The sequence below is a fragment of the Desmodus rotundus genome, chromosome 11 (assembly GCF_022682495.2).
Source record: "Desmodus rotundus isolate HL8 chromosome 11, HLdesRot8A.1, whole genome shotgun sequence".
Lineage (NCBI taxonomy): Eukaryota > Metazoa > Chordata > Mammalia > Chiroptera > Phyllostomidae > Desmodus > Desmodus rotundus.
Genome location: NC_071397.1, coordinates 51718304 through 52295019, shown reverse-complemented (window position 1 = coordinate 52295019; position 576716 = coordinate 51718304). Strand labels below are relative to the sequence as shown.

General features: G+C 39.2%; 4 protein-coding genes, 1 long non-coding RNA gene and 1 pseudogene across 17 annotated transcripts; 4 read left to right on the top strand and 2 right to left on the bottom strand.

Moving 5' to 3' along the window:
• Window positions 1-124047: 124047 nt before the first annotated feature.
• Window positions 124048-248945, top strand: MMS22L (MMS22 like, DNA repair protein). Its single transcript, XM_024551746.4, has 25 exons — window positions 124048-124166; window positions 124746-124924; window positions 126023-126148; window positions 127833-127882; window positions 133297-133384; window positions 133480-133657; window positions 136898-136988; window positions 138769-138899; window positions 140353-140466; window positions 149670-149846; window positions 157051-157113; window positions 167337-167456; window positions 169561-169784; window positions 171669-172172; window positions 211333-211526; window positions 215847-215997; window positions 217869-218020; window positions 218852-218994; window positions 222422-222581; window positions 226580-226749; window positions 229662-229873; window positions 232734-232897; window positions 242692-242788; window positions 244162-244329; window positions 245015-248945. Exons 2-25 carry the CDS (start codon window positions 124761-124763, stop codon window positions 245094-245096), a joined length of 3723 nt encoding a protein of 1240 aa, XP_024407514.2. The 5' UTR covers window positions 124048-124166; window positions 124746-124760; the 3' UTR covers window positions 245097-248945.
• A 131-nt stretch (window positions 248946-249076) lies between these two features.
• Window positions 249077-445844, bottom strand: KLHL32 (kelch like family member 32). Of its 11 annotated transcripts, XM_045188615.3 has the most exons (13): window positions 445659-445844; window positions 444943-445065; window positions 410780-410866; window positions 408327-408373; window positions 399197-399377; window positions 359385-359492; window positions 339697-339795; window positions 310621-310836; window positions 281625-282351; window positions 268356-268414; window positions 265207-265399; window positions 263454-263548; window positions 249077-252606 (listed from the first exon to the last, which is right to left on the bottom strand). In XM_045188615.3, the coding sequence occupies exons 5-13, from the start codon at window positions 399365-399367 to the stop codon at window positions 252445-252447; spliced, it is 1830 nt and encodes a 609-aa protein (XP_045044550.1). In that variant the 5' UTR covers window positions 399368-399377; window positions 408327-408373; window positions 410780-410866; window positions 444943-445065; window positions 445659-445844; the 3' UTR covers window positions 249077-252444. The 11 variants fall into 11 exon arrangements, with proteins under 11 accessions (XP_045044550.1, XP_024407510.1, XP_045044549.1 ...); XM_024551742.4 differs by lacking the exon at window positions 408327-408373; XM_045188614.3 differs by lacking the exons at window positions 408327-408373; window positions 444943-445065.
• A 14763-nt stretch (window positions 445845-460607) lies between these two features.
• Window positions 460608-472712, bottom strand: LOC128779504 (uncharacterized). Its single transcript, XR_008425479.2, has 4 exons — window positions 472616-472712; window positions 470422-470476; window positions 465520-465572; window positions 460608-464409 (listed from the first exon to the last, which is right to left on the bottom strand). It is a non-coding gene; the product is annotated as an uncharacterized lncRNA (long non-coding RNA).
• A 202-nt stretch (window positions 472713-472914) lies between these two features.
• Window positions 472915-478243, top strand: NDUFAF4 (NADH:ubiquinone oxidoreductase complex assembly factor 4). Its single transcript, XM_024551739.4, has 3 exons — window positions 472915-473272; window positions 473780-473883; window positions 477769-478243. The coding sequence occupies exons 1-3, from the start codon at window positions 473137-473139 to the stop codon at window positions 478051-478053; spliced, it is 525 nt and encodes a 174-aa protein (XP_024407507.2). The 5' UTR covers window positions 472915-473136; the 3' UTR covers window positions 478054-478243.
• Window positions 478244-522997: 44754 nt separating this feature from the next.
• On the top strand, window positions 522998-572511 carry GPR63 (G protein-coupled receptor 63). Of its 3 annotated transcripts, none has more exons than XM_045188610.3 (3): window positions 522998-523352; window positions 536091-536266; window positions 567570-572511. In XM_045188610.3, the coding sequence occupies exon 3, from the start codon at window positions 567720-567722 to the stop codon at window positions 568977-568979; it is 1260 nt and encodes a 419-aa protein (XP_045044545.1). In that variant the 5' UTR covers window positions 522998-523352; window positions 536091-536266; window positions 567570-567719; the 3' UTR covers window positions 568980-572511. The 3 variants fall into 3 exon arrangements, with proteins under 3 accessions (XP_045044545.1, XP_024407898.1, XP_045044546.1); XM_045188611.3 differs by lacking the exon at window positions 522998-523352 and adding an exon at window positions 534129-534400; XM_024552130.4 differs by lacking the exon at window positions 536091-536266.
• LOC112297318 (keratin, type I cytoskeletal 18 pseudogene) lies at window positions 540078-541380 on the top strand (annotated as a pseudogene).
• Window positions 572512-576716: the final 4205 nt, after the last annotated feature.

Genomic DNA, 576716 nt, shown 5'->3' with positions numbered 1-576716 from the left:
CTCTTAAATTAAAAAAAAATTTTAAACAATGAAAGGGGACATTTGTTATATTCAGAGTATTGTACAATTGCATCTGTCTATCTCCCAGCCTTTATTACATTCTCATAACTATTTCAGAGACAAATCAATTATTTTACAAAAAAATTCTACTGTTCCAATAGTTTTTCAAGTAAGTGGCAAAATCTCGGAACTGAACTTCAATACTAATCTATTTAATCCTGTGTCTAAAGCAGTCAGAATAATTTCAGTGAGCTATTCGTTAAACTTTCAGTGTCTGGTGATATCTCATAAACTTTTACTTAAATATTATTAAATAATATGAATTCTCTAAGATACCTTTTAAACAAAATGAAACTTTTCACATTATTAATGTAAAGCGCAGTAAAAGTTATCAAATTGTCCTTGGATTCTGAAATATGTCCTATAGTGTGTTGTAGCCAATCTGCTCAGAAACCCTTCTACTGAATGTTTCTGTGAAAGCTGGCTGCAGAGCCAGGAATAGGTTAATCAAATGCATGCATGGAATGAAAAAACAAATTATAAGTGGTAATTCAGCTACTAAACCTTCTCAAGACAGCAGGGGAAATAGGAAAATAAAGCTAATCTTATTTCATTTTTCTCTATATACTCAAAATGTCACCTCATAAATCCCATTTTCTGTTTCCATAAAGAATCTGTGTTAGAACTATTGTTTATTAAGAGTTCTGCTGCCATATGGATAACTTTTAAAAATCTCCCCCAAACCTGCACTATGTGCAAATATCCAACAATTTTACATTCATGCTCTAAAATTTTAATTTACATTCCTTCATTTCCTCACAAATCAATGTGATGTACTATGTAAAGGAACTATCTAAATATCAGGACCTTGAACTTTGGTACAAGATCTTCTCTTGAAATATATTTTTATGAACCACAAACAATTCAGAAAGTTTTCCTACAAACATCATGCTTCTAGCTAACAGTATTTTTTTGTTCCTCTGAATGTCTTTGAGGGCTCATAGACTGGCTTAGATTTTAGCCCAGCAGATTAATAATGCACTATAAAATGTGCAGTTGTCATCAGAAAATAAATTTTGAATACCATATACAGCTCCTATTTTAAAATATCTTGGGATATGTTAAGAAAATGAATTAAAGTATATCATCTATAATCCTAAATATACATACAGCAACATGGAGATACACAGCGAAAAATGTCACATTCAAATGAATACTAAAAGACAAAATATATAAAGCTACGAAGAACTCTGCGGTATTTGTGATTTTAACATAATATGTACTTTTTACTTAGAACAAAATAAGAACTCTTAGAAACAAATACAATGATCAATACCAATTCTATAGAAATATAGCGGAGGTCTAAATCACTAAAAACAAATTAAAATCTAAAATAGAGCTAACACATTCCCATGTTCCTCTTAAAAATATATCCTTTTCCTTTCCTAGTGGCTTATTGAGTAAATTCATAAAGCCTCTGTACACTGGCCCTTCTTAAATTTTAAGAATATGAGAAAAACTAGATGTTATCAAATTTTTCATCTGAATTTTTGCAGAGGGCTATTATTCCCCAATCTAATAAGGGTAAGTCAGATCCTGCTTCTGCATCTATTTAAAAATTCTGATGAATCAGATTTTTTAAATGAATCTCTTATAATACATACTAGCACTTTTAAGGTATGCCTTCTAATATTTACATTGTAAAGTGCAAGTTCTTTAATATACACAACTTCCAACAAAAAAAAAAACACACGTTTTTGAAAATATCTTGGTTTTGTCAGATTTCTTGAGAGACCCCCCGGAGGACTCATGGTTTCCATCATGGAAGGTGAAGAGCAGGTGAGTCGCAGGAACTTTAATGCTCACAGCCTTAGAAGTCAATGAAAGACCATGCCATAATATAAGAAAAATTTTGTTCATCTTTACTGATGTACTAAATAATCTGGCTTGAAGCCTAAGAGGTTTATTATTAAATTTTTGAGGATAGGAGAATAACAGGCTTGTAGATCATTTAAAATATATATATGTTTATATTTATATATATTTTAGACACAATCCACATAAGTAGCCTTTTGGAAGTTAAATTTTCCTTCTGTGTTGTTAAGCACCTTCTTAGTAATAAGCAAATGAATATAATGATAGGAAGCTGTCCAGAGCAGCAGTCAAGGTATCCTTTGGCTGCTGTATTGCAGCGAATAGAGTTTAAATAAAGGGCTATTAGGCTTTCAAAAAATAGTTAACTTGAATTCTAAAGCAAGGCCAAACATCACCTACCTTTTATGTGTAAACTTAACTCAAATTCTGAAAACAGGCTAGTGATCACTTCTACCTATAAACCATCATCGGAACCTGATTTCTCATTTGTACAAAAGAATATGATTTTTTGCAATACTGTTTTTGAATTAATCATATCAATTTGGATCCACCGTAGGTTTGGGGAGCAGGGAAGTAGAGGCCATGATGAAGAATGGAAAAACTGGATTATCTGACTTTTCTAGCACCTGATATCTTGATCCTTGGGTCTTTGAAAAATAACAATAAGGTGATTCTGTAGCATTTGTGTACACTAAACTTTTTAGACTCAGGTGTAAAAAAAAAGTTAATCTAAATTATATTTCTACCCTTAACACTCTCCTGACATATGAAGCTATCAGCCTTAAATATCACATGCAATTGTCTATTTTTATTCATCCCAAAATGGCATGCACTATATTTTTTCATATGTAAAAATCTTCATTTTTGCAACCAATTTACCAGCAATATTTGCTAAAATTGGTTTAACTATCTTGTACAAGTAATGACAGTTTGGGGATAAATACCTGATAATTAATAAATTAACAAATCAATGTAAGGCTTTTGGGGGGAGGTTGGTTTTTAATGCAGATAACTAAGATGTAAGCCACAAACTGAAAAATAAGAATCAACCATGCTTTATCGTTCACCTCACAGCTAATCCTGGCCCTTTCTCATTTTTATCCGCTGGCAATCCAAATTCATGAATCTCTAAGAAAGTTCAACGTTAAGCAAAGAATCTTTGTCTTAGTCCAGGATTTGAAATATAGCAAGGAGAAAAAAATGAGTCTGGGGTCAGATGATCTTGGCTAAATAATTAAGGCGATCACTAAACTCTTAAATGTTTAAATTCCTCATCTGTAAAATGGGCCCAGCACCACCCAGCTCCCAGGTGATGGGCAAGTTAAATGAGACAGGATACTGCTGGGCAAATAATGGGCAATTAAAAATTTTTCCCTCCTTTATTGTATGAATATCACCTCTAATAGACGCCTACATTTCTTTTTTTGTTACTTTAAATAACATCTGAGAAAAAATGAAGAACCTATACTTAAGTCACATAGTTTATAACAAGTGAAATCAGCACTGACTTAGTTCAAGAAACTGAGAAGGAAAAAAAAAATAGGTTCATCCTATCTTTCAGGTTGGAGGTTGCACTTGGATGGTCCAAGGATGGTGCACTTGAGATCCCTTTCCTACCAGTTTTCTTACCTTTTACGTACCTTATTTTCATTCTGAGACCCAATTACTACATTTTCTGGATCCTATTTGCATACTTTCTGTAGGGTGTTACTTCTGAAAACAAATGAGAAAGCAGCAGTCCCAACCGACAGAAGTAGATTGAGTGGCCCCTGTCTCAACACAAGAGATGCCTGAATTTCAGGTTACATTTATTTCTTACTTGGTTTAAAATAAGTTATAAAGTATTAATGATGCACATAAAAATTTAAATAGCTAAAATATTTTTATAAGGTCTATTTATAAGTCCAAGATTATTTTACTTAAAATACAGACATGCTTCTCCTCTTTTGGTAATAGATATAATGTATTTTAAATATTAACTTCATAAATATATAAATGACAAAATTAAAATAATGTAGTTAGAATTTCCACCAAATTATATATAATATATACATGTGTATATATATATTCTCAATATGTATTTCTTTTAGAAAGAAGTCTTAAGAAGTTCCTTTTAAAATCTTTTAAAGATACTGCAGTAATTAACTTCCTAAAATGTATCACAAGAAAAACATGAATTTGCATGATCCAAAATAGTCATAACATCTCTAAGTTTGAAAAACTTTTTACTGCATATGTAGAGTTAATCATTTTTTACATTAGTAGACAGTATCATTCCAAATAATTAGCAAAATCATTTATGTCATTTTTTTCACATTTTGATATAAAGGGCTTTATAACAACAGTATTTTGAAAGTCAGTTTTCTTTGTGGCTTGAATTTTGTATCTCAGAATTATTTTCTTTTCTATAACTCTATTTTTTCCAAGAAAATATGTAAAGATCCTTCCCAAAATTAATTACTTTAATCATTAGTCTTCTTTTTAATGTAACAAAACAATTCAGAATCCTTAATTAAGCATTGGCCATATATATATTCCTAATATATATACCATATCCTATTCTTCCTATGTATATTGGAATTTTTAAGTAAATAGATGAGATCGGGCATGTTCAGGGTGGTATGGCCATAGACTGGAATTTTTAAGTAAATAGAAAGAACACAAATTTAACTAAAATAAAATAATTCACCTTTATTTTGTTTTTTAAAAGTAAACAATTTATTTCTAACTAGAATATAAATGCTTTATGATTATTCTCTTGTTCACCATCTTTAATATAAAAATTTAGTGTTTAAACTTATTTTACCATATGGTGGGTAAAAAAATATCAAAAGGGTATGAATTGTGTTTTCATTAGAAAATGTAAATAAAAATATTGAGCTCTAAATTTTTTTATTATAGATTACTTTTAAATGTCTATTTTCTTTCTGAATTCAAAATGATTGACTTGAGCACATTATTAAGCAAAAATATAGAGCAAGCCTCCTGCCTGAAAGACTCCTGAATAAAGAGAAAATTATTTTTGGATTTTCATCTTGATCAGATATGAAATATTCTGAAACGCCACCTCTATAATTTGATAAAAAGCTTGATATCCCCAAATGAAAATAGGACTCAGCACTTTCATTTTTCTGTCTGTAAAGGAACCTGGATAAACTGATTTTTTTTAAAAAATGAAAATCTCAGGCATAAAGGTGGCAGTAATGAAGCAAGCTTAAATATGCGCTGACCTTTTAAATGAACTGCAATTCGCGTTGTTTGGCCAAGGATCTGACTGTGTCACTGTCTCCATCTATTTCTAGCTCGTGAGATGTGGGTGTTGGAGCCGCTCTGCTCTCTGGCGGACGGAGACAGCATGGCTGCAAACACACGGCAGCTCGGAGACAAGCCACACACCCTCCAGCAGACATCAGAAACAGAACGACATGCATGGATCTGTATTTTCTTAAAAACTAGATAGCAAAATAAACTATAAGCATATTTTCATTCCCTAAATGCAGTATATATGGTGTTAGGAAGAGCACTGCTGTTAGGAGGAATGGCAATGGACAATACACGAAATATTTAAATGATTTTAGAAGTCATTGAAAGTCTCAGCTATTTTTCTTGGCGCACACACACAGAAAAGAAGACACCTCAAGAAACATGCCTTTTGAATTAAGTACATAGTCAGATTTTAAATAACTGCCAGTGTCTCTGGAGTGACATTTTCCTTTTTATTGCTTTTTTTGCTTTGTTCTTTTTGCTTAGGATAAACACTTTACGGATAATTTGTTTATACAATATTGAACGAGGTCTCTTTTTTAAATCATTCCTAGGAGTTATAAAAAACTTAAGAATATTGCCTAGCAGCCTCCTTTGGCAGTGGACCATCCGGGCGACTGTGTCTCTGTGTTATCCGCTATTATTTGGGCTGCCTCTAGAAACTCCACTTTTAAAAAAATGAGACAATGCTTGCAAAACACTTTGAACAATAAACAAAGCTACCACAATTTGCAATGTCACATAATTAAGCAAAGTCTATACTTCACTCTCTTTTCCATCATATTATAGATCTATAAGCACTTTTACATGAAAAATAGGACCTCATAGCAAGATGTAACACGAATCTCCTCGTTCCTGTTTCATAGAAACATAGTCACCAATGCAACAGGCATTGACTAGGATCTCCCATTGTACTCAGCAACAATGCAGAAGCCATGGTCCTTACGGTCAAGGATTTTATAGTCTTGAAAGAAAGTGGTATATATACCAAAAAAATTTTAATCGTATAAATCAATAGTCCATCAAGCATTTAAGCTTGTGGTATAGTGTGTTTGATATGATAGAATGGACAACTATTTCTCTCTAGTATTTTATTTTCATCTGGATACCCACCTAATCCCTTAACAGAAAAAGGAAATAGAAAATAATATTTTCTTTTGGTGGGAATATAAAACTCAAGTATGTTGGGAGGAATAATTCTTAAAATTAGTTATACTAAAGGAAAAATAAAATATATATATTCCAAATGCCTGATCTAGCAATTTTGAACCTCAATAAAAAGACTATTTCTATTCAGTAGTAACCAGAGATTTTGATTGTTATGCCTCCTAGAGGGAGAAATTATGGGAAACCTGGATATAAAATACTGGTTTCTTTATGGTCTGAAAAATCAAATGTTTTGGGGAATTCTAAGGTACAAATGAGTTAGAAACTGTTTATAATATTTCCTTTGTCATTCAGCAAATTTTGGATTTCCAATGTATATCCCAGAAGTCACATCCCTCTAAATGAGTAAATAATATAGACGCAATTTTTTTTTAAGTTCCTTGTTGTACCTAAGTGCACTGCAGGACATCTGGCATGTTTCATTCTGAAATGATGTTTATCCACAGAAACGCCATCAGTGGAAGATGCATTGAAAAGCTGAAGGTCTATTAAGGGAGTATGGGACAGCTGCATACATTCTGTATAAGGCTATGGAAATGACACAGCAATACCCCATCTGTGGCTGTGGTTCACAGAGCTTTGAATAAAAATCCAAGCTCAAACTTGACTTGTTAAGGAAAAGAAAAATGCTAAAAGAAAGCTAGTATTAATAGGCTAATATATAAGTCTGTCACTGTTACCTTTTTCCTTAATATAAAGTATTTTGTGGGATTTCTATGCCTTTAACAAACACTAATATTATATAGTCATCCCTTCGTGTTATTTGAAAAACTGCTTGTGGGGTACCACAATTTTCACTTTTATAATGTAGGCAATTTGTGAATAGGCTTAAAACTCGCAAAAGTGCTAGGAAGCAGTAGGGCAGATGTTCAAACTTCCCTATTTGGCCCTGCCAAGTCCTTCATTCTGGACCTACAATACCCAGCCTATTTAAAACTCAATGTCTCTTAATAGAGATTACTAATCAAGCTGATTTATGTGGTAGTTTAGGAGGTGGGGTCATTCATTTTTTTTGGTGGTGTTATTTCTAAAGAAAGTTTCATGCTCACAAAAGCCTCAGATTGACAGCTTCACAAAATGGAAATTCACAGAACAGAAGTATCACATTTGAGGGGGATATAGCCTCCCCTTACACTAACCTGCCAAGTCACAATTTCAACCTGCAAGGATCTGCCACCAAATTCAAGAGATTAATTCAGTCCCTGTGCCTGTTCAATCCTTTGCCAATAAGGAGGCCAATTAGTTTCAACTACACTGGTTAGTTTATGTCTGTCTTTATTTTTTTTCTAATGGGGGCATTTTCTCTCCATCATTTGGATGATTTTGACCCCCAATTCATTGCAGGTTACTATGAAATGCCTGTCAATCACTTAAAACCACAGCTCAATGTGAACTAAGGCCTGAGGTGAAAAGTTCAGTCATTAGCTATTGAAACCATCCAGCTCCCCATTGGGATGGGTTTTGTAATGATTATGGGAAAAAAGAATGATAATAATAATATTAATAAGTTTGAAATAATATTGCAAATCTCTATTTTACAATAATATAGTCAACTAATTAGCAGTCTAGTTAGCCTCAGTTAACTTCTTGTTTAAAAAAGTCCTCAGTTCCAATCTCTCCTTATTCCATGTACACTTCTTGTGTGTATTCACAGAATAAATAAATCTCAGAAAACTTCTGTTTCAGTCATGAATTAAAATTTGCACCTCATTGGCATATGACTTAAAAATTACATTTTAGTCTATATTTCTACTACATAAATTCTTAGTAATGCTTATAAAAGTGCAATGCAAAATAACAGCAAATAAACTTCTAAGTTTTTTTTTAATTAACAAATGAAAATATTCTATGCAAATAGGAAACTCTACTACCTGGACTCCAGAGAAGAGTGTAGAGATGAAGGAGTGAACAAATGAAGAAAAATCCATGACTACTAGGACATGTGTGCTTATTTTTCCCCCAAAAGTAGAAATATATGAAGTAACATGTTAATTCCTCATTATCATTTATTTCTGAAAAGGAGCTAACTAACAAAGCAGGTTTTAATAGTAGAAAAGGAAACAAAGAGTCTGAGGGAGCTGTGTGTGATCAAGGAAAAAGGGTCACAGACGAAAGATTGATGCAGAAGGCTTTTGTTGATAACATCTCCTTCCTGAATAGAGAATCTATTATGCCCCAAGCACTCTACTTGCCCCAAAATAAACAATAGATCTCAAAACAGCATGCTGGTAATTCTAGATAAAAATTGAGACTATAATATTTGGTTTAAAAAAATGTATCTGAAAAGTCCATATTTATCTCCACCAAATTCATCAATTTTAATTTTTTATCTATTGTTTTCCTCTAAGCTACACATTTAGGGGTTCGTGACTCCAGTTTTCTCTAGTCTACCTCTAGAGGGCAGTAGAGAAAACAGGAATACTGTGATTTGGAGGCTCAAAAAGGAGGGTAGAAATTTTCAAAGAAGGAAGCAAATGAATAATACAACATTTTCAAGTATTGGCAGTCACTTTTATGTGTATAAATAATCAAAAATCACTTTATTTGTTCATACACCAAAAAATTAATACTATCTGTACTACAGTCTACTATAAACATAGTTATCAATACTTAGGACAACATCCAGAAAGTATAGCTTAAAGAGTGAGAACTCCAACCAAAAACCATTCAAAAACAATTTTCTGAGTATATATCAATAACGCTTTTTAAAAAACACTTAAAATTTTATAGTGTCAGTATTCACACAAAGACCTCTAAAACTTAAAATGACCACTGACAATCTTCATATGGTAAATACTACAAATAATAAATCTTTCTTATTTCCAGTTATATCTTTGGATGGAATTTACACAATATGAGTTTTTTTTAACTATTGCAATATTAGACTTTTTTTAAAGTTGCAACAATAGTACAGAGTTCCATGTACTCTCAACCTAACTTCCCCTAATGTTAACATCTTACATAGCCATCGTACCATGACCAATTACAGAAATATTAACTAAAGAACAGACTTTATTCCTATAGCACCAGTTTCCACGAATGCCCTTTGTCTGTTCTCAGACCCTACCCAGAAGCCCACATTGCATCGTTTTTCCCCCTTAGGCTCCTCCATCTGCAATTATCTCTCAGTCTTTCTTGTCTTTTATGACCTAGACATTATTGAAGTGTGAATTTTGGCAAGGCTATCACAGAAGGGAAAGTATATTCCATTCAGTGCATCATATCAGGGGTTCATGTTGTTCACCAGTATTATAACTAGTTGTTGCTAAACTTGATCACTTGGTTAAAGTAGATGTCTAAGGTTTTTGAAGCTACAACATTAACTCTTTTCTCTCCTACACCAAAATCATAGCTCTTTAGATTTAACAATAAAAGCTTTCATACCATTAGCCAAAAGTAGAATATTCAAGCTAGTCACTCCGTAATATTTCTTGCAGAATAGTTTGTGTTAAACATTATGCTAGGTGAGTTTATTAACAGAAAAAAAGAGATTTACTTTAATACAAAAATGCTATTTATTGTACTATTACATATTATAATATGTAAATATTATTGTTTACATTTACCTTTCTGTGAGTCCTAAAAGTACTTCTTCAATATAAGAACATGTCATTGCTACATTTGCAATATATCACTTCACTCATAATGCTTTTTGCCTGCTTGCTGTCCCAAATCAACACAGAACTGTCCAGAACCAGAGAAGAGAAAATTGAGCTTCAGCTCATGGTTTCTAATGTCTCCTATGTGTCATAGTTGCAGTTGAATGATCTGGGCTATGGGGAATGCTTCAGTGGGAAGTACACTAGTTCAAGGGGGTTTCCAACTGAAACCACACAGTAGTGGGTTCTGGGGACCTAAAGACAACTGCTGGGGATGAAAAGTGGGTGTGAGACATCACTTGTGGGTGCTTAGATCTCCAAGAAGATTCCTAACAAACTTTCCAGGCTGCATCAGCAATCACTGCCCTCTCCAGACCTCCAGGGTATTTCCAATGCAATCATTGTCTCCCGTGCTCTTTGCTGTCTGGTTCTAATGTGATATATACTGTGAAGTATGCCCTGATTTCCTACAATCCACATCAGAAAGAAGCAATAGCTCCTCCTGTTACAGTCCTACTTTAATTTACCCCCTTCCATTATTCTGGCACTTGTTTTTTGGCATAGTTTTCCTGACTATGCTGTAAGATCTTTAAGGATAGAATATGGGACATGTTCATATTTGTCTCCCCAGTGCCACCAACCATTCACTGTTCCTAGAACATGCTAATATTCAATAAATGCTTCCCATGGCATGTAGCTATCACTTGGTCACATATGGTTCAATCACTTTGGGATACTAGAGAAGATTCTTTTAGCCCTCATGAATAGGACAACATTGAAAGAAAATCCTGTTGAAACAGGCAAGTCATCTGAGGCTTCTGAAGTAAAGATGAGTAACTTTCCATACAATATTTCTTTAATTTTTTCCTTTAAGCTTAATTTCAAAGTCCCACAAAACCACAGGAGGTTTGTTCCACTTGAGATTTAATAGAAAATTTAAAATAGAAAGGATGAAAGGCAAAACTGATTTACTTTAGCTAATAATTATAGAGGTTAAAGAAAAATATGGCTTCCTTCACTTATCAAGTATATTAATATACTTCTTTAATCAGGTCAAAAGCTAGATTTGGCCACTACTTAAATAGCTATAGGCGCTGTGTCTCTGCTGTGCTCTGGATTCTACAATTGGGGATAGGAAAGAAACAGGAAACCCATAGAACCCCTAATCAGAAGACGGAAAATAGCAAGAGCAGAAATCTCAGAAAGAAGAGATACCTGAGAAAGACTCTGGCACTGATCCTATAGGATGAGACCCTAGGAGGTTGACTTCAACTCACATTTAATCTCTGATCATAGCTACTATTTTCAAATCAGGTGCCCAGCTGGGAGAAACTACTGTTGGCAAAAATTAATTAATGAATGAAAAAAGTTTTTATTTTAGGACATGTTGTGCACTCTGTTTTGTTTGGAGATGAAAGAAGCATTATTGAAACCCAAAGCTCATGAATGCACACATTGATTTAGATTAATTGTTTCAAGCATCAACCCCATTTCTGACCTTTCCATCCTTCCTTTCCTTCTTTTATTGCACTCTCCACCCCTCCCTCCCATCCCAGGGACCACAAGTCCTACCTCTTGTTCCATTCAAATCATCCTATCTCAGATGTAAAAGCTGGATGTGCCTGAAAGCCCATTGCATGCCATCACTGTGCTGAGACTACAAAGATGATAAATAACGTAGCCCCTAAATTCCAGAGTGCTTACAAATCTCACCAGGGAAATGAACTTCTCTTATGTAACGAGCCAGGACTACGGAACATGGATGTAACACAGACAACTATCAGGAAACAGAAGCAGGAATAACTAACTTAAAGAAATTACTCCAAGAACTAAAAGCTACTAATAAAGTGATAGATTTCTACAGAATAGCAAGGGGGGAGAGAAAACCTTGAGTCAGTTAAGGAAACTTATACTAAGAGAACCCAATAAACCTATTTTTAAGCATTTCAACTGTAGATTTTTTAAAAATCTGCACCTTTAATCTTCTACAATGTGTAACTTTAAGAAAGACAAGAACAAGCAAGAAAGCAGGAGTAGGTAGAGGTTATATTAGCTTTCCATTAAAACCCGCAACTCTTCTATATTTGCATTCTTAGATGAAAAACCTTCAGGGCAGAAGACTAGAGTAATGTGTGTTAACTCTCTCAGAACGCTGGCTTCACAACTCTTGGCACACACAGAGCTCGCATCATTGTAGGAATAAATAGTGTTCAGACACCAATGGCGATTTTAGACTCGGTCTGGATAGGCTGTTGTGTACCCTTAAGGCTTACTATCACTAAGGGGTTATGTCATCAAACTATATACTATTTTTTTTTACTTATTTTTGGACTAAACTGCTTAGTATTTTCTCTTCTGGAAAAAAGGAAAACAGTGCGGGATTTTGAGTCTATACCACGTCGCTTCAGTGAGATGAGTCACAAAAGAGAACTATGTTTTATGGTTATTACTCTTCAGTGTTGGGCTTTTGTTGAATCAGTTTTGCATTTCAGATTCTAAAAACTAAATCATGCTTCTTACAATAAATTAGCAACTTACCAAAATTACTTAGTACAGATAATAGTTGCCTCCAAATTTTGTTAGGCATTTTTTTTTTAATTTTGCTATCATCTTTAAAGTCTAGCACACAGGGATAGGTAGATAATTTATAAATGCAAGGTCATAATTCTACATTAAAGCCTTCCCCAAACCAATGTGCTTAGTCATATAAATAATGGAAACATGGTCATTCTGCATTTTAAATATTAGAGTAAACATTTAATTAATTACATTTATTTGAAGTTACCAAAAGTCTCATCATGTCATGTCCAATAAGCATATAAGGCAGCACTTTGGTCGCTCAGAATATTATGTGTAGGTGTGTATTCAGTTTTAATTAATAATATATACAAACATCTCAGGAAAAAATATATATATATCTTTGTGTAAAGCAATATTAAGTAACAATTAACCAAGAGCCAAAAACTGTCATATAAAACTTAAGTTAGTGTTGAGTAAAATTTGATTTATATTATCCTAACCTCCCCAAAAAAGTATCTTAAGAAGAAAAATGTTTAATCAAAAAGAGTATTGACCATTGTTTAAGTTGTATGATAAAACACAGTTCATTACGCTGTCTTCTTTTTTGAACATGTATTTGAATTTTTTATTACAAAGAAAAAGTAAATAATTAAAAATTTAAATAAGTTTAGAGGACTCCCATTTCTGGCAAGACGAAGTAGCGGCACTTTTCCCTATTCCTGCTGCTGTGCACAACTGAAAACCCTGGGCATTTTGGGTATAGATCACAGATGCAAGACGGAGACAGGGAAGATGGCAGACCCCTGGGGGCTTTGGGACCCGAGGGGCCATGCAGTAGCAATTTATTTGGTTCTTTTTGCCCCTCAGGTACCAGACTTGAAGGTGAAGAAGCTGGAAACTTAGAAATGCAAACAGATGCAGACCAAAAAGCACAACAAAAGCCTGTTCTCTTTAGGAAAGTGACCAAGAAAGGGGCAGTCAAGCAAGACGAAACTTTTTGATAATAACCACTCTACTGTAGCACCAAGCTCTGCAGCAAAAACCGTGGCCCGTGAGAACCAGAAAGATGTCAAACTGAATGAAAAATAAAAGACAATCAATAGATACCAACACTGTGACAAAGATATTAAATAACAAAGATTTTAAAGTAGTCTTGACAAAAACGCTTCAACAGGCGATTAAAAACATGCTTAAAACAAATGAAAAAATCTCAGCAAAGAGATAGAAGATAAAAAGATCAGAAGGAAATTTTAGAACTGAAAAATATAAAAACTGAAATTAAAAATAAATCTCAGATGGGTTTACAATGTAAGGGACAAAGGAAAGATTCAGGGAAGTAGAAGATAGAATGACAGACATTTCCGAATCTGAACATGACCACAGTGGCAGATGTTGGAGTGATGCAGTCACAAACCCAAGATGCAACCAGAGGCAGAGAGTCCAGGAACGAATTCTCCCTAGCATCCCCAGAGGGAGCACAAATCTGGCAACACCTAGATTTCAGCCCAGTAGAACTGACTCTGACTTCTGACCTCCACAATTGTAAGGAAACATAAGTTTCTCTTGCTTTAAGTCAGGGAAGTGTATGGTAATTTGTTACAGCAGCCACATAAAGTTAACAAAGCAGAATATAAATTCTTATCAAGTACACCTGCAACATTCTCCAGGACAGATCGTACACTAGGCCACAAAATAAACCTCAATAAGTTTAAAAAGACAGAAGTCACATAAAGTATGTACTCCTACTACAATAGAACGAAATTAGAAATCAGGAGCAGAAAGATATTTGGAAAACTCACAAGTATGTAGAAATTAAGTAACACAATCCTAAATAACCCATGGGTAAAAAAGGGGGGGAGATTATAAAATATTGTTAAATGAATGAAAATCAATATGCAGTATAACAAATTTTATGGAATGGAGCTAAAGCAGTGCTTACAGAGAAATTTATAGTTGTATATGCCTACTATATTTGAGAAGCTCTCAAATCAATAACCTAACCTTCCATCAAGAGATATTAGAAAAAGATACAAATACACCTAAACTAAGCAGAAAAAAGAAGGAAATAATACGGATAGTATGGAAATTAATGAAATAGAGAGTAAAAAACAATAAAAAAATTGGTTAAAACAAAGCTTGTTCTTTTAAAAAATTAAGAAAATTAACAAAAATTTAACTAAATTGACCAAAGTAAAAGAGAAGTCTCAAATTGCTAGAATTAGAAATGAAAGACAGGACATTAATACCAACCTTACAGAAATGAAAAGCACTATAAAGAAATAGTATGACAACTGTATTCCAACAAATGAGCCAATTTAGGTGAAATGTTCAAATCCCAAAATAGACACAATTACTGAAACCTACCCAAGAAGATATATACAATCCACATAGACCTATAACAAATAAAGAGATTGAATTAGTAATCAAAAACTTAATCTCAAAGAAAACTCTGAGACCCAAATGGTTTTATTTTGAGTTTTATCATATATTTAAAGAAGAATTAATACATTTTTTTTCAGAAACTGTTTCAAAAGTATAAGAGTAAAGAACATGTCCCAACTGGTCCCATGAGGCCAGTATTACCCTGCTAACAAAAACCAAGGAAGTCCCTGACTGTTGCCCAGTGTGTAGGTGCTTGTAGGGGAGGGGCCGTTAGTCAAGCAAAGCACACAAGATGATATAAATTACAAAGCAAATACACACCCTCAAGGCCTGGAATCTGCTACCATCAGTGTGCGTTAATGAGTGTTACCAGGTAGAAAAAAATAAGTACAGACCAATATCTTTTATGAATATGAATGCAAAAATCCTGAAGAAAATATTAGCAGACTGAATCCAGCAGTATATAAAAGGAATTATACATTGTGTCCAGATGGAGTTGAAAGCACACAAAGTGTGCTCTGCGAGCATGGAATCAAATGAGAAATCAATACCCAAAGCATGATAGAAAAATTACACACATTTGAAAACTAAAGAACACACTTCTTAAAATCTACGGTTCAAAGAGGGAATCTCAAGGGAAACTAAAATATACACTGACCTAAATAAAAATACAACATTTGAGAATTTCTGCAACACAGCTAGAATAGTACTGAGAGGAAAATTAGTAGCATATATAGAGAGATACATATATAAAAAAAACTCTCAAGTCAATAATCTAAACTCCTACCACTAGAATCTATAAAAAGAGAGTAAAATAGACTCAAAGCCAGCTGAAGAAAATAATAAAAATAAGAGCAGAAGTCAATGAAATTGAAAACAACATGTTACAGAAAATCAATAAAACAAAGAGCTAGTTCTTTGGAAAAAATCAATAAAATTGGCAAACCTCTAGCAAAACAAAGAAAAAAAGAGAAAAGACATAAATTGTCAACATCAGTAATGAAATAGGGAATATCACTACAGATCCTAAAGATATCAAGAGAATAATAACAGAATATTACAACACCTCTGTAAATATAAACTTGAAAACTTAGACAAGCTGGACCATTTCTTTGAAAAATACAAATTATCACAACTCACCCAAATAGAAATAGATAAAATAAATTACCTTATAACTGTTAAGGAAATCAAACTCAAAATTTAAAAACACGCAAAAAAAAAATCTCTAGGACCATATGGTGTCACTAAAGAATTCTACTAAATGTTTAAAGAAGAAGTAATGCCAGTGCTACACAATCTGTCCCAGAAAATAGAAGAGGTAACATTTCCCAGTTCACTGTATGATGACAGTATTACTATGATACAAATCCAGAGAAAGACAGTAAAGAAAACTACAAACCAATTTTCCCCATGGATATAGATGGGAAAATCCTTAACAAAATATTAGCAAATAGAATTCAACAAGATAGAAAAAGAATTATATATCATTATCAAGTGCAGTTTCTCCAGAGATGCAGGACTTGTTCAATATTCAAAACTCAATCACTGCTAGCACCCTATTAAGAAAAACCACAAGATCATATCAATGTCAATCAATGCAGGAAAAGCATTTGACAAAATTCATCACCCATTCATGATAAAAACCCTCAAGAACAGGAAGAAATTTCTTTAACTTGATAAAAAGCATCTATATAAAGAAAACAAAACGAAACAAAAACTAAAGCTGAAATTATACTTAAATACTGAATGTTTTTTTCCCTGCTATCAGGAGTGAAGCAAGTATGTCTGCTCTCACCAGTCTTATTCAATAAATGCTGCAAATTTGATCTAGTTCAATAAGGCAAGAAAAGATAGTAAAGGCATTCAGATCAGTAAAGAAGAAAGCCAATTGTCCTTAATTGCCAATAGCATGATTGTCTATGTTAAAAAAAAAAAAAAAACCCTCAAGGAATCTACAAAAAAAAAAATCCAAGGACAAATAAGTGAGCTCATCAAGATCACAGAATACAGGATAAACATAAAAAAAATAAATTATCTTTCAATACCCTAGTAATAAACACATGGAGAAGATTTTTTAAGTAAAATAATTTATGTCCACACCAAAAATTTGTAAACACTTGGGTGTACATCTAAAATACATACAGGACTTGTGTGGGCTATGACTTCCCTGCATTTCAATGTCAATATCTTGGTTGTGAGGTGCTACTGTAGTTTTGTAAGATGTTACCATTAGGGAAAAATGGGCAAAGCACACACAGGATCTCCCCATGATTTCTTACAACTGCATGTGAACCTACAATTATCTCAAAATAAAAACTGTGATTTTAAAAAACAGGTATGTAGAAAGCTGGAACTGCACATTTCTAGACCCTCTTCTTTAGCCCCATCTGGCATCTCTAGAGCAATAGACTTTGGTAACCAGGAAAACCTGCGTTTTGACATTCACTTGTTTTAAGACTTGTCTCATCTATAAAATAGGCGCAATAATAATAATAATAATAATAATACTTTTTTCAGAAGATCATTTTTAGGACTAACTGAAATAATGCCAAGGGCTTTACAGTAAACTTCAATATAAAAATAGTAAAGAGTTCATTGCGCAGAGTATGGCCTCAACACAGTGACAGCAATGATGAGGCAGATGTTAATGACAGCCTCCCTCGGTTAGAAACTCCCTCCATCTTATCAGACTGATCGATGCTCTTCACACCATTTTCTGCCCTGTACTTCATGGCCCTGTCTGCTTCCAATCATTTCTCTGGCCCATCCACAAAAATACATCCAAAACTCCTTGCGCATTTTGAGTGACCCTCCAGCCTACTTTTATCACTTCCTCTACAGGCATTAATATTCTCTTAGTTGCCAATCCAGAATCATTGAAGAGACTGCAAACTGAAAGCTGCAGGCTTAATCCAGGTAGAAGGTATGTTTTAACTGAGTCATACAAAGTTGTCTGTTGTTTTTAAATTAGTTGCTATCACCCTGGCAGGTGTGGTTCAGTGGTTGAGCGCCGACCTGCAAACCAAAGGGTCACCAGTTGGATTTCCAGTCAGGACATATGCCTGGGTTGCAGACCATGTCGCCAGTGGGGGGCACATGAGAGGCAACCACACATTGGTGATGTTTCTCTCCCTCTCTTTCTTCCTCCCTCCCCCTCTCTAAAAAATAAATAAATAAAATCTTAAGAAAAATAAAAATGAATTAGTTGCTATCATTTATAAATGAGTGGTTTGTAGATGAAGCGTTAAATTTAAAACCCCTTTTCGGAAATCAGGATGTAAAACAACACAGGGCACACGTCTACAATTCACCACTCTCTCCACGACTCCCTAGTATCTTGCACTTGGTCCCATTACTAATTTAATATTCTAAATGCTCCCCTTTTAACCATTTTCAACCACCATAAGAGGGTTATTTGGACATAACCCCCCTCAGTCCACAGACCACCTGCATGAGCCAGTCAGAGTCCCTTTCAGTTCTCCAATTTGACCTGGAGGCTTCAACCACTAACTTGGTACATACAGACCCTAAGACTTTCTTACGTGGACCATTGCATGTGATTCTCCTTGTCACCAATCTCTCTCCCATTCAGTCTATTCCCTATATTTCCCCCAGAGTTATTTTCTTCAAACACACCCCAAAATACCATATGATATGTTAGTAAGAACAAATACTCTGAAACTAGACCATCTGGGTTCGACTCTCACCTCTGCCACTTACTTGCTATGAACCTTGATTTCATCTTTAAACATGTTGAGATTGCAGTAAGTTGACCAGAAAGCTTGGGAATATAGAGGAACAAAATAGGAATAGTTTTGTCCTGGCCAGTGTGGCTCATCATCTCATAGACCAAAAGGTCACAGGTTCGATTCCTGACCGGGGCAAATTCCCAGGTTGCACTTTCCATCTCCAGGTCTGGATGCCTTTAATAAGGCAACCTACTGATGTCTGTCTGTCTGTCTGTCTCTCTCCCTCTGTGTGTGTGTGTGTGTGTGTGTGTGTGTTCCCACCTCTGCCTCTGCCTCTCTCTAGAAGTGATAAAAAAAAAAAACCCTCAGGTGAGGATTTAAAAAGTCGTTTTTTGTTTTTTTTTTTTTAAGTAGGGGTAATTGGGTTAATCAGAGAGTGGCATAAGAGCCCAAAGCATTTGAGGGTAGGGAGGAGCAAGCAGGTACTAAGCGATGTATCAACTCTGCCTTTGGAGAGTTATATGCCACTTATATGCCCATTTCTAGACCTGGCCACATTGTATCCTAGAATTTTGTATCAATATTGTTATTATTGCTGATAGTGTAATGGTGACAATGGATGGTGCAATACAGTCTCTAAGGTCCTTTCATAATGCCATCTCATAAGAAATCTATCAGATATAAATAAGAGCATTCATTTCCATTTTACAGGTAAGGAAACTAGGGATTTGAAGGTTAAAATTGCTTCCCAAATACTAACCTCAACCAGTGACAAAGCCAGACTCCAAACATACTTTGACTCCAAGACCACATTTGTGACACATGAGGCTTGATGGTCAGTCTAAGGGTACAGCCACAAATGTATCTTTCAGTAAATCACCAATTCAAACTAACCTACGTATTTTCTTGAAAGTTAATTGGGTTCAACATAATTTTGGTTATTTGGAGATTCTCACTGATTGGTCTCCTGTTAATTTAGCTTTATTGTAGATATACATAAAATATATGTACGTATAAAATACAGTGTTTAAAAACATCAAGCAATAAGCCAAACATTCTGGGTTTGAATCACAGCTCTTACCGTTTAGCAGGTTTGTGATCTTAGGCACGTTATGTAACCTCTTTAAGACCCAGTATTCTTACGTATGAATGGAAGATAATAATAATATCTACTTCCTGAGGTTGTTATAAAGCATCAGGAACTTAATACCCATACAGTGCTGAAAGCAATGCCTAGCATTCAGTAGGCACTCAGGGTTAGCTATCATCATTATCATCACTATCATCATCATTAAATTAAATATATTATTATATGCCTTATTTTCCTCAATGAAATTTTGTTTCCTCAATAACACATGGACAATATATAATGAAGAAGATGATAAACAGAAAATGTTAGATTAAGTCTATGGAGGGAACTCCCAAATCTTCTCATTCACAGATGAATGGTGATACTATAACTTCAGAACACTAACTAGGTATTTTCTGATGTACATTTAGATGTTATACCCCTAAATGAATACTAGAGGAACCAGGCTGCCATGCCTTTCTATAAATTTGGTTTGGGAAAAAAAAACACATACACCACGAGCTTTTAAGCAAAATGCAAGTGGTGTTTATAAACTATCAACACACATAGACTTTCCAAGTAACTCAAATCCCAACTTTTGGTGGTTTCAATACATTTTCTATAGACAGTAAAAGGATCTGAGGTGCAGGTAAGTGTCTGAGGCATATCAAAAAAAGGCACTTTTATGAGTAGAATTTGAGCTTACCTCTTTTAGCTTTAAACATAAAAAGCAGAGAAGGCAGCAATCATTTTTAAATGAATTACCCTTTTCATATTTGAGGATTTATTGAACTGTAATGAATTAACTCAATTTAGATGTTGAACAAAATTTATATTTATATTGGATATTTCATTTTAAAAGATATACACCATGTAAAAATCAAATAAAAGGAGGTATATCAGGTGCTGTTCAGGCAAAACCTATTCATGAGTCAAGTTTCACCTAAAACCCCTCCATTAAATGAGTCACTAAATGTGGGTAGGCATTTAAATGTTGTAAAATTAAGTATATATACTACTATATTAGATATTTTATGCCTTTCATGGTACTCCTATAAATATAACCAGAAACACACCCATCAAAAAGTATTGAGCACTTAATCCAAATGAGAATATAATCTTTTATTGATATTGTCAATAAAAAGTTTAAGTTAAGGTCTGAACAAAATGCATTGAAGCAATTTCACTTAAGGCTGAGATGAAAGTTTAATTATATATTTATACAAAAAAACCACAGTGGCTTAATAGTATAAACAATGTTGATAAAAGAATATTTGGAAAATAAGATAAATTGATAGAAGTTAAATGATGACCGTTCAGAAGATTATCACAAAGCCATATGTTACCAGTTGCCAGTTAGAGCTGGAAAATACATTTCTAAAGGTGCTGCTCTCCAACTCCCAGATCATTATCACCGAATGATTATTTATCATGTTTCTAGGGGACAAATGCAGGTGAAAAAAATACACCTCACTTAATTACATAAAGATCATATTTTTTTCTCTTCTAACAGCTTCCATTCCTAAATAAAACACAAAACTTAAGAAAAGTCAGGTTTAGTTATGCACAGACCAAAGGCATTCATAACTCAGGTGTTTTCTTCACTGCACATTGGCATTTAATGTCCAGAGTTAGTAATTTAAATCAATAATTGAGTGAAGTTGTGTAAAAAGTTTGAAACACAATTTTGTTGTTCTACAGAACATTTAAAATATCTGGAACTGAGCAACCAAAGCTTACCTTTCATGGTATATTCAACAATTTACAACCCAGTCTACAGATCCGGAATGTAGAATCACTCATGTTTGGGCAGAAGCAGGAATCTGACATCGGGTAGGCAAGAGTGAGCTATTTGGGTAGCGGATAGGACTAGATCTCCATCTCGGTGTCTGATTTTGTTGCTCTCGGTTTATTGCAAGTATAGTAATGCTTATGAGTGACTAGCTCATTTTAGCTTTGCTTCTTTTTGTAAATTGGCCATCGGGGAAAGTTTGACTGCTAACAAATAGAATAGAATAGAATGTAAATTCTTAGAAGGTGATTTTTTCCTGAGAATAGAAGTTTAAAATAAATTTAAAGCGTAGGGTGTAGAATGGGACATGCCAAAGGTGTCACATCCTAGGCATTGGTAAATTGACCATCAGTGAGCCTTCCAGTAGTGAAAAACACATTCACCCAGTGCTGGATAGAACTCCAGTGAATGCTGAAGACAGGGCTCACCTGTGTGCGTGACTGGTCACGGAACCCATGACCCTCAGAAGAAATATGACTTCTGAGAAAGCAGGCACTCAGCTGTTACTGAAGATTTTTTCAACGTAAGCAAAATTTGGTCAAAGAATTTTATGAATTTTTTTTGCACGATATGAGGTAATGAGGGGAAGCAGATGAGCAGCTGAGCAGAAGCATTTTCTTTAAGTTGAAGAAGATCCTTGAGGAAAAGGACAATAAGTGCTCAATGAGACCCAAACCAGCTTATCCTGAAGAAAACACCTCTGGGAAGCTAGGCGTCTCAGAAGAAACTGTGCATATAAGAGCTGCAGAGAAAGGTCCTGCGTTTCTAATCTGTGGCCCTGCTACAGGCCTGGTGATTAAGCCAGGCTTTCTCTGTCTTTCTCTAAATCCCAGGGGCTTTAAAGGGCAAACATAAGGACCTCTTGCACACGAACTGGCAGTTCAGTGACAATTCTTGGGTCACAGCCAACACTGTTGCAGACTGTTTAGAGCTGTGAACCAAAAGTCGAGCAATATCGTGCTTTACTGAAGCTCCAGTAAAGATTCTGCCCATCAAAATACTGTGAAGGGCCATCCACATTTTCTGAGTTCGCACATTTCAGTTGAAGTTGTGCAGTTTGTTTCCAAGGTAGATAATATTTTTTAAGGTTTAATAAACTATTTAGTTCCTTTGTCGAATCGCTAAGAGTTTATTTAAATTTTTAGACTTCAATGAATTCTTTTAGAAAACACAGAATAAGTAAACATACATATATAACATATGTAATATATGCATATATGTATATTATTTGCCATAATGTAACATGTTATATATGAAGTTACTCTGTATCATTTTCTAAAGGTACTATCTTACTATTTACAAGTCTAAATAATGCTCATCTTAAATATATTGCCATTTTCTTGTTCTTTTTATAACTAAATACTTCCAAATATCTTATAAGTTTTTCTAACTACATTGTTTCAACCACTGCTTTGCTTAAACAAGATTTTTTAAAGATCCAAATCATATGGAAGAAAATTTTATCCTGATCATTATAATATCCAAAATATTTAGAAGCCTAAAAGTTTAAAACAGAGCTTTTTACTGAAAATACTAATCCCTTTAAAGTCAAAGCTTTGTTTTTATTCAGGTGTAATTGCGGTGTACATTGTATCAGTTGCAGGTGGACAAAGTAATAACTATGCGTGTACACTGCGAAGTGACCACCACAGTAAGTCCAGGAAACATCCACACCATGCATGGTTACCGAACTGTTTTCCTGTGATAAGAAATTTTAGGGACTACTCACTTAGCAACTTTCGAATATGCAATATGGCATTATCAACTATAGCCACCGTGCTGTCCATTACATCCCCGTAACTCATCAATTACACCTGGCACCTTGTAGCTTTTGGTCCCCTTCATCCATCTCAGCCACCCTCTGTCCACAGATCTGTTTTCTGTATCCTGAGCTCCAGGGTGTTTTTTGGGTTTTTTTTTTTGGAGGGGTGGAGGTTGGTTCGGCTTTTAAATTCCACAGGTATGTGAGATCATTGATGTATTTGTCTTCTTTGTTTGACTTATTTGACATAACATAATGTCCTCAGTTTTCTTTAGTTACATTTTTTAAATGCACTGTATTCTGCCTAAAGCTACACTTCTCTCATAATATTATTTTACCTTTTTTTTCTCTCCCTTTGGCATCCTGGAAAACAGATAGCATTTGATAAAATAGTACCCTCCTATTTAGCTGAAATCATTTGTCCTCAATGTCTTCTCTGCTCCCACACAACTGAGAGACGTGACTCAGTATGGAATAGTGGCTTGCTAGTCAGTGATTTCAAGGTGATTGGAATATATACACTCCTAAAAACAATCAATCCCCTCATGTTTTATTTTTGTGTCCTTTTTTACATATCAATTTAAATACAGGGTCTGACACAAATAATGCCCCTTTTTATTACAAAATCCTAAGCATGTAATTCTGTAACATAACAACATCACACTCAAGCACACCATATGACATTTAGGTGAAATGTTCAAATTAAAACTATAAATTATTATACTCATATTATTACCCTACCAACCACACTGAAGCAGGCCTTACTTCTGCCAGACCCTGTATTTCAGAATTAAATTGCCTGAAGGTACAAAAGCAAACATTAAAAATTTAGCTAAAAAACATAAAGCACAGCATCAACAGCCATCAGCATATATTACAAAACCAAGCAACACTTTTAAAGATGCTCCCAAACTCAATAGGTTGAATTTCCCTGCCAACAATAATTAAGGCCTCCACCAAACTCCACAAGTCTTCTTGTCACTAGGTAATGAATCTCAGAATTAATTTCCACAGCGCTGGCCCTATTCTGAGATGTCCGCATAGCAAAAAGACCTAAACTATTAGGAATTTACAGATAATAATTCACACCTTCAAATATGCCTAGAAACAAACAACATTGAATGAACCAGCATTAGCAAATACCCACTACAAATGGTATTTATATTTAAAAGTCCATGGCCTGACACATACCTCACCTGAAGCAATCCAAGTTTTTTTGTCTTCTCACTTTAATTAATAGGGATGATGAATTCAGGGTGGGAAGTGTTTATGTATTTTGGTGATGAAAGTGATAGCTTGTAAGACAGGGGTCAAACATAGAAAGATTTTTTAAATGGGAAATACAGTTTAGGTCATATTTGTTGGTTAGTTATAGAGGTCCTCCTGTCAGTAAGAGGAGAATTTCTCTGGGAAACCCTGGGTTGGCCACATTGTAATCAGTGCGAGGACACCAACACGGCCGCCCTGAACAGGCACTGCACTCTGCGGTCTACAGAGGACTTTCCAACTCATGCTCTCTGCACCCTGATGCTCACGACACCAGCACTGTGGTGTTGGTATTATCATAATGATAATTACACAACGCGATTATCATTACGCAAATGAGGAAACTGAGGCTCAGAGATAGCAGTGTATTCCAAAAAGCCAACAGACACAAGAAAATAATTTTGCTTAAGGTTTCATACCATATTCTGAAATCCCATTGACCTCAGCTGGCCTGTCACTCAGTGAAACTCAGCGTGAGCTGACTGTTCTGCAGCTTGAGACTATCCCACCTTCCAAGTGATGGCGCTGCCTCTGCCCAGAACAGCACAGCAGGCACAGATGGGCCCACTGCAGCTTGGTTAGGGGCAGTCTATGACATGACCTTGGATTCCAGTTCCCACGGATAGAAATAACAATTTACAAATAGCTCTGAAAATTAAATTAAATGCTGTTTAAAATATTGTATTGCAAATCATGAAATTCTGCATATTTCACCCATTCAATCAGTTTACAAGTATTAATGTCTTCAGTGTCATGAACTGTGGGTATAATGATTAGCAAAAAGATATAATTTCTCCCCTCTTTATGCTAGATGGTTGTTACAAGTCTGGAGGGTGATTATTTGTGATCTTAAGTTGACTGGAACACACAAAAAATATTGAAATAAAGTAGCATTTTCATAAAACCAAGTCCAGAAGAAAACTGAGTAATAAAAAGAGAATCGAATGTGTGAGTGGTTTCATTATTTACCACATTGGTTTGATGCTTACAGTAGAGCGTCTTGTTTTAGAGGCACGGCAAAGGAATCACGTGAGTAATTTGGAAATGACTCACAGGAGAGCTACAAATATGGTTTACTGGTTGGAAAATAATATCTGCAGAAAATGTCTCAAGGATCAGGCTATAAAAAACAGAAGATAGAAAAAAATCAAAGGAAGCTTAATGAGAGTTGTCAGGTGAATTCAGTTATGGAAATTCTGCTTCTTTCTGTTTCCACTGTGAATTCAGTTATGTAAATTCTGCTTAGTTTTGTCTCAAAGGCTCATGTTGAAGCTTAAAACATAAAGGTTTGGTTAGTTTGGGGAGGTGAGTAGAGGGAGTCCTGTTGCAAGAGTTTTTAATAAATTATTAGCATAAAAATGATGACTCTAAAAATTAAATGGACTTTTTTTAAATAGTAGGTAACATTCTCTTGTGCCATAAATTGTGTGAATTGAGGGGGAAAAAAAACTCAAGTGATTTCTCAAGGTCCTGCAAGTCCCACCACTTTTAGTTGGTGTTTATTTCCCTACAATGACATAAAAGAATCCATTATCTTTCATTCAAATTTATTCTGAAAAAGAGTGGGATAGGGAAAGAGGAGCGGGTGTAACAATTATCTTCATTTTTATGAAATAACACTGCATGGAAATTAGACAGTTGTTCTACATGCCCTCAGAGGCCAAAGCCACAAAGAATTGGCTTAAACGAGAACATGGAAGATTTCGGTTAGATGATTCCTAGATACTAGGTAGGGAAAAGCAGAACAGGTCACAGAGCATATATTTAACATTAGCAGGGTTGAAAGACTGAGAACAGAAGTACCAAGTGAAAGTAGGTTCTGCCCTGAAGGGGGACATCCTCTATTCCAAAAATATTACATAGTTTTTATGTAAAATTTCAATCTGTTTTTGAGTATATTTTCTACAGTGTGGACTCAATATTATGGATTTTACTTTTACCTCTCTTTCTCTCTCTCTCTCGCCACCCCCCACCTCACCTCTTAATTTTCTGGGAAACACTGGGAGAGACCTGGGTAAGTTCCTTCTCACCCCCAACAACTGATGATCAGAGAAGTCTAGAATTTGATTGGTGGGATAAACAATAAAATACTTTAAATATTCAAACTAAATCTATTATGTATCTATAATATCTACTTCAGCAGTTTTTGGACAATTATGCAGGAGTTTATATATTTATATATTTGTATATATATAAAATATGTATATATTTTTTAACTCTACCACTTTTTAAAAAGGATTTGACATAGTTTACAGCAAAGGACATTATAATAAGGTTAAGAAAACAGACATAAAATATCAAGAAGAGGGGACAAGAGAACTCAGGTTATACAAGTTGCTGTGACTGACCTTCAAATTGGGTCCCTGGCACCAGGGCAAAAAGAGAAATACAATGCACACTATAATAAACACCTATAATGAAGCCCAGTGAGGAAGCTTTCCAGTTCCTAAGGAAGAAAAGTTTCTTTAATACTAGATTACTGATTTCAGGTTTTTTGAAAATACTAGGATTGTATGTTTACTGAAGACAATTTGGACAGTACAAAAAATACAGAAAGGAAGAAGATTAAACATCCCAAAGGCTACCCTCAGAGGCAGCCATGCTTTGCCCCTTCGGTCTACGTCCTTCCAGCCCCTTTGCTGTGCGTGTTGCATGGGTGATGCCAAAGCACATAATTCTGAGATGCGCGTGTTTCAGTCAACGTGATATTAAGCTGTGGTGTGAGTTTTTTGAATTACTGCAGAAAGCTTTATTATAAGGATATACTATACTAACCATTCCTTTCATGTAAGCTATTTAGATCATTTCTAAATTTTTACTATTATAAATAATGCTTTGTTGGACACCTTTGTGCATTAACGTTTATCTGCATCTCTGAGAGGTTTCTTTAAGAGACACTCCTCAATTTGAAATTACTTGGTCAATGGGTATAAACATTAGATTCTTTATATGCTTTTCCATCAGAGGCTATTGTTCCAAATAGAATGCTCTGTTGCTGTACAAAAGAATGAAGAAGATTGCTATAAACTGATATTGATTGATTTCCAGAAAATATTTCTAGGCTTAAAAAAAACGCAAAAGTTCACATATTTGTATTCGTCCTTATTTTCATTTCCCAGAAATATATCCTCCTTGAAAGGGTTTCTCCTGGTCAAATCTGAGACAATAAGTACTATAATGAATGATACACTATTTCTGAAAAATAAGCATTAATGAGTCTACACAGGCAAGTGAAGGATAAAGAAGGAAATGCTTTTGCTTACAGTAGAATTCTGAGGGTCAACTAATAAACCTGAAGGGAGTACAGGGAATTGAAAATTAGCATTTTACAACCATCGCAGTACGGAGCAGAAGAGCCTGAAACAGACAGAATCATCAATGGTTGCTAAGTCTCAGAGGAATTTTTATGAGGAGTGGAATATCTGTGTGTTCTTTAAGTGTTTCTCCACAGGAAAAAAATTATACTTATGCAATAAAGAAATCAGGCCATCCTACACATGCAAACAAAATTAACATTGTTAATGAGAGCTGGGTGGACACCACGGTATGACTTTAGATATTATCTCTGAGGAGTACAGACTGCATAGAAAACATTTCCACTGAGAAGATAAATAGAACTTAATGATGAGGATCATTAAACACAGAGTGTGGCATATTCTATCAAAAAAAGGGCATGTAGTCTATATTTTCCAAAGATAGTCAAGGTCACAGAAGACAAAGCAGGGCTAAGGACATATTCCATATTAAAGGAGACTGAAGAGATACCATAACTAAAAATGCCTGATCCAAGGCTGGATTCTAAGACAAAAATTATCACATCGGTGTTAAATTTACTAACACTGGCACCTGCACTGTGACCATGTAAGAAATATCCCTGCTTTCAGGAGATACGTGCTGAGGTGTGGGGTCCAAAAGGTCATGATTCATGTTCATTAGCTTCACGTAGCTCCACATTATAATTTTAAAGCAAATGGGGTAGAATATTAACAATAGTCAGATTTGGGTAAAAGTTATGTAACTTTTTTGCACAAATCACATTCTTACAACTTTCCTATAAGCTTGAAATTATGTGCAAACAAAAAATTAAGCAAAATAAAATGATTCTTACACCTTACTCTCCCACGGAGAATTGTTGAAGGTACCTCCCTCATTTCTCTCTTTACCAGAAAAGTATTATTTCTTGTAATCTGCTATTTTGATGAGGAGGTATTGTATCTTAATGTGCATTTATTGCTTCTAATGAGGTTGAAAACATATCTATATGTTTATGACTAATTTGTATTTTTAATCTGTAAATGATGATTTATTTTTCATTTCCAAACACAATTTTCTTAAATAAAAGACTATAGCTTCAATTAAGCTAATTGACTCACAAACATCATGAACAAAATCCTCAAACAAATTTTCACAGAAAATTTGGAACTGGGTTTTAAAGGGCTGTTTCCTAGTAAGTTCAATAATGTCAAAGGTATAATTTAACGTAAGCAAGAGGCCACTCTGTAAGAGGTGAAGTACTTGTAATTCCTTCCAGAGGGGATGTTTTCATTGCCTTTTTAATTACCCATGCACTCCAGGTAGATTGCCACTAGATGGGAGTAGTGCTCAGTGTTGTAGTCTTAGCAGACACACACCCCAATTTGCTCCTGTGAGAAGCAGTCATTCATTCATTCCCTGAACCAGTGAGTCTTTTCCAGGTACTATGCTAGACTGCTGGTTCTTTGCATCAATTGCCTTATAGATTTAAAAGTATGAATTATTAGCATTTTAATAAGAACTATTTCCTTGTTGAAAATTATTTCAAAATATGATGTAATTATTGATTGAACAAATATCAAATATACTTTAAATTTTTAAACAAATTAAAGTCTTGTGATACCTGATTGATTACTTACCTCACTATGTATTAGCTACCCAATTAGAGCTCAGTCTAACCATATGGACTTCCAAATGGAATGCAACATATTTCACTTTGGATTCTCTAACCTACTATCACACAATCTCCCCCTGGCTGGATTAGTCATCTCTCTACTGTATCCCAGTTTAAGGACAGGCCTCAAAGCAAAGGAGGCGGTCCACAGGTCTCTAATGGTGCCACTAAGGCTGTTCAGCTCACAGGCCTCGGTTCTGCTTCTTCACGACACAACACCGAAAACCTAACGAGTGCATTATTGGCCAGAGAAGTGGACCTCCTTCCTTTCTGTAGCAGTCCCTCCTTCTCCCTATCAAAAGAGACCATTCGTCTACTTTGTATATATAAAGAGTTTACTTGTATTTATTTGCTCCTTCCATCAAAAACTTTTTAAATAAAATATAAACACAATTATTTGCTAATTAACCAATTTACAACTCACACCACTAGGCAACAAGCCTCACATTTTATCTGAACAAAGAAATTTAACACTTCTAAATAATTAAGAGTGAATAACATAAAGTCAGAGAGTGGAAAAACATTATCATGTCATACCTCCTATTACCTAAATTTTAATACATTAAGTAGACAAAGAAAATGTGATAAGATATTAGGCAAATATAAGTACCTCTTTTGAATAGATACTTTTGATTTTGAATGAGGCAAGCAGAAAATAACTTGATTTTCTTTACTGACAGGTTTACTTTTGAAATTTATCCACTCATCCTCATGTCTTTGAATGGTCCACTTATGTGTTTATGTATTTAAAATGTAATATTTACACACTTGAATGGCATTCAGATTTACTATTTTTGATATTATCACCTACACTCCTACAGTAAAATACTATTTGTCTGGATGTGTGTATGAGTGATGAGTTGTGCTTTCTTCTCAGACCTTTGATTTATTAAACCACTTCTGTTCCCACACCCACATCCCTCCTGCCACCCAAGTCTCTACCTTCAGTCTTTCTCCTCAGCCCTCTGCCCTGACTGAACTAAGACCCCATTATCTCTGTTCCAGACTTTAGTGGCCTCCTAACATCCCTCTTGGAATCAGAAAATGAAAATAAAACATGAAGCTGGCTTACTAAGAGTATTTAGAAGTCATCCTTCAAAGATAGGGAAAAATTATTACTATTGCCACAAACCATCGATCAATTAATCCACTGAAGGTAAGAATTTCTATCACATTTACATTTACAAATTTCTAGAGCAGTGAATAAAGTCAGGAACTACAAATTCCTGCCTTCGTTTTCCCTCTCTTCTATCCCTTGTTCACACTAAGAATTAGAGTATATTTTTAAAATTATTTAATTTATTGGAGTGATGGTTAGAGTCCTCTTCATAAAATTTAAGAATAATCAGTGAGGTCTATGTCATGTTTCAAAACCTTCAGTGGGTCCCCATCGACCTTGACATTAAATTCAAATTCCACTACAAGTTACAAACCCTTTCAAAATCCAGCCTCTACTTAGTTTCCCAGCTTTGTCTCTCTTCACTCAACTCCCTCTGGCACTTAGCACCGGGGCCATCTGAACTCTCTCTCAGGCACATGCTTCCTCCAGCCTGGAAACACGTGCCCAGCCATCCCCTCCTGTCATACCATGTTTCCTAACTTGTACATCTTTCTAAGTCCAACTAGGACATTCTTCTAGGCAGCCGTTCCTGATCTTGCTGATAGTTATTAATTTGTCCTCTTCTGCATCTCAAATTTTGCATTTCATTTACCCCACTGTAATACCATTACCTTACATGCTGTCTTTCATAGTACATTATCGTTCCTTAAAGACAGTAACTAAAAGTTACATTTTGTATCCCTGTAAGAGAGTGCCCGACCCGTAATAGAGGCTCAACATCAATTTGCTTGAACTAAAAATGCCAGTCCATAACCAGTTTAATGAAGACTCTTCCATGTGATTATATTCACAGTCCCATCTATTTCCGGCCCCCTTGGTTCTCTGTGCCAAAAGACACAACGCTATCCCTGGTTTGCACCTAGTTACTGTTGCGACACTCCATACTGCTGTGGTGGGACCAACGATGGAAACAATTGTGCTTCATATTGCCTTATAGTTATAATTTATAATGGCTCTTTGACATAACTGAAGTGATATAATGAATGATGCTCATTATTATTACCTGGTGTTTATTAGGTGTCTGATATTGGACTTTGTGATTTTTGTATGATATCTAATTCAGTCCTCAAAACAGCTTTTCCCACTTCTTTCAATGGATCTGTGGTGATGTGGCCACGTCCAGGTTACTTTACTTTAACTGGTTGTGTGTTTTTTTTATGGCAGTACACATAAATTGTCTTCAGAGATCATTTGTCCAGTATCCCTAAGGAAAATAAATCAGGATACAGACATAAAAATGTATTTAAGTCTTTTTTCCTGAAAACATTTGTTCCAGGGGAATTCAGTGTCTTTGCCCAGATGTCTCCCAGGCGTTAATACATGAGTGAACTAAAAGCGTGAGGAAATGGCAGTGCTGCCAGCACAGCGGATTTATTGACTCTCGTCGTGTAGGAGTATCAGCTGGACAGGACAGTCAGTGGCAGAAACGCCTGGCGTGGTAAACTCTGCCTTGTTTGACATACTGATGTAAAAATGAGTATTATTGATTAATTTTTAAAAAGACAATTTTCCAGAGACTAGATTAGAATCTGAAAATGCTATTAACCTCACAGTAATGGAAAAGACTCCAACTCCATTTGATGGAGGCAGCTAAAGAGAAATTCAGGTTAGGGGCCAATCACCTCAGAAGAATTAGTTCACTGTAACAGATGCAGCGGCAAGCAGGTATGGTTTTGAAGAGCCTCCAGTTGCACATGATAGTTCTGAAAGCTCAGAAACGCCAGGGGGAACATTTGCACGAGTGTCAAATTTTTAAAGCATCCTCTTTTTTTTGTCTGAAGGGTTATAAGAAGAAAAGAGGGAGAAGGTAATACTTACTTGCTTATGGATTCATTGCTTATCAAATAAGAACATTCCTTTCCAAATGAAGAATCCTTCTGAACTTTACCAACTCAAACATGTTACTTATGGATTATTTGCATTGCACTATTTGATTTTCTGCTTTTCCTCTCTATTTTATTTAGGTAAATTATTCTTTGTTTGAGCGATATTGAAATAAGAAGTTTTCAACTCTGAGATTCTGAGTTTCAGCACTAGAATTATAAATAATAAAAGTGTAAGATTATAATTGTCAATAATCTGAATGGGTTTAAAATGAAGAATGTATTTTATGTGGGAGTGGTAGGACAGAGCTCAAAGGATTTGAATTTTACAAATTTTGTTGTAATTAGTCAAATTGCCTAGCCAAAAATTAATATGCTGTATTTATTAGGAAATGCAACTAATTTTTTGTTAAAAGTATATTATTTTCATCAAATAAGATAGGTTCCAAAAAACAGTGATAGTGATAAATTGATTTAACATGTGAAAGTCACTGGTGAAAAATACACAAGCTAACTATGAACATATTTTTTGCAAAATAATATATTTCTAAACATACAAATGTTTACAACTTAACCACAAAAATAAACAAGGACATAAACCAATGATCCATTAAAGGATAATGATAAAAATAATAATCTTCACTAATAATCAAAACACAAAACAAAACATAAGTGTGATACCACCTAAACAAACTAACAAAATTTCACAATACTGATAATACCTATAGGTGGGAGGCTATGGCGAAGTGATACTCACACACCCTTTCAAAAAGCAATGGAGCAAGGATCACAACATTTTTATGTACGTTGGATATGTTAATACCATCCCTAACATTTTATTTTGAAAAATAATCCAAAAGAGAGGAAAGATGTATAAGTGCAATAAAATTGTAAAATAATTGAAGATATCCAAGTTGTTCAACAATATGTAAATGATTAAATATAGTAAGCTGTATCAACTCAATAAAACATTTGTACAATAAATAAAATTTATAAATAGAAGATAATGTTAACATGAAAAATCACTTATAAAACAGGTTAATAAACAAATGCTAATATATTTCTGTAGTCTGATCCAACTTTATGAAAATTACTTATACATAGGAAACCAGGAGAGTGAAAAAATTAAATGCTAATTTTTAAATGTATGAAGAGTTCTCTACATTTTAATATAAATCACATTTATATAAAGCATGTTAAAAATAAAGTGAGGTTTCTACAAAACATTGTATATCTGATATAAAAACACTGGCATTCACTAGAGCAATACAAGAACATCAGTAGAACCTGTCTCAACCCTTTCCTTAACTCCAAATTTTTCAGAGTAAGGCAGTCCTGTAAACTACCTTGGCTTCAGGCAACTTCCTCATCTGCAAAACAACAGGAATTATAATGGAGCAGTGAGTCTCACGCTTTTTTAATCCTGCAATTCTTTGTTCAAACTAAATTTTATGTAAAGTAGGTGAAAGTAGAGCTCCTGTGGCTAAAGTATAAGGAGAAGGGGAGTGCTCTGCAGGTTGGTTCCATTATCTCTCCCCTCCCTGACCTCTCCTTCTCAACTCGATCTCTAAAAAGACTCTGAAGGACCCCAGTGATAAACAATGGAGTAAAGATTTTGATGTTCCCTTTATATCTAAACTATAGTTATTGAAATTTTATAGTTCTTTTCTTCTATAATTCCTCATGTATGTATCATATTCTCAACTAGATTGTAAAGACTTTTACATTAGAAAATGTCTCTTATAAATTGGCTTACTCCATCTAAATTTGCTTTGCTATATCCATTCAGAGAAAGAATCATTGAACAAACAAAAAAATAGAATAATAAAACTTAAATATCAGTATTTTTATTTGAAACAAAACATGGTCCAGCAATAAGTTGTTCTGTCTTCTAGTTAATCAAAGTTATACACAAAGTACACATGAATTAGCAATTTTCAAAGAATTGTAATACAATTCAATTGGAATAATTTAGGCATATTAAACAGTATTTTTCTGAGATCATAGCATTAAATAGAAAAGCCACGTCTTAGGTACATACAGATCCTGTTGCTCCTAAAATTCTCAAGACATTTTTAGTTCATGACTAGCATAGAGGCAAAGCAAGCTTACTTCTAATATTCAGGTTTATTATCTAAAACTCCTTACAGGGAGTAGATATTGCCCCTGTGAATTCTGATATGTTTGGCCTAATAGATTCACCAAATGAGCTCCTATGCCATAGGACTATTCTTTATTTACCATGTTTAAAATTCTCACCATTAGAATAACTTCCCTTGGATAAATGATGAATAAGAAGGCCAATGGGGAAATACCTAACTTCTCTCAAGCAGATCTTCCATTAATCCTCTGTCACACACTGGATAATTGGGTTAGCTAGCAGTCCTCCAAGAATGTGTAAAACCCCATTGGTTAGGGATTGGAAAATGGAAACCCAAAGTAGAGGAAACATTGCCAAACTCTCACAGAAACCAGAGCAAGAATTGTCTAGAATTTTGGAGAGTGTAGGACAAAAACATGGAAAGGAACAGATGGAAGAGGAAATCCTGCTTATCGAAATGATAAATGGAAGTCAGTAACATTCAAAGCACTTAACAAGACAGATAACTGCCTTTCTAGCTATATGACCTCCTTTGAGGATCATTTACTTAGGGAACATTAGTTTACTTTAATCATTACAACTCTAATACTTTAAATATTCTACCTCTTATTTAATTTCTTTCAAAATTTTACCACAACAAAGATAAAGAGAAAGTAACCACCACAGCCAACATCATACTCATCATTGCTCATAGACAAAAACTAACAGCATTTCCCTTAATATCAAGAACAAGACAGGATGTCCACTTTCATCTCTCTTATTCAACATAGTGCTGGAAGTTTTAACACAGCAATCAGACAAGAAGAAGAAATAAAAGGTATCCAAATTGGAAAGGAAGAAGTAAAACTGTCATTATTTGCAGATGACATGAGACTGTATATGGAAAAACCTAAAGACAGCACCCAAAAACTGACTAGAATGGATAAATCAATTTGGTAAAGTAGCAGATTACAAAATTAATATTCAGAAATCAGTGGCATTTTTATACAACAATAATGAACTGTCAGAAAGAGAAATTAAGAAAACAACTCCATTTACTATTGCAACAACACAAAAAATAAGGTACCTGTTAATAAATTTAACCAAGGAGATAAAAGACCTGTGCTCAGAAAATTATAGGGTACTCAAGAAAGAAAATGAGGAAGATACAAATAATTGGAAGCATATACTGTGGTCATAGATTGGAAGAATTAGAAACATTAAATATCCATATTACCCAAAGCAATCTATAGAGTCAATGCAATTCCTATTAAAACACCAATGTTCTAGATCCCATGGATCTAGAACAAATTTTCCAAAAATTTATATGTAACCACTAATGACCCCTAATAGCCTTAGCAATTTTGAGAAAGAAGAACAAAGTTACAGGCATCATACTACTTGATATCAAACTACAATACAAGGCCATTTTAATCAAAACAGCATGGTGCTGGCATAAGAACAGGCATTTAGATCAATGGCACAGAGTAGAGAGCCTAGAAATAAACCCATGACTTTAGGGTCAAGTAATATTTGATGAAGGCAGCAAGAATGTACAGTGGAGTAGAGACAGACTCTTCAATAAATGGTGTTGGGAAAACTGGACAGTTATATGCAAAAAAAATAAGCCTAGACACAAAAGAATAAACTCAAAATGGATTAAAGACTTACATGTAAGTCACAAAAACATAAAAAATCCTAAAAGAAAACATCAGCAGTAAGATCTCAGATGTTTTTCACAGCAGTATTTTTGCTGATACTTCTCCTCAGGCAAGGGAAACAAAGAAAGAAATAAACAGATGGGACTAGATCAAACTAAAGAAGCTCTGCACAGCAAAAGAAACCATCAACAAAATGAAAAGGCAACCTACTGAATGGGAGAACATTAGCCAATGATACATCTGGTAAGGGATTAATATTCAAAATACATAAAGAATTTATAACACTCAACACCAAGAAAAGAAACAATCCAATTCAAAATTGGGCAAAGGATTGGAATAGACACTTCTCCAAGAGAACACATAGATGGCCAATAGACTTATGAAAAGATGCTCAATGTTATTAATCATCAGACAGATGCACATTAACCCCACAGAAAAAAACCCACAGAGATATCACCTCATGCCTGCCGAATGGCTACCACCAATAAACCAAAAAACAGCAGCACTGGTGAGGATGGAAGAAAGGCAAACTTTGCACACTGTTGGTGGGAATGCAGACTTGTACAGCCACTGTGAAAACCACTATAAAGTTTACTCAAAAAATTAAAAATGGAACTGTCTTTTGACCCAGCCATTCCATTTCTGGGAATACAAGGACTGTCCAGAAAGTATCAAGCCATGTACTATGAAAAATTGAGACATTTATTGAAGAGACAAGATACAAGAAACATTGTACATAGGACAACGATGCCTCAGTCCCCTTCAAAGCAAACACCTTGAGACCTCACACAGTTCCCCCAACCTCTATCAGCTGCCCTGTCGTATATTCCTGAATCTCATCGATGGTCTGAAATCTCTTCCCTTTCAAATGTGATTTTAGTTTTAGGAAAAGCCAGATATCACAGGGTGCCAAATTTGGGCTGTAGTGGGGCTGAGTCACCTGGGTGATTTGATGTTTCCCAAAAAAACTCTGCATGCTTGAGCAGAGTTGTGATGAAGTAGCCATGTTGTTGTGATGAAGCAGCCAATCACCAGTTGCCCATAGCTGCAGCCTTCCGAATCATAAGAATAGTTTCAATGGAGGAATGTTCAAGCTTACACAAAATTTGATGCAGATTCACTGCTCTACTCATTCAGTCATTTTGAATGCAATGGCCACACAGTACACATGCTCACGCAATGGCGTCTCCCACCCCCACTGACTAGTACAGTGAAGCTGTCACTGTTCATGTATGCGCATTCCAGTCCACTCTCCTTCGTGACCAGATTACATCAAAGTCACACAAACTGTTCTCATTATATTAACAATGGTTGGACTTTTTCCAAACAGACCTCATATATCCAAAGAAACACAAAACACTAATATGAAAGAATATATGCACCCCTATGTTCATTGCAAAGTTATTAACAATAGCCAAGACCTGGAAACAGCCCAAGTGCCCATGAGTAGATAAGTGGATAAAAAGCTGTGGTACATTTACACAATGGAATATTGCTTGGCTGTATAAAAGAAGGAAATCTTACTTTTTGCAAGAATGGATGGACCTAGAAGGTATGATGCTAAGTGAAATAGGCCAGTCAGAGAATGACAAATACTAAATTATCCCACTTACATGTGGTATCTAATGAACAAAATAATTTAACAATCAAAATAGAAACAGAAGCATAGGTACATAGAACAGACTGACAGGTGTCAGAGGGGAGGTGGTTGGGGGTTGTTTCAAAAAAGGCGAAGGGAATAAGCAAAAAATAATAGATATAGATATATAGATAGGTATAGGTATAGGTATAGGTATAGGTATAGGTATAGGTATAGGAAGTATAGCCAGAGGGAAAGGCAGATAGGAGAGGTGGGAGAAGGCAAAGGGGGATAAATGGGGATGAAAAGAGACTTTACTTTGGGTGATGGACACACAATGCAGTATGCAGATGATGTTTTGTTGAGTTGTACACTTGAAACATGTATGATTTTGTTACCCAATGTCCCACCAAAAAATTCAATTAAAAAAAGAGAGAAAGAGAAAATAATCATAGGCTTGTCAGTCAGACAAGTCAGGGATAGGAATTTCAGCTCCATCTCTTACTGGCTATATAATTTAAGTCACTCAAAAAAGAGGTTTAGTGTATGGGCTGAGCCCACTGATTCATGTCTCAGTCTCTCTGGGCTCATCCACTACTTTTCATGTGTATCACCCTGGCTAAATTACTTAACCTCCCTAATTCTCCAATTCTTAATCTTTAAAATCAAGGTCGAGGGTGATAATAATAATGATGATGACTGATAGATGCATACATAGATACAGATACTACGTAAATACATCCAAATAAGGTCAATGGTCTCAGGACAGATTAGAAGGAATTCCAGAAACCTTGGTAACTATGGCTCACTCAACTTACACAGAACAAAATGTTATTGGCCCAACCTGAATCCTATTGTGAGGCTGAGCGTGATGGACAAGGAGTTTATTCAGGGCCAAGCACACTATGCACTGCACATGATACACTCTTAGTTCTGAGATTAACAAAGCGCCCTGGACCGATGTAAAGATATCCAGCACATATCCCAGCAACGTTGTATCTTAGAATGTTTTAACCTCTTATAACTAAGGATTGATCATAAGGGAAGTATTTGACCTTCCAGATATTATGAAATGATTCTCACTAACCTGGACCTATCATCTGCCATTATCTGAAATATTTTGGGGAGACACAGAAACACCTCAAACTTTCAGTGGAACTAATTGCTAATATTACCATTGTGTTACTCTCCTCTACAGGACTTGTTTCAGAGATTTCCAACTGGTGCACTATGACACACTGGTGTGCATCCAGTGGTTTTATAGGTTTACATGGAAATATCAATCCACTCAAGTCTTGGGTCTGATGGCTTTGACCTCAGTAAGCACTTTCCAGGACTCCTTAGAGAAAAGTCAGAAGTTAGGATCAGGCTCATTCTGTATGCATAAACAGAGAACATAAAATGTGACAGCATGCTGCTCCTACTGCTCCTTTCAGCATTAGGAGGTTCCCCAGAGAAGTGATCTATTACCTGGGTATCCACTATAGCATTCTGGGGCAGACCACAACACTACTTACTCATCCTGCTTAAGAGGCCTTTGGAGCTGATACAAGAGTTCACACTCAAAGAGTGAAAAAAGGCAGCCCAGAGACATGTTCACTTTTCAGAGAAGAGCTGGAGGAACTCCTGACTAACACAGCTACACGCCTGTGTCCTAACCTCTGTCTTCCCCTCTATCTGATACTTCTGTCTGCTGTGCCCATCTAGGGGCATTCAAGCCAGCTACATGGTAAATGTGCATGTACGTCCTGCAATTAGACCATAATTCTTGTTTTGAAATCTTTGATATAAAAAAGCACAATTGGAAGTGAAATTCATTTGAATTCACCACAAGAAATTTTAGTATTACATTTCACATTGAAAGGAAAAGGAGAGCTATAAGATTCTTTTTTTTTTAATTTTTATTGTTACTCAATTACAGTTGTATGCCTTTTCTCCCCATCCCTCCACCCCACCCCAGCTGAACCCACCTCCTATAAGATTCTTGAAATATTCATTTTAATTTTTTGAAAATTTTGAGTTGCTATAAAAATAAGAGTTTTAAAACAAAGTTTCTTATCTATGCTACATAAATGTCAAGTATTAAAGATATTTGCATTAACCGTCTTGATCAATAACTGTGTTCACTGAAGCAAGTCAAGTTTATTAAAATTTTTTGAAAGATTTATTTGAAAGTTTTATAGATATTCAATTTTTATCTTCTTTAATATTTTGTGTTTATTTCTCCTATCATTATTATATAACAAAGAAAAAAAAAATTTACCAAGCCCCATGTAGATTCCCTTCCAAAACTCCTCTGTTTTACCCCTGGGTACCAAACTGGGTAAATCTGTCAAGATTTACTCATATAAAGAAGTATGTTAGTCAGGAGTTCCCCCAACTCTTCTCTGAAAATTGGTGATACGGGGCACTGTTGTAGTGGCTCGTTTATTCATGCATGCTCATAGACTTTCTCCTTAAGGGAGAGTAGTAGCTGGGCTGAAAAAGGTTCAGATAACAGCAACAACTCTACCCTCAGGACTCCTCCTCCACATAGTCGGTCTGTGGCAGTGCAGTTCCTTCTTCCAAACTTTCTGCCTCTAGCTTGTATTCTCTCTAAGGCACCCTGGAGTTCATTCTTCATATTTGACCTTTCCCATATTCCCCCATCCTAACTCAGTGTATCAGTCTTGCATACCTGAGTTACCTTGCATAACTCTTGCATGCCAGAGTTATATTTCTAGGAAGATCCTCAGACCCCAAGGAAAGCAATCCATGTAAATATTAATGAAAAAGGAGTCTCCAGCTTCATTCTCAAACAAGATTCAATTGGAACAGTGAATCGTGTTATGCTGAGGCAAATGCATAACAGACAATCCTCAGAGACTTTCTATGTATAAATTTACTCTTTATTTATAGTAGATACATATTAAAAATGAAGACTGCTTAATTCTATCTGTGAAGAGGAATGAATGAGATGAGATGCCAAACACTCTGAGGCTGCCCAAGTGATACTTTGGAAGATTAATTTAGGATTTTAACAAACTTCATGATCATCCTAGCTTGCTACCAAATAGGTTTGTAAAATTTGTAAAAAAAAGCAAAAAGATCTTGGTATAATTCATTATAGCTTTTTTTATCTCAGAGTAAAGGTAATTCTATGGCATAGTCCCACATCCCAAAGCCATGACGTTATTCCATGACTGTACCACAAAGTCCCCAAATGTTTAAGGCTACTGACCCTGTCTACATGAAAACACCAATGGGGACACTCAGGCAAACTTTTCCGACCCACATGATTTGAGCACTACCAGAAATTGTACACTCAGTTGACTTGGGATTAATTTGAAATAATTAGGACTGTTAATTATTCAGATACAAAACTGCATGAGAGAAATGTTATATATGCTCTAAAACTTGTACCAGATATGAAAAAGTCAACAACTCTGAATGATCACACTTAGATACACAAGAAGTAGTGGCAAGAGACCAAAACCCTCAGCATGGCTTGCCAGTACTTTCTTTATCTGGCCTGGGTCTTCCTTCCATCCTCCACCTCCTGTTAGCTATGTTGGCACTCTACTCTGATTCTGAGAAGTCCTTGAACACCCCAGACTATCTCAGATACTTTCCCACTTTCTGGATCATTTCCCTCTCACTCATTTTATAAATGTCAATTCATCTCTCAGGAAGCATCATAAGCACTGCCTCCTTTGAAAGTTTCCCGGCCTTCTTATGCCACCAGAGTTATATTACATCACAGTCATTTGCTTAACTCTTCTTGTCCTCTACTTTTTAGGGAATGCTTTGGCATCAGAAATTTAAATTTTTGCACAACTACATGTACTTTTTAAATTGCTGAAGGAAAGAATGTTCAGTCTGAAAGAGATTTTCGGTCACTCATTGACTTTATAAACATACAGACTTTTCAGCAGCAGCGTGGCCAAAAGTTTGAAACAAAAATATGTGTGGGTCAGCTTTGTTCATGATAAATGTTCAAAGGTGATACCTTTGGAAAATTGTTGCTAAGATATTCATGAATTAATCTTCCAGTAATAGTCACTCAGTAATATTCTCAACACAGTCTCAGGGAAATGGTGGACATTATAATGTTCACCAGGAGAAGGTATAAATATGTGCAGTTCATTCCCAGCCACCAGTCTGGGAGAAGAATAGTCCATGGCCAAAATTTAACCAACTCCAATCCCTTAACAGAATGCTCTAAAAAAATGCCACAAAACAGCTATGATATCCTTGTAAATAAATGCATATACACATGTACTTATATTTAATTCATTAATATTTATATGCACACGAGTACCTGTTATTGTAACTCTGCTATAGAACTATTCTTGGAGTCTGTAATGTCACACTGCCTTAAGTAAAGACTCTCATGATGAGAGGATTCAACACCGAAAGCCTGTGATATAACATTCGGCAAAGACAAACCTTAGAAAGAATTTTGTTCTATGGGAAATAGTATCATAATGACATTCCTATGTATTTTAATAAATGTTTACACAAAGATTCCAAAGATTAAATTATGAATCCAAGTTTTTCTGTTAACAGCATCTAATCGCTTACATAGGAACTAAACCCTAAAGACCTTTCCCTAGAATGTAGTAAGAACAGTTTGAATCTTTAGACTGTCCATAAACATTGCATAGGGAATCTAAAGTGTCAAAGTAGGAATGTCATGGAGTATAACATGGGGCAAGAGATGCCAGGGCACCCCCTCACCCCCTGACCAGTCCAGCCATTGTAGCAGAGATGCCTGACATGTGCATGAAGAAACCACTTTAGATGTCCCAGTTCCAGCAGAAATCATGAGAACCAGAGAGGCTACCCAGTGGAGTCCAGATAACCCACAGAAATCACAAGAAATAATAAGATATTGTTGTTTTAAGACACTAAGTTTTGGGTTGTTGGTAACAGGTAACTAAAACACTGACACGTAGTAACATTGAATAAGTCTTATCAAATTTTTAAAAAGTGGAGTATAATCAGCATTAAAACTCTAATTTCTGAATTAGTATTTCTACTTTGAAATAAATAAAGATGACTGGTATATTTACTATTGGCACATTAAACATTCAGCTAATAAAATAGCTCTAATATCTACATAATGGTTGAAGTTCTTTGCTCGTGGCATTGGCTACCTTATATATTTGTTTTCACAAATCCCACATAGTAAACCATGTACATCCACAAATATTTCTTAATTTAATAGTAGTGGTCTTGATGATATATCTTCTTGATATTTTGTAACGAGATAACTTTATTCTCCAAGGATATGAATTCTTTTACTTGTTTTATAGTACAAACTTGGACATCACTTTATGCACATGTATAACAAGCTGCCCTATCATGAAAACAGAAACACTACTTAATCAAATTAATGATGTATCTATTATTCTATTATGCAGAATTACTTATATTATATGTAATAATAATAAAATAACCTTATTTTATCTTTATTTTTCTCAAATGTTTTATATCAGAAACTACACATAATTTTCATTCCTTTCATACTAAGCTTTTATTTGAAGAAACTGACTGCCAACGGCTAGCAGTCTCTAATAAACATTTTAATATTTTAATCCAACAGATAAAAATTACTGTTATTGTTTCCATTAACACAATCAAATTCATGACTTTACCCTTACCCTGAATGCTTTGCTTCTGTTCTGCTCCTATTCCGATTGTGTAACTGAGTTCCCCTGCGGGGGAGCTGAGGAGGAGAACCAAAAACTAGACATGGTGTTGGGGGCCGAATGAGTGGTTGTAGAAAGGTCAGAAACCAGGGGTCCTTCCTGACACTGTCTCTACCACAAGCCAGCTGGTTGCTTTTGGGAAAGGGAGCCTTTATTACTTGCATTTTGTTATTATAAAATTGAATGGTTTGAGGATATTTGGGAAATCTTTCATCTGTAGATTTATGAATCTATTAATTAGGGTATACTCTATTCCTTCATCCGTTTACCTCTTAACTCTTTTCATAATGCCAGGCAGTCCCAGTGTATGCTGCTTCCAACCCTGACAAGGAACTCCATCCCTATTACAAACCCGAGTTCGCTCTGGAGAGCTCCACACAAGAGTTGGGCCAGTGAAAGGGAGACTGTGAACCACAAAAGAAGAGGTTAACAGGCAGAGCTTCAATTTGTTTCATGAGAAAGCAGATACATGGGGCAAAAAAGTGCCCCAAAATTGACTTAAGAGGACTTCTTTCATGGTAATCTGCCATAACAATAGATACTTTTGCCCAGGAAACATAAATGAAATGCCTTACAGACAAAAAGGACAGGAAGTTGCTAAATTCAAATCAAATGCAATATTACGCTTACAACAATTCTGTGTGATGTTCAGCAGAGCATTATCTATAATGAAGACTAGAAGAACACTATTCAATAAATAAAAACAATATGATGTGTTTGTGTGTATTGATATGGAAAACTACAAGGTATAATATATACCATTATTCTACTCGTATAAATATTCTATATTTCTGTGTCTAGAAGATCTGAATCAGAACATTAATGATGGTTGCTTCTCTGAGGTGAGATTTAAAGCATTTGAATTTTCTCTATGAGTATGTCTGAGGATGTTTATTTTTATTATAAAGTTCATTTTGGAAAAAAATAATTTCTGATGATGTCAGTCCTTCAATATGTCAATATGTCAAACTGATATTTCATCTCAACTGAAGTTGATATGTATATAGCATTCTGATTAATACTAAATGATTACAAAATTCTTTCAGTGAAAAGTAGTCACCAAAAAAGAAAAAATTGGCTACTGCTCTGATTAAATTATAAAATAACAATGAAATAGCTGGTTTCCAAAAGTTAATACATTCAAGTGTATTAAGTAGTGATGATAATTTTCTTTGTAATAGTTTCTATATTAACAGCTATTTGTAAAAAAAAATATCAGAAAAATACAAATATTCATAACATCACTAATTTCTCTTAATATTTCCAACTAAATAATTTAGATATTTTAATATTCAATATATCCCATGTATTGGGAAAATATCCCCCAATTCTCAAATAATTTTAAGATATAAAAATTATTACAACTACCACATGGTCTAGCAGAAAGGATCAGGCTTTGGAATGGAACAGATCAGAGCTTGAATCATAGCTCTGACAGATCCTAACAGTGTGATCTTCTCAGATTAGTGTCTGGACTTCAATTTCATCTACAAAATATGCATAATATTTTCCTTAAAAGGTTATTGTGAGGATTTGAAGTTGTATATAAGTAAAGAGCCTGACCCAGCACCCAGTCCGGTAATATCCAAGCATTCCATAGACATTGTTGCAATCACTCTCACCTACGTAATAAGAACATCCAGCACTTACAAGGGGGGACCCCCAAAAAACAGAATTTATCTATTAAAAATTGTGCATTTATTCTTAGATATTTACACTTCAGTCACATCCATTTGATGCAAGACACCTACCGAGACATTTTCCTGCTCAAAACAGTTTTGAACTCATCAATTTTGATGTCTTTTAGTGCTTCTGCTATTTTTTTGTTTCACCTCTTCCACACTGATAAAACATTTCTCTTTGAGGGCTTTTTCCATCCAGGGAAACCCCCAAAAAGTCACTCGGTGTGAGATCAGGTGAATAGGGAGGGTGGGGCACAGGGTCATTCTGTGTTCTTGGTCAAAACTACTGAATACCCAGCACAGTGTAGGCAGGTGTGCTTGTAAATCACCCACCACGAAATGGGCAAATGCGTTCAAAGAGTCTTGAAAAAAATTCACTGAAGCCACACAGACTCTCACAACACCACCAGCTGGTACTCTGATGGGTTCCTAGAACACTCACCTAGTGGGTCAAGCCTGTACTAAAAGGGGCCCGCCTTCTAGAAGATAATTCCAGTTTGGGGGGTCCCCCCTTATATGCCGAATTTACCCAAGAAAGGCCCTGTTCCAAGCACTTTACATGGACTACCTCACCAACCCTTTCAACAACTCTACATAATATTATTATTAATCTCCATTTTACAGATGAGGAAACTGAGGCACAGACCAGAAAAGTCATCAGCAGAATGCCCTACAGTCTGACTCTGAAGTATATTCTCTTCACCACTGACCTTTGCTGCCATGAACCCAACTCATAGTATCTTTTTACAGTGACAGGTGCTTTGTAAAGATGGCTTACATGATTTACTAATACTACTACATCTTCTGAATAGGCTGCAATTTAAGAATTTAGAATTCATTATTGCATTATAATAATTAATTCCACAGTTTTTGATATATTTTCAAATATATATTGCAGGTATAATCTGAGAGGGGATCATTTTTGTGTAAGTAGCCTGATAATTATTCAAGACTATTAGTACATAACATATTTCTAAACAATCATCCTGGTTTGACCATATTTACAAAATTGATACCTGTACAATTTATAACTTATTCTTACATAAAAATAAATCATCATACATTTTGTCAAAGATATTCATAGAAAAGAATGGTAGGAAGAATAATGAAAATATGTCCATCAGTCTTCCTCACATTAAAAGGATTTACAACTTACAGTATATTATACTTTCAAATAAATAAGCATTCATGTTGTACTTTATACAAATTGCAGTAACAAATAAATGCAAGAGTTTTCTAAAACCACATGAATATGTATGCAATAATTTTTTTAAAATAGTAACTGCAAAACCTTTGTAGTAGTTTCATGTAATATGTTAAGCACTTCTTTCACAAATGGAAAAGTGACATATCTGCAGATAATGGGAAGGAGAAAGTCCGAGGTCAGTGCTCCCCATCAGCCGCTCTGCTGATGGGGAGAAAATGACCAACATCTTTAATCCAAAATTGAGTAAGATCTTCCTCTTTATGTATCACTTAAATGAGAAAATGCTCATATCTTTCCATGCTTTTTTGTTGGCCTTTAAAAATAGAATCATAAGGCTCCTAGAGTCCCCGGTCTCTTAGAGTCCTATTCCAAAAGAAATTCTAGAAGAATAATGGACAGATAATGTGTGATTTATCCTGTTCTTAACAAAAATGGGAAACAAATCAGTCAGGAATTTTCTAATAAGGAACAACTTGGCATATATATGAGGCAATAATCTGCTCCTCTGCAGCCACATTGTCTTTATTTATTATTTAATTTAATTTTTTAATTAATTTATTTATTTTTATTCAGTTACAATTACCTACATTTTCTCCCCTTCCCTCCACCCCACCCCAGCCAGTCCCACCTCCCTCCCCCACCTCTACCCTCCCCCTTGATTTTGTCCTTGTGTCCTTTATAGTACCTCCTATATAGACCCCTCTCCCCACTAACCCCTCCCCACTCCTCTCTGGCTATTGTTACAATGTTCTTAATTTCAATGTCTCTAGTTATATTTTGTTTGCTTTTTTCTTTTGTTGATTATGTTCCAGTTATAGGTGAGATCATGTGGTATTTGTCCCTCACCGCCTGGCTTATTTCACTTAGCATAATGCTCTCCAGTTCCATCCATGCTGTTGCAAAGGGTATAAGCTCCTTCTTTCTCTCTGCTGCGTAGAATTCCATTGTGTAAATGTACCATTGTTTTTGGATCCACTCATTTGCTGATGGGCACTTAGGTTGCTTCCAGTACTTGGCTATTGTAAATTGTGCTGCTATGAACATTGGGGTGCATAGGTTCTTTTGGATCGGTGTTTCAGGGTTCTTAGGATATAATCCCAGCAGTGGAATTGCTGGGTCAAAGGGCAGTTCCATTTTTATTTTTCTGGGGAAATTCCATACTGTTTTCCACAGTGGCCGCACCAGTCTGCATTCCCACCAACAGTGCACGAGGGTTCCCTTTCCTCCGCATCCTCTCCAACATTAGTTTGTTGATTTGTTTATGTTGGCCATTCAGACCAGTGTGAAGTGGTATCTCACTGTGGTTTTAATTTGCATCTCTGATGTCTAATGATGCTGAGCATCTTTTCATATGTCTCTGGGCCCTCTGTATGTCTTCCTTGGAGAAGTGTCTGTTCAAGTCCTTTGCCCATTTTTTAATTGGGTTGTTTGTCTTCCTGGAGTAGAGTCATGTGAGTTCTTTATATATTTTGGAGATCAGGCCCCTGTCTGAGGTATCATTGGCAAATATGTTTTCCCATACTGTTGGTTCTCTTTGTATTTTTTTTTTAAATTTTACTGTTATTCAATTACAGTTGTATGCCTTTTCTCCCCATCCCTCCACCCCACCCCAGCTGAACCCACCTCCCTCCCCCACCTCCACCCTCCTCCTTGATTTTGTCCATGTGTCCTTTATAGTAGTTCCTGTAATCCCTTTTTCCCACTGTCCCCACCCCACTCCCCCCTGGCTATTGTTAGATTGTTCTTAACTTCAATGTCTCTGGTAACCTAAGTGCCCATTAGCAAACGAGTGGATCCAAAAACTATGGTATATTTATACAATGGAATTCTACACAGCAGAGAGAAAGAAGGAGCTTATACCCTTTGCAACAGCATGGATGGAACTGGAGAGCATTATGCTAAGTGAAATAAGCCAGGCAGTGAGGGACAAATACCATATGATCTCACCTTTAACTGGAACATAATCAATAGAAGAAAAAGGTTCTCTTTGTATTTTAATGCTGTTTTCTTTAGCCATGCAGAAGCTTTTTATTTTGATGAGGTCCCATTTGTTTATTCTTTCCTTTATGTCCCTTGCTTTAGGGGACGTGTCTGTGAGGATGTTGCGAGCCACATTGTCTTTAAATGGAGGAAAGGCATGGCTCCAGCTTCAGGTGTTTCAAAGTTACACACGATACCTAAATGTCCTCACCAATGCCCCCTAGTGCTATTTCTTTTGATTTGTTTTATAATTATGTTCCTTAAATGAGGCAACAAAAAAATCAATATCAAAAAGAAATATTGGTTGGGAGAGTAGACTCTTATTTTAACTTATTTTTATACTAACATATAATTAGACAAGCTTTCTGACTTTTTAAAAACTGTATGTCCATAACCAGTGACTCCTCTAGCATTTTCTTCCTCTTCTCAGCGAGTTCTGGTGTGCTTTTAGACAAAGGAGGATTTCAGTGAATATTGGAGTACAGAAGGCTCAGATGAGAACTTTGATGCCAACTTAATCCAGGAACTCCGGACAAGCACTCCCTAAATATATCATGTGCCTATTTCTGCTGAATCACAACAGGATTCGTTCTTCTTCCCTAATATGTATATTGATAAAAATGAGCTAAGTCCCCTGGAATGTACTCCAATTTTTGCCAAAAAGAAAAATCAAAGCAGAATTTAAACAAGGGAAAAGTGAGGTGGAAACAATAGTTGATGCTCAGAAGCTCACAGTAACTCGTAGGCAGAGACTGGAGGATACATGGAAGACCACAGAAAAAGAAGGGGAAATTTGCTCAAGGAGATTACAGTTGGTGCGATTTAAGGTAAAGTTGCACCCTAACGTGATGATAGTATGGGAGAAAGGCATGACAGTTTTTTCTGTGGTTTCCCTAAACTCACTTTTGCTTGACTTTCAGCTTTGGTCAAGAGGGATACTTCTTCATTAGATTGCACATACAAGTGAAATCATATGGTATTTGTCTTTCTCTGAATGGCTTATGATGAACAAACTGAAATAACGGGCAAAATAGAGACAGATTCATAGAGAGCAGGCTGACAGCCCTGGGGGGCAGTTAATGGGTGGAGGGATCAAGCAAAAAGGAAAAAGAACTCATGGAATGGACAACAGTGTGGTGATTGCAGGGTATGAGGGGAGGGGTGTAAGGGGAATAAAGGGTAATGGAAAAAAAATACAATTAAAAAAGGGGCACTTAGAGTCAGAAAATTAGCCTATCTATTTAAAACCTAGCTAGTCAGAAATTTAAAAAATAAACTCCTGTCATGGAGATTTGACTTGTGGTAGTAAAAACACAATACAATATACAGATGATATATTATCGAATTGTACACTTAAAACCTATATAATTTCATTAACCAATGTTACCCCAACAAATTCAATTAAAAAAACGGACTCCTAAACTCTCAGTAGAGGAAAATGCTCGTTCTTTCCTCAAGAAAAAACTGTCACTTCCTTCTTCAGCTCTTATCTACTTTTACTTTGTACAATCCTAACAAATGTGGTTATGCCATATTAACACCAGCAAACTAGAAATAAAGAAGTAGTACACTGACAGAAATAAACATGACAAATAGCCTGAGAAGACTGAAAGAATACAAAGCAGAATCAAATATTTCCAGCAGGACAATATGGGATCAATTAGCATTAGCAAAAATAAAATTCAGTAGGCCATATGGACAATAAAACTGTATAGTATATAACAATTACCTAAGGCTTGTTTAAATAAAGCAAATATGTGTAAAAGGTAATTCCAAAATATTTTTAATTTTAGAGGGAAAATTACATTATTCAGAAAATGGCTATCAAAAATATTTTGAATAAACATTAAACAATTTAGAATGTTGACTCACCAAGAATTCTGGTTGGCTAAGTTATTGATTCATCATAATTATAAAGAACTGATCTATGTATTATCATCAGACTTTCAGTTGCTCTTCAGTCTCAGGGAGTTAAGAGAGTTATCTTTTCAGCTTTGGATATTGAGTCACAACAATGAAAGCACACATAAACCTACAGATTTGTTTTGCTTTCCTTTGCTTTGTTCATAGTTGAAATACTCCAGTAGTGAGTTGTACACTTTGAGAAGTGTCTTCAATCTTTTAGATTGCTAAGGATTAATTTAGGACACTGAAATAAGTAGCAATTTACTCTAACGGAAAGGAAAGTTACTTGAGTTAGTAAAACTTATTCTGTGAACCTCTTTGAGGACAAAGAACATTAACTTATGGGTACAAATATCTGAAAATGATCTTAATATTAAATAATGGAACATGCGAAAACCTAAAGCTTCTTAGTATCAAGACATCCTAATAAAATGTCCGGCTTACATACAAATTTCTATTAATTCTATAGAGAAAATATTCCATAACTGTATAAAAATTATATTACTTCAAATTTCTTTACAGTCAGTTTTGTCTATTGTACTTTCATTTAACAATCTTGAGGGAGGAATTCAGAAGCATATTGGTACTAATGGTTTTATTTTGAGCAGAACAATGTTACCTTTTCAAGAAAAGCAATGTAAGACAGAGTAAAAGTTGGTTATACTCTCTTACATTGTTTAATTAAAATTTTAAATAAAATGATACAAACATTCAGAGGCCAATTAAACATTTGCAATGTACATACACTTTAATATAGCAATTCCTCCTAAGGAAACAAAGAAGTGAACAAAGATGACTGTAAAAGACTGTTTATCATAGCATTATTTTAATAGAAAAAAGAGAAATACCTCAAATGTACTACAAGAAGTAAATAGGATTTTTAAAAAATTGTGACATATCCATATAATAATTATATTTTTTAAATATTAAGCTTATTTGGAAAGCTTTCATGATACATTATGTGAGAAAAAAACAGGTAAAACCCCCTATGAATCATCTGATTCCATTTTTTAAAGAATGGTTGATTGTCTTAAAAGATTTTCAAAACACGTGCATAAAAATGTTAGCAGCATTTATGCCTAGATGATATTTTCTTCATTTTTCTTTATTTGCACAATTTTTCAATGAGCATGTATATATGTCACAAACATAGAAAGATATAACTACTGCAAAAAAAGATTTGGTTTAGTTCATTGTACTGTTAAACATGCAAATAGCTACTAATTAAACTTAACACAAAAGTTCCTCCTGTTAATCAAGTTTAATTTCATAAAATCACTGTCCAATTGACCCATAAGGCTTCTGCTAACTTCACCAAGGCTAAAACCATCATCTCACCTGCTGTGCTTCTTTGATCTTTTTCTTTATTTCTATAGGGTATGATCTATTTTCATAATTACAAGAAAAATAAATATTATTCTAACAGTGGTAGTATTATTTTAGAACCAGAAAAAGTTATCCAGAATGTGCAATGATTTAATTAAAATAGTTTTTATAAGAATGCCGTTTAGGGCTTCCGGCCAAGATGGAGGCATAGGTAGACACACTGCGCCTCCTTGCACAATCAAAAGAAGGACAACAACAATTTAAAAACAAAAAACAACCAGAACTCACAGAAAATCAAACTGTATGGAAGTCCGACAACCAAGGAGATAAAGAAGAAACATTCATCCTGACCGGTAGGAGGGGCAGAGACCGGCAACGAGGCGGAGAGGACTCGTGGCAAGGTGGCAGCTGGTGGACCCAGCAAAATGGCCGATTGTAAAGTGGGATGGGCCAGGCTGCAGCTGGCAGACCCAAGGTGGTGGCTGGCAGACCCCGCAGCCCCACATTCACACATAGATAAACCAGGAGGAACAGCAGGGGAGCAAAGCAGACTGTGCAACCCAGGGCTCCAGCATGGGGAAATAAAGCCTCAAACCTCTGATTGAAAACACCCGTGGGGGTGGAGGCGGCAGCGGGAGAAACTCACAGGAGAGGTCATTGGAGAGAGCCACAGGGGCCTAGGGCGTGCACAAGCCCAACCACTCGGGAACCAGCACCAGAAGGGTCCACTTTGATTGTGGGTAGTGGGGGGAGTGACTAAAATCCGATGGAGAGTGGAGCAGGCACCATTGCTCCCTCTCAGCCCCGCCCCCACATAGAGCGTCACAGCACAGCATCCAGCACTACCCCACCCCGGGGAACACCTAAGGCTCCACCCCTTTAAGTAACAGGCACGCCAAGACAAAAAAAAAAAAATGGCCCAAATGACAGAACACTTCAAAGCTCCAGAAATAATACAACTAAGCAGAGAACAGATAACCAACCTATCAGATGTACAGTTCAAAACACTGGTAATAAGGACGCTCACAGAATTGGTGGAATTTGGTCGAAAACCAGGTGAAAAAATGAAGGCTATGCTAAGAGAAACAAAGGAAAATGTACAGGGAACCAATAGTGATGCAAAGGAAACTGGGACTCAAATCAACAGTGTGGACCAGAAGGAAGAAAGAAACATCCAACCAGAAAAGAATGAAGAAACAAGAATTCGGAAAAATGAGGAGAGGCTTAGGAACCTCCAGGACATCTTGAAACATTCCAACATGCAAATTATAGGGGTGCCAGAGGGAGAAGAGGAAGAACAAGAAGTTGAAAGCTTATTTGAACAAATAATGAAGGAGAACTTCCCTCATCTGGCAAAGGAAATAGAATTCCAGGAAGTCTAGGAAGCTCAGAGAATCCCAAAGAAGCTGGACCCAAGGAGGAACACACCAAGGCGCATCATAATTACATTAGCCAAGATGAAACAGAAGGAGAGAATCTTAGAAGCAGCAAGAGAAAAGGACACAGTTACCTACAAAGGAGTTCCCATAAGACTGTCAGCTGATTTCTCTAAAGAGACCTTACAGGCTAGAAGGGGCTGGCAAGAAGTATTCCAAGTCATGAAAGGCAAGGACCTACATCCAAGATTACTCTATCCAGCAAAGCTATCATTTAGAATGGAAGGGCAGATAAAGTGCTTCTCAGATAAGGTCAAGTAAAAGGAGTTCATCATCACCAAGCCCTTATTATATGAAATGTTAAAGGGACTTACCTAAGAAAAAGAAGATAAAAAATATGAACAGTAAAAATGACAGCAAACTCATAGTGATTAACAACCACACCTAAAACAAAAACAAGAGCAAACTAGGCAAACAACTAGAACAGGAACAGAACCATAGAGATGGAGATTACATGGAGGGTTGTCAACAGGGGAGTGGGAGGGGGAGAAAGGGGGGAAAGGTACAGAGAATAAGTAGCATAAATGGTAGGTAGAAAATAGACAAGGGGAGGGTAGAATAGTATAGGAAATGTAGAAGCCAAAGAACTTATAAGTATGACCCATGTACATGAACTATAGGGGGGTAATGTGGGAGGGAGGGGGTGGGCAGGATGGAGTGGAGTGAAGGGGGGGAAATGGGACAACTGTAATAGCATAATCAATAAATATATTTTAAAAAAGAATGTCATTTATAAAAACTAAATGTTCAAAATAGAAAATTATATGTTCTCACATATTTATACAATGAATATATACTGCTCTATAATACAGCATTAAAGTAATATTATAGGCAAATACTTAACAACACAGAAAGACCTTTTCCTACATAATGCTACTTATACCAATCCATTTTTTATTCATAAGCAAAAGTATTTGCATAGGGAAAAAAAAGGATGAAAAGACTAAAACCAAAATGTCAATGGTGATTTTTATTGGATAGTGACATTGGAACAATTTTTATTTTTTTCTTTTCTATTAAGGTCTAAATTTTCTAAAACAAACAAGTATCACTATGTAAAACATATCCTGAAAGACACATAAAGACAGTGACTTCAACATCAGATGTTATATGAAGTGATTCTTAATAATAGTTAAGGTCGAAGTTACAGACTAAGTGACAACAAATACTTGAAATTTTCCAGGGCACAACCATCTCTAGGTTGATCTCTGAAGGGTGCTCCTTTGTGAATGTGATCTCTGAAAGTTGCTGTCTTAATTGAGTAATTATCTGGGCATTTACACTACTGAAAGCAGTTGAGAGAGAGAGGTGGTCCCCAATCGCAGGGATTCCTTTCATATACCACTATGCACAGGTGCTCAGCCTCCACTCAAGCAGGTGAGGTTCCCTTCATTTCATGGTGCCATGCCAACTGCTTGTCCTGGCCACCATGTAGATAAAACACAGCATCTTCCTTTAAAACACGATACAGAGTAAATGTATTTCATTCATGTGGTACTGAAGTCAATCTTGCTTGTGTTTGAAGATTAAGATGAATAACATTTGTAAATGACTTCGGTTTAAGAAACATGTGAATCATAATTCCTATAGGTCAAGCTTAGTGATGAGAAAGCAACATTTTAGATTTAACTTAATTTCTCACAAATGCTTTCTGTTTCTGAAATTTAAGATTCAGTTGTATATATTCAGCCTTGATGGATAATAAAAGAAAATACCATGTTTAGGATAGCTCTATATTTTAGCAAATCACACTAAAAAATATGTGTTATAATTTGAAATAATCTTACTAAAAGTTCCAAGTGATAAATCAATCATTTTTAGACATTTGTTAGACAAAGAAAGCAAAGTACCCTATTCCCTTTTTTTTTATTTTGTTACAAGAAAGCTCTGAGTCAAATATCCAGGTATTTCTTTTTACTTTAATTATAAATATAAATAAGGTCTTATTCCTAACTTCACTTAAATTTTTTCTGAAGGCAAGTGCCTATATTTGACAAGCTTGAGACTTTAGAGGGCATCTAAAAATTTAGACCATTGATTGTTAAATTGCTTTGTGTAATAATCTTAAAGCATAATACTTCAGTGCCACCATGAGCACCAAGGGATGTGAACTTGACTTCTTACCACTGCCTTTAACTCACAAGATTCAATCAGAGGAGCTGATCAGATTTTATTTACATGTTAGAATTTCTTAACACACTTATTTGACAAAAGGTGAGAAAAGATTTCTAAAACATTTTACAGACTGGCAACTAAAATCCACAGTAGAAATTATATAAATTATAAAGACATTGGAGATGGTGATCATATTTCCATATAAAAATATTCATCACATCTAAAATTTCTAAAGATATTGTTGGTCATTTACTAAAGATGTATAACTGGGATTGGCATTATGGAGTAGAGAAAAATAAAAGATAAATGAAGAACAAGGTAGAGTTTCCTGGCTGAGAATTGTTCCTTCTTGATGCCTTCCTTTCCAAGAATTCCATCCCTCTAGCCTTTTTAATGAGTGATGAGGAGTAAGGAAATAAAGATAAAGGTATATTCTGATAAGTTTACACTTTAAAAGGTATTAATTAGGAGGCCTTTAGTGAAATGTTTGCACGTGGTTGGTCCATCATTAAGTCTCAGACTATTCAGTGTCTGCTTTCTGTTAAATGCTGAGTATATGCCAGGTTTCATGAATTTGTTAATTGAGCTTGTGCTCAGCTCCATCATCAGTGGTTTTAAAAAATTTCAGTGAAATGTGGCCTCTTTTACAAAGCCTTGTGAAAAAACGCATTTACTTTTCTTGCCATCATCTATAACTTAAAGTAATTCAATATTTTATTCAACCTATGAGAAAATTCTCACCATTCAGATCTCTACACTTTAATAATATTTTGCCAGCCTTGGAGTTACTATAATTATTTAATTGTTGTGAATACAGCAGAAAAAAGTTTTTAAAAAACCTTTCAGTTTATCCCTTAGCAACAAGTGTCAGACTGTTGACTAAGAGAGTCTAAGTATCTGTGTGCAGCCTTACAGAGAGGATTTTTTAAATTACCTAATCCACGTAAATTTCACCTAGCATTACTTGTGCTTTCCTTCAGAGACATTCATTTGCATCATTTTTGGTACCCAATCAATTGCATCATTTCATCTAATTCCTTTCACTTCCAATTTAATCAAAAGGAATGAGCAATCTTGGTTAATTCAGAATGAACATAGTTGTTTCTTTCTCATACAGAGTACAGTTTCCATTGATTTCAAAGGGATCATTTGATTCAGATTAGCTCTACAGGGTAGAGAGCAAGATAGGAATGAGCGTCTCATTAAGAGTGTGTGAAGCTATTTCTTTTATGAAATGTCTTAGGTGAGTTCCACTTAGCTTTAGTACAGGTAAAGCCAACTCCCTACATTATCTATGCACATGAAGTATGTACACCTGCTGCCATGAGACAATCCCACCTCCCTCCACACCTCCCACCCCAGAAATTGCCACTAAATTGTTGTTCCTCAACCTCAGCACCACGGGCATTTGGGGCATGATAATTCTCTGTCATAAGGAAAGAATGATGTCCTGCGCTTGTAGAATGTTCAGCAGCACCCTTGGCCTCTACCCATGACAGCTCATATCACCCTCCGGTTGTAACAACCAGGAGTGTCCCTAGACATTGGCAAAAGTCCTGTGGGGAACACAAGCTCACACAGTTGAGAATTTCTAGACTAAACCAATGGTTCTCAAAATGTGGTCCTTCAATCAGCAACATCACACAGAAACCTGTTAGAAATGCAAATTTGGGGGCCCCACCCAACCTCTTAAATCAGAAACTCAGGGATGGGGCCCAGCAATGTGTGTTTTAACAGCCCTCAAAGGGTTCTGATGCCCAGTAAAGTTTATGAACATTGGCACTGAACCAAGGTTAGCACTATTCAGTTGAAGGACACTATATCAGAATGGTCTCGGATCTTGTTAAATGCATATTTCTAAATCAACATCCCCCTTTAAATCACCAGAACTTTGAAACTTCTCTGAAGACATGGATCAGTAAAGTGTGTTTGTGTGTGTGTTTATGTGTGTGGGTTTTACAAGCACCATCAATTACTCTTAAGCACTTTGAATTTTGAGAATCATTACCTTACTCTCCAACACCTGAAGCCCCAATGTAAACTTATCCATGGTGTCTTGGGCCAAAGATTCTGTTTCTAATATGTCAATGAAACCAAAAGAAGGAACATCTGATGTGTTCTAAGACACAGCGTGACTGATGACCTTAATAAAATCCTTACGGAGCTGGAAATTCTAACCAAACCCAAGTGGCTTTTCCCCTACCCCAATGTGGTACAAGGCTTAAAATCACTATTACATGCTGCATAACATCTGCAGAAGACTGAGAGGACTCCACCTGGCCTCCCTGCAAGTTCCCCTTCCCACTCTGTTCAGGCAGAAAAGGTCCCCTACCAAACAACTCCCTTCATGCTGGGGTCCAGGCACAGTGCCTACTTATGCCCAAGAAGTAGATTTCAGTTCCCTGCCAGCCCATGGAATTATTCAAGCAAGCCAATCACATCCTCCTGCAGGAAATTGGGGTACACTATGCCCTTGGTACCACAAAGTCTGTGATGCCTACAGCCCCTGCTTGTTCGCTGTGTTCCTAAGTGCAATCCCATGTGGCTTTGGGAAGCATGTGGTACCCTCGGCCTGAGACTATTAAACTGCTGTCAATCTCATCTGTCCAGCGCCAGGTGTCATGTGTTTGGCTGTCTCCATAACTCTAGGGTGAGAATCCCTCCTTCATCGATGGAGTAATGAAGAGGTAATCAAATACCCAAAAGTTGATGATTAAATATATGTCCCAGGGGGTAGATCTCTACATCATATAGATATAAAAGTAACATTGATTAAGCCACCCATCATTTACCAGGCTCTATGTTTTATATGTAGATACATTATTCTCAAGGCTCACAGTAGATATTGTTCTCATTGTAGGGGAGAAGAAACTCAAGTTCCTAAAAAGTTAATTAACATTATAAAGTCATTTGTGAGGTGTGATGGTTTTATGTCAACTTTGACTGGGCCAGAGGGTTCCCTGATATCTGATTAAACATGATTTCTACTGTGTCTGTGAGGGGGTTTCTGGAAAAGATTAGAACTTGAATTGGTAGACTGAGTAAAGCAGATTGCCTTCCTCAGTGTGGGTGAGTATCATCCAATCCACTGAGGGTCTGGGTAGAACAAAAAGGTAGAGGAAGGTTGGATTTGTGCCTGCCTCCTCCCCTTCAACTGAGTCATAAATCTATCCTCTGCACTCCAGGTTCTCAGGCCTTGTAACTCTACAACCAGCTTTCCTGGGTCTCCAGCTTACAGACAATAGGTCATGGAATTCTCAGCCTCCATAATCCTGTTAGGAACTACCTCATAATAAGTCATTCATAGATAGATAGATAGATAGATAGATAATCTGGATAGATAGATATCTATAGATACAGATCCAACTGGTTCCAGTTCTCTGGAGAACTCTCATACATAAGGGGAATGTCTAAGTATCTCATGATTATTTATGTTGCAAATGACAAAACAAAATTCAAAATACAATGAAAATAAAGGAGAATTTATTGGCTCCTTTATCTACAAAGACCAAAGGAGGGCTGGCCTCAGGCATTGGCTTTAAGTCTGATTTGAGGCTTAAATTACAGACTGATTTCTTGGCTTTGCTTCTTCTAATGGCTAACTGCATCTCAGGCTGCTCCTTTTGTAGGCAGCAAAGTAGCTTCTGTAGTCTCCAGCCAATATACAGGAAGAGTGCTTGCCCTTCTGAAAACTACACCTCTTTTGCAGCCCACTTTCTCTTGGTACAAGTTGGTGACCTAAAAATAGGTTTATAGGCTAAACAGTCATAAGCTGTCATCTGCCAAGTTGGTGTTTCTTAGACAATACAATTAACTACCTAAAAAATATGAGTACAGGTTAAATGCTGCTGGTCAGTCCCATGAACTAGGAACCATAGCCAGAGATCTGCTCACACAGGTCTAGAAGCAGAAGATGTAGTTTATTCATAATAAATCTCTGGAGCTCTGCCCATTCCCTTAGCACTCAGTTTTTTTATTCCCATCTTGCCCTCTGCGTCAGAGAAGTATGAGATGTTAAGTTGAGACAGGGATGCTCTATGAATCTGACTGATCCACAGATTGCATTCTCACAATGGTGGTGACTGCCCCATTTGTCCAGACAGGGCCACTGATGCTTTTGCTGAATTCCATGCTTACCTTCTGCTCTGATGCTACCTCCATGCCTCTGTTAGTAGTAACCTTGGCTGGGGGCTGACCATTTAGCTTTTTGACACTTTCTGGTTCCAGGAGATCGGTTGTTCAATCCCCTTGAATTATAGGCCCCAAGCAGAAAGAGCTTCCCTTAGAAAAGCCATGTTTCTTCCTCTCCTCTGTCAGTAAGACTAGTTTCAGCTTCAGTTTATCTCTGCATTATGGACCTCACTGAAGGCTTCACAATGTAACCAACATGTTTCACCATCCTGAATGTCTCCTACCTTGTCTTTCATTGCTGCTGGTAGACATAGAGTCCACAGGTTCAATAGGCATAGATTTAACCAGTACAGAAGAAAAATGGGCAATATCCATGCCAAAATAAATGCCCATTTCTTTGCTCCAATTTATCTAATTCTACTCTTTTGAAAATGGATACATTCCTTTTTTGCTTAACCTGAGGTGAGGGTCTGAAGATCTAGGTTAGGAGAAAAGGAATGTATCAGTTCATGGAAGTTCAGTCCATGGGCAGAAAGCTGGTCATGTCACCAGGTTTTAGCTCAGTCTGTGCCTGAGACAGGGACCTTGTCCAGTGGTACATTGCAAAGTAGAAATGAAGTCAGGGATAAAAAGCAAAATGTGAGGCACAGACTGAGAACTTAAGGAGGAGGAAATAAGAGCCAGAAATAATTACATGCATTAATCTCATCCCCAAAGAGTTCAACAAAATTCTGAAAAACTTATAAGATAGCACATTGGGAGAGGTGATGTTAATTGTACCTTAACAGAATAACCCAAAGTGACCTTAAAACTGGGGGCATGACAAACTAAGAAATGCACTATAGATAGAAAAGAACAAGTATTTTTGAGCCTTACCAAGGCTTTATAAATATTAACAAATGAAAATCGCATGGAAACCCAGTGGATTTATAGTTTCCATGTCACTGAGGAGGACGCAGTCTGAGAGTAACCTGCTCAACAACACACAGCCAGTGGCAGAGACTGGCGAAGCCACAACTTCAACTGAGGGCCAATCCACCCTAACGTCTTTGCTTTCCTCTTAGGGCTAAGTGGTCCTGCAAAGCACTGGTTCTCAACCTTATATTCATACCAGAAGCCCCCAGAGAGTACAGAACAGTTATCCACTCCAAACTCACACGTCAGACAGATGAAGTCAGAATTCATAGGGTTGCAGCCTAAGGCATCCCTTTTGAGAACTACTGAGGTATAAAAATAAATGTTTCAATGTTTTGTGACTTTTATATTATGAAGGCAAATTGCATTTAGATATACTCAGCCTTTATGTTTTGATAAACATGTTTTTGCCATGTGGCCACACTCACAATCTGAACAGCGTTTGGAAGAGGGGTGTGTGCATGTGTGTGTGTGTACATGTTCAGTTGTGACCCTCAAGAGATATTTCATACCAACATATTAGGTAGAATTTCAAAGCATTTCCCTTTTGCTTTGAAAAAATACAGAAAAATTCTAAATCCCAGCCTTCTCAAACACCAGATATCAGGGTGGCCTTCAAATATTTAAGTCAAACTTTTCCTCATTTTGTACTTTCACATCAATCTGCCTAATAAAACTGCTATACATTTGCTAAGTTCCTGATGTTTGGAAATCAGAAAATTGTATCAACAGAAATAAACATTTATCAGCATTTTTGCAATTTTGCTTTTCATTTACAGAGCCTTGTGTTAGTTACTGGTCATGACTTTGATAGAATTATACATAACACACTGATAAATCAGGGAAGAGAGACACTAATTTTCTTTTCATCTCAAATTAAATATATAAAAGCAAAAACACATATGCCTACCTTGGTTTTTTCTATAAAACACGAAGGTTGGCTCATAGCTCTATTGTACAAAAAGTTGAAAGACTATTCTAACACCTTCTAAAAAGATGTAAAAATTATCTTAGCAAATTGTAAAGATATTTCAGTTAAAGGATCTGGTATTTGCATTGTAATGGCTTCTTTCAGGCTCCACAAACAATCCAATACACAATTCCTTCAAAATGAGCTATGATCATGAACTACAGAAATTACTCCTGATGTTAGATCTGGTGCCTTATTCATCTGGACAAGGGATGGAAGGTAATGACACTTGAGAGGAGCAAGGTGAAAACGAAAGAAGTCACTCCAATCTCTCTGAGGCATATAAACCTTCATTTATTTTAACTACAGTTATCAGATTTCTACCTTAATACCCCACATTAACAACAGCATCTGAACTGAAAGGCACTCACTACTAAAACAACTGAAAAAACTGAGGCCCAAGGACCATTTGCCTTAGTTACCTATTAACCCCTTGAATGCAATTAATTATATGGAATTCCTGATATGCTTAGTAGAGATGACCAAATTTATTTTATATGCCATACATGAGATTATATCCATGAGTATGCTGTTTTGCTGATATTTAGTGTTTCTGTCCTCTTCTGCACACGGTATTCCATGGGTAACAGCCTTAATATGAATGATAATTACTATATAAAATGTTATATAAATTTTAGGGTTTGTGACACTGGTTTATTTTTTCCTTTTGTGAAGTTCCTTTTAAAAGAAATTACTATCTTAGCAGTTTTTCTGCACTTCTACAATATATTTTAATCAGAATCTATTATAAACATGTGTATGCAAATACATACAATCATACACATACTACACATACATAGGAATTACCATAAATTCTATACAGAGCACTGATATTTTTTATACTCTGATTACACCTGACTTATGGACTGTTTGATTTGTCTGAAGTGAAGGTGCTTTGACTACTTTTAATGGTAGGTATTTGCTGAGTCAATTATGCACCATAGCATTTCTTTGTGAGAATGTATACATTGTATTGCTATACAATCCTCTCTCTTCCTCTGGCATTTATAGCACTAATTTATTAAAAAGTTATAAAGGAAAAAACTAGGTGTAATTTTATATACATTTGTCCCTAAGAATGTTTTTATATTAAAATAAGATATATACCAAACTATATTTGTAATTTTAATATACTTCATATTTTTTCAAAGAAGGTATAAGATTTGTTTTAGATTTTCACATGCTAGTCCCATACACTGTTGAAAATTTGATGATGAGATGTCACAAGTAGATGCAAATGGTTAGATGAATTACTTTTTAAATTACAGTACATGGCATAGTTAGCTCACAGGGACAAACTTAAAACTTCCCATAATTGGAGAATATTAGAAAGAAAATACAATACCATTATATAAATTATAGTATTCTTTCACCTTTCAATTGGAGTCATCTTTCTTGCAGAGAAAGGCATACAAATTTTGTAAGAGTATACCAAAAGAGACAGTGAAAATGCTTAAAGACACTTACATTCATGAAAGGTTTAAGAAAAACTAGGACTTTTGTCTGCTAAAACTACTCTCATTACAGGGATATAAAGCCCAAATCTGCACCTGTGGCCTCTGTTTCTCAGCCTGTCTCCCAGAAATCTTGCAGATGTCTTGCTGCTATCTCAATTGCATGACAGTCTTGCCATTCATTACATTCATTAAGCATCCCTGGGTGCTCAGTAAATGTTTCCAAGCATTATGACACATTCCCTAAGTAGATGCAATAGAAATAGAAGATAGCATGGTCCCTGACACCAAGGAACTTTCAGTAGTAATGATTATTCATGCTATATAAATGGACTAAAACAGGGTTTCCAAAATAATATATAAATAATTGCAAATTAAAACAGTGCAAATAATTTATGTATGCTGAGGTAATTCAGTGAGTGATCTGAGAGAGGACATCAGAATGTTCTGAGTCAAGTATTAAAGGATCAGAAAAAAACATGGATTAATGAGCTAAGGAAGGAGAGTTTTCAGAGGGTAGAAGGTTTACCTAAAACGATGGAAAATAAATAAATCCTGAAGTAGTGTGGTTGGAACTAGAATCTGAAAGACCGTTCAGCAGGCCATTGGTCTGAGTTGCTCATCTATCTCTTTTACTAATTTATTATCTGGTTGGGATCGTCTGTAGCAGAATCTCCCAACCTTTTGCTCTTCATTGACCCCTTTCGTGTGGAGAACTGCCCTCCAGACAAACAGTGCCTCTCTCACCCAATTCCTGCTACCACGATCCACTAAAAACACAAAACAATTGGGGAAGATAAGATGTTATTAACTCCCATCTGTCTTCAATGAAATGTCATAGTTTTCTTGGTACTGAAACAAAGGTCCAGGCACGGCTGCATTGTTAATATTGATGTAAAGGAGGCCACACTGGGGACTGCTACAGAGACTTTCACAGTCCTCTGTCCTCCCCAGACCACAAGTACAGAATGGGAACCATGAAACTAAATTAAATAAGAAACATAAATTCCGTTGGACATGTACCAAATCCTCACTGTATGGTGCTGATTGCCACTGAAGGGGTAGAAGTAAAGGTAATGGTGTTGGTAGTAATTTATGTTGAGTACATTTACCATGTGGCAAACATTATGAGAAGGACTTTACACACACTATTTAATCTTAGCAACAGCTAATATTGTTATTATTCCCATTTTGTGGGAAAAAATACTGAAGCCCAAATAAGCAACTTGTCCAAGGACACACAACAGGTGAGTATCGTGGTGGGGTGTTAAATGCAGGCCCTGCGACAGCAGAGCATATGTTTCTGGCCATGGCACCCATGCGCCTACCCCATAAACACCAGCCCTTAATTCTAACTGAAAGTAACACCTGTTCTTTTCACTGCCTATTGAAGACATAACAGGGATTGTTTTGATGTCTGGAAAGTGTTTTGACCTCCTCATGAAGACACCCATTGATTGCAACTCCATTCCCTCTAATACCACATCTTCTGTCATGGTTCTCCTAGGTACGCAATCTTAGAACCGACTGACTTTGCTTTCTCGCATACCACAATTCAGGCTGTAATCAGTTGCTATTTTATCATAGAAACATCATCCCTAAAATTCACTCATTTTATTCTAATTTCTGGTGCTTAGACCATCATGAGTCTCAGTTATTGTAATCTTCACAGAGTACTGCATTTCACCGTGTGAAGAGGAAATTGTGTCCTAATGTCCATCAGGGGAGAAAAAAAGTTCATGTGTTAATCAAGAAACAAATAATCTCATTCAAATATGCACATTCTTAAATTGCTCTCCGCTTTGAAATCTGCTGTCTCAATTTCACTGAATACTTACAGGTTCTCTATATTTTATTGCTGTACTTTCACCTTTAAGAATTTCTAAGGATAGAATTTTGGAGCTAAGAGGGATTTAAAGATAACCTAAGGCAAACCCCATTTAAGAAATAGGAAACTAAGGATCACAGATCTTAGGTAATTTGCCCAAGGCCCTTCAGCTAAAATGTGATAGACTAGAACTAAACCCAGACATTCTGATCCCAGGTATATACCATTTCTAATCCACAGCTCTAAATACTTTATGCAGATGACTTGCAAATCTTTGTCCAGTCCTAACTTCTCTCCCAGGTTCGAAACCTGTAAGTTCAGCTACTTAATGGAATTTTAGGAGAATGTTAATATTGAAAACCAGCTTTATTGTCTCCTCACCAGAACCAATTACTTCCATCCACTCATTGCTCTTACATCTCTCATCTCTCAGTCCCATGAAAGGTACAGATGATAATAGATCTGGATGGACTCCAAAAGGCAGAAGACATGGAAGAGATAGTTTAAGTCAATTCTATCTCTAACCAGAAGATCATTATTCTCTTGGATTCCATTTGCAAACTTATTTTCCAAAATTGATTATAAGACCCAACAAAACAGATCAGCAATAGGCCTAGGCGAATGGAGTCACTTGACCCATTAGAAGTTAAAATGTGGCTCTGATGATTACATATGGTCCAACCAGTTTGAACAAAATTTAGATCAAGCTTTCCCTAGTAAGTATGTATACAGAACATTTGTCTAAAAATGTCTTCTATGCTTATACATCTTGGCAAATTATGTAATAATAGAAGGCTATAGGAATATTTGTGCATCTAGGTTCACAAGCAATTTTTTCTCCCCTGGACATGTTCTAATATGATGATAATTCTACAGTGGGTAGGTAATTGGGAACAAAATTTCTTCCAAAATATCACACTACTAGAGCTGTGAATTTCTTAAACTCTAACCCCTTAGTAGAAGCAAAGCTTATACAGAACAATACATAGAAAGAATCTAAAAGGGAGTGGCAATTCAGTTCTGGAGTCAATGGAGGCTATAAAATAATAACTACACATATAAGTGATCCTACATTATGTAAAGTATACAGAAATCTAGTCTTAGCACACATAAGAATTCCTTTGGGATACAGAAAAGATTTGTTTCAAACAGGTTAAACTCTGTCATATAGTCCAGCCTTTTTGATTAGTAGGTGATTTAGATTCATTTTATGCATAGTAGGAAAGATGTGGGAACCACCTAAATATCCATGGACAGATGAACAAAGACAATATGGTATTTTTATTCAAAAAATAGTTTTTTCCAAACATAAAGGAAAAGGAGTTTTAAAAAACTTCATTGAATATGCATTTAAGGTCACTCCATAAAAAACTTTCTAGAGTTATTTATTTTATGTCATAGTGGAATTTGTGGGCCCTGCCCCTTTTCAGGCTGCTCCTATTCTCTGGCTGCTCTAAGTGTAGCTTGGTAATAGCTCACAGCTGCCCCATAACCTGTAGAATCACCAAAGGGAACTACCTCCCCGTGGAGGTTATGCCCTCCCACACGGCCACCCTTGAAATCTCAGCCAAAAACTAGCTGATATATAAGCAAAGAAGTTCACCCAGTTGCCTCAAGGTAGGAACAGCTCTTACTTACCCCAGACTTTCTGACTGGAATCAAAGTGAAGCCAGTTTCTGGTGAGATGCTTTCCTGCATAACTTCATCCCATCCTTTATCCATCATCCCTCACTCTCCTCCTCCTGAGAGACTTCCCTCAATCAGTCACTTGAACAAGAATCCCTGCCTCAGGCTCTGCCTATAGAGCACTCAATATAGAATAAGGAGAGAGGTTAAAAAAATAAAAATATCTAAGTGCAAATCATGAGCCTTTTAATCCATAACCGCTTAATTAAACCTAGCGTTCCTTCTACACTCAGGAAAACTTTTACCTTAATCTTACCCACAATATTTCCACGTGTAAACTAACTAGAGCTGTATGTGCCTAACAAATCTCTTACAAGTTCTGGGCATTAAAAAAAAGTGACAATGGCCTCTATAGCAGAAATGTGTTCTTAAAAATAGGAGACATTTATTTACTTGTCTTTCTTTCTGCTAACTATTTATAGTATCTAAAGGAGCAAATTCTACATTATCACCACTTCTCTCTCCTCAACCTCTTCCATGTTTTCTGCCCCAGAAGTTAACTTCACATAAGATAAAATAAACACAATAAGCATCTTCCTCTCTGGCTGCTTCCTCTATCCCTCTGAATAGGCAAAGTTTAACGTGAGTAATTCTCACTGCTACTTTCTTCTGATTCAACAAATCCCAGATCTGTAGTGACTTTTTCTTTTAATTAGAGGTATAATTTGCATACTATAAAAATATACAAATCATAACCACAAAGTTCCATGAATTTTGACAATTATAACCACCCATGTTAAAACCATCAGATCAGTAAAGATATAGAATATTTCCATCACCCCGAAAAGTTCCTTCCTTCTCCTTTCCAGTCAATCTCCATCCCTCACTTGAGAGACAACCACTGTTTATCACCATACATTCACTTCATCTGCTCTTCCCCCACCCTTTGGAACAGCTTCACTAAAACATATAAAACAAAGTTCACCCATTAAGTGTACAATTCAGTGATTTTTAGTGCATTTACAGAGTTGTGCAACCATTACCATGATCCAATTCTGCATTTCCATAACTCAAAAGTTCTCTCATGAACATTTGTACTCCTGCCTCCCAGTGCCACACAACCAATGATGTGCTTTCTGTAATCACACATTTCTTCCTGGATCGTACCATTTGTAGTCTATTGCATCTAGCTTCTTATACTTAGCATAATGCTTTAACTGTTACAGTGAATATCAAATGTTCATTCTTTTTTTCTAAATAATATTCCATATCCCATCATATGGGTATACCACATTTTGTTTATCTGTTTACAAGTTAATAGAAACTAAGATTGCTTCATTTTTTTAGTTTTGCATGTTATAACTTCATATAAATTTAAATATATTGTTTTTTGTTCTATTTTGTGTATGTTTTCTTTTAATCAACAAAATTTTGAGATTTATTCACATTGTTGTTTCAGAAACTTGTTCCTTTACATTACTGAGTAGTAACATATTGTATGACTATACCACTATTTATTTACTGTTCCATTAATAAACAGTTAAATTGTTTTCAGTTTTTGTTTATTATGAATAAAGCAACTATTAACATTGTTTTGTATTTCTCATTGGTGAATACCTAGAAATAAAATTTTTGAATTATAAGTTAGATCTATTTTTAATTTTGTAAGAAATGACCAAACTGTTTCCAGCTATAATTTCTGTAACTATACATGGTTATACCATTTAATATACTTGCCAACAATATGAGAGCTCCAATTTCCCACATTCTAACCAATTTTTGCTCTGATCAATCTTTTTAATTTTGGTGATTTATCTGGTTATGGAATGGTATTTCATTGTGTCCTAACATGTGGTCTATCCTAGAAAGTATTCCAGATGCACTTGAAAAAAAAAAGTATATTCTGCTGCTTTGTGGTGAGATGCTCTGAAGGTATCAATTAAATCCATTTGATCTAGTGTGTCGTATAGGGCCACCATCTCCTTGTTGACTTTCTGTCTGGACAACCTATCCACTGAAGTCAATGAGGTGTGAAAATCCCCAGCTACGACTGTATTTCTGTTGACCTCTCTCTTTATGTCCATCAAGATTTGCTTTACATAGTTAGGTGCTCCTATGTTGGGTGCATAAATATTTACAAGGGTCATATCCTCTTGGTGGATTGTTCCCTTTTTCATTGTGTAGTGCCCTCCTGTGTCTCTAACTACAGCCTTGGTTTTAAAGTCTGTTTTGTCAGATATAAGTACTGCTACCCCAGCTTTCTTTCCCTTTCCATTTGCATGAAATATCTTTCTCCATCACTTTACTTTTAGACTGTGTGTATCTTTTGTTCTGAGGTGGATCTCCTGGAGACAGTGTATATATGGGTCTTGTTTTCTAATCCATTCAGCTACACAATGTCTTTTGATTGGAACATTTAAACCATCTACATTTAAAGTGATTATTGACAGATACCTATTTATTGCCATTAACTTTTAACTATTTTCTTCTGTTTTTTCTTCTTCTTAATACATTGTGGTTTTAATTTGCATTTCCATAATGATGTTCAGCACCTTTTCATATGCTTATTGGCCATCCAATTCTCTTCTTTTTGTTGAAGTATTTGTTCTAGTCTGTTCATTTCTTACTGAATTGTTTGTCTTTATTATTGACTTGTAGGAATTCTTTATATATTCTGGAACAAATATCTTGGCAAATATAAATTTTACAAATATTTTCTCCAAGTCTGTTGTTTGCATTTTATTTTCTTAATACATTTCAATGAGAGAAGAATTTTAATTATTATACAATTCTATTCATCTGTTTTTTTCCTTTAATGGTTGCGTGTGTGTGCTGCTAAGAAATATTCAAATATCCATACCCACAATGATATCCTCCTTTGTTATATTTCTAGAAGCTTAATGTTTTAGCTCTGAAATTTACATCTATTATACATCTTGAATTAGTTTTTTTACGGTTTAAGGTAAGAGTAGAGGTTCATTTTCTAGTTGTCCCAAAACTATTAGTGTGGGTATTTAGCTGGAAAAGGGGAACAAAGGGAACTAGACACTGAGCTTAATAAAATGGGGAACATAAGCCTGTTTGCTTCACCAGGAAGCTACAGCTTTTCACACCCCAGGGCACTACAACACAGCTCTGCCAAGGGGATTAACCCTCCTCCCTCCAGTGCCATAATGATTGTTGGGGGGCACAAGGGGTGGTATGGACCTTAGAGGCCTGTCAGTCTAACTAGGAGGTGGAGCTATCAAAACACATGAAAGTTTGGGCAATTGATTGGTCCTTTTGAGAAAGCCTCTAGTCCATCCCAAACCCAAGCTCCTGGTTATAACCCCAGGGGAACAAAGAAGCTTTCTCTTTCTTGCTTGTGACCTGTACCTGCACAGTGTACTCACCTATTCTCTCTATGGTCATGTGGCCCTAGCAGCCACATGGCCCATGGTCATGCAACTCCACAGGCAGACTCCAGGAGGGAGCCTGAAATGGACTGCAGCTGGAAACACATGCTAAACTAGCCAGATGGTGGACTGCACTGGACTATAACTTGGAGCAGAAGCTCTGGGCAGTGGCCTTCACCCTAGCCCTACTGAAGACAAGACTGGGTTCTTTCCATGATGAAACAGACAGAAATGGGACACTGGGAAGTCAGGAGAGGAATCCCCATAATTGTCCATATGGGGATGGACAATTGTCATCAATAAACCATACCATAAAGCCACCTACTCCTGTGTGGGTAACAGGAAATTCTTTTCCTTTAGACACCACAAGAACCCACTTCCGCTGATAACAGACCATTTGTTGAAGTTTTCATTCCTTGCATTGAATTGCTTTGGTGCCTTTGCCCAAAATCTATTGGCCATGTATGTGTTCAGTTCTATTCAATTGATCCACCTGCAGATCTTTATGCCATAACGCACCTCACTTTATTACTTTAGCTTTAAAGTTAAGTCTTAAAAATCAAGTGGTTATGTAAGTTCTTCAACACTGTTCCTTTCAAGATTTGGGGTGGTAAGGTATTTTAAGTTCTTTGCATTCACATGTAAATTTTAAAATCAATTTGCTAATAACTACAAAAATACCTATTGTGAATTTTCGGGGATGTTACTGAATCTCTGAATTTGTAAAGAATTGATATCTTAGCAATACTGAGTTCCGATCTATGGACATGTGTATCCCTCTATTTATTTCACTCCTCTTTTGCAGTTACTTTCTTATGATTTATCTCTATATTGAATGAGCTTATGAAAAAGAGCTATTTTTACTAACAATGAACTAACTTGACTCTTTAAAGATAGCATATTTGTTTTTGTTTGATAAGTGCTTACACTAGTTTGAAAAAATAATAGAATTTTAAAATTAAAAAATTGAAGGTCATTTGATTCAATATTTCATTTTTATGAAAATTGGAAGTATTTAAATAGAGATATAAAATACTTTTATACTTATATTGTAACTAGTTTTATATTGTAAAAATATAATATACTGGTTTTCTTCATTTGATTTCAATAGTAAAATGAGGGAGGAGAATACCTAAAACTACTCTTTTTGAGTGTACACACAATCAAGAATATGCAAACTTTTGTTTCCAGTTTCCTAGAATTAATCAGGTAGGCCCCGAGTAGTCAAAAAGCATTGGCATAACTTAGATCATATTATGACAAAATCTTTGGTTTTTCTATTAATGTATTTTATGTACCTCTATTTTGAATGCTTATCATTATAAATGTAGGTGGAACATAAGGATGAAAGAGATTTCTTAGATTTTGTTCAAGCTGATACCTGTAGATTCTCTTTAGTAGTCACATATTAGGAAGAAAAGCATATAGAGAATAAAATATTTAAAAATACAGAAATATAGTGTTTCTGGACTGTGAGGCTCAGTTGATTCCATGTGATTAATGGCTAGATCAGAGGTCACAAACTTTTCCAAAACAGGCCTGACTCTACAGGCCATGATCAACTCTGCTGTTACAGCACGGCAGCAGCCACAGATAATACGCAAATAAATGAGCATCCCTGTGTTCTGATAAAACTGTGCTCACGAAAACCAGCAGAGGGTCAGATTCAACCCACAGGTAGTAAATTGGCCAAACCTTAATCAAGATTCATTCTCATCAGTCGTGATGTAATGTCCATCATATATACATGTTACATATATATTATACATGGATATACACATTCAGGTATAAAGTACTATATTACTCAGTATATAGGGACTTGTTCTAAAAATGACAGAAAAATCTAAAAAATGGAAATTTCCCCCTTAGTCTCTTTTTTTTTTTATTACATGACTAGTAAGGTAGTCATTTGAGCCATATCAAAGATATTACACTTATTCTCTGTGGATATTTTATTATCACTCAAACAACTAGATTACAATACCTTATATGCATTGTTTCTATGCTTATAAATCAGACACTTTATAAATATTCATAGAAGTAGACTATTCCCTACAGAATTATCTCCAAAACAATAATTATGCAAATTACTGATTGTCCAAAGCACTTAATTTCTTAGCAATATGCGATCTGAGCTAGCCTAAAGACAAGTTAATAAACAGTCTTTAAAATAAATGATAGCAGTGCCTTGTATCTATAATCAGTGATAAAGTTTAGAATACAGAATGAACAATCTTAGAGGCAATTTTTAATTTGATAAACACATACTAAAACTCTTGCTTTCATAAAATATATGAGAGATGTTATAAACACTGCAAATAAATTCAGCATATCACAAATGCTGTAATGTAATAACATCTCTTTCAATTATAGCAAAAGAGCAATTTTCTACCAGATTTTCCTGAAAAAGTATTGTTTACCTATTAATGTGTTTAACTCCACTAAGATCTTAACTCAGCTAGGATGTTAAAACACTTGCACACTTTTTTAAAAAACAGAAACTAAAAACTTTCCTAATAAAATTATAATTCTAATGTCTCTTTACACCAAATTTTTCTTTTGTAAGCAGCCTGGAAGGCTTTGAATTATACAGGTCAACCAACTATGAATACCATAACAACATAACCATGATAACAGGAAAAATAGCTTTCAAATAATTGTGAGAGCTGATTTAGAAAGATTTTAAAATACAACACATAAGCCATATTTTAGAAATCACATCAATATGCTCCTTCCACCAAGTTTGTTAGAGATATGATAATTATTAATAATTTTTATTGATGGCTTTCTTCTCTTTGTGTCTTAAGTTGCAATCAAAACAACTAAACAGAGTTTACTGAGTAGCTCAACACCACTCAGTCACTCAACACAATAGGTGTCCAGTGGGCTGAGTACGCCCCCTGTCCCAGGTAGCCTATGATCTCATTGACAAGACAAAATATACCGGAAAAAAAGAACAATAAGAGCTTCATCAAAAGTTCAAAACAATATAAATTAGCACAGGGAGTCCATCAGTAATTTAAAAATGAAGAGAAATACAGTTTTCTATATAATTTGGAAGAAATCTCTAATAATTGGGAGTTTATTTATGTGATTGAACACCTGGGTTTCTTGGACATAAAGCAACAAAATTTTTATTTAGAAACACCCCTCAAAAATAACTAAGTTTATAAATAAAAGAAAAAGTAGCCATATGCCAAAGTAAATGAAAAGGAAAACAAATTAGAACACATGTTGAAAAAACAGTATTATAATTAGTCAAAATTAGTCAAAAATATTTAAAAGGCTTCTATAAGACTGTTTAGTTGGTAAAACAAAAACAAAAAGCCTGTCTTAAGGAATTTATGTATTGTTGTTAGGAAAGAAATGATAAATACATAAATAAGTGAAATTATTTCACTTATATGGACTATGAAGATAATAACAAGATAGAATAAGATTTCTAAGATAAGATAGAAAATACTTGGGAAGTAAAGGGGGGGATCAATATTTTAGAGGTTGTCAAGGAAGACCCCTTTCTGAAGACATTTGTACCAAGATTTCAAAGATGAAAAATGTGGCAGCCATGCAAATATCTGGAGAAGGTTTTCAAAGAAGACAGGAATAAAACAGCAAGTGCAAGAGCTCCTAGGTAAAGAGGAGCTTGGCATGTGTAACGGGAGATACAGAAAAGGAGACATTGTGGCCAGAACATCTTGAAAAGAGAGACAATGTTGGGTATTTTTAACAATCTCCTCCTACTAGGACATTTTATTTTCCTTGTTCAACATATCATATATTCTTTAACATATAGTGCTTTTTAAAATTATGAAACTGTCTTCACATTGAATGGAATTAATAACAGGTTAAACATTGAAAAGGAAAACATAGAGATATTGAAGATGTAGCAAAAGAAATTATCCAATAAGAAACACAAAAAGGAGAAGAATAAAAGTGAGAAAATCATCAGTCCAGCATGACTATTTCATAGAAAGAGATTCACTATTAAACAGGCAAGAAAATCAAAGAACAAACAATTCAGTTACAGCCAAATAAATCCAAACCAACTACCAAGATGCCTGCTCTACCAGCGGCTACTGGGGTTTAAGTCAGTTTCTACAAATAACTTTACCCCCACATTTAAATGAAAAAAAAAAGCATTGAAGAAATTAACAGTATCTTATAAAGGTAGTTTTTACTTTGGATATCATAAGATGTGTTTTTGTAAAATAAAAGCATTTGCCATTCAGAAATACTTCTACAATGCTAATCAACATTCAGCCTCCCTCTGGTCTAAGGTTATCAGCTTGGGTTAGTGAATATGAGCAGGTGTCCCCTTTTTCCTTTGTTCCCCTATTTCTGCTTTTATTCTCTAATTCCATTTACAAATGTCAAGGAAGAACTGATGCCTGCCTCTCCATAAAACCTTCTCTGATACAATTCACTGGGTTTTTTTTTCATGAGTGTTAGTTTTCTTGTTATAACTAGATAGCAATTTCTGGCTGCAAGAACTGTATAACAATTTTAAAATGTACCATAGTCCTAACACAATATTTGATTCATAGTGTGCACTCCATAATTATTAATATAACAAAAGGTAGCAAGGCAGCATCTCAAATCAGTGAAGAAAGATAGACTATTCAATAAATGTCATTGGGTAGCCATCTAGAAAAAAATAACATTAGAGCTATACCTCATATTCTACAGAAGGATAAATTCCAAATAAATCAAAGATCTAATTGTAAAAGTGAAAGCATAAAAGTATTAGAAGAAACCTGGAAGAAGTGTTTTATAATCTTGGTGTGAAGAGGCCTATTTAAATATAACACAGAAGCTATAAATCAAAAGATTGATAAATTCTACAACAGAAAAAAATTTTAATAATCTTTATAGCGAAAACTACAATAAGCAATGACAAAAGAAAAACGACAAGCTGGGATAAATATTTGCAACTCATATCACAATCCAATAAACAATAAACAGCTACTATTTGATAATAAATGACCCAGTGGAAAAATAGGCAAACAATGTGCACAGACAGTTTGTGGAAAATGAAACACAAATAACTCTTAAACACATGAATAAAAGAATAAGAAAAATGAAAATTAAAACTACACTAATATACCATTCTTTACCTATCAGATGGGCAAACATACAAAAGATTAATAATACTGTTTGGCCAGGCAGTGAGGAAACAGGCATTTTTCTATGATACTAGTGAAAGTGTAAATTGGCACAACCTCCATGGAAAGTAATTTGACAGTATCTGTCAAAATTACAGAAGCACATGCCCTTTAATCCAACATCACTTCAAGAAGTTTTTCTTAAAGACATAGTTATTTATGGGTGAAAAGACTTACATAAGGTCATTTGCTGAAATATGGCTTGTAATATCAGGATTAGAAACTACCTAAGTATCCAGAACAGATGACTGGTAAAATAGATTATGAAATCCCCAAAGAGAAACTAGTTTGCAGCCACTTAAAAAATAAAAGAAGACAATTCGTTATTTGGGCTGTGGAATAGTCTCCACGAGAGCATGTGAAGAAGCAAGGTTCAGAGCCACGCATAGGGTGTGTCACTGCGTGTACAAACCGGGCTGCAAAGGATGTGTGGGAGGGCAACACCCACTTTGCTTAAAATGTTTGTGTAAAAATACACAAAAAATAGGTAATACTTGTTGCTTCTGGGGATGGGAACAGAGGCGAAGCAGTAGATTTTCACAGTATTTTTCAGTGTGTACATTTTTGGGTCTTTTTAATTATGAACCAATTGACTACTTAAAACAAATGTTCAAAAATATGTATTTTAATAAATCTTCCACAGCATCCAACAGTGCTAATAAAATAATTATTAATTAAGGGGGGAGAGATGCCCAACTAAAAATACTGCTCTATGTTTTACTTATTGTTTTTAGTTATAATTTTTTACCTATATTATCATATTAAAAAGTACACATAAACTATTTTTATGAATGATCTTAACATTTTGGACTACATATAAGTATGGATATGAAGTCACTTATACTTACTCAACTTCTGAGAACACTGCCTTACAAAAGCAACACTAACTTCTAGTATGGACGAGTATGCACTATTAGAAGGAATATCTTCTCCACAATCATTTAACTTGAGATATTTCTTTGACTACCTACATTGAATAAAATTCCTTGTAAGATCTTATTTCAATCTTTGATGTGCTTGAGAAACACACTCTTTCAAAAAATATCTGCAAAATTGATATTTTTAATTGTGGGTATATTCTCTTCAAATTTTTCTTAAGTCTAGAACAACTTTTAATTCCTTTCACTTCTTAATTAGAAAGCCCAAATAAATCAGAGGATATGAAGACTTCTTGTTTCTATGGGAGATAATTACATAATCCTATACTCATAAAAAAAGATGCAGAGGACCAAGATGGCGGCGTAGGTAGACACACTGCGCCTCCTCGCACAACCAGAACTGACAGAAAATCCAACGGCAAGGGGGTCCGACACCAAGGAAATAAAAAATGAATATTCATCCAGACCGGTAGGAGGGGTGGAGACAGGCACCAGGGTGGAGAGGACACGTGTGGCCGTGGTGGGACCGAGACTGGCGGAGTGTGGGACGAACGGGGCAGGCAGTCCGAGCACTAGCAGACCCTGCGGCCCCACATTAGCGCAGATAAACCGAGAGGGCCGGACTCAGAGAGGCGGAGAGCGGGGCAGGCAGAGCAGTGGGTAGCACCCCACGGCCCCACATTTGCGCACAGATAAACCGGAAAAACGGCGGGGAGCGAATCAGACCATGCAACCCAGAGCTCCAGCTGGGGGAAATAAAGCCTCGAACCTCTGATTGAAAACGCCCGTGGGGGTTGGGGCAGCAGCAGGAGAGACTCCCAGCCTCACGGGAGAGGTCGTTGGAGAGACCTGCAGGGGCCTAGAGTGCGCACAAGCCCACCCACTTGGGAAGCAGCACCAGAGGGGCCCAGTTTGATTGTGGGTATCAGAGTAAAGGATTGAAATCCGGAGGAAAGTGAGGCGGGCACCATTGCTCCCTCTCAGCCCCTCCCCCATGTATAGCATCACAGCACAGCGACCAGCGTTACCCTGCCCCGGGGAACACCTAAGGCTCTGCCCCTTAAAGTAACAGATGCCCCAAGAAAAAAAAAATGGCCCAAATGACAGAACACTTCAAAGCTCCAGAAAAAAATACAACTAAGCGAGGAAGAGATAGCCAACCTATCGGATGCACAGTTCAAAACACTGGTTATCAAGATGCTCACAGAATTGGTTGAATCTGTTCGAAAACCAGATGAAAAAATGAAGCCTATGCTAAGAGAAACAAAGGAAAATGTACAGGGAACCAATAGTGATGGGAAGGAAACTGGGACTCAAATCAACGGTGTGGACCAGAAGGAAGAAAGAAACATCCAACCAGAAAAAAATGAGGAAACAAGAATTCGGAAAAATGAGGAGAGGCTTAGGAACCTCCAGGACATCTTGAAACGTTCCAACATCCGAATTATAGGGGTGCCAGAAGGAGAAGAGAAAGAACAAAAAATTGAAAACTTATTTGAACAAATAATGAAGGAGAACTTCCCTAATCTGGCAAAGGAAATAGACTTCCAGGAAGTCCAGGAAGCTCAGAGAGTCCCAAAGAAGCTGGACCCAAGGAGGAACACACCAAGGCACATCATAATCACATTACCCAAGATTGAACGCAAGGGCCCACATCCAAGATTGCTCTATCCAGCAAAGCTATCATTTAGAATGGAAGGGAAGATAAAGTGCTTCTCAGATAAGGTCAAGTTAAAGAAGTTCATCATCACCAAGCCCTTATTATATGAAATGTTAAAGGGAGTTACCTAAGAAAAAGAAGATCAAAAATAGGAACAGTAAAAATGACAGCAAACTCACAGTTATTAACAACCACACCTAAAAAAAAAAAAAAAAAACAAGGGCAAACTAGGCAAACAACTAGAACAGGAACAGAACCATAGAGATGGAGATCACATGGAGGGTTGTCAATAGGGGAGTGGGAGGGGGAGAGGGGGGGAAAGGTACAGAGAATAAGTAGCATAGATAATAGGTGGAAAATAGACAGGGGGAGGGTAAGAATAGTGTAGGAAATGTAGAAGCCAAAGAACTTATAAGTATGACCCATGTACATGAACTATAGGGGGGGAATGTGGGAGGGAGGGGGTGGGCAGGATGGAGTGGAGTGAGGGGGGGGAAATGGGACAACTGTAATAGCATAATCAATAAATATATTTTAAAAAATGCTTATTCCATTTGAGTAAAGACCTAAAGCCCTATTTTTTGAGGATTACATGACATGTTATAACTTACATAATAATTAAAAATGGTAGTCCCCTATCCAACCCATCCCCTGCCATTAGAATATGATTGTTTCCAAACAAAATATAAGGTCTTATAATTTTTGAGTCTCCAATGTAAGCATCATGCTTACCACCCAAATTTCAGTTTATAGAAATCCTAGAAATTATACTGACACAATTTGAATAACATCAAAATTTTAATAAGCAGTTTATGCCAATTACAACTCCAGAAGAAGAGCCTGGGGCACAGGTGGCAAACACAAGGCCCATGGGCCGAATCCGGCCCTCCAACTTGTTTTATCCCCCCTGGCACCTTGCTTCTACCCGGCAGGAGCACCGAGCTCCTTGCCCCTAGTTAAGGAGTAGTTACATTTACACAGTCCTAAAGTTACATTCAGCCCTTTGAAGGCAACCACGAGGCTGATGTGGCCCCCAGTGAAAATGAGTTTGACACCCCTGGCTAGAGTATTTAGCCTTTCAGAAGTCCCTGGATTAGAAGCAAAATACATTATCTTGAGAATAACCGGAACAGCTATGCCCCTAATTTATTAATCATAAATATAGCAAAAGCTTCACTTTTCCTTGACAGTCAACAAAGCTTTTAAATCACAATAGAATCCAGAGATGACAAATTCTAACAGGGTCAGGTACTGATATGGTTGATGACAAGAAAGGTAGTAGGGAAGACGGTAAAATGAAGTCCCCGCTGTATTCTAAAGGGAGCAGAGAGTACTTCTTCCCAGCCCTCACTTAAGAGAAATGACAAATTGGGATTTGTATGTGAAACCTTGTGTTTCTTAAACAGGACAATCATTCAAAGTTTCATACGGTCATACCATGAACCTTCCTTTTTCAGACCCTTTGGGTGCTCCACAAGCATGTGGTGCCAGGTGAGGTTAGTAAGGAAATGATGGGCCTGGGTACCTAGGGGTCCCGAATTTGGATTCTACCACTGCTGCTTAGTGTCTGTGTGACCCTCAGGTGAGGTGCTCGGCACCTCAGTCTCCTTGTCTGAAAATGATGATTGTAATATCTACAGCTTTTGTAAGGATTATAAATTAAAAATATTCAATAAAAATGCCCAGGCAGTCAAAAATAATAAAAATTATGTCTATTGATACTTCCTTCTAGTAACCAAATGACAGAGTCCTTTGGTGGAAATTTCCACTTGATCTTCAAACCCAGATTTAGTGAAAAAATTGATACAGTAGTCCACTTTACTCATGGTTTCACTTCCCATAGTTACAGTTACCCACAGTCAACTGTGGTCCAAAAACATTAAGTGAAAAATTCCAGAAATAACCAATTCTTAAGTTTTACATAGCATCCCATTCTCAGTAGTGTGATGGAGTCTCTCACCAGTCAGCTTGGTCCTACCCTGGTCATGAATCGCCCCTTAGTTCAGTGTACGCAATGCTACTTTCACTACCTGCTCAGCAGTCACTTAGTAACTATCTCGCTTGTCAGATTGACTGTTGTGGTAGCCCAAAGCCTGTGTTCAAGTAACCTTTACTTTACTTAAGAAAGACCCCAGAGCATAAGAATAGTGATGCCAGAAATTCGGATATGCCAAAGAGAAACCACAAAGTATATGCATGCATAGGAAAAAATACAGTATCTGTATAGGTTTCAGTACTATCTGCAGTTTCAGACATCGACTGAGGTCTTCAAACATATACCTAGTGGATAAGGGGGACTATTGTACCATTAATCACAGTTATAAACTACTATGAATGTGACTTACAGGAAACATAGATTGTCTGTCAGGACACCAGATGGTCTGCCGCCACCATTTAACACAGGAATCCGAGTGCTTCCAACTGTGAACTATGAACTGTCACCATCACCTGTTCAACCAAAGAATCTTATTTATCTAAGAGAGTTATGTACACACACAGACACACACTTTTAATGAGTGAGAAAGATGAGTGTAAGGTGAGAATGAAGGAAAAGGTGAAATTTTCAAGAGACAGTATTAGCATTTTGGTTCAGAATTTGGGTTTGTGTGTCAAGGGGAATAATTTCTGTGTCCCAGCTTTACCATTTTCAAGCTGTTAAGACTTGGAAGAGTTAACACTGCTCTCTAAATGTTAGTTTTTTCATCTGGAAAAAGTTGGGATAGTCTACTCTAGCATATTTCCTCCTATATAGTAAGAACTCCATGGTGTTTGCCGCTATTATCCTTGTTCACGCAACCACATTCACGTGGGATAGAAATATTTTAAGTAACATTCTCATTCTTCCATAAAATAGTTGTAACATAATACATGTATACATTTGTATTTACATTTTGAAAATCAGTTCATAATCACAAAGATGGCATCCAAAAGAAGGTAATTATGCATGTCAATGGCAAATTAAGACTCATGCAATCATTTAAAGTTCTGACAAGGGATTTATCAACATTTGATAGATTACACATGTGATTAGAGTTAATCAAATTTAATAAAAGATAATGTTCTTCCTAAGTCATTGAAATAAAACCTAATATTAATAATTTCTTATATTTAAAGTAATATTTTCAAATTGCTTACACATGTATTATCTCACTTGACTCTCAAATAGAAGGTGTGATAAAAATAGAGTAGGTTGAAGACTGAGGAAGATTATATGACTTCAGCAATGGCATTTGAACAGAAAATGATGAAGCTGAGGCCAGAGGCATGTTTTCTCACATCAATTTTCAGAATTCTGTATACCACATTGAATAATTTGGCATTTTCTCTTTTGTGTTAAATTAATGTGATTTTTGCCTTCCAGATTTATCTGTGCAAACTCTGGTGACAATGATTTAAATGACCTTAACCAGTATTTAAATCACTGTTGCCAGGTACAGAAATATAGGCATTGTATTCATTGTTCTCCAACCTCCCTATGTGTGATGTTTAATGATCAGCGGTACCAATAGGCAGGAGGAATAGACTCCCTCTTAATGGGCCACTCCTCCTAGTTCCAGATTTCTAAATGAAACGGTCATGGTAACCATTTGGCTTAGCATAGCAACTGTTTGCTAAATTATAATATTCAGGAGACTAATGATATTCCAAGTTTTTGTTAAGACAATTATTCTAAAACTGTGATTAAATCAAACCAGATAAATATTTTAATTTTTTAGAACACATAGGTAGTTAAATTAATATGACTGGTTTTCCTTTAGAAAACCCAATGAGGTACCAAAGAAGAGATCATTTACATTAGTTGCTATAGTAAAGTCAACTTGGCATTTTTATTAAAGTAATACCAATAAGAATATTTTAAATAAAAAAGGTTAAGAGATATACCTTAAAAATTATACTTGCAAACTTTTGGCAAAGGGCTAATAGCGTTGTAATGCAAATAGCTCATCTTAAATCAGAAATAAAAACACTAACATGCCATGAATAAAAAGTTGTATGGGTCCTGTTATGTGCTGGTTATGTGCTGGTAAATGTTTGACACCAGCTCTCTAGTAGGAAAATCTCTCTAATTTATAGCAAGTTTCAACTTCCATACGACCACTAGGGCTAATTTTAAGCTAGCAAGGTGAAGTCACTCAACATGGAGTTAGAGAGGTTCACAATTGGCTCTCACCAGCCAGGACAGGCTGGCTCCAGCCGCCTGCTGCCCACATTCCGGAACAAATCCAAATCTCCAGAGGTAGAACACAGAAGTATGTATAAATAGTTTTTTAAAGTTTCCTCAGTGATTTTGCAATAATCAATCCATAGACCAGTTTTTAGAAACCATTTGACTAGTTTATCATGCAAAGACAGGAATTTCTGAGGTTATGAAAGGAAAAACATTTGTGTGGTTTCTCCCCTGTAGTATAAAGCCAGGTGGAAGTGACATCAGCAACACTGTCACCTAGGAAAACTGAATTGTAAGAATATTATTTTTTGATCGAGGGTGTGAGGTGGGGATGGCTGGGGGGGGACTGGTGGGGAGGAAATGGAGACAACTGTACTTGAACAACAATAAAAAAAGAATATTTTGCTTTTAGTTAAAGCAAACTGTAAAGCATCCCTTTGGTGTCTAGCTACTTGTAAGCCCAAATGAATGGCACGACTTTTTGATACCCTCCTGAGCCAAAAGAAAGTGTCTCCCTCTAATGAAACAGTTGCTGAAATCCTACTCTTTCCCAAAGATGTTGTCTAGTCCACTCCTTGCTTCCAAGGGAGGATGGCAGCATAATGGTATTTCAGCTCCTGTTACCCACATACATGAATCTCTTGTGCATTATTTGGTATCAGATTATTCAGTTGAAGCCAACAAAACACAGGCATTCCACTTGTTGACATCCCCAATTTCATAGAAATTTATAATCTTTAGTATATTGTTTGCACCAATCTTCAAAAGACAGGAAATTAGAAAGATGAGTATCGGTAAGTGTCTTTACCTGGGTCCTGTCTATGGGCAATAATTATGCAGTTCTGTAGGAGGTTCTGAGAAGCTTTATGGACATGAATTTCAGGACTTCTAACTTGGCATTAAAAAGAAGATGCATTCATCTATCACAGGGGTGTCAGACTCATTTTCACCAGGGGCCACATCAGCCTCACTGTTGTCTTCAACTAAAGGGCCATATGTAGGGCTCCTTGCCCCTAGTTAAGGAGTAGCTACATTTATAAGGTCCTGAATTACACTCAGCCCTTTGAAGGCAACTGCGAGGCTGATGTGGCCCCTGGTGAAAATGAGTTTGACACCCCTGATCTATCAGGTAAATTTCCTAGTAACCAAGAATGTCTCCATGGGCATTAATTCCTTTGCTTCCATTCTTTTTGTTGATCATGCATGAGAGCTCAGCAATTCTAAGGGAACCAGAGAAATGCGAGATTGGAAACAAGAATTAACTGGCCTAGGCTGGGACACTGTCAGGTTACATCCACATAACTTCTGTTCATGTCTGTGTGGACCTGGTCACTGCAGCAGACTGGAAAAATAAGTGGTATGCAAGTGGGGCCCAGTTCACTAGGTAGTAACCGGGCAGTTCTACCTCATTTGTGACTGTTACTTGACTCTATAATCTTACTGTTTGGATTTAGAGAGGTGCCCTATTGCCAAGGTAGCCCCAGCAGTCCATAGACTTCTCTACACTTTGGAAAATGGCTGGAGGTCAACTGAAGAAAAGACAATCTTGCTTTGGAATAAAGGAACACATTCATTTGTTTATTTTAAAACATTGTACCCCGTAAACTGCATCAAGTAAAGCATTCCTGGGGTGATTCTGAATGGTGCCCCAAAAGGGACAATAGACCCCAACAGAGGGACTCTGTGTCACATGGAAGAATAATTGGGAGGAAGAGGGGCAGAGTAGAAAGGGACTTGAATATTGTCAGTCAGGCCTCTGAAAAAGCAGCATAAGAAAAAGAGTCGACAGTAAGTAAGTCCCATCCTAAAATGAGAAGTCACCTTAAAATAACATCAGAGAAGTAACAACCTTTTTGACCCCTTTTCTGCCCTTCCCCCTTTGCTCTGACCACAGAAGCTAAGGTTCCGAGAAGGATGAGGACGGAAGCAAGTGTCACATAGTGCAGTGGTTCTCTTCACCGAGGTCATCCGTTACAGCACGAGTGCTGGCCCCAACCCCAGAGCTTCTGACTCGCTGAGTCTGAGGAGTTCACATCTTTGACAGCTGCCCAACTGATGCGCTCAGGTCTACTGGACACACTATAAAAAGCACTGAAAGAGTAAGATAGAAAGGAAGGCCCACACTCTCTGCCTGAGTTCCCACCTGTAAAAATCTTCAGGGGATTAGAGGAAGTAATTGTAATTTTGAGTAAAGATGGAAATATTTGTCAGTACACGGGAGTGGACACTTTTCGCTATTGAACTGAGACTGCTTCTGTGAGTTACAGACACTGTGGGACCCTGAGAGAGCAGAAAAGCCATAGAATTGGCCATGTTTCCATCCAACAGCAGACAAGCTAATCCCACTGAAGAAATTTAAAGGGGCAGAAAAACAAAAATAAAGATACTTTCAGATTATATTTCATGAGGTATGAAAGCAATTACCCTTATAAAGTCCATTTTTATATAAAAATAAGTTGAGAGATGATTATTTACTTAGACATTTATTGACAATTTCAAATTTTAGGGTTTTAACTCACTAAGCAACCCTAATACTATTAAATGTATAGTTATTAGATTAATATGAAAATTTCAGAAATGTCTAGTACCATTTGCCTAAGAAAACAACCCAGATAATACTTGTCCATAGTAAAATTTGAAGACACTGGTTAGTAGCAACAGTTCTTAATAGCACAGTGCTGGAGCAGAAGTCATCCCCTGTTACCCCTTCATAAGGAGAAGAAACGTTAGTAGGGGGAAAAAGAAGAGCCTTAGGTACAGTGCAAGCAACAGAGAAAAGCAGTTAGGGGATTGGAATCTGCAGTTAGATTGCTTGGTTTAAACAGTAATAACCTTGGGCAAGCTATTAATCTCTTTAAGCCTCATTTTCTCATTTTAAAAATGAGGGTAATAATTTCTACTTCATAGGTTTGCTGTGAGGATGAAATGAGATAATGTATATGAAGCACTTAGCACAGTGCCTGTATACAGCAAGTTCTCAACAAATATTACAGCTATCATTACCACATTAGTCCTCTAGAGAACACTGTAATACACAGAGTGGGCTAGGAAATAAAGAGAAATTTCTAAAATGCTGTATGGATGTAACATGCCATTGTTGATCTTATTCTCTCCCCCCCTCTCTCTCCCCCTCTCTCCCTCCCAGAAATACAATACGAAGTTTTGTGTGGTAGAAAGAACATTTGAATGGGTTTTGCACATGATAAACCACTCAGAACCTCAGTTTCCATGTATGAAGAATGGCAATCATAATCTAATGCTTAGGTCTCAAGGATGTTGTAAGATTAGAAGAGATGGCATGTTGTGAAAAGCTCAGCCCAGCAGTGAGTACAGACACCGTCACGGAGGTCGAGGGGAAGTGGCCTTGAAGCACATTCCCCATGCTTCTTGCACTTCTTCTTGCTACAGAAAAACTGCAGGACCCTCACATCCGGGCTTACGGGAAAGTAAGAATGCTGCTGTTTCTTCGGAAAAGTGAATTCTTAGGACACAAGATGTGAGGAGATCACAATGAAAATTTTTGCCTATCACTCACAAGCTTTAGGCAGATAGTGAAGAATATTTTCAGAGATCAACACATAGAGTTCAAAAGAGAAAAGCTTAGTGATTTATAATGTGTAACAAAATGAAATTAAAATATTGAGAATAACTTTTGGCCTGAATTATCATCAAGTCTCTGCTCCTAAATGTTCTAATTATATTGTATATGTCAATATTCATCAATACTAACGATTACAAAGCAATAAGTAAAATATTACTATATAAATACCAGCCCATTTTTAAAGTACTAAGTATTCTGAAACTTGTATATATCAACATGTAATAATGCATGTGATTGGCATCTAATATTATTTATTTATGAACTGGACACTACACATAATTTAGTAAATCTTAAGCAAGCTGACTTCAGCACTTCCAAATCTCACAGACACTATTTTGCAGTGAATGTAACTTGAACTTCATTGTACCTACCCTCAGATGAATAAGGTTTGATTTAGCCGCCCTGTGGTCATCAGAGAAACAGGATGGAAGGCAGCACTGTGCCAGGCTGTCGTCTGGCATCACTGGCGGAGGCAGCAGGACTCCACCTACTGACTGTGTGACCCTGCCCAAATGACGCCATCTCCCCTCTTCTTTGAAAGAGCAATAATTGAAGAGGCTGTCAGTGTCAAATTGAAGGTAAAAACTGGAAGGACTGTTAAGTGTGACATAGAAATAGATAAGCCACCCAACCTCAGTTGGGGTTTAGGAAGTAATTGTACTTTTGAATGAAGATGAAAATGTTTGTCAGTACATGGGAGTGGACACTTTTCATTATTGAACTAAGATGGCTTATGTGAGTTACAGACACTGGATGACCCTGAGAGAGCAGAAAAGCCATAGAACTGGCCACGTTTCCATCCAGCAACAGACAAGCTAGCGCCACTGAAGAAATTTAAAGGGGCAGGAGAAAAAAGTAAAGAGCCTTTCTAATCAGGACCCATGGTTGCATGAATTATAAAGGTAAAGCAGTTATGTCTCTTCGTTTCCTCGCCTGTAAAATGAGGTGTGAGAGTGACCACTAATGGTCTTTGAAACATAAATTCCACGATTCAATGCTTAAACTGAAGGTGGCAAAGCAGAAGTTGAGGAAGGCCCTCTGTCATTGAACCTCATTCCTAGATACAGACACCAACCCCCCAACCACAAAACACGTTTTAAACTTCTTCCTTCATAGACTGCCAGACATAGCAGAGATTGGGTGGCAGCATTACCTAAGGCAACACACATCTTAACCATAGACAGGCCTTCCTTCTAAAAGAACTTTGAAAACTGTTAGCTTAATTGTGATTAAAAAAGCCATTGAAATTCAGTGCAACTAGAAGGCAGACTGAGTTTATCCCAGTATTAAATAAACAACCTCGTAGTAAAATATATCCATATGGATTTTATACATTTTTTAAATGGGTCCTCAATAGATATAACTATGTGTAACATTTAAATATTTATGCATGATTTTGCATTTTACCGAAAAACTAGATTATTCATTTATCTAATCAATAATCAGTATATTAAAGAGATTCGAATTGAAGAAAGTTGTAATTCAAAATGGTCAAGCATGCTGAATGAAAATTATCCCTTTTTAACATCTCTTTTCTAATTAATAAATGTTTCTCCAAAATTTAAAAGGACCCAGGTATTCAATAAATAAAATTGTCTATGAAGCCTAGACATTTTTCCATTATCCTGATTTGGATGGTGTTTTAGGACTAAAACGGACCTTTAAGGGTCACCTCTTTAATCTCCCAGCATCATACGTGTGCCAAGTGGTAATCTCATGAATGTCCGAATCCTGGAAGTTTCAGGGACCTCACTGCCTTTCATTTTATCATCAGAGAGCATGAATTATTAGAATTTCCTTTCTTCTGCCAAAATTCAATCTAAATTTTTAACTTAGAAAATTAACAAAATGACCAAATAATTTAATGACCAGTATCTACATTTGGAATAACATTTTAATAGAATCAAACAACTTATTAGTTTAATTCAATTGTGACTGCAGTCACATTGCATTAAAAAAAAACTCTATAACTCGGGTGGAACAAATTTCCATGATATTGTTCTTAGCATTGCAGAGACCAGCTACACCCATTCTATTCCCCTCAGTCAGAGGCTGCAACTGTCCGGGACCACGTGTAAGTCCTAAAAAACAACAGTTAGTGATCCTTGCCCTGCCTAAGCCAATTAGAATGAGGCCTGACTGAATGCAAGAGTCATGGTCCTAAAGGTCTGGAATTTGTCAGCCAAAATTCATGTCTTCCCTGTCCCGTGTTCCCAAGCCCCAGGCTAAACCTTTCATCCTACTGTCCATACCAGTCTCTGTTTCTGGGCTGCAGCCTTGCGTCCTCCTCTAAATTCTAGTGCATTTGCCTGAAATCCCAACAGTATGCCTACATCTGGTCTCCTTAATGGGGCTAGACCCTACATATCTGTATCTTCAGCCACTAGCTGAGGTTCTGGCTCTATCAGTGTCCCTTCTTCCAGAAACAAGCTACCTCTACCTAAATAGAATTATTTATTCATTCCAGATACTTCTCTGACTAGGTCCCTATTCATCATTTTAACAACTCAGTGATGTTCATGGTAGGTCAGACTTGAACTACTTCTCCTTGAACAATGGAATAAGGACTCCTGGCCATATTCAGTAGGAGTCAGCCACACCGCCATAATAATCTTTCTTAGGGGCTTCATGAGAGGGTAAAAGAGGTCTTGGACCAGGCCAGTTTTCCAAGCCTTGTCTGACTTACTCCTCTTACATGCTATTGAGGTCCTAAAATGCCTGGTGTTAGAAGCCCTATTAGATTAGTTGGGCAATAAATTTAAAGGATGAAATTCCTTAAAGATCTACAGAAAGTTGATTCCAACTAAGGTACAAGGATTAATACACAGTAGTTAAATAAACAATTAAGAATGTATACACCCTGAGCAGTAGTTCTATAGGATATGTTGGTAAATGGATCTAATAGTGACAGAGTGAAGCAACTAATTTCAACCTACGTAAGAAGACATTTTTAAGCAGAAAAATCTGACCACTATCCCTTAAATCACATCCTATACATGACTTCCAGCAGGCAAAATCATAACCTTGCTTTCCTAATCCTACCAATACATGATAATCTTCCCCTTCTAGCAGCCTTGTCTGTTATGTACACATGGTGATTGTATTCTCTCACACTTTTCTCTGTCTCGTGTGAATGCATCTCATCTCTATAAACAAATTACAAACTCAGTACCTTACTTTGTACCAGGAATGTTTTCAGTAAACGATAAATTCTTATTGAATAAAATTGAATCTAACTGAATTAAAACAAATTGGGAGAAAAATGACTTTATGTTGCAGAAAAACTAAGTTGACAAGGGAGTTGAATAAAATGCCTAATAGAGTTCTGAGACTGGATAACTGAGGCTAAGAGAAAGGCTGAAAACAATATTGCACGAATTTTAGAAAACTGGAACTATAATAGAGGCAAGTGCTGTCAGTCATGGATTGTGGTGGGCAGAGTAATGGCCTCCTAAAGACTTTCACTTCCTAATCCCTAGAACCCATGAATATATTACTTAAAGTCAAATGGGACTTTGCAGGTATAATTAAGTTAAAGATCTTTACATGGAAGATTATCCAGGTAGGCCCAATTAATCACGTGAGCCCTTGAAATTAGAAGAAGGAGGCAGAAGAGTGGGTCAGAGAGAAGATATGGAAGAAAAGGAGAGATTTGAAGCATGAAAGGAATTTGACTTGCCATTGCAGGCTTTGCAGGTGGGAAAGGGGACGGCAAGAAGCCAAGAAAGGCAGGTGGCCTTACATGCTGGAAATGGCCTTCGACTACCAGCCAGCAATAATGCCCTCAAGGACAGGATGCTAAGTGAAATAAGTCAAAGAAAGATGGCAAGTGCCATGTGCTCTCTCTTATATGTGAAATCTGGAACAAGCAAATGAAAACCAAGCTCATAGTTACAGAGAACAAATTAATGGTAAAAATAAATAAATAAATAAATAAATAAATAAATAAATAAATATCCCACACCATTCCCCTCCGTGCAATACTTGGGATGTACTTATACCGGGAACTGGAGAGGTCAGAGCTACTCTGTACAGGCCAAAGGCTTGAGGTTCCTAGTAGCCAGAGGGCAGGAAGTATGAAAGTGAAAGGTTGATAGAATGGGCTTAACAGGCCAAGTAAGCTGGAATCTGGCATCTGTGTGACCTTGGTCAAGTTACTTCACTTCTCTGAGACTTTCTTTTCTCATCATAAAGTAGAGCTAATAAAATCTGCCCCTGGGGGTGGTGCAAGGTTTAAGAAACTTATTTGAGTATTAATTTTCTACATGATTCTTTGATACCAGTTCTTATCTTTGCTTTCACTAAGGGAAGGGAAGGGAAGGGAAGGGAAGGGAAGGGAAGGGAAGGGAGGGGAAAGTTGGGGTCTCAGTCCCACAACCACAAGGAACAGAACTCTGGCAGCAACTCAAGTGAGCAGGAGATAGATTCTCCCCTAGAACCTCCAGAAAGGAATGAAGCTGCCAGCACCTTGGCTTTCATCTAGTAAGATCTATGCTGGCCTTCTTACCTACAGGACTGTAAAATAACAAATATGTGTTGTTTTAGTCCACTGAGTTTATGGTAGTTTGTTATGGCAGCAATAAGAAACTGCAAGTGTAAGGGAGCAGGGAGGTTTACATGCCAGCCCTAGTCAGTGGGACAGCCAGAGGTACTGAAGACTGGTTCACGTGAGTGAGGGTTTAGAGTTCCTGCAGAACTATGCCGTCTGGGACAGGGGCTCAAATGCAGAGATCAGGAGAAATTTCTGAGCCAAATAGTGGGTGATCCTACCCAAAGAACTACCAAATATAGTTCTTTCTTTTCCTTTTCTCTAACTCTTCTTCATTGGCTTGCTCTTCTCTAATTTTCCAACTTTTATTTAAGAATTGACTTAATCTTATAAGGCCTTAGGGACCCAAAGATATATGACATCGTTCCTTAAAGAGCTGATAACCTTGTTGGTACAACACATGTACTAACAATTCACTCTATGGTAAAAAGAGGTGACAACGTGTTTCACCTGCATCCCCACTTAACCCTCACGGCATCATTCTATGTACGACACTCATTGTACTGTGGACTGTAAGTAAGAGTGTGCATGTGTGTGTATGTGAAAAAACTCACGCCAAATGGTGCAGAAGGGACAATATTTTGAGAAAATAATGATGCTCTACTAAAGGTTAACTAGTTTAGTATGCACAGAGTAGACATAGCCATGCACAGGGAATATTTACCCTCAGAGATACTCAAAATCAAAATGTCTTTTAAATGAGATTCAAACTGCATGGAAGAGAAGTGTTACTAGCATAAGCACTAAGTAATCTAAATCCTAAATAAACTAACCTGTGATCTATTAATACTCAAAATCATTTTTGTGAGTAAAGCCCCCAAAATTAGTTTACTAGAATCCCGGGAAGAGACGGGAACTGCATTCATGGCGAACCTGCCCCACGTCAGAGGCTGTAGGGAGGGCCTGACTGCTCTGTCTCACCTACTGCAGGGCAGCACCGCAGTCACTCACCCCCAGGTAATGCCTTTGTCACTGAGGAATTCGAAGCTCAGAAAAGTAAGTGTGCTGACCCAGTAACAGAGAAGCAGTCAAGGAAAAGCAACAATGAAGCAGTAAGGTTGTTATCAGTGGGACAAACTGGATGGCAAAACCAGTCAGTCACATAGAGGTATGTCATAAACTATGCCAGTTTCCTATTGCTGCTGAAACAAAGTACCAAAAACTTAGTGACTTAAAATAACACAAGTTTATCATTATATAGTTCTATAGGCATGAAGTCAAAATCTGTCTCATTGGGCTAAATAAAGTCAAGATATTGGCTTGGCTGGCTCTCTCTGGAGGCTCTAAGAGAATATTTGTTTCCCCACCTTTTCCAGCTTCTAGTGGATACCTGCCTTCCTTGGCCCATGGACTCCTCCTCCATCTTCAAGGCCAGCAAGATAGCATCTTCCAATCATTTTCTCTGACTGACTTTCCTACCTGTCTCTTATAAGAACCCTTGCGATTACATTGGCCCACCCAGATAATCCAGGAAAATCTCCCCATCTCTAAACTCTTAATCATATCTGCTAATCCCTTTTGCCATGCACAGGTTATGGGACTTATCTTTGGGGCACCTTACTCAGCCTACCACATAAGCAGGTAGATTAGGGTTGAATGAAGAACAAGGAAGTACTGCAGTGGGTCAAAATGAGGCAAAAGGCCTCAGCACATCTAACAGTGGGTATTACTGCTTCTAAAATGTAGTCTGTGATACAATATATAGAGTTGTTAAAAGTAAATGAACTCTTTACATAGATGTCATTGGATGAAGGCTGGTGAAGCAATAAATCTATTCTGACTTTTAAAAGGAAGTAAACTTGAGCTGTCACTCTAAGATGGACAAATTCAGAGGCGAGACATATTGAAAGCAAGCTGGGTCAAGGTTAATGGACTATGCAAAGTCTCTCTCCAGAGTTTAGGCAATAGCAATGCATTCAACAGGCTTAGACACAATTCTCCCAACCACTGGTATTTTTGTCACTGCTCATTAACTGGTTTCAAGTTTCTCTTAGGCCACTGTAGAAGACTTTGCTACCAAATGATTACTCTAAAAGCGTCAAACAGCCCCTGAGGTAAGAACCCTAGAGCTAGCTATATCAACACCATAAGGTAAAATCAATCAAGAGAAAGAAGAACCCAAAATGGCTCATAAAAGCTTTGAGTTTCCTGAATTCTCAGGCCATATCATTTGTAAGTCTAAATTGCATGCTATTACTGTGAAATATAAGTGTGATAAAGAAACATTGTTAGCATGAGTGAGATGGAAGTTAGGTTCAGTGCCCAGGAGTGTGGCCTGAGGAAAATATCCCTTCCCATCTCACACTCCATTACCACAGGTACCTGTCTCATTGCCTTCGGTCTCGTCCCACTATATTTATGTGGCTCAAAGCCAAAATTGTTTTTCTGAAACACACATCTGGTCACCTTTCTTTCCATTTTAACCTTTGATAATTCAGTCTGTAGAATGAAGTGTGAACTCTTTGGTTTAGCACATAAAGTCCTAAAAGAGAAGGTGACGCTTTGTAATTTTATCTCCTACTCCTCCCTTCCCTATGTTAAAACAAACACCATTGTCAAGATAGATGTTTCAATGTTTTTAATACTTATCTCATTTTTATCTCTGTCTTTGAATATGCTATTCCTTTGGTTTGAAAAAAGATCCACTTATTCATTTGCTCTCCAATTTAAATGTCAAAGGCTCAGCAAGGCCTTCTTGAAACTAGCTCAGTAAAGTTTTAAATTCAATGTTCTGCTCCCATTGCTAACAGAGAGGCATTGAGAAACTGATAACCAGTACAAGCCAAACTTGAACCCAGGCTATTTCAGTATCACTTTCCAAAGTTCCCATCTGGTCAGGGCACAGCAAACCCCCTACCCTGGGAATTTTTTTTCAGCTTGTGCTCCCTCCCCTGCAGAATCAAGTAGAAATTCTTGAGACACACATGGCAGGCTTTCAGAATCAGAATCTATGAGACTGGAGTTGAGAGGGCTTGGAGGTTTTTAATAAGTATCACAGGTAAATCTAGTGCAGAAAAGGGGATGAAAATCCTCAACCGAGCTATTGACACAACGGCTAATGGCCAGAACAGCTAATACTAGTAACTGCGAGTATAGAATCAAAGCCACAGGACTCTAAGCCAGAGATGAACAGGGAGCCAGGGCCACAACTATGTAGACTGGTGCTCTGGGCAGCAGAGGACCAAAGTCAGAATGTCAAGGTGGAAGCTCTTCTGCCCGGACCAATGAAACATCAGAATTGCAGGAAGAGTAGGACTCAGTAAGGAATCAGGTGCACTGGGGCTGTCCTAGGCACACTGGGTACCGAACTCGGGGAAATATGACTAATTCTAGAACTCACCGAATGGAGACTTCTCCAAAAAGCAACATTGCATCACCTTAAAACTTGTTTGAAAAGCATTCTGGGCCCCATCCCAGACTTAGTGAGTCAGAATCTGAATTTTAATCAAATCTTCAGGTGATTTAAAAGCCACATCAAAGATTGCAAAGCAACCAAGCCTGATTCTAGGTGATGCCAACTCTGCTGGTCTGTGGACCATCCTATGAGAAGCAAGAGTGTTAACCTACAACTGAGCAGGTAGAAGAAATTCAAGAATTACCACCGGGAGCAGTTTGAAGGCAAGAATCTCAAACAATCACCTTATTTCAGCATTTGGCACAGGGCCGTGGGAACTGACTATGTAGTCTATGGTTGAGACTTCAGGACTTGGAGCAGGTTCAATTCCAACTCTTACCACTCGCCAGCTGTGTTTAACTTCTTTGTGCTTCAATCTCTTGTCTGCAATATGGAGATAACTGCCTCATAGGAATGAGGGAGAGATAGCATGTTATTTCTGATAACATTATAAGTACTCAATAGCTGAATAAAAATTAATTGATAGAAAATCAATTATTGATTGATTGGTTGACATATTGATTAATTTTTGGTGAGGAAAAGCACACCAAAATTTTAGGGGTATAGATGCTTTCAGTCTGACTCATAAGCTAAAGAGAAGATGCCTTAGTGAAATCTTAGCTACTGGCAGACATTCCAGGCTTAAGATTTCTTAGAGTATTAACTAATATGTAAGTATCCAAAGCAAGACGATTGCTTCGCTTTTTGTAGTGGTGACACTGAGCTCATGTTTATAAGATCTCAAAGATCTCTTATTCTCCCCCAAATACCTAAGAAGGACATTTTTCATGGCTTATTTTCATTAAATTTAAATTGATTTACCTGACAATATTGCAACATTTTGCATTTAGAGTGTTGCAAATCAGGACTGGAATCTGTCATGATAAACAATACAGATTCAAGAAACACATTTAGTTTTACGCTGATCTTTGAAATACCTCCCTTATTTTTGTCTCGTGCTTTTAAATTTTCGAAAAACTTTCACTCTTCCGATTTCATTTATACCCATAACAACTCTACAGTTGTTTTTTCTAAAGCCTACAAATGTGCGTTATTCCTGTCTGACAGGTAAGGAAATGGAAAGTGATTTTAAGTGCTCAGAGTCAGAGTTGGTTTGCGGCAGAAATGGGACTAGAACTCAAGTTTCCTCATTCCCAGCCGTTCCTCTGGGCTGCCAGCGGCGTCACCGCCACGTTTTATCCCGGACCCACACCAACTCAGAGCCAGGTTACCTGCTCCGAGGCCCAACATCATAATCCCGCCCCCCCCCCATCAAGTGTCCTTTCCCAAAAAGTGTGTCCTAAGTATCACAAATGCAACAACTTCCGAAACATATATCTTTTTAAAAAATTTTTGTTCAAGTAAGTTTTCAGTTGTAGAAGTTAGAAGTCAAATTTGGAAGTGTGACTTCATCTTTTCGATTTAGAGTAGTTCAAATTATGGTGGAATGTAATTTTTTTCAAATTTGACGTTTATTCCTTCACTAAACACTAGATTTGCCTATTGATTTCTCAACTCAACTTTCTTTAAAAAAAGTTCTAAGCTATAAAATATAGTTTTTATAAACTGTTACTGCACATTACAATTTTGGATACAATTTTTTTATTAAGGACCCTAACACTTGGGTTGTGGAAATGAACACAAATCTTAGACTGACAAATGATAAAGCAATAATACTTTATTAATAAAAATTAATATTTAAGTCCTCAAAAATATAGTCTATCCAACAGCATGTTCTTTTTTTAAATTATTGTAATTAAAAATGTGAATCTAGTCCTTAAACTTTATAATTAATACTGTGAAATGTTTCCCAAAGTTAGTATACATTTTTAAAGCATTGCTAATGGTTCTGAGTAGTCTATAAGCTTATTTAATTTATGACAGAACAATCTTAGTATCATTAAAGAAAAACTGACAATTCTAAACTAACAAGTGTAAGAAATCCCAAAGTTTCACTGACAATTCAGATCTACTTCCTTTCATGCCCAGATTCACTTAATATCTCATTTGATTTTCAAACCTTCCCTCAGAAGCAATTGGAACAAAACCGTGAGCAAGCTCAATCTCCATTTGGGCATGTAACCCTTTTCCACACACAATTACAGCCAAACACTGTTGTAACCTGATTTGCATTTGCACTAACTAAGTTACAAAGCACATTGAGAATGCCTGCCATGCATACTACAGACATATTAGGAGGATATATTTCAGGGCTTCTGTGAACACTAATTAAAAAGATTTTATCTTTCCCCTCAGGTCCACTGAAATTGTTCAAATGCATTGCCAGCTACAACTTTGTTCAAAAACAGTTTTCAAACATGTGATCAGAGCTAGGCAACTATTTCAGGTGGCATGATTCTGTTTCCACCATGGACAAGGCCTGAGAGACAAAGTTTCCATCTAAACTTTGAGCTTCCTTTTCTTTGTTATTTTGTGTTGCAACCTTGGCATTATCCAACTGTGGACTTTTATCTGTGAATATCTAAATCCTGTCTTGTGGAAAACTAATTACTGAACCACTGAGAGCTTCATAATGTCCTGCATTTAAGTCCTGAGCATCATACATAATGCATAGGCAGCAGTCTCTGCACTCTGATTACAGAACACTGTCATTAAGTGAGCAAATTAAAGATGTGAATAATTCACTGGCTGAGCTTATTGTCAGTGCTGCATTGTGAAATTAGAATTTCTAATAAGTACTGCAATTTTTTTAACCCAATTAACACAGAGAACATCTTGAGACTGATTAGTACAATAAAAATTATTACCTTATTCTTTTGCTTCACAACAGCCAAATTAAATACTGTACTTAATTATGCAGCATTCATTCTTTCTCTGCTAAAAAAAACCCTATCATTTTAATAAGAGTTCTGATATTTGTATGTGAGCTAAAAATACAGCACATGCATCTGTACCTGTCTTTTTGCAAAGTTTTTTTTAAGAGTCTAAACAGCAGTATTATAACCAGTGGTAGATTATGATGACACTAGTCTATTCTTAAACCAAATATTTTTACTAAAAAATAAACAGCACACATAGAATTGACAGAGTAACTAACCTCCTCAAATTGAGTTGAAGTATATTATGCCTCTGCTTTTTCTTGGCTCTTTAGAAGATTAATACAGATTTGCCCCCACTATACTGTTTGTGATTGAGGTTGAAACATATATTTAAGAAAATTAATCGATTAGGAAAAATCCAAGTATCTGTAAGAGTAGGTCTTACCTCAGATGTTCATCTAGCACACAGTGATCTGTCTCACTCCTGCCAGGCCAGTGGGAAAGTCCAGTTTATGCTCGGCATGATGATCCTACGCAGAGAGTGTCTGCTGCCATGTTAAATAAAGAAAATGATCATTTAAACCAGGGCTTTTGTCTCCCAATATTTTCTCCTGCTGCCCCTTTCGCATCAAAGCCCAGAGAGGCAGACACATCTGGCGGCAGTCCCTGCCCCTGACCGCAGCTGCCTCTGGAGAGCTCCCCTCTTCCTTTCCAGCTCCTCTGCATCCCCTTCCTGGGCAACTTCAGCCCCCTAAAATGGGGGAAAGAAACGATGACATTGCAGGCAGAATATGAGATTGTTTGTTCAGCTTCTGTAGCCACCTCCTTCCTGTCTAGATATTTTACAGAAAGGGAGTGAGAATGGGGAAACAGCGAAGGTGCTCTGAAAATCAGTCAGACACAATGCAGTAGGGAGATGGAGAGGAGGGCAAGGAGAAAGAGAGCGAGAGTGTGTGTGTGTGAGGGGGGTGGGTGGCTGTCAGTGCAGATAAATCTGCATATGGAAATTAAGGTTATCCTGGGTACAGTTTTATTTAACTATGATCTACTGTTTTTTTAATTAGACCAGAATTTTAACAGAGGACAGGAAGAAAGAAAGTGAGTCTTGAAATCAGAGAGAGCAACTTCTAATTCAATACACTTGAAATTTCATAGCAACTGCAAATAGCAGATCCAGAAGTTGTAGGAAAAGGAAAAGGAACCAAAAAACCCACGAAAAGAAACAGGGTGTTTTTTGTGGTTGTTGTTTTTCCATTGTGTTATTTAATAAACAAGAAGAAAGACCTCTCCTCCCAAAGAAAATTGGGATAAGTATGTGAAGGATTTGAAAGGAAGGAAAAGAAGAAAATATATATACCTTTCATCATCTGTATAAAATTTGTCCTTAAATAATAGAAGAATCACACTGACAAAAGAATTGTTGAAAGTAGATAACTGGCATTATATATGGAAACCAGTAACGATACATTCTGCATTTTAACATCAGGGGCGTAGAATGTTTTTCCTTTCCTTAGAGAACACCTTTTGCAGCTCTAACTTATGGCAAAATGCTACTGGCTATAATCATTTTGAGGATGTCACTGACCCCAGCCAACTACTCTTTTGGGAGATGCTGAGAGTTAAATAGTGAGGCAGAGTGACCAAAAGCTACTGGATGTTGGCTGGAAAGCCCTCCACTAGAGGTGCTCGTAGAATAGCGATTTGTCCAGAAGGAAGCAGGAGTTATTCTATGTCTACAATCTGTGATGGGGAACTTCATGGACTAGACAATTTACTCACTTTTCAAACAGTTACCAAACACTTATAATGGGGCAAGCATTGGACTAGAAAGGAGACATAAAAAAAACACCGCCTGGTTCCTACTCTCAAGAGCCCAGAGTTCAGTGGGAAAATTTACTTTAAAATGGGATTTTAAAGTAAATAAAAATAGTATTATAAAATGCAATGGTATTGCATTTTTATAAGTGAAAGAGTGGTTGAAACAGCTTTGATTTGAGGAGTATGAGCAGATGTCAGGTCCCTCAAAGCTAAACCTCTCCATCCACATGGCTGACTGGACCCTTCAGGACCAGCTCAGGTACTCTGAACAAGTTACTTTGTCCTGTTGAACTTTAGTTTCCTCACTTATAAAATATCTGCTTTTTCAGTTTGGGATTTTATGAGATTAAAAAAAGTAAAAAAAAAAAAAACCCCAAAAACTTTTTTCTCGCTCCTGATAATTACTCAAAAAATAGCAAACTAATTCTCAGTTCAAATAGCACCCCCTTTTGTGAATTTTTCCCCAATCTGAAAAAGCTCAGGGGCTCCTTCTTCAGTATCCCACTGCTCTCCATTATATTATATCATTGTAATTTTCAGCAGGTCTATCTCTATATAAGCGGTTCTCAACCAGGGGCCATTTTGTCCTTAGGGGACAGTTTACAATATCTGGAGACACTACTGATTGTCAGGGCCAGAGTAAGGAGGGTTGCTGTCCACATCTAATAAGCAGAGACCAGGGATACTGCTAAGCAATAGACAACATACAGGACAGCTCCCCACAACAAAGAATTACCAGGCCTAATATGTCAATAATGTAGCAATGTGTACAACTAGTACCCAGATCTTGGTTCCTAGGAAAAGAAATCAAGGATCTTTGCATAAAAGGCTGATTCTAAATCTGGGGCAGGAACTACACAGGTGAGCCTGGAACATCTTATAGTGCTAGAAAGTAGGAATTGCTCAACCAACAACAACAAACAATGATGTGGGTATGTCAAAGGGACACAGGAACCATTTGAAAGAGCTCCCAGTGGTTAAAGTTGAAACTATTTGAACAACAAATACACAAATGAGTATTGAGTTATGTGATATTGTGATTTTTAAGATATTTAGTCTTCATCTGCAGTTCCTGGCTTACAGCTCACAAAATCCTTGGAATTTCCTGTATGGAGAGTGAGGAAGTTGTCTTTTGTTATGTTAATGAGGTGACTTTTGGACCACACCTAACCATGCGGGCCTGCGAATGGACTAACCCATATAATTAGAATGTTGGAACTTTCATTCTCAACTGACCCAGACCTGTGAGGAGGGAACAGGGTCTGGAGGTTGAATATAATTGCTAATGACCAGTGGCTTACTTAACCATGACTATATAATGAAGCATCCATAAAACCTAGGAGGACAGCTTGTTGGTCCTTTGTCAGAGAGCTTCCACATTGGGGAAACAAAATGTTTCCATGTGCCACCACTCTGGGCCCTGAGCTCCAGGACAACAGAAGCTCCTTTAATTGAGACTTCACCCCATGTATCTCTTCATCTGGCTGTTGATTACTATCCTGTAATGTCCTTTTATAATAAACCCATAATCTAGAGAGTAAAACATTTCTCTAGCCTTCTAGCAAATTAATCAAACCCAAGGAGAAGGTCTTAGGAACCTCCAATCCATAGCTGGTTGGTCAGAAGAGCCTAGCCTTGCAATTGGCATCAGGGGTGTGTGTGGGTGTGTGTGTGCGTGTGTGTGTGTTGAGGAGGGGGCAATCTTACAGGACTGGACCTGAAACCTGTGTAATATGATGCTGTCTCTGAGTAGATAGTGTCAGAATTGAGTTGCATTCTTGGACAAACACACACACATGGAAATGAATCTCAGAACACCATTGGATTATAACAGAAAGTATAACATAAATATTCATGAGCCCATACTGCTATAAATAAATACTGAAAAATAAATAAGTGAAGAAAAGAGACGAATTTTCCTTGCATAAGAATTCCAAATAATTTATGTAGATAATCTTCCCTCGAGGAGATGGAGCATAACTCCCCACTCCTTAAGTAGTTACTAGGAAAGCTGCTCATAGTAACTTTCATGGGGAGGGGCAGAACTCAGGGAAAAACTTTACAGTGTATATACCTGACCTGACAAATACTACCTCAACCAGGTGATCAAGATTAACATCAACAATGATAAGTCATGTTGATCGTGCCTGTGCCCAGTCTAATTATGGGAAAAAAAGAGACAAATTCTCATACTGCCAAGGCCACCAAAACCAGAAAAGTCTGAGAAACTCACACAGCCAAGAGTAGCCTAAGGAGATATGGACACTAAATATAATGTTGGATGAGATTCTTGAACAGAAAAGGGACCTTAGGTAAAAAATAAGAAAATCTAAATAGAGTATGAACTTCAATTCATAATGTATTAATTGATGCATTTATTGTCACAAATGTACTATCTTAATATAAGATAATAATAATAGGGGAAACTGTGTAGAGCATTGGGAACTCTGTATTATGTTTGCAATGTTTCTATATATCTAAAACTCAGAAATAAAAAAGTCAATAGTGCTGAAGTTAGGAAACCCTGCCCTATTCCAGACTATAATCTTCTGAGAGGCAGGCCTTTGTGGTTTGGTTGTGTATGTTTACAGGCTCACTGTGACAGCTCATCCTCAAAGATGACATGCAAGGAACTGGGCCTCTCAGAAGGCAAATACTTGCGTATTCTCCTCCACTAAAATCTGGACTGGCCCTATGACTTGATTTTGACCAAGAGAGAATAGCAGAAGTGATGCTGTGTGACTTCTGAGGCAAAGTCATAAGCCTTGTACAATAGTTTCCACCTGGGGCTCTTATAATGCTTGTTTTGCAAAAGCCAGCCATTATATAAGAAGTCTGAATTTACTGAGATCTCTAAAGTATTGCAAAGGCTGAGCTACCAAGTGGGAAAGCCTGTGGAGAGAAAGAGAAAGAGAGAGAGAGAGAGAGAAAGAGAGAGACGTCTAGCCAGGTCCAAGCTGTTCCATCTTCCCCAGTTCAGTTAGCCAAATACAAGAGTGAAAAAAAACCACATTCGACATCCAGCACACTTGAGCTGATACATGACTGTAGCCCCAGACTACATATACCCTCAATAATATGAGAGAAAACAAGCAAGAACTACTTAAATAAACCAGTTTACCCACAAAACCATAGTAAGCCATAATAAATCATGGGTTAAGACACTAGAGTTAGGAGTGTCTTGTTATGGAACAATAGATCAGTGCCTTTTACTTAGTAGGGATTTTAGAAAACTCAAAATGGAGTTTCTGTGTTGTAGAAAATATAATGGTGAGATTCTTATAACATTTTAGATCATTTCCATTAAAAAATTCTATTATTGGGCTTCTGGCCAAGATGGAGGTGTAGGTAGACACACTGCGCCTCCTAGGCCAACCAAAAGAAGGACAACAACAATTTAAAATCAAAAAACAACCAGAACTGACAGAAAATCGAACTGTATGGAAGTCCTACAACGAAGGAGATAAAGAAGAAACATTCATCCAGACCGGAAGGAGGGGCAGAAACAGGCAGCCGGGCAGAGAGGACTTGTGGCAAGGTGGGGGCTGGCAGACCCAGTGAGGTGGCAGGTTGTGGAGCGGGATGGACCAGGCTGCAGCTGGCAGACCCCACAAGGTGGTGGCTGGCAGACCCTGCGGCCCCACATTCACACATAGATAAACCGGGAGGAACAGCAGGGGAACAAAGCAGACCCCACAACACAGGGCTCCAGCACAGGGAAATAAAGCCTCAAACCTCTGATTGAAAACACCCGTAGGGGTTGAGGCAGCAGCGAGAGAAACTCCCAGCCTCACAGGAGAGGTCGTTGGAGAGACCCACAGGGGCCTAGAGCGTGCACAGGCCCACCCACTCGGGAACCAGCACCAGAGGGGCCCAGTTTGATTGTGGGCAGCAGAGGGAGTGATTGAAAGCCAGCAGAGAGTGGAGCAAGCGCCATTGCTCCCTTTCGGCCCCTCCCCCACGTACAGCTTCACTGCCCAGCGACCAGCGTTACCCCCCGCCCCCCCCCCCCCCCCCCCCCCGTGAACACCTAAGGCTCCGCCCCTTTAAGTAACAGCCTCGCCAAAACAAAAAAAATGGCCCAAATGAAAGAACAGATCAAAGCTCCAGAAAAAATACAACTAAGCAACAAAGAGATAGCCGACCTATCACATGCACAGTTCAAAACACTGGTTATCAAGATGCTCACAGAATTGGTTGAATTTGGTCCCAAATTAGATGAAAAAATGAAGGCTATGCTAAGAGAAAAAAAGGAAAATGTACAGGGAACCAATAGTGATGGGAAGGAAACTGGGACTCAAGTCAACAGTGTGGACCAGAAGGAAGAAAGAAACATCCAACCAGAAAAGAATGAAGAAACAAGAATTCAAAAAAATGAGGAGATGCTTAGGAACCTCCAGGACATCTTTAAACATTCCAACATGCAAATTATAGGGGTGCCAGAGGGAGAAAAGGAAGAACAGAAAATTAAAAACTTATTTAAACAAATAATGAAGGAGAACTTCCCTCATCTGGCAAAGGAAATAGAATTCCAGGAAGTCTAGGAAGCTCAGAGAATCCCAAAGAAGTTGGACCCAAGGAGGAACACACCAAGGCACACCATAATTACATTCCCCAAGATTACACAAGAAGCAGCAAGAGAAAAGGACACAGTTACCTACAAAAGAGTTCCCAAAAGACTGTCACCTGATTTCTCCAAAGAGACCTTACAGGCAAGAAGGGGCTGGCAAGAAGTGTTCCAAGTCATGAAAGGCAAGGACCTACCTCCAAGATTGCTCTATCCAGCAAAGCTATCATTTAGAATGGAAGGGCAGATAAAGTGCTTCTCAGATAAGGTCAAGTTAAAGGAGTTCATCATCACCAAGCCATTATTATATGAAATGTTAAAGGGATTTATCTAAGAAAAAGAAGATAAAAGATATGAACAGTAAAAATGACAGCAAACTCAGTTATTAACAACCACACCTAAAACAAAAACAAAAGCAAACTAAGCCAACAACTAGAACAGGAACAGAGCCACAGAAATGGAGATCACATGGAGGGTTATCAACAGGGGAGTGGGAGGGGGAGAGAGGGGGGAAAGGTACAGAGAATAAGTAGCATAAATGGTAGGTAGAAAATAGACAGGGGGAGGGTAAGAATAGTATAGGAAATGTAGAAGCCAAAGAACTTATAAGTATGACCCATGTACATTAACTATAGGGGGGGAATGTGGGAGGGAGGGGGTGGGCAGGATGGAGTGGAGTGAAGGGGGGAAATGGGACAACTGTAATAAATAAATATATTTATCAATAGTAATCAATAAATATATTTAAATATAAATATAAATAAAATTTTTTTAAAAAGAGAATGTAAGCCTGAAAGAAAGAAAGAAAAAAATTCTATCATTTTGTAAATTCAATAATAATGGATTTTCTGATCAGGTATAATAAAGGTTAAAAAAAAAGGAATGTAATGCCAAGCTGGGGTAGAGTGAGAGAAGGGTAAAGATAGAAACAGATTATCTATGCTTTATTTTGGATATATATTTTAAAATGTGTATTTTTTACTTTAATATGTTCACAACACTTTTATTGTAATAAAATTGCAATTTTAAGATGTATTGAGTGCAAGTCACCTTTACATGTAGTATTAGCCTTCACATGTTGTATTAGCCTCACAAAATTGTGCGAGGTGATAGTATTGGGTTGGCCAAAAAGTTTGTTTGGTTTTTTTCCCATAAGATGGCTCTAGTAGCGCTTGGTTGTCTTTAACTTCATTTAAAACAATTTTGTTAGAATGTATTTTGACAGCTGTCACATCAGCATGCATTTAAAAAAACTTATCAATAGGTGCCTCGTTAATACAGTAGGTAATGCATCAGTCTCGTAAAAGAAACTTATCAAAATTGCTGGATTTTCGTGTAACCTTTTTAATATTGAAGATGGAAGAAAGTAAGTGACATTTTTGACATTTTATGCCTTATTATTTCAAAAAAAGTAAAATGCAACTGAAATGCAAAAAGGAAAGACTTGTGCGGTATATGGAGAAGGTTCTGTGACTGATCAAATGTGTCAAAAGTGGTTTGCAGTTTCATGCTGGAGATTTTTCTCTGGATGATGCTCCACAGTTGTCTAGACCAGTTGAAGTTGGTAGTGATCAAATTGAGACAGTGATTGAGAAAAATGAACGTTATACCATGCTGGAGATAGCTGACATACTCAAAATATCCAAATCGATAGTTATTGGTGTAAATGAAAAATGTGTCTTCATTTTTCAGAAAGAAAACACATGAAATTTTTGGCTAACCTAATACTTTAACCACAATTGTACAGATGAGGAAATTGTGTCTCAGAGGGTTCACTTACTTGTCCAAGGTCATCCAACTAGCCTATGTGCCCAGGATTTGTACTTGGGCAGTCAAAGTCCAGATCCCATTCTTTAAGCACAGCCTAGTAGAGAAGATAACCATAAATAAAATAATCATATAAATTAATGTGTATAAATACAAACTTATAATTTCTATAAAGCAAAGTAGATGATGCTATGATCATAAAACAGATACCTGGTAAATTTCCTAAAAGAAAGAGTTCTTTGACACCAGAAATATGTGGAGGACATTCAGGGCTGTTGCAATCCACATCATGATTAACTACCAAAACCCCAAAACAGTATAAAAATAAAATTTAAAAAATACGAAAGGAGAACAGATTGGGTCGTGAGCACATAAAGATGTTATATTATAAAGTTGTGCACCTGAAATTTATATAATGTTATTAACCAATGTTACTCCCATAAATTCAATGATAAAAATATTTTAATTAAAAAACAACAACAACAGATAACCTGACCTAGTCTGAGAATTTGGGAAGGCTGTCAAAGGGTTGAGGTCGAGGGGCATTACCTGGGTTAGTAGGACCACAGGCTGTGTGCACAACTGATTCACGAACTAGAAAAAGGCAGAGATGAAAACAGGTATATATGACTGGCTGCTGTTCAAGTGTTTTTCTGAGAACTCTGATTTGTAAGGCCCCCAGAGATGACTTCTCTGAAAGTCATCAGTTTGGTAAGGATGGAGTTTTACACTCTAGAGGAATGAATGGGGAAGTCCCGGAAGAGAGAGAGAAAAAAAACAACAACTAACAGTTAATTATGCTCTCCTTTATTTAAAAAAATCCTCAGAAGTTGTCCAAACTTGAGACCCCCATTTCCCATCTTCACATCCCCTTTTGACCTACTCCACAGAGCATCTGTCATCATTCCTCTGCAAGTCAGCAATGACTGTCATGTTGCCAAGTCTATTGGCCAATTTGCATCATTCATTCCTTCAAGCTATCAGCAGTGTTTGAGAGAGCTGACTCTCCTTCCTCCCTAAAACACTTTCTACATTTGGCTTCCCAAATACCACACTCTCCTGGTTTTTCTCCTACTCTACTGGTTACTCTACTCCTCTGTGTTCTTTATTGGAGCCTCCTCTTATCCCTGAGCTCTGAATGCTAAAATGCTCCATGGCTTAGCCTGTGAACTTATTCTCTTCCCCATCTATACTCTTTCCCTAAATGATCTCAGTATCATGGCTTCAAATACCATCAATATGCTGATAGTTCTTAAATGTATATTTCTACCTACACCTGACTCCATCCTGAACTGAAAGACCTTTGTACCCAACTGCCTACTGAATATATCTGCTTAGGTAGATAGATGAACACATTCTAGAACTAGGCTCCCCAGATTCAGGTCCTACCTTTGCCTTGTACTAGTTGGGCAATATAACTTCTCTCTGTCTCAGTTTCCTCAAATGCAAAGTGGGTACAATTTTATTAATCTACCTGAGAGTTGCTTAAATGAGTTAACCTATTGAAAGCAGGTTTCCCATAGCATCTGATATCTTCCAGGGAGCATATGGTTAGCTACAGATAAGCATCCCCAAACAGAATTATTCTTTGCAACTCCTCATCTCAGTTTATGGTATCTCCAGTCACCCAGTTGTTTAAGTCAAAACTGAAGCACTTCTCTCACACAACTGTCCAATCAGCCAATCCTGTCAGCATCACCTTCCTATACATCTCAACTTTATCTCACCAGTTCTTCTTCAGTCTAAGTTACTAGATAGTCTCACCTGGAGTATTCCAAGAGCTTACTATTGGTCTCCCCACTTCTAGACTTGCCCCATATAGTTGATTCTCCCCCTAGAGTTAGAGTCATTTGGTAAAGGGTGCATTATTTACTCCTCTGCTCAAAACCCTCCAATGGTTTCTCACAGCCCTCAGAGCAAAGCCAGAGTCCGTGTGGCCAAGAGGATCTGGCCCTCCCCGGCACACAGCTCCTCCTAGTCTCATCATCTACATCTGTACCCTGTTCCTTCCTCACTCCTCATGGGGAAATCTTGCTTTTGCTCAAAGTTGCCACATATGCTCACCAGGAATCAAATTGGCTTGTTCCTTCACTTCAGTCAGATCTCAATTTAAGTATCACTTTATCAGTGAGTTTTCTCTGGTCCTTCCTATAGAAGACAGAACACCTGCCCAGACATTCTCTAACCTCTGGCTCTAGTTTTTTTATAGCACTCACCCATATATTTTATTTGTTTGTTATTGCCCACCCGCCCTCCATGGGAACTTAAGCTCCATGTGGTACAGCCTCATGATACTCACTGCTGTATCTCAAGCACTTATAACAATACTTGGTATTTTAACTGTTCAAAAAAATGTTTGTGGAACAAATAAACATTTTTTTTTCTGGAAAGATTGTTAATTCTAGAATTTTGGGAAGCTGGTTCCCCCCCCATGCCTAATCAGTCCACATGTTCCCACCCCTACCTAACCTTAGTATAATATTTGTTCATGCTGTGCCTCCCATTAAAGATAAGATCTGACTATGCTGTTCATATGCTAGATTATGCTATTTAATAAATAAAGGCACCAAAATTAAATAACAGGCTGTTTCCTATGAAAACAACTGTCCCCTTAATTGATCTCTGCATCCCCTTACCCAATGTGAAAGTTATGATTGATAGATTCATCTATGGTCTAGTTCTGGCCAAAATAGAGTAAGCACACTAGAGCCCATCTTTCCCACCAAATGCAACTAAAAAATTCTGAACAAATACAGGCAAATATAGGGGGATTCTGAAACTTAAAAGACACCAAGCAGATTAGAGAGAAAAGTACAAATTTAAAGAACAGTAGGGTAATGATAAGATTCCTATTGTTTTTCCTTTATTTCCCACATTTGCCCCACACGTGGGCTGAATTGGGGAGCCCCATCATGGGCATGCACAGCAGAAGTCCAAGAAAACCCATCTTTCTTTCAAGAATACCAGGAAAAGAGGCCCCTTCTCAGCCCTTCCCCAAGTGCAGCCATTATCACAGAGATGTACGGTTATGGCAGACGCAGGGTGAGTGCTTTAAACTTCGAGTGAAAACCTATACCTTGGAATAAAGAACTAGGAAAAGATGCCTTTGTTGTGCAAAGAGTGTGGCGAGAGAAATTTCTGGTTTCTTTTCTTTTCTTTTTCCAACCATTGCTTTTTCTGGAGAGGAGCCTTATAACATAGAACTATAGATAGTTCAAGAGAATCCCACCTGAGAGAACTCCACATGTCTATCTAGAAGACAAGGAAAAAAGAGTCTCTAGGAGCCAGAGAATGTGAAGCAATCCTGGTGAGGCTAGAGCTGGAAGAGGTCACCTGCTTCTGGGTATGAAACAACACAAGTCTCAGGCTTACCCCCAAACTGTGCAAGTGTGAAACATAAGCAAAGAAGAGAACAAAAGGTTTTGAGAACTGAACATGTATATAAATTATTCCTCAAGCCCCAAACTAACCCCCTGAGTGGCATATGCAAAGGGCAGACCCAAAAAGCATAAAAAATGCTTTGAAAAGTGAAAGATATTCACCTGCAGAAAGTGAAACAAAATTTATAGCTGAACCTAACTGGACAACTGCCTCCTAAAAATAAAAAGAAAAAATCATTATTTGGAGGATTTTAACAGGATTGCAAAAATGAAATGTAGAAGATAAAACCCCAAATATCTGAACATGTGATGAATGAGCAAAGTTGACCAAATTTCCAGGTAAAATGTAATCAATATATATCAACCAGGGAATGACCAAATATTAAAATTATCAGACAAGACATTTAAGCAGCTATTCTAACCACCCTACAAGGGATAAAAATGAACACTTTTGAAATGAATAAGAAGGTATAACTTCTCTGCAGAAAAGTAGAAAATAGAAAAGAAACAAATAGTAATTTTAGAACCAAAAACTAAAATGTCTGAAAAAGTTTGTTAGATGAGTGCAATAACAGAATGGAGATGAAAGAGGGGGGGAAATCAGTAAATTTAAAAATCAGTCAGTTGAAATTGTACAATCTAAAATACAGAGAAAAAAGATTCAGCAAAATGAACAGTCTCATGGACCTGTGGGACAATATCAAAACACTAAATACTTCTGTGCAGTTGACTCTTGAACAATGCAGGGGTTAGGGATGTTAACCCCCAACAATTGAAAATCTGTGTATAATTTTTGACTCTTAACTACAAATAGCCAACTGCTGACTGGAAGCCTTACCAATAACATAAAAAGTCAATTAGCACATATTTTGTATGTTGTATGCATTATATGCTGAATTCTCACAATAAAGTAAGCTAGAGAAAAGAAAATGTTATTAAGAAAGTCATAAGAAAGAGAAAATACATTTGCAGTATTTATTGAAAAAATCCACATATAACTGCATCCACACAGTTCAAACCTGTGTGATGGTCACACAGCTTGAGGGTCAAACTTGTTTGAGGGTCAACAGTAATTGCATTTCCTAAAGGAGAGGAGAAAGAGATTAGTGCAGGAGTAAATATTTTTAAAAATATTGGCAGAGCCCTGGCCAGTGTGGCTCAGTTGGTTGAGCTTCATTCCACAAAGCAAAAGGTCACAGGTTTGATTCCAGTTCAGGGCATATGCCTGGGTTGCGGGTTTGGTACCTGACTGGGGCATGTGTGAGAAGCAACTGATCGATGTTTTCTTTCTCACATCGATGTTTCTCTCCCTCTCTCTCTCTCCCTTTCTTCCTCTCCCTTTTAAAATATAAACTAAATAAAATGTATTTTTTAAAATTGTTGTTCTATTCCAGTTGTCCCAATTTTCCCCATTGCTCTCCCCTGCTCTGCCCCCCCAGAGTCAATCCTCACCCTGTTGTCCATGTCCACGGGTCATTTATACCTGTTTGTTGATCAGACCCTTCCCCTCCTTTCTCCCATTATCGCCCTCCCCCTCCCCTCTGCTCCCGTCAGTCTGTTCTTTGTTTCCATTCCTCTGGTTCTGTTTGGCTCATTTGTTTGTTTTGTTCATTGGGTTCCTCTTATAGGTGAGACCACATGGTATTTGTATTTCACCACCTGGCTTATTTCACTTAGTATAATGCTCTCCAGTTCCATCAAGCTGCTATGAAAGGTAAGAGTTCCTTCTTTCTTTGTGCTGCATAGTATTCCCTTCTGTAAATGTGTGAGGGAGTTTTGCCCGCAAAGTCCCCTGTCTGCCATGGATGAGAATAAGTCTACCAAGACATGATCTGCTTGGGGAGGAAAGGTGGCTGATCTCATAGGAGAAGGACTAAGAGCCTTCTCCTCAATGGGATTTTATTGGGTTCAGTTTGAACAGGAATACAGGTAAAGCTCATCAGTCATTGTCAGGCAGTAAGAATCAAACACTAGATAACATACAAAGAACTGTAAGGGATTATTCTGAGTCAGGGTCAGTTAGCTAAAGGACTATGAAACTTTGGGAAACAAACTCATTTCATGCTTGGACCCTTATCAGAAAATTGAGGACATTTTTAGCAAAGCACGTCTCACAGGGTTTTACGTATTCTTTCTTAGGCCAGATTGCCCCAGGGAACCCACCCTTTCCAGCATTGGGCTGCACCGCCCTCTGTCATTGTTTCAGGCTTAAATCAGGCAGGGGAAGTAAGGCAGCCAAGCAATTAGAAGACTTCTTGCAGACAGAATGAGGACTCAGGCTCTGTCAAAGCCGAGGGGCGAGGGTCCTTCACCCCCTTTTTCTACAGCCCCCCAAGTCGTTCCCTGAGGGCTTCTTCATGACTATGCCTGTCTTAGGTCATCCCTCCCTTGAGGAATCTTACCTGTCTTTGGCTAACTGGTCAGGCTCAGGGACAAGCAGGGTAAAGTAAAGTGGGCAGAGGCAGCACCCCTGCCAGGAAGATAAGCTTTGTCTCCTTAGTGGCTTATGTTCCCAAGGTCTCTCACTCAGCCTTAGCCATGGGGGGTTATAGCTTCTGAAACCAGGCAAGGCGGTTCCCAACGTAAATGTACCACAGTTTTTTTATCCACTCATTTACTGATGGGCACTCAAGCTGTTTCCAGTACTTGGCTATTGTAAATAGCTCTGCTATGAACATAAGGGTGCATAGGTTCTTTTAAATTGGTGTTTCATGATTCTTAGGTTATAATCCTGTTATTAAAAAATAATGGTGGGAACTGTCCCAAATTTTGTGAAAGACATAAATTTACAAAATCAAGGTTAATGAACTTCAAACTGGCTAAGTTCAAAGGGAAACTACATTCTCATGCAATACAATTTCTGGAAGCCAAAGAAAGAGAAAAAAGAATTTTAAAAGCCACTGGAGAAAATTGGCTCATTATAGAGAAGGGAACAATTATTCAAATGACTGCAGATTTCTTGTCAAAAAAACACTGAAGCCAGAAGATAGTAGATCATCACACTTAAAATGCTGGGGGGGGGGGGGAAAGAACTGTCAAACCAGAATAATGCATTTCTGAAAGTAACCTTTAAGAATGAAGGTGAATAAAGACATTATCAAATGAAGGAAAACTAAGCATTTATTGCCAGAAGATATTACCCTGAAAGAAATGCTAAAGGACGTTCTTCACACTGCAGGTAAATGATTCCAGAAGGAAACTTGAAACTTCAGAAATATGGAAGAGTAATATAGATGGCAAATATCAGGGGAAAAGACAGCTTATCATATCTTAAGTTTAGAAGTGTTTATAGTTGTTTATATGGAAACAGTACACAAATAATGAATGATAATACAAGAATAAGCTCTGTTTCATATTCTCACAACTGTAAACCTGCTTTTGCCCACCCTGTACCTGTGCTGGCTACAGGAAGAGCAGCCCTTATAAACCATGAGGTGCACTTAAAACAGAGGCCACATGTCACGGAGGTACAAGATAAGGATCCTGGGATCCTTACACCATCAACACCACCAGATCTAGTCAATCTAAGTTTTATGTCATTTGTAGCTTTGTCTGACTCAAACTATTATAAAAATTTATGTTAATATACCTGTAAGAGACGTTTTAGCCAAGATTTCAAGGATGAAAAGGAACCAGGCTTAGAAAAATAAACAGAAAAAGAATAAAACATTTCAGGCATTAAGGCACAGCTTGTGCAAATATTTGAGGCAAGAAAGAACACAGTGTGTTAGAAAAACTGAAGACCAGTATGGCTGATAACTTGTGGAAGCAATGGAGTGGTACAAGATAAGATTTTGGACATAGGAGGGGGTCAAATCACAAACATGAGAGGTTTAGATTTCACTCTAAGTACAGTGGGAGGCCACTGAAAGATTTTAAGCAAGGAAGAGATGATCCAATTTGTACCTCCCCTTGGCAGTGGCGAATGACTGCCCACTAGTGTTTGATGTCCAGTGGCCGCTGTCTAGCCTTCTGTATTAATGTCACCTGAGCCCTCCAGGCAGTTTTTTTGGACAAGTGTCCTTTTAAGACACATCAGGTCCAGCTCCCTTCATCAGGATTCACATACTGTTCATTGACCCCAGTGGCTATAAAGCTAACTCCGCAGCGCTCTCTCTTTGCCCTGCCACCACAAGACACTCCAGCAAATATTTTGCTTTTGAGTGCGTAAGCATTGAAACAGCGTCCTGTGTGTGGTAAGAGCTGATGGATACATGCCAGCCTCAGCTCTGAGTGGTTCCTGAAGTTCCCCTGCCTTGACTTGGAGAAAGAACAGGGAAAAACCACAGCTTTCTGTATCTAGTCTATAAAGAAATCCTCACTCCTGAAACTCTAACCTCTACTTGATTTGTTTAGTACATATAGACTAAAGTTGGATGATTAGCTAATGCTGATAAAAGCAAAATTTGGCCACTTCCTTTGCAATAATTGTCAAGCACCTCAGTTTTAATATTGGGTACCTTACAGTTATTTTTCTCAGATAAGTGTCTCAGCTGAAACTCAAAGGCTAGGGAAGTACAATTATAACATATTTCAAAAAGATGTGATTTGATTCCAAAAATATAATTATTGATATTTAAATACCAAATGCAACATTTTATTCATTTAGTTGAAAGTATTTTTGAAATATTTTTAAGGAACTACTATATTCAAGTATCACCCTAGATTCTGAGGACATAACAATGGAAAAATCTCAAGTTACAGTCTAGTGAGGAGACAAATATAGACATAATTATTCCCTGTATATAAAGTATATTATTCTGTATAAATATTCAATGCAAAAAAGTTATGTGTCCTACATGTATGACATGAAAATGCAATCCAGGGGTATTTAGGAAAGGACAGTAGGGCCTTGTCTATAGTCCTTGCTCAGAGAAATGAACTGCTGGAAGACCACAGTTGAGGAATTTTTAAGACAGATCACAGAAAATACCTTGAGCTGAACAAAAAATTAAAAGTCTTCATTGGAAATAGGGCTAGGTATCAGTAACTTGGTTGGGCATCAGGAAAAGGGAGAACCGGTAACCCAAAGAAAAGGAAGTTGTCTCTAGAAGCAGAGCAGAGAGCAGTATACCATTTTATCTGTGGGGTGATGAAATCTTTCTCCCTGGAGCAAGCTGCTTCTAAGATACAGACAGAAACATTCCTCTTCTTTTGCTGGGGTCATTGAAGGTGCTGACATATTACTTATTACTTATAAAAAAGTAAAAGAGAAAATAATTAATTTTTCCTGGATGTGAGGATGTTATGATAGACATGACACTGTAGAAAGAGTGATATTAAACGGAGTATATAAAGATAAGCGAATCTCACCAGGTAGAGAAGGGGAAAGATGGGCATATGTTGCTTTGTCTGTGCAGCAGTTCACCTTCCTTTGGAGAACCAGCCTTTCTTCATTCCTTGTCCTCTTAAAGGGATTATCAGTTAATGAGTCCTATTCCCCATCCCCTTCCCAAAGCTAAATAGAATCTTTTAGATATGTTAACTGGGAGGTGATGGGGGAACTCCAGTGTTAAAGATTTTAGCTTCAGTCATAGTTGATAGGCTTAAGTGATTAATACACAGGGAGAGCTGTTATTCCAGGAACTGGAATGCATGACCACTTGACTACAGGAAATCAACAAGCAATTCTGCCTTGTGTCCAAGGGGGTATACAAGTGATAGAGATGGTATCTGAGCCTGTGGTGCAGAAAAAGAATTGTTGATCAACAGATAAAGAAGTGCTAGGAAAATTGCCACTGGACTGCAAATCTTTCCCAATTGACTTTTTACCCTAACCCCTTGCCTACCCTTTCTTCTCCTTATAAAAAGGTGGTTTTGAGATGAGATGTTAAATGGTTTTTGAGGGTATGTAACCTGCTGTCTTCTCAGACCACCGACCATCTGAATAAAACACCCATAAAGATTCAATCCTTGACTCTATTTATTGTTTCTGGTAGTGACAAGCAGCATGAACACTGACTTTTCTGGTTTAAGAGGTAAAGGGTACAGAAAAGTTTTACCTACTTAAATATTTTCAGTGTTTTCCTTTCTAACCCATCTTCATTTGCACACTGATATTCTCATACAGACCAATATTCGTGGGTGGCAATCAAGGTGTCAGCCACAGCTGGCAATAAGGTTGCTACAAGAGTTTAGCCATCTTTGAAGTTAAGAGGCAGACAGCCCATGAAGGTCTGTCCTCACTTCTCACTCAAACTGCATGTTCAGAGGTTCTCAAAACCACCTTCAGTTTTGATAATTTACAAAACTATCAAAAATTATCAAAACTGAGGGTGGTTTCATAGAACTCATTGAAAGCTATTATACTTACAATTATGATTCATTACAGGCAAAGAAGTCAGACTCAGATTAGCCAAGGAAGAAATACTGGGGTAGAGTCTGAGGAAGTACCAAGTGTGGGGCTTCCATTGTCTTTGCCCTGAGGAGCCAGGACACTTCTGTTTCTGAGTGTCAATGTGTAACATATGCTTGGAGCACCACCAGTCACGGACACTTGCTCAAGTCTCAGTGTTCAGAGTTTTTATTGGGGCTCCCTACGCAAACATGATCCCATGGCTACCCAGATGGTTTATCCTAGTCCCCAGGTTGAATGATACCATATGACCCGAAGACCTACCCTAAATTATAACGTGGGTCTTTTGGATGTGACTAGTCCTACCCTAAACCATATTGTCAGAATGTTCAATATGACCCAAGTCCCCCAAGAAAAAAAAAGACACTTAACAAATGCAATATTCCAAAGATTACTCAGAGATTATTTCCCAGAAGCCAGGGGCAAAGGTCAGATCCATTTCTGAACCAGGTTAAATCCTACACGTCTACCAAGGCTTTGACATTTCACAGCTCTGCTGAGGAATAATCCACTTCCCAAACTTACTGAAGTGGTTGGCAGCAGGATCCAGGTCTCTGTGGAATCTTGGACTGAAGGCCAAAGTTTCTCACTGGCTATTGTCTGGTCTGCCCTGAGTTCTTGCCACATGGTCCTCTCTGAACTGGCAATTTACTTCTCAAAGTGAACAAGTGAAGAAAGCAAGAAGGAAAAGTGCCAGTGAGAGTGCTAGCAAGCTGGAACTCACAGTACTTTGTAACATAATCATGGAAGTGATATGCCATCACCTTTTTCTTTACTGTGTTCATTAGTAGCAAGTCATTTGGGTTAGCCCGCACTCAAGAGATTTCACAAGGACGTGAATACAAGGTGACAGAAAGTACTGGGAGCCATGATAGAAGCCTCCTACCATAGTAAATTTACAGAAGGAAGACAGGAGAGGGAGAGGTTGATGGTAAAAACAAAAAGGGTAATTAATGAATCAACTTACCAGAGGTAGAAGGAAATGTGTTGAGAACACATGCAGGAAGGGAAGACACTAAACATACAAAAAAATGAATGAGGATTAATGAACTTTTCTTTGGTTCAGTTGTTAAAGTTCCATACAGTATATTATATCACATTATTCATTACACATTGCCATGAAAAGCTGCATGAAAATTCCTTTTACTACATAGGAAAGTCGCTCCTTCTCAAGTGACTAAACCTCCCCATTGCCACCGAACTAGTTGTTTAAATCATGCTGTGTGTGCCGGGAGTACTACTTGGAATATTAGGATTTCATTATCTGTTGCTTGAAATTAGTGTAATAAAATACTGTGGGTTAACAAAAAGTTAACTGAAGGCGAATTGTGTACATACTTGTGATAGATACCTTACGGCTATCACCTAATATTTTCAATATTAGGGCTAAAAACCATAAATAAGTTTAGTTATCTTAGTGTATCCTGAATGATATCCAATTATATAAAAAGATCATTTAAACAAGATTTAATATTGGTCAGATTTTACTAAAATGCTGAATCCAATTCTTGGCTTATGAGCAGTTACTATAAAGAGGTAAAGTGATCCTTGGTTTCATTTAAGGTATGAGGGAATAGTCTTTAACCTTAAATAAGATTTCAATTAAAATGGTGATAAAATTTCTGAAACTGAGGGCTTAAATCTTTGGGATATATTATATTTAGCTGAATTCATAAAAAGTTCCCCTACTGAGAATATGACATTCCTATTAAATTGTTTGATTTTCTTTCTGACAACATAATACTAGATTATCAAATAGACAGTTTATGAATACATTTTTAAAAAAAGTCAGATGGGTTCGCTAATACTACAACATTCAAATTCTATCATATATTTTCCCCTACTGAATGATGTTGGAGAAAATCACAAAACTATGCTAACTAAACTCTTAACTTTTTAATCTCAATCTCAAATAGTCATTCAACACTCTCAGACATTCCTACTACACTTTCCTGATAAATACACTTTTTTACTTGCCAATATGACCGTGACACATCTTTCCTCTCCTCAAATCTCTAACAACCACTCTTTCCTCTCACTTCCATTTGATATGTCATAGAGAAAATAGATGAAATACAACAAAAACTATCTTAACTTCCAACCACTCAGATTACCAACTTAAACTATCTTTATCTGCATAATGTTCACTCTTCCTGTTACTGAAAACTTGCCCTCTATCCTATCAGAGGCCAGTAAGTTACCAGCATAGTGAATTATACCATCCCCTCGTGTCTTAAGTCCTGCAGTCATTTGCCTTCTCTTTAGCATCATCAACTTTTCCCTTTATCATTTATTTATATTTGTGTATTTATTTCTTTTATAATTGCCATAACCTCAGACACATGTTCTAAAACTTCCTGTCTTTAAAACACAGTCTCTTGATCCACACTTCTCCCTCTTGCCACAGTTTTCTGCTTTATTTAAAAAAAATTTTTTTATCCTCACCCGAGGGCACTTTTTTCATTGCTTTTTACAGAGAGAAGAAGGGAGAGGGAAAAACATCAGTGCAAGAGAGAATCATCAGTTGCCTGTTGTATGCGCCCAGACCGGGGCCTGAACCCACAACCTAGGTCTGTGCCCTGACCAGGATCAAAACAACTTTTCAATTATGGGCTGAGCCAACCAACTGAACCACACCAGCCAGGGCAATTTGCTGCTTTATATTAAATAAAAATTCCTCAGTAAAGTTTTTATATTTGCTGACTCACCTCCCATTTTCAATGCAACCCGTTTCAATGTAAAATTTTCCCCTCACTATTCGACTGGAATGGCTTTTATCAACATCAGTAATGACCTACATCTTTCCAAATTCAATGGTTATTTTTTCTCTTTATTTCACTTATCAGCAACATTTGATACAGATTGCCCATTCTTTCATGAAACACATCTCTTGACTTTCATGGCAGATATCACATAACAGTATACACACTTGGGTTTTCTCTTTAAAATTGACCTTACTTCTTGCCTTTCTCTGCTGGCATTTTATTTCCCTGTTTACTAGTCCTCCGAATAGCTAACCATTTTATAGTTTTAGCTCTTACATTTAGGTTTATGATTCATATTGAGTTCAGTTTCATAAATAGTGCGAAGTAAAAGTCAAACTTTATGTATTAGTGTAGCAGTATCCAACAGTTCTAGTACTATTTGTTGAAAAGACTATCCCTTTCATTATTAAATACCTTTGCCAATGATCAATTGACCATATACATATGGGAGTCTATTCTGGGACTCTCTTACCCTGTTCCACTGACTATGTCTATCCTTAGACCAAAACCACAATGTTTTAATTATTGTAGCTTTATAAAAAGCCATGAGATCAGGTGCTGTGAAACTTTCAACACTGTTCTCATTCAAAATTGTTTCAGTTTTTCTAGGTCCTTTGCATTGCCATATAAATTTCTGAAAACATTTGTGAATTTCTACAAAACAGAAGACCACTGAGATTTTGATTGGTATTCCATTGAATTTCTGGATAAATTTCAGAATAAGTCTTAACAGTATTGAGTTTTCCGGTCATTATCATGCGACATCTTTAATTATTTTTTAATGATCCTCATCAATATTTTGCAATCCTGAGCTTACAAAATCTTGTGTGTGTTTTGTTAAATTTATCTGTAAATATTTTGATATATTAAAATAGTATTGCTTTTTAATTACAATTTGTAATTGTTATTTGTGTCTAGAAAAATACAATTTATTTTGTATATTGATTTTGAACACTACCACCTTGCTGAATTCATTATTAGTTCTCTAGTAACTGCTTTTGTAGATTTGTAAGTATTTTCTACATAAATGATTATGTCACCTAGGAATGATGATAGTATTATTTCCTCCTTTCCAATATGTATTACTTGTATTTCTTTCTCATACCATATTACATTGGTTTGTTACCTCCAATACAATGTTGACCAAGAACTGGGAAAGCAAACATTCTTGCCTTGTCCTCAATCTTAGGACGAAAGCATTAATTTTCAAGATATTAATAGATTTGTCATAGTTGCCATTTACCAGGATAAGGAAATTTTCTTCTATTGTATTGTGCCAAGAGTTTTTGTCAAGAATAAAGGCTGAATTTTTAAAGTAATTTTTCCTGCATATTGAGATGATGATGTGGTTTTTCTTTTTACAGTGTTGATATAATTAACTACCTTTATTGTACTTTAAAATTTGAACTAAACTTGCACTTCTAAGATGACCTAATTTTTTTAGTATATGTCATCTTTTTCATGTATTGCTGTATTTTACTTGGTAAAACTTTTGCCTCTGTGTGTACATGTGATATTGGATTTTAATTTTCTTTGCTTGTCTGGCAAATTTTGCTATCAGTTTAATGCTGGACACATTAAATGACTTTTAAAGTATTCCATCCTCTAATTTCTAGAAGGGATAGTATAGATTTGATGTTACCCTTTCTGAAATATTTGGGATAATTCATTAGTAAAACCACCTCATCTTGGAGTTTTCTTGTAATAAGTGTGTATGTGTGTGTATCCCTGTGTTATGAGAGAGAAACAGAGAGATTTTTAAACTAAAGATTAAAATTACTAAAATGAGCAAAGTCTGAGATTTTACTACCCATGTTTTCTTCTAGGATTTTTATGGTTTCAGGTCTAACATTTAAGGCTTTCATCCATTTTGAATTTATTCTAATGTGTGGTGTAAGAAGATGGTTTAGTTTCACTTTTCTACATGTACCAGTCCAATTTTCCCAACACCATTTATTGAATAAGCTATCTTTAGCCCATTGTATGTGCTTCCTTACTCTATCAAGTATTATTGACTATAAAGGTTTGGGTTTATTCCTGGGCTCTCTATTCTCTTCCATTAATCTATGTACCTGTTTTATGCCATTATCATGCTGTTTTGATTACTATGGCTTTATAGTATAGTTTGATGTTAGGCAGTGTGATTCCTCCAACTTTGTTCTTTCTCAGGATTGCTGTTGCTATGTGGGACCTTTTGTGACTCCATATGAATTTTTGAAACATTTGTTCCAGTTCTGTGAAATATATCATGAGAATCTTGATAGGAATTGCATTGAATCTATAGATTGCTTTGGGTAGTATGGACATTTTAATGATGTTAATTCTTCCTATCCATGAACACAGTATATGTTTCTACTTATTTATATCTGCTTCAATTTCTTTTTTCAGTGTCTTATAATTTCCCAAGTATAGGTCTTTACATCCTTGATTAGGTTTATTCCTAGGTATTTTATTCTTATTGAAGCAGTTGTGAATAGGACTGTTTTCTTAATTTCTCTTTCTGTTAGTTTGTTATTGGTGTATAAAAATGCAACTGATTTCTGGATATTAATTGTAACTGGATACTTTTGTATCCTGCTACTTTGCTGAATTCATTAATCAGTTCTAGTAGTTTCTTGGTGAATCTTTGGGGTTCTCTACGTACAGTATCATGCCATCTGCAAATAAAGACAGTTTTACCTCTTCCTTTCTAATTTGGATGCCTTTTATTTCTTCTTATTTCCTGATTGCCATGGCTATGACTTCCAGTACTATGCTGAATAAGAGATGTGAAAGGGGACATCCCTGTCTTGTTCCTGACCTTAAGAGAAACACTCGTAGTATTTGCCCACTGAGTATCTCCCCAGGCAAGGGAAACAAAAGCAAAAATAACAAATGGGACTGTATCAAACTAAAAAGTTTTTGCACAGCAAAGGAAAACATTAACAAAATAAAAAGAGAACCTACAGGATGGGAGAACATATTCTCCAATATATCTGATAAGAGGTTAATAGCCAAAATGTATAAAGAACTTATAAAACTCAACACCAAAAACCCCACAAACAAACAACCTAATGAAAAAAATGGGCAAAGGACCTGAACAGACACTTCTCCAAAGAGAACATAAGATGGCCAATAGTCACATGAAAAGATGGTCAATATCACTAATCATCAGAAATATGCACATTAAAACCATGATGAGATGCACATTAAAACCATCTCATACCTGTGAGAATGACTATCATCAATAAATCAACAAACAAGTGCTGGAGAGGATGTAAAGAAAGGGGAACACTTTTGCACTGTTAGTGGGAATGCAGATTGATGGAGCCACTGTAAAAAGCATTATGGGAATACCTCAAAAAATTAAAAATGGATCTGCCTTTTGACCCAGCAATCCCACTCTGAGAATACCAGGGTATATCCAAAGGAAACCAAAATAATAATTCAAAAGAACATAAGCACATCTATGGTCATTGCAGCATTATTTACAATAGTCAAGATATGAAAGCAACCCAAGTGTCCATCAGTAGATGAGTGGGTAAAACAACTTTGAGACATTTATACAAAGGAATACTACTTGGCCATAAAAAAAGGAAATTGTACCCTTTGTGACAGGATGGATGGACCCGGAGAACATTATGCTAAGTGAAATAAGCCAGTCAGAGAGAACCACATACCATTTGATTTCACTCATACATGGAATCTAATGAACAAACTGAATTAACATGCAAAATAGAGACAGACTCATAGGGGGTAGGATGACAGCTAAGGGTGGGGGTGGTAGGGTGTTGAGAGATTCGGTGATAATGGAAAAAGGACTCATGGACATGGACAACAGTGTGATGATTGTGGCAGGGAGGGTGTATAAGGGGACTAAGTGGTAATGGAAAAAATACAATAAATTTTAAAAAAGAAAATTACTAACATGGGTGTAGAGCTATTAAAGTTATGTTTTTCTCTTTTGGTAGTTGTATTTCAAGGGATTTGTCCAATTCTTCTATTCATTGGCATAAAAGTATTCTTACTGTCCTTATCATTTTACTGTCGGTTGAATCTGTAATGATGACACCTCTTTAATTCTCAGTATTGGTAGTTTATCTCTTTTCCTCTTGATCAGCCTAGATAGAGGGTTTTTATCAATTATATTGATTTTTTCAAAGAACCAAATCTTGGTTTCATTTTTTGTTTTTTTAAATCATTTTTTATTGTTATTCTATTATGGTTGTCCCAATTTTTCCCCCTTTTCCCTCCTCCACCCATCCCACCCCCCTGCTGCCACAGTCAATTCCCACGCTGTTGTCCATGTCCATGGGTCATTCATACATGTTCTTTGACTAGTCCCTTCCCCTTCTTTCCACCATTATCTCCCTCCCCTGCCCCCTCTCATCTCTGTCAGTATGTCCCATGTTTCTATTTTGTTCATTATCTTCCTATTATAGGTGAGGTCATATGGCATTTGTCTTTCACCAACTGGCTTATTTTACTGAACATAGTATTCTCCAGTTCCATCCATGCTGTCACAAAAGGTAGGAGTTCCTGCTTTCTTTCTGCTGCATAGTGTTCCATTGTGTAAATGTACCACAGTTTTTTGATCAACTCATTTACTGATTGGCACTTAGGCTGTTTTCAGCACTTGGCTATTGTAAATAGCACTGCTATAAACATAGGGGTGCTTAAGTTCTTTCGTGTCGGTGTTTCAGGATTCTTGGGGTATATTCCCAGCAGCAGAATCACTGGGCCAAAAGGCAGTTCCACTTTTAGTTTTTTGAGGAAATTACATACCGTTTTCTACAGTGGCTACACCAGTCTGCATTACCACCAACAGTGCACTAGGGTTCCCTTTTCTCCGCATCTTTGTCAGCACTTGTTGTTTGTTGATTTATTAATGATGGCCATTCTGACAGGCATGAGGTGATACCTCTTTATGGTTTTAATTTGCATCTCTCTAATGGCCAGTGATGTTGACTATCTTTTCATATGTCTATGGACCATCTGTATGTCCTAGGTGAAGTATCTGTTGAGATCCTTTACCCATTTTTTGATTGGATTGTTTGTCTTCCTGTTGTTGCGTCATATGAGCTCTTTACATATTTTGGAGATCAAACCCTTGTCCGATGTGTCATTGGCAAATATGTTCTCCCATACAGTCTGTTGCCTTTTCATTTTGCTGTGGTTTCTTTAGCCATACAGAAGCTTCTTAGTTGATGTAGACCCATTTGTTTATTTTTTCCTTTATTTCCCATGCCTTAGGAGATATATTGGCAAAAATATTGCTATGTGGGATATCTGAAATTTTCCTGCCTATGTATTCCTCTAGGACTTTTATGGTGTCACTATTTATATTTAAGTCTTTTATCCCTTTTGAAGTTATTCTAGTGTATGGTGTAAGTTGGTGATCTAGTTTCATTTTTTTGCATGTACCAGTCCAGTTCTCCCAACACCATTTATTGAAGAGGTTATTTTTACTTCATTGTATGCTCATGCCCCCTTTGTCAAATATTAATTGACCATAAAGACATGGGTTTATTTCTGGGTTCTCTATTGTGTTCCATTGATTTATGTGGCTGTTCTTATGCCAGTATCAGACTCATTTATTTCTTTTATTTTTCTTGTTTCATTTAATTTTTGTCCACTCATTATTTCCTTCATTTTGCTTACTTTGATTTTATTTTGCTGTTTTTTCTAGTTTCTTTAGAAGTTTAAATTATTGAATTGAGCTTTTTTCCTCTATCGTAAGCAGTTAATGCTAGAAATTTTAATGTTTTCACTTTTATTTAATTCAAAATATTTTCTAACTTTCATAGTGACTTCTTTGATTCAATTAGAAGTGTTGCTTAATTTACATATATTTAGAATTTTTTACAGATATCTATTATTTATTTCTAGTTTAATTCCATTGTGGTCGGACAATATATCTTGTATGGTTTCAATCCTTTCAGAGTTGATGAAATTTGTTTTATCACACAGACTACAGCCTCTTTGAGTGAATGTTTCATGTGCACTTGTGAAGAGTGTATTCTACAATTGGTTGAGCCACCTATAAATGTCAATTAGGTAAATTGGTTGGTAGTGCTGTTCAAGTCTTCTATACCTATAATAATTTTCTGTGTACTTATTACACCAGTTGTAGACAGCAATGTTGAAGTCTTTAATCATTATTATTAATTTGAGTATTTATAAGTAATCACAGTTTTCACTTTATGCATGTTGAAGCTCTGTTACTAGATTTACAGTTACTATTACGTCTTCTTGATATAACTGACCTCTTCCTATCAGATTCACATTCTATCCTTCTTTTGCCTGGACTCTAACCTAAGGAGGGTGAACTTTATAGATTACATCCTTGCCCTCTATTTTTAGTTTAATTTTGGCCAATGAGAGATACCAGCGGGATATTGGCATGTGCAGGCAAAGAGGTTTGGGTACTTAATCCTTTCAGTTCCTCCCTGCTGGTTTGCAGGTTGGCAGGGACTCTTTCTCTATGATAGATGGTGGCCATCTATGATAGCCACCATAGATGGCTATCACCTTGGTGGCTGTTTCTTACAGCAGTTAAGTCTCCTTGGGCTCTGGTAATCCCTTACCCCTTAGGCTTATGGGTGATAATGGTTTTCTGATTAGTTCTGGTTACTTCACCACCACTTTTTGTTTTTGGTAATCCTGTCCACACCTTTGTAAATGGCCCTTTCATTAAGCTACCTTCAGCCACCTTTCTTGAGTAAGCCATTGATGGGGATTCTTACTGATCTAACTTGTGTTATAGTACTTTCTTATTTAAAGAGAACTTATTTGGCTCTTTTTATTCCACTCACTAGTTCAACCAAGTTTATCACTCAACATCAGGCACTTAAAAACAGAAAAAAAAAAGGGTCTATCTGGATGTTTTTAATAGAGAAAGAAGTAATAATGACTATGTTGACCCAGTTGTCTGAAACTCAGTGCCAGGGCCCAACATTCTCATGCCTAGGCACTATTTCCTAGACATTGTAGTAGATTACACCATGTGTCCTGCTAGAGACTCTGCATGGCCATAAACAAGCTGGAGCTGCAGTGGTTCCCCAAAAAGCATTAGGTCTCATTGTATACCAGCTAATCATAACAGACCTACCACAGCAGCCCTAAGTTGTAGTGTGAATAGCGATCATGTCTATTTTCCCACATCATCTCATTTCTCACAAAATAGGCGGTATTTGGTTTGCACAGAGGAAAGAGTTATGATAGCTTTCCTATGCAAGAATTAAACCTAGTACAAACTGTATTGTGGAGGAATTGGCAATGGCGAATACTCAAGTTACAGCAGCATATTTGAATGAGAAATTCTCATGTTTTCCTTGAATCTGAAGACCGTGATATGCTGAAATGTGTTATCTCTGACTTAGACTGAAAGTCTTCTGAGGAGTAGATTTTACAGAGCACTTAAAAAAATAAAAATGTTGCGAATGCGTGATAGGTCTACGAAAGGTTTAAACAATTTAAACCTGTCCGGATACGATGTAAAAGAGTGGAGCAACAGTTTTCATACCAGTGTTTCCATACACTGGACTAGCCTCATTTTGGCACTAGCCTGCCTTACAACCCATGAACCACAGGCATCCTCAATCTCAAAAAAAGGTAGTACCAGCGCAGGAAGAAGAGGGACCCGCGGGGCTCTGGTTGTGAACGACACCCGCTTTGGACTCACTTGAACAAAAGCTTCTTTCCCGAGTCTCACCGCAAGATAAGGCGCTATCCCTAGATCTTTCTCACCTAGTCGGTTATCACTTTCGTTGTTCACTGAGGCCCCGCCTTCTGGCCCCATGCACCAATTAAAACTAAAAACGAGGAACAGAGTTAAAAGAGAAAAGAAAAGAAACAAACAAACAAACAAAAAGGCGAAAGGCTACACGGAAACCCAGGCCGGCAGACTCTCGCGACAGCTCGCGAGTCCCGGAGGTTCCCGGGGAGACCTCGTGAGCGGACCTGCGGAGGCGGGCTCTGCCGCGGCCCCGCCCCTCCGGAGCGCGGGCGCAGCGTGGCGGGAATTTCGCCGGTTTGTGAGTCGGACCCGCGCACTCTGTGGCTGTAGTTCGGACCGCGACGGGCGGATCTCGGGGACTGAAAGTGTGAGTAAGCAAGACGTGCATTAAGCAGGGGGTGCCCGGGTGCTGAGGATCCCGGCGCTTGTTGCCCCCTGCCCGGCCCTTGCCGGTCTCTGCCGAGTTGGTTCCGGGAGGAACTTGAGCCTGGCTCTGTGGCCGGGAAGAACGGGGTTTGGCGCGGGGTACTCCTGATCCCCACCCGGAGTCTGCAAAGGAGCTTTTTCACAACACTGCGGGCTAACTGGCTCAGCGCGATTTGGCGTAGGGCAGAGGTCCAGCTGGCTCGGGAGGTGCGGGAAAGTATCTGTCCCGCAACCATTTCTTTCCTCTTTACCCGGTCCCAGGCTGCAGCAAGGTCTGACCTAGAGGGCTTAAGTTCCTGCAAAGCAGTTCGCGGTGCAATCTGCCGAAATTCTGGCAGCCTTGATCTCGGGGAGTCAGTGGAGGAGAGTTGGTGGGAATCTGGCTTCTCAGTTTTTTTCTTTGTGCTGGGGAGGGGAACGCTTTGGTGACTTTCTGACGTCACCCGCCCTGCTTCCAGGAGTCTAATCACAACTTCTCTTGAGCCCTAAATGAGAATATAATGACCCCCAAACATTTTAGGACATGAAGTAAACTATGGATATCTGTTCTGCTGCGTCGACGTTCCTGACCGACAGTTTGGAACTGGAGCTGGGAACCGAATGGTGCAACCTCCCTTGCTTTTCTTGTGCTTTTGACAACAGAGGAGCAGGAAAACATTTTTCTGGAGAATCCTACCTTTCCAGCGGAGCTCTTAAGCGGTAGGTAGAAGAATCAGAGACTTTATTTTATTACTTTCATCAGATTTTTCATTAGTTTGTTAGAAATGATATTTAAGGTTTCAGGTAACTAAACTTTGATATTCAAGCCATGTTTTTGTAAGGCGGCTTAGTACATCAGACAGATGCAAACTATTAGGTCTGTCATTGGTTTCCTGGTTAAGAGCATACCTAAAGATTTTTGGATAGGAAAGACATCTTTCTTGCTACCTGATACTCTCTCACCTCACTGCTTCCTCAGCCTTGCCGGCCAGAGCTGGGTTCTAATTTCCCTTTTATTTAAAGTGAATCCTGAACTATCTGGACTTTTTGAAATGATGTTTCCTCCTAAAACATGAAATGATATTTGGGAGTTTCTCAGTAATTCTTAAGTAAGACATGCACATTTTTTTGTTGCCCCGGTTCCTTCTAAAGCTGTGAGTCATTACATTATTAACAGAAGTCTTATAGACTTATTTTTTTCAAAAACTTTCTGATAAATACACCAGATTATGTAAGTTTACAGTAGTGTTATTCTTCAAAGTTCTTGCCTTGGACAGTTGAACACATAATGTCCTAAGGCTGCTGTTACTGAAGTAGTTTGGGAATACCTTCTTCCGAGGCAGCTTTAGTCACAAAGCAAATAATTTTTGTTGGTTTTATAGTTGTACTTTGTTTGAAACCTTAAAAGAGATTAATCAGTTTAATTATGCTGTTCTCCAGACAAGGTTCAGAATAATGTATAATTTATAGCTATTTTAAAAACTAAATGCCTCCTCAAAGGGTGAAATTCTACAGCTGAAGGCCACTATGAAAAACAGGTTAAAGTATGTACCTTAGACTCCTTTTTGTGCTTTACACATAAATTACATTGCTCTTTACAGTTACACTTTTTTCAAATCAATATACAGGACTGAATTTTTAATACAGTTCTTCTAGCGTTAGTATTCCTGGATATGTGTACGGTTCCAAGGCATATCCTGACCTTATTATTGCTGGCATGTTATGCGTAATATGGGTTCATAGAATGTCAGAAAGGACATGTTATGTTTTAGGACTTGGCATATTTTTCATGAGATTTAATCATAGTTTTCATTTCAGATTAATTTTGAATCTTGATCCTTTACCAACTAATTTTGAAGAAGATACAGTGGAAATATTTGGCATTCAGTGGGTTACTGAAACAGCATTAGTGAATTCATCTAGAGTGCTGTTCCATTTATTCAGGTAAGTTTTTTTGTTTTTTTTTTTAATTTCCTTGGAGTACAGGTGCTGTTCAGTTTTGTAAATTATGTTGCTCTGTAGTTTCTAATACTGATATTAACAAAAGCACCAGCAGAGTTGTGCATTTTGTTCACTTGATTATCTTATCAATAACAAAATTATGCAGTAACATTTTATGGAGTAACAGTTTTAATGAGTTGTTTTTTAATGAGTATTCTTTTTAAGAATCTTTATTTGACATTGCATATTTAAGACAAATATTGAAGGCTTTGAACTATATTATAGTTTTGGAAGAAAACCAAAATACATTTGTTATTTAATAGCCATAATCTCTTAATGATTTTTAGAAAATGAACTCATGCTTTCCAATGTATCTTTCAGACTGCATAATAGAAATATTATTAATTAATATGATTAATTTAGACAACATTAACATTTTTAATGAAAAATTTCAAACACACAAAGTTAGAGGGAATAGTATAATGAACCTTCACATACCTTCCCTTAATTATAATAACCATCAAGGTTTTATCACGTCTTCTTCATCTGTTCCTTCCCTTCTTATTTTTGGCTTAAGTATTTTTAAGCAAATTCTAGGCTTTATGTCATCATTAAATATTTCAGTATGCATTTCTTAAAAATACGAGCTTTTTTCCAAACAATCACTTATTATCATAATGAACAGAGTTGAAATAATGTATCATTTAAAACTTAGTCAATATTCCGATTTTAGATTTTGAAATGAGGTAAGTTGTAGAGGGCAAATTATTACCCAAAGATACATTACGAATGTGTATATGGTACATTTAAATGAAAATGGAAAGGTGGAGGGATTTCCCCTCCTATCCTCCTCCCATAAACCTTGTGAAGAGACATCATTGCATTTGTGCCATGTAGCATGTGTTACTGGGAACAGGCTGAGTGAGAGATTCTCTAATTTTGAGCATTACAGAATGAGTTGAGGCTTTATCTAGGACCCAGGTGATAAATATGAGTCAGTCTTTAAGGAGTTGAAAGGCTATTAGGAACAATGGCAAGAGAAGATTACTCTCAGGAATTAGGTGGAATAATATCAATATAACTTTCCCTGATAACTCTAGTCTTTTTGAACTTCTGTGTAAATACAGGGTCTGGCACAAATAACACCCATTTTTTATTACATAAAAATCTTATTACAAAATCATAAGAGTGTAATTCTGTAACGTAACACTATCACACTCAAGCACACCACATGACATTTTAGGTGAAATGTTCAATTTGCTGTTTGCTGTCCATCTCGTGTGAGACATTCACATACTCTACCAACCACACTCAATGGCGTTATTTCTGCTGGACCCTGTATGTGATACAACTTAACATTTCATTATATAACCATTAACCTAGGCTATTTTATATAAGTATCTTAAGCTTCTTGAAGATTTAAACAGTATCTAGTTGATAGTGAAATCTATGATATTTGATATAATTTCTGAGATATATGCAGCTTTTAGGGTATTATTTTTGGAAGGTCAGACAAAGGCATATTTTATCTTTTCCCAAAGTCTTCACTACCTGCAGCTGACCCTCTAACTACCTGAAGCTGACCCTCTAATAAGCATTTTTGAAGTATTGGAAACATTATCTTTGTAATTGTTACATTCTTTACACTATTCTAAAATTAACTCACACTTTACATTTTTTAAATTAGGCAACAACTATATAACTTGGAAACCTTATTACAGGCCAGCTGTGATTTTGGTGAGTCCTGTGTTTAAAGGTGAATTGTGTGAATTGCATGTGTGTTTCATGATGTGTAGTTGGGATATCATAATAACATGGAGGAAGTGTTAGGTTAAAAGCTCAGGATACAGTGTATTTGGTTTTTAGAAAAAGTATGACACTTAAATTTTGTCATAGCTGAGATTTATAGTACTTTTTCAAATCTGGGTAAAAGTGATTTTAGGCTAAACATCTCTGAAGTGAGCTAGTAACAAGCTTTGAGGGTGCGAAGTGAGATAGGGAACTCATAAGAGAAATAGTACCAGCCCTCATGCTATCTTCTTGCTCTTCTTTTCTGCTTTCTGTTTTTGTTTGTCTGTTTTTGACATGTAATGGATTACTGATTTGGGGGGCTTGGTACAGCTCAGTTAGTGAAGGGAATTGAAGGGCGTTCTGTTTTAGTGCAGGCCAGTTTCTCCTTTCTGGCAGTTTAGGCGCAATTTGTATTTAGAATCGTGGCCCCGTGGTTGGCCTGGGTTCCAACCCTAGCTAATTGTAGGTCCCACACAGTTAATAGTTCCTACCATGTTGAGTTCTTGTGAGAATTAAATGACATAATGCAGGTTAAGTGCTTATCCTACTATCTTATTAGTGATGCCCAGCAACTAAGGATTACCTGGAACACACCTTTTGTCAAACAAAGGTTTAGTGGCTTACTAACCCAAGGGGAAAATCCACATCATGAGGAATAGTTGGGACCTCTCCATAAGAGGAAGGAGGGAGGGGATTGTGCTATGATTTAGGCTTGTGCTGGCTGATTTTGGGTAGTTTAAGGGAACTAGGACTTTGTTCTGGATTGCATGTTGTTAAGCAGGAGCAATTTGATTATTATGTTAATTTTTATATAGAAGGTGAGACAAGGGGAGCCTAGGGAAGGTCTAATTAGTAAAGAAGCAATCTTGTTAGCTGGAAGAGGGGGATGTTCTGTTTTTTATTTCATTTTTTGTGTGATTGTATTAATGCCTTGTTTCTGATTATAGAGAGGGTTTGTTATTGTCTTGTTTTACCATAACCCTGGGGTAGCCTGGTCTGATTATTTTAAAAATTATTTTATTAAAGTACAGTTGACATACAATATTATATTTGTTTCAGGTATACAATGTAATGATTTGAAATTTATATACCTTACAAAGTAATCACCATAAGTCTAGTAATCATCTGTCACTGCACAAAGTTATTACGGTATTATTGACTATTCCTTAGGCCCTACATCACATCCTTGTAACTTGTGTATTATATAGCTGGAAGTTTGTACTTCTTAACCCCCTTCACCTTTTTACCCATTCCCCACTCCCTTCCCTCTGGCAATTATCAGTTTATTCTCTGTATCTGTTTCTGCTTTGTTTTCTTTTAGATTCCACAAGTAAGTGAAATATGGTATTTGTCTTGCTTTGACTGACTTAGTTCATGTAGCATAGTACCCTCTAGGTCCATCCATGTTGTCACAAATGGCAAGATATCATTCTTTTTTATGGCCAAAAAATAGTCCATTGTATAGATATATATGTCACATCTGTCTCCATTCATCTGTTGATGGACACCTATGTTGCTTCCATATCTTGGCTATTGTTGTTTGCTACAATGAATATAAGGGTGCACATATCCTTTTGAACTGGTGTGTTCATTTTCTTCAGATAAGTATCCAGAAGTGGAATTGATGTGTTGTATGGTAGTTCCATTGATTTTTTGAGGAACTTCTGTACTGTTTCCTGTAGAAGCCGTATCAAATTGCTGTCCCACCAACAGTGCACACCGTTCCCTTTTCTTCACATTTGCCAACGCTTGTTATTTGTTGACTTTTTGATAATAGCCATTCTGATAGGTGTGAGGTGATATCTCATGTGGTTGGATTATTTTTGATATTTTAGGAAAACCATTTAATTTCAGTAAAAATAGCTGTCAGGGCTGTTTTATTTGTTTTATTTTTTCAGCGTATGCTCAGTAAGTGTTGAGTATTATTGTTTCATTAGCACCCGCGTCCCTGCTTCGGCCAAGGTACTAGGTAAGGTGCAGACAAATCAGGGTGGAAAAGTGTGCTGCTGAAGAGCTTGCGGCTGAGTAGAACACAGGGACGTGCAAGCATGGGTCAGCATGGAAAATGGAAGGGTAGTGGTCAACGCACGTGCGAGCTGCTGCAGCCGCTCAGGGCTTCGTTTGCGTACTCGCCTGTCACCGAGTGATGCCAGATCTGCCTCTTCCAGGATGAGGAGAAATTACTAAGGCAGAAGATTTGGGGGAAGTTTTAGGGACAGGAAGAGTTCCAGGTAGAAACAACTGTATTGACAAAGATTTTGAGGTATGTAAAAACATAAAAGTTGAGGGAGCAAGAAGTAAGTAAAGAGTATGTGTGAGAGTGATGAATTTGAAAAGGATGAAATTATGGTGTCTTTGTAAAGCATTCCAAAGAATCAGAAGTATATTTTGAAACCCTGGGGAACATCTAAAAGATTACGGTGGACTCAGCAAGAACACATAACTATGTAGGCTGACTTAATTAAATTTGGGTTGAGGAAGGCATTTTATTACACAGGATTATTCCTTGAAAAATACTTACTGACCTAAAATAGTACAACGCACTATTTGTTGAAATGGTTATTTGTTACACGGACACTTTGGCTGCTTTTGTTTCTTGGAAAAACTTTTAGTGATAGATCTGTTAGCGGTGTTAAAGATTATTCCTAGATCAGCTCCTCACTGTCCTGCACCTGTATCAGGGCCCCGTTAATAATGTCTTGTAGCTAGCTTGGCCCTCAGCCCTTCCGAGAAAGCCCTTATGTAGGGACACTGAGTGTGTGTGGTTCTTGTCCTCCTGTTTATTATGCTAGCCACATTGCTTTCCAGTTGAGGCAGAATAACATGTAAAATAATGTATGTTTTGCTGATACCTGTTCTTTTTGTTAAATCTTTAACTGAGGATATGTTATTGATTTTTGAGAGAGAGGAAGGGAGGGAGAGAGAGAAACATCGATGTGAGAGAGAAGCACCAATCGGTTGCCTTCTGGACGTGCCCCTCCTGAGGATTGAGCCCACAACCTAGGTGTGTGCCCTGACCAAGGATGAGACAACGCTCCAACCAACTGAGCCACTGGCCAGGGCGCTGATGCCTATTGTTAAGTATAGCTGTTGGTGTTATCCCTTTTTCAGATATTACATTTTTTTGTCTACAGACACTTCATTTGAAGTTTTTGGTATATTCTGTTTCTGTCCCCATGCTTTTTTTTCATCCAGATTGGACATACAGAGTATACGTATGACAACTTTTTTTAACTTCGTTGACTGCAGATTCTTTCACCATCGCTGTTTTTGGGTCTGTTGATTGATTTTCCTCCTAGTCGGTGTTATAGTTTTCTGGTTCTTTGAAGATCTAGTAATTTTTTGTTGTGTAATAGGCATCGTAGTATTTATATTAACTGCTTTCTGGATTTTCTTGTATTATTTCTCTAACTAGTGTTAAATTTTGTTTTGGCTTGCTCTTGAAAACTTGTAATTCATTGGATTTTTTGAATCTTGTTTTAAGTGTTGTTAGGTCTTAAAAGTAGCCTTTAGTCTAATGTTAATTTAGCTCTAATAAGGCTTATGATGATTCTTTTTGGTATATTATGATGTTTTCTTCATTCTTTCTAGTGGGAACTTGAACTATTCTGTGGCCTGTGTAAGCTTTGCAGGGAATTGTTTTCTAATGTTTTCACCTGGTCTTGGTTTTTTTTCTCCTCATTCTTGAACAGATCACTACTCAGCCAGGGATTCAATGGGGACGCTCTGTACATTTCCAGAACTTTCTTCTTCTTCTTCTTTTTTTTTTTTTATGCAGCTTTTTTCTTCTTTGGTGCTTTTGCCCTGTAAATTCAGACCTTCTGTTTCCTCAACTCAGCGATTTGGACTCTGGGCTCTCTCTCCTTGTGCTGCAGCCTATTAGTTGTCTTTCTGTGGGAAGTGTTGGGATCGCAGTCTTGCATTGCCCTGTTTCTGGTGCCTGAAAACTTTTTTTTTAATGCTGATTTCCTAGTTTTCTACTTTAAAATGGGAGATGGGAAAATCTGATTCCCTTTATCTTGGCTGGGTGCAGGAGTTCACAGCAGCTGTTTTTAAGAGATTATTGCCTCATGGATTGAGAATTGTGAAACTGAGGGATGATACGACTTTTGTAGGTGAAATATAATTAAGCTATAAAAATGCACTGCACTGTTTAATATGTAGATATTTGTATAGCCTCTTCTGTTGGTTTTGCCGAAGCAGAGGCCATGTTTGCTCCTTTAAATTCAAATTTAGAAATAAGTTTGCTTTATGTTTAATATCGATTAGAATTTGCTGTCTTTAATTCTCATCATTTTTTTCTGCTTTGGTTTAGTGATTGTCTCTTACTTATTTTTCTTATAGTGATTGTCATCGTACATATGTTTTGCCCATAGTGACATTCTAGATAATTTTTGCTGATGTAAATGTTCAAGTGAGAGAAATATGGCAAGGATTGAAGCTGGGAGAAAGACTATTAATATATCATTTGGGGCCTCATAAATCATTGTAAGGAGTTTTGATTGCATTCTGAATTCAGTAGATAGTCTTTCATAGGTTTTGATTTAGGAGAAATAGGAATTGACACACACACACATTTTATTTATATATATACATTTAAAACGTATTTTGTACTTAGATTATAGAGGGGCAAAGGGAGATGTGGGAAGACCTATTAGGAGACCTGCAACAGTAATTCAAGAGTTTATAGGGAAATGGATAGTTTGAAGGTATATTTTGGTCATAAACTTAATAGGACACTGGTGGATTATATATGAATTTTAAGGAAAATGGGAGAAGCAAAAATGACATACAGGCAACTGTTGACACCAGTTTTAATGAGAGGAGAAAACATGGGCGTGACAGGTTTTGGAAGAAATCGAGGGTGTGTTTGCACTGTGTGAGTAGTCCCAGTGCAAGGTGGGGGGCAGTTTAACAGGCAGGGTCTGGTGGGCAAAGGAGAGGTCTGAGGTATAGGTAAACCTTTTCAAATTGTTACAGTTTTGAAATAAAGGAACTGATCATACACACCAGAGGAGGGGACCCAAGACTGAGTCCTGAGGAGCCCCCACAGCAGGAGTTGGGTAGAGGAGGAAGAAAGGACACATGAGGAAGAAAGAAGACCGGCAGTACATGGTGTCAGTGGAGCCAGGTGTAGCCAGTGCTACTGAGAGGGCAAGTTACTTGAGGACAAGTAGTATCCATTGATTGGACAACATGAGTTTCATTGGTGACCTTAATAAGAACAGATTTTTGGAGGGTGGCAAGAAAAATATAGGAAATAGTAGGAAAAAGTAAAAGATACAAAATTGGTGCTTGTATGTTACTGCTCACTGATTAATTATTTAAGCTATGCTTAACATCATCTATTTTGGTTTCAGGGAAGATATCAACCCTACATTGCAAAGCAGACAATATTAGGCAGCAATGTGTAACGTTTCTTCATTATGTTAAAGTTTTCGTCTTCAGGTAGGATGTCAGATGACTATTTTGATTACTGCATGAGTGTCTGAGTATCTATTCCCCCAGACTCTGGTTGTTCATGGTATCCAATTGCTTTTTAGGTTCCTGAAAGTACAGAATGCCGAGAGTCATGTTTCTGTTCATCCCTATGAGATTTTGGAGGCGCAGCTTCCCTCAGTGTTGATCGATGAGCTTCATGGATTACTCTTGTATATTGGACATCTATCTGAACTTCCCAATATTAGTCCCGAAACATTTGAAAATCAAAATCAGATTAAGGTTTGACTCATTTCATTTAATTTTTAAATTAATCGGTTTTTCTCTCTATAAGGAGTATTTATTCAGGAATGAAGATTAGTTAACAATGCAGCTGTGGACCCAGACTGCTTAAGTTGAAATTCTGGCTCCTCCTTTTATTAATTATATGCCTTTGGGCAAGTAATACCTCTTGCCTCTGTCTCCCCATCTGTATAATCCACATAGCTTCCTAGAATTAGTGGGAGAATTAGATAAATTAAAATGAATAAAGCACTTAGAACATAGCATACTCTAAATCAGGGATAACTGTTCTGTATTCCAATGTATAACTGCAAATGGTTAAAAGTTTCAAATCAAATAACTGTTATTTTCTAAAATATGTATCATCTTTCCCTACTTTTTATTATAGTAAAATTTAAGATTACCTATAAAAGTTAGATTTGCAAAACCATGTCATTTTGTTTATTCTGACTTTTGAGACTTTTTCAGAATATGGTTAAGTTGTTTTGACTAATGCCCTTCCCTCCCCTTTTTAAAATTTGTGTTGTTAGCATAATGCAGCTTATGGGTATAATTAAAAAATTTTCCATAGGATAATGTGAGGTTAGGTGTATAACCAATTATACTTCCCCATGGATTCCCTAAACTCTCAACCTCTTCTGTTTTATTTGACTTCACCAAGTTGAATCACATTTAGTTTTTAGGAATGTGTCTTTCTCAAAATTTAAAATACAATTAAATGTTTATATATTTCTGTGAAAATTAACAGCAACAAAAATGGACTCTTTATGAGGGATAAATATATCTAATAATAAAAGTAGACAGAGTCCTGGCTGGTGTGGCTTAGTTGGTTGGAGCATCATCCCATAAACCAATACATCATGGGTTCGATTCCCAGTCAGGGCACATGCCTGTGTTGCAGGTTCAGGCCCAGTCCTGGTCGGGGCACATACCAGAGGCAACCAATTGATGTTTCCCTCTCTCTCTCACTCCCTCCCTCTCTCTCTAAAGTCAATAATCATGTCCTTGGGTGAGGATAAAAAAGAAAGTAAATAGAGTTCCAACTGAATTCACAGGTTTAAGCCATAGAAACCAAATAGGTAATTGCTTTGAATTAGGTCATTTAATAAAGATTCAAGGGTAGATTGTGGGGGAAGAGATATTTTTCCTTCCTTTTAGTTTATAAATTTGAATGCTTTTTATTATCTATCAAGTGTTTAACAAAATAATTAATAATTTATCTAGGAATAGAAATAAAAATGTGTCCAAGGGTTCTCAAACTAGGTTTTGCCCTTCATAAACTTTTTAATTAGGCAGACTTGAAAAGATAGGTTATTTGAAGATCAAAAGACTGAATTTTGAAGCAGGGAATGTAGTCTTCAACACACAAAAAAATCATATACTTAAAATTATTTTCTAAAACAACAGCCAAGGCATCTTACAATATAAAAAGTATCTTTCAAGACTTTATACATATCATATTTTATCACCCTTATATATGAAACGTAGTGATTTAATTGGTATTTTCAGTTGAGCATCTGTCTTATTTTTTTGGAACATTTTATATTAAAAATATTTGGATATTATATATTATATTTCCATTTATCTTTTTTAGCAATTAAGCCGATTTCCTAGGTAGATTGAAGTTTTTTATATAGTTATACTTGTCAATTTTTTTCTTTTGTATCACCTCTCTGCTGATGTTAAAATATACTTGTTTTTACAATTATCTCTTTAATTTATCTTTTTTTAATATATTTTTTGTTCAATTACAGTTGTCTGCATTTTCTCCCCACCCCTCCACTCCACCCCAGCCAAACCTACCTCTCTCCCCTGCCTCCACCCTCCCCCTTGGTTTTGTCCATGTGTCCTTCATAGTAGTTCCTGAAAACCCCTCTCCCCACTATCCCCTCCCCACTCCCCTCTGGCTATTGTTAGATTGTTCTTAACCTCAATGTCTCTGGTTATATTTTGTTTGCTTTTTTCTTTTGTTGATTAGGTTCCAGTTAAAGGTGAGATCCTATGGTATTTGTCCCTCACCGCCTGGCTTATTTCACTTAGCATAATGCTCTCCAGTTCCATCCATGCTGTTGCAAAGGGTATAAGCTCCTCCTTTCTCTCTGCTGCGTAGAATTTCATTGTGTAAATGTACCATAGTTTTTGGATCCACTCATTTGCTGATGGGCACTTAGGTTGCTTCCAGTACTTGGCTATTGTGAATTGTGCTGCTATGAACATTGGGGTGCATAGGTTCTTTTGGATTGGTGTTTCAGGGTTCTTAGGGTATACTTCCAGCAGTGGAATTGCTGGGTCAAAGGGCAGTTCCGTTTTTATTTTTCTGGGGAAATTCCATACTGTTTTCCACAGTGGCCGCACCAGTCTGCATTCCCACCAACAATGTACCAGGGTTCCCTTTTCTCCTCATCCTCTCCAACACTTGTCTGTTGATTCTTTAATTTATCTTTAAAAAAATAATGCTGTGAGGTGGGAAATCTAATTTTAGTTTCTTGCAAATAAACAAGTTAATAATTCTGTCTTATTGAATGACCCATGCTTTCCACACTGATTTAGATACCACGTTTTTTCATTTCTTCCCCATTTTGCTGTTTTTTATTACCTGTTCCTGAGCCAGTACTGTTTTATTAGTGTATCATTTTATTTTGCTTGCATATTTGATAAGGCAAGGTCCTTCATTCTTTTTAGTTGTCTTAATAGCACTTGTGTATCATTACATTTATTTTGTTATAGTGATACTAAATGTTGAGTGGAAGAAGGTTATTGATATTTGAGAGCACTGGTTTTCAGTCAGACGGAATTAGGTTTGAATCCAAGTGCATGAATTGAGAGAGAATTTCTTTACCTCTTTTAACTTAAAGTTTCTTAATGGGCGTGACAATAGTATCTACATAATAGTTTAAAGTTCTCTTGTTAATATTCCTTATAGGAGCTTCCGGGTATCTCTTGTAGAATCAGAGCTTGGTTGGAAGGGACCTTTACTATACAAATCTATTCAGCAGCCCCAAGATAGGTCTGTGTTAAATCTTTAGATTGAAAATATATCCTGTCCTGCTTTCAGAATCTCTGGTGAAAAAAATCTTCTAGTGAACAAGACAAAGCCTTTCCCTGAGGTTTTGGATAGGGGTAGGTTAATTGATTCTTTGTCATGGTGCTTATGGAGGAGTGTTGTGATATGCCATCACGTACCTTGTAAAGTATTGATTAATATGAATTCTCAGTCACAGCTGATAATGTCATTCACAGCCTTTCCCACCGTCATGGCATTTATTACACCTTCACTTGGACATCCATTGGCTGGTACTAGAAATTCTTCAGATGCTTGGTGAAAAATTGAGTAAGTGTGTGGTTTTCTGATTTCTGTCCTTGTTCTAATCTAAACTTTTATTGGTTTTTAAAGTTACACAAGTAATAAATATTTTCTGATTTTTCAAAATCAAATAGCCAAAATAAAAAGTGAAAATCTTTTTTCTAGAGATAACTGCTGGAAATGGCTTAGTCTGTTTCTCCTCATGCTTTCTATTAATATACATATATAGACTTCCTACTCACAGGTAGGAAGTTTATTTTGATTTCTAACCACAAATACTGTGTATTGTTTTGTATGGTATATATCCTTTAACAGTTGTTTTAAAGATTTGTTCATGTTTATACATATAGTTTTACTTTATTCATTTAGGTCTGTATGTAAAGGGTCTTATCATAATTTATTTAACCACATTTATTTTTTTAATATTTCATTTATTTCCCTTTTTTGATATTACAAATAACATTATACCTCTTTCCATACGTCTACAAGCTAAGCTGTAGAATAGAGTCTTAGAACTGGAGTGGCATATTATAATTTCAATACTGCATTTGCTCCTGTTGCTGTGGAGTAAATTTCCCAAATTGGTGTGCGCTAACTGTGACCGTGCCTTTGCCTCATAGTCTTGCCAGTAGTGGATATTATCAGTTATTTTTATTTTTTGCCAACTAATATGTGAAAAATGATACTGCATCTTTATTTTTATAATTTACTCATTACAAGTGAAGTTGAACATTCTCACAATTTTATTGTCTTTTTATATTTTCTTTATTAATTAGTTCAAAATCTTTTGCAAATTTTTCTGTTTTTTTTTTTTTTTTTTTTTAATTTTTAGTCAGAGGGGAAGGGAGGGGGAAAGAGAGGTCATTAATGTGTGATTGCCTTTCATGCGCCCCCTACTGGGGACCAGGCCTGCAATCCAGGCCTTTGCCCTCACTGGGAATTGAACTGGTGACTCTTTAGTTCGCAGGCCAGTGCTCAATCTGAGCCACACCAGCCAAGGCAAATTTTTTTTGTTTCTTTTTTTAATTAGTAGAAGTTTATTACACATAGTAATCTTTTAGTTAATATGTTGCCTATTTATTTCTTGGTCTTGCTTTTTGGCATCTTTAGATTCTATTTTAAGTTTAGCAGTATTCTGGAAATCTTTATTTGCAAAGCAAATTACCGATTATTTAGGTTATAAAGACATCAATTAATACAATACCTGCTTTTTAATTAATTAATAAGGACAAAAATACATATATGTCTCTGTGTATATACTCACATGTATACATACAAAGAATGTACACAAATATATAATTTGTTTCCCATATGGACACTGTATTTTAAATAATATTTTGTTAGAACAATGCTCAGGTAGACTTACTCTTACTCTGATCTAGACACAAATTTTGGTATCTGTTAGGTTTGTTTGCTGTATTTCACACCAAAAAAGCAATTGCACATAGCTGCTTTATTATTATTTTTTAAAAGAATGTTTTAAAGTCCTTATTGGTTAAAAATATGGGTGAAGATTATCTCTGTTTACCCTCTTTTATTTTTTTCTCTTAAGTGATGTTGCTTGTTGCTTTTGAAAGATGGTCACATTAAGAAAACAGAAGTCTATTGAATGGTGATTGGAAAGATTGAAACATTTTTTAGGTGGTAATTATCAGTGTTTATGTAAGAGAGGAATTATAAAATTTAACTTTTATTTGCAAAAATTGCTTTTAAATGCATATGTCACAATTTTGTTATAAGTTAATTTAAAGGTATACAATCACTTTCCGCCTGTAGTTTTAAATAAAATATTTTATTATGTTTTTAGAACAAGTTGTGTATGGTCATCAGTTTATGAATCTGGCAGGTGACAATTTAACCAATGTCAGCCTATTTGAAGAACACTGTGAGAATCTCCTTTGTGATTTACTAAGCCTGTCACTCAACAGATATGACAAGGTAAAGCTTTAAGAGTTTGTATTTTGATACTTATGGCAATGGTTAGTCCTTAAACCGTGTAGTTTAAACTATAAGAATTTAATCTGAATCCTTATTAATTCTTTCAATTTTATATTTACTTTTATATGGGAGTTGAATTGGAAAATAATTTGACTTAAACATTCAAAAAAGGCTGAAATTAGTGTTTTAGAGCTGTTACTTTTTTAAAGTCTTTTCATTTTGTCAAAAATAAATACATAAAAAACAGGACGTTTATGATAATGACTGGAAATTTAACTTCTGTTCAATAGTAGTGGTCAGCCCTTTAATAATCTAGCATATTACTGTTATATAATGAAAGATGAGTAATTAACTAAAGTTAGTTGACAAACCTAAAGGGTGGTTTTATTTGACAAATTTTAAGGGTAGTTTTATTTGCTTGTTTTCATCTGACATCATTGTGGAAATTGCTTTTTTCTACTAAATTGTAATTACATATAGTGTTTAATACAGAAAAATTTAAAGGTGTTATACATTCATATCAAGTAATGGAAATTTATAGATATTATCGTCACTTATTTCAGGTTATAAGCATAAACCTTACTTATGGGGAATAAGGATTTATAATTTTTTAAAAATATAGATTGTTTTATGTATTATCAGTATCTTTTAAATCTAGTCTCTGTTTATAATTAATATAATGAGTTGATTAATGAGATATGTTATAGTAATATCTTAACAGTTACCTTTTACTATGTATTAGAAATATATATGTAGTATATATGAAATATGAATTTCAGAAGTTTAGCTATACTTATAAATGTAGACAATATTCTCTGCAATTTTAACGGCCATTGAAGACACCTTTGTTATAAAAATGGTGAAATTGTTTAACCTTTATAAATCTCTAATAATCATATTCTGATTTATAAAACATTTTAGTTTCCTTTACAGTGAATGAAAAATTATTTTTTAATGTTTTTACTGCAAGTCTTTTTATCGTAGCTGATGGATTTGATCAAAGTTAGGAAACTATGACACTGAGGCCAAATCTAATACAGCTCCTGTTTTTGTAAATAAAACTTCACTGGAGCACAGCCCCTTCCTCTTTTTCCTTATTCTCAACGGCCAATGCTGCACACCAGTGACAGAGCTGAGTACATGTGCAGACTGTGTCATGAGTGAAGCCTCAGAAATTTGCTGTCTGACTCCTTACAGAACGTTTGCTGATCATTGGACTAGATATTGAACCAGAGGTTTTCTTACAAGTTGAAAATAAAATTTGTTCTGTGCTTTTGGGTTTATAATGGGGATTTTTAAAAGTCGATGAAATGACAGATTTTTAATAAAGAATTTTATGTAATTAAGCATAAATTTAAGTGCTCGAAATCATTGTTTTAAAACATTTGAGAGGATGTGTGGCATGTAAAATTCTGCTATATTGTAAGTAACACATTTTGGTTCTTTAATACAGGTTAGGCCTTTTGAAGCATTAACAAGTCACCATTGCCCATGTTCATGCATTAAAGAATTATGGGTTCTACTCATTCATCTTCTAGACCACAGAAGTAAATGGTCTCTCTCAGAAGTAAGTTGTAAAATTGATGTGTTAGTTACCATTATTGATACTAATTATATCAAATTTATGTTTCAGTGGTTTTGGCCAAGAAGAATCTTACAGAATTCCTTCTTTATAAGATGACAGTCACCACCAAACAGAGCATTAACTGAGTAATAAATATCTACTACATTTTTAATCTTAAATTGGTAATATGAAACATCTAGGACACATAAAATTTGACTGTCTTATTTTCTCAAAGTTTTTCGTTGTTGTTATGCTATTAAGAATCTGTTAGCCTAAAGTATTTAATACCCTTTAGTAATTCAGGAAATATTTTAGTTAGGAAATGTGGCGAATTTAGATTTGGGAAGAAATAAAACAGATTTCTGTTATTCAGTTTTACAGTATCTTATTTCAAGGTGGGATGAAGAAAAGTGGGAAGATAGGGCATTTTCTTCTACCTCATTTTGAGCCAAGTCTTCATAGTGGGACTTTATTTTATTTCAAGTGTCGTAGGTTAGGGGAGAAAGAGAAGTATCCATAGGCAGAAGTAAGTACAAACAATTCATTGTGAAATGATGCTTAAAGGTTTATGTTATATGAAAAAGTACTTTTGATATTTTATGGATTTTTGAATTTCCCAGCTTTGTACAATTTGGGATTTGGATGACTGTATTTTTGCAAGTTTACACATACTATATTTATTTTGAGTTATTTTAGCAGTAAATGTACTAAATATAAGTAAAGTTTACTAAGTATAAATTTATTGTATTTTTACTTTTTGAGTAAGGAAATTGTTTTCCTGGCATTTTGGTTTGTCAGTACAGTTTAGCTTTCCACTAGATTTAAATATTGCAAAGTCCCAGCAGTTTTTTCCCTTTGATTATTTGCCAGGATGTTTGATTTCTTTGTCATGGTAAAAATCAATTTTCTCATTTTCTACAAAGGTTATCTTTATTATTTAAGAATTTTATATTTTTTAGAATTGCTCTTATTTTATAAATTTTAGACTTGAAAATGTAAGCCACATATAGTATAGGCATGTTTATACTGGTTGCCATTAGTTTTTTTCTAGATTTTATTTTTTTTAAGATTTTTTATTTACTTATTTTTAGATAGAGGGGAAGGGAGAGAGAGAGGAAGAGAAACATCAATGTGTGGTTGCCTCTTGCATGCCCCTCACTGGGGACCTGGCCTGCAACCCAGGCATGTGTCCTGACTGGGAATTGAACCAGCGACCCTTTGTTTCACAGGCCGGCATTCAATCTACTGACCACACCAGCCAGGGCTTTTCCTAGATTTTAAATAGAAATGTCGGCATAATTGAAAATACTAATTGTAGAAATTTGCATAGTGATACATACTGCTTAACCTAAATGATGTATATGCTGTTTATTTTATGTAATAACCAGTCTTGTCTTAAAATAGTAAGTGTCTGAGGCCATTTCATGTTTTTAATACTACTGAGATAAGCTATATTCTCAGATTTCAAGGCCATTTTATTTTGAAAGGCAAGTTAGGAGTTTATATTCTTTTTGTTTGTTTATATTCTTGACAGTAAGACAGTTTTATCTCCCTGCTTAAAAAAATAACCTAATTTAATCATGCTGGGTACCCTGTAGTAGCATTTTAAGTGTGTCTTTTAGCTTGCAGAAAGTAAGAAGTATTGAGGCCATATCCTAATAACTGGTGGTAACTCAGGTCAGATGAATACTGAAGCTGCCTCATCAACTTAGATGCAGTTGCTGAACTATATAAACTTGAACATTAGCTTTCATACATGTAAGGTGCAAGCATAGAAGATAAAGCTTAGGGCTGACCTAAGTCCTTAGCCTACTAATATGCCCAAGTACACCTAAATCTGGGCTCCCAAAAGGATGAACTCAAACCTCAACTAAATTGGTAAGGAAAGTTGCCTTTGACTGTGGTATATTGCAGTTGAAAATTGTTTATTTAAAGCCAGTGAGTTCATGGTGCATAGATGGTACTAAAATTTTCAAGCCAGTGACTTCTAAACCAATGACATTGTCAATAACCATGGACCGTGGGTGGATACTTAAACACACAGTTACCCATGTAAAAAACTATACACGAATAAATAAAACTACACATGTAAAAAACATGTCGATAGCATAACTACAAGATAGGAATACTGAAAGCTATAAATTAAAAGTAAATGTCACCAAAGCTCTACCACAAAACTTTCTAGCAAGCAAGGGTAATGAGGAAAATTGCGCAGATGAGAGAAGGGAGCTAGTAGTAGTCATAAAGTTGGTCTAAAACCATGGCCAGATTAAGAAAATAACTGAAAAAGTTTCCTTGTTGATCACAGAACTGCATATAGAATAGGAACATAAAAGTGTGTGTGTGGCTTGAGGAGGAAGTCTTTGAAGGTAAAGCTTCTGGAGAATAAAGGGAAAGGAAGCTTCCCCTTGGTGACTGAGTGGTAAAAGTGATGGGAAGTAAAAGCAGAAAATGTAGGGTCTGGTAAAACAAAAGAGACATGAACAACAAAAACCCAAACTCTCCACCACCGCCACCACCACCAGCACCACCAATAAACAAACAAACAAACAAACAAATAAATAAAATCCAGTGAAGAATGAGACTTTGATACTTTGACAAAAGAGGGATCACTGAACTAGGAGTCTTAAAAAAAAAAGTTGTCCAAATCTATAAAGTAAAAAGAAAGGAACCAAGAGGTCTTTCTAAAGTTACTACTAGAATACAAAATTGATACACTTTCACTGATGATACCCTCTATCCCAGAAACAATTATAAAGCAGAAGAAAATTGTAAGACAACACTTCAGATGGAATTAAATAGACAAGTATTTGGGTTTGTAAAAAAACACCTTGAATAAGATATTCCATTGTTAAAATACATAGACCAGAAACCAGGAATGAATGAAGTAATTGAATGCAGGAGAGAAGTGGAAATAAAAATTTTAGAATTCACTAAATTAGAAGATTCCCAAGGAGAATAGACTCAAAGGAAAATTTAATAAGGGGCTTATTTTTATGTGTAAGTGGAACTTAATTAACAAAACAAACAAGCAAGCAAAATATAACCAGAGACATTGAAATAAAGTACAAACTGACAGTAACCAGAGGGTAGGGGGGAGGGTCGTCTAGGAGCATGCATAAAAGACCCATGGACAAAGCCAAAGGGGGCTAGGATTAAAGGGTGGAGGTGGGGGAGGGTGGGGTAGGGGAGAGTGGCAGGGGGAAAATGGAGACAGCTATACTTGAACAACAATAAAAAAAAAGAAAGAAAGAAAATTTAATAAGGGGCACAGAAGAAAGGCAACCAAAGGAATAAAAATGAAATAAAGGAAGATAAAGGGTTAGAAAGAAAATGGTTGAAATGGAAGACAGGCAAAGAATATCCATTTGTTTAAATGGAGTCTCTAAACAAGAAAAAGCAGTGGGATATAACTAACATTTAAAACAGTGAATAATTCCAAGAAAATGTTTCAGAAATAAAAGAGGAACTAAATCTGCACATTGAGAGGGCCCACTGGATAACTGTATAGATTAACTCCAAATAATCCATGCTGAGACGTAGCCTACTAAAACTGTTTGACTTCAGACATACAGAAAACGTCTCCAAGTCCTCTAGGAGACCTTCAAATCCTCCAGGCAGAACACCCAGTCACTTACAATAGCAAAATAATTTAACCTGCACTAGACTTCTCAAAAACGACATAAAAACCAGACAACCATGGAGCCTTTAAAAAGACTGAAAAAGCCTTCCTCCTTGTGCAGACACAACCTTAAGTCTGTGATCCAGAAGAGGGCCTTGCCTGACCATTCCTGACACCCTGATTTCGGACTTTCAGCCTCTGGAACTGAATGAATTAACATGGCACAACAGAACTAGCTCTCAGCTTAGAGAAGAGGAATTTAGGTCCCACCTTACTCTCTGGAGATTATATGGACTGTGACTATGAGATACTCCCTTAATAAAAAGCTCAAGACTGAGGAAAAGTGTCCAAACCAAAAGGAAACAAAACAAAAATGTTCTTCTAAAACAATAAAGAAGCAAGTTAAAAATTACTCTTTGTACTATCTGACATGCAGTGGCTAAGATGGATGTTGGATTCACCAAGAGAGAAAAACAGAAAAAGCAATTGAAAGTTTCAGGAGGAACGAGGAAGTTTCTCTGTTTCGTCTACCTGGGAATTAATGGTTCCCCAGAACGCTGACAGTAGGCTAAGACTCACAGAGTCTGTTGTTTGGACTGCTCCAGACTGCTGAAAGCAGAGGTTTCTTTTTTCTATCTTACACAAGGGTTTTAAAAATTTACAGTGTGATAATATTGCTTTATACAGTACAGTGTACAGTGTACTCAGTTTATTTAAAGAAATTGTGTGCACACTGTAATTCTTGCCAAAAGGAATATTTAATTTTCCCTACCCTCTGCCCAGACCCTCATTCCTATAATGAGGGAGGGGAATACTGACTGGGATTTGAGGTTTTCCCCCTGAGAAAGGGACATTTTCTGCAATCAGGTCAGTGATTAAAGGATTAATCCTCTAAGGAAATTATCTAAAGGGGAGAGCAGTTCCGGGTTAGTAAGTTATTTTCAAATGTTGTCTGGGCTGCTGCTGACTTGCGAAGGCCACGGGATGCTGCTTTTCAGGGGGACAGCCTAAGAAGCGATTAGAGGAGCCTAGGAGAGGCTTAGGAATGTTTGGGAATTCACACACACCCCAAATGATGAGGGAACTCCAAGAATAAAAATAAACTAATTTGACAAGGACGTGTTTGTGTCCCAGAATATATTCTAAGTGTGTAGCTAGTACTGGGTGTATCTGTATGAGTGTTTTCCTAAAAACCCAACACTCATTGTCTAGTAGACTTCAATTCAATTTCCCAGAAGGGAAGGAAAGCAAATTAATGTTCTTTAAATGATATTGTGAGCTTTTAAGCGAACTGCTCAAATAAGAGAATATATAAAGCTGGGTTTCAAATGCAGATTTATTTCGTGGCCACAGCCCATGTATTTTTCTACCACATTATTATGTAAGAAAGTGCATGTCTAATAAAGTTAGAAAAAGAAAATGAAGGAATAACATATTTACTTACTTTTGGGGAAACACCTAAATATGTTTTATGTGCACTCGCACATTCCCAAGGGTGCCATGAACGTGTGATAGGGGACACCAGTGCTATACCGTGCGATTCGATAGAGTTTTGGGCCTCTACATATTATACTTCAGTTGACACAAACATGTACATATGTTGCCACGTTTAAGCATTACATACAGAATGTTACAAAATTTTTCTGTAAAATAAAAACTTAAATGCCAGAAAAAAGAAGAGACTCACAAAGTATGGGCCAAGGATTTTATAACTTTGACCCTAGCAGTCCCACTTCTAAAAATTTACCCTTAGTATACACCTGTAACAATTCAAAAATACATATGCATCAGGCTATTTATTGTAGCATTGTTTGTGAAAGCATAATATGAGTAACTACCTAAATGCCCACACACAGAACAGTGGTCAGAGAAACCATGGTTTATATGCACATTGGTGTACTACACATTTGCAACAGAATGAGGAAGATACATGATCTGATAATGGAGTGCTTTCTAGAATTACTATTAAATAAAGTGCAAAAATATTTAGAGGATGCTACATTTTTGCATAACAAAGTTGAGGAAATAAGGAAATATGTATATTTAGTTGTGCACACGGAAATACTGCCAAGGCAAATCAGGAACTACTGAGATTGGTGGGTAGGAATGGGAGATTGGCGAGTGAGAATGGAGTGAAAGGATTTTAATGTGTCGTGCTGACTTTGGAACCGTGTTACCCTTTCAGGTGCTCCAGATATAAATCAACATCTATGGAAAAGGGGGATTCAATAGAATGTACAGAAAAACAGTGGAACCTAACTGTATGGCTAGTGAATAACACACTGAGGGGTGGGGTAGGGAGAGGACTAACCTCGGTAACGAATAGGATGCACTATTCTGATTATGTACTCTAAGGCTAAAGAAAAAAAGAAAACAAACAAAACTGTAAATAGTGCAAATACTGGACTCCTGTTAGGAGATTGGTCTTTTACAATGTTACATATGGATTCACAATTTTAAGTTTACTTCTTTTTGTAGTCTAACATTGAGCAAATTTATAAGTATGTTGTGGGTAATTAGAGCCAGCTAAGAAAATTGACAGGAAATTGAATTATGCATATGGAAAGAGGGAAAGCTAGAGTGAACCATGTGTTCAATTGGATTGAGGTATCAGTATGAAATAATAGTTTTTAATAATTAGAATTAGCTGTAGATGTATATGTGTGTGGACATTCATACATTTTCCACCTTATCAACTGAGTGGGCCTAGAATCGATGATACAAGTAACAATGAGCGATTTCTAGCTATGTCTTGGTTCTGAAATAACCATATTCCCAGGAAAGGAAATAAGGCTTCCTTAGTAAATGACCGATTCCAGGCTGTGGCTTGCAAAATAAGAAATGAGAAAATGAGAAACCAATGAATTTCTCTCAGCGTGAAGAAAAAGGTAAGCACACCCAGATAACATGTAGTGAAACTTCAGAACATCAAAGACAAAGAGAAGAAATTGAAATCATTCAGACAAAAACGAAGTGACAATTAGACTGACGGCTAACGTCTCAACAGTGGAGACCAGTGGGAATGGTATCTTCATTGCATTAGAACAATGTAGTTCTCAACCCAAAATTCTTCATTCAGCAAAATCTCTCAAGAGTAAAGTGAAACAAAAGCTATTTGAACACATGCTGTTATTTCTGAGGTGATCACTGTAAGAAGAGAAAGTAGACTTACAAGCTGGAAGAGGGGGAAAAATGAAATAAATATTCAACCCAAAGGAAGGCAGGAAGGAGGTATTGGTGGAAAAATTAGGTGTACAAATAGAAATACAGAAAAGATGGTAGTTTTAAAAGTAAATAACATTGCATTAACTGCAAATGGACTACTAAATGCTCATTTTAAATATATACTGGTAGAAAAGACGCTGTTTACAGAAGATAATCTAACACAATACAGAAGGGTTCAGAGTTAAAATAAATATATATGTGTGAATAGGATAGGTAATGTATAAAACTAATGTGGGAGAAAACTAGATTTTAAAACCAACAAAAGCATTAAGTCACTTCATTTTGATAAAAGGTACAATTTACCAGGAAGATAAAACATTAAAAATTCTATATGGCTAATAACATGGTGCTAAATATAGATAATAAAAATTGACAACTACAAAGCTTAGAGATATTGAAATATACTTCTAAGTAACTTATAGGTAAAAGAAAATATAATGGAAATTTGGAAATTTTTTTAAAGGAAATAGCATACTACTAGAAGCTTTGAGACTGCAGCTGAGGATATAAAGAAGGAAATTTATAACTTTAAATACAAATGTTAGACGAAAAAATGGAAATTAATGAGCTAAGAAATTAGGAAAAAAATTCTTTTCTAATAAACCGAATGAAAGTAATAGGTAGCAAATAAAAGTAGCACAAATTTTTGAGGTTGAAAATAATAAAAATGATCAAACCAATGAAAAAGATCAGAACAGTCAAAAATTGGATCTTCAGAAAGATTACTAAAATTGGCTAATCTTTGAGGTGATTATAGAGTGAATGTTAGAAATAAACAACATGGCTGTAGACTCCACAGATAGTAAGTAAAACAAGAGTTGAGATATTGTCAGCAACTTTATGCCTAATAATGTGAATATGTAAAATGGACAACAACCTAGAAAAAAGTCTTACTAAAACTCATCAAATGTTCAACAACAGTTAATCAGGTAAATGGTTTTATCATATAGCCATACATTGGAATATTCTGTTGAACTACGGTTATACTCATTAATTTGGATGAATCTCAGAAACATAATGTTGAGGAAAAGAGGCAAGTTACCAAAGAATAGAAACAGGTCACTTAATAGATACTTAATGCAAAGAGAACATACAGATAGCCAATAGACATGAAAATAATGCTCAGTGTCACCAATCATTAGAGAGATGCAAATTGAAACCACAATGAGATATCACCTCACACCTGTCAGAATGGCCATCATCAATAATCAACAAAAAGTGTTGGTGAGGGTGTGGAGAAAAAGGAACCCTTGTGTACTGTTAGTGGGAATGTGGATTGGTGGAAAGCAGTATGGGGTTACCTCAAAAAATTAAAAATGGAACTGCCTTATGACCCAGCTATTCCGTTTCTGTGAATATATCCAAAGAAACCTGAAACACTAATTCAAAAGAATATATGCACCACTGGGTTCATAGCAGCATTGTTTACACCAGCCAAGATTTGGAAGCAGCCCAAGTGCTATCAGTAGATGAGTAGATAAAAAGGTAGTGTTATATTTACACAATGGAATACTACTTAGCCATAAAAAGAAGGAAATCTTACCCTTTGCGATATCATGGATAGACCTGAAGAGTATTATGCTAAGTGAAATATGCCAGTCAGAGAAAGACAAATACGATGCGGGTTTATTTATATGTGGAATCTAATGAACAAAACATACTCAGATAACAAGAGCAGACAGCTGTCAGAAGGGATGGGAATTAGGGAGATGGGTAAAAAAGGTGAAGGGATTAAGCAGAGAACAAAATAAACAGATACAGATAACAGAATGGTGATTACCACAGAGAGGGGGAGAGTTGGAAGAGGTAGAAGAAGGGATGAAGGCAAAGGGTGAGTAAGTGGTGATGGCAGGTGATTTGACTTTCGGTGATGAACGCATAAATATGCAGATGATGTAATATAGAATTGTACACCTGAAACCTACCCAATTTTATGAACCAATGTCACCCCAATAAATTCAATAAAAATATTTATAGAAAAATAAAAACACGCATTAAAAGAAAACCAAACAACAAGAGGTGAAGCCAGAAATACGTGATTTGGGCTTATATACGTATATGACAAAACTTTCAAAAACAAGGGAATGATTTATTATGAAAGTCAGCATAATGGTTACCCAGGTTGGGAGACAAAGGTGTGATGTGGGAACATAGCAACATGTAGGATCTTTCTAAAATACTATTCATTTTCAAATTTTTAACATGGGTTTTTAAAATTACTGTTCTTTAAGTTTTGTGTATTTGTTTTACATTCTCTTTGGCATGTATATTTCATTATAAAAACAGAGGGAAAGCCCAAATCAAAGGCTATTGGATCAGTGTCTATTTTAATTGAATCATATTACTTCTGTTTCTATAGTCCTTTTGGAACTGGTTGAATAAACTACTTAAAACACTCTTTGAAAAGTCAAGGGACCAAAGAAGACCTTCTATGCCTGTAATACAGCCCAGGGATCCATTAGGTTTTAGTTGGTGGATTATTACTCATGTAGCATCACTTTACCAGTTTGATCGCCATGGAGCACCAGATGAAATGGTAAGATTTTATTTTTTAAACTTTCTTATATTACCAATTAATACATACTTTTGGTAGACAAATTAGAAAGCAGAAACAGCTAATAAGCCTACAGAGATATATTCAGCTTTGAATCTAGAAGCTGTAGACATCTTAAAAAATCATAATCCTTATGTTTTTGTTGTTTAAGGAAAACAGTTTGTAGAAGAGTTGGAATCTCATCCTGTTTCTTTTACTGAGTAGTTGTACTACCTTCAGTGAATTACTTAAACCTTTCTGGGCCTCTGTTCCCTCATCCAGAGACCACAGGATTAGATTTGGAAGATTCCCTTTATTTCCAAAATTGCTAAGATTGCCAGAGGGAAAGCATATTTCTCCAGAAATGAATCAGTAGGTTTTGTGAATCATTTGATAAAATTATTTCCTCAAAATAACACTTCATCATAGAAACTTTTTGCAAAAGTTATTTTCATCTATTAAACAACCATGAAGTTTACTTCAAATAGAATGACAGATTTTACAGAAATATTTTTACAGTGTTATTTAAAAAGTGCTGTGAATAAAACCAGCTGGTAGATGTATTTATTTGAAGCCCTATTTGTATCTAGTTTCTTCCATATTCAGAAATGAATAACATAGTATTATGTCATTTCATCAGTTCCATAAAATAAACAACTAGAATCTTGAAGCCAGTTTGTCTATATTTTCAAAATTGGTCTTGTTTTTCTGGGAGTGGTTCTTAAACCTGGCTGTTCATTAGACCTATCTTTGAGTTTTTAAAATTCAGGTTTCTGGGTCTCAACTCTGGAGATCCTGATTTAGTAATCTGTTTGGAGTTTGGGAATCCTTATTTTTAAAAAGTTTTCTGGCTTTCATTCTGTGTTTCTTTATGAAACATGTTTCTTGTTGGACTTGACAGATTTTCCTTTCTTTGGAATATTGGGCATAGTAGGCTGAGAAATCTCCATGGAATCTGAGGGTCCTTTGTATTGACATTGTGTCATCGAAATGGGAAGGCCTCATGAGGTCTTCTGAATGATCCCTCTAAGAATAAAAGCCCTGTTGAGGGGATCCCAAGATAAATTAAAATAGAGTCAGAAAGTGCTCTGAGAAGTTATGCAGCGTAGTATCAGTGTATTTGAGAGTTCTACCATAGCCCTGACTGATGTGGCTCAGTGGGTTGGGCATGGTCCTGCAAAGCGCAAGCTTGTTGGTTCATTTCTCTGTCAAGGCACATGTCTGGGTTGCAGTTTTAGTCCCCATTCAAGGTACATAGGAGAGGCAGCTAATTGATGTTTCTCTCACACTAACGTGAGAAAGAAAAATAAATAAGACCTTTAAAAAAAAGAATTCTACCATACACTGAGTGAGGTCAGTAGAAGGAGCTGCTTTTTTTTTTTTTAAATATATTTATTGATTATGCTATTACAGTTGTCCCACCCCCCCCCCACTCCACTCCATCTTGCCCACCCCCTCCCTCCCACATTCCCTCCCTATAGTTCATGTCCATGGGTCATACTTATAAGTTCTTTGGCTTCTACATTTCCTACACTATTCTTACCCTCCCCCTGTCTATTTTCCACCTATCATCTATGCTACTTATTCTCTGTACCTTTCCCCCCCTCTCCCCTTCCCACTCCCCTATTGACAACCCTCCATGTGATCTCCATTTCTATGGTTCTGTTCCTGTTCTAGTTGTTTGCCTAGTTTGCTCTTGTTTTTGTTTAAGGTGTGGTTGTTTATAACTGTGAGTTTGCTGTCATTTTTACTGTTCCTATTTTTGATCTTCTTTTTCTTAGGTAACTCCCTTTAACATTTCATATAATAAGGGCTTGGTGATGATGAACTTCTTTAACTTGACCTTATCTGAGAAGCACTTTATCTGCCCTTCCATTCTAAATGATAGCTTTGCTGGATAGAGTAATCTTGGATGTAGGTCCTTGCCTTTCATGACTTGGAATACTTCTTGCCAGCCCCTTCTTGCCTGTAAGGTCTCTTTGGAGAAATCAGCTGACAGTTTTATAGGAAGTCCTTTGTAGGTAACTGTGTCCTTATCTCTTGCTGCTTCTAAGATTCTCTCCTTCCGTTTCATCTTGGGGAATGTAATTATGGTGTGCCTTGGTGTGTTCCTCCTTGGGTCCAGCTTCTTTGGGACTCTCTGAGCTTCCTGGACTTCCTGGAAATCTATTTCCTTTGCCAGATTAGGGAAGTTCTCCTTCATGATTTGTTCAAATAAGTTTTCAATTTTTTGTTCTTCCTCTTCTCCTCCTGGCACCCCTATAATTCGGATGTTGGAATGTTTCAAGATGTCCTGGAGGTTCCTAAGCCTCACCTCATTTTTCCAAATTCTTGTTTCTTCATTCTTTTCTGGTTGAATGTTTCTCTCTTCCTCCTGGTCCACACCATTGATTTGAGTCCCAGTTTCCTTCACATCACTATTGGTTCCCTGTACATTTTCCTTTGTTTCTCTTAGCATAGGCTTCATTTTTTCATCTAATTTTCGAACAAATTCAGCCAATTCTGTGAGCGTCTTAATAACCAGTGTTTTGAACTGTACATCCGATAGGTTGGCTATCTCTTCCTCGCTTAGTTGTATTTTTTCTGGAGCTTTGAAGTGTTCTGTCATTTGGGCTATTTTTTTTTTTTTCTGTCTTGGTGCGTTTGTTACTTAAAGGGGCGGAGCCTTAGGTGTTCACGGGTGGGGTAATGCTGGTCGCTGCGCTGTGACCCTGTACGTGGGGGAGGGGCCAAGAGGGAGCAATGGCACCCGCTCCACTGTCCACTGGACCTCAATCCTTCACTCCACTACCCACAATCAAACTGGGCCCCTCTGGTGCTGGTTCCCGAGTGGGTGGGCCTGCGCACGCCCCAGGCCCCTGTGGGTCTCTCCAACGACCTCTCCTGTGAGGCTGGGAGTCTCTCCTGCTGCCGCCCCAACCCCCATGGGCGTTTTCAATCAGAGGTTTGAGGCTTTATTTCCCCACGCTGGAGCCCTGGGTTGCGCGGTCTGCTTCACTCCCCGCCATTTGTCTGGTTTATCTGTGCGTGAGTGTGGGGCCACGGGCTGCTACCCGCTGCTCTGCCTGCCCCGTTCTCCGCCACTCTGAGTCCGGCCCTCTCGGTTTATCTGCGCGAATGTGGGTCCGCAGGGTCTGCTATTGCTCCGACTGCCTGCCCCGTTTGTCCCACACTCCGCCAGTCTCGGTCCCGCCACAGCAATGTGAGTCCTCTCCGCCCCAGCTGCCCGTCTCCGCCCCTCCTACCGGTCTGGATGAATGTTTATTTTTTATTTCCTTGGTGTCAGACTTCCTTGCCCTTCAATTTTCTGTCAGTTCTGGTTGTGCGAGGAGGCGCAGTGTGTCTACCTACGCCGCCATCTTGGTTCTCCAGGAGCTGCTCATAGAGAAGGATTGTGTGTCCCTTGTTTCTTTACACGAGTCCTTACCATGCTGATACGCAGTAAATGCTCAGTCAGTGTCAGCAATTACCATTATTACTGTAGCATCCCTTGTATTGAGTATTTTTATGGAGTTAACATGATAATGTTTCACATCTTAATTACTAAGAATATTAGAACAAAATTAAAAGAAATCAAAAAAAATCTACCTACAATTCTAAAGTCTTTACTTAGCATTTTTATTTCTTTTCCAACCTTAATTCTTCCAAGTACGTATTTCTGATTTGAATTGGTATAAATAAATATGGTAATTAGTTAAGTACTTCTGAGTCCCTATTATAATAATAAGTGCCAATGATAAGATGCACATGAAACACATTGTACTGCCTCTTTCTTCATGCTTTCAGGCTGTTAATGCTTGTTGGAACTGCACTGTTTTGAGTGAGTGGTATATTTCAATAGTGGTTTCTGTTGAGCCCCAGTAGTCATATTAATATGTGTAATTACCGCTACTGTTGTAGTGTTGAATTGTACTAGGACAAACACCCACAGTAGCATTGCTGAAATAACTCCTCTGTTTCACACAGAGAAGTCCATAGGAGATTATTGCTTTTACTAGCTGAATCAAGATAGCAGATGAGTTTTCTGTATTTAAAATGGCTTAACCTTTGTGTTTTAATATTTTCCAGCAGTTCTTGTATGATTTTTTTTTTGCTAAAATACATGGTTTTTAAAAATATTAATTTTTTAAGTTATATAAAAGGTTTCAGGGGAAGGAGCTATGATGTTTGAAAAAGAACCCTCCATATGATACAAATAATAAAGATGTGCAGTATGTATGGGCATGTGTAAAATACACTGCCACAAGCCCTCAAAGAGTCAAATATTTCTGGACTTTTTAATAGCTTTTAAAGAAAAATTCAAGCTCTCCATAGTCATAGTTTTCATTAGGGTCATACCTTTAGCATACTGTATTTGCATGTTGTCTAATATCTCACAGGGACTGTTCGGTTTTATCTCAGTGAAGCATTATGAAATAAGTGAGAGGGTAGCATATACATATTACGGGTATAGAAACTGAAGTACAGAGTGTATAGGTATCACCCTATTTTTGTCACTGAAACTCAGTATTAGGGTTCTCCTAAGGAGTACTTCTGCAGAACTGGTATTTGCTGGGGTCACCATGTCCACCATTTTCCCCTTGACAGTCCCAGTTTATGCCTACTGTCCCCTCATCTCATCTGGTTGGTTTTTCCTTTTACTTTCAAAAATGTCTTACTTGGTTTATAAATCATGTAATCTAATATATAAAGACACAGTGACTTATTGGAGCTTATATAGTATAGGATGTTAATTTGGATCTTGGATATATTTAGATTAGAATTTTGAAAATTACCTGAATTTTTTTCTCCTTTAGATATATTAGCATAACCAGCTACCATAAAGAAAGTGGTTATGTATTAAAAGTGCTTTATTCCTCTGAAGAGTGATCTGGTGTGAGAGGATGATGTGAAGTAGTAATGGTTAGTTATGTGTCCTGCAGCAAAGAAATCTCTCTGGTCTTGTGTTGACCATAGAGATGTTTCAGTTTTTAAATGTGAACTTCTTTGCCCTGAAGGTGAATGTGAAATCTTTAGATTTTAAATAGATTTCAGATATAGTTATTTATTTATTTATTTTTAAAAGTTTCTGTACATGGACTTTTGCTATATGTGGATTTAAACCACAAACTTACTAATTGCTGCTGTAGGTCTATAAGGAAATTTGGTATCACTTCTCATACTAGAGGCTTTAGGTTTTCATATATTTCTGCCTAAGGCTTTTTTCAACCTAGATAAGGGTGTGTTATCCTTGCACAATCCTAATCATCTATTTTAAAAGCAAATATTGTTTAAGGAGAAAAAGTACTTTTGAGCATTTCAAGCATCACTGCAACAGTGCCATCCCTGGCCATGCACAGTGCAGTCAGCCAGGCCAGCTGAGGCTCTGCTTTGAAACATCTGAAATGGTGAGAAGGTAAAAGGTGTGAAATGTAACTTTAAAACGAGAGTGGAACCAGGTCACCCAGTTCACTGGAAGTGGAGGGTTGGGGACCTCTTTTACATTTCTGGCAGAGTTACTACCTATGCCAAAGCCTCAGTTGGTGTTTAGTTTTGATATTGGAATAAGAAATATAAAACAGCCCAAATCGATGACTTCATACTTTTTTTCTTTCAGTGGAGTTAAGCTACCTATAACTTAGTACATAGAAAAAATGCTTTAGCTGCTCCAGGTTAAGTTTCCTATGGAAGAAATAGCTGTATTCCTTTGATACAAAGTCTCTTCTTACTCAGTCTTGATTTTGGCATGATATGGTTGCTATTCTGTCCTCTAAGTTGTGGGGTATTTTTGTTTTAGGTTATAGCCACAATACTGACCCATAAAGTCAAAATTCTTTGGGCAAGAATTGTACTACTATTTTATAACTCAGGGGATTTAAATGGCTTTATAGAACAGAATAATTGAAATATGCTCATTAACACTATCAAATTATGAAGCTGAAAACATCAGCCCTATCACGTACCTGCGTATTTGGGACTAGTGGTGACATTTTCTCAGTAAAGAATGATAAAAAAGTAAATAGCTCAAAGGGGAAGGACGGCCTGTTAGAAAAAGAAAACCAGTTACTGATAACTTGGTAAAATGGAAGGCACATTGGCTTTGGAGCCAGACCAACTTGGATTCAAATTCATACTGCGACTTGTATATACATGATCTTTCTGAGACTTAATTATATTATCTTTTAAATGGGAAAGATTTTTTTTTTCTTGAGGAAATAATGTAAAGACCCTAACACAATGTACATACAGTATTGTTAGAACAAAATGGTCTCCTTTCGGTGAACATTTGAGGGCCAACTACCAAGCTGCAGGGAACAGTCCTCAAGACTGTCCTCATTTCTGACAACTGCAAGCTCAGGGATTCCTAAAACTATGTAATTTACTTGGAGTTATAGAACTCACCGAACGCTATTGTACTCACGGTTATGGTTTGTTACAGGGAGAGAATTTAAATTAAAACTAGCCAAGGCTACATAGTGCAGAGTTGAAGAGAAGTACCAAGTGTGGAGGCTCTGTTCCTCTCCCCGGGCAATCAGGACGTTAGTCTCCTGGCGTCAGTGTATGGCGTGCGCAGCACTGATGTCAGGTGAGCGCCGTGTCCCGTGAGAAGGTCCTGCAGGCTTTCCTGTTGGAAAAGTGGTCATTTTCAGTTCCGAGCCTCTGAAATATTTGGCTCTGTGAAAGTCCATTTTGGTTTTCATACTATGGGGAATCTTTCAGATAGTTGAGGTTGCCAGGTAGTCACCATTACTTAAGTATGGGTGGCACTGTGTAAAATTTTTTATTTTCTGTGTTAATATATTAGTTACTTGTTTACCAGAGTAAACTCTTGAGGCTATTACTCATGAAATGAAGGAAAAAGTCCGTAGTGGGTAAAGTGCAAAATAAGGAAGAATACTCAGGGCATAAATACTCCGAGAAAATATAAAAAAGTTTTTTTCTTCCTGTTAGATTATACCTGACAGCAAAAATTAAATATTTGTAATTTTATAGAAGGACCACTGTTTAATGAAATAACCCCTTATAAAGTTTATATTGGACTGGAGTAGTTGTAAAATTTTTCTACTGAGTCTCCACCAACCCTGCCAAACTAATTTTAGACATTCAAGAAGGTGTAGTAAGGTCTGATGTTTGACAAAATGTACTTCACACTTAACTCGGTATACCATAATTTAATTTATAATTAAGAGCAGCAATTTTGATGCAATAATATTTTCTTCTTTCCTAGAGACAAATGGAATCAAATTGGAACTTTGTAGAAGAACTGCTGAAAAGGTCCATCAGTGTTCAGGTATGCATTTAAAGTGAGACAACTTGTAGGCTTTGCTAAATTTTTATGTTTTATTTGTAAGAACCAAGCAAACTTGAAATGATTTAGATAACAAACTTAGTTAACTTATTAATACCCTGATAGAAATAATCGTCCTTTGTTATGAAGTGTCAACATACAATAGTTCCTATTAGTGACTGTCCTTCAAAGGACAGATGCTTTTATTTTTAGCATCGAGTTGTCAGTTAAACGACAAAGATAATTATCCTAGCTGGTGACTTTGGTGAAATGTATTCAAAATAAGTAGTAGGTGCTTCAGAACTTAAGCCATTCCTCGGCCGAATGGTATGAAGTCTAAGAGACACAACGCAATGAGGGAGATAGTCAGTGGCATTGGAAATTCAGCTCTGTCCCCGTCACAGCAGGAAGGGGACTTGCTTTGCTGAGCAATTTGTCTTACCGGCTTGAATCATACTCTGAATGATAAGGTCCTAGTTTCTGAGCCCTCATTTCATACCTTATCATTTTTCTTTCTGCAGCGCTGTTAATGTAGTGCTTCATGGCCCACAGGTCAGATTTGACCTCCTTTTAAAATAGTTTTGAATGTTCTCTTCATCACATCTTTAAACATCTTGTAATGTAGTTCTGTAAAGTTTTGTAATGTTATTTGTCTAAGATTTTAAGGAAATATTTTAGTAAAGGACTTTTTTAAATTTGGGAAATAGGTTACTTTGGTGTAAATATAGACTTAAAACTTGAAGAGGAATAACAAGGAAATATAGTAGTAAAGGATCTCTTTGTAGCACAAAGATGCACATACACACATTTATTTTAAAGCCATATATTTAAAAATCAAAGTAGCTTGCAATTTTCTTTTCCCTGTTATCCATTGTTAATTCTTAATATTTTAGGTGAAATATGTAAGTACATTTAGTTATAAATCTTCTAAGTATGAGCTGAGAATTCTTTTTTAAAATTTAATTTATTAATTAAAATATATTAAAATATTTTTAATTAATTAAATTATTAAAATGTTAGTTACGATATATTTTAATATATTTTATTGATTATGCTATTACAGTTGTCCCATTTTCCCCCCTTCACTCCCCTCCACCTTGCAAACCCTCTCCCGCCCACATTCCCCTCCTTTAGTTCATGTCCATGGGTCATACTTATAAGTTCTTTGGCTTCTACATTTCCTATTCCATTCTTACCCACCCCTGTCTGTTTTCTACCTACCATTTATGGTACTTATTCTCTGTACCTTTCCCCCCCTTTCTCTCCCTCTCACTCCCCTGTTGATAACTCTCCATGTGATCTCCATTTCTGTGGTTCTGTTCCTGTTCTAGTTGTTTGCTTAGTTTGCTTTTTTGCTTTAGGTGTGGTTGTTAATAACTGTGAGTTTGCTGTCATTTTTATTGTTCATATTTTTCATCTTGTTTTTCTTAGATAAATCCCTTCAACGTTTCATATAATAAGGGCTTGGTAATGATGAACTCCTTTATTAACTTGACTTTATCTGAGAAGCACTTTATCTGCCCTTCCATTCTAAATGATAGCTTTGCTGGATACAGTAATCTTAGATGTAGGTCCTTGCCTTTCATGACTTGAAAGTTCTTTCCAGCCCCTTCTTGCCTGTAAGGTCTCTTTGGAGAAATCAGCTGACAGTCTTATGGGAAGTCCTTTGTAGGTAACTGTATCCTTTTCTCTTTCTGCTTCTAAGACTCTCTCCTTATTTTTAATCTTGGGTAATGTAATTATGATGTACCTTGGTGTGTTCCTCCTTGGGTCCAGCTTCTTTGGGACTCTCTGAGCTTCCTGAACTTTCTGGAAGTCTATTTCCTTTGCTAGATTGGGGAAGTTCTCCTTGATTATTTGTTCAAATAAGTTTTCAATTTTTTGTTCTTCCTCTTCTTCTTCTGGTACCCCTATAATTCGGATGTCAGAATGTTTAAAGATGTCCTGGAGGTTCCTAAGCCTCACCTCATTGTTTTGAATTCTTGTTTCTTCATTCTTTTCTGGTTGGATGTTTCTTTCTTCCTCTGGTCCACACTGTTGACTTGAGTCCCAGTTTCCTTCCCATCACTATTGGTTCCCTGTACATTTTCCTTTGTTTCTCTTAGCATAGCCTTCATTTTTTCATCTAATTTGTGACCGAATTCCACCAATTCTGTGAGCTTCCTGATTACCAGTGTTTTGAACTGTGCGTCTGATAGGTCAGCTATCTCTTTGTTGCTTAGTTTTATTTCTTCTGGAGCTTTGATCTGTTTTTCATTTGGGCCATTTTTTTGTCTTGGTGCACCTGTTACATAAAGGGGCGGAGCCTTAGGTGTTCACCCAGACGGGGTAATTTTGGTCACTGCACTGTGACAGTGTCTCTGGGGGCGGGGTCTGTTAGGGAGTAATGGCATTTGCTCCACTGTCTGCCGGATTTCAGTCACTCCCTCCACTACCCACAATCAAATTGGGCCCTTCTGCTTCCCGAGTCAGTGGGTTTGTGCACACTCTAGGCCCCCGTGGGTCTGTCCAAGGAACTCTCCTGTGAAGCTGGGAGTCTCTCCTGCTGCTGCCTCAACCCCCACGGGTATTTTCAATCAGAGGTTTGTGGCTTTATTTCTCCACGCTGGTACTCTGGGTTGCTACTGTGTGTTGCGTTGTCTGTCATCTGGTCCACCAGCTGCTGCCTCACCGGCTACCTCCAGCTTTGCCCGCCCTGCTCCACAATCCGCCACCTTGCTAGGTCTGCCAGCTGCTGCCTTGCTGAGAGTCCTCTCCACCTGGCTGCCCGTCCCCACCCCTCCTTCCGGTCTGGATGAATGTTTCGTCTTTATCTCCTTGGTTGACGGACTTCCATAGTTCGATTTTCTGTCAGTTCTGGTTGTTTTTTGTTTTTCAGTTGTTGTGTTCCTTCTTTTGGTTTTGCGAGGAGGCACAGTGTGTCTACCTACGTCTCCATCTTGGCCGGAAGATGGCACTGTAGTTTTAGTTGAGCAAATAATGTTCCAAATCTTGTTTTAGCTGGAGAGGTTCTCCCTTAAACAGACATTAAACTTTGTTAGTAAAGAGAACATATATTTAATTTTACCTGTATAGGTAAAATTGAATAGTGAAGTATTTCCTTTGAAAACAGTTTTTTAGTGGTAATCCTATTTAATATTTGTGAATGCTAACAGTAAACATTCTACCTCTAAGACAGCATTATTATTTTCATATAAAGAGGGAGATTTTTAGTTTTATGCTACCTACTTTTCAAAGTCTCATTTTCTGAGATCACAAAAGCCTATAGAAGGGTATAAAAAGAAATTTTATGCAAGTCTAATACTTTTTAGATATTATCTTCAGTTTTCAAAAAATTTGGAGAATCCAAGGCTAAAAGCAATTCAGAATATGATTAGATCTGAATACTATGGAATAATAATCTTTTAATTACTAACTCAAAATCACTGTGTTTTTTGGACAGAAGGATCTTTACTAGGATATTGTAGTTAAGCTCTCTTTATTCAGTCCTAAAAATAAATCTAATCAGGTAGACTAACAGTTACTGTTTAACTTTCAAATAAATTTTCAAGGGTAGCCACACGCGCACATGGTTGAGATGAGACACCCGGAGAGCCCACAGACGGTCTCGTGAGAAAGGAAGAAGCTCTGGGATTGACACAGCAAGTTTAATGCTGTGTGGAAAAGGGGCCCACAGGACTGGTTTATTAAAAAACCTTTAATCAGAGGGCATGGATTTGGATCAATGTCTTTAATCAAACCTTTTAGTTTAGATAGAGTTTGACCTTAACACTCACAAAATTGAAACATACCAGCTTAAGGTACAGTAGTGTGAGCCTGTTGCATTTATTACTTTATCATTAAGAGTCAACATTTGGCCTAAAAAGAGACATTTCTTTTTTGCAAGTAACAAAATGATAGCTATTCCTGTGTAAGCACTGTACTTAGCATTTAATTACATTTTTTCATGTAACGAATATGACAATCTCGTGTAGTTTCATTTTACACATTAAGAAACTGGGTCTGGGAGGGTATGAAGGAGCTTGTCCAGGTTCACACAGCGAGCTAGAAAATGGTAGAATTGGAATTTGAATCTTCGTATGTGTTTTACTTACTATGCTATGCACTCTCTCAAAGCATCTGACTTTGTAGGATTCTTAATAAAACTCATTTTATTTTCATTATTTCTATTTTAAAAGTTCTTTGCTGCTATGTGTTTGATTAGTAATCCATTTTGGTTTTTGGATCTGTTTCGGTGATACCTGTGGAAAATATCAATTTTCCATACCGTTTTTATTTCCCCCTCTCCAATAAGTGTGTGATGGGGAAAACCTAAGGTAGGAAGAAATTAATATACTTAATTGTTCTCAGATATTCTTCCTCACAGTAGTTCAGCTCTCTCTATTTTCTATTTGTTAGGAATTTGAGCTAAGATGTCTGTTGCCTTCTCTACTCCATGCTATTGTATATTCTTATTTCTGCCTATCTGGATTTGAAAATGGGCAAATCCTTTGTCTGCTTAATTCCTCAGGTGTGAACACACAATTTTTTAAAGGAAATTTTAAAGAAAAAACTAACGGAAAATGGCTCAAAACAAAGTAATGGTTGAATATGCAGAAGATGAAAATGTATTTTATAAGTAGTGTTTGTAATTATAGGTTAAAAAAATATTTTTAAAATCGCAACCAGCTGAATGATTACCTGTGTTGCCAGAACTGTGGAGAAAATGGCATTTTTTTAAGCCGTTTCTTTTCATTTTAATCTGTAACCACTAGCAGGAAAATGAAAGGAAATTTATTTCCTTTCTTTTTAAAAAATAAAAGTACAAATCCCCTAGGATGCCATATTTAATTTCTTCTTGATTAGGTAGAGTGGAAAGAGAAAGGGCTCTGGCCTTATAAGCTTTGATTTAAGTCTTTTTTTTTCCCCCCCAGTCATTTCTTTCTTTTTTTTTTTAATTGTTATTGTTAATCAATTATTGTTGTCTGCATTTTCTCCCCATCCCTCTACCCCACCCCAGCCGAACCCACCCTCCTCCCCCTCTTCCACCCTCCCCCTTGATTTTGTCCATGTGTCCTTTATAGTACTTTCTGTAAACCCCTCTCCCCACTGTCCCCTCTCCACTCCCCTCTGGCTATTTGTTAGATTGTCTTGGTCTGGTCACTAGGAGCAATTTTGATCAAATCTGGTGTCCATTAAATGTTCAATTCTTTTCCCCTTTGTTTTTGGAAGATTGCATAGATTAGTATGTATAATAGGCTTTGTAGTCATAAATCCTAATTTCCAAGTGGACTTTGGCAAGACATTTGTAACTTCTGAACCTCAGCCTTCTTTCCTGTGAAATGAAGGTAATAAAACTGGGATGCTGTGAGCCATTCATGAACTTAGATATGTAAATGTCACATAATGTCTGACACAGTTGGTATTCAGACCTTTTATTATTTGCAAATTTAATTTATGTTTATGGCTTAAATACCTCTCTGGATTTACATGTATGTAAAATGAGTTTCAGATACCAAATAAAACATACCACTTTAAAATGCACTCACTTTTTTTTTAAATGCACTTTTTAACCTTCCAACATAGTAAGATTAGTATAATTCATGTCAGTAGTTTGCCACAGGAGTGGGCTTAGGTTGTGGGAGGAGCCCCAGCCAGCAGAGCTCCTCCCGGCCGCAGATGAGAAATAAGTCATTCCGGACACAGTCATGTTGTTCTGGCAGGAAAGGGAGTGGCAATTCCGTCTAGTGAGGAACGCCCCGAGCCCTTCTCCCAAACAGCTTTTATTGGGAATGGTATGTATAGTGTCTACAGCATACATGCATAGCTCATCAATCAATGTCAAAAGGCTGTAGTCATACAAAAACAGGTGTTATCCATAGATAGCAATTGAAGGACACAGATTTGCCATAGGTCAGGGTCTCTTAGTCATGCTGATGCCAGCGGGTCTTTAAGACGTGTTTCATGAGTAAGGAGTTTACTCCTTATGCCTTGAACTTAAACATCTGGTTTATATCACCAGTGCTATACAAAGCAGAGCAGGCTTCAAAGTATTTATCAGGCCTGATTCCCACGGGAACCCTCAGTTTTAGAGTCGAGTCATGCCTGCCACCTGCATTACCTGGTTTTCCAGGGAGACTTAACTAGCCCCTTTCAGAACCTGTTCTCACAGGATTGTAATCTCTGAAACCACACAGAGTGGTCTCCAACATCTCACCCTTTTTTCTTGTTATGGTGGTATAACCAAAGGCACTGGTGCCGCTGTAATCAACAGGGTTATGCTAGGCAGAGCAGGCTTCAAAGAACAAAATGTGCATGCTTTCTCAGGCCAGATTTGTCCCTGGGAACCGTTCATTCCAGTACAAGGCCACAGCTGCCTCTGGCATTGTTTTCAGGCTGAGTCAGGTGAGGGGAACAAAGCAGCCAGGAGATTAGGAGACTTTTTACAGATAGAATGAAGACTCAGGTTATGACGAAGCCAAGTGGTGAGGTCTTTTCTGCCCCTTCTCTGTAGATCCTTAAGTCCTTCCCTGATGGCCCTTTGCAACTGTGCCTGTCTTAGGTTGTCCCTCCCTTGAGGAATCTTACCTGTCATTGGCTGAGCAGTTATCCGCCCGGGCCAAGCAGGGTGAAGTGAGAGAGGCAGGGGATGTGCTCCTGCCAGGAGGACAGGTTCTGTCTCCTTAGTGGCTCACGGCCCCTTTCTCTTATCATAACGGAAAGCACTGGTGCTGCTGCCCTCCCTTACGTGGGATGAAAGGCGCCGAATCCCATCTGTCTAGGTGTGAATCAGGCCTGATAAACACATTGTATACTCTGAAGCCTGCTGCCATTCATTAAGAAATTTAGGACCAAGATTACTTTTTTGTATACTTGCATACTACTTTTGTTAGTGACACCAACATTATTCTGTGTAATTGACCTGTCCTTTAATTTTTTTAATATCCTCACTTCTAATTAGATTTTGTTTTAGTTACTTTACCCACCTCTTCCCATGGTTATGATCTACTTTTTTTTTTTCCTCATGTTTATTCTGCCTATCACGGTTGACCTTTTCATTTCTTGTCTTCTTTTATATCCATACTTTCCTCCTAAAACAATTTAGATTATGTATATAACACCTTATTATGATCACTCCATAGGTGTTTGTACACCTTGATTCCATAGCCCTTACCTGTTTTAAACTCGGCAACACCTGGTCCTGTCTTGTCTCCTGCCACCTCCACCTCCAGCTGCACACTGCTGGAGAAAAATCATACAGTCATTCTTACCACCATACAATCATTCTTACAATCTTGACTGCAAATCTGGGATGGCACTTGGCTGTAGAATGTTTGCTTTTCTGCTCTCTAAAATTAGACTTACTTCATAGTTTGTTTGTAACATACAATTTGAACACATGCTCTGCCCCAATTAACTTAGCTAAATGTCTCAAATCATAAATCATTGAGAAATGGACCGATCAGTAGAGAATTCTTTTATTTTTACACCTTTAAATATCCCAACATGCCTGCTTTGTACTCAGTCTCTCCATGCGGTTTACTTTTATATCGGAAATGATGCTCTTTCTAGCAAAGGCTAAGTCCATTCTCTGTGCACTGGGTCTTGTCTTTTCTCACCTGTTTAAGGACTTTATATATCCTCACTTAAATACAGTAGTTCCCCCTTAACTGCACTTGCTTTTCACATTTTTAGTTACCTGTGGTTAACAGCAATCCAAAAGTATTTAATTGAAATTACCAGAAATAAACAATTCCTAAGTTTTAAATTGTACATGCTTGAAGTAACCTGACGAACTCTTTGCCATCCTGCTGGGGTTGTGAGTATTCCCTTTGTCTGAAGTATGCACATGGTATATGTGACCTGCTTCTTAGTCACTTAGTTGCCATCCTGATTATCAGAGAGAGTGAGACCACATTCACATGACTTTTATATAGTTTATTGTTATAGTTGTTCTATTTTATTATTAGTTATTGTTAAGCTTCTATCGTGCCTACTTTGTAAATTAAACTTTATAGTAGGTATGTATGTCGAGGAAAAAACATAGCATAAATAGGGTTCAGTACTACCCACAGTTTCAGGAACCCATTGGAGGCGGGTCTTAAACTACATGCCCTGCAGGTAAAGGGTATCTCTCCTTCCTCACCTCCTATTGTCCCCGTAGCCTACCATGGTCAAGCTTCTGTCTGTGCCATCCCCAAAACCACTCTTGTTGAGGCCACAAGTGTCTTCTATATTGTCAAATCTGAGAATTCTTCTCATTTTCATCTCTCAGCAGCATTCAACCCTGTTGACCTCTGTCCCTTTCTGAAATACTTCTCTTGGCTTGCGCGATGCCTGGTTTCTTTTCTACTTTGTTGTCCACTGGTATTGCTAATAAGCTCCTTTTACCTGATGTCTAAATGTTGGAATAGCAGGGGGCTCTCAGTTCTGGATCCTTCTATCTTTTCCATCTATAGTCTTTCCATGGTTGATCTTGTCTAACCTCTTAACTCTAAAAACTGTCAGTAGGAAGGTAACCTCCAAATTCATAGCAACAGCTCTGACTTTTCCTTTGAGCTCTGGACCCCTATGTCAAATTGCCTACTTAAAATCTCCACTTGGTTGCCCTGTGCACTCTCCCATCTCTTCCTCCTCTTGCCTTTGCCATCTCAGGAAATGTATGGTACCGTCAACCTATTTTCTTAAGCCAAAACCTGGGAGTTCTTAATTGCTCTCTTTCTTTCAGACCTTAGTATAACTCATCAACAGATCCTCTTGCCTCTGTTTCCAAACATTTCTCTAAAGTTGTCTGCTTATCTCAGTCTTACAGTTTTACAGAATGGCCTCCTAACCTCTCGAGGTGGCAGAAGAAGAAGGAAGTAGTGGGGAAAAGTAGACAGTTTAATCTAATTTTTTTTTTGGTTAAATAATCATGCATGTTTGTTAAAAAGTAACACACAACTGAATTGTAATCTTCAATAGTTATTTATTTACAATTTACTATATAGCATGCACCTCCAGGTCTCCCAATATGTGTGCCTTGTACATGACCTCTTAATGTGCTTTTCTGTTATATTGCAAGTGTCACTGCTTACCTTCGAACTGGTCTTCTGTTTTGCTTCTCATCTACTATATTCATTGTTCATGCACAGTAGTTTTTTAACAATCACCTCATGTCATTCCTGTGCTTTCAAAATCCTGGTGGCTCCCGACATATTTAAAATAAAATCCAAACTTCTTACCAAGACTTGTAAAGATTCAAATGAGATATAGTCCCTGACTATCTCTGACTTAATCCTACAATACCAAGCTTACTACTAATTCCATGTGCTTTCTCTGTCATGCATGCTTTTTTAGGTCTTTAAATGGCTAGCTCTTTTTCCTTTAATTGTTTAGCCAAGTGCAGGCCCTCAAAAAGGCCTTTTCATTCATAGCTCCTGAGATAATAATCAACTACATCCTCCAGGAGTCATTCTGCAAGATTAGCCTTTGTTTTGTCTTGTTACAACAGTTGTAATGGTTTACATTTGTCTCATGTGTTGGAGTACCCTCTTTTACCATTCTTCCCCACAGTGTACGTTCTACTGGAGCATGCACCATGTCTGACTCATGGATTGCTTTATGCCTAGTACCTTAGAATCGTGTCTGGTATATAATATTCTTTAAATAAGTAATTGTTGAGTGGCTGCCATTCAGTGATATGTCACTTTTTAACAATCATGCTTGGTTATTTCATCATGGAAGACTAGATTAAATTAAGGTGTCCACTTTTTTCCTACTTCTTTCTCTTGCTGCTCTTCTTGAAATATATGTACTTTGCCAATCCTCTGGTTTTTAAAAGAGCAACTCTTATACTCCTATAAAGAATTTAACCTAGTACTTAAATGTGACCTTAGGATTTGTGTACATCTTAATTATTAGATCATTTTTGCTACTTCTTTTTGGTTTGGGTTTCTTTTCCAGTCTCTGGATTTCCTCCACCATTCAGTTATGAGACACTTATTGTCATTTTTAAATAATTGAGTTAAAAGTCAAACTGAGTTTTATAGTGTCCATTATCTGAATGTATTAATGGTCTCTAAAGCAAATTTTTAGACATATACCTTATGCAGATTTAGACTCGCTGGTCTGGAGATGGCAGTGGGTACGATTTGGTGATGTATGTCCATATTCTTTTTAGAAACAGGTTATTTGGTGCAGTATTGTGATAATATTCATGTTCCCAGAGCCCATTTACTTCCTCACAATTTCAGTTTATTTTTTAGGATGGTATTCTAGAAGAGCATTTACGAATGTATCTTCACTGTTGTTTGACACTTTGTGATTTCTGGGAGCCGAACATCACAATTGTCACCGTTCTGTGGGAATATTATAGTAAGAACCTGGTGAGTAAATAGGATATGAATTTGTTCCAGGAATTTGAAGAATTTGTACATGATATTTGAGGAATGTTTTTTTATGGCTCAATTATGAGTAGTTAAGGATTAATCTTAAAAAGTTAATTTTTCAAAGTAGATTAGAACGGCTCAAGAATAAATTTACCTTTGACAAACATATGTGTTTTCTAATAATTATGGATGCTTGCAGCCATTGAATAGTTATTGCTGTCCTGAATAAGACACAGTCTTGACATTTGAGCATACGCTATTTGGGCATATATTGTATATAAAATTACAATGCTCTGGAATGCCAGAAAATGGAGTATATGACCCCATGTATGGACTTTCAGAAGACTTTATGAAGTCATAATTTTTTAACTTGGCCTGGGGAACAAGTGGAATTATTCAAATACAGAAGAAAAAATTCATCCAGGCAAAAAGAAAGTGTGGACAAATGTATGGAGACGTGGAAAAAAACAGGATTTATTTCTACCATGTTAAAGAGTTCTGAGTGATAGGTCTGAAATGACTATGGAGAGAGACAGGAAATAAGGGGACTAGAAAGAAAGTAGACTTGGGCTAGATTATGAAGAGGTGAAGATAATATCCAGTTGAATTGTTATTTACTTAGGAGATGGCATTAGAGAGCAAGGACGTGACATATTAGGAATATGAGAATTTTTTTCTGAAAAATTGTATAAATGAATTGGGTACAGATAAGTTAATGGTCCAGTGTAGTAGTATAACCCAAAAAAGCAGTGAGCAAGACCTAAAATAGGTCTTGATTTAGAAAGGAGACAATAAATTTGGAAGATACAAATTTTAAAGGTAGAATTAAAAGATTTAGTTGCCTGTAGTGTGTGGAGAGAAGATTCGGAATGTTTGGGTTTCCAGGTAAATAGTGAAACCCCTCACTCAGATAGAAAATGGACATCAAAAATTTACAAGTAAATTATAACTTTGGTTGTGTACATAGTGGAGCTTATTGAAAATGAGAAGAAACGCCTTTCCCTGAAGCATAATACCAGGTTGTTTGGGGAAATGGCAGAATCTAGTTCTGAGGCAGAGTGTGTACGAGATGAGTCTAGAAAAGTTTCTTATCATAACTGAAAACGGGAAGGCATCAGAGTAAGCTGGAGTCATGTCAAAAGGATACAGGAGTCAACCTGAAGGAGCTCCCATTGCCCAGTGCTGGGTAAATTTGAGCAGAAGACTGAATAATGACTACTGTGGACCAAAACATACCAAATATGTTTAAACCCTGGAGTTTATGATGATACAGAAACATTATTCTGAGTAAAAACCCTCATTCTGAAAACCATAAATAAAAGAAAATATAAACTTTTTTAGAGGAGCCAAATTTCTGATGAGCTAATTCAGAAGGAATGATAGAACTAGAAAATCACTATTTTGTACTTCTGATGAAATAGAGTATCTGGGCAGTGATTGTCAATGGCTGCTAAAACTGTTAAATAAAAGGTTGGTGCGGACCTCAGTAAAGGGATAGATCAGACTGGCAATGCGATCAATCTTAACGTCAGACACAGTAACAGAACTTAGTGCTTTTTCAGTAATTGCAACAGGAAGTACCCAGTACTACCAATGAAAGATTCTTAATAAAAAACTCAACCTGAGTCTGATCAGATTTCTAGATACAACTACCTATTTATAGAAAAAGTAGGGGATAAAAGAACATATTAAGTGACACTAGGGAGATGAAAGCAGCCAAGTCCAGAATATAGGAAATTCTACCCAGTAAATGACTGGATATAAAAATAAATGGACAAAAGGTCGGGAAACTTACGGAATAAAAGAGCTTTAAGAGACATATCAACCAAATGCAATGTATGGATCTTGTTTGTATCCTAATTTGGACAAGCCAACTGTTCAAAAGACATTTGAGTGGTAATCATGAATTTAAGCACTCCTCGATGTTCTGTGCTTTTATGGAATTTTTATTTTGGGAGGGTATGTGGTGATGGCTGTGTAATTTTTGTGATTAAGATGAATCAGACTTATAATGAACTCATTGGGTTTTGCAGCTTTCCATTTTTATTTACTCAGAGACTTAATGCTTGTTTTCTTTTTTTTTTTCTTTTTGTGCTTCTAGAATAGTCCTTTCAGTATTTCTTGGCTTCCTTTCAAAGGCCTTCCAAATATTACGTCGCCCTTGTCTATGCTAGAAATGGTGGAGACCTGTTGCTCTGATAAACAAGACCTTGACCTGTATAAATCCAGAAGTAGTTATACCATTTTCCTTTGCATTTTGGCAAAAGTGGTTAAGAAAGCAATGAAGAACAATGGTCTGCATCCTTGGAAACAAGTCAAAGGAAGGTGTGTGTCATAGTTTTCTTTGTCGTGAAAGTTCACTTCTATCTTTGGAGAAGTTTTCGTGTTTGAATTTTTTAAGTTAACTTGTGCTTGGAGGTCTTTATGGTTCATGCATTTAAAATGTATTCCTTAGTGTAGGGCAGCAAAGTATGGAGCTTTCTGAGCCTGCCAATGTTTTGTAGTAAGGGAGAAAAGTAATACTGGTAACTTGTAGAGGATTTTAATTTTTATTTATCTCATCAGTCCTAAAGATTGAAATTTTATATACTAAATGCAAGAATATTAGAGAACTGTTGTTTTTCTGACCAGAATTAATTATAATGTTATGTAACTCATCACATACATTTTATTAGAAATTCCAGAAATAAAAACTGTCCCCAAATCACACATTGGCAAGTAACAGATTTGATCTGTAACTTTTGTGTCCTCTGAGCCCAGCGGTCCCACAAGCCCTGCATTCTTGAATGAAAACTGACCAGAGTAGAGTGAACCAAATAACTCGAATGTTTTCATTTGGGGAGTATGCCCAGTTTTAATTTCTGGTATGGTAAAGTAAACTTTTGTGACATTTTGTCTGTTGTTTCTTTTTAAGAGTTTTGCTTGTTACGTGGGTGGGTATGATCTTTGTCCTCCCTTGTCCTGCCTCCTTTGCCTGCCAGCCCTTTTTCTAGCCCTCTGTGTGTGTACACTGCAGTCCCCCCTCGCTCAGCTTATGGGGTAGGAGTTCTCGCAGCAGAGTGCCTGTTACTCTGTAGGTGGAGACTTCTCAAAAATCACTAAATGGATTTCTGTTTGACTCTTACGATGAATAATTCTTGCTAGGTTATAGTGATACAGATTGGATTTTTTTAGCATATACTTTTTTAATGGTAGCTTCTTTGTCAAAAATCTAGTAATTATGTGGTTCAAATGGTAGTTTTTCTTTTGATGCGTTTGCTAGTTTGTTCTTGAACCTTAATCATTTTATGGAATACATAATTCTCAGAACTTTATTGCTAAAAGGGATCATTGGAATTCACTAAATAACAAGTCTGTGTAGTAGAAAACACTCTATACCAAGCGATGGAGCCGACATGGTGGACGCTGTTCAGATAATTAGACAGGTCTTTACTTTCAGGGGCTTCTCAGCTCTGTCACTTACAAACAAACATTTAACCAATTAGGAACATTAATCGTTTCTATCTTGAATAAGCTAATTATAGAAGCTATAAAATTTAACAATTTGTAGGTAGGATTCAAGAGGAATGATTTTCAATTCAAATCCCTTAATTGATAAAAAAGTACAACTATTAAAATTATAGTAAGTAGTATTGACAAGAGATTTTTAAATGGCTGTGTCAGACATTTTAATACTAACATTTTTGTTTGAGAGTACGTAAAACATAATTTTTCTAGCACTGTGAATTCTCTTAAGAGTGTAAGTATAGCAAGAGTAAGTTTTTTGTGAGGCGAGGACAGAGAAATGGCTTCAGGAAAATCGTTATGTAAAATTGCTGTGTTAAGATTTCTGTAAAGTACATCAAATTGTACTTAAAAGATTACATATTTTTTCTTACTGGTCAATAAAATGTGAGAAAGAAATGTGATGGGGAACCAAAGGGAAGTCATGGACTCTATGCAGAGGACGTTTCTGCTTTCTTCCGGGGAAAGCTACTGAATCCTTTGATTCATTTGTGGGTGACTTGCTACATCACTGAAAAGTTTGCAGGTGGGGGTATTCTGTCCATTTGTTTTCTAGGTGGACAAAGTGACATGGCAGCATTGTAATAAAGAATTAGCTAAAAGTTTACAGTAATGAGACTCACGAATATTGAGTGAAATGTTACTTTAAAGGACGGATTTTTGTAAATGAGACAGTTTTATTAAGGCCGTTTTTATGTTTTGCAGAATATATTCTAAATTCCATCAGAGAAGAATGGAAGAACTTACTGTAGATGGTCTGCAGAATTTTTTCAACCTTTTTCTACTGTTAGCAGCTGTTGCAGAGATAGAAGATGTAACAAGTCACGTTTTAGACCTCCTGCATTTCCTTAGGCCTGCGTTAAAAGCATCACATCTCCTTTGGAAGGGTCAGGCAGCCTTCCTCTTGAAGTATACCCAGAAAAATCTGGACATTGGTGTTTTGGCTGAGAAATTTTCAGATGCTTTCCGGGAAAAAGCAAAGGAGTTCTTGGTATCTAAGAATGATGAAATGGGACAAAGACAGGCTCTCTGGACACTTCTTTCCATCTACATTGATGGTGTTCAAGAAGTGTTTGAGACAAGCCATTGCTTGCATCCTTCCCATGAAACACTGCTTAATGATGGATTTAGTATGCTTCTGCGAGCTTGTCAAGAATCTGAACTTAGGACAGTGTTGCACTTTCTACAAGCTCTTCTGGCCAGAATCAGGTATGTTTGCCAGTGATGTGCTAATTTATCCATTTGTTTTATATCATCAACTGTGTTGATTCTATATGAAAGTTTTCCTTTTGACATACTCATGAAATCCAAATGTAAAGTTGGTTTTATTGCTACATTGACATAAATCAGTAGTTTTCAAACTGTTATTTCAAACAGTAGTTCTTAAAAAAAAGAAGAAGAAGCATGCGCAAACACATTAAACTAAACTCAGAGCAGCTCTGGTGCAGTCCCAGAGCTGTGCCTTTTCACCCTCCCTGTCCTTTCTATTTCTCCTAAAAGAGTATTGTTACCTAGAGGTATGTTCCTCTTGCTCCAAGCAAGACTGTGAGGTCAAATCTCAAGTGGCTTTCACTGAAACATGTAATTTATGATTTCGGCCACACTGTACCATTTTAAAATGGAAGTTTTTAAAAATATTTTGCTGCAGAGTTGTAGCCTCAACTGTCACCTATACATAACTCACTATTTGCAGATCCATTTAAATTATACAAATGTGCAAATGCACTCAGATCCAGACAATATTGGATAAGCACAGTGGTAATGACAATTATTTTCCTTGAGGTCCTTTTTATGTAACGTGTTTACCTTTGAAGTACCTGTTAAGAAGTTAGGTGCTACCACTCAGTGTAGTAAATCACTGTCTCTGAAAAGTTAGGTAAAAGTGATGTATAGAAATATTATTTTATTTTAAATTATGTATGAAGTTAGTGAACAGACTGCTTTCCTCTTCCTAGTACCACATTACAAAAGTAGTATCTGGCTTTCAAAGGTACTGAGCTTGACAAGATTTACAAACTTTGGAAATTTATTTATTATAATTTATTTAATGTTGGTCTGTGTGGTCACACTGATTAATCCACAAGTTTTCATTCCTCATTAGGTTTTATGGAACTTTAGTATTTATCTGTTCTTAGTTTAAGTTTCAAAGGTTTAGCCAGAGTTCGTGATCAGACAGCCATCCCCCTACCCCCCGTGTCAGCTGTATTAAAGCAAGAATCTTAAAGCTCTCAGACTTTTGGATGGATGGAGAGAGGAAAAGTAAATGAGTAGCCCACTTTATTAGAAGCAGCTTTTACTAATTCTGGATCTTCTCCATGAACTGTTTGTTTTTAGTCTAGTAGAGTTGATTAGCAGATATTATACTTTCCCAAGTATCAAATTCCTTTTGTTTGTATGATTTTTAAATAAGTGGTAAGCTCTATTTCTCTGTTTTTCTAGGAGAAAATTAGAAATTTCCATACTCCTGGTACTATTAGTGGTTTATTTATATTTTTCTGAACATACAAAATAAATAGGAAGAGGAACTTACTGGCCTAAACCATTCTGGTGACGAGGAACTATGGCCCCCAAAAGATACAGGGGCAAAGGAATAGAAAATGAAGCAGGGAGTATGGGCATCTAGGGAGGAGGCAGTCATGGAAACCAAGTGTCAGAATCCGTATATCTTTCTGCCTTTCCCATTGAAGGTGGACAAGTCCCTTTTAATCATCTTAACTATTGTATTGCTTCATATGTAGGTTTAAAAAAAAAAGATTATATCCTGTAAATACTATTAATTTAATTTTTTTAGTTAGAAATTTGGGGAATTCTTTTTGTTAAAATTTTCTTTAAGTTATAAATATATTATTGTTGGTAAAAGAAAGAAAAATGAGGTATAAGGTGACAAGTAAAAATTCCTCTTCCCTCCTTCACTTCTTCATTCTCTAGTTCAGGGGTTCTTACCTAGAGGTGAGTTTGTCCCTTAGGAGACATTTGGCAGTGTCTGAAGTTTTTGATTGTCACACCAGAGGGTCTGGTGTTGCTGCTGGCATTTGCTATTACCTAGTGGGTGGAATCAGGGATACTGCTGAACATCCTGCAGTGCGTAGGACGGCCCACACAACCAAGAATTACCTGGCCCAGCCTCGGTAGTGCTGAGGTTGAAAACATTGCTCTAGTTCTACTCCACAAGAGTAAAATTGTTTCTTATAGAACCTTCTGGAGTTTTTCCCATTTATAGGCTTAAAACACAAAATGGATAATCTTTTTTCAGCACCCTTTTTTCCCTGAGTATTTCCTCAATGGCTTTCCATGTTAGTATATGGAGACCTAATTCTTTTTAATGGCTGCTTGAGTGTCTTAATTATATAGTTGTACTAAACTTTAACTAATCCCCAAATAATGGATATCTTATTGTTTAAAAGAAAGGAGGGAGGGAAGCAGAGAGGAGAAACATGAGAAGTCATTTAGCTTTTGATCATAGAGATGTGTTTCTCATTTCTTCACCCAAAATGTGGAGCTTCATTGAAGATCTTTCCATAGGCGTCTTTTGGGTATGCTATAATATTATTACTTTTAATATTATTAGAAAGTGCAAAAACATTTTGGGTAGTTGTAGAGCATAGGCTCTTTTTTTTTCCCATTTACATTAAAAACACAGCTAAATTTTTTGAATTTTGGTTTAGATAGGGAAGATGGGTTATATAGATTGATGATATTTATTCCGGGCTGCATCCCTGACAAGGGAAAGAATGAAATACTTTACCTTAGCAATCTTTTCTGTTTTCAAATTCAGGTGGGAATAAGGTACCAGTCCTTGCATAAATATGTGTGCAAGATGTATGAGTGTGTGTGTTGAACTGGGTAATAGTTTTATAACTGTGTGACAGGGAAATTATAGGTAGGCAGGAACTAAGATCACTGATTAAGGGAGAAGCGGCTCCCTCTAGGCTGTTAAGAAATAATAACTTCATATGCCACTTTCTGCTAACTGGAGCTGATGGCTCACCAGAGCATTCTTTATTGCTGATTAAGTAGCATTATGAAAATACTGACTTAGTTATGTTAACTAAATGCCTCTGTGTGTAAAACTTCGAATGTCAAATAGTTTTAGCAGTCATCTTTAACATTCCACATTACCTTTCTGGAATCACATTTCTAGTTCTCAGTTGCTATTACTTGAGGTTAATATAAAAGTGCCAGTCTTTCATTTGTGGAGTTAGGTGTAGCCAAAAGCTTTTCTTTAATTATCTCCATTCATGCTGTTACAGTTAAGGGTCTGTCAGCATTTCCACTATAAACCTCCATTTTCAGAGTTTTATAACACAGCTATGAAAATTAGCTTTGGGCAAAAACTTGACATACGAGATCTCATGAGATTCTCCCTCCTCCCCATCCCCCTTTTTCATTTCTACTGAAGTAAGGGTGAGTGGTTTCAAAATGCCTTTTGGCATCTGCAAATATCATTTGGAGTTTAAAAAGAAACAATAAATTTTCAAGCTTTGTACCTGTTTGTTCTACCACTTAAGGGAGGTTGTGGACTTATGAATTTAAGCCAAATGGATATTGATCAACTGACATCCTATTTCTTATTAAACAAGAGCCTAGTTTCAAAGAAGTCTAACGGCAGTTGAAAGCTTACCTAAAATGTTAAATGTTGAGGCTAAGAAATAGTTCAAAAGGGATTACCTTTTTTTGATACTCTATATGCTCAAGTGCAACTTCTTAAAAGATTAAAACTCTTTTTCCTGGCTTCAAAAAATACATATATTTTTAAATCCCCTTTCTTCTTTTCCCATGAGCCTAGAAGGTCATCTTTTTGTTACACATTTGTTTTGACATTTGGGATGAGTGTTTGTGTGAGTGTGCACGTACAAGAACTGTTGATTATTTCTCTCAAATATTTTCAATGCTCAATAGTTCTAGGGTTTTTTTAACCTTTGTCATATGGTGTAATTTATTCTAAACAATTTTTTTTTTACATCTTCAGTGAGAGAACTGGGTTGACTAAGTAGGAAGGAGGTAGTACAAAGGAAACAGCCTTGTGAGGGTTTGCTGTATGCCAAATTTACATGACTGTTCAGGAAAAATAAAAAGGATATTCTTGATGGCATGCATTTCCCCCCCCCCCCCCCGCCTTTTGTTATTGGATGGACTGTTAGTATGAATGGTTACAGCTTTTAATTATTAAAGAATAGTTTACTATAAAACAAATTTGAAAGTGGATAGGATTTTTAAAGTAACTGAATCATGAGTTATTTGTGTCTAGTTTGCTTAGTATATCCCAGGTTGCCCCAAGTGTCTGCTGATCTACAGTTTTATCATCATCTATATATACATATATGTGATACCATATATACATATGATATGTGATTTGATGCAGATTTTTATTTGATGCAAATTATGGAGCAGTGTTTTAATAATTTGGGAGAAGGAGCCACATGAGTGTGCTCCACAGAAAAATGTATTTCCAGTTTTTACTGGAAAAATCAAATAGCTGTGTTGCTGACTAAGGGTGATCCATCTACCAGTTTTGGTTGCTTCAGAGAAAGAAGGAGCATCCTAAGGGAATGTATAAATCTTAGTATTTGGGGAATATATAAAACATAAAGGTTGCTTTTTGTCATTAAATATTTCATACATCTTTCAACTGAGATTTTACATATAAATTATGAGTATTTTGACCTTATTTACTCTTTACCAGGCTTAAATTTTGAAGATCATGCTAACAATCACTTTTTTGTATCACACACACTTATACTTGTGCAATAATATAATCAATTCACCCTTAGGAATATTTGTGCAGGGTTTTTTTTAATATTTTGCTAAAATATAGCTTATCAACTTAATATTTTATGTAAAAGAATTAACATTTGGATCAGTTATTTAGCAGGTAGATCTGTTACATAGATAAGAAATCTTCTTGCATAAGTACAAAATAATTCTTTTAAAATATTCTAAGGGAAAACTTAAGTGTCTAGACCTCAGCTTTATTGGTAAAATGAGGATGATAACATATACTTCACTAGGTTATTTTGAGGATTTAGTGCAATAGTGAGTACTGGCTGGTTAGTACAGTGCCCGGCACACTAGTGAGTGTTCAGTACATGTTAGATGTTGCTATTATTATTATTATCATCACTATTATTTTCAAAATAATCCATCATATAATTATTTCTTTGTAGTACACGTTAGACCTGGTGACTTCAGTGGACGTGTGTGGATGTATTGGACTTACCTTGAAGGATTTTTTTAGCCCATTCCTAGTATAAGTACCTTTAGCATAGAGACCATTCAGTAAATGCCTTTTGATGTGTAAAAGAATCATGCTTTTTTAAAAACAATGTCAGGATTGTAGGGAACATGAATGTTGCCTCACAGATACAGAACTGTTGGAAATTGTGATTCTATTTTACTAAAATGGTGAAGAGCTGCTGTAGAAAAAGAAACTAATTTTTAAGGTAGAAATGAGATCTATCTATCTATCTATATACCCTTTCTTTCTCTCTCTCTCTCTGCGCCCTTCTTTTATATGCCCTTCCTTTCTCTCTCTGTCCAGTTGAGAGAATTGTTTTAATGTCTTCTTTGGAGGACTTCTTTACCATCTCTTCTTTATTCTCACTACCATTTTCTTCATTTCTAGAGCGTTGTCCATGCTTGTGTAGTCTCCAGTACCTCCAGTGCCTTCCCTCCTTAGAGCATCTATTTTTTTAACACCTTTATTGAGATATATCATTTTATTAAATTCACTGATTGACCCACTTTATAAAGATATAATTAATTTGCCATACAGTTCATGGTTTCAGTATATTCCGAGTTGTACAACAGTCATCACAATTTTAGAACAGTTTGTCATCCCAGAAAAGAAATTGTACAGCAGTCAGTCCCCATTTTCCCTATTATGAATAATATTGCTATGAACATTCGTGTTTTTATATAGACCTTTTTTTATTTTTCTTGGGTATATACTTAGGAATAGAATTGCTGGGTCATATGGTAACACTTTTTAACCTTTGGGGAAAATGCCAAATTGTGTCCAGTGCACTATTTTACATTCCCATCTATATCTTATAAGGGTTGCATTTTCTCCCCATCCTTGGCAACACCTGTTGCTAGATGTCTTTCTGAATGTAGTGATCTTAGTGGATGAGAGGTGGTATCTCATTGTGGTTTTGATTTGCATTTCCCTGGTGGTGGCAATGATGTCGATCATGGGCTTTTTATATGCCTGTTGACCATTATATCTTCTTTGGAGGTTTATCTATTTGGATCCCTTGCCCATTTTTAAATTGTGTTTTTGTTGTTATTGAATTATAAGAATTCTTTATATTTTCTAGATACAAGTTCCTCATCAGATGCATGATTTGTGAACATTTTCTCACATTCTATGAGTTTTCTTTTCACTTTCTTAATGTTGCCCTTTGCAGTGTAAAATATTTTAATTTTAATTAAATCTTATTTATCTATTTTTTTTCTTTTGTTACTTGTGCTCATCTTATTCCCTGGCCATATATCTATTCTCAGAGAACAAGTCTGCTTCTGTCATTCCGTGTTTTAACACCTTTAGTGACATCCTGATGGACACAAAAATGTCAAATTCCTTATGATCTTCAAAGTCATGCGTGGTGTGGTTTTACCTATGTCTCACCTTTTTCTTATGAGTCCCCTTTAGTTTAGTTAAATGGAACTACTAGTTCTCCAAAGAAGCCAAAGTCTTTCTTACCTTTTTATTTTCTTGTCAAAGCCATCGGAGGGTTCAGGCCAGATCTGAGGACTGAATAAGCTAAAGTTATGTGATAACCAATGGTTAGAAAAGGGTTAAATATAGGGAATGAAAGTAACTGTTAAGATCAGAAGTCAGAAATGGTCAGTGCTGGTCACAGTAGGCATAGAGAGGGGGTAGCAGAGTATAGGGGGGAAAAAAGAGAACAAAAGACTTCAAGGTATTTGAGGAAAGGGAAAGGGGTTTCAGGAGTGAGTAGTAATGAGATCTGAGCTAGAGATGGAATCAGCCTCATATACGGGAGGGGCCAGAATTCGAGGCAGTCGTAGATAATTTAACAGCAGCCCATCTGTGCTTTTTTCCTCTGCTTCTTAAGGAAGCCATAGCAATGTCTGAGAGCTGCTACTGTTTGAGTATATTACAAAAAGCAGGAGCTTTAGGGTCAATAAACCTGAGTTCAAATCAACTCTCCTCCATTTGGGAGTGTAATCTTGGGAAATTAATTAACCTTTTCTAAGCTTCAGCAAAGTCTTTATACTCACCTTGTAGGATCTCTGTGAACATCTTCCATAGATCTCTGCTATACACATTAGCTACATGTGACAATTGAAGTTAGTGAATACAAAATGAAAACTTCAGCTCCTTTTCTCATGCTGGTCACGTATGAGTTCCTCAGTAGCTGCCCATAGTTAGTGGGGCTGTAGTGGCTGCATAGTTAGTATCTGCTGGATAGCAGGTCTCTTGGACAGCACTGACTTTGAGGCTGCACCTGCCCAGAATGTGCGTGTTTGTTTTCTTTGTTTACCTTTTCTTTATTTTTGTGTGAACACTATTATTCTTTATTCCAAACTTCTCTGGAAATGTGTGTTTGTTCATATGTCCCAGTCTTGAATATTCTCTCTTCTCTTTGAATTTCCTTAACACTTTCTCTCTAATGTCCTCTATTGCTTTCTGTGTTGTGTGGCAGTTGTCACAGAAGATACATATTTATTAAATGGTTATTTAACATATTCAGTTAGTATTTATGAGTGCCTACGGTGATAGCAGGCACTTGGGGTATATCCAGGAAGCCCTGAAATGCGGTGTACCTGCTACGCACTCAGGTATTTATTACATGGAAGATATACTGAGAAAATAGAGAAAGGTACTTAGGTAAGCATTTATTCAAACTATCACCTCTTCACCATTTTGAAAATATTTTACTATTTCAGTTACTTGGTATTATTTGATAATGATTTATACTCGTCCGTAAATTGTACCTACTTATGTAACAGTTTTAGCCAATATCCACATGAAAGTACACAGCAGTATCCATGCAGCCAGGCTGTAGATTTAATGCATAATCTGAGTTTCACCCCTATGTTTATTGCCTCCTACGAGCCACTGGGCAGAAGGAGCCTTCAGAGAGGTGCCAGGAGTCCATTCTTCTCAGTTAATTGAAAGATTTTTGGTGTTATTGAAGATAAAACGCATGTCTACTGTAGCTGAAATTTTTTGGACCACTTTTATTTTATTTTGCAATTTTAGTATTTATCGCCAGACTATTCTCCCATTGAAACATGGAAACACATGGAGTAAGTGGGCCTTTGTGCTTTTTACCTTGCTTTTGAGAGCTTTGAGAGCCTCTCCATGGAGGCTAGTTCTATACTAGGAACACTTCGAATCTAAAAATACATAGCACCTGTTTTTAGACTGTGTTGGAAGCAAGGTATTTGGAAGAGAAAACTGAAGTAATGGAGTAGAGGAAATAATCAATAAAATAATTTAAAACAGTTCCCCAGAATGGAAGATTTCTCATTGAAAGGGCCTATTGCCTGACTCCAGTGCAATGTAAGGAAAGAGACTCGCAGGAAGGCACATCTGTGTGAAACTTAGAATGTGGGATACAAAGAAAAGGTGCCTAACTTTCCATGGACTTCTTAGTCTTCTCCACCTTTCTTGGTCCTTTATTTTATGTATTTCCTGTGCCTCTAGTTTTGTTAGCTTCAGTTATAATCTAGGTCAGATCTAATAGTTAAAACCCCAGTTTCCAGTAATTACAAAAGTAAAGAATAGATGACTAGAGCTTTATATTAGATTTTCTTTCAACGATTACTCCTGTTTTCAAGAGGTAGGTAGGTGAGTGGAGCTTTATGACTTCTGATCCATAATTGTTTTCAAAGTTTGGAGTTACTGAAAATCTTTTTCTCTGAGATGAAATGGTAAATCCACCTCATAACTGGAGAGGAAAAAGAGAGAAGGTAGGGTTGGAGAAAGAACACTGTGAAATAGAAATTGAGATGAAGAACTTTGGGATGAACGGACAAGGAAAGCAAGAAATAAACTCTGTAAAGGAAACGTCATTCTTTTGAAAGTGGAACAGCTCAGTTGTTTAGAAAATAGAAGTGCCAAGAATATTTTCTGTATTGAGCGCTGGAATATTTCTCTTTAGCAAATGGTATTAAATCAAAAGGTGTTGGAGAGAGGCGAAAGCTACTTTCCCCAATCTTATTTATGTCACGGTGGTTCCTTGTGTGAACCCCATGGCTCACCGCAGGTGTTTAGACCGCCCTGGTCTTTGAAGCTTCGGGTGAAATTCAGCGGTAAGTTTGTGGAAGGCATCGCTCCTGTGCTCCTTCAGGCTCCACACAGTGCTCGCTTCTCAAACCGGAGACACGTTGTCGTAATAAATATTTTGAAGACTGGTAAACCCCTTTCGTGACAGGATTGCTAAAGTTAACTCTTTCCAACTAAGGAATGGGTAAAAACAGCTGAAATTGTGATTTCAGTAGGTGGACCCAGTCTAAAGAAACTCAGTGAGATAAATTGCTACTGTGGCTTTTGGTTATAAGAGGGAAATAGAGAAAGCAAAGAGAGGAAGCAAGTAATAATTTAAGCTTTTATGTGCAATAAGTAAAGTACAGTAAGCAACTAGATGTGTTTTTTAATGATGTGATATGTCAGTGAGGGAAGAAGGAAACCAATCTTTTAATTATCCCATTATTTATTTTTGAATTAATAAGACCTCGGAAGGCACTATAAATTTGTGTAAAAAAGTAGATTCATTATAGTTTAAAAATATCCCTAGTAATCCTCACCATCTTCTGGTAATTACCCTAAAGTTATTTTCTTTAAGATGTGTTTCTTAGAAAACATCAGAGTTCCTTTCTGTTTTATCGTACGAATTTACTTTTGCCCCACCATAGATGGTCTGTAAGGAACAATTCTTATATTTCTCCATGTACCTTGTGTAGAAGGGGAGTAATTGCTCTGTTTCAGATTTTATTTATGTTTTAACAAAATTGAGAGCAAATACAAAGAGTGAAACTAGCATTTGGAACTCTTAATTTCAATTGTTTTTTCTTTACCTTACAAGATATATATTTTTCTCTCTTTAGGATATCTCTTGTCAGATTTAAGGCTTATTTAAAATGAAAAGAAAGCTGGAGCAATTTTCTTTATTCCATTTCAGTCTCCTAAGGCCTCTTTCCCCCTGGTGAGCTCATAGCAACAGGGGGGTTTAAGGGAATTCAGCTTTCTGCAAATTAATGTCTCACATCATGAAAATTCAGGACTTTTTTTTTTTTTTATCTTGAAAAGTAATACAGTGAGTACGAGTATTATTTCTTGCCAGCGGGTGGAAGATGAATGATTTTGTCACAGTTTTACTGCTTGATGAGCAGTGTCCTGAGGGTCAGGCTTAAGTCTGTGTCACTATGCTGCTCATTACTCTTGAGCTAAATAAGGGCTGATTGGATCTAAATTGCCTAGCACATGGGCCACAGATGAGCTCAGTGAGCAGGGGATGACCTGCTATTCAGTCTGGGAGTAACCCCGGTGTGCAAATGCGGCATTAGAACACCGTGGGAGAATGAGAGGCTACCGGCTGCTGCCAGCAAAAGAAATCGAAATGTAAAAACTCTTTGATGCTGTGATGTTAGAATTTGAAATGTAGGAAGTGACAGGTTGATGGTACTTATCAGCTTTGGCTGGATTAGAGAACAGTGTCATCTTGCTTATATAATGACAGAAGAATGAAGCCAGCAGCTAACTACTGTGCAGAGGAGAGCCACTGCCGTTACACAGCCAGTCCTTGCTGCCTCCTACTGGCAGTTTTCCTGGAAACCAGGAAAGATCATGAAGAAAAGAGCCTCTGCTGTAGATGGCCAGGAATTTGGGACTCTCGTCATGAAAAGCTGCCAGTTGGTGGGATGCAAAGAAAAGGGTATTTTAGAGCATACTCCATAATGAATGGCTTTAAAAAAAACATCATTACTGTGAAATTGGTTGTTCCAGAATTTTCTAGTTAACCAAGAGTTAATCCATTTGTGAAATGAAACTACCCAGGGCAAGAAACCCCAGCCTACTCTTCCTGGAATAGTGTTCTTTCAGGGGCCTCAGTTGGGTTGGTTGATCTCTCAATTACATATTTTTATCAATAACAGCATTTTACTAACAACTAATCTTCAAAATCTAACAACAGACCACCAACCCCAGTGTTAGCACAGTTTGAAAGCTACCTGATAAAAATACAAAGTGAAAAAGCCCTGATTATGTAGCTTATGCTATATAAATCTCCCCGTTAGGGAGGGGTGGGATGGAAGGAAAAGGTTTCTCACACAAGCCAAATTATTTAAAAAAACAAAACCCAGAAAAACCCTATAATGTGAGACCTCTTTTGTTTCATTTTATTCCTGCAGTTGTAATTGTTTTTTTAAAAAAATCAGTATTAGCTATTATGTGTTTGTGATATAAACTTTAAAAATGTAAACAGGTTTTTTTTTTCTTAAAGTTACTTATCTCACCATGCCGAGAGAACTACCGTTGATATTTTGCTATAGCCGTCTAGGTATCTCCTATTTATATACATGTTTTTAAATCCAAAATTGGGGCTATATGCTGTTAGTGTCTTGCTTTTCTCACTGAATAATGTCATCAATGGCTTTTCATATCAGTGACATCTACAACATTATTTTTCGAGGCTTCATAATATTCCACTGTCTAGATATACCGTAGGTTACTGGACCGTTTCATTGGTGAACAAGACACTGTTTTGAAGCTTTTACCATTAAATATAAAGCCGTGATGTTCTCATGAGTATATTGGCAGGGTCGTGGGTACGGTTGCATAAATTGTTCAGGGCACAATTCCAGATGCAGATTATAAATGAGGCTTTGATCTTCGTGGACGTGTTTGATTAAATGTGGAAGCTGTTTTGTAAATGGTTTGGTTTAAAATATAGAACCTTAGATATAATTGCTTTTTAAAAATTGAGAGCCGTGGTTTAATTGTATTTGGGGTTTATACATAGACTCATGCAGATCTACATAATTACATCACATCCTACAGAATCAGATTTTTAACCAGTAGAAAACCTTAGACTAGAAAAAAAAATTTCCCTTTAGAACAAAACTGTAGTTCTGTATGCTGAAAACATAGTGATAGAAAGCTTCTAGAATTTGGGGTGAAATGACAGCTGAAAGGATTAATATACTTTCATCTCCTAGAATTAAAAAAAAGAATTTCCCTGTATTTGTCAGTATAGGTTCTGTATTTCCTTTACGCCTTTTTTTTTTTACTATTAATATCAAATATAAAATATAGTTTTAAATATAACTTCTAAAGTACTTGAAGGCTCTGGAGAGAGAGAGTTTTTAATGTATTTCTTTTTTATATTTATATTATGAAAATTCATGTATCCTGTTAAAAATGTAAATAATACAGAAATGGATGCTGCAGAATATAAAAGTCATTCCCCCGCTAAACTTTCCTCCCACAGACGGAACCACTTTTAACCCTATGAAGGATGTTCTTCTAAACTGCTGTTGCTGCCGGTTTTACCACCTCTCTTATTTTCTGTGGGAAAAGTGACATTATACCTTGGGAATTTCTACAACTTCTACATTTTTTCTGTGAAAGATCAAAGATCTCTCTCTTATACAAACATTGTATAAAGCTGCATAGTATCTTCTATAATAAACTGTAATTTATTTAACCCCAGTGAACACTGAGGAGCAATACGTGGCTTGAAGTTGGCTTGGTTCTTGTACCTGTCTGATTTTTTAAGATCCAGGTTGAAAATTTGGGTTTGCTTAGTTTAATTGGGATATCAGTGGTAGTTCAATTTTGTGAGTTATTAATATATCCAGCATCAAAACCAGCAGAGCAAATTTCTACTTCAGTCATTTAATATGTTTGAATTATATATAGAATAATTAATTTCTTATGGAGATAGTAAAAAGAATAACTACTTTTTCAAAAGGTTGCAATTGTGAATTTTAATCCCTACTGCCACTTTCTTTCACTTTAATCTTCCACAAGTCATGTAATTCTTTGAGCCTCAATTTTTCTAATCTGTAGAATGTGTGTAATAATCCATACTACAGAGACGGTGTGAAGAATGAAAGAGATACGTCATAGGTCTAGCAGTGTACCTAGAGATGAGTGCTTTCGCCACTGACTGTCCATTGGTTTCAGAGAAGTGAGGTGAAAGAATGTGTATTATAAGTAAGTTTAGGGTACAGAGCTTCTCTGTAAATTAAGATATTTTAGAGTCTCATTCTGAATCAGTTCAATGGTAGTCCACAGAAAGAATACTATTTATTTTGGGAGTAAAAGCATAAATTACTCTACTTTCTTCGTCATATCTCTTCTTCCCCCTCTTTTTCTTTTAGCTTAGAGAATTCTGGCTCTATTAATTTTGTTCCTGAAACAGAAATCACTCTATTTTAAAGTCGGTACCCCCTTACTGAGTGTCCGGTAAGTGCCTGTTGCGGCAGGCTTTGGGCCAGTGTTAGAGCAAATCAGATCACTGGTCACAGGTGCCCAAGTGCTGCCACTCAGCCATGGCAACAAATAAAATACACTGTGATCAGTGGGCAAGTGTCGAAGAGCCTCTGTCACCTGCAGAGTTTCCTCCGTGATTTTCCTACACAAAACAAAGTTTGTGATTGTAGGGCAATAAATCAGCCGCGTGTGTCCTACAGTGACTGGTGGCAGAGAGATGCTGTCTATGTGTTTAGCAGCTTGTGCTTATGTAGATAGCAGCTCCAAAGTTGTTTCGGGCATCTTTAGCACATTCTCTATTAATAATAAAAATAACCTAGTTACTTGTAAGTGTGTATAAGGTGTTTAGTAAATTGTTAATGACAGCCCTATGTCATTGATATATTTTTCTACATTTTTCTTTTTTTACATTTATTTCTTCTGACATCTATTTTTTTTCTATTCCCATTCTCTGAAAACTTAATATTCCTTCACTGCCCCCCCCCATTTTTTAAATGTGCTTTAAGTTTTGATCTTTTGAGGACAGTATACTTTTTAAAAATTTTTCACTGATTTTTTTTTAAGAGAGAGAGAGAGGAAGGGAGAGGGAGAAAAAGAAAGGAACACTGACTTGGTGTTTCACTTATTGATGCATTCACTGGTTGCTTCTTGTGTGTGCCCTGACTGGGGATCAGCAACCTTGGTGTATTGGGATGACATTCTAACCAACTGCGCTACCTGGCCAGGGTGAGGACAGTGTACTTTGATGATTTCATGTGACAAAATAGAATCCAAAACCAGTGCGGAGTATTGCATTGTGCATTTCTAAAAGTTTACATAAATGCTATCATATCAGAGATACTGCATATTGCTTTTTTTCTTTCCATGTTATGCGTTTGAGATGTACTGACAAAGAATCTGTGCTTCAGGGAAATAAAAGAATTTAGCCAGAAACAACAAATATTCTAGGCTCAGGAAATGGAGAATCCAGCACAGAATAGTGAAGGAACAGAAGACAGTTTTACACCTGGCCTCGGCAGCCACTTTCTCAGATTGAAATAGAATCGTGTTCCGTGGGAGGAAGGCCTCCAGGAAAAGGTGGGGAAAGAAAAATTATTTTTCTAGGCGCAGAGGAGAGTAAAGCTTTTTTATTATAAAATGACTTTTTTGAAGAGTCTATAACCCTGAATGGGAATTGTTATCAATAATGAATGACCTCTCAATAAGTAACTTTGTTTGTCTTTTAATATTAATTTTCCATAGAAGATTATATGTTAAATATCTCAACTTTATGAACATCATGTATATTGGAAATATACTGAAATTTGCATTTTAACATTTCTTCTTGGATGTGTAGAAGTTTTAAGGGGTTTATGTATATAAATGTCATAATATATAAAAATATTTTTCATACACACATATTTAACAGTTAATAGTTGTTTCTTTTGGTTTCCTAGGAGGAATTCCAATGTAATTCAGCAGGTGTTTCTGGGTGCCTCCTTTACCTCAGGACTGAACTAATAAGTGTTCCGGTATAGGTGAAAACGCACCCTGCCCTTGCAGAGCTTGTTGTGTGGTGGCTGCTTAATGCCTCCAAGTTTTTATATCCTCGCGGTCATTCTCTTTTGGATGCCGAGATCGTTGGTTTGATTGTATATGTAGTGTGAAGACCACTTATGTAAAATGATAGGTGTTCTCGAAAATGTATGAAATTCCATACTGTGTCAAATAATGATCCAGCCTTTACAGAATTATATTGCAGTGGAAGTTTTGTGATAAGGTGCAATCATACATTCCTAATTTTCTAGAAGACAAGTGCTTCTTGACTAGTTTAAAGGTATTAAACATGGTTCTATCTATTATTTCCATATGGACTATTGTAGTCATGTCTTAGGCTGACCCCTGTAGTTCAGTTTTTTCATCTGAAGGATAAAGGGTTGGATTAGATTACTTTGGTGTTTCTAACTCTGTCAATTATATATTGAATGCTGTAATATTTGTAGGTAAATTTGTTTTCTTCAAGTTGATAAATGAAATAGAATTATAGTTTATACTGCCAGCATGATTAAACTAAATTTTGCTTTATTTTGTCTTCTACTAATGCAGAACTGGATCCCCGCCCCGCCCCACCCTTTTATGTAGCATGCTTAAAGTAAAAATACAAAAAAAAAAAAAAAGACACAAAGAAAAGACTTTCCTTAAGCACCAAGTTACAGTGCTACAAATATTATCAAATATTTTTACTTTGGCAAGTAGTTGGTGATTTTTTAGTTTATATTAGAAAAAATAACTTCGTCATTAAATATTGAGGTGGCTGCCTTGTGCATGATGTTTTTTTTTAAACAATAGATGGAGGCATAATAACCAGGCATTAGTTTATTACTAAATAACATATTTGATCAGGGCTTCTTGTATGCCAGGGCCCTTAGGCAGTTTGAGTTACCATTTTCTTATGCTTTAGCAAGGAAGAAAGATTTGAAGAATTATAAATTATAAGTAAGTAGGTTGAGTGGGGAAAGGGTAGATGAATACCTAGGCAGATAATTTTTAGATGCTTTATATGGACTTGTTTTCTTCCCTGGTTCCAGGGAGAACATGAGAGAGGCACCAAATATTCTCTAGTTGAAGATAGATGATACCACACACAACATAAAAAGAAATTAATGGGATATTGTAATAATTTAGTAAATGGGATTATACAATAACATTTTATTGAATTCTACTAGTGCAAAATACTTCTTTGTGTGCAAAAAGATATAGACTCTGTTCTAAGGGGAATTATTTTTTAGTAAACAAGACACATATAAATGTGTAATTCAAAGTGAAAACTAGTAAGTAATGAGTACTGTAGGTGTGTAATTCACCAGTAGGAGAAAAAGGGAAGAAAAAATACAGGATGAGAGGGTTAGGGAAGACAGGTGAAATAGGTGGCATTTGAATTGGGTATTGAAGGAGGAATAGAATTTACATTTGTAATAAGGAAGGAGACTGCCTGGGGAAAGAGTAGGAAAGGCCTCTTGAAAGAGGTGGGCAGTAGGAATGACAATTGTATAAGTTGTTGAAGGAAGGGAGGAAAATGCTAGGACAGGAGGGTGATCTAAGAATTGGAGGTTGGAAGGAGTTAAATGTTTTGGGAGGGCTGGCTGATGAATAATGAATCTGATGAAAGAAGAAGATGACACCAGATTACGAAGGGTTTTGAAATTAGGGCAAGAGTGTAGACCTGGGTGAGGAGGAAACCAAGGACAACAGGTTCTAAATAGAGGGGCAGCATGAGAGCAGTACTTTAAATGTATCATGTTTTGTATAAAGGACCCGTGGACAAAGTGGGGGGTTGAATGTGGGAGGTGGAGTCGGGTAGGGCGGGGGAGAGTCTTGGGGGGGAATGGGGGCAATGGTAATTGAACAACAATAAAAAATAAATACATTGAATCATAAATATGTCATGTTCTCTTCTCCCCTGGCCCCCAACTGATTCCTAAGCTTGGGAAAAAGATAATACCTGGCACTTTTTTCCTAATTCCCTGCCAGAAGTGTACCTTGATTCCTTTTCTCCCTGGAAAACATATTTCCTTTCAGGTCTAACTGAAATATGTAATTTTTCCTGAGAAGAGTTTCCAGGCTCCCCAGGCAGACCAGGTGGCTTCCTCCCTGGTGCACCCTGCACATACCTACATATTTGTGTCACCCAGAGCACTTATCAGTTGAAATGTCACCATCTGTCTCTGGCCATCTCCTTCATTGGAATGATGTTTTTTGAGGTCAGGGAATTTGTGTTACTCATATTTTTATCTTCAGCCCTAGGTATCCAGCTAAAGTGCCTGACATAGAGTTACTTAATCAACTCTTTGTTGAATAAGTGAATGGTAATTATATAGATGGTCTGGCAGTAATATGCATGATGGATTGAAAGGGCACCTGGAGCAAAGACACTAGGTAGGAAGCCATTGTGGTAAAAAAAAAAAAAAAAGAAAAGACAAGACTAGTAATACAAGAAATATATTTCTAAAAAACTAAAAGTAATTTTAAAGATACAGTATGGTAGGAAGGTTATATTAAAAAGAAGAACTAAAAGTAATATGCAAAAATACAGTATGGTAGGAAAGAGTTTTGAAGTCAGACTGATGGGCGAAGGGAATAAAGGAAAGCGGTGATCTGATGGCTCAGGACGGGCTGTGTAGTCAGCAACATTTTGAGCAGTTAGGGAAATTTTAGGTTTCGCTACTTCTTCCAGACCAAAAATTTTTCTTTAATCCTGTAATGTACGATTTCTGTCATTGCTGCTGTTGACTGTAAGGATGTCAAAAAACTAATACTGTGTCATTCTTTCTGTTTTGGCCATATAAATGCAGAAGTCGGTACCTTCTGTGACTTTCACGTACCTGCACTGTTCTCTTCCTCGTACAGTGTCTTTATGTCGTTTTGGAGGGGATAATTTGAATATGAGGCCTACCTCTTAATTTTGCGATTCCTTCTGCAAACCAACTATGTATGTGTTGTCTCTTCAATAAGAGAAGGTCCTGGTTTTCTCTGGGCTGGGTTAATGAAGCCTTAGGGCAGTGCATGTTACCCAGATCTGACTGGCAATCTGCCTGTGACCAGAAGACTCTGACATGGCCACTGTATTGCCCATAACCAAAAAGAGGGCACAGGGAGCTCAAGGAAGCCCTTACTTTGCAGTTTCTGAAAGTTCTCTTTTGAAATGGGGTGATGACTTTTAACAGGTGGCTACATTTGTGTGAAAATTATCTTTTGTAGTTAATATTTTTCTTCCTAAAAGCACACTGTTGTAATGAAATTTTGTTTTCAGGCTATAAATGCATCTTAATTTTTATGACTTACATGTGTTATACACTTAAGTATAACACATGGCATTAGGCTGGTGACGTCTGTTCCCTGTTTACATACAAACACAGTTGTCCAGTGTTGCATTTGATAGCTTCGATGACCGCTCTCTAAATCCAGAGGTAACACGTTTCCAAAGGATACTAATCACAGGCAAACTTGATATAATTATCTGCTCTGTTATAATTAACTTATACTAGAAAATCAATTATGGAAAGATGAGTGGAACATTTTTCTTATGTTTTTGCAGGGCTCTACCACAAACTTTTATTACCTGTGCATTTAAAATAAAGCTCCCACAAGTAGTACATTTTTTACTCTAGCTTAAAGTGCCATGGTTTCACCTGTGCTATAAAGTACTGTAATTTTAAAGGGACGGGATGTCTTGTCTTGGCCTTTCTTTGTCTCTAACTTAGCATTAGCTTGTATTTTACTTTTCATCTAATGATGGGAAATTAGGAACTCCAAGGAAATGTTAGCACAACTTAAAACTTTCAAATTGCAGCTATATTAAATCTATAAAAAGAGTAATTTTAGATTACTGTTTTTCCATCTGAAATCTAAAAGTTAGACAATATCTAACCTTATTACACCTCTTCAGTAACTGGTATGGTCCTGATCATGGATGTTTAGTGGTTCATTTTCATCATTTTTGTGTCACATTGTAAATTTTATTCTGCCTGCCTCCCACCCCCTTCAGAAAATGTCCAAATGTTTCATTTTCTTTTCAGGCAACTTAGAAATGAGGTGTTCAGGGTTTTGGTTTGTTTTTGTTTTAACAAAGAGAAAAGGCTGTTTTTCTTTTTCTCAGAGTATCCTTTGCTAGGCATACTGTTTGACTCATAACACAAATTATATGTGCAAATTCCATTGAATTTCTTTGTCTTCTGTAAGATAAGACCATATGGTATAAATAGAATTTTATTATGGTTCATTGTAAAGAGTGTATTAATGCGGTGTTCATATTGAAGCTTTTAGTTCTTTGACAGTGTAGGTTCCCTTTGAAGATGTGAAGTGGACGACATGTCTCCCTTTTGTGTCACCGCAGGTGTAGTATGCATGGGCATGTGGGGCTGGGAGAGACCAGTTCTGAAGACTCTCTAGCCACCTTTCTCCTCCCTTCTGTTAAATGTGTTCTGTAAATTGTGCTCCTAGAAAGATAGGGGGGAGTGTGGTAAGAGGAAAGTAGAGGAATTAAAAATCATTCCAATAAAATGGTTTAATTTATGCCTCTGCAGTTAAGCAGTGCTCCTGGTTAACAGAAATACCCTTCAGCTACACAGGATTTTGAAGGGTTGGAGGGCACTCATTTGCACATAAATAGCCATTAACTGATAAATTCCCAGAGGTCTCCTGTTGCATGTTAGTGGTTCTGACCTACTTAGCTAGCTTAAATTTGTTTTATAGAATTATTATAATTCTATCCTTGATACTTAAACTTTGTGATTAATGCATGCCCCACAATACAATTAAAATATAATTACACAGTTTTGCAGTTTTCTGTTGTGGTGTTGTTTTTACAAGGATCTGGATTTTGCAAATATTAGAAGAGTTAAGATTTTGATGTTTATCACTTTTGCTGTTGTTATGTGATTATGTTAAATGGGACTCTTTTATGTCTGAAGAATGGATTAGAGAGGCGAATCACTAAATATGGCATATTTTATCTAGAAAAGGTATGGACCCATTAATGTGTGATCATTTGACTATGCTGTCTAGATGGACGAGTCCCAGGCATTCTTGATTACCCTTTTCAAATGTTTCTGAAATAGAGTAGATTCTTTACACACTTTCTTTCAGAAACAATTTTGGGATAAATGTTGAGATGCAGTAGAAAAACATCAGAATGGGACTCAGTTGATCTGAATTCTGCTGACACCTGCTGCTTAGCGTGCCAAAGAACCCGCATTCCTCAGGGTCTGTCCTCAGCTGTACAGTGAGCAGTCGTGAGTTTAGAAAGGGTTGGCAAACCAAGGTGCTGCTGACCAGTTCTGGCCCATGGCCTGTTTTTGCACAGTCAGTGAGTTAAGAATGGTTTTCACGTTTTTAAAGGTTTACAAGAATACATCATACCATATGTGGCCTGCAAAGCCCAAAATACTAAAAATTTTTGCGAACTTCCTGATTAGTTGATCCTAGGGTTTCTCTGAACTAGTGGCATTCAGCATTAAATTATGAGTTGATTCTTTTTAAATACTGATGTTTCATGTGAAGCCCTGTACATCTGTTTTTGGTTTCATTCCTTTCGTGTTTACTCCGTATAGTGACCCGTGATCTGACCCCAGTCCCTGCCTCTTCAGTGACCATGGTACGTGCATCCAGTTAGTATTCTCCCAAATTTGGCTGTGATGGCTGCTTTCAAAGTTCTATGGCTTGAAATTTAGCTTTCTGTTAAAGGAAATTTCCAGTAAAATGAGATAGTAAGGTGTCAGTTCTATGGAGAGGACGAGAAGGAAACACTTATTTTGATATACTTAGTATTCTCGTTTTGGAACACATTAAAAGTTGTGATCTGTTTTAGGGAAAAGTTAAAAATAAATGTTAAATAATATTCTCTAATCAACTGCAGAATTATCTGTATATTTTTTTCTGCACATCACCTTTGGCCAACATCAGGTATTGTTCACAGTAAGGTTTGGCCTTCTCCCTGGGTCACTGAGCATGAGAATATGGGCCATGGTTAAAGCTCGGCTGCACTTGAGTGGTAGTCAGCACCGTATATTGTTTGTTTGTTAATATGCATTAAAGATAATTTTAAGCCATTTTTATTTGATAGTAGGGTGGGTGGAATTTGGGCCCTTCAAGTAGAAAAAATTGGTCAGAAATAGGAGCTGCTTTGTAAAGTCGGTCTGCAGTCGTCACAGTTCTCCAAAGAGAAATGGTTACCTTGTAATAATCAGTCTAATGAATTCAGAAACTCATTGATTGTCCCAGCTCTGGGTAGATTAGGTAGAGACTTGCTTCAAGGAGTGGAATTTATGAAATGTTTGCTGCATCCAGCAAGCAGAGCCGCTATAATACAGCTGCCTCCTCAGTGGTTTGCTTTGATCCTGTGGAATGAAAGGACAGGAGGATCAGCTCAGGTCTAAATGAGATTACAGCTGGTTCTGCAGCTTATCTGGTCTATTGCCAACTAGTGTGGCTTTGCACGTCCTAAGGGGTTTACAACAGAAACTGTTTATTGAGTATCATCGGTTTACTCAACACAAGCAGGCTAATCCTCCCCAGCCTCAGCATGTTGTAGAATTGTGCAGGAGCCAAACCTAAGGCTGGTGTAGCCAGACCCTCTAGAGCCCTTTGTCTCGCACTATATTGATTTTTACCTGAGTTAAAGATAGTAAAAAAAATAAAAGCAATAACTAGTCCTGTTGTGAGCAAAAGGTTAATCTTACCTAAAATCTTACAAAAAGCATCTGTTAACCCTAGAAGGGACAACCTTCTTCCTTTTTCTTTCTTTTTTTTTTTTTTTTTTGCCATTCTAGTCAAGTGGGATTTTCAAGTTTCGAATTTTGAAGAACAAGATAAGAAAAACAGCTTAAAAGATCTTGCTAGACATTGCAAGTTAAATGCTTAAGTCTCTTCTAGTAGTACTATAACAAGTGGCTTTGTGTTTGGAATATAAGATGATATGTTTCTAAATAGTAGTTTTTGCTTTATATCCATTTTGTACACTGCATTTTTTTTAATGTGGCAAACAAAGTGCATGAAGTCAAGGCTAAAAACCTTAACTAAGGAAGAGAGCTCAACTGTCAGGGTTAATGACCAGTAGTCATTTTGCCTGGTGATCCCTTGATTAGTAGTGTAATTCTTTAATGAATAAAGACTGGTGATTAGAAGTATTATAAAGATATGCCTGTTATAAATAATCCTATGTGTGCATAAGTTTAATTTTACTATTTTATTTGGTACTTTTTTTAACTTTTAGGTGTAAGATTTTTAATTACTATAGTTTCATCTTTAACAGTGACCCTCTCAGTATGGCTTATAGTGGAAAATGATTTAGAATCAGATCTGGGTTACAATTTAATTTTCACTACTTATTGATCAGGTTATTTAACAGTTGCATTCATTTTTTTCATCACCAAACTGGAGATGATATAATTTACCTTGCAGTGTATAATCAAACCAAATTGGAAAATAGTAGAAAGTAGCACTGAGTTAATCAGGTTAGTCATGGCTACTGTAGTTGCTCAGGAACCCAACGGCATTGAAGATTATATGCAGAGGGTCCCTCCCACGATGCTAGAAAGGACATTTAAAAGTCTTATTACAGTAATCATGAGAGCTGTGCTCTGTATGTTGAAATCCAAATTGCCCATTGCCATCTTTAAAGGTGTAGATCTTGGGAGACAGAGAGGTTGCCAGGTAAATATCATTCCCTTCGCTCATAGCAGTAGCCAAAAGTATGCAGTCTAGGCCAGTTTAAAATTTCTAGGAGGGCTTGAATAGTGAACTGTTATTTAGGATAGGTGGATGAGCCCTGTGTTTATGTCCCTTTCTCTTTGAGTGACTGATTACTCAGTTGCTTCATACAAAGCAATATAGTTGTGTAAATACATTCAACTGTATTAAGCAGTAAGTAAGAGATCAAGGTAAATTACTTGAGCAGAGTTCAGTGGTCTCTCACTTTACTTTCTCCTAATTGGCAATAAACATGTACCCTCAGCTATATGTAAGCACAAAAATGTTACTATGGAAACACTTGGAGGCTTTCTAAATGTATTATGTGATGGAATCAGCTAAGACTGATGTTTATCTTCAAACACACAGTTTGTCCAATATTTAAACCTAATGGATAAGATGTGTACCAGTTGAAAATGTAATATTTATCCAATCATTTCTATTCTATCAAGCCTGGTTCTAAAGCAAATGAGTAATAAATTTTTACTGCATTTGGAGATAAAGGCTATTGGTGGTGATTGCTTAAACTCTTTTTGCTCAATCATCTGAATGGTACAGATCAAAGCATTTTGTCAGACTGTGAGAAGTTTCACCTAGATATTGCTTCCCGTACACACAGGTCACCATATAAATTACGCTCACGGTTTTACAGCATAGCTGGTGCTGGAAGTTAAATTGATGCCCACTGGTGGAACTCATAAAACATTTTCCTGTTAACACGACCAGGCAGAGTTGACATTGTTGATGGTGGGTTCGATCTAATAAACCACTGGTTCTAACAGTGATTTTTACTGTGTTTCAGAGGTGATGATGATACAAGTTTAGTGATCCAGCCGTTCTTCCCGAATGACAGAAAATTAGCTCTACTATCTTTATCACCGAATGCTGAGAAGAGTAGGAGTAGGGAGTTATTGGAGCCTCTAGCCTCATGTTCTGAAAGGTCGTGAATGGCAGGAGCAAACTCTTTAACTCAGTGTATACTTCACAAAAAAAAATACTCATTTTTCTCAAAAGAATGTGTTATATATCATCTGTTGGAAATTTTGAAGTAACCTTGTTATTATCTTTCTATTCAAATATGTAGGTTGTGCCCTCCTTTCAGATTTTTACAGGGATGCTTCTCCACTGATTATCATTTCTGAAAGGGAGGCAGTTTTACAACTGGGTACTTTTTTGTTTCTTTGTTCTCTAAATTACCTTCCTGTAAGGACTTTCAGTTTTAGCAGAGGTTTTTAATTGTGAACTACAGCAAGGGTCAATCTAAACATTTTCTTCCCGTGAGAGTAAATTTCAGGGGTTAATTTTCTTTTACTGGTTATAAACAATGGAGACTATGTTAAAACTTATTTTGAAATATTTCTTCTTTGGTCATAAAGCTATATGAGCTTTGATCATAAAGTTTTATCTTTTCTTGTTTGAAGTAAATTAGTTTTTCTCATTTCTAGTTAACATTCACAGGATGCTAACAAAGCACTACTATTTTGTCACTGTAAGCAAGGATCTTTCCAGTTTTTCGCTTTTCTTTTTTTTTGATGTTATATCTGCTCCTATATTTTCGTTGCACTTTCATACTCAATTGGTGATCTTCCTGTACTTTGGTTCCATTTTATGAGATATCATAGATCTCTACTCACCTCTTTAACACTCCTTATTCTAGCATATGCATAATTTCTTTTTTACATGGGGAGATGCGCTTTTTTGATGTGCAGATAAATGTTATCAATGAAACCTGTCATGTACAAATAGCATGTATCAAGCCCCAAGCATGCAGAACTAGATAAATCTACTCATTTGCTGAAGCCTTGCAAAAAAAGAAAAAAAGAAATTTAGTAACATAACAAAAGCCTTTGAGGCTCTCAGCCCTAATAATGGAGCTTCATAATAACCCTCACAGATCATTGACTCAATGGGTAGGTAATCTTTTAGGAAAACTTTTGTCCCTACATCTTTTCTTCCCTTTTAAAGAATTACAATAAATTAAACATGACAAATAGCATCTCTAGAGAGAAATGTGTGTGTGACTAAGTACCTGCAATAACTAAATTAAAATTAAGAAAGTTATTGACTGTTAAATATGAGTTCTAAGTAAGTTTATACTTTTCTTTTTGATGATTTTGATGATCGATCTTAAATATTAACTAGTAAAACAGATTTTTCTTTATAAAATTCAGATTAAGCTTTTTCTTTTAAGTTAGAGTATTAGATACACAGATGTCATAGCTGGGTTGTTGGGTTTAGGAGAGGCACAGAGTAGGAAAATAAAAAGCAGGGAGAGCATGATTCTGGGTAAAAAATCTGGAGGAAGTATTTAGCTTGTACTTAGGTGTTTATAAACTGGCATAAGGAAAGTGACTGGATCTCATTAGTATGGTTCATTGATTTGAGGTAGACCCTTTTAAGTCTTTCATGAAAACTGTAGTCTCTCTTGTCATAAAAACATACACATTTGCACATCCACAAAACTTTACACATAAAACTTTTACACATAATTTCTAGGAGCTCATAACTTCTAGGGCTTATTTCTACACCCCAGGTTTAGCATTGTATCATGGTGGTGACTAAGCTATTATTTCTGTTAAAATTCGGTTATATTTTTGATGAAGAAAATTCTAAAACATCTCTAGGTACTTTTTGACTCGGACTGCATTTTGAAATCTGAAAACCTAGTCACTATTGGAGGTGAAGTTAACGTTTTAGATCCACTATCACAATTGGCAGTGGTTAGTACTGTCTGATTATTTAATTTAGTGCATTTCTTTTTTTTTAATTTCTTTTTATTTTATTTCACTTTTTAACTTTACTGTTTACATTATTACAGATGTCCCATTTCCTCCCCATTGTCCCCCTCCACCCAGCCCTCTCCCACTTCCCTCACTGTTGTCTCAGTGTCCATCACACTGTTGTCTGTGTCTATGGGTTATGCATATATGTGTTCTTTGGCTAATCCCTTCATCTTCCTTCCTCCAGTCCCCCCACCCCCCTTCCCCTTTGATAGCTGTCAGTCTGTTCTCTGTATCTATGAGTCTATTTTGTTTATTGGTTTATTTTGTTCATTAGATTCCACATGTAAGTAAACTCATATGGTATTTGTCTTTCACTGACTGGCTTATTTCACTTAGCATAATACTCTCCAGGTCCATCCATGCTATTGCAAAAGGTGAGAGTTCCTTCTTTTTTAAGGCTATGTATTATTCCACTGTGTAAATGTACCACAGCTTTTTTATCCACTCATCTACTGATGGGCACTTGGGCTGTTTCCAGATCTTGGCTATTGTGCAAACACTGCTAAGGGTGCATATATTCTTTCAAATTGGTGTTTTGGTATGCTTAGAATATATTCTCAGAAGTGGAATCCCTGTATCAAAAGGCAGCTCCATTTTTAATTTTTTGAGGTAACTCGATATTGTTTTCCACAGTGGCCTCACCAGTCTGCATTCCCAGCAACAGGGCATGAGGGTTTCCTTTTCTTCACATCCTCGCCAACATTTGTTGTTTGTTGATTTATTAATGGTAGCCATTCTGGCAGATGTGAGGTGATACCTCATTGTGGTTTTTAATTTGCATCTCTCTGATGATTAGTGACGTTGAGCATCTTTTCATGTGTCTATTGACCATCTGTATGTCCCGTTTGGAGGAGGTATCTTTTTCAGGTGCTTTACCCAATTTTAAATTGGATTTTTTGTCTTCCTGGTATTGAGTTGTATAAGTTCTTTATATATTTTGGAAATTAACCCCTTATCAGATGTATCATTGGCAAATAATCTCCCATTCAGTGGGTTTCCTTTTCATTTTGTTGATGGTTTCTTTTGCTCTGCAAGAGCTTTTCAGTTTGATGTAGTCCCATTAATTTACTGCATTTCTTAAGTGCAAGAGAAATATTGAGAATGCAGGATGCTTAAGAGGTTTTGGAAAAATTATTTATCAAATAATGCCACTTTTCCCAATGCATTAACTATTGTAATTATACATTGGTACAATCTGTTGACATAGAATTGGATTTGATTTAAATGGGAAGGAAAAGAGACTGGACATTTTCAGTATTTATTGAAACACCTAGTCCATTAAGATAAATTACAGAGCAAATTTCCCTGTGACGGGAACATTTGGGTGCATGTAGTTAAGAATCAGTCAACATTACCATTAGACTCTTTCTTTTTAGGAATTTATTATTGCCGATTACAAAAAAGTACTCAAATGAAATTTAGCCCCAGCAAACATGTAGTGGAATACTTAACTTCAAAAAATGTTTGGGTTGTTCTCTTTAATAAAATGATCCTGAATTCTTTTGAACCAACGCACGTTCCCCCTCACAGTAACTAAACACCTGTAAAAAGATGTACTGTAATGGTTGCAGCTGTAGTTAAAGGATAGCGCTATGTATAACTCAGTACATGGAATAACTAAATTAAAATTAACAAATTTATTGAAATTTCTTTTAAGTTTGTGTATTTGATACACAGAAAGCCTGCTGGTGAGATAATGGGAGTTAAACTTGTTTTTTGGAAGATGTTTCTGTGAATTAGCTTTCAGAGATGGTCTCAGGTTCATAAACATGTGGGGTTTGTCCAGAAAAAGTCCAGCCATTGTCATTATAAGGAGAACAGTTTGCCTGACATCAGTGTAACCTGGCAGCCAAGGAGAGTGGACTGGGATGCACATGTGTGAACAATGATGGCTTCACTGTACTAGTCAGTGGGGGTGGTAGACACCATTGAGTGAACATGTGTACTGTGTCACTGTTGCATTCAAAATGACTGAGTAGAGCAACGAATCTGCATCAAATTTTGCATTAATCTTGAGTATTCCTCCATGGAAAATATTCAGAGGATTCAGAAGGCTGCAGCTGTAGGCAACTGGTGATTGGCAGCTTCATCATGACAACACACCCACTCATGCATCACGTCTTGTGCAGAGATATTTGGCAAAACATCAAATCACCCAGGTGACTCAGACCCCCTATAGCCCAGATTTGACACCCTGAGACTTCTGGCTTTTCCCAAAACCAAAATCACCTTAGAAAGGGAGGAGATTTCAGACCATCAATGAAATTCAGGAAAATACAACGGGGCAGCTGATGGCAATTGGGAGAACTATGTGAGGTCCCAAGGTGCCTACTTTGAAGGGGACTGAGGTGTCATTGTCCTATGTACAATGTTTCTTGTATCTTGTATCTTCTTCAATAAATGTTTCTTTTTCATAGTATATGGCTGGATACTTCCTAGGCAAAGCTTGTATTACCCTATATCTAGGGAAAATTTAAATGAAACTTGCTTTAAAAAGCTATCAATTATTAATGGAATGTAAAAGCAACAGAACTGATTAAAATTTATGGAGAATAAATATGATACTAAACATAAAATGTCTTAGTACTTGCTTGATATAGGTGTTTGAAGTAGCTTTTCTTCAAATGACTCTTACCTTTGCAATTCATTTGTCCTAAAACAAGTCTAGAATATCTGATGTTGTAGGTGGTTCCTAGGAGGCTCAAAACATAGCTATTTTGTGTTAAGCCTGCCTTTGCCTGTTGCGAATACTACTGCTTGGTCATACTTTTAATGAAGAAAAGTATTTGCTTCCCGCCTCCTCATGTGTGATTCCCTTTATGTGTGAATTTACTCAGGTTTATATCTTTTCTTCCATCTTTTAAACTCGAATTTCGACATGGTACTTAGTATATATGGGTAACCATGACAAAATGTAGTGGCATAAAACATTGCAAAAGCAACTCTTCATTATACTCATGGATTCTGTGGGTCAGGAATTTGGAAAACCAAGACAGCTCTTCTATCTGGTACCATGTCTGAGGCATCAACTAAGATGATTCTGTCTGGGGGTAATTCGCAAGGCTGGGGACTGTACCAACTAAAGGTAGAGAATCCAGTTCCTAAGTGACTTCTTCACGAACACGTCTAGTGTTTGAGCTAGAGTGGCTGAAGGACAGTTGACTCAAGTGCTACCTAGGGCCTTTCCAAAGTGTGTTCTCAGGGTAATTGTACTTTATACACAGCATTTCAGGTCTCTAAGACCGAGTTTTCCCAGCAAACGAGGCAGAAGCTTCATGGTCTTCTATCACCAAGCCTTGGAGTCATATAGAGTCATGTTGGTCCAAGCACTCAGAAATCTAGATCTGAGAAATGGCAAAGAATTTGTGGGCATGTTTTAAAACTACACCAGTATTCAATAAATGATGGAATAGTTGCAGGGGGTGGGGGGAGAGAGAGAAGGAGGAGGAGGAGGAGGAGGAGGCGGAGAAAAATTTAAGATTGTGAAGTTTGTTTAGTCTCACAGTAATTGTTGGCTCCAGTGTTGCTAAATTGGGTAGATTGGTGATCTCTTTTCCAAAATGAAGGCAATTTGTATAAATACTATTGCCCATGTTGCAGATAAATATATTGTGATTTACTTTTTTAGCCACCAAACCCTAAGGTTTTTTCTCATCTCCTTTTTAGTTGTATGTGAATTCTATACTTAACTTGTTTTAGGTAAGATCCAGTGTATGTATGTTTGCTCAATTACAGTTAAAGAGGAAGTGAACCCAGAAGACCAGCTTGACAACCTGAGTATTTTCTCTAAGGTGGGAGACTTCTTACAGAGGTGATCTTACCTCTGAGTGCCTCTGACATCAAGGACAAAGGTCCTGAATCAAAACTCGGGATCTTTTCCACATGATACTCTGCTAGCAGGCAAAGTCGGAAACTGACTACTTTTATATGGAGACCATTTCTTATGCCCACATACTTGCTCTTAAATTTGGAGTTTGAGTTCATGGAAATGAGGGCCCTGACTGAATATGAGCAGTACAAGGTCATGTCACATTACACCTTTGGAAACGAGTTTTCATGGACAGGTGGACAAGTTTCTTGTTTTTTCAGAAATCCCTGTTATAACATTCATCTTCCTATAGTATCTTATAGTTGTAATGTCAACGGACTTCAACCAAGCCTAAATGTGGTCTTTACCCTCAACCATTTTCTTGAAGGCATCTTGAGATGTTTTAAGACTTCAGTCTTAATTCTAGCATGATAATGCTTCTTTGGTTCTTTGTATTAAGTTCAGGACTGTTACTTGTTGATTATAGGTAAAACTGTTTCCCCAGACACCAAATAAATGGCAGAAACAGAGGCAATGGCAAAATAAACTTAATCCTCTTAGAAAAATACAGTATAGCACCCTTTTGCCAAGAGCATTTGCACTACTTTGTGCCCTAATGCTAAGTTGGTCTGTTAGGCTTGCTTTTATTAGATGAGGGCATAAGATAGCGTGCAAGCATTGGCAAAACGTATCTATTAATAGTATGTTGTAATGAGTAGTTACATGTATTTTTATATGTACCATGTCACACATGCATATACTTGCCAGGTTGGGTTTTTTAATGAAACATTTCAAAGGCAAATAGCATTGTAACATTAGCCCGGTGCAGTTACACAGTGTTTGAATGAGGTAGTCCTTGTAAGCTCTAGGTTATATTGGGAATAAACTGTTGGGAAGATACATGTTAGGTATGTAAGTTGGTTTTGTCTGTGTTGATTCTCTTTACCTGAAAGGATTGTTTCTTTGTAGCTCTAACTTTTTAGATGGCAGGGCCCTCCTTGACCTGGTCCCCATCAATAGTTTAGTTTCCTTTTCCATCATTCTGCCCTTTGACCTTTCATCTTCAGGTAATACTAAATTGTTTGTGAGTCCCCTCACACACCACGTAATTTATGTCACTGTGGTTTACTCATGTAATTCCAACTTTCTGAAACTTTTAAAAATTATTTTTCAGTTAGTTAACACAACTTCCATAACCTGGTAATGGCATGTTTATTCCAAGAAGCCTTCATCAAACTCCCCAGTTGATCGAAATGGTCTTTTTTTTGTCCATTATAATACTCCATGCATACCTCTGTCTCAGCACTTACTTGTTCATTCTTTGTGAGCAAGGACCGTATTTGATAGCATCTGCCACAGTCCCACAAATGAGCTGAGCTACCCTGCGGGGTGATTCCTGAGTCAGAATGTACTCTCGGACTCTAGGTCCAGGTTTCCAAAAACTTACTGGATTTTGTTACTCAAATTTTCTGTTTTCAAATCAAATTATACTCTCTTTCTGTAGTAATTAACTGTTACTCCTAACTTTGTTTCCCTCCCCCAAAACTTAGCCAAAACAGTTAACACAAACTGTTTCTTTTTCTTTCATAAAATGCCAAATAATTACTGTTAGCTTTTTTTCCTTGGTAAAGTAGCTTAAGTTACACGTTAGCTCATACCTAATTGTTTACAAAAGCCTCATAATTGGTTTCTCCTGTCTCTAGTCAGTTTTTACCCTAACTCAGCGATTTTCAGCTGGTGTGCCACAAGAAGTTTTAAAACATGCAATACCTGACTATTTAGTCAGGGTCGCTGACCTTTTTTTTTTACCTTTGGTTGTCAATAAAAAATTGACAGCAGCCAACACAACAATGGCCATTTGGTATGAATGAATCAAAGTTATATAATATTTTTGTTAGATCAGCAAAAAATATATTTTTTGATATGCTGCATAATTTTAGTAATTAGTTTACGTATGCCATGAGTGAAAAAGGTTGAAAATCACTGCCCTAACTTGGTCTCTTTGCCATTACTGGATAAATGCTTCCCAGAACACTGCTCCACTATACCATTTCTCACTTCAGAATCCTTCAGTGGTCCTTACTACCTTCAGAATGAAGTCCTGAATTTTTCTTTCCCACAGCAGAAACTGCCGTAATCATTTTTTGTGTCTCTGGCATCGTACAGAATGGCTGGCACTGAGTAACTTCTTGTGAAGTGAATTGAGGAAAGTGTGACAACAAATGGGGACCAGTTGTCTATCTTTAAATATATTGCCTTATAATGTTACTATAAAAACTCTCCATTACAGTCAGAGTGATTACTTTTTCTTCCCTTCCCCAAACACCTTGCTCTTTTATATATTACTTTTGAGATGTAAATTGTGTTACTCTTCTGCTTTTGTGGCTTGTTACCAAATTAGATTTTACCCAGAGTCCTTACTATAGCTTGCAAGATGCTACATGATCTGGAACCCAGCTACCTCTGAATTCATTTGCCCTTAATTTTAGTAATTCCTTCCTTCCGTGACCCGTGGTGCTTCAGCCAACTGGCCTCCTGACTGTTGTCCCTGAGTCTGTGAAACCACCAGCCTTGGCATCACTGCATTCGCTGTTACTTCTCCCTGGAATGCTCTCCCTCCATACAGCTTTGTGGTTCCCTCCCTTACTAATTTAGTCTTTGCTTCAATGTTGCAGAAGGCATCTCCGGCTCATCCTAGGTGAAATATTAACTCCCATCACTCATTACCCCCCATGTTGATTTCCCTACATAAAGCTTACCACAATCTGAGATGTTAAATATCTATATTTAATTATGTCTGTTGTTGAATATAAGCTCAGAAGGGCAGAGACTTTGTCTGTTCTGATAACTTTGATCCCTGCTGCCCAGAACATTTGTAGTCCGTATTGAATTAGAAAGTGAATGGATTTTATATGCCCTTGTGCTTTTACTTTTCTCCTTGTCAGCTATTCGGTCCTTAACGTGACCTTCGAGAATTATGCACAGTCCCATTTTCCTCTGCTGCCCTCAGTGGCCATTCTTCTATGAATTGGTGTAGAACTTGTACTTTGTTTTACACTTTTGCCTACAGAGTAGAGGAATGGGTCTCAGCCCTCTAGTACAGAATTACATAGGGTGTTGCTACTCCTTGGGATGCATGGGCTACTAGTTGCATGAATTAAATAGGACATATTTAATAAATGAAGTATTTACTGTTGACCCCCAAATAAGAGACTGTTTATTGAGAATATATGTGTAAACCCTATTCGAAGTATTTTAGCTTAATTAATTTACTTCTGTAGGTACTATTATTATTACCATTTTAGAGACAAGAAAAGCCAGGAAACTTGAAGTGTGGTCCCTGGGTTAGCAGCATCTACCTAATATAAATGTAGTCTCTCGGGCCCCTCCCCAGACCTACTGAATCAGAATTTTAAAACAAGTAATACGCTTTGGCCCCAAACTTGAAGATGCAGTAAGATCTTTAGTGAGGCAGGACATTTGTATTTTTAAGTGCTCTATAGATGATTTTGATGGTAGTCAAGATTGAGGACTATTGAGATAGGTCCCTGTTGGTGGTGGACCATAAAATACAGTTAAATATCACTGGAAAACTTAAGTGATGGAGGCCCATGATCTTCTTAAATATAAGACTAATAGAATAATAAGGATAATTCCTAAAAGTAATCACCTTTTATTGACATGTTTTCATACTATGCCATATTTTTTGGGATGGGGCAAACAACCTAATTTTAAGTGTTTCACTAGTATTCTCTAAAACCATAATGCAGCTTTGCTACAAGCATGCTTGGTTTGCTGGGCTTAACACTGGATTCCTGGTTTGTTCTCTTTCTTCAGTCTTGCTAATTAATTTAATCGTAGACCACAGGAAAAATTTAAATGATCATGTCATTGACCTTTGGAATCCTTTAGAATAGTCTACACTCCCCAGAAGTGTTCAGCTTCTAATGTGTGCATATCTGGCCTGCCACCTGGGATTGGATGTTACACTATTTGTAATTACCTTCATGAGGATCTTAGCGTAGGAATGAATAGATACAGCAGTGTGACAATTAAAACATGCATCATTTATTTAAGTAGTAACATGGTATTTGAGAGAGTGGTAGCATAGTTGCATGGTAGCTAGATTTGACTGCCTGGGTTCAAATTCTGGTTGTGCTGCTTACTAACAGTATGAACCAGTCAAATTATTTATGCTCTTTTACTTAGATCCTTTGTCTATAAAATAGGGATAATAATAGTACCTATAGGATTAAACTAATTATAAAGGTCAGTGATGTAGAATAGGGCTGGCACATCTGTTCTCAACAAACAATCTTAGATTCTTTGGCCAACAATAATAATTGTTCCATTTATTGAATGTTTTTTATTAATAATTCTTGTGATGGATAAGGAAACGGCCCTGCAACCAGTAGCTAACAGAGTAGGATTTGTACCCAGGTATGCCTGTCTCCAAAGCAGTAATACCTTACTGCACCTATGAACCTGGGTATCAGGATTTAGGAGCAGTAACAATGTGACTGAAATGCATATTATCTTGCCTTATAGTCTGTAAATTGTTTTTACCTATAGGACGTTATTTGATACTTTAGCAGCTCCTGGAGGATTTTTCCCATTTAACATATGAAAAGCAAGTCTCAGGAGTTTTCCAGGGTCCCGAGTTAGTCTTCTGTTTCTTAGACAAGTGTTCATTTGAACACTTTTCCTCACAGCTTGTGGAACCCTTGTATTCCTTAATGGTGCATTATGTTTGCCTGAAAGCACCATTGCTAGTGCTGTGCTCTTTATTCGTCACAGTCTTTGATCATCAAAATGGCCAATGAACTTCTTGCCTTGATCTCACATATCCACTCAGTCATCCTCACCCACTCACTCCCTGCCCCACATAGCACAGGTGCATTGAGGCATCTAGTACAGGGAGGCGTTGCAGGGTGTGCCCAGGCTGCTCCTTGCTGGTCTGGTTTCCACTTACCGCCTTTTCCTGGTAACTTGGGTGTGCACAGAATTGGGAGTCAGGACTCAAGCTACCATTATCTCATAGCCTTGCAGAAGTTTCTTAATACCTGGAGGCTATATTTTTCTCATTTTTTGAAAACAGGATTGACTTGGATGATTTATAGGGTAACCTCCAGCTTTAAATCTTCGTGTATTTTTTGTAGTAATGTCATTACTTTGGTGGTTATATTCTTTCTGGGCAGTAAAGCAGATTATAGGCCTGTTTTACAAAGGTAAGAAGAATTACAATAGAGTTCAAAGTATATAAGGTTTTTTTAGAGAGTTTAGCTGAAACTAAGAATGGTCATAGAATATCTGGATTCCCATCCAATTTTATTTTAGTTAGCTCAATCAGATACTTGTAGTAATTACTAATAATGGTCTAGAACAACTTTTTAACTTAAACCTTCCCATTCTGTTTTTTACTAATACCAATTGAAGAGAGTTGCCAGGTTTGAAGTGGCACTAAAAAAGAAATTCAGTTACTAATTGTTGTCATTTCCTTACTTTCTCTTAGCTCTTGTCAGTCACATTTATTGTGTTATGCTTTTTCTGTGTGGTAAATGTTCCATCAATAAACAACCGTTCTTTAAATTTTTGAGCCATAATATATCAGAAGTGTTATTGCATAGACAACTGTGATTACGAGGAAAGTGATGTATAGGGTACCAACCTTGTTCCATCATTGTCAGTAACAGGAAAAACAAGAACATACAAAGATTAGAAGTAAGCCCTGGCCAGGTGGCTCAGATAGTTGGAGCATTGACTTTTATACCAAAAGGTTGCGGGTTCAATTTCCGTCAGGACACATACCCAGGATGTGGGTTCAATCCCAGTTGGGGAGCATATGGGAGGCATCCAATTGATGTTTCTTTCTCACATCGCTGTCTGTCTCTCTCTTCACACCCCCTTTTTCTCTTTCTCTAAAAGCAATGAAAAAATGCCCTCAGGTGAGGATAAAAAAAGAAGTAAAACCTAGATATAGTAATCCAGTACGTGTTTCCAGAAGCCTGCCCAAGTTGTTAGGGAGGAACGCATCTCAGAGACTGGCTGGCAGGTTGCAGCTGGCAGGTAGAGGTTTTAGTGCCTCTCACACAGCAGATACCTCCATGCATTTGTGTGTCTGTAGGGGTAAAGAGGTAGGGAGTGAGAAAGAGAAGCAAAATGTGTGAAATCTCTAGAAGTAGTGGGAAGATAAAACGGTAAAACAAATATTGGAGAGAGGCAAAACAGCAGTCAGATGGAGGAATCAGGAACTTAGTGAGGTAAGCCAAAGAGCGCAGGGTAGCAGAGCTAAAACAGCAGCATTTGACGACCTGGGTCATCACATATGTGCAGGTGTGGGTGTTACATGGTCTAATGATAGGTTTCTAAACACTTTCGAGGATGTTATTTCATACAGTCTTAACGATACAGCTGTGATGGGCGTAGCAAATGATTTCCTCCTCTTATCACACAAAAACTGGGAGGTTACTTTCTGTTTTTTAAGGCCACACAGCTCCAAGTAGCTTTACTAATAACCAGATAGCTGTGTTATGCAACATTTTACTTCTTTTGCCTCAATTTCTTCATTTATGAATTTGAATAATAATAATTGTACATACTTCATAGGGTGAGAAATAATGCTTATAAAATACTTAGCATGGTGTTTGGCACATGGTAAATAACAATAAATGCTTAATGTTGCTTTTATTTCTAGCATGTGAGCTGCAATTTGAATAATGACATTCAGAAAATTTTATTTTTTACTATGCTATATTGCATCTTTTAGAATGTAAGTGGACTGGTTATGCATGTATATTTCCAATGTGTGTATTTCCAAAATGGTTTTAATCTGCATTAAGTTTGTCTTTATTCAGAACATTTACCAAGTATTGGGAGATTCTACATTACTTGTGACATTTCTTTCTGTTGTTTTTTGGGGGGAGGGGGTGGATTTAATCTTCGTTGTATTTTTTTTCCATTACCATTTTGTCCCCTTATACCCCCTCCCACCAGCAATCACCACACTGTTGTCCATGAGTCCTTTTTCCTTTTTGCTCAGTCCCCCTACTCCCTAACCCGCCCCCCCCTGACTAGCTGTCATCTGCTTTCCATCTGAGTCTTTTTGGTTTTGATCCAGAATCACATTTTACCTTTTGTGCTTTTATATTTTTACTTATATGTATGTATTAAGTTTTACTTTTATAATTTTCTACTGTTTGTAGAAGAATGTAGAAAATAGTTTGTGAAATAGCCATGACATCTAGAACTGTGTTAGATCCTTTATAAATTTATATATGTTTTGTGTTTTCTTTTATAATGTTACCGCTAGTGACAGAGCTTCTCTCAATATTTTCATTTTCGCCAGTGTGCCTTCAGTAGGTGTGCAGTCACATCTAATGCAATAAGTTTCTTCTTCTGTAGTCTCTCTGTAGTTAGCGTTTTGACGCAGAAAATGTGATTTAAAAAATTGCCTATGACTGCATGGGGTGTTGCTAACTATTTTGCCTATAGTGCAGAAATTCGATTCTTCCCTCAGACCCACATTACAGTAAATCCTTGGCATTTCCTGCATTTGCCTCTCTCTGATATCTTCATGTTTACAGAAATTACTATAAGGTCTTAAACAACTTTGTTTTGTGTTATGATAACAGATTATTATTCTTATTCAGAATGATAGTGCTTTGAACATACAAGCCGTTGAGCAGAAAGTATTTTCCATATTCCCGGGATATATAGCTTCTTTTCAAACCAAAATGCTAAGTGGACTGCACATTTCCAAAGCAAGTCTGTTTTTGGGTCAGGGTCTTATACTTAAGAGGAACTTGTGTTTGCTGTGTTAACTTTTACCTTGGAGAGTATAATTGCTAGCACTAACTTTCTCCCTAGGGGTTTGCTTTTTTCAGACCTCTGAATCAGATCCCTGGTACCTAAACATTGTGTTCTGGAGAGGTCAAAAATGGTTCAGCTTTCTTTGCCTTTTTAAATGCATTTCTCTTGGTATCTCTACCTATAGGTTTTTCTAATACAGACTTCTGGTTTTGCTCCTGGTTCTTCACAGGGCAAAGCTACATGTGGCTTTTCCAGCTTCTTTCCTTCAGCTTGGTGGAATTTCTTCAACCCAAGTAGGGACAGAAGAAAATTTATCAGTGTTTAAAGAGTGTGTGTGAGCACACGCACATGTGTCATAATGCGTAAGAGTGTGTGTCCTAGTGTGTAAGGGAAAACTATAGGCTCCAGAGTCAGATTTATGTTCAGGTTTCAGGGCCAGCCCTTCTTAGCTGTGTGCCCTTTAGGTACATTATTTTACTTTCTTGTTATCAGCTTTACCATCCATGAAGAGGATTAATGATACCTATCTCATAGAATTGTTCTGATTTTTTACTTAAAAGAATTTCTAGCACATAAAAAGTGATCAGAAATGATAGCCCTTCCTAGGGATTAGGATTTAGATACTAAAGAAAAGTATATTTATTTAGAAACGGTAGGCAAAACCCATCCTATCCAAGTACAATATGTTATTTATTATCCCTTGAAACCAACACTTCGAAAAAGCTATAAATGGGCTGTGTGCAAAGGGTGGTATTATTTTACTTGGGTTCTGGTATGTTGAAAAGTACTCATGAACTTTGCTATGTTGATGCACACAGTTGAGTTAGTTGCCAAATAGATTTTAGTGGTTTTGTATTCATCTTACTCAAAGCTAAAGGACCTGAAATAGTTCTCTAGTCACTAGTTCAAGTAGAAAGCATCTCAGGCTTACACAGAGAACATAGCAGATACTTGGTTAGCTCTTATGAGAACTGCTCACTATTATATTCTTTCCCCAGGCATTTCTACACTTTTTTTCAGTGCTTGAAGTAATATTAAATAATATTCAAGAATTTCAGAGTAAAGGGTCATAGAATCCAAATGTTACATAATTGATACTTACAATATTTACTTACGTGTAGTTACGTGAAAAGTCTAAGATGTGGTCTTGCAACCAGTTTGGTATTTTTATGGAATTGCTGTAGGTACATGTACTAGTTAATTCTAGGTTTTGTATAGTTTTTTCACGTCTCCACTTCCCCTAGATAAACTGATTTAAAACATGAGGCATGTTGGAATTAATGTCATATGTCTTTCTTTTCTCAAAGTGGAATGGAATACTACTGCTATCAGGAAATCTTCTGTAGCTCTATTGGTTATTTTTCACTGCTTTTCTTTTTAATTGTAGACAGAAAATCTAAGGATGGTATCCATGCATTTGTATATACTCTCAATTGATATGGCGCCATTATAAACAGAAACAGGGATAATATCATGGTTATATATTTACTTTTAAATAATCATATATTATTAATTGCTGGGCATATTGCATAAATGCCTTCTATGCCAGACCATTATGAAATCTCTTAGTGTTTCCTTCTCATATTCCTATAAAGGTCTAGCTATGTCTAAATTTTCAATTGAAATAAGCAAAAAAAAAAAAAAGGTGAGCAAATGATGAATGAAGATTTGAGACTATTGAATTCATGTTTACTATTTTATGGAAAATAACTTTTTGTTTACTGTTGTGTGCTATGCGGAAATGACTGTGAATCTTTTTTGGACCAAGGAGCTAAAATTGTTTCTGTCACAGTTTTGTATACCAGTACAAGGCCTGTCTTGTCTTTTCTAAACAAGGAAAATATTTTATTTTAAAATACCACACGTAAGCCAGATATACTTACTTTCCTCTTGGTACATCTGTATCCTAAAGAGAAAATGGTTTCAAAAATTGTTTCCATGTCTAGATTGTAAGTAAAAGCACTTGTCATAGTGAGTTGCAAAATGCAGACCTTCATTCTGAAGCTGCCTGTTTCTCATTTAAATCTGACATATTAAAAAGCACATAATTAATGGTTGACATTAGTAATTAACATTAACTTTATGGTGCTTAATATGCCATCTTTCATCCATCAAATAACCAACCAGGAATGCATAATGTCTTAGCATAAAGGTTTTAATTATATAAAATGGTCCTTCAGTTTTCATATGGTATAAATGTTAAAAGCCAAAAATGTATTTAAGGGAGATTTTTGTAAGCATTTGTTGGGTATTAGCTATGTTTTAATTTCTTTTTAGGAATATGCATCAACAATTGTGTCAGGAACTTCAAAAGGAAAAGGTGGACCTGGTTGTGCAGTCTTCATTATCGGCTAAAGAGCGCCACCTTGCTGCGGTTGCCAGTGCACTTTGGAAACATTTCTTTTCATTTTTGAAGAGTCAGAGAATGTCACCCACAGTGCCTTTCTCACAACTTGCGGATGCCGCTGCAGGTCAGCTTTGTAATTTGCTAATTAGTTTCTCATTTTTCAAGCTCTGTCAGTTTTTTCTTCTGTTGGTTTGGTAACAAGCTCTTATTTTATAGCAGTATAATAAATATTTTGACAACTAGGAAGATGAACAGAATTACGTATTTTTAAATTAGGATCCTTTGGCTTGTCTATAATATTTCTCTTAATAAAGGTAAAAGTTAAATGATCGTTTGCTAAAAATAAAAGATAATTTTAAAACTATTGAATGTACATAAACTTGTCTTATGCATGCAATATTTGAATAGTAAAGTAGCATTTGATTTCTTCGAGTCCAACTTGCTTATTTTCAGATTATACATGTAGGTATCTCAGTATAAGATGAAGTTACTTGTATAAAGAGCAAAGGAATATAGCAAGAGTTTCACTTCAACACCAAGCAGGTGAAGTCAGAGTGACATCAAATATATAGAATGTTACTGTTCTGAATTCTACTAAGTTCTACTTTAGGTTGTAATTTTTACTTAGTTTGATTATTAGCCTAACGACATGCCCTTAGGCATTAAGGGACTCTGAATCACATGACATTGTAAGCAAGTATTTGAATATATGTGCATATATGCAGTTTTCTGAGAAGAGGTTCTTATCTGTTTCAAGGGATACTTTGCCCAAAATATGTTAACAAGTACTAGAACAGGCAGAGATCAATATGGTGACTACATATCTTTAAATGCAATTTATATGAAGGTATTTAATGTATTTAATTGTAGTGCTTTAAGAATTCTAAGACCTAAACCAAGGTGTATTTTACCCTGTGTGAATACGGAAAACTGAGCTAAACGCACCACACAAATGACCGAAAGATACAAAGGTCCTGAATTCTGGTAGCACTCCCACAATTAAAACATAAACCATGACAGATAGAAATGTTGTGACAGGGCAACTGTTTTCCAACTGCTGTAATGTCTATGAAAACAAATACTGATATTCAATCAGTATATTCAAAGCAGTCATTAGTAGCGGATATGACTTATCTTTCTTCCATTCATCATCCCAGTGAACATAAATGCTCTCACATGGTTAGTCAGTGCTGTCCTAGGTACTGAAAGTAAGTGGTATGTAAATAGAAACCAAGATATGTGCGGGTTTGGAATATGTTTTAATGTTAAGATAGGTTAGGAGAGAAAATTTTCCTGCATTAAAGAAATAGTCAATGAATGCCCACTTTGATGGCCAGGAAGAAAAAAGGACTGTAACTTTTTTTTTCATGTATAAGCTATGTGTTCTCATAGAGCTTATAGTCTAGTAGGGGGCAGAGAACAATAAATACATAGGTAATGTGTAATTTATTATATGGTAATATGTGCTGTGGAGAAAAATAAAATATAGAAGGAGAGGAGGGTTAGGGAAAGCCAGAGGCAGGTTGGAATTTTAAAGAGTAGTCAGGAAGACCTGAGTCAGAACCATTTGAGTGAACCTAGTGGAGGAGAGAGACCCACGCTGTGCACAAGTCCAGAGACATGAGCATGTCTGCTGTGACTGAGGCACTGCAGGGAAGCCATAAAAGCTGTGTAGCATACGAAAGGGAGAGAGTAGTCAGAGATGTGATCAGGAGCTGTAATGGAAGCTAGTTTGTGTTCTGCCTTGTGCGCAGTTGTGAAGTCTCTCACTTTTACTCTGAGATTGGAAGCTGTTGGAAAGTTATGAGCAGACGAGTGATAGGATCCCTCTGGCTGCTTGACTGAGAGTAGTCTATAGGAAGGCGAGGGGAGCATCAGGGAGACCAGTTGGGGAGCGGTTGCAACACCACAGAAATGACCAGCTTGGGCTGGGGTAGTAGCAGCAGAGGTGGTGAGAAGCGGTCGGATTTCCAATTCGAAGGTGGAGCTGACAGAATTTTCAAAGCAGGTATGAAATGGTAAGCAAAATAGGAAAAAGAGAGCTTCCTGTTTGCTGAGACGAGGAAGAGTGTGGTAGGAGCAGATTTTACGAAGGGAAACTAGGACTTTGATATTGGACACTACTGAAAACTATTGATGTATATAAATAGTCTTTAAAACTGTGAACTGGTTGAGATCACCAATGGAGTAAATATTGGTGAAAACAGAAGATTGAGGACAAGGCTGTAGGATAGCCCATGTTCAGATCTGTAGAGTAAAGAGTAACCAAGAAAGGAAACTACAGAAGGCATGCTGGTGAGCTAAGAGAACACCAAGGAAGTGTGGAGCCCTGGAAATCACATGACAGCATTTCAAGGAAGAAGCAAGCAACAGCCCAGATGCTACTAATGGGTCAATTAAGATGAGGCCTGGGAACTGGCCCTTGGATTTCACAAGAGGGAGGTCACTGGTGATCTTGAAGCGTAGTTTTGCTGTAATGGTAGAGGCAAAGGCCTGAATGAAGAGCATTCGAGAGAAGATGTGAAAAGAGGGATTGCGGACTGCATAGTAGATAAATCTTTTTGAATAGCACTGTTTATGAGTAGAAAAATGGGGATAATAGCTCGGGGGGGGAAGTAGAGTCAGAGATTTTTAAATAGCGTGAGAGAAATTTCAGCATATTTATAATTCTGACAGGAATGTTCTGGAGTGAGGGAAAATTGACGAAGCAAGGGCGTCACTTGTTTTTCAGTGCCCAGGAGAAACGGGATCCCATAGAGGCCGTGGCCTCAAATCATCGCTCATAACGGAAGAGAAGGCAGAGTAAATGGGTCCCGGTGGAGACTGCTGGGTAGTTGGGGTGGGAGCTTGTGGTCGTTCTCTTCTAAAGTTGCTCAGTTTTCTGTGAAGAAGTAACTAAGGGTACTTGCTGGAAGTGCAGATGGGGAGGAGGTGCTGGCTGATGACAGAGAGAGGACAGAAGATTTGCAACTGCCCTCTAGGAGAACAAAAAACCGAATGGACTGGAGAAATGTAGGGATGCAAGGCAGCTCTAAGGGCCACTTAAAGTTTGTAGTCATAAATTTAAAGTGAGAATAGGTGGCATGGTTGCTCACCAGCCATTTGTACTGGTGTGGATACATTTAGGGAGAAAAGCAAGAGTTGGAATTAAACAGATGGTGTTTTTTCCCAGATAAGTACAATGAATCAAGTGAAAGGCAAGGGAGTTGATGTTCTACACAAGGGAGTGTAATGATGGGCCATGCAATCAAGCAGCCTAAAAAGGGAAAGGAAAGCACAAAGACAGTGTGGGGCAGGAAGAAGTTTGTAGGAAAATTGTAGGTCCTGGCAGAATCAAAGAATTGTTGGAGTTGGGGACCTGTAAGAGGAGAGTTGGGAAGCTAGTTTGGTGCCAGGAAGTAGGGTCCTCAAAGTTGAAATGACGGAGAGAGCGTACTTACTCTTAATGGGGAGGTCTCGGTATCACTGTGGGAGTGATGAGTTGAAGTGGAGTGGAAGATAGATTCATTAGAGGACAGGATTTGAAGAAACCGAAAGGCCGGGATATTGGGAAAAAAACTCATCACAGATTCTGACGAATGCTGATAGAGTATGTGAGTGAGCTACAATCTTTGGGGAATGTGAGTGGATGAACTAGGAAGCAGTAGGTGAATGGAACAAGGAAAGCTAGTGGATTGTATAATCTGGTGACATGAGAACTAAAGCCAGAGGTTTTGGGACGAAGGAAGGGAGAAAGGCCTAGAAGCAGCAATGTGAACCAAGGAATGAACTCACTCTGTCTGTAGGACAAGCTGTATGAGAGATGTGACAGAATAAACAGCCGTCATTTGAGAGAGCCGTGTGGAGGCAGTGCTTAATAAGGAATTTATTGACAAACATAAATTAATATAGTACAAATTAAGTTGGGGAATTCCCAGCAAATCACAAAACAAAGCATATTTGTTTAACATGGTTAACGAGTAGCTTGTAGGCTTAGTGGGTTCTGAAGGCAGTGGAGTGTCCTAGAGTCGTTGTAGGAGACCAGGGTTTAATAGAATAGAATGTGCAGTGTCTAAAATGAGGGTGAACTCTCCCTCTGTGGCAGGCGGCAAATAAATTAGTCTGATGGGAGAAGAGCAGATGCCAGAGATCGTTTTTAAAATGGGCTTGTGAGTGAGCAAGTGGCATTGGAAACATGAGGTTCAGAATTTGCAGTTTGCGGGAGCCGTTAGAGACGAGTATCAGTAATGCTGAGGGATTGTCCTGGGCCCGTCCTTGGAGACCTCCATGGTTGCCACGGAAATTTCTTTGACAATATGAATTGAGTTCAGCCTTAGCTTTTCTGTTTCTAAATGTGACATTGTATTATGTAGGACTCACTTTTTAATACCTATTGATATAATTTTGGGAGGGGAAAAAGTTTTTAACAATTTTTCATCATAAGTTTTTCTCCTTTTAAATCTAGATTTTACTTTGCTAGCAGTGGACATGCCCAGCACAGCCCCATCAGAGCTTCAGCCTCGGCCAGTGGAAACCACGATACAGTTTTTTGGGTGGGATGACATCACCTGTCCCCAAGTTGTAGCAAGATATTTAAGTCATCTTCTCCAAAACAGGTACGTGACTTTACTTCAGGTACGCACATTAATGTGAACCATGATAGATCAGTATACTAGGAAAGTAAAAATTTTTACAAATAAAAACTGATCTTTACTACATATACTCTGATTTTGGCAGTTTCCAGCTTTTAGATTTATCGGCATTTTGACAGCAGTAGTAGGAAAACCAGCTTATGTTTCATGGCCTGCTTTTTTAAAAACATGTTTCTGCTTAAGCCCTTTTTCAAAACTGTTTTTGTAGTACTGCCTCATTCCTACCCTGAAATGACCTTTCCACACTCACCATCAGGAAAGAAATCATACATTAATAGTGCTGAATGTATGATACACTGGTATGTTATTAAAGTTTTAGATTTAATGATAGCTTTCCTTTTAACAGCTAAATTTTCAAATATTTGACTCTCAACTTGGGCGATCATTAACCAGACAGTTACCACCCCCAACGCTGGTTTCCTTATCTATAAGCACCGCCTGCCACATTACAGGAGAGATCTACGGAACCACAAGGGGGAAAATGTACAGTAAATAAAGTTAAAATAGAAGTAGTATAATCAGGAAGATTAGAATAAGAATATTAAGATGAGGGAAAAGAATAAATATACCCACGTAAGAGACGAGTGTAGTTCTTGTCCAGGCTGCCAGTCAGTGAAAACGGAGAGTGTGCGGTGCCGAGTGTTCTCAGGAGGAAGTTCATCAAACGGAGTCTTGAGGCCATTTCTCACTGGCTTTCAGTTGCAAAGCAGGAAGTTCAGCTTCAATTGGATTACTTTTTAGGATCCTTATATCTTGAGAATTCTGTAATAACAACAAACATTTCTTTATTAAATACTCTTGCTGAAATTATCTGAAATTATTTTAGTTTTAAAGTAAAATTAGTTTGTTGGTAAAAGGTGAAAAAACTGAAATGCAGAGATAGATGTTAAATAGTTTGGGGAACACCATGTAGACAGATAATAAATGACCAGCCTGAGTTCTTCTGTATTGCGTATTCTTTTTATGACAACTTGTATTCAAAGCATTTTAAAGCAGTGTTTCTAGAATTATGATTTATCTGTATTTTAAAAATTTGTGACTTTACATAACAGTTGATAGTTAGCTTAAGCCCATCCTCATTCTTTCTGTGGACACTTATAAAATGATTGGAAATCAAATTAGCCAGGCCTTGGGCTTTGTAGAAATATATATATATTTTTAAATTTCTGTCAGATCTTATTTTGGAATTCTGCCTGTGTGGTGGGGGCGCAGGAAGGAAGGGACAGGATTGATAGACCCACAGAGAAACACATCTTGTTTTTAACTTTTTCTTACCTCTGTGGTCATCACTGCTTCTCTGTTTACTTACTCTAAAGGCCTCTGTTTTTAGTCTACTTCGCATTTCCTTCATTATTGTCACAACTAACTAGTTATAAGCCCCTTCCTTTCTTTCCCCCTTTTAACCATATTATTTTTACGTGTTTCCCTTGGCATAAACCCAACACATATGCCATCAGCAGAAAATTAAAAGTTAGAACATAGAACACTACAAGTGAAAACAAGAGTACAAGGTGGGGCAACAGTAGGTTCACAGTTGTGAGTATGTGAAACAGAGTTTATTATTAATTCATTAATTATGGTGTTATTTTCCATACGAACAAATGTAAACCCACTTTCGCCCTATCCTGTATTTGGCTAAAATGTCCTTATTGTATGTCTCTGTGGTGTTCAGTTTCAGCGTTGCGTGTCTGCATTAGTTGTGTTTGTCTGTAAAATAAGGGAAGACCGACAAGTGGGGAATGCTGGAATGTTTTTCTTTATTTCTAAACATCTATACTCAGGGAACTTGTTGGATTTTATTTTTGTTTTTAATATCTATCGACTTATTTTTACAGCACGTTATGTGAAGCACTTTCTTATTCAGGCTGTGTATCTTTTCAAGCCTTAACTATAAGATCATGGATCCGTTGCATTTTGCAAATGTATATAAAAAACCTCAGTTTACCTGATGATTTATTAATTGAAATAAACCCTGAACAGGCAGTTGGTAAGTATCCGCAGGCATTTTGCTTTCTAAATAGCAAAATATGTTTAAACTTTTCTTTTTTGTTACATAAATTAAAAGATAAAAAATATATTTGCAATTAGCTATAAATATAAACAAACTCATTTCCTTTTGTAATCTATTTCTCTCTTGATGTTTTCCTGTTTCTATAATAATAAATTCCTCTCATTTATAGATAAAAGAACTTGTTTCCTTCAAAGCCAGAAAAAAAAAAAACTTGCTCTCGAATGACAACCATCTTTTTATCTTGAAGCAAGTGATCACAAAAAAAAAGTGGAAATATGAAGTAAATAACCAGATATCACACTGTGAAAACCAGAAAAGAAAAATACCCAATTATGAATAATTCTCTCCCATTTTGTTAGATATTTTGCCTTTCTTTTGCTTTACTATTAGTCACCTAGTGATAACTTGTACTTTTTTAATGTCCTCATTCAGTTCTGGTCGCCTGCAGGGCGCACCTTTTCCTCTAGCGGCTCTTTATGGCCATTTACGAACTGCGCACCGGCCAGACTAAAAAACTGCTCTGGGGCTACTTTGATGTGTTAGTGCATCAGTTAGCTTTAGAGGAATAACCAGGAATACCGTCCGGGGCAGTGTTGTTCCAACAAGTACATCCTTGTCTTTAAATAAAATCTTTCCTTAGTGAGAGAAACTTAATTCAAACTTTATAATTATGTGGAAATTTGAGTTTTAAAGGAAAGCATGTCATAAATGAAGAATGCTATGTTTCCTGCTCTCTCATTCATATGTGTATAAAATATAAGTTTATATAATAAACATTCCATAAATATTGTTATTTTATTTTAACAGAAAGAGAGTACATGGAACAGTTGGCCGAACTGACAAGGTTGCTGTTTAAACTCTCAGAAATAAAGAATATTTTCTCAAAGGCTCAAGTTGAATATTTACCCATCCCAGAAGATCCTAAAAAAGCACTTGTTCAATTTCTTGAGGTATTTTTCCTTTATTAATATAATTGTACAGATCAGTCACAATCATATTTAAAAACTTGAAATGTTAGTGATATTTTTCTATAAAAGGAGTTCTTTTAAGTCAAATCATATAATTAGGTGCCTAATATTTTGAAATTCTGGAGGAATAAGAATGTGAGTCTAAGGTGTAGTGTAATTCACTCCTAAAGACAGAAGAATTATTTTAATGAAAAATAAGAGTAAAAAATGCTACATAAAAGCCTTACATTAAAGCTGACCTAAATGGTAGGAATATCCTGTTGAAATTGTTGGATAACAATATTATTCAGGTACTTGGGAACTAAATTTTCTTGTATATGGTCCATAATACTTCCAACTTAATGTTTACTATCCTATAATAATCAAGTATAAGTTTTACAGTAAAAATTTAATCTCTTCAGCATAAACATCAACTATTTCATTATGATAGTGTGATTGGAGCTTTAAAATGCAATCCATTTGTTTTGTCCGTATAATAAATAGTTCTGTCACAGGAGAAACTTGGTTCTTGTTGCCAACGCAGTAAAGAATTACAGGTCAGCGAGTCTAATAGCGTGCAAGCAAAGTTTGTTTATGCCAAGTTCTAATAGGAAAGCAAAAGCAAGAATAGCCAGAGACCTGCTGGCTAAGGGTCCCCTGTGTGGCAAGAGAGCCAAGAGGGTGAAGAAGCAAAGGAGCAAGTCCTTTGTTCTGAGGACTAATGTAGTTGGTGGAGTGGGGGTGAAGAAGTTACACATTGATTGACGGGTAAAGGTGGTGCCAGCTTTCCAGGAGAGACATGACTACCCAAAACAAAGGTATGCATGTCTTGCTCTAGACTCTATTTGTTCATTTTGCATACGTGACCGGGGGCAGGCAATTAACCCAATTTGTTTTATGGGTTTTTCTTTGAGCACTGTAGACCCCTCTCCCTCTCCCCTCCAGGCCTTGGGATGAATACTTAGTCTTAAGTTTTTCCTTTTCCCAGCTAGTGGAGGTGATACACACAGACTTTCAAGGGCTCTCCTACCCCCCCCCCCAACCCTGCCCCACCCCACACTATCATAATTTACCTGTGACCTGTGTTTTTCGGAATGCCCGGACCAGGCTCAGGATTGCTGGGTTAGCAGGTGAGCTTTAACTTTTAGCCTCCTGTATTAAGTTCTTTGTTAGATTGCAATGGTGAGGACCCTGCCTTTATTTCCTCTCTGGATGCTTATTCTACTGTAACAGTTCCATTCAACATCTATTTTCAATCATTGATATTACAGGAACTTATTTTATGTGGTAGTGTTTGCTTTACAGCCTAGTTGAGGTCATTAATGTGTTTGGATTTGCATTTTTCTGAGCTATTCAGAGTAAAAGTCAGTTTATTTTCCCACAGAGTGGTTGGTATTAACTTCAGTGAAAATAATTACAACCTGTACGCTCTTTTCATAAATGTGAAATCTTTCATTGGTTTCCATTCAGTTAAAGTACAGTTGTACAACAATTACAGATGGTATATAAGTCCTAAACATATTTAGTAATAGTGCATGCAGATATAAAATAAACATTTTTGTCGAGTCTTTTAGTTAGTTCTTTATTGGCTCTCAACCTGTAATTAATTGAACACCTATGCTAGGAACTGCCCTGGACCAGAAAGGGAGGTAGAAGCCATGGATTCCACTGATCATTTTGTTTTTGTTTTTGTTTTATTTATCTTTTATTTTATTTGTTTATTGTTGTTCAAGTACAGTTGTCTTAATTTCCCTCCCACTATCCCCCCTGCCCTACCCATCCCCACCTCCTACCCTCGATCCTACCCCCCTTTGACTTTGTCCATGAGTCCTTTATCCATGTTCCTTGATGACCCTTCCCCCTTCTCCCCGTTATCCCCTCTCACCTCCCCTCTGGTTACTGTGAGTTTGTTCTTTATTTCAATGTCTCTGGTTATATCTTGCTTGTTTTGTTGATTAGGTTTCACTTATAGGTGAGATCATATGGTATTGGTCTTTCACCGCCTGGCTTATTTCACTTAGCATAATGATTTGAAAAGCTCTTTTAATTTAATCCAGACCATATTAATTATTCTTTCATCAACCAGTAAACAGTAAATAATAGTTGTGTGCTAAATGCTAGGTAGTACTATGCTAGAATTTCTTAGTAATTTGAAAAACCAAAAGGAGTAGTCCTTGATCTTAAAGAACTTTTCTTGTCTGAGAATACAGAATATACACAAAGGTTAAAAATAATATAAGAAGTATATGCTAAGTGCCAATTAGTTGATAGATCAATCAGTAGATTAAGAACTCAGAGAATCTTGGTGTAAGAAGTTTGAATTTTATCCTGTGAACAGTGTGAAGACCTTATAAATTTTAAGTAGGTCTGATTTGATTAAGTGACTTTTCAGGAAAATTAACAACAATATTACCATCTGTCCCTCCAGCTCTGTGAATGACATCATCATGACCTTTTACTTCCTTTTCTCCAAGTGTAACATCCTCCCAGGGTCTCACTTCATTCCTTGTCCACCTGAATTACGCCCTTGGGGGCCTCACTTCATCTACCTGACTAACATCCCTCACAGTCTTCCATCCTTTGTCCTTTGGTCACACCTGCAAACCCTCAACCTTGGTTTGATGCAGCCACTTCCTTTCTCTTCTTCGTCTTTTCTGCTGAGAACTGCAGTAGAAAAATCTCGTAACTTATATATTGGGACCATTGTGTCCAGTTTAGGTCATTGAAATCCACCGTAAGTTCCCAATAATGGCTTGAAAACTAGTACTCTTCTAAAACCTTCTAACCCATCTCTAGTCAGTCTTCTCTTGATTCTTTTTCTGACTTCTCACCTCTTGCTTTTTTTCACCCTCCCTCAACTTACTCTTTCATTTGTTTCCTTTCCTCTTATATCTTCCCTCTTCACATCTCTACTGCCTCATCTACATTTCACTCCACCTCTTCCAATTTTTTTGTCTCTTTGTGCCTCATCTTATTTTCTTCTGAGGAAGCTGTGCTGGCATCTAATGGCTCATAAAGAAAATTCTGGGGGAAAAAATTCATATCTCAAACCTTGAACTTTATATAGAAGCCTTAATGTAGGAATTTGGAGATTTTTAATACCCAATTTTATACTAGGGTGTTTAGAAGTCTCCATGTGGTTTGGTTATAAGATTCTTTTACTTCTTTTTACTAATATTTTGTTGAGTCAGATCTTAAATGAATAATTATTGATGAATTATTTTTATAATTCTTATGTTAACCTTTATTTTAATTATAAAAAATGATAATTCTTTTTTGTTGCATTTTAATTGCCGTGCCTGTTTATTGGAAAGTTAAGGATAAAGGCAGAAATGTAAAGTGTGTGTGTAGAAAGAGAAATTATCTTTATTTTCAAAGTCTGTATTGTATAAAACTTGGAAACCTAAATCACGTTTTTCCTTATTTATAGGCTGTTGGTAAAACTTACGAGAATCTGCAGGAACTTTCTGATAAATCTGCCATGGTTACAAAGTCCTTAGAATACCTTGGTGAAATATTAAAATATATAAAACCTTATTTGGGAAAAAATGTTTCCAGTGCAGGGCTGCATCTGACGTATAGGATGATGGGTACGTATTCCTGACATTATTAAAACTTCATGAGGTTGAGTCTGTGATATCATGATGGATAGGGATATACTAATACACTATTCTCCAGTCCTAAGAATAATCTGAAAGACAGTGATTTAGCTTAAAAATAATTCATGTTGGCTTTCAAGTGTATCTCTGTCTTGCCCCACCTCCCTTCAGAACCTTTCTTGTTATGTTTGTGGTAATAGTAAAACTAATTATGATCATTATATAAAATATGCCAACATCAGTTTGCTATCAATAGGCTATTGTAAATCACTCACATTGTGAACACCTGGATAGTTAAAATGGACATTCCTTTTAATACTTACCTGTGTTTTGTTAGAATCTGAAATGTCAGAAAACATCACTTCTTTCTATTTTTATAGTTTGCTCTATATGAAGGAGGTCAGGAAAGAATTTATTACAGCACTAAAGATATTTATGCTTCACGTCCTGATTCTCGCAACACTCTGTTTTCTTCTTCCAAAAAGAACCCTTTTTCTGTGCCTGTTCTATAACGGTAGAGTTCATCTTTAGAAAGTCACTAATTTGAATTCCTTTGTTCACTAAAATCATGTTGCTAACCAAAAATAGGAACTGGATGAAAGAAAATGCGACGGGTTTCCTTAGAAGTTTTTATACAGAATTTAAGATTTTTAAAAAATTTCTCTATGGCCAAAATCTTACATCTCTTTCCTTTGATCTTATAAACATATGCATAAACCTGACTCGGGCTGTCTGAGACCTTTTATCTTTGTTGTCAAAGATGAAGGAGAATTTGAAAATGTATAGATGTGGATGATTTAGAATATAGTGAAAGCTGTAGTGGCAATTCAGTCTTAATTTCAGAGAAACATATCAGTGAAAATTTATCATAAATTTAACACAGAAAAATGTAGATAAATAAGCATTTCAGTATTTATGCTTATAATTTATAAGTCTGCCAAGCTCAGTGTATGATTTCACGGTATGTCTTTATTTTACAGAATATATGATAGTCTTATCAGGAACTACAGAATCATTTTTGGATTGGTGATAGATATGTGGACCCACGGCAAAAGTCTCCTTATGGAAAACTGAGGGCCTTGTTTGTTTTGTTACATGATTGTTTTCTATTTATTGGCAAGTAGACCGGTACTCTTTCCTTTTGTCTAGATCTCAGAGACTGGGAATACAGTATACTGCTACAGTGTCACCCATTTAATTTATCAGCTCTTAGGAACAGATAACTGGCTGTCTTCTACACATAAAGTATTTAGAACAAAATGGAGAAAGAGCAAGTATAAACTCGAGAGTTCAACCCTGTTTGAAGCATGCAGGGTTGGGATATATTCCCTTGAAAGAGAGAGAGTTCCTAACTGGGCACCCACTACTGTTAACTTGCACGGTGCAAAATTTAATGAAATCACACTTCAGATTAAGGCTTCTGAGAAAGCAGGATAGAGCTATCAGTGATTTCTTCCAATTTCCTCCTCTTTGTATCTTGGGTTTTTTTGTTTTGTTTTGTTTGGGGGGTTTTTTGGTTTTGCTCACTCATTATATTTTTTACTTTTCTATTTCCATGCCTTTCCTTTTGATCATCCTCTAGCTGCGGTCATTCTTCCCCTTTGGACTTTGTAACTGAAATTCTACCCTGGTCCTTTCCGTGCCCTGCCCAAGTGTCCCAGCTTTCCCGCACTCCTTGTGAACTTGACCTCCCTGCTTGTGTTTTATCTGTCCTCTTTTGACATTTTTCATAGCTTGCCATTTATTATAATTATTTGTGTACTTAGCATGCCCCTACTTCTCATGGTATTGGCCATATTTTTTGAACTTTTTATTCCCAACATCATGTTGTATCTTGAACAAATAAGAACATTCTCTCTCTCTCTCTCTCTCTCTCTCTCTCTCTCTCTCTCTCTCCTCTCTCCTCTCTCCCTCCCTCCCTCCCTCCCTCCCTCCCTCCCTCCCTCCCTCCATGTGTGTGAGTATGTGTGTGTCAGGCACTGGATTGGGAACTGGGGATGTATCCATTAAAGAGCTTCTCCAATATAGGAGATGGCATATTTCTGGAACTTAATAATTTTATGAACCTAGCTAATAGTATGTAATATATTTTTTAATGTTCCTAAATGAGCAAAGTTATTTTCTAACTATAAATACCTTTTAAAAATATATTTTATAATGATCCCATTTCACTTTTTTAAAGGCATAATACATGCATACAGTAGAAAATAAGGAAATACATAAAACCTCTTATAGTGCAGCTCTTTTTCAATTATGGGATTGTGTTTCCTAAAACCTTTTTATATTTTCAGCTTCATCAGTAAATAAGTAGATTTTTATAGCCACAAAAATGATTTGCTCTTTTTTAAAAAGCTATGCTATGTATTTATACTTTCCTCAAGTTCTTTTACTGCAGAAAGTTTTTTCTTTACATTTTTAGTACCACACACACTGAAATGTACTTTGCTGAAACTTAAAAAAAGTAGGAGTCTGTTATAGCAGTCAAACAAATGTACCACCTCTGTCTTCCGTGAACTCATAAAACTTAAGATCTTAAGCAGAGCATTTTAACTATGGCAGAAGATGAAATACAGGGGTCGATGATGCATTATTGGTTGGAAGGTCCTTGCTCTCTATAAGTTAATACCTGGGTGACACCTTAGACTGATATGAATCATTTGAAATGTCGGTGCTGATGGCACTTCCTCTTATGGGTATATTAATGTTCGTTAGAATATGAGTTCTTCTTACATCGCTGTCACTCTCAAGTTTTCCACCTACTGGAAAAATGAGGAGCAAGCCAGCATTATTTAAAATATTGCTAAGTGAGCATTGTGTTTCTGTATGATTGATTATTGTATTTCCTTTTACAACAGAAGATTAATGTTGCTGTTTGTTGTTCTTAGAAGTGATTATTGGTTGGGTTTTTTTTTTTAAATGTCATTATACTCTGCTCTTAGCATATTTTTGTGTTCCTTCAGAACTTGAATTTTAAAGTTTTTGTTTTATGAAAATGACTTTGAATTTTATCACCTCTTTTGCTTTCTAAGATAAGATAAAATATAAAAGTTTATCCAGTACATTTACCACTCTGCTCTTTGGACAAGCACTTAATGATCTCCTCTTAAATTTGTTTTTTTTCAGTAAAGGAGACCTCGGTAGCAATAATACACTCTAATGGGAATTATAAATCTGCTTTTAATTATTAAACGAAGGGTACTCAGTTGTTAAGCTTTACTATCGAATGTTGTGATTGACAGGCTCCCATCATTAAGGAGCCCGTAATATAGTTCATGGAGTAAAGACATCTGCTTCTCTTCTTTCAGAATTAAAATTTAAGCTCACTATTTGTTTATATTAGACAATTGAAAGTTATAAAAACTGAAGTTCAAGGAGGTTAAATGGTTGCTTCAAGGGTGCTACAGCTAATCCTTTTTTCCTATTTTAACAACTTAATTTAGTTATAAATTAAGTTGTTGCAATTTAATTGTTGCAAACTGGGTTGAGACAGCATATAAAATTGTATGCAAGATAAAAATTAAAAGAAATAAAGGTATCAAAAAAATGTGGAGTAGGATGATGAAGCCCAGCAAAAAGTAAGTATACACATAAAAACATAGTGTATGGTTTTACAGTGTTCTTAAAGTTGGATTGTATTTGCCTCTGAGTTTCTGAGAAGCCAAAAGAAAGAGAGATCTTATTAATTGCAACACTCAATTTATGTATACACATAATGTGTAACCAAATCACATTGTACATAGGTATGTGTATGTTTTAAGTATCAGCCACTCAGGAAATGTATGTTTTTCTTGGCCCAGAACTCTGAGAGAAATTTGTCTTGTTAGTGAAACACATCACTTGACAAGGTTTTTTGATTCATAATAAATGTTCCTTCCTAGTGCCTACTTCAACTTGTTCCTGTGTGCTTTAATTATACATTTTTTAGTAGAATGACAAAATTTTCTACTTAAAAGATAATCGTAACTACTGTTCCTGCTCTTCTCTGTTAGGGATCCTTGTTAAATCCTGGGCCCTGATCTTCGCCACCTCCAAAGCCCAGAAGTTGCTGTTCCGGATCATAGATTGCTTGCTGCTGCCCCACGCGCTGTTGCAGCGAGAGACGGAGCTGCCCGCACCCAGGCTGGCTGCGATTCAGAGGAACCTTCCTTTGTATCTCCAGGTATATTAAGTGTGGCTACTTAAAAGTTAAAAAAAATTTTTTTTGAAATGTTGCCTTAAAACAGCTCACTAACCATAGGTTTAAAAACCATGCATTATAATCTCAATGTATGTGGTACATGTGGCACTTCCATTTAGCATGTTTTTAAGTCCTTTTGTGTTTGGCTCTGAAAACAAAGGTGGAAAATACAAAATCTATACCCTCAAGAAGTTGGAAGCTGATGGAGGAGGCTGACTAGCATAGACACTTAGAACAGTGTGCTCAATATGTTTCTTAGGGCCTCATCTGTCTGTCACCCAGACTGGGATGAGAAGGTGTGAGAGAGGACACTGTACAGGATACTATTTGTCAAAGAGCAGGGTGGGTAGGAGTTGAAGCTCTGTTCCTGTCAGAGGGAATGGCATGTGAAGGGCATGATTTTTGTAAGAAATATGACCTACGGGGGGGTGTGGGGGAGAAGCACTTCAGTTGTGGCTGGAGATTCATATAGGAGGAGCCACATCCTGGGGGGCTTTGCGTGCCATGCTGAGCAGTTCGGACTGGTTCTTTTACACGGGGACTCCTGATGGATTTTGAGTGGGGAAGTGGGAGTGACACATTTACATTTTAGAGGTGATTCTGGTGACAGTAGTCAACAGAGTGGGTGTGGGGCTTAGATTGGAGGCTTGGACGGCAGTAACTAGTTCATTATCTGAAGGTTTTGAACTAAGGCCGTGGGTATAGAGCGCACAGTAAACTTCAGAAACATTTAGGAGCTCCAGGCAGAAAGACTTGCTGAGTGTTGTGGAGCTGCAGAAAAAAACAGAATACTTTTTAGATTCCAGGGGGGCTGTTTATGTAGGTAGTAGTGCTACTTACTGAACTGGGGTATTCTGGACATGAAGGGATGAAGGTAAGAATTTCTAAACAGCTGTAGTTTGAAGTGCTGGGAATATCTAGCTAACGATGGTCATTAGGCACTTGGAAATATCGATCTGTCATTTAGGAGAAAGGAGGTGCACTTTTTTATTCGCTAGTGTCTGATAATAAACGGAAGTGCTCCTTATTTAGGCTCCAGCAAGGGAAACTGAGGAGGAAGGGGACATGGATTTCGATTAGGTAATACGCAGTCTCTTTCACAGATGGTTTTTTTAAACAGATTTTTACAATTTCTAATTCATTTTACATTGACTCTTTAATTTTGTATTCGTAGCAGCATTTAAAGCAAAGTTGAGTGTGTCTGCTAGCAGGATGAAAAAGCACTGCCACCTCACACTGGGGGCTGGACGCAGGGGAGTTGGGGGCAGCGGGGTCTTCAGTGCTTGCTCCATGGGCCCTCTTAAGCCAAATGTGTACATTTAATAAGAAGTCCTATAAGCTTCCAGAGTTGTAAATTGAAACATTCAGTGAACTACCCATTTGACAGAATTGACTTGGTGCTGTATCTTCAATTTCTTAAAGGTACCCAGCTCTCCTCTTCAGAATTTTCAGAATGTATCCGTTTATTACTTCATCTTCTGATTTAATGTGCTTTTCCTTAAAGCACTAAAGAAAGGAGGTAGTGGGTGTCCACTTTTTTATTGTTTAATTGCAAGTGTTTTAACAGCTGTATGCTAATTTTTATTACAAATAACCTTTCAAAATTTCTCGGTTAAATATTTATAGCTAAAATGTAGACATAAACATTTTTAGGGGGAGAAGGGAGAATGAGGGAAAGATACAGAGAATAAGAAGCATAATTGGTAGGTACAAAATGGACAGGGGGAGGTTAAGAATAGTGTAGGAAATCGAGAAGCCAAGGAACTTACATGTATGACCCATGGACATGAACTACCAGGGGGTATTGCTGGAGGGAGGGTAAAGGGGAGAAAAAAATGGGACAACTATAATAGCATAATCAATAAAATGTACTTAAAAAAAGAAATAATTGAAATATATATTTTCCATTCTAATCAATAAATTTAAAATTTAAAAAATGAAATGTAGATATAAACATTTCTAATTCTTTCTCCGGGAAAACACATTGTAAGTCATAAAGCACCAAATTATAAATGAATTTTTAGATCATAATTTGTTGTAGTGTTGGTGATTATATTTAGTAATAGGTGATATTGGCAGAAAAAAATTTCTGCTTCTAGTGGTTTTGGTTTAATTGTTTGTAATTGTCAAATACTGGATTCCGTGTGGAAGTATGTTGTTAATTTCTGTACAAAGGGCAGGGGTTAAATCAACAGACATGCAACATGACATTGTAAGTTCAGTGTGACCTTGATCAAGCTCTTAACTCTCCTAAATCACCGTTTCCTCAGCTATAAAATTGGAGCTATGGTAACACTAACTCAATGGTTTTCTGATTAATTTAAATGAAATAAAGTATATAAACTACGTGGCACAGTGCCTGACAAATGAAAACCTTAAAATAAATTGTCATTATTCTGTGTCATAATCTGCATTTCCCCCCCTTTGTTAATTAAAAAAGTTATCACCTCTCCTAACATGGAATATTGTTAGCATAAGTTTTGTCTTAGATAAATGATCAGTGCCCTAATTTTAAAAAACTGACCTAAAATATATGTTATACTTTGTAATTCCACATATATATGCAGTAGATGAGTGTGGTGGTCAAGGTTTCTGAGGATGAGAGAAGAAGGAAGCTTCCTCTGTCTTCCTATGCGTTCCCCTTGCTTCCTTTGCGTGTGCCCCAGAGACAAGTCTGTTTGGGGGGATACCACGACATAGGTGTTACCAAGCTCAGCAACTCCCTGAACTTCATATAAACGTTATCTATTGATAGCAGATGGAGTCCTTGTTGATTGTGATAAGTTACAAAGTCTGCCATGAATATATATACATGCAGGGAACTAAATTAGTAAGTTCCTAAATATTTTTTTAACTTTACCTTTTAATATTATTTGGTTTTTTTCCTCCTGTAGGGCATGTGTAACGTGTGTCGTCAGTCTCAAAATGCAAATACCTATTTGAATCAATTGCTGGGGAATGTCACTGAGCAATACATCGGGCGGTTTCTTCCAGCGTCACCACACGTTTCAGATCTCGGACAGCATCCGGTTTTGTTGGCACTGAGAAACTCGGGCAATGGTGCACCCATGTCACCTCTAAAGAAATGCATTGTACGAGTTATAAGGTACCTCTAAATATTAAAAATAAGTGGTATTTACAATATATTAATCTATTAAAAAGTAACAAAGCATTTCAAAAGTATTGGTCTTCCTTAGAATACCAGTAGTTTAGAAAACGTTTTTTCTGAAAAGCATTATCTAAGATGTTGCTAAAATGATTTTTGCTTAAGGCAGCTTAAGACAATGCTTTTTTAAATTGCTAGTTTTCTCTACACAGCAATTATTTTTCTTATGTATGTTTTAAAGGTGTGTGTATATATATATATATTTTAGTTTTTTATCAGATGAACAGTAACTGTTTTATACTGTACATAATACAGTAATTATATTTTATGAAAGATAAGTGAAAATATCTCTAATATGAAAAAGGAGGTGATATGAAATACTATTTTGTTAGTCTATTCTCTGTCTTAATAACTCAGTTTTATTATTAGACAGACAAATAAATGAAACTTTCTGAGGTTTTGTACTAAACCCAGTGCCTTTTAGTTGCATCAGTAGAATATTCAATATGGAAATTATCTTTCCTTTGCCTTCAAAGAGTATTTACTGTCGTGTGAAATCAAATTTTAAACATTAAGGTGCTATGGTACTATGTATTCTTATCCAGTGTTTTTTTTTTTCTTCTGTTTTTAATGACCTCGTATTATCCATCTGCTCTTTACAGAACTAAATGTCTAAACTCTTTCTTCCTCCAACCATGTTCCTGTGTTCCTAGTGTTCTGTTACTTAGGTTTGGAAGCTTTATGGCTTTGTTCCCTCCCCTTTGCCATCCTCTGGCAAATGATTGTTTCCTTCCCTTCTTTTCACATCTGTCTTTCCTTATCACATTATGCCTAGGCTGTTGCTCAATTTTCCTAACCACTTCCACTGTCTCATCTTTTCTTCTAGTCCAGCCTGAGTAATTCCACCAGATTACTTTTCCTGAAATATTGTTCCATTATGACACTCTTCTGCCCCAAGACCTCCTCCTCCTCCCCCCCCCCTTTTTTGGGGGGCCTATGGAATGAACTCTATATACAGACATAATGAGACTGGTTTAGTTTTTGCCCCTCCAAAATGCTTTATAGTTCCCTCCATTAAAAGACTGTCCATCTGGACAAAATTCCACCTAGACGTTCTAAGACCTACACCTAATATTTCAGTGTGCATGACGCTTCTTTCCTTCTGAAGTCATATGCTCTGGATGATTCAGTTCACAGAATTGTAACATTTTTGCCTTACTTGTATCTGAATTCCCACCGAGATGGTAGTATTCTACCACCGTGTTTGAGACATTGTTTAAGTAGTTTTAGTACAAACTAAATGACAGGTGCTGAGGGTAAAGTCAAATCCTTAAGGTCATAAAAGTGTTTGAAGCCCAGTGCTGAAAATCCTGACTGCTTTAACTGACTTTCCTATTTGCCATTGAAAACATTTTTTTCTTGTGATTTGTAATTGAAGGCTGTAAAATGTAAGAATTCCTTTTTCTTTTAAATACTTAGGAAGGAAATAGAGATTGCCTCCTATGCCTTCCTGCATTCCATGCTTCTCTACTCCTGCAGTTAACAAGTCTTAGTCTGGGCTCCTCCCTCTGAATTTCCGAGAATTCAGGGCTTATGTTCTGAGCACCTGTCACATTATATCAGGGTGCTCCTCTAACTTTTTTACTGAACACCGAGCCCCTCGCTTTCAGGGGCTGTACTTTACTCAGCTTTACATTCCTGCTCTTAGACTTGTACCTGGTACACTGTAGGTACCCGGTAAACATTTGTTCTAGGCATTAGGAATTCAGCAGTGAACAAAAAAGACAAAACCCTTGTCCTCAAAGAATAAATGAATCTTCTAGTGCGTAATATTTGTTGGAAGTTACTGCATGGAGTAGAAATGATGATGAAAACAGTTCCTGCCCTTAAGGAGTTTATAATTCTCAGTGATTTCTATGTTTCATCTTTGCAAATTGTTATTGCTCTGCAAGTATATATGGATGTCTAGTTTAGATTTAGCTGCATTTGACAATTTTTCATATTGTGTAGACTTTTTAGAAATCGAGTAATCATACTTCTGAGGGTCAGACCTGGTTAGTACTTGGATGGGAGACCGCCTGGGAATACAGGGTGCTGTAGGCTTTTGCCTCCCTCTCCTTTTGCTGACGCCCCAGCCAGGCCTTTGGGGACTCCTAACAGATGTCCACTGAACACCTGTTATGAGCTAAGAACTATTCTAAAAGGTAGAGATACAAAAATGAGTGAGATGAATTATCTTTATGATCTTTATCTATGATCTTTATCTTTATGATCTCAGTTGAGTCCTAATGCTAAAATTGTCCTGCATTGACAGAAGGTATGAAATCCTAAATTACCTCTCTGGTTCTTTTACTTCCAAAGGGAAGAAAAGAGATAAAGCTAACAGTGGGAATCTGATTCCTAGGATAGTTCTTTTACTGAATTGGGGGAAAAACAGACCCCTCCTAAATCCCTACGAGTAAATAAATGTGAGGAGAGACTTCTTTACACAAATCTGACATAGAGAATGTCGCATCACTGAGGAGCTGATAGAGGAGATCAGGCTTATATTAGGGGAAAAAATCAAATTAACAATTACATTTTTATTTGGATTTTGATAAAGTTCATTTTAAGCCCAGGATACTTCAAATTTAGTTTATGTCTCTATTCCACTTTAGCCCTTACAGCACAACAAAAGAATATGCAGTCATTGCTTCTGAAATTCTGTGTTTGAAAATAGCATGGTAAGATATGTGTACTTTTTAGAAATTGTGCTTTATTAATTTGTGGGGAATAAAATTTGCCAATATCTATAACGTATATGTCATTAGCTTTTCTACTAAAACTTTGAACAGAAAACCAAAATCGTGCTTCCTTTCAGGAGATCCTACTTTGAGTGTAAGCAGTTCTTGCACCCTCCACGCTTAGCAAACATTCTGTCCTTCACCCTCCAACTCTGCGAAGAAACTAACCTGGACGCTTCCGAGGTCGGGCTTCTGCTCCCTGGCGTCTTAAAGTGCTTGGTGTTGGTCAGTGAACCACAAGGTGAGTGTGAGTTTGTGTATGCGTGTTAGACTTTTCTGTTCACTATTTAATAAGTACTCTTTCCTATCAGTTAAATTGATAGTTTAAAAAGTATTTATCATATCACTTTGTATGTATCGTGCCAATAACTGAGGTACAGCATGATAAAATGGTTAAACACTGACATTTCAGTACAGTTTAGTTTTTTTTTTTTTAAGGGTTTATTTATTTTCAGAGAGGGGAAGGGAGGGCGAAAGAGAAGGAGAGAAGCGTCAGGCCAGTGCTCAATCCACTGAGCCACACCAGCCAGGGCTAGTTTCGGTTTTTTCCAAGGCAAATAATTTACTTAAGTGCCACTTCCTCTGATTAGACTTGTTAACCTCTTAAAGAATATTTGTTCAATATGATTCCAATATGAAATGCATCTTGTTCAATATTAAGTTGTGAGAAGTCAGCGTAATTTCTTCTATTCAGGTGTCTGCTAGAATATCTAAGCTGATTTCTTGGGTAAACTTGTAAGGATCCTTTGATCCTATTCCTTTTGTTTTCAGTCTCCTCAGCCTCACTGCCAGTGATCTCTTTAAAGCATCATTTATTTAATCCCCACTGTGAGTAGCCTGCTTTAATGAGCTTATTGGGAATATGCAGAATAGTAGCCACAGTTCTATCCTGGAGGAATTTTTTAAATGTAAATAGAATGCTCTTGTGTGTGTGTGTTTATCATTATAATGTGATTGTTCAGGGCAGGGCTTCTCAAATGTTTCTACCTAAGTACTTATAACTACTGTGATAAGAGAGCATGGGATGTGTCCTCAAGGATCTGAGGGCAGTGCCCAAAGTGGTAGCTAAAAGCTCAAATACCTCTTTGAAATGTTCCGTTTTATCTCAAAAATTTTATGCATATTTTGTTTTAATCCTTACTTTAATAATTTAAAATGTTCTTTCTGCTCTCAAGCTCGGTTTTGTGGAAAATGTTATGTTAATTTAAAATACCCGTACTTCATGGTAATATCCCTTCACTGAAGAATACCCAGATGGAGCCCAGACTTTTATTTAGAAATTTTGCCCTCATTGAAAACTTAGGCAGACTTTTAAAAAAATTCTCACCCAAGGATATGTTTATTGATTTGAGAGAGAGGGAGATGTCTGTGTGAGAGAAACATCAGTTGGTTCCCTACCATATGAGCCCCAACTGGGGATCAAACCCACACTCTAGGTATGTGCCCTGTCCAGGAATTGAACTCACAGCCTTTTGGTGTAGGGGACGACACTCCAACCAACTGGACCAGCCAGGGCTACACAGTTGTAGTGTCAGTGGAAGCTGTGCAGCCCTGCTGTGTTCTGTAATACAAGATTCTTGAGACAGAGTAGACAGCATAAAATTTTAGTTAGCCTTGTATTTTGATGATAGTAATATTTATTATAAAGAAAACCAGAGTTTGAAAGGTGAGCTTTTCCTCTTATATCTAGAGTAAAACAAAATTAATTTTAGGCCTGTAATAAAGAAAGAAGAAAAAAAAACATTCGTTTGAGTTAAAGGAGCTGTAGTCTGGGGGACACATATTCAGGGAGCAACCTGAATTGTGCTCCACCAAGACAAAGAGGAGGCTGTCTTTTATAAAGTTCCCACCCAAGATCCCAGTTTTATGCAAACGAGGTTTCCAAATTGTGCAGTTCTGATTGGACAGGACAGGGCTCTTTGGTAGAAAGACGAAGCCAGGTGTTCCTGGAAACCAGGTGTTCCTGAGGCGGTTGGTTCAGATGGCGTAAACAAGCAGGGCACAGTGAAGAAGCCAAGATTTCACTCTGAGGCCCTTCCTGGTAGGCTGTGTATGTGAGGAGCCCCTGTCAGCAGACTGCTGTCACTTGGAAAATTTGGGCCCTCGCTTGCCCCTGGGGAGTTCATCTCAGCAGATAAATTCCTTCTTGAGGTTCACATCAAATACCTTCTTCCTGGGTCCACACGAGCTAGTGAGTGCTTCATGTGTTCAATGCAGAGGGAATACAGAATTCTCCGCACAGTGCTGTACTGCCTTTGTCACCCTGAAGGAGCAGTATTCAACGTAGCTTTGTGTGCCTGGCTCAGAGAAAATTCCGGCTCTCCTTGTTGTCTCACTGTTTAAAAGGACAGTTTGTCCAGTCATGAGAAGTGTTACTAAATGACTCGGCAAGCCCACTCCCAGTTATGTGCCCCGGAGTATTTTAAACACATGTTCACTCCAAAACCTGTGCACAGAGCTTGATGAGTTCCACTTCTTACAGGACAGCATAAGGAGCTCTGCCAACCTGCTCTCCAGCAAAACTGGTGAAAATTATGTCAAAGAAAGCATTTAAATTCTCTGGAAATAGTCCTAAGAGCATATAGCAAGTGGAGAAACATTTATTTAAGAAATATACTAAAACTTGGTAAGAGTCTGTGGTACTTGACCCAAGACTACTTCTTCTTTTCTCGCAGTACAGAAACTACTCCAGAGTTAATAAATCCAAGAATATAGGGCTCCCTCTCTCCCCAACTTCCAATTGGAGGGCTAGGATCCTGTGAGAGGCAGTATACCCACATTTCTCATCGTGCCTCCTTGCTACCTGATGCTAAATTTTGTTTCAGGCAAGTATGGCTAAGTGGGGGCACCATGCTACTGCTCAACGCCACTCTTGGGATGGTTGCAGTATGTTGAGTGCAACACCACTGAGAATACAGGGGGGGCAATCGTTCCTGCCCCAGCTTATATGTGGGGGTCCCATGCCAAGAAAAGCAAGGTGAGAGGACCTGGGGCAGCTGCCCCTTCTTCCATAAGACTCAGCTCCTGAAGTGGGTGTGTCACTCAGAATGTGGTAGGCACTGTTGTCCCTGTCCCCAGCACCAGGCCTTGCCTCTGAGATTAACACCTGGAACTCTGAATCTCTCCCCAAAGAACTACTTCATTTGCAACACAGTGTGAAAGTTCAGGCCTGAGGGTACTGTCAAAAACAGTGGAGTTTGTGATAAAAGGCAACAGGTAGGAGAATGATAGATTCGTTGGAGCTATAAAATAATCTGTAGGCCAGCTAGTTTGGTGAGAAAATTGGTGAAAGAGACAGCTGGTTAGAGCCCTTGGGTCAGAACAAGCCTCAAACAGTAACCTCAGTGTTTTATCCTTTTAAAAAAGCCTGAACTTGATTAGACTAGTGTGTAAAGCAATTTATGCCCCAGGGCATTCTCAAAAATAATAGCATAATCAGCCAGCAATTAGTGGAGCTTAACAGCTGGTGTCAACATGGAAAGGGACAGTCAGAGAGCAGTGTCAAAGCAGCTGTCGTCCTGTGGAGACTGTGGGTGTGCCTCAGGTTGCTCAGCACCTGAGGGGCAATTTCAGGGGTGGCACACTGGGGATCAGGGAGAAGGGAGAGGAGGTAGACTTCACTAAATAATGTCCAGTTTTCAACAAAGAAAAAAATTAGAAGACATAACAAAGAAAAAAAGTATCATCTATATACTGGGGGGGAAAAGCAGGCAACAGAAGCTGCCAGTGAGAGCAAAATAGTAGAAGAATGAAAAACAAGAGACATTTAGAAAACAGAATGTGAAATGACTAATGTAAACCCAACCATATCAATAGTAACAGTAATCGTGAAAGGACTGAACAATCAAAAGACAAAGGTTGTCAGAATGGACTTTTTTTTTTTTTTTAAAGATCTAACTATATACCTGTAGGAAACACTTTAGATTCAGTATTGAAAGTAAAAGTTGGGAGAGGATATACATCATTGCAGACTAACCACAGAAAGCAGGCCTGGCTATACTAATATCAGACAAGATAACCACCAGGCCAGAGAGTCGTATTAGAAATAGACACTTTGTAATGACGAAAGGGTCAATCCAGCAGGAACATTTAACAAAGTGTATGTGCAGCTAACAGAGCGCCGAAATGCAGGAAGCAAAAACAGGGACGTGAAGGGAGAGCCAGTTCAGCAGTAATAGTTGGAGGATTTTTTTTGGTTTTCACTTGAGCATGTAAAGAGCTAAGAAGTCATCATTCTTACCTTACTGAATCATCGTGTCACCTTTGTCAAAAACAAATAGAAAAAACCCCCAACCCCACGGACACGTGGGTTTATTTCTGGACCCTCAAGTACAGTCCATTCACCTGGGTCTGTGCCCGTGGCACACTGTCCGGAGTGCTGTTGCTTGTACTGAGTTTTGAAACTGGAAAGTTACGTCTTCCAACTTTCTTCTTTTTAAGATTGTTTTGGCTATTCTGAGTCCTTTGCAATTACATATGAATAATAGAATCAGCTTGTCAGTTTCTACAGAAGCGTGCTGGGGTTCTGGGGGAGCTGCACTGACTTTGCAGTTCAGTTTGGGGAGTCCCCCCGCCTTCACAATACTAACGCTTTTACTCCATGAAAACGGCATCTTTTTCTTTATTTAGTCTCTAATTTCTTTCAACAACAATGTTTGGTAGTTATCAGATTATAAATTTGTATTTTTCTTTTGTTAAATTTATTTCTTGTTCTTTTTGAGGCTATTTTATTGGAATAATGTTTATTTTATTTTTAGATTGTTCATTCAAAGTACATAAAAATAGACTTTTGTATTTTGATATTGTATCCTGCAAGTTTGCTGAACTAGATTATTAATTTCAATAGGTTTTTAGTGGAGTGCTTAGGATTTTCTATATACAAATTATATCATCTGCAGATAGGGGCATTTTTAGTTTTTCCTTTTTAATCTAGATGCCTTTTATTTCTTTTTCTCGCCCTAACTAGAACTTCTGGGACAATGTTGATGGAAGTGGCAAGAGTGGACATCCTTGTCTTGTTCCTAATCTTAGTGGGAACTCATCTCAGCTTTCACTGTTACAAGTATGAGGTCAGCTGTAGGGTTTTTGTAGATGTCCTTCGTCAGACTGAAGCAGCTCTCTTCTGTTCCCAGTTTGGAGTTATGTAACATACCTCTTTATCTCTGATAATTCTACTTGTTCTGAAGCCTCCTTTGTCTGAAATAATAGATCTGCTACAGTTCTGTTTTTAGTTGTGTTAGCATTGCATATATTTCTCCTTCCCTTTAATCTGTCCATGTCTTTATATTTAAAGTAGCCACAGTTGCAGACAACATACAGTTGGGTCTTCTTTTTTGATCTGTTGTCAGTCTGTCATTTAATTTAGGCCATTCAAATTTAAAGTGATTATTGATATACTTGGATTAATATCTACTGTATATGTACTATTCATTGCGTTTATTATTCTTAATATCCTGTTCCTTTTCTGCCTTCTCTGATGGTTTTAATTGAGCACTTTAAATGATTGTATTTTCTTTTAGCACACCAAATATACTCCTTTAGAATTTTTTATTTTTAATGGTTTCCCCAGAATTTGTAGTATATTTAAACTAATCTAAGTCCACTTTCAAATGACACTGCTTTCCTTCGTGGTAGTGTGAGTACCCCTTACCGTAGTGTTCCCAACCCCTGTCTCCTCTCCGTTGTAACATTGCTGTCATTCATTTCACATATCCATTAGGTGTGAGCACAAATACTTGCGACTGTTATTTTGAACAAAAGCTATTAGGTCAAATAAAACTGAATAAAGAGGAAAATAAAGAGAATCACAGCTTATAAGGACCACAAACCTGCTGCTGGAGCTCATTCTGGTAGAAATATTTATTTTTTATTTATTTATTTTTTAAAATTTTTATTGTTATTCAATTACAGTTGTATGCCTTTTCTCCCCTTCCCTTCCCCCACCCCAGCTGAACCCTGAAACACCAATCCAAAAGAACCTGTGCACCCCAATGTTCATAGCAGCACAATTTACAATAGCCAGGTACTGGAAGCAACCTAAGTGCCCATCAGCAAACGAGTGGATCCAAAAACTATGGTACATTTACACAATGAAATATTTAAACTGAATTAGACAAATTCTTCTATGTTCAGTTTTGGGGGCAGCAGTTTGCCCTATGACCTCGTTTCTCTGATGCCTCTAGGAAGAGTTGTTTTTCTGTTTGCTCAGATTATTTCCCCAAATTGATCTGCAAATTCAGTGCATCTTCTACCAGAATCCCAGCAGACTTCTCTGTAGAAACTGACAAGCTGAGTCTATAGAATATGTAATTGTGGAGGACCCAGAATAGGCAATTGTGGAGGACGTGAAAAAGAAGAAAGTTGGAAGACTCACACTTTGCAATCTCAAAACTTAGTACAAATCAACAATAACGATGACCTTGTGGTACTGGCATAAAGATCTTTCAGTGGAGTAGAACTGAGAGTCCAGAAGTAAGCGCACCTGTCTGGTTTGGTTTGGTTTGGTTTGGTTTGGTTTGGTTTGGTTTTGGACTAAGGTGCCAAGATGACTTGATAAGGGGAAAATACCCTTTTCAATAAACTGTGCTAAGTCAGGTAATTAGCCAAAGGGTAATGAATGAACTTGGACCTTTACTTGATACCATATCGGAAAATTAACTCAAAATGGGTCATAGACCTAAATGTCAGAGCTAAATCCATAAAACTCTTAGAGGAAAGCATTGGAGTAAGTTTCCATGATCTTGGATTCGGTGATGAGTTTTTAGATGTGACACTAAAAGCATGAGCCACAAAAGAGGTAAATTGGACTTAAAGTGAAAAACTTTTGTGCTTCAAAGGACACTATTGAGAAAGTGAAGAGACAGCCGACAGAATGGGAGAAAATATTTGCAAGTCACTTATATAAGGAACTTATTTTTACAATGTGTAAAGAACTGTTACAGCTCAGTAATAAAAAGAGAAATAATTAAATATAGGCAAAGGATTTGAATAGACATTTCTCCAAAGAACATAAACAAATGGCTAATAAGCACCTGAAAAGGTGCTCAACATCATTATTCATCAGGGAAATGCTAATCAGAACCACAATGAGGTACCATTATATTCACCAGGTTGAATATAATGAAACAGTCAGATTAAAAACAAGGTTTGAAAGTAGAGAAATTCAAACCTTTATTTACTGCTGTTGGGAATGTAAACGATGGAGCCACTTGGGAAAACAGTCTGGTAGTTTGTCAAATGGTTAAACAGAGTTATCGTGTGACCTGGTAATGCCACTTTTAGGTGTACACCCATAATTAATAAAAACATTTGTCCACACAGAAACTTGTACATTAATGCCTACAGCAGTGTTGTTTATTGTAGCCTACAGGTAGGTTGCCCATCACCTGATAGGTAGATTTTTAAAATGTAACACCACACAGTCAATTATTTGGCTGTAAAAAGGAGTGAAGTACTGGTACATGCCACATGAATGAACCTTGAAAACATTATTCTAAGTGAAAGAAGCCAGTTAGAAAAGACTCCATATGATATGGTTTCCCTTACATGAAATATCCAGATTAGTTAAGTCTGTAGAGACAGAAGGTGAATTACTGGTTGCTTAGAGGGTATCAGAGGGTAGGGAGTGATAGCTAAAGGGCTCGGGGGCGGGGGGTGGGGGGCGGAGGTTCCAAGGTAAAGAAAATATTCTGAAATCGACTGTGGGAATAGTTGCCTAACTTTGTGAATATATGAAAAACCATTGGACTGCACATGTTAAATGGATGGATTGTATGTTATGAGAAATATATGGCAATAAAACTGTTGAAAAAATCTTTTAAAAATTGACTAGTATTTTTTAAAAAGCTCAATTTAATTAAGTAACAAAGATGGCAAATTTTTAAAATAAAACCCTATGCATTAATATTCATAGCAGCATTAATCATAATAGCTAAAATGGAAACAACCTAAATGTCCATCAGCTAATGAATGGATATACAATACGGGGCATATCCATACTATGGAATATTATTTGGCTGTCTAAAGAAAGGGAGTACGTACTGATACATTTTACAGTGTGAACGAGCCTTAAGCTGTATGCTAAGTAAAAAAGGAGAGAGTCACAGAAGACCACATGTTGTATGATTCTATGTATATAAAGTTCCCAGAGAAGTCAAATCCATAGGGGCAGAAAGTAGATTAGAGATTGCCCTGGGCTAGGGGGGAAAGAGAAGGAAATGACTGCTGAGTAGATGTAAAGTTTTGGGGGAGATAATACAATTGTTCTGAACTACATAGGCGCTGGCTTCATAAACCTGAGAATACACTGAAAACCAATTAAATGCTGTGGCTGGTAGCGCAGTTGGTTAGTGTCATCCCGACAGGCCAGGGTTGCAGGTCCGATCCTAGTCAGACACTCACAAGAACCCACCAATGAGTACGTAAATAAGTAGAGCAACAGATTGATGTTTCTCTCTCCCTTCCTCTCTATAGAATCAATAAATTAAAAAGTTTAATAAATAAGAAAAACAATTGTGAACTTTTAAAAGGTAGGTTTTATGATATATGAATTATATCTAAGTAGAGCTGTTGTTTAAAAAACAAAGCTTGTTATTAATATGCTTTGAAAACTATTTCTTCATGTTCTTTTCCCACAGAAGACCTTTTGGAATTTTTCAAGAAAACATCTTTTAAAAGGAACCAGTGAGCCCTGACTGGTATGGTTTAGTGGGTTGGCCATCGTCCTACAAACCAAAAGGTCACCAGTTCAATTCCTGGTCAGGGCACTTGCCTGGGTGGTGGGCCAAGTCCCCAGTTGGAGGCGTTGCAAGAGGCAGCTGATCAGTGTTTTTCTCACACATTATTTCTTTCCCTTTCGTTCTCATTCCCCTTCCCTCTCTATAAAAATAATTAAAATCTTAAAAAAAAAAAGAACCAGTGATATTGGTTCTAGAATTGTATCTAATATGAGAAATTATTTTATTTTATTTAAGAGTTTATTTATTTTTAGAGAGAGGGTGAGAAGAAACATCAATGTGTGGTTGCCCCTCATATGCCCCCTGCTGGGGACCTGGCCTACAGCCCAGGTATGTGCCCTTACTGGGAATTGAATGGGTGATCCTTTGGTTCACAGCCTGCACTCAATCCACTGAGCCACACCAGCCAGGGGGAGAAGTTATTTTCTCAGTAAAGACAAGTATACTGTGTCTTCTTTAGCCACTATCTTATGCCACAGAAAACATTGTTTCTAAATACTTAAGTTCATGTGCATCGTGTTTTCTTCTAAAACGGGACTACACTTTCTGAAATTTTTTTATTCTTAAAAAAAGCACTCCCCACCCCCAGCTACTTAAATTTAATGGGCCTAAAACAACACAAAAAATTTAGTAGCATTTGGAACATGTTGGATTTTTTACAGTGATTTTGATTTTTTTTAAAAAATTTATGTACAAGTGCACACATTTAAAGGATTTGGTTAAATATTTAAAGAATACAAGTGTTCTTTTTGTTACTTTGCTGTTTGATAGGAAGACAGCATCAAAAATGGTTGATTTTATATATATGTATCTGACTAATTTTAAGGAAGGTAAATATTCAGATTCTAGTTTGCTATGTATATATTTGTCAGTGGGTGGGAGAAATATGCTTACGAAGTAAAAAAACTAATCTGCTTGTCTGCAAATCGGCTGAGTTGTTAAAGGCTGGCTTTTGTGAGTGTGTGACTGCCTACAGAGGTAGGACAGTGTAGTGTTTTTTGCATATAGGCTGTTTTCGAAGAGAAAGACATATCTTCATATGTATTTTTTCAGGTATAAAGTTGTAAAAAGTAGACTCTACAGCTTTTTATATTTTCTTAAAATGAGAGGGAGATAGATTGGGAGATATGCATTGGGAGAAAACAAAAACTCATAACTATTTCATTTGGAGAAATAACAGGAAAGCATATACATACTTTAAGAAAACAACATATTTTTCTAAGTCAAAAGTGTTTATAAAAATGAGGATCCAGATGGTCAATTCAGGCACAGTGTATAATGCTGTAATTTTCCTTCCCAGTTAAAAGGCTAGCCACAGAGAACTTGCAGTACATGGTAAAAGCCTGCCAAGTGGGGTCAGAAGGAGAACCCGCCGCCCAGCTGACTTCCGTGTTTAGGTAACTGGAAAACATGCCAACTGGCAAGGAGACTATTGCCAGCCATTTGACAGCCAACATGTCTTTTTAAAATAACTAATTAACCAAAACATAATGTGTTACTACTTGTTTATAGTATTTCAATTACTGTATTTTTGGCAGTAGTTTTGTTACATTGTGTTGTTTTATTAAAAAATGAATAAATAAACGTGCCAGGGAGCAAGAGAAGTGAGCCGACTTGAAATTACCTGTGCATCTGGTTGGGGAGACCCTCACAGGTATTTGAAAGGTGGGAAGCTGGGTCACGGTGACCGGAGCACAGGCCCTCGGAGCTGCTGAGTGTTTACTGGGGGTGCAGCCTGGAAGTGCACATCACGGGTGCGTTAGGTGCTTGAGGTACTGGTGACCCAGAAAGCCCCACTGTATTTCACTTGTGAAGCACGGACTGTGTAGGAGTCGGTCTGTTGCTTGTTTCCAAGAATAACGATGCCACGTAAGGAACTTCTTTCTTCCCTGCTTTGCTGCTTTTGTGCTGTCAGGGCAGTATTTCCTTTAAGGCAGTATTTTCAAGTATTTCTTTCTCATAGTGTCTACCAGTTTACCTTTATCATACATATCTCTACCCTGGCACTACCATAATAAGTACTGTGGGGTCATTTTCTTCTGTGTTGGATCTTTGATTTCTCAGTGTTTGTTCTCGTCACACAGTTGACCCTCGTCAGGTGTTTATAGTTTGTTTACATGGTGAGCACGAAAATAAATGCATTTGTGAAAATTGTGAAACCGTAAGGGGGAGAAAGGATTTCTGGGAATAAATGATGCATGTTTGTTATGTACAGTTTATTAAGGTGGTTTTTATTTTGTTGGGTGAGAGGGGAAATTTTAGGGTTGAAATATGTAATTCTTATTTATAAAGGTCTCCTATGGGTCTAGAGCCTCTTGTTCAGTTCCAAATATAAAAATATATTATTAATAACTTGCTTTTCTCATAAAAGTATTGTTTCATTTATCTAGAGATATGAAGTACTAAAAAAAATATCTAGGAAAGCAGACTTATTTTTTTCTTAGTTTCTTTCACATCCTTAGCACCCAGAATTCAACATACAGGCTGTAGCAAAAAAGCCCTGGGCTTCGATTCCCTTATCTACCCTCCTGGGACTCCTACTCTCCCTCCTCCCTTCAGTGCCAGCACTTTCTTCATAGCTCACTCTGAAATAAGCCACGCCTGCCCTGCGTTTTTAAGTGTTACCGTCTTCTTATTCTTAACTCTAGATTCTTAAGGTAATCTTACATAAAATGATTTTTCCTGTGTTCAGGTTATAGCTAATTGCCATGTAGATACCTCCCCAGAAATTGTCCCCGAAGTGATTCTTTGTAACTTGATTTACTTCCAGGGACTTCATCCAGAATTACGGTATGAGCTACACCAGCCAGACCTACAGCATTTTAGAAACAGTAGCAGTGCTGGACCAGCAGGTCGTCCTTCACTTGGTTCCTGCCCTCACTCAGGCCCTGAGAGATGCAGAGCAGAAATGGGGCCTTGGCAGAAATATCACTCTAAGGTATGTTTGATCATTTGATTACATTCTTTTGGGCATAATTAAAAATCTAGATTTCACACTCTACAAATGGCTTACTTTTCCATTCCCCAGAATTTGGTGTGTACAGAGTGGAAAGACGTCACAGTACTGTGAGTGGCACACCGCTCACACGTGGGTCTTTTCAGAGTGACCCCCTTAGAAAGCTCTGTTTTACCAGTTCTGCTGTCGCTCTGAACACATTGTATTCCTCACTGGGAAGGAGACCATAGAGCCTCGTGTGTCTTGTTTTGTATGAAATTTATGGTGGTGAATCAGTCCTTTGAAGGATGCTTGATTTACTAAACTATATCATGTGTATCCAGTTAATAGGCTGAGTGACCCAATTAGATAGTAAGGTTTTTGGTAAAAGATAAATAGGCTTTTTAAAAAAAATAGGTTTAAAGCCCTACTAAGGACAGTACTTGAACTACTCAGGGTAATGCAACGTTGTGGAGATAAACCTGTAGTCCTAAAGAGATGGTTTTAAAGGGCTCAGCACTCATCCTAGATTCACAGGTCATGGAGTTTGTTAAAGAATCAAAATACTTCGATCACATCACATGAGTGAACAAACACGTTCAAGCAGGTTCAATTTGTAAATGTGTAAATGAAAAATAATGGAAAAGGCAGTAAACATATCGGCCTTCTCTCTTTGTTTCTCAAACAGGAAAGCCTATAGCAAACTTTTATCTGGCCTGGGACGGACGGGGCAAGATGAGATACAGAGACTGGAAAACGATAGCGTCTGATGTGCTTTGTGACTCACCTCTTCTTGTCGTTATAACTAGCTGCTGCGAATCATTCTGACTCCTTCTAATGAACTGTGTCCTCTTCTGTCAGAATTATTTTCTAGGATCTTTTTCTTCCGTACCTGTGCGTATACTTAGTATATAAATAAGTAAATAAAGATTACTTTCTATGTTATAGGACCTTTGGAACTTGGTAAAACCACATTCTATTTGAAGAGATTTTAAATTAAAGATACTTTTTCTGACTGGGAGCGTTATCTGTGTACAGTTACTAAGCAACCTTGTTAATCCGTGGACTTTTTACTATAGTGACTTATGTCTTGTGATTTGTGTTTGTTGTGTTTTTTTACAAGTTATGTTTTAATAAGATACCTTCTCAAGTCTTTTTGAAAGGGGGAAAGGGTCAGGAGATAGGACTGTTACCATTTTTTTATATTATATGTGAGGCAAGTTAATAAAAAAACCTTTACCAAGACTGCTTACCTCTTTGAGAAATGAGACTGAATCTGCCGAAATGATTATGCGGCTTATATACATGTGTATACACATATTTTTTAACACTTAAGCCAACAGTGCTTGTTTAGGTTCCAACAGTTGCCAGATGTTTGTGTCTGTTTGTTCTTTCTTTTGGAGTTGTCATTAACAGACGTATCAGGGGGAGGATAAACAAGAGTCTATAAGAAGGGGGTAAATAATAATATTCTGGAAAATCTTAATATAACAAAAACAGAAGTCTGAAAAGTCAGCTGATTTATCTCCTTGCTCTTTATTAATTAGAGTGTCTGATAACTTTGCATCTTACAGATTTAGAGGGAACCAGTTTAGTTCCTTTAAGCGGCTGTTGTCTCTTAACTCTCCAACAGTCCCAGCCGGATTCAGTTCACCGGTGGGCCCTTGACCCCTTGGGTGGTGAGCACTGTTTGGTAAACGGCGCTCCAGTCCTAGTGTTGGAACCCACCTGGGCCTCAGACCTAGCTCTGCTTTGTGACTTTGAGCAAATTACTTAGCCTTACTAAACCTCACTTTCTTCTTTCTCTATTTTATAGTGTCCTGATAAAAATCAGTAGGATAATGTATGTGAAAATATTTGGTGATCTATATTCAGTTTAGATATGTACAGACATAATTATTGTATTATTCCTGCACAAAGGTAAAAAAGTCTCAATTTTGTCCCTCTTTCTCTGATGTGCCCTAGATGAATGATCCTACTTTTCTTTTTTGAATGTTTGCTTATGCATCATGGATTGCTTTCTTCTTGGGACTCTGGTCTTTATCATAGTTGTATTCCTTCAAGAAAACATTCTAACCCCTTTCTGGCCCAAAAAGTATCTTTAAAAATGAAATGTATTGCAATCAGCAAAAATATAGTTAGTAGACCTCTCCTAATTGTAATCTGAAATCTAAAGAATTTATCTGTTGTTTTCAAGACATACAAATAGTCCTGTTTTCTCCCGAAACTAACTCTTCTTCAAGGAAATGAAAGTCTCTTCACAGTTACTTAATAGACCTCGTAGCAATGAATTTCTTGTCATTATGATAGTGACTGATTAAACTATTTTATCTATTTAAGGCGATGCTTTTAAAGGGATTATGTATAGTTTATGTACTTTTCTGTTTTCCAAGGGAGATTGATAAAGATATCTGAGAATCTTGCACCATAGTGCATAAAACTTTTAAGGGATAAAAAAGATGCTGCTGAGTCATGCGTTAGGATATATAACTGTATGTGCTAATAACAACTAAAATTTGTACTTAAAAAAACAGTTGCAACAAAAAGTCTACCAATACAGATGTTTTTTTTAAATTATTTATAATGAAAATTTTAAAGAAGCTGGGTTTTTTTAACTGAAGAGAAAAATTATGACTCAGTTCCTTTTCTTGAAAATCTTCCCTGGCCCTTCACTTATTACTCTGGTCTTGTCGTTTTCCATTCCCAGAGCTAGAGTACCTTATGTCGGCTTCCTTAATACCCCCTTTTCCTAAGTACCGTGATCTCCGAGGGTGCTGCTTCTGCCTTTTGTTTTGGAAGTCACTCTCTTTTGGTGAAATGGAAGCATATGTTCTCATTTCTCACGTTTTTTGGCCTCTGCGTGACACCTGCATTTTCCTTTACCGTCTCAGCCCACTCTTCGTGATACTGCCCCTTCCTGCCTACACTGTACTGGAGAGCATCTTCACGTTCTTCTTGCTTGTCCCCAACATTACGATCTGGTCCTTCACCTGTTCTGTCTCAGCATTCTTGTTGTCGTCAATGGATAACACTGGCTCATAATTTTCTCAGATCTCTTTCCGGGGCTAATTTCTCTCTAAAGCTAGCTGTCTGATCTGATCCTCCAGAAATCTCACGGCAACCGGCTGGGCTGCCCTTGTCAGCACCTCCTGTCTTTATTCTCTACCAGGGGAATACACTGTTCTCCCAGGTTACTTAGCTGTGAAACTTCAGGGTGAGCTCCATGTTCCCCACTTCCGGCTGACCAGCAGTACAGGCTCTTGCTGTTTTTTGCCATCTCATGCATCTAAACTGGTTTTTTTATTGAGCACTATAATCTCTTATCTCTGGTCTCCTTTTCTTCAGTTAATCCTTCTCACAGTTCTGACATTTGTTCCTAAAGTACTACTTTTCTCTTGTTACGTTTCTGCTCTGTGCCTTCAAATTGCTTTCCATCGTTAATAAGCTGACAGTGAAACCCTTCAGTCAGGAGACTCTGCCATCTGGCCGCCTTTCCTGTCCGAACTCACCTCCAGCCGAGACTGGACTGCCTTAGGCTGGCTGTCCCAAGGCTGTGTTCACTTTATACTCTGAGAGTGTGCCGGTCAAGTATTGATAATTTCTGTAAGCTGTCAGATGCAGTGTAAGAGCGATGATTGAAGGACAACAGGCTGATGAAACGACTTTGTAGGACATTCAGATTTGGTTATGATTTAAATTTTAATTGAACATTGAATTAGGGTTCCATGAGGGAGAAAAACAAAAAACATAGAGAATTGTCTCTTTACAAAAAACATTTAGTATTGAGTTTATTTGCATTAGAACAGTTTCATAGTTTAAAATTTTTATATCTTTACCTATTCCTAGCATATTTTCTTTTCTTCTTAAGTGTAACTTTTTCTGCCTGGGCATCTATGTGAAAAACACTTGGTTGTGGGCTGTGAGACTATGTGTATGTGTTCATCATCAGTACTATCTTCTCTCATGCTTTATCACAAAATGTTGAAGCCGCTTTGTTCATAAAGAGTTATCCATGGATTTGTTTTCATGTATTTTACAGACTTCCAACAATTTTTACTTGGATGTCTCCTTTAAGATTATATGTGATTCAAAAATTTGCCGCTGGGAAAAGCCTATATGAAACCTACCTTCCCTGAATATACATGTTAACTTGGTGCTTGTGTTTCAAAGGTAAAAGGTAGATGTCCTAGAAACCTCCCTAAAAGTCTGTCAATCTACTGCTTATAGGTTGGTAGACTTTTTACATAAACCTTAACATTTTCCAAAAACTGATCTCCTTTCTTTTCCTCCTATGGTTAAAAATATTGCCTTGTCAGACAAGTGTATGTAAAAAAAACGGAATTATCTTCTGGAGGGTGGACCCCTTGTAGTACAGGCTTCCCCCACTAGGTGAGTGTTTTAGGAACCCATCTGCATCAGTGTACCAGCTGGTGGTGTCGTGAGAGGCTGCATTTGGCTTCAGTGCATTTTTTTTTTAAGACTTTTAACACGTGTGCCAATTTCATGATGGGTGATTTACGAGCGTACCTGCCCACACCTCACTGAGTGTTTAGCAGTTTTTGATTAAAAACAGCTAAACAGCCCTATTCACCCAATTTTGTCCCAAGTGACTTTTGGTTCCCCCTATGAAAAAAGTCCTCAGAGGGAAACATTTTGCCAATGTGGAAGAGGTGAAACAAAAACCAGGAGATGCACTAAAAGGCATCAAAGTTGACGAGTTAAAAAACTGTTTTGAGTAGTGGAATGAACATCTTGATAGGTGTATTGCATGAAATAGAGAGTACTTTGAAGGTGACTGAAGTTTAAACATGTAAGTATATGTACACAATTTATAAATTCCAGGTCTTTTTTGGGTCCCCCTAGTACAGTATAGCAGTATAAATAACGTGCTTTGTTAGGCTAAAACAGTTGGTTTGGGAAGCTAGCAAAGTAGCATGCTCTCACATATTTAATAAGATGACACTTGTATTTTGATTCTGTGATAAAACTATATTGGTAAGGTTACCAAAATCAGTACCATATGATTGGAATTGACCGATTTCTGCCTATTAAAGTTTTTGGTGTGTTAATAGTTCCTTGATTTATTGCATTTGTGAATTGTACTTTTAGAAAAATTCTGGGCATTCTTATTTTATACACGTTTATAAATTATTTTGTGCATATAAGGATATATAATAAAATATATGTATTTAACTTACACTGCGCCCGTGGTTATTCAACCTCCCTTTTTATGACATTGACTATTTGAAAACCAAAATAAAAATGAGCCATGTTGGCAGGAGAAATAATTTCTATCTTATTACTATTGCTTTTATACTCTGTAGCAAAACACCAGTTTCTCAGCTCCTGCAGTCTCTGAAGGGGATACAGTGCACCTCTGGTTAAACTGTGAGGGAAATTCAGAGAAAGAGTATGAAAAATACCCATAACCTAACTGGCATTATGGTATTAAGGATCTAAGGAACTGTATTGCACTGTCCACACAAAGTATTTTGGAGATTCGTGTCTTCGCTGGCTTTTCTCCCCACAGTAAGAACACTCTGCTGTGATGTATGCACTACTGCTTTTTCTTTTTTAAAGTAAAATCCTGAAATGTTGTTTGAAAGGTTGGAAGTTTCGTGGTTTTCCTATGGAAATTCAAGTTAATAATTTAAATACAAATACTATATGGACTTCAATTTTGAAAATACAAAATGAATTACTATAGAATAGTACACTTAAATGGAAAATATATATTTGAATAGTTTCAATGGAATTGAATTTATATGACCAAACATAGGTTTTTCTTATTAACTTTGTTTTAGTATTGATAATTGGAGGAAAAGGGTCTGATTACAAATGATCTATGAGTTCTTTTTCTAGGGGACAGATGTAATTTGGATGCTGTTCTTTGGCTATAACTATAAAGTATGTTTCTGAAAACTATGTAAAGTTTTTTAAAATTCTGAGTTCAATTCTGTAATAGTAGTGAATGCTGTGTTTACCCATGAGAGGTTTGGTAGTGTATAATGATTTGTCTTAAATGAATACTTAGAAGCCTACACAGAGATAAGAGTTCTCTCAGGCTGCCTTTCAGTTAACACCAAGCAAACTTATTTTTAGATCCTTTCCCTTTCGTTCATTGAATATAGGGTCTGGGGTTACAAATAGATTTTAGTGGTTTTATAAGGTAAAACTGCTACGGGGAAAAATTATCAAGCAGAAGAATTAATGAGTCTGATATTTCTTGCATAGGTCCTTGTCGAAAAGATTTTCCTGACTTGGTAAGGCATTTTAAAAATTTTGTTTAGATGACTTCCACCTTTTGAAGAGATTCTCTGTCATCCTTCTAAGTAGTAATTACCAATGTCACTTTCAGAACTGTAAAAATACCCTTATGGGTTTTGTCTGCCTAAACTGAATCTGTTTTTTTCACTTTTTTTCTTCACTACTGGTCTTTCTCCTCTCCCGCCCTATAGTCTGGATAACCAATAGTTATATGTATATACTTAAAAATTAACATTTTAGGTATCCTATAACATAAAATTAGTGGATTCTGTATTTAGAATAAAGTATTTACATGAATAAATGAGAATTTCCTATAAATCAACGAGTACTGAGAGGTTAAACTAGGCCAAGGAAAAAAGTAAAATCTGTTAATAAAGGTAACTTAGATCCCAACAAGATTAGGAAAAGGGGAAAACTCAAGTTATAGTTGTTGGCTGAATGTTCAAATTGATCATTGAGTTGTTTTATTTTCTGTTGTGGACAAAGCAAATCCAAAAACCTAGCCTAAAAATAATCCTTATGCATTATTAAAAGTGGTGGTAATAAAATATGTCTTGGTGGAGGGGAAGAATCCCACAAGGACTCAAGATTGACATAACCTTTAAGAAAGTGGAAAAACTTAGCGTATTTTGGGGGACTATAAGACGCACCTAGGTTTTAGAGGAGGAAAACAGGAAAAACACGCTCCACCGCCGGGAGCCAGGTAAGCTACATTGGGACTATAAGATGCACCCCCATTTTCCTGTCAAATTTGGGGGGGAGGTGTGTCTTATAGTCCAAAAAATATGGTATTAGAACTACTGATTCCAGGTTCAAATTTATGTCCAAGCTCTTTATGATACCAAAATTAGTACAACTAATTTTTTCTAGTATAAAATGTCATTTTTTACTAAATGAATTTAAAGGAGATGTTTGAGTTATGATTCAAGGCAAGGATTTGTACAAGGTTAGATATCTTTGGCTTTAATAAAGTTCCTTTTCCCAAATTAGCATTATCTCTTACACATGCTTTTTAGAATCATTTATCCCACAGCGTGTGTTTGAAGTTCTCCTAGTAGTTTTTAAACCTCAAAAATAATCTCCCTGTTCAGTTAGAAGATTCTAAAGACAGTAAAATACCTTGGAATTTGAGTAATATTTTTTCCTTAGGGAAAGTACTTCGGAGCCTTTGCCTAATCCTCACAACATCCGTCTGAATTAATGTGGGAATCAGTACTATCCTCCTTAAAAGTGGGAAAATTGAAGTACTGTAAAGGTAAGCCCCTGGCCCAAGATCACAGTAGTGGCCAAGGGGAAAACTCCGGGTACTCCAACTGCTGTCCCACTGTACTGCTGCTATTTGCATTACCTTAAATAAAATACGGCATTTGAAATTTATGTCCTAACGGCGAGTCTCTTCTGAATGGGGCTGCATAATGTTTCCAAACCCAGGTTTAAGGAGTACAGGGACTGAGTACTGACGTTCTTCTAAAGGTCAGTGATGACAGCACTTGGAAATAAACTGACTGGCTGATGCTGTCATGTTGTCCTAGACAGTGCTGATTAGAAAAAATGGGGAAAAATGCTCTGAAGAGCCACAGAACAGTAGTGGACCATTAGGTTGACACTAAGCCACACCACAATAGAAGTCATACGTACGCTATTGTGTTACACGTCACACACACTGCAAAGGGTGACGGGAATTACCGGTTATGTGTTTTAGAAATTTTTTTTTTTTTGCTAACGTTTATCTGAATATAAGACCTATAAAACAAAACAAGGAAGCATTGAGCACTGAGTCCTTCATGCCCAGTATCCGACAGTCAGGCTTTTTTCCCTCCTCTTCATAACGGTTATAACAGCACTGGCTTTTCAGACGGTGCCAATCCTGTGATGAGGCACTTGAAGAGTCTGAAGATTAGGGCACGTGAAATACGGAGCTGGAAGGAAGCACGCTGCTATTCCATTGGAAGCAAAAGGCAGCGTGGGCCCGTAGAAGACTTCTTCTTTGCCTTCTCTACTTACATCCAGTACCTACGAAGGAAGAGAAGACGCCTGCATGTCAAAGACGATTGCTCAGATAGAGCTGTGTGCACATAAAGGAAGCCTGCAGGTAAAGTCAGTTAAGCCAACATGGCTGCACCTTAGCCAATGTTAATTTTCTCTCATTGCAGTACCAGAAATATGTGTTAAGTTGCTAAGTGTCATTCTATATGCACCTATACATATTCTGTATACACATTTATACGTGTGTGTGTGTGTGTTTACAACAATTAAATCTTTGGAACAGTGATGAGGTAGGTAGCATTATCCTCGTTTAATGTAACGGCCTTAGACTGGCCAAATAACTTGTCCAAACTAGTTAGTAAGTGTTGTCATATTCTGGCTACAAATGCTCAGTTGTACAATGAAGAAAACATGGACCTTGCAGCTTTGTTCTGAACATTGGTGACACCTAGCTCAGTGTCTACCACGGAGAATATTATACAGGACAGCTTAGGAGCAAATTGAAATCAGTTCAGTTCATTTTCGAAATTTTTCCCGTTATTCCCCCTTCAAGCAGGAGTTCTCTCTCTTTTCTTACACGGAACAGAGTTTCTTTGTCAGTTCCTGCTGTCATTTCACCAAATCTGACTTAATCTCTATAGTAGGAATATTCTTTAGGAACACTGGTCATATCCTATTTATCAAACCCATTAAGCTCTTTCCAGCCTCAGATGCCTTAATTTGAACTCCCTCTAACCTCATTCCAAACAGACTGAGGTGAAGGAGCACATTACATAATGATAAAGGGGTCCGTCCAAGAGGATGTAACAACTAAATGTCTACACACCCAACACAGAAATGCCTGAATGCAAAAGGAAATGTTAATAGACATAAAGGGGGAGACTGACAGAAATAGAATAACAGAAGACTTTTATATCCCACTTCCATCACTGGAGAGATCGTCCAGATGCTGCACCCAATAAGAAAACAATGGCCTGAAATTTCACTTTAGATTTTTACAGAACATTTCACCCAAAACCTGTAGGGAAAAAAACATTTTCTCAAGAGCACGTGGGGCATTCTCCATTACAGAGTACCTGTTAGGCCACAAAACAAGTCTCAAGTTAAAGAGGATTGAAATCACATAGTTGTTTTCAATCAAGGCATGAAACCAGAAAGTAACTCTAAGAAGAAAATTGTAGGGAAAATGACACAAATGTGGAGATTAAACATGCTACTAAACAAAAGACCTAGAGGAAATCAAACAGGAAATCAAAAACCGCCTTGAGACACATGAAAACTTTCCAAAATGTATGAGATACAGCAAAAGCCGTTTTAAGAGAGGAGTTCATGCCTATACAGGCCTACCTCAAGAAACAAGAAAAATCCCAAATAAATAACTTTACACCTAAATAGAAAAAACAAAACCCAGAGTAAGCAGAAGGAACAAAATAATATAAAGATCAGAATGGAAATAAATGAAATAGAGACTAATAGAAGAATAGAAAAGATCAATGAAACTAAGAACTGGTTCTTTGAAAAGATTAACAAAACAGACAAACGTTTAGACATACTCATCAACAAAAAAAGAGCTCAAATACCAGAAATGCAGGAGAAGGTACAACTGATACCACAGACATACAGAATCATTGAAGAATACTACAGTTTTACGCCAACAAATTGGACAACCTATAAGAAGTGGATGAGTTTTTAGGGACCTAAAAACTTCAGAGACTGAACCACAAAGACAAAATCTAAATAGACTGATAATAATAAAATTGAAGCAGTAATAAAAATAAACTAACAAAAGTCCAAGGCCAGGCAACTTCATAACTGAATTCTCCCAAACATTTAAAGAAGAATTAATACCTAGCCATCTTAAGCCATTCCTAAATTTAAAGAGGGAGGAAAGCTTCTGAACTCGTTCTGCTAAGCCATCCGTTATCCCGACACCAAACCAAAGATACTGTAAAACAAACTACAGGCTAATATCCCTGATGAACATAGATACAGAAATTCTCATAATTTTAGCAAGCTGGACTTAACAGTCCATGAAAAGACATACACCATGGTCAAGGGGGACTTTTTCCACAGTTGCAAGGATGGTTCAATATCTGAATCAGTCAACAGGAAGCATCAACAAATTCAAGGATTAAAATATCAGCTGAATAGATACAGAAAAGTATTTGACAAATTCAACATCCATTTATGATAAAAATTTTCAACAAAGTAGGTAAAAAGGGAAGTATGGATAAAGGGAACATAACATAATAAACAGCATACATGACAAAAACACAGTTACTATCATAGGCAAATGTGAAAAGCTGAAAACCTCCTCTAATTAGGAACAAGACAGTGATGCCCACTCTCACCACTTTCATCCAACATAGTATTTGAAGTCCCAGCTACAGCAGACCCCTCCCCCAAAAAAGGCATCTAAATGGAAAAGGAAGAAGTAAAACTCACTATTTGCAGCGGACATGTTATATATTGAAAACCCTTAAGACTCTATCCCCCCAAAAAACTATTAGAACTAACATGAATTCAGTAAGGTTTCAGGACACAAAATTAACATACATACATCTTTTGAGTTGCTTATCCACTAATAAATGATCAGAAGGAGAAATTAAGAAAACAGTCCCATTTACAAGTGCATCCAAAAAATAAATAAAATACCTGGGAATAAACTTAATCAAGGAGTTGAAAGACCTGTATTCTGAAAATTACAAATCTGAGGAAAGAAACTGTAGAGGGCACGAATAAATGGTGATATTCCATGCTCATGGATTGAAATGATTAACAATACCATTTAAATGTCCATACTATCCAAAGCACTCTCAAATTCAATGTAGTCCCTATCAAAGTACTCATGGTATTCTCAGAACTAAAATAATACTACAATTTATATGGAACCACAGAGACCCCAAATAGCAAAAGCAATCTGAAGATAGAAGAACAAAGTTGAAGGTATCACACTCCCTGATTTCAGACTATACTACAAAGCTATAATAATCAAAACAATATTGTATTGTCATATAAACAGAAACAGGTCAGTGGAACAGAATAGAGATATCAGAAATAAACTCTCGCTTATATGGACAACTCATCTATGACAGAACACACGAATATATAAGTGGTGCTGGGAAAATTGGACCACTTTCTTACACCATATACAAAAATAAATTCAAAATGGATCAAAGACTTAAGTGGCAGAACTAAGTCCAAAACACTTCTAGAGGAAACATAGGTAGTAAACTGACACCGGTTTCAGCAGTGTTTTGCAGGGTGTGTCTCTTCTGGCAAAGAGAACAACAACAACAAAAACCAAATGGGACTGCATCAAGCTACAAGTTTTTGCACAGTGAAGGAAACCAACAAAACTAAAAGGCAACATACTAAATGGGAGAAGATATTCACAAATGATATATCCAGTAAGGGGTTAATATCCAAAATATGTAAGGAATTCTTGAAGTCTAACATTTAAAAAAAACCCAAAAACAATTCATTATGGGCAGATGACCTGAATAAAAATCTTTCCCCCCAAAAGGCATAGAGATGGCCAACAGTATGTGAAAATACGCTCAACATCAATCATTAATCATCAGGAAAAAGCAAATCAAAACCACGATGAGATATGACCCTACATTTGTCAGAATGACTACCAAAAATTTAAATGTAAGTGTTGTCAAGGATGTGGAGAAAGAGAACCCTTGTGCATTGTGGGAGCACTTGTAAATTGGTGTGCCACTGTGGAAAACGGTATGGATATTCCTCAAAAAATTAAAAATTTAACTGCCATATGACCCAGTAATTCCACTTCTGGTATTTATCTGAGGAAAACAAAAACACTAAATAAAAAATATACATTCAGCAACCCCCCATGTTCACTGCAACATGGTTTTAAATAGTCAAGCAACGGAAGCAATCTGGGTGCCCCAATAGAGGAATGGAAAAGGACGTGATGTGTATGGACATATGTGTACAAGTATATGGAAATGGAGTATTTCTCAGCCGTAAAAAAAGATAAAATCTTGCCATTTGGGATGACATGGATATGCCTAAAAGGTATTATGCTAAGTGAAAAAAGAGAAATACCATGTGATTATACTTATATGTGGAATCTTAAAAAACAAAACAATAATAGACCCATAGATTAAAAAAACAAAAACAAAACTGATGGTCGCCAGAGGGGAAGGAGCGGCAGGATGGATGAAGAAGGTGAGGGTGAGTGAGAGGTACAAACGTCCAGTTATAAAGTAAATAAGCCACAGGGATCAGTGTACAGCACAGGGAGCCTGTCAATCATACAACAACTGCACAGTGACAGATGGCTGCCAGACTTGTCATGGGGATCCCGTCATAAGGTACTTAAATGTGAAATCGTATTGTGTGTCTGAAACTAATATAATGCTGTATTCCAGCTATACCTTAAAAACAGAATTTTTTAAATAAAAATTAAGTAAAACTGTTTCTGCCTTGGATTCCATAATTTAAAAAACTTAAGTTTGTCACTGACATTGTCCTATTAATAGCTTTCCAGCTCTGGCCCCTTTTCTTCTGCCCGCTTCCGAAATGCAGGGGCGCCGCAGGCTTCAGCGCAGACCTCTCGTTACTCTGCTTTAGCGCCCCCACCCCCGCCACGCCTCCTCTGTCACCTAGGCGATTCATTAAGCCTTTAACTGTAATAATGCATTACTGCAGATGAAAGGGCTTGGACCCCCTTGAGATTTGGGGGTCCAAGCTCATACAGGAGGAAATCACTAAAGCCTAAAAAGAGAGAGAGATTATACTTGTAGCTTTTATTCCCCCGAACAGACAGCCAGGTATCCCATCCCATTTACTTAACAATGTATGCTGTCACGACTAATTTCAAATATAAAATATCTCTGTAACAGGCTACACGCAAACTTTATTTTTACCTTTTGTTGACTTACGTATCTTCATGCAGTTCTGCAATTAGAGTTATTTTGACTGGGTAAAGCAAGCTTCCTCACTCATTTAAATGTTTTTTTCTGGGCCCTGGCCAGGTGGCTTCAGTTGGTTGGAACGTAATCTGGTACACCGGAAAGGTCGCGGGTTTGACCCCTGGTTGGAGCATGTGTGGGGGGCAACCCATCGATGTCTCTGTATGTCTCCCTCTCCCTTCTCTCCCCGCCCCTCTCTAAAATCAATAAACATATTACTTAATTTTTTAAACTTATTAAAGGTTGAATGCTAGTACATTATAGGTTTTTGTAAATATTTCAGTATTCTTAAGGAAAATATATTCTGGAACATCCTCCAAGATAGATCATATTTTAGGCCACAAAACAAGTCTTAATAAATTTTAGAAGACTGTGGTCATAAAAGCATCTTTTCAAACCACAATGGTATGAAACTAGAAATCAATTAAAAGAAGAAAACAGGAAAATTCACAAATATGTGGAGATCAAGCAAAATGCTACTTAATGGGTCAAAGAAGAAATCAAAAGAAATAAAATATCTTGAGACAAATGAAAGTGGAGATACAACATATCAAAACTTATGGGATGCAGCAAAGGAAGTTCTAAAAGTGAAGATCATAGTAGCAATAAATGCCTAAAGAAGAAAGAAAGCTCAAATAAAAAATCCTAACTTTATACTTTGAGGAACTAGAAAAAGGAGCACAATCTAAGCCCAAAGTTAGAGGAAGGTAGGAAATAACAAAGAGCAAAAATAAATGAATTAGAGACTAGGGAGACAATAGAAAATATTAACTAAACTGTCCTGACTGGTGTGGTTGGGCACTGTCCAGCAAAGTGAAAGGTCGCTGGTTCAATTCCCAGTCAGGGCACAGGCCTAGGGTGCAGGTTTGGTCCCCGGTCAGGGCTCATACAAGTGGAAACTGATAGATTTTTTTCTCTCTCCTGTTAATGTTTCTCTCCCTCTCTTCCTTCCTTCCTTCCCCTCTAACTAAAAGTAGATTTTAGAAAATGTTGATGAAAGTAAGAGCTACTTTTTCAAAATAAATAAGCCAAATAGACAAACCTGTAGCTAGAATTACCAAGGACAAAGGGTACTCAAGAAAATTGGCGATGAAGGAGGAAACATTACAACTTATGCCATGTAAGTACAAAGGATCATAAGAGACAACTCTACACAATTATATGCTGACAAATTGGAAAACCTAGAAGAAATGGATCAACTCCTACAAACAACAAGACTGAATCATGAAGAGACAAAATATGAAAAGACTGATCAATTACTAGTAAAGAGACTGAATTAGTAATCAAAAGCTTCACAGAAAGAAGAATCTGAACTAACAAGCGAAACAGAGACAGATTCACAGATGGAGAACAGATGACAGCTAGTGTGGGGGGAGGGATGGAGGGATGGAGCAAAAAGGAAAAAGGACTCATGGACATGGACAGCAGTGTGGAGATTGCCGGGGGGAGTGGATATGTGGGGACTAAACGGTAATGGAAAAATATAATAAAGATTAAATAAAAAAGAATCCAGGACCAGTTGGCTTCACTGGTGAATTCTATCAAATATTTAAAGAAGAATTAATACCAATCCTTCTCAAATTCTTCCCAAAATATTGAAGAGCAGGAAAAACTTCCAAACTCATTTTATGAGGCCACATTTTCCTGATACCAAAACCAGAAAAGGGCACTCCAAAAAAAAACCCCAAAAAATTACACACCAGTGTCCCTAATGACTATAGATGCAAAAATTCGACAAAATATTAATACATGAAATTCAATGGTACATTTAAAAGATCATACACCATGATAAAGTGGGATTTATTCCAGGGACGTAGGGATGTTTCAACATATGTAAATCAATTAATGTGATACCCCACATTAATAAAATGAAGGATAAAAATCATATGATCATCTCAATTGATACAGAAAAAGCATGTGACAAATTCAACATCCATTCATGACAAAAATCTCTCAACAAATTGGGTACACACCTCAACATAATAAAAGCCGTATATGACAAGCCCACAGCTAACCTCATACTCAATGGTGAAAAGCTAGAAGCTCTTCCTCTAAGATCAGGAACAAGACCAGTATAACCGTTCTTGTCACTTTTATTCAAGATAGTACTGGGAATTCAAGCCAGAGCAATTAGGCAAGAGGAAGAAATCAGAGGCATCCAAATCAGAAAGGTAGTAGTAAAACTGCATGTTTGGAGAAGACCCAAGACTCTGCCAAAAAACTATGAGAGTTAATAAAGCAATTCAGTAAAGTTGCAGGATACAAAAACAATATACAAAAGCCTGTTGCATTTCTATATACTAGCACCAAACTAGCAGAAAGAGAAATTAAGAAAATCCCATTGACGACTGCATCAAAAACAATAAAGCTCCGGGGATTTAACAAAGGTGGTGAAAGCTCTATATACTGAACACTCTGAGACACTGATGAAAGAAAGTGAAGTTACAAATAAATGGGAAAAACATTGTGTGTTCATGTATTGAAGAACTAATACTACTAAAAGCAATGCAATCCCTATCAACGTTTCATTGGAATTTTTTACAGAAAATAAAGAAATCCTAAAATTCATATGGAACCACAAAAAAAGCTCCAATAGTCAAAGCAATCTTGAGAAAGCAGAGCAAAGCTGCAGGCATCATACATTCTGATTTCAACCTCTATGCCAAAGCTACATAGTGAACACAACAGTATGGTTTTGGCGTAGAAACAGGCACACAGATCAGTGGAACAGAACAGAGAGCCCAGGAGTAAACCCGTGCATATATAAACTAATCTTTGACAAAGGAGCCAAGCACATACAATGGGGGAAAGGACAGTCTCTTCAGTAAACAGTGTTGGGAAACCGGACTCGTTTTACCAATCACAAAAATCAACTCAAAGTGGATTAAAGACTTGAGCATGTGACCTGAAAAAACCATAACACTAGAAGAACCAGATATAATAAACTCCTTGACTTTGGTCTTGGCAATGATTTTTTGCATTTGACATTAAAAGCAAAAGTAGCAAAAGCAGAAATAAACCAATAGTCACATACCCAAAAAGCTTATGCACAGCAAAGGAAAGCATGAAGAAGAAACAGAGGATAAATTATAAAAATAATTTATCCCTTCCTCTGTTGGATGGAGGGAGGAAAAGAAAAGGAAGGCAACTAACCAAATGGGATAAATTATTCACAAACCATGTATATATGAGGGTTAATATCCAAAATACATAAAGAACTCATAAAACTCAAAAGAAAAAAATTGATTGAAAAATGGGCAGAGGACCTGAAGAGAGATTTTCCAAATTCATACGAAATGGTCAACAGGTTCATGAAAAGGTGCTCAGCCTCACTAATCGTCAGGGAGCCGCAATGAGATGCCACCTCGAACCCGTTAGAAAGGCTGCCGTCAAAAAGACAGGAGAAGCATTCATCAGGACGTGGAGAAGAGGGGACCCTTTCACACTCTCGGCAGATATATAAATTGCTGAGGCCACTATAACGAACAGTATGAAGGTCCCTCAAAAAATTTAAACTGCCATATGATCCTTTGCAAAAAATCCACTTCTGGCAAAAGACCTGACGAAAACGAAATCATTCTCTCAAGTAGACCGGTACCCCTGTGTTCACCGCAGCATCATTTATAACAGTCAGGACACGGAACGATGTAAGTGTCCACTGATGGGTGAGCAGATAAAGAAAACATGGCATGTGCACATATGGGATAAAATATTATTCAGCCATAAAAAAGAAGAAAATTCTGCCATTTCCAGCAACATGCGTGGGCCTTGAGGGCATCATGCTAATGGCATACGTGGGACAGGGAAAGACAAACATTGTATGATCTCACTCCTATGTGAAAGCTAAACAGGTTTCACTCATAGCAACAGAAGGATTGGTGATTTCCAGAGGTGAAAGGTGGAAGGCGAGGGAAATGGGCAAAGGCGATCAAAAGATAAACCTTCTAGATACGAGGTAAGTCCCCGGGGATGTACAGTATGGCGCGGGGCCGTGGTGAACAACACTGTATTACATATTTGGACGTTGCCAAGAGCAAATTTTGTAAGTTCCCATAACAAGAAAAAAGCTTTTATAACTATGTGAGGTGATATATGTTAACTAAATACACTGTGTGATCATTAACAACACATACATACATAAAATCATTACTGTGCATTTCAAATACAAGATTAAATGTCAATTATATCTCCGTCAAAAAGGAAAAAAGAAAAATACATCACCACAAACTGTTTGATCCAGCAATCCCATCCATTTGGAAAAGCTTGTTGCTTACGTCGCAGTGGTCCCCCTTACGCACGCAGACACGTTCCAAGACCGTAGTGGATGTCTGAAACCATGGACAGCACTAAACCCTATACATACTATGTTTCTTCCTATAAAAACATACACCGTACTTCTTCTCTTTGGAGTATCTGAATTGCCAGCATCACTACTCTTGTGCTTTCAGGCCCTTAGTAAGTATTTAACAAAACAAGGGTTACTTGAACACAAGCACTGAGCTACCACATCAGTGGCTCTGATAACCGTGGTGGCTGCTAAATGACTAGAGAGGGCAGCCGTGCACAGTGGGACCTGCTAGACAAAGGGATGATCCATCTGGGGCACACGGAATGGGACAGGGTGGGAAACCGAGACTTCATCATGCTACTCAGAACAGTGCACAATTTTAAACTTATAAATGGTTTATTTCTGAAACTTTCCACATATTTTCAACCAAGGTTGACCACGAGTAACTGAGACAGAATGTGAAACTGGGTAAGGGGAACTACTGCATTCATACCTATGCTACCCTTGCTGACTTAGATTTACTTGATCTATACCAGTACCAGAAGGGTGTCAAAGTCCCTGGGAAAACCTCTAGCAAGACAAATTAAGAGAAGAAGAGATTTGGGCAAATTAGAAAGTTTCTTAAAAAAGAAAAAAAATATATATATACACACACACACACACATATATGTACACATACACACTGAGATGTGACTAAAGAAATTAAAAGCTTGAATAGTCCTGCAACTATTAAAAGATATCAAAGCAGTTGCTAAAATCTTCCCACAAATATGAGATTAGATTATATAAATAGTTATGAGACTATGTTTTTATGGAGATCAGGAGGAAGGTCAGGGCTAATACATGTCAATATGATATCAGAATATGTAAAACCAAAAAACAACTATGATACACATTGTAAACAATAAAATAACTAATAATACGTGGAATATGTCTGTCAATAAAAGCTGTTGCTGTTCTGAACAGCCCCGCTGGCAACTTGCCCAGCGTGGGCGGCCCACAGGCTGATGTGCCAGGCCTGTTGTTTGGGGTAGAGGTTGTCCCCCTCAGACCAGTCACTGCGCACCTCCGCCAGAAAGGAAGACACCTTTGTCAGTGGCTTTTATGGAAATAAACAAATTACAACATAGAAAATAAAGAATTTTGTAGTTTTTGTAGTTTGGGGGGTGTGAAAGTACTATTTCTAAGGAATTCTAGAATTTCAAAGTTCATCTCCATTTTTAAAAAAGATTTTATTTATTTATTTTTAAAGGGGAAGGGAGGGAGGAAGAGAGGGGAAAGAAGCATTGATGTGAGAGAGAAACATCAATGGCTGCCTCACATACGCTCACCAACTGGGGACTGAGCCTGCAACCCAGGCATGTGCCCTGACCAGGAATCAAACTGGTGACCTTTTGATTTGCAGGATGACATCCAATCAAATGAGCCACACCAGCTAGAGCATCTCCGTTTTTAATAGGGCTCTTTCTTAAGTATCATTTCTGGGATGCAGGATGAAGTTTAGTGGCTGAACTAGCTGCCCAATGGGAGCTCAAACCTCTTCCTACAAGTAAATATCTCTTCCTTCCGTGGAAACTTTGCAAAAAGTAACCTCACTGACTGAACCACTGGAACAAACTTCAAAAGGAACTTCAACCACTCACCTGGATACAAGCCAGAGGCTCATTTGTCCAAATCGAATATCCACCAACTAAATATATTCTCTCATTATGGACAGCAACTCCAGATTCATTTTGGCCTAAAGTAACGAGAATTGAATAAAAAGAAAAAAATAAATCCATTTCCTCGCATGTTTTAATTAACCCTTTTACCACGGAGGAATACAGTTGCCCCTGAGGCAGACTTGTATACTCTACAGGATTTGGGCAGCAACTAATCACTGCCTCCCAGAATTCAGAGGGAGGAATGAAGAGGATGAATCCGTGTTGGATCAGAACCAGGCCGTGACACTTATTGGCTCGCCACGTTAGTAAACACAGCATGAAATGCAGTAATAATAAGCCACTTAGAACTAAGAGTTTTATATTGTTATATGCCATAAATTTATCGTGGTGGAAATAAGGATATTTTAGAAATGCAAAATACCTCTTGTACTACAAATGCTTTCAAGGCAAGTGTTTACATTTGTAAAGTAACAGCTGCAACCCCAAGAAACCAATAAAACAGAGCCATGCCCCTAGCGTGCCCCAAATGAAGACAAATGACAAAAAAGATAAAGTTACTCCCCTCCCTTCCTTTACATACACAACAGTTTTAAGACTATATTAAAGTTCCTGAGCTGGGACCAGCCGGCACAGTCCCTGGATACTGACACGCCAACATGATGAAAGGTTCCTTCCCCATTTAAAAAAGAAGACAGAATAACTCACTACCACATATTCCTCCCTGGAGGCCATCAAAGAGTGAGATAGTCTCTTTTTATTGATGGGCTGACACAGGATTGACTCGGGTAATAAATAAGCTGCATCCTATAGCAGACAGAAGCATGGATCCAGGGACTGAAGGGCCCAGGTACCATGACAGCAACTTAGACAGTTAAGTCCTTGTAGGTGGGCCTCAAAAATCATTTTTGCAAAAACAGCAGCTCAGTACTAAACACCTGAACCTCTTACGCTGGTACTGTGCTCAATGGTGGCTTCCGGGCAGCAGCGGTGGGTGAGTGCCCACACAGCATATTAAACTGTCTTCAGGCCCTAGTCTCGCCCACCATTCTGAGTTTGATTTTCCTGTTCCTAGATCAGCCTGGAAGGGAGCTGGCCACTTGTGGATGCTAATAACGCAAGTTGACAAGGAAGAAATAGTTTTCAACTCTGTAAAGAAACATCAGGAGTTAAGCTGTTCACTGCTTCCCTTTCATTCCCTTTTGGGCTGAGGATGGCCCATCCCCAGGGTAGCCCTTTCATAAGGCTGGGATGGGTGCATGTGGCCAGAAATGCCACCAAACCTCTATGCACAGAACTGCTCTAAGGTTTAGTCTTTAGGAGAAAGCAGCCAAGAAACAATATTCAACAGTGACAAGTAATGAAGATCATTCCCTGGAACTCACAAGAAATGAGGACTAAAAGTAATGAGAAGTAAAGCATAAATTGCTTCTATAAGGAGTCATTAACTGCTTCAGCTCCTGGGTCCTCCTACTTGTAGCCAGGTTCCTGTGTGAATACACTGACAGCACTGGACTTGACATGCCTCTCTCAGCGGCGTGAGGACATGCACAGAGGTCACAGGCCCTGAGAAACTAGATGCTCAGCCACCTGGTCGGGTGAAATCTTGTGAGAAAAATAATATGCGCATTTCTAGTTAATAAAAGCAAGTTGTTCTATCACCCTGCCCTTAATATTTAGAAAGGCAGCTTCCTGCATCTCTGCTTTTCCTGATTTACACAATCAAGATACTCGCCAGTCAGCAGGTTGAAATTACAGCGCGTCCACTGGTCGGTGTCTATGTTGTAGGAATCTATGTGCCGCACGAGGATCCGGTCGTTGTTGTAGTCCAGGTCATTGCCTCCAAGGACATAGAGCTTCCTGTGGACGGCAGCCATGGAATGGTAGACCCTTCTCTGCAGCATGGGGCTGCGGCTTATCCACTTGTTCTGTAAAAGGAAATGCAAGTGAATTCTGCTAACAGGAGAGCTTCATGGCAGAGAACAGGTGTGCCGTTTTAGTAGTGGGGATCCTACTATTCATCAATCACCTTCTATTTAAATGTTGTTTAGATACTTTGAAAGGTATGGTCTTCTCACCTGAGAACAACTGCAGAAACACCCACCTATTCCAACTCCGTTTTCCACTTCATAAGGCACATCTTGGTTGGGTAGCATTTTATAGGGCAGTTTGCATTTATAAGGGGAGCATACGAAATGTAGAAATTGAGGGAACTTACCCATGCAAATTACTTAAGGGAGAAAGTGCACGACCAGGTATCCTGTCTATGGTGCTGTAATGACTAAGAAACAGGAGACAGGGTCTGGATCTAGAACGCCTGGGTTTACGGCCTGTGTGCAACCCTGAGCAACATACTTAACCTCCCTGTGCCCTTTCCTCCCCTGTGAGACGGGGACCGTAACGCCCACCCGGCAAGCCTGTTGTGGGGATTAAATGAGCGAACACACAGAAAGCATTTAGAATAATACCTTACACATAATGTCCGATAAATATACACTTTTTAAAAAGCATTGTGATCATCTCTGGCTCCCCAAGGCCCCTGCATAAGCTAGGGCGAGGGTGGCTTTGCTGTTCTTTCAAAGATTAACCTCTTGAAATCAATGAGCACCAAACGCCTTCGCTGCTTTTGTGCAGCCTCCTTTAGTACATTCACAAGCACATTTTCTGTCAAACTGAGAGAAGTTGTTTCTGGCATACATTTGTTTTGGTAGAAGGCTGAGTTTTATATAACTTTGGGGAATATTTGGCGCTGGGTTACTCGTGATAATGAGAAAGGTGTGAGGACCCCTCGTACAATAACATTCCTATTTAAAATATGTAAAATTAGATAAAAATAAAATAAGACTATAATTTTAAACTTCAACTAAGTAATGGACAGGTAAGTAAACCTAACCATTTCTTTCTACATAAACACAAAATATACAGGAACAACCCAAGATTCCTTTTTACCAAGACAAATTTGGATTTCAACCAGAAGAGAAATCATAAGATGTTTTGAATACACAGATTTTCACCAGTGCACAAAGCTGTAAAGGAAGAAGGAAAAAAAATGTTTTGTATAAATACTGGTTCATTGACTAAAGGCATATCTGCTAGCTCATTTCTAACTTCTTTAATTTTAAAGATACACTTGAGAAAAAGAGAAAAACTGAAAGTGGTTTGTACAGTTTGAAACACATTTATCTGCTTCTTTTTCATCATGTCATAATAAGAATCTCCTTCCAATTAAATGTCTTCTTTAATAAAAGAGTCACCCTTTTCTTTCAGGTGCTCTGCTAAGAAATATCCTTAACACACTACAGATGAGTGGATTTAACTCAAAACTCTGATGGTAGTTTCCTTAGGATGCTTTCTGTGCGGCAGCCCGTTACATTAGCAGTCCAGTCCCCTGCCCTGGGACTGTGGACTCCATCTGGTTGCAAAGCCTGCCTGCATCCCCTGATTATATCTTTAGCTTTCTTCACTGCCGTGCCTGCCAGGTGAGCTGACAACCGCTGCAAAGGCAGAGAAACAGAGAGGCCTGGTGGGGTCATTCCTAATAAGCTAGCCTGTGAATACTAATCAGTGGTGGGGAAGCAGAGGTCACCCCAGCCTGCCTGTTGGCAGGTAGGGATGTGCTCCGTGGCAGATGGCAGGCATTATCGACTCTCCACAAAGGCCTGGAAGAGAAATAAGCACCAGGGCTGAATGATAGAATTATTGAGATTCTGAGCAAGATGCAAGCAGATGTGATGTTTGCCAGGACCCAGCGTAAACAATACGCCGGCAGAATTTTAAAAAAGAGCATGTGTGTACAAACATGAAACAGAAGTCATTTGAGAAATGTTAACACCTTCTTCCTCTTTAACCACGTGTGCACTGAACTCAAGCAATTGTAATTAATGATCCCTCTTGAGACATCTGGCCCATGGTCATGTGGTCCCAGAAATCTACAGCTTCTAAAGACATCAGGAAACATACTTGCAAAGGCAGAAATAGCTTCGTTAAATAAAAAGATTTCAAATGGACTGAGGTCACTTTGGACATACATTTGGTGGCTAATCCCAAACCAGACCGCCAAGGCCAACCTGTTGTTTCACGTTCCACTATCTTCAGCTGATGAATATTAAATCCCCAAATTAAATCATTTGAAATACTGTCATAATCATGAAAAATATTTATATTACCAAAATCATAGATATAGCATATATCAGCAAATATGTACCAAAGTCACAGACATTTTGGTAGAAGAAAAGACAATAAAAATAGTTCTTCTCTGGGGAAATAAGACATTATGTGTGCATGAGAAGCGGACGGAGGAGGCCAGGCACCCTCAAAATGCTTCTGGTTCCGGCCCTAGCTCTCAGATGAAAAACAAACTTTTCAGATACTTCTACTTCATACTTTTCCTAGACACTGTTCTAGGCCATTCTGGCTATACTGAGTTAAATAAAAGTTATTTTATTTTGGAATAATGAAACCATAAGCATGCCCCCCAACCCTGGAACCTGGAACATTCCCCGGCTCCTGGAATGGCATGCCTAAGAGGACACAGCAACAAGACAATTCAAATCCTTTCTTTGGATGCCTCTGAATACGAACAGCTACTCGGGATAATGGAAACACAAGGCATTTGACTCATCAGCAGATTTTCCCTTTTCTTCTACATTGTGCAAAACGCTGAAGGAGTTAAGCATTTTGTATAGCATAAAACTAAAAGACCTGAAATTTTATGAGCAAACAAGAGCAGGGGAACAAAAAGCAGTTTATCCAGATGCTTCCTATTTTCTATATAGGTTTAACGTGCCTGTGTGTGTAGATTTGGTGTTCCAGCTACTAATTACTGGGGAACTCTTTTAAAATTCACTTTATTAAGGTAATGAGCTTTTCTTATATGATTCTTACCTGGTTAGGTTCATATACCATTAGTCTGTTCTGATATTGGGCGGTGTTAGTTACTCCACCTGTAATGGATTAACATGTGTTAGAGCTTTCATGAATAAGAAATAGGATATTCCAACATAAGAAGGAGATACAATTAAAGAAAAATTAGCTACTGCTGAGGAACTGTTTGCATACCCTTGTGGTGAACCCATGACATAATTAAGAAGTTCATTGTTGTAGCAGTTCCATTTTCCAGAAACATTTCAGAAGCAATCCAGTGGAGAGCAAGCAACAAGTATGCTGAGATTAGCAAGAGGCCGCAGTTCTGACAAGCTGCTCTGAATGAGGGGAGGCGTGTGGGGAGGGAGTGGGGCGAACCCGCACACCGGCAACTCTGTGCCATTTATGCCGGGAAGGTAGTTACATGGAAAACTCTTGTCTTCAGCTAAATGGGCAACTTTACAGCTCTCCCCTTCTATCTGCTAACACAGTGATATCTTGATATCTCTTTAGGAGAACCGTATCTAAGAAAAGACATTACTTATCGAAAGAAATCTAGACGGTGCTATCCCACAGAATATAACAAGAGCCACAAACACGAGTCACATGTGCAATTTTAACTTTCCCAATGGCGACATTAAAAACAAACAGTGAAATTAAGCTAAATCTAAATTTTATTTCACTCAAAATATTACCTTTCAACCTGAAATTAGTATGTGAGATATGTCATACTTTTTCATAGTAAGTATTAAAAACCCAGTGTGTATCTGACATAGCATATCTCAGTCCAGGTTAGGCGCGGTTCAGGCACGCAGTAAGCCGCGTGTGGCGGTTCCAGACGGCTGCCGCGCTGCCGCTGCTGTCCTCGACTTTTTCGCAGCCCTGTTGACAACGGCGTAGATCCAAAAATCCTGAGGCCTTATACTTAATCAAGAGCCACTGAAAAGTTATTACATATTTAGCTAAGTTTCTCATACTTCTTTTCATGTTTGTGGTATACCTTGAGCCCTGTAAAAGCCAGAAATAATTGATTCTACTTTAATTTTTACCATAAGTAGAAAGACTAAAAAATAATTTATAAAGCAGCAGAGAGAAAATAATACAATATCAAATGTTAGGTCATAACAGAAACATAAAAACCAGCCCCCAAATTCTATCTTTAGAAATATTGCTTCATATATAGTACTAGATACTGTTGTAAAAGACATTCTAATTTTAATGAGTATCACAAAGAATTAGCTGCTATTGCAATAAATGCCTAAAATTGAGCCAGACTAAAACGTTTCCTATTGACGTTTTTTGAATTTGATAAACAAGTATTGTTACAATATCGTCCAAGACAACCTTAACACCCCCTCAGCTTGACTGAACTTTAGACAGGCTTCTCCTGCCTCTAGGTCCCTGACCTCCCTGTTCTTATAGCACTACTTTAGAAACCTTTTAATTATAAATTCTTTCTCTGCCTCTTTAAGATGTAAATCATTTAAGAAAGCTTCTTGCAAGTTTTAATCTGAGGAATACCTCCCTCAAGGTCCTGGAAGCTATCCCACTGAAGTGAAGAGAATGCCCCTCCCTCCCATTTTCTATGGAGGGTGGAAGCCTAACTTATGATAGGGGCCAGTCAGCAAACACAAATGGCCTAATCCCGGGGAACAACATTTACAAGCTCAGGGATAACTGAACATGCTCAACACATCTCACTGATCAACCTTCCACCAAAAGTCCTTCAGTACTTTTCCACTGGCTCATCCCAGTGCTTAAAAACCCTCTTGCTTCTTGTTTTTCAGAAGAGTTTATTTCAGACTGCATGTTGGTCTCTCTCCAATAGTGCAATAGTCTTGAATAGAGTCTCCCTTGTCTATTTTACTTTGTCCATCATGATTTTTGCTTTGACAGTTCAAATACTTTGAACAGGTCACCACCATCAGTTCCATGGCCAGGAGTCAAGTCAACCAGAATTCAGAGGATTAATGCATAATCCTCAACTGAGCTGGAATAATCAATCAATTCTAATGGTTACATAAAGGGGAGAGAACCTGTCCAGGTCAATCATTACTCTCTCATTCAACTCTAGTAAGGAGATTATATCTTTCATGTAATTGACCATGGCTATTATTAACAGAAGGGCTTTTAAAAAAAAATTCTCTCTGAAGCTTGCAACCACTTTTCAAGCTCAGTGAAGAGCTTTTTCTATGGAAGAAATCCAAATAACAGAGAAATGAGCTTCCTACCCTCAAAAAGAAAGTCCTCCACGTTTCTTATTGAATGTCTCATTTTAAAAATGAGGCCCTGGGCAGGTAGCTCAGTTGGTTAAAATGTCATCTTGATTTGCCCAGGTTGTGGGTTCAATTCCTGCCCAGGGCACACACAAGAATCAATCAATGAATGCATAAATATGTGGAACAACAAATTTCTCAATCTCAATCTGTCTCTCTCTCTCTCCCCCCTTTCCCCTCCCCTTCTTTCTCTAAAAAAGTCAATAAACTAAAAAAAAAAAAAAAGAAAACATTTAAGAAAGCTAAAGCTGAAATGCCTAGAGTCAAAATGTATTTCAAAATAAATACAGAGGTATGTTTGCTTTCTCCCCGCCAACCTTCCTTTTCTTATCTGATTAAAAACTGAATGTCCAATAATTCTTCGTACACAAGAATAATCAAACCTATTGAGACCTCACAAGTCTTCAGTGTTAAAATGATTGCCAAGTTCTGACCTGGGCCATAACCACCAGATTAATGTCCAGCTCACCTGTAATCATTTTTCCAAATGAGAGGGAACAGAGGGTAAAGCTCCCACCCACTATTTCAAAACTCTGATGGTTTATCTACTTGTTTTAGAAATATGGGACAGAATTAATATCTACTGCAGTAAACTATCTGTTTATGACACTATTTGAAAATATTTACACTACTATATGTATCAGACTCTGCCCATTATAGATTAAATGCACAACCAATGGATTGGAATGTAGCTATTACATCCTCTCTCCCAAGCAGGGCACGCAGTTTATCTTCACGCTCTTCAGAATTATTATTTACTGTCTTCCACAGATGCAACAGCTGCATTATAATATAGTTTTTTTAATCTGCACTCAGTAATTAGATTCCTTACCCTTACATACAAATTTTCACTCACATGACAATGTTTAGAAGTGAGATACTGTTCTACTAGTTGAGAGTAAAAATAGAAGTCCTACTTCGTTATTTGGTTGATTACTTCTGGAATGTTAAACCACAGGAGGTACCTAAAAAACCTAGTGCTGTAACTTTTGCCAAGTCTGGGTTGCAAGGGAAAACCTTAAAAATTGGTTTTATTGCATTTTCCCTTTGAAATAATTTACAAATGAGCATATAAATAAAAACAATTTCTTCTCAGTACAAAAATAAGTTTTTAAAAAAGCATCCGGCTTTGCGGTCCACATGTCTTTAGCGGTGCTACTCGTCTGCAGAGCTGCGGCATTACATTCCCTTCACATAACACTCCCCACTTTTAGATCAATCTGCCGAAATGAGATGCTCAGGATTTGCATACAGATTTGACTATACAAAAATAGATATGGAATTAATAACAGTCTCTATATGTTTTAATTTCTCCTAGACTGGAGTACCCTTGCCTGCAGCAGTGTTCCTGGCTTTGAAAGTCATCAAGCTGATTTGTCTGCTCTGGGTTATGATGCCACATGCTGCTACCCTGTCCCTTGCAATCAAAGACTTGCAAAGATAGATTCCATGCCATCGAGTATATTTTATAGATTGGCAGTTTTGATCTCCCTCCCCCACCCCAGGGGGAGATAATCTGCATCTTAACAGCTTTCTATAGATACATCTGTCATTAAATATGCCATTTTGTATCAGCATCCATTTTGAATGCCAAGTTTTCCCTAACTTTGAAGTGCCACAAAGTTAAGACTTTCAGCCAAAATTGAAAATGGACAACCCTGTCTTATACTTCTGCACTGTGACTTAAAGATATATTGCAGGTTCCCCCAAAGTCAAATAAGTCTTTAAAAACTGCCAGAAGGAATGAAAAGTTACCACCATGCTACCAGCAGTGAGCAATGCTTTCTATCATCAAGACAAGGGGAGAGCATTTTTCTTAAGCTTCCCTGTTCGACTCCCCACAAAAGTTGTGACAATGGATGAGTGTGCACAGGGGACAGGATGACAGGTGACTGCCAAACGAGCAGTCTTTGTCTCCAGCACTGAGAATGCACGGACTCCCAAAACTCACGCTGCTCAAGAGCAACTGGTCAGTGCTGATGAAGAAACATCTTTCAATGTATGTTGATCAGGGGAAGCCAAGTCTGGGAGCCTTGCTAATTTTTTTTCAGCGACAGACAATATCTCTGTTGATGAAGTCCTACACTAGTGCAGTTCTAGGACCCTTGCCAGGGTGAGCAAGATGCGAAGATCCGAATGTGTCCATGCTCTTAGGGAAGGTGCTCCAGGCTGGAACTCCGCTGGCCAGTTCATGGTTGTGGAAAAAATCTCAAGGTCTCTGTAAGTGCCCTCCCTGGAGGCTTCAGTGCTCAGCTTCCCACTAGTCGAGGCGGGGGCTGGGGGTGAGGGGGAGTTTCTGGACAGGCTGTGGCGTCAGCAGACCCCTTTATGGCTCTGTCCTTAGGGCAATCGTGTAACACAGCTGAACTTCGGTTCCTTATAACCGACATGGAGATGATGAAGCCTCTCTCGCTGGTTTTTGATGAACCGCACACTGCGCGGTGTAGAGGCAGTCTGCAAAGGGAAGTTTCTACAATACTGTACTTGTCTGTTTATGGAAACTTCTTACCATTTCCATAAAAGGTATAAATGAATATGTATGGAATGTTGAAAAAATAAGTGTGGAATACTGAGTTAATAATGAATGAATTCTGTAGTCTGAAATAGATTTCTTATAACTTTGTTTTTTCTAATAACCAGAGTTACTGACTGGCTGATTAGGATATCAAGGCTCTTTCCTTCTTTAATAGTGTCAGCATCTCCTCTATAAACTTGCTCCAGTTCTCTAAAAACTAAAACTTCACACTTACAATTTAATTATCAAAAGAATAGCCTGGCATTAGGTGAGAGTTAATATTAGTCATATTTTATAGAGACAAACTCATTATTAGTCCTTGATAAAAGGGATACCACGGGAATATTTGCAATAATTGCAAAAATAAGCTGTTTATTATCTATTTTAACTCATTAGACTGTCCATATTTTTGGAGTATTTATAACACTACATAAACAGTGAAAGCCAAGAATCGTTCTACTAAATTAGCATCTTCAATAAAAGTATACTTAATCCATGCATTAAATTAAAACTAGTGTCCATATTATTTCTGTTACAAATGGATGGCTACTTAAAATACTCAAAATGTGCAAAGAAAATCTCAAATTTACAAACATCTAGAAAGGAAAGGTTGATGCACTTGAAAACATAAATTGTATTCATGTCACCTACAGTGAACACATATAAACTTGTGACCCAAAATACGTAAAGTATGCGCATTATGCTATTTTAAAGGAGTGAAATGATAAATAAGGGTAAAATCTACCACAATGCAGATGCCAGCTGCCCTTCAAAATCTCCATAAAATCCCCTCTCCCATCCCTCATTCTGTAGAAAGCTGCAATCCCGCCTCCAAAGACTGCCCCGCGCCCCCAGCAGCTCTCCGGGCCCTTCCGCTGGTCTGTCATCCTGGCTTTGCTGCGTAGTTGTTGGTCTGTTATCTCCCACCCACCACTAACCAAGTTCTTCAGCCATTCCCCATTCCTGTGATGTAGCTTTAACCTTCTCTCTCAGGAATAAAGAAAACGGCTTCTTTATAATATTCTTACGTAGAGGAATTTAGCTCACTCTTTATTCTACCTTCTTTTTCTAGATTCATCTAGACAGACACAAATGGATCGTCTAAACAAAGGCTGCTCTCTCCATGACAGGAATTCTGGAGGCAATGGGGTAGACCTTTTTTTTTTTTTAATCATCTACACTAATGATTTCAGAGGCCACTGGACTACTATGTTATAATATGTAATCCTTGCAGAAAACAATGTTCTAATCTAAACCAATGTGTTAGAGTAGCTCCGTATTATCACTAAATTTCTTTTTAACTTTACATGGATGCTTCTGTTTTAGAAACTAAATTATAGAACCACACAAAGTAAGACATTACGTGGCTCAGCTCTGTGTCCAGAGAAAGACCAGTCGAACAATAAAAGATAATCAAATGATTGTTGATTCTGAACGAACCTCCACGTGTGACTGCTCTGCTGTGCACCGTTTACTTTCCATCGCGTCGCTTGGAAGTTCTTAACATGCAGGCGTGTGTCTGAGATGGTCCTTGTAGTGATGAACAGCTGGTTTGTGTGGCTTCACGGGAAAGCATGGTTTCGAAAGCCAGAGACACAGAGATCAAATTCCCAGTTTGTCAAATACTAGCTGTGTCAACTGGCAATATTACTCAACTACTTTAAGCCTCATTCCCTGAGCAGAAATTTGAGGGTAAACAAAGTGCTATTTCTACAGAATAAAAGGAAGACAGGATGAAAGCTTTGTAAATTATTTGGAAAATGTATGTGACCTGATTGCTTGGCTTCCATCTCAATTCAACGCTGTAGTGGTTTTGCTTTATTTTAATTTTTATTTATTTATTTATTTTTAATTAAATATATTGGGGTGACATTGGTTAATAAAGTTGTATCGATTTCAGGTGTACAATCCTCGATCTATTGCAGTGTTTTGTTTTAATCTCTTTCAGGTGGGGAGTCGTAAAGGTTGGGGCAGAAGTGGAAAAACGAGGAGAAAAAGGAATGTGCTAGGGCAGCTGGTGGCTACAATAAAGCACCAAAGAAGATTTTAATCTCAGTGGCCATTCCAGTTCACCGGGAACTTTTAAGTGGGCACGCAAAGTGATCAAGCTCCAAACCCCTGCTAGCCAGGTGGCTCCATCACGTGGGCGCCGCCTCCAGGGGCAGCAAACAGGCTCCTGTGTGCACTCCGTCAGCACACCTGGTTCTCCTTCAAGCAAAGCGTAAGCCCTTGACACTCACCTCACTGGTATCCAGAGGTATCCTCTGAGGTATTCTCAGCCTAAAAACCTTCCATCATGATTGAGTCCAAGGCTTTGCCTTCTCCAGTTCCTTGCTCAGCACGACCAAAAAGTATAGGACAGAGATTTGCAAACTCAGTTGCCACACTTTTGTGGTGTCCAACGTTGAGTATGGGCTCTGACACTTCATCTCTTTTTCATATGTCAGTTCCCCCTGTTTTCTCTCAGACTCTGCTTCCAAGGCCACCCCCTTCAGGCACTCTACCCAGCTCTACCACTGCACGACCTTGACAGGCAACCTGTCTCTCACTTGCCTGGGGAGAAGGCACCTCCTCAGGCTCCACCCCTCACCTGTGAGATTACCTACATCCACAAGGTCTCCTGCCCTCCAGGCTTAGAGCTTGAGGGGGTCTCTCCCCGCCCCAGACTGAATCCCTCCCAACTCCCTCCTGCCTGTTTGTGTCTGTCAGTATTGTATCGCCCAGACTTATCACCATTCCCGGCACCTGGGGGATGCTCTCAGCGTTTACAAACCAAGGATGCCCCTGTTTCCTTCATCTTCCATTTCACTCTTTCCTTTCCCTTATCTGTACATGTGCTTAGTGCAGTCGCATCCTTAAAAAAAAGTTCCCTCCTGCCCTGGCTGGTGTGGCTCCTTGGATTGAGCGCTGGCCTGTGAACCAAAAGGTTGCCAGTTCGATTCCCAGTCAGGGCACATGGCTGGGTCAGGTCCTCAGTAGGGGGTTCTCGAAAGGCAACCACACATTGATGTTTCCCTCCCTCCTTCTCTTTCTCCCTCCCTACCTCTCTCTAAAAATAAATAAATAAATTCTTTAAAAAAAAAACTAGGGGGAAAAAAGTTCCCTCCTTTGACCCTGAATTTCCTTTTCTGGCTATTCTCTCTTTTCTTAGTCAAACTTCCTTCTTTACTTCCTACACTCTTTTTTTCTGCCTAACCAAAATGCTATTTATTAATTTATAATGAAAAAGCACTGTCACATGGACTGGGTATGTGCGTACCTACAAAGAGCACATGCTCTCCCTGTAGGCAGGAGCCTAATGATCAGAAAGTTGTCTGCCAAGCTCAGATCCAGAGAATGAGGTTGAGGAGATATCCCAACCTCTTGCAAATACAGCCCACACGGGCAGTTTTCACTTCCTCTCTTTCCATTCACACCTTCAGTCACAGCATTCTGGCTTCCACCTGCTTCCACTCCCCTGAAACAGCTCTCACTGAAATTTCCAAGTAATAGTTCCTGATTAAAAATATGCAGAGGAAATGTTCCAGGGATGCCCAATCTTTTGGCATCTCTGGGCCACACTGGAAGAAGAAGAGCTGTCTTGGGCCACACATGAAATATACCGAGACACGTAATCACAAAAACAAAACAAAACAAAAACAAAAAACCTCATAACGTTTTAAGTAAACATATGATTTTGTGTTGGGCTGCATTCACAGCCATCCTGGACCATATGTGGCCCACGGGCTGCAGGTTGGAGATCCCTGTTACGCCTCGGTTTTCCTGTAGCACCGGACGCCTCTCACCATGCTCTCAGCTGTGGCTTTGTTTCTACAACACTCCTCCTCTGGCCCTGCCCATCCCACATTCTCAGGCTCCTTCCACAGTTCCCCCTCCCTTGCATCCTCCTCACTAGTGTTTCCCCACCTTCTGCCCTCCGCCCCTTGCCAGACCATCTCTAGCCCATTTGTCTCCTCATACTCTCTATCGCCTCATTGTATCTCACTGGAATTGCTGTGAGAACCTCCTCACTTACCTTTGCTCTGAGAAACGGCAGGCAAGGTCCTCTCTCTGAGTCTGAGGGGCAGGGGTTTTGAAGAAAGGGAGGACACTAGTGGTCGCGGGTAGAGAGGTCTCAGGGAGCTGAATGTGTAGCTATATCAGCCCTCCTGTCAACTGGCCTCCTCCCCCAGGGCTCAGCTGCCCAGGCATGGACACAGACACAGACCCAGGGACCACTGGGTTTGTCCACCATTGTGTGCTTGCCAGAGGGCAAGAGAGTTATTGAAATGATTAGACCATGAATCCCAAGCACGAGGATGGGAGGGTTGATGGGTAAGTAGGAAGTATCCAATGGACCAGAGGCCAAGTTGTGATAAAGGTGCTACATACTTTTTTTGAAGTCTCTTATGTCCTTTGCACTAATTGCTCCCTGCTTCGCACTATTTCTGTACCCAAGAAAGACTTCCATCATCACATGGAACATATGTTATACTATAACTATCTGTTTAAGAGTCTGTTCCCTCTACTATACCAAGAACCCCAGCATGAGACCTATGTCTTACTCTGCTTCGTCCCTCTAGCACTCGCCTGGGACAAGACTTACTGAACTCAGGGATCTCGCTCAGCATCTCCTGGTTGGCAAGAAGTGGAGCAGGTTCCACGTGAACGTGACTGCGGTCTGTGACCACAATCCAGCCTCTGCCCTGCCCCCTGTTGGTTCTCAGTGGTTTGTTCATCATTTTTAAGATGTTAGTTCAGTGTTAGCACAGATAAAACTAAAGCTATGGCATTTAAACATACTAATGACATTTTACATTGTTCTAATGTTAATGAATACTAAAGAAGCCAAAGCCCCTTTAGTAGGTTTGAACAAATTAAAGTTACTTAAAACAGGGCAATGCATACTTCATCTAAATTTAATCAAGATAAAAATAAACATATCTTCTAGGGAGTTAAAGAAGCTTTAATAAATGTTTCATTAATGAAATAGCTGCAAACATCTTTGATTGTCAGCTCCTAGAGGGCAGGAAGGACGTTTGCTGAATTGATCTCATTTGTCTATGAACCAGCACTAGACTTAATAAGAACGAAGCACTCACCAAAGCATCAAGAAAGCACTAAAGCGCTAAATACTGCTTTTGGGTAAATGCAGTGGCATTTGTCTTATTTTTATAGTTTTACAGCACTAATTTTCTGATTAGCTTCCCATTATCCTGCTGTGTTTTTTGACAAAAGTGAAAAAGTAAGTTGTTCTGCAAGATGAACTCGGGATTAATTGTCACACACAGAAAAAGGATCTTCGTAGTACTTGACAATACCTTAAAAGGGGCTGCATACCTCTTAAAGCACAACTGGAGGATATTTAATGCTTATTTTATCTCATTATTGTGAATTTCAAGTAGAAATGATGGGGATCATTTGTGAATTGGGTCACAATGTCAAATACCACAGCAGCCTGTAAAATATGGTCACTAACACCCTAAATCAAACGCTAGTGGGCATACCTGTACAGCCTGGTTCTCTGAATTCATCTTGCTTGTCTCATTCTAAAACCCATGGAAAGGTTTTCAAGGTGTCCTAATCCCAAAATGGACAGAGAAAGGGAAAGGGGTTTGTGGAGAGACTGAGCATCCTGGAAATTATGAGTCTCTAAAGAAACATTCATTCTGTGTTCTGCGGCACAAAAAAATAAGGCCTAAAATCCACATTCTAAAATCCTTACTACCTCTACCTCAAGCAAAGCTTGCAAAATACCAGAAGAATACCAATGACCCAATCCCCCATCAATTAAATTGTAAATACTTGATTATTCGGCAAAGGATAAGGAATAGCCTCAACCAGTTTCATCTGTTCAAATAAATCAGAGTAACACTTCAAAATCAGTGATAGTCAGGGTGAAATATACCTGTCTTCTTTTTTTAAAGGGGCTATTAGCAAATCCAGTCACCCCTCCCTATCCATGGTTAGATTCACAATTGATTTATTATAAGCTGGGCTTAAGGAAAGAGGCAGACGACTGAAGGAATTAGAAATGTCACTGGTGATCTCCTCCTCGTTGCAATTAAAGGTATTGTACTGTACACAGGGAAGTGAGTTTTTCATCTCAAGTACACAGTAGGGAGAAACAAACCTGAGGAGATTGTGATTGTTTTCATTAAGTACGGTTAACACATGCAGCATACATTAGTGCAAAAGAAGAACAAAGAAAATGTATTTCCTTTCACAGCAGGGAGAAAACAGTGATATAGCAATAAGATCTGTAATAAGTTGATACATTTAATAAAATGGAAAAGGAAATATAGAGGCCATATTGAAAGAGAAGTCAGCTTGATAGATCCAGCCAGTTTAAGATAAGCTTCTGTGCTTTCTCAAGGCCTTACTAAAGAAGGTATTAAGTAGTCATATCTATAAGACTACATAAGGGAAACTCCAGTAGCTTTTTAAAAGCTAGTTTTATAGCCAAAGAATAAGAAATAGTTATGAGAATTTCACACAGAATCTAGAAAACGTTGTTAATGTAAGAATGCAGTACATTAACAACATTTGGAAACTAAATGAGTCCATGGAAGGAACATAAATCGGAAGAAAACATGAATCACATTGAGTTCACAAATCCATCCTTGTTTTGTTATCCAAGTTGAGATCTGCTTCTTCTATTAGCAAAGACTTATTTATAGTCAAGTCTGAAGTTTCTTCAGCAAAACTAAAGGGATATAGTCCTGATGATTATTTTCTTAACTATTGAAATAGAAGACAATTAAAGAGAAGGGAATAAGTCACCAGATGAAGCTTTTATTTAAATATACCTACATGTACTAAGATATATACTTACATCGAATGCTTTTTGGTGTACAGGACCAGTAATTGTTGGGCCCTCTTCCTTAGTCTTAATCTCAGCTTCAGTCATTCAGGCACTTAAGCCCTGACAGGAGCTTGGCTCTCCAATGGAAATCAATAAATTGCCAGTAATTGAGGCACTGCCCAGAAAGAGCAAACTGTGGCTTTCTCCCTGGGCATTGAGGACAGTGGAAGGGTACAGTGAGTGGGCAGAGCCCAAGCCGATCTGGTGTAAACGCAAGGGAGAATGCCGTGAGAGCAGAAGTGCAACAACCAGGGAAGATGTCGCGGGCGGCTGCGAAGCCTCACAGGTGTACCTAAAAATGACTGTTTCTTCCAGGTACAGACGCCTCCCAGCTTCTCTTAGTACAGCAGGCCCTCAAATAATGCCATTTTGTTCACTGTCACTTTGTTAGAATGTTAAAGAGATGTTTATACCAATTAGCCTGTGGTAAAATTGCTTTCCTTATACATCATTTCACTTAAATCACCGAAAACATGGATGATGTTGATTGAGGGCTTACAGTATTTGTCTGATTTTACTCTCTGTCCTTGACGTGGAAATTCAACAAGTTTTATTTGAATCACAGAATGAATATCCTCCAACTAAAGGAAGATGTGACTTTCTTCCCCAATAGGCCAACCTTTTTATAGAGGAGCATTTTAGGTCTTTTCAATTATAGATCTTGAAGCACAGGTTGCTAACGTGATGTTAGCACATACGCCTCACAGACTCTTCTGGACAAGTGAGAAGGCAGCCATGAGGAGTGTGAAGAAGTGTGTGGGTCTGGGTGAAACCAGACCAGCAGCGAGGGAGTGACTGCTGAGGCTGGGGTGATGGGAACACGGAGTTCACTATACTAGTCTCTCTACTTTTTCCATAATCAAAAGGCTTTTTTCCAAAAAACAAATGGAGAATAAAAAGGAAACTAAAATAATAATACCCCTAAATGATCATAAAGAATGGAAGACTAAGCAGGAATGAAGGATTAGGATGGCATGAGTCACTACACAGATGTACACAATGTTATTTTAGTCAATAGTTTCAACCCCTCCCATCAGTGCGGAGCAATCCTCTTACCTGAATAGATACCCACTGCTGTACCACCTGGATAGGTACCCACTGCTGTACCACCTGGATAGGTACCCACTGCTGTACCACCTGGATAGGTACCCACTGCTGTACCACCTGGATAGATACCCACTGCTGTACCACCTGGATAGATACCCACTGCTGTACCTACTACAGTGGATTCGCCGGGCTGTTACTTCGCCCGCCCTGACTTTAATGCAGACTTCTACTCAGGCAGCCCAGGGTAACGCTAAAAGCAAAGAACCTTGATAAACCACTGGTGTGCAATACAACCCACGGATATCAAAAGCCAACAGTCTAAACAACAAGTTTGGTCAAAAAAGAGGTGTGATGGGCCATTAATTTCCATCTTGAATTTTTACTCCACGAGTCACTCAGGAAGCCACAGAAAGGTCAACTACTTCCCATTTAGGTTGCTCGATACAGAGTAGGTGCTCCAGACCTCAAGGTTAACTAGCTGAAGCGGCAGCCGGGGCTCACTCACTCGGCTACACATGGCCACACCAGCACAGCCTGATCTTTAAAGTTGCCCCGCAAATTGAAAATGAAGGTGTGTTTTGATAAACCCCACACAAGGCATTCTCTACCTGATATCCAAAGCAGACCGTCCGCCACAGAGCCGGCGTGACACGACAGGGACCGGTCGAAGGACTGCACAAAGGCCCATTTGTTCTTCTTGGGGCAATACCGCTCCACCGTGGGCAGGACCTGGCGCAGCTCGTTTCTGCCCCCGACCGCATACAGGTACTCCTCCATGGCGCCCAGCACGAAGTGTTCCCGGCAGTTTTTCATGGGTGCTATCTCTGCCCAGGAGTTACTGCGGGGGTCATAGCGACAGGCGGTCCTCACCGCACACGTCCGGCCACTGGCATGCTCCACTTCCCCTCCTGCCACGAACAGGAAGTCCCCCATGACGGCCACGCAGTGGTGGCTCCTTCCCACGGGCATGGGCGCCAGCTCGCTCCAGTTGGCGATGGCAGCGATGAGGGCATTCTCCTGGTCCACAGGGTTGAAGTACCGGAGCTCCTTGACTTTACAGACCTCCCGCTTCTTCCCGCCGATGATGTAGAGGGTGTCCGACTGGAACCGGGGTTTGGTCCTGCGAGTCTGCCACACGGGCTGTGCGTAGATGCTCTGGTGGTACTCCAGGGCCTCGTTCACCAGAGCTGTGGCTGCCTCGCTTGCCTGGACGAGAGGGTGGCACAGGGCAACGGTGTGGAGAGTGTCCGCATCCATCAGGCCGAAGCGGATGTGCTGCAGCAGCTCGTCCATGTGCTGGTAGTGGCAGTTGCGTTCCAGCCACCTCACGGCTAGCTGAAACAGAGGGAGGCGACATGAGAGGGCAGCGCGCGGGGAGGGGGAGAGCCCGGGCGTGCGCAATCTTTCGGCTTACTTAATAATGCATTTTTCTACAAATCACATTTGGATACCTGTTGAGGACGTTTTTTTCCTTCATCAGCAAAAATTTTTTAAAAATCATAAAACAACTCAAGACATTGTTGTAGGCGTTAGAGACACCGTTAAGTGACAATAATGGGGACCTTATCATCTGTAAGAGGCCCCGGCACACCCTACCCCAGGAAACATCCACGGTAACCGGTGTCATCCCAGTTCCAGCAGTACACGTCAGCCCATGAGTCCAGGTGTGTATCAATACAAGTAATGTAAGAAAATCCATGAGCATCTCAGCCCACGGGGTGTACTGCAGGGAAAATCAATATGACGCTGGTAGAATGATTTACAGAGGAAAAGGACTTTCCCCCCTGCCCCTTTGGTACGTGTGTCAGTCAGGAAGAAAAAGACAGATGGCAATATATCAATTTAATTTTTTCCTCAATTAGTTTTCAGCTTCAAGACAGTTGTTATGTGCCCATGTAAGATACTGGCAGTTTGTGAGTGGCTTTTTCACAGAAAACAGTATATAAAAGAAATGATCTCTGTATTATAAACAAAATAGCACACTGTAATCCTGATCACTTCGTTTATGTCTAGATCTCCTTCAGAAAGAAAAGGAGTAGAACTTTTGGCTACAGAAAAAGAAAATCTCTTAAAACAAAAGTAGGTACATTGAGTAAAAAATAATAAAATTGAACAGTTTAAAAAATATCGCCATCAAAACTCTCATTCATGTTATGGAGCACCTGAAGTGACTTAATTAACGTAACTTAGTATTTAAGTTCGGCAAACCTGCCCACACTAGCATAAAAAGTATATCTAGTAAATATCTCCAGTCAGCATGTTTGATATGAACTATTCTTAGCAGCACCTATATTAAACTCAATCCCCTAGACAATGTAAATGTGGATGTGAAGGAAGGGCATGAAAAAGTGAAGTAATAAATTAGAATATCAAATAGTTTGATTTGATTTGATTTTACTCGCTTTCTGTCCTGGTGGAAAGAAAGGGTCACTAAACTCTGTGCAGCCCAGATGATTTCAGTCCTTCAGAGTTTCTGTACCCATTTGACAAATGGCTCCAAAAGGCAACATATATTTTGGGCTTATTGTTTTAGCTTTCTGACGGAAGAAAATGTAAGAAGTGAATTCACTTCCAATACTCACTGAATTGCATCTTTTAATGAATCACACAGTTTGGAGAAGTGACAGAAGAGTGTCCCTGGAGGCCGGTAGCCTGCCAGTGACAAGGGGGCAGACATGGAGGGCAGATAAGTGACGCTCTCTAGCTGTTTGTCTAGAAACTGGAACTTTTAAGTAAGATAGAAACCTCACGAAAAATATCTGGGTATGGTAACAACAGCGATAATCAAAGAGAATGCAGAAGAAAAACATCACTCATCAACCCCCAGCTCTCTGCCACCTGTGGGGAGTTCCCACAGGCAACACCTGGTTTTTCTCCACCACAATTTTAGACGTTTCAAGGGATGGGCTTCCAATCATTTCCCTGGGAAGAAATCCAACAACATCATAAATGATTTTCCCTTCTTTGCTCACAGAACTTTCAAAAGTGGTTGGGGATAAAGTCATCCCACTCAAGGTAATTTCTCATGCATCAGGTAAAAGTTTCTAAAATTAATCTTTAATAGTGCTCTGAATTTAACAGACTAATTCCAGCAGATATGCTTTGCTTTATAACAAATCTCTTACATCCTAATGTTTCTGCATCTTTCATATGGGTACTCCAGGAAACAGCACTGGAGAAACACTGGATAAATACCCATGTCTCCATAGTCTCTTTTTATAGCATAGTGCTGCCCATCTAATTATTTTTCTCTTTCCTCATAAATCAGTTCTCCCTGCACCACAATCAATCTTCTAGCCCCTCTCTTAACACGCTCCGGTTTATCTTTATCTTCCTAGAAGACGGTGTCACGTACTGTGAGAGAAGTACACCAGCCACAACTAGGCTCTCTGCCTTTAAGAAAATCTCTAACAAAGCACTGGCAGTGGGAAAGTGACCACTGGGCTCCATCACTGATTAAATCCTGGCTTTCCGTCGACCGTCACCCCTACGTCACACACACACAGTCAGAATGCTTTCCATGTTCCTTGAATACTGTGTACGACAGCCTACTTTCTGCACACACATTTAGTCTGCATTTTCTGGGGTAGCTTTTATCTTATTCCTTGCCAATATTTCTAAGTTCTCACAGATTTCATATACATTTTCATACTTTATCATTTATAAACATTGTCAGACAAAAGAAGTCATTTCTACACAGGTTTGTCTTTTCTCCGTATCAGAGGTAAATATAATTACAATGAACTACTTATTCTGCCACCAACATCCAACCAATCTCACTTGGATATAGTGTTATTTGTACACTTAAATCCAGCGCTTCTCAAACCTAAACTGTGCATGAATTACCTGGGTTTTCTGGTCAAAATGCAGACTCTGACTCGAGGGGTGTCGGGGGAGGAATGGAGGTCTGCATTGCTAACCGCTTCCTGGGCGAGGTGTACGGTGCTGGGCCACGGGCCACTCTGAAGAGGAGGGTTTAGACAGTTTCCCTCCCATTCATGAAACTTTATTAGACTAAACTGTATGTTGTTTCAAATTTCAGAAGGTTTAACTCAAATGGAATCTAAGTAGGATGTTTAGTAAAGATACAGGATACTTGTACCTTGATATTATTGTAAGTCAGCATATTTCCTATACGGTAAGATATGGGTAAGATCTGACTATGGGTAAGACAGCACATTTTGAAGTCTCAGGTCTAAAAGGTCTATAAATCCACGGCCGATTGTGATGGCATACAGTAAATCATAGAAACACCCTGTGCAGTTTTGTTTTTGCAGTAGCAGATAAATAAATGTAATAGTGTTATTGCACTGTTTCCACTTTCATGAAAGTGTAAAAGGGGAAAAAACACTGAAACCATGGATCACTCTTATTTATCTAAATAATGAAAGAACTTGCAAAAGAATTAAAACAATGGGCCACCTCAAAATCACGTCTCCATCGTGACCTGCACCATAGCGCTATTCCCTGCCACGCTACGTTACAGGCACAGTGGCGGAGGGAGTCCTGGAGCCCACTTTCGGGGTACAGAGACTACCATTAGCAGAAAGCTGATTCGTATTGGGGCATCACAGAACCCAAAGACCACAACTGGCTTTGTAGTGTGTAATATTTTGATGATTATGTTTAAAAGTGCTTATTTTGGGAACTGGTGTTTTTTAATGACACCACACTGAGAAACCGTAACTTGGGGAAGGCTCAAATTGTTTCTCATTTATTCTGGCATGCTGACATCCTCATCACCCTGAACTCTAGCATGTATTGATTGGGAGGGAAATGAAGCATGCAGTGAGAGTCTTATCTCCCATATTTTGGTGACGAAGCCAGCAAGAGTGGAAAAGAAACCAAGGACTCAGGCCAGGAGGACACAGCAAAGAGTACGTAGGAAACATGGCCTTTAGGCAGGATGTTTCCTGAATCATCTGAAACGCAGGGGACTGTCATCTCCGAGGACTCAGGACATCTCCCAAGCACCCTGCCTGACCCAGTCTGGTTCATCTTACCCTCGTGGAAAACTGTTACTTCCTAAAAGCAGTATTTGCTGCAGCTTATTCCAGCATCATCTCATTCTTGGATCCTTGATAAGAACGGCAACTGGTACATAGTAAGCTATAAATATTGGCTGAATTAATGGAAAATTCTTTACAAATATTCTTAGGCTATTTCTCGTATGTCTTTGGAACAAACAATATCAGTTCTTATATATTTTTATTTATCTATCTATCACAGCCTTCAGTTCCCTATTTTATTATCCCATCTTTGCAGCTTCCCTATATAACGCTCTTAGAAGCTCTCAAAACCCCACATGGTGGCATGCAGTATACTGGACTTAGTTATAAGACTCTTGTTTTACTCCCTCAAATAATGGGTGCTGGCCACCTCTGCCTGAGGCTCTTGGCAACACAATGAACACTATAGTCTTTTAAAGTCCTCGAATATATAATAAAGTACTAGGGCAAGAGGAAACTTTAGAGTACATTTGGTTCAAGCTTCTCAATTTCACGAATGGAAATCAAATGCAGGTAAGTTATCTGACTTACCCCACATCATGCAGCAAATGGGTGGAAAGGTTGGAACTGGAACCCCTGTGTTTAAATTATACAATGTGTTTTTCTATTGTATAGCATCATTATTATTTTTCCATCAATAATTACTTTAAGGTAAAATCCAGGAAAACACATTCCAGTCCAAACATAAATTCCATATTCTTCAAATAAGAAAATAAAGTGTGTTTTTAAATAAAGGATGGTAATATATATATTTTTAATATTTGTAATCTCAATTAGGGATAACATTATTCAAACTTAAAGTCCATAACCAGAATTCAAATATTCATGGAAAAGATATATAATATATAAAAATGCTATTGCCTTTGGTATATATAATTCATTAAAAAGTTGAAAAGAATATATAAATGTTAGGTATTAGAATAATTATATTGGAATCCATTATGGTTATTATACCTCTATTTGCATAATTTACCCCCACTTTTAAAATATCCTCTCTCATTCAATCATAAGTAGCTATAAAATATTATTTATTTTTTTTATTTTTGATATATTTATTGATTATGCTATTACATTTGTCCCATTTCCGCCCCTTCACTCAACTCCATCCTGCCCACCCCCTTCCTCACATATTCCCCCCCTATAGTTCATGTCCATGGCTCATACTTATAAGTTCTTTGGCTTCTACATTTCCTATACTATTCTTACCCTCCCCCTGTCTATTTTCCACCTATCATTTATGCTATTTATTCTCTGTACCTTTCCCCCCTCTCTCCCCCTCCCACTCTCCTGTTGATAACCCTCCATGTGATCTCCATTTCTGTGGTTCTGTTCCTGTTCTAGTTGTTTGCTTAGTTTTCTTTTGTTTTGGTTTTAGGTGTGGTTGTTAATGACTGTGAGTTCGCTGTCATTTTTACTGTTCCTATTTTTGATATTATTTTTATTAGATAAATCCCTTTAACATTTCATATAATGAGGGCTTGGTGATGATGAACTCCTTTAACTTGACCTTATCTGAGAAGCACTTTATCTGCCCTTCCATTCTAAATGATAGCTTTGCTGGATACAGTAATCTTGGATGTAGGCCCTTGCCTTTCATGACTTGGAATACTTCTTGCCAGCCCCTTCTTGCCTATAAGGTCTCTTTTGAGGAATCAGCTGACAGTCTTATGGGAACCCCTTTGTAGGTAACTGTCTCCTTTTTTCTTGCTGCTTCTAAGATTCTCTCCTTCTGTGTAATCTTAGGTAATGTAATGATGATGTGCCTTGGTGTGTTCTTCCTTGGGTCCAGCTTCTTTGGGACTCTCTGAGCTTCCTGGACTTCCTGGAAGTCTATTTCCTTTGTCAGACTGGGGAAGTTCTCCTTCATTATTTGTTCAAATAAGTTTTCAATTTGTTGCTCTTCCTCTTCTCCTTCTGGTACCCCTATGATTAGGATGTTGGAATGTTTCAAGATGTCCTGGAGGTTCCTAAGCCTCTCCTCATTTTTTTGAATTCTTGTTTCTTCATTCTTTTCTGGTTGGATGTTTCTTTCTTCCTTCTGGTCCACACCATTGATTTGAGTCCCAGTTTCCTTTGCATCACTGTTGGTTCCCTGTACATTTTCCTTTGTTTCTCTTAGCATAGGCTTCATTTTTTCATCTAGTTTTCAACCAAATTCAACCAATTCTGTGAGCGTCTTGATAACCAGTGTTTTGAACTGTGCATCCGATAGGTTGGCTATCTCTTCCTCACTTAGTTGTATTTTTTCTGGAGCTTTGAAGTGTTCTGCCATTTGGGCCTTTTTTTTTTTTTTTTTTTTTTGTCTTGGCATGTCTGTTACTTAAAGGGGCGGAGCCTTAGGTGTTCCCTGGGGCGGGGTAACACTGGTCACTGGGCTGTGACGCTGTACATGGGGAGGGGCCAAGAGGGAGCAATGGCACCCACTCCACTCTCCACCGGATTTCAGTCACTCCCTCTGCTACCCACAATCAAATTGGGCCCCTCTGGTGCTGGTTCCCGAGTGGGTGGGCTTGTGCACACTCTAGGCCCCTGTGGGTCTCTCCAAAGACCTCTCCTGTGAGGCTGGGAGTCTCTTCTGCTGCTGCCCCAACCCCCACGGGCATTTTCAATCAGAGGTTTGAGGCTTTATTCCCCCCACCCCACACTGGAGCCCTGGGTTACGCGGTCTGCTTTGCTCCCCGCCGTTCGTCCCGGTTTATCTGTGTGAGAGTGTGGGGCCACTAGGTGCTACCCGCTGCTCTGCCTGACCCATTCTCCACCACTCTGAGTCCGGCCCTCTTGGTTTATCTGTGCGCGAATGTGGGGCTGCAGGGTCTGCTGGTGGTCAGACTGCCTGCCCGGGTTCGTCCCACACTCCGCCAGTCTCGGTCCCACCATGGCCACGCGAGTCCTCTCTGCCCCGGAGCCCCCGTCTCCACCCCTCCTACCGGTCTGGATGTATGTTTCTTTTTTATCTACTTGGTGTCGGACTTCCTTGCCGTTCGATTTTCTGTCAGTTCTTGTAATATTTTTAATGAGTTTCATTTATAGATTACTTCTACATAAAAGGCAGGTATTTAATGGTACCAATTAAAGAAGAAGTACGTAGAGGAAAGGGTTTCCAGTGTGTCTTGAATTACTGTTTGATATTTTATGGGAATATATATGAGTTCTGTCCAGAAAAATTCCAGCCATTATTAGTATCATGAGAACAGTTTACATAACATCGATGTAACCTGGCAGCCAAGGAGAGTGGATTTCACTGTACTAGTCAGTAGGGGAGGTAGATGCCATTGAGTGAGCGTGTGTACTGTGTGGTTGCATTCAAAATGACTGGGTGAGTAGAGCAATGCATCTGCATCAGATTTTACAATAAGCTTGAACATTCCTCTGTGAAAACTATTTGGATGATTCAGTAGACCGTAGTCATGGGCAACTAGTGATTGGCAGCGTTATAATGACAACGTGCCTGTTCATGCATCATGTCTTATACAGAGTTTTTTTGCACAAGCCACCTTGTGCAATGTACTCAGGGGACTCAGACCCTCTACAGCCCAGATTTGGCGCCCTGCAACTTCTGGTTTTTCCCAAAAGTAAAATCACCTTTGAGAGGGAAGAAATTTCAGACTGTCGATGAGATTCAGGAAAATAAGACGGGGCAGCTGATGGTGATGAGGAGAACGGTGTGAGGTCCCAAGGTGCCTCCTTCAAAGGGGACTGAGGCGTCATTGTCCTATGTACAATGTTTCTTGATTCTTGTCTCTTCTTCAGTAGATGTCTCTATTTTTCATATTACACAGCTGGATACCTTTTAAACAAACCTCACATTTTAATTTTAGGTCATTTGTTGTTAATGAAACCTAGCTTAAAAATATATGAAAAAATATAGTCCTTTCCTTTTAGTTTTCTCAGTGTATTCCCACTGATAGCTGTTCTATAGAATATATGATATATATAAATTCCTAAGTACAAGAATATATCATCCTAAATTCTATAAATTTTACTCTAATTCAATTAAAATATGTAACATATATGTACAGGTAATTCAGAAATATATCAATTACATGAACAATTGTTCCCTAATATCGCAAGTCCTCAAGTTGTGATCGAAATAAATTCCTTTACTGTTCATGCTTGAACACACCCAGATAGAAGCTGTGGCTTTAAAATCTACAATTCCTGTTTTTAGAAAAGTTGTTTTGAAGTCTAACACTGCTTCTATAGGTCTACATGCATGTGTACTACCCAACGTGACCCCAAAGCAATGGTGGAATAAGAAATCTTACACACAGATTTCCTGGAAAATAAATGACTTACGAAGTCATCCCAAGTCCAGGAGTACACATCCATACACTCTTCCACGAGGCTGCCTTTGCATTTGGCAAATACAGTTGATCTGTGGACAGCACAGGTTTGAACTGCATAAGTTCACTTATATGAGGATGTTTTTCAATAAATCAGCAGTGGATCCTTAGAATCCCCAGGTTTTGCATCTTCAGATTCAACCAACCTGGGATCGAAAACAGTATTTTTGATCCACGGTCGGGAATCAATCCATGGATGTGAAGGGCTGGCTGTATGCACTGCTCTATGCCATTTCATGTATGGGTCTTGAGCATCTGCAGATTTTGGTATCCTCTGGGGCACCTGGAAGCAAGCCCCCGAGGATACTGAGGGAAGACTGCAGGTAAGTTTTTAGGGAGCCAAAAGTTATACATGGAGTTTCAACTGCATGAAAAGTGAGTGCCCCTAACCTTGCAAAGTTCAAGGGTCAACTATGTGTGTGTATGTGTGTGTGTATATATATAAATGCCTGTAACCAAAGCAGTTCTCATGAGGTGAGTGATCACGTCTGTTTAACGAACACTATACAAAAGATGAAGCCCTTACGACACTGTCTGAAAGCAGTAACCATTTCATGGAACTCATCAGCCAGAGCTGAGAAAACAAAGACTGGTATTTTGGCCCACAGCCTTATTCTTCTTGGCCAGGGGCAGCTATAATTACTCTCCTACTTAAAACGTGGTTACTGACAGCTTTGTCATGGGGGCACACTGAGCCCTCCCCTTTGCAGGAACCCATGCCATGAAGCCACCAGTGTCTTTATCCTTGCCAGTCCTGTGATGCCACTGAGACAAACCAGGGCACCAGTCTCCCCTCAGTACCCAAAAGGCAGCATAAACTCCACAGTTCCACAAATCCAGAAAGGGATAAAGGAAGGGCATAAGAGCGAACCAACAACGAGCTGACATTCCTGCACCTGCACCAAAGAGCTGGGCATGTTAAAGAGCTGCTGGGCAACAAGCAGTGGGAAGCCACAGAAGTACATTTTAGCAGAATGAATGGAAATGTATAGACGGAATTTTTAAATTTCCAAACAGTCAAGCACACACTCCATCTTCTAAAATATGACCTCCAAGGGAAGAGGCAGTGACTATTATATGCCACATCGAAGCACCCCGTTTTATATATTATTTTATAATGCCTTAAGTTCTAATAAACATAAACATAAAACTTCAGCAATACACCATTTCACCATTACACAATTTCTTTAGATGATGAATGTGCACAGTGTCCCTAGGGCCAGTGAGCAGGTGCTGAGAATCCCGTCCCTTTAGGGTAAGTCATGTAAGGTCCAAATAGTGACGTGTTAAGCCAGAAGAGTGACTGCCAATGAGAGGCAAATTCCTATTAATAAATAAATGCACCAGGTCTCAGAGTTACATTCTATTCTTTGCGACCAAATGAAAATTTTCTGTTCAAAGAGATAACATTTTCAAAAAGACAACAGTTCTATAAAATCCAAAAGTACCAGAAACTCGGGACTGAGGATCAGAGCATTTTCCTCTCCCAGAACAAAGAAAATGTTTCCACAGAGAAACATTAAAAATTATAACAGTGCTCACTTGAGTGCTATAATTAAAATTGTGTCAACATTTTGCTTGTAAAACAGATTTTTCAAGGGATGTTGCACATTAACCATTATAGCTGACTACAGACTTGTGTGACACCTAGGCTATTTTTCCCTCTAAGAAACATATTTCAGTAGAATCAGATATGATGAGGCCCCAGGTTCATATTCTGTCATAAAAATGACCTGACAGATTTTAAAAAGAATTTGCAGCTTAGCAGATATAATAACATATGTTCTTTTATTGTTCATTTAAAACTTTGTAAAGTTGGGAGACCAACAAATGATCTTATTTTTATCTTTAGCATAAAATATATGCCTGATAATACTCTGGTTTCTCTTCAGATTGTATAAATCTTTTGCCTTTTACTACAGATGTCCATTAAGAGGGAATAAAGTTATGAGGTTTTCTTAAAAGATTAAAAAAAAGCAACATGATGTATACAACTTACTTTCAAATGGCTCGGAAAAAATGTCCCCTCTCCTTCTCTATGTCTAGATATACATCTACTCTCCAAATATATATATACATATATAAGTATGTAAATAATCTATCTATAGATAAATTACCAGACCACTGGACACAGGACATATGATAAAGCAAATGAGGTAATTTGTTTAAAAAATCAGCAATCATATGGGTATTCTCTGTACCATTTTTATTATTGCAACTTTTCTCTAAAATTAAAATTATTTTTAAATAAAAAGTTGAAAGAATAAGAAAATGTACCCGATAATCATCTTTATACATATTTTAAAAATGCATACTGCAGAGAATACCAAAAGCAAGAGCCCTTGAGACCAAGGGTGTCTTCTCCCCATAGACACGACAAACACGTGGACTGGACCCCCCAAGGACAACGGCCCTGAGGCCTGCCACGTTTAAGTTCCAGGCAGGTCAGAGGGCAAATAAAAAGTGACCTGGGTTGTCCTTCGGTTCAATCTTATAACAAAAGAGGACTTTTAAAAGGTAAGTTGTATATCAAGAAAATAGAGATAGGAAAAGAGCTGAGGTTAGTGTATTGTAATGCCCTGACCTGTGAGAAGGGGCCGCCAGTGTAAGCCGATCTCTGCAAAGTCAACACAAAGAGCAGCACGAGGACACGGCTGACACTGGACTAGTCGCTCAGCTTCTCATCTGTAACATGAGTGAGTTGACAAGGGAGCCTCTTCCACCTACAGGATATATGTCATCTATAGACCCACCAAAAAGTCGTATTTTAAAGTTGAACCCTCCAAAATTCTAAAACTGGGAGAGGCAATCAAAATTAATCAATGTGGCTAGTACCCAAGCTGCAGATTTCCATAGCACAGTTTTTGTAAATCTCTCATCAGAAAACAAAGTGATGCTTTTGGTCTATAACTGTGTACTCACCAGATACACAGGTGTGCGTGTGTGCACATAAAAGTGCGTGTGCACACAGGCCCATATGCGTGGAATCAGAAGGCCCACATGCGTGGAAAACCCCAGTGGTTTTCGCCCTGGGAACACTTCTGCTCAGATCGTGTTACCCCACCTAGTAGGTACCGTTTCTTATAAAAATAATCCCAAAGAACACATTTTAAATTTACATGGCAACTGCTTCAAGGTACTATTGGTTTAAAATCCCAGAATGAAATTTGATATATAAATGCAAATATTTTAAAAACTATTCATATTAATTTTCTACCTCAGTATTCTCTTTATTTAAATACACAAACCCCATATTAGTTTATACAGAGCTTTTCAGATGGGAAGAATATCCCCCAGGACAATAAAGACAACTAACCACCTATGCCCACGGTGTTGTGGGAAAACTGAAACCCATTGTTGCCTTCCCCATGCTGGAGTAGGATACTAGAACAATTAGAAATAACTTCCTCTATTTGCCCTCCAATGGTTGGATAATGGTCTCTGAGCCAAAGGGTAATACTTATCCACCTAACTGTTGATGGTGTACAAGTGGTCCTTGATGCTGGACAAAGACATGAGAGTTCTGAGTCAGTGCCGGCCACATTTATACATGAAGTCCTACTGGGTGTAAAAGGACCTGATGTGCGGTCAGTGAGATATTAAGCTTACATTAGAACAGCTCTGGAAAGTGGGAGAAAACCAACTTGTTCAATAGAAGAAAACCCTGCTGTACTCCACTGGCAACAGGGACAAAATTGACCCCACACGGATCACTTAATCTCACATTATTTCCCAGCTACTTGCTACAATGAGGACACAGTGGCAGGGGGAAGTCAGCCGACACGGCCAGGGAAACCCTGATGCTTTTCTCTACCACTACTTGGCGCGTGTCCAGGCAGCGAATGTGACATAATGAAAATGAGGCAGGGCTTGATGTCAGAAGAACGTTATGTATTTGAGCAGTTACGAAAAACACCAACAACTAAGTCTCTGTTCCACCATCGGTGAAACAAGAATGGTGTCAGTAAGGCATGGGGTCTACAGAGACTGAATGAGGTAACGTGAAAGCACTTGGTAAACTATGACATTTAGACAATATACGGAGTTAACATAATGGCGATGTACCACCAAGAGATGGAGCTAATCCTCAATTCAACTACCCTTTTGAATTCATGATAATGCCAGCACGTTCTTATGTAACACAATAATACTTTGTAGTATTGATGTAGATTTTGAGAGATTACTCTAGTTAACAGAAACTTGCTACACAGTACTAAGTACTTCATGTTATAAAGTGATAACAACATAATAATAAAAGTATGGCAGGTAATCTGCTGCAGATTATAAACTAGCTGTCATGATAAGCCTATTTTCATAAACCAGTAATTTAAATTCTGTGGCTTTGTTCAATCCCAAGTCAGAGAGGCATGAGTAAAGGAATGGATGGATGAATGAAAGAATGAAAAAAGAAATACCGACACAAACCTACTTGTCTCTGCACAACATTCAATGTATATTTGCTTTCTTTACTTGGTTGAGTTTCCCATGAAAAAGACTTGAATTTATGTCCATAAGTCCCATCAAATCTTGACGCAGTTAACTTAGTGCAAGGAAAATATGTATACAAACTAAACTATCTGGCTTGAGAAAACTAAAATAATGATTGATGTCTCAGTTGATTACTTTTTGCTTTGTTGCTCTTGGAAAAATGATATAACCATGAATTGTTTATTTTAGTTTTTTCACTCATCTATTTCTCAGGTTTTTAATGAGTGTCTATTCTGTGCAGTAACTTCCTTGATGAGAAAGAACATTCTATGCAGTACACATACATATTTTTACTTGCCATTCAATTCCGAGTTATTAATACCATAAAACTCAAGGCTTACTCTTGACCTTGATTGTCTTAATGTACTCCTGTAAAACATACTTATGGAATATGGAATTAGGAAAAGAAAAGAACCCTGAAAACTTAGAAGTTTCAGCCTATTGTAGGCAGATTTTCAGACACACACAAAACCCATCTTTCTATGCTACAAATTCCATCATAGGTGTTTTAAATATTGCTAGTACATTTATAAATGTTATGGTTCTTTCAAAAAAGCTGTTTAATTTATAAACATGCCCTGGAGCACCCTGAGAGCATCAAGCCCTTAAATATTTCTTTATGAACTGATTCGATAATAATGAACCAATGGCAGGTTCACTGCACACACACTCCCCACCCGAAATTAAAATTTAGGGACTGAAAGGACCTCGCAGGCTCCAGCAGCTGCCCAAGGCCACAGACGCGGGGAAAGTCAAACTCCTCACACACGGGTGACTGTGATTAATTTGGATGTCCAGGAAGTATCTAAGCTGCACTGAAGAGCTTGATGTTGGCTGTCTCCAAATAAAAAGAAAAGAGTCCTCAAAGGTCGCTTTAAACATGAGTGTATCGCCATGGAGCACCGTGATTGGAGTGGGGAGCCTGCTAACTGAAGCACATGACTAAACACTGCCAGGGCCAGACTCCACTATCCAGGGATGGGGGTGCCGGGCGGGGGCTGGGGAGCCAGGGCTTATCCTCTCAGTAAGTTGCATCTTTATACACATAAAGATGATGCCAACCATTGTCACTATGTGAATTTCAGCCTGGCTACTGATGTTTAAATAGAATATTTCACACTGCATTCTGTAACTTCAGAAATGATTTGTCATCATACAAATAATTGGGAAACAATGAATCTTCTATTCACACCTTGAAACACTTTTGGTTACAATATAAAAGTAATACTTCTGTCAAGGAAGATACACTCTTCAGCACAATTATACATTGTTTTGAGGTTGGGGGAAGTGGTTTAGAGAGCCAATCTATAATAGCGATGTAAGGAAGAACACGGAGATGTGGACAGATGGGCCCAGTGCAGGACAGCCAGTGGCTTGACAATCTCAGAAGGCTTGTGAGGAAAGGGGAGGCTGCAATAGATGAAGGAAGGAGTGGAAGGTAGGAGCCATTCTAAAGGACTATACTGAAAGGAGGATAGTGTTCCAGCCCCAGTGCCTGGCACCCAGGAGGACATCCGTGATTGCTGAATGTCAGAAAAATGGGAATTATGAAACTGCAGTCTGGAGAAATCAGAGATCCGAGACATCTTTATAAGGTTAGGAGGAACAATGTGTTTGAAGAACAAGAGGGACTTTGAAAGTAGATGGGAGGATTGAAAAGGAAAGAGAAATGGGGTCCATATCCAGTCCCAGCCCTGGGAGCAGAGGGAGTGCCAGCACAGGTCAGGAGGTGAAGTGTGAGCTCCTCTGCGGGACCTTCGGAGGGCAACATCGCTGCTGAGGGGATGCAGCCTCAGGGAACGGAGTCCATGTGAGCGCGGAGGTGGGTGTGCAGTGGAGGGCTCGGGAGGACACGAGAAAGGCCCTTCATTCTGGGTGTTCATTTTCCACAGTTAGATACAAACAGTGCAACAGATTGGGGGAAGGGAGGAGCCCAGTCAGGTTTACACCAGAAACAATTAATAATGAGTTATACTTCCTTTAAGAACAAACAGTCCTTGCATGAATCCCATTAATCTGCAAACATAGTGAATCTGTAAAATGAATCATTCATTGTCACAGATAATACATGTTAATAGTAAAATGAAAATTCACACTACTTTCTAAATACCAAGAACTACTGATTGAGTTGACTGACACATTTCTTTCCTAATTCCTCTTTTGTTCCCCATTACTTAAACTAAGCAAGACATAACTAATCAATGATTTTGCTAAGCATCTCCAAGGGCTTTTTTATCTATGCTGTTCATAAAGTTAAACAAACATAGATGTCTGTGGTCTAGTGTGGTGAAGAGTCTGGTGAGACCGCATGTGTGTGTGTATGCATGTGTGTATATACACACACACATATACACACATACACGCACATATACACACATATACATGTACACACATATACACACATACACGCACATATATACACATACACACACATATACACACACACATATATACACACACACACACATACCACAATTTATTCTTATTTCTTTTTAGATCAACATTTTAAACAGCACTGTTGCTTATATAAGGCTGCATAAAAACACTAACTGGATTCAATGGCTTCATTCATATTTGGAGCCTCTTTAGCTGAGACTGAATTATCGCTTAATGCCTCTCTTTACAATTCAAAGAAAGTAGCTTTTTCTAAAAAAATAATGTGAATACAGAACACTTGATGTAAAATTATAATCATTATGATGTTGTCACTTTAACATCTATAGACTCAATGGTTTTACAATTGACACGTGAGGAAAAGTGTCCAAGGCTAGATAGGAAAAGGCTGCTGAGTATTCACTGGGAGAAAAAGAAAAGGAAGGGAACACAAATGAGAAAGGAGAACAGTGATTCCAGCTCGCAAGTGCCCAACCTATGAGACCGCTCTGCACAGCTCAGAGACCAATAGAGGTTTTCCTTTATTTTTTCTTTGCCTCTATTTTCCTTTCTTTAAAGGGTAAGCATAAGAGGACTGTAATGAGCCACACATTATAAACACGAGCATTATTAGGAGCCTTTATCTTTTGTACTCCCTGCTTCAGATAGTGAACAGATTAGGTGCTGGATTTACATAAATTGAAATCTGCAACTTTTAATCACCTTTGTACTTCACAGGCAAATATCTGTCTCCCTGCCTCATCCCCTCCCATGCTACCCAAGAAGGAGGGAAGAGGAGTTGGATGCTCACTTGGAAACAAGAAAGCAAAACCCTGTTGTGAGATGTGCGAGGGAGAGAAACGTAAGGAGAAGGGAGGCTTCCACTGCGCAGTGCCCATTTGGCGCGCACCGCACTTCTGGTGGGTGTAAGAAACAGTGCGGGGCAGCTGTGAGCTGCTGCTTTAACAACCCGGTCCAGGTACCCGTCGTTCATGCTTCCCCACCGCACAATCGGAACGGAAACATTTGCTCTATTGGAAGGCAGTGATAAGGATGGATTTTTAAAGTTCCCATTTTTAAGTGAAAATGAAAGAAAAACGCTCTTCTAGATGTGTTGTGCCTTTGAGCTCCATTTGAAAAAAGAAAAAAAAGGCAGAGAAAGCTGCTGTGAAGGTCACCGAGTGAAAGAACTTCCTCAGGGCACAGAATAAATTAAATCCCAAGGAAAAAATAAAATGTGATTTCCGGAGTGTGAGGCACAAACTCCAAATGACAATGATTGACAGCCAAACTATATCCGTGCAATATCCAAGACTGCACGTTCTCATTTACCTCAGTGTAGCCAGCAAGTGCCCATTAAACATCCGTCTGATGCCCAAATTAACCTTCTTGGCAAACTGAAAGAGACACAAACTATCATAATCAACCTTTCATTATCACAGCAGCCTCTAGTTAAAGGGTCAGAATAATTGTGCCTTCAGAGCCTTGATTGTTTTCAATCAACAGACGGCTGGAGTGACAGCTCGGTGATGGAGGGGTCTGATGAAACCGCACCAGGCCTAATCAGAGCAGATGAAAGGAAGGCATGATTGGTGCAAATGAACAGTCGTGCCTCTCCTTTTCATTTACAATCTGAAATTACTCTTAAATTTGTGGGGGTTTTCCTCCCTTATGAGCACCAGTGAAAGAATGTTTGACTTATTATGAGTTCTGACAGTGCAGAGTTATAAAACACAGGTAGGGTTATCAGCAGAGGCTTTAAGTGGGTATTCAGCATAATTCTAACAAATTCACTCTTGAAAAGAATGAAATGACTAAAAAGGCTTCCAATGACCTAACCTCTCATTGCTGTTTGATTAACAGACCCATTTATTCCGCTGGCATTGTAAATGATGAGAGGATAAAACCCGGGGCAGAAATACCCTGAAACAGTTTCTCTCAGCCCCACTGTTCCGTTTATTTCAGCACTAGTTCCTCTGCCTCGAGTCCTCACTGTTCTCGGAGGCCACCCCATTAAGAGCTCGAAAGAACTCATCCATCGGAGGGCATGGATCAAACAGGGGTTGTTGTTGTTGAAGACCATGAAGCTATTCTGGGAGCCACAAGGGTAAGAAAGAGGCCGGAACCCACCAACTCAAATTCTGATCTGTCAAAAAGAATATTTGGGAAAAGAAATAAAAAATTCTGTAACAGGCCAGGCTAAACTTGTCATGAAGAGGTCTGGAGGAAATTGAAACAATATAAAGCTGTATCACGCAGCCGCTGTTGCCTACAAACAACAGACATTAACATCCTTAAAAAATGTAGTGATGAATGGGATATACACCGGACTGGCAAAAATACCCTTCTAACTTCCATTTCCTCCTTTAATCTTGAAATCACCCAGCCGCTCACGACAGTATTGAGATTCAGTTAACACTGCAAAACAAAGGGAATTCTCTGAGCTGCAGAGGTTACTGCACACGAGGGTCTAGCTGCGAGCGTGTGCACGGTGTGCGCCCCCTGCACGTGTGTGAGATAAGGGACGGGGTGGCTGCTGGCTCAGGACTCCGGGTAGTTTTTAACCTCTCTCCTCCAAAGTTTTACATAAAAGTTTGGTCATTTTATTTGCTAGATTGTGTGTTGGAGTGATGAAATAGGGACATATAATTAAAATTTTTTTTAAGTTATTAAAAGCAGCCTGGAATTTTCCACATACTTTTTAGTAAAATGTATTTCCTCATAGCTGGACGTCATTTTATGAGTTAACTGCTCACCACAAATGTACCCAGAATGTACAACATTCCCATAGTTCAAAGATGTACATACACTTCAAGCAGGTTATGGCCAACTGTTACACAACATTCTGCAGCATCTCAATTTTTCATTGTGGTTGTTTTTTAGGGGACAATTCTCAAAGGAAGTATCTGGCAAATGCTTCAAACACAAGTGTTTTCCAAATCCATCCCTGTTCTCCTGCCACTTTCTCAAGTGCCCATAATCTTCAGTGGTCACTTCACTCCTTGTGCTCACACGCGGCCCCTCTGGCAAGCTTCACCTACAACACCTGTCCCACCATGTCCTGGGGGATCGATTCTCCCAGGGTGGTATCGGCTTTTCAAGGCACAGCTTCCTTCCTTGCAGAAGGCGGTTTATGTGTTGGTCAAACAGGAGTGGCTTTGGGATATCGACAGCCCATGGGATTTAAAACAGGATTTCCTAGCTGGTTCACAGAGCACAGGGAGGAAAAACAGGCCAACCTAGTTAAGTGCCTGTTCCAACCCCTAGAATCCAAGAGATGTGGCATGAACCATTCTAAGCCACTACACGACCCCTCTACATGGCCTAAGCCTTACAGGAGATGAGAAGAGCAAGATTCTTCAGAGGACCTGGCAAACCTGAGAAATCACCCCTTTGTTTATTTTATTATTTACCCTTTATTTTGAACTCTCTTTCTCTCTCTCCACACACACACCCACACACACGGTCCCAGCAGTGGGCAGAATAAGAAATGGTTTATAGCAGCAGTCCCCAACCTTTCTTGAACCAGGGACCAGTTTCGTGGAAGAAAACTTTCCACTGACCTGGGGGAGGTGAGGAAACAGGAGGTGGAGCTCAGGCGGTAAAGCAAGCAAAGCTTCACTCTCTAGCCCGCCGCTCACCTCCCGCTGTGCGGCCTGGTTCCTATCAGGCCACAGACTGCTAATGATCCGTGGCCCAGAGGTAGGGGACCCGTGTTCATGGTCCTCAGCAGATTCAGTACCATGCTCACAGCCAAAGAGAGAGAAATGCCTAACTATTTGCCTCTTAACTAAGTATCGTCTTTTCTGGATGGAGAGGTTTAGTCTTACCTTCAGCTGTGAGTAATTTTCTATTGTGATGGGCTGACTTATAGTCAATTTAGTATAATTAATGCCAAATTACATTGTAATTCACATAGAACTACAAATTAAAAGCAATATTAAGAGCCAATGAATTAATCAAAATTAATTACATTATGCTCACTTGTTTTAAAGTGTTACGAAGACAGGTCCTCCTAAAGCGTCTAACCTTTAGTGCACCACCCACTACTCCTTCAATGACCTGATTTCCTCCTGTGGCCAGAGGAGGTGGTGTGTGGGCCTTTCTCGCCAGCAAGGACACACACAGAGGACCCGTGCAGTGAGCCTCCAGCTGGCAGGGCTGTTTTGAGCTTCTGTTCTTGAAGCAAAAGATCTGTGCCACTCATAGGAACTGACTTACAACACTTTCTATAGATAAAGGGGAACAATGTAAAAAATCTGTGATGTCTGTCTCGAGAACCCGCTGAGAAATTTTTTCCTAAGAGATTTTTCCCCCTTGTTACATTCTCTACTAAAATACTGAAATCCGTTTTTATCCCTATTGTGCCACTGCAAATAACGAGGAGGTGGTCAGACTAACGAGTAGAACCTTGCCACAGAGAACACACTGCTCTGTACTGTGGGCACAAAAGAAGTCTAAGAATTCTCTTCATTTATGAGTGCTGCCCAAGTTTACGTTCTTAGAACGGCCACCTTTCTCTTCCAGGTGTGTCAGTTGAGGTATTCTTTACTCTTGCTTGTCGCGAAAGTTTAGGAGACAGGGTGGGAGAAGCAGAAGCAGGGTGTCAGGATGTCTACATTCAACAATAAATGCCAAGGCTTCTCCAGACTGGAGCCCCGAGGCCACTCCACCGCTAAGTTCAGGTCGGCTCCCTTAGAATGCCCAGCACGGGAAATCACCATGGGCCGACAGGGCCAACTGGCAGGAACGTGGTCACTCACCAGGCCTCATAAAGAGTCCTGCAGAAATAATCTGGTGATGGAAGATGTGGGCCACAGACTCATTTTTTTATGGTTTTTTAAAAATATAATCCTTATTGTATTTTTTCCATTACCGTTTAGTCCCCTTATACCCTCTCCCCCCAGCAATCAGCACACTGTTGTCCACGTCCATGGGTCCTTCCTCCTTTCTGCTCAATCCCTCTACCCCTCACTAAACACCCCCACTAGCTGTTGTCCCGCTCTCCATCTAGGAGTCTGTCCCCATTTTCCTTGTTAGTTCAGTTTGTTCATTAGATTCCACATATGAGTGAAATCATATGGTATTTGTCTTTCTCTGACTGGCTTATTTCACTTAGCATAATGTTCTCCAGGGCCATAGGCTCATTTCTATTGGAAAGAGACTAACACTGATAAATTTCAATGAATTAATTTTTTTTTCTCCTGGGGATGCAAAAGGGGGCATATTATCAGTTCAGTGACCAAAAGTAACCTCACAGGGTGATCCAATCACAAATTTCTAACTGGGCAGGTCATGGTGGGTAGTCACACCCCAGGCCTATAAAAGATGTATCTTTGCCGTAAGCAAGCCCTGTCCATTGCTTTTGTGCATCTAGGTTAACACTCCTTTGACACGCCTCTTCCTCAGCCCCTCGGAGGCTAGCCACTCTCCTGGGCTCACAAATCTTGTTAAGTATCCTGCACCTGCTTTCTCCCACCTTCACATAATCTGTATATTCCCTTAATTCGAGCTGTATAAAGGAAATGCAAAACTGTCCTTCTCTAAGCATCTGAGATCTTGCTTCCCAGCCCTGTCATCAGTTTGGCTCAAATAAACTTACAGAAATTTTCTACAGGTTTGGACATTTCTTACATCAACCCCCGCCTCCCTTTTCTCGTAAACCCCATCCTAGGCCATCACCCTGCTATCAGGTTGCGCTGCATAGATTTCTAAATTTTCAGTATACTGGGTATAAAATGAAGATAGAATGATTAATCATTTCCATTTGTTGCATCCAATCTCTAATGATACCTGCAGACTTTTCACCACACATTCTACACCATGCAGCAAAAAATCATGATGCTCCAGGTTCTCTTTCACACTGATTTAAATCTCTTGATCGGATTTTAAAGTGACTTTCCTTATGGGCCTTCTCTTCCCACTTTACACTTCATCATCTTATACCTTAAAGGGACGAGAGCTGTTTTCTGTCTCTGTCAGAATTCTCTATCCATTCTTCCTCACTAAACAGCTAAAATGCCAATGTTTCAGGCTCTGATAAAGAAAAACCCTCAGCAACGGTTTCTTGTACCACTTCCATTGGAGTAATTTTTGCCATGTCCCAGAAAGCTGTATGGCAGGTAAAAATAAAAATTGGTAACTTATTAAGAAATGCATACTACTGTCACATTCATTTTAGATTAGGGTAACCTCTAGGACAGATGTATCAGGTACGTTGAGGTTCTGTTGTCTTACAGACTTGGTGCATTTCAACAGAATACAGTGAGACCTACAATGAAGCCTATGCTGTGAAGGGAGTTAATCACTTAGCCCAGGGGAGATTCAGTGTCCTTGCTTGTTAAATTTGGATAATACTTGTTTTATCAACCTTAAAGGTGGATGCGAGACTCAAATGAAATTGTGTGAGTAAAAATGCTCTAAAAATATAAAGCTTGCTAAGAGTGTAAAGAATTATTATTGCTGTTATTACTATTGATGAACTTATGTGCCGAGGCCTGGGGGTTCTACCTCGTGTATAGTTGGGTTTTCTTTTTCAATCCCTGATAAGCCAGGTGGCAGCACTGTTACTGCAGGCCACCAACGCCTCAGAAATATTCTCCAGTCATCGTCTCCCTTCTCACAGCAACAACAACAAAATATCAGTCTGCAGACAACATGAATCACAATGAAAATTAGAAGCAGAGAACATAAATATGTCATATCTCATAAATCACCTTGTTACTCTGTTGTGCTCATTTAAAAAAGAAGGAGAAGAAAAAAAAAACTATTAACTCATGGGAACAGCAGCCCATGAATACAAGTTAGGTCTCCTGTAATTCCTGACAATCACCGCCTCTCACAGCTACTTGACAGCACACAGCTCTAGCACTGAGGAGAGCTGAGGATTAGCTGGAGCCAAGTCCCCCTGAAATGAATGTGTCCTGCATCTCACAAAGGCACGCAGCCCAGACAAACAACAGCAAGGCCACTAGTCACTCCTCGGGGACGAGTTTTCACAGAGGCGCTAGCTGCATGCAGATCAGGACGAATGACTGACTACACACCCAGGCACCAGAGCCCTGAAATAGCAGAGCTGCTCAGGGTCCAGCCAGGGGCCCTCACAGAATAAAACATCCTCCAGACACGGCACTTTTCAGGATGCGCAGGAGCTTCTGGTGATTCTCTCCGCTGACATCTAGTAAGAAGGAGGTGGAGATACCCTCATCACATTTGTAGAAAAGACTGTATGTAGCTGGCAGGAGCTTCCAGAACTTTCAAGAAGAAAACTGAGAAATGGTACACATTTAACGAGTTTAAGGAATAGGAAGTAAAAAAAATAAAAGGAGACATGATGAAGATGCCCTGAAAGTGCCTACCTGAAAAAAGAGGAAGGACACGTGCGTCTATGGAATTGAATTGAGAAAGGTAGGGATATGATGAAAGATTACAATTTGGTTTGAGGATAAGTGTTCTCAGGTCACAGTGTTTTACTCCAAGGGTTAAAACTGAGACCACCACTCATAGAAGTTTTTTATTAAATGACTGCCCACAGTCTGATTTCTTCGAGGCCTGAGCTGTACGACGTGGACTGACTTGACGATGGTGTGCCACGCTGTTTAGGATATGTACAATGAACAGGAGCTAAGACTCAGTAAAGCACTGACAGGGAGGCAAAGGGCAGTGGGTGGTGTTGAAATGTCCGAACAATAGCATTTCATTTTCCAATGTACCAATATTGTCCCAGCATGCCCAAAGCCGGCAAAGAGATCAGTGAACTGTGTGGCCAAGTCAGTGCCTCCTGGGAAGGAAGCAGGCATGGTGAGAAAGGAAGCAGGGGAAAGAGCCCACATCAGACTCCAAGATCCCAGACAGCAGGGCCACATCAGTCCTTCCCACTGTGGCCTGCCCAGACCGGGCAACGGTAGTACTCTACAGCACGTGATCGGGCAGGGTGAGCACTCAAAAACTACTTGGCATGAATGAGAGAATGAAGGAAACTCATGTCACAAAGCACAGAGTTACAACTAGCAACATAACAAAGACATGGAGGCAGGCAGAGCAGGCCATTCGGTACCCTTTTAATCTGTGGGTGCTCTACCCAAGGACAGGAATGTCATTCTCTTCCTGGTTTCTTTTAAAGTCACAGGATTAATTTGATTCACCTCTGTGTCTATGTCTCCCAAGTATTTTTGAGCTTCTATTATGAATTTAGAAGCTATGGACCAAAACAGAAACAGCCCCAGAATTAGAAAACATGGATTTGATTTCCAACTTTGTTACTTCAGTTTCCCCATTCATACCACAGGAAAGCAGGGCAATGGCGAATGCAGAAGCACTCTCGAAACTGCGGTGTGATGCTCAAACATGAAGTTTTATGATAGTATTGTTGTACATGTAGTAATGTTTGAAGTCCTGTTCCTCCATGGCCAGAGATGTGCTTGGGTCAATTTATCACCTAAGAGATAAAAGGCAAATGCTGAGTATAATACTAGTGTTCTGTATTTTGCAACTAGGAAGTAATAGTAGGTTTATGTTTAGGTTCACCTTCTGGAACTTCTTTGGAGGAACATGATTAAATCAAACTGTACTGTGGGTGGTCTTGTGGTATAGATACAAGCCCAGGGAGGGCTCATTAGAAAACAACTGCTTTTGCCCTGACCAGCGGGGCTCAGTTGGTTGAGCATTGTCCTGGAGAGCAGAGGGTCGCTGGACCAATTCCCATGCTTGAGTTGCAGTCATGGTCCCCATTTGGGGCACATGTGAGAGGCAACCAATTGATGTTCCTTTCACACATCAATGTTTCTCTCCCTCTTTCTTCTCCCCTTTCCCTCTCTCTAAAAGTAAATAAAATCTTTGGAAACAACCCACTTCTTTTGAGGTTGCTGACTACTTTAAACAATACATGATTTCCATCTCTAGAGATAGAAAATAAATGTCTTATTAACAGTATGACTTATGGACAAAAGTTTCCAACAAAAATACAAAAAAATGCATTTTTAAAAGGCCAAATTCATTTTGTATACCAATGTTCCTAAAATAAATCCAGCCTTATGTAGGAATAATGGGATGTCTTATTATCCATTCGATACATTTTAACATGAAAACTCTACATTACTGTCTTTATTTATTATTTATACAGTGCGAATAAAAACATGGCAGCATTCAATGCAAACACGAAAGGCACAGCCTCGGCCTCTGAAGAGGGAGAATCAAAGACAAATGTGAACGGGATCAGCCCTCAAACCCCAAACCAGTGGCCCAGGCTCTCTTGCTGTACTAACATGGGTATGACTGGGAAAAGGAGACTCTCCCTGCCAAGGTCTGATCTTGCTTGACGTCAGTGATTTTACCACTGAAGTGCTTGGTCTTATTATCCATTCAATCCAGGCAAAGTTAGGCTCACAACACAAGAAGCAAGGGCCCACAATCCAAGGTTAAAAAGGAAGGAAAACATTGATATATGGGCTGCCCTGATAAACAGTAAGTCCTTTTAACCAAAAGTAGAAAACAGTTAATAAATTAATAATCAAAGGCAAATATAACTTCTCCACATTCAGAGATGACACTGAACTAAATCTCTCTAATCCAATGACGACACAGTTTTCTAAAGCTTTTTATCCCAGGATCTGGCTTCTGACACTGCACCTAGCACATAATGGGCACTCAAGAAATACTCAGGCGGTTTTATTTCACAAACTACCTTTAGCCGTTCAAAACTATGGTTCTTGTTTTGGCTATTTCAGAGAAGAAATAATCATCCAGGGAGCTGAATTAATGATTTAAAATCATAAGGATCCACCAGTGGAAGTGAGTCCTGAGAGAGGGGAATGGAGTTGGTGAACCTGCACTGTGCTGCACTCCGGCGTGGCGCTGGGCACAGGGAAGGCGCTCAGAAAGCATGATGGATGGGGAGCCGCACCTTTTCCCTATGTTAGCAAATATACAAATTTACATTACATTCAGGCTTTTCCTATAAACTATACTCCCATGTAAAATAATCTCCTCCTCATTCTGATGAAAGAGGATCTGAGGCAGAAAAGGCAGAGGTCACACTTTCCTCAGAAGAAAACTGAGGTTAGCCAGTGCTTCCTGAGAAAGGAGACACAGACCCGATACGTGGGAGTGGAGTGGAACTGTTTCACTACTCCACTCCGAGTTTTACAGCAGGGCCGCCAGCTCAGCAGCATGCAACTCTATGTTGAGTCTCACAGGAGAAATTTAACAGGGTCCTACTGAAACGAAGCTAAGTTAGGTCTCAGCCCCAAAAGCAAAACAAAACTGGGGGAGATGGGCCACGTCGTGAACGCCCCACGCGTCCTCTTCAGCTGATCTGCCACTGTCAGCCTCCCCTGTCCTGAGCCCCATAACCACCTGTGTCTTCCACCTGGAACCTGCGCACGTGCAGGCCTTGAAGCGAGAGGACCAAACCCGTGAGCTGAATTCAACTAAATTTTATACAGAGTTTTTTTGAGAGGACTCCTATGTCCTTATACACTAAAAAGTGTGTATATGATGTAGCCTCTACATCACCTGTAATGGAAAATGAACTTAGTTAACAGGCCAAGTTGTTTCAGGCAATGGAAAGGCGAAAAAGTACTGTGTACAGGGGATGCAGAAGCCCTGTGTGAGGGAAGAGACTTAAGATAGAGTTTGGTAAGGTCAGAGGGGAAAAGAAAGAGCAGACATAAGGCATAATCTGGGGGCAGGCACAGGTCTGCAGGCCCACGGAACTGTTATTACAGCCTGCAGCATATTTTATCAGGAAAGGGAATGGCTAAGGGAAAGCAGGCAAAAATAAAAAACAGTTTGGTCAGGGAGGATAATTTGAAGGTTCTTACGACACGTCTTCAGAGATAGACTGTATGAAGTCTGGCAAGTGAACTTTAGACCTTTCACTAAAACAAAGGGAACGTCCCACATTGTATTATCAGCATGCTGCTGAAGAGCCACATGTGTAAACGAGTGTTTGTGTGTGTTTACTGGGCTCTCCCGTAAGTTACCAGTTGCACATATTAATCAAAAAGCACTACCCTCCATCCACTTTTCTATTACCTGTCCGACTTTGCGCCAATTTCCCTTCTCCCCCCAGCACCCTTTGCCTCACTGTTCTTCTTCGAGACATGGGATGGGGATTTGTCAAAGTCAATGAGCACTTTATTACAGTGAGGACGCTCTGTAATGAACAATTCAGCAATTTAATGAGATTCTGTAGATCTTTCTCCAGCCTGTCCATCAAGTTTCACTTCTATAAAGCACCCTGACACTAATCCTCTGGCATACCCAATCTTCAGCCTGGGCTAAATATTAGATTTTTCCATGGTATATTGCATTACTAGTATAACCTCAGCAAAAATGATGAACTTAACTATACTTGAGGCAATATAGCTGGTCTGATTTGATTTTTCTCTATTGGGTCGAGTATGAGGGAATTACTTATTTACTAAGATAAAGCAAAAACAGTTTTTTATTGCCTGCTGAATGCCTAAATTGATCATTATTTAAGTGAGCCTTTTAATTCTTCCTTGAGGACCAGGTGCGAAAACTGTTGCCTGCAGCAGAAAGCGGTTCCTAAAATTCTAGGTTATACTATTAGTAACCTTCAGAGAAGCGATTCGGAGAACTCTTCAGTGCACGGCACGGCCTTTTGGGGCACGCAGACTTGCGCACATCACCGTGTCCATCTCTCACAGTGCCTTCAACCAGGCCACAGAAAGAAACAGAAAGCACAGGATGGTTGCCTCCGATCTCGATTCAGTTAGAAATAATTACATGCAGAATTCACTCCAAGTCTTTCTTTTTCCCTTTGGGAAATGAAAAAAAAATGGCAATTTCCCACTTTGAACTGACTGGAAATTTCTGATGATTTGTGTTTACAGGGAGAACAACAGGTAATTAAAATTCACACCAAAAACTCATGCTCACCAATACTTTTGACCTCTGCCTGAACAGACATTATGAGAACTACCTAAGAAGCAGGGAAAAAATCCATAGCTTGTTTTCGTTCCCGGATAGTTTCGCTGTCAGGGCACTAGGGATGTGAGAGCGGGGGTGGTGGCTCGGGTCTGCTCAGCGACACGGAGCAGGGCCCTGGGGCCTCATCTTACTCATCTGGTAGAAGGGGTGGGAATAGCCGTCCTTCAGGCCTGTTGTGCTGGTAAGTCAGTAAGTTCGCAAAGAGCCTGGGTCTGCAAGGCCCTGAGTACACCACAGCTCTTATTATCCTCACTGGTGGAAGCAAAAAAGAAGAAAGCAGTTGCTGATGAAAGTAATACAAAGAAAGAAGTAAGAAAGACATGAGAAAAAGTATTAATCCAGAGAGTCAGATACTGGATAATTAACAGCTACCTCTGACCCTGTTTTGGCCGGAATTGGAGTATCATCTGAATGTTATTTGATAAGATAAAAGGAATTCACTGCCTCATCAGCTAATAGAAGACTTCATATTTCCCTTATATTCTGTATATAAATATTTTTCAAATGATCATAAAATTTTGAAGGTATGCGGCCTGAGAAGTAACAAGGCAGCTAGCCAGTGTTGCAGAGTTGAGACACAGTGTAAGACACCATGGGGATTGTTCAAGGATAGTCACTGGGGATGAGCTGAAAAGGCTTTAAATTGAATAATCAACTTTAAAACACAAAACACCCTCCTGTTCCCCAGACAAAGGATATTCTAGAAGATTACTATGTCAGGAGAAGAGGCAGGGCTTGGGAAAATAGCAATGAATGCAGAATGAACTAAGGAGGGAGATTTTTCCACTGCAGTGCAAGAAAAGCTTGGTTTCATTTAAGGTTTCAGTTGCTTTCAGCTGCAACAAAGAAATATTTCTGAATTGTTCTGGCAGGGGTGTCCTACCCACGGGCCACAGGCCGCATGCGGTGCAGGATGGCTATGAATGCAGCCCAACACAAAATCGTAAATTTACTTAAAGTCTTTTTTTTTTCTTTTTGCTCATCAGTTTTCATTAGTGTTTGTGTATTTAATGTGTGGCCCAAAGACACCAAAAGGTTGGACACCCCTGGTACAGGAAAACCCAGAACTTATTCTGATTCCATTAGTCTTAAACCTGCATAAGTAACATTTGACAATCCATTCTTCCCATATTCAGTTTTTAAAAAGCATTTTTCTCAGGAGAATAAAACCCTTCGACTAAGGGTTTGGGAAGCCACGGGGAGGGCATGAGAATCTCCCCTGCGATTCGCTGAGTCGAGCTGAGCTGGTGAGGCCCCCAGGCTTCAGGAGCTGGTGCTCTCCAACCGCCTGCACACTGGGCAGCATGGCTTCAAAGGCTTTGAGTCGAATGAGGACCAAATCAAACCAAAGAGTTCTCGTTGTCCCTCAGTCCCTCTACGTTTAAGCATTTAATGCCCTCTCCACGCCCAAAGACACCCATGCAGAGCGCCCTTACCTGCCAGATCTGCTCTTCACTCAGGGAGGTCAGGCGGTCGCTCTTCAGGACCTCCTGAAGCAGACAATAGGGAAGCGTTAGAACGTCTTCTGGCCGACTCTTCAGGAGTTCAGAGAGATGTTTCACTAAGAAATCGATCACTGCCTTCTCCAACAAAGTGAGGTTAAAGAGGTCGGCAAGTCTGTACAGATCCAAGTAATTAAAGCTATTTAATTCCTGGATGCCAAAAAAATAAAAATGGGGGGAAAAAAACAAAGATCTCTTAGAAATCCACCCAAGAAAGAGCAGGCAAGAAATTCAGATTGACTCACTAAGGTTTGCGTAACAGGAGTGGGACCAATGGGACAGCACTCCACTGGGAATATAAAAAACAACAAAACAACAACAAAAAACCCAAACAAACCCCTCCTCAAACATAAGGCCCTGGGCAGACAGCTGCTTCTCTACAATTTGTCATTTCTCCTCACTTTGCCCCTCTTAAAGTCTATATATTTAAAGACATCCTAGTAAAAGGATTGAAAGGGGTTTCTGGCTTCACTGACTGAAATGATGCTTTGCAACTTTTTAGAAACATTTACTAATGAAGGCAATTTTTCTACCCTTAGCATATTTCACAACTCGTAGGTGATACGTTTTTCCACCGAAGATAATGTGACGGCAGGTAAAATGGGAGTCATGCGTAGATGGCTCAAACTGAAGATCGACTAACTCTACTCTTTCTCCAAAACTTCAAATTCAGTGCATCTTTGAGTAAAGACTGACTCAATGAAATTAAAACACACATTTTCACATGTAAGGTCACAGGAAATGAGGAACTCTCACAGAAAAGATTCCCATCCTAAATAAGTATAGATTGAATCCACCTAAGACAGATGATTTATAATTGTTCTTTGCTTTTTATTAGCCTCAGAAAACCAGCGGTCATCTTCCCCTCCTTTTCAAGGAGTTTCTGTAGCAATGCTTCGTTTGGGGGGGATTTTATTGTCCCTACAAGCTCTCAAACTCATAACCAGAGCTCTAAACTCATGCCCCAGAGAGCCAAGACTCCTCTGGAAGCTTCGTTTTGTAAGTGCAAGCATCCGAGTGGGCACACAGGGGTGCGGATAGAACACTTACCCTTTACAAGTTGATTGAGAGACGGTTGTGTCCTAGTTTGCCCTAATTTTTAATTTGTAATTATTACTATGTGAGCAATATTTTCCAGTAACTTCAGAAATTCAGAATACAATACAGTACATCAGGTAGCTGTTTTGCTCCACTGAGCTATTTAAGTAATTTTCAACATACTTTTTCCCTTTTTCTAGTTATCTGAAAGTATTAAGAACTCTTTTAAAAATATTTATATTCTACTTTAATATATTTGTTTCTATGTTTTATGCCCTTTTTAAAAAATTATATTTTATTGATTATGCTATTACAGTTGTCCCATTTTCCCCCCTTTGCCCACTTCCACTCATCACCCTCCACTCCCACAGGCAATCCCCACATCATTGTTCATGACCAGGGTCATGCGTAGGTTCTTTGGCTGCTCCATTTTCTACACTGTACTTTATATCCCCATGGCTATAATGTAACTACCTATGTGTACTTCTTAATGCCCTCACCTCTTCACCCATTCCCCACACCCCCTCCCATCTGCCAACCATCAAACACTCTCTGTATCCATGATTCTGTCTCTGTTCTTCCTGTTTGCTTTGTTTTTTAGATTCAGTTATTGATAGTATGTATTATTGCCATTTTATTGTTCATAGTTTTGATCTCCTTTTTCTTCATCAAGTCCCCTTAACATTTCACATAATAATGGTTTGGTGATAATGAACTCTACTTTTTCTTGTCTAGGAAGCTCTTTATCTGCCCTTCAATTCTAAATGATATCTTTGCTGGGTAGAGCAATCTTGGCTGAAGGTCCCTGCTTTTCACGACTTTGGATATTTCTTGCCAGTCCCTTCTAGCCTGCAGAGTTTCTTTTGAGAAATCGGCTGACAGTCTTATAGGAACTCCCATGTAGATAACCAACTGCTTATCTCTTGCTGCTTTTAAGATTTTCTCTTTATCTTACACCTCTGCCATTTTAATTATGATGTGTCTTGGAGTGGGCCTCTTCACATCCATCTCTTTCGGGACTCTCTGTGCTTCCTGGAATCGTCTGTCTATTTCCTTCACCAAATTAAGGAAGTTTTCCTTCATTGTTTTTTTCAAATAGATTTCCAATTTCTATCTCTTTCTCTTCTCCTTCTGGCACCTCTATGATGCAAATGTTAAAATGCCTGAAGTTGTCCCAGAGGCTACTTATACTATCCTTGTTTCTTTGAATTCTTTTTTCTTCTTGTTCTGATTGGTTGTTTTTTGCTTCCTTATGTTCCAAATCATTGATTTGATTCTCAGTTTCATCCACTCTACTGTTGTTTCCCTGTGTATTGTTCTTTATTTCAATCGGTGTATCCTTCATTTCTGACTGGATCTTTTTTATGCTCTTGAGGTTCTCACTAAGTTCCTTGAGCATCCTTGTAACCAGTGTTTTGAACTCTGCATCTGATAGATTGCTTATCTCCATTTTGTTTAGCTCTTTTTCTGGAGATTTGATCAGTTCTTTCATTTGGACCATCTTTCTTTCTCCTAACTTTGGCAGCTTCTCTGTGTTTGTTTCTATGTATTAGGTAGAGCTGCTACGACTCCCTGTCTTGGTATCGTGGCCTAATGTAGTAGGTGTTCTGTAGTGTACAGTGGCACAGCCTCCCCTATCACCCAAGCTGGGTACTCAAGGCATGCCCTTCATGTAGACCAACTACACCCTCCTCTTGTAATTGAGCCTTGGTTGCTGTTAGTAGGTCAATGGGAGAGATTTACCCAGGCCAGTCAGTTGCAAGGATTGGCTGTGACTACTGACAACCTCTGCCCTCTGTGGAAGATCAGCTGTGCAGGGGTAGGGTGGTGGTTCTCTGGCATGGTCTGTAGTTATCCACTGGGTGTGCAGGCCCTGGGTTTCCTGGGTGGTGTAGGCCAAGGTCAGCCCCCACCTGTGTTTTACCTGGGGCCACTGTGCCTGAGCTACAGAGCAATCTGAAATGGCTGCTTCTTGTGCTGGGCTTGAAGATTCCTAAGAGATGCCAAGCTGTGAATGCAGGCTGGCTACTGTTAGTGCCATGCCTGGGGCCACTTAGCAAGAGGTATGGGGGCTGGGACTCAACGAGGCCAGCTGTTGCTTATTTGAAAGAATTTAGGAAGTGGTGAAGCATGAGCCCAGACCAGTTGTGAATGGCCTGAGCCATTCCTATGGAAAAGCTACTGTTAACAGCTGTATATTGGGTGTGATGGAGCCTCAGAGGATCTCCAGGGCAGGGCAAACAGTGTGAGCCAGGTTGATGGAGTCTCAGATATGGCACCCACCTGCTGGCTGTGTGGCTCTGCCCACCTTTCTATCTGGGAGAAAGATGTCCCCCAGCTCTCACTTTGATGCCAGACACTTCAGTTCCTCCCTGTATGTCTATGGTGTCTTTCAAGCTGCTACCCCAGTGCTGGAGCTCACAGGGAATGAGCCTGAGTAAGTTTGTGTGTGGGTTCTTTAAGAGGAACTGCTTGAGACCCCCAAAGTTTCTTCCACCAACTTAATCTCTGCTGGTTTTTGCAGCCAGAAGTCATGGGGACTTATCTTCTTGGCACTGGAAGCCTGGGCTGTGCAGGACTTGGTGTGGAGCTGGACCCCTCACACCCGAGATATCCCTCCCGGATTTTTGTCCACCACACGTGGATATGGGACCAGCCTGTTCCATATTTCCACCCCTCCTACCAATCTGGATGGAAGTGGTTTCTTTAATTTCATAGTTGTCAGACTTCCACTCAACTCGATTTCTCCTGGTTCTGAGTGATGGTTGTTGTATAAGTTAGTTGAAATTAGGTGTGGTTGTGCAAGGAGGTGAGCCGTGTTTACCTGTGCTACCCTCCTGATGAGAAGTCTCTCTATAATATTTGAGAGGTTAAAGGAGTATGTTCTAAACCTGTGCTGTCCAGCATGGTAGCCACTAGCCACATTACTGAGCACTGCAAATGTGGTTGGTCTTATTTGAGATGTGCTATGTTAAATATAAACCCAATGCAAGAAGTAAGAAAAATAGAATGTAAAATATCTCATTAATAAATCTTACATTGATTATATTTTGAAGTAACATTATTCTGGATATAGTGAGTTAAATATATTATCATAATTAATTTCACCTGTTTCTTTTTACTTTTTTTAATGCAGCTACTAGATAATTTAAAATTATGTATGTGGCTCCCATCAGGTTTCTTTTAGACAATACTGCTGTAAATAATAAAGTGTATAATACAGCTATTGTAAAAACAGCTCTCCAAGTAACAGGTGCAGCACCACCACAGCTACCTGATTAATTTTTTTTTTTTACTTTAGATTCTGTGTCTTTTGGTGGGAGATGACACTTTAATTACATTCCTAATAGGAGTCAAGCTAGATGTCAGGAATCAGCCATAAGATTCTAGTGCTTAATAGCTCTATTTGCCAACACAACTGAAAGGAAATAAATGCTCCTTTAAGATAAAGGTTACTACAGATGACTACTAAAATCCAGTGCAGCTCAAATATCTAAGAATCTGCTCAGAGCTATTCCATCAAAATATCCTGGCTTCTCATGCAACAGATTGTATCAAAGCAGTACTGAAGATTGTGACTCCAGCACCAATTTTTTTCAATTAATACTAAAATCTTACTTTTTAGGATCGGTAAATGCTACTCTGGGAGGCAAGTAGGTGTAACCCTTGTATATAGAGCTTCCATAGCAAACTTTAGGACCATCTCCTCTGATGAAGAAGTTATGGTCAGTACAGCTATGAAACAAATTTAACTGCTTCAGGGTCTGGGATATGATTCCCAGTAAATTACTCTTCAGTCCGTCTGAGGTGTGATGAGTGGGTGTGTGGGTGGGCTCACTGTCGGTGCCCTTCAGGTACCCAGACGCACACCCAAGACATGGCTCAAGGTCCTGAGGAAGCACCTGGCAGTACCACACGGAGAGAAGAGCAAGTGCAGAGACAGAAACAACTGAGCTTTGTAAAGTAAGAGGTGGGTAGAGGGTGTGTACAACTGGGACTGGAGTATGTAGCAGCAACCAAATATTCTTTCTTAAGCATCTTTATATAGAGACACTGGGCTTCTTCTGATTGGATGCCTGAACTTAAAAGCAAGCCAATTCAAAACTCTGAAGAACAAAAGAATTAATTTAATTTAATAGGGGATTTAAAAAATTGATTAAAAAACCTGAAAGCTTTTCCTCTAAAATCAGGAACAAGATAAGGATGCCCACTCTCACCACTCTTACACAATGTAGTTCTGGAGGTCCTAGCCAGAACAACCAGGCCAGAGGAAGAAACTGAATGTATCCAAGTTGGGAATAAAGAAGCAAAAGTGTCACCTTTTGCAGATGACATAATTCTGTACATAAGGAACCCTAAAGACTCCACCAAGAAAAAATCTATTAAAAACAATAAACAAATACAGTAAAGTTACAGGATACAAAATCAATGTACAAAAACCCACTGCTTTTCTATATACTAACAATGAAACTTCAGACAAATAAATGAAAAACAACAACAATTCCTTTCACAATTGCAACCAAAAAATAAAATACCTGAGAATAAACATAACAAAGGATGTGAAGGATGTATATACTGAAAACTACAAAGCATTATTAAAAGAGATTGAAAAAGACACAATGAAATGGAAAGATATTCCATGTTCATAGATTGAAAGAATCAACGTAGTTAAAATGGTCATATTACTGAAAGCAATATATAGATTTAATGCAAGCCCCATCAAAATTTCAGTGTCATTTTTTAAAGAAATAGAACAAAAAAATCATCAGATCTGTATGGAACCACAAAAGACTGCAACTAGCCAAAGCAGTCCTGAGAAAAAAAGCACGAAGCCAGAAGTATCACTGCCTGACTTCAAATTATACTACAGAGCAACGATAATCAAAACAGCACAGTATGGGGAGAAAACCAGACATGCAGACCAATTGAACAGAATTGAGAGCCCAGAAATGAAACCACACATATATGGGCAAAAAAAATTTTTCACAAAAAAGCCAAAAACACAGAATTGAGAAAAGAAAATCTCTTCAATAAATGATGCTGGGAATATTAGAAAGCCACATGCAAGAGAATGAAACTCAATTATAGTATAGTCCCCATGTACAAAAACTAATTCAAAATGGTTCAAAGATCTAAATATAAAATCTGAAACAATAAATTACAAGGTCCATAAGTTCAAGTACTAAACTTATAGACCTTGCAGAGAACATTTTAGGAATTGGACCCCAAAGGCAAGGGAAGTAAAAGCAAAAATAAATAAATGGGACTGTATCAAACTAAAAAGCTTTTGCACAGCAAAAGAAACCAACACCAGAACACAAAGGCAACTACCCAAATGGGAGACGACATTTGCAAACAACAGCTGTGACAAGGGGCTAATATCAAAAATATATGAAGAACTCATACAACCTAACACCAAACAAACAATCCGATTTAAAGAATGGGAAGAGGACCTGAACAACACTTTTCCCAAGGAGGCACACAAATAGCCAACAGATACATGAAAAGATGTTCAACTTTCCTAGCTATTAGGGAAATGCAAATCAAAACTAAACTGAGACATCACCTCACATCTGTTAGAATGGCTATTATCAACAAGTTTTAGAGAGGTTGTGGAGAGAAAGGAACCCTCATTCACAGCTGGTAGGAAGGTGAACTGGTACAGCCAATATGGAAAGCAATATGAAGGTTCCTCAAAAAATTAAAAATAGAGTTACCATAAGACCCAGTAATCCTTCTGGGTATCTACCCCCAAAACTTGAAAACATTTATTCACAAAGACATAGGCACTTCTATGTTCCTTGCAGCATTATTCATGTTGGCCAAGACATGGGGACAACCAAAGTGTCCTTCAGTAGAGGACTGGATAGAGAAGGTGCGGTACATGTATCCAATAGTGCACCACTCAGCCAGAAGATAAGACGACACACTGTCACTTGGAACAACATGGGTGGACCTTGAGAACATTACACTAAGTGAAATAAGTCAGTCAGAAAAAGCTAAGAACCATATGATTTCACTCGAGTGTGGGATATAAAACTGAAAGCAACAAATGAACAAACAGGAAAAATAAACATAAACGCATAGACAACAGTATGGTGGTCACCAGAGGGAAGCCGGATAGGGGGTGGTAAAGAGAAAGTGGGGTCAAATACATGGTGACAGAAGACTTTGGGTGGTGGGCACACAATACAATACACAGATGATGCATCATAGAATTGTACACTATATAATTGAAACCTATATAATTTTATTAACCAATGTCACCCCAATAAATTTAATTTAAAAATTGTGCTTTTCTGTTGTGTTTTTTTTTAAGGTAATTGTTTAACGTCCGCTTCCACAGTCCTGAAATGCTTTTATTTTCTAAGGATATAATTTTTTATAATGCCTAAACACAACTTAATACAGCATTGCACTTTGGTGGAGAACTAAGAAGGCTAAGTGGACAAGTGTCAATGCCTAAATGAAAAGCCAACTCTCATATGTTCATATACAAGAGAAGCATCAGTCAAAAGTCTACTCCCTATCTTTACCCTTTCATTCTCCTCTCTTCTGCTCAAAAATATGATTTCCCAAAATCTCCAGTGCTTTCTATACATTCAAAGGTTTCCATTCCCTTTGCACGCATACTTAGCACCCCAGTAGTTAAACTGTATAAAGTGGGGAGTTGAGGGAAAAAGAAAGACCACCTTCGCTGAGGTCATGATGCCACAGTACACATTCCTCCTACTATGGCAAATGGGCTTTGTGAGCTTTAAGCAAAATCGTCACTTCTCATCCTTTTGGCTAAGACCGTGTGCGTGCAAAGTAATCACCACTAATGCTGCATTTAATGATCCCCATTAATGTAATGGGGGGAGGTGGGAAGCGATGGCTAAACTGCATTAAATGCCTTAAATGTGTGTGGGAAAAAATCATTGCTATTATAAAAATAGTGTTATTATGTTTCTGGTTGTAGAAAGTAATAAATGTTCATATCATAAAATTTAGGAAATACAAAGTATGGAAAAGAAAACAAAAACCATTCATATTTTATCATGCAGAGATTTTATATATATGTATACACCCATATGTATACACAAATACTTCTAGACTTTTTTGAAAGAATTCTTACTATCATAGAAAGAGAAAGCATAATTGCATTCAGCAAAGAGAAAGCATAATTGCATTCAGGGGCAGAACAAACCATCAGCAGCCACTGGCACTCGGAGGCAACCCAGGTTGGTGGAGAAGAGCAAGGACCATGGAACAGGCAGACCTGGTTCAAACCAGCCCTAACACATATCGCTGGCTATGATCTTGGGTCAATCACTGAACCTCCCTTATTTCCCACTTGCAAAACAGAGAGTTCAACCAGCTCACAGGGTTATCGTAGGGATAATAAATGAAAAGTACTCATCACACTGTTGGGAGCATGAAAAGTAGTGAGTAGATGGGGCGGGCAAAGTACCATAAAGTAGGTTTGAGTGATGTTGTTGTTGGGCATCCATAAACCCTGATTCATCACTGATGCAAGGAGGTCAAAATGAATAATGTGGTCCTTTTAGATAGCACAGTCTTAAATAAGCTGCACCATTAAGTCATGGAAAAGGCGGGTGTAAAAACTGCACAATTGCATTACAAACTGACTGCATGTTAATGACTGCCACATCTGTCTCACTTAGCCCAAACCTCTCTCTTAAGTTAATTCGTTTTCCCAACTGTGATGAGATATCCTAATAGAGGACCTCTTCTGTTGGATAGTCCACAGCCATGGCAATCGCAACGTGTCAACATTGAACTTATTTTTTGCAAACCTGCATCTTCTCCTATATCCCCCTCTTAGAGAATGACCACATCTGGCCCCACCCACATCAGGGTCCCAAAAGGTGGACCATCTTCTCCCCCCATATCCAGTCAGTCACCAAATCCTGTTTGCCTTTCCTCCTCAGCATTTAATGTTCTGTTTCTCATCATCTCCCATCCAGACTTCCTGCAACAGGGATCTGAACTACCTACCATTCCTGCCTCCAGGATCAAAATCTCAGTCCTCTCTTTTTACAGAAATCTGACCATGTTAATCACCTGTTTAAAACCCATTAATAGATTCCCATTGCTTAAAGTTATAAGTCTAAACTTAGTATCAGTGCGTAACCTCCCATGACCTGGACAGACCCTGTGACCTTCTTTCCCTGCAGTGTAGCAATCCCATTCACCCCGGCTTGCCTTCAACCAGTACAATGGCCTACACAGTTGCATCATGTGCCAGGACCACACCAAGCACTGACAATAAAATGACAAAGGAAAACAAGCAAGTTCCAGGCCTCGTGGAATGTAGAGTTTATTGGAAGAGTATGTCAAGTAAAAACATACCATAAATAAATGGAAACGTAGGTAAAGGCTACATAGGGTAGAATGTAGGGCTATGAAAGCCCATGATGGGTTCATAATTTCTGTATTCTTGATGCTCTGGCAGTAGGGGCCTCGCTGACTGAGGAGGGACTGTCCTTTCTAAGACTAGCCAATTAAAAATTCATAGAGGCAGGAAATAATTTGCATACGCACATCAACCAATCCAGAGCCCATACTCTGAACCACCTCCTGTATCTGGCTCTGGCACTCCAGAAAGCAATATTCCTTTGCCTAATCATCCCAAGTCCACGTACTGGACAACTAGACACAGCCTGCTCAAACTATTCCAACTAGACAAGCATCAGCCCGATCACCCCGCCTTGTCTTGCCTTTCCCACAGAAGCCACAATAAAGGCTCTTGCCCATGTTTTCCCCTGGCTCCTTCCACCCCCTGACCGACCCACTGCTTCCCCTATGCCTCCTCCTCTTGGGAACTGTGAGCATCGAAGTCTCTTTTTAATAGCAGTTGTCTTCCCAGTCTGTTGGCTTCACCATACCTGAATAATAATAAAGTGTTCACTTTAAAGCCAAATGGACCTGAGGTTGCAGGGAGAAATGTTCCCAACAGAGGAAGCAGCGTATGCAAAACTCCAGTGAACGAGGAATCATGTTTCCACTGCTCTGGCGGACCGTCCTGTCTGAAGTAGCACATGCCCCTCCTGTCCATATCACCCTCCAGCACATTCCTCCACTTCACTTGCTTTTACCGCTCATCACTATCTAATTATCTTCTGCATTTATTTGCCTACGTATTTATAATGTGTTTATCCCCTAGCCCCACTAAAAGGTGTTCCATGGGAGCAAGGACCAGTCCGTTTTATTCACTATTGTATCCTTAGTGCTTAAAACACTGCCAAGTACCTGGTAGGAGCTCAACACCCTTGTTGAATGAGTGAACCCATCTCACCTTGTTAGCTCCCTTGGCTGAGGTCAAAGTGACCGCGTCCTCCTCTGCGCCTCCAGCCTGCCCTCTGCAGATTTCTAGCGCAGCGCTTGTCACTGTCAGCACCCTTTGATGACAGTCTGTCTCCCTCTACTAACTCTAAGCTCCTTGGTGCAGGGGACTGTGATGGTACCCAGCAGGGAGCAGATACTTTAATGAAAGAGTGACCATGAGCTTTTTCTGTTACTTATAACCAAGCAAGACCAGAACAGGCTGTGCTACTCCAACATGCCTATCCCATTCCGCACATCATCCAGGTCCGGCTATTTTCATACGTCTGCGGCCTCCCTTGCTCCCCCTTCTCTTTCAGCCCCTCCTACACACACACTAAGGCAATGCCAGAAGACAGTGGCCATTCAGTTTTCCGAGTGGGAAAATAGGTTAGAGACTCAAGTGGAAAGTGTTGACAAACAATTGCAATGTAACAGCTCTACTGTGAAAAAAAAATTCAATCTATCCAAGTTTTTTTCAGTCCAAGAGAGAATTATTTCCTCTATCAGTTGGGTATTAAGATCAAAAGGTCTTTTCACACTTTGTCCTGATTATGACATTGTTTCTGTTCTCTCATATTCTATGTCTCCATTCCCTCTCATATTCTATGACTTAAAAACCCAAGTACAAGGGTAGAGTCAGTAGTTTTTAGTGAAAACTATAGGTCTGCAACAAGAAACTCTCTTGAGTAAAAGAAAAAAATTTTTTTTCTAAAAAGATTTTCTTTCTGTCACATTGATTCTCACTTGAAATTTAGTGTCTATTCAGAATTATGGTGCATGCATTGTTTTCTTTGGGGAGTCTTTTAAAATTGTGCCCATTTTCTTTTGGTTAAGGACTATTTGGCTCCTTTTCTACCTTCTATTTGTTTCTTACAGTGTGAATGACAAGTTAAACAAGAGAATAAAAGCCATAAAATGTATCCCCAACCCCATACTAACTATGGAATAAACACCAGTTTCCCAAGTGCATTAATTCTTAAACCTTATATATTCCCCAAATTTAGTCTTTCTGTGTGATCTAGTCCCCTAACTAAATCATTAAAATAGTCATTTCCCATATTAACTACTGAAAATGGTAGGGAAAAGAATGCAAACACTATCTTGTTTGGGTTATATTCAAATGTAATTACATTTGTGAGGCAAATTATCAGGTAGTGAGAACAGGAGTTGGAGGAAGTAGGGCAGTTAGGGCCTGTGGGTAAACCCTGCGGCCACACCCTCCCCACTCCAGGGGAGGCAGCAAGAGAATGACGAGCGTGGCCTCTGCATGTCCCTTGGCAGGCTTCTCATCCGTAGCAATGACTGACCACTGTATTAGCAGGCATCTCTCAACATCTCAATTAAGCAAGTATGAATAATTGACCGAAGTTCATACAAGCCTTTAGTTTATGATTTAGAGCAGATTTAAGCCTACCCTGAGCTAACATCACCCAGACTCGCTTTCATTCCAACAGTTTCCTGCCTGGGAGAAAAACGTGTAGCCCATAGCTCGGGCCCAGGTACACACCGCACACAGCCCACAGCCTTACCAGTTATGCCACAGCCAGGAGGTGAGTCCAGATGCGTCCCAACGGTGATACCAGCTGAGGATCAATAACATATATTTCTAATACGTTGTCTCTGTTTCAGGCACAGCATGCCTGCCCCGGCCTGCCTGTCAGTAACCCCCTGCCCATCCAGCACTGTAGTGTAATCATCGGTACGACAGAGAACACAGGAAGTATCTGATGTCTTGTGACTGCCTCTACTGGAGACTACCCGCATCTGTCCCGTAAGAACCCTTCCTCAGTCTCGGAGTCCTTGTTAAACTGACAAGGTGTGGAAGTCTGACCTGCAGGCTCCGATTTAATACCCCATGTGAAACAGAGCCTTAAGAACACGACTTCCCTTGTGGCCTCACGTAAGTCTGAGAACACGACTAGCTTGTGAAACAAGGATAAGTATCACCAACCTGCACCATCAGTATTGAAAACTGTGACTTGTGTTTAAGATCTCCCAAGGTCAAAATAAAAGTAATGCCATTTGGATTTCCTGAATTTTCCCCCATATGATGACAAAGTTGAACAGGATTCTAGGTTTTTTTCTGGTTAATAATACTCAATAGATGTGACAATTTTAACAATACTGTGTTTCATCTTTATAATTATGATCTTTCATTTCCAATTATGGATGCCCTTCAGTTACACTGCCCTGCAAAGGGCACCATAAGTAACACAGGGCAACAGCTTACTACAGAGAGAGACTGTCAGCAGACAGTGGCACTATCACTAGCATGAATGGCACCCAACCCTACCCCAAATGCCTTATACACCCACTCTGCATATAAAGCCAGTAAGGCTTCACTTTTTAGCAATGTTAACCAAAGCCAAATAAAACATTGTAATGGCTGCTTTTTGGAACCACACACCACCTCAGACATAGTAAACACGAGGTTCTCTGTCACTGACTGAATGAACCCTACTGCTTCCCCCTTCGAGGCTCCTGTCACACACCAGGTAACTGTCACTCACCTATTCACACACACATCTTCCCAGTAAAAATGTCCCTAGTAACCTAGCAAAAACAGGCTTTATATCTTATGCATTTTGTATCCTTTTTGTACAGGGTCAATTGTAACACTTTTATCACAGGCTGTAATTGAAAAATACTTGGACAGAATTTTAAAAAGCAGCATGTTTTTTAAATTCTTAAACTAAGTCCATCCATGACGTAAAATGGAAAAAGGAAATGACAGTTTGCTTATAGGCATGGTTTCACAGTGGAGCAAAATGAAGAGATCTCCTACAGTTACCTGAGAAAGGTGCTCTCCAGGACTTGACCAGAGCCCGCGACATTCTCTTGATGCTAACTACGCACAGGGTTTTCATTCGATTGGGAAAGTATGGTGGTGGCAGATGCATCAGAACTAGCCTCCACAGTGACTCCTGGGTCTTCCAGCTCTGCACATGTTGGATTTTCCCCCCGCTCCAAGAATGTCGAAAAAGAACCTTACTTCTCTAGGTACTCAAGGATAACCAGGGTATACAAATGCCCATGTTGTTTGCCAAGTGAAATTCATTCAATGCCCATGGTGTTCCTTTAGACCATAAGGAGGGCCCTACGCATCCCTATCACAAACAGTTATTGTTTGTGAAGCATTTAAAGACTGATTCAACAGCTTGTAAGAAAAAGGAATGTGTATATTCTAAATGCTCTTCTCCTCTTGGTGGGAAACAAGCAAGATCAGATTCCACTTCCTAAGAAAGCCAGGCCACTGCAGCTAGAAGATTCACTCCCTCTTCTGACTTCTATTTGCTGCAGCTACTTGTATCTTTTATTTAACCGCTGGCAAGTGGTTACATACTTTTCTCCCCAGCTGAACATAAAAGTAGAGACTGTATCTGTACTTCTTTAGATCTTCCTCTGCCTTCACAAAGTGGCTACTTAATCAGTTTGACTGATAGTGGGTAGGTAAGAAAAAAATAACAGACATTTAAAAATTCAACTTTTGTTTCTTTTATTTCTTAGTTTACAATAAAAACATAGATGCTCCTGCTTCTCTAAAATATTTGAATATTTTGAAGTATTTTAAGTGTTTTAATATTTAAATAATTTGTTAAGTTATAAATAAATGTATTGAATATTTTAATATTAAAGTAATTAAAATATTTTCAAGTACATGCTTAGAATATTAGCCACCCTGGAGATAATTATGGCAGTCCAAAGAGTTGAGGGGAGGAGTTACTGGCTAAACTTTTCACAGTCGTATGCTATGTGCTATTTTCAGGCTACCATTCAGTATCAGGGGTTATGGCTCAGAAAAGTTATAAGTACAATTGGTTGTACATATTTCTTTGGGTTTACAGTTGTACATTTCCCCTGTCTCTTTCACTGGGTCATTAGTTGTGGGGACAGGGAACTGGCTGAGTCTTTAGTTTGAAGTTGTAGGAAAAGCACATGATTTGAAGTTGACCCATCTGCATGGCTTCAGCAAATGGTTAACCTCTGAGTCTAATTTTTTCATCTAGGAAAATGGGAAAAGTGATGTGTGGCAAGGATTCCCAAAAATATATAAAGTGCCTTTTACATAATAGATGCTCAACATACAATAGCTATCGTTTTTACTCCCTTTAAAAATGCTATCAACGGTGCTTAAACTCTAGCTTTGAATTTCTGTAAATTTTATTCACTGATTGGGTGAAGGGAAAAAGACACTGAATGTCTAATATGGACAAATATCAGCAAAAATCATAGTTGTCATGTAAAAATCTTTCATTCTTTTGTGCTTAAACATTTTACAAGAGACAAACAAGGAGAACAGATAAGACATTATATGGAGCCTCACCGAGTGTAATGCGTGTTACTGCAACGTTCTCTGGTTCCCATGCTCTATATTACACACGGCAGAAAGGCACACCGAGAAATTTAAGGATGGAGGAGCTGCATTTCTTTATGACCTTATTTGAAAGATAAACTCCTTGGAGAAATACAATTTACTCAGATGATCAAGACCTGCTGTGCAAATCTACAGTCTGGGAGCATGCTATGGAGATCAAAAATATTTACTTTATTCTGTTGGGTATAAAAGCTTTTAATGAATGCATAATTAAGGCAAAAAAAAAGTGTATACGACTTTAGAAATTCCACTGCTGAGCCAAGCCATTAATATCCGAGGCACTATACCCAGTTGTGATTCCACCTGTTTCCTATTTGGATTACAACCTAGTTATAAATCAAGGTGTTACGTGACTACACAACCTGCTGCTGCAGAACAGGGCTGCGCTCCCGGAGAGGAGGCAGCGTAGGGGTTTGGTCGTGGCTGTGGGGTGGAGGGCTGGCCCTTTGCGACACGTTGAAACAAATAAACAAAACCGAAACATTTTAACAGCCTCGGGATAAATCATGTAGGAAAAAAATAATCATGTATATCATGGACATGGGATCTGTGTGTTTTGTCCATAATATACTAGAGTTAATAGGATAAAGTCCAATTTTTTGGAGAAAAAATGAGCAATTCGTTGACAATGCAGGCCAGATTACTTGTGATATGATAAAATAATGTAAAACCAGATATTTTATTTAGAGATATGTAGGTATATTGGTATATAAGCATACTGGGACAACTATATACAAGTGTATACTCATATATTGATGTAAATATGCATATGATACAATTTACTTAAAGTAAAACAAAATATTAGCAGCAATTCAAAACAGACAAGAAAAACACTCCACATGCTCTAATTCTTGGAGTCTTTGAAGGCCTATTTAAATATATTTGTGCTGTATAACAGAAGAATTCTACAATTAGGTTACTAGTACATTTTCATCAATTGTTTGCATAATAACCAAGACTCATGAATAATTTTATATTGTTCCTCAGGAAAGTCTGTAGTAAGCTGAAAACCCGGTAGGCAGGAAGCACAGAGACACAGCCGTCGTCAATAACTAATAATTCTGGCCCAGTCACCACGTGCTACAAAATGCTATTGCAAAGCTGCCTAAAGCTGCCTCAGCACATCAGGTGATCACCACTAAATTATGGATGATGGCGAGGAAATTAACGTACACTTTTCCTTCTTTAATTGAAAATTGTCTGTGCAACTAGAGTTTTAAAATAAAATTTCAATAACTATAAACTTTTTTTGAACTAGGAGAGGCAATATCAGGTAAAATTCTTTAAAAATAAGAGTAGAATATAGAAGTAATTATGATATATTTCCTTAGCTCTGGTACCCAAAGTCAGAAAATTAGACCAATTCTGCAGAATTTCAATAATTCTCAGTTTTCCATACAATTTGCCTTAATCGTTAATGATACATAGAATAAGGATTGGAAGGGTTTATTTTTTGTTTCAAATCTGTATTGTTTGGGCTTTTTACATTTTTGATGCTATGAAGGATATACATAACATCAACATTTTGATTAGCATAAACTGAGATCAGTTAAAATTTACGACTACACTTTCAAAACTTAACTATCAATGATTTAACAGGCAGGTAATTGATGTGAAGCAGTGTGGCAACAGTGTCTAGAGCAGTGGATCTCAAAGGGTGGTCCCCGGCCTAGCAACAGCAGCGTCATCAGGAGCTTGTTAGAACGCAGATTCACCAGGCTCCTCCCCAGACTTCCGGAGTCAGAAACTCTGGGGGTGGGGCCTCACAGTCTGCTTGAACCAGCCATTCAGGAGATGCCATGCACAGCCCAGTTTAAGAACCGTTAATATGGAGTATACATTTGAGTGAAGAAGGAATGACTCTGCGGAAATATATCCTCGCAGCAGAACTAATTGTTTGACTCCAGCCCCTCACCCAGACCTCTGAAGTGGCAAACACTATACTGCACATATGGGGCAGAGGTCAGGGTACCCAGAGCTGAATTAATGACACAGAGACAAGCAGTCATTTTCCGGGGCCTGAGCACATGCCCTCAATGTGCAGCAGAGAAAAGGTCTGCAGCCAGCTCGGAAGGATGTTTGTAGGCAGAGTGAGAAAGCGCTAGACGAAAAGTCTAGGGAAGGAAGGCAGCTGGTGGGAGGTATGTATGTGACAGGGAGCTATGTATGAGTCTCCTAGTAAGAAATAACTCATATTTTTCTTTATTTAAATACATACACTGCTTTTATTACCCCTAGTCAGGGAGCTTAGGACACCATGCAACTATCACGGGAAGTTCTCATGGCACACGGAGAAGGAACCCAAGCAACATGCATTTCTAAGCAACTACTATGCACTAGAGCTAGAAATGAAAGATGTTTCCACTTGTTTCTTGGGTTTGCTATATGAGGATGGGGCAAAACATTTCATTTGCAGGCAGGACAGGGCCAACAATAAAGCATCAATACCATGTAATGGGTTGCTTCTAAAAGCACTGATTTTACTATTTATTAAAATGTAATTCTATTAGGATGCTTTTACATCTCAGAGGTGGGGAGAAAGTGATGGTTCATTTATTTGTGACTTTTTTGAAATAATATATTCACTTCTATAGAAAATCAAAGAGAAGTGGAAGAGAAAAAAAATGGCTTTTACAGAACGGTGATTGTTTCCAAAATTTTCAGGAACAGACTTAGCCATTATGTTGCTGACTAAAAGTAAATAGTGAATGTGCTGGCATTTACAGGCATAAGGGACAGCAAGGGCGAGAGAGTGGGCAGGAAGATGACTGTGGGAATAATGGGGACTCACACATGAAGCATTCCATTCTGTGGGCTCTGGAGGCCAGGGCACCTACTGCAGATAGGATGCCATGTTTTAAGATGCTTTGTAAGTACACTTTGCTATCTCACTGAATCCCCCAGGACCCCTAAGAAGTAGATTGTATATAGAATACCATATCTGAATTTTACAGATGAGGAGTGAAGGCAAAAAGGTTAAGTAACTCACCCACAGTCACATAACTCTGGAACATGAACTTATATGAGGGGGAGACAGATACCTAAATCAATACAAACAAAATGACGTGATCAGCACCCCATGAGACTGCCCATAATTAATGAAAAGGAGGGAAGTCTAACTTCTACTAGGTGGATGGATCAGGCAACTCTGGAAAGGGCTATGAGCAAAACACCTGAGGGTTAAACAGGAATTCATTAGATGACAAAGCCAGGGAAGAATAACTCGTGAAAAAGGAGGCTTCGTACAACGACGTTTATGTACAGGGTAGTAGTGCATGGAGTTCACAACTGCTGTGGCGTAGCGTGTGGGTAGTAAGCTGCGAAAATAAAAGGCTAAAGGGATAGGAAGTTTCATGATAGAGATGGAATCTGTGTGCCAAATTCGAGGAATGAACCGTGCCCCGAAGGCTATGGTGAACCACTGACAGATGAATGACTTAAAGTAAGAGCATGACATGATCAGTTTATTTTTAAAATCAATTAAATAGAATTTTTCATGGATTTAGGAAAAAAAACTTTTCAAAATCAATTAACATCTTTGAGAGGGTACTGGAGTGTGGCAAGAGTGAATGCAGGTTCAGTGTTTAGCAGGAAGTTTCTTTAGTCCAGGAAGTAATTGAATACAATTAGACAACAGGCAAGAAGCACAGCTGAGCTACTGCAGGAAGAGCAACCTACACTTGAATGATGATGTCGGCCACAATGAAGAGAAAGAGAGGAAGGCATATTTAGGAGCTATTTAAGAGCATAAAGCAATAATACTTAGTGGGATTCATGAGACCATAGTGCAGTATAAAATAGCCAAGGCTACTGGTTTGGGTTACTAAGTATGAAGATGATGCTTTCTTAACAAAAGTAAGGAGGATCAGGTGCATCGGACAGGCTGCAGATGAATTTGAGGTGGTGTGGAATAAGTGGAAATTCTGGCAGGTTGCAGAGGCCTAGACCTCAGGAGAGGAGACTGGGATAACTAACCCTGCACAGAGGAGGAGAGAGAGCAATGGCGAGAGGAGCACCTGCACGGAGCCACCACACCTGCAGGGACGTTGTAAAGGACAGGGAAGAAGTAGGAGGAGAACCTGGAGAGAGTGTTGAGAAAAGAGAGGTGTAGGAAAGAGTGGACTACCAGTGTCAACATGTAGTAGAGTGGTTACAGTCAGACACCATAAAAGGCCCACTGTGTTTGACATTTAAGAAGCTTGGTGACCTTTGTTGGAACAGCTTTTCGGGAATAATGAAGGCAGAGAACCGAATTCAATAGAACTGGAGAATGAATGGAATGTAAGGAAGTGCGCACACTGACCACAGATTGGTAGTGAATAGGAGGAGGCTGCAGTAATGAGAGGTAAGAAACTTTTCTCTCATCTTACTGATCTTATTTATAAACTGAAGAAAAGGTGCCAGTGGAGGAGGCATTGAAACCACAGGAAAGACAGAAAGTACCTGATGGAATAAGGGACAAAAAGGTTTTTTTTTTTATCTTTAGAGAAGAAGGCAGACATTTAACTGTGGGTAGAAATATTTTCGGGTAAAGGGTAGGCAGGGGGATAAATATCTCAAATGATACACAGATTGCCATATAATCCCCTTAATTTCCAAGTATTAATAATGGAATTAAGTGAGATTGATATTTGTTCACTTTGTTTATGGATTCTGAAAGCTAGCATTAATAAAACATTGGAAACATTTCATTTCTGAGAAAAGTATTCTGAGGGTAATTTTTAAATTGCCCAATTAACAATTCCTAGTTTAGAATAGAAGTTACTAAAATGGAAAAATTCCTTCAAGATAATCTTTCCTTTCTTTAAAAACTCAAAAACGAGGAAAATAAGTTGATCCTAGATTATCCAAGTAACAAAGAGAAATGTCCAAGTGGCCTCCCTGACTAGGCAGCATGCCTGCGGGCTGTCGCTTACCGGCAACCCTCAGTGTGGGCTTAGGGGACAAGAGCCAACATAATGGCATACGAAAAAATTAACTGGGACCCTAAAATGGCTACTAAAAGGTTTTATGATACATTTCATGGGCAAATATTAATATTAATGATATTTGGCAAATATGGGACATTTCTACAATGGAATAAAAAAGAAAAATTTTATCCTTTGAGACAATATGGATGGACCTGGAGAACATTATGCTAACTGAGATAAGCCAGTCAGAGAAAGACAAATACCATATGATTTCACTCATATGTGGAAGGAATCTAATGAAAAAAACTGAACTAACAAGGAAAATGGGGACAGACTCATAGATAGAGAGCAAAATGACAGCTGGTTAGCAGGTTAGTGGGTGGTGGGATCGAGCAAAAAGAAAAAAGGACTCATGCACATGGACAACAGTGTGGTGATTGCTGGGGGGAGAGCATACAAGGGTATTAAATGGTAATGGAACAAAATACAATAAAGATTAAATTTAATAAAAAGATACTCTGGATTACACATGCCAGATAGCAAACACTCTTGATTAAAATAAATAATTAGCAGCTGGCTCTGATTTAGTAGGGCTGATACATTTCAAACATTTCTGCTCATTTCACTGATATAAAAATATGTTTCAAAAGATTAAACAATTTGTACTCTATTTTCCAAACTGTGTACTTTAACTTTCTCCAAATATGAGTGTCAGTGCTAGTGAACTACTGAAGAGCACACAGTTAGTGTATTTGATTAGAAGCATATTAAATATATATGTTGGTACAATCATTTGTCTTATCTAATATGGAAAAAAATAGCTCAGTGTTGGAGAAAAATGAGCATGAGTTAGAACTTCTCAATCCTGATGATAAATTATTCCACTCAGAACACCCACTCTGTGTTATGTATTTAGGAATACTGTTAATTTAAAAATTATTATCAAAATTATAATAATCATTGTTTAGAAGAGATAACCTCCTATAAGTCATTGTAGAATTAGTTAAAAACGATAATGTAGTACAATACTATAAAACGTGCAACATCCTCAGTGCCAAATGCAATCCTCACAGAAAGTATTTTCAACTAAAAAAATGAATAGTGCACTGTTGGTTGGAATGTGCATTGTTATAACTACTATGAAAAACAGTATGGAGTTTCCCCAAAAGTTAAAGAAAACTACCATATGATCCAACAGTTCTATTTCTGGGTATTTACCTGAAGCAAAGAAAACACTAAATCAAAAAGATATATGCAACCCCATGTTCACTGCAGCATTATTTACAACAGAAAGGTATGGAAACTACCTAAGTATTCATTCATGGATAAATGGGTAAAGAAATTGAGTTCAATCATTGTTCATATAATGAGAATGGTTTACACAACATCGCTGTAACCTGGCAGCCAAGGAGAGTGGACTGGAATGCGCGTGCATGAACAATGATGACTTCGCCGTACTAGTCAGTGGGGGAATAGATGCCAATGAGTGAGGATGTGTACTGTGTGGCTGTCACATTCAAAATGACTGAGCATGACTCGCAGTTGAAACAGAGGCAGAGGTAAACACAGCTCTCCTCCTTGCACAACCACAGCAAAAATCACAACAAAACTCCAGAAAAAAAAAACTAAACAAAGTGGAGATAAGCAATCTGTCAGATGCAGAGTTCAAAACACTGGTTATAAGGATGCTCAAGGAACTCATTGGGTACTTCAACAGCATAAAAAAGATGCAGTCAGAAATGAAAGCTGCGTTAAGGGGAATAAAAAAGAAAAGTACAGGGAACCAACAGTGGAGCGGAGGAAGCCAAGAATCAAATCAATGATTTGGAACATATCACAAATCACTTGTTGAGTTATCACAAGTCCTGGCTATCAGTTTAGCTAGGTGGCCAAAGATCTGGAAGGAGAACATTTGGAAAACTGATGACATGAAAGTCTTGGGAGCAACCTGTGGATAGACCTCGCCAATGGACAGAGTGTGAATATATTTGTGCTACATGGAAATGCTCGTCAAAGGGCAAGGTCATCAGATATGGACTAGAAAATCAACTTTGTGAATGTCAGACAGCCTCTTCCCCCAGCTACCTGTGGGCTACCTGTGGCCTTGCCAAATGGACTCTTGAACCGAGTGGCTATGATGACAAGAATGAGTTAGGTGCAGGCTCAACACCAAGGACTCCCACCCACTAAGGCTGATGGGACTCTAGCCACTACCGGGTGCCCAAATGGCCAACAGCAGAGATCAACACTGAGTCCTCAGCATGGTCCCAGACCCCAGAGAAGCTAGCTGCCCTCTGATGGCAGGCCGATCCCATTTCCTTCAGGGGAGAGGTAGAAACATCTTCTCTTTGGAACAGACAGGTTAGAGGTTTACTGTCCCTGCCCACAATGATTTTTGCCAAACTCACCATCCATGGAATTATAAAATGCCTTTTTTCATCAACAGATAGGCCTCATAACACTGCTTCTGACCAAGAAACGAATTGTACAGCAAATAATGTGTGGCATTCCGCTCCTGTCTGTGAAATTCACTGGTATCACCATGTTCTTCATTACTCGGAAGCAGGCGGCCTAATATAACGGCAGGAGGGCCTTCTCACCACTCAGTACAGCACTGGGAACGTGGGAACACCTTGCAGGGCCGGGCTAGTGGCCTCCTGGCTGTGCCTGTGCTCTGAATCAGCGGCCAGCACGAGGAGGTTCAAAGTTCAACTCAGGCACACACCCTGGGAACCCTTTCCTGAGTTGGAGCCTCCCACATGCACACACGCTCAGACGGAGTGGGGCGCTCCTATATCACCTTGTATCCCTTTATGAAATCGTAAGTACACCTTACTGAAATTACCTGCCTACACATTTTTCTCCCTTTGCCTAAAATTTAAAATGCTCAAGGGCAGGAAGTGTCTTATCCTTCTTTGTATTCTGAAAAATCGGCACAGTGCCTGTCACATACACAACAGTCAATAAATATTTGTTAAGCTGATCATAAAAGAATAAATTCAATGGGTAAAGCTAACGGAAGACTGACTTACTAACATGGGGGTGGGCAAAAGTAGGTTTACAATTGTGAGTTTAGGGAAACAGAGTTTATTCTTGTGTTATTATGTATTTATTATTGTATTATTTTCCATTCAAACAACTATAAACCTACTTTTGCCCCACCCTGTAAATTTTCCTCTCATAATATAAAATTTCAAATGTTAAAAAGTAGGACAACATTGCACAGTGGATACACCATTAATTCTCTCAATACAGACCGCTATGGACTGAACTTTGCCCCCCACCAATTCAAACCCATAATGTAGCAGTATTTGGAGAGGTGATCTTCCGTAGATAATTAGGCTTAGGTGATGTCAGGAGGGTGGGCCCTCAGGAGGAGATTAGTGTTCTTATCAGATACACCTGGGAGCTGGCTGTTCTCTGCCACGTGAGGACACAGCGAGAAGGGAGCCAAGACCGGAAGAGGGCTGTGCCCAGGACCCGCCTGTGCTGGCTCCGCCACGTCACAGCCACTCAGTTCAAGAGTGCATTTGGCAGGGCCACGCATTAAGTGTTTAATAAATAAATGTCTGGCGTTTCCATCCCCTGTGTGAGGTATCTGGCTGTGGCAAATACCAACACATACCGAGCCCAAACAACGTGAAGGCCGGGAGAGAAGACACAAAGAGGTATAAGGCATGACCCTGCCATCAAGAACGCAGCAATATGACTGGGTTCATGAGACGTTCCCCAACCACGTGACACCCACGAGGGGACTGATGCACAAGCAGCACTCCAGTACTCTCAGCTTCTGTGAAGCCACTTCAAGAATCCAGTGCTTCTCAAAGTGGAAAAAATGTTTTCTTAGTAAAAGATCAATAAAATCGCCATTTATGCAAAACCCCCCAAAATATCCAAAAAATCCTCCCTATTGAACACATGGGAGAATAGCATTCTTAAAACCTTTGTAGCTTTGACGCAGAGAGAAACACGACTAATTATCACGGCAGCCCATTCGGTGTACAGCTAAATGAAGACAAGGGATGACTAATACGCATCAGTCACAGAGGAGGGAGGTTTAAGGCAGGAAGCACTTCCTCCCTCCTGTTCCTTTTGCGTCCTTGGCTTCTGAATGATAAATAGAAAAACTTCTGGCTTTGCTTTACTCGATGATCCAAATATGCACACTGTAGACAGAGCAACACCTTCAATCTGGGGGAATGACCTTTTATGCTGGCAAAAGCAGAGAACAAAACAAATGACAAAACAACAACAAAAAGCCCTTCTCTGTTTCCCTTGCGGTGACAGAAGGCTCTACCTAGAGCACTTGGGTCCCTCTCCTCCCACATCCCAGCGGCACGTCTCCTCTTTCAGGTCACGTCTCTCACATGAAAGTGCTAAACTAATGCCGCTTAATGACAAATTAATGTCCATGAATAAAAAATACACCTCTAATAGCATAGAGTAATTTGCCATTACAATATCATCATTGGACATGCCCCTGGTTTAATATGATGTATTTAATTCATAACCTAATGAGTGATATATAAAAAGAGGGAGATGAACCCTGCAATTACATTTATGTGAGTCTGTCACCTTATTTGTAAAACCTTAGAGTCATTTACATTCAAATTAGAACAAATGAGTGATTTCACAAAGTGCAGTGATAAATGACCACAGCAGCCCAAGACAAAACTGTATTTCCTGTGAACACATTAACAGTTTCCTATTATTTGTTAAAAATTACAATGCATATTGCCCAGTGTGGTGTGAATAATGACTTTTTTACTGATTAGGTCAGAAGACTAATATGTAGCAAAATAAATAATTTTTCTTTTCATTTTTCCCCCTGATTTTTGCTTTAAATTAACCACTGACTTCTGGTGGATTCACACTGCCACCTGCTGCCTAGGAATAGACACTAACTAAAAGTATATGCCTATAAAAGGAGTTTATTCATCACTTTGGTGGTCTTGTTTGGAAAGTCTCCTTGATGGGTCCTTTCTTATCAATATATTTAAATTGCATATCATAATAAAGGATGATATTTGGTGAACAAAAAGAACACTCGATAAACAACAGAATATACTGTTTGCTATTTGGGGGAGGTGACATGAAATGTACAAACTTTTTTAAAAAGGTAATTACAAAAAAAGACATTTTCAGCACACCGCCTGTCCCCAAACGCATTACTTTCAGGGGCTACAACACCACGTGCAGCGGTCCATACCCCTGATCTCACCACACTGTGCGTCAGCAGAGGAGAGGGTGCGTGTGTGAGGTTCCCCCCACTCCTGCCCCCTGGTACCATCTAAAGGAGGTGACAGAAAGGCTCTGCCTGTCACTGAGGATCTCCACTACCTAGTCTCCTCCAGTAACAACAAGAACCAACATGAAAGGCAGGCTCAGGGTCCAGAGCGCAGCAGGCTAGGAAAGGCATTACGCCGGAGAGGAACAGGCCTGGCCTTGGAGACGAGACTAGAAGATTGTTGTAGGTCTAAATGGCGACCAGGGGAGCTAGCAGAGGTTTCCAGACTCTAGGGCTAGGGCGTCAAACTCATTTTCACCAGGGGCCACATCAGCCTCGCGGTTGCCTTCAAAGGCCGAATGTAATTTCAGGACTATGGAAGTGTAACTACTCCTTAACAGTTAAGCAAGAGCTCGGCGCTGACGTTGGGTAGAAATAAGCTGCCGGGCTGGATAAAACAAGGGGGAGGGCCAGATTCGGCCCATGGGCCTTGTGTTTGCCACCTGTGCTCTAGAGAAACATCCTATCAACAGCCTAGTTCTGAATTTCAGTTTTTCCATCTGTTAAGAAAAAAAAAATGCACCTGCCTTAAGGAATACTTAGCAGAGGAAAAATGGGGATTCCTGTGTCAAACACTCAGCACAAACAGGCCCTTCGCAAATGATGGCTTCTTTCCCTGGGAAAGATCATGATGGCTCTGGGGAATGTGGTTTGGCACCAGAGGCTAGAGACAAGCAGACCCCTTAGAGGGCGATTATGAACTCATCAGAACCTATAACCAACACTGGGGAGAATCTAAAAGGAAGAACGTCAGCAACGGAGAAAATGATGAGGTCTGACAGATATTCAGGAGGTAGAATCAAGCCAACTTGTCCTGGCTGGTGTGGCTCGGCTGGTTGGAGCCTCATCCTGTACACCAAAGGTTGTGTGTTCCATCGTCTCTGGTTGGGCACAAGAAGGCAGCCAACTGATGTTTCTCTTTCACTTCAGTGTTTCTCTCTCTCTCTCTCTCTCTTACATTCTCTCTTCAAGCAATGAAAAAATGTCCTCAATTGAGGATTTTAAAAAATGGAAAAGAAATCAACCCAACTTGATAACTGACTAGATATGGTGATGTTGAAGGAGCCTAACACTGTCTCCTAACACTATGGGACCGGATATCAGAGAGCAAATAAAAGTCCAATAGGTCATGCTGATTAATAATACACTAGAAGGACAGTTTGCATAGAAGAAGCCTATGAAATTCCAGTGCAAAGGGGTCAGAAAGGACACAAACTTAAGGAGTTGTTTGCAAATCCCTTACCTTGGGATGATGGCTCTAGCGGCCACTGGCCACGCCCACCCCCATTAATGAGAGTCATTTTCACTGCCAGCCTCCCTGTTTACTCCACAAACGCTCACTGAGAACCTGCCTGTGTTCAAGGACAGGCTCTGTGAGAGGGCCTAGGGGCTAAAATGGAATAAGGCGAGGGCCTCACCAGCCTGGGAGGCTAATTTAACGGCTGCCCCTAATGACGCAGAGGGGATATGCTTGTACAGTTCAGGGCCCCTGCCCTCAGCAGCCTTCCAAAGGACAAACGAGAAAAAGCAGCTCACACAGTGGCCTCAAGGTGCCCGCTCCCTTTGCTGAGGGAGCAGCAGTTAAGCATGTGCAGAAGAGTTGCAGGCCAAGGCAACAGCTGATGGCTGGGAGGCTCAGGGAGGCTTGGGGCTGGGAGGCAGTTCTTGAGTTTCAACCAAGGGATTCCCCTTGGATGTGCTTTTTAATGAGCCCCAGAGGACTACAGAAGGTACTGGGAGTAGTGGTCCACCCTTCCCACTTCTGGAAGAAAAGCCAAGGAAATGTAACAGTAATTTGAAGACAACAAAACAATATCAGGTATTTTAGTGAGGAGAATGGCTCCACAAACCCCTGGTTGGACAAAGTACTAAACAAGGATGGAGAAGTAGCCTTGATTGATAGACATAATTTCATTTCGAGCACTGAAGTTTATTCATTTTAACAAAAATATTTTATATACTCAATGGTCCTATACGAAATAAAAAATCACTTGGGCAACAACACAAAAGAATGTAAATAGGTATTGTTATAAGACTGTGTCAAAATATAAAGGCAGACTGACTCAGTCTAGTAGTTTTATAATCCCCAAAGAGGGGCAGGGTATGTATTTTTAAAAGACTAGCATAGTGAAAGTTTCTACAGACACATGGTTTTGGTTCTCTTATAGTCAAAGTTTCCTTCCACACACTGGACACCTTGCAACAATCACAGGTAAAATGGGAAAGTAAAGTTACACAAGAGAATGAAATTAAATATACTGGAGGAAAAAAAAGGTGAGAATTCAACCACTGATCAAGCAGGCTAATAATAAATGAAGAGTCCGCAGAATATATCTGCATGCAAGCTACATATTTTTCTCAGTAAAATAATGAACTGCAAGCATTAAATTCTTAAGTACACAGTCACTTGGTATTTCAACGTATTCACCTGATGGGGTAGGGGAAAATATTTATGACCTTCTAATGTCCATCCGGAATTCTCATTTATAGAAAAGTATTTATAAGTACACGCGCACACACACACACACACACACCTGTATATACACACTATTTTAACGTGCATCGTGATAAGTAGCACGATAATGAAACTTTTGTCAACACACATGACTGATTATACCTGTCACAGAAAAAGTGAATCAGGTGATGATTCTGAAAGCTCGAGTTGCAATATTTGATGTAGAAATGTCAAATAAATGTAATTTCAATTTCACAAGTCAAACATACACCTTTGAAGTCATGTAACCTTTCTATGTTATTCCCATTTGCTACTTGCAGAAAGGGATTTAAAACAGCTCTCCCATACCACCCGATGATATTGAGGGGAAAATGAGGGAAAAATAGTTAAACATTTACTATTAGATTAAATGTGCTGAGATGATGATAAAACTCCCATATACTGTATTTGAATTGCTCTTTAGCTGAACATGGCTGATATTCCTCACACCATCACCCTGGGAAGCGCCAGCTCCTATTTCCCATCGTTGCTGGGAAGATGAAATAAGATGATAGAGCAGGAAGAGCTTTGGAAACTACCTAGTAAATAACAGAAGTCAACAATAGAGGCCATATTGAGAATTAGAGGAAAAGATTAGGAAGGAAATAAAATAAATGAGCAGGAAACAAATAGAATGTTCCTGTTTACTTATGTCATATGCACTGGGATAGTAGAATTAAAGTGTGTGGATTTATCATTTTTTTAAATTTATTTTCACTGTTGTTATACTGCTGTAATAAATGTGAGTAAAATGTAAACAAGTGGAGGAAATGGGAGGATCCCCCCATGGGAGGAATTAGTACTTAACTCTCTGTGAAATAAAAAGCTTCATGGACATACTATTTGCTAAGAAGTCCCCTATCTTTCTACCCAAAGGCTTTTCATCCAGGAAGAAAAAATGGTCTTAGGAATCAGAAAGGCCTCCCATGTTACCTTGGGCAGCTGGACACATTTCAAATCTCTGATTTTTTGCCTATAAAAATGTGCAAAGTTGTTGAGGACTAAACGTGAGACGCCTGTGAACACACAGTAGGTTTTTTCGCCCTCCCTCTCACAAAGCCTTCCGGATCACCCCTGCCAATCAGGGGAAGAATGCACAGGTCACTCATCATTTTCCAGCACTTATTGCCTGGGAAGCACATCTGGTGATTACTTGTTGGATATGTTAGCTTCTGTTACTGAAACCTGAAACGACCATCAGATTTTCCATGCATCTGTGGTATTTCATTGTGGAAACCAGACAACACTGCTTCCAGTGAAGATCCGTCCCAGCGTCCTCTCCCCGCTCCATCAGTGAACCCTGTGCGTGGCTGTCGAGCTACTCTATTGCCCAAGGGTGGTGGGGAGCTGGGGTGGGCAGGGAGGGTGGGGACCATGACATAGCACATGAGAGCTGCAGCTGGCTCCTAGGAGCCTCTCAGCTTGTGTCCTGCAGGAATTCTACCAGCATAGGCCCCAGCTTCCCACCTTCCATTTTACCGGTCCCTTACTGGGCTCCAGTTGGTGGGGCACACAGCTGGTAACTGCAGAGAGAAGTGATGTGAAGGGCATATCCACAGGGTGCAAGCTCACATACCTGGATGAGATAGTGGGAACATAAATTGAGAAGCTCCAAGAGCTGCAGGTGACTGCCAGCTGCCAACACATCCTGGATCACGCCTGGCTCCAACAAAATCTGTTTTTAATAAAAAGAAAACTAGCCATTACTTAAAAATCAATACTGGCTTAAGATAAAAAAAAAAGATGAAAATATATTGCCATATTTAAATTGTTGTTTAACATGCTATATTTGAATTATGGAAAAAGAACTGGCTTCCATAATAATAAGGCAATCAGTTATTCTTCACATTCTGATTAATGAGCTGTGGCCCTCACTTGAACAGCGGAGTTCTCATTTCCAACACTCCTCTCCTGTGTGCAAGGCTGTGCCTCATTTTCGTAGGAAAATATAAATATTTGTAAAAAACAATATAATAGCCTTGAAATTCACTTGTGATGGATGTAATCTCATAACATTAAAAAAACAAAATTTAGTTATTCCAAGTATACTTCAGAATTTTGTAACAGTATGGTTAACAGGTATTTTAGGGAGAGAGGCTTATGTTTCTCCTTGTAGTATGAAGTGGGTATTATTTCATTTGGCTTGTAAATCCAACAGCAGTAAATTTCAACCACAAACTTTCATTTTTCTCTTTCTCAACCTCAGATTCTCTAATGCTATTTCAAATGAAAGAGGGAGAAAGAGCACTTTCATCACACAGATATATCACAGGGAGGTAAAACTTCCCAAATATGCTGGTGACACCAATTCTTCTTTTTCTTTTTTTTTTGAAGTCCAACTTTGTGCCTCCTGGTGCCAGCTCTTGAGCTGCTGAAGAGGGCTGCAGAAAAACCTACAGCCACGTTGACTAAATTCACTTTACATGAATGATTGACTGACACAAGGAGGCCTTAGTGCTGCTCCTGACAGCTTAACTCATTTCCCACTTCCCAAGGCCACTGGTTCTCAAAGTGGAGTCTCTGGACCAGCATCATGAGCATCCCTGGGACCTTGTGAAAACTGCAAGTCCTTGGATGCTTCCCCAGACTTAACTGCATCAGCAACTTACAGAGGGAGGCCCAGCAACTGGTGTTTTAGGAGCCTCCTGGTAGCTCAGATACCCCGGGGCAGCATGCGGAACACTGATGTGGTCAGTTTGCTCCCCTTCTACTATTCTCACGTGCACCTCTCTCCTCCACCCTCTTCTCCTCTCTCTAACCTTGTGATTTTCCAAAGGGTCTCACCACCACATCTACCAGCCACCGACCCACATCTGCATCAGCATGTTTTGCCACTTGTGCACTAGATCCCAACCCCTCCTGCGGGCAACTGTCCCCTCTGCTCTTTCTACTGGGTGGTCATTCCCCACCAGCATACAAATATTCATCACAGCCTTTATCTTAAGAAAAAAAATCCTCCCTTGATTCCATAGCTCCTTTCTTGCTCTCCTTCATAAAAAAAGTTGGTCGGGAACACTGTCCATATAAAATGCCACTATTTGCTCTACTATATTCTCTCTTGAACCCACCCCTGTTGAGTTTTGTTCACATTGTTCCTCTAAAAATGGTCTTGGCCAAGGTCATCAGTGACCTCCAAGTCCAATGGCCAAATCCAAAAGCCATTTCTCAATAATTAATCTGACTTGAGCCAGCAGCAGTTAGCAAAGTTGATGGCTCGCCTTCTGGAAGGACGTCTTCCCTTGCTTCTGGCAGAGCGCTCCCTCTGTTGGTTTCTTGTACTTCACCAACCGCCCCCTCTCCATCCCCTTCCCACCCTGTAAGCTTTGGAGATGCCCGGAGCTCAGCTCCTAGATCTCCTCCTTCCTCTCTCCATGCACTCTGTGGATGACCATGTAATGCCACAGCTCTAAAAGTATCTATATGCTGGGTCCTGGCCAGGTAGCTCAATTGGTTGAATGACATCCCAATATGCCAAGGTTGGGGGTTCTATCTCCAGTTAGGGCACACACAAGAATCAATCAATGAATGCATAGATAACTGGAACAACAAATCGATGTTTCTCTCTCTCTGTCCCTGCCCCCCAAAAATCAATAAATAAAAATAAAAAATAAAAATAAAACTATCTGTACGCTGATTTGCATCTCCAGCCCCAACCTCACCCTTGGACACCAGACTACCATGCCCAACTGCCTGTGCCATACCACCACTCGAACGCCTAACAGGCAGCTCAACTGAACACGCCCATTCTGAACTCTGAACCTCTCCACCAGCCTTCAAACCTGCTCCTGTGCCAACCCCACCACCTCAGCAAGCAGCAACTGTGTTGTTTATGCTAAAACCCACAGTCATTCTTGACTCCTCTTGTTTGCCTCCTATCTCACGTCGCATCCATCATCTGTTCCTGTGGACTCTATCTTCAAAATTGTTCCAGAATCCAATCACCACTCAGTACTATTTCCATCAATATCATTCTGGTCCAACCCACTGTGCTCCTAGATGTGACATAAAAGTCTCCCAACTATTGAACTTTCTCCTTTGCCCCCTCACACAGTATTTAATATCAATCAAATTGGCTCTTTAAAAACATAAATAAAATTATATCACTCCTTTATTCAAAACTCTCCAATGACTTTTTATCTCAATTATAAAAATCCAAATTCTTCACTGTAACACAAAAGCTTCTTTGGACACATTGAGCAGAGGACCCAAGTATTTACAACTAGCTGTTTTCTCTGCCTCAAGAGGTCAGTGTGGCTCAGTCCCTCAGGTCCTCCACACGTCTGCTCAAACACCATCCTGCCTGGAAGGCCCTCTCTGACCTTCCTGTGTGAACTAGTACCCCACACCCCAGCACTCCACATTCCCTATACCCTTCATTTGCTTTCTTCTTCTCCGCAGCATTATTACTACCCCTCGACAGAACACACATTTATTTGTCTCTGTGACTATCTTCTGTTTCTCCACTCACAGGATATATAACCCAGAAAAGCAGGGGCTTGCTCTATTTTGTATCCACAGCACTTAAAACAATGTCAAACATATACTTTTTACTTAATATCAGTGAATTTATTTTACAATAAACTACAGATCAATTAATTTATCTCTAAGTATATTTTTAAATTCAGAATTTTAATCTAATTGTAATTAATCTCTCCTGTTCATTAATGAATCTAACCAGAGAGGAAAGGGAACTGTAAATTACATTTCTGAACGACTCGAGGAAGTGAAGAAGTGAAGCATATGTGGTAGGAAGACCAACACTCATCTTATTAACCTGAGAAGTCTTTATAGCTCCTTTTCTACCCAATCCGAGGAGAAGCCTGAATCTCCCCGACTCCTCAAGGGCAGAGGCTTTGACTGACATTCAGGAAATGACTGCAGCTCCCATCACAGGAGCCAGAGTGTAGTGTTCTTGCAGAAGAGGCATGGCCTAAGGCACAGAGCGGGGAATAGATGGATTAGAAAGGTTGCTCTCAGCCTTTAAATCCTGACAGCTGCGCTTATTTCACACAACTGGCATTCACGATAACCTCCAAGGCTCGGGCCGGCCCACCACAGAGGCCGACATCACAGAGAGGCGAGAGGAAGCCTCCACAGCATGTGCGCCACGTCCAGCAGGCTCACCTCGGGAAACCCGCACTTGAAAGACCCACGCCAGGGCTGTTTTTGTCTTTGCCTCTTGTTTTACTGTTCAGTAGCTGGTTTTTCTCTCATTATAACATAAGTTTTTCTAAAAGATGCTTTAGCCAACAAAATCCCTAAGTGCTTTGAAAGGGCACACTTTGAAAAACAAAACGAAACCCTGCCAGGAAAGCGGGGTCTCGCTTATGGAAACAGCCAGCACTGGTGAGCCTCACTTGCTCGCAGGCGTGTCCAGCCTGCGGCCCACAGGCCACACGCAGCCCGGGACGGCTAGGAATGTGGCCCAACACAAAATCGTATATTTACTTAGAACATTATGAGATTTTTTTGTGATTATGTGTCGCAATGTATTTAATGTGTGGCCCAGAGATGCCAGAAGGTTGGACACCCCTGCAGGTCTGTTCAATTCAGCTTTGTTGATCTTTGGTGACTGGTTGTTCTAATGTATTTTTCCAGAGAACTTGTGTTTGGGTAGGAATACAAAGTGTCCCTGTCCTCACAATGTAGAGTATGGTGAATTCATCCATCAGCTGCCCAGAAGAACTGCCTGAAGAAGAGCCCCCTCTAGGAGGATGGGATTGCAAACGTGCCCATTTACGGAGGGCAACTAAGGAAGCTAAGTTTAAATCCTGCGAAGCCTACCTTGGTTACACTGAGGCCTTTCAGTAACAAATACCCATCAACATCTGGTCTGGCACTCAACTCAGGACAGATGGGAGCAAAGGACACTCGAGGAACACCTACAGGGAGGGAGGGCGTCCCCAGAGCGTTCAGAGCACAGAGTGGTAGAGTGGGAGCTAAGGTTAGTATCTTGACACATCCACTCACTCATCAAACTGGAGGAGCTTAGGTTAGAGGGAGGCACCAACCGTGCACAAAGCATGTCTGAATAATAACAGATGTCAAGAAATACAAGGTGGAAAAAGCCTAGTGGCCCAGGATGCAGTGGGAAGGTGGAACACATTAGAGATGCCTAACTGGGCTGGGCATGGCCTCTGCTCAGTGACACTTCCCCGTGAGTAGAGGCAGAGCTGGGGCTTCTTCAGATTGGACAAAGAGGTTTGCTGCCACCCTAGGTGGGGCACAGGTGCCTCTTGTTCACAGGGCTTTGTGTATGGAATATTCGCTCTCTGCCACCCGCCCACACCTGATGTCCAGGTGGCAGAATACAGGGGGGCGAACTCGAAAGAAGGGAACTGGACAGTGCTAGCCGGGGAGGTGCCAGTCTCATGATGGAACCTCTCCTGCATCTTGTGGAAGCTAGGTCATGTGAACTGCGGAAAGGCCCACAGCTGACTCTTACCCCAAATGCTGAGACTCTATACTCATTTTGATTAGCTTGGGATAAGATCTGGCAGGTGACTGTGGTCAGGGGGACAAAGCAATAGAGGTAAAAGCGACAAGTGCAGTAGAAGATGGTGGTCTCTAAAGATACCAAGGAGGGTTATTGCATCCAAATTCAGCAGTGGAGTGGTCCGACTGCCCCCTGGAGGAGGCACTCTTAAATACTTAGTGCAAATGTGTCCTCTGGCCACCAACACAGGAAGGGTCAGTGAGTGAATAGTTGAAATTGTGCGATCTCTAAGGAAGGCCCTACAAACCGGGATGCTGGCGCTCCTGACCCAGCAATATTCTCAGGCAGGACATGGGACTGGAAACAAATGGAAGAGGAGTGTGGGGCTTCAGGTGACATTCTGCACAAGGCGTGATGAGAAGGGCCATCCCCATCAGTGTCCAGACCTCATCTGGCTGGCTCCAGGAGGGCAGAGCTGGGACCAATGGGGCACACAGACCCTATGGCATCCCTGCCTTTCCTCTTCAGCTCCCCCCGCCCCACATCCCCAAGCATCCACTCTCTCAAGTCTACCTTGTTCTTTTTCTTCCCTTTATTTTCCTTCCCACTTTAATGTTGCTTCTTGGACTAGCTGCTGGTAGGGACTGTCTTTAATCCTCACGGCAAGACTCAGTGTGCCCTTTTCTCCTACCTTACGAACAGGTAAGGCAGCATCTTCAAAACATTTTGTATCTCATGTCTTCATGGCTATCTTCCTCATTTCTTGCCTCAGGGAAGTTTAAATTACTAACTTTCAAATTACTTATTTGGGGTTTTGTGGATAGAGTCGCCTGAAGAGGTTCACATGTTGCAGCTAGATAACGAAGGCCTTTCCTAAACACACAACCATGCCCACAGGAATGCAAGCTCTTCCAAACGCATTCTGCCCCTGAAAACTACAGGTAGTCTAAGGCAATGTATAAGAATAAGTGAGCACATTTTCCCTCTATTTTATATTTTGTTTATATGGGATTTTTTTTCTGTACAGTATAGCAAAATGGCAAATTATCACAATTTTGAATTTGTAATCCATCAAGTAAATTAAATACAACAATATAAATAACTTTTAAATGATATAATCAAGACACAATATAATCTTTGCACAAAGCTCTTCAAGAGACTTCTATAGACGGAATATGAACCGTAAGTTTAGCTATGAGAAACTCCATCAATGTAATTTTTATTTCAAAGCCATTACACTCAGAATTGTTTTTATCCACAAGGTGGCGCCTGCGTTTAAAGCAAAAGGATTTTCTATATTGTTCATCTACTGCATGTCTACAATTGGAACTTTAAGTTTATTTTTTGGAAAGAAAAATAAATCAAGTGAGGATAATGAAACATATGAAATCTACTTTGTAAATGTCTCTATCATTTGAGAAATGTTCACAAACATTTCTGTTGAAATGCTTTATTTGAACAATACTGACTAGAATTTAGTAGTTCTCCAAGTCCAGTCCCAACATTTAAATGTAGCTCAAACGTTTTGTGCTTGCATTTAGACACTCTCATGATGTGACCCCAACCTCCTTTTTAAAACTGAATCCCATTTATGCAACTTTATGGGCCCTTTGCTAAAGCCAACAATCCACTGTTCTCCACATTCAGGCAATGCCTTTTCTCCACCTCGAATGTCCTCGTCTTTTCCAATATCCGTATGTCAAAACCCTACCCATTCTTCAAGAATCAACTCTAAATCCATTGCCTATACACAGCTTTGCAAGATCATCCCTCCCTGCAGCCCCCAAATGGAATTAATGTCCTGGGACTAGGAACTACCACAGACATGTAGTGAACTAAGCCCAAGGGCTCTAGGTCCCACTGCCTGACTTCAAATCCTGGCTCCTTACTTGCTGACACAATGAGATCAGGAAAACGATTCAACAATGTGTGCCTCAGTGTCGTCTGCCCAATGACAAAAGTAATACCTGTCTCGAAGGACTGTTTTCAGAACCCGGAAAATGAATATGTATCTCCACAGTTGTGTACAGATATATGTCAACAAAATGGCTTAAACAATTATGGGTTTTATTTTTCCCACAAAACCTGGATTAGGCAGGTTGGAGTATAAACAAACTGGGCTCCTTGTATTTTCTTACTTGGCTGATCATAGTGTATCGTTTCATGGTAACAAAATGGCTGCCATGTCTCTAGACATTGCATCTGAATTCAAAGCAGAAAGAAGACAGAGAGCAATAAAACAAAAACCAGGTGCCAGCTAAGTCTGCCATTATTTTCAGAAAACAACAGGTTTCTCACAAACACTGCCACATACACTTCCATTTACATTCCATTTGCAAGGTCTAGATCATGTGTTCCCCATACCAGTAAAAGAACCTAGGAAATTGGGTTTTCATGGCTAGATGCACTATTGTCCCAAGTCAAATGGAGTGCTGTATAAAGAAAAAAGAGGGAATGGATATTGTGCAGGCGACCACAGTGTAGACCACGGCTTTCAACAGTTTCTGTTCATGGTAGATCTGCAGTGAATGTTAACTAGAGTGTTTCTTTTTATGCAGCTAAGCATTTTTGCCCTGGATGAATCATGTGCATGTACCTTATCTCACATTTCCCCTATGAGGCCTCGGTGCAGGGTCCAGGCTATTTTCTGGTCACTGCTGTTGACCATCAGGATGAGCACCTCTAGGATTATTTACTACAATCCACAGGTTTGAAAAACACAGTTCCTGAGGTAAATGTTAAAAGTTGTCAAAAGCCTTTGTAGTGGAGCCCGGTCACATGCTAATCCTCATCAAGGGCAACCCAATCAAAGGTGTTAAATAGGGACACTGGAGACATTTCAACTAACAGTTGTAATAACATATCTAAATAAAGGTAAGCGTTGGGTTCGGTGTGGTATATAACAATTTGTGCCTTGATTACTGATCCCTTAAGTTAAAAACTTTGTCAGGTGGCTTTCTTCCAAACATAGTAGTACCCTTGTACAAATTTCTCAAAGATCTCAATGTCAAATATTTTAAAGTACTAATTTATTTTCAAGTCATGAAAAAGCAATCAACTTTTCCTTCTATTAGAATATGAAAAAAAGAGAAAACCAAGTTTTCCAGAATATTTTTAAAGAATGTTTAAAACCACACAGGTACAACAATAATTAAAATACCCTAGTTAAACATAAAGAAAGGTCTAGAAGTCACTTTGAGGTTCTACTATTTTCCTTCACACGTGGACATAGGACCATTTGGGCCATTTGAAATTTCTAAGGCTACAGGCAGTTGCAGAAGTATAGCCTTCTCTAAGATGCTGAGAAGAAACCTTAGAATAGATAGGGACTCTAACATTACATTCCCAGGAAAAGTACACGCTGTCCTACAAAAATTTCATTTATTATCACTTATGCAATTTAAGGGGTTTTCCAGTCTATAGATGTTGCTGTTGAAATTGGTTCTTCCTTTCCTATTTTAGAACATGCATAAGGATGACGGATCAACTACTCTAGCTAGGTGCTTGAGTAAAGAGAGAAGAAAAAGTCATGATGTGATTAGTTATGGTGTGATTGGTGCTAAGATACCGGCCACCACAGGGTGCTGTGGAGCATGCATCTGGGATGCCTCGTTTCCTGAAGATGCAAGACAATTCTTCATGTGAAAAAACTTGGTTCTTTCCCATTTTATTGGCAAACCCTATTTTTAGGGGCTCCTTTTCCATTCATGTGATTTTGGCATTTCAAAGCTCTGAGATTAATAGTTCTGTCTGCTAGTCATTTCCAACATAGTTTTTTCACTATAGTTAACAAAATATATTTCTAGCAAAATGTAAAGATAAATTGTATATACTTGTGTTACATTAAAAATGTCCTAATTATTTGAGGAAGCAGAACAAATTTTTCATAGTGTCTACCTCTGAGAGAAAGAAGCAGTCTCAGCAATTAAACATAAGGAAACACGATGGTCATTACAGGTTATAAAAAAGGTAAGTTAATTGTAAGACTTCTTTTATAACTAGCGCTCTTTCAAGTGTGATGAGCACGGGAGGCGTTATTCCACACAGCTGACTAAATGAGCTGGCCTTCTCCACACAGCGCTGGTTTCTTACAGCGCCAGCTTGGACAAAGCTGCAGCGGGGCTTTAAAACTCGGGCATCCAGAGAAGGGAGGTCTCTGAAAGAGTGGGCAGGGCTGAGGCCAGTGGTCGTCTGTGGCTGGCTGTGACTGTGCATGCCGAGTGCTAGGGCAGGGACAGAAGCAGAGCCTCTGCAGAGTGACCGCACTGTGGTGCAGTTCATGCTAAGGTAGCAGTGGCCGCAGGACACTGCAGGAGCACCCGGCTGGGGATGCTCCATCTCATGGAAGGAAGCTGTGAATGACTCTCATATGAAATATTATAGCATTAATACCCAGTGCCGTGCCCATTTGGGGAATTCCCTGTGCTTGCTTTATAAGGAATGGAGGTGAAAGTAAGGCTGTAGGGCCCGCGGTAGGAACTTGGGCAAGTCGCTGCGTGTTTGGTGTTAGCATCGTGGTACAGAATGGATGACTGGCATCTACTTTCCAGGGTCTCAATGAGGATGAAGCAAGATAACCAGGCAAATTCTTAGAAAAATATCTGGCACGTTTTACAGGGCAAAAAAAATGTAGATGCTATTATTATTGTTGTTGTTAATTCTGTGAAAAAACACATCTACTTCACAAATAATGAGCCCTATTTCTAGTGTTTACACACTGCCTGCTACATGCCAGGTACGTGTGCAGTCACTTCATATGTTATCTCTCCTTCTCAACACCCTTCCCTACGCTTCACTCCTGCAAGGTAAATATACCCCCATGTGGCAAATGAAGAAGCCGAAGGCAGAGAAAGCCACCCATTCACTGAAAGCCAATCTTCTCTGAGTGCCTGTCGTGCATTCCAGGAGCCTTCCTAGCATTGTGCAGACGACCGCAAGTGTCCTTGTCGCCTGGTACTCAGAGTCTAGGTTTTGGTCAAGCAGCTAGACTGCGGAGCCACCAACTGACAAAAATAAAACAAAGGAGGAAACAGGCTCACGGGAAAGAGCAAGACTTCCATTTGGGAGTATGTTAAGTTCGTGATGCCTTTTGGCCGTCCAAATAGAGATACCAGGTAGACTGACACACATGAGTCCAGTTGGCAAATTGTAAGCCCCAGATCAAATTTTCCCACCAGATGTCTTTGTATGGCCTATGAGCTGAGGATAGTTTAAGAAAATTGTTTTACCTGCATTTTTAAAAAGGTAGTATTTTTATTAGTAGACTTGACTTGTTAGAGCACTTTGAAGTTCACAACAACTTGAGCAGAAAGTACATAGAATCCCATGTGCTGCTCCCCCCATTATCTACATCCCCCATCAGAGGGTACATTTGTTCCAATCGGTGAACCTACAGTGACACGTTATCAGCACCCAAAGTCTATAGCTCACGTTAGGGCCCACCTCTGACGCTGGGCTTGGGAAAACATGAAACGGCAGGTGCTCACCACTAGATCACCATACAGACTATTGTCACCACCCTGCAAGTCGTTTGGACTCTGTCCTGTCCCCCTGTTCCTCCCCTCAGCGTCTGACAACCACTGACCTTTTTAAGGAAACTAGATCTCCCTAGTTTCGCCTTTTCCAGAATGTCATATACTTGGAATCCCATGTAGACTTTTCAGATGAGCTTCTTTTATTTAGTAGTATGTATTTAAGTTTCCTTTATGTCTTGTCATAGCTTGATAGCTCATTTATTTTTAGTGCTACATAATATTTCATTGTCTAAATGTACCACCGTTTATCAATTCACCACTAAAGGACATATTTTGGCAATTATGAATAAAGCTATTACAAACATTCACGCGCAGGTTCTTGTGTGGACATTAAGTTGGCAGCTCCTTTTGGAAAGTGCCAAGGAGTGTGATTGCTAGACTGTACGATAAAAGTATGTCTAGTTTTATAAGATGTCTTTTGCAAATATTTTCTCCCAGCCTCTGGTTTGTGTTCTCATTTTATTGGCACTGAATTTAGGAGAGCAGTGTTTAATTTTGAATAATTGAAGTCCAGCTTATCATTTATTTCTTTCATAGGTCATGCCTCTGGTATTGTATCTAAAAAGTCATCACCATACTCAAGGTCAGCCAGATTCTCTCCTGTGTCATCGTATAGGAGTTTTGCAGTTTTGCATTTCAACATGGGTCTGTGACCCATTTTGAGATTTGTGTGTGAAGAATGTAAGGTCCATGTCTAGATTCTTTTTTTTCTTTTTGCATGAGGTCCAGTTGTTCCAGCACCATTTGTTGAAAAGCCTGTCTTTGCTCCACTGTACAGACTTTGTCCCTTTACCAAAGGTCAGTTGACAAAACTTATGTGGGTCTATTTCTGAGCTCTCTATTCTACTGCTTCAGTAATACCACACTGTCTTGAACACAGGAATTACAAGTCCTTTGACTTTGTTTTCTTTCAACATTGTTTTGACCATTCTAGGTCTTGCCTCTCTGTATAAACTTGAGAGTCAGTTTGCTGATACCCACAAAATAACACACTGGGATTATGACTAGGATTGCAATGACTGACTGGGGAAGAACTCAACAACAGTGAGTCTTTCTACCCATGAATATGAACTATTTCTCCTTTTATTTAGTTCTTCATTTCTTCTATCAGAGTTTAATAATTTTCCTCATGTAGATCCTGTTCCTAAATTGTTAGATTTATTCCTAAGTAATTCATTTTTAGGTGCAAATGTCCAAGTATGGCTTTTGCTTTTTAAAGTACTTAGGAAAACCCCAAAAGATAAATATGTTGTGACATGTGAAAAAGTGAAATTCAAATTTTCGTACCTATAAATAAAGTTTCATTGGAATAAAGCCATACTCCTTCACCTCACGTATTTGTCTCTGGATGTTTTCATGCTACAACAGCAGAATTGAGTAGTTATGACAGAGCTTTCTTTCTGTGGCCTAAAAGCCTAAATTGTCTACCATCTGGCCCTTCACAGAAAACGTCTGCTGACCCATGGTCTGGAGTGGAGATGGGGGGTGGGGGCCAATAGCATAAGACGGTACCAAATAACATGGGTCTGGATGACATTCCCGAGGAAGCTGGTTAGACTAAACAGGAGGATCCTGACACATGAGGAGTTCAGAGTCTACAGAAGGGGGACAAAGCAAGAAAAGACCCTTGGGAAAGAATGATGGGGAAGGGAGCTGGGAGGCACAGAAGTGAGCCCACAGAGTGTGGAGAGGCAGGCTGGCTGTGCCGAATGAAGCTGAGAGGTCACAATGACACTATTTAATTGAGTTGGCAGCATCTGTAACAATCAAGAACTAGTTTCACTGGAATGCTGAAGATGGAAGTCTCCAGACCTGGCAAGTGGAAAAATACATAATGAACATATTTATGCAACTCTTTTCCTAAAATCTGCTGTAAAGGGAAGCAGAGAAAGAAATGGTAGCTGAGGGGGAATAAAAGAACAAGAAAGGGAGTTAGAAAGATAAGCAGTAGAGTATATTTAATGCTGGTAGGAATGTTCCAGTAGAGAAGGAAAAACTGATGCTAGAAGAGATAGAACCAAGGATTATAGGACTGACAGGTAAGAGGGAGTGGGATCCAGCGCTTCACTTTTTCCAGCATAAGAGAAGGGAATGGAAAGAAAGTGCACAGAAACAGGGCAGTGTGGGGATTTCGCAGTGAACGCTGATCTTCCTGTCTACATCTATTTTCTCAATGGAAGGTGAGTTTTACTTGTGGAATGTGTACTGGAGGTAGGGTAATAGGTGGAGGGTAGGGTCTGAGAAGAGAGGAGAAGAAATGACACATTTATCAGGGAGAGGAGGAAGCAAATTCACTAAGGAAACGAATTAGCATTGCTGGAAAGAAAGGGCGTCAGTCTGAGATTTAGAATAATGAATTTGAAGTGAAAATAGTAACTTTTTCCAGAAACAATCAGCAGAGCAGATACTTACTGTGGGAGTCACCCAATCCTTTTCCAAAGTCACCACAGGCTGGAAACAAGCTTGTTTCTCCCTAAAACCACTGCTATACTCTCTGGGCTGTGCCAAACTGTTTCCACCCTGACATACACATAAGGATGCATGGCTATGATCAGTTTTTCAGGAATGGTGTCTATTCCATTACCATAAACCAAATGGCTATTTTTGTTCCCTGCAAGGTAAAATGCAAATTAACCTTCTATTTCTCCTGTAGTACTCTACGAAGTACTAAGGCTCAATGTCTTATCTGAACTAGTGTAACTTTTGGAGCATTGAGCATCCTTCATTATGTGTATGGAGCATAATGAGGTACTTCATTACGCTCCATACACAAATACTTCAGGCCCCTGGTAATCCGCTTCCAATAATGGCCATGGTGTAACTCCAATCACTGAGAAAACATTCCCTGTGCATGTTTTCTTCAATACATCCCTAACTTCATAGCAGATGCTCATTGAGTACTTGATGAATTAATTGGTGTCAGTTTGAGAGTAAATTATAAATGGCTGGTTTTTGTGAAGTACCCAAAGGAAATAAAACATTCACAAATGAGGGCATTTGGTGCATTGGAATCAGTCATTCATTCAAATGTTACATCATTATTTTACTCAAGTGAATATCTATTTGAAATATAAATCTCAAAAATTGTTTGGCCAGTTATGTTTTTTATCTTGAAACTGACCACAAAAACCATATGTTTTTGCTATAAGTTGGTTTGCTTTTTAAAAGTCTTTTAATTAGAACTGTAAAACTCCCATATACTACCACAACTTCATACGAATACTACATGCTTCCAGCAGAGGGCTCAAGAATTCTATTCTAAGGAAGGTTTAAAAAGTTCTAGTCCCCCCTGACTATTGTTAGATTGTTCCTAACTTCAATGTCTCTGGTTATATTTTGTTTCCTTTTTTCTTCTGTTGATTATGTGGGGAGGGGACAGTGAGGAGAGGGGTTTACAGGAACTACTATAAAGGACACATGGACAAAATCAAGGGGGAGGGTGGAGGTGGGGGAGAGAGGTAGGTTCAGCTGGGGTGGGGTGGAGGGACGGGGAGAAAAGGCACACAACTGTAATTGAATAACAATAAAATTTTTTTAAAAAAAGTTCTAGTCCAACAGTGGCTCAGTAAATAGCTGTCTCATTCCTGCGGCGTGAACTACCCCCTGAGGACACTGCGGCTACACGGCACCGCAGACTTAACAAGGGAGCTTCGGTTGGCAGGAAGTAGAGACGGTCAGTGGAGGTCAGTCAGAACTGATCCTGCTCTACGGGTAGGAGCCCTCCCACGTGACCTCACTTCGTCTGGATCAACTGTTCCCCATGAGGAACCACAGGCTTTGGGACCAGTGATGTTGGTGCTGGGTCCTCCTTGGAGAAAAGTGGGCTTCTGAGGGGTTAGTCTGCACCGGGGCTTCTAAAATCTCACTTCTCATTTTTTCACTATAAACAACTAGGTCCCCAATCTGTCCTTTCCACTTCTGACCACCAAACCATGCCATAGGCTTGTTATACTTGACATCTTGGGAGCCACGAAAATTCCACTTAGTGTATGGTTCTTGTCTATCAAGTTGGCCAACATGTTCTATGAAACCACGCCTGGGAACGTGTAACATCGTCACCCCCAAACAGTAAGCAGACACATCTGCTTGCTTGTTTGTTTAAAAAAATCCACTGAAAAAAGAAAATCTCTCCAAAGGCAAATAATGGAGAGTTTCAAAAGATCCAAGAAAGCAAAAAGTCACTGATGGAATTCAAACTTCCTCCCTTCACTTCACTCTTCTCAAGTTTTCCGCGTCAACAGTCCAGCTACGGGCTGTGGCACATCTCTGCTGAGAATTAAGGCGAGGAGAAAGATCACTTTCTGCACAGTTCTCAATATTCTTCCTTCAAATGTAGATTTTAACCCATTCCCTCTAGAGCCCGGGGCGTGGAGCAGGTGCCCCGAGGCCTTCTGCCAGGCTTCTGCGGGTTCTGCCAGGTGAAGAAAGGCCTCAGCAGCTAACATATTCACAGACTCTAAACACTGCTCCCAAGGAAAGCATTTAACAAAAATTCCTCTCAGATATGTTCCATGTCAATCATTTATTTCAAGCAGGTTATGTTTTTAAGTCAAGCTGATAGGGACTTTTTCCATGCAAAGTGACACATCCACCCCTGAAGGGATGGTCCACGGGAAGGCAGTTCTAATTAAGACTCCCGTCACTCTGCTTGATGCTCAGGTCTCCAGAGAAAAGTATTCCCTGGAGAATGCAGCGTCAGTGATCATCGAAATGTAATGCTACAGTCTGTGCCTCATCAGGGAGAGAGAAAAAATACCACGTGAACATATTAGGGAATCAAATGAGAATCAGCATGAAAAGCTTTACTCTGAAAGACCATGAAAATTTAGGGACGGTTTCCTTTAGTTTTGGATTTCATGAGTATTTTTACATGACCACAATTATAGCTGGAAAAAAGGTTGTTTTCACTGAGTATTGTGCTTGTTTAGATTTCCAAAGGCCTCAGAACAGTAATAGCAATGGTTACACACAACGTCCCTGTGACGGTGGCCCTAAAGCATTCTCCGGATCAGGGAAAGATCATTAGGATGGGGGTCCCCACAGAGATGGGTTCTTCCATGACGTGGAGATGCCAAGGGCTGGAGTACTTGGATAACGAAAAGAAAAGCAGGTAAACTGAGATACCAAGGAATCATCTTTCTTGAGATGCCATAGATGACACAGCTGGCCATGGCTGACAAAGTTAGCAGTCCCGGGATGTGGGAAATTTTAAAGAGAACTACAAATGTCATTACCATTTGGTACATAGTGTCTCTCTTTACTGGGTTTTGGGAATCTCTCCACAGGCTATAAGGGACAGAACAGGAGGATACTTCTCTGGAAGGTAAGAGGAAGCTAACTAGGTTTAATATAGAAGGTACTTAGCACAGTGCTTGGCATGTAGTTTATCCTTCTTGCCATCATCATAGCCAGAGTGCTAAAGAGTGAACTTCATTGTGGTTCTCAGTCCTACTGGCTTCCAAGTTTGGTCCAGTAACTCAAACTCCTAGAGGTTTGTTCCAAGACCCTGGGGGCTGGAAGTCCTTCCACGTTCAGAGCAGCGCTCTTCTCTGGGGAAAAGCGTCTTGGTGTAACTTCTCGCAGTCTGGCTGGGCTTTCTTAGCAACACCTGCTTGCTCCTGGGTGGCTGACCTCTCCCAGGGGAGAGTCAACCAACCATGGCGGTTCTGCTGTGTTTGTCCCTGCAAGGACACCACGGGACTGCGGTGCATCCTGGGCTCTGCTCAAGCTGTGTCCCGAGCAAGGTGCGCCCACAGCAAGGGCACGTCTCTAATCAGTGTGAAGGCAGAGCGTGTGCTTGCTCAGTCCTGTGTAGGCTCCTTGGTTTAAAAAAAATTGCACGCATTTTAAGAGAATGTATCAGCATTAGAGGAAGTCTGTTTTTTCTTTAAAACTTCCTGGATGAAATCTGTGACCAACTTTAAGAAGTGAGGCTTTAGAGCAGTGTATAGGAGGAACACGCACACATCTTTTCACACCTGACGACATTCACTCATCACACCCACTCTATACTTCCAACTTCTCTCCCAAGACAGCAATAATTTCCAGACTTAAAATACTTACATTTTATACTATGCTCACTACAACTGACTAAAGGTATAATCAGCTGATGGTAGAAAGAGCTACAGGTAGATAAATTCAATGTTATCCCAGATTTTTAAGTCTAGTGTATAATGTTCACAATGGTAAATAACAATTCAGAAATTGAAAAACTGAATTTATTCACACTTGCACATTGCAAACTCTTTGCTTAATATTAATTTCAATGTCATAGGAAGAGAAAGCAGCTTTTTGCATTTCCTAATTATACTACGATGTCAGTTTCTGCTATCATCTGTGTCCATGTCTCAAAGGGAAAACAGATTCTATATAAAGTCATTTTGGCATTTAAGAAACAAAACTGCCATAGGTGTTGTCCAAGAGACACTATTGTAACTTCCACTCTGCAGCAAAGAATCATCATATATCAAGTATAAGCGCAGCAACCAGAGCCCTTGTGGACTGAGTGTCGGAAAGGCGCCCAGGGGAGAGAACCACCAAAAGAGTTCACTCTTTGTGTCCGAACACTTCCCCACCTCCTTCACCAAAGTATAACCCAATCTGACTTAACATTTTCTTAATGACGTAGGACATTAGGAAAGCACTGGTTTTGAATTCAGAGGACTGGATTTGACTCAGCGGGCCAATAGACACTGGAAGCATGATCTTAGTACCTTCCTGGCTTGTCGTCTTTATGGAGGGACCACTGCATTCCTCGGAGCTGTCAAGCAGATTAGGTCAAACAGCACACGAAGTGCTTAGGGCAGTCCCCCAGCTCTGGCAGAAGGTGCTCTGGGAAAGGTCAGCCCTGCCTGTCCCCTCAGCCCACGACCTGAAGGCTCAGTTGTTCCTCAGTGTGGCAGGTTTTTCTCCCCTCCGTGGAAACACATGTCAAGAATGAGTCACTGGGCGGAATAAATGCAACTCCTGGGCTGGCCCTAGGACTTGCTTTTTTATTTTTTTAAGCACTTGTACCAGATACCTAAATATATTTTTTTCTCACTTGGACTTATTTTTCCTCCTAAGAGTAGAATATGAGCATACGACTCCTGGGCAATGGGATACGGCTGCCCTACTGCAAACTTCTTCCCTCTTCCCAGGCAGTTTTCTCACCCTTCAGGAAGTCAGCTCCCCTTGTGCTATTTTCAGCTCACGTTTCACAGACCTTTGTGCTACAGGCCAAGTTTATATATGTTGTGCAAGAAGCCACAAAGCATCAAGGCAAACAGTGAGACAGCCACTTATATGTACCTGAGTGGTTTGCCTTGGCCTTCACAGCAATTCCTGTGCCCCTTTCTTTACTAACATTTTAACATGCCCTGTAGTCTATAGCCTCTGAGCTTAAAACACTTTTAACGAAGCTCAGTGCAGAAACCAGTTTCTTGGGTGGCTTTATCAAAAAACCAATATTTACCATTCTGTCCCCGTTTATGCGCTAGTGAAGTGTGAGCCATGGGTGATGGCTGGTGCTTTAGAGATGGGCAAATGCAGGTGTGACTGATTCAGGTGTGAAGAGAGAAAGATACACCAGACACAATTCAGAGCTGGAATCTTTCTGTACATCTGTAAACCAAACCACATAAACCACGCTGTTTTCTCACTTCACCAGCAATATGATTCAGCAACTCTGTGAACGTAAGGGCTCCCTCATTCCCTGAGGCATGAAGGCCGGCTGGGCTGACGCTGAACTTGTGACGTCTTCTTTCTACTCCCCCTTGCACTTGCTACTTGATGAATGTTTGTTTGTTTGTTGTTTCCTTTCTACCTACTATTTTCATTTTAGCTGCCAGAGTTGCCTCAACTAGTCTACGAGACATGTCTCAACCCTACTAGCTCTAGAAGAGGAGATGAACAATGTCATACACTTTAATAAGCCTCCACCGAAGGAAATTTAGTAGAAGAGTGAACTCCAATCTTTCTTCAGCAAATACCACCTTCTCTGGGATGGTCTGCACTGGCGGCCCCCACAGCCCACGCCCCCTCTTTTGTCCCCACTGCATCTCGTGTTCGGTTCCTGCTGCACCGCCCATCACAGTGAGGATATGTGCTTCTACACACAACTCTTTCCCCCGGCGGGTTGTGGGCCCGTCAGGAGGAGAAGCCCTGAGTTTGGCATACAAGACACGGAACATAAGCTGGAATTAAACAACAAACTTTGTGAAAGCGGATAAACATCCAGTCTATGTCTGCACTGATTCAGTGGCATAGTTCTGAAATAAAAATGGAGGGAGGGGAGCGGAATGGGTGAAGTGGACCAAAGGTACACACTTCCAGTTATAAGATGAATAAGTCCTGGGGACGTAACGTACAGCACACAGACTACAGTTAACACCACCACATCTTGTGTTTGAAAGGTCTAAGAGAGCAGAATTAGAAGTCCTCGTCACAAGAAAAAAATTATAACTATATGTGGTGATGGATGTTAACTAAACTTATTGTAATAGTCACTTTGTAATATTTACATGGATCAAATCATTATGTTGTAAACCTAAATCTAATACAATGTGATATGTTAATTATATCTCAATTAAAAATAATTTATAAAGGAAAAGTCTTGTGTGTTCTAATCATTGTTTCACTAACATAAAACTAGTTAAGAACCATGAAGCTTCAGATCTGAACTTATATTGTGTTTAAGCAGTTTTGCTTTGATTTCCTCTGATAACTGTGCAATGCGTGGCCCTTGTATTCCATTAGTTGTCACTATTGCTCTTTCATTAAAGTGAGAGGGAGAAACTGAGGTTCTCTGGAGAGGTCTGTAAGTCCTACAATTTTAATAATGAGCAGTTTTGGCCTTCCAACCACCCCGGTCTAATCTATTACCTAAGAGCTTCACTGAGATACGTGTGGAAGACAGGGTGCCAAGATGCTACAGGCGTAGACTTTGGGGCTTTACTTTTTTTTAGTCTTGTTTTTAAGCCAATAAACCATGACTGAGTCACTGAACTTCAGTGATAACAATGAGAATTCAAGTTATCTTGCAAACTCTCATTTAATACTTCTTTAGGATATTTTAAAATTACACCAGCAAGTCACTGAGCTAAGATTAAAATTCCATGTTCCCTGGGTCTTACTTAAAATCATACTGCTTTATTTACCTTTCCATATTTTAGTTATAAAATTAAAGATGTAAAAGTTTTTAAAGCATCTAAATGAATCACAAGAAAAATAACTAAATCTCACACCTCAAGGGGAATGTCTTCTGATTAGATACAGTTAAAATGGTCAGCCTCTGGCTGACGTTCTGAACCATACCTGTCCTGTGTATGCAAACTCCAGAGCCTGCTTTAAGCCAAGGCTTGTGACGCCGTGTAAATTCACCTCGTCGGCGCCACTTTCCACCATACAAAGACTGAACATTGCCTGCGGAGGGAAAGAAAGGAGAAGGCAGAGTTATGGGACTTCAGAAGCGAGGGACCCAGACAAAGTCCTAGAGAGACTAGGGAAGAAGTTTTACGATTTAAATATTGATTCTGGGTTTTGAAATGCTCTGACAGAGCATCATTCACACATGCCACTGCAAGTCAGTTTGCTGTCTCACCAGGTATACGCCGTCAGCACTGAACACCTCACATGCAGAGTCCCCTTTAATCCCACAGCTGTCCTCGGGGCGATCGTGTTGACTCACTGAACTCATTGTCTCCACCCTGGGCTCTCCCTGCTATCATGAAATGTGTAGCACTCCCAAACGTTCTTGTCAACAGGCCATGGAAAGTAGCACCCTTGTCTCCCAACTTTCCTTCTTTTATTCTGTGCCACCTCAGTGACAGATCTCACCCCTCCCTCCTGCCATATACCACACACTGTATTCCAGTGGTTCTCAAAATGTGGGTCCTGGACTGGCAACATCGGTATGTAGCCCAGGAAGTTGTTGTAGCTTCTTGGGGCTGGCGCCCCAGACTGACAAAAACTCAGGATGGGGCCCAGCAGCCTACGTTGCAATGGGCCATCCAGGTGACTCTGATGCTCTTTTGATTCTGAGAACTATAGTCTAATTAGTTCAGTGAAGATCAATTTGCCTCCAAACCAATTCTCCAAGTGGCCAATGTACTGAAAAGCAGTTCTTCCGCCGAATGATTAATATATCAAATGGAAACTTGAAAAGTAAAAAAGTAAAACCTTGCCAAATTAAACAAATGCATGGGTTTGTGCCAACACCCCACAAAAGCCTTTAACCAGTCTGACTGAACAGGTATAAAGAGAAGAGTCAATGTTGTGTTACTGACGATGAAATGCACTATTTAGCCTGTGTATGTCTGTGTCGTGAAGGACCAACCTAACCCAAAGAGAGGTCTGGCCTTTGCCCTGGGCTTCTGGGAGCTGATCTCCAGGCTCTTGGACTACCCTGCCTGGCAGGAGTGTCCGTCTGTCTGGGGATCTGCGGACTGTGACCACCGACAGTCTAGGAACATGACTGACGGGGGAGCTTTGGGCCACACCACGTCAGGCCGACCTCCAGAGGAACTGGAGACTGCAGGTATTAACTTGAGCTCCAGGAGTGGCTGGTGACAAAAGGTCACACACAGGCAGTTTGTGATTGAGCGCCCGTAAGAACTCTGGACATGGGAAGTGTGGGCAGGCTTCCCTGGCTGGCAGTCCTCTGTGCACCCTGTCACACAGCACGGCCGCAGCGGGGGACACCATGCCTCCACAGCAGCAAGACAGCCAGGAGCTCCGTGTTCGGTCCCTGTCTGCACTCTGCTGTATGTGTCTCTTGCCTGGGCTGGTTCTGATCTGCATCTTTTCTCTGTATAGGGCAAATCCAAGAATATAAAAGCTTTTAGTGAGTTTTGTAAGTCTGTCTAGAAAATTAAAGAACATGAGAGCAGTTTTAGGAAGACCCTCAGACTTGCAGTTTTTGTCAGAATGAGAGAAGTCGTAGGGGACTGTCCCTTCAGATTCTGCAGTTTGGGTAACTTCACAAAAGTAAAACAAAAAAAGGAAAAGCAACAACAGCAGCACACCTGCCTCATTGCTCTATGTGGTAACAGTTCAGTTCACCCTAAATACTTTAACTTTAAAAATGTTATATTTTGTTTTGCCAATGTATTAATAATATGCATCTTTTAGCAATCTTTTGTTTTGATATTTTTGATCCTCATAATTCTATACATTTTAAGTTAAGACTATATTTAACGCTCACAAATCTACTTTATCATAAATGAACAAATCTAACCTCTAAAATTTAATCTATCCTTTAGAATCTGTTGAAAGCAAATGGTCAATAGGCAAGTTTGGCTGCCTGGTCAGTGAGGGAGTGGACCTGGCTTCCCACTGCTATCACCAGCAGTTAGGGTGCTATGTGGTAGGTTAAGAACACTGGACTTGAAGTCACATAATCCTTGGTTTGATGAAGCACAGTGGTTAAGGGCAAACTTGTAACCAAACAACTCTGGGTTTAATCACTGGTGAGTGAGTAGGGCAGACACATAACCTGTGACTCAGTTTTCTTATTTGAAAAATATGGGGCTAATGAACTTGTTTAAAGATTATATGATAGTACATATGTAGTATTCAGAACATGGCCTGATAATAGGCAAGCTCTGGTGAAATCTATACTTTGTGATTACAAAATTGAATACAGTTTCTTTTATATATTTTCTGGTTAAAAGGATTGCTACATTAGAAGCACCAGTTTCTGGGTTTTTTTTTTTGAGGAAGGGGGAATCAAGTGTGGCTATACATAAAAAATGCAAATAGGAAATTTACTTTAATGTTAAATGGATTCTGCTTATGCATTTGTAGAAGATATGAAATTTCAAAATTAAATAGCACAGGTCACAATAAAAAATCTGTCAATGTGTCTAATTTGCTTCTAGGCTTGGATAGCTACTTTTAAAAGCACATGAAAGAAATTTCAGTTGTTTTCAACATCCTCCAAGTTGAAATTGCACCTGACAGGGTGGCCAGCTGCTCTCCATCGACCCCATGTCCAGAGCAAGACCGAAAGGACTCAGACTGCAGAAGACTTATCTAGGTTAATGAAATGGAAAAAAGTTCCAGAGAGCAAAAGTTAAATAACAGAACAAGCTGCCAAGGGAGTTTTTAAAATCTGCTTTCTTAGGTGTCTTTCAAAATCAGCCAGGGCAATTGGCATGGAACAAGCATCCTCAACCAGACGGCTGTGAGCTACTGAACTTGAAGCCTGGCTGGGGAGAGCTGGATCGAGAACACGATCCCTTAAATAATGTACCTATATATTTGTCCACATTTACATAAGCAATAAAGGAACACCATATTGGCCACTGTGGCAATATTATGGAATACGACTGCAGACAGAAGGAAGAGACTATGAATTTTACTCCACTTACACAGTATTATTTGGATCATTACAATGGATATGTGTTACCCGAGTATTTCTGACAACTGCCTTTTGAAAACATTATTTTTTAATGTTCAGGACTGTGCTGGACAATACATCTGAGTCAAATCCTGGTTCTATAACCTACTGGTCATGTGGGCAATTTACCTGGAACATGTGACCCTGGTTAATTTGTTAACTTCTCTAAGCCTCAGGCCCCTTATCTGTAAAATGCGATAATACCAACATCACAGAATTATCTTGACAATTAGATACAATTATGCTTAAGGCCAAGCACCATACTTGGCACGCAGTAGATGCTTAATAAATAGGAACTGTTATTCTAATACACACTGATTGTCCTACTCTACACTCCCATGTCTCCTTTTGATCCCATTTGGACTGAGGGTTAAGAAACAGCCCCCTCTCCTGCCCTCCCCTTTGCCCAAATCCTTTCACATGCTTTCCTAATCACAATCCCACTCAAATTCCCATGACTGGCTGCAGGACTCCACTTTCGCCACACACTCCTACACCCTACTTTAAGGACCGACCTCATCGTAAGACCACAGCTATAAACACAAAACTTCTGTTCTCATATCATAGCATATAGTTTTAGAAATTTAATGTTACAAATTTAGCACACCATTTTTAAAAATTAGAAAATTGGTTAATTAAAAATAACTATTAAAAGATAACTATTAACTTCCCTAAGAGAAACAAAGGAAGATGTACAGGGAACCAATAGTGATGCGAAGGAAACTGGAACTCAAATCAGCGGTTTGGACCAGAAGGAAGAAAGAAACATCCAACCAGAAAAGAATGAAGAAACAAGAATTCGGAAAAATGAGGAGAGGCTTAGGAACCTCTAGGACATCTTGAAACGTTCCAACATCCGAATTATAGGGGTGCCAGAAGGAGAAGAGGAAGAACAAAAAAATGAAAATTTATTTGAACAAATAATGAAAGACAACTTCCCCAGTCTGGCAAAGGAAATAGACTTCCGGGAAGTCCAAGAAGCTCAGAGAGTCCCAAAGAAGCTGGACCCAAGGAGGAACACACCAAGGCACATCATCATTACATTACCTAAGATGAAACAGAAGGAGAGAATCTTAGAAGCAGCAAGAGAAAAGGACACAGTTACCTACAAAGGACTTCCCATAAGACTGTCAGCTGATTTCTTGAAGAGACCTTACAGGCAAGAAGGGACTGGAAAGAAGTATTCCAAGTCATGAAAGGCAAGGACCTACATCCAAGATTACTGTATCCAGCAAAGCTATCATTTAGAATGGAAGGGCAGATAAAGTGCTTCTCAGATAAGGTCAAGTTAAAGGAGTTCATCATCACCAAGCCCTCATTATATGAAATGTTAAAGGGATTTATCTAATAAAAATAAGATCAAAAATATGAACAGTAAAAATGACAGCTAACTCATAGTTATTAACAACCACACCTAAAACAAAAACAAGAGCAAACTAGGCTAACAACTAGAACAGGAACAGAACCACAGAAATGGAGATCACATGGAGGGTTATTAACAGGGGAGTGGAAGGGGGAGAGAGGGGGGAAAGGTACAGAGAATAAGTAGCATAAATGGTAGGTAGAAAATAGACAGGGGGAGGGTGAGAATAGTATAGGAAATGTAGAAGCCAAAGAACTTATATGTATGACCCATGGACATGAACTATAGCGGGGGAATGTGGGCAGGAGGGGGTGTGCAGGATGGAGTGGAATGAAGGGGGGAAAATGGGGCAACTGTAATAGGACAATCAAAGAAATATTAAAAATAAATAAAAAATATTATCAAAAAATAAATAAAACGTAACTATTAAATCAAGGTCAATGTTTTGGGTAACTATTAAATCAAGGTCAATGTTTTGGGTTTAACAAACCTACAAGGCACCTCAATTGGGAAAAGGCTCAACTGGGATACCACCAAAGTCAGAAAGAACCTGGCCATATAATGGGATGAAGCACAGCAGCCTAGGCTGCCCGAGCTTGCAAAACAATGTCTGGAGACCTGCCAGAGCCCATGGGGAAGGACAAAGCCTCTTTGGTAGCAAAACAGGTGATGAGATCAAAAATGCTATCTTTTAGCATCAATTATCTTAAAAAGGTAAACTAAGATTTGTGAAAGTGAGTTCCATGACTTCTCTATCCACTGTGGAGATCCTGGCCCCTAGCACGGCATGCATGCAACAAATACAGGGGAATGAATAGATGAATAAGTGAACGAGCTCTTCAAAAATTCAGCTGTGGATGATATCCAGCTATTCTACACTGCTGTAAACAAAAATAATTCACGTGGCATAACAAAGAATTTTCACGATGTAAGATGTTTTAGATCCTGGGATATAAAATATAGCAAAAGTCAAAGAGAAAGAGTATCTACCATAAGCTAAAAACAAATAAATTCAAAGCTAGACATCTGGAAAAAATTAAGAACATATGGTAATGTCCTCTATGAAGCTACATCCTGCCAAATCACTGGGTAAGGCTCTGCTTGCAAATCTGAAAGCACTGCCCAGGCTCTTCCTTGGTTCCCTCCGCACTGTCGCTGGGAGAGCCTGGGCCAGGCTGAGATTCACAATTTCATCACAGCTCCCTTTCAGCTGACAATATGCTGCCACCTCCACAAATCTTTCTAATTGAAAACCTGGTTTGTGAGAATGCAATCCACTTTAAGTGCCTTCTCAGGGAGAGTTATGGATTTATAGTGTGTCATTTCCCCTATATATCACACAGAAATGACACAAATTGAGCCCTAACATCACAGCACATGAGTTAAGTTCCCTTGGGTCACACTTGTTCTCACAAGATGAGCTACAACCAATTTTAGGTCGGTATGTTGTGCCACAAAACTGACCAATGAAAAGTCTGTGTCTTCAAACATAAGTAGCATGACAGCCGATGAGACTTTGTAAGCACCTAAAGTTGGTGAAATGTGGTCTTTTTAATAAACTATGTGTAGCTTTGGAGTTAACACTAGACATGGACAAGATGTCCCGTGAATTCCCAGTTTACAAGGAATTCAATTGACTTTACAGGTAAAACAACTGCATTGTTTGGGGCACATTCAACCCGTACCTTCTATGAGAGAGTTAAATAAAAGTAAACAAGCATGTTTCAGCCAGCTATTGAGAAAAGCAACTCACAAGGACTGCAGCAGATCTGGCCTGACCCTCTACCTCTTTTATACGCCCAGTGTTAATACAATTAGCGGTGTTTACAATGGCCAGGAGGCAATCCAGAGATCTGAGCTAACGTTAAGGGTGATGATCCTTTATTGCGTTTTAGTTATACCTCACCTATAGAATGGATAGTAAATCCCAGTTAATGAGACTGTTTCATTAACCACAATAGCCCATTTCCCTGGCATTAAGGAGAGAAGGGTCCTGACCACAGCTGAACTGGACTATTTACTTTCTTTATCTACCAAATGTAAAAGCAATCCAATCCATTTGGGGAGTTTAATGGCCTGAAAGAGTGGGGAGGTTTGATTGGAGAGTTTTTTCTCCCTTAGATATTTTAGAGCTGTTTTGATTCTTCCTCAAACAGCACAGTAATTCTCTCAGAGAATAATGTATCAGGACAAAAACAGTAAAATTATATTAGTATAAGTATAATTAGGCAGCAAAAATTAATATTGCTAAAAATACCAGTTTCCCCTCACCTTAACCATGAAAAGAAAAAACATGTTATACACTACAAACTGTGAACACATTGGTTTTCCCAACATCTTCAAACATGTAGCTTGTTTATTCAAAAAAATCTAGTTGTATTTCACAGCTTTGCTCTTGGCATGGTTGCTTCTTAAATTAACTACATGGTGATAATGAGCCCTCCAAAACCAGCATGATTATGGTTTTCCTGTTTCTCTTTGGCGTCTTCTTCCTCCTGAATGCAGCCATGTGTCAGCTACAGGGGTCTTCTGAGGGAGAACGGAATGGGAAAAGGCACAAATCAAGTTTGTTTGTTTCTTAGCTAAGGATATAGTAAGTGTGAAGGCCAGGATCTGCTGTCCATCATGGAGTCAGGTCACACAGGAATGGTGTTTATCCTGTTACTTTTCCGCACTCTGGAAAACGGCACACACATTTGGCTTTAGCCTCGGGCCAGCCTCTCAGACCCCTTGGCTTCTGCTCACTCCTCTGGGGCTCCTGCTACCTCCAGTCTACGGTTACATCCCTTGGGTATGGGATTTCAACACTTTACTGCCCACCATGTATAGAAGTCCATTCTTTTATCTTTAAATATCTTTCAGGTATGTAAGGATGGCTTTTTACTCTTCCTAACTGAATATATTTGATAAGCCAGTACTGAATGAATCTTTCCTGAGTAGAGGCCTGTTAGTCTGTCTTTCAAAACCAAAGGCTGTGCTAAGGCCAAACCTGGGCTCCCCGTGCTTTGACAGCTGTCCTCAGACTTGGGGCCTGCACACAGGAGCAACTGAGCAGCTGGGATGCAGAGCCTGCATAAATGAGGGGGAACAGCTACAAAGAAAGAACAATTTTAGAGGACAGTAATATGAAAAAGGCTTAAAAGTCTGAAGAGAAAAAGAAGAGTTGGAGCAACTGAGGGGGCAGAGTGAGGGATTCTGTGTTGGTTAAAATCCGATCGGCATTCAGAGGGAATTTTGTAAGAGACAGAAGAGGCCCTTATGTGACTCATCAAAGGTGAGTGGGTGTCTTTTAAGTATCATGACTAAAATTCTAGTTTCTTTTCTGTAAATGGAATTATAAAACTGAGAGGTACTTTGAAGATCATTGACCCCTCACTACTCAAGGTGTGGTCCCTAGGCCAGCAGCACAGGCATCGCCCAGGTACTTTGTTAGAAATGCAGAGTCTCAGGTCCACCTCATGCCTACCAGACGGGAAGGCAGGGTTCAGCAAGAGCTCCAGGTGCTGCACATGCACACTGACACGGAGGCTCGGCTGTAGTCGGTCCTCCACCCCTTGCAGCACACCTTGTGTATCTGACTATCTGAAGTGATGAGATACCCACTATTTCACACGAGAATGCAAAGAATTGGTAATATCTTCAGAATATGGAATTATAATCACCCTCCTGATAACCTTCTACCCTTGGCCCTAGCAGGTCAATAAACTCACTGTGTTTTCTGTCCAACAGCCTTTCCCAGATGTGGTAACAGCTCTCAAGTCTCCTGTTGGAAAGAGCACCTACTCCAAATTCTCTCAGTCATAACACGTTAGTGCTTAATGCATACGCTAGAAATCCTGTAGTCCAGGAGAAGACCTGATTCCAAGTCCCAAAAAGGGAAGACTGATCCCCCAGTTCAGGAGGATGAGAGGGTGGTTCCTGCTTCAGAAATAAAAGGGAATTAAGGGAAGTCCCGTGGTTTCAAGAGTGAGGCCTTTGAGGGAGTAAATCATCCTGTGTTCTTAGATGGTGTCAGTGGCAGGAGCCTTCAGGCAAACCCATCGCACCACCTCCCTTTTCCCAATTACTTCAGGTGACATGCCCTGGTCCATCTCCTTCTGACATTTTCCTGAAGAGGAATTTTGTGTGGCCACCTCAGAGCTGCTATTCACACACATCCCTCAGACCCATTCCTTTGGGAGTCAGAAAGTGGAAGCTCTTAAGGGATTTCAGTTTGCCCCAAAGAATGACAAGGCAGTGTCTTCCTGCCCAATCTGATGTTGGCAGTGGCTGCCCAGAGCCCTGCTGAGAGCAGGGAGGCCACTTTCAGGCTCAAGTGAGAGCGGTCAGGATCCAGTCACTATGTCTGTCATGGTAAAATGACAGATGGGCCAGCCCTGCATCACAAAGCATGCGCAAGTACAAGCACTGGGACAGGCCATGTCTATTCCAGAATTCATGGCACGGCCACATAAAATCTGTCACCACTCTTCTACAAAGAACTATCTGGACCAATGTTGTAGATAATGGTGCAAAATCACCTCAATTATCAGTTATCATTCTACTCTACTATAGAATTGTATACCTAAAACATATGGAATTTTGTTAACCAGTGTCACCCCAATAAATTCAATTAAAAAACCAATGTAAGTTAACAATTGCTCTTAACATTTTAACCCCAAATTTCAATAGTTCCTCTTTATTTTTAATGTCCTCTCTTAATATCTTTTTCTTCAACACAGTAACATAAAATAAGGTGTGTAAGACTATAAATACAGGCTCCCAGTGAGGCTGTGGACCCTCTCTGCAATTTTGCCTTTCATTCATCACTTTGTTTTAACAGCCGCGAGTCCGGCAACACAGGCTGGAGCCGCCCTCCGTCATCAGGCACACACACAGAGCAGGCGAGCGCCCCAGCTGACACACTGTTCCTTGACTCCATTAGTTACCAAGCAACCACTGCGCTGGAACCTTCCTGATCCGAGGCAAAACAGGCCAGTTCAATATGAAGCGTTCGGTCTGTCCCTTATGTTACTCCTTTTGCAAAAACATTTGTCCACGCAGACTACATGAAAAGTCTCCACGTTATACAAAATGAGGGGGAAACGTGTTGAAGAATAATCCACAAGAGTTCAAATACCTTTCAAAAGTAACTAGAAGAAGTTCTTTTAATCCCATGAAAATGCATATGAGTATATACACAAAATTTTTAAAGTGATAAGAATGACTTGACAGGAAAACCTCTCTCCGCCTTAGAATCACAAGTGTCTAAATGAGAGGAATGCTGGTAATTCAGTCTTTCAGGAATCCAAGCATGCAAACCCCAAATCCAATCAACATCAGATGGGCTAATTAAAAGCAACTGATTCAACCAGCAGCTGGATCATCCCACAGTGTGGACAATTCATTCTGAATCAGTTTTTGTGAGAATTCTAAACAGAAACAGGGCATATCTATAGACCCCAGGAAGTCCACACACCAATTCTTCAGATTCACATGACCAGCTGTCTTGCCCTCTTTTATAAAACATCTGTCCTTGCTCAATGATCCATTTCTAAAGGTTGAAATTTTTCATCAGCTTTATTATTCTTCAAATATGTGTTCTTGTTCTTTCAGAGGAAGCTAAGGTTGACTTTGTCACTGCAATTAAATAAGCATGAGTAAAATTGTGATTTTAAATACAACAGTGTAAAAGTTATAATTTCAAAGGCATAAAAGAGATGTGGCAGAAAATGTGAAATAATCTTTCAACACACACTTGAACCAAACACATAGAAAGAGCTTAGCACAATGACTGCATAGAGTAAATGATAAAAAGTCAACTGCTATTATTACATTATAAATATTTTTCTAGCTTTGTAGTATTTATATTCAGTGAAAGTGAATCAGTTTAAATGAGAGAATAAGATGCAGCTCAGACTTCACCATTCTCCACTGACCACAGCGAACACACAGCCTTATCAGCACACTAATGAAAATAAGAGTCATCTGATCTGAAATGTTAATAATTTCTCCGGCATCGATGCAAATGCTTTACAAAGGGAATGTGACATTGATTCTTTAGAGGCTCTCAGCTTTCCATTTAAAACGGAAAAAACATTTGGCCACTACCACTATTAACTGGTACTTCACCTTAAATTGACAAAGGGAATTCTATTTTTAATGATTGTGTTCACTTAACAGGAAATGATAAAGCCTGATTTTAAAAAAACAAAATCCATACACCTTTTGGTGCTCACAAGGTCCTGTCCCAAAGAACATCTCCAATCAACCTTCTGTTTATTCCACCACTTCAGTTTCTGTAACAGGCAGATGTGTAGCTGTTCATCGTCAGCCAGGCAATTAATGCTTATCGAACGTCCACCGGGTGCGAGGCTCCGTAACAGACTGCCTATGAAATGTCAGACCGACTGCTTAATTTGCTTTGCAGAATGTCAAGGCCATCATTGGCCTTGAAAATGGTGCTATTTTCTTTTTTCTGGCTAAATTTAAAAGCTATTTCATGAGGCCTCTTCTTGGTAGATACTAACTAAATAGCTGATCATCAGATGTAAGTTGTATAGAATGCCAGTATCTACTCACAGACAACAGTGGATTATGACGTAGGTGAGAAACTGAGCCCATTTTAAACTATGGGTAATTTTTGTCAATTTCCAGTTTCTTGGAACTATATTTGTTTGTAGGGTTTTGTTTTGTTTTGTTTTTTAGTCAAAATTGCCTTAAGAAAAGAAAAATGTATTGCAGCATTTTAGATTCCTCTTCTAAATCAGATTCTGGTACTTCCCGTGTTACAAGTTGAGGGGAAGAGACCATACTCTACCACATTAAGTCCCCAACTAATTAGTCAAGGACTCCAAAACCTATGTAGCCAGGTGCCCAGTTTCCCCTGCCTACTAATTCCCTAGTGGCTTCAGGTGACACTGTCCATGGGATTTGTCCATGTAACACTAGGCCAGCTGGATCCAAGAAAACAGCAAAATGTCTGCTAGGTCACAAGTCTTTTGGATTCAGTACTTAAATCTTTCCAACAGTACATATCCACTAAGAACCTAAGTTCTGCGTTGGGGAGTTGGTACAATCACTACTGTCCTGGTTTTGAACTCCCTCTCAGCATCAGCATCAGTTGTCACATGTGGGAAGAAAACAGTGCGCCCCAGTGTCTCTGAGCCATCCTTTGGTCCCTAACCCTACAGCATGGATCATTGCACAGAGAGATCTGCATGGGCAAAGAGAAAAAACATTTAGTTTCAATAAAACTCACCTGGGATACAGGTAAATCTGACAGCTTTGTGTTCACAGCTCTATCTGTAGGCCCAGACGTTCGTGTCACTGCTGTGTAAATAGGACCCACAGCCCAGAGGGGAGCGAGCTCTGCCTGACTGGGCCTATGACTCCAAAAGTTTAAAAGAAATCAATAGCTTTTTGTCTTTACTATTTTTTTAGTTATGCCATACCTAAGTAGAGCCTTCTTTTAAAATTAGGTTATTGTCAAAGAAATTAAAGTCTTGCTCTATGAGAAAGTGGGATTTGAGCAAATCAGGAAGCTCTCAAGGCAAAGAGGGATGAGGGCAGAGGAAGCAGCTGTGCAGAGGTTCTGCGGTAGAAGCACGAAGGCACGTCCAGGCAACAGCGCGGAGGCCGGGGTGACTGCGGAGGAGGGGAGGAGGGCCTGATAAGGTGGAATCATGGAGACTGAATAAGACATTGGGTTTTACTCCAAGTGAACGTTGTAGTCATCAGTGGTTGTTCAGTCAAGGTCATATTATCATCTGATTTTGCTTTTGATAAGATCACTGGAGCTGCAGTATTGAAACAGACTCCAAGGGATCGAGGACTGAAGTAGGAAGATAAAGTAGGAAGGAGAATATTGCAAAACTCCAGGCAAAAGATGATAATAGCTTGCATCAGGGTGGTAGTACCAGAAGTGGTTGGAGTCTGGATATATTTTGAAAATAGAGCCATGGGACTTGCTGGCAGTTTTGATGTCAAAGATTACGCAGTGTTTGGGGGCCTACATTAGTTACAGAGTTGCTGTTAACTGAAAAGTGCAACAAACAGGTATATGGGAGGAAATTGGGAATTTCATTTGGACATATTATATTTGTGATTCCTCTTAAACGGGCAAGTAGAGGTAATAAGCAGGCCTTTGGATATACAATTCTGGATTTCAGGGGAGGGCCCAGGCTGAAGATGTATATAAATTTGGAAGTTATCATCTGTGATGATTAATTTTGTCAACTTGACTGGGTCCTGGGTACCCAGACATTGATCAAACATTATTCCATATGTATATGCGAAGTGTTTTTTCATGAGATTAACATTTGAATCAACATACTGAATAAAGGAGATTGTACCTCCCTAATTGGGTGGGCCCCATACAATCAGTTGAAGGTCTGAATAGAACAAAAGCCTGAATAAGAGAGAGTCTCTGCCTGACTGTTCAAACTGGCACACTGGCTTTTTCCTGCCTTTGGACCCAAACTGAAACATTGGCTCTTCCCTGGCACAGAGCCTATTGTTTTCAGACTGAAACTACATCATTGGCTCTCCTGGGTCTCCAGTTTGCTGAATGTGTAGATTTGGGACTTGTCAGCCTCCATAACTGCATGAGTCCATTCCTTATAATGAACCTCTTTATACATATATATTTATATAAGTATATATATATCTATTATATAGACTTATATAATAAGTGTATACTTATATAAATATATATATATATATATAAAAAAATTCCATAGGTTCTGTTTCTATGGAAAATCCTGACTAATACATTGTTTTTCCACTACGCACACATACATATGTGTAAAGCCATTAGAAATACGAGATTATCAGGAAAGCTGGTGTAGAAACAGTGAAGGGCAAGGACTGAGTTCAGGCCACTCCTATTTTAAGAAGCTGGGGAGATGAGAGAAAACCAGAAAAGAGTATTGAGAAGTAACAGCCAAGGAATAGGAGGAAAACCTGGGAAACACAAAAGCCAAGTGAAGAAAGTGTTTCAAGGAACAGGAAGTAATTGAGATGCTGATGAGTTGAAATAAAGGGAACTGGAAATTAATTATTTGGCTATATTTTATTTATAATTTTTTCTGTCTATGCTCCTAAGTGAGATTTGGTTCTCATTTATTTTGCTGCCTTTGTGTTTTTGTAACAGAATTATGCTAGCCTTATACAATGACGGTGTGGCTTTCCATTTTCTTCTAGACTTAGAGCAGGTTTACATTACATGGGAAATAGCTGTTAAGAGTTGGTAGTACTAGCAAAAATAGCTGGCCCCTTGCCTTTCTAAAGAGGTATGTGGTTCTTTTGATTATTCTTTGACCCAATTTCTTCTATTTTATCTTTCCCTTTGCACCAACTTTGGTAATTTCTATAAAAAATTTTGTTATTCAATTACAGTTGTCTGCATTTTCTCCCCATCCCTCCACCCCACCCCCGCCGAACCCACCTCCCTCCCCCCAACTTTGGTAATTCATATTTTCCTAGAAACTTACTCACCAAGGTTTCGAAGTTCATTGGTACAAAGTTTATGGTATCTCTGATTGCCATTTTTACATTCTTCTCTAAATGTCACCTTTTTCATTTTTATACTACCAAAATTATCATTTCTATATATTTATTGCCTCTTCCTTTTTTATAATTCTTGAATACATTTTGCCAGTCTATCTAAATAATTCATATTTCAAAAAATAGCTTGAAAACATTTGACATTAAGAAAATTTTATTTGTTAGTTTACAAATACTTGCTTTCATCCTATTTCATTCCAGGGACTTTATTAGGGTTTATTTTATAACTCCAGCTCTTGGTGTTAAAAGCATTGCGCATTATTCTGGACCTTTCCTGTTTTTACATAAATGCACCAAGGCTTAGAGAGGACACTGTGATACGCCATTGAGATCCCTCTTTAAGGAAGAACTTGTGGTCCCAGCTGCAGGCAGACTTCAGCTGCCAGCCTTTTCAGGGGCTGCCTCAGCTGCTCACGGCCTTGTGCAAAGTCACGCCCCCTTCTTAGGCTGGCCCACATCCAATGACTAATAGATGCAACAATATCATGTCTGGCCACCTGGGCCCAACAATGAAGGGCATTACAGCTCTGGAGTTCCCTGCTGAGCCAGCTGGTTGTTGGTCTGACATGGAAGATGGACTTCTCCTTTTAAGTCCTGCTTTCTTCGCCTCCCTCTGTGGGTGCTGACTCCCAGGGCTCTTCACACTACACTCCGTCTTCAGGTCTTCCTCTCCAGAAACCCAAACTGCAAGGAAACTTACAAGTGTCTTTCTTCAAATCCATCTTAGGAACAATGCTTTAATTGATATTCCGTTTTAAATATTTTGGAATTCTGATATTGATTTTTTCCCTATAACTCATGAATTATTAAATGTACTTTTCAAAACAAATTGCCAGTGTATGAGAAGTAAGACTATCTACTTTGTGAATAATTTCTGGTTTTAATGAGGTCCATGAGGCCTACTTATTATGTGGTCAGAATGACCTATTTTTAACTACAGGGCTTACAACTAGTTCACGTGTATTGAGAACGTGTGCTGTCCAGATCCTTCACCTTTTTATTATTTCTTTAAATCTGTATGGTTTGTCAGTTTCAGAGAGAAGAGAGTTAAAAATCTTCCACTATGATTGAAGGTTTGCTGACTTTTCCCTGTGATCCTACTCTTTTTCCTAATATATTTTGAAGCTTTATTACTAGATGAAGGTTCACGACTGTTACCTTCTGAACAGATTGGTACTTTGGTCAGCATAGAGAACCACTTTTTGTCCTTTCTAATTCTGTTCATCTTGAATTCAATTTGTGTCATGCAAATATCATTACACATACTTTGATCATGTCTAATAGATTTTTTCTGAGATATGTTTCTTATAAACAAAACACACTTAGGTTTAGAGTTTTAATCAATCTGGGTTTGTACCTTTCAGTGTATGACTTTGAGCAGTTCACATCTGTTATGATTACTAAAGTATTGGTCTAATTTCTCCCATCCTGTGTCATGCTATTATTTTTCATGCTTTTTATCATTTCTTTTTTACCTTGAATATATGTAGCAATACAAAAGTTTGCTTTATTCAGTATTAATTAGACATACTGTAAAATTCCTTTCTGATTGCATCAATTACCATTTTCCACAGTCATAGTTTCACCAGTTTGTTGAGTCTGTTAATGATTCTGCATGAATTAAAGCAATGTGATATTATAATATTTGATAGTTTTATAACAGAAAAAAAAAACAAATTCCCATGGCTTCACTAACTCAATAACATAGCCCAGTGTGTGTATTTCTAGTTGCGCCTCAGCCCCATGGTCATTCAGGGCTCAGGCTCCTTTCATCTTCGGGCTCTGCTCTCCCCTGAGTCCTCTCCATTTGGCCTATTGATGGCTAAAGAGACTGTGGGGCAGCTACATCTGTTCCTAACCACTTTGTCCTGCAAGGAATTCATACCTTCTCTTCATACTGTCTTAGCAAGGACTAGTCACATGGCCCCACCTAAATGTAATGTCTGTTGGGAAATGAAGTTCCTGGATGAGTAGACACTTCCAAGCAACAACTCCAGAAGGAGAATATAAACTTTAGGTGATTATTAGCTGGCTATCTCCACTACATTCTTGTTTCTCTACCTTTCCGAATTATTTGGTTTGTCTATCACTACTTCAAGAATAGAAACCCCTGTCCCCTCTGCATGCACAGTGCACTTCCCTCTATTCCATGCTCTTGTTCACCTCATCCCTGCCTGCCTCTCAGCCTTCTGTTTTGTGTGGGCATTATCTATTCCGTCAGCCCCTCTCCAGAATGGAATGCAACCAGTAAACCTGTACCTACAAGTAAACAGCCCAGACGCTCTCCCACTGACAGTATTCCCTCTGTTGACCTAAACGTTGGATGAGAACGCTGGGAATTCAGAAGCCTCCAGTAGGAATTAGCTTTGACGTCTGTCTCTGAGCTCAAGTGGTATCTCTTTTGGATACCACCAGCTTGCCTGTACTTGTTAATCCCCCGAATCCCAAACACATTGCATGGGATAACCCATCAGGATACACCCAGGATTCTCTTTTTTGAGATTGACACCTGTAAGGTGAAACCTTAATTTGCTCCCTCAGGTCTACTCGTGTCCACTTGAAGAACCTGAAGCTGTTCCCACCTTTGCTCTGATACTGAGCCATTCAGAAGAGGAGGCAGGCGAGCATGGGCTAGGAACTGGGGCTTTGGAGCCCGATAACCAAGGCTTGAGTCTTGGCTGCATCACTTATTAGTTATGTGACCTGGGCCAGGTTACTTTACCTCCCTAAACCTCAGTTGTCAGGAGCACAAAATGAAGGTACCTGCCTCAGAGAACTGCTGCATAAATTTAATAACAAAATGAAGGTTGTCTGGTCTGTAGTAGGCACTCAATAAGAATTTGTCAAATGAGTCAATTGATTCTTTCCTTCAAACCTCAATTCGTTTCCTTAGTAGTGCCCATGAAGTCATTTATAATTCTACATAAAAATTTATATTTTTTACATTATTTTTACTGCTCAACTATTACAGATGCCTCCATCCTCCCCTTTGCCCACATCCACCTAGCCTCTACCCCCTTTCCTTCTGGCCATCGCCACACTGTGTCTGTGTCTGTGGGTTACAGCTGCATGGTCTTTGGCTGACCCCTTCACCTTCTTTCATCCACTCCCTCTCCCCTTTATCAGTTGTCAGACTTTTCCACTTATCCATACCTCTGTTTCTATTTTTAATTAATTTATTGGGGTGACACTGGTTAATAGATTATATAGGTTTCAGGTGTACATTTCTATGATACATGATCTATATACGGCACTGCATGCCCACTACCCAAAGTCGAATCATCTTGCTCTATAATTCTGCACACTAGCATTTCAGCACCTGAGTAAATCTATGTTTCCATTGCCTTTTGATTTCATTTAAAAGCCTTTTTAATAGACTGCTTACAACAACATCGATTTCACCATAAAAAATGCAATTCCTATCCATAATATCTAGAGTCCCAAAACTAGAAAGCATGTTTACTTCTTACCCCATGACAACATAAATGAGAACTGAAATATGTATTGGATACTCAAAGCCAGGGAAAATGCCAAATGATTTTTGAATTTCAAAAAAGATTATGTTTCATCAGTATAGTGTTAGCGTTATGTATGACAAATCATATTATTATGCTTTACTATATTAATAATTCATAATTTATTATAGGTTACTCTTCTACACTTACTGTATTATAGATAATAAACACAATGATCTAAAAGGGATACATTTTTATTTTTAAAGATTTTATTTATTTATTTTTGGAGAGAGGAGAAGGGAAGGACAAAGACACAGAGAGAAACACTGACGTGAGATCATAAGTGCCCCAACCAGGGACCGAACCCACAACCCAGGCCGAGGGGGAAACCCTAAGGGGAATCGAAATGGCAACCCTTTGCTTTGCAGAAAGATGTTCAACCAACTGAGCCACACCGGTCAGGGTGGGATACCTTTCTCTTAAAATTTTTTTCTTAAAGTTTTAACTAACTATTCCCAGCCACCATGAAGGGTTATAATATTTAAGTTAACTATATTAAAAGTACCAGATGACAAAATAAAGTGAAGTATCTATGGAAATTAGGTGTGAAGACTGCTTCATCTACATTCAGACAGTCAACAGGGTAAAGGTAAAAAGACATTTTTGTCCAAATTTAATGTCCAAAAGCCCACAGTATTACAGCTAATTTAATATTATGGGACTTTTTACTAAGGAAAATAAAAATACATTACATTTGTCCACTTTATAAATTATCAACATGTGTTTCAAAGGCTACTCAATATAAAGTCAAAATATATGTTTATTGTTCAGGGAGAGACATTTAAAAGGAAGATCAGTTTAAAAATAATATAAATTTTTTTAAAAGGAATAATGGCACAGGATAGAACAGGAAGACAGACACATAAAAAGATCCAGAAATAGCCAGATAGCAAATTAGAGAAAAGAAGAAGAAGAAGAAGAAACACACACAAACTCAAGGAGAGCAGCCCCATGAGACATGTACTCACCACTGAGAGTTATCCAAAGCAACGGAGGGCAAGTGAGTAAACCTTCCCTGTAAAACAGCCCTACCTTGGGCTCTTTCAGGATATGCGCCTATGGCTGTTCCGAAACAAGCAAAATAGCATGTTGCTTCTTGACATATAATACCAGCAAATTCAGGTGTTCACTCAATAACTATTAGCTGAGTGTCTACTAGATCCTACGCTCCGTTAGAACTGTTGCAGATTTAGCAGTGACTAAGACAAAAATCTCTGCCCTGATGATGCTGACAAGTACAACTGAGTGAGCTGTGTACAGAATGGAGGCTTCTTTCTCTAGTGTGGAGTGACTTTGCAATTTAATCACTATGGTCAATCATTTCCTTTAACTTCAGTTTGGGTTTGTGGTAATGTTAAAAAACCTGGGACTCCAAACACATTTTTCACTATAATACAAATTAGCACACACAAAAAGCCAGAATGTTCAATGTTACATGCTATGCTCTGTCTCACTACTGTAGCCCTCTTCAAACTTTTTTTGACTGTGCAAACATCGTTTACACATTTGGAGCAGTAGCCCTAATATTTATGTATTTATAAATTATATCCATACATCCTATACCAACCTGTTATGTCTATCATAAAACAAACCCTGAAACAGAAATAAAACTGACACAAAAACTTACAGATAGTGCCCTGGCTAGGTGGCTCAGCTAGTTGGAGTTCTGTCCCATACACCAAAAGTTTGTGGGTTCAATCCCTGGCCAGGGCACATTTGCAGGTTCAATCCCCAGCAAATTGTGGGTTCGATCCCCAGCCAGGATACATATGGAGGCAACCAACTGATGTTTCTCTCACATCAATGTTTCTTTCCCTCTCTCTAAAAATCACTAAACATATCCTCAGGTGAAGATTTAAAAAATTACAGATAGTTCTCTCCCACGAGACCAGAGCTCATGTGTACTCAGAGGGGTACACAAACACCCACGTGAGAGTCCATTGCATTTATGTTAATTTTTCACACTTTTAAATTTGTGGCAACAAATTTACAAAACAAAATTCCTTTATCCAGGTTGACAAATACTGTCTGTGACAAAAGGAGAAATAATCTAATTCAATAAGTCACAGCAAGCAGCAGAGTTGGCGTGATTCCCCCGCTCACTGTTTTCTTCCTTTGTCTCAGTAGTTGATAAACATTTCAGCTCTGGGAACGCTGAAAAATTAATATAAATTCTAATAGAAGGTACCTGTGAAATTTGTATCAAAAGATAGAATAATTTATATTTTTAATGTTCAATGAACTCTGAACTTTTTATTGGCCTCCTGCCCCACCCAGGGGTGCCCCACTTCTGCCGCCTTTAACTTTGGTGTCATTGACCTCAGACACCACTCTGCCGTCCACAGTCCTTCGGGTCATGGTCTTCTGGTTTGTATGGAGGGGCTCTTGTCCAGGGCATCATCAAGACTGAAGTCCTCCCCTTCTTCCAGGAGGCTGCAGTAGGTGGCGATCTCAGCCTCCAGCCTGACCTTGATGTTCAGCAGGGCCTCACACTCCTGGGCCTGGCGCTGCCCCTCTCCCTGGGGTCTGGGCCAGCCCGACCCCAGGTGCAGCAGGATACCGTTGAGTTGTTCCATCTGTATGGCCCAGCCTGTCTCTACCTCCCTCAGGCTGTTCTCCAAACTGACCTTCAGATTCCTCACTGAATCCAGGTCAGTCTCCAAGGACTGGACTGTGCGTCTCAGCTCCACGAGTATCGTCTCAGCAGCGCCTACCTCAGTGGTCTGTGAGGTGACCGTGCGCTGCTCTCCTCAGTCTGCTGGGACCAGTACTTGTCTAGCTCCTCTCATTTCTTCCAAGCCAGCTCCTCATACAGGGCATGGATGTCCGACATGATTTTGCCAAGGTTCTGAGATTTGGGGGCATCCAACTCCATTGTCAACGCAGAGGTGGCAATCCGCTTTTGTAGGCCATTTACTTCCTCCTCCTGGTTCTTTCTTAATAAACACACTTTTTGCTAAATATTACTTTATCCTTCCGCAGACTCAAGAAGTCCTACTGGGTCTCCCACCGTGGGGCCTATGTGTGTGCGCACATGCAGGCGCATGCGTGTGCACCACGAACCTTCTTGTTAATGATAAAAATTCCGCCCGCCACTGGCATAGCAATTTTTATTCTTTTCTAACCACGGCCACTTACATTATGTCATTGCACTTTTCTATTGATTAATTTTTAGAGAGGGATGGCGAGAGAAACATTGACTTGTTTTTTTAAATTATATTTTATTGATTATGCTATTACAGTGGTCCCAATTTTCCCCCCTTTGCCCCACTTCACCTAGCACCCCCACCCCCTCGGGAAATCCCCACACATTTATTCATGTCCATGGGTCATGCATAGATTCTTTGTCTACTCCATTTCCTATACTGCATTTTACATCCCCATGGCTTTTTTGTAACTATTTGTACTTCTTAATGCCCTCACCTCTTCACCCATTCCCCCACAACACCCCTCTTATCTGGCAGCCATCAGCTGTGCAGGCACAGGGTGGTGGTGCTCTGCATGGTCTGTAGCTGTCCACTGGTGTGCAGCCTCTGGGGTTTCCTGGCTGGTGCAGGCCAAGGTCAGCCCCCACCTGTGTTCTGCTTGGGGCCACGCTGCCTGAGCTGTAAAGCAATCTGAGATGGCTGCTACTTGTGCTGGGCTTCGAGGTTCTCAGGCAAAGCTAAGCTGTGAATCTAGGCTGGCTGCTGCTAGTGCCAGACCTGGGACCCCACAAGTGGTATGGCAGCTGGGGACTCACTGAGGCTGGCTATTGCATGTTGAGAGGATTTAGGAAGTTGTGAAGCATAAGCCAAAACCAGCCATAAGTTGGGTGGGATGGAGTCTCTGGGGATCTCCAGGGCAGAGCAAATAGTATTAGCTAGGTTGATGGAATCTCAGATATGGCACCAGCCTGCTGGCTCTGTGGTACGTGGAGGAAGAATTCAGAAAAGTGACAATGGCCTTTGCCCACCTTTCCACCTGGAAGAGAGCTATCCCCTAGCTCTCACCTTGATGCCAGACACATCAGTTTCTCCCTGTGTGCCACTGGTGCCTTTCAAGCTGCTACCCCAGTGCTGGAGCTCAGAGGAAGTGAGGCTGATTAAGTCTATGTGTGGGTTTTTTAAGAGGAACTGCTTGGGACTCCAGAACTTCTTCCACTGACCCAACCCCTGCTCGTTTTTGCAGCCACAAGTTATGGGGAACTTACTTCCTGGCACTGGAACCCTGGCCTGGGGGGCCCTAGTGTGGGGCTGGGACTCCTTGTTCCCGAGATATTCCTCCCGAATTTTTATCCACATACATGGATGTGGGACCAGCCTGTTCTGCGTCTCTGCCCCTCCTACCAGTATGGATGGATGTGGTTTCTTCTTTAATTCTGTAGTTGTCAGACTTCTGTTCAACTCAATTTCTGATGATGCTGAGTGATGGTTGTTCTACATTTAGGTTGTAATTTTGATGTGGCTGTGTGAGGAGGAGAGCTATGTCTACCCATGCTCTCATCTTGACCGATGCTGCCATCTTTCCCGGAAGTTGTTGTTCCACTTGTTTATGCATTCATGGATTGCTTCTTGTATGTGTCCTGACCAGGGACCAAACACACAACCGTGATATATCGGGACGATGCCCTAACCAACTGAGCTACTTGGCCAGTGCGGTAGATTTTTTAAATGAGATAACAAAGCAGGTACTATTATCCCAGTTTACAAACAAAGAAATCAAAGCACAACAACTGAAGTGATTTTCCTAAGAAAATGTAGCAAATTAACAAGAGAAAGAAATTTCTAGCAAAAAAATCATGCAACACTAGTTCAGTGTGTGTTCTGATGACCAAACTGCTGCAACACACTGACTACTGAAATCTGTGTCTTCTACTGCCACACTCACCTTCACAAGTCTTTTCTCACTAAGTACCAGGAAGGTTATTCCCCACGAGAAAATGTCAAGTTTACTTTAAGAGCACTTACTATACTTCACTTGTTTAAAGGATGGGATAAGTATCCTTTTCTCACAAAATTACATGTCATGGGATTTCTGCTGCACAGTTACAGAATTCAATTGCCACACACCACCTGAGGGCACAGTGATCTCTTGTTATTGACAGGGCGAAGGGGAACATTAAAAAGGAGCTCCTTTTGAATTATGGTGCTGAGGAAGGATCAATGAAACATAATAACCATGACCATAACAACAATTAAGTTTTCTATACCAATATGTCAAATCCATCTGATTCTCTGGATATTTTGCTTTGAGATAAAGAAAGCCAATTGCTTCTTATATAATGGTCCCTGCTCAATTGCTCTTGAAATCTGAGACCTGTGATCAGGTCTCATTTCCCAACATGATCAGGTGGCACCTATGAGGTCAAGGCTGCCGAAATGATAGTAAGTGAAACCGCATCTGAAAATTCACAAAGAACATCAAGAAAAAGTTCACCCACCTAGCTATCATTGCTTTGGGTGGTGGGCGCACAATGCAACACACAGATCACGCATCACAGAGATGCACACTTGAAGCCTACATGGCCCTATTAACCAGTGTCACCCCAATGAATTTAATTTTAAAAAGATGTCAATATGAGTTTTATATTGCTGCTGTGATATGTTACCACAAACTGAGTCTCTTAGTGGCTTAAATGAACACACTTCGGTTGTCTAACGGTTCTGTAGGTCAGAAGTTCACAATGGGTTTCCCTGGGCTAAAAGCAAGGTGTCAGCAGGCCTGTAGGCCTTGTGGGGGCTCTAGAAGAAGTTTCCTTGCCCTTTCCAGCTTTTAAAGGCTATACCATTCCTTGGCTCGTGGCCTCTCCTTCAAAGCTAGCAATCCCATCACTCCACCTGTGCTTCTACCATCACACCTTCTCTGGCTCTCCTGATTCCCACCTTGATCACTGTGGGCTTAGCTGTATAATCCATGCTGATCTCCGAGCCCAAGGTCCTTAATCTCACCACATTTCCAGTGTCCTTCTGCCACACAAAAGGACATTCACAGGCTCCGGGGATTAGCGTGTGGACATCTTTGGGGTCATTATTCTGCCTACCGCAATGCTCATAGCTAACGACAACATGAAACAGAAAGTTCTCTGAGGCCACACGGTTTAGTGTCATGGAAAATTTAGGGGTCTTGGAGGCGTGCGGACCTAGGCTGGGATTTGGATTCTGGCATCTGCAGTTGTGCAATGTTAAGTTACTCCACACTGCGCAAGCTCGGTTTCCTCATCCGTAACGTTGTTGTAATATCTATATCAGAAGGTCACTGGGGGATTAAATGAAGATACGGATGTGAATACACAGAGTATTGCAGCTGGTGAACAAATATAGAAGAAGTCAAATGAACGACAATTTATCTTGCCTTCCATGTTTAGAGTTTGAAGCTTAAATAACAATCATTATATCCTTAGTAAAGGATATGTTCATTTTCCTGGCCAATCCTTGTACTATTAATATTCTTTTCCACCAAGAAGTTTCAAATAATTTTCTTCTAACATTTATATAACTGAAGGATTAGTTTGTAATGATCTTGATGATTAATTTTAACTCAAGATAAAAGATTGCTCTGAAAAATATATCTATATATACTGCATACTTCAATATATATAGAAGTTGGGATTTTAGAAGGGTTTATAGTTTTTAAAGTTCATGGCAAAGACATTCAACATTTTTATAAAATCCCTTTTAAAGTGACTTTTAAAATTCATTATGTAAAAAGGCACAGGTTTCTTCAAATTATAGCTTTGAGATTTGCTCCCACCACACATATCTTTGTGATGAGTAATGAATAATTATCACTATTAGAAAGTGTCTCTCATTTCAACTACTAAGACCTAATTCACTGTTTTTTTATAGGTGATTTACCACAAAGCTTCTTAAAACTGACTTTTGCCTACAATACAAAGATATAGTCCAGATGATTTTCAGCAACCATCTCTTGCAGCATTCAAAGAAGAACATGTCCACCATTTTAGAAAAAAGCAAACAAAATATAACTAGAGACACTGAAGTTAAGAAAAATCTAACAATAGCCAGAGGGGAGTGGGGAGGGGATAGTGGCGAGAGGGGTTTACAGAAGCTACTATAAAGGACACATGGACAAAATCAAGGGGGAGGGTGGAAGCGGGGCAGGGAGGTGGGGTTGGCTGGGGTGGGGTGGAGGGATGGGGAGAAAATGCAGACAACTGTAATTGAATAACAATAAAAATTTTTTAAAAAACCCTGCATTGTAAGACCTCAAATGCTGACCTAACAAAATCTAATGTGAATCTGGATAGACAAGAGACAACCAACCTAGCAATATAATCATGACATATGTGATAAACACAGTGTCCCAACGTGTCCCTGTCCCAACCCCAGCCCTGACACAATCTCCACTGGGAACCTCTACAATACCAACTATAAGGAGAATCTTCTTATAAGCTGACTCCGCAAACACCAGGTATAAGAGTTAAGGTTCAGAAAATACTTCCACACGTTCACAAATATTTGCTTTGCCCTATGAAAAATCTCCAATGAAGAAGAGTAGCCTTGAATTCCAAACTTCTAATTTGCTACCCAAAGACTTAGTGAAATTACTATTTTGCTGCTTAGGAGAAGAAAAAAGGAAAATATAAGGCCTCACACAGGGTATAAAGTAATGTGCCTCTTATTTTTCTAGGTTACCTCTATTTGATACAAAACAAAATTGCTATATACTTCCCTGAGTGGCAAGGTTTAAGGATGTCTGGATTTTTTCAACATCAGAACCAAAATATAATATACAACAGGATGCTAACAGGTATTTTTTTCTTTAGGAAAACACTTTTGTAGAGCTTTCTTTACTCATGAACACCCAAAACTGAGGGAAGATGAGAGATAAATTATTCAATACCTAAGGTAACATGCTCTATCATCAGAAATAATTCAGGGGAACAAAGCACTTTACAGTCCTCTTAATTTATAAAGTATTTTTGATGCTTTGAATGATGTTCATAAACGTTTCAAAAATATTTGCTGTACCAATTATTTACACAGCTTGGGGCTGAGTATTCAGCAAGGCTGTGGGGGATGAGGAAGGGTCACATATATGTCACACACACAAGTCCACTCTTCTAATACCATGGGCCCAGTCCACCAGCTCTAGCGGAACCTTTGCTTCAGTAATCGCTGTCCTTTTCTCTCTACCTGTGCTGCTGCTGATATTGCTGCTTCCACTCTCTTTCATTGACTGATAATCTTTCATGAGACAGGAGCATGACACACCGTGTCCTATAAATATTTTCCTATTCGCTCACTTTGTTTTTAAAACCACTTCCTAATCCTTTTTTCTCCCCAAAGTCTAGGGGGGAAACCAGTAGCTTGTGTGGGTCATGTCTGCTTGTTTATTCTGCCTTCCTCTAGATAAAGCAGAAGTCCTCACCTGTGGTGGGCTGGAGGGACACACAGCAGCTTCTGTGTGAGGCCCTCGGACGGACAGCACCCCCCCCAGGATGGGTATCAAAACTCTTACAAAAGAAATGTGAATTACTCCAAAGCTATGTGTACACTGCTAAGACACTGGGTTTAAGGTCAAGAAGTCCCTCGCGTCCCTTTAAAACCACTCTTAAACACGGAAGCGTATGACGGCAGGATGGTAGGTAGGTGAGAACAGAAGATACACGCTGCCTTTCTTCTGCCGTCCGTCCAGAGCTCATTCCAGTTCCATCACACGGGGATTAAACTGGAACGCAAAATTTGCTCAGGACAGGAGGCTAGCACACACAACAACTAAACACACACACACATTCCCATTGCAGACAGTATCAAGCCAAGAACACCTCACCTGCACTCTTTTTAATCCCGTGAACAACTTTCCAAACATTTAAAATTACATTAACAATAATACCAGATTGTAAATAACAGAGGAAGCAATGGTGTGCCCAGTAAACCCTAAAAACTAACAGTAAGGAGAATTCGGGGTGCCTGGAGAGCTTGTAGCACATTCAAAATATTAAAGGTTTGTATCTCTGAAGTACAGCCTTAGGAAAAATAATTCCAAAATGAAATAAATACTGAAATCTAAAATAGAGACAAAATTGGCAAAAATTGTGCTTGCCGAGTAGCCTAAAACAATTTTGTTTCCTGATAGAATTTTAGTTTAAAAACCAAAACTCTGCTCTCCTGGTTTTGGAACATGAAAACCACCACCAATATTACAGACTATCAATTTAGCAAATAGCACATTTCAAAGCCTTGGTTTACACCTGACACTTATTATCTCATTTAGTTTCAACATTAATGTTACACGTCAACTATATGTTGATGAAGCTGGATAAAAAATAAAAATAAAACCGGAACAGTGAGTACAGAGACATTGGTATTATCTGTACCAGTGCTTCTCGGCGTAGGCCGTCTTCAAACTGCTTCTCGTCCATTGGAGACAAGGTAAGAAATCCCTACCAGAACACAAATGAACTCACTACCTGCTTCCTCCAGAGAGGCTTCTTGTGAAAACATGCCAGTTGAACTAGCAGTGTTTCATTATATGGCTGATTTACATTTGGCAGCTCACCTGTGTGGACAGGTAACAAGCACTTTGCAGACTGGCGCTGGTGCATAGGTCCAGGTAGCACTGATCAGTATTTTTATATATTATCCCTTAGAGTTGGGCTTCCTTCCTCACACTCCACTGAAACCAAATTCCTAAAGAACAGTGAATTGTTTTTCACCCTCCTTGACCTTCTACAGAACACGCCAATCTCTTACCTCCCTTTTCTCTTCAGGCTCTGACTAAAATGTACATGCTGGTTATCTTTGTGCCATTTCTTGGACTCTTCCTTTTTTGTTGCCTTGGCCATCTTTTCATTCCCTTTCTGCCGCCTGAGTAAAGCCATCCCTCTAAGTCCTAAAAACATAGTTTTTTCCTGCTTGCTTTCCCCCCTGATGTGCAATCTCATAAATTCCTGAGACCTCAGCCTTCACTCCAGTGCACAAGCTGCAGTGGTGATGTCTTTGTGCCCTTTGCAACACCCACCACAAACTCTTCCGCACATAGTGGCTGTTCAGTAAATGTCTACACAACTGAGAAATAACGGCGACCTTTGTGCACCCTTTGGCACTCTTATCAGCCATGGAGTTCATTTGTTCTTACCACATTAAGCAGTAATAAAGAAGCACATTGATTTGTGAAGTAGCAATAGTTACCATATTGAAAAATTAAATATTAAATACTAACAATCTAAGAAAATTAAAATGGAAATGTTTAAAAATATTTAAAATAAAAATATTAGAGGTAAATTATAGCTGCATAAAGTAAAATTAATTTATCATCAGAAATAAAATATAGCAGTGATAAAGTGGTCTTAATATTATATTTTTAGTTTTTCCTGTTGTCACAAGTTCTTTGTTTCAAAATGTAATCAAAACAGTGAAAATATATAAATACAACCAGCAAATAAATTATTTTCTTGATGGTTTTACTACTAAAGCGCCAACATAAAAGGAAATATACATTTCAAAGCATTGTGCATCTGAATCTCTTCCCGGTATTTTTCTTAATCTGCCCATTAGTCTTCTTAAACTCCTTAAGCTTTTCTTCCCCTCCCCTTGGAGCCTTCACAATATCTTCAAAGCCGATTAAAACTTATTCTCTCATACTCTTTATTCCTAGAGACATTGCTCTATTTTTTAATTATTTCTATAAACAGGTTTAATTATTTCTATAAAATTGAATGTTAAAGTAAAGTATTCACTGGGTGGAAAACCAATGATCAGTTTACCATGTAATGCATAATTCAAATGCACTATAAGAAGGATACTGTGATGCCCCTGTGATTGACACATGAAATGCAGATGTCAGGGAAAGGAAAGGACACAGCAGCACGCAAATATGCAAGAATCAGCAATGCTGCTGTTTCAGCATAAACACCCAGTAGCCACAGAACTCAGTGGTGCTTGCCCGGCCTGGAGCAAAGTAATTAATCACACGACAGGCCAGTGTAAGATCAACTAGGAAAAATACCGAATATCATGGATTTCATTTTGGTGATATTCATGCACCAATAACTTCAGGGTAACGCTTTGCTATGTAGGGCAGTGGTAGATATTTATATCCTTACAGCAACACCAAAAAGATAAACTAAAAATAATTACTACATGTATTAAGAACTTGGGGGTGATTTTGCTATTATTATTACTCATATTTTTTTTCTGAAAAGGAGGTTAGTTGTAAGTTACTGCCAGCCAAAGTGTAATTTTTTGAGGACTGTACTAATCAGACTGTGACAACATTCCTGGAGATCAAATGAGTGAACCCCGACTCCAGCATTACGCCCAGAAGGACGCTGTGGTAAAAGTGACTGAATGAGAGACAAAAACTATTAAAAGTCCTCTAATATTCAAATAGCATCTGATGGTTTAGAAAGACATTCTTTTTTATTGTTAATTTCATTTTTTAAGCTTTACTGGAAGCATATTGGCTGGGGGCTCACAGAATTGATGGAGGCGGAGCAGCAGGCTAGGAAGAAAGGCAGAGGCTGCAGGCTTGGCGGCTAGAAGGAAAATAACTGTCAATGTTATGTTGCTGTTTATCTTTCATGTGATAAACACAGTATGTCTTCTATGTATATGATTCCTGGGAATCAGAAATGTTAATGAAGAATCTATAAAACCACCAAATAAGAGACAGCAGCAATCCAACGATGATCTCATTTATGTTTAATGTCAGCAGTGCTACTACCTTCAAGCCTTTACAGCAAACTTTCTTAGGAAACAAGACAAACTAATGTGTTAAACAGATAGCATCTATAATGGGAGTTCTGAGGGAACAATTCTTTTTTAAAATTTTATTGTTGTTCAATTACAGTTGTTTGCATTTTCTCCCCACCCCGCCCCACCCACCCCATCCAAACCCACCTCCCTCCCCTACTTCCACCCTCCCCCTTGATTTTGTGTCCATGTGTCCTTTATAGTAGTTCCTGAAAACCCTTCTCCCCGCTGTCCCCTCCCCGCTCCCTCTGGCTATTGTTAGATTGTTCTTAACTTCAATGTCTCTAATTATATTTTATTCGCTTTTTTCTTCTGTTGATTATGTTCCAGTTAAAGGTGAGATCATATGGTATTTGTCCCTCACCGCCTGGCTTATTTCACTTCGCATAATGCTCTCCAGTTCCATCCATGCTGACACAAAGGGTATAAGCTCCTTCCTTCTCTCTGCTGCGTAGAATTCCATTGTGTATATATACCATTGTTTTTGGATCCACTCGTTTGCTGATGGGCACTTGGGTTGCTTCCAGTACTTGGCTATTGTAAATTGTGCTGCTATGAACATTGGGGTGCACAGGTTCTTTTGGACTGGTGTTTCAGTGTTCTTAGGGTATAATCCCAGCAGCAGAATTGCTGGGTCAAAAGGCAGTTCCATTTTTAGTTTTCTGAGGAAATTCCATACTGTTTTCCACAGTGGCTGTACCAGTCTGCATTCCCACAACAGTGCACTAGGGTTCCCTTTTATCCACATCCTTTCCAACACTTGTTGTTTGTTGATTTGGTTATCATGGGCATTCTGATGGATGCGACGTGGTATCTCATTGTGGTTTTAATTTGCATCTCTCTGATGGCTAGTGATGCTGAGCATCTTTTCATGTGTCTCTGGGCCCTTGGTATGTCTTCCTTGGAGAAGTGTGTGTCCAAGTCCTTTGCCCATTTTTTAATTGGGTTGTTTTGTCTTCCTGGAGTGCAGTTGTATGAGTTCTTTATATATTTTGGAGATCAGACCCTTGTCTGAGGTATCATTAGCAAATATGTTTTCCCATACTGTTGGTTCTCTTTTCATTTTAATGCTTTTTCTTTGACCATGCATAAGCTTTTTATTTTGATGAGGTCCCATTTGTTTATTCTTTCCTTTATGTCCCTTGCTTTAGGGGACATATCTGTGAAGATGTTGCTGGGTGGAATGTCTGAGATTTTCCTGCCAATGTTTTCCTCTAGGACTTTTATGGTGTTATGACTTATATTTAAGTCTTTTATCCACCTTGAATTTATTTGTGTGTATGGTGTAAGTCAGTGATCGAGTTTCATTTTTTTGCACATATCTGTCGAGATCTCCCAACACCATTTGCTGAAGAGGCTATTTTTGCTCCATTTTATGCTTCCCCCCCCCCTTTGTCAATTATTAATTGACCGTAGAGACTTGGGTTTATTTCTGGGAACAATTCTGAGGAAGGGACTGATGAGGCCCCACCCATGTGACACAGCAGGAAGCTTTTCCGAAGAGACTGCAACGGGGGAGAACGAATATCGAAGGTCTGTGGGGTGCCAGGCACTACAGTGGCGCTGGGGGTGCAATGATCAGGAAAGAAAAGGATCAAAAAAGGCATTGGCTCCATGCCTCAAGGGGAACTTGAAATCCTCACAGGAAGCCTTCCCTGCTCACACCAGGGATGACACAGCTGCCTCCAAAATACCTTACTCTTTCCCCAACACCCTGCTGACCTCAGGTCTATGGGGGGTGCAAGCACTCCCCTGTCCACTATCTGCAAAAGCCAGGAGCCTCTCTCATTCTTAAGTCTTTCTGCCAACTGCCACCCACTGCAAGGTCCTGTGGATTCTGCCTACTATGCCCTTAGAGTAGCACCAGACAGGTGAACTACCGCCCCCACACCAGGCCTCACGCACAATCTCTTCTGTCCAGCCATCTGCCCTTGGCTTAGGTCAGGCCTTCACCAACTCCTACTTAATGTTCTCCATGCCCCTCATGTGAATTAGTGAAATTTGGGCCTCCTTTTCTTTATTTTTAAAATGGATATGATAATAATAATACCTAACATATAGGTATTTTTAGAGGACAAAATGAGTTCATACACATAAAACACATAGAATAACTGCCTGTAGCACAGTGAATAATCAATTGATGGTAGTTATTATTGTTCCTAGAGAGAGGAAGAGGGTAAAAACAAGGTTCAAGCCCCCAAGCACAACTCCAAACGCCTACTACCAGTCACACTGCACGTATGTGGTTGTTCACTTCTCTGTACCCACCAGACTAAGAGTTCATTCTGTGTCTAGCAAAGAGTAGGTATGTAACAAATGCTTATTGAATTTTTTTAAAATTTACTTCTAACCCTGGCTGGTGTGGCTCAGTTGGTTGGAGCATGGTCCTGTAAACCACAAGGCCACAGTTTGATTCCCCATCAGGGCACATGCCGAGGTTGTGGGTTCAATCCCTGGTCAGGGCACATTTGGGAGGCAACCAAACAATGTTTCTCTTGCATCAATGTTTCTCTCTGTTTCTGTTCTCTCTCTCTCTCTCAATCTCTCCACCTCCCTCTTCTCTTTCTGTAATCAATGGATACATCCTTGGGTAAGGATTTTTTTTTAATTCTAATTACTATGTGAAATGTTAAAGAGACTTATTTAAGAAACAGAAGATGAAAACTATGAATAATAAAGTGGCAATAAATGCATATCTATCAACAATTGAATCTCAAAAACAAACTAAGCAAACAAGAAGCACAGAGACAGAATCATGGATATAGAGTGTTTGATGGTTGCCAGATGGGGGGGGGGCTGTAGGGAAATGGGTGAAGAGGTGAGGGCATTAAGAAGTACTAATAGGTAGTTACAGACTAGCCATGGGGATGTAAAGTACAGCACAGGAAATGGAGAAGCCAAAGAACTTATGTTCATGACCCATGGACATGAACAATGGTGTGGGGATTGCCTGAGGAAGTGGGGGCTGCTGGGTGGAGGAGGGCAAAGGGGGGAAACTGGGACGACTGTAATAGCATAACCAATAAAATATAATTAAAAGTAGAAGAAAAATATTAAAACTCTAATTATATATTACATAATCATTTCATAGCCTTTTAATCAATTTTAGTCAGTGACTGAAGAATATAGTTACGAAAAGATATGAAACAAAATTTTTTATCATGACTTTACTGTCTTCTCTCAAAACTAAAAATTACATAGGCAGAGCACACCAGGCTCTAATGGAAAATGAGGCTCAAATATTTAACTTTCCAAAATGTCATATTTGAATCACTTTACCATCACATATGCGAAGCTGTTAGACAGTGGAGGCATCTGCTTCCTTGGCCGCAAGTGCTGGCGCTCGGGGAGATTTAGGGTGCAGACAGCACGTGGTAAACAACAGCCCGCAGGGCTGAAGGGTGGCCTACATTCCAGAACTGCCCGCGCTGGGGACCTGCGACCTTTGTGTCCCCACAGTCAGAGGGGCTGCCCTCGGGAGGCCGGTGGGAGGCTGACTAGTGCCCACCTCTCCCACACACATTTCGGATCACAAGGCCCCTAATTTCTCCTCCTGCCTTTGCTTCAGCACTTCCTCATTCCACTTGTTCAACCACCGTCTGTTGGTGAGTTAGTCCTCGGCTAGTTACAGTCCCTTTCAGAGGAGTTACTGGTGAAAGGAGCTCTAACACCTGATATATAATCTTTAATTCCTTTTTAACATTTTTTCTGGTTTTTATTGACATATAATTAACATATAATGTTGTGTAAGTTTAAGGTGTGCAATGTGATGATTTGATACACGTGTATATTGCAAAATGATTGCCACAGTAAGGTTAGTTAACACTTCCTCACCTCACTTTTCTTTGTGTGTGCGGTAAGAACTTTTCTGATCTACTCTTTTAGCAACTTTCAAGTCCAATATACAGTATTTTGTTAACTACAGTCACTCTGCTACAGATTAGTTCTTCAGGACTTATTCATTTTATAACTGGAAATCTGTACCCTTTGTCAACATCTTTCCAGTTCGCCCACTCCCAGCCCCTGGCAATCCTATTCTACTCTCTCCTTCTCTCTAAGTGAGGTCATACAATATGTGTCTTTCTTTGTCTGGCTTATTTCACTTAGCATAATGCTCTCATGGTTCATTCTTGTTACTGCAAATAACAGGATTCCCTTCTTTCTCATGGGTAAATAATATTCCATTATATATAAACACACACACATAACCACGTCTTCTTTATGCATTCACCCAGGGATGGGCACTTCGGTTGTTCCGTGTCTTGGCTGTCATCAATAATGCTGCAAAGAACTTGGGCGTGCAGGTATCTCTTTGAGTTCCTGATTTCTCATTTCTTTTGGATGCATACTCAGAAGCAGAATTGCTGGATCACACATGGTAGTTTTATTTTTAATTTTTGAAGAACCTCCATACTCTTCTACTCCCATAGTGGCTGTACCAAGTTACATTCCCACTAATGTGTGAAAGGGTTACCTTTTCTCTGCATTCTTGTCAACACATGTTATCACCTGCCTTTTTTGTAGTAGCCATTCTGATAGATGTGATGTGATGTCTCATTGTGGTTTTGATTTGTACTTCCCTCATGCTTAGTGATGTTGAGGACTTTTTTATGTACCCATTGGCCTTCTGTATGTCTTCTTTGGAAAAATGTCTATTGTTTCTCTGCTCACTTGTTCATTGGACTTCTTTTGCTATTGATTTTATGAGTTTTGTATATATTTTGGATATTGATACCTTATCAAACATAGCATTTTCAAATATTTTCTCCTGTTCCATAGGTTGCATTTTTATTGATCTTTAATTCCTTGAGAGAAACAAGCTACATTTTTAAAAATTCAGAAAAGGGGGGCCTTGCATATGAATTTAGGGAGATGGCAGAGGGTGAGGCCTTTGTGAGGGACTTCACATCTGTTGTTGGTTGTGGCACACACTGGGAAATGCACTGGGTAGACTAAGAAAGGACTAGGCAGCTCCGGGTGGAAGCAATAGTCATCAGCAAGGCTGAGAAGTGGAAAGGCCCCCAGGTGAGATAGAGTGTGTTTAGGGAGCAGCATGGCCACAATGTCAAGGGAACAGATGGGAGAGCAAAGACCAGGATAAATGATAATGACACAGCAGGGAGGCACACTCCAGGAGCCCTGTACAGGGGGCGAGGAGCTTTAGGAGACCCCAGCATGGCAGTGAAAGTAATCACACAGTCATTTGCACAATGTTCTGCAAAGGGAAACCAAAGGAGGAGAAAAGTTAGATGACTACCAGAATGTTCTAAACAAGAAGGAAGGAGGTAACATTCAGAAAATGAAGACATGATAAGGGATGCAACCAAAAAGTTATTCTGACCCGTCGAAAGGTAAATGAGTCTGTAACCGGGTGACCTTAAATATGATCTCTCCCCCTGTCTCACAAGTAGCTGGCAGAGCATGACCAGGAATTGCAACTTAGTGCAAGGAGTGAAATAGCTAATGTTTATTGAAGGTCTCCTGTGTGTGAGATGCATTACATAGATTATTTCATTTAAATGTCTATATCGAGCTATTCTGAGAGTGTGCTTTATGATGATCTATTTACAAAGGAAAAAACATCAGAGAAGTAAGATGGTGTGCTTATGATCAAAGAATAGATAGTAAAGGAAGTGAATACCCAACAAATATCAATTGGAATAGCACCTACTATTTGTCAGGGATTGTGAGAAACAATGGTGATCACAGATATACAGTCTGCTGCTGTATTCAAACTCAGACCTGACTCTTAAGCTCTCCTCCTCGTTCTTTCCACCACTGCTTTACACTCATAAAAATAGTCCCTGATCTCACTCAGTTATAGCATTTGACAAATGCCATGTTGTGCCCACACCACTGATATTAAGACTAATTATTTTAAAAGTCATTATTACTTGATTGAAGAATTTGTTTTCACCCTTCCTTTTATTTATTTTTTTAAAGATTTTATTTATTTATTTTTAGAGATGGCAAGGGAAGGAGAAAGAGAGAGAGAGAAACATCAGTGTGTGGTTGCCTCTCATGCGCCCTCTACTGGGGACCTGGCCTGCAACCCAGGCATGTGCCCTGACCGGGAATCAAACCAGAGACCCTTTGATTTGCAGGCCGGCACTCAATCCACTGAGCCACACCAGCCAGGGCCACCCTTCCTTTTAAAATGCTCGTGAACACAAGAAGTCATAGTCCTTTGTGATTAATTGTTCATTATTCATATTTTAATCAAGAAAAACTGATACCAACTCTCAGATCAATGTAAAGAAACAGTTAATAGAAAAACCTGGCCTTCTCTTCATTTCTGCAGTCTCACCTTTCCTGAACCAGAACAATTACTTTAGCTTCAAAATAATCTGCCAGGTATCACAATACAGAGTACAAAAAACCTATTTACATCAAAGTACTTAATTAATTTGAACAGATTGCACTAGAAGGAAAATTCCATGAATAATTTGCATATTTTATATGCAGGATATTAAAAATTGAAATATCCATGAATTCTATGACAATTAGAAAACATTGCCTCATTCACTTAATAAATATTAATTGGGCACTTACTAAGCCTGAGGCAACGTTATAAGGCTTGTGAAAGATACAGAAATTGCTAAAGCAGGATTCTCCCTCCAGATCCTGCAGTGTGGTAGTACACAGGATACAAGACAGACAAACATAATTGTAGTTAAGGCATGTGGTTGTTGGGAGACAACCCTCCGTGGGTCTCTTGCATTTCCGCAAGTCTTGTGAGTGAGGCACCGACTGTCCTTTGTTCTGAACTCTCTTTTTTTTTTTTTGAGTTGAAAATTTTTATTGTTTAAGCATTGCAAATACTTTCAGTTGGCTTATATTGTTTAGTCATTAGTATTAGTTCAAGTCCATATTTTTGTAAAAGTATAAAATGTATAATTTGTTAAAATGTGTTAAGTACATATTTGTGGTAAGGTAGTTTTCCTTCTAAAGTATTTCAGTATCTTCAGATATCTATAATCAGAAAAACATATTTACAATTTTTAAACTTTACAATGTGATTGGAACACTTCTTAGTACTGCTTATGTTTTTTCTAAGACTTTTTAATGAACTCTCTTTTCAGGGATGTTTTTATAGCAAACAGCTTTGAATGGCAGAGGGGTAGCTCCCTTTGGAACAAAAGGCAGTTCTACTTAGGGTCATGGAAGATACAGTGTCCCTTTGCAGAGCAAAGGGTAGACATGCTTACTGTCCAGTGTGACAACGTCTCTCACTAGAGCAGAGGTTTTCAACCTTTGTCATCTCAGGGCACACATAAACTAATAATTAAAATTCTGCCTCACCCCCCAAAATATATTTTTTGCTAATCTGACAAAAATAAAGGTATAATTTTGATTCATTCACACCAGAGAGTTATTGTAGTGGTGGCTGTTGTCATTTTTTTATTTGACAATCTAAGGGAAAAGAGGTCAGTGGCCCTGACTAAATACTCAGATATTGCATGTTGCAAGTTTTTGCAGCACACCAGTTGAAAATTGCTGCTCCAGAGCAAAGGGCAGTCATGTTTCCTACCCATTGTAAAAGATTTGGGTTCCCGAAGCTCAACGATCCACTCCTGTAATGCAACCAGCCTTCCTCACATCACCCTGGGAACTGGGGCTCGGGGAAGAGGTATGAGTGAGCTCAGATTCACACACTGCTGTTTTTATGAGGAATAAACTGTCCTTTGTCTCTGATCCAGGAGTCTTATGTCTCTGCCAGCATCTGTGCCACTGTGGTAGACATACTGCCTTGCTGGTCGGGTAAATCTCAGATCCTTGACAATTCTTGACAGTGGTAGGTGGCAAATATGGCCACAGATTCGTCCCCTTTTTTGCATCTATAGCTTTTGGTATGCCTTCCTACACCGACTCTGGGCTTGGCGTGTGACCTGATTGAGGAATGGGACATCAGGAAACACGATGTAAATGGAAGCTTGAAAAGCACCTGGGCACTGAGTCCTGCCCTCTTCCCATGAGTCTCGTCAGGTGAAAAAGCCCAAGCTACCCTGATCATGAGAAATACATACCCATGTCCCCTCCCACCCCAGCCAAGAGCCTACCAACCACCAGACATGTGAACAGGGCCAACATAGATCACCAGCTTCCAGTCAACTCTCCATTAACCACTGATGGCAAGAATGAATCCAGCACAGATCAGTGGAGCTGGCAGACCAGGGCAATTACCACCTGCTGAGTTTTGGGGTGGTCTGTTACCCAAGAAAGCTAGAAAATGTTACACAGTACAAGGCTCAGTCTATGTCTGATTAAATACTAAACTCCAGCATTTAGCATGGTGGCTACAAAAGGGAAGTGCCAACTGTTCTTTGTCTTTGGTTTATCAATCTGAACAATCGATATACAAGTCACTTAGTTTCCACCTCACAAACAGGTGATGAAATTGAAGAAACTGTGCACGAATCCAGCAGGAAATGTGGTTGAGGGCTGAGAGCACACCTGGTACTCAAGGAGACAGATGCCACAGTGTGTGAGAAGATCAGCTCTTCTCCTTCATATCTGGCAGCCCTCGGGCAGGTTATTTCAGCATATTGCACTTTCGTTTCCTTGTCTGCAGAACGGGAGTAACAAGGCTTTCTCCACGGACAGTATAACATCAGTATTATGGAGGAGCCGCTCTGTGTCTAACCTGCCAGATTATCTGGGGTGTTGTGGTGCAAGAGGTGAAGGACTGGGAGTAGCAGTGAACGCTATCAAACGCCAACATGGAAAATGCTTTCTTGCACTCACATGCACGCACACGCACTACATCAAACCATTTCCCAAAATTAAATTAAAAACCCAATCAGGAGAGATTTAAGAGGAAAGAAGCTAAGCACCAAGAGGGTTAATTATATTACGGTGTGCAGGAAGACAAAACTCGTATTATGGAACGTGCACATGTTATACATAACAACCCAGAGTGTATTGTTTGAAACGCCCTCTGATTAACATAACCTTTCTGGAACATTAATGCCCAACAATCTGACAGTGTATAAAATGTATCATTTTACTAATGTAACTTAAGGTCACTTTCACATATTCTGCTTCATTTCTGAAGTTTAGAATTAAATTCCCACCTTTTGTTCTAGATAGACATTTTAAGTAATTACCTCTTTATCCTCTACATTACTAGGTTTCACCACATTTAAAACACTTTTTCTAAAAGTCTTCCTTTTATGATTTGGCATCTTTGAAAATTCTCTTTAGCCGCTGGTTTGCAATTGGGTGCAGTTGATACTGTCTCTTAATCATCAAAAACAAGATTATCATTGGAAACAGTCAAATCAAACCAACAAATCGCCCAAGGCCTAAGGTGGTTGCTGTATCATTTTGAGACTTTCATAAAGAAAATTTTTTAAATTTGCCACTGTATAGGTATTCTCACTTATGTAGAAATTGTATGCTGCTATGTTTGGAAATTATTAAGCAATATAACATTGAAAATTAAATTAAATAAGGATTAAAGAATGTACATTCAGAAATTAATATTTCAAAATATACTTGTTAATGATTGCCCGTGTAAGAGGTAGAAAGGCAAATTAGTTAGGAGTCAGACATGGATTTTAATTCCAGATCTGCCACTTAGGAACCGTGTGACTCAGTCTCGAAGTTATCTCAAATTACTTAAGGTCTAAGATTCAGTTCCGTATATGTAAAATGTTGATTTTTATAGTACATGTATGTGTTTGTAAAACGGGTTGTTGTAAGCACTAAATGAGATATGTATATGCAATCCTTTTACACCACCCGAATCACAGGAAGTACTAAATAAATGGCATTTACCTCGCTATCACCATACTGTACACATTCGTCTTCAAAAAAACAACGGACATGTCACTACATCTCATTAGTCCCTCTGGGAATCCAACCCCAACGTTCTGGTAAACCAGACAACATGCACACACGTACGTCAGCCAGAAAGGTCCATGAGGCCCATTGCATCTCTGCCCCTAGAGCAGATAGTTGGAAAGCACTAAGACAAGAGCATGCATAGAAAATTAAAAATCAGAAACATCACATATCTTTAGGGGCGTTGTCTATTTTAATAAATTGTTTTCAGATTGTCCTTCTTATCCTGAATCTGGAAACATCCAGGCCCTGGCCGGGTAGCTCATTTGGTTAAAGTGTGTCCCGATACGTGAAGGTTGCAGGTTTGATCCCAGGTCAGGGCACATACAAGAAGCAACTGATGAATGCATAAATCAGTGGAACAACAAACCAATGTCTGTCTCTCTCAAATCAAGGGAGTAAGGGAGGGAGGGAGGGAGGGAGGGAGGGAGGGAGGAAGGAAGGAAGGCCTACCCCCAGCCCACATTCCCATTAAGAAGTCCTATAATGCCACCCTTTCTTATGGTAGTCAGATGTCAAATGCTCCTCAACTCAGACACAATGGATTGGTCTGGAAATCCCACTGGAAGGACATCCAGGTACTGGGTGAGAGAGGATTCCCAACAGGGCCCCCAAATCATTCTGCCCAGGAAAGGCCCCCAACATTCACAACTCTGGGAACTATCTTCTAATTGGCTGATAGTGGTGTGACCCTTCAGAAAACTTTATCATCCTCTGTTGAACTGACATCTTAAGGGAAACAAACCACCTTGACTTACCCGAAAGTAGTCGCTGCAGGCAGCTAGGACTGCCTTGTGAGCATGGAATTTCTGTTCCTCAGCAATCAGGGTGACGTCACAGAGGATGCCATCACTCCTCTGTTGATTCAGCGCGGCCAGAACACTGTCATTGTGGGATTCCGAGTGGCAGAGCCTCTGGCCTGTCAGCATTTCTTGAATACTGCGAACAAGAGCAATCAAGTCAGCTTTCATCCTCTCCCCCTTCCCCCCACTGCCCTGTGCTCCCTCGCTCCCTCTCACCAACTTAGCGAATGTGGGCTCCAGCACACTACAGGAGCGGGGCCTCCACACTCCCCCACTTTCTTTCTCTCCACCATGCTCTTCTCTCCTTTTCTAGACTTCTCTTTTCCTCATCCCTTCGGGGTTCTTTCTCTTTCCTACTTGTGCTTCTCTTTCTGAATTTGTTTGTGGGTGTGACCATGTGTCTGTGCACTGACCCATGTCTGTGGGTCTGCGAGCCTCTGCTAGGCCCCTGTCCCCTTGTTACACGTACATCTCTGAGTGAAAGTGTATCTAAACTGTGCACATCTGTGTGTGACTCTGTCTCCTCCATGACCCCGTCCCAAACTCTCTGCTTCCATTTCTAGCTCTGTGACTCTGGTGTGGGGACCACACAAGCACGGACGTGACCGCATCCATGCACTGACCCAGCACAGAATCCATGGGACCTGCCTGACCCACTGCAGGTCCAGGAAGCTGCCCGGTCCCCCACAGTACGGAATACTCTGTTAATAAAACAGAACTGAGCAAATGTTGGTTAAGAAACTAAGGGCTGCCAGTGGCCAGTCCATGTGAAAAGCTATTGATTAAACCATAGCTGCTTATCATTAAACTTGGAAAATTATGAACATCAAAAGAAATGCCATTGTAAGTGAAAAATATTTAAGCTGAAAGTAAAATACACCTGTAATTTCAACCATCAGTGAACATATGTGATCACTGCACTAGATTTATGAATGACTACACAATTTTATTTCCTAATCTTTTTTTTTGAAGTTGCTAAATTTACCCATTGTGAAACTTCTTCATTCCCTACCCCACTCTAAACTATTCTTCCCATGTCCTTTCAAAACCCCTGGGTGAGACCTCAGATCTTCCTAAAACAATGTAATAGTGATGCCATGAACAAAACGCAACCTGCCTTTGTCGACGGCTATGAGCAATTCCAGCTCTGACGTGTGGAAATCTCCACCGTGTGCTGAACTCTCAGAACTGGCTCTGCACTAAGAGCGGTCAGCTGCACCAGTGATAAACTACGCCCAGAACAAGAACGAGGGCCGTCACCCCGTTTCAGGTCTGCGGACCCTTCATCAAGCTGAGTAAAGAGACCATGTGATGACTGGGCACTGTCTCCCCTATCCTGACCACTCCTGCATTCACCCCTCCCTCTGAGTGTGAAGGAGGCACTCAGGGGAGTTAGGGAGGCAACACTGGCCTAGACCGCACGGTTAATTTATTTGACAGGGCTCTGCCCGACCTGTGGTGCCAGCTGGCTGGTAAATTACAATTTAGCACGAATTACTCCTCCTTACCGTGAAGCCAATGCTTCCTATGAAATGCCAGAGTGTACCAGTAAGCTGTATTGGACATTTCTGACTGGGGAGCCTCAGAAATGTCAGAACTATTAAAAGAAAAAAAACTTGACAGGAGGTGATGATATAGGAAGTTCTCGTGGGAAGGTGGGAGGATTATTTTCAGTTGAAACGCAGCAGTAGGTTTTGAAATGGTTACTGTCATCAAGCCTATCAGCAGACTTTAAATCAGCAATTGAAAACGGCATTCAGAAGCATAAGTCACTTTTTACCAAAAATTTCTATGCAAAGCCTAAAATGGAGATTAATCAGCCTGGCTCAATTAAAGACATGAAAGCATAAAATAGTAACAGAAATATTGTATCAGCCAAGTTAATCTTTAAAATAGGTTTTGAAAAAATCCACCCCCAAAACATTTTTATATACTTTACAAACACAAAGGTCTATGGTTCATGATTACTCTTAGTGATATATTGTCATTAATTCAGTTAACATTCATAACAACCCTATAAGCCAGGGACTGTCGTTATCTCTAGTTTACATAATAGAAAACCAAAGGTCCAAGGTCAGGCATTCTGAGAACCTAGCACCAAGAACACAATAATGTAAATTATCATCCTCCTGCTTAAAAAACAAACAAAAAAAGACAAAGTAAGAAATGTAATAATCTGTAAAAAAATGTCAAAAATCTATGATGGCAAGTAAAACCTTCACAAGGTCTCTATTAATTTTATTTTTACTCTATGCAGATTTAATCTCAAAATCAAGGTTGCCTTTTAAAAATATACATGAACATATTAACATGACATGGGGTAAGAAATATTTGAAATCATGATTCAGAACATTTACCTTCGCACTGTAACTTAGTCTAAGTTTTGGAATAAAGAATAGATTTTTTTATAACTTTAGAAAATGTATTTGAAACTCATAACTTTTCTCCCTTTTAACATCACCTTAAAGGTTTAATAAATGTATCTTGAAATTTCATTTGTAGTGGAAGAGAATATATTAAAATAATTGCCTTAAAATATTTCCTTACTCATTTTCCAAATATAGTGCCACAGTTCGTGTCCTTTTATCAAGACTGATTCAGCGTTTGAGTTTTGGATGTCAGCTAACAGGGACAAACAAGCTACAAACCGAAATTCGTCAAAGAATAAAGGGCTTGGTTTTGAAACAGTTACCATCCTGCACAATGGCACCGGGTCACTCAGCAGGGGGTTGAAATATTCAAGCTTAAAGAAAACAACATCCTAAATATTTAAGGCAAAACTTGGCACAAGATTCCAAATATTTTGGAACCAATATGTTAGGAATTCTTAAAAGCAGAAACAAATGCTCCAACTTTTGGCAAGAAATAAAGACCTATTAATCCACAAGTCATATTGTAGGCTGAAAGTAACTTTCCACTCACTCCCAGATGTAAATCTACAAAGACCTCAACCCCCCCACCGTGAGGGCACGTGGGGAACACAGCCAGAAGACAGCAGCCCATTTGAGGTCGGTAACCGTAAGGCGGGAGGAGGAGCATCAAAGACTACGACATCCCACAGCGACACTAAGATGGGGAGCAGATACATGCTGGCAAATGGCTCCCTCAGCATTTGTAATTCATACCGGATTAGCACACTAAACCTCCCAACTTGGGGCAAAGTCCCTCCATTATTTGGGGAACAAAGAAAAAAGGAAATCATATTCCTACAACTTCCTAAATTACTGAAAAAGAGCAAAACATGAGGCATGTTTCTCAAGGGTGTGCAAATTTGAGTGTCACCCTAAAACGCGGGAAGGTACTCCATAACAGCCATGCTGCCACTTCAACAGTCACAGGCGAGCGCAGAGGGGCCGGCTTCCCCAAGGCAATGCCCGCGGCCTCGCCTAGGAGGGAGCCCCGGAACTGCACCGTCCAATACAATCACTGCTGCACTGGGACTGCTGACCGGGGCACACACCGGATGCCAGACACAGGATGAAAAGGGACTGCCAAATAGCGCACCGATATTTTTGTATTTATTACACACTGAAATGTTAATATTTTGGATATACTAGGTTAAATAATCTATATAGCTAAAATTCATTTTACCTGTTTCTTTTGCCTTTTAAAAAAGTGTGACTCCTTGAAATTTTTAAATTATAAATATGGTTGAACTATGGTATGTTGGACAGTGTACAAGTGCCCAGGAGACGTGTCCTTCACTTCTTTCCAGCTGAACTCCCCGAGAGCATCGGGCACCCTGCCAGGCTGCCAGTGAGCACGGCTGCGTCCGCACCTCACAGGACCCAGGCTCTGTGGAGCGGTGTGGGACGCCCTAGACTCCCTGAGCAGCAAATTCGTTTTTAGTGATGCCAGGGAGCAACCACAGAGTGGCCGTATGTCAGCATCCAGTGACAGGGAGATAAATCAATGATGTCTTAGGGAACAGGGCTATTCACGACTTCAAGTCTTTAATCTTCATTCTGAAACTGCTGGCAGAAACCAAGAAATCAAATGCAGAGCGCGGTCCCCATGGCATGGCAGCCCCCTCACAGGGAGGCACCGCTCTAGTGCGAATCACCACTTCCAGTTCACGGAGTTGCCATTTCTGATCGTAGAAATCTCACAGTCTCATTTTCATAAAAGACATTTTGATTGTGTTCAGTCAGTCTTTAAGATTTAAATTCTAAAACAGCTGCTTGGTTTTTAAATATTCTGCATTTCAAATGTAAAAATTCAAGTCCATTTCTATATCAATGTTTACCTAGTATTTAAACATATACAAATATGCAAGTAGTTTTCAAGTAAGGCCACCAATACGGTATTACATACTTATGTAACAAACGCAGTCAAGTAGCACAAGGAGCCTCATTTTTTAAACAGACTATGGAAGAAAGACGACTGGACAAAAAATTTGGTAGTACTAGAATTATCCATGATTGTCTCGATTCAGTTATTAATGAACTATGAAGTGAATATCCTAATGACCTCAATCCACAGTCAAAATAAAAACTATTTGTATACAAATTAAATACATTATTAAAACAACCCTATTTATTAAAGTGGTCAGGCTTTTAAAAGATCTCATAATTTAACTCCATTCTTATAGAACAATTTATAATTTGTAAAATTTTAAAATAAATGCTAACAATAGCAATTATTAAAATAATAAGCAATGAAGACATAATATGCTTACAGAATGATTAAGAAATAAGAAGATGATGAAGAAAGGAACTTATTTATAAATAGTTTTGTTTCATTCCTTCCTTCAACCACTCAAAAAACATTTACTCAGAACCAAGATGGCGGTGTAGATAGACACACTGCGCCTCCTCACACAACCAGAACTGACAGAAAACAGAACAGCAAGGAAGTCCGACACCAAGTAGATAAAAAAGAAACATACATCCAGACCAGTAGGAGGGGAGGAGATGGGCACCGGGGCTGAGAGGACTCGCGTGGCCATGGTGGGACCGAGACTGGCGGAGTGTGGGATGAACGGGGCAGGCAGTATGACCACTAGCAGACCCCGCAGCCCCACATTGGCGCACAGATAAACCGAGAGGGCCAGACTCAGAGTGGCGGAGAACGGGGCAGGCAGAGCGGCGGGTAGCACCTTGCAGCCCCACACTCACGCACAGATAAACTGGGATGAACAGCAGGGAGCAAAGCAGACTACACAACCCAGGGCTCCAGCGTGGGGGAAATAAAGCCTCAAACCTCTGATTGAAATCGCCCATGGGCAAAACAGCTGGATATAAAGTCAATACTCAGAAATCAAAGGCATTCCTGTACACCAACAACGAAACTGCAGAAACAGAAATCAGGAAAAAAATCCCATTTGATATAGCAACAAGAAAAATAAAGTACCTAGGAATACACCTAACCAAGGAGGTAAAAGACCTATACTCAGAAAACTACACAACACTGAAGAAAGAAATTAAGGAAGACATAAACAAATGGAAGCATGTACCATGCTCATGGATTGGAAGAATTAACATCATCAAAATGGCCATACTACCCAAAGCAATTTATAGATTCAATGCAATCCCTATTAGAGTACCCATGACATATTTCACAGATATAGAACAAACATTTCAGAAATTCATATGGAACCATAAACGACCCCGAATAGCTGCAGCAATTTTGAGAAAGAAGAACAAAGCAGGAGGGATCACAATACCTGACATCAAACTGTATTACAAGGCCACTATAATCAAAACAGCCTGGTACTGGCATAAAAACAGGCACATAGACCAATGGAACAGAACAGAGAGCCCAGAAATAAACTCAAGTCTATACGGTCAATTAATATTTGACAAAGGAGGCAGAAGCATAAAATGGAGCAAAAACAGCCTCTTCAACAGATGGTGTTGGGAGATCTGGACAGCTACGTGCAAAAAAATGAAACTCGATCACCAACTTATGCCATACACGAAAATAAACTCAAGATGGATAAAAGACTTAAATATAAGTTGTAACACCAAAAAAGTCCTTGAGGAAAACATTGGCAGGAAAATCTCAGACATTCCACACAGCAACATCCTCACAGACACATCCCCTAAAGCAAGGGACATAAAGGAAAGAATAAACAAATGGGACCTCATCAAAATAAAAAGCTTCTGCATGGCTAAAGAAAACAGCACCAAATTACAAAGAGAACCAACAGTATGGGAAAACATATTTGCCAATGATACCTCAGACAAGGGCCTGATCTCCAAAATATATAAAGAACTTAAATGACTGCACTCCAGGAAGACAAACAACCCAATTAAAAAATGGGCAAAGGACTTGAACAGACACTTCTCCAAGGAAGACATACAGAGGGCCCAGAGACATATGAAAAGATGCTCAGCATCACTAGCCATCAGAGAGATGCAAATTAAAACCACAATGAGGTACCATCTCACACCAGTCAGAGTGGCCAACATAAACAAATCCACAAACAAATGTTGGAGAGGATGCAAAGAAAAGGGAACCCTAGTGCACTGTTGGTGGGAATGCAGACTGGTGAAGCCACTGTGGAAAACAATATGGAATTTCCTCAGAAAACTAAAAATGGAACTGCCCTTTGACCCAGCAATTCCGCTGCTGGGATTATACCCTAAGAACATTGAAACACCAATCCAAAAGAACCTGTGCACCCCAATGTTCATAGCAGCACAATTTACAATAGCCAAGTACTGGAAGCAACCTAAGTGCCCATCAGCAAACGAGTGCATCCAAAAACTATGGTATATTTACACAATGGAATTCTACTCAGCAGAGAGAAAGAAGGAGCTTATACCCTTTGCAACAGCATGGATAAAACTGGAGAGCATTATGCTAAGTGAAATAAGCCAGGTGGTGAGGGACAAATTCCATATGATCTCACCTTTAACTGGAACATAATCAATAGAAGAAAAAAGCAAACAAAATATAACCAGAGACATTGAAGTTAAGAACAATCTAACAATAGCAGGGGGGGGGGGGCAGTGGGAAGAGGGGATTACAGGAACTACTATAAAGGACACATGGACAAAACCAAGGGGGAGGGTGGAGGTGGGGGAGGGAGGTGGGTTCAGCTGGGGTGGGGTGGAGGGATGGGGAGAAAAGGCATACAACTGTAATTGAACAATAATTAAAATTAAAAAAAGAAAACGCCCATGGGGGTTGGGGCGGCAGCAGGAGAAACTCTCAGCCTCACAGGAGAGGTCGTTGGGGAGAGCCACAGGTGCCTGGAGTGTGCACAAGCCTATCCACTCGGGATCCAGCACCAGAGGGGCCCAGTTTGATTGTGGGTAGCCGAGAGAGTGGCTGAAATCCTCTGGAGAGTGGAGCAGGCGCCATTGCTCCCTCTCCGCCCCTCCACCAAGTACAGCCTCACAGCGCAGCTACCAGCATTACCCCGCCCCGGGGAACACCTAAGGCTCCGCCCCTTTAAGTAACAGACATGCCAAGACAAAAAAAAAAAAAAGGCCCAAATGACAGAACACTCAAAGCTCCAGAAAAAATACAACTAAGCAAGGAAGAGATGGCCAACCTATCAGATGCACAGTTCAAAAGACTGGTTATTAAGACTCTCACAGGATTGGTTGAATTTGGTCAAAAACTAGATGAAAAAATGAAGGCTATGCTAAAAGAGACAAAGGAAAATGTACAGGGAACCAATAGTGATGCGAAGGAAACTGGAACTCAAATCAACGGTGTGGACCAGAAGGAAGAAAGAAACATCCAACCAGAAAAGAATGAAGAAACAAGAATTCGGAAAAATGAGGAGAGGCTTAGGAGCCTCCAGGACATCTTAAAACGTTCCAACATCCGAATTATAGGGGTGCCAGAAGGAGAAGAGGAAGAACAAAAAATTGAAAACTTATTTGAACAAATAATGAAGGAGAACTTCCCCAGTCTGGCAAAGCAAATAGACTTCCAGGAAGTCCAGGAAGCTCAGAGAGTCCCAAAGAAGCTGGACCCAAGGAGGAACACACCAAGACACATCATAATAACATTACCCAAGATTAAGCAGAAGGAGAGAATCTTAGAAGCAGCAAGAGAAAAGGACACAGTTACCTACAAAGGACTTCCCATAAGACTGTCAGCTGATTTCTCAAAAGAGACCTTACAGGCAAGAAGGTGCTGAAAAGAAGTATTCCAAGTCATGAAAGGCAAGGACCTACATCCAAGATTACTGTATCCAGCAAAGCTATCATTTAGAATGGAAGGGCAGATAAAGTGCTTCTCAGATAAGGTCAAGTTAAAGGAGTTCATCATCACCAAGCCATTATTATATGAAACATTAAAGGGACTTATCTAATAAAAATAAGATCAAAAATATGAACAGTAAATATGACAGCAAACTCACAGTTATAAACAACCACACCCAAAACCAAAACAAAAGAAAACTAAGCAAACAACCAGAACAGAAACAGAACCACAGAAATGGAGATCACATGGAGGGTTATCAATAGGGGACTGGGAGGGGGAGAGGGGGGGAAAGGGAATATTCTATGCTACAGAGAATAAGTAGCATAGATGATAGGTGGAAAATAGACAGGGGGAGGGTAAGAATAGTGTAGGAAATGTAGAAGCCAAAGAACTTATAAGTATGACCCATGGACATGAACTATAGGGGGGGAATGTGGGAGGGAGGGGGTGGGCAGGATGGAGTGGAGTGAGGAGGGGGGGAAATGGGACAACTGTAATAGCATAATCAATAAATATATCAAAAAGAAAAAGAAAAAAAAAGAAACATTTACTCATCCTGTGCCAGGCATCATGCTAGGTCCAGGAGGTAACATGGTGACCAACCCAAACTTGGTAGCACTCTTTGTGGAACCCTCAGTTTAGCGAAGCAGTTACACATTAATCAAATAATTTGGCCTCCCTGAAGTATGGCTGGCATCTCAGGCTGCAGCAAACAGGACCAAAAAGAGTTTTCCAGGCAGAGGAACAGGAAGTCCTATAATCCCATGGCAGGAGGGAGCATGCCCTTAAACAGAAGGTTAATGGTGGCCATCCTAAGGACAAGGGAGGGCATGGCATAGAATCTGGGGCTCAGGAAAAGGTCTTGGATAGAGGTGTAAGTCTGTGCCTCATCTGCATGGAGAGGGTGACAGAGGCTCACCTGTGTCTCCAGAATACAGTTGAGAGACGATCCACAGTCAAAGGTTGCTGAGAAGATAAGAAAGACAAAATTCAAAACACAGAAGCAGGGCTGGGCTCATTTGTGGGAAAGTCTGCCCTCTGAGCGTCAGAAGAGAGGGTATAAATGGACCAGAAACATTAAAACCACGGGCATTTGGGGCTTAAAGATTTAGTGGAACCAATTTCCACTGGATCATGGAGACATGAAAACATGGATAATGGGGTTTATCCGAGTTGAGATCTTGTCAGGCAAATGCATCAAAATGCAGGGAGCAGGAGAAATTAAGGATTTAAAAGAGCAACAGAATCTCAACTAGATCAGAAGGGAAACAGGGGTTGAGGGATTGGTAAAAAGTAGCAGGGCCAGTAGATGAGACATTGCACCGCCACGGCAGGGGCAGCCAACCAGGCAAGCTGGAAGGAGAAGCGGTCCTGATAAGAGTAAAGTGGCTGATGTGGTTTCAGAAGCACAGCAAGTCCTGGGGTTGCTAGGTCCAAGGTGTGACCATGGGGGCAGGTGGCTCAGTGGAGGGAGAAGGTCTTTGGACAGAAGCAGGTTGGAGACCAAGGCCATGGAGGTGGGCAGATCCTCCATGCAAACACTGAGGGCATCAGGAAGGTGAAAAGGATTTGTCACAAAGAAGAAGACTGAAAGCCAGGTGTCAATGCTCAGTGAATGAGGGAAAATGACCCAGACAGCTGTGGAGAGGAGGTGAGGGTGAGAGAATTGAAGAGCACCACCTTCAGAAGCAAGTCTCTGCTGTTGCTTTCTCAAACAACCAGTTTGTGGAGTTATGATCTCAAAGGAAAACAGTATCCCAGGGTGACAACAACGTCTATCCATCCCTAAGCTACATGAGATGTGAGGAAATGATAATGCCGCCACTCGAGAGGGCCACAAGGGAAGTGAAGCCTCAGGAGGGCAGGTCTCAGTGAAGTCAGGAGGTGAACAGAGCTCTTCAGGCGAGGGAGATGGCAACAGTTCCACGGGACACAGCGGAAACTGGAAAGTGGGGAAGGGAGGGCTCTGCGCCAGAGCAGAGGAGGAAAGGCCACTGTGGAGATGATCGTGCTGTGGGGGAGAGATGGCAGTGGGACTTGACCAGCAAAAACAGAAATGGCAGATTTAAAGTAAAAGCCACTTTCAGAAGAATGCACATGGGTCCTGGAAGGCAAAAACAAAGCACTTGGCTGAGGTGGTGGCAGACAGATACCACGGTCTCTCCGTGCTGTGCTGGCTGGAGGCCAGGTCGACGGCAGGTTTCTCCTGACAGTGAAACTGACGTTCTGGGTTAGATCTTTTTTGTGTTATGGGAGAGGGGGAGGCTGTCCTACCCATTTTAAGGTATTTCGCTCCCACAACCTCCAGTGACAACCAAAAATGTTGCCAGATACTGTACAATGTACCCTGAGGGCAGTCTCATCCCCCTTGGGGAACTGCCGATCTACAGCAAGACTCACCTGGAGAGCAGCACAGAGGCACTATACTGACGGCAGCGACGCCCTGTGTCTGAACACTTTTGGGGAGCTGGCTCCCTCTCACAGCTTCAGGGCTGTGAAAGAAAGCTGGTCCTACCGTTTCACAGACATGCCCATTCCTAGTATTTTTATAAAGAAGGTATTTCCTAGGTTTATTGCCTCTCTTATTCTTTGCTCTGAAGACCCTATGACTGTTTCCTCAAAGAATGTACACTTGCCTCCACTGAGAACATTCAAAGGAATGTCCTGCATTTTCTAACTGCCTGCCTCTCAGTGTGGGGAATGCTCCTGCCCCGGGCACTTCCCCAGGGCATCCCCTCCCGCAGATCTCGGGTTAGGGAGAGAGCACTTCTGCACCAAGGCAATTCCTCATTCCGTGAATTCTGTACGTTTCCTTCAAAGCGCTTTTCACAATTATGTCTGCCTTGTGCCTGGTGTGATTTGCCCATTGAATACACATTTTATATGGGCTGTAATCTTACCTGTTTTATTCACTTCTGGATCCTCTGTACCAAGTAGAGTGGGCAATAAATATTTGTTAAATAAGTAATTAAAAGAAAATGCTATGAATATTTTTGAGACTATGTATTAAACTCCCCAGTGACTCCTTTAAGGGGATGACAGGCGCATATATGCATAGCTTTCTGATTCTATTTTAAATCCTATACCTTTATAGAAGTGTACCTCTTGTTCAAAGGAGGTTAACTTCCTAAACAAGAACAAGAGAAAAAGCAGTATCAGTCCAAGAATGATGGAACTATCAAGGTCTGACGTAATGACATACAACAGTTAGCCCTGGGGCCACCACGTGAAACTCACACACGCGTGGACTGGTTTCCTGAATTCCTTCAAATGTGTGCCATGCCCCTGCTCTGCACTGGGTCCTGGAAGGTGCGGTGGGAAGATTTGGGGGCTGACTACTCCACACAGGGACAGATCCCACACAGGGCTGACCTGAGGCAGCGTTCTGACGGCATTTTCCAGCTGGTTCCTCGGAGTCTCAGCCTTAGAAGTTCAAAGCAGAATCGGCAAGCATTCCAACTGCATAAAGACAAGAAAGAAAAGCACAGTGAGCTAAATGCCAAAAAAGCACACTCTGGGCTTTCAGAGTCCCAGTGCATTTTATAGTTGACATAACATTCTGACTGAATGCTCTTTCAATAAACAATAGTTCAAAATGTTCTTAAGTGTTTTAGTTTTTTACTTTATTGGAACTTCAGGGACTAAGAAGTAAAATTTGTTTGAGAACAAACAATAGCTAAATTAAGGGTTACAGTAAAAACTAAAACATCAATGGCCAAAGGGAAAAATTTACATTTGATAAAATGAAGCTACAAAGTCCTAAACCACAAACACTGGTTCACTCGTCCTCTACAATGATTTCACTTTCTTTCCAAACACAAGTATTAGTGAAATTAAGATAAAACCAATTATGTCTTGGCCCAGCATCCACAGGAAGATGACTTTCTATTCAAGGAAAAGATTTCCGAAAACTAGATAAAAAAGAGCATACAGAGAGGATAAAAATTAGTAGAAAATGGAAAACAGATTCTTAGAAGAGCTCTAGGATTAGCATAGTTGTAAATACATAATGGGATGAAGTCACCAAGCTTGAAATTTCTCCTTACCCAAATATTAATTTAATCCCACCCCCAACCCTCCAGCACCCTCACAGCTTTTGTTTTCAATCATTGGTATAACTCTAAAGAGAAAAGTAAATTACTTGAACAGTCTGGCACATGGTCCATGACTGTGCTTTACAGCTCTCGTTAGAGAGAGAGTTTAGCTCCCGCTTCCTAAAACACTCAAGCAGCAAAATTCATTCCAACCTGGAAAATCTTAACAGGCTCCCCTCTGCCTCAATTATATTTTGAAAACTGATTAACAGGCTAAAAACACTTAGGAAAGAAATATGTGAAACTGTGCCCATTTCTGCTGAGTTGTACAAAAGAGAGAGCTGCGTTCCCAGTCTAAACCATAGTGTTTGTTATAGGACATAAAGACCCTCAGTTGGGTATGACTGTGTTGTAATTCATGTAGATATATCAGAATTTACTTAAGTATTCCATTGTTTTTGAACATCAGGTTGTTCTGAATATTTTTCACATGATTATAGTTTATTTGGTGCTTTCTTTCTTCAAGTATTAAAAATAGGATATTTATAGTTTCATTTATTTATTTGTTTTGACAAACCTAAAAATGAGTATCTTTCTCAATGAATCTACTACGACTGAGCAGTACAGAAAATGAGAATAATGAGAGGCACATTGTTTTATTAGCTGAGAGACTTCGTTAGTAACCTCTCACTGCTACAGTTTCCTCTCGGAAACTAGGTTATAATCTCCAGGCTATAATAGCCTAACACAAACACTAACAGAGATGGTCACTTGAGCTTTAAAATGGCAAAAGGTTACCATTACAGAGAGGTGAAAAAAAGAAACCTTAATCTTTCTGAAAGTCTAATACTATTAAATGCTCCCAATAACTAGGCAAATGAAAAACAACTATCCAAAAAGTCATTCAAAATCATCCAAAATTAAAGGGCATGTTGAACTTGGTATTTTTCAGACATTCAAAAAAAGAACAAACTGACAGTAACCTGAGGGGAGGTGGGAGGGGCACTGGGGGAGAAGGGAGAAGGGTTGTCAGGAACATGTATAAAGGACACATGGACAAAGCCAAAGGGGGGAAGGATAGAGGGTGGGAGGTGTGGATGGCTGGGGTCAGGGGGTAATGGTGAGGAGAAAATGGAGACAACTGTACTTGAACAACAATAAAAAAATTCAAAAAAAAATTAAAATCACAAGATAAATTCCCTTATTGTTTGGAAACCAACTCATTAAATATGCTATTTTATACTAATCCTACCTCTATTTTAAATTTTTATATTGTGCTTACCATTAACTTTGAAATATGACATTAAAATATTATTTCTCCCATCACTGAATTTTTTGGTACTCTCTTAAATGCTGTACCTCATTCACCTCACCCTAGTTTCAGCTCTGTTTTCTGTCATGTGGGTTAGTAAACCAAGAAAGTAATTCCGCAGAGAAACAGAAAAAAAGAAGCAGAGGTACAGAGAAAAAATTAGAGGCAAGAGATAGAAAGAAAGGACACTCTGATTTTCCATGCACTCCTGCCTTTGAGGATACATAAATAACCTAGATCCATGTTTTATTTAGGCTAACTCGACTGGGGATTAAATGATCCCCAAGAAAGTCAAGTCGGGCCCTACATAAGACTCTGTTGGGAGAAATGGGGGTGCCCTACAGCTTTAAAAACACAGAGACACAAATATTCCTTTATTATGAGTTTATCTAAAAAACAAACCACCATTTAAGTTTTAAATATTGCTTCCATGGGAAAATGCATTCTAAGAACTGTGCAGAAACCAGTTTTAACTGCTTGTCCACACAAACTCATTGGATGAGAAGGCAAAACAGAGACACAGACCCTGGGAGAACAGAGAGGACGGGGCGAGACATTATCACACTCCTCAGAACAGCTACAATTTAAAATGTATGAACTGTTTAGTTCTGGAATGTTCCATTGGATATTTTCTATCATAGTTTACCACAAAAGTGAAACTGCAGATAAGGAGGAACTACTGTATCTAAAAATCAAAATATATAGACTATATGAAAATTATGGAAGAAATATAGTTGATGAGTTCTTAACAATAGAAGACACAGATATGTATATAATGTTATACTGAGCATTGCTTACAACCCTATGAGAACAGGAAAAAAATCAAAAGGCAAAAGGTGAAATATCTTTTCGCATATCATTCTCACCCAAGGTTGCTGGGATATACAGAAAACCAATGTACATTGCCTAGCACAATTGTCCCAGATGTATATTTCTAATAGGGAGAAAGCAAACTCTTTTTAAATAATGGAACATAGTAAATCATTAATTGTTTTAAAAGGTGATATGTAAGCACATTTCTTACAATTAGCAAAGGAGAGCAAATATTCATGAAATCTATGGAAGCTCCTGCAAGCAGAGCTTCACGGGCTTCTATACCCTTCTATTTGACATGTTACATACTTGAAAGCATCGAGGAAAATGCTTGGTGCACAGGGATGCTCCATAACCACTAGTTTGACCCCCCTCCCCTGTCTCCTGGATGGAAATATATAGAGGGCACACTCTGCGGAAGAGCAGATAAGGGCACAGCTGGGAGACAAACTGAACATGTTGGATGTCACAGTCAGCCTCAGGTACAAACTGACGAGATGGGGTTAGCAGGGCTCAAGAAATGTTTCTGCATTTCATTAAAAAAATAATTATCAAAATGGAGGCAGTATAGCTTGTCAGTCACATGAAATTTTTTTAAATCCTAGTAATTTTTACAACTATAAATAATGTCAAAAGAGAGTGAGATAGAAGACAATTCATTAATATTGCCAATATATAAAGTATTTGCACATCAATAAGAAAAAGATGAATCACTCCATAGGAAATAATAGACTAAGAGCATAAATAGGCAAATCACCAAAGCAGAGACATAAAGGAAGAGGAAATATTAAAATATTCCCTCTGGTTAGTAATAAAATTGCAAATAAATCAACAAGATACCATTTTCTTCCAATCACATTGGCAAAGAGTGACAATGGCCAATGGGAGCAAGGAAAATAGTGTTCTTATACATGTAGGCAGGTGTCTAAATCGGGACAGGCATTCCAGGAAGCAACTTGTAAATATGTATTAAAGGCCTTAGAATGGGCAAATCCTGTGATCTGAAATTCCACATCAGAATTCCACCCTATGGAACTAATCAGGTAAGTGTGCAATGGTATACGTACAAGGAGATCCACTGGGGTGTTGTTTATATCAGCAAAAAATAGAAGCAATCTGTATGTTAGCAGATGAGTTAAATATGTACTGTATCTTATTCAATGGAAAACCAAGCAGTACTTTAAAATGGTGATGCACATATATAGTTATTAACATAGAAAAAACACTTACATTATTTAAGAGAAAAATAAATAATAAATAAATACATATTGTATTAAGTAAAACCACTTTTGTAAGAAAATATATTTTAGATGTCATTGATGATTATCACCATGTGAAAGCTTTTTAAAATTTTGGATATCTGTATTTTCTAAGTTTGTACAATAAATATGTACTTTGCATGGGTAAACAAGAAAAGAAGGTTTTATGTCCCAAATCTGGTACTTAGCAGACATATAACTTTAGCTAAGCCAGTTAATTCCAATATTCAGTTTCTTCATATCCAAAATTGGTTTAATATAAACGATATCTCTCAGGGTCAGTACAAGACTAAAACCAAAAGCAAAAAGCACTTTGCAACCATAAAGTTCTTGGTGAACATTGGTCATTGTTACTAGCTGACATGGTCCAATAAAAGACAACCTATAAAGTGGCTGGGCAAAGAAAGACAAACTGGTAGACTCTCAGGTGACTTCAAGAGAAGTGTGGGGTAAATACCAGTCCTCCCCCATCCACACAGGACATCACATGAGTAGCAGTGTAGTTGCTTCTCAGTGTCACGAAGGGGTGGTAATGATGGTGATGATAACGATGATAGGACAGCCTTTAGTAAGCACTTAATAACTGTCCAGCACAGGAATTGGTTTCCTTACCTTATCTAATCCATCAGGCATTTTACTATCCCTTTTTACGACTCAGGATACTAAGGCATAAAGTGATCAGGTAATTTGTTGAAAGCCACGCCACACAAGTAGTAAGTGGTGAAACCAGGTTTCCAACCCAGCAGACTTGCTTCAGAGTCCACACTCTTGAACACACCTAACACTAAGAAAGGGAATGTATTCCAGAAACAGTGCTGAAGAGGGCAAGACCAAGAGCCACAAGGACCTAGTACCGGGGCCAAAGCTAAGGCAACATGAACTCTGACTCAAAACAAAGGAAGTTTCCAATAATCTAAGATGACCAAAGATGAGTAAGTTACTACGCAAAGTACAATAATATCTCCATCACTGGAAGTAAAATTGGGACAATAACACATTCGAGATTGTTCTGAAAGGAACTCAAATGGCCTTAGGCCTGCCTGACCCATAGAAGCCAAGGACAGTGGATCAGGACCTACAACCACCACTGGCTGGTGTCTCCCAAGGAGTTCCTTGTTATGGGCTGAACTGTGTCCCCCCATATTCACATGTTCGAATCCTAACCACTCCCTTTGAATGTGACTGTGTTTGGAGATGGGGCCTTTAAAGAGGTAATTAAAGTAAAATGAATTATATGGGTAAGCTCTAATCCAATATGACCAGTGTCCTTATAAGAAGAGATTAGGACACACGTGAGTACAGAGGAAATACCAGGGGAGGCCATCCTGAGAAGGCAGCCATCTGCAAGCCAAGAAGACAGGCCTGAGGAGAAATCAACCTTGTAGACACCTTTATCTTGGACTTGCAGCCTCCAGAACCAACGGAAAATAATTGTTGTTGTTTAAGCCACCCAGTGGGACTTCATTATGGCAGCTCTAGCAAACTAATACAGTCCCCAAGGGTAAGGCATAGCCCACTAGGAGCGGGTCCTTGACCTTGGCTGCCCTCTTGCCATCCCTCTGCTCTTTAGTTGAAATCAGCCCTCTCCAGCCACCACTGACTCGGTCTGCCAGTCTCTCCCTTCTCCAGATCACCAGCTATGCCAGGCCTCCTGACCACCATGCCCTTGGTGCTCTGCTCAAAGCTGGTCCACAGGTGACTGAACACCACCAGCCTTGGAAGCCCCATGGCCTGACAGCTGCCTCTCAACTACTGCTCCCAGGGAGCATCTGGCTTTCACATTAACTTTTCTGACCAGTACTCACCTTTCTCCAGGTGCTGTAACCCACCACTCTTCAAGGAATTTCCCTCTGAGAAATTTCTTGGACTCCTGGACACATAAATATTGTGGGGACCCCAGCAGCCTTGAGTCCAGAGTGTGGAAGATGGCCACGTGACTGAAGCACCTGCCATCTCCCAGAACTCTGTCTCTGAGGCCAAGCTCTGGGTACCTGCAAGCATTCTCCGTAACTTTGGCAATTACTTCCCTTATGGCATCTTCTACCAAGCTGCCTTTCACAGGTAACCCTACCAGTCTGTCACACATGGTCCTGTCAATGTGTACACCCTTTCCAAGTCAGTCCTGCTGCTGGATCCACACACAGAGGAGAGGGAGGAACCCTACCCACTTCCACATGCTCTGGAGACCCAGTTCCAGCCAAGATACCCAGGTACATGGCAGTCAAATAAACATGGGCAAAGCCCTTAGTCATCGGAGTATCTCACTGTTCTGCTTAAGAATGTTGTGGTAAAGTCAGATTGCCTAAAATCATGCCCCTGCAAACAATTCCAGCATTGTATCCTGACATTTGACTTCTTCTTTTCTGGTCATAGTCATGTAGATCTCATCCACACTGAACTGTTCCCTCTCTTTGGGGTACCGGTACCCCTCTTCTTTGCCTGGTTGGCTCCTATTCACCCTGCAAGTCTCAGATGTCACCTCCTCTGGGAAGCCTCCTTAACCCCCCAGGTCTGAGCTAACCCCTCTTCTGCATGCTCCAACAGCACCTGAACATCCACGCTCACAGCATAATCAGGGCTCTATACAATTGCCTGTTTGGGGAACAGGGAGGCAAAAATCCGTTGCCTCTGCCACATTTCCACCCAGAAGTTAACCCCCAGGCAGCAATCTCTCTCTTTTTTAAATTTTTTAAAGATTTCATTTATTTTTAGAGAGAGGGGAAGGGAGGGAGAAAGAGAGGGAGAGAAAGATCAATGTGTGGTTGCCTCTCACATGGCCCCTAGTGGGGACCTAGCCCACAACCCAGGCATGTGCCCTGATTGGGAATCAAACTGGGTACCCTTTGGTTTGCAGCCCACACTCAATCCACTGAGCTACACCACCCAGGGCAGCAATCTCTTTAAATGGGGTGACTATTCATCTTGGGATATTCACAGTTTTGCCTGGAGTCCTAGTGTAATTACTAATTGCATTCCCATTTGTTCTTTTCTATTTTCCAGTTTGGATGATAAATTTTTTGGTCATCCTGTATATTTAGACAGGATCTGCATTTTTTTGCTCACTGTCTTGAATCCCCTGGAACTACCAATATTCTCCAAAAATCCCCAAATGCAGAAAAGTAAAATATATCTCCATTTTAGAATGAAGAGAATGATACCTTATGCCACTTATTTGCATATATTGAATCACAGCATGTTAGTTTATATTACAAAATTCATGCCCTAAAAGAATAAAATGTTGCACTGAATATAAAAAATATCTCTACTAGGAACAAGGAAGAAGTATCTAGCCATCCTCATGAGTAAACTGGAGACCTTGGGAACCAAACTAAAATATGAAAAGAATCCCCCCCAAAATGAGGATAGTATAATCAGCCTCAGGGACAAATTCACATCTTAGGGGTGTCAGAGGGAGAAGAGAAAGAGTAAGAAATTGGAAATCTATATGAAAAAATAATGAAGGTTTTCTTAGTTTTCCCTAATTTGGCAAAGGAAATAGACATGCAAGTCCAGGAAGCATACAAAGTCCCAAACAAGATGAATGCAAAGAGGCCCACTCCAAGACACATCATAATTAAAATGCCGAAGGTTAAAGATAAAGAGAGAATCTTAAAAGCAACAAAAGAAAAGAAGTTTGTTACTTACAGGGGAGTTCCCATAAGACTGTCAGATAATTTCTCAAAAGAAACTTTGCAGGCTAGAGGGGATTGCCAAGAAATATTCAGAGTCATGAAAAGCAAGGACCTACAGCCAACATCACTCTATGCAGCAAAGCTATCATTTAGAATCAAAGGGCAGATAAAGAGCTTCCCAGAGAAGAAAAAACTAAATGAGTTCATCATCACCAAACCATTATTATATGAAATGTTAAAGGGACTTATTTAAGAAACAGAAGATCAAAACTATGAACAATAAAAGTGGCAAAAATATATATATCTATCAATAATTGAATCTAAAAAACAAACTAAGGAAACAAGAACAGAGACAGAAACATGGATACAGAGCATTTTGAAGGTTGCCAGATAGGAGTGGGGTTTGGGGGAATGGGTGAAGAGGTGAGGGCATTAAGAAGTACTAATACGTAGTTACATATAGCCATGGAGATGTAAAGTACAGCGTAGGAAATGGAGCAGCCAAAGAACCTGCATGCAGGACCCAGGACATGAGCAATGATGGGCATATTGCCTGAGGGGGGAGAGGGGTGCTGGGTGGAGGGAGGCAAAAGGGGAAAAATCAGGACAACTGTGAAAGCATAGACAATAAAATCCAATTTAAAAAATAAAATACAATGTTTAAGTCAGTTTTTCCAGTCACATTAACACACTGCTTTTCAGCTCTTACTTTAATTTAATTTTTAGCTCCATCACTCCTCTATGAATAGCAACATAAAATGCTTGGATCAGTTACACAGTCTTGTCAAAATAACCTAACCTGCAATTATAACATCCTAAGGTGCTTCTGAAAAACGCTGCCACGAAAACTTTTTTATTAAAGAATTTCCTATGGAGCTCACACCACTGAAAATTAAATCTTCCATCTGCATCTTTATAGATGGCACAATGTAGATCTTGAAACTTTTGCTGATATACAAATTATTTATATGATAAATAACATTATTGTATGGTGAAAACATCAATAAGCTTCACTTATATAATTATATAATTAGAAAACTCTGTATAAAAAAGTTATTCATCAGACAGTAGATGAACAGTCTCTTCTAATGGTTGTCTTCTAACAAATAGAAAATACACTTTATAGTTCCCCAACCTATGATCTAGATTAATCTAAACTCCGCCCTTCAAATAGCTTACAATTTACAAAGCAGGGCATAACATTCCCATTTGCATTACACTAATAATGCAAGACATTCTGAATTTTCTTCTCTTGAGAGATGTACAATATTTCTCATTTTAAAATTTCTAAAATTGAAGTTGTACCTTAAATCAATATATCCATTAATATGCTATTTTTTCCTTAAAAAGCTGTTGTGTATCTTATATCTGCAAGAAGCATTAGGACCCGGGAAGTGCTACAATTGAAGTACCGAATTAAAGAAGGCAGGAGTACGGGTCCTATTACATTTGATTCCTGCAATGATCTAGCATCCTAAGAATGAAATAGGTCCATTTTTAAGAAGAAAAAGTAGAGACTCACAAGATGAAATGCTTGAGGTAAAAAGAAAACAAACCAGTAACTGGCGAAGCTAATGCTCAGGTTCAGCTCGGTTATCTTCTCTGCCCACACTGGCCTCCAAGGTGAGGTGGATGGGAGTTAGAATGGTGGAGGAAAGTCAAATGAAGATGCACTGAAGAACACAGAGAAAAAAGAAAAGGCTTTCCAAATAAAAAACACAACACACGAAAAGATATGGAGTCTTCCAAGTTATACTTTTGTAAGGTGAGAACCCTGTACCAGCTGGAGGTGCAATACAGACATGTGTTCAATCAGCTATCTTTAAACAGGAAGCCTTCTGGGTAAGTCCCCATTTACACCCATTGTACTGATTAGGAAATTGAGGTTTAGAAAAATTAAGTAACTTCGGGAAGGTCACACAACCAGTATAGGAGCCAGGGTGAAAACCTAGGCAGTCCACCTCCAGGATCCACCCTCTGTAACGGGGAGCTCTCCTGCATCTCCAGCTAGTGCAGGGTGCTAATTTTATAAAAGTGTAAGTAACTCAGAAGCCTCCATTTCTTTGAGAGTGTTGTACTTCTCATCTGCAAAGCCAGGGATAGACATGCTAATTCTCTCAGAAAAAAATACTATTTGGTTTTCCATGAAAACAGAGATCTGACCTGGCTGAATAACGGAATTCACTCTAACCATTCACTAACCATCTCACTCACTCATTCAACATTTAAATAGCATTTCTCACACGCCAGCAATGCATGTGAAGGAGTAAGACGAAAATGACTTTGTAAAGCAAAATGTCTGCTTTTTTAACATGACAAGTGATAAAAGCAATCACTTCTTAAAGTATAATTTTCTTTTCTTTTTTTAAAAAGAGACGTAAGGTAGAAGAAAGGACATGGACATGAGGTTAAGTTCCTTCAGCTGGGACGAACTACACATTAACTGGCATCTTAACTGTGAGTGACAGGGGCAGGGACCATGTCCCATTCGGCCCTACGTTAGAAGGAGCTTTGCTCCTAGAAGACTTACTAATAAATGAGTTGTATATAAATTGTCTTGTTTAGGGGATTAATGGGCTTTCACCACAAATGCAGAAGTTCCAGACACCTCCAAAACCATTTCTCTGTCACTGAAAAGGCACTCCAAGTCTCTTACGGAATACACACACATTCCTAACAACTTCAGGATTTCAAGACCAAAAAAAAATTCAAATTTCATCTTCATTTAAAAATCAACATGGTTTTAAAAGTCTGACTGACAAAATCTCTGTGGCTAAGAGTCTTCAATTTTAAGACAATAATACATTTCCCTGCTTTATACACGAGGAAGCTTAGGGAACCCAACCCCAAAACATGGCACGTTAGCATATTCAGTATTTCAAGCTGAAGGGACTTGAGAAACAACAGCATGGGTAGGAAGGCCTTTCTGACCTTCCCCAGAGGCAGGTCATTAAACCCTCCTGTGAGAGGCACCCTCCCCACACCATGATGCTGGGAGGAATCTGAATGAACCAGCCTCGCTGTTTCCCCGGTCCACTACACTTTGGTCCACTACACTTTGCTCCTACCGTGTTCTGTACTGTCACATGTTTCCAAGACTCTCCCTTTGTCATCAAAACTAGCATAAAATGCTGGCTTATGCATAAACTAGCATAAAAATGACTTGTTGAGGGCTTCACTTCTGTATGACAGCTCCCATGTCACATAAAACTTATATTAAATATATCTATATGCATTTCTCCTGTCAATCTGTCTTTTGTTACAGGGACCCTGGCTGAGAACTTAGAAAGGTTGAGGAAAACTATTATTTTCCTCCTCTACATACAGAACAACAAAGCAGCAAGAAGAGGCACTCTGAAAATATTAATGCTGAGGAGCACTCAAAATACTAAAGTCATAACTTTACAATTATCAAAGAGAATACAGAATATTGATTTAAGCAACAATTTTTAAGACCCAATAGTCAGTTGGATCTTTGCTGACATACTGAGTTTCTCTTCCTTAATTTTAACTAATATCACTAAGTACCTTTGAGAAATGTTCAAATTTAGAGGGAACCAAAGGTAAGAATGTTGTACTTTCTAATCACAATACCAGTCACACTGTAAATATGTATTTGTAAATAATGCAAAATCATTCATCTCACTGGGAAACTCTTAAGACATTTTCTTATGAAATTAAATAAGGACGGTCAGTAATTCGTACAATCCTGTTATGTATGACTGATTCAGTCAAGTAGAAAATATTAATAACTTCTTAAAAATAAAAATGAAATTGTCAAATTTGAAACAAGTCAACATTATATAAAAAGGTGGTGGCAACAATGGAAATGGACTCAGAGACCCTGGATCTGGTTAATGACTAATGATGATGAGTGTGGGCAGATGTGAAGGCTGGCAGGAAAAGAATGACAGAACGAAAAGGCTGATTAACCAGAGTATCAGAGCTGGAGCCATGGAGACCTTGTTCATGTGAAGTACAGTGCGTGAGGACGTTAGGAATATTCAGCCATTCCAACATGTTCATTAACCCTGTGTGCCACTCCATCCTCCAGACACGGTTTAAAACAAGGCAGACAATGTCCCTATTCTCACAGCACTTAATATTCACAGGGGAAGAAACAGCGAGTAGGCAAACAAGAAAACACTGGAGAGTAATGGGTGTTATATTGAATAATGTAATGTAATGAAGTCAATGGGCATTTAGTTTGAGTGATCAGGGAAAGCCTCTCAGGAAATGAGGTTAGTCTAAATATATCGTTTGATTATACAAATGTCAAAATACTAAAGAATATTCCAAAGTCAGAGACTAGAAAGTTTTCCACATTGTGTTTTGTGATTTGAGATATGTTTTGAATTGCTACATGACTTTTTGGCATGAGTCAGAAGGGGAGGAGGAGAGTGGAGTCTGTTTTCTGGGCTCAGTCAATAGGCTTGGGTGAGCTCAGTAAGTGGGAGGACGAATCTCAGAGAGAATAGTGTGGGGGAGGTTGAGGGGAAGAATGGCTGTCAAACCCATCTTGTCTGATATTTCACAATGACTGAAGTAGAACCCTCCTTTTATTAATCCTAGTTTTCCCAGTGCATGAAATCTAGATTCACACAATGTTGGTGTTCTTTTAGTGTATTCTTTAATGAAGATATTATTGCCCTTTGGTGATATCCTATGTGTGTAGGAAATATAGTATATAGTGTTATATTCATATACTGTTAGTGGAAACTATGATTTCATTTCATGAAGAAAGCGTGATAGAACTGCATCCCATGGTTTCAATAATTGTGTATCACCAAAAAATAGACTTGCCTACCTAAATCACAAAAATTTTCTTTACATCCCAGCAACTATCTCATGTCTTAGCGGAATAATTTTTTATCCATATACCATTAAAAAATACTTCTGGTCACTCTGGAAAAATTTCCAGGAAAGCCACCTACATTAATCTACCAAGCAGAGGATATGAACCCAATCTCAAGTCTGAGGTACAAGGCGAAGTAACTTCCCCAAGTTCACAGAGATAATACACAGGATTAGAACCCAGGTGAGTATAACTGGAGTGCACACTCTCCTTATAGACTATGATGCCTCCAGCATTAGCAACAAAGAATAGCTGGACTCCAGAGATTTTCCAGAAAGTAAAATCTCAAATAATTTCTCAGTAATTTCCAATTAACAATATAACAGTAACAATTGTTATAACAATTAATCTCCTGGAAAATATATGGCACAACCATTTCTCTTGTGGAGCCTGAAAATCTAACCGTGGGTTCCAGAAAGGTATAAGCATGAGGATGAGAGAGCAAGCATTGCAGTCAAACTGTCTGGTTACACTCCCAGACCAATAGCAACATGGCCTTGGGCAAGTACTTCCCCTCTCTGTGCCTCAGCTTCCTGATTCTATAAAACGATGTTAATAACACTACCTACCTCACAACATAGTTTTAAGGGTTTAATGAGTCATTATAAGTAAGAGACTACGAGTGGTATTTACAACATAAAATCTGCAAAAGTGTTAGCTGTCATCATTATTATGCTAGACTAAGAAAGTCTACATACTTCGGCCCTTTCTTACTTCCCCTCCGGCACTCCTGAATTACAATATTCTGAAAGTATATGCAGGTATTAGGTAAATGAAAGCCTCAGAGAAGGAGATAACCCCATAAAGACACCTGTGTGTAAGCTATTGCTCATTACATTCGCTACATGATTTCCTTCTCAATAAAATCTTGAGAGATTTCTTTTCGGTCCTACTATAAAGAAATGAATTGTATTGATGCTCCTGAATAACTTGTTTTGTTTTATTCATAAATGCTTTAAATGAAGTAACTAATGAAACCTCACATTTTACGATGACTGCCAAGAACAATGAGAATCACACATATTCCCACTCAGTAAACATCTAGAACCTAACAGTGCACATTTTTCTATTATCGTTCATGGCTCACTTTATGGCCCTGTCCTTTCTTTTTCCCTTGTCAGCCACCTCTCATTTAAGTCAAACCTCATCTTTTTAAATAAGTTAAGTGTGAAACAACCTGCTTGGAGGAATAGGAAAGGGAAAGAAAGGAAGACATGAGTGGTTATCTCATTAGGACCTGCTAGCAGGTCTGTGGGAGCAGGATTAGAATCTTCCTCTGAGCTAAAAGCCTAGGAAGGGCAAAAAGAAAAGATGGAAATCACAAATTCAGAAGTGGCCTGCCACTACCATGCCCTCCCCCATGCTTAAACTTGACCAGGGATAAATATCATAAAAGAATTCTCTAGGACCCTAGTCCTCACTGTCTATTTCTCAGAAAGCAAAATAGGACAAGTATAATAGTTTCAAGTTCACAGGCAGTGAAACAACAGATTCTGAACCTAATAATCTACAAATATTTGCTGCATGCCCATCACATTACAGAAGTTCTTCTAGGCACTTGGGATAGACTAGTGGGCAGAACACACACAATGCCCGCCCCACGGAGCTTCCTATCCCATGAGTAGACAGATGACAATGAACATGGCAAGTAAGTATGTTTTACAGTGTACCAGGAGGAGATAAGGGCTGTGAAAAAAAGGCAAGCGAGGTAAATAAGATCTGGGTGAAGGTGACATGTAAAAATAATAATTCTTACCAGGAAATGAAAATAAATACTATATATAACTCTGAATTAGATTGGTTAGAATGGTATATGTCAATTAAAACAAAGTTTTAAATATCTTGTCCCAAATAAACTCACCGTTTAAATGTCTGCTAGTTTACTAATTCTGTTTTTTCCTTGGTAAAGTGAATATTTTTTCATAAATCAAAGTAAGTCACACCCTCTCATTTGTGTAAACCCTTACTTTCCAGCCACTTCAACAAAAACTGAAATTCAAGACACTGCTCTAAAACATTCCTTTCCTGCCCTTGAACCCATACCCATAACTGTGGAAACTCTAACTACATGGGGAAGATTAGCACATCAGTTCCAGGTTAGTCTCCTGAGCTCTCAAAAACACAACTGTCCTCTCAGCCCCTATATTCTTACTTATCTACTCTGCACATCAATGCTTGCTGGTGATGCTGTTGATGCCACCAAATGGACACCCCGCGCCGGCCATGAGACAGAAGGGAGACGGAGTGCCGTCGCATGCCCCTAAATGGAGACACAGTGCCCGCGGTGACACTGAATGGAGACACAGGGACACTGAATGGAGACGCACTGCCGGTGATAACACTGAATGGAGACACAGTGCCGGCAGTGACACTGAATGGAGATGCAGTGCCAGCGGTGACACTGAATGGAGATGCAGTGCAGCTGCTGACACTGAATGGAGACGCAGGGCCAGGAGTGACACTGAATGGAGATGCAGGGACACTGAATGGAGACACAGTGCCGGCGATGACACTGAATGGAGACGCAGTGTAGCCAGTGACACTGGATGGAGACGCAGGGCACTGAATGGAGACACAGTGCCGGCGATGACACTGAATGGAGACGCAGTGTAGCCACTGACACTGAATGGAGACGCAGTGCCGGCAGTGACACTGAATGGAGATGCAGTGCCAGTGATGACACTGAATGGAGATGCAGGGCCGGCAGTGACACTGAATGGAGACGCAGTGTAGCCACTGACACTGAATGGAGACGCAGTGAAGCTGCTGACACTGAATGGAGACGAAGGGCAGGCACTGACACTGAATGGAGACGCAGTGAAGCTGCTGACACTGAATGGAGACGCAGGGCAGGCACTGACACTGAATGGAGACGCAGTGAAGCTGCTGACACTGAATGAAGAGGCAGTGTAGCCACTGACACTGAATGGAGACGCAGTGCCGGCAGTGACACTGAATGGAGACGCAGGGACACTGAATGGAGACGCAGTGTAGCCACTGACACTGAATGGAGACGCAGTGCCGGCGGTGACACTGGATGGAGATGCAGGGACACTGAATGGAGATGCAGTGTAGCCACTGACACTGAATGGAGACGCAGTGCCGGCGGTGACACTGGATGGAGACGCAGTGCCAGCGATGACACTGAATGGAGACGCAGGGCGGGCAGTGACACTGGATGGAGACGCAGGGCTGGCAGTGACACTGAATGGAGAGGTAGTGCCGCTGATAACACTGAATGGAGACCCAGTGTCATCGGTGCCACTCTATGGAGACCCACATCCATGGATGCCACCGAATGGAGACCCCGCATCATGGATACCACTGAGTGGATACCCAGTGCTGTGGATGCCACTGAATGTATAGCAAATGGGCACAGGTTCATGACAAAATCACTGATGATGACACTAAAACCTGTGGCATTGTCAGATGCTACAAGCCAATTCTCTGAAGGAGTTGCTGCCCATGAGTACCCTTTCCTACAGTGACCAAAATTCTAAGTGCCAGCACTGTCTCAAAAACCAGTGTCACCATGCTTCAGGATGCCATGGAGGTTTCAGTCCAACAATGCTCTTTTATCTTCCCTGCTCTTTGTAAAGAATTTCCCTCTTTCTAGAACTTGGGCTTAAGTCCAGGTAGACTTGGGCAAGGAGAAAGCCTGGATAGAACACACTGCTGTAGTTGGAACCAAACTTTAACTCCGACAGTGGCCTTGGCGCTAAAACTAAGCTTGTAAGTTTTTATTCTCTCCACAAAGTCTATGATCTCCAGAAGGGCATACCCCACAAGTTCTGCAGATATTCCCCAATCTTAGGAAACATGCTGGGATCTCTGATCTAAGGGAAATGGATGTGGGCTTCCGGCTCTTCGGAAAGAAGGCATACGTAGGGGTTATGTGGCACCATGGCGAACGCTGGAAAGTACTGGAGTTAGCCTGGCTGTGCGCTGTCCACAACTCACACAAAGAGCTGGCCCAGCAATGTGCTGCAATGAGGGGAGGATGATGAAAAACAGCAACAACTAAAAATAAAGTATGGGCCCTGGCTGGTGTGGCTTGGTGGACTGAGCACTGGCCTGCGAACCAAAGAGTCACCAATTAAATTCCCAATCAGGGCACATGCCTGGGTTGCAGGCCAGGTCTCCCGTAGGGGGCTCTCAAAAGGCAACCACACATTGATGTTGCTCACTCGCTCTCTTTCTCCCTCCCTTCCCCTCTCTAAAAATAAATAAACAAAAAATTTTTTAAAAATTAAATTAAATTAAAACAAGTATGGGAAGCTACATCAAATTCCTCAAGGAAACCCTTGCTTTTCAAATTAAAATAAAAATGTTTAGGGTAGTCCATAATAAGAGATCCACAAATTCTTGTGTTTGAGTACAAAAATATTGGAACCATTCAATACAGGGCCGAAGACACACCCGCTATGTGAAAAAGTTTTCGAAGAGGTGTTATCTTCTTACTATTAAAAATTTAAGAGCAAAGATAATCACTCATCCAATGAAGACAGTTCTTTATCTATTCTATTAAAAGAATTTTTTCCTTCCTGTGACTCTTTCACTCTTCTGGGGAAGAGCAGATTCAGAAGATCCCACCAAAGAAAATAGTATTTCTTACATTTTTTTGAAAAATACAAGAAATATAGCAAGAGTATATCATAGAGTTTTCTGCTACACAGATTTGGAAAGTATTATGAAATCATAAACAAATCTTATATTGTAACCCAACCTCACATCTTATCATTCATGTAACTTGAGCAAATCACTTGGCCTTTCTCAGCCAGCATCAACTTCTCCATCACAGAGGGGTAAAAACTACGTCCTCCACAATACTTCCTTTGAGGTTAAATGGAGTGAGTTTGAAAGTACTTTCTAAACTATGAGGTAGAATATAAGTGTACAGCTTCGTCAAACTCATATTACTACCATGGCAGATGGGGCATTTCTCTCCTAATAACCTGAGATAGCTTAGAAAACCAAAATAGCATCCTCCAGGTCCTACTACACGATTCTATTTTATCAAAAAGTTTAAAAATACAACTGGTTAAAATCAAGGAAGCTTACTATCTCTACCGAGCATCTTTAGCCAGAATATCTGAATAAAACAAGAATGAAAACATTTCACTATTGCTTGGGCAAAACTTGATAATGCATTTTATTCTGACACCTTGATCTAAGCTTGCCTCTTAGGTAACATGTTCAATTATTTAAGTTCCAGTTAATATTGTTGGTGTTGGCATGATTGGTAATTACTGTCTTAATAATCACAGGCATCTGACTCCAGCTGCTCCCATCTTTGATATAACCATGAGCAACATCCTGGAGGACAGGAACTGACAGGGAAAGAATTCAGCTGGGGATCAAATTAATGCCCGTGTTACACTAGCTTTCAGTGGGCTACAGAAGTCAGAGACACATACTGAAAAGTGAGACCACTGATTCAGAAAGAATGAATGTCTTCAGAGTTGTATACAAAATGGAATACTTTCCAAACACAAGAATGGCTTTTGAATCTAGATCTGAAGAACTGGCTAAATAAATCATACCTTCAACTACCTTCATTTTGAGTAATTATAAAAAGAATGGATCTACATACTCCTTTCTCTAACAGATATGCTTTTCCCCTTCCCCAGATGGCTGGGGTGACTGAGTGTCTGTGTATATGGCAAGGGAAAAACAGCAGGAAGCTCCAAGTACTTAACTGCAAATAGAAGTGAAGGCTTATGAAACGTGTACTGTGTAAGACAGCGTAGGGGCTGTAAACCCAAAGCAGCCCAACCAGTGCAGGCGAGGCCTGGGGAGACCTGTGTGATGGTCCAGCTCTGCTAGTCAACCTGCCCAAGCCAGTTCCCTTCCCTGGGCGTCTGCTTTCTCATGGGAAAGGTAGAGCGATCTAACTAAATCACTAGTGTTTGTAGAGTTCTTTATAGCCTATGTGAAATTACCCAGTTTTGGGGGTCAGCACAAACAGGTAAAACAGATGTTTGCCTGTGTGCAGGTGAGAATCTCCTGGCATAGCAGTATAAGGTTTTTCTCCTCCTGTGAAACGAAAGTAAAAATCATACTACTACAGCGTGAATCCTGTGTGAACACCAGACCAAGCCATTTAAGAACTGATGCTGGAGGAGTATGAAATCTGCACCTACCATAAACCAAGTCTCTTTTGAGAAAAAGATTAATGGGCCCAACATAGTCCCTACCCCAGGAAAAGGGAATGAGAATGTGAGAGTGCACATGTGTTGGTGTGTATGTGTAACTAAGGTGTGTGTGTGCGTAGAGAGGGGCATGGATAATCCACATCATTTCTCTCTTTTCCCTTGTGACCTAGCGTCCCTCCTCTAAATCTCTAGCACTGGGCGCTTAATCTTTAACCACTGCATGCAAGCAAGGGAGAGGTGAAGCAGGGTGCCTACACATTACTTAGGATAGCTCCAAAGCCACTCTGCATTAGTGAGTGATTCTCTGCAGAATGGGGACACTGAAGGATTAGTGATGGAGGTGGGCAAGGAGGTGGTGGCATCAGAATCACTGGGGGGGAAGGGGTGCTATTTCTTTAACTTCATACTTTCACCTCTTTCCCTCCCTCCTTGAGATTCCGATGACACTGGGTGGATAGTCTGAGTGCACACACACTCACACAGCTGCAGCAAGTCACTGCTACTGACTTGTTGAGGTGGAATAAAAGGTGGAGGATCACAATACTAATGTCCTTTCCAGTGCTAACTTCAGGACATAGCTTCTACCATTGATATGCCTTCTAATTAAGGAAAGGCATGAAATGACCAAGAACAGAAGGCAACACTACATAGCTGTGTAGCAAACTCAGCGGTGGAGCAGATAAGGACTTCTAAGATAAGGAAAAATATTGTATGGTCTGGCTAATCAGGAGTTTTCATGGAGGAAATGAGTATTGAGCTCAATGTGTGTGCGTAGATTTTGGACTGAGAGAGAAGTGAAGAAGCATGCCAGGGGATAAGGCATAAGTTGGAAGCACAGTGAGGAGGACAGCATCTATGCCTGAAGTAGCACCCAGTTGGGATGACCAGGCTAAGTGGGGCCAGCTGACTTCAGACTGCAAACAGTGCAGAGCCTGAACTCACAGCAGCAACTGTGCAGCCACCAACAGCTGTAAAGTGGGAGAATGCTGGAATATATCGATAACATGTGGCTCAGGAAGTTCCTGCAGATCCTGATGCCCAGGACAGGTCACAGCAGAATGTTCTAAGCTGGCATCCATGAACAGACTTGAAGCGGCCCCTGCCATTATAGGCCACTCTTATTCTGAATCTATATGCATATGTGCATTTTATACAGGAGAGAAGATCAACACCATTTATTAAATTCTCAGTGTGTGACAATCACCAACCATCTGCCCCACCCACTCTCAACATACACTCACGTACACACATCCCAGAGGAAAACTAAGAGATCAATAGAAAGAGTTGCAAATTTTCCCTGGGGTCTTCTCATTGTGCAGGTGAGGCAAACTGGTAAAGGGTAAAAGAGAAAAAGAACAGCCAAGTGGCACCATCCTGTTTCCCTGGTCCGGAAGGGAGCCCCGCAGAGGCTCCAGAGGGGAAGACTGAGAAGGTACTTGCAAAGGGTTCACTTTCCTGGGATGTGCTCGTAAAAGGGGCTTTCATGGGTTACACAAAGTTGGCTACAACATCCAGTCTTCACCTGAATTGTTTTACAATTATGACCTGATATCAACCCTTTCTGCTTAATAAAATGTGTTGATCAGAACTATAGTTTCATTTGATTAAAATGTATCTAAGTTATTCAGGAAGCTAATTTAAATATTAAAGCAAATCAAATATGGCTAATTCTTTTTTATTGAATCTGTTAGGGTGCCATTGGTTCAAAAACCATATAGGTGGCAAGCGTACAACTCAACAAATCACCTGCACACTGTGTCGTGTGTCCACCCCCCTAAGCAAAGTCTCTTTCCATCCCCATGTATTCCCCCTTTGCCCACCTCCACCTACCCCCACCCTCCTTTCCCTCTGGCTAGCTCCATGCTATTGTCTGTGTCTATGTGACCATCTATCTACCTGTGATAGACACATATATCTATATCACAGATATATAGATATCTGTGATATATATATCAATCTGTTCCATGTATCCATGCCTCTGTTCCCATTTTGTTCATCAGCTTATTTTGTTCATTAGATTCCATATATATGAGATCATACAGTATTTGTCTTTCTTTTGACTGGCTTACTTCACTTAGCATAAATCTCCAGGTCTATCCATGCTGTCACAAAAAGGTCAGATTTCCTTCCTTTTTTTTTTTACAGCAAAAAACCTGTAACTGTACACAGGGATTCTATACACTCCTCTACTGATGGACACTTGGTTGTGTCCAGATCTCGGTGATTGTAAACAACACTGCAATGAACACAGGAGTGCATGTGTTCTTTCACACTAGTGTATCCGACTTCTTCAGATATTCCCAGAGCAGAATCACTGGTCAAAAAGCAGTTCCAGTTTTAACTTTTTGAGGAAACTCCATACTGTTTTCCACAGTGGCTGCACCAGTCTGCCTTCCCACCAACAGTGCACAAGGGTTCTCTTTGCTCCACATCCTCACCAATACTTGATGTTTGATTTATTGATGATGGCCATTCTGACAGATGTGAGGTGATATTTCCTTGTGGTTTTAATTTGCATCTCTCTGATGATTATTGACACTGAGCATATTTTCATATGTCTATTGGCCATTTGTATGTTCTCTTTGGAGAAGTGACTATTCAGGTGCTTTGCCCATTTTTCACTTGGGTTGTTTGTCTTCCTGGTGTTGAGTTGTATAAGTTCTTTATATATTTTGGAAATTAACCCCTTATCAGATGTTCATTGATGAATATGTTCTCCTATACAGTGTATTCCTTTTCATTTTCTTGGTGGTTTCTTTTGCTGTGCAGAAGTTTTTTAGTTTGATGTAGTCCCATTTGTTTATTCTTTTTCCTTTGTTTCTTTTGCCTGAGGAGATTTATCTGCAAAAATATTGCTACAAGAAATGTCTGAGATTTTACTGCCTATGTTTTCTTCTAGGATTGTTACAGTTTTGTGCTTACATTTAAATTCTTAATCCACTTTGAGATTATTCTTGTGTATGGTGTAAGTTGGTGATCTAGTTTCATTTTTTTTTGCATGTATTTGACCAATTTTCTCAACACCATTTATTTAAGAGACTGTATTTACCCTATTGTATGTTCTTGCCTCCTTTGTCAAATATTAACTAACCACGAAGGCCTGGATTTATTTCGGGGCTCTCTATTCTATTCTATTGATCTAAGTGCCTGTTCTGGTGTGCCTACCAAGCTGTTTTGATTTCGATGGCCTTGTAGTATATAGTTTGATATCAGGCAGTGTGATACCTCCAACTTTATTCTTCTGTCTCAAGATTGCTGAGGTTGTTAGGGGTCTTTTGTAGTCCTGTATAAATTTTTAGAATATTTGTGATAGATCTGTAAGATATGCCATTGGTATTTTAATAAGAATTGTGTTGAATCTATAGATTGCTTTGGGTAGTATGTACATTTTAATGTTAATTCTTCCTATCTATGAATACAGTATATGCTTCCACTTATTTGTATCTTCTTCAATTTCTTTTCTTCAATACCTTAAAAATTTTTGAAGTACAGGGCTTTCACTTCCTTGGTTAAATTTATTTCTAGATACTTTATTTTTTTGTTGCAATAATAAATGGAATTGTTTTCTAAATTTCTCTTTCTGATATTTCATTATCAGTATATAAAACTGCTACCTATTTCTGAAAAGATTGTGTCAAGAGTGTTGTTCTTGGGATGGAAGATACTGCAATTTTGAGAAAAAGTGTAAGGTGACCTAACTCTGGTTTTAAAATGATCATTATGGCTGCTCTATCGAGAAGAGTGCATGGGAGGCCAAGGAGACCAGGTAGGATCTGCTGCATTAATTTGAACAAGAGGTGATGCTCACTGGGACAAGGGTGGCAGCTGGGGGTGGTGAGAAAGGATCTGATTGGGTATACTTTGAAGGTACACAATTTCCTGACTGCTTGGATGTGACTCATGAGACAAAAGAAACCAGGATGACTCTAAGGTTTGTGTCCTGAGCAACAAAAGATAGGGAAGCTCTGGACATGGCAGGACTGGAGAAAGAAAAATTAAAAAGGATGTATCAAGGACTTGCCCCTCAGCTATATTATATATGCCAAAATCACTTCACAAAATTTGGGTAACTTTATTTTAACGATCAACTATACTATAAGGTAGGTTTCCTTCTAATACATTCATTAGAAATGAATAGATGATGCAAAACGTAGAAAAAAATTTTTAATATTTCATTTATTTATTTTTAGAGGGGAAGGGAAGGAGAGAGGAAGAGAAACATCAATGTGTGGTTGCCTCTCCTGCACCCCTTACTGGGGACCTGGTCTGCAACCCGGGCATGTGCCCTGACTGGGAATCAACCAGCAACCCCTTGCTTTGCAGGCCAGCACTCAATCCACTGAGCAACACTACCCAAGGCAAACTATAGAAAATTTTATTTAAAACCTGATTCTTGACCTTCTTTTTAATCCTTGTGATTACTGAACAGCTTATCCTCTTGTAACTTCTCAGTGATCCTTCTATGACATTAGACTTAACCTGCCTGGAAAGGCCCTGCAGCTGGTCCAAGTTACCAGTAAAAAGTACAGTGACACCAAATGGCAGTCACTCATTCCTGAGTGATTCTACTTAAAGGGACCAGCCGACCTGGGAAAAGATCCAACCCAATCAATGGATGTTGGTATATATTAATGAAACCCACCTCCTATAAAAATACTAATGTCAAAGTGAAATGTCTGAGCATGAAGCATCACAAAGAAGTGCCAAAAGTCAAGGTCAATCTCTCTCAGTAATTATTATTCCTTAGGAAAAGCCACTATAAAGACATGAAGGGAGAAAGGTTAAATTCCTATCTGGAGATTTAAATAATACGACTCTCATTTCACAATGTAAAATACAGATTTTATTTCTTATACTGCTATGTCTATATGTGTGTATTTGGTTCTCTACTTGTTCTGTACATATGGTCACTGAACTTCTCTATGTGATCATTATCATTAATTCGCGAGTTAGAAATACACATTAAATTCAGCAGCTGTGCCCAAGGCCATTACTTCCTATAATTTGGCACAGATGGACAGAAAGATGGTTTTGGCAGACTGGCCAAGTGCTAACCACCTAATTGAAGCTGCAGCCTCAAAACCAGCTGATCCAATTTTATAGTTATCTTTACCCCCCTCTTTTCTCCTCTCTATCTCTATCTCCATTTATCTCTTTCCTGTCCCCGACATAAAAGGCAGGAGAGTACACCCTAACTTTAATTTAGTAAACTTCTAAACACAGCATTTCACCTGATTTTCTAGGGAGGAAAAGGTAACTCAATTAAAGCAATTCCATTTCTGAAATGGTCATTCTTTAGGTCAAAAGACTTTTTCTTCAATTCAAAAATATTCCCAAGCATTAAAATTTTTTTAAAAAGGTCCTTCAGCAACCAAGCTTTGCTGCAAGGAATTAAGCTGGTTGTACCTGACACATTATCAGAGAAACCATCACAATAGTCATAGTAATGATTAAATTATCAGGAACAAATAAATATAAGTACGGCATCTGCCCTTCTCTCACGTACATGCCTCAAAATGACTTCCCCTGAAGGTATAACTAGGCAACATCCCCACCATGCATAACTGGTGATTTTCAAACATGTCTAAAACTTATTTATAATTTCACAAGCAGTCTAATGACAAGGTTTCTTTTTCTTCTTATCTATATATTAGTGCTTAATATTTGTATATGTCCTCCAAATGCCTAAGATTCAAATGTTTCGATGCTTTAAGATCGTGATGGTTTAGAAAGTTGTCAAATTCCCCTCAGACATAGAAGATGCAAACACACACAGAGCCACACTGTGTTTCAGCCAATCTCTAAGGACAGAATATTAAATGTCAAAGTCTATTAAAACACCTGCAAAGCACATTCTGAACCCTCCCCAAAGTAAAGAGTAAACGACAATTCAAAACTGTATCTTCCCTGTTCCCAGAATCTACACTAGGCCACAAAGGTCTATACTTTTCTGTGGCAGTTCACTACTGACCTGTTACTCAGTGACTCATAACATTCCATCCACAATAGAAACAGCATTCTCCAGTTGGCTTATATAATACCACATAATCGCCATCAATGCTCTTAATCTAAAAACAAGGTATAAAATAAAAAGCATCTGATTTTATCTTACACAGAAATGCACATTTTCAATCAGCCTACTTCAATGTGAGACAACACAATGAGGACATTTACAAAGATGCTCTCTATAGAAATCCACCTGAGAGTTGTACAAAAATTTGAGTGGAAAATCCTAACTTCTGTTTCAGTAGTGAAATTGTTAGTCACACATCATGACATCTCTCCAGTTAGGGCACCTGGTTAGCAAATAATTGCCTGGGGTGTTTAAAGGTCCTCTGAGTGTCCACAGAGCTGTGTGACCTCAGAACTGACGGTGACTTGCTATTTTTTGTTAAGCGTAAATGACAAGAAAGTTGAGGCCTGGATCCAGGCGGCACAGCTTGTCCTTGGGAGGTAGCAATAAGAAGCAGAGTGTGACAGGTCACTGAGGTCCAGACCCGTGGCTCCCAAATTAGGCCTCTCATCAGAATCCCTTTGGGAAGGTTTGGTAGTTCACAGCAGCTCAGCACCAATGCAGATTCCAACACGATAATTATAGAGCTTTTGGAATATGTATTTTAAAAACAATTCCAAGGGCGTTCTGAGGGTCAGCCTGGTTGCAAACCTCTGGACTGGGCTTCTTTGTAGAAGAGTGATAATACATCATTTTTTTAAAGCTAGTTCCCAGAATATATGATCTTCTAAAGCAAGATTCCTGAATGGCCAATCAAAAGCAGTAACAGAGCACTTTCAATATAAACAGAGCATTTTAAAAATATGTCTTATTTTATTCTCATGAATCTTAATGTAATCCCAATTTATAGAGAGGAAGACTTAAGCACAGAGTTCTGAAAGCAAACCACCACCACTCGCCCACAGGCAGAGCTGGAAACGCAAGAAATGTGACCCGACTGCTCTTGCTGTCCCAATCCACCGCATTGTGCCCTTCCCCAGTCTCACTTTGCACTTTACCCCACAGAAATGCAAGCAGTGATATTTTTCCCCCAAGTCTGCTCTGTGACCCAAGAAAGCACAGGTGGGAGCCACTTTCAGCAAAGGTCTCATCAACTCTGGCACTGCTCTTAGGAAGCCTGGAAGCCAGCCAGGGAGGAAGAAAAGTGGCTGGCTCCTGGGAGAGGATCCTCTTCCCTGGCTGAGATGCTGTGCGGAGGTCCCTTTACATCCTTGCCTCTGTCCGCTCATCAAGGAAAGGAACAGTACACCCATAGCTGCTGACTGAAGCATTGCAAGTTTGCACGTAAAGAATAATGGCAACAAAATTCAGAAGCAATCACAGGATATAATTTTCCAAAAAGAGGAACATATACAGAAATCCCAAGAATGTTGTGACCAAAAATAAAAATAGAGTAATTAAAGCACACATTTAGAGAGTCTTAGAATTTCATGCCCCATTAGGCCCAGGGGTAAAGTGTGCCCTCATTTTCAGCGGGTAGAGTGGAGGCTACTACACAGTTGAACCATGTTCCTAACTCCTGCCATCCCAAGTCCACGCTCACCAAACGTTTGGCCACAAGGACAGAATGTGTTGGGGAAGAATTGCAGCCACATCTCCAAACCTGTTGCCAATCACATACATCAAGTACATTAGCACTCCCTTTAATCTAATGTAATGGCAGTAAATTAACTGCAGGCTTCTGGTGATAAATATTGATAGAGCAACATGAAACACAGAAATAAAAAATTGATAACTGTGTGAGAGATCACAGTGCCAGAGAAGGGAGATTTATCATAAAACCTTACAGATGACACTAAGATTCACAAATTAGGATTTGAGTAAAAAGCAAGTTAAATGTGTGTAGGAAGGCCTGAAGGCTGTGTGTGAGTTTCAAATGACATTTGATCAATTAGGAAGCTTTACCTGTAGGTGATTATTAAAGACCTTTAAAAAATGATAGCTTTGTGACCCAAAGCTAAAGAAGATAAGCTGTGCCCAAATTAAATCTTATTGTAGGTAATTAATGTTTTCACAGAAGAGGAAAACCAAAACTTTCATTTCATACTTCTTTAGCCTTTGAATTCTCAAAAAAGCAATCAGCCATATCAGCTCAAGGACATCAGTGTGGGAAAGACTAGTGAATCTTCGCAGCCAAAGGCTTATTGGATTTTATCTTCACTACTGCCTATCACAAAAACAGTATTTTTTAAAATCTCTCCTTTCAGGAAATGTGAAAGAGACTCTATTGAAGTAAGTCTCTTCTATTCAGATATCTACCTCAATTATGAACATAAATTTCTAAAAAAATAACATAGCTCTCACTTACGAAGTGGTTGAAAATATGCTCATATTTAAAGCAGGCTTTTTTCCCCCTCAGTAATATGATTTTGTAACTTTGCTGGTCTGTAAAGTGGATGCAAACATAAGATATAGCATCGACTTCATCTTGGTTACCATATTTTTCATCGGAGTATTCACACCTCACTATAATTAATACATAGACACTGCATACTGAACCCCTCCCCCCTTGTTTTTGCTATATTCTCTTCTGGATTCATAGAAGGTAAAGGATATTCTGACTTTGACAAAGGATCACAATTTAGCATCACCAATTCCCTAAGCCTTTCTTACTGTAGGCATCAAAAATAATTCACCCATTAACTACTAAAATGACATCTGACTTATTAAATCACAGCACATTTAAAGAAACACTGAAATACACACACATATGAATACATATGTGCATATACATACATAGGTGCATACATGCCACAGCACAGTTACCACAGAAAAAGTAGTACTTTCTGTAAGGATGTGCTTTCTAATTTACATGATGAACCATATAAAAACAGAACTTAGCTTGGTGTATGGGCTCCTAAAATGTCCTGCTCAGGCTACCTTCCTATAAATGTTCTTTGTCATCACCACTACGAACACCACCAGCATGGTGGGCGGCCAGCAGTTCCCACTGCTGTCTGGGTTACCCCGAAGCACAGAGCTGGGGGGCGACCCTCAGAAAAGTTAAAGCGCCCCAACTCATCTTCACTCCTTGGTCATGAGAGACCCAAACAGTATCAAAAAAACATCGAAATCACCCTGCCACTTGTGAGGGCACAGTTGCTTGTCAGGGGTAGAGTACAAGACAGAGAGTGGTGTGGGAAAAAATAAAAATAAAAACACTAGATTTAACTAAGAAAGTGTTCCCTTTGGGAAGACTTTAATTCTATCTGACTTGAAAGTGAATTTGAGTTTTTCCTTTGAGCATGGTGAGCTCTTGACCTTTTCATAGAATCTACATAATCCAGCATGAAGGGAAACCCCTAATTGTCTAGAAAGATGTAGGCAACTAGAACTTGACCTCACAGAAATGCTAGGAGGTCTGTAGCTGCCAGGTACTTGGTGCTGCCTTTATTAAACCACAGGGGACACAAGGGGCCGCTCTGTGCTTTATACAGATGGGGACCCTGAAGAGATTCTATAATGTAACCCCAGTGGGCCACCTAGGCAGGAGTAAATTGACCCTTCCTCTTTTTCCTTGTGGACAGGCTGTGGCACAAGGTGCTACAAAAAAAGAGGAAGAAGTGGCTTGCTAGAAAGGTGACACCAATAACCCCAATATATGCACCCCTCTCCCCAGGAGAGCCCACTCAAACAGTCCACTGCTCACTCAAGCTCTGCATTACAGGAAGAGGCTAGCTTCTCTCTAAGGCTGACACGCGGGACAAAGACACTTTACATGGTGCACAAATGTAAATGAGTTGTACCCTCATTTTGAGGAAGGCAAAGGTAGGAGGGGAGAGGCAAAGGGAAGGAATTAGTAGGTACTGAGATTTTATTATGCACCAGGTATTGTGCTAGATGTTTTCATGTGTATTTTATTTAATCTCAGAATAGCCCTATAATCTCGGTAATAGAACTCCATTTTACAGGTGAGAAAAAGGAGACCTACAGGGGATATGTGACTAGACAGTGAATAACAGAGCAAAGGTGTCAGATTTAGTATTCAAACCCGGGCCCTAGGCTCACGTTCTTTTGGCTGTGGCACACTACCTTGCACATACAAGTAAAGAACTAAGACTCACAAATAACAAGGCTTCTAAGTAATAATTTAAAATGAGGTACCAGAACTTGAGTCATAAAAAATTACAAAATGCTTCCTCCACTGCACTTGGTGTCTGATCCATTAGCATGGACTGTGTTCCTACTGAAACAATCAGCCAGGATCAAACTACTCACTCCATCCATACCCCGTATGCCAAACCGGCTGTACTGTGGGAGGTGGAGGGGAGCCCTGCTTCACACTGGAACCGGCTCATCTGGCACGCAAAGTAGAATATATTATGCCTCAAATAAACACGGAGGAGAAAGTCAAGAGTCTATGAAAACTGCCAAAGATTTTCCTTCTTCATTTAAAAATCATCTTATCAGGTTGGCAATTTCAATCTTGCACAACTATTTTAGACGAACTTACAGCTTTCAGTGCTTTGCCATATGTGGAGCGAATCCGAATCCAAGTCAAGTTTGCAAAACTGTTATTTTTTAAATCATAGTTCTTTTTAAAATCTCACCAAAATTTATAGTGCCATATGTCTAAATCAAGTTAAATTAAATGCAGTAATGCATTGCCATGTGCATATGTAACACTGCCAAAACAAGAGAAATAGGAAGAAAGTTAAGTGCTTCCTCTGCCTCTTAGGGGTAAAGATCCTGGTCAGAGGGCATGGGAATGAAGGACCTGATCAGAAATGACAAAACCAGGGAAAAGGTGAACAAAATGAATTCCATCTATTAATTCCCACTAAGAGGGAAAGCAAGATGTTCTAGGATAAATTCTCAAGTTCTACTTTCCAAACTGGAAGAAATTCTGAAATAACATGAGCCAGTGATATAAGGACAAGAAAGGGGAACTAAGGCACTGCCTGACACAGAGACATAACCAGGTAGGTCTATCTGCACTGTCACCAGAGACGGGCTCCTTACATCTTTGTTCCTAATGTTTTCCGTTACTCGCGCAATGTGTCTGTGAAGAGCAAATCATCGTATTGGCTTTTGCAGTAGTACCGCTTCATCCACGGAGGACTCCCTGCAAGACTCCCAGCAGACGCCTGAAACCTCAGATAGTACCAAACCCTACGTGTACTATGTTTTTTCTTTACGTGCATATCTACGATAAAGTTTAATTTCTAATTTAGGAGCAGTAAGAGATTAACAACTAAGAATAAAATAGAACAACTTTAACAATATAGTGTAGTAAAAGTTATGTGAATGTGGTCTCTCAAACTATCTTATTGTACTGTGCTCACCTTTTCTCTTAAAGGAAGCACTTTATAGCTCCTTTTTGGCATATCCAAATTGTCAGCATCACTACTCTCGTGTTTGGGGGTCATTATTAAGTAAAATAAGGGTTACTTGAACACAAGCACTAGGATACCCTGACAGTTGATCTGACAGCAGAGACAGCTACTAAGTGACTGATAGGCAGGTAGCATATACAGTCTGGATTCACCGAACAAAGGGATGATTCACATCCCAGGAAGAATGGAGTGGGAACGTGCGAGATTTCATCACATTACTCAGAATGGCGCATAATATAAAACTTATGAAATGTTTATTTCTGGAATTTTCCATTTAATATTTTTGAACTGTGGCTGACCACAGGGAACTGAGACTGTGGGAACTGAAACCATGGAAAATGGGGGACTACTATATTGCGCCCGATAGGAATTAAAATCTCTCCAACTTTAAAGCAAACTCCTGTCCTACCAAATGTCCTCAGTGCTAGACTCCAGCTAGCTCTGCTGTGTTTTCTACTTTACTTCATCCTGTTACCTGTGCCCACCATTCTAACAGGTAGCTCTCGCAACCAGTCATTGCCGACCTAGTACTTGAATACAAGCCTAACTTCCACTTGTCACATTTTTTTCACATTTCCATTCAGGTAACAGGAATGTTGATTCAATCAGGATCAAGAACAGAGTCCATTTATCTGTCACCAAAGGCTTCCCTCTAGGTTTGAGTACAGATTTTCAAACAGCTAACACACAGCTTACATTTCTCCTCACTCATCCCACAGATATGCGACATCATCAACAGTGCATCTAACATTAAAATCTCTATGTGTAAGAGCCTCCCTAACCTTAAAGTCTATGGCCCCACAAAAGAAAATGTTTACACTGATACATTCTTCCTTTTTCATCTGATTTACAGAATCTCTTCCCCCATTTTTGAAAATCCAGGTATTTGTCCATTCCAACTAAATTCATGTAAAATATCTATGTGAGCTTCCTTTCCACTGAAAATTGTTATCAAAAAAGGGCATTAGCCCTGGTCAGGTGACCTAGCTGGTTGGAACATCATCCAGTGCACCAAAAGGTTGCAGGTTCAATCCCCAGTCAGGGCACATACCTAGGTGGTGGGTTCAATCCCTAGTCGGGGTATATAAGGGAGGCAACCGATTGATGCTTCTCTCTCTCTTTCTCTTCCCACCTTCTCTCACTAAAATCAATAAATATATTCTCTGGTGAGGGTTAAAAAAACAGGAAACTACATGCCAGATGTTGGATGTTAAGAATACAGGCACACAAAAATAGTTCTTTGGTATTTACCATATATCAGACTCTGTATAAAGAACATAATGCTGGTTAGTCCCCTATTTATTTTCAGTCTTTTAGATTTTCCTGTGTCTACAGCTCCCCTCCTAGCGTCCTTCACCAACTCGTGCTCTTCTCCCCACCCCGCACACACATCCTCAATTCCATCTTGCGCTGCACTCCGTCTTGGAGACCATATTTCTTCCCACAGTCCGGTCATTCCTTCAGCTACAGTGACGAGCTCATCAATATCAGAAACCTTGTGCATGATCCTCTCAACTGACCATTTCCTACTGATCATCTGGCAGTGCTTCCCATAGCTAAAAGAATCATTTATTAGCATCAGACTCAGCCATCCAAGTCCAGCACTAATCCTCCTACCCAAGACTTACCAGATCTCCACAGAGCATTTTTTTAAAATGTTTTCCTGTGTTGTGGTTTATGGAATATTGCATATGTATTATATCATTCAACACACAACTGCCTTGAAATCACAATTCTATACATATCTATAACCTCTATTAGGTAATTGGTAGAGAAGGATGTATGTGAAGTGAGAGAAGCTGCTTAGGTTTAAAGTTTTTCTTCATTGATCCAGTTTAAGTTCACATAGTCTTGAGTTCTTTATAAAATGGAAAGAAGATGCCCACTTACAGGGATGTTGTGAAGACAATGTGCAAAGTAGCTTGTATGCAGAAGGGGCTGGAAAAGTGGGAGCTGCCAGGAGCAGTGTGCGTGTCTGGTCTGAATCCTAGAGGGCAGAGGTGTTACCTCCAGAGCACTCAGCCAGAACTGTCTCATATTACGATTGACTAATATCTGTACAGCTCTTTTCTAGGGGTGCAACACAGTTAAAAACTGACTTAAAAATGACTTAAAAACTGAAACGCATTCATTTATTACTAAAGCATCTTTTACAGGATGCTTTTAGAATAAGAGAACTATTAGAAGTCCCTGTCTAAATCTTGACTTTTGTTTTTAATGATACCTCTTTTGATCCACAAAAGAAACAATGTAAAATAACACTCCTTTCTGACTAGTAGGTATGCTTCAGAGAAATCTACTGACATCTCTACAGCTTTAATAGAAATATGAGGAAGTGGCATCTACTTAACAGGTATTTGTTTCATTAAAGATTATGAGGAATAAACAGAATTTTCTCTGCCAGGGTCCTGGAGTGAATGTCCCTTTGAGTTCCCATTTATGTTTTTGTTCTTTTGCAATGTCGCAGTATTCTGTGATGGCTGTTAACTTACCCAAGCCCTTAACAGGAATTTTTCACTGAAAGGCTCAGGATGCTCCTTTTTTCTGATCAACTTTTTATTCCATCTCTTCCTTCAACTGACTCTTCCTATACTTTTTAGTCCTATGCCCAGAACAAAAATTAAGCCAGAAACATAAGAAGTTTTAAACTATAAATGCCTCTGTTTCACCAGATTCAAAACTGCCTGTTTTGGAGCACTTCATGCTCTTCTATTTTCTCTGAGGTATAAGCTGGACGACCTAGGAGCCCTCAAAGAACAAATCTGGACCTGTTTAGTGAAGAAAAAAGTGAATTTTTTTTTACAGATTTTAGTATCAAAATCTGAAAACCCTTAATCACACTTAAAATGATGGATGCATTTGTTCATATCAATATTTTATTAGAGAAAAATAGCTTAGAAATGAGTGAGACCTCAGTAGTTATGGACTGCAAACTGGCAGGCCACATGTGGCCCAGATACACTTATAATGGGATCCTTACAGTTTTTAAAATTAAGGACATGTCACACTAAAAAACCTGGAAACTTTGGATTTTCTCCTGAACAAGAATTTTTAGGATTGTGGCAACAATCAGTTTTAGTAGGAGTTGCCCTCTTCACAGTGGTTTTTCTTTCTAGAAGCCACAATCCGCATGCCCCCTCTCTCACAGGTCTCCCACCAGGCTGCTCCACTCCTTCCTCTCACTTGTCAGACCTGTGCACACTCTGGAAATGCACATACAGATATTTTTAAAGGCAAAGAGCCAGGATCTAAGGAGATCCTGGCTCTTCCCCTTCACTAGCTCTGTGGCCTTCCGCAAACTATGAGTTTCAGTCCCTCAGCTTTTAAATAAACATAATTCCTTGATCTCACAAGGTTGTTATGGGATTAAAAAGGGAATACACAAAAAGTACTTTGTAAACTGTAATGTAAAGTGTTTGCCATTTTTCATTTCCCAGCCCCCTTTCAGTTGCATAAATCTCCTGTACCTACCGCAGTTGTAACTGGCTTCCTTGATCCTCACATTATTACACTCTGTATGACACAGTTTAAAGTCTCAATAAAAAGAAGTTCACATATTTCCTAATGTTATTTAGTAAAAGGTAGAAAAGATGAACAAATATCAAAGGAAAACAAAATGAATTGTTGAATGACACTGGATCTTTACTAGGTCATTTCTGTTTGTGATAAAGGTATAAAATTAGTGCAAAGTGTAAGTACCAGATTGCTGACCCTTTCAAATGCTGTGTTGAGAGTTCACCCACTAGGCACCTGAGGCTTCAAGGTAAATTAGGGGATCCTGTGAGATTAGAGCACTGGCCTCCTTCTTAGGCCTCACTCAGTGCTCCAGAAAAGGACCCAATCCATCAGAAAATAACCAACAGGATCTATAAAGCTTTCTCTGTGAGTCCTTCCTCTCTACGTTTTAACATGAACTCCAAAAACTTAGAATCCAGAGTATTAAGCCATGGTACACATTTTATATCTTTATCTATCTACATATAGATTATGTCAAAAAATCAGTAAGAGACCTGAAAGAAAAACAATCTCAGAAATGGGAAGAGGTGCAGAGAATTGCATTAAAATAATAACGCAGTAGATATAGAAATGTTAGCAAAGATATATGTTATGACTGCTAAATCCTTACATTAGAAATGTCACATATGTATTCCTATTCTGGTCAGTTTACAACAGTAGATCATCCTTGTGTGGGGAACCACAATTGATTCATCTTCTGCTTTCAATGTTACGATAATCACACCTGAATGAACTGCAAAATATAATGTGGAAATAGAGAGAAAGAAAGGATTTTAATTGGAATCATCTTTTCTTTATAAGGTCACCAAAGTGGAAGTAATTTGATATTCAGGACACATGGGTTGAAAAATTCATCTGACCAATTTTTTTTTAAAGCATACCATATTGTGCAGTTACCGCTTTTCTTGAAGTTGAATGAAATCGTCACCTGAATACGGATTAACGAATGCCCAATTACATGGTCCTCCGTGTATATTTTTTTCATAAAAAACTCAAAATAAATAACAGCACATTGAAGAAACCAGTTCTTTCAATAGATGCCCCAAGGCTGATGTTTAAACAAGTCTCCTTGGCAACCAAGAAGCACAGTATATCTTGGGCTGAGGGAAGGGGAGAAGGGGGACAGCAACTTCAGGGTTAGATAGAATAAGTAATAGGGAGTAAGTAGTACTTGCTCCAGCTAGGCGAAGCTAGAAGACACTGCATGCCCCTGAAATTTCAATCAACTTGGTCTCACCCCACTGGCGCACCTGCATCTTCTCACCGTCTCCCTCTGGTCTGCAGGCACCGACCCCGAACAGGTTACAAGGAGAGAAACTGACTTACCCGATGGGGTGAGCGTTCTGCTGGGTTTTGTGCCCGAGGGGGCAACGCAGGCACCGGGCTTTCCCAGATACACAATGGCTCTGCTTCGCCCCGCGATGATGAGGTTAAGAGAAACCGCAGTGGCTCTGCTCTGCCTGTTTGGGGATACAGTTGTGAAGAAGCGCACTAGCGCGGGTGTGTGTGTGTGTGTGTACTTGCGCGCTCCCGGACGCTCCCGCGGGGAAAGGGTGTTTCCTAGTAAAGAAACTGCTGCAGCCAGCTCTGCAGGTGGTGCGTCCAGCTCTCTCAGCACCCCCGCAGCCGCGTCAGCTGGGAGACGCACCTCGGCGGACCCCGGGGCGGGCTCAGGCCGCCAAGAGGCTCCGCCCCCTCCCGCCTTGGGCTGACTGGCACGCACGCACGCCCCCGCGCCCTCCGCCCGCGAGTCCGCGCGCACGCTCCCCTCCCTAACTCCGCCGCTGGGGAGGCGCGCACGCCGCGCATCACTCCCCCACCCCCGCTGCCGGCGGCAGGCTGGGGCGCGCGCCCGCTTTCCCCGGAAGTCCCTTTCCTCCGCGCACTCCAGTTCTTCTCTCAAGCACCTGCCGCGGGGACGGTAGGTCACATGTACACCCTCTGCTGAGGCCCCTCTGGCGACGATCGAGACCCAGGAAACCGGCCTTCCTGCTCCCACACTTCCTTTCCAGGATAGGCAAGCAGCCTGCGGGAACAGACGTCGGGGCCCCCACTGGATGTGCCTGGGAGCCCTGGCCATGATTCCCTCGCCCGTAACCCAAAAGACTTGTAAAGTTCAAGATGCTCCTATCCCTACTGGCCGCTTTGCTGGAGCTAAATAGTGGTCTTCCTTAGGACAGTAAACTTTATGGTACTGTTGAGAACGGCGTCGCGGTAACTTTTAAGAAATGATAGGGGATCGGCAGGTATGGATGGAAAGCCGGATCCTGAGGAATGAGAAAGGATGTGTGGTTACTAGTTCAGCATTAGAACTGCAAGCACTCACCAACACTGGAGCACCACCACTAACTTCCAGGGCCTCGGTCACTCCTGGGCCACTTGTGGGTCTTTCATATCATTCTTGTGTAAAATTAGCTCAGAAACTCATGCTTGAACAAAGTGGATCATTTTACTTTTATTTTTTATTTAATCTTTATTGTATTTTTTCCATTACCACTTAGTGCCCTTATACCCTCTCCCCCCAGCAATCACCACAGCAATCAACAGGGTCAGGAGAGTCCCCTTTCAGGACACAGATGGGGTCCTCTCTTGCTGGATGTGACACCAAGGGAAAGGAAAACTAACATACTCTCTAGCACAGGGAATAGTTGTATTAGGCTCAGTTGGATGAAGACTGGGTGACAGGCAGTGCTCATGGTGATGAAGGATGGTGTCTCTGGATGTCAGCTCTGCTCCAAGTCCATGGGTCCTTTTTCCTTTTTGCTCAATCCTTCCATCCCTAACATCCCCCTACACTAGCTGTCATTCTGCTCTCCATCTATGAGTCTGTACCCATTTTCCTTGTCAGTCAGTTTGTTCATTAAATTCCACACATGAGTGAAATCATATGGTATTTGTCTTCCTCTGACTTATTTCACTTAACATAATGTTCTCCAGGTCCATCCACACTATCTCAGAGGGAAAGATTTTCTTCTTTTTTATGGCCAATTAATGTTCCATTGTGTAGTGTCCCATAGTTGTTTTATCCACTTGTTTTAATAGGTGAAAATATACCATATTCCTCTTTTGAGTTACAAACCTTGGTCCAACATGGAGTTAAGCCACAAGGTATATGGAAGTCTAAATTAGAGTAAACTGTATTTTGTAGAAGTTCAAGGTTTAAAATACTGCAAAGATAGAATTTCACAGAATGTTAAGTCCCATGTCTTAGAGGTAGGGATTCTTCCACACTTGGCTTAGAAACAGCACCCCCATATATTTTGAGATGTCTTTAACATTCTCATTAGTCTCAAATCAATGGTTCAACAATTTTTCTACTTTCAGACCTACATGTTTTCTGAGGCTGTTTGCACCTCATCTTTGCCCCTTGGGGCCTGTCTGGCTGGCTTCTAGGGCTTCATCGACATGGTCTTGATACTTGGACTTGAGGATTCTGGGGATCTATCTTCTCCAGCAGTCCTGATCACCAAGATAGTTTCCGGGGGTGGGGGGAGAATGACACAACTAACTGCAAACATTAGGTGCAGTGTCATCTCTAGAATTTGTAAGAAGCAAGTGGATATTCTTCATTGGATGATATGTTGTACCAGAAGACCAAATGTTAAAGCATATTTGAACAGAAAATACTGACAATGACCAGTGTCAATAAAACACTCCTTTAAGATTCATAAAGTATTTGTCACTAAGGTGACTGTTCTTAAAATTTGAAACCCATCCATAGAGACTGGATTATTTATTTGTTTAGAATAAATAGAAGCTATTTATTATTGGATACAATTAAATAGAAAGAGCAAAGATATAACTGTATTTAAAGAAACATAATCTTAATTCCACCAACTCACCATCTGTGTGACTATAGGATGGTCTCTTACTGCCCAAGCTGAGTCTGTTTGTTCATTATTGTTTTCCTCCTATGTGTTGGCACAATGTCTGTCACATATTAGGGACTCAAGAAATATTGCTGAATGACACATAGACGTTGAGGATTAAATAAGAAAGTGTGTGATAAATGCCTAGTAGAATGTCTAGGTCAGAGAGGGCAATTTTTTTTCCTATATGACTTCCTAAGATTGATTTATAGTTTTCTTAATTGAAAAAAAAAACTTTGCTTCTCTAAAGTATGTGACTCCATAGTTTCTTAACTAGCCAACAAAACTCAACACAAGTGTGTTTTCTACTCTCTGTTCCTAGAGGAGTGAATAGATTACAGGCACTCTCTCTCTTAAGTACCATTACATATGGTCTTTCCGTATTAAGGAAATAGCTTAAATAATGCTTCCTGAAAGCTCTGCTTTGGAATACTAGTCATTCGTTCAACAAAAATTTTTCTGAGCCCTTAGAATGTGTTTAGTAGTATTATTGGTATGGGGCCTTCAGTTGTCAATAAATAGATATTGTCAATAAATTGAATAGACATTTGATTGTGTTATTGACAGACAAGCTAAGGAAGAAAAAGTGTGGGTCCTTTGGTTGAAAAACAACAGAAAACTCCACCCAATTTAAACAAACAGGAATCTGATGGAAGAATAACAGGAGCTCTGAGAACTGATGTGCAGCCTACCTAGACAACCAGGCTGGGAAGCTGGCAGGAGTTAGAGCAACTCCAGAGAGCATAGTGGCAGTGGTGGCAGGATAACGTAGAGACAGAAATGCCATGACCGGATGGCTCCCACGCTGCAATGGGTGGACCCCAAGCTATTGCTGTTTGATACTCTCTTAGCTGGGGTAGGGTAGGACTTCTGATCAGAGTCCCTCCAGACTTAAGAAAGAAAAGTGCATCCTGGATGGCTGGAAAACAATATATTTTCACTGTAAGAAATTGGCTACTGGGGTCCAAGGAACTGGGGAAACACTGAGAACTTGCTACCAATCACATCATTGCATTAAAGACAATGAGATCTTGCAGTAAAGAAACCACTTTCACTTTCTTTTTTTTGATATATTTATTGATTATACTATTACAGTCGTCCCATTTCCACCCCTTCATTCAACTCCATCCTGCCCACCCCATCCCTCCCACATTCCCCCTCCTATAGTTCATGTCCATGGGTCATACTTATAAGTTCTTTGGCTTCTACATTTCCTACACTATTCTTACCCTCCCCTTGTCTATTTTCCACCTATCATTTATGCTATTTATTCTCTGTACCTTTCCCTCCTCTCTCCCCCTCCCAACCCCCTATTGATAACCCTCCATGTGATCTCCATTTCTGTGGTTCTGTTTCTGTTCCAGTTGTTTGCTTATTTTTCTTTTGTTTTGTTTTTAGGTGTGTTTGTTAATAACTATGAGTTTGCTGTCATTTTTACTGTTCATATTTTTATCTTCTTTTTCTTAGATAAGTCCCTTTAACATTTCATATAATAATGGCTTGGTGATGATGAACTTCTTTAACTTGACCTTATCTGAGAAGCACTTTATCTGCCCTTCCATTCTAAATGATAGCTTTGCTGGATACAGTAATCTTGGATGTAGGCCCTTGCCTTTCATGACTTGGAATACTTCTTTCCAGCCCCTTCTTGCCTGTAAGGTCTCTGGAGAAATCAACTGACAGTCTTAGGGGAACCCCTTTGTAGGTAACTGTGTCCTTTTCTCTTGCTGCTTCTAAGATTCTCTCCTTCTGCTTAATCTTGGGTAATGTAATTATGATGTGTCTTGGTGTGTTCCTCCTTGGGTCCAGCTTCTTTGGGACTCTCTGAGCTTCCTGGACTTCCTGGAAGTCTATTTCCTTTGCCAGATTAGGGAAGTTCTCTTTCATTATTTGTTCAAATCAGTTTTCAATTTTTTGTTCTTCCTCTTCTCCTTCTGGTACCCCTATAATTCGGATGTTGGAACGTTTCAAGATGTCCAGGAGGTTTCTAAGCCTCTCCTCATTTTTCCGAATTCTTGTTTCTTCATTCTTTTCTTTTCTTAAACAACCATCCTGGAGTTTGGCTGAACATGGAACACTTTTTTTCAGCTTACCTCCTAAAACAATTTGAGAAGCATTTTGGAACATGCTAGTATTTGTAGCATTTTTTTCCCATCTGTCATCAGCTTGTCCATGGATGAAGATGTGAAAGCACAGCATAAATCCAGTGTTATCAAAGCTTTTACAAAATTTGCATTTTTAACAGCTCTGTGACAGAGCTGAAGTTGTCTCAAAATAGATTGGATTTTAACCTAAAACTACATTATAAAAGAGAGCTGTATCATAGATTCTTCTTCAACTCCAGAATAAACACCTGTCATAGCTGCCTTGTCCCATAGCAATTGAGAAGTTGTCATTCTTAATGTCAGTGTCATAGCTTTCTGTCACAAACCAGTAGTGACATTAAGAAGTCACTGAGCAGCTTTCTAATTACTGTGCTTCCAGAGAGGACAGATCATCATTAATTGTGCCAAAATCAAAATCACATTTGGCTGATAATCTCTAAATTTCAACTGCAAAATACAAAATAACTCTAGCTAACACCTCAATGTATTCAATTACCTGAAGGTACATTTTGTAGCTAATTCATCCTGTTCATCAGGAGCCACTGCCACTTAAAAGTAGTTATGCCATGGGAATATCTTTCAGTGTTAACATTTTTGATGTTTCTATTTTCCATCTCATTCTCTGGTACCAAATGCTGTTGTTGTTTATGCTGTTTTCAGTCTAACCAACTAGACATAATGGTTGCTTAGTAAATATTTACTGAGTAGAAAGTAGTCTCTACCCTCAAGACAGAATATTTTAATTGCACTACTAAATAGGTACAAGCAAAATGCAGAAGGAATTCTTAGTCATTATGAGATAAGACATATTTTAAAATAAATTAATTTTTTTCATGTATTAAATTAGCAGAGATGTAAAAAGAGGATAATACCTAGTACCAAAGAGAATATGGATAAATAACTTATGAGATTCAAGTGGATACAAACATTGTAGATGGCAAATTGTTAATATTTACATTTGGTTTTTTTAAAATATGCATGTCTTTTGGTACAGAAATTCTATGTCTAAGAATGTATTCTAGGTTTACCTCAGACAAAAGTGCAAAACGGTGATATCCAAAAGAAAGAGAGGGAGAGGAAGAGGATAAGGGGAGGAAGACAGGGAGGGGAGGCAACTAGGGAACTGGAGTGCATACTTTGGGAACCAATGGAATTATTAGGACACTAAGTGACCTGTTTTTTTTTTAAAGTTGATCTTTACACAGTGATGGCAAAGATATACCACTAAGTGGAAAATAAGCAAGTTGATGATCAATATGTATAATGTAATATAGTTTGTGTGAAAGTAGAGGAAGAGAGGGAAGGAAAGAGGGAGTTGTGGGTGTAATCGTGTGTTTTCCATTCTCCTGGTTTAGAAGGAAGGGGGTGAATCTCAGTATGACTTCATTCGGTCCCACATGCACACCAATGCTGGGACCCTCTCTGTCACACCACTACCAAGAACCCTCAGAGCCAGAGGCTTGGCAAATGCTGTAGGCCATCAACAGGGTCAGGATAGTCCCCTTTCAGGACACAGATGGGGTCCTCTCTTGCTGGTTGTGACACCAAGGGAAAGGAAAACTAACATACTCTCTAGCACAGGGAATAGTTGTATTAGGCTCAGTTGGATGAAGACTGGGTGACAGGCAGTGCTCATGGTGATGAAGGATGGTGTCTCTGGATGTCAGCTCTGCTCTTGTCCAAGGATTCTTCTTGGCCAGACCCCTTGTCAAATCTTCACTCGTGTTCCCATCGTCCCAACTCAGGGAAGCCTACCCAGATTCTCGGGCTAGGAAGTGTCACTCCTCATCATGTTCTTCCCCTTTCTGGGCACACAAGGCTCTGCTTTTCCTCTGAGGCCTAGCCTTTTGAAACACCTAAACTTAAGGAGCAAATCTAGTTTGTTTCCCAAGCTGTTGTCTCTAATGTCATCTCTCTTCTGAGGCAAATTTTATAAAATGCGTACTTGGTTGAATGGGGGTGAATAGGCCCAAGTACTAAAAAATATCAGAAACTGAAAGTGTACCCATTATTTCTAGAAATATCCTAGATAAAAAATGTTTATTCTCCTTGGGAAAGGGGGTGATATGGATCTTTCATCTTTCATTTTATACTTTACTCTTGGTAATTTTTATGAGGAACATGAATACAATTTATAATATTAAAATGCACTTATAAATAAAAAGTTTTACTTTTTAGAATGGACCTATAAAATGGGAATTATAATACTTTTAACTACATTACTGAAAAATAGTAGGCTTCATCATCAGAAAAAACTAAACATTTTGGGAGTCCTGAAGTTAATCAGGCCACATTGGCAACTACATAACCGTACCTGCTTCTAAGTGTGGTGTGGGTGGAAGCTTAAAAATCAAACAAATGAAAACACGAGTCAATGGATCCCATGCTTCCAACACTTGGTCAACATAGACTCAAGATTTCTACCTTCCTCTCTGTTTCCATTTTCTTTCCTGATCCTCTTAGACATACTGACAAACTAGTTACAATATTTTGGTCAGAGTCTCCTTTATCAGTTACAGTTCTTCTGCCCCTGTTTTAAACAGCAAAAGCTGATTCTGGATCACTTCAGCAACAATGTACCTTATTGATAGGATACTGGTGGCTCAGAGAATCAAAGAACTGGGAGGGTAAACCTGAAGAGCCAAGCTTTGAGAAGGACCAGGAACCAAATAAAATCACTTCATCCAAGATTCAAATTCCCTGGAGAGTCTAACTGGCCCTGTCTAGGTTCTGAGCTTATTACTCTGCTGGGGAAAGGTAGGGGTGGGTGGGGAACAAAGAGATCACATGGAAGGAAATGCAGAAGGAATATTTCCCAAAAGGAGCAGCGAAGCTCTCTTACCTCAGTAAGGGGCTAGGGATGCAGCACAGGCAAAAACAATAGCTGGTCATCGCTTCCATCTTTTAAAGGGAGAATTAACTGAAGCATTTTATTACCATTTCCTTTTATTATCTCCTCTCCTGCTTTATTACTGCTTCAAAACACATTTCAGGTGGAACCAAAATTATTTTATTATAAATAATGAAAGTTCTTCTCAATGATAAAAATTATCTTCAAATTGATAAGTAATCCACTAAATATAAAGATATTTCAGGGATCTTGTTTAGAAAAATTCTCTCTTTTATGTCTAGGCCACCTATCACAGAATTCAAATTGAACACCTGATGATACATCAAAATCTTAGTTTCTAATCTTAGAACTCTGTGTGGGATCAATTTTCACAGAGAGTTCATCTCTATTTTACAACAGTATAACACAGATTAATGTACCTGACGCTTCTAAAATTCTAATTCCATGGTGATAATGTATAAATTTAACCATGCCATTAAGAAAAAAATTGTTAACTTCATTCATTAAAATCATTTTTTCATTCAAACTTAACTAATGTTTCCCAGGTCATATCAGCCTAAAGGTAAAATAGATAATATATATCTGTCAAAAACAAAACAAAAATTTCTCCAGCTTCACTCCAAGTTGTCTCAAAGGTGTTTTGCCAATGAGCTTTGTTGACTCACCCACCGCATCCTTGGTAACACAGGAGATGGTCCTTCGGTTGCAGGCACAGTAATTGCTCCCTCCATTGGTGCCTTGGAATTAGCTCATTCCCTTTTTACTTACCTTTAAGAAAAATAGCTCCTTTTTCCCAGACCAGTGGTTCTAAGAAAAAGCAATCTTGCCTCCCAGGGGACACAATGTCCAGAGATACTGTTTTTCATGACTGGAGATGAGGATGCTACTGACATCTAGAAGGTAGGTCCAGGGATATGGCCAGAACATTCTGTAATACACAGGACCGCCCTCTGCACCACAGGGAATATCTGGCCCCAAATGTCAATAGTGGCATATTTGTGGTGGCATGTTGAGATCTCTTTCATAAGTAAACTTGGAATCATATATACATAGTGCTTTTAAGATTACAGAATGTTATTAATGCTACCTCTCACTACTCACAGCTCTATGAGTATTATCCATCCCATTTTTTTCTTCCTGAGTGAATACTCAGAAGTTCACCAAAAAATTAATTGCAGAATTTGGGTGTGAAACCCAGGTTTCCATCTCCCAAGCTCAGTGCCTTTCCTTCTTCTGAGTGGGAGAAAGAATCACAAAGAAGACAGGCTAGGCCACTCCTTCCACCAAACTCCCAGGGTCCTTGGCATGCATACCTGTCACCCATTGTCATATTTTACTGAACTTTTTGTGCATAAGGTCCACTACCAGTCTGTGAGTTCTTCAACAGCATAGCCGTTGTGTCACTCAAGTTTTTGTCTTACCTTTCTGTACCTTTTACCAGCCCAAGCACAGGTATTAGGAAAATACTCAGTAAATTTGTTAGGTGATAAGTGGACAGATGAATAGATGGGTATGAGTTAAGAAGCAGTGAAATGCAAAACAGCTCTAGGCAGTATTGTAATGGAGTTATACATGTCAATAGAGGAATACTGAGAAATACCTTTAGTAAAGTGGAGTGGGGCAAAATTGTGACTGCCAGTCCAAGGTGTTTGTCCTTACTTAGAAGGCACAGGTGATGTTCATTCCTTTTCTTTAGGAAGGTTGACCTTTCCAATGGTTTGGAGGAAGGGTTATTGTAATTCTCTAGGATTGGGTGCTAGGAACATGGCACACAGTGAAGAAATGCAAAGGAGAGGACAGTGTTGGGGCCATGACCAGCTCACTTTCCTCATGAGGGGTATGATGCAGGGTGTCCGGGCTGGGTACCCGCTAAATAAGCGGTGGTGCAGGTAGTCAAACAAATCAGTGTATGTGGGAAAGACACATTTCAGATGCCAGCAGAACCAAGTGCAAGACAAAGGGCCACAGGTAGAATCACAGTTTCGTTTTCAGAGCCAAGAATTTGGAGCCCACAGGATAAAGAGCCAAAGGCAAGGTGGTCCTTAGCAAGTACAGGGGACCTTGGTAATGCTTAATAATGCTACCCCTTTGTATTAAATAGTTTCTCATTGCTGCATAACAAATGACCACAAATATAGAGGCTTGAAGGAAAACAAAGTTTTCATATTACAGTTCTAGAGGTTGGAAGTCCCGCAGGGGCCTCACTGGCCTAAACTAAAGATGTCGGCAAAGCTGAGTTCTCTTCCAGGGGTGCTAGGGGGGAGTCTGTTTCCTTGCCTCTCTGCCAGATTCTAGATGAAGTCCACATTCCTCTGCTCATGGGCTCTTCCACTGTCTTTAAATCTGGGAACAGTAGTCCAAATCCTTTTCATACTGCCATCTCCCTGGCTCAAGCTCTGTCAAAATCACCACTTTCTCTCAGAATTCTTTTTCCAATCACAAACAGTTAATTCTTATGTCCTAAAAGTAAACAATTATTCATCAAAATAAAGCTCACCTAAGTCCCCTTACCCACCTATCCAGAACGTGCTGTGCTGGAGCCAGCTTGCACCACTTGCAGAAATTGTTACATTTTCAGGAAGTTGGCAACATCAGGTTGACATCAGCCAAGGTAAACTACTTACACCATGGAGTGAACGAACACTAAAAATCAGAGTCAGCCCCTCCCCGCCGCCCCGGAGATCCATGTATTACACATTTGCTACACCACTGGGTATGTATAAACTTAAAAGTGAGCACTAGTAACAGTCAGGCTGGGACCCACATTACATTTCAAAGATGGTGACTAGCTACTACAATTAGTCTGAGTCTCCCAGACAAATCCCAAGACCAAATAGCTCACAATTTTGTCTAATTAGCCTCTGCTATCCAGTAGATATGCAGGATTCAGTTTAGTTGCTGGGGTATTGCCAAGGCTAATTGGAATTATGATTTACCTAAACAGAGCAGGCATGTCAGGAAGACCACATGTCATTGATAATGCTTCCTAATCTTAGCAAGATAACAGATAGCCACAAATTCATACTTGACCAGGGCTCAAGCACTTCAGAGCTGGTCCGGGAAGTGAGGAATTGGCAGGAACAGATAGCAACAGCACACTGATACCATGTTGCATTCTTATTCTTCCAGTCAACAAAAATTTTTGAAAAAAAATTTGAGTTTCTGCTAAGAATACAGAATACCACAGTAAAAATGAAAGTATGGCTTCTGCTCTCGCAGGGCTCACAAGCCACCTTGGTGGGAGGGGTGTGTGTGTGTGTGTGTGTGTGTGTGCGCGCGCGCGGGTGCAAGTGGTGGAGAAAAGAGAAAACACACACAAACAGGCAATTTTTAGTGAGCAATGCAGGGTGACTGGTTCATGGAGGTAGTTAGGAGGTCACCTCACTGAGATTTCCTGGATCAGGCAAGAAGTCCTGGATGAAGTGTCATATACCCTGAGTCCAAAAATACTACTAAAAATGGCTAATATTTATGGAGTATGTTCCATGGTTTAATCTATGTCCTAAACACTTAAACATAATTTATTTCATTTAGTCCTTCTGACATCCATGAGGTAGGCATAATTATTGTCCCCATTTTACAAATGAGGAAACTAAAGTACAGCTAAGTTAAATAAACTTCGCCGAGGTCTCACAGTGAGAGGTAGAGGTGGGAGGGGAGCTAGCCACTTTAAGGGATAGCAGAGAGAAGAGTGTTCCAGTAAAGTGAACAGTGTATGAAAATCACAGTGGGCTCCAGGAAGGGAAGACTATTTGACTAAAGTTCAAGTGGAGGGTGATGAAATATGCATGCTATGGAGAATTCCCTAGACTGGATTGTGGAAGACCTGGTAAGTGGGGTTTATTTGTTCTGTTGTTAACCAGGGTCACGAGCAAGTGAGCTTATTTTTAAGGAGTGACTGCAGCAACTGTGTGAAAGCAGAGGGAGGAGAGCCCATGAGGAGGGTGTGGTCCCAGGGGGAGATGAGAGGGACTGAACATGGCTGAAGCAGGGGGCGCAGGGAGGGTAAGAGTTGAAGATGCTGCCCAAGTTTCTGACTTGGCCCCCTGGAAAGATAGTAATGTCCACCACTGAGATGGGGGTCCAGGACAAAGAGCAGGTTTGTGAGGAAAGATGAGTTCAGGTTCAGAATGGTACGTCCGAAAGGCCTGTGGACAGATAGGAGAGGGTGTCTAGGAAGCAGGTGGCTCTCTGGGTTTGGCACTATGGAGGCGGGAGTAACATTTGAGAATCATCAAAACAAGGATGGAAATTGAAGTGAGCAAAGAGATGAGATTACCCAGGAAGAAAGTATAGAGTGAAGAGAGCTAAAAGCTTAGGACAAAGTACTGAGGAAATCCATATTTAAGAAGCAGAAGAAGGGGTGGGCACCACAAGGAAACAAAGGAAAAAACAGACAACTATTTGGAAAGAGAGCATCTTGAAAAGGAGGACATGGCCCACAGTATCAAATGCTGCAGGGGTCAAGTAAGATGAGCAGAGAAAAACGTTTGTTGGGTTTAGCAGTTCGGGGCTTTGTGGTGTGCCTGGCAGTAGTTTCAGTGAAGTGGTAGAGACAGAAGCCTGTTGGTGTGGGGAGAGGTGTGAATGAGAGGCATGGAAGTGGAAATAGGAAATGTAAACCACTCTTTCAAGAAATTTGACTTTGACAGGAGAAGAGATACAGGGCAGAAAGCGGGGAGATGGTGTTGAGATGGTTTATATGTTTGTTTTCAAATTGGAAAAGTCTTGACCACATTTAAATGCTGGTAGAAAAGACATTGGAGTAAGAGAGCTCAGAGAATAGACAATTGACAGCGAATCATTACAGATAAAGAGAGCTAAGACCAGCAAGAAAAAGGGAAAAGGTTGAAAGTACTTGAGAGGGTCGAGGTCCCCGAGGAAGTGGGAAGGGTCAGGCAGCAGGACTGGTGGGTGGGAATCTTCAAAAACATTTTTTCTTCACAAGGTACACCAAGATCATCTATCAGCAAGGTGGGAGACGTCAGCAACCCCACTGTTTCTGGGGGTGTACGCTTGTGTAGAGATGCTGCTTCTGCTCAAAAGGCAAGAACATCAGTCCGGCAGGTGTATGGGATTCATGAACCATGTCTGTATATTTCCTCATGGCAGGAAAGCCCTGCACCCTTGACTGGCAACACCCTCTTCTGGGAGGCACAGCTGATGGAACAAGGCCAGCAATACCATAAAGCAGAGATTTTCAACCAGGGGGCTTAGGACTTAGTGCTGACATTTCAGAATGAATAAGAGGTTTTGCAAACACCATAGAAATTCCCTTCTGCGTCCTCTTTCCCCTGCAGAACACCACCAGGAATAAAGAAAGATGAGGCTAATAGTAATCCATTTTCACACATCTCTCTCTCAAAGATGATTTTTTGCAGTCAGAGAAAAGGTAATGGAATAAAATTTTATATCACAACACTACAAAAAACCCTCAGAATAAAAGGACACCTGGTGCCAGTCATTGCTGCACTAAACCCTTCACCCATGTGGTATAACATTGGTGGAAGATGTTGGATGCAGTTGGTGTCATCTCACAGGATACTGGAGCAACAGTGGCGTTGATCGTTGGTCATTTGTGAGTGCAGTATTGGTGGCTCTGCCTGCCACTCTGCCATCTCCCATGTAAGGGCTGGAAGCTGGCCATCGTCACTCTATAGGGTGCAGGCACAGCTTCTCCATCACCCATTTCTTTCTGCTTGCAAAGGACCCAGTAGAGACGTCCACAGCAGAAGCTCCACATATCTCTGACCTGCCTTGCAGAGAAGCAATGCTGGCCCAGCAGCTGAGGCTCTCTTAGTTAGAGGCTTTCCTAAGCTTTGCAGAGTGCCAAAGACAGAGGAATGTTCAGAGATGAGCATCAAGTGGGAATGAATCTAAGTCAGCGAATCATGGAAAGTGCCCCATTGAATTACAAATCTAGAATTATAAATTCCAGAAATCCAGAGGAGAAGTGGTTATCAAAAGCCAGCAATGAAGGTCAAGTATTTGAAAGATGGCTGATGAGAGCAGGAGGTAATGCCTCCAATGAGTAAGCAGCTGAATACTGGATAGTAGTGCTCTTCTTGGGGGAGAATGATTCTACTTGTTTCCCACGGTGAAGTATGGAAGAAGAAAAGGGGATGATGCCAACAGACTTGACGTATCACTGGGTTGTTTTATAGCAGAGGTCCATACAACAACAAGAGCCACAGCAAAACAACACGCCAGCTTTCCTAACATTTGCTCCAGTGCCCAAAGAATGAGTTTGAGCACAGGACTCAGACTTAAGGCTAAACTGAGGCATCCCATCCTAGGTCTCCTCCCCTGAATTTGCCTATTTGACTCCCAAGCTCTAAGTGTAAGATTTCACCAATAACTGAAGTAAAGCCCACACTGAAGCACAAGCAGTTGGACCTGAATCATTGATGTCAGAGAGACCCTGATAACTGCCTCACCCCATATGCCCTGTGCAATGGACTGTTAAGCATTAGGCTTAGGCCCAGAAGCGGCAGTGCCTGCAAGGAGCTTTGAGCTCCATTGTTAACACTGTCATATGAGTGAATGCATGCTGGAGGGGAATTAGCCAGCTGCCTCTGGCTGGGGAGGTAGACCTGACTAAGCAGCCCAAGCCTGCCTGCTCCAGGAGGAAGACCAGGACTCTTGGCAGGTCTGTTTTCAGGATGGCAGCTAGAACTACAAGGGAAAGAAGAAGGTCCAGGCCTGGATCCTGTCTTTAAGGCCTAATAACTTCACCCAAAAGGATGTGGCCTAAAGAATGTCTATCAGATTATATCAGTTGTTCGTCCTGCTTTGGGTGAGAGCTAACAATGGGGTGGAAAAAGAGGTTCATTTTCCCTGCCACAGGTAAGGAGCAGAATCAGGTCCACTTTTGCTATAAGAACGAAAATGGGAGCTGATTTGAGCAAATAAATCATTTATTTAGACATAAACAAAAATTTCTTAACTATAATAATGTATGATGGGTTGAATTGGGTCCCCCCAAATTCCTATGTTAAATTCCTAGCTCACAGTACCTCAGGATGTGACCTTATTTGGAAATAGGGTTGCTGCAGATGTAATTAGTTAATATGAGTTCACACCGTAGTAGGGTGGGCTTCCAATTCAACATGACTGCTATTCTTATCAAAAGGGGAAACCTGCACATATATATGCACACAGGGGGAGATGGGGTGCTTCTACCAGCTATGGAACACCAAAGATTGCTAGCACACCACCAGAAACTAGGCGAGAGGCCTAGAGCAGATGTTCTCTTGCAGCCTCAGAAAGAAGCAATCCTGCCAACACCTTGACCTCAGACTTTGAGCCTCCAGAAGTGTAAGACAATACATTTCCATTGTTTAAGCCAGCTTTTGCACTTCGTTGTGGCAGCCCTAGCAAACTAATCCAGAATGTCAATGCACTAATTGTACAATTTTTAAAAATATTTAAAATAGAGTTGTGTTTTATTTTCTATTATAGAATTAACTATATTCACTTTATAACACATATGCACATAGAATTAACCATATATAATGTATAAATAACGGTAATTTTAGTAAATAATAGTATTTTAAATAAAATAAGCAGTTATGTATCTAGGATAGCATCTGCTTGAGAATGAAAGCTTGAGTCCCTTCTAGCTTCACGTCTCTACTTTTATCAAAAAACCGTGTGCCAAGTCTAACTGCTTCATGGTAATCCAGATTGAAGTCATATTCCCATTAATATTGAGGATTTACCTAAAAGGTTTAAGGGATTACATGCGAAAATGCAGCAAAGATTGAGGAATAAATCAGTAACTTCCATAAGATATAATTGATTTTTAAAGTAAACAAAAAATTGCAAACTTGTACTCCATTGTTTGCAACAAGCATTTATTGAGCATGAACTGTTTGCCAATCAGCATGTGAAGTACTGTAGATACGTGGAGGCGAGTGATCCCAATACTGGTGCAGGGGTCTTACTGTAGTTGGGAAGCCAGGGCAAAAGTCACAACAATAAACCCCACAAGTCAGCATACTCACACAAAATGCTGTAGAAACTGTTGCTTTTCTAAAGTACTGTTGATATTTTCTGTCATAAATGAGGGAGCCAATCTTCACTCTATCATATAAATGCCTCCTTATATATTCTCCTTTGAGTAACCTTTCTGACTTAGCCATGGAAAGAGAAAAATTTATTTGTTGCACTATCTTCTATTGGAATGCTTCTCTTTCTTTCCCCTAGGACCAGGCTTACTAAAAACAGGGAGGTCCTAGGTTTAGGTCTCCTCAGGTGCCACTCCCCAGTTGCAAAGAAGGGAGACTCTAAGGAAGGGGTGTGCTGTGGGTGCAGGAACCTGGTGCCGCTCCCCACTCCCCAAGTGAGAGGTGGTTGTCACTGGGTCCACGGAAAGTGCTGTCTTACAACAGAGTCGCAGTAACTGGTTACTGGGCTCCCTTCCATGACTGGCTGCTTGAGCTTTGTTTCTGAATCCTGTGCACATGTCTCTAGCCCTGCTCCTGCCACTGGTCCTCTCCCATGTGTCACATGTATGGAAGAGTGCAACGTCCTCTAAGTCTTTGAAAGATTTACCATACATTTTCTTAATTATACAATCCCAGGAGGACAGTGCCGTTGACATTCTATTTCTTTTTTCTTTAATTTTAATTTTTTATTGTTATTCAATTACAGTTGTGTGCCTTTTCTCCCCATCCCGACATTCTATTTCTAACTTTTAATGTGCCCAAATCACAATCCCAGTTCTGCATACGAAAGGCCCAGCACTTCCAATCTCTCCTGAATGTAATGTGCTGATGTCTTGACAATAACTCTACTTTCCTTTTCTGGTTACTCTCAAACGCTGGACTGAAAATGATTCTATGCAATAAGAAAGAACACTGGATGGCGAATCAGCATACCTAGATTCTAGTTCGGAACCGGCCTCTAACCACCTGTAGAATCTCAGTTAAGTCACCCCTCTGTCCTGATTTGGTTTCTTCTCAGCGTGTTTATTATGGAGCTAGGAGATAGGGCTGCCTTAGCTCCAGAGCAACCCAGAACAGGGAGAGTAGTGTAGCAATAGATTTGCTATTTTTAAAACCATGAGATAAGCTGGTTGGCAAAGCATAGGGCAGAACGAAAATCAAGACAAGGGTGTTTGATTTTTCTACAAAGCACTTATGAGCATCTATCAATTTTTATGCATACTTGTATATTTTATTATTATCTTCACCTACCAGAACGTAAGCTCCATGAGGGCAGGGATGTTTATCTTTTTGATCAGTACTGGACCTCCATTGGCTAGTATAATGCCTGGCACATAGTAAACCATCAATACATGTTTATTAATGGGATTAATGAATTCAAATACATAAGGCAGGGCTCTCCTTCCCTCTTTGAAGCCATGGATTCTAAAGGCACATGACAAGTCTCAATCTCGAGTAGGCAGAATTCATTCCACTCAGACATTTGAGGCTATACACCTGTCCCCCTTGCCCAGGACAGTCCATTATATTAGTCTGTCCTACTGGCTGAAACTCCATTATTAGAAACTTATTCCTTGATTCAAAGTCTCTTGTCCACCAGGGATAGAGTTTTCATTACTAGTAGCTAAGGATGAGTAATCAGATGCTTGCCTCTATAACTGCCCCCAAGTAGCAAGTTTCTGGGAAGCTTTTGGCACCTGGAGAGCAGGAGACACTTCCAGGTGGCAGGGCTGGCCAAGGTGTCGATGGCAGACCACACAGGATGCTCAACACTTGGAGACTGTACAGGTTGAGGCAAGGGAAGGAGTGGTCAGAGCAGTCTGAGAGGGGACGTGAAACTGCAGGAAATTAGCCTGGTTCTTGTCATTTTCTTTCATCCTACTAGCTCTATCAAGGCTACTCTTTCAGAAAAAAATTGATAAAGTCAATCTGTGAGCATCAAGAAACTTAACAAGTAATGAATAAAAGTACTGGGAATTCACAGGATGTTAAAGCCACTGTTTAGTTTGAAGATGTTCCTAGGATCTGCGAGAGGTGGGAAGAAGTTTAAAGAGAAACTCTTCACAAATCATAAACCCCAGGCTGTTGTGAATGCCCTGTTTATTAATGTGTGGATACTATCTTTCCTTGGTTTTGTGTCTTTTGTGAAAACTCCATCACTCCATCCTGCTTTTCACAAGCAAGACTTGAGGATGCCTAGAAAACATTAGAATAGTAAAGTGGCAACCTTTTTTCTTAAAACCAACAGTCAAAAGACATAGGATCCAATGCAGCTAAACCTCTACTTGGCCACGTCGTACTGGGCAGGACAGTGAAGACCTCTTATATTTGTTTGCTATGGTTGTTGTACCACATTCCAACAGACTTGGTGGCTTAAAATGACACAGATCTGTTTTCTCACCACTGAAGAGGTCAGAAGTCTGAAATCAGTTTAACTGGGCCAAAAGTGAGGCATCTTCAGGGCCATGTTCCACCTGGAGTCTCGAGGAGAGAATCTGTTTCCTTGCCTTTTCCATCATTCCTTGACTCATGGCCTCTTCCTCCATCTTTAAAGCCAGCAAGGTAGCATCTTGCTTCAGGGATCACATTGCCTTTTTCGGTGTCGGATCTTCCTCTGCCTCCCTGGTAAAGAAACTTGTGACTGCATTTAGGGTCCACCTGGACAACCTCATCTTCAGAGCCTTAGCATACTCACACGTGCTAATTGTCTTTTGCCTTATGAGGCACTTCCACAGACCTGGATGTCTTTGGTGCCAGTATTCAGCCTACTACTTCTCTAGATCTTAGTTGTCTTATGTGTCAAACTTAGGAATTTTGCTGTATGATCTACTATTCATGAGTGTATGAGTCTTTTTTCTCTTCTATCACTTCTGCGTTAGAAGATAAAAAATTAGTCACTTCTATGCAAAGTAGAGCTACTAATTGTACATCTTGGGCACTAAGTAGAACCCTGATTGGGTGGGTAGAGGCAGGGGACTGGCAAGGGAGAAGGAATGGGATGTTCCTATTCATATGAATAATATTTCACTTGTCATCTGGCTCAACCAACCTATTAAAAACGAAAATGGCTTTGTAGCAGGAAGTGATACATAAATGAGGTGGGTGAGTTCACTTTTGGCACCTTGAGATTACAGAGTCACTCTTCTGATGAACAGCAAACTCTCCAGCCTTTTAGAGGGAGGGAAGCCAGTGAGGGGGCAGCCTGTGGGCAGTGAAGTGTGCAGAGAGGGTGAGACACCATTTCGACAGCTTCTTGTGCATGAAGTGTTTAACCACCATGTTATGACTTATTGCTTGAGTTCACTGAAAACAAATAACAAATTACCAAATATAAACCTATCCAAAAGTCTGTAAGTTTTCTCATTTACAGCTCTTTTAAAAAGACTACCATTATTATGGTTATATATATTTTTAAAGATTTTATTTATTTATTTTCAGAAAGAGAGGAAGTGAGTGAGAAAGAGAGGGAGACAACCATCAACGTGTGGTTGCCTCTTGTGCACCCCCAACTGGGGACCTGGCCTGCAACCCAGGCATGTACCCTGACTGGGAATCAAACTGGTGACCCTGTTATTCACAGGTTGGTGCTCAGTCCACTGAGCCACACCAGCCAGGGCTATTACAGTTATATTTTAAAAGAGAAATCCTGCCTTTGTAAGAAGCCCTTAGAATGATAAATATGTACAAGCTTTGCTTCAAAATAACTGGGGAAAGTGGGAAAATGGGAAGGTACAGTATATAGAAAAATTAGATATTCCCATGAATCGATAATGAATGATACCAGGTAAAGGGTACATGGTGATGTATTATACTAAACTCTGTACATTTCAATGTGTTTGAAATTTTCATAATCAAAAGTTATTTTAAAAAGGGCTGCCACTAGTTTTCTAACAAAGTTACATTGCTAAAAATTTAAAAAATCTTTCTTACTTGCACAAATGTTTATTTCTTACAGAAAACATATTCAGATTCCTTATCAAAATAAAGCTAGCTAGGTAATAAATTATTTGCTTTCGACAAAAACAGAACCCCCATATGCAGGTTTACTAAATCACACTGCTGAGATCTGTGGACAGAACTGGTATTTTTAGCTTTCGCTAGAAACATAAATGTTCCCGAGCCTGTGGCCATGGGTCAGGAACATATGTCCACAGGATCACACTGAAATATTCTGAACTTCTATTTAATCACAGCCCTTAAAAAGCTAGCTACACCAAGTCACATGGCATTAAAATGGATGACTACATTTCACGCTCCAGCCTCTGACTCCAAATTCCTCTATGTCAGTTGTTGCTTAAGTGGAAGACATCTCTAAACAGTGTCCCTGCAAAGAGCTCTTATTAAATAGATGTCCACAAGAAAATTAGACAAAAAATCTTACCTCCCACACAGACAACAGTAACAGCCTCTTACCTGGTCTCTCTCTCTCTTCTAAACCATCCTTTATGCCGCTGCCAGTCATTTTTCTAAAACAGATCGATGACTCTTTACCTTCCATTCAACAGAACCTCTCACACAGAGAAAAATGACCAAACTGTATTTTATTATTTAAAGACCTTTCCCATTCTCCTTGTCTTTTTCTTCCTAACCGCCTCCCCACCATGCCTCTCTCTCTCAAAAAATTCCTGATGGCATGTTTTTTTATTCTTGTAACTGGTTGTAAATCTTACTAGTTCCCTTTATTTATTTGAGTTAAACAAAATCACTGACATGTGTTTTTATATTTGCATGAGGCATGATTTTTCCCTTTTCAGTGGCAAAATCTTCTGTAACCTCACGTGTACTTTTCTGGAGTCCTTCTGAACTTCTGCTTCATAGTTCCTGCTTTTCTAATTTTTTGAAATTAACGTTAATTCTTGAGTACTTGCTTGTTCTTTATGAGTTCTCACGTTGTGTTTCTTGCCAAATTGTGAGGAGTACCTTCTGTAGCTAGGGCCAAGATAAAGAATTATTGTACTAATGAAATTGCTACGGACAGAACAAAATTACCTCACTGGAATTGAACCAAAGCCATGACAAAATGCTCCTTACTGCCCTAAAAAGCAAGACTGTGGGGATGTGGAAGGGCAGACACAGTAGGAAAGCTATGTGATGAGGGAAAAGTGAAGAGAAGGAAGGAGACAGGGAACCAAGCGACACACGGGAGTGGAGAGCAAAGGATGTGGCAGCCCAGTACGTGACTGTGTTGGAAATGTGGCTCTGTTTGGGGGGCAGCGTTAGCCCCCGACATCAGAGTGACCATACATGCCACTCTATACACAGATCTGTCCTGCCACTATTACACTTACGGGTTTATTGACCTACTCTTGTGTCAGTATTACCCAGTAAGGATATACACTGTGCTCTGACATCTTCTGTCCTCCATCATTGCTGTTTTTCAAAAATTAATTGCCTGGTTTTTTAATCCTCACCTGAGGAAATATTTATTGAATTTTAGAGAGAAAGGAAGGGAGAGAGGGAAAGAGATGTGAAAGGGAAACATCACTCGGTCGGTTGCCTCCTGTATGAGCCCTAATCAGGGTTCCAACCTGCAGCTCTTGGTGTACAGGATGACGTTCCAACCAACTGAGCCATCTGACCAGGGCTTGGTTGCTTAATTTTTCAGATTTCCTCTTCCAGATAAACATAGTATCAGTTTTCATGTGTTGCTTCACAATTTCAGTCAAAAGTATGTTAAATTTGTAGATTAATTTGTGGAAGAATGGACATTTTTCAAGAAATCTAGTATATCTAGCCATGTGTTCCTTTCATATTTTCATAAGTTTTGTGGTTTACTTAATTTGGGCTTTGCACAGTTTTGGAAGTTTATTCCAAGAGGCATAATAGTTTTTGTGGCCATCAACAATGAGATTTCTTGGCCACACTGAATTCTTTTATAAGATCTAATAGCTTTTAAAAAAACCTTTTTGTTATTCAAGTACAGTTCTCTGCCTTTTCCCCGCACCTCAGCCCAACTCCCAGCCCTCCTCCCTCCCATTTCCACCCCCCCACCTTTATTGTCCATGTGTCCTTTATAATTGTTCCTACAAACCCTTCACCCTTTTCCCCTGAAATTCCCTCCCCTCTCCCCTCTGGTCACTATCAGCCTGTTCTCAATTGCAGTGTCTTTGGTTATATTTTGCTTGTGTCCTGTTTAAGGTGAGATCACATGGTATTTGTCTAATAGCTTTCTGAGTGACCCTCTCGAATATTCTAGGAAGACAGAGGTACTGAATTTGCAAAAGAACAAATCATTCTTACCCCCTTTTCCTGTTCTTTACTAGCTAGGGCCTTCGGCAAAACGTTGAATAGGGCCAATAGTGGAGGGCACTGACTTTACTGGGGTTGCTTCTAGTATTTCACATTTAATTTGATATTCCCTATCATTTTTAATATGTACTCTTTATCAAGAAAATAAAGTTGTGTTCTATTCTTAGATAAATTTATTAGTAATGGGTGCTGAATTTAACCAAATATATTGAGTGAATAAGTTTAAGTGATTGTGCAGTATTGACTGGGCTGTGTGCATTTCTGGAGCTCAGGAACTCTTCCAGGCGCATGTGGGTGTTGGAAAAATTCAGTCCCTTGTGCTTATGAGATTGAGATGCCTGTTTTTTTCTGGCTGTCACTTGGAGGCTGCTTTTATCTCCTAAAGGCCCCTGAGTTTCCTTGCCATGTGGCTTCTTTGCAGGCTCTCGGAGAGCCCCTTCATTCAGACCAACAGGACAATGTCGCTCCTGTCTCCCAGATGGGGTATTGTCTAACATAAACAATCATGAGACCGACCGTATTCTAGCCCACATTCTATTCGGTGCTATATGTATGCCCTATTCTATTCGATTCGATTCAACTCAATTGCGTTCACATCTGCCACACTCTATTTGTTAGAAATCAGTCACTCACAGAGCGGAGATATATATTAAAGTTGTACACATTTTCTCTCAATTAAAATAAATTCTTTGTATTTGTGATTGCATTTTTTTAGAAAAAAATTCGAAGGGGTTTTATTTGTGCCTTATTTTTACTTGAATTTGTCAGATAGTATATTTTAAAAGAACTGGGCTCTTTTTTCTACATAATTAATTTCTGATTTATCACTCAGTCCTTTAAATTTTTTGATATTATTTTTCTTGTGTTTTGACTTAAATGCTTAGCTCATTTATTTACCTTCAATCTTTGTAGTGTTGTAACCCATGTTATTTAGTAGAAACACACATTTTCTTCCAATAATGCTTTGACTCATTACACATGTTTTGATAACTATTTCTTTCAATGTTTATCTTTCAATGTTTATTTCTACTTTATACAAGGAGAACAGGAAGAGAAGGAACTGCAGGCGAGGAGATGCGAGAGGAGCCTCCTTGCCATGTTAAGGGCTACAGTCCTTTCTACTTCTGAATCTATTTTGTTGTTCCTTTCTTTCCTTCTCTTTAATTTTCTTTTTTTCAGTGACCTGTGCCCCTACTTTCCTTTTCTCTCCCCCACTTTTCAGACAGCTACCTTCTTCCAGTCTGAGAGTTCAGAGAACTGATAAGCTCTTCCACAAATTACTTGCCTTCCCCAGGAGCACCTGCCTTTTAAAAGTGGGTACAGGCAGAGGAAAGAAAACCCTCAACACAGTGAAAGATATGAGTGGATGATTGTAAAATTCTAAAGCCAGAGGGAAAAAATGGAGTAAGAAGGAGAGTAAGAAAAATGGTGGACTTTTGGTGTCTCTGAGGTGCCATAATTAGGGAAACTGGTCGTGTTGCTTTGTATAGCCAACACAAGGAAGAGTCATCCTCTCGCGCACTGGGGCTTCTCAGATCCAGGTGCTCCAGAGAAGATGAGAGGTTAGGGACACAAGAGTGCCTCCCTGTGCAGTGCTGGTAAAGTAGTGTCAAATTGACTAGCGAGCTACTATGGCTCTTAGGCAAACCCTGAGAGAAAGACTGCTACTACCCAAACAAGATGGTTTTCTTCTTTCAACATTTAGGTAGTTTCATTGGAATATAAGCTCAGTGAAGCCCAGGATGAAAACTACTGGGCATTTTCCCCATCATTCTGTCTTTGACTTTTACTGCATGATCACAGTTACACTGGTAGATATGAATGTTCTGAAGATGATGACTGTGGTGAGGGGAACAACGGCTCCCTAAAGATGTTTGTTTCTTAATCCCCAGAATTTGCAGAAGGTACTTTGCAGATGTGATTACATTAAGGATCCTGAGATGGGGAGATTATTCTGGATTTATTCATTTTAGGTCCATGTAATTGTAAGAGTATCGTAGGGGAAAGAGGGAGACAGAAGAGTCACAGAGAAGAAGATAGGACAATGAGATTATGCAATTACTGGTTGCCAAGAACTACTGGAAGTCTCTAGAAGCCAAAAAAACAAAGCAAACAAAACAAAAACAAGGAATTTTCTCCTAGTTTCCAGGAGGAAGACAGCTCTGCTGACATATTGATTTTAGTCTCGTAAGACCCTCAGACTTTTTACCTCCAGAAGCATAAAATAATTTTGTTCTATTTTAAGGCACTCTGTTGTGGTAATTTGTTAGCACTGGTAGGAAACTCATACCATGGCAATAGCCACGAGTGTAGCAGCCACCCAGCAGGCACTGCTACTTGATAATTCTGATCTGTGAGACCCAGTGTTTCTCAGTATGCATACTGGATCTGCTCAAAACCTAGTATGTTTCCCCACCAAATATTCAAGGTTTAATAATCTACAGTAGTGCATCACTGTACATCACTATGGAACTGGCCCAGCTTGCGAACGTGGTAAATGACCGTGGTTGGACTCACTAATTCCCTGGCCCCTGAGCTGGAGTCCAGGCCCTGGGCAGGTTCTCGATGCCAGGATGAGTCATTCCTTTGCAAATGTGCCGAGCTGCCCACCAGCAGTTCAGATTTGGTCTGTGAAATCTCTGAGGGCTATCCCGGGCGACTTGAGTCACCAGTATCCTGGGTTTGGTGACTGCCATTTCTTTGGGGAATGCAGAATGTTGTCGAATTATATCCAAAAGAAGGGATGCACAAAAGTAACAGTCTAAGTAGGGAGAAAAAGATTGAGGAGCAGAGTGGAAAGCAAGGGAGGGGCTGGCTAGAAACCATTTCTGCTGCCAGTGTCAGGCAAAGACAGGTGGCATTTTGTGCTCCTGAGTTAATGATCGCCACCGAAATTCCAACCTTAGTGAGCCCAGCAATGCAATGTCACTAGGTGTGCCAGCACACAAACCAGCAAATAAAAGTCCAATTTTTAAATGTGCACACCGTTTTCTAAAATTAAATTTTTGAGGAACATGGGTCTTACTTTATGTTCAGATATTTAGTTCTTGTATCCCTTTTGTTTACCTGTAGACCAGTGCTTCAGAATGTTTGGTTCTTTTTCAAACTTCTCTCCGCTCCTCTGGAAAATGAAAGCATTGCAAATGTGAAACGTCATATTCTGAGCCAGATACCACACTAGACACTTTATTTTTTTTATTGATTTTAGAGAGAGAGAGGAGAGAAATATTGATTTGTTGTTCCACATATTCATGCATTCATTGGTTGATTTTTGTATGTGCCCTGACGAGAGATCGAACCCACAACCTTGGCGTATCAGGATGACACTCTAGCCATACCAGACATTTGAAATTTTTATACTGTGTGAATCCCATCAAAATTACTATTACTCTAATTTTAAGGTGAGGACTGTAGTTCACCAGAATTAGTGACTTTTAGCAAAGAGGCTAGTATTCAGGCAGAGAGAACTGTCTAGGGTCTGGACTGCTCAGGGGCCTTGCTTATCTTTGGGTTCATATGAGATTTACTTGACACTTACTTAGCTCCTATTGTGTGTGTCAGGCACTGTTCAATGTGACAGAGCAGTGAATAAAACGGACAAAAATTCCTTTTCTCATAGAATTTATATTCTGGTATATTGGCAAGATCCTGAGTTTATTTCATTTGTATCTTGATGTTTTCAGCAATACATACGCATCATAACAATGCACTGAGAGAGATGCTTAATTCTGAGCAGCATTCGAGTTGGCGACCTGACTTCAATACTTAACATAAGCCCAGGGGGAGTTGACTTCAGACTTCCTGTTAAATTACATGTTTTGACAAGCAGAGCTGGAGTTATGCAATCGTGGTTCAAATTTTAATTCCATAATGATTCTCAGAGGTGACAAGCAATTGTGCACTTCTGGTGGAGTCCCCCTGCCCTGCCTTCTCTTCTGTTCTTTGCAGGCGTGAGCAGCACCAGGCCAGGACTAGGCAGAGCGGCTGGCACAGGCTGAATGTCCCATAAATGTTGAATCCAAACTCTATCTTAATGTGGGAATTCAAGGAATTCTTTCATGTGGTGATCCCCACAGCAACTTACACCCCCACTTCCTGTAACTTCTGTCTAAAATTACTTTTTCAGGCTGCCAAAAATGTGGTATTGTAGATTTCCTTGAAAACAGTTTTGCACTTTTAACAGGCAATGAGTGGAATCGCTACAATAATTTTTGAAGCTCATGGACATAATGGGGCAGATGAAAATTTCTTGGCATCTGTGGAAATACAAATACCTGGGCTACAAAGCACACAGTAAGGAGCATGTTTGTCTCAAAGATGGAAATCTTGGAGTAGCCTGCCACCTTCAGGATAATTTACCAACTACCTCTCCTGGAGAACACTGGTTTTACCCTCTATAATCCAAAACCAATCCCAGTAAAAACTCTTCCCGATAATCAATGGTGGAAGCTAGGGTCTTTGTAGTACTTTTGCTATGATTAAATATATTTAATAATTGCATTAGTTTTCTTTAAGTAAAACTATGAGTTCTTTACTTTGATTCTTTTTTAAAAATAGTTATTATTATATCAATTCGGTTATCTTTACATGGACTCTTTTCTTGCTTGTACCCAATTTAAAAGCAAAACTAAGCAAAACCACAACCAACTTCATTTTGTTGATCAGATCTGGGAACACCAAAAACAGATCTTTGCAGCCACAGTCTGTGAAAAATATTGTAGCTTTGGACACCCTGCTACTACTTCCTGGTAGGTTCTTTTTGTAATGGATTAATGACAATATTTCTAAAGAATCTAAATAACATTAGCAACACAGTAATCTATTCAGAAATGGGGGGGCGGCAAAGAACACCACTTTTTTTTGTCTTATTGGCGTTCCTTTCATTAAGTTACACGGAGGTTTCCCTGACTTAAAAGGAAAAGAGTAAGGCAGGGAAAACGGGAATGGCGCGCTGATTCAGCACTTAACACAAATTAGTACCAAAATAAAAGTATGGGCAAATAGCACAAATTAGTATCAAAAATGAAGAGAAAAGGATGGGCAACATAAGTGATATGGATAAAATTAGGTTAGATGAGTTTTGACGAGGGATGTAGAAAATCAAGACAAAGAGTTGAGGGTGGCTCAGAAATGCATCAGGCAAGGGGACAGGAAAATAAAGGACATTTATAATAAAAGAGGACAGATTAAATATTCATCGAAAATGAATACACCCTCATTACGTTCCTTTCACAAAATCAGGAAAGGGCATTTTTCAAACCTTCCTTTATCCGGGTGTAATTACAGGTAGTTCCATTTTTATTGGCTCCTCTTTCGCTGTAGGGACCTTCGTAAGGACTTCAAGGTCAATTTCCTAACGACTTTCTCTACTCAGCCTGCAACTTTGGAATCACGTGGAAAGCTTCAACCAATGTCTGGCCTCACTGCAGAGGAATTAAATCAGAAAGTCTGCAAGGCACGGAACTGTTCGAAAGCTTCCCGGGTGTCTTCAGGAGTGTCGTTGAGAACCAGAGTGTGTCCGAGCCCTACGGTCCCTCTCCTCCCTTCCGAGGCAGCCGCAGGTGGGAGACCCTCCCCGGAGAGAGGCGCTTTGATTCATTGTGCGCGGAGAAACGGCATGAGCCCTCCCTACCGCAAGGGGGCAAGCCGCGCGCAGTTAGCGCTCGTTTTCCGGTGCTGAGCGGGTCGACCCCGATTTGCGCATGCTCGGTGCGTCCGGGAGGTCACCTCGCCGCGCTTCCCGCGTGAAGTCTGAACCTGAGGGCATCATGTTGTGAGAAGATGGGGGCCTCCGTGACGCGTGCGATCAGGAATTTCAATCTCGAGAACCGGGCGGAACGGGAAATCAGCAAGATGAAGCCCTCTCCCGCTCCCAGGCACCCCGCCACCAAGATCCACCTGCGAGATCAGATGAGCAGTAAGTGGTGCTCGGGCCCCGCTCGCGGGCTCCTTCTGCGGGCTGGTGGGCGGTGCCGCGCGGGTGGACCTTGGTGCAGTGACCGGACTGACAGGACTCGGCCGCAGTGGCTCGGGTCCAGCCACCGAGCCGGTGACATTGAACTAGCCCCCTTTGGCCAGCTTTTGAGTCGGCGGCTCCGCATGCTTGGTTGTCCGGGAGGTGAGGACCGGTGAGTGTACCCGCTGGCTCGGTCCTCGCCGGCTTTTTGTCTTCCACGTGTGGCCACTTGGTGGAGGGAATCACGTTCAGAAGGACTTACGTGCAGCGGAAGTTGTCTCTAGGTGTCTTCACAGACCAACGGACACCGAGCCTGACCTAGCATTTGGGCTTACCTTAAAACATTTTTCGTACTGTCCAAGTGGTGGTTTCTTAACAAAAAATTAAAAGTGACTGGCGTGTGTTAATTGTTTAGGATCTCAGAGATAACTTTGCTTTGCTTTTAATATTGTGACAATCTTTCCGTAGGCCATCCAGATATTAAGAAAGAAATTGATAGAAAAGATGACAAACTGCTGTCATTACTGAAAGATGTGTATGTTGATTCCACAGATCCCATGTCTTCTATGCAGGTAATGTGTGTTTTAATTTAGTCAATAATTTATCCTTTTTGGACTCCAGGATAATTATCAGAAAAGTGTTCAAATAGTAAGACAGTGAGGAGCTCTGCAAGTGTAAAATGTCAGTGTGGTTGTGCCCAGAAATCAGTGCATTGGCAGAGTTTAAGTCCAGTGGTCCGAGCAAGACTCGCATGCCTTGGTTCATTGGTTATTTACTGAGATTCTACAGGACTTGTGAAAGGACTGGCTGAATGCAACTGTGTGAATTATTTTTTTTTTGTTTCAGAATTTATGGGATTGGGTAAGGTACTTCTAGTGGTTGTCATTTGAATGACCAAAGGAGAGCTTTGAAACTATTCTTACCCTTCAGTGTATTGAAATATGTTCCAACCTCAGGGATTCCTTTAGTGTTGTATTGGTGGTATTTGGGTTTTTTAATTGGTTTCTTAACATGTTCAGATAGGATATGTAAAAGAATACACTGCGAGTGGGAAGCTGTGTGTAAATCCATATGTAAATGCCAGGCACAAATGCTTTGTGTATAGTGATGAACGAACGCTAGTCCTTGTTCTCACCGTGCTTCCGGTATTGTGAGGCACGCGGGGGTTAAGCCTACGAGCAGCCACATTGCGTAACTACTGATGTGTCCGGGAAGGAAAGTATGGGCACTGTGAGTGTACCGGGAGGACCTGTTTGAAATTGGAGGGTTGGGGTGGTTTCGGAGGAAGTGGCGTTTGAGGGGGAGTTAAGGGTAAGTTCGTGGAGGCCCCGAGGTTCTAAGTAAGGAGAAGAGTTTGATTAAAGGAGAGGCAAGTGCCTGTGACAACTTCCGCATTCCTTTCTGTTACGAAGTTACCTGGTTCTCTCTCTCTCTGGATAGGCAATACGCTGTACAGGTACAGTTATTAGTATAATTTTCGATAGAGAAGAGAAATAAAACTTGGGTAAAATAAAGGTTTTACATTATTACACATAATAGCAGTTACTGGGTTCAGTTATCACCAGATGCTCACATAAAAAAGATAATAGGAGTTGATGTTCATGTTCTTTGTTATTTTTAGGCAGTTGTTGAGTAATATTTCCAAATGTTGTTTTTCTCATGTTATACTAAATCACGCATTTGAAAAGTTGCTCTTGGAGAGCAAAAAATATGTAATGCTTTTTACATATAAAACATATATAGATACAATACATAAAGAGATATACAGCAGTATTAATATTTAAAGGGGTTATTTGGAAAATCTAAAAAGGCTCATGGGGGAGTGATTAAAAAAGGTTAAGGAACTTATTTATGTTCTTTGTCCCTTTTTTTCTTTTTGGCAGTTCATTTGTGATGCCTCTAGACAGCAGTGACTGTGCCTACCATATGTCAAATAATTATTTTTGATCTTTTTAACTTATTTATTGTTCAAAAGTCTGTAAACGCCTTTTTGTCCTTTGTGCTTTAGGAAGCCTGGACTCATTCTAACATAAAAACAGTATTTTGAATTTTTTCCTAGTACTTTTATGACTGTATATTTTATGTCAAAATTTTTGTTTGCCATTGGTACAGTGATGTATGAAGGTTTTCTTAGGTGAATGGTCCATTGCCTAAACATAATTTATTGAATAACCCAGTCCTTTTCTCATCCTTTAGATGACTAGTATATACACATACTAGTCTGTTTATGGATTTCAGTTTTATTTATTTACTTTTCCATTTCTACTTTAGAATCATACTTTATAAATTTATAGAGCTTTATAACGTATCTTGATATGTGTTAGATCTTCTCTCTTTCTTTTCAAAAGTTTCTTAGCTGTTGTCACATGTTTTTTTTCCAGATAAACTTGAGGCAAAGTATCAGGTTCTTACTAAGTTCTCCTTGGATTTTGAGTGTAATTGAAATGGATCTACATGGGAGCTTTCAGTTTTGGAAAGAGGAGTTGGGAAGAGTGTTTCAGGCCACACTTACTATATAGACAGAGGAGACCATGTGGTCAGAGTTCAGGACAGTTATGGGGAAGTGTGAGGGACGAATTTGGGAAAAATGAGGTGGGATGGGTCTGATAGGAGCCAGAGCATGAAAGTCCTTTTTTGTCTTGCTAAGGAATTTGGGTTTTATCCTATGAGGAAGTGAAGTCGTTAAAGAGTCTTGTGGAAAGGTGACTTGAGATTTGCTTCATAATAGGGACCATTTTGGGAATGGGCTGGGAGAAAACAAAATGTGTTTTATCCAGTTAGACTCCTTTTTTTTTTTTAATTTTTTATTGTTATTCAATTACAGTTGTGTGCCTTTTCTCCCCAGCCCTCCACCCCACCCAAACCCCCCTCCCTCCCCCACCTCCACCCTCCCCCTTGATTTGGTCCATGTGTCCTTTATAGTAGTTCCTGTAATCCCCTCTCCTCACTGTCCCCTCCCCACTCCCCCCTGCCCATTGTTAGATTGTTCTTAACTTCAATCTCACCATTAACTGGAACATAATAAATAGAGGAAAAAAGAAAACAAAATATATCCAGTTAGACTCCTTTAACTCCATTTAAGAGGTTTTTGTAGTAGTTTCTTCAAGAGACATTGGCTTGGATTAAGGTGATGTCATAATTGGGAGAGAAGTGAATGGCTTCGAGGGGGACTTAGGAGGCAGTATCAATAGGATTTTGTCACTGATTGGATATTATGAGTGAGGGAGAGGGAGGTGTCAGTATAACAGGACATAGGAGACGTTTTGAGTTTCGGAATGGGATGTGGGAGGTGGGTGGTGGTAGTCAACAAGAGAGAGAATATGGGGATAGAATTGGGTTTTCAGAGGAAAGGGATAAATTTGGTTTTAAATGTGTTGATTTTGAGGGTACTTGTAGATTAAGTAGAGATGCCCATTTGGCATTTGGGAGTTTGGGTCTGAAAGTGAGGAGAAAGGTACAGGTTTGTGATCACCTTTGGAAGTAGATTGGGTGGTGATGGAAGGGCAGGTGTGATGTGGGCTTGCTTAGGAAGAGCGATAGAGTACAGGGTGACAGGAGTGCCTGGGCCACAACTTGGAGTACCCCACATTTAAGGGGCAGCTGCAGGGAAAGAGCCCACGAGCAAACAAAGGAGGAACCACTGGAGAGACAGGCGGAACACTGGGAGAAGGGTGGCACTGCAGCCGAGCCTCAGATGCCACAGTGACTTCAGATGAAGCCTGAAAAGTGCCTTCTGGATTAACATCTAATCCTCTGGATTAGGTGTCATCAAAATCATTATCTTTTAAAGCTTAACTAAAGAGAAGGAAGTGTTGGTTTTGGATTTGTGGGTGTTTTTTTAAAAGGTGACTGGAGCATTTTTATATTTTGACCAAACGGCAGCATTAGGCAGGGTGGGGTAAAAGGACAAGGGCGTGATGGTTAGCAGAACTAGGTAACAGGAATGAAATGCAGCTTGGATTGGACAGGCAGGTGGAAAGGTGGATGTGCATAGAATGTTTCATTTATATTTGCTTGAGTATTAGAAGCATTAATTTATTTTCTCTCAAGAGGCAAAATCTCTAGCAGCATTTAAATTTATTCACAACATTTAGAGACATTGGATATAAACTCCCAAAGTAGGAAACAGAATGGAGAGATGATAGGGCTGCATCAGAGCCCTGCCCTTCTGAAGCAGTCTTGATCTAATCAAGTTATTGATCTTTTAGTATACAAATGAAATGATGTGAGTAGATGGTATACATTTGAGTGTTATTTTCTAGAATTACCTAAATTTCTTGATGATTGAGCTATAGTTATTAAATGGTGACGTGGCCAGAATGCCATTATAATGAGAAAATGTGTTTTGGAGAAGCAGGTGTAGTATTTATTTATAGATTTGAAAAGCATGCTGTAGCTGTCAAATCTTTTCTCTCATCTGGAAAGCCTTTTTGTTTGTTTTTGTCTTTTGATACTAGGTAAAAGATGCTGGAACACCTCAAGAGCCAAAGGAGTTCCGATTGCTGAAAGGCCATCACTTTGGCATAAACGTTGAGAACATTCCCAAAGGCAAAATTTCCGTTGTAGAGGCATTGACACTTCTCAACAATCATAAACTTTATCCAGATACATGGACTGCTGAGAAAATAGCAGAAGAATACCAACTAGAACAGAAAGATGTAAATTCTCTTCTCAAATATTTTGTTACTTTTGAAGTCAAAGTCTTCCCTCCTGGAGACAAGAAAGCAATAGGGTCAAAATGAAGGAAGTCGTGGAGTTATTTTTCATGTGTACTCCCTGTCCCCATTCCCTGTTTGTTTTCTCATTTTTAGCATATTAAATTATATAAATTAGCAAATGTTTAAAGTTTTCTCCTTGTGAGAGCATCCTATTTATTGAGCTCTGCCGCATCGTCAGGACTACTGATGAAATAAATTTTGTTTTCAACTTTAATTTGGTTTAGGCATGTATTTGTGTGTAATATCAGCATGATTGAATAGCATTTGTATAAATTTACTACAATAAGAGTTAATGTGTTATTTTAAGTACATCATATCATCAGCTTTTAAATCAGTCATATGACCTCTTAGGAAATGTCCTGAATCCCTTATTTAACATTTAAAGTTTCTTCTTCCAATTCAGGTGGTTAGTGAAAGTGAGGCTTTCCTGACTCTCAAGACTGACATTTGCTTGTGAGGGAAGGGGAGGCTTGACAGTGAGGTAGAAGCAACTAAAAGCAGACAGGAGACTGCATACAAAATAAATAGAAAATACTACTCCACTGGGGATATAGATTAGTAAGGCCTTTTGTTGTTTTGAAATAACAAAACAGTTACAAAAAAATAACAAAATAATTATTAAAAGGAATTATTTGGTGTTTGTAAAATTTTAGCAAATCTCTACTTTGGCAAATGTAACTCCAAAAGCTTTCAGAGAGGCAGGTAGAAGTGGAAGCTATCTAAAAACTTAACTTTTCTCTGGACTTAATGTAAAAATACAAGAAACTTTTAAAGAATGGTTAAGTCAAAGACTCACAATAAATAAAATTTGGTGACCAAATATACAGGGTCCAGCAGAAGTAAGGCTTGTTTGAGTGTGGTTGGTAGGGAAATAATATGTAATAATTATAGTTATGATTTGAACATGTCACCTGCAATGTCAAATGGTATGCTTCAGTATGATATTGTTATGTTACAGAGTTACATGCTTATGATTTTGTAGTAAAAAGGGGGTGTTATTTGTACCGGACCCTATATAAACTTTCTAATTGAAACGCTGATTGAAAAAAAGAAAAAATAGCAAGTAGAAGTAAAAAATGCGACATTGGAAGACACTTGGGAAGTTGTCGCTTCATTTAATAAATTTAGGAGGACACCAAATACCAGAACCAGGGTCCTGAGCAGAGTTGTGTAAGGGTAATTCTACAATACTAACTATCTGTGAAATCTTGGGTGGATTGCATAACCTCGTGATTGTAATGCTGCCTTACTTAACTGTGAGGGTTACTGCGAAGATAAAATAATAAAAGACAACAAGTATGATTTTTCTTTTTGCAATTGAAAGTGGAGGCCTGAGGAAATTTCATGACGTATTTAAGACTATTCTATAGTTTATGACATAGGCTTAGAATTTAGGTTTTCAAAATCCTAGTGTCAATATGAAGCATATCTCAAAAGAGCAGAAGGTGCGATTGTAGGAACTTTGGGGACTGGTAAGAAAAATTCCAGGTTATTGTCTTTCTGCGGGAAGATGGACATCCATTACTTCCCAGGAAGTCCCCTGGAAATGGTGTGAACAATGCTGAGGCAGTCAGCATGATGATGAAATTAGGCATTTTTAATACTGAGAAGAGCAAAATTGACTGATAGGAAATTTCTAAGCTTGTTTTCATATGCAGTTTCATTATATGAAAACACCTAGTTTGTATTTAGTTCAAAACAGTTACTTTTTAAGAAAAAAAACTCGATATAAAATTGCATTTCAGAAAAATTTCCAGATTCTCTGGAAAATCAATCATCAAAACTACTATCCTTTATCAAATAAAGATCAATACTTGAATCACTAATAGTGCTATTTTTGAGCCATTTTCCCTATTCAAATCTCTACTGTGGGTAGACAGCTGTAAAGGTGGCTGTTAACATGGTGTCACATGATAAAATAAAGTACTTCCTATGTCATTCATTGGCCTATTACTGTTTTTTATTATATACAGGGGAGTGCTTGGGAAGTAGTGGTGTCACAGAAAGCATGGAGTTAGAAAACCTGCGTGTGGTCTCAGCATCACCACTAGCCGTGTGAGCTTGGAAATGCACTTAACTGTAAGGCAGGTAATGATTGTGAACAAAACCAATTCCTGGGTTAGGCACCAATCTGGGTACTTAACAAGTATTAACTTGCTTAATATTTAGCACACATCTGAGAATAAGTACTGTTAACTACAGTTTATAGAGGAAAAATTGAAGCATGGAGATCAAAAGTAACTTCAAAGGTTACCTAGTAAGTGGTGGAGCCTGGATTTAAATCCTAGGGTGGTGATTTTCAACCTTTTTCATCTCACAGCACGTAAACTACTAAAATTTTATATCTCACCAAAACATACATTTTTCCCCAGTCATAACAAAAAAGTATAATTTTGGCTGATTTACAAAAAAAATAATTACCTGTCCTTTTTGCTTAAAGTGACTTTAAGCTATCAGATTCCTATACTTGTATACAAGGTCTGTCCAGAAGGTATCCAGCCATGTAATACGAAAAGTAGAGACATTTATCGAAGATTAAAGATATAAGAAACACTGTACATAGGATAATGATGCCTCAGTCCCCTTCAAAGTAGACACGCTGGGACCTCACACAGTTCTCCCAATCACCATCTGCTGCCCTGTTGTATCTTCCTGAATCTCATTAGTGGTCTGAAATCTCTTCCCTTTCAAAGGTGATTTTAGTTTTGGGAAAAGCCAGAAGTCACCTGGAACCAAATCTAGGCTGTAGGGGGGCTGAGCCACTTGGGTGATTTGATATTTCAACAAAATCTCTGTAAGAGACATGATACATGAGTGGGCACATTGTTGTGATGAAGCTGCCAATCGCCAGTTGCCCATAGCTGCAGACTTCTGAATCAAACGAATAGTTTCTGCAGAGAAATGTTCAAGCTTAATGCAAAATTTGATGCAGATTTGTTGCTCTCCTCAGTCGTTTTGAATGAGACCATCACACAGTACACATGCTCACTCAATGGCATCTATCACCCCACTGACCAGTACAGTGAAGTCATCACTGTTCACACATGCACATTTCAGCCCACTCTCCTTGGCTGCCACGTTACATTAATGTCACACCAACCATTCTTGTTATATTAACAATGGCCGGACTTTTTCTGGACAGACCTCGTATAAGGATTTCTGGCACCAAGAATTAACCCCAAACTTACGCGACATGACCAATAAGATGCAACTCTACTATATGACCTATATATTTAATGGTTCAAAACGGTACTGAACAGACACACTGGGCGGCTGTTGTGTTGATTGTTGTCATATTTTTATTTGACAATCTAGGAAAAGAGGTCAGTAAGGTATTGCATGATTTAAAAACTCTTGCAGCACACCAATTGAAAATCACTGCCTTAATAGGTTATTTTCTTTTTTCTTTTTTACAATTATTTCATTTTTTTGTTTCATCGTATTTTTTTCCCACTACCAGTTAGTCCCCTTATACTACCCTATCCCCACCAATCACACCTTGTGCTTTTTAACAACTATACTGCATTGCCTGTCTAGGACTGTAAGGATTAAATGACATGGCACTCGAGGAGCCTGGTGTGTATACAGCCAAGACTAGTCAATGACCCCTCTGAGAATCACCTGTGGGGCTCTGGAAAAATGAATGTTTGGGCCCTGTCTGCTATAATACACTGGTTGAGTAAGTCTGAGAGACTCCTTTATTGACGGTCTGTGGATCAGGGATTTTTTTTCAGTCCCCAGCCTAGGATATATATTTATTGATTTTAGGGAGGAGAGAGAGATAATGATGTGAGAAACATGCATCAGCTGACTTCTGCATGTGCCCCAAGCAGGGGTTGAACCCACAAGCTAGGTATGTGCCTTGACCAAGGATCGAACCCACAACATTTTGGTATATGGGATGATATTCCAGCCAACTGAGCCACCTGGCCAAGGCCCAGGGATGGTTTTTAAATATTTAATGACTATGGCACCAGGCTGTCGAAGCAGTTTTTGCTGACCCCCTGTGCAGGTTGCATACCAGTATTCTCTGGGTCTAAAGTTTACTGTGAAAGAAGCAAATGAAAGAAGGAGCAGGAGATAGAAGGGTGGCTTTGAGGGAGAGAAGTTTCCTGCAGCATGAAGGGAAGAAGAAAAGAATTCCTGAATCTGAAGAGATTTGGGGTTAGCAGGGCCAGGAGAGGAGGAAAGGAGGTTAATCATAAGATGGGCAGGAGAACAGGGATCCAGGGAGCTGATAAAGGAAAAAAGCCCAAGTGGATGAATTTGGCAAAGTTCAATCACAAGCAGGGTCACTATGTAATTTATTGCCCAAACTGGGACACTTGAGAGTGATAAGAGCACCAATTATATTAGGGCAATAAGGACAATAGACATAAACTGGAGTGCCTTGGCCAACCTAGGCTGTATGGGCATCCTAACCACAAGAGGAGAATGGAGGTTTTGAAGGCCACTTGGGATCTGGATGCCACTCTCTTTATCTCCACTTCATCAACACTGAGCACTCAGAAATGATTCCTGTTTGTCCCAGAGGGCTTTGATTGGACCCAACTAACACATGTGTATGGACATCCCCTTCTCCATATCTGCTCCATGCCCTTAAACACCAAGAATAAGAGGGTGAGGACCTGGACCGTTGGTGGTATGATGAGGAAGATTCTGTACTCATACATGGAGGGTTTGAAGTGAAGTGACCCAGAACATCCTGAATTGGGACTATGCTTAAAAGACAGCTTGTTAGGTACAAGTTGAAAATATATAAGAAATGACCATGTGTAAAAAATTAAAATGGTTCTTGGTGGGTGTGGCTCAGTGCATTGAGCACCAGCCTGCAAACCACAGGGTTGCTGGTTTGATTCCCAGTCAGGGTACATGCCTGGGTTGTGGGTCAGGTCCCCAATAGAAGGTGCATGAGAGGCAACCACACACTGATGTTTCTTTCTCTCCCTCTCTTTCTCCCTCCCTTCCCCTCTATCCAAAAGTAAAATAAATAAAACCTTTAAAAAAAGATTAAAATGGCTTGATGCATCTGAAGTAGTTATCACTTATTGCTTGATAGCTGTTCTTACTTGTCCTGACAAAGCCCAGTGCATTAAATAGTTAGAGAGAAAGAATGTCTGTCCATTTCTTTATCTGGATACTCCATTTCTTCTGCTTCAGGAATAACAGCATTGAATGACTTCTTAGGAGAAATGAAATATCAGAAGCACTTAGATCTGAATCCCTATATAAAAACTAACGCTTTACATTCAGAGCATTTGGGCCACTAATTCCACGGCCTTGCTTTGTTTGCCATTTTCACTGCTCTAACTGTGGAACGCTGTCTTGGGAGCACATATGTGGAGTTGTAGAAGAGAAGCTCACCAGTCAGAAGAACAGGATCCTGAGCAGAGGTGAAGTCTGTAATTTTTAATGTATCAATGTTGTGAAGTATATAATAGGTAACAGCAAAACTGCTTCCTGCGAGGAAGCAACAAGAAGGTCATCATAAAGATGAATAATTTGGGGAGAAGAATTTAGTTACAATGGGATAAGTAGTACTTGGGAGCGGAGAAATTGATCCCCGAGAAGAAAGGAAATAGGTAACTATACACCCTGGTGAGCAGGACGGTGCCTTGGTTGCTCGAGAGACTATCACCCTTGGAAAGCTTGTCTAATTTGGAAAGAGGAAAGCCGCAGCAATGCCACCTGACGGACGATGAACTCTGCCTATGACTCCAGCAAGTAAAATAATAAAAGGATTTGTGCGTGGGATTGACCACTGACGTTCACGTCTGGAAATAGAGGGGGAGCCACTAAGGACAAAATATAAATAATAGTTATTTCTAAAATAAAACCTCAGGCCTTTTTCTTATTTGAGAAGTATAAGTATTGATTAAATTTAATACATATATATTTGGTAGTAACCATTCCATTTAGAGATAATGATTTTGAGCAATTTTGCTATTTTAGTATACTTTTTAATGTACCCATAATACAAATCATCCAATAATGTAACAACTGTATAATGAAGATTATTACTTTTATTTTAGAATTATCTATAATTTCCTTTCATTTTTCAGTGATGCTTATTACACTACAGTATGTTTCTGTATAAGTTTAAAATTTTATTTTTCTTTTAGTTTACTTTTTTAAATACATGGCATTATGATTTCACATATGTTTATCGGGTTGGTGATAAACAGATGCTACTCTTTATACCCCAGTAAGAAATGACACGAGCAGGCGTCTGTTTATTATTTACATTACTACTAGTGTAGGGAAACCTTCGCATAGAGAATGCAACTCTTTACTAACGCCGTCCATTCCTCTATGGGCCATTTTCCATTCATAACTCAAAGATTTCTATGTCAGCCTTCCTGCTCCTAGTGCTGGTCCACAACTGTTGCTATTGGTTCAGATAAGGAGCTTGCAAATGGAAAAACCACTTAAAATTTGCCTTGTAGAAGGAAAGATTGAGAGAGAATGAGAGAGGCAGAGACAGAGAAAGAATGGAAGGGAAGGATGAAGAAAATAAATTTTTGCCTTACAAACATCCCAGAAATACCACAACATCACCAAAGCAAATGAGTACTTTTTCTCCTCTTAGATTTTTCTTCTTTTTGTTGCTGGCCCTGGTGCTTCTGGAGGAATGGCAAAGGGTAAGATAAAAGATTCTAAAAGGTCCAGGTTTAAGAGATTCTGAAGCCTCAAAATGACATCCTTAACAAGGCCTTTAAATATTTAGGTTGCCACCTTCTATTTTTTAAAAGACCCACTTTTAGGTAGGTCAAATGTGTGACCCACTTTGGAATGTAGATATAAGATTAATGTCATAATTTTGTAAAACTTTCTCTGCTTACTCAAGTAATTTATTAAGCAAAAAGAATGCAAACATTTAAACTTTGCTTAATACTTTGTAAAAGAGAAGTGGCTTTTCAAATTATTTCCTCAAATTGATAATATTGTCAATTACTCATTCATTCACCACAGTGATTTACTGATGTGGTTACTGTGTCAGGCACTGTTCTAGAACCTGGGGATACAGCAAGGAAAACAACAAAGTCTCATGGAGCTTACAGTTGCTCAGTGTTAGCTGCCGTTTATGTTTCGCTCCATAACAAACCATCTTCAAACCAACATTTATCATTCCCTCTCACGGTTTTGCAGATGGTTGGATTTCACGTGGGTGGTTTTCCCTTGGGCTCTGTCATGTCCTTGCACCTGGGGTTGGTGTCATCTGAAGGCCAAACTGGGCTGCACATCGGGAAGGCCCACTCCCATGGCAGAGAGATGGTGCTGGTGGTTGGCTGAGCATTTGGCTGAGACTGGATCAGGGCATCTGCAGGCAAGCTTGCCACAGGACGTGGGCTTCTGGTAGCATGGTGTCTGGCTGGGTTCCAAAAGCAAGATAAATAAAGTAGAACTGTCAGAAATTGTCAGAGCATCACTTCTCTACTCTATTTGTCAGAGCAGTCGCAGAGCTTCCCTCGATTCAGGGGCGGGAGACATGGGCCTCACCTCCCCATGGGACAAGTGACAAAGAATTTGTTGCCATTTTTACCCTTTCCCGTGCGTCATATCAGGAAACACATGATGTCAATTTGTCTCATTCTGATCTTTGATGGCTTGGTTAAAGTGGCATCTGCCATATTTTCTCTGTAAAATTACTATTTTTGCTTGCAATTGATATGTTATTAATTAGGAAAGGGCATAAGAGATATTGGAAGTGTTCTGCCTTGATCTGGGTGGCATTGCATTAGTATACATATCCATGAAAATATATCAAGCTGTTCATTTCAAAACAAAACATTTTACATACTTTAGTATATTGTGCTTAATACCTCAATAAAAATTTGTTTTAATCCAAGTTGTCCATCATGGGTGGACCTAGAGGGTCTTATGTTAAGTGAAATAAGTCAGAGAAGGACAAATACCATATGATTTCATTTATATGTGGAATCTAAATAACAATGTAAAAAAACAAAACAGACTCATAGATGTAGAGAACAGACTGATGGTAGCCAGAGGGGAGGAGATTGGGGGACTGGCTGAAAAAGGTGAAGGGACTGAGAAGTACAGCTTGGCAGCTACAAAATAACCACTGGGATGTAAAGTAGAGCATAGGAAATATAGTCAGTAATATTGTAAGAACTATGGTATATGGTGCCAGCTGGGTACTAGACATATCAGGGGGGAACACTTTGTAAAGTGTATGATTGTCTAACCACTCTGCTGTACACCTGAAACTAATACAACATAATATTGAATGTAAACTGTAATTTAAAAAATTAAAAGTAAAAAAATATCCAAGTTGCCATCTTCGCCTTCATACCTTGCCCTTGAACTTTGGTTGGTTGGTTTGGCAAGGACTCCAGCATTCTCCCCCTAACAAAGACCCCCAAACTCAGGTGCCACTCACTGTTCTCTAGCTCACCCCACACTTAGTTTCTGGCCACAGTCATGACTTTCTATAATTCATTTTTCAACTCACACCCAGATAAATTTTTCCTTACAAATGCAAATGTGAAACTGTTGCCCCCTGTTTAAATTCCTCTCATTACCCCTACAATAATATCTAAGTTCCATGTCTGCTGAACTCATCCAAACTTATCTGCCATGTCTTTCTCAAGGTGAACTCTAGCCGTCCTAAATGAGGTATGTATTTACCTATGACCTAAAATGCAAAAAAAAAAAAAAAAAAAGCAATGGTTTATTGGAGGGCAATTTAGTTCTATTCTGTTTAATGAATTTCACTGAGTATTAATTGAGTGCGTGTCTCTGAGCTAAGTCCAGAGGTAAGAGTTATGATAAAGAATAATCAGAGTTCTCGCGACCTGTTGGAATATGAGAAGTGAACAAATTACCCCATTGCAGGGTGGAACTTAAGTGCCATAAGTATAAACAATGCAATGGGAATTCAAAGGAGGGAGAGATGAGAGTCCTCCTGAGAAGGGTTTGTTTGCCTTAATTAATGCTGTTATCTGAAGGAGAATGAAGTTGCCGTTTACAGGGGGAAATCACATAAACGTAATTAGTTTATCGAAGAATTGAGGTTCATTGAGGTTCCAGAAAGCCCAGTCCCTTTATGTGGCTGGCACATCTGGTGACTGCGCAGAGGAGGTCTTCCACTCTCTGTGAGCACACTTTCAGGTCTCGGGAGAGGCTTTTGAAAGTGTTTGCCTTCTGTGTGGTGCTGACTTTCTTTGCTGGTAGGAACCGTTTGCATTTCTGTCTTCCCCTTGCAGAGCACTGCTGTGCGGGTGCCGCGGAGGCCGAGACTCTCACTGTGACGCTCACTAAGAGGTCTCCGTGCAGTGTGCTATCCTGAGGGAGCTGCTTTAATGTTTATGGAGAAGGTGTGACCTCTGGCGAAGTCGCAGATCTTCATATCTTATTAGATACCAAATGTCCCTTTACGCCTAGTATTTGTACACATTAGATTACTTTGATTATATAGCTGCTAGAGAACAGCCAACTGAATTCATTTGCTAAGGCTGCCCTAACAAAGTAGCGCAGACATGGTGTCCGCAAGATCAGCGATGTATCTTCTCACAGTTCTGGAGTCTAGAAGTCTGAGACCAAGGTGTCTGCTTTTCTGGGCCTGGGTCTGAAATACAAGTGAGGCCTAGATGTTATCTCTAGGGAGGGGATTTTCTGTGTGCGGCTGTAAATTGCTGAGTTAGTTTGTTCTGCTGTCTGTCTCAGTTTCCCCACTCCACTTGCCAAGGAATTGCCCTGCCTCACTTATATGGCAACTTCTTTTTATTATCCCCAATTTACCGGCAAGAAAGCTGAAAACTTAAGTGCTATGTACTTGTTCGCCTTGTCATATTGCAAGTCAATGAGGGAGAGGCTGTCCCAGGTCTGACCGCAGTAGCAGTGGGCCACTTACCAGCACCACACCTGCAGTCTACTTGCACGGCTCAGCGCCTATCCAGCAAAATTCTCTGAGGCCAGACACAAATATGACCATTGCCTACATCAAACATTCCCAGAAAAATAAACTTGCAAGGACAGTGGTATACCACAATAAATCTCACAAGGGAAGTGGTTACTGGGCTGGACGTAAAGGAACGATAAGAGTCCACCATGGAGGAAAGTTTAGCATAGAGAGAAGAAACAACCTGTGCCAAGGCTTAGAGGTGCGAGAGAATGTGGATACGGTCAGTTGTTTTACTCAGATCTGGAATAATAGTTTGCCTTGCATTCTTCTATCCCACATCCCTCTGACCCCTACCAACGACTGTGCCTTTGGTTTCTTCACTTCCACATAGACTATCTTGTATCTCTAGAGCCTGTCTAACATCACATTTCATCGTGAAACTCCATGCAGTCTTGGCTCTGCGCCTCATCTTTGATGAATCAGTGCTGGCCTTTGAGGTGCACACATATGGTTCTGTCTCATGGTATCCTTGGTGATGGGATGCTGATAGAGGCTTTCAAATGCCGATTAATTAGACCTTCTTGCCTCAGGCATTTAAACGAGACTCCTAAAGACAACCCCCAAAAGCTTACTCTTCTTTGGACAACATCTTATGTTTATTATGGCTTGTTAGGTGGTTGTTCTGGTGATACTGAGGGAGAGAATGCAGGGCAAGGAAGGGTGGTGAAAGGTTGTGCTTTGAGGGAAGGGTTGTGGGCTCTGATATCTTTTGCCAAATTTCATGCTCATTAAATGGTCTCGGGTATCATGTCACCTATGTCTGTGATTCTGGTATGTTTTCCATGGGTAATAAATATTTCTAAGAATCTTCAAAAAGTAATAAAAGGACTGTGTTATTTGTGGGGGGGGGGTTCCATCTGATTAGCCGTTGCCAACACTTAAACCTCCAGACTTGCACTGAAAACAGTATTGGTACATTATTCCAAATCCATTATTTGTTAACAGCATTTAAAGTTTTAATATTTCTCCCCTTCTATGACTTATGTTTCTGGTTTTTTAAATTGTAATTAAAATATAATTGAGTAAATATTTGACTCCTACCAGCTATTCACTTTACTTGAGGCAGAATTAATTAATCTATTGGTTAAATCTCACACAGAGAACTAAGGTTCCAGCCTCCCTTCCCCCATATCTAACAGTTTTGACTGGAAGGGCTTTGAGAGGCCACACAGAACACTGGGTATTCTGGGTGTTTCCTGGGCTTCTCTCCTTCCCAGCTGACAGTGCTAGGACGTCTTTTTCAACAGACACCATATCAGTCAGACCTTGGAGGCTGGAGATGGAGAATAGCCTGGCTGCCACTGCTGTATTAACTTAGGGTTTGGGAGGTGGAAGTTGGCCTAGATTTTGTTCTGGCCTACTTGAAACATCAAAGAACGAGACAACGCAATTGGACACCACAGTGCTAGAGAGCTTTGCGAAGGTGAAGCAGCAAATTAATTTTTCCTTTATCTCTTGAAAATGTTCCTTCCCCATTGTCAATGAGGAGAGAAGTCAGGTCTCTTTTTAAAAAGGAAAACAGGAAAAGTTGGGAAGAATTTGAAGAAGAGGGTTGCAATTGTGTTTTCCCCTGGATTTTCAAAAATGATATTTGCATAAGTAAAAAAAGGAAAGAGAAAAATGATAATTTTTGAAGAGGTTGCCAGCAAGCTAGAGATGAGAATGCAACTACGAAGTTTCTAAAATAATGCGGATATCTGCGGCAGTCTTGCTTTACTCCCATTGTGGCAGAAGAGGGCGTGGAGAAAAGAGATTAAGCTGTTTTCCTCCTCTAGGACTAAAACTCCTTTCTTTCCCAGGAGTTTATTTCTCTTCTTTCTTTCCTAGTTTTTTTTTTTCCCAAAATCCCAAATCCATGTTTATTGTTTTCAACATAGTGTACAATTTAACATATAATTTACCTTCATTCATTATGTTGTACACTGAGGATTCATAAACATCTTGTTCTCAGAAGGATTCCAGAAGAAACTGAAGTCTCCCAGGCTTATTCCCCACGTTACCTCAGAGCAATACCATATTATCTAGGTAACTCTATTTTTACCCTGTAATGAGAGCACTCAGTCTAAAATTGCACACAGCCCTGAGCTGTTGTATTTCTGGTTCACTTTAACCTGAATTGGGACTTCAGATTTTCCTGAAATCAGATGCAAGCAATGCCTGTTTCAAGGCAGCACATGGCTTCTTCTAGTCAGAATTCAATGTTTATTTTTCATTTTCATGAGAAAGGCCCTCGGGCTGTTCAGCCAGCTATAATTTTTCACCAGCTCTGAATAAACACTTCAGCCCATAATGAGTCACTGTTGGGTTTGATGAAGAACGTGGAACTAGAGACAGAGTCATTTCCATCTATGCCGGCCACCCATTAAAGTTCCTCAACCAATGTGGGCGAGGCAGCAAGACGGCTGTGGTTTTCAAAATGCGGAGAAACAGTTGAGAAAGATCGCTGTTCGCTGTTCCCCGATGCACTGCTCTGTGGAAGACACGGGAGACGCAGCTGTCCTTGCTGATGTGACTGACTGGGGTACAGGCCTGCTCTGCAGCAGGAAAGCCTTCCATGCAGATGAGGTTGGATCCCCAAATTCAGGGCCTTAAATTTCCACCCTGGGAGCTGACCCCAGAGGATTCACCCCTGTCTTGAGATGGGAGTTTTGGTCTGGAAGGAGGGCAGTCTGGGGTAGATGCTACCGGTGTCAAAGCAGCCTGGGTCAGCCTCCTCTCTAACCTGTGCGGCTCCCCCAAGGCCCTGGAATTGGTGCCCTCCTGCATGAGTCAGAATATTTGGGGCAGAGACTCCTTGGAGAGCACCAACAAATTTGGAAATTACCCAGGTGTTTTCAGGATTTCTTCTCTGTATACAAACTATACTGCCTGGAAAATTGTGTGGGGATAACCTGCCTGAATCTCCCTCAGTTCCCTTTTACCCCTTATACCACCAGATGCATTTTTCTCAAACAGTGAAGTGAACTTTTAGTATGTTAGGCAAAATCAGTCAAATTGTACATCTCTAGCTTTTGAGTTTTCCACGCTTTCAAAGCTCTGGCCTTGCCGCCAGAAAAGGTCCTTCTTGGTATGAAGTTGAATATTTGACTTAATAGTAAAATTTTGGGAAAGATTAAGAAGCCTCAGAACGCTCAATAATGGCATGGATAAGTGGAGTACCCACAAGGAGGGGAAAAGGAAAGCTTGGGAACCCAGGTAGGAAGCCTGGGCTGTGAAGGGCAAAGGATTGTCAGTATCTGGCACTATTCCTGGGCTCCAAAGGCTCCACACATCTTCTGAGTTGCCAGTTTCTCTGCAGCCTCCATGTGCTCTCAGAGAAGAAATAATTGTGCTTAATTTTATATTCACTGGTTGAATTTCTTTAAACCGCTTTAAATATCAGAGAAGCATTCTTACCACAAACAGAAAGGTTGTTCTGAACTGATTATTTAAATGAGTTCGTCACTTTCATAGACTGGAAATCATTTAGGGGATTTTATTTCCAAAAGAACTTTAGAAAATACTAGCAAAGATCTTTATTAAAGTGAGACAAGCGATAAAGAACTGAATCTTTCTAAAATTACAGATTATGAATCACCGGAAAAACTGATGGCTTATGCATATCAAATCTGTGCTTGAAAACATCGTATTGCCAGAAGGCTGTGACTGGAATGCAGAGTAGAAAAAAGATGTAAAACGTTGATGGTGAATGTGTAAAAATGATCAGCCAGATGATTTAAAAAAAAAGTAACAGAAAAGCCAACCCGGTAACTATATTTTTGCTTCTCTAGTAGACAATATTAGCCCTTTGAAATGCTGAGAAAAGACCCTTGTGTCATGATGGTTCCCAGCAAAAGAAAAATCAGGCTACAGTATTTTAAAAGACACTGACATTTACATAAGAACTTGTTTTTGCAAATGAGTGAAGGTGGAAGAGGGCGTAGGGGGAATAAATGGTACTGGAAAATAAATAAATAAATAAATAAATAAATAAATAAATAAATAGTTGGTTTTTTGTTACGATGGCAGTTTCTTGATTTTAAATATGACGTTGGGCTTTTGAAGATGATTTGATTCTTGTGTCAGAGGGCGTGATGATTATAAGTCTGAGATAATGAGAGAAGGGAAAGTCTATCCTCAGAGCCCATGTGCGTGGGGCCACCAGATCGACTGTTTCAAGTTTTTAAAAAACATTTTATAAAGGAAGAGAATCCCCTCCAACAACCTGCTTAATACATCTTCTTTGGGAAATTATGTGCTTGCCCCTGTATGGGAGGGTTTTACGTAGTTAAAAAAGAAAAAGAAAAGAAAAACTATGTGTATGGGCTTTAGATGTTGGTCTTTCCTTCTTTTAGAGTGGTCTTTTATATTTCCGCATTTCTTCTCATATAAAACAGAAAATAATCAGTAAATGATTTTTGAAGGAATGAATGAACACATTCAGGCTAGAGCAGTTTTCCATGTAGATAGAAACCAGCATATAGCATACTGGAATTGATATAACACGTTAAAAAAAACCAACTCCAATTTCTCCTTAAAAAAAAGTTCTGAAGGATATGTAAGCTAAGAATTGTTCTCCCATATGTCTTCGCAGTGCCATTTCCACTTAGAGGATGTTACCCTTTCTGGAGTAATGACTGCGGAGGGCCTGCGGAAGAGTTCACACTTGATGCCTCAGCCCTGGGGAGCCGCCACTCAAGGGTTCAGAACACGGATGGAGCTTAATGAGAACAGTTGTGTACACCACGATTGGGGCTGGTAAGTGGGAGCACTAGGTGGGATTCTACTGTGGCTTGTCCAGGTTTTGCAGGAAAGAAAACTGGCCTTAGATGGTATTAGTAGAAATGGAATAGAGATGGGTATAAGAAGTGTTTTGAAAAAGTATAAACTCTTTGAAAGATGGAATTTTGTTTCGTTTATCTCTGGCCTGCTTCATCACCCCAGTGTTAGGGACGCTAGAATCCAAAAGACATGTCAGAGTACACTGAACTCTGTGACGGGATGTAACAAATAAAATACAGAGCAGTAATGCCTGCAATGCTTACGGTGGATTGTTTGCAATGAATATTCAGTTATATTTTTAAAAATGAGTAATATACAAGTAGGCAGGAAGATGGTGATATCCCTGAGAGAGCCTTCCCTGGGGTAAGGGTCAAAATCAAACACCAATTCCATACTTGCTTGCGGTGCCTTTGAGGTTTCCCCAGAAAGAATTCCTTGCTTCCTCCTCTAAGTGCAATGGACACTCCGTTCACTAAGTATCCTGTTGCTCTTATCACGATGTATCACTATTTGTTCCCTCCTATTATAACTTCTTGAAAGTAAAAACGTAATCATGTTAACTTTTCTTTAAAAATTGAGGTATTCAATATAACTGTCATGTGCTAAGTTGCACGCACCTGTAAATGTACAGCTTGGTTACTTTCTACTCATGGATACCTTCATGTAGCCACTACCCGGATCAAAATGCAGAATGTTTCCGTCATCTCAGAAAGTTTTCTTCTGCTCCTTCTCAGTCAATAGTGAATAAATACCTCTGCTTCTGTTCCAGGTAACCACTGTTCTGACGTGTAGTGTACAGATTAGTTGTGCCTGTTCTTGAACTTCATATAAATGGAATCATTTAGTGTGTACTCCCTCTGCTCAGCAGAATATTTTTGAGGTTCATTTGTGCCACTTTATCAGTTGGTGTTCTTATTGTTATTTAGTATTGCACTGCACGAATGTATGATTTTCCTGTTGGTGAATATTTGAAGTGTTTCCGGTTTTGATCTATTATGAACAAAACTGATCTTCACATTCTTCTACATGTCTTTTTGGGGACACGTGCACTCATTCATCGTGGGCCTATCGCTAGGGGTGCAATTGCTGGGTCATAGGGTAGGTGTACGTTTTGCTTTATTGCAGACTGCCGAATAGTTTTCCAAAGTGGGTTAGCATTTTCCTCCCCCACCACTAACAAGCCTTGCAGTTGCTTCGCATACTCACCAAGACTCAGTCTGGCCAGCTGTCTGAGTTTAGTCATGTGGGTGGCTATGTAATATGGTTTTAATTTGTATTTCTCTGATGAGTAATGGTGTTGAACACCTATTCATTTGCTCAGTGGCCATTTGGAAATCTTTTGCAAAGTGTCTCTTCAAGTGTTTTTGCACATTTTAAGAGTTGTATTACCCATTGCTGTTTGAATTCCTCACATTCAGCATGGTGACTGATAATTAACAAATATTCTTAAAGGTTTGTTGAATAAGACAATAGAGTAAATAAAACTGGCTTTATTTGCAAAATTTTCTGTTACAGGCCACAGGAAATGAGTTTTGAAAGTAATTAGTTTCTATGGTGCATTTAAATTTGTTAGGATTTGAAAATATCAAGACATAAATTCTAAACACAGCTGGTTCTATTTGTGATAGAAGCACTCATGATTTTACATTAAATTTTGGTCCATTCATGCATTTAAAGCACTCATCATCAGTGTCTGGATGCCCAGAAAGTTTTTAGACTAGAATACAAATTGTAACATTACTCTCTGTTCTTCTTTCATTGTGTTAATAAGGTAGATTAGACATGATATCCAAAATGCAGAATTTATTCCACTAGTTACATTTTTTCACTTGATTTCTAGACTAGAAATGTGATTTTAAATTTCTTGAAGGCAAGTGAGCATGGAAAAATAAGAAAAAACTGAAGTCCAGATTTAAGTTTACCTTATATTTAAATAATTACTTTTCTAATTATAAGTACAAGTCCCCAATTTTGACTATTTACAAAATGTGGTTGTTTTAATTTGACCAAATCCAGATGCCCACTCTGAATAGCTGGACTTTCTGTGATTGGTACACATGCCTGTGTGTTGGTGCACACATACACATGTGTTGGTGCACACATACACATGCACACATGTTCATTTTTGTAGTTTCGCTCAACTTCCTTCTGTGGTAGCCTAGAGGACTGTATATTTGTACAAAATGTGTATTTGTATAAAAAAGAAATTTGGTTGTTTCATGTCCCTGGTATCTTTTGCATAGCTTTTTGCTTCATGTAGCAAACCTGAAAATAGGTATTTATTAATCCTTCCCGCTATCTGTGCTGCCTCAGGCCGAGAACTGTGCCCCCTACCCTGCCCACTAGCACCTACCATGTGCCATGTGTATGTAGCAGTGGTTCATCAAGTGTTATCATTGATTTCAGGTTAGGGTATGTTTTCCTTTCAACATTTTAGTATTAATAAATGCTTTGTGTACAGTGTACCTTCAAGCATTATTTTCTTTCAGAATAAAATGAAGTGAATGTACATCACTCATGAAAACTTTATATGAACTAACAATGTATGCTTTTTAAAACTTCAAAAGGTTTAATTAACATAAATAAAAATGCACCCTGACCACAAACTTTCTTCTCAGGCAAAGGATGATGCCAAGTGTGTGGAAAGATGTCTCCTCCTATAACACTGCTTCCCAGAGTTTTCTGTTAAGCTGAGGGGTGGAGAGTGGGGTGGGGTGGCAGTCTAGTCAAATCCTTTAATAGACCAAGATGGCTCTGGAAGATGGTTGTATAACTGTTCCTATTCCATGAACTTTCTAGGTGTTATGATGTTCAGGCTGTGGAATATTTTTGGCAGCAATGCTGCTGAGCAGCTGACCCCAGACACTGTGCAATAAGGTTGCAAAGTCTGTGCATCTTATTGACCATTCCTGGGTAAAGGGATTGATTCCGCCTTTCCTGTCTCTGCTCCTGGCCTTTCTGTAAGGGCTTCACTACTTAATAGGAAGCATTAAGTTTCTGAGAATGATCAGAAGCCATCAATTGTATTTTTTGCAATTGATTATTGGTTAGTTGTAGGCAAATATTTTATCCGTACTCAATGTGGTGTTGAAATCTTGCTATAAAAACTGCTTCTAAATCTAGTTCTTATGTCTGAAACACACTGAGTCTAAGAAAAACCAAAAATTGGGTAAGGTTCATGAATTTAAGTTCCTTGAGCAGTTGCATATCAAATCACTTAGTGGGGTTAAATCATTTCAAGCAATATATATTGCAACGTATTTCATACTAAGTATAAAGCATTAAAATATAATTTGGGCTTTTTGTGAGCAAGATGGAATCTTTATGTCGTTTACTCTCTTAAATGCATCCCTTAAAAATATAATAAAGTAGACACATTCTGCTATTAATTCCCAATGTTGCCTCTCCCATTAGACATCAGGTCTGTTGATCACTGCTCAGGAGACCTTGTTGGTCCCATGTGTCTTTAAAATTGCCAATTAACAGCCCTGCCCAGATGCAGCTTGTTACCAACCACAAAAAAGGGATATTGTTTAAAAACAGACAACTCGTTTCTCCCATGATTGGGCTATCAACATGTAAGAAGGGCTATATGAAATAATGAGTGAATTACAGGTGGTTTAGATCATTCCAAACCTGAGACCCATCACTGCAAATCTTACCGTGTGCTTCAGTACCTCTCCTCCGAGTACAAGCTCCCTGGAGACTGGAGGCGTTGTTTTGCTTCACTCAGTGCAAACTGCTTTAAGAACTTCTGACATTATCAAGTCAGATTTTAGCTCAGACACTTTGTTCAGACCCAAATTCTGAATGACACTTGCTCAGTGACTTGAACAAAAGGGAAGTACAATATCTGGGAACTGCCCGTGATGTGATACAAATGTCAAAGGCTTCAACCTGGGCCAATAGACACATATATTTCAGCTCTTAGTGCTTTATATTGTGCTGTGAAGATTCTTTTTGGCCTGGTTAATAATGTCTCGGGTTTGGGGCATGTTTGTTGTTGTCGTTGTTGTTTTTTGAGAAGCATGTGTATTCTTGTCTTTGCACATGTTCCTTCCTACTTCAGCTTTCTACCTTCCATCTTCTAACTCCAAAGAGGAGTTACCTTTCTGTTTGTAACCTTTCATGTTTTATGACTTTAATGCTGTGATTTTCAGTAGGAACCTATACAAAAAAGTTGTCATATGAGGAAAATAATACTGAGCCAAATTTATAAAAGGTATATAAATCTAGGTAAATTCATTTAAAATAAGTACTTAATAAGAATAAAATACTTAATCTTGTGGGAATAAGTCCTACTTACTGCCCTTGAGTATAATAGTAGAAATATTATCAATAATAACAATGTTAAGATTTATTGCATTCTAATTTTGTGGCATACACTGTGTAAGGTACTTTAATTCATAGTCTTCAAATATGAATTCCATCCTCATATTTCAAATGAAGAAATTGGAGGCCCAAGAAACTAAGTAACTAGCCTAAGGTGATATAGGTCAAATATAGGTAAGACAGAGATTTGGACTGAATCTGTCTGACTCAAAGCTGACATACATGCACAATTCATTAAAATACCTGCAAGGCTCTGGGAGACTAAGTGTTCAGGTGTATAGAAGAATGAGAAAAGAGAAGACAATACAAGACTTGAGGGGTCAGGAAAGTTTCTGTGAAAGGGTGAGCACTGTTGGAAGTGGTAGGTTGGCAATGTGAAGAAAAGGAGCCTGGGAGCGTTCTTGAGGGGAAACTCACACCTGCTGCAAATCTGTGTAGGTTGTTCCACGTCTGTAAGGCCTCAGGGTCTCCATGTTTGCCAGCGCAGTCAGGCAGCCGAGGGGCAGAGCGAACCATCTACTATGCCTCTGGTTGGACTTCTGTGTACAAGACCCAGTGGATTTGGTCTGCATTTTAACATTGACTTAGAGCTTTTGGAAAAACATAAACATTAATTTCAGTTAGGGATGCTGATAATTTGTCAGAAACTTTATGGTTTACTTATCATTTTCAAGAAAATTATCTTATTTTGATTCTGTCAAAGTAAGATGGGCATTATTATTCTGTTTATTAGGTAAGACACTAAAGCTCAGAAAAGTATCATACTACATATTCTTCTTTTTTGCATCTTTCTTTTTTTCCTTAACAATATATCATCAGCATAATACATCTCATATAGATGTGAACCTTAAGAAAGAACATAACCTACTAAGAAGGGCTCCTGGTGGCTAACTGGGCTCAAAAAGTAAAAATAAAAACAACAACAAAAACCCCAGAGCCCAGCAGCCATTTCTACACTGGGGAGAAACCAGCACTAAGGTGCTTGCCTCTAGCACGGAACTGCCTTCCTACACTGTATTTCTGCCACCTGAGCCAGCCCTTATAAAGAAGTTCCTGGAATCCTACTTCATCCAATAGAACCGAGACTTTCCTCGTCCAATCAGAGCTTTGCAACTACATCAGCATCTTCACTGACCAATCAAGACAGTGCCTTTTGGCCCACTCAAACTGTGAGGATTTGGAGTCTTCATTTCCATGAGGGTGGACCAATCAGGGACCAGGGGCTGGGACTCCTGTCTATGTGAGTCAGCCTCTATGTGGCTCTGGATGCCCACTGTCTCTTTCCACCAAGACTGACAGCTGGAGCTAAAACACTGAAGATGTCACGTCAGAACAGAATAGAGCAGACCAGGGCGGAGCAGAGCAGACCTGTCTAGCTGGAGAGGGGCATGACTCTGAAGCTGCCTTGCCCCAATGACTGCCTAACAGCTGTGCTATATCACAACTGAGGTGTTTGCACTGAATAAAGTTTCCTTCTTCACTGCACCCCAAATCGGGGATTCCTCCTGGCATTGAATTTGTTCCAACACCCATCAGTCGACATTCACATGACATAGCTTCTGTAAGCAGCACTCTACAATTAGACATTTAGATTGATGATACTCCTCTATCGCCAGAGGTGTGGTATAAGGTCTCCCCTGTATTGTACATATTGTGGATGGAATTATGAATATGACAATATCTATTAAAATTAAAATTGTACATGCTTCTTGAGCAAATGACTCTATGTTTAGGAATTTGTTCACAAGAAATAACAGATATGTACAACAGCAACATTGTTTATATTTGCAGAAATATTGGGAACAACTTAAACATTTATAAACTACAAACTAAGTAGATCATGTTATATTTATACAATGAAATACTCTATGACCATGAAAAGAACCCAAATGTGCTGTCATTAAAGGCTTTTCACAATATGGTTAGAGTAAAATATCAGATTGAAAAATGGTATGAACCCATTTACTAAATATGTGAGCGCAGATTTATATACACATAAAACATGTTTGGAGTGCTGTTAACCAGACCACAAAAAATAATCTTTTGAAAGATTATTGGGTGGGTGCATACATATATTAGAAAAGAAATTGGAAGCAGCTTTGTGTTTTATACATTTCTTACTTTCCTTCACTTTACTATTTCTTGTATTAATTTTTAGAAGAGCTTCCTGTGGGAGGAAATGAACAAGTGTCACGATGCGGTACGGACCCGCGCTGCTTGGCTGAAACTCGGGTGGCGTTTCCAGTCCTCCGTGCACACCCGCCCCACTGCCGATTCTTTGCTCAGTGCCCCCCTCTCCCGGCACGGTGGGCCAGCCAGGCTGAACGCTTCCCCAACCCTGCCCATTTCTCTCCCAGCCTGCTTTTCCCCTTCCAAATGAGGAGTTATTTCGGAGATTTTTTTTACCTATTTTTTTGTTTGTTTTTTGAGAGATCAGGCTCTCTCAAAAAAACAGGTTGCGTGATGAATTCCACAGCCTGGCTGCTGTGCTTCCATCTGCACCTGTCTGCCCTACATTTGACTGATATCTCTTGAAATTTCTCGTATTTCAATGGTTCATTTCCAGTGCTGATGTGTGTTTGTTCCCGTTTTTACATTTCCTTAATCGTTTCTGACTGGATCAGAAAGGGAAGAATTGTGTCTCCACTCATGCTTCCATCTTTACTTGGAACTCGCAGAGCCGCACCGCCGTGAAACCAGACCCAGGTGAGTGTCTCAGGCAGAGGGAGGAGCCCACGCAAAGGCACAGGGATGAGAGAGCAGGGCACACTGAAGAAACTGCAGGCAGTTGGGCAGAGCTGGAAGGAAAGGCTGCAGGAATAGAAGAAATGTGCCCTTAAGCCACAATTACACCTCCGTCTACTCCACACAAACACAAAACCACCTTGTGCATGTGCAGACATCACTGGTTAATTATGGAGGTGGCCTCATAATTCCTCTCAATAGACTCCTCAGCACCCTTCATCTGTGGGTATAAGTCTGTACATGAAAGGAAACTCATTTTCCTTCTCAGCCGTAAAGCCTTCCCCGAGGCCCCAGGGCGAGCTGGTCACTGTCTTTGCAGAGAGACCCTATTTATTGCAGTCACCACGATGCTGATGCCATGCTGACAATATTCAATGGACGGTACACATTCTGGTTTATGTAGTAAGCAAACATTTTCACTAATATTCCTACCCATCCTCGGCAGGCAAATGGCTGTCCAAGGATGAAGGTCGCTGGAGGCTCTGGAAAAAACATCACTATGTGGCTGAAAAGTTCAAGGCTGAAAGACTCATTCTGATTTAAGAGGGAGAGATACAGCAGCTACTTTTCTCTGCTGATGTATACTTTATTTCTCATGTGTTTTCCACATTTGCCATTGGATTGATGTTTCATAAGCCTTAATATATTTATTCTTAATGTTTATTTGCTGAGAAGATCAGCTTGAAGAGATGACATGGAAATTTAGGGCATTTAAAATAGATGTTTCAGTGTTAATAGTTGAGAACCAAAGACATTTATTTTATAAAGTAATTTTTATTTCTGAAGCAATTAAGATGTACTTCTACATGTGACAGTCCACTCTTTCTCTTGAGTAAATCGACTCTGGCAGGCAGTTACAGCCTGGAAAGCCACTGAAAGTATGGACTGAACTTAACTCTTAAGGAGGTGCTCATTGAGTCCATCGTCATTTTAAGTTCTCAATTCTATTTTCAATTAGATAGACTTTTAGTGATTATCATTAAAATATTCAGTTATATTTAATTGTTTGTTATGAAATGCTTTAAGGAACATTCAAATTAATACAGTGAAAACAATATTCTTATGTAACTTTTATATTTAAAAAATTTATGGTACAAAAGAAAAAAGCAATCAAAATATAACCGGAGACACTGAAAGTAAGAACAGTCTGACAGTAACCAGAGAGGAGTGGGGAGAGGATAATGGGGGGAGGGTTTTCAGGAACAACTACAAAGGACACATGGACAAAACCAAGAGGGAGGGTGGAAGCAAGGGAAGGAGGTTTGGCTGGAGTGGGGGGAAGCAGTGGGGGAAAAATGCAGACAATTGTAATTGAACAACAGTAAAATGATTTTTAAAAAATTATGGTACAGATCAGAAAAAATAAATAAATTCCCCAATATCAGCATCTGTTTTCATTTTTTCTATTTTCTTTAAGTTCTTATTCATGTATAACAGAAATTTAAAAATTGTACTATAACATAGAAATAAAATGTTTATTTTTATTATAATGTGAATTACTTTTATATTTCACAACCAAGCTGCAAATCTTTGTACAGATCAGTTTCTTTTCTGGTGTCATGTTTTATGTCTTCTATTCTCTCCAAACTCCTTTTCTAGTGTGTTCTATCAGTGAATTGATTACGTTACATGGCCTTATCACTTTTGATATTACTCTCTCCTTTATTCCATAAAGTAAGAGGCAGGAGAGTTCTCAAGTTTTGAATCTGTTGCCTTTTTGTATAATCAAGGGTGGTTGGAACTTCCTCTTTTTTAGTACTGTGACTTGATTTTTATTGAATTTTTGTGTTTATAACCTGCTATTTATACCCATAAGCCTACAGTATTTTTTACTGGATAAAATTAAAATTTTGTAGCAGATCTATCTTTGTTAAGAAAAAGAGGAAAAAAGTAATAGGTTTTGCCCAGTAAATGGCTTGGCTGCATTGACTCCGAATGACTTGGGGAAGAGAATGCTTCATCACACATTTCCTATCCGTAAGAAACTGGCCACAGGAAGGCCTGAAGCCAAGATATTTATTTCTCTAAAATACAATGACCTTTAAAGAAGGGCAAGGATTACTGTTTTGTTTACAATGACCCTGCATGTAATTCAAGTATTAGCTCTTAACCAGATTTCTGCCACAAAACAACTTGTGAAAGGCTATTTTTAATTTTAAAATCAAGTTTTATAGTTTTTTCTATATTATCTGGACAAAATTTTCATCATGTACCATATGTCAAAAACCTATTGATTATTATAAGTCACAGGAATAGCGAAGGTGAACAAGGCTTTAAAATTTGCTAGCTACTTATCTAATGAGAATTTTTTGTTTAATTACTTCAATCCTCCTGTAAATTAGGCATTGTTACTGTGTGATTGTCCCAAATTTTACAATGACATGACTAGTGTCCAGGAAGTTTAAGTAACTTGCCCTACTTAATTGGAGGAGCCAGGAGGATGAATCAGGTGGTCTGGTTCCAGGGCCTACAAACCTAACCACTAGCTAAAACAGGCTCCCAACATGCAACAAAACATAGCACAGAATGAGAGACTTGTTTGCCAGCTGAGAAATTTGTAAATACTTGTTTTGGAAGTCATGGCTGCATGAATCGGACATGGGGGTTGATGGAAATATTTCACCTGCGTTAATTTTGAATGTTTCAGAGAAGGTAGTTGAATTTCAAATTATTTAAGAAATATAGCAAAGCTATTCCTATTTGGTAACTTCACATAGCTTTCAGAAGTAAGTGTTTATGATATAGGCTTTCTTATAAGCTAGCCTTCATTCCCCTGTTGGGCTGTCTGATCCAGGCCTTAAGAATGAAAATGATTTCCAGTCAAGATGGAAGTGTAGATAAACATGGCTCACCTCCTTGCACACCCACAGGAAAAATTACAACTAGACTACAAAACAAATATCACCCCAAATCATCAGAAAATTAAGCTGTAAGCCCAACAATTAAGGAATTAAAGAAGCCACATTCATCAAGATGGGTAGGAAGGGAAGAGATGCGGAGAGGTGCGGAGATGCGGCACAGTGGTCCCACAGCCACATGTGGTGGATAAAAATCAGGAGGGGTATCTCGGGAGCAAGGGACTCCCAGCCCCACACCAGACCACCCAGTCCAAGGTTCCAGTGCCAGGAAGATAAGTCCCCATAACTTCTGGCTGTAGAAACCAGTGGAGGTTAGGGTGGTAGAAGAAATTGCAGGATCCTCAGGAGTCTCCTCCTAAAGGGCCCTCAACAGACTTAGCACTTACCCAGACTCACTCCCTCTGGGCTTCAGCACCAGGGCAACAGCTGGAAGGGAATCAGCAACATATGGGGAGAAAGTGAAGTGTCTGGCATCAGGGCAAGTGCCAGGAGACAGCTTCCTCCTGGATAAAATTCCAAAGGTCAGGCAGTGGCATTGTCCCCTCTCTGAGCCTTCTTCCACACAGAGCCACATAGCGGCAAAATGGGTTGCCCCACTCTGGTGATTACTTAAAGCTCCACCCCATCCAACCTACCAATGTACTGTTCTATAATAGGCCCTGCTACTAAGACAGGGATACAAAGCAGCTCTAACAAACACACAGAAATAAACACAGGGAGGCTGCCAAAATGAGGAGACAAAGAAATATGCCCCAAATGAAAGAACAGAACAAAACTCTAGAAAAAAAATAACTAAATGAAATGGAAATAAGCAATCTATCAGATGCAGAGTTCAAAACACTGGTTATTAGGATGCTTAGGTAACTCTTTGGGTACTTCAACACCATAAAAAAAGATCCAGGCAGAAATGAAGGTTACACTAAGTGAAATTTTAAAAAAATTACAGGGAACCAACAGTCGAGTGGATGAAGCTGAGAATCAAATCAATGATTTGGAATATAAGGAAGCAAAAAATAACCAGTCAGAACAACAAGAAGAAAAAAGAACCCAAAGAAATGAGGATAGTATAAGTAGCCTCTGCGACAACTTCAAGCATTTTAACATTTGTATCATAGGGGTGCCAAAAGGAGAAGAGGAAGAGCAAGAAATTGGAAATCTATTTGAAAAAATAATGAAAGAAAACTTCCCTAATTTGGTGAAGGTAATAGACATACAACTCCAGGAAGCACAGAATCCCAAACAAGATGGACACAAAGAGGACCACACCAAGAAACATCATAATTAAAATGCCAAAGGTTAAAGATAAAGAGAGAGTTTTAAAAGTAGCAAGAAAAAAGCAGATAGTTACCTACAAAGGAGTTCCCATAAGACTGTTAGCTGATTTCTCAAAAGAAACCTTGCAGGCAAGAAGGGGCTGGAAGAAGTATTCAAAGTGATGAAAAGCAAGGACCTACAACCTAGATTATTCTATCCAGCAAAGCTATCATTTAAAATTGAAGGGCAGATAAAGTGCTTCCCAGACAAGGTAAAGCTAAAGGAGTTCATCATCACCAAGCCATTATTATATGAAATGTTAAAGGGACATATTTAAGAAAAGAAATATCAAAACTCTGAACATGCAAATGACAATACAGTCACAACTATCAACAACTGAACCTAAAAAACAAGCAAGCAAGTAGAACAGAAACAGAATAATAGATATGGCAATCACTCGGAGGGGTATCAGTTGGGAGCGGGAAGGGGGAGAATGGGGGAAAAGGTGCAGGGATTCGGAAATGCAGATTGGTAGGTACAAAATAGATGGGGGTATGTTAAGAACAGTATAGGAAATGGAGTAGTTAAAGAACTTACATTCGTGATCCATGTGCATGAACTAAGGTGGGATTGCTGGAGGGAATGGGGGGTACTGTGTGGAAGTGGGGAAAGGGGAAAAGTTGGGACAACTGTAAATAGCATAATCAATAAAATATATTTTAAAAATGAACCAAAAGCACTGGACCACCTATATGACCATAAGTCCTACAGGTGATATCGGCACTGAGAAATAACAGGGAGCCAAGACAGGTGACTGTGCTATTCACTCAGCTTTTGTTAATGTTTTCACTGCGCTGGGTTGGCAGTGGGGCCAAGCCTTCGGCAGCACAGCCGTCAGGAGATCAGCACAGTGTGGAGCAGCACCCTGGTGTGTGGAAATTTGCTCTCTCAGCAGTGTCTCACTACTTCTCATATCCTTAAGGATAGTGTACCCCATCCTTCTGAGTCTCTCGAGAATCATCTTGGACCCTTGGTAAGTTGTTGGGGAATTCCCGGTGGATTTATCCTGGGGTACTCCACCTCTACAGACGTGTCTGTTCAGGTCATGTGTGTCTGGCATGACTTAGGTACTTTTCTTCTTGAAACGGATTCTATTGCACATGCTCTAAACATGGTTGGCTTGGCATTCATCTCATTTTGACAGGACTGACACCATTTTGTACAGTCCTGCCCTCCACAATAGGGTGCAAAGAAACTGCTTGGATGTGATATTTTAGTGGAAAGGAGGATGCCTTCCAGAGGTTGGGTGGACCAACTTTCAGGCTGCATTTTAACCTCAAGTTCCAGATCATGTCCTTGATCTGTTCACTCAAAAGCACCATTCATACTCTTACCCTCTCTTTGTTTTCAATATAAAGCATCTTACCTTGTGTTCGCCTCCAATGAATGATCTTGAGATAATGCACGTTTTGATTATCCTGCTAAGTATCGACACTTATGCTTCAGCAGGCTGGCTAGTGCTCAGTCCAGGAAGAGCTCATGATGATATTTAGGGTAAATTTAAATTCCAGGTTCTTAAGCAGATTTCATATTCAGAGATGATTGTGTCAAAGAAACAGAGAGGCTGGGAGTACAGATGTTGAATGTGAAGAAAAATAATCCTTTCTAGGATGTTTCCCGGAGCCCCCCTGGCTGCTCCCACCTGCTTCATACATCTTCCTCCTCCTCCTCCTCCCTTGTCTACAGCTGGGAGGGAGGAGGTTTGCTTTTAAAGGTGGCTTGGCTTTCCTCTGAGTCAGCTATTTGGATAGCTTGAACTATTAATAAATCAGAGGTGTCAATCAAAGCTATACTCCCATCCTACCTAGTTAGGATCATTTCATTTCTTTACGCCCTTTGATAATGGTGAAATAAGTCAGCACTACTTAAGCACTGTGGAGTGGACCTGAGCCACTAAATATTGCTTGCTGAAAACTCAGAATGGGTTGAAGAAGCAATCCAAACCTATTGCTGCATTATTGTTTGTTTGTTTCTTTTAGTTTTTATTTAAGAAATCTTAACACATGAAAAAACAGAACAAATTATTAAAGATTACAAATTTGGACTCACTTGGTTATATGCCAAATGCCTCTGAATGAAGTGGAAATTGAGCAGAATTCTTAAAAATATAACCAATTAGATTCTGCTAGTGAAAAGAACAACAACAACAACAAAAAAGGAAGCCCCTCTTTCCTGGAAATGCGGGCTGGTCTGTGAGTGAAAAGGTGAAAAGCCAGGCTGCGCGGGAGGGAAGAAGTCAGCAGGCCTGCTGACCGTGCTGAGAGGAGAGTGACGGGGATTCAGGGGTGCTCGCTGCGTCTTGGCTTCTGCCTTGCCTCGAGGTGGTCTCTGTCACTCACAGCTCAAATCGTCTTCACAAATATTGTAAATAATATGAAAAGTTAGAAAGCTTAAAAAATGTAATTGATAGCATATCTTTTGCAGAAAGGAGTGTGTTAGAAACACTCAAATGCTGACATTTGCTTGCCTTTCAGGGGTGAACAGTGAATGTTCTCATGGAGATGGAAGAGCTGCTACTTTAGGATTTCCCAGGCGAGACCTCCTGGTCCAGAGCGGAAGGAAAGTAATCTAAAGTAGGAAGTGGTGAGAGTTACCACCGGGGTAAATCCTGTCAGGGTAGGAGAAAGTGCATGCCTCTGTTTACCCACTGTTACCTTTGACTCAGGGAGTCGATCCCTTATGAACAACACAATACTGAGACCTTTCAGGAAGGGTTTGAGGGTTAAGATGCTGACAGAGAGATGGCATCCCTACTCTAATCCTGACAGCACTTTCTAATTCCATAAGATATTGTAAAGAAATTAGAAGTAGAGAATGGAAAGAGAGAAAAATCAAGAATTTAGGATAACTTTAAAAGAAATTATGTAAGATTGACATTGTTAAAATACCAAAGAGCATCCCTTCTCAAAGTTGCTTCAAGTGGTAAGCAGAGAAGATGTGAAGGTGTGTGTATTTCAGGCACCTGAAAATCGTTTGAGAAAGGAAAGCGAGTGAAGATACTGTGGAACCACTGTAGCGTGATTGGGAGACATATAAGAATATATAATTTAAGAAACTAAACATGGAAAGGGCAGGATGTGAATGTTCAGACTTGCTTGATATAGACACTATTTATTTTGTTTTGTGTTCTCTTTGATGCCTAAAAATATATATTGAAATACTTCCTCACTGTCCAGGAGAGTTTGTAGAGTGAACCCTGCCTTCTTTCAAGAAAAGAGAAACTAGTTTTAAGACTTAGGCACTGGGTGTGATGGGCCTTCTCAGCTCATTGTGACAGAATGGGGTGGGGGGGCGGGGTATATAGGATCCGGCACAAATGACGCCCGTTTTTATTACAGCATCTTTTATCATGCTGTAATAAAAGTACAGCATACTTACGACAAAATCGTAAGTATGTAATTCTGTAATATAACAATATGACATTCAAGCACACCATATGACATTTTAGGTGAAATATTCAAATTAAAACTATAAATTATTACCCTACCGACCACACTCAGGCAGATGTTTCTTCTGCCAGCCCCTGGAGAGCTTGTGGGAAGAAGCAGAGTGGCTGGAGAAGCTGAGACAAGGAGAGGCATCCTCACCTTGAGAGTGGGGAGTAGAGGGGCTCAGAACATTCACTGAATTTCTTACCAGTGTTAACGAATCCGAAAGGCACCTGGGGCAAGGAGAAACTTTATTCAGATAACAATTTGCAAAATGGGAAACACTGCCTTCAGCAGAAACTAAAAGAGTGCTTTGACTAGACAAAGTATACGGTTTTGATTGACTCTAATCTCAATGTCCTGATTGGTCAGTGTTATGTGTTCTGATTGGTTGTTATGGAGCAGTTCTGATTGGTCAGTTTAGATGCAAATGAGAATATAATTATGTAGTTCTGGTTGGATGGGGCAGTTTTAGTTCATGGCTTCAAAAGATGAAACCAGAAACTCCCTTAAACTAGTTAACACAGACATCATAAAGGAGTAGGGTATAGTGCAGGAAGCCAAGAGTACAGTCTGAGGTTCTTCCCAGTAAACGGCAAAGCAAACGTGAGTTTCAAGGTGGAGAGCAGCACTGTCACAGATACATCATCTGTCTGTGAAATTTGTTGCGATCGGTTGTGGAAGGGGGAAGAATGGAAAGATATCAAATTTGTCTAAAGAATCTTTTCTAATGGTAAAAGTACTACATGCTCAAGTGAGCAAAATGTGGAAAATAAAATATAGAGAAGGAAGCAAATCTAGTTTCATCCAGAAATAACTACTACAAATATTTTGGTGCCTATATGTATACACACACACACACATCTCCTAAGAATACATATTCTATGTATTCTATAATAGTATATATATTGTAAGATATATCCTAGAAACATACAGCAGATACTGTTTGTATCCTGCTTTATTCATTCAATAGTGAATCACTAGCCTTTTTTCACGTCTTTAAAAGTTCTCCCTAAACGTCATTTTGAATGACAGATACCCCCTCAGCAATGTACAGCATAACTTATTTAACCATTCTGCTTTTTAAGGGGTATTTTTGTGGAGAAAATCATTGCAAATAAACCCTAGCCATATCTCAATTATTTCCTCACGACAGATTTCTAGATGTGGAATCGCTTGGGGGAACAAAAAATATGAACTTTCTGTGACTATTAATTTATATTGTTTTCTAGAAAGGTTGTAGCAGTTTATGCAAGAATGCCCATTTTATTATACCTTGAAGGTCCTGAATAGTATCTTCTAAAAGATACAAATAGTATCTTTGTAATTTAAAATGCTTAAAAAATTGCAATTGAGTTTTCATTTTTTGATTGAGTGCATTAGTTACATACATTTTCTATTCTGTAAATATGTCTTAGATGTGCTTTTCTATTGAGGGTTTTAGTGTTTTTCTCAACACATATATTGCCATATAATATATTGAAGATAGTAATTCTTTGTTATATTTGATATATACTATGAATTATATGGTATGTACTTTTATACTAAGACTATTAACCCTTTGTCTTTGTTGACATGTATTTTTGTCTCATATACATACCATCCTCTGAAGCTTTTATCATTTCATCAAGGACCAGATCAAATCTTACTGCCTCCTAAAAGCCTTTCAAGACCTCTGAGGTGAAACGAAGCTTCTCCCCTTCCACACTACCACCATATTTGGTTTCTTTACTCAACAGCACTTGTTTCCGTGTGCCTTAGAAGAAAGCTTTCCTCTTTGGAAAGCAGCCATTCTGTTTTACTCACTTTGATATCCCTCACAATGCTCACACAATCCTTTGCACAAAACAAGTGTGCAGTAAGTGCTTGTGTTAAATGAAGTAAATCAAAACCATTATGAGCTTAACTTTCAAAGCTAAGAGATCCTTAGTTGCATGTGGAGTAGACTTTACAAAATCAGACTCAATCTGGATGAATTTTTAAAAAACCCTCACCATGAGTTTTTTCCTCATAACACAAGCACAGGCTCCAGGGATTCATGACTCCATAATAGTTGGGTTGAAGTTAGTTACTCATATGAGCTTTTTCTAAACTATAACCATAGGCCCATATAATTAAATTGCACTAGGAAAACACACATCAGAAAAAAAACATTCTAAGTGACACAGTTATAAAAAAAGAACTAGAAACTAGACAGGCACACTTAATCACAACTTCTAATGGGATTAGAAATATGAAAACAACAACCCAAACAATGAAATGTTCAAAAATACTGAGACAAGATTGCCAGGAGTGATTCTGAATGGTTTAATTTTGTTTTATTGGTACCCAGGGCCTTCGAGGAAACATAACCAATAAATAGGGCAGCACATGATGTAGTGGCAGGCTGGTTCCCAGGAACACGGATATAAAAGGCTTGACTACTCAATTGTAAAACTGAACCCCTCAATTTTGTTTGAAAAGTAAGAATTGTCTTTTTTTTAGAGAAAAATTTATATGAATATAGGTCTAAAGGATGGGTGGCATGTGAAGCCTAAGTAACGTGAAGGTGTCAATTCGTAGCAGGACCACCTGTGTCCTGGTCCCTTTGGCACAGAGAGGATGAGGATTCACCTGGTGTCTGGGTGTGCTCACTCTTCCAGGCTGACAGAATCTGTTGCCTGAGGCTGCTACCACTGATCTTGTGGGGAAAATCATTTCAGAGTGAGCAGATCCTCTGGCCAACAGGGGTCTCCAACGTCCGGGCTGTGGACCATTACTGGGCTATGGACGGTACCAGTCCAGGCTTGTTAGGAACCGTCCCACAGCAGGAGGTGAACTTGAATGTAGTGTGCTTGAATCATCCCAAAACCATCCCCTCAACCCAGTCTGTGGAAAAATTGCCTTTCCAAAAACTGATCCTTGCTGCCAAAAAGGTTGGGGACTGCTGCTCTAGAACTTGGAAGCTAAAAGAAGGAAAAGCTTTACGTGGTAGGATGTGCTTTTTTTTTTTTTTTTTTTTTTTGAGCTTTGAAGTTCAAAGTGTACAATCAAGGCATAAAGCAGAAGAGGTCTGGAACTGTACATAAATTGTTCTGCCAATAAGATAAGCAAGTTCTAACCCTGAGTCACAGACTGAAGAGGAGAGTTCTGGGCAGCACTCTGCATCTCCAACACCCTTGCCTTCCTGACTCCACTCCCTGTCCCAGGACCATTTCATTGACCAGGAGTGTAATAGCAGGGATCTCAAAGGGAGTCTTCGCCATCAACATGGGAGATCACAATGTAAAGGGAACTCCTCAGTAAATATTCCCAGGGCTGTCAGGCATGGAAGGTCTAACAGAGATGGTGGTGAAGGAATATTGAACCCATGTGAGTGCTCACTAAAGGAAAATAAAATTACGATTAAAAGCTAAATGCTGAACTGAAATATTAGTAGAAAAATTAAATTTTAGAATTGGAATGCACTTTAATGATGATATGGGGAAGTCCTCTGTTTTGCAGCTGAGGTGGTCTGATCTGAAAGTGTAATTACCAAGGTAACATAGCTCATTGAGGGCAGAGTGCAGATTAGAATCAAAGCCTTCTTTTTTTTTTTTTAAAGATTTTATTTATTTATTTTTAGACAGGAGAAGGGAGGGAGAAAGAGAGGGAAAGAAATATTAATGTGTGGTTGCCTCTTCTGTGCTCCCAACTGGGGACCTGGTGCGCAGACCAGGTATGTGCCCTGACTGGGAATCGAACTGGGGACCCTTTGGTTTGCAGGTCAGCACTCAACCCACTGAGACACACCAGCCAGGGCTCAAAGCCTTCTAATGCCCACAGGCTTCTGGCTCTCCAGGACCCCAATTCCCTATCTCCCCAATATTTCTAAACTGAGATCCCAAACATTTCTTTTACAGCTTTGCATTTTATAATATTTTACATAATCAAAATATTTTATTAAGGTACATATATAAGCAAAATTATTTTTAAAAAGAAAAACTAAACCACACCAAATAAAACTCACCGCAGACCTGGGGAAGAAAAGTGGCACGTTTCTGGTGTCCCGTGCTACCCACGCAACTATGTTAGTTCTTTTCATTTCTTCTCTTTTCTCCTGGTCTTTAATTCAAAACACAATATATTTATTGCTTAATTTATTAATTTCAGATTTTACTTATAGACGATAAGAGAGAATTGAGTTCATTACACCTACCATCCTCTTTCTTACATGTCTTATACAATCTGTCACCACTTAGTACCACTGACTCCGCCTTTCGACGCAGAGCGATGTGGACGTGACTCATTCGGTTTATCACGTACCCGTGTAGATCATTGTTATAAGCCCTTTTCCTTTATTGTTTTTATAAATATAATATTTGGTATATAATTAGATGTGGATCGTATACTTCTCAATACAGTTTTAACACGTGTCTGATGCTTAAAAATACATTTTTCAGTTTTGCTTGTGTTTTTGAGCTCTAAAATACCTATAGTAGCATGTTACTAGCAGTCTTCCTGGACTTGCTTTCTTCTCTCAACATTACGTTCCCAAGAGGAATCAATTACATTGCATTTTTCTGAGTTCATTTTAACATATTTCCGGTACTCGGTTATGAGAATACACCACAAGCGTTCATCCATTCTGCTGCTGTGTCTGTGGACAAGTGTTCCATCCTTCCCCCTGCCCCCCGTTATGAACACAGGTGAGGAGCATTCTTGTGTCTCCTGCTGTGCAGTGCCAGTCTCTCTTGGGCACACAGTTAAGAGTGAGACCACAGGTCATAGGCTGTAACGATTTTCGCTTTTAGAGATAATGTCAAAGTGTTTTACCCTCCAGCCAGCGATGTTTCCACTGAGCCTACAGCTCTCCACAACCACTGCAAAATGGTATGCTAATGAGGTTGAACATTTTTGTGTGATTTACATGTTTATTACCCATTAATTTTCTGCTATGAAAAGCCTATCTATGTTTGTTTTTCTATTAGATTGATTGTCTTTTTCATATTGATTTGTTGGAGTCATTTATGTATTATGAATACTGATCTTATGTTTGTTGTATCATATAATCAGTCAGGGTTCTGTCAGGAAATGAAACCACACCAATTACTTGAACAGGGAAAATGTAATATAAAGAATTGTTAATTAGTAAGAGGGATGAAAGATGGACCTAACTGATCTAGAAAAGCAGGTGCAAAGCCCCGCCCCCCCTTCCAAGGCTGAGATTCAGACCTCTTTGAAGAGGAAAAGACCTTTGAAGAGGAAAGACGCCTGCCAGTGTGCGGCAGAGCTGGTCTGTTAGAAGTATCCTTCCAGTGCAGAGGGTGTGGTCTCCAGAATTGGCTCACCTGTTGCTGGAGGGCACAGGTGGGTGAGAGCTGGTCCGCAGAAGCATAATGAATGATAAATTGCATTCCTTGGTTAAGGTGCTGTGTCCTAGAAATCTCTATAATAAACCCACATCCCCCCTTTGCTGTTAGATGACCTGTGCAATGAAATTTTCCACGCAGAGAATATACTGTTCCTTAATAGCCTTTTATGTAATGTTTAAAAAAAAATTTTAACCTGAAAAAATACATTGTGGATTGCAGAATAAAGATTATTCCAATTCTATAGTACTGTTTGCATTTATGAGCCCACATTGTTTTGTAAAGAAGTACTTTCTTTTGATTTCTTCCCTTTTTCTTGTCACAGAAAGCAAGGAAACACCTGAAGACTAATAGGATAATGTCAAAATGATACAAAAATCAGCTAGAAGAAGGTCCCATGGGCCAAATTTGGGACAGTTTGAGCACCAAAAAGGATGATGATATAATTAATTATAATGTATTCAATAGGTAGAATTCACAAATCTACAGCGGTAGAAAGAGCACACAGAAAGAGAGCCATTTACATGTTTGGTCATGATTATTGATATATTTGGACTTACTTTTACACTCTTACTTTTTGACATCTACGTTGTTATGCTTTTCTCCTCTTCTCATTTTGTATTTGTTTGTTTTGGAGAGATTGGGTTTAGCTGTTAGTGTTCATTGTTTTTGCTTTTTCCTTATTCCATTTCCTCCTTTGCATATTTTGAATTTATTCACTCTATTTTATTTATTTAATGCTTGTCTTTGAAAAATGACCATTTATAATTAGCTTTACAAATCTAAAGACAAACAAATCTGTGCCTCCCTCCTGGACATGCAAGGACCTTAAAACAGTAACTCCAATTACCGCCCACACCCCCAACCTGGTATGCTAGTATAGTCCAACATTGTAGTTCTGCTTCATCAAAAAATTTATTTTAAAGCATTCTAAATTAGAAATGACCATCATTTCTATTTTATATAGAAGGTTTTGTTTGGATTTCTATTTATGTTTATCATTTTATGAATTTACCATCCCTTCCAACACCTTAGACTATCCTTCTGCAATGATTTTCCTTCTTCCTAAATTACATCTTCTGGTAGCTCCTTCAGGAATAATTTCTGGGTAGAAAACTCTTGGATTTTGCTTATTTGCAAGTGACTTTATTTCCCTTGCTTTCTTTAAAAATTAGTTTTGCTAAGTTGATGATTCTTTTCTCTAACTACTGTGGTGATATTATTCCATTGTCTTCAGAATCCATTCCTGCTATTGAGAAGTCTGTTGCATTCTAATTGCTATTCCTTTGTGACTAAACAGTCTTTTTATTTCCATCTGTTTTTAAAATCTTCTCTTTGTTTTGGGTGTCCTGAAGCTCTACTGCCATGTGGTGGCTAGGTGTGGGTTTCTTTCATGTATACTGCTAGAATCCCAGAAATCTGGTTTTTAAAAACCTTCCTGAGGGTTGCACACTGAAGTTTGAGAACTCCAGTGCTCTATAGCGCTGAAAGCACACTGTGTAGGCAGCCCAGCCATCTGAGGTCACGCGGGGAAGGCTATGCAGAGAAATGGAAAATGATGCCCAAGGAACTCCAGCTGATTCGGCTCCTGGCTGTTCGATGTTCTGTCTAATGTTGTTAATGTACCTTGGAATAGATATATACAGTGCTGTTTGTATATGTGTTTTTAATTTACACAAGTATTGTATTCTTTCTTACATTTTTCACTCCATAGTACATTATCATGCACTTCTCACCACTGAGTGGTATTTCATTGTGTATATCTCCTATATTTAACGTTCATTCTCCAAATGATAGGAGTCTAGGTTGCCTTCAACTCTGTGCTGCCAAAACGATGATCAGCATCCTCATAACACCATGTCCTCTTCAGGAACCCACACAAACTTCTATGAAGAATGTACTGATGGGTGAAAAACTTCAATTCCCATTTTAATTTAAAATAGTGTTACTAGAGGACAAGGTGTTTACCAGAAATTATTAGAGACTGGTTGGGAGATAGTCACTACAAAGAGCCTTGTGTTTTCATACACACACAGACACACACATATATCACACACACATTCCACATTCTTGCTTTGGGGGTTCAAACAAAAAAAATCACACAAGTGACACGTTGTTAATAGCTATAATATTTTCTACTGCAGTCTATACTAATTGGTGCTTTTCTCATAAACTGTGTACACATGGAAGCAGCTGAAGAGTGCAGTTCCCTGTGGGAATGTGAGTTCCCGAGGCGGTTGCAAAAGCGGAGTCTGAGTAAATACATACCAGTCGTCAGTGAAGAAGTCCTGGGGTAATGCCATGTGCACTGAAGTCCGTGGAGTGAACGGCTGTCTCATCGCAGGCCATTCTTCAGGACTTGTGTTGTATTTTTTGTTTTGTGAATTTTTTAACTATTCAGAAACACGTTATTGTAATGTCCTTAGAAAGGTGGAATTTCAAAAATTTTAGTCATATGAAACACCTTTTGTGAGATTTGTCATATACTCAAAATATTTGAACTTTTAGTCACTTAATATATTTTCATGGACACATTTTTAAAAGACTTAGCCTCATTTTAAGAAGGGATATCTTTGAGATAGATCTGCTAGTAATATTTCCTAATTCACAGTAAGTTAAATTGCCATTTTAAAGGTTACTCTCCCCTAAAATTCAATTGTGCCAATGGCGACCCAGATACTACTGTAGGAGAAACGCCAGGCCAAGACGCGCACTGAAAGCAGGTTGAATGGCTGCTGTGCATCTCTTCTTACCAGTGTTGGCCCATGGGTCTTCCCACCGCAATGTGTACTTGGCGCGTGAGTGTGCATGTGTGTGCCTGTGCGGTGCGTGCCTTCTCTGGGATGTGATGGGTAGGCCTGGAGAAGGGAAAAGCCCAAGACACCATGCCTGCACTAAGGTTTACAAAAAGATTAGAAGGAATCAGGCAGTTAGTCCTTATAGACTCACCTACAAACTTTACCATGGGCAGTCTAAGGTGGAGGCAGCCAAAGCTAGTCATTGGAGACCGTCACTGGGGCACAGAGATACTTGGAAAGCGGGCACCTAGGATACAGAAAGCCAGGTGCATGGTGGAGCGGTGGGGGGGTGTACTCTTCCCATAGAGAACTACGCTGATCACTTTTTTGGTCCAGTCCTGTGCCACTGAGGAGTCCCTTAACAGAGGGCTGGAATTAGAGCTTTGTCCTCAGTGTGCAGTAAGTTGAAAGAGGCCTTGAGTATGACTACTAAATATTGGCCAAAAATATTATGATAAAAGACTTCTGAGCCTAAAAGCTTGTTTCTAAAGCTACTCTAGTTGCAACCAGGCCCAGATCACATGTACATTTATCACTGTCCTATTAGCAAAAACATGGGAAAGATTTTTAATAAAAAATTAGCTAAACACCAAATAGAAAGTTGTTTTTTTAACACTGAAAATTATAGTGTTTTATTTCTTTATGAGCATCTTTTCTATGCTTTGGCAAATTGTCATACTCCTTTCTAAGTTTGGATCAGCTTCAGAAATTTTATCCTTTGTGCTTTCAATGGTGGAAAAATCTGAGAGTTCCTTTAATGTGCAGTTTTGCATCTGCATTACTTCTTCTGAGACGAATTCATCCTTTGTGACAAAACCACTTTCCTCACTCAGGTGTTTGCCTTCGCTAAGTTCCTCTGGCTGCATATCCAGAGCTACTTCTTGAATAAGAGGCAGTGTCAACTTCCCAGGGCCAACTACATCTCCTATAGCTCCATTTATACTCATCCAAATCCAGAAGCTTTTTTTTTCTTTTGCACAATCCTCTTGCACTACTGGGCAAAGCCAGGACTGCCTGTAATTCTTGGAATCCGGGTGAAAATTTCAGAGCAGCATCTTTGCCTGAGCTTGCAGTTTCAGCAGACAGTTTAAGGTCAACGAATGCATGCAGACTTCTGAAAGGATGAAAGCAGCCGTTACTGGAAGTAAATGTTCTTTCTGTCTCCTTGTAATTACCGTTTCCGTCAGTGCAGCACTTTGATACTTTGGTCTGAATGTTAGCGAAACTGACTGGGATAGGTTTTTGATTACAGTCCTCAATCTAAAGTAGAAGTAAAGGCTCCATTTCAACCATGTCGCTTTCTGTTCCTAGTTTAACTTAAGCTAGGATGAATATAAAAAAACTTTATATAGCGTTCAAATATTCATCAGGCTTTCAAAATATGGATTGGATTGTACCATAGCTTCATGTAGGCCTAGGTCTCGTCTTTGCTTTGCTATCACCAGCTTTAAATCTAATCCATCCAACTTAACTTCCGGAGTTACCCACCTTCTGTTTATTTACTGTTGTCATTGTTGTTGATTGATTGCCTCTTTTGATTATCCATTTTTATAAAATGCCATGCAAGTTTATCACATATAAATCTTTCAACTCTTGTACAGGTAAGTCAGACAAATGTTTCCTAAGAAAAACACCTTTCAATTTTGTTTCTCCCCTGCATATTTCAAGTCATCTTTCAAGACCCAAGAATTTTTTTTCCAGTATCTCCAGGAATGTAATTCCTTGAGCTGACCCTTTTTGTCTAGGATCTGGACAAAGTAAACAAAGAGGGAAAAAAAGAAGCAATCTGGCTTGGAAATATTATAATCATTCTTATGAGTTATTTTTAATTCCTGTATTATTTCAAAGGGTCTTGCAAAAAATGTTTGTTGAATTAAAAGTTGACGTGTTCACATATTAGACTATTCAAGGTCCTCTGGGGTCACATACCTGCTTCCAAGCATACCAAGAGCTCCTACATTATCTTCACATTGGGAAACTGCCAGATAAAATGCAAAAAAAATGACATGGCTTTTTGTAAATAATTTATTTTTGGCTTAATTTGTCTTCACTTTTCTAGCGCACATACGTTTATCCCTCTCCCTCCTATCCTGTCTTTCCATCACATCCATTCTCTTTCAGAGCTCGCAGCCAGAGACCCATTGGCATGCCCCCTGGATTTGCCTCAAGGTCGGTCCTGCCTCACAAAAATATTGGTCCTGCCCACAAAAAGTGTGATGGCGCTGGGTTTAACCACAGCAGGTGCAAACAGCAGAAAAATAAGCCCATTACAGCAAAATCCCCTAACCACACTTGAACCAAAAGGTGTTTTTAAAACTTTGCTATGGAATGTTCCAAATATACACAAAAATAAGGAGGATAGGATAAAGAACCTCTGTGTATTCATCCACCAGCTTTAAAAACTATCAATTTTAAAAAACCTATTCCTCCTTCCATTTTTTGTAGTATTATAAAATTCTTCGGTATGTATCCCTGAAGACATTTTTGATTCAGATGTAACTGTCATGCCGTTATTACATCTAACAAAATTAACAATAATTCATTTATAGTTTAGTCTATTTCTGATATTCATGATTGTCTCAAGGGTGCTTTTCACAAGTGGTTTGTTCAAAACAGGATGAAGCTCACACATTGCACAGCATGATTTTGATTCTTAAATTTCTTTTACTATTTTACAGTCTGCCCCTTTTTTCATGCCAATTCGATAGAGGGACCAGGCCATTTTTTCTTGCTGAATGTTTGACATTCTGGATTTGACTGATTGCTTCCTTGGGGTGGTTTTTAAATTTGATTGTATATTTCCCATTAGGTCTAGAGGGCTCATTAGATTCAGACTCAGTTTCTTAGGCAAGAAGACCTCGTACTGACTGGTTCTGGGCACTTCCGGTTTTGTCACATCATGGTGCACGTATGTGCCTGGTTGTCAGATGCTCAGGTTTTAATTTTTTTCTTTCTCACTTTAGTTGCTCTGTCTTTTTGGCAAGATTCTGAAGTATGTTACATTTCCTATCTCTGCCCCATCAAATTAAAAACGGAAGTTGAAATTTACAGAGACACAATGACTAGGCAGATAGCAGTGGATCTGAGACTCTTAGACAATTTACATAAAGGGTGGGAGTGGGGGTGGGTGGGGGTGGGGAAAGAGGTGGTGGGAAAATGGAGACAACTGTGCTTGAACAACAATAAAAAATTAAAAAAATAAAAATGCGAAAAAAAGAAGCTTCTCCTGCTTCATAGACAAAGGGACTGACTGCATAGGGGAAAAATGTATAATGCATGAACTCTTTGGGATTACTGAATGTAAAATTCCAAAAAGCATATCATTAATTATGATATTTATAAACTACATTATTAAAAGTCAGGATGAAAACAGCTGAAGTCATAGAGTTATTTGCTAATTAGCTTATAGATTTCCAATGCCATTTGTTTCTAGCCCTTTTCCTCTTCCTTGGGGAACTTGACGTGGCATTTTACTGCTTTTTAATGCCTCCAGAAACTACTGTATGCTTATAACTGACCATAAATTTTACGTGTGGAGAGACACGTAAGATATTATGACTCAGGACCCATGCTGTGTCACTGACTGTGATTAACTGTGAGCAGTTTGCACCACAGTTGCAGATTTTCAGACCAGAAAGTAGTTAGGATTCTGCTGACTACCTAGCATGCTAACTATTGCTTGGTAAAGAAATGGAAACATAAATCTGAAGGTCAATATGCCCACTGAAGAAAGAGACAGTGCATCACCATGCTCCTCAGGTGCTAGATGTGTTCTGCTCTGGGTCCATCCCTGGGGTCTGCGGCCATGACTGCACCTGGGGAGCTTTGAAACTCACTGATGCCCAGACTCCGCCCAGAGCTGGGGCAGGGCCTCTAAGGGTGGGACCCACTCTGTGGTGGTTTGAAATGCCCCTCAGTTGGTTCTCATATGCAATCAGGGCCAAAAGTCTCCAATCTAAGAAAGAGGTACCCCATAAATAAGAGGTACCAATTTTAGGTCTTACTGTGCAGAAGGTCTCTTGCACATAAGGAAACTGATGCTTAGAGAGAAGGTATTTTCTCAGTCTTGCTACAAAGTAGAATTTCATACCCAATCTGTATGGCTTCAGAACTAGGGGCTTTGAACTATTTTTGAAAATGATCCAAAGTAGGACATGAAATTTACATCATAACCTAGAACATACAGGATAAGGAAAACCAAGTTTAACAAATAATCTTATTAAGTATGATGCACTGTGATATTGTTTTATTTAATTTTTAAAACCCTGATCAAAACTCAATAAAATGATTTCATGACTTGCAGTTTGAAACACTCTGTTCCAAACACAGAGCAAGATCTTTTCCCTCTCAGTGCCTTCTCGTTTTGTTTCCTCATCTCATTTTTTAAAGACCATCAAGTCAGTTCCTGGTTAAAAAGCATTTCCCAGGACCACCCCACTTCACAGTGTCTTTTATTTTAATGCTTATAGTTAACACAGAGATCTCATCAGACTTTTTAAAATACTAAATTATATATCTCTTGCTCTGTAATTCTTATATTTTATATGCTATGTCTCCCTGACAAAATTCAACCCCTTTCTGGACAGTGACCATGTTGTGTGCTTTTGCTTCTGTGCTTTTCACACTGTCTAGCACATCACAGATGCTAAAAACAGCTGTGTGACCATAGACAAGGCAATCTCTGAGCTTTTCTTTCTTTTTTTAAAAAATCAACTAAGTTCATTGGAGTAACATTGGTTAATAACATTATGTAAGTTTCAAGTGTACAAGTTTATAACACAACATCTCTACACCCCACTGTGTGCTCACCACTCCAAGTCCAGTCTCCTTCCGTCACCACACACTTGAACTCCTCTACCCTTTCCACCCCCCTCCCCGCTGAGCTTTCATTTCATGAAAAGGGCTGTTTCATCTCAATTCTAAAGTCTCTTCCAGGTTAAGTCTACTTTTCTATGATATCTAAGAAATTCTTCCATAAAACACAGAATGAAAATAATATCTGAAATGTTTTTATGGGCAACTGTAAGAAAAGTTCTTGTGCGGAAATAAGAAGGCTGAAGTGGGATGGTATTTTTAGTACACAAAATACAAACTCTGTGCTCTCTCTGAAAAGATGAAGAACAACTTATTGGAATTTGAAAATGAAGCTGGGCCCTGTGTCTCTTGGATACTGAAATGTGATTATTCACAGGCTACATTTCTTTCTCAGGTTGAATGAATATATATGCAACAAGAAATTTCCAGGGACTCTTACTAAGTTGAATTGATTACATAATAACACGAGGCTCAACAATGAATGTGGGGTTAGGGGATGTGGAGGCAGATGTATATTGAGTTAGGAAAAATATTGAATACAATTAGGCTTTAGATATTCTTTGTTTACAAGTGGTTTGTTAAACATTACTCAGAGCCTTCCCGGTGGCTTCTGAAGCCAAAAGATGTGCTGGCTGGTTCAAGTACTTGAAATCCCATGGCCATCAGCAAGCTTCTTATTCCTACTGGCAGAGGAGCCAGAGAGGTAGTCAGGTGCTTTGGGGTATGTCTGTGTGCGTTTGGGGAATGGAGGGCTGTGGGGCATGGGTCATCTATGGTTTTTATTCCCTCAACAGTAATTTCTTCTTTGTTAACAACACTAATTTTCTTTTGGGGAACCTCCTCTCTCCATGTGGCATGGGTATTACTGGGGAGAGGGTGGGCCCTAAAAATGTCTGCCGTGACCTTTTTTGGACATAGGTAAATGACCCTAACCTGGCTGTGCGTATTCCAACACATGGTTATAATGCTTCCACGGTTATAGATGGGCACAGAATCCAAGTGAGTCCAGTGAGACTCATTCCTTGGCCTGATCTCTTGCTAAATGAGATCAATTGCCAAGGAGGTTGGAGGAGGAAGTAAGCCTGGGCCTGCAGGTCTAGGTCCCGACTAGAGAAAACAAAACGAGAGTAATGAAGGCATAGCCATGATATGGAGAGAAACTGAATCCTGACACTCTTCGTGTACTTGGAGGAAAAAAAAAAGGATTTAGAAAAACTCTTCCCCTCCCATCCCCAGCTTTACTCTTGGGATTTATAAGCATATGAGCCAATATGTTTCAATCTCCTTCACTGTAGGTTTTCTTGTCAGTTTGAGACGGGTGCTCTGTCACATCCAACTACCCTGACTCTACAGGAGATTATCACAAAACCAGGATATCTGCACTCTTGGTAACTGCCAACCTCCTCCCTCCTTAATGTGTGGTCCAGGCAGGACCACGCCTTGTAGTTTTTTAGAGGCTTATTTCTTCTCCATCTTGTAACAGAAGTTGCTTCACCCTTTTGCATATTGTCTCCTTGCCTTCTTCCTCTACAAGTCCACATGTGCTTATTTCACGGCTGCAAGTGACAGGCGAGAAAGATCCGAGGTCCAGCTGCAGGCTAGGGACGCGCGTCTTTGTGCAAATTAGAAAATAAGCCTTTCTCTGAGCCTCGCCCCCACCTCTTTTGGGGCGGGGCTGGGTCTTCACCTCAACTCCCTACTTATCTCCACCTCCACCTCTGCCAGAGGACACTGTGTAGGGTTCAAATGACACAACACTATGATGAGGCCCTACGGTACTAAGAAGCAAGAGTTGGAGCCAGGAAAACAAGGCCACTGCTGCTCACACCCACTGTTACCGTGGTCTCTGCCTAGGCTGACCATAGCTGCTGATGCTGTGTGTCTTGGGGGCACCCCCACACTGGGCATACCCCACTGTAGTCTCAGCAGTCATCACAAATGGTGGTAGGTGGGAAAAAAGTATAACTTATCACTCGAAAGCAGCACATCCCAGTATCATTTACATCTTAAGGTATGGTTTCTGGAGGACCTTCCCAAGTTCAGTTTGGAGATCTTTCATTCCAGTCTTTGCTGATGGAAGGCAATGGTTCAACAAATCCAGCTGAAGGACACCTGGTAATTGGCCACTGGAAGAGAACAGGGCACAGGGTAAAGCAGGGCATGTGGCAAGGCTCCCATGCCACACACCAGTGACACCTTCAAGGGCCAGTACAGGAGCCCCGGCTGGTCTTTAGTTATTCTGTCTCCTGAACTCTTGGGGGAGATATTCATCACTGTGTTAGAGTTAAAGGAACAATAAGCAGGAAACAAGGAAAGAAACGCAGTTCCACCAGCTTTGGGGGGCGCAGGCCAGGGCAGCGTCGCAGGGCAGAGGGGTGTGTGTGGCTGGGGAGGGTGGGTGGGAGGTAGAAGAAAAGACCCTAATGAGGAGAGGGCGATTAAGAGAAGGGGCGAGGTTTCAAGGACCGTCGTTGGGGGGCGCCAGCCAGGGCGAGGGTGGCCCCGCTTGCCGGCTCCGAGCACTTACACTACCTTTGCCCAGGCTGAGAGGCCACCGAGACCTGGCGGGGAGCTCGGGAAGCAGACAGGAAAGGGCGAGCGCAGCATCCCAGGGGCCCCCCTGACGGCGGCCTCCGGAATCTCTGTCTCTGCTCCCCACACTCTTAACTTGCCTCCCCTGCCCCCTCTCCCACCCCCTCACCTCCCGTGCTAAAACGCGGAGGGCTCCTTTAAGCGGGAGCTTGGTTACCCTGGGGGCGGGAACCCCCAGCAGATCGAGAGGCGGTGGCTCCCAGCCGCGGAGGTCCTCACTTTCCGCTCCAGCTCCCGCCGCCGCCCGGAAAGCCTCTACCTCCTCCTCTTCCTCCTCCTGTTCCTCCTCCTCCTCCTCCCCAGCCTGGAAGCGTTGTTTTCTGCAGCGGGGAGAGAAGTGCTATGTCAGGAAAGTTCCGGGAGGCACTGGATGGGGCCACGCTCCCCGCGCTCTGCGGCCGCCGGCGCGCAGCCCTTTGTACGAGGTGGGACTTGGGGTCCTCGCGCGCCCGGGACGGACAGGTGGCCGCGGGCGGGAGCCCTGGGATCCGCCGCGCTGGGGAGGGGGTGCTTTGGGTGGAGTGTGTGGCTGGGAAGGAGGCTGGTTAGCCCGAAGTTGGGCAGGAGAAGCCCGGGTGTGCGGGGAGGTTTTTGCGGCTGTTCTCGTGTGCCTTCAGCGGCGGGGCCGGCCGGGACTCGGTGTCCCCCGCGCCGCCTGGCCGGGCCTCCCGACCGCGCCGGCCCCCATCCCCGCCCGCCCGGGCAGTTAGGCCTTCTAGGAAAGCGGGAGGCTGCAGGTTGGCTGCCAGTGCCGGAATTCTCACCGCAGGGCTCGCTCCCCGAGACGCTGAGCAGGGAGTGAAGGAGGGGATGGAATCCTCTCGAACTTTTACACTGTGGTCTCATCACTCTTTGGGGGTGAAATTCACCTCGTTTGCCCACCCGGGAGGGCTCCTTGCGAGCTCCGACAGCTCGGGGAGGTTGCCCCTTGCATGTGGGTAAGCTTGCGGCGCTGCGTGGCTTTTCTGCCTGGGTCGGTGTTCGGCGTCGCCCTGATTGCCGTTCTCCCTCCCCCGCCCCTTTTGCTTTTGGGAATTTTTCTTTTTTAAAGAGAAAATAACGCAGAGGCCCAGCGCGCTGAACAAACACACACACCTAACAATATATCTTTCTGAAATTTGCACCCCTTCCCCCATCCCCCAGCAGTGGCCCCAAATTTCAAAGTGATCGTGTAGTCCCTGATTGAATATTTAGACTTGGTCCTCTCCACTTAGGAAGTACAGGGAGCCCTGTAAAAGGTATGCAGGTATTTTCAGTGATTAAGATGAGTTTTTAACCATATCTTTTTAAAATGGAAGTTTCTCTTTATTTGTTGATTTTCATTGTCTTAAAATAATAGGCTCCACCTAATTTTAGGAGTACTTTTCCTAAGAGTCATAAATAAAACCTGATGTTTCTTGCATAATCTGACATTGCTTCTGACAGTTTTACCCTCGGATGAGGTATCTAGTACATGTAATTATTTGGTGAAACCTAATATGTAAGTACATTTATTACCCAAATAGGTAAGTTTTCTTTTTTCATGTGTCCTGTGGGTGACTGAAGCCTATTTCCTCACATTCCAAGGTGTCTACCACACCCGTCTATTCTTGTTTCTGTCTTCTCCACTGATACTGTGTATGTCTGGTGTCAGCTACAAATCGAAGGTGATGATGAAAAGTCCCTATATTTTGTGAAGTGTTGTAATGGCCCAAATTTTAGTGACATAATTGATTACACCATCCAAGTTATTTTGAAAAATAAAAATAGAACGTGGGAGTTTGAAGAAAAGAGTATCATGAAGGAGTTAATCAAGTATATGCTTTACATATACTTTTGTGTGTGAAAGATACACTACAAAACAGGCAGGGACTGTTGTGGCCAACACCTTGCTTGCAGTGGGAGATGGTGAAAGAAAATTACTCCAGAGCAACCATTCCTATTACAGCATTTTATTGGGGATATAGGTTTTCATCTCTGGGCACAGTTTTGTCACTGCTGTTCAGTATACCAGAACTGAAACTTTATGAAAAGAACTCATAATTTCAAGCATTTTCTGAAAATTTGCAGCTAACTGAACATTCTTAGAAAAAAAAATGTGCTTAGAAAAAGTCACATACTTAAAACCCTAACTACAGTTACCATTTTACCTTAACTTTGCTGGGCTCCAGGCAAGTAAGTACTATATTCAATAAGAATTTGGGTTTCTAAGGGAGATGTGACTTAGTTCTTGAATTGCATTGATTAATATGAGTCCCTTGAGATTTTGTATGTGGTTTATTTGATTTGAGATGATTGCTTTGTGAATGATTCTTTTTGAAAGTAAATGTATATGTATCAATATATAAAATCTATATTTGTGTGTATCTAATATATATAACGGGAATTATACATAATATTTATTATATATAACAAATATATATAATAATAATAAATAATATATAGAACAGGGAAAAATTCAGGGATTTGATATACACATGCATTGAGAAGAGCAAATCTAACAGATCAAAAGCTACACATAGTTACTGTTAGAGCTTGTCATCTCTTCAGCATTTTCATGAATATCAGTTAAATTGAAATATACTGTTTCCCAATATTTTCTTATTCTGGCACAGAGCTTGGCCCAGGGAGCCATATGCCGAGGATCCCAATCAAATATTTATCGAAATGGACTGAATTATTCCATCAGTGGATGATTGAATTAGACATTTCTTAACCTTCAGTAGAGGAATCCCTAGGTCGAATTTATCTTGTCAGTGTAGTTTCTTTTAACACTTCAAATGACCTCCAGTGCATTTCCCATTGGTCTGGGCTTAGAGCAAGGGTGTCCAACCCTTGGCCCAGGATGGTTATGAATGCGGCCCAACACAAAATCGTAAATTTACTTAAAATATTACTTAGTTTTATTTCTTAGATATGTACATTTTCTATGTTAGTGATCACAAACTTGGGACCTGCTCAGTGATTCTAAAAGATTATCGAAAAGGCTGCTGCATAATTAGGGTTATTATGTGAAGACTTTTTTGCTTATCTGTGGTGGTGGGTACCATGAAAATTATGCGTGGACCTTTTTTTTTTTGCTCATCAGTTTTTGTTAGTGTTTGTGTATTTAATGTGTGGCCCAAGACAACTCTTCCTCTTCCAGTGTGGTCCAGAGACGCCAAAAGGTTGGACACCCCTGTCTTAGAGAGTAGATTTCAAAGGCATGGGGAGGCAAACTTTGGGAAAGTTTTGGTATTCCAGTTTGAAATGATGTCCTAAGTATTTGATTTGAAAGAGGTACCCATTAATGCTTGGAAAAATAATACCTACATTAAAATTTTAAGAAATTTGGATGAGCATAGAAGGAGAAATTTAATGTTACATGGTAACACAAGGTCAAGAGTGGAGTGTTTGTCTGGAGGGTGTTAGGTACGTAATTTGAAGTTGTGGGAAAATTGAGCGTGATTCTAAGTAATAGAGCAGTGAGAATAGAGATAGAAAGGTTGAAGATAAGGGAGGAATAATAGAATTTTTATCTCAAATATTTATTATGGTAATTTTAAATGTCCACAGTTTCTTTGCTACTGTCCCATCAAGAGGTGGAGACTAATTCTCTTCCTTTTTTCTAGGGGCTGAACTTAGTGATTTACTTCTAAAGAATAGAATGTGGTAGAAGGGATACTATGTGATTTACATGGTAAGTTTAGAAAATAAGAAATAGTTTTTTCCTGGCTCTCTCTTCTGAGACTTAGCTATTGAAACCCAGTTACCATGCTGTGAGGAAGCCCATCACAGATGGAGAGGACACCTGTAGGTATCCCTATTGAGAGCTGCACTAACAACCAGATCACCTGCAAGATATCTGAATGAGGAAGCATGCAAGATGATTTCGCCACCCCTTACTGAGTAAAAACCATCCAGGGAATCTCGTCAACCCTCAGAACTGAGGTGGCAATAAAAACTGTTGCTGCGTTCCACCACTGCAGGAGAGGTTCATTAGGGAGCGGTGGTAGGTAGAGCATTTGTTGAGTACTCACTGTGTACCAGGCACACTGTTCAAGATGGAGCATATAAAGATGTTCAACATCAGATCTGTTCTCTCTGTCCTGAAAGAGGTTTAAATCTAATAAAAATATTAATTGCGTAATCCTATAATAGGTGTACAGTTTCAGTAATAAAGTGCTTAATTGATAAGAAAGGAAATAATACCTATAATAAAGGGCTCCAATCACTCCAAGCGAAGCTTTGAGATATTTCTCACTGCCTTCCACAGCTGAAGCTGCTACATTTCAGCATATGTAATGAAAATTGGAAATGGAAGGACATCATTTTTTAGATTGATTTTTTGCTTTAATTTGGTATTTACCAGAAATGTGTTTATATGTGCTACAAATGCCCTTTACTCATTATATTTAGCAATTTTTTTGAAGCTGTGGCATGTGTGTATTTAGGGTGATTTTTAGTTGTTTACTTGGAGCAGACGGTAATGTGTTTCCCGGAGTTTATGCTGTACGTCTTGGGCCCTGAAATATAACGTTGGATGTGTTTGACTGTGAGCCTGAAATCTCAGACTTTCAGTATTGATGGGATCTTGGTCAGTTACAGTTTCAAGTTTCCTGGGAATTTTCTGTTCAAGGTCAGATGTGGCCCTAATTTCAACTGGATAATCCACATAATAGGTACTTTTGCAGCCACAAAACATGCAGAACATTCCAAATAATTTGCAGTGTGGGCAGCCCAACATGGTTTAGCATTTAGTTGGCTTGAGGCAGTTTGCCATGCTTGTAAAAAATGGTTTCTGAAGCTGACAGACAGCAAGCTGTTTTAGTCTTTGAGTTTGACACATAGGATAAAGTGCCTTTTAGTTTCTGTGCCAGTAAATATGGACAGGATTGGTAAGAGTAATTTGTTTCCATTTCTGTCTATGTGGCAGAAGATTAAAAAAACTCAAGCATGAAACTCTAGCTTATTATACTAGAAAGATTATTCATGTTCATTAGAAATGAAGTGGAGAGTTGGAAGGTTGGATTTTATCATAGTTTTTAGGTCTTGGGCAAGAGTGAATATATAGTCACAGGAGGATAATCTAGTGATCACCTGTTGAGATTAGTGATAACACTGTTATTTTCATTATTTCCTTCAGGTGGGAATACTGAAGAATTTATGTCCTCCCAGGCCCAATTTAGATTAAAAAGCAGCCCCAGCCACTTTTTGTACCCAGATACTGTACCAATCACCTGGCATATATATTCATCGATCTTAGATAATTTTCAGTTGAAACCATTATGTGTCATTATAGTTGTAAGCTTAATTTAACCTTCCGAGGTTTTTGACCAAAGTTTCTTAGGTAACTATTTTTCTTTCATTTAGCTTAGCCAGATCTTTGTCACTAAAGCATTTGAAAAATATTTTGGGCATATTTTTTTAATCCTCACAAGAGGATGTTTTTATTGATTTGAGAGAAGCAGAGAGAAAGAGAGAGAGAGAGAAACACTGATTGGTTTGCTTCCCATACATGCCCCAACTGAGGATCGAACCCACGACCTAATTAGGTAACCTGACTGGGAATCAAACCCATAACCTTTCAGTGTATGGGATGGTGCTCCCATCAACTGAGCCACCCAGCCAGGGCTAGGCAACTTTTTCTTTTTATCATGAAAATTTCTAAGGATCTGCCTTGGGCAGATGGTACAAAATGGATACAATTCTTTATTGTAGCTGTTATCTTCCAAAGGGAGGTCACCTCTTTCTATCTTTTTAAACAACAATAAACGTATGGGCAATTTTAGAGAAAGAATGTTTTCAGGTATTTAAAGATGCTGGAAGTTTGGGTCAGAATCACAGTTTCAACTAGAAGCTATGTAGGAATGAGTTAACATCTGTGCCAGGTGTTCCTGAGGTACGTGGTTGAGGGTGTCTGCTGCAGGGTTTTGATCTACTAAGTGAATCCTGGGAGAATTCGGATTCAGAGGGAGCCGATGTGGAAAGGGGCTATTCCAGGCATCCATTGCCTTCCAGAGGGGAAAATGTTTGCCTAATCTAATTACTTCTAATAAAATTTATTCTCCTCATCATTTCAGTGTATTTTGTCCATTTCCTCCAGGCTGTACATGAAGTAGGCTGTTTTCCTGCTCTATTTTGATTAACCTTGCCCAATGTGATGTCTTCTAAAGTTTCACAGTATCCAGCACTGGCAAAAAATTTGTTCTTTAATTCTTCAGTTCATGCCCACCTCTTCTTCAAACATTTTTCCTTCTCTTGAATTATTGAATTCTTTAATATACATTATGAGTGTTGTATTTGTTTAGATAGGCTTTGAGTAAATTTGTTCCTACTTGAAGGTATAGCGATGTTAAGAACTTGTCATTTTTGTTTCCATATTTCTTGTATAGTTGCTATTGTAAGGTTTCAAATCTTTATTCTTTTGCTATAGTAGATATTTTTCTTATTTTGGAAGTAACATATATTTGTTATAGAAAATTTGGGAAATTCAGACAAGCAAAAAACAAACAAACAAAATGAAACAAAAAAACAACAAAAAGAGGGAGGAAAAGGAGAATTATGTCCAGAGATAACTGTTGTTAGCATTGTGGTGTATAGAGAGAAATACTATGATGCTTTAATTTCTAAAGATGGCATTTCACTATATACATTTTTTTTTACTTTTCATACAAAGAGGAACCATATTCTGTATAATGGAATGATCTTCTGTAATATATTTTGATTATAGTACTTTATTCCATGGATGTGTCATAATTTATTGGGGATATGCCACCATATTATCAGGCAGGTTTTCCTTCCTTTTTTTCCTCTCTCATAGAGCGGTATTTTACAGCTCAGTTTTTGTACACATCTATGGTTAGTCCTTCTGAGTGAAGCCGTAAAAGTAGAATTTTTCAGTAGGGGTAAAGCCATTGATGTTTTTCACTGACCTCAGGGCATTTCATTATTCTCAATGTAAAATCTATAGACTTATGGTCTTCCTTCACCACCGTCTGTAGTTTTTTGGGCCAGTATAATATGAAAGATTCAAGTTAGTATTTGAACCCAAACCTGGCTGACTAGGGCTTCATCCAGATGGAGTAACCCTAAATATTTACAAAGACTCAGCTGCAAGGTCCTGCCGCAGCAGACTCCCCATTAGTGCTCAGTCACAGCTGTAAATGCTAGTTCCGCCGAGACAGGCCCAGCAGTTGACGGTGTGCCCTGAGAATGTCGTCCCTTTCTCACTTTCGGTCCCCTTACTGTATTACCGTCTGACCTCCCGCCCACATGGACTGATACTGACGCATCCATAATTGCTGTACGGTTGAGTGAATGAATGATGTTTCCTATATAGGAAAGATTTTAAAATACTCTGTTTTCTGCCCTTTGCTGCCAACTTCTGGATTCTTAACATTTAGAAAAAAGTTGGGAGGTTTAAATTTATAGGATTTAGCTTTGAGCCCTATGGGGGGTGTGTGTTTAATATCTATATTTTATCTATATATTTATCTATAGCTTTCTCCATTTCTGTCAAAAATAGAAAACTTTATTTTAGCCAGAAATTACCTTTTGAAACCTGGGAGGTGTCGTTCCGGCTACCACAAAAACATGATCATGCCTAAGAACAAAACTAGGGATATAAAACGGGCAAAAACTAGGCAAAGGACATGTGCACACTGAAGGGCTGACAGTTAAATGTCGGGAGAGATTTCTCCTCTTCATTTGTATAAGTAAAGTTATCGTTAGCCATGAGACATGACCCTAATGAATGCAAGGTCACACTTACATTTTCAAGTACAGTTTTCATATTTAGAATTTAGTGTTGGCTGTGAAGAAAAGAGAACACAACACTCCAACAGTTTCTGGGCCAGTATTGTTTTTTCAGACATGGTCTTCTCTACAGTGAAAGCCTCCTTTCCTCCTTTCTCTAAGACCGAGGGTCTCTGTTCTCCTCGTACCTGGCGCTTCCCCCTGTTCTAGCATGTGCTGCTTGACCTTGTCTTTGTTCTTTGATACTAATACAGTAATGTAGGGTTCTCTATGGGTTGAGATTGTCTTGATAGATCTTTCTCTGACTTTGAGGTTGGACCTATGTATTAATGTTTTGAAATATCTTCTATGAATAGCATTTAGCTGGATCTTTGCTTTTAACTACAGGGTTTAGTCATTGTCCTATTTAGAATGAAGATTGATATATTTGGATTTCTTTATCACACTATTACATACTTTTCTGCGTCTTGTGTCTTCCTATTCTCCTTTCTTGCTCTTTTTGGGGATTGATTTTCTTCCGTTTTTACTGTTTTTATTTTTGGGTTATGGGACTGGCTATAAGTTTTATGTCTATTTTAGTAGATACCCAGACAATTTTACTCTGCATACGCATCTTAACCTAAAGTTAGTATCTTTGCCTTCTGTTGTGAACTGAATCGTGTCCACTCCAAATTCCATACGGTAAAACCCTAACCTATGTGATTGCATTTGGAGACAGGGTCTGGAGGTAATTAGGGTTACAAAAAGTCATAAGAATGAAGTCCTGACACAGTAAGACGGGTGTCCCTAAAGAAGAGAAGGGACACCAGAGACCTCACTCTCCTTCTCTATGTGTGCACGGAGGAAAGACCGTGTGAGGACACAGTGAGAAGGCAGATGTAAGTCAGGAGGAGAGCTCTCAACAGAAACCAACCCCCAGACTCCTTGGTCTTGAACTTCTAGCTTCCAGAACTGTAAGAAAATAAATTTGTTGTTTAATCCACCAGTCTGATGTTTTGTTAGGGTAGCACAGGCAGACTAATACATTGTCCTTTTTAAAAATGCAAATTCCTAAGAATATTTTAACTCTTATGATATCCACTTCCAACTTATGTGTCACTGCTGCTGACCATCATAGTTCTAGTATGATTTTTTTCCTCTTAATAAGTTAGACATTACTGTCACGGTGGTATACAGTGTCTATTATATTTAACCATGTATTTATCAATACTTTTTCTAACCATTCTTTTTGGTATATCAGACCTTCCCTCTGGGATCATTTTATTTTTTCCTGCCCAAGTGCATCCTTCACTTTTCCTTTACTGAGTGTGTGTGTATGTGTATAAAAGATGGGGGGCGGGGGGACAGGGGAGAGACAGAGAGAGAGAAAGAAAGAAAAGAAACAGAGATTTTGTTTTTGTTACAATCCTTTTATTTTACTTTCTTGAAAGAGAGATTCCTTGGGTATTGAACTCTATTTTGACAGTTATTTTCTTTCAGAACTTTGAAAAGTATCATTCTGTTGTCTTCTGAATATTATTGTTGCCAGTAGGAATGAAGCAGTCAAGCTAATTACTTTTCCTTTGTGGGAGAATCTATTTTTTCCCTCGGGTTTCTTCGAATACCTTTTAAAGATACTCAGATAATCTCCCTCTCCTTAAAGATTCTTAAAAATTCTCTATCTCTTTCTGTGCCCCTATCATCCTTTCCTTTCCCTTTTCCTGCCTCCCTCCTTCCCTTTTTTGGTTCTGAATTTTCATTCTGATGTTTCCAAATATAATGAAAAATGTCCCGATTGGCATTAGATAGGCTATAATTGAGAACTGGCATCTTTCAGGGATTCTGAAAAGTTTTATTTATTATCGTTTCAAGTATTTCCTGTATTAAATTTATAATTTCCACTGAGACTCCAATTGCATGTTCATTAGACCATGCAAAAAAGATATTTATCTTTTTTGTCTCTTAAATCTTTTATCTCTTACCTTCCGTTGTTTTCTCTTGATTATATTCAGGAGAAATTTGTGTTCCAACTTGCAGTTCACTAATTCAGTTATGTCTAATATTGTACTTTGTGGATGGAGTTTTTAATATTAGTTATATTTCTTATTTCTAAAACATTGATTCTTTTTCATATCTGCTTGTCTCCTCACAGTTTAAACCATTTTTAAAAACTTTGATGCTCATTGTCTAATAACTCCTATAACTGAAGTCTTTTGGTGGGTCTGTTTGTCTTTTTTTTGACCTCCTGCTCTTGTAGCTTTAATCATTTTGAGGTTTTGTGGTTTTTGATTATAAGCTGCTCCCTTTCCTCAGAACTTTATGGTAATTTTTTCAGGCCTGGATTAAAGGCAGATTCCTCCAGAGGGAAAAAATATTCTGCTTCTCCTACTGTGAGCTTGGGTGCTCTACTGACCTGGGCACATTTTAAATCAAAATTGTGCTTGGAGCTTTTCTTTTCTTCTTTTCTTTTCTTTTTTTTTTTTTTAACTCTCAGGGCTACTTTATGATTACAGATTTTGGGAGGGAAACTATTTGCCTTTTTGGCTTAGAGAAATTTATTGTTTGTTCATCTTTAATAGAGCAGAAGTAGCCCTTTTAGTCCTGGCTGCTATTGGGGTCCTCTGACAAATATTATACTTCTGTAATCCCAACTCAAATGGTTGAAATTTAACTATGCTAAAGTATTAATTTGTTTCTGAGATTACAGACAGAAATAGAAACAAAATTATTCAAGTTCATGTGCATACCTTAACTAACCCCTCTAAGGGGTTTGCTTTGGAAAAGAAAAAGATGCGCATGTGTCAAGACGTGAGGGCCAGTGCTTGCTTGTCTTTTCCCTTTTAACTCCAGTGTTATCCTGCACCATTTTCCTCTGCTGATCAATCTGAAGATTTCTGTATAGGACAGTGGTATCAGCACTTTCTCTCTCTGAGCCCTAAACATCATCTTGTTTACATTTGTTTAGTATTTGACTTGTATTTTGTTCTTTAGGAGTTAGTGCAGACATCTTATATTAAATTACTCTATCTGGTTGCATCTTCCAGCTTGAAAGACATTGTTGGTCACACTTAGTTTTCTCTTTCCCCAGATTTCTGGGCTTTGCCTTTAAAACGATAGTCGGGAAAGTGAAGAAACCACCCGTGGGCTTCATTGCCATGGTTTGTACTCTCAGAAGCAAGTTAAAGATGGCACACTGCGGGGTTCTTCTGGGTGGGTTCACTTTGGAAAAGTAGAAATTATGTGCTTTTTTCCAAGCGGTTACATCTTGGTAAACATTTTAAGAAACATTTAGTTTTTACCTTGTTACTAAAACATAATCACTTATTTTCTTTAGCCCTACATGGTATAGATATGGTACAGCCTTGTAAAGAACAGTTAAAGTAGAAAGAGTTTAAGAATCTCAGCATTTATGTCACTCAAAACTCAGTTACTGTGGATTAGCTCTAAAGACTTAGATACAGTGATAAAATGAATCCAAATTTTAAAAAAAGGAGTAACTTGATTACTTCTGGATAATTATTCTATTTATCATGTGATAATTATACATGTCATAAAGTTAAGCTTCTACTATTTTCTTTGCTCTTTTTATGAAATAGTTTCTCTTTTGCACTCCGAGTTTTAAAGTCTGTCTTTTTGTGTTATTTTTCCACATCTTGCACAGGACGCACCAGAAGAGAAATGATACTCGCAGCTCACATAGTAGAATTTCATCTGTGGAAAGTCTTTCTTCATATCTAGATTCTAGGGTGGAATAAAGTTCCAGGACCAGACCCTTCTGGTAATTGTTACTATTTTTTTTTTAGTGGATAGACAGGGGACGCTCATATGACACGCCACATTACAGAAAGCATCCATTTAGTTTGTGGCCCTTGCAGAAATTGAATTTTCTGCTTACCTAATATAATACAAACTTGCAACTTGGAGTGATCATTTTACTAAATACTGCCCCTCCCAGAATCTATTCCGCTCCTTCTACTCATTTCCAGCATAATCACTATTCTACGTATAAGAAGAATTTTTACGTTTGTTACATCAACCGTTAGACAAACTCTGCATTTGGGTCATTGTGGTGTGATGCTTCTTGCCATGGTTGAACACATGCTGAGCGCACACACACATATGTGTGCACGTACGCGGCAGTTTCTGGTGTCACTTTCTCACAGGCCGTATCTGTTAGGAGAAATTAAATGAGGAGTGATCGTACATCAAGTATAATAAAATTTTCTGGAAAAATTTCACATAGTATAAGCAGTGATATTTATATAGTAGTATTTACTGCTCTTCTTTCCCCTTTTTTTGTGTAAGAGGAAATCCTGGAATTGCAATTCTGACTATTGTGTGTATAGTTGACATTGGGCCAGGGAATTCCCTATGGGTGCTTGGTCTCACCAGCTATATGTCAGTTGCATCAGCACTTTGTGAACTTGCAGAGCTTCTGCTGATGCTTTAATCTCTGAGCAGGGGACCAGAGGACTAGCAGCAGGCACCTTACTGAATGGCAGCATCATTGGAACACTATCAGTGGGTAACCCAATTATGAACAGACAGCACAACCTCACCCCAAATCTTTTCTCTCTTGTGGTTTTATGGTGCATGATGAGAAATTGTTCTTTGGTGTTTAAAATACAGCCATTTTTACCTTGATTTTTTTTCATTTCTAGAGGTTTAAAGTGAATGTTGCAGATTTTCTCTAAAACACTTCTTTGCATGATTTTTTGGGTGGTGGGGGGCAGAGTGGGTGTTGAGAGGTGATATATGCAGTACTTTGAATGACAATTATGTAACCCTTTTTACTAGACCAATTCCTCCCCATTGTTGGATGCACTGCAAACTTGACTGAAAATTAAAATTTAGAAATAACATATGGAAATAAGGTTGGGTTGTAGGAGGCAATCATTTTTATGCAAGAATTCTTCTCTATGGCAAGGTTTAGTAGAGAGTCCTTTAGTTAGTGAGTTTTATAACTACAAAACCAAAATATACTGGTTTTCAGCCTAGTACTTTAGGATTCATGTGAATAGGTAATATACTGTCCTAGGACATGAGATTTAGAGACTGTTGCAAGACAATATGGGCATATATATGAGAAATTATGCTTTCTCTGTTTTCTACTCTTGGAGCATCCTGAGGTTTTCTTCACAGCACACGTACCATGGTGTAGTCCAGGGGTCATTTTGTGTGTGTATGTATATTTATGTATGTTTGGTATGAGTCAGGGATTTTCAAAGAAATAGAACAAATAGGAGATAGATATGAGTTATTACAAGGAATTGGCTCATATGATTATAGAGGCTGAGAAGTCCCATGATTTGCCATCTGCATGCTGGAGACCCACAAGAGCCCATGGTGTTCTGAGAGCTGGAAAGCCAATGGCTGAAGTACAGGTTGAGGGAAGCTGGGTGTGTTCCAGCTCAAATAGTCAGGCAGAGTGTGAATTCCCCTTTCCTCCGTCTTTTTGTTTTATTTAGGCCTTCAACGGATTGGATGATGCCCATCCCCATTGGGGAAGCAGTCTTCTCTACTCAGTCTACCAACTCAAATGCCAGTCTCATCCAGAAACACCATCATAGACACACCCAGAAATAATGTTTTATTCAAATACCCTGTATTCTGGTCAAGTCAACATGTGAAATTAACCATTACAGTGAGTATCTCCATTAGACCTGTGAGCTATATAAGATCAGGAGGTACATGTTTTGTTCATTGTTTGCTATGCTTAATCAGAAGCTGGCTTAGAACAGGTGCTTGATAACTATTGAAGGAAGGAAGGAAATAAATTTAAAGAAACGTGTAAGTCAAGTTGAAAAGTATATGTCAATGATTTAGATAACATACATGGAGTATGGTTGAAGAGTGAGGGTCACAGCCAGATATGCAAGTGACATCAATTGGCACCTGATAACTGTTGTTGTTTTCTGTCTTTATCGGGTGGCTGTTTTGCATAGGAAAACTAAAGTATTTCTTTAGTCTAAGTATTCAGAAAGATTTGAATACTAAAACTAAAGTCTTACCTCATAGATTTTTGCACCCTAAGTATATTAAGATTCAGATTTTTCAGAATCTTTCCAAGTTAAGCAGTTATTTTGATCATGGTCAAAGAGAATCAAAGTCAAAGAGATTTGCCATCATTTCTGAGAATGAGCCAACATTACTCTTCAACAACCATATTTTGAAATGGTATAGTAAGAGCAGAAAGATCTTTAATTCTTTGCTGCTTCTCTTACATTATTTTTTAGCTTTCCACTCATGAAAACCTTTGGCACAGAAGTTTCCCCTTATCCAGAGGGGGTGTGCTCCAAGGCCCATGGCGGATGCCTGAAACCACAGACAGCTCCAAACCCTCTATGTGCCATGTTTTTTTTCTATACAGTCATACCTATGATAAAGTTGAGGCACAGTTGGATAGCAACAACAGCTAATAATGAAACAGTACAGTTATAACAATATACTGTAATGGGAGTCATATAAATGTGGTTTCCTCTCCCTCTCAAAATGTCTTACTTTGCTAACTCCCCTTTTTACTTTATGGCTTCTCCTTGGCATTGCCAGCATCACTACTCCTGTGCTTTGTGGCCATTATGAAGTAAAATAAGGGCGACTTGAACACAAACACCAAGATACCACAGCAATTGATTTGCTAACTGAGACAGCTACTGAGCAACTAATGGGCAGGCAGCAAATGCAGGGAGACGTGCTGGACAAAGCGATGTTTACATCCTGGGCAGGATGGAGGGGATGGTGTGAGATTCATCACACTGCTTGGCACAGTGTGCAGTTTCAAACTTACGAATTGTTAATTTATGGACTTTTTAAGATTTCTGGACCACAGTTGATTTCAGGTAATTGAAACTACAGAAAGTGAAACTGTGGGTAAGATGGGACTACTGTAATTCCATACATCTCTTAGGTTTATTGGAGTTTGCTGTGGTAGTGAATTAAGTTTACATGTGACAGGACAAGGATTTTAACGTCTTTTTTAATTAAGAAATATATACATATACAATATGGTTGACTTGTATATACAGGTTATTTGAAGTCTCTGGTAATCTCATTAGGGCGTTCTGATTTCACCTTCTCTGAAATTGTTGTTATACCACAGAACGTGTATCTGGTTGATGTGGGGAGGTGAGGTGGTAAGGCGGTGAGGCAGGGAGTCTTATACACTGTCTTATACCAAGAGATGTTGTTTGAACCACCTCAGGCAGTGACATTGCCCAGATGTACAGGAAGTGAGAGGAGACCATGGCGTTAGCATGTGTATCCCCCATATGTTTTTAGTAGACAGGTAGCATGCCCTGTGAGTCTCCAACAGTTAGTACAGTACCCGCCGGTGCAGGGTTGACGTCCTAGCCATTTTTGTTGAAATTATGTGGCTGGAGCTCTCAGGACAGTCATAGTCAGCAGCAAAATGTGTGAAACGACAGGCAAGCTATAGTATAGTTGCATCTGGAGACAGGAATACACTGGGCATGGTTGTCGTGGACTGTTCTAGAAGGTCTAGGAAGGAATATATAGACTTCCACTATGTTTGAGTCACTGAAAGTACAAAGAAACTCCATCTCTTTTGTTTTGCAAAGAGATTATTGAAGGTCACTTTTCGGAAATAAAGGGGTCAGAAGCTGGAGTGGAGGTGGTCAGAGGAAGAGAAAGAAAAGTATGTCAGATTCGCAGTGTGAAATCTTGAAGTGAGAAACAGGCTTAAATTCAGTTTGGAGTGAGATAGGGACAGTAGTCATTTGCAAGGGTGACAGGGTAGGATCCTCAGTGTCAGTGAAGTGCCTGTGTTGTGCAGGACGTGGTTTTCTCTGCTGGCTGCATAGAACTGCTGCCTCGTGTTTGCTGAGCGCTGGCTGTGTATCAGGGCTTTACGTCCACCACGCCATCTAACCCTTACAACAGCTTCGTGAACTCGGGCGCACTACGGTCACCTCCATTTCTCTGCCGAGGAACCGAGAAGTTAAATAGCCTGCGCTGTGACACGTAGTTTGTAAAGGGCAGCCAGGTGCTCTGACCAGTGCTCAGGTGGACGAAGTGGAGGGAGAGCATGGAAGTGCTCACTAGAGAGTGTCTTGTGGCCCTGACTGACTTTCTATTTCCTGCAAAGGACAAGCCAAAATCATTTGTGGGAAGAGGCAGTGGAGAAGAAAGTACCAGCATTTTTAGAAGGAATACCAGTTTGATGGAGCTTATTTTAAGGCCTTGGAAACTTTCATTGTGCTAACTCAGTGACTACTAGAGAAAAGTAAATGTCTAACCCTCATGGAGATGGGCGTATGGGATCAGATGAGTCAGAGTTTCTAAAGGGACAGGTTTAAAAAGTGGAGTGGCGAGCGGGACTGTACCCAGAAATTCAGACGATTCTAACGCTGGATTGAAAACTTTAGAACAAATACAACTATTACTGAATAGCAAAAGACAAAAACACAGTTTTTTTCCTCTTAAAAAAATTGGATTGATTCCCAGGGGATATTTGTGGGAACCAGAAAGGTGATCTAGAGATTAATATGAAACAGTAGGTATTATTTTTTTAATTAGTCGGTATATATTTGGAAGAAATAATAAGGTTCTTTTCAAAGCAGTGAGTAGATAAATAACTATATTTAAATATTGTGCTTCAGGGGATAACAAAGTTATATTCTACTCATAAGTCTGTTATGCCCTTGGCCGATGAGAGCACCTTTCTTGCATGATAATAGCAGTAACACTTGCCTGAAGGGCGAGGTACATTTGAGTAAGTCCTGTCATCGGTTTCCAGATTTTTAAGTGCTGTGTTGGGTTCCACCCATGGACAACAGGCATGATGATATAAGCAGGAAAATGCTGATTTTGCTTCCTTAAAATCTTTTCTAAGGAGTAGAGTTTGTTTTAAAGGTTTATGTCTTAGGATCACTGAAAATAAATATTAATATATAATACATGAAAATGTTCTTCAGTGATTTTTTCTTGAATGTAAACAAGCTACTCAATTTATAAGACTTGGAAAATAAAAGAAAAAATGTATCACCAATAATCCTACTGGCCAGAAACATCTCATGCTATTTTGATGTGTTTCTTCCAAACTCTTTTAAAAATTTGAAAAACATAGAAAGATCACACTGTATATACAAGTTCGGAGTCTGTTTTCTTCACTCAGCATGCTCATCTTGTGACATCACTCTTCAAAAACACCTTTAATGGCTATACAACATTCTATCATATAAATCACATAATTCAGTTTCCTTAATGTGAACAATTAGCTTGGTTCCATATTCTTGCTCTCATACTTGAAATTTTTAACAAGTTTACTGAGGTATTTTAACATAATGTAAAACTCAGCCGTTTCAAGAATGTGGTTCAGGAATTTTACTAAGTGGTGCAACCATTACCGTAATCAGTGTAACATTTTCTTATCACTATAAGAGTCCTTATGGAGCTTCAGCCTGAGTCTCAGCTTCTCACTTTCCTCCCTGAACAACATGAGCTTCAGCACATGCTCCAGTTTATCCTCAAGCTACCAGACCCTGGGCTCTGTGCAGTCGCCCAGCTACCGGGTCCGGCCCACCAGCAGCATGGCCAGTGTCTGTGCAGGCGCCGGGGGCTCGGGCTCCCGGATCTTTGTGTCCCGCTCCACCAGCTTACAGGGCAGCTGGGGATCCGGGGGCCTGGCTGCAGGGATGGCTGGGGGTCTGGTGGGCATAGGGGTCATCCAGAGTGAGAAGGAGACTATGCAATGCCTGAATGACCACCTGGCTTCTTACCTGGAGAGGGTGAGAAGCCTGGAGGCTGATAATCAGAAACTGGAGATCAAAATCCAGGAACACTTAGAGAAGAAGGGACCCCAGGTCAGAGACTGGGGGCATTATTTCAAGACCATCGAAGACCTGAGGGCTCAGATCTTTGCAAATTCTGTGGACAGTGCCCACATCGTTCTGCAGATTGACAATGCTCGTCTTGCTGCTGATGACTTCAGAGTCAAGTATGAGATGGAGCTGGCCATGCGCCAGTCTGTGGAGAATGACATCAGTGGGCTACAAGAGGTCATCGATGACACCAATATCACTCGGCTGCAGCTGGAGACAGAGACTGAGGCTCTCAAGGAGGAGCTGCTCTTCATGAAGAACCACGAGGAGGAAGTAAATGGTCTATAAAACCAGATTGCCAATTCTGGGTTGACCGTGGAGTTGGATGCCCCCAAATCTCAGGACCTCGGCAAAATCATGGCAGACATCCGGGCCCAGTATGATGAGCTGGTTCGGAAGAACTGAGAGGAGCTGGACAGGTACTGGTCCCATCAGATTGAAGAGAGCACCACAGTGGTCACCTCGCAGACCACTGAGATAGGCGCTGCTGAGACGACACTCACAGAGCGGAGATGTATGGTACAGTCGTTGGAGATCGACCTGGACTCAATGAGGAATCTGAAGGTCAGTTTGGGGGAACAGGCTGAGGGAGGTGGAGGCAAGCTGGGCCATACAGGTGGAACAGCTCAATGGGATCCTGCTGCACCTGGGGTCAGAGCTGGCCCAGACCCCAGGGAGAGGGGCAGCACCAGGCCCAGGAGTCTGAGGCCCTACTGAACATCAAGGTCAAGCTGGAGGCTGAGATTACCACCTACTGCAGCCTCCTGGAAGAAGGGGAGGACTTCAGTCTTGATGACGCCCTGGACAAGAGCCCCTCCTTACAAACCATCCAAAAGACCATGACCCGCAGGATTGTGGACGGCAGAGTGGTGTCTGAGGTCAGTGACACCAAAGTTTTGAGGCATTAAAGGCAGCAGAAGTGGGGCATCCATCCCTTGGCAGGGCAGAAGGCCAATAAAAAGTTCATTGAAAGAAAAAAGAAAAGAATCCTTGTGCATCTTTATAGTTAATCCCCCTTCTGTACCTAGTCCCAGGCAACCACTAATCTGCTTTCTCTCTCTACAGTTGCCTTTTCTGAACATTTCTATGAGTGGAATTACATGGTTTTTTTGTGATGGGTTTTTGCTAGCTAATATTTTGAGGTTTATTCACTACATAGCATGTATCTATTTATTTCTTTTTACTGCCAAACAGTATTCCACTGGAGAGATGTATTACATTTTGTATATCCATTTACCAGCTGATGGACATTTAGGTTGTTTCCAGGCTTGTGCTATTAAAAATAATGCTGCTGTGAACATTCATGTGCATCCATCGTGTGGGCAAACATTTTCATTTCTCCTGGGTCAGTACTTATGAGTGGAATTGCTGAATCTTACGGGAGTTTTATGTGCAAGTACTTGAGAACCTGCCATACTGTTTTCCGAAGTGGCCCCATCATTTTACAGTGCCACCGGCAGTATAAAAGGGTTTCCTAGTTCTCATATTCTCACCAACACTTGTTAGCTATGCTAGTGGGTGTGAAATGTTTCATTGTGGTTTTAATATGCCTTTACCTAATGACAGTGGTGTTGAATATTTTTTCATGTGCTTATAACGTCAAAGAGGAAGATGTACAAATCACAGAGTCAAAGTTCAGCGAAATTTGGAAAAATGAGTACGTGTGTTAATGACTGCACAGATTGAGAGAATATTATCAGCATGTCAGGAGCCCCTCAGAACCTCCCAGAAGCCTATTCCTAGGTATTACTTCTACTCTTCCCCAAAGGTAACCAATAATTACTAACACCGTAGATTTATTTTGCTTGTTTTTGAATGTTACATTAATGGGATAATGTTTTATATACATTTTTGTGTCTGTGTCTTTTGCAAAACACCGTATTTGTGAGACTTATCAATGTGCCGTGTTGCAGTAGTTTGTTCATTTCCATGGCCTTACGGTTTTTCATTTATAGGAACGTATCCCATTTATCTATCAGTTTTTTGGTTGATGGGCATTTTTGCTTTTCTATTATTTGACTACTTTTAATGTTGCTTCTAGGACTATACTTGTGCTTGACTTTTGGTGCAGGAACGTGAGCGTCGCTGTGCAGGGTATGTTCAGGAGTGGGTTTGCTGGGTTGTAGAGCAGGCATAACTGCAAATTTGCCAGAATGGCAGACTGTTTTCCCCAGGCAGTTCCCAGTTTCTACCCCGAACAGAAGTGGGTGAGTGTCTCATTTGCACCACACCCTGACCCACACTTGCTGTTTTCTGTCTTTTTAATATAGGCCTCTGTTGGATCGGTGTCTTACTGTGGTTTTTATTTGCATTTCCCTGATGAATAATGAGGGAGAGGACCTCTCCATGTTTTTGGTGTGTGTGTGTGAATGTGTCTATTTGGATATCTATCTTTGTGAAGTTTTCAGTTTCTTGGTTCATGTTTCACTGGATTTGTTTTTCTTATACATTTATTGGCATTAAAATATGTATCTATATTCAGGTTATGAGTCTGTTGTTGATTATGCAGTCGCAGTGGTTCTGTCATTTGGCTTGCTTTTTCATTCTTTTTTTTTTTTTTTTAAAGATTTTATTTATTTATTTATTTTCAGAGAGGGGAAGGGAGGGAGAGAGGGAGAGAAACGTCATTGTGTGGTTGCGTCTTGCGCGCCCCCTCCTGGGGGCCTGGCCCACAACCCAGGCATGCGCCCTGACAGGGAATTGATACACCCACCCTTTGGTTTGCAAGCCAGCATTCAGTTTACTGAGCCACACCAGCCAGGGCTGCTTTTGCATTCTTACGATGATGCCTTTGGTCAACTTATTAATATTTCCTTTATATAGCTAATACTTTTGATGTTTTATTTGTGTCTTAAAAATAAACTTGACTTGGAAAATTAAGATTAGGAATCACAAACAAACTAGTTAGATGCTGGTGTTGGTTGTTATGAGGGCTCTTCAGTTTCCTGTTCTTGCGTATTCCGAGAGTGTAGTCCTGTAGATGTTGTTTCCCCCACTGCCCACAAGCCCGGAATGCTAGCTTCCAGGACTTGAGACTGATGGACTCTGCTCTGCTCAGCTTCTCAGCCCCCAGCTGCCTTTCTTACTCAACTTTAAGCTTCTCAGCTGCTTTACAGCCTTTCAGCTGCCACTTTTCAGGCTTTTAGCTTTCCAGCTGCCTTGAGAAAAACTTCTGAGCTGGCGAGTTAGAATCGGCCCCTGCCTCCAGGGGGAAGTATTATCAAGTGCCTCGCATTTCCACACTTCCACCTCTCTGAGACTGTGGCCTCCTAGATTCTCACTGCTTTGGTAGCTCTTAGATGCCTTCAGAGAGTTTAAAAAAATGTATCCATATTTTTTTTTGGTTGTTCTTGGTGGGACCATTGTTCTGCCACAGGTTTTGTTTTTGTTTTTGCTGGAAAGAAATACGGGAATATTTTTTAAGGCTGTTGATAAAGCTTGTTGAATCACTGTGAGGTGGCATTTTTATTAGTGGAGTACTAGTTTGCCAGAATTTATCTTTATTAAACCTTTGTAAATATGCAAGGCAAAAAATAACACTGCAATTGTCTTTTTATTTTAGTGAGACTGAATTCTGTTTCAAACGATGGTTGGTCTTTGACATCTCTTTTATTTACCTATAATTCTTCATTATTTATCATTGATTTTAAAGAACTGCGTAACATTGCTTGTAATAATAAAGAATTCATGCATCTGAAGATAAAGGATTGTTACCTTAATGAACTTAGAAAGGGTAGCTTTTTTATTGCTCTTCACATGTTTGAAAACTTCTGAAGGTGAGGATTGTATCTGCTTTTCTTGTGTATTCTTTCTTGGTATCTGGCCTGTGGTATGGTCCATCTTAACATGAAGCAGGTTGTGTTAAAAATAGTGCAGAGATGGCAGCACGAAGCTCGTGACGATTGCTTCCGACGTCATGCTATGGTCATGGCCTAATCACTGTGAAAAGTTTCTTTAGTTACTGATTTATATCATTTCATTTAGGAGCATGGTCTCAAGTCTGTGAAGCATCCTGTGTTTGAGTCATTATCTTCTTTCTCACATCTATCCAAATTACTAATACAGGATCAAATTTTTCTTGGTGTTGTATTACTTTTATGGGAGATAACTGTTTGATAAATCTTCACAAATGTAAAAGGGGAATTAAATATCTTACCTTCCTTCCATGAGGTTAAATTAATGTCAAATGTCATCCCTATAGTATCATATACACACACACACACACACACACACACATACACACATACTCTGAATAGCAGCCTTATGAGTCGCATTTTGAAGCATTTTACTTGTAAGACAGTTTTAGACTGACTTCAGAGGTCCTAAGTATGCACCTAAAATGTTTTAAATTCTAAAGCATTCTTCATTCACATAGTTTACGCAACTCTCACCAACTGTTTGGATTTCCAGAAATTATCCAGACTGTTAATTCTTAGTGGACATTATGAAAATGGTGTCTGAGGATGAGAGGTAGTGGAATTTTCCGTATCATGTTAGGCATACTTTTTAATTGTGGAAGAATAATTTACTCCCAGAAATGTCCTTGCTTTACTTTAGCCAGTGCTTTTTTTGTTTGTTTATTTCATCAACTCTGTGTAAAAATAATGTCTGCTCTCATGCTGCTTCAAGCCCTCAGGGAATGGTGTTCTGAAAGAAAAAATGAAACCTTTGGGGAAGGCTGGTCTAAAAATAAAATTCTCAAGGTATTGAACCAGGGGTGTGGGCCAGATCTAGGGACAGCATTTTGCGCATTGCAGATTGCTGTATTAAATGGAGTAAAAGTCTTTCTCTTTCCTCAGATGATGAGAGTGGCGGCAAAACTTTTTGGAAAGAGCAGGGACTTTTGAGCCCGGCCGTTCTGGGTTCCAGTTTCAGGTCCCCCACTAACTGTGTGATTGGAGGCACGTCACAGTCTGAGCCTTGGTTTACTTGTCTTCAAAATGGGGACAATAACTTCTGTCTTTGGGGTGGTTTGTCAGAATTAGCAGTGATATATGTGAAGGTCTGACACATTGTGGGTGTTGAGGAAATGGTAGCTATAATTGCACACCTTAAATTTTTTTCTCTTATTAAGGAAGAATTTTTTTCTCCTTAACATGATGATTCACAGACTACAGCCGGGCTACCTAGGTACAAATCTGAGCTCTGCTATTTATTAGCTGTGTGACTTTGGGCAAGTTACCTAGTTGCTTTGTAGCTCAGCTTCCTCATCTGTAAATGAGAATCGTTACGTATGAGAACAAGGTAGGTATTCCTTCTAGAGTTGTTACAAATATTAAAAACTACTGGAGTAGCGTCTGGCTAATATATAAGCACTAGGTTAGTAGTATTTGATATATAAGTGCTTGAAGCCAACATTGGTTGGTTACTGCTGTTCATAAAGGCGGTAGGGTTAGAGGTGGGACTAGAGGCGACCGTGCTGCACGATGAGTGATGGCTCACGGCTAAGAGAAGCAGGCCCGGGGAAGTTTAGTGAGAGAAAAACTGGCAACTATGAAGCTGGCACAAGTTCAAATGGCTGCTTTTGATCAATAGGAATATCAGAGTGGTGGAGATACTTACTTGTAGCTCACTCTTCTGAGAACCTCTAGAGAAAGAAGTATTCTCACGTGAACGGTTTCTGCTGTGTGCTCCAATGTCAGGAAGGAGACCAAAAGGGAAAGGACTGTGACTGGGGCAGAAATATTTTCACGCAGCACTCAGCCGGCATGGCGTTCAACACCACCACACCTCTTGTCCTTTGGGTGACACACACATACACACACACAGTGTATTTCAGATAGAAAATAGTAGGCTGAACAAGTCTGTGTACTGTTTTTCTGAGTATTGTTGAATGTCGTCGTGCATAACATGTTTATTATTTTTTCCATTTGCTTTGAATTAGCGTAAATAATACCAGTGTTGTCTTTTTTCTTGATTTTTTAAAATAATAATTTTCTATGATCTCTCATTTCAAGTAGTGCCAATCTTCACATAGTCTCTAGTACAAATCGAGTCTCTGCTAGATTCCTGCAGATGTTCACATGTTGCCACTCCTAACTGCCCACTCTCATGTTGAAACACCACAGCTCCTGCTTGGAGAAAAATCAGAGTCAAAGGCATCTTAAAGGTAAAACAGACTTGTAGAGGAGACCCAAGAATGTGTACATGCCTATAAAATGAGAACCGATACGCTTTTTATGGAAGAGTGACTTTTCTCTTCATCTCAATTATTACAGAAATTTCAAAAGGAGAAAGAATAAAAACAGATGGGCTCAGTAATTTCTTAGCGAGAACATTGAGAATCCTTCTGTGACTGAGGGTTTTTCAAAGTTCACCACACCTTGTGTTCTGCAGACTTCCATTGGCCGCGATAGGCATTTCAAGTCAGGAGAAGATGTGCAATGGGGTGTGAGTGCAATGAATGGAGGAGGTAGAATGAATAGTTAAGCTACACCCCACACTTGCACTGTTGTCCTCTACCTGCAGCCCTACCCTGCAGAAGAGAGCAGCCTAGCATTTTACCCAGGTTGAAAACTAGAGACCTCTTTTCTCAACAAATCAAAGGGCCAGCCTGGGGGATAATTGGAGCTGATGAGGGGAGTGCATATGCTTCAAGTGGAGCCCTTGCCTTGATATTTGAAGGCCCACTTTTGCTCATCCCAAAGTAAACCCTGCCTTTTGACAAAGCCAATAGCTCCGTACACAGAACTCCCTGCCAGCTAGCTGTCTTAGAGGCAGGACTGGGGGATAAAGCAGAAGAAACCAGTAACAACCTTGGAGGAAAAAGCCACCCTGTTCTTTAATCAGAAATATCCACAAGATATATGACAAGACACAAACAGTATCACAAAAGAGTGATAAACAGAACAGATGTCTTTGAAAGGAACACGTAAATAAGGAATAGAAGAGAATATTTAAAAACATCCTTGGAGGAGGTTTCAGCAAGTGATATCTGGGAAATAATAGGATGTAGTAAAATAGGAACAATCAAAGAATAAAGAGGAATTTTTGAAAATTAGACATTTGCTTGCTGAAATTAAAATAATTCAATGAAAGATTTGAAAGATGACCATAAGCGAATTTTCTAGAACACAGAGCAAAAGGGAGGCAGAAAACTTGAAAGAAGGGCAAAGAGACAGGCTTAATCAAGTTGGTCTGATATCTAAATACTTGGAATTCCAGAAGATACAACAGTAAGCAAAGAGTTGAAAATGTCAAATAAATAATAGAAGTTCCTCTTATGCTCTGGGAAATAATCCAAATCTTCAGACTGATGAGTTCTGAGAGCCCAGCAAAATGGATGAAGGCCACTTTAAATTCAGACCAATTCTTGCGAAATGTAAGAACATTCAGGGTAAAGGAAAAGTTCCTAAAATCTTCTAGAGAGAAGTGAGGTCGTCAAGCTCTCATTAGTCTCTGAGCACTTCTTTGCTTCCTGGTGCAGGCAGGTACTTCAGCCTCACTGTCTCCTGCTTTTTCTGTCCCACACCTGGAGACAGACGTTTTTCTAAGAAGCCTTGGTTCTTTTAATGGTGTTTAGAAACCACGACCTGGATGCTCATTGTGTCTGGAGTATGGCTTCTAGGCCCTTTCACTGCATGGAGCTGGGTGGGGAGGGGGCATGAACGTGTATATGCTTTATCCTATGACGCATCCAAGATAGTTTTACCAAATGTCAGTATCACGACTATCAACGAATATATGCTAAGTAAAATTGAGTTTCTTTGCAAGTTTTTTTTGCTTTTAGAATGTAGGTCATTCATTCCAAGGGCATGCAATCAGAGTACTATGTTCAGAAGACAAAATCTTTCTTCACTGTGGTTATCAATTTGATATAGAGGTTGAGGTTCATTTATTTCTGTATATATTAAATTGTGAGAGTTTACATTTTTATCCCTTTATATTAGGTTTTGAACATGTAAAGTATTTAAATGTTTCAAAAGTCAAAACTATGTGAAAATATACTCTGAAAAGACTTTCTAATCTCTATCTTTTCCACCTCCATAGTCCCCCATTCCCCATTTTTGGACTATTATTCAAAAATAAGCAAATACGTATATATATTCATGTTTGCCTTTTATTTTACAAAGATAGCTTATTATATACACTGTTTTGCATTTTGCTTTCATCACTTTACAATACAGGTAGTGTTAAAGAACAGACCGGGGGGGGGTGGTGAATGACATACAAGGACCCCCCTCTTTTCTCTGCAGGTTCCTCCCCCGTATTAGGTTCGCTTTGCCCACCGCCAGAGGAAAGACGTCTCTCAATGCAGAGATTGGTGAAAAGGAAAGGAATTATTATTCATCTGAAATAATACAGACTAAAGTTCTTTAGAATACCCACAAATGCACACAGTCCTTCCTTCTCCCCTTTGCCCAGTCTGGGGCACCATATCTCAGGAAAGAAGTAGAAGTCCGTGGTTCAGGCTCCCGGCACCATTAGCTGTGTCGCTGCAGAGATCTCCAGTTATTCCAAAGCCATGTGGCACCTTCTCATGACCCACCAGCAAGAGTCCTTTTACCCCTTCTCTTCCAGGCAAAGTCTTTCCTACTTCCTAAGCCACGTGACCCAAGGCTGCTTGGTGCTAACTCTGCCAAAGCCGCCTGGTCCCTGTAAAGAGGCGTGGTCCTGAAAAGAGATGCTGGATGGCTCCTGATCCTGGGTTTAAATCCCAGTACCAGTCTTCCTCTGCAGTCCCATTTCCGGCTCCTCCCACAACTGGCCACAGCTGCCAGCATTCTGGGCAGGTGTGGCCCTGTGGTGTGGAGGCAATTATCTCCAAGCTCTTCTGGCCCCCATTACAAATCCCTGTTTGGGGCCCCCCTCTTGGCTGCACCCTGTTACAGTAGGACAAAAGTAGGATTGTAGTTGTTTGTATGGAAAATATTACAACGATTAACAAATAATACAGGAAAAAAGTCTGGTTTTCGTACTCAAAACTGTAAATCTACTTTTGCCCACTCCTGTATATCTGGAAGTCACTATCAGTTTACTGAAATCATTAATCTTTTTGACAGCTCCATGGTATTCTGTTGTGTGGCTATGTACAATTTATTTACCTAGTCTCCTTGATGAGCAGTTAGGTGGTTTTTAGTATTTTGCTACTACAATCAGTTTTGCATAAGATTACAATGAGTAATCTTATGTATATATAGTTTTGTATTTGTGAAGGCATTTCTTTAGGGTAAATTCTTGGAATTGTGATTACGGGCTCAAAGGGTAAATGCCTGTAAAGTTTTGTTAGATTTGCCAAATTTCCCTTCAAACAGGTTGCATTATTTCACCGTCCTGCCAGTAATGTAGTTGGCTAACAGACTTATCAAGTGTGTTAATTTTTTTTGCCAGTCTTATAGTCCAGTAATAGTATCTCCAAGAGTTTATTGCCTTTCTTTTAGTGAGAATAAAATTGGGCAGAGCATCTGTGTATATGTTTGAGGGCCATTTCTTTTCCTTCTGTCAACTGTCTGTCTTTTGCCTATTTTTCTTCTTCTTTTTTGTTTATGTAGATACTCATTTTATAAACTTTCTTAATGATATGCAACATTCTTATACAGTAAAGTACACAAATATTAAGTGTCTATCTCAATAAAACTTTAAGTTGTACTCAGGTAGCCACCAACAGATAAAGACAGAGAACATTACCAGTTTCCAGAAACTTTTCCTGAGCCTCATCTCATACTTACCTCCTCTAGCAACAAAGCTAGCCACTATTCTGACATTTATCACCATAGGTTATTTTTCTCTGCTTTGGAACTTCATGTAAAGTGGAACCGTGCATTATTATTGCTATGTATATTTTGTAGTATGAATGTAGGAAACTTAATCTTATATTGTTAATGGACATTTGGGTTACGTTTGGTCTTTGGCACTAGGAACACCCATACATGTGCCTTCATATATATCAAGAATATATATATATATATTCAAAGTTATGTGTGGGTTCAGCTTTAGTAGTATAACTCAACAGAAGTGGTAGTACCAGGCACTCCTCGCACTAGTATGACATGAGGGTTCTAGCTGCTCCAAATCCTCAGGAGCACCTGGATTGCCATTTTCTCTTTAATTCAACTATTCTAACAGGTGTGTAGTAGTATTTTACTGTAGTTTTATCTTGTATTCCCCTAGTTTCTAATAATATCAGTCACTTTTCTTTTTGTGTATTTTATACACAAATAGCTAATTGTATATTTGTATATTCTATTTTATGAAAAGTCAATGAAATTATTTTGCTCATTAAAAAAAAGTCAAAAAGAGCACAATACCTAGGAATAAATCTAACCAAAGATGTAAAAGACCTGTACTCAGAAAATTATAAGACACTGAAGAAAGAAACTGAAGAAGATACAAATAAGTAGAAGCACATACCATCTTCATGGATAGGAAGAATTAACGTCATTAAAATGTCCATGCTACTCAAAACAATCTATAGATTCAATGCAATTTCTATCAAGATTCCATTGATGTATTTTACAGAACTAGAACAAATATCTCAAAAATGTGTATGGAACCACAAAAGACCCCACATAGCAACAGCGATCCTGAGAAAGAAGAACAAAGTTGGAGGAATCATGCTGATTAATATCAAACTGTACCACAAAGCCATAGTCATCAAAACAGCATGAATGGTACTGGCATAAAAACAGACACAGAGATCAATGGAACAGAACAGAGAGCCCAGAAATACACCCACACCTTTATAGGCAATTAATATTTGACAGAGGAGGCAAGCACACACAATGGGCTAAAGATAACTTCTTCAATAAATGATACTGGGAAAATTGGACAGATACATGCAGAAAAATGAAATTAGACCACCTTCTTACAGCACACACAAGAATAAATACAGAATGGATCAAAGACTTAAATGTTCTGACCAGAAATCATAAAAATCCTAGAAGAAAATTTAGGCAGCAAAATCTCAGACATGGTTCATAGCAATATTTGATATGTCTCCTCAGGCAAGGGAACAAAAGAAAAAAATAAACAAATGGGACTACATCAAACTAAAAAGTTTTTGCACAGCAAAGGAAATCATCAGCAACATAAAAAGACAGCCCATGGAATGTGAGAACATATTCACCAATGATACATCTGATATGGGGTTAATATCCAAATTTTATGAAGAACTTACAAAATTCAACACCAAAAATACCAACAATCCAATTTAAAAATGAGTGAAGGACCTGAATAGATACTTTTCCAAAGAGGACATTCAGATGTCCAACAGACATGAGAAGATGCTCAACATCACTAATCATCAGAGAAATGCAAATTAAAACCACAGTGAGATACCACCTCACACCAGTCACAATGGCTATCACCAATAAATCAACAAACAACAAGTGCTGGCGAGGATGTGGAGAAAGGGGAACCCTTTTGCACTGTTGGTGGGAATACAGACTGGTGCAGCCACTGTGGAAGGCAGTAAGGAGACACCTCAAAAAATTAAAAATGGATCTGCCTTTTGACCCAGTGATCCCACTTCTGGGAATATGTCCAAAGAAACCCAAAACACTGTTCAAAAGAAGATAAGCACCCTTATATTCACCGCAGCGTTATTTACAATCTTCTAGATATGGAAGCAGCCCAAGTGCCCATCAGTAGATGAGTGGATGAAACAACTATGGGACATGTACACAATGAAATACTACTCAGCCATAATAAAGAAGAAGATAATTTTACTCTTTGCAACAGCATGGATGGACCTGGAGAAAATTATGCTAAGTGAAATAAGCCAGTCAGAGAAAGACAAATACCATATGATTTCACTCAGATGTGGAATCTAGTGAATAAATTGAAATAACAAGCAAAATAGAGATGGACTTACAGTTGGAGGGCAGGATGACAGCTATGGGTCGGGGGGGCCTTAGGAGGTGGAGGGATTGAGCAAACACGGAAAAGGACTCATGGACATGGACGGAAGTGTAGTGACTGCTGGGGGAAGGGGAGTATAAAGGGGATAAATGGTAATGGAAAAAATACAATAAAAAACCTCATTTGTCTGTTTTTAATTACTGATTTGTAGAGCTTCTCTGTGAATTCCGTATAAGAGGCCTTCATAATTATCTCTCTCTGTGGCTTGCTTACTTTGTGATGCATTTTTATAGTCAGAGGTTAATTTTAATGAAATATTATTTAACCATATTTCCCTTGAGTTTATATATTTTTTGTGTCTAGTTAATACATTTTTGCTTATGTAAGGTCCTGATACTATTTTCCAACATTATCTTTTCAACCTTTCACATTAGGTCTAAGATTCTATTTGAAATTGATTTTTACATGTGGTGTGAGTTAGGAGCCAAGGCTCATTTCTTTCCTTACAGATGTCTAATTGATTCAGCACCATTTATTGAAACACTCTTCCATTCTCCCATTGAACTGCAGCGACACCTTTGTTGTAAATCCAGTGACGATATATGCATGTGTCTGTTTCTGTGCTATTATCTTCGGTTACTCTTTTTAATGGGAGACGTAACAAAAAGCCTCAGGGCAAAGCCACATTCTTTTTTGAGCAAAACTCTTGTCTCTTTATTTTGGTCCTGTCTTGTGTTCCAGGAATATGGAGTTTATTTCCAAAGAGAGCCTAGGACATTTCAAAAGTTCCTTGAATGAGCAGCATCAGTAAGTAAATTAGCAAATACTTATTGAGCACTTACTTTGCTGTGTGCCTGTCCCTGGGCTGGGTAGGGCCTGGGGAAACAGGGTTTTGTTTTGTTTTGCTTTGCTTCTATTTGTCCCTCTGTGGTTATTAAGTGACCACAAGGTAGCATTTTATAAATAGTGGAAGGTGTCTGAAAGCTTATTTCTGTGATTATTTTCTTCCTTCTTACACCACAAATAACATTAAAAATTTACATTGAAACTTCTGCTGCCATCTTCCAAAGCCCTCCTCTTGAACATAACACTGGAAGCAAACATGAGAAAACTGGAAAGAAGGCAGGCTGCCGGGGCCCCTGGGACTGAGCAACAACACAGCAGCGGCTTTCCTGAGCGCCCTCATTGCCGCTGATACTGTCAGAGTGCCGCAGCCTGGCACACATAAAAAAAGAAACGAAAAAGCCGGCTTTGCCCAGCCCCCAGCCAAAGGATGGGAAAAGGGTGACTGTACAATGGGAGGCCTTTTTGTCAAAACCCTCCCTGCTCCTATGTTCCTGTGTTTTGTAAATAGAGCCAAGCTTATCCTAAAGCCTAGATGGAAAAGGTTAGGCCCTAAACTAGTTAAAATAATCTTAAAAAAGAGGTGGAAGAAATCCCTCTACCTAGAATTATATAGCTGCAGTATCAAGATCATGTGATATTTGTGGAAATGGCACAGAAAAGAACCCAGAAATATATCCACAAAATACGCGCAACTGATTTTTGACAAAGCTGCAAATCAGTTCAATGGAGGAAAGGTAGGCTTTTCAAGAAATGATGTGAGAACAGTAGAACATAACATAGGCAAAAAAAAAAGAAAGAAAGAAAGAACCCCAACCTAAATTCCATACATTATATAAAAATTAACTCAAATGGACTAAAGACTTGATGTAAAGGATAAAGGAATAAACCTAAAAGGAAAAAAATAGAAGTAAATCTTCAGGATCTAGGGTTAGGAAAAGATTTTTTCAAACCTGATTCCAAAAGTACCATCCATAAATGAAAAAAACTGATAAATAGACCCTATCAAAATTAAAAATATCTGCCTTGCATAAGACTGTTAAAAGGATGATTAGACAAGCTACTCACAAAGTTAGGAGGAAATAGTAGCAAACTGCATATCCAGCATAACAGGATGTGGGTATGTACATAATTTTTAAAGCACTATAAAACAAGATAATTCAAATTAGAAAAATAGACAAAGGATATGAAAGAGACATTTCACTGAAGGTGTTACACAGAGGTTAAATAACCCAATGAAAAGGTCTCCACATCGTTAGCCATTAGGGAAATGCAAACTAATACTGTAATGAGATGTTATGACACATTCACTAGAATGGCCAAAATTAAAAATAGTGACAACACTAAATGCTTGTGAGGATGTGGAGGACCTGAGTCACACATTGCTGGTGGGAATATAATGGTACAGTCACCCTACAAAACTGGCAGTTTCTTGTAAAATTAAATACGCAACTTCCACATGACCAGGTAATTATACTCCTGGGCATTTATGCTAGAGATGTGAAAACTTAGACTCACACAAAAGACTGTATATGAATGTTCATAGTAGCTTTATATATTGTATACAAAAACTGGAACCAACACACATACCTTTCTGTGGGTGAGTGGTTAAACAAACTGTTGTAGATTAATGGAATATTATGCAGCAGGAAATAGGAGCAAACTATTCACATATGAAACAACTTGAATGACCCTCCAGAGAATTATGCTGAATGAAAAAATCAGCCCCAAAAGATGACGTATGGTATGATTCCATTCATATAACATCCTTGAAATAACAAAACTGTAGAGATGGAGAGAGATGAATGGTGGCGAGCAGTCAGGGAGGACCTGGGGCTGTGGGAGAGCCGGCTGGGGGTGCGACTGTGAAAGGGGGACAGGAGAGATTCTGGTGGCGACGGGCTGTTCTGTATGTTGACTGTATGGTCTGCAGTCTCTCGTTTGTGGTACCTGCTGTAGTTTTGCAAGAAACTTGGGGAAGCTGGGTAAAGGGACCTCTGTATTTCTTAAAACTTCTTGTTAATCTACAGCTATCTCAGAATAAAGAATTTAATTAAAAAGTACCTGTTATTTGGTTTGGTGTCTGGTTGAGGTGCTGCCATAAATACAGATATTATTTTAAGTGCTGGAGAGGATATATTTAAATTGGAGCAAAATACTCCATTATTGATTTTAAAAAAGAATATGTCCAGTCATACATTTTTGATAATTTGTGAAAACTCAATTTATGAACTACAGTCAATTTGTATTTCCTCAGGGTTTAACTCACCTAGGAACCAGTGAAGACCAAGAAAAAAATCAATGAGAAAGTATTTTTTCTCTGGGCTTCCCCTAAATTTCTCCAATTTCCAAATATTTGATTTATACCTTTAAACACTTGTGAAGTATAGGGTAGAACATAGTATGTAGTTTAATTTTTATGGAATTTGGAAACCATGTTAAAGCATGTAGCATTGTAGGAATTGGTAGCTATTCTGTTTCCACAAGTCTGGCCAGTGCAGAGCTTTGCTGGTTTCACCTCATTTGAAATCTCAGCAGCCCTGGCAGAAAACCCTGTTCCCAGAGCACAGATCTGCACATTCTCACGGCTCCATCCCTACTGCTAGACTATGCTTGAGTAATGAGGGTGCTTCCTGATTAACTGGTAAGGTGAAGGGCAGGCATAGTCTCTCCACTTCTCGGGGTAGAACAGCATTAAGTGCGTAAGTAGAGCTACAGACGTTTGGCAACTGGAAACAACCTAGGCGGAGACACCTAAATCAGTGCTTCCCTTTAATGCGCCTTGGAATCATCTCAGGGTCTTTTTAAAACGCAGATTCTGATTGAGTAGCTCTAGAGCCTGATATTCTGTATTTCTTTCCAACAAGCTCCCAGGTGTTGCAGATACTTCTGGCCCCCAGACCACTCGTTGAGTAGCAAGTTCCTAGATAATATTGCAGATTTGTGACTTTCATTTGGCATTCCCAAAACAAGGAACAAGATAGCAACTGGCTTCATATTAAAGGCTTATTCTTTCATTCAAATCAGAGTTTGAGGGAAATGATAGGGGACAGAAGACACAGGAAGAGAAGGGAGGAAGAGGAGCAGCTAGCTAGTGCCAGGAGAAGTCCTTTCCAGGGCATCAGCAGCCTGCGCTGCAGGAAGTTGGAGCACAGGAGAGGGAGGAGGCTGAAGACACTTCAAGCAAGAGGAGCAGTCAAAGCCAATGTTGAAATAGGTCTGCTGGGGTGATGGAGGCTGGAGCAGAATAGCTACTACACTTGTTTGATTTGGCCCAAAACGCAGGCATTGGAACCTTCTGGAAATGTGTTCCCCAGGGTGGGCTTCACACACAGTTTAGTAACTCCCAGGAACAGCCCTGTGTCCTCTGAAGAAAAGCTCACCATGCAGAGTCTGCCTTTCTGCAGTCTTTTGGGAGCTCTCGAGGTGTATAGTAGCAGACCAGTTATGAAGCTGAGTCCTGCAGCCCTGAGTCCTGCACAGCTGACCTGCGTCTTTGATGGCATCGCAGCATAACTAAAGAGGCTAGGGAAGTGACTAGCACTCGTCCAAATGTGTCTGCCACAAAGGTGGTGAAGTTCATTCACTCACCTCAGTGTTACCTGGGTCGCTGTGGTGAATAATTGTTATAGAATGAGGTTTTATTATATTAGAATTTTCTTTTTTTTTTACAGTTCTATAATATATCATCTGCATGTTTTATTGGTGTTCACCACCCTAAGTCCAGTCTTTTTCCAACACTATTTATCCCACCTTTACCCTCTTCTACCTCCCTCCACCCCTTTTCCCTCCGGTAATCACCATGCTGTTGTCTGTGTCTGAGGGTTTTGTTTTGTTTTGTTTTGTTTTGTTTTTTGCCTAATCCCTTCACCTTTTCCACCCAGCCCCTCCCACCCCCTGTGACAGCTGTCAGTCTGTTCTCTATTTATGAGTCTGTTTCTATTTTGTTTGTTAGTTTATTTTGTCAATTAGATTCCACATATTAGATTCCATCACATGGTGCTTGTCTTTCTCTGACTGGCTTAACCCTGGTCACTCAGTTATAATGAATAATTCTTACAGAATGAGGTTTTACTATATTAGAATTTTAATGAGGCATGGCTTTATGCTTCCTTTCAAATATATTGAAAGTATTTTTAGGACTCCAGTTAATTATTTTTATTATAAAGGTAATAAGAATGCATTAAAATGTAGAAAGAAAAAAAGCCCATATTTCTACTATCATCAACATTGCTTTCAGCATTGGAGTGATTATTTCCCTGGAGCTTCTGTGTGTGTGTGTGTGTGTGTAAAACTGTTACACTCTATATGCAACATTCCATCCTATTTTTAAAGACTTTACACTACCAGCATTTCTCCATGTTCTTACATGGAGATTTAAGTGCCATAAACAACACTGAAAGTGTCTGAATCATGTCTTACTGAGCTAACTAGGCCCCTAGCTGTGGTCATTTGGACCAAAAGATCCTTAAAGAGCAGTCAGTGTTTGGAATACATGTGGGGAAATGGGAAGTAGAAGTAGAAGTAGATGATTAAGAAATGTTCTTGTTTTATGGTACCTTTTCTTTCCTCTAAGTTTAAAATTATCTCTAAATCTTAAAGTGTGAGACAGTTCTGTTACTTGTGAAAGGGACTCACAGAGATGGGTATTGTACTTCATGAGTAGTTGTATTTATAGACTGTATTTACTCCAGAGGAATCCCAGATTACTTTTTAAAGTCAGTCTTTAAAAAGTCTCCTCGCCACCTGGCCTTAATCAAAGACTTAATAAAAACTTCCTAACAGGTGCCTTGCTCCGGGGGAGACAATGTCTTTGCAACACAGTGCTAACCTGGAAGTGTGCGCAGGGTACACCTGGAGCACAGAGAGGAGGCACTTAGGCCAGCTTGCAGCCTTGACAAGGATTCCTGGAGAGAATGATAACCTAAAGGAAGTTAGAGTGTGTAGAGGGGACCTGACGGAAATGTGGAAGACCCTCTAGACAGAGGGTCAGCAAGTGTCATGGGCCCATCCCCAGAACGGTCACTGTGTAGAGATGGAGTGCTTGGTAGTGACATGGCCACCTCCATGACCCAGTGACCCTGTCCTTACCAGGTGAAGGGAGAAGGGGCACTATCGGAAAGAAGAAGAAAACAACTAAACTAAACAACAAATAGGTGGATATATTATAAAGTAGGGGAGCAGAATTTCCTTCAGAAATGCTGATACTTGTATTTTTGGTGACCATCCTTCCATATCCTCCTGGCCCCTGAATTCTTATCAGTTGTGAGTGTGTTGGGTCCCTCAAGATTGAGGAGGAAAAAAGGTTGATCACCATTTATGTAGTTGATGGGAATCCATCAAGTGTTGAAATGATTAGGATTGTGATTAAAAAAATACTCATCTGGCTACAGTTTTATGGGTGGATTTAAAGGGGGAGGGAGAGACCGAGGAAGAGAGACCATTTCGGAGGCTCCCACCTGGACTAGAGACGTGGTGATAGGGGTAAGGAGGAGGCAAACAGTTGAGGAACTACTTCGGGGGTAGAATTGGCAGGCTAGAGTGACTGGTTTGGTGGGCTGGTAGGGGGACAACAAGAAATGGTGTTTGACTCCCAGGTTTTGGGCTGGAGTAAATTGATGATGAGTTTGTTCACTGCGGTTAGGGTACAGAAGAAAAGTAGTAGTAGTAATACATTTTTAGATTAGTAGCTCTTTTTCAGTGCTTTGTTGTTTCTTAGCTGGGTTTTCTAGAAACCATAGCCTGAGGCAAAGCTAACACAATGGAAGGCTGTACTGGGAAGTGCAGTCCCTGGGAAGCCAGCCGTGAGGGGGAAAGGAAGTGAGGCAGGGAGGAAGGAAAGCAGTTGTAAGGCAGTGTGTCATACTGACCTGGCCACTACTTGATCAGGTGAGTTGTCTAGACAGACTGAAGAACTCTCCACAGGGCTGGTGGTCAGTCAGGGATGTAAGGAAGAGTCACCCTTGCTGTCTCCTACATCTCTGCAGCGATTCTCGCCAGGGAGTGCTGTTAGACTTTCACTCTTTGGTTGGGATAAGGAGCCACTCTGGCGGCCAGTGGAAGGCAGATCTCACGCCCACCAGTGTGGTGTGTAATATGAATTGGGAAGTGGTTGGAGGAGCCGGAACCTTGGTGGGTTGTGTGGGGTCAGAGGTGAGCAATCAGCTGAGAGCCAGGGGATTTAGGGAGGCCCCTGTGGCAGGTGAAGCTGCATGAATATAGACAGACATGTTAACAGGGCCCAAAGCACTTTTCCAACTTTTCTCAACCCCATTTTCATTTCCTAGTTTCCCTGTTGTAGTCTGTAAGAGTTTCACAATGCTCTGATTTTTATTATACTGTTTTATTTTTATTACCGCTCAGGTTTTGATCTTAGATTCATATTTCCCTGGTTTCTATGAGTCCTCTGCCTCCATTCACATAATTTCTAGACTGTAGGTTTAGTATAATTGTGTTCCTCTATTTATTTGGTTGGTTTGTTTGGGCTGCTGCAATAAAATACCACAGACTGGGTGCTGGGTGCTGGCTTATAAACAACAGAACTTTATTGCTCCCTGTTCTGGAGGCTGGGAGTCTGAGACCAGGGTACCAGCACGGTCAGGAGGGGCCCGCTTCCAGGTTGCAGACTTCTCACTGCAGAATTCGCTCATGGCAGGACGTGCAGGGGAGCTTCCTCTTGCCCCTTTTATTTATTTTTATTGTTTTTCAATGAACATTTATCTCCCCCGTGCCCTCTGCCAAACTCCCCCCACCTCCCATCCCACCCCCGCAGTCCATTCATGAGTGCTCCGCTCTCCTGACATAATCATTTCCCAGAGGTCCTCGCCTCCTAATGGCATCAAATTAGGCCATTAGGTTTTCAACATGAGTTTTGAGGGGACACAAATACTCAGACTACAGCAACTCTCTGACTCATTGCTTAGAGAATGGAAGCCTACTCCAACAGATCCCACTAGGTAATTGTTTCTCTATTCCCTGTGTATCGTTACTGTGTCGATCTCTGTAGCCTCCTTCCCAAATAGACAAGATACACTAAATATTTCAGTAAGAACCATAAAGGTAATGCTATAGAATGAACTCTTTTAAGGGTTTCATAAATAGGGAATGAAAGGAGGCATTACATCATGAATATGATAACAGAATTTTTTAAGTTAGTGATTCAGTAGCTTTTTTTTTTTTTTTTTTTTTGGAAGACAGAAATTGTTTGCTTTTAATTTCTAAAGTAGAAACTGGATGTACGCCACCAGGCAGCTCTGCCCTGAAACGCAAGGGAATCGCTGCATTCAACGACGAGAACAGAGGAAATGTACGGGGCAGAGGGAAACATGTCCTCGACTTAAAAGGTTTGGAAATTCCCTTGCACAGCAAACGATCTATTCTTTCTTTCTTTTTTTTTTTTTTTTTTTTTAAATATATTTATTGATTATGCTATTACAGTTGTCCCATTTCCCCCCCCCCACTCCACTCCATCCGGCCCACCCCCCTCCCTCCCACATTCCCCCCCTATAGTTCATGTCCATAGGTCATACTTATAAGTTCTTTGGCTTCTACATTTCCTACACTATTTTTACCCTCCCCCTGTCTATTTTCCACCTATCATCTATGCTACTTATTCTCTGTACCTTCCCCCCCCCACCCCCTCCCACTCCCTTAATGACAACCCTCATGTTCTAGTTGTTTGCCTAGTTTGCTCTCGTTTTTGTTTTATGTGTGGCCGTTAATAACTGTGAGTTTGCTGTCATTTTTACTGTTCCTATTTTTGATCTTCTTTTTCTTAGGTAACTCCCTTTAACATTTCATATAATAAGGGCTTGGTGATGATGAACTTCTTTAACTTGACCTTATCTGAAAAGCACTTTATCTTCCCTTCCATTCTAAGTGATAGCTTTGCTGGATACAGTAATCTTGGATGTAGGTCCTTGCGTTTAATCTTGGGTAATGTAATTATGATGTGCTTTGGCGTGTTCCTCCTTGGGTCCAGCTTCTTTGGGACTCTCTGAGCTTCCTGGACTTCCCGGAAGTCTATTTCCTTTGCCAGATTAGGGAAGTTCTCCTTCATTACTTGTTCAAATAAGTTTTCAATTTTTTGTTCTTCCTCTTCTCCTTCTGGCACCCCTATAATTCGGATGTTGGAACGTTTCAAGGCATCCGGGAGGTTCCTAAGCCTCTCCTCATTTTTCCAAGTTCTTATTTCTTCATTCTTTTCTGGTTGGATGTTTGTTTCTTCCTTCTGGTCCACACCATTGATTTGAGTCCCAGTTTCCTTCGTATCACTATTGGTTCCCTGTACATTTTCCTTTGTTTCTCTTAGCATAGGCTTCATTTTTTCATCTGTTTTTCGAATAGATTCAACCAAGTCTGTGAGCATATTGATAACCAGTGCTTTGAACTGTGCATCCGATAGGTTGGCTATCTCTTCGTCGCTTAGTTGTATTTTTTCTGGAGCTTTGAAGTGTTCTGTCATTTGGGCCATTTTTTTTTTTTGTCTTGGTGTGTCTGTTACTTTAAGGGGCGGAGCCTTAGGTGTTCACCAGGGCGGGGTAACGCTGGTCGCAGCAGCGCTGTGACGCTGTACGTGGGGGAGGGGCCGAGTGGGAGCAATGGCGCCCGCCTCACTCTCCTCCGGATTTCAATCTTTCACTCCACTACCCACAATCAAACTGGGCCACTCTGGTGCTGGTTCCCGAGTGAGTGGGCCTGTGCACACTCTAGGCCCCTGTGGGTCTCTCCAACGACCTCTCCTGTGAGGCTGGGAGTCTCTCCTGCTGCCGCCCCAACCCCCACGGGCATTTTCAATCAGAGGTTTGAGGCTTTATTTCTCCCGTGCTGGAGCCCTGGGTTACGCGGTCTGCTTCGCTCCCTGCCGTTCGTCCCGGTTTATCTGTGGGCGAATGTGGTGCCGCAATGTGCTATCCGCCACTCTGCCTGCCCCACTCTCCGCCACTCTGAGTCCGGCCCTCTGGGTTTATCTGTGCAAATGTGGGGCCGCAGGGTCTGCTACTGCTCGGACTGCCTGCGCCATTTGTCCCACACTCCGCCAGTCTCAGTCCCGCCACAGCCACGCGAGTCCTCTCCACCCCGGTGCCCGTCTCCGCCCCTCCTACCAGTCTGGATGAATGTTTATTTTCTATTTTCTTGGTGTTGGTCCCCCTTGCTGTTCGATTCTCTGTCAGTTCTGGTTGTGCGAGGAGGCGCAGTGTGTCTACCTACGCCGCCATCTTGGTTCTCCCGATTCAGTAGCTTTTTGAGTGTAGACTGTATACCAGGCTATTCACTGAGTTTCTGGATACAGTACTGAACAAAAAAAATCACATCTTTGTCTTTCTGGAGTTTGCTGTCTAGCCGGGTGGGGTGGAGTGAGGCGGGCAGAGGCACAGGCATGTGTCAGGGGACACTGTGGACACTAAAATGATTGTGGCTCAGGTGTTATCACAGAAAAGTACATGTGAAAATGAGAGAATGGAATAGGGATAGGGATCGGCTTGGTCAGGGGACCAGGGAAGATTCCCATAGGAATGGAGGAGTAAGAATTCACGAAGCGAACAGGGAATAAGGATGGGTGAATAGTTAGCAGGAGGCATTTTTTTTATTGAACAAATGTTTAGTGAACATCAACTGTGTGGCAGGCACAGTCGTAGTAGGTGTTGGGAATCCAGTTGTGAGGAACCCAGGCAAAAATTCCCGCCATACGAGGGTTGTTGGTAGTTTGGATAGGGTGGTGTAGATGGTTGGAGAGAAGTGGCCTGATAGGAAAAATATTTAGGAGTTGAAAGTACAGTTCTTGGAGGATGGAGTCAATTAATACTGAGGGAGGAAGATGTGAAAGTGCTGTTAGGTTTCTGGCTTGTAAAACCAGGTGGGTGGTGATCCAGTCACTGAGCGTGGGAACACTAGTGCAGCGTAGCTTAGAGCGGGGAGGGGCCACCCCCTGAGTTTAATTGGGACATGCAGAGTTTGAGGTGCTTTGAGATATCCTTGTGGAGATGTTAAATGAGTGTTTGGGTCTATGAGGCTGGAACTCAAAAGTGTGCTTTGGGGCCATCAGAACTCATATGCCAGGTATCTGCCTGCAGGTAATTGAAGGAGTGGGCAGGAGGAGATTGCTTATGGTGTGAGAAGAAGAGGGCAAAGCTATTAAACCTTTAAATTTTTTTATGTGTGTTTCTAAAATCAGAGAAAATTGTACTTGTTTTTAATTAGCATGTGGATTTCATTCTGAGTGCCCAGGTACTCCCTTAGGTGTAAAAACAAAACAAAACTTTTCACCCTTGCCCTATGCATATAGTTTATAGGTGATAACAGGAGATACTCAAGTTTTAACATAGCAGTTACAGATCTCAGCAGGCTTATGATTTGTTTTAAGATTCTAGGTTCATGATCTAATTAATTAGATTTGATGTTTCATTCCAAATATTGAATTTATCGTCAAATATCACTGTGAGAAACATCCGTGGCAGGTAAGTAATATATCTGTGAACTGTTCAAAAAGGCTGATGAAATGAAGTTGGTCTGCGTTTTCCCCAACAATAGTTTAAGGCAGGTAGAGGTTCTCAGCAGAACAGTGACCTAATGAATGTAAGCCCAAGAATAAAAATGGAAATAGGAGACTAAAGGAATGTTAATAAAACCTGTCACCCGTGGGGCTCATCAGTTTTTTTCTTCTTTTTGTATTTCTAGAAAGCTTCCAGAAAGTTAATCTTCTATTAGCCACTTAAAATTTTTCCTGGATTTTAATTATAATTAATATACTTTTCTACTAAGTGTTGACCTGTTTTGCCACTTGACTTTCAGTTTTAATTGTCATCAGAAATCACTTAGAATATTCTCCTTGAAACAGAGCCCTCGCTGACATTGAGTTTCATTTCTCCTTAGTATTTGTGGGAAAAAGTAACATGAATGCAAATAAATCCTCATGCTTAATAATCTAATTTTAAACATGTCCATGGAAGAACTAAATGTTTCTTCATAACAAAATGAGAAACATTCTTTTTTTTTTTGTGGTGAACATTCTGGTAGGAATTAGAAATATATCAGAAATGGAACAGTAGTATAAATAGAACACTGCCTAAGGTTCATCCTTAAAATGTGCTCATAGCATTTTTCCCCTTTAGTTTTATTGTGTGTAGGGTTTAAGTTCGATATACCTTGAAAATAAGTGAACCTTTAGTGCAGTGATGATAATCTCTATAAAAATAATTTTAAGTGGACCCCTCCCCACCTCATCCATTACACTTAATTGTTATATATTTTCTTTTGGCTAGTTTGTTCAAAGCTTTCTGTTACTCTACTTACAGGTAAACAAAAAAGAAACAACCCCCCCCCCAAAAAAACCCAAACAGAATTCAGCTCCCCAAAAGTAGACATTTCTGTTGTGATATAAATTTATTTGTAGACTATTCCTTTTAATTTTAAAGCAGGTTGCCCCCTAAAAGTGATTGCTTTTTGTTTTATTTTTAACAAAATAAAGTTGAAATTTGGGTTACCTCTGAGGTGAAATGCCTCGCTCTTAATTTCAGGCTCCATCTACCTCCTAGGAGAACTCGGGAGTATACTCCCCTCCATCCTAGTGTGTTCTTTGTCTGCCATTCTCCTTTTCGAATCAGAATTCCTAGGCATGTAGCAAGGGCTTATTGTAGGCAAAAATTTATAGGCCCTTGCTACATGTCTAGAAATCCTGATTAGAAAAGGAGAATGGTAGACAAAGGACACACACACACACACACACAAGACTTTGTGTGTGATACCTGTTTTATTTAATTTAATCGGTACTTCCCAATCCACAGTTTCTCAGGGGGTCTATAGAGTGTGTCAGCTTGTTCTAAGCCTGTTTCCCTGGAGGTATTGAGGATAAGGAGTCCTGTGTTCGGGTCTGTTCAGTCAGTTACCATACTACCATTTGCTTATTGTTAAACAAAGTCCCCATCTATTGATGTGTCTTTCATTCTTATCTTTTGTCCTTCTGGGTTGTACATTTTGTTTTTTAAAAAATCCCTCTACTGCCATTTTAGTGTGATTTTGAGATGCAGGGTTTATGGTTCATCTGCCCTGTTTAACCAGAAATCCAGGGACCATTTGTTTATTGCTGTCTCTCTAGTGCTTGGCACATACCAGGTTATAAAATAAATATTTGATAAATGAGTAATTGAATCAATTGCATTAGAAGTTTTTATAGTAATGGGAGGCTTTGATAGCAGAAAACTATTATGATTACATATGTATATATAATAACCTAAAAAGCATCTTAAATGTGGTTTTGCTTTGGCTTCATTCCATTTTTTGTTTCTCATGCTGGCCCAGGAAACTGAATGTTTTAATGTGTGTCCATCAACAAAATGAAAAGGCAATGTACTGAATAGGATGAAATATTTGCAAATCATATATCTGATAAGGGGTTAATATCCATATTATATAAAGAACTCATACAACTAAATACTAAAAAACCCCCAAACAAGCCAACTACAGATGGGCAGATCTGAATAGACATTTTTCCAAAGAGGTCATACAGATGGCGAATAGGTACCTGAAAAGATGCTCAACATCGCTAATCATCAGGGAAATGCAAAGGAAAACCGCGGTGAGACATCACCTCACACCTGTTAGAATGACTGCTGTAGAAAATGACAATAAGTGTTGGCGAGGATGTGGAGAAAATGGGTCTGTAAATTGGAATAGCCACTATGGAAAACAGTATGGAGGTTCTTCCATAATATGACCCACCGATTCTATTTCTGTACATTTATCCAAAGAAAACAGCAATATAACTTGAAAAGATATTTGCAGCCCTATGTCCATTGCAGCATTATGCACAATAGCCAACATATGGAAACAACCTAAGTGTTCATGACTTGATGGATAAAGAAAATGTGGCATATACATACCTTGTATGTATGTATGAATGTACATGTATGTACACACACAATGGAACAATGGAATATTCAGCATAAAAAATGAAGTCTTGCTATTTGTAACAACATGGGTGGATCTCGAGGGCATTATGCTAAGTAAAATAAGTAAGACAATAAACAGAAATACAGTATAATTTCACTTCTATGTGGAATCTAAACAAAATAAGAAAACCAAGCTCATAGATACAGAGAATAGATTGGTGGTTTCCGGAGGGTAGGGGGTTAGGAAGTGGTTGAAATGGATCAAGGGAGTCAAAATGTACAGACTTCCAGTTACAAAATCAATGTCATGGGGATATAATATACAGCAGGTGACTATAATTAATAATATTATATACTTGGAAGTTGCTAAGACCTTAAAAGTTCTCATCACAGTAAAAATAATTTTAACTATGTGTGATGACAGATGTTGACTAGACTTATTGTGGTGATAATTTTACAGTGCATACAAATACTGAATCATTGTTATATATCCAAAATGAAATTAGTGTATGTCAATTATATTTTAACACACAATAAAGTGTGTACTCCTTCAGGATGGATATATGCTTCTTTACTTGGTCAAGAACAATTGTAGCTGTTGTATTAGGCTTAAGATACATATTTGTCTATATTTTTCTCTATAGATAGACTTGTATCGAGTCTGATGTATATAGCAAGCACAGTCTTTATTCTTATTCATGCACATATTTCGGTAGTTCTAGAGAGATTATGGTGCATGGCTTTCTAACTGCCACAGCCCCTAACCATGGGCCTTTTGTGGTTAATAAAGTTTGAGATCACTGCCTTAGTGTGGCATCTCATCCGCTTTGCTTTTCAAAGTGAAAATGTGAAGATGGATACCATCTAGTGGGGACAAAGAAATTGAGTTATAAAGGTGAGAGTAACTAGTAAAATTAATGGTTTGAACAAGCAGATTGTTCTCCTTATTCATAAAGGCAGCCCTGACGACGGAGGGGATTGTAGAGGGGTACCAGTATGAGAGACATTCCATGATTTGGCGATAGGGCTGAGTCTTGGGCCTGTCAAGTGGGGTGCCGCCACCCTCCATACCCCAGGAAATGAATAAATGAACTTTTGGAATTTATCCCTTAAATTAGTGACTCATTCTAAGTCCAAATAATGAGCAAGTTAAGCTTCCATGCATTTATTCCCCCCCCCCCAATCTTTGGGATTTAGTAAAGGAATCTACCCAGAAATCCAGAGAGAGTTCTTTCTGGTTAAAGAGGTTATTTCTGCAATAAAGAAGGGAGAACCCACAGCACAAAAATGGTAGAAATTTAAAAGAAGAATTAAAAATAAAGTTGGAACTTTTGACTTTGAAGCAGTAATACGTTTTGGTTCTTTCCACTTTCACCTCATATGTGAAATTTCCGCCATGGCTGACTAAAAATCAAATGACAGAACAGCAGTATTTTAGTACTGCTTTTGCTAGAGATGTAAATATTTTTAAAAGGTTAAAAAAAACTAAACTGATCCTTCGTGATGAAAGGTAAGAAGTGAAAAGTTATTTACAAACCTCATTTCTCATTTGCTTTCTGTGTTTCGGGCTCATTTTCAGGCACAAGGCCTCCTGTGGGAGATGGACGTCTTTGTTTATGTTCCAGAATGTGATTCCAAGCCCATCAGTGAAACGTGATGCTGCTGCTCGGGGTTGAAATGCTTGAAGGACACCCACTTACCTGCCGGCACCTTCCCGTCTGCTGAAACCATGGTCTTCTCTGAAGTGTTGACGGCGTCCCACACTGGGGCAACCAACACCACGTTTGTAGTCTATGAAAACACCTACGTGAATGTTACGGCCCCTCCGCCATTCCAGCATCCTGGCATTGGTCCGCTGCTGAGATACAGTTTTGAAACGATGGCTCCCACGGGGATGAGTTCCTTGGCGGTGAATAGCACAGCTGCACCCCCAGCACCAGCAGTTTATCAGAGCCTAAACTTGCCTCTCCAAATCATTCTTTCTGCTATAATGATATTTATTCTGCTTGTGTCTTTTCTTGGGAACTTGGTGGTTTGCCTCATGGTTTACCAAAAAGCTGCCATGCGATCCGCCATTAACATCCTCCTTGCCAGCCTGGCGTTTGCAGACATGTTGCTGGCAGTGCTAAACATGCCCTTCGCTTTGGTAACTATTCTTACTACCAGATGGATTTTTGGGAGATTCTTCTGTAGGGTATCTGCTATGTTTTTCTGGTTATTTGTGATTGAGGGAGTAGCCATCCTGCTCATCATTAGCATTGATAGGTTCCTTATTATAGTCCAGAGGCAGGACAAGCTAAATCCATATAGGGCTAAGGTTCTGATTGCAGTGTCTTGGGCAACTGCCTTTTGTATAGCTTTCCCTTTGGCTGTCGGAAACCCTGACCTGCAGGTACCTTCCCGAGCCCCGCAGTGTGTGTTCGGGTACTCAACCAATCCCGGATACCAGGCTTATGTGATTTTGATTTCTCTTACTTCTTTCTTCATACCCTTCCTGGTGATACTCTACTCGTTTATGGGCATACTCAACACTCTTCGGCACAATGCCTTGAGGATCCATAGCTACCCTGAGGGTATATGCCTCAGCCAGGCCAGCAAACTGGGTCTCATGAGTCTCCAGAGACCCTTCCAGATGAGCGTCGACATGGGCTTTAAAACACGTGCCTTCACCACCATTTTGATTCTCTTCGCTGTCTTCATCATCTGCTGGGCCCCGTTCACCACCTACAGCCTTGTGGCAACATTCAGCAAGCACTTTTACTATAAGCACAACTTTTTTGAGATTAGCACCTGGCTGCTTTGGCTCTGCTACCTCAAGTCTGCATTGAACCCACTGATTTACTACTGGAGGATTAAGAAATTCCACGATGCCTGCCTGGACATGATGCCCAAGTCCTTCAAGTTTTTGCCGCGGCTACCCGGCCACACGAGGCGCCGGATACGCCCCAGCGCTGTCTACGTGTGCGGGGAGCATCGGACGGTGGTGTGAATGTTGGAACTGCCTGGCGTTTTGGGTGATGGTGGTTCTTCATCTGACTCTGAATTTTCTTTCACATGGCTCTTCCACTTCCACTTTATTGTTTTTCATAGGTTTGTGTGTAAGTGTGTGTGTGTGTAGTAAAAGGCCGGAATGTGACCAGTTATAAATCTGTTACCAAGGATACACAAAAGGGAAGTGATCACCAATGTTACCTCCAGGATTCAAGAGAAATCCTCGATTCAGGGTGGGGAGACGGTTTTTTGTTTCTTTGGTTGGCTTTGTTTTTGGAGGTAGGAATCAGGATTTTGCTTCATTGAGCCTGCAGTTAAACTGAATTGTAGGTGTTTTGTATGCTGCTCAGGTGTACTTAGTTGAGTTTATTAATTCTTTTTCTTCTGGAAGACACTGCTGCTTTTTGCCATCATATTGGAGCCAAAACCCACATACATCTCAGTGGATAAACACTTTTATTTAAAAAACCCACGGGGGTTAGTGACATTTCGAAGGTCATTAATACTTGCTTTGGTGCACTTTAAGAAGCAATGTACAAACTGATTGAATCGTGTTTTGCAGAATTGTTTTTATACATGACACATTGTACTTTAGGAAACATTGCATCATCATTTCTAAGAAGATAGTTTTTAAACAGTCTTTCATCTGCATGTGCAGTTTTAACGGAGAGAACATAGAAATGTAGAAATTTTTCTAAGCACAATAGCGAATTTTCAGAGTAATAAGGCAAAGTTAAGGAGACAGAGCACCCTTGCAGATTTAAATGGGATGCAACGCGGGGCAGCTGCTGCGGGCTGAGAGGATTCCTTTTACTCAAGGGTTCTCACCGAGTCCAGCAGGCCCGACCACCTCCTGGACGCGTACCATGTGCCAGGCACTGTGCATTTTTTTATCCTCACAGCATCCTGTGAGGTAGGTATTATTTCTTCCTTTTTAAGGTGAAGAAAGCAAGTCTCAGAGACTAAATTCTGCCCAAGGTTAATGCAGAGCTGCAATCCAAAACAACCCGTCAGAGTCCCGGGGCGGCGCGGTTTCTCTGCTTCACACGGACGTTCAGGTTTGGGTGCTCAGAGCCAAGAGGGGGCTTCTTATGTCCTTTTATTTTTTAACTATAAAACCTTTTAAAAACAACTGCATTTTTAATTACCAAAAAAACCGTGAAACTATCGTAGAAAGTCTGGGGAATATAAAATGAAATAAAATCACTCCCAATCTCTCTTCCACAGTGGAACTTTAAAATCTTAGGTAAATAAGGCTATCAGGAAATAAGGTGATTTTTTGGTTTACAACACAAGTGACTTAAATTTTGGAGAAGTGAAATACAGCTGTACGTAGGTCCTGGTCTTGCGGGGTTGGAGGTTTCCAGTTATTCAGCTGTTTCTGAATGTCCTGGGGCTTCCAGAACAGCTCTCTTACCTGCGCTTGCCCAGAGCAGCGCTGGAGTCGGTGAATGCGCTCAGAGGCGAGTCTCCCTCCAAGAAGCAAATCTAAGCCCCGCTCTGAGCATAGAGCAAGTTGTACTAGGGCAGGCCTGGGGTTTCAGATGATTTTTTTCTTGCTTATGATCTGACCCCCAAGGTGCATTCAGACTCTTTCTTTGGTCCCCTTCTCTCTCAAACCACTGATAAGCTGTATAAGTAGCTGACAGGGATGGGGCTTTGGGCGAAGACTGTATGTAAGGGCTGAAAGTGCAGCCTCTAGGCTGTGTCGTGGGCTTTGTAAATAGGTAAGGTAATCATGAACACTTACGGATTCATAGCATCTTCTCTGAATTTTAGTGCTTTGTGAACTAGTGGGGAAAATGAGTCTCTGTTTCTTTAGTTGTACAGCCAGAGAGCTGGATTAGACAGGTGTAAGGTCGGGCCTGACTGCTTGCTTCCCTCCATGTGAGAGTGGAGATTTTTGGAGAGCCCAGTTGAGGACAGCCTCACTCTTTGGTCTCCAGTATTACTTCTTTACACTTTATTTGATTAGATATTTTTTCACACGAGCATCTGAAGAGCACGTGGCACAGTGTCCTCAGGGGTTAGGACTTTGGCAGGTGGATCACATCACAAAAGACCTGGGAATCCCTGCTCTTGGAATCATAACAGTGTCGGAACTCATTCTCCAGTTAAAGAGCTTTTTTTGGACTCAAGCATATTATTTAACGTGTTTTTGAATCATCTGATGATAGTCACCTACCTCTGGTTTCTACTTCATTTCTTCACAGGTAAAACTTTGGGTCCATAGGTATCTTACAGAACACAAACACTATGGTAAATAATAGCAGCACCTGGAAGGGTATCTACTTTCCATTTTCTATATAAACTGGATTTCAAGCAGACATTAAGTATATTTGAAGTTAGACTTTTCTCTAAGGAAAGTTAGCATGCTCTGTATTCATCTTACATATTGGCAGTAGGCCTTGAGACTCCCTTTAGGTTGTAGTTGAAACTGAGTTTTGGTTGTCTTTGTCACTTTTTATGAGCAGTCCTTAGGTACTTTTGTGCGGCCTGGTAGGCAGTGTTATCTGTCATTTGGTGAGAGCTTTGGAGTGTCTGCTGAGAAGCTCAGTGTTTGTGAAAGAAAATGGAAGAAAGGGGCCTCTCTGAGCATTCGGCAACACCGACCAGCAGTTCTCTGTACACTGGACAATCTTGATCAGATGACTGTTTACAAGTCATTTGGAGTGTTTTTGATTATGTATACATTTTGAAAGCTTTTTTAAAAAGTACTATGGAGTACCTTTGAAAAACTTAGGTGCAGACTCATATGTTGCCTATTCCCCTATATTTTCTTGAGGGGAAAATAAATACCACTACTAATTATCACCACTGACTGACATAATCAGAAATGTTTTTATTTTTCTTCTGGCCAATAGGTAAGAAGCATGAAAGACATAGTGACATATTTGTGGTCAAAAGAAATCCCTACTGGTCTGCAGTAGTGACATGCAAACTTTACTATGAGTATGTGTCTAAGTGTTCCCAGGGGGCGGCAACAATGCAGCCGCCCAGGACCCCCAGAGGGTCTGGGATTGGGCCCAGGAATGCATGCTGTTACTTTGTTGAGCACTCTCCCTGATTCTGACACAGGTGGTCCCTGGGGCATGCTTCAAGAAACTCTTCTGTTGAAAATATACCCATTTCAACATTGTCTGTTTTGCGTTGAAAGCCATTATCTTCCAGTGCATGGGTAACCTGCATTAAGAGGAAAATCTACTTATCATTGAGCCTAATGTGCTGCCACACATGTTAGTGCTGGATCTCACCAGTATTAGCTGTACCTTCTTTCATCCGGCAAAATTCTGGTCAACCTATCTTGTTTCATAGTAGAGCAGAAAGAGTGACTTAATATTTGAAAGTCATGACTTTCTGGAATCTAATTCCCCTACTATCTTCTTTTCTCCTAGATAGAGGTCTTTATTGTATGTAACCTCCTGAAGGGTATGAAGGGAATCTAAAGGTTCATCTAATTCCTGTTGCTCTGCTTATACCAGTTGTGTTCAATGGAAGCATGAAGAAAATAAAATAACCTTTTAAATCTATGTATTTTGGTTGCTAACAAAGATATTGAATTTTTTCTTCATCTTTGCTTTTGTTTACATGAAAATATTTATGTATATTTCACAGGAAAATGTTCACTTGCTTCACATTTTATTCCTCCATGATTTAAGTTTAAGTTAAAGACTGATTAATTCAAATTATTTTCTGAACCATAGTCCTTCTAAACTGCCTTCATTGAAAACTCAGTTTTTATAATAAAAATATCAAAACACTTGTTTGTTATTACAGATAAATGGTAATACATTTCTTAGATATATATTGGTACTAGTTCTTTGTGATTAAAATAATTTATTTTACAATAGTAACTGATCTGTATGGGGGGGACCACTTTGAATTTTGGGCTGTTAATATTTAGAAATCAAAAAGTATGGATATTTGTGCATATTCTTATTACAACCAGGAAAAATGCTCCCAATAAGAAAATGAATAAATGTTTAACATTTTTAAAAGTGGAGTTTTTTTTAAAGAGTACTTCATTTTATCTTAGGAAAATTGTCATAAATAATACTTTATGTTAAATTAAATCTGAGCTTAGTTTTAAATCCTTTTTTGGATTCTTATTTTCAAATTAGCTCTCAAAGCCTGTCTTTGTATAATTATACTCGAGTTTTAGAAATGCCCAGGGTAGTCAAGGATGAAATGGAACTTGGAAAGAGATCATTAGTGTTAAGAAACAGTTTTAAAAAATTCTGTCTGGGAGAACTAAGATGGCGGCATAGGAGACACAATGCTCCTCCTCGCACAACCAGAACTGACAGAAAATCGAACGGCAAGGAAGTCCGACACCAAGGGAATAAAAAATAAACATTCATCCAGACTGGTAGGAGGGGCGGAGAGAACTTGCCTCGCCTTGGCGGGATCGAGACTGTCGGAGTGTGGGATGAACGGGGCAGGCAGTCTGACCACCAGCAGACCCTGCGGCCCCACATTCGCGCAGATAAACCGAGAGGGCCGGACTCAGAGTGGCGGAGAGTGGGGCAGGCAGAGCAGCAGGTAGCACATCCCGGCCCCACACTTGCGCACAGATAAACCGGACAAACGGCGGGGAGCAAAGCAGACTGCGCAACCCAGGGCTCCAGCTTGGGGAAATAAAGCCTCAGACCTCTAATTGAAAGAGCCCGTGGGGGTTGGGGCGGCAGCAGGAGAGACTCCCAGCCTCACAGGAGAGGTCACTGGAGAGACGCACAGGGGCCTAGGGCGTGCACAAGCCCACCCACTCGGGAACCAGCACCAGAGGGGCCCAGTTTGATTGTGGGTAGCAGAGTGAAAGATTGAAGTCCAGTGGAGAGTGGAGCGGGCGCCATTGCTCCTCAGCCCCTCCCCCACATACACCATCATCGCGCAGCCACCAGCGTTACCCCGCCCCGGGGAACACCTAAGCCTCCGCCCCTTAAAGTAACGGATCCGCCAAGACAAAAAAAAAAAAAAAAAAAAAAAGGCCCAAATGACAGAACGCTTCAGAGCTCCAGAAAAAATACAACTAAGCGAGGAAGAGATAGCCAACCTATCGGATGCACAGTTCAAAACACTGGTTATCAAGACGCTCACAGAATTGGTTGAATTTGTTCAAAAACCAGATGAAAAAATGAAGCCTATGCTAAGAGAAACAAAGGAAAATGTACAGGGAACCAATAGTGATGCGAAGGAAACTGGGACTCAAATCAACGGTGTGGACCAGAAGGAAGAAAGAAACATCCAACCAGAAAAGAATGAAGAAACAAGAATTTGGAAAAATGAGGAGAGGCTTAGGAACCTCCAGGACACCTTGAAACATTCCAACACCCAAATTATAGGGGTGCCAGAAGGAGAAGAGGAAGAACAAAAAATTGAAAACTTATTTGAACAAATAATGAGGAGAACTTCCCCAGTCTGGCAAAGGAAATAGACTTCCAGGAAGTCCAAGAAGCTCAGAGAGTCCCAAAGAAGCTGGACCCAAAGAGGAACACACCAGGGCACATCATAATTACATTACCCAAGGTTAAAGAGAAGGAGAGAATCCTAGAAGCAGCAAGAGAAAAGGACACAGTTACCTACAAAGGAGTTCCCATAAGACTGTCAGCTGATTTCTCCAAAGAGACCTTACAGGCAAGAAGGGACTGGCAAGAAGTATTCCAAGACATGAAAGGCAAGGACCTACATCCAAGATTACTGTATCCAGCAAAGCTATCATTTAGAATGGAAGGGCAGAGAAAGTGCTTCTCAGATAAGGTCAAGTTAAAGGAGTTCATCATCACCAAGCCCTTATTATATGAAATGTTAAAGGGACTTATCTAAGAAAAAGAAGATAAAAATAGGAACAGTAAAAATGACAGCAAACTCACAGTTAATAACAGCCACACCTAAAACAAAAACAAGAGCAAACTAGGCAAACAACTAGAACAGGAACAGAACCATAGAGATGGAGATCACATGGAGGGTTGTCAATAGGGGAGTGGGAGCGGGAGAGGGGGGGAAGGTACAGAGAATAAGTAGCATAAATGATAGGTGGAAAATAGACAGGGGGAGGGTAAGAATAGTGTAGGAAATGTAGAAGCCAAAGAACTTATAAGTATGAGCCATGGACGTGAACTATAGGGGGGGAATGTGGGAGGGAGGGGGAGGGGTGGGCAGGATGGAGTGGAGTGTGGGGGGAAATGGGACAACTGTAATGGCATAATCAATAAATATATTTTAAAAAAATTCTGTCTGGAAGAATTATGAAAATTTTACTGCTGAGTCATTTAAAATTAGATTATTTCAGTTGACAGTGTTATGGGAGCTCCTTTGTCGGTAACTGATTTTCTCTTGATGCTTTTAAGGGTCTCTCTTGTTTAACCTTTGGCATTTTAATTATAATGAGTTCTGGAGTGTGCCTCTTTGGGTTTATCTTGTTGAGCCTCTTTGTCCCTCCTGGACTTGTGTGTTTATTTCCTTTAGAATGTTAGGAAAGGTTTCTGTCATTGTTTTTTCCAATAGGTTTCTAGTTTCTTGGTCTTTCTCTTTCCCTTCTGACACCACCATGAGGCAAATTTTAGTATGCTAAAAGTTGTCTCAGGGGCTCCTTACACTATTCTCATTTTGGGGGGGATTCTTTTTTCTTCTTGCTGTTCTGATTTGCTTCCTTATATTCCAAATTGCTGATGTGATTCTGGTTTTGTCCACTTTACTATTGATTCCTTGTAAATTGTTCTTTATTTCAATTAGTGCATCCTTCTTTGCTGACTGGATTTTTTTTTATGCTGTTGAGGTCCCCTCTAAGTTCCTTCAGCATCCTTATAACCAGTGTTCCTGCATCCAGTAGGTTGTTTGTCTCCATTTTGTTTAGTTCTTTTTCCAGAGTTTTGTTCTGGTCTTTCATTTGGGCCATGTTTCTTTGTCTCCTCATTTTTGCAACCTCCCTGTGTTTGTTTCTATGTATTAGGTAGAGCTGCTACCTCTCCCAGGGTTGGTAACGTGGCCTAATGTGGTTGGTGTCCTGTAGGGTCCAGTGGCATAGCCGTTTCTGTTACCCAAGCTGGGTACTCAGGATGTACCCACTCTGTGGGCTGTGTACACTCTCCTTTTGTAGTTCAGCCTTGATTGCTGTTGGTACATCCATGGTCAGCCACCAACTGTGTTTTGTCCAGGGTCACACAGAAAAGCTACAAAATGATGCACAGATGGCTGCTGATTGTGCTGGGCTTATAGGTCCCCAGACAAAGGCCATGCTGTGAACCAAGGCCAGCTGCTGCTAGTGCTGGGCCTGGGGCAACTTAGCAAGCCCTTTATGGGGCTCAGGGCTTGCTGAAAACAGATGCTGCCTGTTTGAAAGAATTTAGGAAAATCTGAAGAATGGGCCAAGAGAAGCCATATGGAAACGCCACTGGAAACAGCTTGGGTGGGCCTGAAAGTCAGGTCAGGGAGGGCCTCAGGTCATCACCAGTGTAAACAGTGTGAGCCAGTTTGATGGAATCTCAGATATGGTGCCCGCCTGCCAGCTCTGTGGAGGGAGTGCTCAGAAAAGGAACAATGGTCAGTGCCAGCACTTCTCTCTAGGAGAAAGCTGCTTCTTGTGCTGATGCCAGATAGTTCAGTTCCTTCCTGTGTGTATCTGGTGCCTGTCAATCTGCTACCCTCATGCTGGAGCTCAGAGTGAGCGAGTCTGAGTAAGTTTGTATGTGGACCCTTTAAGTGGTTCCGTCTGAGACTCCACAAGTTTCTGCCTTCC

Coding starts and splice junctions, on each gene's coding strand:
- MMS22L (XM_024551746.4), top strand. CDS start 124,761: ATGGATATCTGTTCTGCTGCGTCGACGTTCCTGACCGACAGTTTGGAA. Junction 127,883..133,296: donor ACAGGCCAGCTGTGATTTTG/GTGAGTCCTGTG, acceptor TTTTGGTTTCAG/GGAAGATATCAACCCTACAT. Junction 218,021..218,851: donor AAACCCTGAACAGGCAGTTG/GTAAGTATCCGC, acceptor TTATTTTAACAG/AAAGAGAGTACATGGAACAG.
- KLHL32 (XM_045188613.3), bottom strand. CDS start 435,485: ATGCTGTTTCTATTGTGGATGGAATGTTATGAGTCACTGAGTAACAG. Junction 339,796..359,384: donor AGTTTGCATACACAGGACAG/GTATGGTTCAGA, acceptor TATTAAAAACAG/ATTTTGTTGGAGCCAGGCGT. Junction 310,837..339,696: donor GTTCCCACTATCTCATCCAG/GTATGTGAGCTT, acceptor TTTGGCATCCAG/GAATTAAATAGCTTTAATTA.
- NDUFAF4 (XM_024551739.4), top strand. CDS start 473,137: ATGGGGGCCTCCGTGACGCGTGCGATCAGGAATTTCAATCTCGAGAAC. Junction 473,273..473,779: donor CCTGCGAGATCAGATGAGCA/GTAAGTGGTGCT, acceptor ATCTTTCCGTAG/GCCATCCAGATATTAAGAAA. Junction 473,884..477,768: donor ATCCCATGTCTTCTATGCAG/GTAATGTGTGTT, acceptor TTTTGATACTAG/GTAAAAGATGCTGGAACACC.
- GPR63 (XM_024552130.4), top strand. CDS start 567,720: ATGGTCTTCTCTGAAGTGTTGACGGCGTCCCACACTGGGGCAACCAAC.